This window comes from Haliotis asinina, chromosome 7, assembly GCF_037392515.1.
Source record: "Haliotis asinina isolate JCU_RB_2024 chromosome 7, JCU_Hal_asi_v2, whole genome shotgun sequence".
NCBI lineage: Eukaryota > Metazoa > Mollusca > Gastropoda > Lepetellida > Haliotidae > Haliotis > Haliotis asinina.
In genome coordinates this window covers 15683589-16217291 of record NC_090286.1, presented here as the reverse complement: position 1 = coordinate 16217291, position 533703 = coordinate 15683589, and the positions used below count along the sequence as shown (strand labels likewise).

Sequence of the window (533703 nt, the reverse complement as noted above, 5' to 3'; positions counted from 1 at the left end):
ATGATGTCCGCCATTCTAAGTAATTTAGTTAACCAATAATGAGCAATCAATCAACACAATGGTGGTTAATTCTTTTAAGGGAGGATGTTGTTTTTACACTTGCACTTTACGACAGGGTGTAGTCAGTATAGATTTGTACATCTACACACACTGCCTTTTGACAAATCCGCTGTGGAAGATAAAAGTAATTAATCAATCAGTGTGTTATCGGTTAATCCTTTGATCGATGTTTGTTTTTGTAACTCAGCTGATTAACCCTCTTACATCACTTACATGCACATATTACATAACATACAATACATTTGCCGCTACAGACCTTAATTTATAATGTTGAGTATTTACTTTAGACAGGAGAAGTGCCAAATGGGAACCTTTGATGAGTAACCAAAGTGGTGTTACTACTAATTATACCTGTTATAAAGTCATTAACTGACCATCCAGAGAATGATGACAAATAACACGTGTAGGTTTACACGATCAAACGCGAGTTACAGCAAGGAAGATGTAATCTGTGTGTCGCATGCAGCCTGAAAACACTTATGGGCTGAAACTGTTTTGAGGATACCAACGGAACTTCGTTACATAAGGAATACATACAGGCATTTGCTGTGTACTTGGGTAAATAGGTTTACACCTAGTTTGTTTTTTTTACGTAAGATAATTTTCAGATTTCTCTACCAAAGGCAAAGTCATCGTTTTTAGTTTAGGAATTCATATAAATTAACTGTGTGTTTTTATTATCATAAACAATAAACCGGGGTAGCTACCACAGCTACCAAAATTTACGTATGATATTTACTATCACAGCTGAACCAACAAAAAGACCATCAAAACTATCTAAATGTAAAGCTTTGCAATTATTCGGACTGAAACAAATGGCTTGCTACGTGCATGCTGACATCATATTTTCACATAACAGGATTAAATATCGAGGTTAAAAACACAGAAATAGGATCAAATTGGATCAGTCACTATACTATCCAAGCATCCGGAAAAAAACTACACTGCTGGGATATTTTGTTACAATCAGACAAGGAATACCATGGATATTTTTAAATAACATCATCTGATGAGCATCCGGCCTCCTCACTTTTTAGGGTGAAGAAATCCTGCTAATATGGACAGGAGCCCAGTCCTTATGTCCGTCACGGTCGAGGGAGCGGGTGCTGACCAATTTGCAACTTGGTTTCGTAATTAGACCGTTGGCGAGAAACATTATTCGCTCCGCATCAGTGCCCCTTTAAACCTAGAGCGGTTTTGGGTATTACTGAACAGCTAACACCACATCCTGTCTAATTCATACCGTGTTTTGTCCCACATATGTATAATTAATAAAACGGTGAACCTCTCAATATGCATTATATTCACGTGTGCCTAGTAAACCTGTTTCAGCCAAATGTCTGACACAAACTAATTGTCAGAACTGCTCTCTTGTCGGTTCTGCAGAACAATGAAGTCGGACTATTCCGAACAATGACGTTGGGCTTTTCTGAACAGTGACATCAGGCTATTCCGAACACTCCTCAGGCTTTTCCCAACAATGACGTTGGGCTTTTCCGAACACCCGTGTTGGCTTATTCTGGGCTATTCGTCTGGCTGACGACCTCTATGACGAGTGTTTATGCTCAACTGCGGTCATTTCATTCTTATTATATACTCTGATCGCCAGGTTTTTACTGAAAATGTATTATTTAGTCCATTCCAATATATAGCTTGAATAATGTAGAGTTTGGCCTTGAACATCAAACAGACCAACCAGTAATTGAAACGATGTTATGGGTAAAAGGTATGAAGATTTGCTTGCAATTTCAGGATGAGTTTGTTCCGAATAAGGAATAAACGTCATTATACTGTAATTTGAGAAAGAATGAAAAGAAGAACAAACAAACAAACAAACAAAAAAAACCCGACATACTGCTTATTGTGGTCTGGTCTCGCCTTAATATTCAAAGATGTCTTCACTCAATATACTGATGTAATAGGTACATGCTCTATAAAATTAAAATGTAATATTGGAATCATAACAGATGTATTACACATGTATTAGAGCATGCATGTTGTTGCTAACAAGGTCAGATACTGTAAATCATGAAATTTATGCATCACGAATTTAATGTGAGTGAGAGGGTCTAGACTAAAAATAGTAAAATGTGGCATGCTGTCATAGCACATGCAGCTGTGGGCTATAAAAACTCGGGATCCATTGAGACATCTACAGTCGTACCAGTTCAGTCAGCATACCAACATCTCCACGTCAGCACAGTAAGTATGGTTTCACTTACTTAACTCAACAAAGTGCGCGACCGCACAGAGCATTTGTAGGCCTGAGGGCATCATGCTTGCACAATGCAACCGTCGAAACGTTGGTGTTAATATTTTTTTCCATTTCAAGTTACAGACACTAAAGATTGTCCACTGCTCCCTTCTTCTTCTTCCAACATGGACCACATCATGAGGGCTGAATACATCAAATCCCCTTGGAGGTACTTTGCTCTTCTCCAGGATGAACGTTATCATGTGAAAGACGTACTCATCATCAATGAGGACCACATCTGTGTCACTTATACTGTTTGTAAGTCGGAATCCTCCAAAGAGACAGAAGTCAAAACACCCAAGGCTGTCCCTCCTAAATGGGTGGTGATACCACCACCAAAACCACCTTCCAAGACGACAACCCCTGCCACGATGACGAGGAAGACAAAGAAGGAGGTGGTGGTGGTCAGCAAGAAGAAGAAAACACCCACCAAGAAAATACTGGTTCCTCCTAAGGACACCCCTGCCACGGCTCCTCCAAAACAAAAGAAACAGAAGTTGGAGGAGGAGGAAGAAGTTCCTCTCGCAAGGGCACCTCTCTCAAGAGTACTTGTCTCAAGGGTACCCTTCCCAAAGGTACCCCTACCACGATCTTAAAGAAGATGAAGAAGGAGGAGAAGCCCCTACCACCACCACCACCAAGGCAGCAGACCAACAGAGTGTCAAGAAACAGATGACTACTGATGTCCTGTGGAACAACTATCAGCAAACTGTTGATGTTAGCCCCGACAAGTCTGAAGTCTCCTCTCCTGCTAGCCCCGACGCAACACCCCACGATGAGTTGCCTCCTGATCTTCAAGACTTGTATGATCTACTACCGATGCTGCCACCAGAGATGTCACCGAGTGTCCCCACTACTGACGCAAAGCAGACAACAACAACAGCTCCAAGGGGCACTTCCGACACGCCTGCTCATTCAGAAGAGATGATGACGACGGATCCCATGATGACATCCGTGATGGCTCAAGAGATGACTTCATCACAGATTACTTCATCAGAGATGACTGCAGACATGACTGCAGAGATGCCTCCCGAGGACTATCCAGACATTCCCATGTTTAACGATGAAAATCATTTTCATCCCGGGCAAATGGACTTTCTATGTTGTTTGACTTGTAATCCCCACGATCATTTGAACTGGTGGTGATCTCTTGTTGTTGTTATAGGTTCACAGGTTGGTGAATGGTTTGAATGTGTTGTATATCTTCAAGGTTCATCGATCCTTGAGGTCATTTCTGGGGTCACCTGCAGGGCGATAAGACGCATGTCAGGGGCACTGACAGGGACCATGTCAGGGACCATGTCAGGGACACAGTCAGGGGCCGACGACCTGGTGGATGCCATGGTCACCCCACTCACGTTACGTCATCCTTTTACCATGTTGATTGCAGGCCCTACAGGGTCGGGTAATACGTCGTTCGTCAAAACATTGATGGAACACGTGTTTCAACCAGGGATTCTCGATCTGCCCCCTCAGGGGATCGTTTGGGTGTACAGTGAATGGCAACCCATGCACGAGGATTTGGAAGTGTTGACATCGAGGTTAGGCCTTCCCCTGACCTTTGTGCAAACCATGAGCGAAGCCAACACGCAGTCACCTGCAGCAGGGTCTGGTGGGGGTGGGAGTGGGGGTGGGGGTGGGAGTGGGGGTGGGGGTGGGAGTGGGGGTGGGAGTGGGGGTGGGGGTGGTGTGGGTTTGCCTGCGCCCCAGTGGTTGATCATTGACGATTTTTCAAAAAGTCATCATCGCAACACGTCTGTGCTGTACCTGACGCAAAACCTCTTTGCCTTGACACCTCATCATCGCACCATTAGTTTAAGTGCTCATTATCTGGTGCTGTTTAAAAACCCGAGGGATGCCACTCAAATAGATCACTTGGCTCGACAAATCTTTCCAGGACAGACAGCTTTCCTTCGAGAAGCTTACGAGGCTCCTTATTCCTATCTGTTTCTGGACTTGAAACCGACCACGGCCAAAGAGCATCTTGTGCGTACCCATCTCTTTCGCAACCCCACCACCCTTTACGTTCGCAAGTGATAAATAGCGGTGACTGTCTGCTCTTACCTTCAGTGACCTGCCATGGGAGACAGACGAAAACAGGCCCACCCCGCCCCGCAAACGTGCTGTTGTTGCCACAGGCTTATTTAAACCCGCTCGTAAAACTCTCCCGACCACCTTGGGACGTGATCCCACCGGGCGGCATTGCTCGGGTGTTCAACGGTTGTACGAAAGTCTCAGGGCACCTCCTCCTCCTCCTGCTTCCTCCTCCTCCTCCAAACCCAGAGGACTTTCCTTAAAAGAGTTGTACCCCACCACTCTCACCATGGCGGCAGCAAACACGTTTGTCCCTGTCTATACGCATCGTGCTTCACCTGCCACTACCTTGTCTCCTCCTTCTTCTTTTGATGTCGCATCACCCCCTTCATTCTCGTCGTCTCCTGTCATGATTCAACCCTTTCAACCCTTGACGTCTCCGGCCATGATTCAACAACCTCGTGCTCCTAGCTCCAAACCGGCATGCAGAAGAGTCAAACCCATCCGCCTTGTGAAACGCTTGCCTTTGGCAGAGAGTGTGGCTATCAAAGGACGTCATCGACTGTTGCAATGGTTTGCCATTGCCGTGAGAAATATGCGAGCTGGCAGTGTTCCTTTCAAAAAGCAACACAAGACCTGGCTGTTGAGGCATCAAGACGCAGATTATCAATCCCCGTTTGCCTGTGGATGAACGTTACCTGATGAAACGCAGTGGCAGTGGGACGTTGGCAGGTGTGTTGACGCGTATCCTGTTGAACTGGCAGTCCTACCTCCAGGAGCAGCAATAACAACCAAAGAAGAAGAAGCGACCACACCCAGCAGCACCTCGTCGTCATTCTCACCGTCCCTGTCCTCCTGTCTCCTAAAAGAAACCTCAGGAGAGACAGTGCCGCAAGAAGAGCAAGAACAACAAGAAGAAGAAAACAGCCCCCGGGGCAGCCTTGACCCGCATGGTGTTACGAAGCCAGAAGAAGAAGAAGACAGCGGCATTACTCCCACTTCCTCCACCGACGCTACCATAAATAAATAGAGGTATCCCATCCTTATCCTCGTCAGTTCCATGGTAGCAGCAGCAGCAGCAGGAACATCATGTCTGCCCGTTTGAAACGTCACAAAGAAGCGCTCTGTCATGTGTGTAGTCCTACAGCAACACCAGCCATGCGACAGGCTATTTTGAAACATGCTCCGTCTGAACTGATTCAAGCCATTTGCGAATGTGTGGTGAATTTGTATGGAGGTAACATTCCTATGACACCACAGCAATGACATCGTTTGCAAAAGCATGGACCACTCATGCATACGTTGATGAAAAAGAAAGTGTCTGTGGCCAAGAAACGTAAACTGTTACAACAGAAAGGCAGGGGATTGGGTCTCTTGTCTGCCTTGGCATCGGTGGTGGGTCCTTTGGTGTCTGGTCTGTTGGGGCGATCATAAATACGGGGATCCTCTCGGATTGCGGTTAGTTGTCTCTGCACCATGATGAAGCATGCATGGAAGATGGTGATGGTCCCAGAAGAGGTATGGCAAAGTCTCCAAGACAAAAAACGACAACGTCATTTGCTCAAGTCCAACCTGTTGGAACAGAAACGGTTACACACGCTTCACAATATGGATACCCTCGTTCGTGATGACACGGTTCCCTTCAGGGACAGAGAACAGCAGTATAACACCTTGTTGCAACAGATGCTGGCGTTTAAAGACAAAGCAGCCGCAGCAGCAGCAGCAGCAACAGCAACAACAGCACGACGCACCAGCAACACACAACCTTTGAACGGAACCCCTGCCAACACCACCACTATGGTTTACTTACTGAGTCACACTCTGGCCTGTGTAGAGGTCGCCTAGAAGTCTTAGGTCTACAAGTCTTAAGACTAAGAGAGCTGTCTTCGACCCCCTAAGCATGGAGAGTGCGAAGCCGGTTACAGAGTCACTGACTCATGATGTTCTTTGATTTCTTCTGTTTCAGAACACTCCTCCTCCGACCTCATTCTGATTGAAGTGGTGCAAAGGATTCCTAAAACGCTACAAGGCAAGGCCAAGCAGTTGATGGCATGGATACAAACCCATCCTGACTTGGGTTGGAATGAAAACGGTCAATTCGTGGTGGAAGGGGAACCCATGCCTGGGACTCACATGGTGGATCTCATCAATGATCTGGTGCGACAACGTACCAAAGCAGATCCTCCACGGGGTTGGAATGTTCTGGCTCAGTATCTCGCTTCCAGCAACGTCCCTCATGAACTGATTGGCAACCCTCTCCGTTGGTCCTGGATGATGAAAACGAAAGGGGCCATGCAGCAGCAGCAACAGCACGCGCCTCCCACACCCGTAAAACGTCAGGCAGAAGGGACCTCCTTGTTTTTGACACTACCCCAATCCAACGTGGAATCCAGGAAGAAGAAGAAGAAGAAAGAAGCTGCAACGCCGCTCAAGGTGGAGACTCCCTCTTCCCCTCTGAAACGAGTTCGTCAATGGATTCACTTTTAATCATAAAAGAGAGCAGAGGGTGACATCAACAGCAGTGTTAACATGAGACGCCTAAAGAGAAACAACAACAACAGCAGCAGCAGCAGCAAGTCATCCTCCTCCTCCTCCTCCTCTTTGTTGCCTGCCTGGGCACGATGGCTTCACCATACCTATTACGATCCCAAACATCCGGCAGGCTATGGAGGGTGGCGTGGTTTGTGGCAAGCAGCAGTAAAACAGCAAGCAGTGGGATTCCAGAAAGAGAGGATCCAGAAGGGGAAACCCCAGAAGAGGAAACCTCAGAAGGGAAAACGACAGAAGGGGAAACCCCCACTCACGCAACATCAGGTTTGACAATGGTTGAAAACCCAGGACACATACACCTTGCACAAACCTGTTCGACGGTCCTTTTCCAGGGATCATTACCGTGTGGGTGGTGTGGACGAATTGTGGCAAGCCAATTTTTTAGCCATCTTCACACCTATCGGAAAGAGAACCAAGGTTACTGGTATCTGCTGTGTGTCATCGATGTCTTCTCCAAAATGGCTTGGGTGCAAGACCGGCACCACGTTGATCGAAGCCTTTCAACGAATCCTGAAACAAGCTGAGGGACGTGTGCCCTCCATGTTACAGACTGACAAAGGGACCGAATTTGTGAATAAACCTTTTCAGACCTTCCTCAAGAAACAGGACATCCATTTCTACACCAGCCAAAACCCTGAAACCAAAGCCTCGGTGGTGGAACGTTTTCAAAGAACGTTGAAAAACCATATGTGGTTTATTTCACCCAACATGGAACACGTCACTACCTCAAGGCTTTACCCCAGCTGATGCATGCCTACAATCATCGGTTTCATCGTACGATCGGACAACGACCCGTGGATGTGCATCCCAACAACCCTTACGACGAAATTCGGGTGTTGGATCACATGGAACAACAACGCCAGAAGCAATGGCAGAAGCAACGTCAGCAGAAGCAGAAGCACCGTCAACACCAGCGTTCTTTCTTGTTACCTGCTACCCGTGTTCGCTTGAACAAGACCAAAGGGACCTTTGACAAAGGGTATCTTCCCAACTGGACCACCAAACTGTTCACCATGGATCGCGTCGTGAAAGGACGTGTTCCTCCTGTCTACCGAGTGAAAGATGGTCACGGAGAAGTGCTCCAAGGCACCTTTTACCCCGAGGAACTACAACCCATTCAGAAAACGGATGACGTGTACAAAGTCGATCAGGTCCTGAAACGTCGACGGCGTCAAAAGAAGGAGTGAGTGAGTTAACATTTAACGTCACATCGGCAGTATCTCAGCCATATCGTGACGAGAACATTTAATTCTGAAATGAAATATATGCCTATTATAAAACCTGTCAACGAAGGACAGGAAAACAACTAGAATATCACAGAGTAGAATATAAAACTAGTTACTATACCTAAAACAATATATCTATAGAGGACAATACAAGATAAAAATGGGCTATAGATTGCTAACAACTGAAGGTAGATCACCATACTAGGGACCACGGGGACTTACAGTACCTTGGCTACCTGCATGGATCCTAGCTGGATTTACATCATCCCCTCAGGAGTCAGCAATTCGGGAAATCTAGCCATTCAGTAAAAAGACACTTATTCTACGATTAAAAACATGGAAAGTTTGAATTTACTTTGAATGTTTGTGGACTTACGTACCATCTCAGGAGGACAATAGTTTTACGGTACTTCAACCCCCTTTGAGGATACAGCCACCAACAAGCACAGTTACCAATTTAAACTTTCGATAATAAAAAATTACCTATTTACAATTCATTTAATAAATCTAATTCTTTTAAAAATCCAATAATTAAATGAGAACTGATATTAGTAAAAAGGTCCTTCATACTAATAGGTATCCCTTGTGATGGAATATTCCATGCAGTCAAGCAAGACATGCTTGACCGTGATTCTTTCATCACAAGGGATACAAAATGGAGGATCCTCACCTTTCAAAAGGTATTTATGCGTATATCTGGTGTGACTAATACGACATTGTCGCATAATGACCTCTTCAAATCTGGACTGACAGCCCAAGTATGTGTAACTAATATACGGTTTTATTTCATGTAATTTATTTATACCTATTTGGGTGTCCCACTTCTTTAGCATCAGATCACGTATATAAGTTCTAATGTTTGCTTTCTAATCTGAGTATGGAATAAAAAGTGGTGTCACAGATTTGTTGAGTGCTGCCTTGGCAGCAAGATCGGCCATTGTGTTCCCTGAAATGCCTACATGGCTGGGTAACCAACAGAAGACGATGTCGTATTGGCCAGTAGCAAGGTTATTATACAATTCAATAATCTCAATTAAAAGTGGATGTTTACATGATAAATTTTTAATCGCCTGAAGACAAGAAAGAGAGTCTGAATAGATTATATACTGGTTACGTTTAGGGTGCTTTTGAATATATTTAAGAGCTGTTAATATGGCGTTAGCCTCTGCTGGAAAAATAGAACTGTTATCTGGTAATCTAGAAGATATTGTTCTGGATTCAACAACAGTAGCACAAGCAATTGCGCCACCGTCCTTGGACCCATCTGTAAATAAGGATTTATAGTTGTTATATTTATGTTTCAATTGATTATATTCTTGTTTATACTGTAATTCATTCGTTTCTGATTTTTTAAATGTAGTTAATGTTAGGTCAACCTGTGGTCGAACCAATTGCCAAGGAGGAGAAGAAAGAAGACGGGAAGGAGCTATATATTCCAGCTCAATGCTAGAAGCAGCAAGAAATGGCTTAATTCTGAGCCCAAGAGGCGGAACAAGGGAAGACTTTTTGTTATACAAATCCTCATAGAGAGGATTAAAAACACAATTAAATGCGGGGTTAGACTCATCTGAAGCTAATTTTGTAATGTATTGTAAAAATAGTTTGATACGACGTAAGTTGAGAGAAGGCTCATCAGCTTTGACGTGTAGACTGTCGATAGGAGAGGTTCTAAAAGAACCGAGACAAAGTCTTAGGCCTTGGTGGTGAACAGGATCAAGTAGTTTTAGGTTGCTTTGACAAGCGCCACCATATACGATGGAGCCGTAATCAAGTTTAGATCGGATCAGTGATCTGTATAAGTGAAGAAGGGTAGATTCATCCCCTCCCCATTTTGAATTTGAAACAACCTTTAATAAATCGAGTGCCTTCAGGCATTTGGCTTTAAGAGATTTAATATGCGGCAAAAAGGTCAAATGTGAGTCGAAAATGAGTCCCAAGAACTTGGCCTCCTTGACGACTTTGATTGGGGTACCACTGAGAAATAGTTCTGGTTCTTTATGGGGTTTGTATTTACGACAGAAGTGTATACAATTGGTTTTTGATTTAGAAAATTTAAAACCGTTTTCAAGACACCATTTATCAATTTTGTTTAAACACAGCTGCAGTTGCCGTTCAATAGTATGCATATTTTTACCACGGCAAGAAATATTAAAATCATCCACAAATAAATATCCATCGATTAAATCGTTTAAAACTTTAGATAAACTGTTGATCTTGATGCTAAAAAGAGTGACAGACAAAATACTGCCTTGTGGAACACCCTGATCCTGATTATAATGATCAGACAGGGTAGAACCCACGCGGACTTGAAATTGCCTGTTATTTGAAAAATTAGCAATGAATTCTGGCAAACGACCTCGCAAACCGAAATTTTTTAAATCTCTCAGTATGCCATATTTCCAGGTTGTGTCATATGCCTTCTCAAGATCAAAAAAGATAGACACAGCATGTTGTTTATTAATTAGTGCGTTTTTAACAAATGATTCTAAACGCACTAAGTGATCGACAGTACTTCTGTTTTTCCGGAAACCACATTGTATATCTGTGATAAGATTATTAGTTTCCAAGTACCAAACAAGTCGATTATTTATCATGCGTTCCATGGTCTTGCAAACACAGCTAGTTAATGAAATCGGACGATAATTGGATGGATCCGTATGATCACGTCCAGGTTTAGGTATTGGTACTACTATAGCATCACGCCATGATGAAGGAAAGTTACCCGATGTCCAAATATCATCAAAAATATTGAGAAGAGTTTCTAGGCAGGATTCTGGTAAGTGCTTCAGGAGTTGATAATGTATGTTATCAGCTCCTGTAGCAGTATCATGAGCTTGATCAAGCGCAGTATGGAGTTCATGAATAGAAAAAGTTTCATTATAATCTTCCCCATTATCTGAGTTGAAATTAATAGTTTTCTTTTCTTGTTGTTTTTGAAAAAACATTTCTGAAAAACATTTAATAGCATCAGGAGCAGTAATAAAACGTTCGGGATTAAGTTTGCCAGTACAGAGAGATTCATATAGAGCCCAGTTGGCCTTTTTAAAATTCCATCGTGATGATGGAGGTACATCAGATGGGCTCACAGGTTACAGTATTGTAGGGAAATGGTCGCTCCCACACAGGTCATCGTGAACCAACCATTCAAATTCATTTAAGAGATTAGAGTCAGTAACTGATAAATCAAGAGCTGAATATGTTCCTGTGCCAGGATGTAAATATGTATGTGACCCGTCATTGTAAATACAGAGTTCATTATTTGAAAGAAAATCCTCAAGTAATTTACCTTTGGTGTTTGTAGTAGTACCACCCCAGAGTGGGTTATGGCCATTGAAATCGCCCATGATTATACAGGGCTTAGGAAGTTCATTGTAAAGAGCTTGTAGATCAGTTAACTGGACAGTGGATGAAGGTGGAATATACAATGAACAAAGCGTAAATGCAACTTGTAATGTAAGTGGCACAGCTACAGCTTGGAGATTTGTTTTAAGCGCTATTGAACTATGTATAACATTTTGCCGTACCAAGATTGATGATCCTCCACTTGCCCTATCACCTGGAGGTGAAAAATAATGGTACGCATTGAAATGACGGAGGTCAAGAGTATCAGTGTGTTTTAAATATGTTTCCTGTAGACAGATTGCTGACGGTGTAAAATCCTGGATTAAAAGCTGCAATTCATTAAAATTAGTCCTTAGTCCTCTGCAATTCCACTGAATAATATTATTCTGATAACCTATCTTTTGGGGGGATTTATTGGGGATCTACCCCGCACTTTTTTGGTGGGCGACAAGCTGTGTGCCCTAGAGCGGACGTTTTCAGACACGTCCATGTCTTCGAGTGATCCATATTTGTTGAAAATTTGGATTTTATTCTCTGAACCTTTTGGAGCTCTGCCACTTAGCTTTTTCAAAGAATCTGGCTTCTTAGTTTTTGTTTTACTGGGTTGAGACCTTGTTGATGACTGAGAAGATATGTTATGATCAGAGGATGTTGCTGATTGAATCTGAGATGTACCAGGAAGTGATTCTGCAGTTTGAGTAGATATGGCAGGTGACAAAGGTTGAAGGGAATCCGTGTTCACCCAAGTCAAGTTTGTCTGACAGTGAGTGAGTGAGTGAGTTAATATTTAACGTCACATCGGCAACATTGCAGCCATATTGTGACGTGAACATGTTACATATTGAAATGAAGAGGAGCATATAGTAAAAACCTGTCAACGAAGGACAGTAAAATGACTAGATTATCACATTGAGAATATAAAACTAGCGTCGAAATCTAAAAAATAATAGAACAATACAAAACAATTTGGACATCACAATGTAAAATTGGGCTATAGATTGCCAACAACTGAAGGTAGATCACCATACTAGGGACCATGGGGACTTACAGTACCTCAGCTTCCTGCATGGACCCTAGCTGGATTTACACCATCCCTTCAGCCATTAGCAATTTGGACAATGCTAGCCATACATTAAAATAACAAATATACTACGATTAAAAACTGTTGGTAAATTTAAATTGACAATGAAAGTATCGGGACTTACGTACCTTCTCCGGGGGACAATAATTTTACACTGCTTCAACCCCCTTTGAGGGTACAGCCACAAACAATCAAAGTTACTAACATAAACTACCAAGCATTAAAATACAACAATATACAGAACATATTAATCAAAATTCAACAAGAAAATCTATTTCTTTTAAAAAACCAATGATTAAAGGATAATTAACTGTGCTAAAAAGATCATGAAGTGTGTTCACATTGAAATATTTATCCCTTGTGATGGATAGTTCAACACAGTCAAGCAGGATATGCTTGACTGTAACTCTCTCATCACAAGGGATACAAAACGGAGGATCTTCACCTTTCAATAGGTACGCATGGGTATACCTTGTGTGGCCAATACGACATCGTCGCATGATGACCTCTTCAAATCTCGATTGACAACCCAAGTGGGTATATCCAATATACGGTTTTATGGCGTGTAATTTATTTCTTCCCACTTGGGTGTCCCACTTTTTCTGCATCAGATCACGGATGTAAGTTCTAATGCAAGCTTTGAAATCAGAGTAAGGGATAAGAAGTGGTGTAATAGATTTGTTGAGTGCTGCCTTGGCAGCAAGATCGGCCATTGTATTTCCAGAAATGCCCACGTGGCTGGGCAACCAACAAAAGACGATGTCGCATTGGCCAGTAGCAAGATCATTATACAATTCAATAATCTCAATTAAAAGTGGATGTTTACAAGACACATTTTTTATAGCCTGAAGGCAAGAAAGAGAATCAGAATAGATTACACACTGTTTATGTTTAGGATGTCGTTGAATATGCTTAAGAGCCGTTAATATCGCGTTTGCTTCTGCAGTAAAAAATAGAGCTTTTATCTGGTATTCTAGAAGATATTGTCCTGGATCCAATGACAGTGGCACAAGCCACTGTGCCACCGTCCTTGGATCCATCTGTAAATATGAATTTGTAATTGGTATATTTGTTTTTAAGTTGATAATATTCTTGTTTATATTGTAAGCCATTGGTTTCTGATTTTTTAAATGAGGTCAATGTTAGGTCGACTTGTGGTTTCACCAATTGCCATGGAGGAGAAGAAAGAAGTCTGGAAGGAGCTATATTGTCCAGCTCAATACCAGCAGCAGCAACAAATGGCTTAATTCTGAGCCCAAGAGGCGGGACAAGAGAAGACTTTCTGTTATACAAATCCTCATAAAGAGGGTTAAAGACACAGTTAAATGCAGGATTTGACTCAGTAGAACATAATTTGGTAATATATTGTAAAGAGAGCTTTATACGGCGGTGGTTAAGAGACGGTTCATCGGCCTCAACGTACAGACTGTCAACAGGAGAAGTTCGAAAAGACCCAAGACAAAGTCTTAGGCCCTGGTGGTGGACGGAATCAAGTAATTTTAGGTTGCTCTGACAGGCTCCACCATAGACGATGGAGCCATAATCAAGTTTCGATCGTACCAACGATCTATATAAGTGAAGGAGGGTAGTTTGATCCCCTCCCCATTTTGAATTAGAAACAACCTTTAATAAATCTAGTGCCTTCAGGCATTTTGCTTGTAGATATTTAATATGAGGCAAAAACGTCAAATGTGAATCGAAAATGAGACCTAAGAACTTAGCTTCCTTGACAACTTTGATGGGGGTGCCAATTAAAAACAGTTCTGGATCTTTATGGGGTTTGTATTGAAGGCAAAAGTGTATACAATTGTTTTTTGATTTAGAAAATTTAAAGCCGTTTTCAAGACACCACTTATCTATTTTCTTTAAACACATCTGCAGTTGCCGCTCAATAGTATGCATATTTTTCCCGCGACAAGAAATATTAAAATCATCCACGAAGAGTGATCCATCTATTGAATCATTTAAAACCTTGGATAAACTATTGATCTTTATACTAAACAATGTGACAGACAAAATACTACCTTGCGGGACACCCTGATCCTGACTGTAATAATCAGACAGGGTAGAGCCCACGCGGACTTGAAATTGCCTGTCATTTAAAAAGTTGGAGATAAATTGAGGCAAACGGCCTCTTAAACCAAAATCGTGTAAATCCTTGAGAATGCCATGCTTCCAAGTTGTATCGTAGGCTTTTTCGAGATCAAAGAATATCGATACTGCATGTTGTTTATTTATGAGAGCATTCTTAACAAAGGATTCTAATCGTACCAAATGATCAATGGTACTACGATGTTTCCTAAAGCCACATTGAATATCTGTGATAAGTTGATTGGTTTCAAGATACCAAGTTAATCGATTATTTACCATTCGCTCCATGGTTTTACACACACAACTCGTTAAAGAGATTGGTCTGTAATTAGATGGATCAGTAGGATCTCGGCCAGGTTTTGGAATCGGGACGACAATGGCATTACGCCAGGAAGATGGGAAATTCCCTGAAGTCCATATTGAATCAAAAATATTTAAAAGTGTTTCCAAACATGATTCCGGTAAATGTTTCAAGAGTTGATAGTGTATGTTATCGGCTCCTGCTGCTGTATCATGAGCTTGCTCAAGGGCAGTGTGGAGCTCATGTAATGAGAATAATTCATTATAGTCCTCACCATTGTCTGAGGTAAAATTTATTTTCTTCTTCTCCTGTTGTTTCAGATATTTTTGGAATTCCGGTACGTAATTAGACGAGGATGAATGTTTGGAGAGAGTGTCACCAAGCTTGTTGGCAATGTCCTGTTTATCAGTTAAGTAACTGTCACCATCCCGCAGATGATGGACAGTAGATTTGGAACCTTTGCCTTTTATTCGTTGAATCATGTTCCACACCTTTGAAATAGGTGTACGTGAATTAATGTCAGAAATATAGTTCCTCCAAGACTGACGCTTATTTAGTTTAAACGTGCGTCGAGCCTTGGCATTTACAATTTTTACTTTATCTAAATTATGAACTGTAGGATGGCGGCGAAAATATTTTTCTGCTTTCTTCCTACTCTTCCTGGCCTGTTTACAGTCATTAGTAAACCATGGTTTACGAATATGTGGAATTACAGAGGATTGGGGTATCGTTTGGTCAGCAATGGCATTGATTATATCGGAAAACAATTGTATAGGATCTTCGCTGTTCACAAATGCGTCATGTTTTAAGTTTTCAATACACATGACCTCAAATGATAACCTGTCAGCCCTGGCAAAGTTTCTTCTTGACGAAGGTGGATCATCACGAGGGTTAATTGTTTTAAGAATGGTGGGGAAGTGGTCACTCCCACAGAGGTCATCATGAACCATCCATTCAAATTCATTATATAAGTTGGAATCAGAGAATGACAGATCCAGGGAAGAATATGCTCCAGTAGCTGGATGTAAATAAGTGGCTGAATCATCGTTAAATATACACAGGTTATTATCTGAAATAAAGTCTTCAAGAATTTTACCTTTGCTATTAGTATGGACACTTCCCCATAGCGGGTTGTGTCCGTTAAGATCACCCATGATGAGACATGGCTTCGGAAGCTGATCGTACAGATTTTGAAGATCTCTTAGTTGAATATTGGAAGAGGGAGGGATATACAAGCTGCACAGTGTCAGAGCAATGTGCAGTGTCAGACGAATAGCAACAGCTTGAAGATCCGTATTTATGGTAACGGGGCTGTGAATGACACTCTGATGTACCAAAATAGAAGCACCTCAAGTAGCTTTAGTGCCAGGAGGAGAGAAGGAATGGTAATCACTAAATCGTCTTAAGGTGAAGGTATCAGTATTTTTAAGATATGTCTCTTGAAGACATAATGCTGACGGTTTAAGATCTTGAATGAGTAATTGTATTTCGTTGAAGTTACTCTTTAATCCTCTGCAATTCCATTGAATTATATCAGACAAGTGAGTCATGGTGGCTCAATTGGAGATCTCGCTCGTGAATGGGAGGAAGAGCTATTCCTCCGCTTGTCCTCTGTTTGTGAGGACAATGTGACCTCCATGTCGAGAGGTCCAAAGGGGTTCTCCAGAGGAAGCTCTGAAGGTAAAGGGACGGAAGGCGTTTCTTTTCTGTTTAATTTTTTTCCTTTCGTTTTTGATGAATTAACCGAAGCTTGCTGTTTGTTGACAGTTTTAGACTGTGTCTCAGGCTGTTTCTCAGTCTGAGAATCAGACGTAGTCTGAACGACTGGGCTAGACGGTTTCACTACTGAGACTGAAACATGAGGTTGCCCAGACTTGACCCACGTCAAATCTGTCTGACAGGCAACAGAGGACGTTGACACAGAGCGAGTGACAGCTGCAGAATAAGAGTGAGTGAGTTAATATTTAACGTCACATCGGCAATATCTCAGCCATATCGTGACGAGAACGTTAAATACTGAAATGAAATATATGGATACTATAAAAACCTGTCAACGACGGACAGTAAAACAACTAGAATATCACAACTGGGATTAAAACTAGTGTGGAATGTTAAAACTAATATCACTATTCCGACAATACAACATAAAATCAGGCTATAGATTGCCAACAACTGAAGGTAGATCACCATACCAGGGGCCATGGGGACTTACAGTACCTTTGCTGCCTGCATGGACCCTAGTTGGATTTACATCATCCCCTCAGCTGTCAGCAATTTAGTCACATCTAGCCAAAAATTAAAAATACACATATACTACGATTAAGAACAGTGGAAAGTTTAAATTTACTGTGAATGCTTTTGGACTTACGTACCCTCTCAGGAGGACAATAATTTTACCCTACCCTTACCCTTCGAGGGTACAGCCACCAACAATTCAAGTTACTAATTCAAACTTCCAGTAATTAAAATACATCTATTTACACAACATAACATTCAAAATTCAACCAAAAAATCAATCTCTTTTAAAAAACCAATAATTAAATATGAATTAACGCTAGTAAAAAGATCCTTCATTGTTTTAACTGTAAAATACTTATCCCTTGTGATGGAGAATTCAACACAGTCAAGCAGGATATGCTTGACCGTGGTTCTCTCATCACAAGGGATGCAAAACGGAGGATCCTCACCTTTCAACAGGTATGAATGGGTATATCTAGTGTGGCCAATACGACATCGTCGTAAAATAACCTCTTCAAATCTGGACTGACAACCCAAGTGGGTATAACCAATGTAAGGTTTTATCTCATGTAATTTATTTATACCCAATTGGGTGTCCCACTTCTTCTGCATCAGATCACGGATATAAGATCTAATGTTAGCTTTATAATCAGTGTATGGAATAAGAAGTGGTGTCACAGATCGGCCATTGCGTTACCAGAAATGCCCACGTGGCTGGGCAACCAACAGAAGACGATGTCGTATTGGCCAGTAGCAAGAGTATTATACAATTCAATAATTTCAATTAAAAGTGGATGTTTACAAGAATTATTTTTAATAGCCTGAAGGCAAGAAAGAGAATCGGAATAGATTATATATTGTTTACGTTTAGGGTGTCTTTGAATATATTTAAGAGCTGTTAATATGGCGTTAGCTTCTGCTGTAAAAATAGAACTATTATCGGGTAATCTAGAAGATATTGTTCTGGATCCAATGACAGTGGCACAAGCCACTGCGCCACCGTCCTTGGATCCATCTGTAAATAAGGGTTTGTAATTGCTATATTTATGTTTTAATTGATGATATTCTTGTTTATATTGTAAGTCATTAGTTTCTGATTTTTTAAATGTAGTTAATGTTAGGTCAACTTGTGGCCTAACCAATTGCCAAGGAGGAGAAGAAAGAAGACGGGAAGGTGATATACCTTCCAGCTCAATACCGGCAGAAGAAATAAATGGTTTAATTCTGTGCCCAAGAGGTGGAACAAGAGAACATTTTTTGTTATACAAATCCTCATAAAGGGGATTGAACACACAGTTAAAGGCAGGGTTAGATTCATTAGAATATAATTTAGTAATATATTGTAAAGACAGTTTTATACGACGTTGAGTAAGAGATGGTTCATCGGCCTCAACGTAGAGACCATCAATAGGTGACGTTCTGAAAGACCCAAGACAAAGTCTTAAGCCTTGATGGTGGACGGAGTCAAGAAGTTTAAGATTGCTTTTGCAGGCTCCACCATATACGATGGAGCCATAATCAAGTTTCGAACGCACGAGTGATCGATATAGATGTAAGAGGGTTGCTTGATCCCCTCCCCACTTTGAGTTGGAAACAACTTTCAACAAGTCAAGAGCCTTCAGGCATTTAGTTTTAAGGGACTTAATATGAGGCAGAAATGTTAAGTGGGACTCAAAGATTAGGCCCAAGAACTTGGCCTCTTTTACAACTTTGATGGGAGTGCCATCTAGAGATAGTTCAGGGTCTTTATGTGGCTTATATTTTCTGCAAAAATGTATACAATTAGTTTTGGATTTAGAAAATTTAAAGCCGTTTTCAAGACACCATTTATTTATTTTGTTTAAACACAACTGCAGTTGCCGTTCAATAGTATGCATGTTTTTCCCACGACAAGAAATATTGAAATAATCCACAAATAACGATCCATCTATTGAATCGTTTAAAACTTTTGATAAACTATTTATCTTTATGCTAAAAAGTGTGACAGACAGAATACTGCCTTGTGGAACACCCTGATCCTGAGTGTAATGATCAGACAGGGTAGCACCCACTCGAACTTGAAACTGTCTATCCTTTAAAAAGTTGGCTATAAATTGAGGTAAACGACCTCGCAAGCCAAAGTCATGTAAATCTCTTAAAATACCATATTTCCAGGTTGTGTCATATGCTTTTTCTAGATCAAAAAAGATAGACACAGCATGTTGTTTATTAATTAGTGCATTTTTAACAAATGATTCTAAACGCACTAAGTGATCGACAGTACTTCTGTTTTTGCGGAAACCACACTGTATATCAGTTATAAGGTTATTAGTTTCCAAGTACCAAACAAGTCGATTATTTATCAGGCGTTCCATGGTCTTGCAAACACAGCTTGTTAATGAAATCGGACGATAATTGGATGGATCGGTATGATCACGTCCAGGTTTAGGTATTGGTACTACTATGGCGTCACGCCATGAAGGAGGAAAGTTACCCGATGTCCAAGTACCATCAAAAGTATTTAGGAGAGTTTCCTGACAGGATTCTGGTAAGTGCTTCAGGAGTTGATAATGTATGTTATCAGCTCCTGTAGCAGTATCATGAGCTTGATCAAGTGCAGTATGGAGTTCATGAATAGAAAACGCTTCATTATAATCTTCCCCATTATCGGAATTGAAATTAATAGTTTTCTTTTCTTCTTGTTTTTGATATTGCTGGAATTTTGGTACATAATTTGAAGAGGAAGAATGTTTAGCAAGGGTTTCACCCAGTTTATTAGCAATATCTGATTTATCAGTAAGCAATTGATCTCCATGTTTAAGATGATGGACTGTAGATTTAGTACCTTTACCTTTAATTTTCTGGACCATGTTCCACACCTTGGACATGGGTGTCCGAGAATTTATTTTAGATACATAATGTTGCCAAGATTGGCGTTTGTTCTGTTTAAAAGTACGCCGTGCTTTAGCATTTAAAATTTTAAATTTATTTAAATTATGCACCATAGGATGGCGACGGAAATAATGTTCTGCCTTTTTCCTTGCCTTCCTAGCTTGTTTGCAGTCATCGTTGAACCATGGTTTTCGAATATGGGGAACTGCAGAGGAATTTGGTATACACTCATCAGCTATAGAGTTCAATTCATCAGAAAAGCATTTAATAGCATCAGGAACGTCAATAAAACGTTCGGGTTTAAGTTTTTCAGCACACAGTGTTTCATATAAAGCCCAGTTAGCCTTTTTAAAATTTCGTCTTGATGGTGGAGGAACATCGGATGGAGTTATAGCTTTTAATATAGTAGGAAAGTGGTCACTTCCACAGAGGTCATCGTGGACTGACCATTCGAATTCATTTAGTAGTTCTGAATTTGTCAATGACAAGTCGAGAGCAGAATAAGTCCCTGTACCAGGATGTAAATATGTGTTGGAACCATCATTATAAATACATAAATCATTGTCAGAACAAAAGTCCTCCAACAATTTCCCTTTAGTGTTTATATTTACACTACCCCAGAGTGGGTTGTGCCCATTTAAATCTCCCATTATAATACAGGGTTTTGGGAGTTGGTCATAGAGAGCTTGCAGATCAGTTTTGGCAAACGTCGAAGACGGCGAAATATAGAGCGAGCATAGTGTAAACGCTACATGTAAAGTAATTCTCACAGCAGCAGCCTGCATATTAGTATTTAGTGAAACAGGGCTTTGAATAACGTTTTGTCTGACTAGAACGGATGACCCACCAGTGGCTCTATCACCCGGAGGTGAAAAAGAATGATATGCATTAAAATGACGAAGGTCAAATGTATCTGTTTGTTTTAAATATGTCTCTTGGAGACATATGGCTGAAGGTGTGAAATCTTGGACTAATAGCTGTAATTCATGTAAATTAGTCCTCAGTCCTCTGCAGTTCCACTGTACAATATTATTAGAATAAACTATCTTTTGGGGGGATTTATTGGGGATCTACCCCGCACTCTTTTGGAGGGCGACAAGCTATGTGCCCTATAATGGACGTTTTCAGAAACGTCCATGTCTTCAAGAGACCCATATTTGTTGAACAATTGAATTCTATTTTGTGACCCTTTAGAAGCTCTGCCACTTTGTTGTTTTGAGGCATCAGACTTAGGCTTAGATTTACTTTTAACAGTTTGCTGACTGTCAGCTGTCGATTTAGACTTCGAGAGTGACTGAGATGATGATGGTTTGTGATCAGAAGACGACTTTGAGGTACTAGGAAGTGATTCCTCAGTCTGAGATGATATAGCAGGGTACAAAAGCTGTGGAGAATCGCAATTCACCCATGTCAAGGTAGTTTGGCAGCCTGTGGATGATTTTGTTCTTTTTGAGCTTGACTCAGATGATGTTTTTGCTACTGTAGCATAACTTTCTGGAAGATCAGATCTCTTTACCAGTTTTTTTGCCTCGGAAAAGGAGATATTTTGAGTAAACTTTATTCTATTTATCTCCATTTGCTCTTTCCAAATTGGACACTGTTTAGAAAATGACGAATGATCGCCTGAGCAGTTGGTGCATTTTTTATAGTCACTGTCACAATCTTCTGTTGTGTGTGTTTTCTCACCACAGTGAGCACACACAACAGACAATGTGCAAGTATTTACACCGTGTCCATATTTCTGACACTTAAAACACCTAAGCGGGTTGAGGATGTAAGTGTCAACACTGATATTACAATATCCTGCTCTTACTGATTTTGGAATACTTGGAGAAGAGAAGTGGAAGAGATATGTGTTAGTAGGTTTTGTTTCTGAGTTTATCCGAGTTGTAAATCTTTTAACAAAAGTCACCCCTTGATCTTTCATTTCTGATACGATGTCAAACTCAGTCATATCTGCAAACAATTGATCTCGGTCTCTAACAATGCCTTTGCTCGTGTTCAGAGTCTTGTGTGGAGTAACTGAAACCGGGACTCCAACAAAGAGCTCAGTTGACAACAGGTTGGTTGATTGCTGTTTCCTGCTACATTCTACAAGTAGGGAACCTGAACACAGTCGTCTGATATTTCGTACCTCACCTGCTATGCCATGTATACCTTTAGATACCGCAAATGGGTTTAATTTGAAAGGTGATTTGTCAAGAGTCTCGATCACTAGAAATCGTGGCCAGTATTCAACGGACGGAATAGACGGTCGTAGTTCATCATCATCATTGTCAAGTTGACGCTTGTTTCTTTTAATGGGGGTTGTGTAAGCCATAGTTACTTTAATATGGTTCATCATCTGAGCTCCCCACCCACCACGGAGTATCACAAGGACAATGCTAAAAACAAGTGGGCCTCCTACTTGCAGCACTAAGGATACTCAGATGATATACTCCAGCAGAAGATTTATAAATAATTGATCTACCAGATTGGCCCATGAGCCACCGCCTTCGGGCATAAGACTCTAGGCAAAATTCATATTATCATATTTCACAATCCAAAACGTTAGAGATCAAAAGTAGTGCCAAGAAAACTCGAACAATTCAAAATAATATTTGTGCAATGACACATACACAGTCCATGCACAGGGCTTGGCATGACCAGCCGATTGGTCGAACCGGGCCCATTTGACCACCCGTCTAGGCGAAGTCAGGGCCAAAGTGGTATATTGAGCAAGAGGAACACGGTTACAGGTCCCTATTGCCCTCAACCACCAGGATCCCCTCCTCCGCCGACACAGGGCCGCAACCCACGGCAAACGGGTTGGTGGACCGAATATCCCCCCGGGTCCACAACGGGGGTGTCGGCGAGCTCTTGGCGTTACCCAGCACCCACCACGAGGAGGTGGCTCGCCACTGGTGCCTGCAGAATAAGAAACATTTAACGTGCTTGAGGTGTGAGTTTGGAAAAGTTTCTTTGCTTCCAGGTAAGAAACGTTTTTTTCACATTTCAGTCTCATTATAGAATTTTCCTTCTGCCACACAGGACAGGATTTTGATGAAGCGCCATGTGGACCATGGTAGTTCGCACATTTCAACTCCTTGTCACAATCTCTGTTGTCGTGGCTCTCACTACAACGATGACATATCGCAGAACCACGACAAGAGTTTGATCCATGACCGAACTTCTGGCACTTATAGCACCGGAGTGGACTGGGGACATACACGTCCACTGCGATATTTAAGTATCCTGCTTTAATGGATTGAGGTATGGATGAGCGAGAAAATGTCAAGAGATATGTGTTAGTTTTTACAATGATGCCTTCTTTCTTGACGGTGAAACGTTTTACACCTGTCACACCTTGATCTACGAGCTCTGCTGCAATGTCCTCTTCTGACATGTCCGACAGACAACGCGACCTGTCACGGATGACACCTTGACAAGAATTCAAAGTTCTGTGTGCGGACACAGTCACCTCAATATTGGCAAATGTTTTGACAGATAACAAATTAATAGATTGCTGTCTCCGAGCACATTCAACCAGAAGTGAACCACTGCGGAGACGGGTGACATTCTTAACTTCACCACAGATCCCGGATACGGCCTTAGAAATGGCGAAAGGGTTTAATTTTATCGGGAGAAAGTCAACAGCCTCAACTACAAGGAAACGAGGCCAGGCGTCATCATTTGGAGTAATAGTTTTTGAAGATTCGTCAACTGTGTCATAACGCCTCTTCTTTTCATTTCTAGATGAACCAGATAGTTGTTGTGACATGGTGAAAAGAAAAGTATTCAGCACCCGTGCTCCCCACCCACCACGGAGTGTCTACAAGGACGATGTCCATATGCACCGGATCTCCAAGATGCTGACACCAGGGATACACGGGTGTTATACTCCAGAGAATATGACATGAATAGCTGTATTCATCTACCAATTTAATGTCAGACTGGTTCGGCCCTAGACAAGAAATCGGAGACATGCATTATTCAGAGGTCAGCATCTCCAGATTGGCCCATGAGCCACCGCCTTCTGGTGTAGGACTCGAGGCAAATTGATATATAAATACTCTGTACATTGAAAATCAGAAAGTCCAAGACCCAACAATACAATATGTGCAAATACAAAAACTACGCACAGGGCTTGGCGTGACCAGCCGATTGATAGAACCGGGCCAGTTCTACCACCCGTCTAGGTGAAGTCGGGGCCAAAGTGGTGTGTTGAGCAACAGGAACACGGTCCAACGCTCCTGTTACCCTCAACCACCAGGATCACTTCCTCCACCGACACAGGGCCGCAACCCACGGCAAACAAGTTGGTGGACCAAATATGCCTCCGGATCCACACGGAGGTGATGGCGAGCTCTTAGCATTACCCAGCACCCACCACGAGGAGGTGGCTCGCCACGGGTGCCTTTGTCTGACAGCTTGCAGATAATTTCATTATTGTGGATGCTGCTTCTGGGTTTGATCTGGCAACAGAAGCATAGCTTTCCGTTTGTACTGAGCTCTGGACCATTTTCTTTGCATCTGCAAAACTGATGTTTTGCGTAAACTTTATTCTATTAATTGCCATTTGTTGTTTCCACACAGGACATTCTTTAGAGAAAGATGGGTGATCCCCTGCGCAGTTTGTGCACTTTTCAACATGGCTGTCACAATCTTCTGTTGTGTGTGTTTTTTCACTACAATGAGCACACAAAACAGACAATGTGCACGTATTTACACCATGACCGAATTTTTGGCACTTGAAGCACCTCAGCGGATTCGGAATGTATGTTTCAACATTGAGATTACAGTACCCTGCCTTAAGTGACTTTGGAGCAGTAGGCGATGAGAAGGAGAACAGATATGTGTTGGTTTTTATGGTTGTGTTGTTTTTACGGGTGGAGAAGCGTTTGACATATAGTACACCCTAATCTCTCATCTCGGAAACGATATCTAGGTCAGACATGTCTGCCAGCAATCGATCACGATCTCGCACTATTCCCTTACTGGTGTTGAGTGTTTTGTGGTCCGTGACAGTAACCGGAGTACCAACAAAAGTGTCGATATTCAAAAGGTTTGTTGACTGTTGCTTTCTGGCACACTCAATCAACAGCGCACCAGAACGTAATCGTCGAATGTTCTTTACTGCGCCAGCAATGCCTTGGATACCTTTAGACACAGCAAACGGGTTCAGCTTCAAAGGTGTGTTATCTTTGGTCTCAATGACAAGGAAACGTGGCCAGTAATCAATTTGTTTGGACGGTCTGAGGTCGTCAACGGGATAATTTTCGAGAGGACGTTTGCTCTTCTTAGTGGGGGTTTCGTAAGCCACGGTTAGTTATGTAGATTTCATCATCTGAGCTCCCCACCCACCACGGAGTATCACAAGGACAATGCTGAAGCAAGCGGGCCTCCAGCTTGCAGCACCAAGGATACCCTGATGATATACTCCAGTAGAAGAATTATAAATAATTAGTCCACCCGATTGGCCCATGAGCCACCGCTTTCTGGGCATAAGACTCTAGGCAAAGTTCAAAACAACATAATTCAACATCAAACATGTTTTAGACATTAAAGCCAAGACCAAAAGCAATCAAAATCAATTCCAAATCATACTTGTGCAATGATAAATAAATTTATAATCTATGCACAGGGCTTGGCATGACCAGCCGATTGGTTGAACCGGGCCCATTCAACCTCCCGTCTAGGTGAAGTAAGGGTCAAAGGGGTGTGTTGAGCAAAGGGAACGCGGTCACAGGCCCCCAGTGCCCTCAACCCCCAGACTCCCGTCTTCCACCGACACAGGGCCGCAACCCACGGCAAACGGGTTGGTGGACCAAATATGCCCCCGGATCCACACGGGGGGTTGGCGAGCACTTAGCGTTACCCAGCACCCACCACAAGGAGGTGGCTCGCCACGGGTGCCACATCCTGCTTCAGCGTACCTGTGCATGATTGTTGGAAAAGCATACGATGGATGTGTACCAGGCGGATGCCAGAGGTCGTTACACCGTCACCGTGTACTACCCCAAAGAAGAACTCTGATTTGAAATTCGCGGGAAACCGCACGTCAACTTTTATGCTCTATTTAATGGATGACATAGGACGTCCGGCGCCATTCCAGAGCAGGAAGACCATCGTGACACTCAATTTCCGTCCCCACCGTCTGGGCACGTACTGACATGGTAGGACATCAGTGTATCCGACACCGGTGCAGCACCGGCTTGGGTGGTCAACAACAACAACAACAAGGACGAGGTTTAGCCGTGTACCGAGGTTGCATTCATCAACGAGGGAGAGGTCTCGGAAACATCTTGGGAATCTTGGGCCGTTCAGCCATCTCCATTCTGAAGACGGTGGGAAAATCTGCTCTCAAAAGCGGTGTGAAGATGCTGCCAGGCTTAGTGCAAGATATTCATTCTGGACGCCGTAGTGTAAGGGACAGTTTGAAACATCATGGAAAACAGGCCCTACTGACCACCTTGCAGTCACAGTCATCGCCAGCACACATTAAAGAAAACGAAATCCGGCATCTGGTCCCATAAAGAAGAAGAAGAAGAAACAACAAAAACGTTAAGCTTTGTTTTGAGTCGTCATGGAACTGTGTCATTAGACTTTGTCATTGGACTTGACATAAAAGGATCATTCCCATGGAAAAAGGATCAGTTCAACACCAGACACGAACCTGTCAAGACCTGTTGGGCAGACCTGTCAAGATGATGTGTTTTTTTTGGTGTGTTTGCTGAGTACACCTCTCACAGGGTCCACAACAGTGGCATCATGCACTGACACGGGTGAATGGTTATCTTGGTTTTCAATGGGCACTTGGCCCCGTGAGTCAGGCGACGATAATACGTATCTTTCAAGCCCGTGCCCCAATACACGCATTGAAAAGTTCTACTTTAGTCATCCGTGCCATCGTAATACATGGGCAGCCCTCCCTGGCATTTGCGACACTGGCATGACGGCAAGTGTCGCCATGATGGAAAAGTCGGTGGTGGTGGAGGGATGGGCGCTGGCGACGGTGGGGGTGGCGGTGCTGTCTCCATGGAGATAAGTTCTAGGTCCCAGTTTTCACAAAGTTCCGTCATGGTTGCAGATGACTGACTGACTGATTGACTCCTGTCCCCCTACACCTCGGTTTATATAAAGGAGACCCATGACGTCAGGGACGCGCGTCCCTACCTGTCTGAAAGCCCATCCATCCGATCGATTCGATCTCATCCCCACAGCCAAGTTTTACGTATGCCTCTATTGCGGTGGTGGTGTCCCGAAAGGAACGCAATCCCTCCACGATGACATTTGCCCCGGCAAATATGTTTTTCGAGGACTCAAACTCATCTGCCGATGCTGACTGTGAAGAATCCACACCTCACGGCCCTTTTCAGGGCCACCCACATGCTCCCTAAAGACTGCTTTCTCGATGCATCCCATCCCATCGCCGTCGTTCCACCCGCCTCTCTCCTGTCTCCTCTCCCTCCTCCCCCATCCCTCCCTCCATCAGCCCCCCGTTCTGTTCCCGTTCCGTCCCGTCCGTCTGCCGCCATCTTGACTTGAAGCCCACAAAAACCACCGTTGCTTAGCAACACCCCCGTTGCTAAGGACCACGTCACACCTCGTACACACCAACCGATGACGTCATCACAGAACAATCGAATGACGTCACACCCCGTACACACCAAGTGATGTCGTCATCCTAGAACATTCGAATGACGTCACAATGGGGTCACGTGACCGGAAGTGACGTAGAACAATCGAAAGACGCCAGGGTGACCCGGTACACTACTGAGGAACCTTGGTTATTCCTCATTAAGACAAACACTTCCCTATAACGCTTGAACGCATTGAGTTGTATTGCAGGAACAGCGTGGAAAGAAAGATGCATGTACGTCAGACACCTGTGCTTACTGCTGATGAGAGAGAGAGAAAATGAAATTTTCTCCTGAGGTAAGGTCTATATTTTTAAAAAGTCTATGATTTCTTCAGGGATAAAATGATGGAGAGGCTCAAGTATGCAGTTACTTAGTACATACAGCACACTGCCTGTGCATTTGGGGTGTCATCTCACTTTTCCTTTAGTTACCACTGTGCCCTTGTAACAGACTGGGAAAACAAACAAATAAATAATGTGACAACTTTCAGGCACATGTGACAGCTAAAAGGAAAACGATCCCCACTGCCCTACTTTGTAAATACTGGACCCGATTTCTCGAAACAAACTTAAGTCGGGGCCTGTTGCACAAAAATCTCACTTGATGTCATGCTTTCTTCACTGTTTTCAAACACTCAACACACTTTACTCATATTACTGCCATAGAAAAAGGGAAGGTTTAATAACAAGGGAAAAATTCTCTAAAATACTTTATATACTTTTGTATATTTTCCGTATTTACTTTCGATTATTTATAGACCGCCGCCATATAGCTGGAATATTGTTGAGTGCGGCGTAAAACTAAACTCACTCACTACTAGAGTGTGTTTCCTGTAATTTGTATTATTATTTATAATAGTATAATTTATAATAATATTATTATATATTAATAGTTGTCATTGGATCATAATGTTCAGATTTTTCAGTAATAGTTATTATGGGTCACATTTCGTATCACGGTAGTAGTGTTTTAGCGGCACGCCTTTAAGACAGACGATAGATAATTTAGGTTTTAATAGGTGTTCGGGCAACTAGGCATATTTACACCTTGCCCATCACAAAGGTCTGCTAATTTCCTAAACGTTTATAAAGTATTAAAACTGGCACAAGCAGTGCGGGCGATATTCCATGAACACAACTGTCCAGTCAAAGAGATATCAATATTGAGTGATGTAAGTGATTCCATCATCGCCTTACGTTGAGTGACGTACTTTTGGCAATGCAGTAAACAATGGGCCACATTATCTTGCTGATGACACACTGTACAATTTGGAGAAATATCTTTATTAATAACGTATAGATAGGCACCAAGACTACAGTGCCCAAGACAAAGTGGTTAATATCATCTCTTCTCTACGGTTGCTTCTGGATAATTTTGACTTCATTATAAAAGGCTCGATGCCATAGAGATGGCGTCCTTTTAAGGATGAGGACCATCTTTGTTGCCATTTCGCCTGAGCAGAGTACTTACCGATGGTGCCTAATTCAGTAGGAGACGGAAATATGAACTCGTCCTGTTCCAATCCATCGAAGTCTAATGCAGCTTTTGCCAATATGTCAGTTTTTTCATTTCAAAATATCCCAACATGAGCAGGTATCCATGAAAATTCAACGTCTAAAAGATCTTTATTTAAGTCATTAGAGAGATCGAGTAAAATATTGGTCAAATCTTGCCTTGCTGATGAGGACCCTGTCCGAACTGCTTTTAAAGCACTGACAGAACCACTAAAATTAACCTCTGATACAGGTCTCAAAATATTAATCCAATGCAAAACCTCAATGATGGCAGCAAGTTCAGCAGAAAATACTGACAAGTGATCAGCTAATCGAAGAGAAATCTCTCTTTGATCAGTAGCTATGAAGATACCTGCGCCAACATGACCGGACACTGGGCACTTAGATCCATCAGTGTAAATCTGCATAGCATTAGTCCATTGTAGACTTCGAATGTGTTCCTCAGTAAGAGCTTTTAAACAAGGTGCAGGCTCAGATTTAGATGCTTGTTCCAGGACATCAAGATAAACAGATGGAAGTTCAAGCAACCAAGGTGGCTCCTTAGGCAGAACACTGACATCATTTATGGCAACATCACATGTGTGATGAAAATTAGTTCTCTCACAACGCATCCCATAAGGTCCCATACCGTCTTTCCAAGGGTCGAGAAAATACTCAACACAAACTCCCAATACAGGTGACGTCGGGTGTTTCAGCCCAAAATGTATCTAACGTCTAACAGTTCACGCCAGAGATCTAAAGGCATTTCACCCGATTCAACATGTAGAGCCTCAACAGAGGTTGTTCAAACGAACAACTAAATTTTTCTCAAAACAACTGAAAACATTTATAACCTAAGACGATAAAAAATGATATAACTTGAACTCAACAAACTAAATGTGAATGACTCTTACTTTTCAAACTAAATATGAGAATTTCCTATATGCTAAATGACTTCTGCTAAACTAGTGGCCTGAACGAATATTTCAGGCTATGCAGATTTGAAATTTATCTGCTAAACTCCACAGAGTGTATGAAAAATCTAATCACCAACGGCAAAAACTAACTAACTCTGAGCCACACAAGCTAGCCCAACCAATCCCACCAACCCACGTGGTCCGCTCACCCCAGCCCAGCAAGCAACACGTGCATCATGCTTTTCTCATGATGATGTGTGTTGATGTGGTCTTTCCTGTCTATGAACACTTACAGTGATGCGTTTTCAAGTCAGTTTTGCATGTCAAGGAACAAAAAACGTAATCTTCAGAACATACCCCCTTCCATGATAGAACTGTCTATCATTTAAACAAAACAAAAACAACAACAACAATGTTTCACACAAAAAGCAGATTATTTACAGACGACTATTTACACATTTAACTATCCTAAAAAGCAAAGTCTGAGAACCTAATCCAGAGTCCATTCCAATGGACAAATCTTTGTTACAGGTCTTCTCAATCGGGATTTCCCAACTTGTAGGACCACAACTCTCACATGACCATCTTTACCAGGAAACACCTGAAGAACTTTTCCTAATGGCCATGAACCACGTGGAGTATCTGCTGAAACAACAAGGACAATATCATTCACTGCAATATCCTTGCTGGATGACACCCATTTCTTTCTGACTCCAAGAGATGGAAGCCATTCTCTCATCCACCGTTTCCAAAAATGGCGGATGAGTTCCTGAACCCGTCTCCATCTCTTCTTGGGATTGAATGACACATCATCCAGAGATGGTGCCAAAACACTGCCAACGTGTCCAATCAAGAAATGATTGGGTGTCAGAGGTATTTCATCAGCAGGGTGTGCAGACTGATAAGTGAGTGGTCTGAAATTTAAAAGAGATTCAACTCCCACAAAAGTTGTTACCAGCTCCTCATCTGTAACGTCACTCTTTGTCAAAATAGCAAACATTGCCCGTTTAGCTGATTTGATGAGTACCTCAAACACTCCTCCAAAATGGGGTGCATAAGGAGGATTAAATCTCCAAACCACTCCAGATTTTGCCAACGAAGTTTGAACTTTATCTTGACCTAGTTGACCAAGAACGTCTTTCAGTTCTTTGGATGCTGCCACAAAATTTGTGCCATTGTCTTACACCATCTCACTTGGCATACCTCGTCTGGATGCCATCCGAAAGAATGCATTTAAGAATGAATTGGTATCAAGACCATACGCCATTTCCAAGTGTACGGCACGTGTTGACATGCACGTGAACAGACAAAGATAGCGCTTTTGGCGCTTTTTCGACTGACCTTGTACTGTCAAAAATGGTCCTGCAAAATCAACAGCAGATTGATCAAAGGCCCTCAACGAATATTTTACACGGACTGCAGGTAATGGTGCCATGAATTGAGAAGATGGTTTGGTCTTGCGACGGACACAAACGACACACTCTCTCTCCCAACTTCTAATTTCCTCTCGGGCAGAAGGAATCCAGTATTTAGCAGACAGGGCTGCTAATGTACTGTCTGTACCCATGTGATGACACTTCTCATGAAACCATTTGACTAAGAGCCTTGTTACCATGTACTTTCGAGGAAGTATTACAGGACATCTGGCATCATATGGGAGGTCAGCATAAGCTAAACGTCCAGCTGATCTCATTAGCCCATCCTCATCTAAGAAAGGCTGTAGTACTGCAATTTTACTAGAGCTTGCAAGCTTGTTTCACACAAAAAGCAGATTATTTACAGACGACTATTTACACATTTAACTATCCTAAAAAGCAAAGTCTGAGAACCTAATCCAGAGTCCATTCCAATGGACAAATCTTTGTTACAGGTCTTGTCAATCGGGATTTCCCAACTTGTAGGACCACAACTCTCACATGACCATTGTAATAGTCAGGTCGGGTCGAGAGAATAATGGTACCACAGTTCCGAGATCGTAGTCATGTTAATATGTTCCTTAGCCAAGATTATTACCCGTTACACATACGTCTTGTATGTATATTGCGGTTGCAAGTTCAATTAATATATGTATATAACTTCGCAAGAACTAACAGTAATGACTAATGAGTAGTTCGAGAGATTGACTCGTATGGTCCCGCGATCGCCAGGCGATTACGTCATCAAAACATGTGTTGTTGATTCGGAGATTGTTTTAGACATTATATCTACGGAATTGCAAAGTAATATTATGAACTACTTACTTAGACGTGTTCCCGGAAGTGATACTAACTACACTATATCCGTTTAAAGTAATGTCACGTCTTGTTTGTATATTAAATCGCATTGTTCTTGCTTTAACGTTCGTCGTCTTCTACTTTGAGTGAGTGAGTGAGTTAGTATTTAACGTCACATCGGCAGTATTGCAGCCATATCGTGACGAGAACGATTAATTATAAAAATACAAATGAATTACTAGCACGGACATTGTAAAACCCTGTCAACGAAGGACAGTAAAACTGACTAGAATATCACAGAGTAGAATATAAAACTAGTCAATAGACCTAAAACAATGTATCTATAGAGGACAGTACAATATAAAAATGAGCTATAGCTTGCCAACAACTGAAGGTAGATCACCATACTAAGGACCATGGGGACTTACAGTACATTTGCTTCCTGCATGGACCCTAGCTGGATTTACATCATCCCTTCAGCTCTTAGCAATTTAAACAAATCTAGCCATAAAGTAAAAACACACTTATTCTACGATTAAAAAGCTGGAAAACTGAAATTTACGTCAAATGTTTTTGGACTTACGTACCCTCTCAGGAGGACAATTATTTTACGGTACTTCACCCCCCTTTGAGGGTACAGCCACTAGCGATTTGAGTTACTAATTTAATCTTCCAATTTTAAAATATTTATCTATTTACAGTTCGGTTAACAAATTTAAGTCCTTTAAAAATGCAATAATTAAATGAGGACTAACACTGTTAAAAAGATCCTTCATAGTTTGTGAATTAAAATACTGATCAGTGTGATGGAATACTCAACACAGTCAAGCAAGATGTGTTTGATTGTGATTCTTTCATCACAAGGGATGCAGAACGGAGGATCCTCACCTTTCAAAAGGTATTCATGTGTATATCTGGTGTGGCCAATACGTGAGTGAGTGAGTGAGTGAGTTAACATTTAACGTCACATCGGCAATATTGCAGCCATATCGTGACGAGAACATACGTGTCAAAAAGAATATATATGAATATTATGAACACCCTGTCGACGAAGGACAGTAAAACCACTAGACTATCACAGTTAGTATTAAAACTAGCGTGGAAACTTAAAAAATGATAGTATCATTATTTGGACAGTACACTATAAAAACAGACCATAGATCGCCAACAACAGAGGGTAGATCACCATACCAGGGACCATGGGGACTTACAGTACCTCTGCTACCTGCATGGTCCCTGGCTGGATTTACATCATCCCCTCAGCTGTTGGCGACTGTATGCAAGATTAGCCACAAATTCAAATGACACATATTCTACGATTAAATAAGTGGAAGATCAAATCTGACTTAAACCTCTCAGGAGGACAATAATTTTACGGTACTTCAACCCCCCTCGAGGATACAGCCACTAACAATCTTAGTTGCTGATTTAACTTCCAATCATAAAATATTAATCTATTTACAAGTCATGTAACAAGTCTAATTCTTTTAAAAACGCAATGATTAAATGAGCACTGACATTACTAAAATGATCATTCATAGTTCTTGATTTAAAATACTGATCCCTTGTGATGGAATATTCCACACAGTCAAGCAGGACATGCTTGACTGTGATTCTTTCATCACAAGGGATACAAAACAGAGGATCTTCACCTTTAAACAAATACTCATGTGTATATCGTGTGTGGCCAATACGACATCGTCGCATGATGACCTCTTCAAATCTGGACTGACAACCCAAGTGAGTGTAACCAATATAGGGTTTTATTTCATGTAGTTTGTTGATACCTACTTGAGTGTCCCACTTCTTCTGCATCAGATCACGGATGTAAGACCTAATGTTAGCTTTATAATCAGTGTAGGGAATAAGAAGTGGTGTCACAGATTGTTTGAGTGCTGCCTTAGCAGCAAGGTCAGCCAGTGTATTCCCCGAAATGCCCACGTGGCTGGGTAACCAACAAAATACGATGTCGTATTGGCCAGTAGCAAGATCATTATGCAATTCAATAATTTCTATTAAAAGTGGATGTTTGCAAGAAATATTTTTAATAGCCTGAAGGCAAGAAAGAGAGTCGGAATAGATTATATATTGTTTACGTTTAGGGTGTCTTTGAATATATTTAAGAGCCGTTAGTATGGCGTTTGCTTCAGCTGTGAAAATAGAACTGTTGTCTGGCAATCTAAAAGATATTGTTCGGGATCCAATGACAGTGGCACAAGCTACTGCGCCACCATCCTTGGACCCATCTGTAAATAAGGGTTTGTAATTGCTATATTTAGTTTTTAATTGGTTATATTCTTGTTTATACTGTAATTCATTAGTTTCTGATTTTTTAAATGAAGTTAATGTTAGGTCGACTTGAGGCCTAACCAACTGCCAGGGAGGAGAAGAAAGAAGACGAGAGGGAGCTATGTTTTTCAGCTCAATGCCGGCCGAAGAAAGAAAGGGTTTAATTCTGTGCCCTAGAGGTGGAACCAGAGAAGACTTCTTGTCATACAAATCCCCATAAAGTGGATTGAACACACAGTTATATGCAGGGTTAGATTCATTAGAGTATAATTTAGTAATGTATTGTAAGGATAATTTTATACGACGTTGTGTAAGAGATGGTTCATCAGCCTCAACGTAGAGACTGTCAATAGGTGAAGTGCTGAAGGACCCAAGACAAAGTCTTAGACCTAGGTGATGAACAGAATCTAATAGTTTCAGGTTGCTTTTGCAGGCTCCACCATATACAATGGAACCATAATCAAGTTTGGATCGCACCAATGATCTGTATAAATGAAGGAGGATAGTTTGATCCCCTCCCCACTTAGAATTGGAAACAACCTTCAGCAAATCTAGTGCCTTCAGGCATTTAACTTTAAGAGATTTAATGTGTGGTAAGAAGGTTAAATGAGAATCGAAAATTACACCCAAGAATGTATCCTCCTTTACAACTTTGATTGGAGTGCCATTTAAAGATAGTTCTGGGTCTTTATGCGGTTTATATTTTCTACAAAAGTGTATACAATTAGTTTTTGTTTGAGAAAATTTAAAGCCGTTTTCAAGGCACCATTTATTTATTTTATTTAAACACAACTGTAATTGCCGTTCAATGGTGCGCATATTTTTATGTATTATGTTCATGTATTGAAAAGGTTTCATTGTAGTCTTCCCCATTCTCTGAAGTAAAATTAATATATTGCTTTTCCTGCTGTTTTTGATGTTTTTGGAATTCAGGTACATAATTTGACGAGGAAGAATGTTTCGCCAAAGTCTCACCAAGTTTATTCGCAATATCTGATTTATTAGTCAATAACTGATTCCCATCTTTAAGATGGTGAATACTAGGTTTAGAGCCCTTACCTTTTATTTTCTGGACCATGTTCCATACCTTTGAAATTGGCGTACGTGAATTTATTTTTGAAACGTAATTTTGCCATGACTGGCGTTTATTTTGTTTAAAAGTACGCCTTGCTTTAGCATTTAAAATTTTAAATTTGTTTAAATTATGGACCATAGGATGGCGACGGAAATACTGTTCAGCTTTCTTCCGGGCCTTCCTAGCTTGTTTGCAGTCAGCAGTAAACCATGGTTTACGTATGTGTGGATTTGAAGAGGACTTCGGGATACATTCATCAGCTATTTGAAGAAGTTCTTTAGAGAAGATTTTTATTGGATCAGAAACATCAACAAAAGCATCAGGTGTTAGTTTTGCAGAGCAGCGAATTTCATACAAATGCCAGTCAGCTTTAGCAAAATTCCATCGTGATGATGGAGGGACATCAGAAGGTGTCACAGATTTTAGAATGGTAGGAAAATGATCACTTCCACAGAGGTCATCGTGGACTGACCATTCGAATTCTGTAAGCAAATTAGAATCAACTAGTGATAAGTCAAGGCACGAATACGTGCCAGTGGCAGGATGTAAATACGTGTGAGAACCATCATTAAAAATGCACAAATCATTATTCAAGGAAAACTCTTCAAGTACTTTGCCCATGGTATTTGTATCATGAGAACCCCAAATTGGGTTATGACCATTTAAATCACCCATGATAACACATGGCTTAGGGAGCTGGTCATATAGAGCCTGGAGTTCAGACTGTTGAAGTGAATAGGAGGGTGGTATATACAAAGAACAAAGAGTAAACACTATGTTTAATGTAACTCGGACTGCAACAGCTTGAAGGGGCGTAGCTAGAGGAACAGGACTGTGAATCACACCCTGTCGCACTAGTACTGACGATCCACCAGTAGCTTTAACTCCCGCGGGAGAATAGTGATGATATGAATTGTAAAGCCGTAAATCAAATTTATCTGTTGTCTTAAGGAAAGTTTCTTGTAAACAAATTACCGATGGTTTGTAATCTTGAATTAATAACTGCAGATCATTGAAATTATTCTGTCCCCTACAATTCCACTGTATAATGTGACTTGCACTCATGGTGGGTTAATGGGTGAACGAGAACGTGAAGGAAGAACATTCCTTTTGGTTTGAAACGGAGTAGTAACCTCCATTTCCAGCAGTTCAAAAGAATTTTGAACCTCTACAGGTGGTTGCGAAGAAGGTGGCGCCTCCAAGTGTTTTTTTTTCTTTCCTTGTTTGAGGAAGAACATTGTTCTCAGTGTCAGAAAGTTCTGGAGATTCTGGCTCTGTGATCTTCAATGGTGGGCTTTCGGTTTGAGAGGCCCAAGTATTTGTCATTTGACTTGATAGGATACTTTCACTTAGAGATATTTGTTTATCATGAATCCATGAAATTTCAGTCTGGCACGATGTAGTCACTGTAGTAACTTTTTTCATAGGAGCAGGAGAAGATGCTACAGCTGAAAAGGATAATGTACTTGGAACCGAAAACGGATCTGGCACCAACTTTTTGGCTTCAAAATAAGAAAGATTGTTTGTGCATTTAACTTTCATAATTTGTGACTGATAAACGAAGACGGGACAGGACCTGGACGAGGCCAAATGCTCACCATCACAGTTTGCACACTTTATTGCATTGTTGCAATCAGAATTGGCATGAGTACCACCGCAGCGAGAACATATCTGAGTGCGAGTACAAGTTCTGGCACCATGACCAAATTTTTGGCAATGGTAACACCGGAGAGGATTTGGAACATAAACATCAACTCCGATGTATCCGGCTTTTATTGATTTTGGTATAGTTGGCAGGGCAAACGTGAAAAGATAAGTATTGGTTTTTATCACAGTGTCATTTTGTTTCCTTGTAAATCGCTTAACAGCAATTACTCCTTGGTTTTTGAATTCGACCAGAAGCTCCTCCTCGCTCATGTCAGAAAGACATCGAGCACGATCTCGAATTATTCCACGGCAGGTGTTAAGTGTATTGTGTGCTGAGACAACAACCAGGACATTTACAAACTGCTTTAATCCAAGCAGATTGACAGACTGTTGTCTTCGTATACATTCCACAAGAAGTGAGCCAGAGCGGAGTCGAGTGACGTTTTTAACTTCTCCACAGGCACCTTTGATGCCCAAGGATATGGCAAACGGATTCAACTTGATCGCATTACCATCGGAAGATGAAATGACAATAAATCTCTGCCAGTAATCATTAACTTCAGGTGTAAGTTCCTCATCAGATGATACACAATCAACATGACGGCGTTTGTTCTTCGACGAACCAGAGTATTGGTTGAGAGACATGGTGAGAGAATTATATTCGGCAAACTTGCTCCCCACCCGCCATCGAGTGTCAACAAAGGACGATGTTGCAGAGGAATCCAGTCTGCGTCATCAGGGCTACAAGTCTGATATACTCCAGCAAATGTAACACGAATAGCTATATTTGTCTACCAAAGTGACTGTCCAGCTGGTTCTGCACATGACAGAAATTTGGAGACCTACAGAATTCGGAGGTTGACATCAACCAGATTGGCCCATGAGCCACCGCCTTCTGACGTAGGACTCTAGGCAAAAACTGTAGATATTTTTTACAAATGTGAAGCCCAAACACAAAGGAGTAGGATAGTGGACTCAAAACATGGTATGTCCAACACAGGGCTTGACATGACCAGCCGATTGATAGAATCGGGCCCATTCTACCACCCGTCTAGGTGAAGTCAGGGCCAAAGTGGTGTGCTGAGCAGTAGGAACACGGTTCCAAGAACCCACTGCCCTCAACCACCAGCATCCCCTCCTCCACCGACACAGGGCCGCAACCCACGGCAAACGGGTTGGTGGACCAAATATCCCCCCGGGTCCACTACGGGGGTGTCGGCGAGCTCTTGGCGTTACCCAGCACCCACCACGAGGAGGTGGCTCGCCACGGGTGCCTGTGTGGCCAATACGACATCGCCGCATGATGACCTCTTCAAATCTGGACTGACAACCCAAGTAGGTGTAACCAATATAGGGTTTTATTGCATGTAATTTATTTATGCCCACTTGGGTGTCCCACTTCTTCTGCATCAGATCACGGATGTAAGTTCTAATGCTGGCTTTATAATCAGAGTATGGAATAAGAAGTGGTGTCACAGATTTGTTGAGTGCTGCCTTGGCAGCAAGATCGGCCATTGCGTTACCGGAAATACCTACGTGGGTGGGTAACCAACAAAAGACGATGTCGTATTGGCCAGTGGCAAGATTATTATACAATTCAATAATTTCTATTAAAAGTGGATGTTTACAAGAGATATTTTTAATAGCCTGAAGGCAAGAAAGAGAGTCGGAATAGATTATATATTGTTTACGTTTAGGGTGTCTTTGAATATATTTGAGAGCTGTTAATATGGCGTTAGCTTCTGCTGTAAAAATAGAACTATTATCGGGTAATCGAGAAGATATTGTTCTGGATCCAATGACAGTGGCACAAGCAACTGCGCCACCGCCCTTGGACCCATCCGTAAATAAGGATTTGTAATTGCTATATTTATGTTTCAGTTGATTATATTCTTGTTTATACTGTAATTCATTCGTTTCTGATTTTTTAAAAGTCGTCAATGTTAGGTCAACTTGTGGCCTAACCAATTGCCAAGGAGGAGAAGAAAGAAGACGGGAAGGAGCTATGTTTTCCAGCTCAATGCTGGCAGCAGAAATAAGTGGTTGTATTCTTAAACCAAGAGGGGGAACAAGAGAAGATTTCTTTTTGTGTAAATCCTCATACAGGGGATTGAAAACACAGTTATATGCGGGGTTGGACTCATTTGAATATAGTTTTGTTACATACTGTAAAGCTAATTTTATACGTCGCTGCTCAAGAGATGGTTCGTCAGCCTCGACATACAGGCTGTCAACAGGTGAAGTTCTAAAGGAGCCAAGACAAAGTCTTAGACCTTGATGATGGACTGAATCTAATAGTTTTAAGTTGCTTATTTATTTATGCCCACTTGGACGATGAAGCCATAATCGTCACATAGACGATGGAGCCATAATCGAGTTTCGAACGCACGAGAGATCGATATAGATGGAGAAGGGTAGCTTGATCCCCTCCCCATTTTGAATTTGAAACCACTTTCAACAAGTCAAGTGCTTTCAGGCATTTAGTCTTAAGTGATTTAATATGCGGTAAAAACGTTAAGTGTGAGTCAAAAATAAGACCCAAGAACTTAGCTTCCTTCACAACTTTAATTTGTGTGCCATCTAGAGATAGTTCAGGGTCTTCATGTGGTTTATATTTATGACAAAAATGTATACAGTTAGTTTTCGATTTAGAAAATTTGAAGCCGTTTTCAAGACACCATTTATTAATTTTGTTTAAACACAACTGTAGTTGTATGCATATTTTTACCACGACAAGAAATATTAAAATCATCCACAAATAACGATCCATCGATTGAATCAGTTAAAACCTTTGAGAGACTGTTGATGTTAATACTAAAAAGTGTGACTGACAAAATACTGCCTTGTGGAACACCCTGATCCTGATTGTAATGATCAGACAGGGTAGAACCCACTCGGACTTTAAATTGTCTGTTATTTAAAAATTTGCCTATGAATTCAGGCAAACGACCTCGCAAACCGAAATCATGTAAATCTCTCAGAATACCATACTTCCAGGTTGTGTCATATGCCTTCTCAAGATCAAAAAAGATAGACACAGCATGTTGTTTATTGATTAGTGCATTTTTCACAAATGATTCTAAACGCACTAAGTGATCGACAGTACTTCTGTTTTTACGGAAACCACATTGTATATCTGTGACAAGGTTATTTGTTTCCAAGTACCAAACAAGTCGATTATTTATCATGCGTTCCATGGTCTTGCAAACACAGCTTGTTAATGAAATCGGACGATAATTAGATGGATCCGTATGATCACGTCCAGGTTTAGGTATGGGTACTACTATGGCATCACGCCATGAAGAAGGAAATTTCCCGGAAGTCCAAATATCATCAAATATTGATAACAGCGTCTCTAAACAGGATTCTGGTAAGTGCTTCAGGAGTTGATAATGTATGTTATCAGCTCCTGTAGCAGTGTCATGAGCTTGATCAAGAGCAGTATGGAGTTCATGAATAGAAAACGTTTCATTATAATCTTCCCCGTTATCAGAATTGAAATTAATAGTTTTCTTTTCTTGTTGTTTTTGATACTGCTGGAATTTAGGTAAATAATTACAGGAGGAAGAGTGTTTAGCGAGGGTTTCGCCCAGTCTATTTGCAATATCTGATTTATCCGTAAGTAACTGATCTCCATGTTTAAGATGATGGACAGTAGATTTAGTACCTTTACCTTTAATTTTTTGGACCATGTTCCATACCTTGGACATGGGTGTCCGAGAATTTATTTTAGATACATAATTTTGCCAAGATTGGCGTTTGTTCTGTTTAAACGTACGCCGCGCTTTAGCATTTAAAATTTTAAATTTATTTAAATTATGCACCATTGGATGGCGACGAAAATAATGTTCTGCTTTTTTCCTTGCCTTCCTAGCTTGTTTGCAGTCATCGTTGAACCATGGTTTTCGAATATGTGGAACTGCAGAGGACTTTGGTATACACTCATCAGCTATGGAGTTCAATTCATCAGAAAAACATTTAATAGCATCAGGAACGTCAATAAAACGTTCGGGTTTAAGTGCGGGTTCAGAACACAGTGTTTCATATAAAGCCCAGTTAGCCTTTTTAAAATTTCGTCTTGATGATGGAGGAACATCAGATGGAGTAACAGCTTTTAATATAGTAGGAAAGTGGTCACTTCCACAGAGGTCATCGTGGACTGACCATTCGAATTCATTAAGTAGTTCTGAATTTGTGAGTGACAAGTCGAGAGCAGAATAAGTCCCTGTACCAGGGTGTAAATATGTGTTGGAACCATCATTATAAATACATAAATCATTGTCAGAACAAAAGTCCTCCAACAATTTACCTTTACTGTTTGTATTTACACTACCCCAGAGTGGGTTGTGCCCATTTAAATCTCCCATTATAATACAGGGCTTCGGGAGTTGATCATATAGACCTTGAAGATCGGTTTTGGCAAACGCCTAAGACGGCGAAATATAAAGAAACGCTACATGTAAAGTAATTCTTACTGCAACAGCCTGCATATTAGTAACAAGCGAAACAGGGCTTTGAATAACATTTTGTCTGACAAGAATGGATGATCCGCCTGTGGCTCTATCACCCGGAGGTGAAAAACAATGATACGCATTAAAATGACGAAGGTCAAATATATCTGTTTGTTTTAAATATGTCTCTTGGAGACGTATCACTGAAGGTGTAAAATCTTGGACTAATAGCTGTAATTCACGTAAATTAGTCCTCAATCCTCTGCAGTTCCACTGTACAATATTATTGGAATAAACTATCTTTTGGGGGGATTTATGGGGGATCTACCCCGCACTCTTTTGGAGGGCGACAAGCTATGTGTTTTCAGAAACGTCCATGTCTTCAAGAGACCCGTATTTATTAAACAATTGAACTGTATTTTGTGACCCCTTGGGAGCTCTGCCACTTTGTTGTTTTGAAGCATCAGGCTTTGGCTTCGGTTTACTTTTCACCGTTTGTCGACTATCAGCTGTTGATTGAGACTTTGAATGTGACTGAGATGCTGATGATTTGTGATCAGAAGACGACTTTGAGGTACTAGGAAGTGATTCCTCAGTCTGTGATGATATAGCAGTGCACAAAGGCTGTGGAGAATCACAACTGACCCAAGTCAAGGTAGTTTGGCAGCCTGTGGTTGATGTTGTTTTAGAGCTAGAACCCGATGATGTTTTCGCTATTGTAGCATAACTTTCTGGAAGATCAGATCTTTTTACCAGTTTTTTGGCCTCAGAGAAAGATATATTTTGTGTAAATTTGATTTTATTTATCTCCATTTGTTCTTTCCAAATTGGACACTGTTTAGAAAATGAAGAATGGTCACCTGAGCAGTTGGTGCATTTTTTAAAGTCACTGTCACAATTTTCTGTTGTGTGTGTCTTCTCACCACAGTGAGCACACACAACAGACAATGTGCAAGTACTAACACCATGACCAAACTTCTGGCATTTAAAACACCTTAACGGATTGGGTATATAGGTGTCTACATTGATGTGACAATAGCCTGCCTTTACAGATCTGGGAGCTGTTGGAGAGGAAAATGAAAAGAGGTAGGTATTAGTCTGAATGGTCTCCTGGTTTTTACGTGTTGTAAAACGCTTAACGTACGTGACCCCTTGATCTTTCGTTTCTGAAACAATATCAAATTCAGACATGTCGGCAAATAATCCATCTCTATCCCTGATGATTCCTTTGCTTGTGTTAAGTGTCCTATGTGGAGATACTGATACTGGAATGCCGACGAATGTGGTGGTAGACATCAGGTTAGTAGTTTTGTTGTCTTCTGTTGCATTCAACGAGCAACGCACCTGAACGCAAACGTCTGATATTATTGACGTCACCAGCAATTCCTTGTATGCCTTTCTGTATCGCAAAAGGGTTCAACTTCAGTCTGCTGTTATCTTGAAGCTCAATCACGACAAAACGTGGCCAGTAATCAATGGAAGTGGACAGTCTTTGGTCGTTATCATCTGGATCATTGTCAAGTGGAGGTTTTTTCTTTGTAATTGGGATTTGATAAGCCATGGTTTTGGTTGAATAGTTCATCATCCGAGCTCCCCACCCACCACGGAGTATCACAAGGACAATGCTAAAAACAAGCGGCTCTCCGGCTTGCAGCACCAAGGATACTCGGATGATATACTCCAGCAGAAAAATTAAAAGATTAATGATTCCACCAGATTGGCCCATGAGCCACCGCCTTCTGGGATACGACTCTAGGCAATAATAAACAGTAACGTTTTCAAATTCTGTTTCGAAATTCGCCAAGGCTAGAAAATATAAACATACAATTCTCAAATTTTTGTGCAACACTACAGAGTTATAGCACAGGGCTTGGCGTGACCAGCCGATTGATAGAAACGGGCCGATTCTACCACCCGTCTAGGTGAAGTAAGGGCCAAAGTGGTGTGTTGGGCAATGGAACGCAGTTAAAAGCCCCAGTGTCCTCAACCACCAGGATCCCGTCCTCCACCGACACGGGACGCAACCCACGGCAAACGGGTTGGTGGACCAAATATCCCCCCGGGTCCACTACGGGGGTGTTGGCGAGCTCTTGGCGTTACCCAGCACCCACCACGAGGAGGTGGCTCGCCACGGGTGCCTCTTCTACTTTGTGTGTCACCGGACGTAAAATGACGTCACATTGCATACTCTCGTTCTAAAAACAGTTGGAGACATAACAGACTCAGCGTAAGTCGAAGTTTTTTTTAGCAGGGATATTATTTCGTAAAGTTTATAGTTACATAGGTATTTTTAAAGAGTCATACAGTTGAATCAAAATAACTACAGTGCTGCAATCTGGGCATTGCCTTTGCGCACCTTAGTTATCGTTGGGGGATAAAAAAATAATAGAAATTACAGAAATAATATTTTTCTCTAGAATGCAGTAACGGACATACCGTTAAACCAGAAAAACTTGAGTTCGCCTTGCAGCTGGCTATCTTTAAACTGAATTGTAATTTATGTAAAAAATAACAGAGTAAAATTTTCATTGGCTTTATTATTTGTTAGAATTTTCTTTTTATCCGTTTTTTTATAAATAATTTGAGAAACTGACAGTTGAGGTGGAGCAGAACATCCTGACAACCCCGTTGCTCCATCCCCAACCCGTTACAACCATCTTTACCAGGAAACACCTGAAGAACTTTTCCTAATGGCCATGAACCACGTGGAGTATCTGCTGAAACAACAAGGACAATATCATTCACTGCAATATCCTTGCTGGATGACACCCATTTCTTTCTGACTCCAAGAGATGGGAGCCCTTCTCTCATCCACCGTTTCCAAAAATGGCGGATGAGTTCCTGAACCCGTCTCCATCCCTTCTTGGGATTGAATGACACATCATCCAGAGATGGTGCAAAACCACCGCCAACTTGTCCAATCAAGAAATGATTGGGTGTCAGAGGTATTTCATCAGCAGGGTGTGCAGACAGATAAGTGAGTGGTCTGGAATTTAAAGTGAGTGAGTTAATATTTAACGTCACATCGGCAATATTGCAGCCATATCGTGACGAGAACGAATAATTATGATAATACAAATGAATTAATAGCACATACATTGTAAAACTATCTAGGATATCACAGAGTAGAATGTAAAACTAGTGAATAGACCTAAAACAATGTATCTCTAGAGGACAGTACAATATAAAAATGAGCTATAGGTTGCCAACAACTGAAGGTAGATCACCATCCTAAGGCCCATGGGGACTTACAGTACATTTGCTTCCTGAATGGACCTTAGTTGGATTTACATCATCCCCTCAGCTGTTAGCAATTTAGACAAATCTAGCCGTAAAGTAAAAACACACTTATTCTACGATTAAAAAGCTGGAAAACTTAACTTTACATCAAATGTTTTTGGACTTATGTACCCTCTCAGGAGGACAATAATTTTACGGTACTTCAGCCCCCTTTGAGGGTACAGCCACTAACGATTTGAGTTACTGATTTAATCTTCCAAGTTTAAAATATTTATCTATTTACAGTTCAATTAACAAATCAATTTCCTTTAAAAATGCAATAATTAAATGAGAGCTAATATTGCTAAAAAGATCCTTCATAGAGTGTGACTTAAAATACTGATCCCTTGTGATGGAATACTCAACACAGTCAAGCAGGATTCTTTCATCACAAGGGATGCAGAACGGAGGATCCTCACCTTTCAAAAGGTATTCATGAGTATATCTCGTATGGCCAATACGACATCGCCGCATAATGACCTCCTGAAAGCTGGATTGACAACCCAAGTGGGTATACCCAATATAAGGGTTTATTGCATGTAATTTATTTACACCCACTTGGGTGTCCCACCTCTTTTGCATCAGATCTCGGATATACGATCTAATTGTAGCTTTATAATCAGAGTATGGGACAAGAAGTGGAGTCACGGATTTTTTGAGTGCTGCCTTGGCAGCAAGATCGGCCATTGTGTTGCCAGAAATGCCCACATGGCTGGGTAACCAACAAAAGACGATGTCGCATTGGCCAGTAGCAAGATCATTATACAATTCAATAATTTCTATTAAAAGTGGATGTTTACATGACATGTTTTTAATTGCCTGGAGGCAAGAAAGAGAATCAGAATAGATAATATACTGTTTATGTCTGGGATGTCTTTCAATATATTTAAGAGCAGTTAATATAGCGTTTACTTCTGCTGTGAAAATAGAACTATTATCTGGTAATCTGAAAGATATTGTTCTGGATCCAATGACAGTGGCACAAGCCACTGCGCCACCATCCTTGGACCCATCTGTAAATAAAGATTTGTATGTATTATACTTACTTTTTAATTGATTATATTCTTGTTTATATTGTAATTCATTTGTTTCTGATTTTTTAAAACTTGTCAGTGTAAGGTCAACTTCGGGTCTAACTAACCGCCAAGGTGGAGACGAAAGTAGACGGGAAGGAGATATATTGGCTAGCTCAATGCCGCAAGCAGACAGAAAAGGTTTCACTCTAAGTCCCAGAGGCGGAACAAGAGAAGACTTTTTATTGTACAGATCCTCATAAAGAGGATTAAAAACACAGTTAAATGCAGGATTGGCTTCATTAGAATATAATTTTGTTATATACTGTAAGGGGAGTTTTATACGTCGTTTAGTAAGAGATGGCTCATCGGCCTCGACGTAAAGACTGTCAATAGGAGAAGTTCTAAATGACCCAAGACATAGTCTTAGACCTTGATGGTGGATAGAATCAAGTAGTTTGAGGTTGCTTTTACAGGCTCCACCATAAACGATGAACGGATGAGAGATCTGTATAAGTGGAGTAGGGTAGTTTGGTCTCCTCCCAACTTTGAATTGGAAACAACTTTTAACAGATCAAGTGCCTTCAGGCATTTAGTTTTAAGGGATTTAATGTGGGGTAGAAAAGTTAGATGTGAGTCGAAAATAAGACCCAACAACTTGGCCTCCTTTACTACTTTGATGGGGGTGCCATTTAAAAATAGTTCTGGATCTTTATGCGGTTTATACTTTCTGCAGAAATGCAAACAATTTGTTTTTGTTATAGAAAATTTAAACCCGTTTTCAAGTGACCATTTTTCAATTTTATTGAGACAAATTTGTAATTGCCTCTCTATTGTATGCATATTTCTACCTCTACAAGAAACATTAAAATCATCCACAAATAGTGATCCATCTACTGAATCACTTAAAACCTTAGAAAGACTATTGATTTTAATGCTAAATAAAGTCACAGACAAAATACTGCCTTGTGGAACATCTTGAGGAAAATAGTCTGAGAGGGTTGATCCCACACGTACTTGAAACTGTCTGTCATTTATAAAATTGGATATAAACTGAGGCAAGCGACCTCTCAACCCAAAAGAATATAAATCTTTCAAAATACCATGCTTCCAAGTAGTATCATATGCTTTTTCGAGATCAAAAAAGATTGATACTGCATATTGTTCTTTAATGAAAGAATTTTTTTACAAATGATTCCAACCGAACCAAGTGGTCAATTGGGCTTCGGTTTTTACGAAAACCACTTTGTATATCAGTAATCAGATTGTTGGTTTCCAAAAACCAAACTAAGCGATTATTTACCATTCGCTCCATGGTTTTGCAAACACAGCTAGTTAAGGAAATAGGTCGGTAATTTGATGGATCTGTATGATCCCTCCCAGGCTTTGGAATAGGAACAACTATGGCTTTTCGCCATGAAGGGGGAAAATGTTGTGTTATCCAAATATGGTCAAAAATGCCAAGTAACGTTTCGAGACATGATTCAGGCAAGTGTTTTAAGAGTTGGTAATGGATATCATCAGGTCCTGTTGCAGCATCGTGAGCCTGTGATAGCGCAGTATGAAGTTCATGTAATGAAAATACCTCATTATAATCTTCACCATTATCTGGAATTTAAAAGAGATTCAACTCCCACAAAAGTTGTTACCAGTTCCTCATCTGTAACGTCACTCTTTGTCAAAATAGCAAACATTGCCCGTTTAGCTGATTTGATGAGTGACTCAAACACTCCTCCAAAATGGGGTGCATGAAGAGGATTAAATCTCCAAACCACTCCAGATTTTGCCAACGAAGTTTGAACTCTATCTTGATCTAGTTGACCAAGAACGTCTTTCAGTTCTTTGGATGCTGCCACAAAATTTGTGCCATTGTCTTACACCATCTCACTTGGCATACCTCGTCTGGATGCCATCCGAAAGAATGCATTTAAGAATGAATTGGTATCAAGACCATACGCCATTTCCAAGTGTACGGCACGTGTTGACATGCACGTGAACAGACAAAGATAGCGCTTTTGACGCTTTTTCGACCGACCTTGTACTGTCAAAAATGGTCCTGCATAATCAACAGCAGATTGATCAAAGGCCCTCAACGAATATTTTACACGGACTGCTGGTAATGGTGCCATGGTTTGGGAAGATGGTTTGGTTTTGCGACGGACACATACGACACACTCTCTCTCCAAACTTCTAATTTCCTCTCGGGCAGAAGGAATCAAGTATTTAACAGACAGGGCTGCTAATGTGCTGTTTGCACCCATGTGATGACACTTCTCAGGAAACCATTTGATTAAGAGCCTTGTTACCATGTACTTTTGAGGAAGTATTACAGGACATCTGGCTTCATATGGGAGGTCAGCATAAGCGAAACGTCCAGCTGATCTCATTAGCCCATCCTCATCTAAGAAAGGCTGTAGTGCTGCAATTTTACTAGAGCTTGCAAGCTTCCTTTTCGATGCCAAAGCAGCATAGTCATCAGAAAAGCCTTTCCTCTGGGTATCAACAACGATATGTGTTACAACATCATCCATCTCCTCAACCTCAAGCTCACCTTTTTTCTGTAGTGAATGAGGTTTCCGGGCGTTATTGATGAACAGATAGACCCATGCCATGATTCAGCATAACTTTGACCAATCAGAAAACCGAGATGGATCTAACTTGAAATCTACAAGTTGCGTTGCATTGGCCCACAATGAGGTCTGTTTCAACTCTAACTTTGGTTTTGATAAACACACCTCAGACTGAGGTGGCCATTCATTTTCATCATGAGTTAAAAACTCAGGACCGTGTAACCAGCACTTTTCTTTCAGCATGTGTGCAGAAACTCCTCTTGTAAGCATGTCTGCAGAATTCATAACAGATGGTATGTACGGCCATTGACCTGGACATGAATGCTGTTGTATGTATCCCACACGATTCGCCACAAATGGCTTAAACACACGACTTTGGTTCCGAATCCACCATAATACATTTTGGCTGTCTGACCAAAATGCTGAGCACTGAATCGATGCACCTAAAGCATTCAGAACTGCAGTCACCAGTTTCACACCTAACACTGCTGCCATCAGCTCTAATCTTGGGATGCTCACCGATTTCAGTGGTGTAACCATGCTTTTTGATGCAACAAGAGAGACTGACTTGTCATCATTCTGGGTAGTGCTAAGGTATATGACGGCCCCATACGCTCCTTCAGAAGCATCAACAAAAACATGCAGTTTTGCATCAGAGGGCAGACTGGGAAAATTTATCAATCTCTGGAAGCGCAACAATTCCAACACTTTAAGTTCGGATAGCCATTCAAAACAACTGCTTTCAATTTCAGGACTCAACCTCTCATCCCAGGCTACTCCAGATAGCCACATGTTTTGCATGATCATCTTTCCCCTAATGGTGAAAGGCGGTAAAAACCCAAGGGGATCAAAGATCTTGGCAATCTCACTGAGAAATGTACGTTTGGTGAGTGAGTGAGTGAGTTAATAATTTACGTCACATCGGCAATATCTCAGCCATATCGTGACGAGAACAACTAATATCAAAATCAATTATATGTCTACTGTAAAACCTGTCAACGACGGGTAAAGCAACTAGAATATCACAAATGGAATTAAAACTAGCATGGAAAGTTAAAAATAACATCACCATTTGGACAATAGTCAGGCTATAGATCGCCAACTACTGAAGGTAGATCACCATACTAGGACCATGGGGACTTACAGTACCTTTGCTACCTACATGGACCCTAGTTGGATTTACACCATCCCTTCAGCCGCTGGCGAGTGTACAATATGCTAGCCACAATTAAAACAACAGGAATACTACGATTAAAAACAGTGGTAGACTTAAATTTACTATCAATGTTTTTGGACTTACGTACCCTCTCAGGAGGACAATAATTTTACAATACTTCAACCCCCTTTGAGGGTACAGCCACTAACAATTCTAGTTACGAATCCAAACTACCAATTATTAAAATACATCTTTTTACAGAAACATATTGCTCAAAATTGAGTCAAAAAATCAATTTCTTTTAAAAAACCAAGAAAAACTAACGCTGCTAAAAAGATCCTTCATTGTTTTAACTGAAAAATACATATCCCTTCTGATGGAGAATTCAACACAGTCAAGCAGAATATGCTTGACTGTAACTCTCTCATCACAAGGGATACAGAAAGGAGGATCCTCACCTTTTAACAGGTACGCATGAGTATATCTAGTGTGTCCAATACGACATCGTCTTAGAATAACCTCTTCAAATCTGGACTGACAACCCAAGCGGGTATAACCAATGTAAGGTTTTATCTCATGTAATTTATTCATACCCACTTGGGTGTCCCACTTCTTCTGCATCAGGTCACGGATATAACATCTAATGGTGGCTTTGTAATCACTGTAAGGAATAAGCAGTGGTGTCATAGATTTGCTGAGTGCTGCTTTAGCAGCAAGGTCAGCCAATGTGTTACCAGAGATCCCTACATGGCTGGGTAACCAACAGAAGACGATGTCGTATTGGCCAGTAGCAAGACCATTATACAAATCAATAATTTCTATTAAAAGTGGATGTTTACAAGAAATACTTTTAATAGCCTGAAGGCAAGAAAGAGAGTCGGAATAAATTATATATAGTTTACGTTTAGGGTGTCTCTGAATATACCTAAGAGCTGTCAATATGGCGTTAGCCTCTGCGGTAGAAATAGAACTATTATCGGGTAATCTAGAAGATATTGTTCTGGATCCAATGACAGTGGCACAAGCCACAGCGCCACCGTCCTTGGACCCATCTGTAAATAAGGATTTATAATTGCTATATTTATGTTTCAATTGATTATATTCTTGTTTATACTGTAATTCGTTGGTTTCTGATTTTTTAAATTTCGTTAATGTTAGGTCAACTTGTGGCCTAACCAATTGCGAAGGAGGAGAAGAAAGAAGATGGGAAGGAGCTATATTTTCCAGCTCAATGCTAGAGGCTGCAAGAAATGGCTTAATTCTGAGCCCAAGAGGCGGAACAAGGGAAGACTTTTTGTTATACAAATCCTCATAGAGAGGATTAAAGACACAATTAAATGCAGGATTAGACTCATTTGAAGCTAATTTTGTAATGTATTGTAAAGATAGTTTGATACGACGTAAGTTGAGAGAAGGCTCATCAGCTTCGACGTATAGACTGTCAATAGGAGAGGTTCTAAAAGAACCGAGACAAAGTCTTAGGCCTTGGTGGTGCACAGGATCAAGTAGTTTTAGGTTGCTTTGACAAGCTCCACCATATACGATGGAGCCGTAATCAAGTTTAGATCGGATCAGTGATCTATATAAGTGAAGAAGGGTAGACTGATCCCCTCCCTATTTGAATTTGAAACAACCTTTAATAAATCGAGTGCCTTCAGGCATTTGGCTTTAAGGGATTTAATATGCGGCAAAAAGGTCAACTGTGAGTCGAAAATAAGTCCCAAGAATTTAGCCTCCTTGACGACTTTGATTGGGGTACCACTGAGAAATAGTTCTGGGTCCTTATGGGGTTTGTATTTACGACAGAAGTGTATACATTTGGTTTTTGATTTAGAAAATTTGAAGCCGTTTTCAAGACACCATTTATCTATTTTGTTTAAACACAGATGCAGTTGCCGTTCAATAGTATGCATATTTTTACCACGACAAGAAATATTAAAATCATCCACAAATAAATATCCATCGATTAAATCGTTTAAAACTTTAGATAAACTGTTGATCTTGATGCTAAAAAGAGTGACAGACAAAATACTGCCTTGTGGAACACCCTGATCCTGATTGTAATGATCAGACAGGGTAGAACCCACGCGGACTTGAAATTGCCTGTTATTTAAAGATTTGCCTATGAATTCAGGCAAACGACCTCGCAAACCGAAATCATGTAAATCTCTTAAAATACCATATTTCCAGCTTGTGTCATATGCTTTCTCAAGATCAAAAAAGGTAGACACATCATGTTGTTTATTAATCAGCGCATATTTCACAAATGATTCCAAACGCACTAAGTGATCGACTGTACTTCTGTTTTTACGGAAACCACATTGTATATCTGTGATAAGGTTATTAGTTTCCAAGTACCAAACAAGTCGATTGTTTATCATGCGTTCCATGGTCTTGCAAACACAGTTAGTGAAATAGGTCGATAATTGGACGGATCCGTATGATCACGTCCAGGTTTAGGTATGGGTACTACTATGGCGTCACGCCATGAGGGAGGAAAGTTACCCGATGTCCAAATATCATCAAAAATATTTATAAGAGTTTCAAGGCAGGATTCTGGTAAATGCTTCAGGAGTTGATAATGTAGTTAGTTGCCAGGAGGTTATTTGCCTGTTGTCTCTTATTACATTCAATAAGAAGTGAGCCTGTACGCAAACTTCTAACATTTTTAACATCTCCTGCTATGCCTTGTACGCCTTTTGAAACAACAAAAGGGTTCAGCTTCAAAGGAGTCTTGTCAACAGTCTCAAGTACTATGAAACGTGGCCAATAGTCAATAGATGTGGACGGTCTTTGTTCATTAATATCAGGATCCGTATCAAGAGGACGTTTTTTCTTGGTGATAGGGGTTTCGTAAGCCATAATTAATGTTTTCAGGTTCATCATCCGAGCTCCCCACCCACCACGGAGTATCACAAGGACAATGCTAAAAACAAGTGGGTCTCCAACTTGCAGCACCAAGGATACTCGGATGATATACTCCAGCAGAAGAGTTATAAATAGCTAATCCACCAGATTGGCCCATGAGCCACCGCTTTCTGGCATAAGACCCTAGGCAAAGAGCAAAACAGCATATTGCAAATCATTGACATTTGATATGAATAAATGAACCAAGTCCAAATGTAAAACATTTCCAAATTAAATTTGTGCAGTGACATACAAGTCCATACACAGGGCTTGGCGTGACCAGCCGATTGATAGAATCGGGCCGATTCTACCACCCGTCTAGGTGAAGTAAGGGCCAAAGTGGTGTCTTGAGCAACAGGAACACGGTTCAGGCTCCTACTGCCCTCAACCACCAGACTACCGTCCTCCACCGACACGGGACGCAACCCACGGCAAACAGGTTGCCCAATTCGGTTGCTCCTTGCAACCAGCAATGGGGTGCTATGGACCCAGTTGATCCGGGCCCACACGGGGGTTTGAACGGCTCTTGGCATTACCCAGAGGAGGTGGCCGTTCACGGGTGCCTGTACGTTTGGTAATAGTGATGAAAGGTGTAGACCAAGTGCCTTAACCGAAGGGAGGTCTTGTAGACTAACATCAATCTTGGAAGATCTATCATCAGGAGGAATGATTTTCAGCAGTTCAGCAGAATTTGACAGCCATTTGCGGGCATGCATGCCCGCTGAATTCCAAACTGCCTTTAGATCGTTGTATAATTCAATGCCCTCTTGTACAGTTTGTACAGAGTCAATGGTGTCATCCATGTACGTAGATTTCAAAATGGTTTCAGAAGCTAATGGATGTTCATCAACTGAACGTCTTGCATGTTCTTGGGTGACATATTGTGCAAGAAAAGGAGAACAGTTCATATCAAATACAACCCTGTTGAACTCAAACACCTCTGGTTCTTTTCATTGATCCAACGATCGCCATAAAAACCTCAAACAACTTCGATCTTCTGGAGCAATACCAATTTGCAGGTACATCTCAGCAATATCACAGATGATCGTCACAGGGTAATTTCTGAACCGAAGTAATATATCAAAGACATCATTTTGGAGTTTGGGGCCTTGGAAGACGAGGTCGTTCAACGAGACACCACAGCTCTTAGCTGAAGAATCAAACACTATCCTAATCTTTGTTGTTTGTCGATCGTGTTTGACAACTGGGAAATGGGGTAGGTACCATGTACCAGCAATGGTTTCATCATCTGTCACCTTAGATATGTAACCTTTCTGCAAGTACTGTTGTATGACTTCATCATAACCTTTTCCAAGAGCATCATTCTTTAAGAGTTTCTTTTCTACATTTTTCAGTCTATTTAACGCCATATCACGACTTTTATCACCTTCCAAGGTATTTGGACTTCATATCTGGAATTTGTGTACGTCAGTGATTCTTATCAAATGCACACCTATCATCAGCAGACATTGGTAACACTGCTTGGGAAGGAATGTTTTCTACATCCCAAACTTTCTGCAACAGATTATCCGGGTTATCATCTGAACTGGAGTATCCTGAAATTGAGCTAGCAAAGAAAGATTGACTGCACTGGATGTCATTGCAAACACCTGACACGTTTCCCACACAAGTCCAACCCAAAGGCGTTTTTCTGGCAATTGGTTCTCCAGGAAGACCAACAATTTCATGGATAGATGAATGGAGCTCTATATAATCCATGCCAATCAGTAAATCAACTATAGGACGACGACTTACTTTTGGAAATGGCACTCCTTTTAGATGAGACCATTTGTGTCTGTATAACTGCCAATCAATGACTGACATTTTACCTGTAACCTTAGTAGTGGTCAAAGCCTCCATTGTTGTATGTACTGATCCACCAGTGCTCTCCAAACCCATTGTCACCAACTTTGTGTCAAATGTTCTGGTCATGTTGTTTAGAACATTGACAGATATCCTTTCAGACTGACCCTCTAACCCAAGTTGAAATGCAACATCTTCATCTATGTATGAGCAAGTGCTCGCATCATCAAGAAGAGCATTTACCATAATTCTACGCTCTCCATTTTTGAGTGTAACTGGAATGGTTCTAGGAGCAGAATAGAAAGATTCCATGGAGGTGGACATCGTAGTTTGTGATGTTCTATTGACTGATGTTCTATTTGGCACCTGATCTTTCAATGTTGCATCAGTTTGTGTACATGCAGTAATTGGTGATGATTTGCATTACACCCATTAATGTCACATTTACTGAACCTTTTACATGACTTACCTGGGTGGCCAAAACAAAGACATCTAAAACAGAGTCTTAACTCTTTTGCCCTTTGCCATCTCTTTTCAACTTCAAGTGATATAAATTTGCGGCATTTCGAAATACCATGTCCTAATTCATGACAGAAGGCACAGATGTACTTCCACTCTGCATGCCAAAATACATTTCAGATTTAGAGCGGCGATTAACTGAAACACCATGTTTAGCTTCAGAAGCCATTGTCAGAAATTCAGCTTCTTGCAATACCCAATCTCTCAAGCATTCTACTGATTCTTGCCGTTCATGCTCATACACCCATCTCTTGTAATGGGTAATCATACTTTCAGTCATTTTGCTTAACAACAATGCATAGAGGCAACCATCACCAAGTTCCTCAACTTCAACGCAAGTTGATAACAGCGAGATCTTTAGAATCTTTAGAATTTTCCGGTCGCAAGGGCCTAAAATTACGAATCTCCTCAAGTTTGAGAGCAATTTGCCTGCGTGTACCCCCATATTTACGCTCAAGTCGTTCGAGAGCGACGTCATGTGCAGTTGCAGAATGACCTAATTTGGCAACAAGTTGAGCAGCATAACCACCAAGATACTGCTTTAATTGCAATAATTTATATTCATTCGTAGCTGGGGCACGATCCACACATGCCATAAAGGCTGCTTTCCATCCTTCATACAATTTGACATCACCCGTGAACACTGGTATTGTGACTCTTTTCAATTGCCTCCACATGTCCTCCCCAAGATCATGTTTCATGGAAGGCAAACTACTAAAAGTAGGAGGAAGTGCAGTTACAGAGTGCACACTACACGCCTCTACCTGTTCAACTGGCTTGTCTACAATTGATACATTATGGTCTACCTTTTTTCTATGATCAACTTTTGGCTTCTCAGATTTGAACAACCTAGACAAACCAGACTTACTACTTCTTGTTGAAGTGGTATCAGAACAATTTCGAAGAAAAGAGTTGGCTTGCCGAATAACATCATCTATTTCCTCTTCAACTTCATCTAACTCATTTGACAACTTTTGAAAACTGTCATCATTATTTGAATCCTTGTAAATCTGACACGTCAGCTATAAGACCAACTACTTTGGCCTGTAAAGACGAAACCTCATCAACCGTGTCCCTAACAACCTTTTTGTTCAAAGGTTCAATCTCCAACAAACTAACTAGCTTGTTTTTAGATTTTGTCAAAGCTGATTTGGACACAGCCTTTTTCTTTTTCAAACTGACAAGTTTCTTGTTTAAATCAACCAAATCACTCTACTGTGACATGTTTCTAGCGATTGCCTATTTTGTAGAAAATATGTAATGACAAAACTGTAAACTCGAAACTAACTAAAGAATCAACCACGCTCTGCTACCAAATGTTCAAACGAACAACTAAATTTTTATCAAAACAACCCAGGATGATAACATTTATTACCTAAGACGATAAAAAATGATATAACTTGAACTCAACAAACTAAATGTGAATGACTCTTACTTTTCAAACTAAATATGAGAATTTCCTATATGCTAAATGACTTCTGCTAAACTAGTGGCCTGAACGAATATTTCAGGCTATGCAGATTTGAAATTTATCTGTTAAACTCCACAGAGTGTATGAAAAATCAAATCACCAACGGCAAAAACTAACTCTGAGCCACACAAGCTAGCCCAACCAATCCCGCAACCCACGTGGTCCACTCACCCCAGCCCAGCAAGCAACACGTGCATCATGCTTTTCTCATGATGATGTGTGTTGATGTGGTGTTTCTTGTCTATGAACACTTACAGTGTTGCGTTTTCAAGTCAATTTTGCATGTCAAGGAACAAAAAACGTAATCTTCAGAACAGAGGTACTTCTAAATGCTTCAAGACAGACTCAGAAGGCTTTTCAAGGCGTGCTTTGGAGATGCCCCTCTTTATTATCCCCCTTGTTAGGTGATTGGAGTATGATATGAACATTTCAGGTTTACAATTTTCAATCAGTAGTATGTGATTTGACCCAAAAACCCTGACCATGCACAGATCCAAGAACATTATCGGAAAAGGGTCTACAGTTATTTATTGACCTGCCTGAAAAACGTCTGGATTCATAATGTAACCCCATGCACGTGTAGGACGCTCCCACGTTGTGCACGTGCTTTCTATGCATTGCGTTTGCGTGAGGTGATAACGTGAAATGATGCTGCTTACACAAGATGAATGTCATTGTAATGTTCCTCAATGGAGTTTTTTTCTACCACACTTCAAAGTTGAGGTTCCCCTACTGTTTTGTTTAAGAGTATATTAGGCTGGTTGTTGTGGTGACAATACACATACAGAGACTTACTGGAGTTGTCCTCATTCGGCCTATCTACATCTGATTGTCAGCATCAACCTACATCCAACATCACCGTGGAACATTCAGCATAACTGTTTCTGACTCTCAAACCATGACTTTGGTGAGTTGATATTATATTTGTGACACATTACTTTTGATTTGACTCAGTTTGCATTGTACTAGAAACCTCTATTGTGAATCTTTGTATCTTGCTCTTCTGTGCTCACTACATTTTATTGAATATTTTAGTGTTTTATTTTGCTGGTTCATGGGGGATTTCATATACCTTTTATCACTGAAATTATTAACCGTAACACTATCAGCTTTGATATCAATATGTTATCTTAGTTTGCTTTTTGGGGTTTTTTTGCAACAAGCAGCACTAATAATATTCTCAGAATGTTTATCTTTACCATCATGAGCTGTACTATATCACCCATTACTGGCAAGACATACCTAGTCTGCCTGTTGTTTCTTACTCCATAAGATGTCTGTCCATAATTGGTTATTTATTTATTTATTTATTTATTTATTTATTTATTTATTTATTTATTTATTTTATTTTATTTTTTTTGTTTCTTACTGGTTCTGTGAAGTGGACTACCTTTAAAATCTCATGTGGTCTCTCATGTTGCCTGGTGCCTGGTACCGATAGAGAATTTAAAAATTAAACGAGACTTTCCAGTAAGGTGAAGTGTAACTCTCCGAGGTACCAGGAAATAAGTGAGATTACATGCCACACCCTCCTTCCCTTTTGGGTCTTACTACACATCATAAACACCTTTAAGACTGAAATCCGACGCTGCATGTGCAATTTCATTTGATCTCACTTGCTCCCTGGTACCTCGGAGAATTACACTGAAACTTCACCTTACAGGTAAGTCTCGTTTAATTAGAAAATCAAAACACTGCAAGTGCGCATGCGCGAGGTCAGTACTTGAAGACTAGAGAGACCACATGGGTGGGAAAACCAACGGGAGGGCTTGTGACCCCTCAGCAATAAGGATTGGTTGGGAGAATTAAAATCGACCTTTAACTTACAGGTAAGTCTCGTTTAATTTTCTAATTCTACCAACCAATCCCGTGCTAACCGGATCCCATGAGATAAATAAATCATGAAAAATGTTCATTTCTTTAACTTTTCCTGTGATGGTGTCCGTGGATACTCGTTGATGGGGTTTAACACAAATGATGAACAATTGTGACTCTTCACCTCTGAGAGGGTCAGTACTTGAAATGTATTCATTGAGAGCTGTGATGGGACACAAACATCATAAGCCCGTACTTTCACTGAAGCAAAAAGTTTCTAGGCGCGGAGGTTTCTGCTGAAAAACTCCTTCCATAAATCTTTTCACTAAAGGGTGATGACCCACTGTCGCCCTGGTGCTATCTATAATAGCTATATATAACCTAGACCATGCTGAAAAAAAACAACACACATCTTATATCCGCAATTTGTTCCCTGATGGAGTTACTCCAGGAATCCCACAGGAAGCTCCCGATTCCTTCAGAAAGACCTCCCCGCTCCCAGTGAGTCCAGACACCGGAAACGCTGCTAATCTCAGAACTGTCGCATCCCGCGGAAGACCCAGTCTGCTCGTTGGTCTACAGGTCTGTCAAGAAGAAGATTCATTTAACTTGTGAATCATGATTGTGTAGGCCATATTGGGGCAATTTTAATCACCCTCGCTTTATCAAACATAATTTTTTTGTAAACGCTTTGCAATCAGACAAAAGGGTGGGAAACAATAGAATGTAAATGCGTCAGTATGACATGCATCTGGATCAAATGTCCAAGAGACATATTTAGGCAACTTCTTGTTAATTCTCGAGGCAAATAAATCAATTTCTGGTTTTAGAGAACACAAGTCAAGCATTTTGTCAAAAGTTTTTTTAATCTAAGTTCCATTCCGTTCTGTCAGAGAAATTTCTCTAAGCTAGATCTGCATGGGTATTCCTCCTTCCTGGAATGTGTGTTATTGTTAAGTCAATATTGTTCTGAATGCAAACTTGCCAAATTTGTTTCGCCAAAAGGTTGCAAGTTTCAGACTTAATACCACCCATTTCCCTGACGTAAACAACAGCAGTGTTGTTGTCACACTGAACATGCACCGTTTTGTTAACTAATTTAACTTCTTGTGAAAACATTGAAGACCAAACAATATTGCCTTCATTTCTAGAACATTAATGTGAGCTTGTTTCTCAATTTCATTCAATCTACCATTTGCTTTCATTTCTTCTAGACACGCTCCCCAGCCATCCATACTAGCATCTGTTTGCATACAACAGTCAGGATTAAAGGTTTTCAATGTTTGCTCAGAGCTAGTACATGTTCTAGCCACCAAGTGATTTCAATTTTTGATTCATTATTCAAAATCATTTTTGATCCGTAGTTCCAATTGCTTAATCTTAAAGCTACAATTGTATCCTTTTCAATGGCCCTGTAATGGAGTTTTCCGAACTTTACTGCTGGTAGAGAAGCTATCAATTTACTAATAAACCAAGAAACCTTCCTAATCTTATGGCTTTTGTCTTTCAACAAGTCTTGAGCAATTCCTTGAATTTTATTTCCTTTATCGATGTCCACTGAGATGGACATCTTAACAGAATCAGATTTTTCCTTGTTGACAGTAAACCTACATCTATAAACTGATCTGCTGTTTTGACAGCGGCATTTCACACTCTGCTATAGCTCTGTCTGCAACAAGACTGTCATCTATATAGCCGAGACAATTGACTCCTTCTTTCCTGAGTGTTGCATAAACAACTTTGCATATTTTTGTAATTATTCTAGAAGCTGAGGACAAACCATTGGACAAACAAGTAAACTGATATAGCTTTCCTTTCCATCTGAATCGGAGGTATTTCCTATATTCTTGATCAACAGTAACGGCGTGTTACGCATCTTCCAAATCCACAGAACACATATAAGCCTGGTACTATCATTGAAATAACACTTCGAAGGGATTCCATCTTAAAATGGTTACACTTGATTTCCAAATTAAGATATTTTTAATTCAGTATCATTCTATATATACCATTATTCTTTTCACTCAAAAAGAAAAATCTTTGAAATATATTGATCTGGACTTTCACTTGCAGTTTCTATAAAGCCTTTGCTGTGATATGATGCATTTTTTTCTGAGAGAACGTTTTGCTCTTTCCTGGTGAATGTTATCTGATTTGGATCTTTAGCTGCATAAGGAGACTCTTTTCCCTTATATTCAAGTTTTACACCTTTAATATGATCTAAAATAACCTTGTCACTAGCGATTTCTCTCCACTTATCTACTTGTTCTGCTAGTTTACCGGCTTGCCGATGGCTTACCTCTGTTTCTGAACAATGTATGGACTCACCTACCACAGTGTCTGCCCTTTTTGCACCCTCAGGCTGCTCGGACTCGGACGCTACTTTCTGCCGCCCCTCCCCCTTTTCTTTGGGACAGTTTTGTTGTACTGAAAGTCTTCGCCTAAAAAAGGTCTGCATCTAGGCAGGCCTGAGTGTCCCAACGCATAGTTTGTATTTGGGCCTGAGTATGCATACCCTCGTCCACCACCCCGGTAATAGGGGTGATAGCGACCTCTACCACCTCGAGAAGACAATGTACGATGTCCAAGTCTGTTGGTTGAACCCAACTCTCTTAGTTGTTTAACCACATCCTCACAAGAACAACAGATGTAGGACAGCACAGGCTGCGAAAGTCTGGGCGTATTTCAGGCCTCAAGAAATCTTTCTTTTTTTTTGAAGAATGAGAGAACTATTGGTATGTCCCAGAAAATTGACAGAGTCATCCAGCTGCAGCTGTAAAGTGTCGAACAACAGTTTGGGCAAATCCGTCTTGTTTTGGAAAACAAGTTGTAGCACTTTCGAGGTTGCTATTGAAGCTTTTATAACTCCTGATTGAATCGTTTGCATCCTAGTGTCCATCGTTCTTTCTGGGCCAGACGAATTGTCCCATACAACTTTGTTCAGCTCTGGTACATTCAATACTGAGCAGTTTGAAAGTTGTTCTGTATTCCTTCATTCGTTCATACACAACTGTACCTTCAAATGACTTCTACTGAAACAATGGTGAAATTATGTTCGTCAAATTCCCATCAAGAGGGGTCCCCTTTTCTTGTACAAGTACAAGTGCTTTTTTCAGAGTAAAACAAATCCTCCTCAATCTCAACTTCGGCCGTACTGTCCCCTGAATCTATTTGTTCTTGACTAGAAGTCGAGGGTTCATCATGAGCAGACTCGTCAGGCTGAATTCCCTCTCTCTGACCGGTTCTGATAACATGGAAGTTGTCATTATGAGACTCGCAATCGTATTCATAATCCATCGGACCCATTCCTTCTATCTGCATTGTCAGCCCAAGCTGAGAGAATTTGTCGCTCATTTTATTCATACCCGAATCCATGGCCTTCACTTCCGTTAAAATATCTTTCATGCACGATGCAAGTTCGTGATGAATTACTGTCAGAAGATTTGCGGCCTTCAGAACTTTTCGTATCTTTGCTTGTCTTAGCTTTTGTTTTCTCATATGTACCTGAAGTCCTATTAACCCCTTTGCTAGATTTAGCTTTAGTTTTTTCATTTGTATCGCCCGCAGGTTATATTTGTTGGGTTTGTCTCCCGTTTTCGCATGTGGCATCGGTCAGCTCGCTGACACGAATTGAAAAACTGACAAAGTCAAAGTCACAACAGTAAGAGTAAACACCCTAAACGTGTAGCTAGCCCCTCGGGACTATTACCAACGCCAGACACTTCCAAATAATATCCGAAGTTAGGGAAAACACATACAATGTACTTTGTCTAATTTGGTCTCTTTCTGTCTCGGATTTCTCTGAATATCGGTCTGAGCACAGGCAAACTGTAGCGCAAATGTGGTTGCGCAGCGTAGAGAAAATGACCAGTCTTCATATATGCGAGCGAAGCGAGCAAAGGTTGGCAACACAAAAAGTAATTTTCATAATATGAAATAACCACCATCAAAGGTACACTCCAATATCCTCACTAGGTTGTGCTCTCCGATTTCCAACCCCATATTTAATAACTACTCACGTGAAATATGTGTTATTCAACATTTTAAGACAGACAGGATTCTGTATGGCATCTACTGTTTTGTAAGGGGCGTATGCACCAAATTGTCCTCATGGCTCGAGATACTGGGCAAAGAACACATTGACTTAACATTAGAAAATATACGAGGGTTGGCTGAAAAGTTCTCAGCCTGAGTGGTTTTTCCCACCAGGTAGAGACAGGTGTTTGCCACCAATGAGGGCAATCTTTTAGTGAATCATAGACACAAGAACTACAAACGTACTTATAGTTTTATCTCAACTACAGCTCTTTTGGTAAACCTACCTTCTGAAATCATCAGAAATGGACAAAACTGAATACAGGGCAGTCATCAAGTACTTGCAAAAGAAAGGGATGTCCCCAACACAGATACATGCTGACATGGTCTCCACTTTAGGGGATGATGCTCCTTCATTTTCCACAGTAAAGAAGTGGGCTGCAGAATTTAAGCGTGGCAGACAAAGCCTTGATGATGACCCACGCTCAGGAAGGCCTTCAACAGCAACCCACTCCAGAAAACATCACGCGAGTGCTCAATATGCTGATGGATGATCGACGATTGACCACTCGACATATTGCTAGTGTAGTGGGCATCTCTCATGAGAGGGTTGAGCATATTATCACCAACGAATTAGGAATGACTAAAGTTTCTGCAAGATGGGTGCCAAAGCTCTTGACAGCAGAACAGAAACGTGTCAGGTTCCAGACGTCCCTTGACAATTTGCGTCATTTTGAAGCAGATCCCGATGATTTTGTGGCACGATTTGTAACCATGGAGAGACCTGGATACATCACTTTCAACCAGAAACAAAACTACAGTCAAAACAGTGGAAGCATCCTGATTCACCAGCTCCGAAGAAACCCAAGTCTGTTCCTTCAGCTGGAAAGGTGATGGCATCAGTCTTTTGGGATTCCAGGGGTACTCTGCTCATTGATTATCTTGAAAAAGGTCAAACTATCAACGGCAGATACTATGCTGATCTACTGAACCAGTTGCGAGAAGCAATCAAAGCCAAACGACGAGGGATGATCGCTAAAGGTGTCCTCTTCCACCAAGACAATGCGCCTGTTCACAAATCGGTGGAGGCCATGTCAACAATCTGCGATTGTGGCTTTGAACTCATTGACCATCCTCCTTATTCACCTGATTTGGCTCCTTCTGACTTCCACCTGTTCCCCAAAATGAAAAAGGAACTCGCCGGTCGCCATTTTGCAAGTAATGATGATGTCATTTCCGCTGTGACTGATTTTTTTTAGGGTAGCTGAAGAAGATTTCTTCCTGACCAGTATTCGGGCCTTGCAGCATCGCTGGCAAAAGTGTGTGAACTTGGAAGGGGACTATGTAGAAAAATAAATTACAAACGTGGACTTTGTAACTTTTTTTCACAGTGAGGCTTAGAACTTTTCAGCCAACCCTCGTATTATTTGGTCTTAAGGGGGAAAATAACAACCTTTTAAACATTATCTGCCTATTAGTAAAGACGAATGTTAACACTATGAGCAGAAAAGAAGTTAAACCAAACTATCTCACCCGATAAAAAGTGAGATAAAAACATAGTACAAATGTAATTTTATTGCTTTTGAACACGTCGACCAAGCTAATATATATCTCTTGGAAATAAACACTTGAAAATTAGTTGCTTACACTTTGACATGTTAGGTCATTTATAAGCATAATTACTACTAAATGAAAAATGTTCATTTGCCAATGCCTTACATGTAAATAAATAATGAAATTCATATCGGATCTAATCTTCCTCCTCCACTGAATATTCTTGTGACAGTAAATCAAGATCACTATAGCCCTGGTCAGAGATGTAGGTGATTAGACACTAAACCAGAGCAGGCAGGCTGGTTCATTTGCCGATACGCCCAAGGCTATAGAGATGTTAGATTTTGTAAATGCATGTTCATTTTTTCTCCATTTGCATTCGATCCAATGAGCAAATACTGACATAGTGAACTACTGCATGGCTGGAAGTTATTGTTCATCCAAGTACAAAGGAGGACTTGAAACTGACACACATCGGTTTTCATCAAATACAGTCATCCGAGAAAAAGGATATAGTTTCTTTGCAATTAACAGACATCGTATCATTTGTACAAGTATCAACCCTGCCTGTCTGTGTGATTGCATAATGTGACAGAGACAGTACTCAGGTATATATGCCATTAATCAATGTGTTGTTTGTGGTGTATAGACTGATAGACGTTGTGTTCAAATGTGGTCAGTGATTGAAGTTGTATATTGCATATTGTCAATACAAGGGCTGGTTGAAAAGTTCTATGCCCACATAATTTCTAGACTGGTGACACCAACTAACCTTAGGAGTCTTCATCAGCATTTCCAGTTATTTTACTCAAATAAATCACCTATTTCGAATGGAACTATACATTAAAATCTGCATTTCTAATGCTACACCTTCTTGAAAACTTGGTTTGCAAACCTACCAAAAGCATGATGTAAAAAAAAATGAAAAATTGTGGAGTGTTTTTCTTTAATTACAGCACACCAAAGACACCTGTAATCAAAAGAAACATCTTTTGTTCTCCACCTTAACCACAGCAATAATCCTTGCACGCACCACCTACTGTTTTTAAGAGCAGCCTTCCTGGGAATAAACCAACTGGGCATCACGTCTCAAGCTGTGCGTACACTGTGAAGTGTACAGCCAATTAAAGAAAATTTCCCACTAGGATAATTCCCCACGTGTCATTTCCTCGCACCTCTTTTGTAACCAGATGGGCAATTCCCCATACCACTGTCAGATTGATTAACTTGAAATTCCACTGGAATACACATTCCCTTAAAACAGAGTTTCAGCTGTCTGATATTTTATAAACACATCCTCAGAATGGTGATAAGAAGGGGGTATTAAAATTAATATTGTGAGGAAAGCTTCTCCCCATAAAAATTGTTGTGGGCAAAGTTCCTGGATTCCTCCACGGTCATTTGGAATGAATTCCATTTCAGAATTTGAGATATGACAGCATAGTAACAGAATATTTACACCCTATTGTAAATCTCTTTTCATCTTGGAGAAGTTTATACAGTAATGTAACCTTTGCTGGAGGTGCTGAATGACACAACGAATCATTAATTGCTGTGAAAACTTGATCTGGCGCCCCATCTTGAAAACCACAGGAAATCATTATTCATAAAATCATTGACCTTACTGACCATCAGTCCCCTAATGCACAGATTAGTTAATCCCATCATCCCCTAACAAGTGAATACACATAATGCACAGATTAAATAATCCCATCGCATCTATATGATGGGCAAATGTCTGTTAAATTGTCCTAGTGTGGAATTGTCATGGCATCCTGAAATTTCCTACACTCACTGTGCTCACACTATGTGTGCAGCACAGCACTGCTGTTGAAACCACTTTTTAAGTGAATTGTTTGAACTTTGATTCCTTGGGATTTTGTTCATCGGATTGTTTTTTGAAAGTTGAATTTGCATTTTTGATAATTTCTTACTGTAAGTAGACACCAAAGTTGTGTTATGCGTTGAATGTAAGCTTTAAGCAATCACTCAGACTGTTGACATCTGCTGCATATGACTACAAGTGGGGTAGATTCCAACAGTGGAGAATCAGGGCCCGCTTGCACAGAGCAATCTTAGTTACAATCAATCTTAGGTCCCTACAATCAGGTTTACAATCACCATACAATTGCCCTAATCCACTTGCACAAAGACGATCTTATGACAGCATGGATTTAAGATCCCGATCTTAACTAAGATGGAACTCTTCAACGTTGGAGGTAGAAATTTCTTAAACTCGACTCCTCTCTACAGTTGTCTTCAAGTGCGCATAGCATGCAGCGCAAATAAAACGTGGAACTGGTTACTGCACGCAACTGACATTCCTTCCTTAATCGCACCTTGCAGATTTTTCATGAAAATAAAACAAAACAAAGCATAAATAAATAAATAAATAAATAAATAAATAAATAAATAAATAAATAAGATAAAAAAATTAAAATAAGCAAGAAAACCCCACATATCTTTGTAATGATAACGTGGAAGATAACATGTACGGTAACTCGTACCTCGTGGGTTATTCTGATTTTTCTACATTCTAATATTATTTATGAACTAAGAATGTCATACTGCAACCACAGAAATATCACGTTTTATGATAAAATATTGAAATACAAACAGGTACATTAACTATTTGGGTTTTGAGTTACTAACCTAGTACTCATGAAAATTAAAAGATAACATAAATTATAAACAAAATTTCCTTATGATACAACACCTAAATGTACTATGATTTGTCAATGGCTGTCAATGAATCTGAGTTTGGCATCTGGTCGCTGTTATTTGGAGTAAAATCCCAAATATATCCCACAAGTATTAGATGTTTAAAGATATGAAAGTGTGACATGACTGTGGGAGTGTTGTGGAAAATGCATGACAGGGAAATATGAAAACGTTATTATTCCGTGTGTTTTGTATGTATTGTTAAATTCTTATCTACAGTATGTTAATTGCTTTACTCTATTTTACTGATAATTATTATTTTTTTGTTAAAAAACTTTTTACGCAAATTTCACATGCCTCAGCAAGTGCATGATCGAAAAGAAATATATGTGGAGATCTGCGCTGTCACAATATGACATACGTTGTATTGGGGCATGGCAGATTTTACAGCAACGGTATAATACGCAAAGGGAGACCACTCCCATCTTGCGTAAAAACTAAAATTAGCTGCCCTTGAGTTATTGAAAAGGTCATGGCCAATGCTAATCGCATGCAGACATCTTTCGTTGCTATCCTTTCCTTGTTTATCAAAACGATATGGTGTTCACACTTTTCCAGCACTGAATCGGGTCAGAATTGTACTCTATGATATGGACTCGATAATGATGTTGTTCACTACCTCGAATATTTCAGACGTTAAATCGACGTTGCATTCTCCGTGTTGTTGAAGTGTCGAGGCGAATCATACAGTTTTATGCAATATAAAAGCAATCCCCAAACGCAAAGCTAATTATTTGCGTGAAACTGACACCAACTTGAACGCCATTTTGCTACTGACTACAATGATCTTAGCTCCTTACAATTGGTTCCGACCAATTGTAAGTTTTGATTGTAACTTACAATGATCTTAGCCTGCAATCGCTTTGTGCAAGTGGATTGCGATTGTAGCCGAAGCCTAAGATCGCGATCTTAAGGATTTACAATAATTGTAGCTCTAAGATCGTTTTGTGCAAGTGGGCCCAGGAACTGCCAATGGGCCTGTAACTATACCTATGACTGCACATTTTCCAATCCATCTTAGAAATGACTTACATCTTCTGCATGGGACTTGAAAGCTATCTCTGTTTCAGTCCACAGTAAGCAACCTTTCATGTCAAAACATTGACTAGAGAACAGTCTCGTTTCCTGTTTACTTGGTTCCGTCCTATTGCGCAACTTAGTGCGATAACCAGTCCAGAATTTTTAAACTAAGTCAGTTAACTGGGTGCATAAATATTAATCAGTATGATTTGATAAGTCTATGCACTTGAATATTGAAACACTAAGCTCTTTCTAATCATAGCAAACACGTCGTACGGCGTGCTCTGTCGTAAAGCGGGCTCTGACAAACGGAAACCTAGAAATCAGGAAATCTCAAAACGAGGCTCTGCCGCTAGAAAAGTTTGGCGGTCTCTGACGGAAGTGATATTACATCAACCTCGTTGTGCGTCACAGGACTACGGTGAATAAGCGCAAAAAATACATAACAGGTTTAACCAGTGAGCCAGATGCATTGTGACTTATTTTACGACCTCATCATACAGGGGCAGTCTGCAATTCCATAGTTATCCATAGATATGCTGTCTGAACCTCGACTTAAAGTATAGAAAGACGGTGTTGTTAACGTTTAAAATTACAATTCATTTATAAATATCATTTTCTTATGAAACAATGAACTGAAATTCAGTTTAACTAGAATTGTTTGAAGTGTCGATTTACACTTTCACACGAGAACATTCGGATCGGCTGAAAAGTAGGTCAGTGTCTGAATAGGTTAATGAGACTTATGTTTTGGTGTGCCTTACAAGCATTGTCACTGGTTTTAACAGTGCTTTTACACTATTCATTCTAACCTATGGGCAAAGCAACACTATCTCATCTTGCAGAGAAGACTGCGTTCCTCATGGCTCTGACAAGTGCCTCAAGGATACCAGTGCTACATGCATAGGATGTTAGGTGCCTCAAGGATGCCAGTGCTACATGCATAGGATGTTAGGTCAATTACATTGAAACCCCCAATAGTAGTGATCTGGATGGAGTATACCCGTACCGCCTAATTTTCAGACAAAGAAAATCTCATACTGTGTAATTAGCTCAGAGAGAGACCATCTACAGAGTGCAGTCACTGAAGCATATCGCTTCTCAGGGAGAGTCTAACTGATACGACGGGGGTGCTGGAGTAGAGGCATGTGATGATTATAACAACACTCAGTGCAGTGAGATGCTGTTATACCTTCACAGCTTAAAAGATAAATACTCGAGTAGAGAACTTCCTACCGTTATTGTTCCTATTGAGTTTTGCAATACAACATATGCTTATAGTCGAAACAGAAACAAATACACTTGAGAAGTTTAGTTTGCACTGAGACAGATATATTTCTATATATAAATAAATGGTTCCGACACACTGTCAGTCATTGCTCAAGATGGCAAACGCGGCAGTAGCTGTATCATTCCTACCTCATCAATGTGGCGACAACTTCAAGTGTAGACTTATGGAGCGTGCATCAAGCGAAACAACACCTATCCCTCAGATCTACGACGACGAGCTATCTACCCTGAGGAAGAATGCAGTACCAGACGAGCACCTCCAGTATTCCCCTACCTTCGATGTAGTGAGGTCAGTGATGTACCGCCAGCATCTGAAGAAGATCCCTGGTATTCCAAAGACAACATCTGCCATCCAGCTGCAAGACGAATGGACCCGTACAGATGCAGAGAAGCCTTTCCTGATTGTGGACCATGGAGATACAGACAAGATCCTGATCTTCGCGATGGAAGGCTCCGTGGAGGAAGATACAGCATCTTGGACTCACCACCCGGTACAAGGAAGATGCTGAATTCAGACAGCTTGCCCAGAGAGCAAAAACTCTTCCACTGACACCATTGGACCAAGTGGACAACGTCTGGCTGAACTCCATGGCTGTTGCACCCTTCGACTATATAACACCACCTCCTTCATGGACTACGTCACCACCACCTGGTTAGAAGGCTGCTGGGACAAGCTCACTTGGAATCACTTCGCCAATGACGGATACAGAACAAACAACAATCTCGAAGGCTGGCATTTCAAGTTGAACTCTCTGACATCTTGCCACCCCAACATCTTGGACTTTGTAGCCATGATCAAGCACGAGCAATCCAAGACTGAGGGTCGACTTGCACAACAACGTCATCAGCGAGAACCCAGAAGGAAGAAGTATGTGGCTGTAGACATCAAGATCCGAAGGGCGAAGGACAAGCTGATCAGTCAAGAGTTGGGTGTGATGGAATTTGTGCACAATATGGCTCACCTTCTACGTGACCTCAAGTGATCTTGTTTCTGAATGTGAACAACTCACATCTTCTTGTGTTGCTTGAAATATGGAAATGTATCTTAACTATTAAACTGTTGACAGATTATTACAGGTAATTTATTATTAAAATTGTTGATATATACTTTGATATATATAATTTGTCTTGTGTTATTTATTATTTATTTATTATTTGACATGTGATACACCCCCCTCATGTCTCAAGTTGGACTCTTCCATTCCCATACTGCCTAAAATCTGTTAATCTGTTGATCAATCAACCGTGAAAATCCCATACCAACTGATTACTTACCTGTACCTTATCTAAAAAGTTTAGACAGTATGGGAGGACACCATCTGGACAGAAATTTCACCTTGATTAGAGAACATGCTTGCACAATAAGCCTAAACATGTTGCTCTTTTGATAAGAAATACCAGGAAGGCGAGATAACAGCCATCACTGAGGCTGATTTAACAAAAAGATTGGATTTCAGATTGATTATTGTGTTCCTTGAAAACTTCATTGCTGCAAGTACCTTTAACATAATCCGAACTCCCTGTCCACCATATCATTAAGAAAGAAAGATTCTTGGGTGTTGTCACTAAAACCAAACTTGGTCTACTTGTCATTTCAGTAAACATGTAGAATGGTGAATAGTATAGTTTGGGTTACTTTTTAGGTGTCAGAGGTAGTTTTCTAGGAATTATATTGTTGATAATACTTGAAGTTATGGGTTCTTATTGGAACTTCTAATAACATAATAAACTGATGTGTCGTAGTAGTACTGTGACACTTAACCAGTTACTTACTGGTCCTTTATATATGTTGTTTCATTCAACTTCTGCACCCATTTCCAAATTTGTACATACTACACACATGTCTGCATCATATGAACTGTCTTCTGACCTGTTTGTTGTGAGATGCTTAACACGCTGACTGCCATCACCAAGAATGCCAAGAGATGTTTGTTTCTTGTGCCTATTTTGCCAACCTGAGAAACTTGTTTCAAAATACCACACAAGAGGCTACAAGATAACTCATAACGGCAAATTCAACAAGAATTTATGCTACAGAGTGTTACTCGTGAGAGGCACACACGTTCTGGAAAACTATACTTTCAATGTAATAATGATTATTTTATGTATCACATTTTGCAAATGAAGAATCAAATAAGTGGCATAGATGATAATGCCTAAAAGAAAGAAAATTCTACTTAAATACATATTATCATCTAGACTGTGACATAGTGGGGGAACAAGAGATGACTGCTGTCACACATAATCGTGTCACACAGTTTCTGTAATGGTACCAAAACTATGACTGTGAAAAAGATTTCATCAAATGTATCAGTCTGATATCTTCTTGTGGTCATGGTGAGCACACACACCTTTGAGATTACCAGTGACAACAATAGGCAGCTGGCCACAAATATGTGCAGCAAAGTCAGGCTCACCAGTGACGATGTCTGTGTGTTACTGTAATTCAGATGCAGAGGGTTAGGTACAAAAGTGCAGTAACTAGGACATCAATACTTCTGTGACAAATACAATATAACAAGCATTGTCACTAAGTTGAAATAATCCCCAGCTGCAACTTATCAATTCAAACTTAAAAAGTAATTAAATTGGATGAAGTAATTAAATTAGATGAACTCGACTAGTGAACCTCTCTCCACATCTTGCTCTGTAGTTGTTCAAGTGCACAAATATTTTCAAGACTTATTTTGACCTTGACATTAATCTCTTAGTGTATGAAATATGCAAAATTAGTAATAAAGAAATAGCTTATTGAAAAACATTCAAGCAGCGGCCTGGAGGCCCAGCTCTGATTGTTACTGTATTGGGCCAGCAGTTCCACACAAATATCTGCAGGCCCTTGTGTGTGGCCTTCAGTATACATTCAGTCTTTTTTTTTTCAAGTGGAATATTTTCCTTATTTCTTTGTGCTAAAAACAGTTTCACTTCTTGGTATTTCAGCGCTTTGCACATAGGAATGTCAAAACCAGTTCCTAACAAATAAAAACGTCTCCCTATGTCACAGACTTCACTAACTGATTTGGTAGGAACAGTGTGAAACTGTATAGACTGTAGTCTATTTTAGTTCTTATTGATTTGACCTTAACATAATGGACATTCACAGCAGACTCGGATGGTCAACTGGCAAATCAAAGTATTGCAAACACTGCATTCAAGGGTAGATTGGAAAGTCTCTAATGCAAATCTAGCAAACTGTTTTTGAGGTATCTTGCTGATAAGCTGATAACATGCAGCTTAATATGCTGAAATCTTCAGTGTGTTACCGTGACCTTGAAAATAATGTGAAGGTCACCAAAATCAACTGGGCCAAGTGGATTCCCAAGATGAAGCTTGGTGTTGAAAAAGATCTAGTGAATGGTTCTGAGATATCTCGCTGACAAGGGTAAATAAAGGTCATGGTCAAGAAATCTCACTGGGACCTGTCTTTTACTGTGATGAACCTAGGTACAAAACATGAAAAGAATCTTATCACTAGTTCTTAGATATTCCAATTCATACGAACGGACGTACCGTAGGGGATAATGAATCAAACAGTCTTTCAGTGAAATGAAGATCTTTAATTGTAAATGATGCATAAGAACTCTGGGTGAATCAAATGGGATGGATCCTCAATCCTTATGTCTCATATTTGTGCACTGAAGTTGTGTAATGGCGTAATAAATGTCTTTCCTTATACCATTCACTAATGACAGCATATGCGACATGTATTCTCAACGACAATACAAACATGAAAATGAAAATAACAAAGGTTAAGCACAATATTTGTGAGATACAAACTAGTTATAAATTAAACAAAGGCATAAATAGTAAAAGCTTCATAAACAAACTTGAAAGACATATTTTACACAGAAGCACTGTTGCTCATCACAGAAACATTGTGTCAGTCAGGAAGCCCAAGTCCAGTATGATGTGTTTAGGAAAGTTTCAGAATACAAATGCACAATTAGAATTACCGTTTTCAGAAATGTGGACACATTGTACTGTTTCCATATTAACTCCATATGTTGTCAGATGAGTAAGGACAATATTTTCTAATCTGGGGGTAATAAGTTCGAAAGTAATACAAATGGCAAAATGGTGACATCCATCCCTCAAACCTTTACTCAAAATCACCTACATTTCTTGGCACAGATGTGACAATTAATGCTAATTAAATAATGTAAACTTCATACAATGAGAAATGACAGCACTGTGTTTGAATGCTTCATGGTATCAACAGGTTTCATTGTCACTGACCATCTGCAACTACTCAACAATATATGCATTGTATAATCAAGAAAATGATTGAAATTTGTGAAACGAATGCAGTTCTTATGTTCATTTAGCAAACACATCATGACAATTTTTTGCATTCATACATGAAAAGACTAGATACAAAACAAAAACTGTACACTATCTACATATTATATTACATTTCACATGTGCACATCTGAACAATATTAGTACATACATGCTTCAGTGACAAGTTCAAAGGCAACCATGACAAACTTTTATCACAATTATATTTTATCACAATATTATTACATAGATGATGACACTTCTCAAACAGGTTTAAACAAGTTTTGTAACATAATTCTGTTGGCAAAAAAGATTCATTAATACATGTCTGAATAACATGACAATATAAATGCTGAAAATTGCTTTATCATAATGGTGTTATACTATAACATCACTGAATGTTCAGATTCTTTTCTCTGCAAAACTCTGCTTTACAATATTTACATGGTAGAATGAAATCAGGAACAATTACATGTATTGTTTGGTAAACTTACCACTGGATTATGGTAGCCTTATTCCTCTAGTTACACAGATACATACAGAAAATCAAATGAAATTTTGAACACATACCTATCCTATCCCCGAGTTATCTCCCCTAATCCTGACTTCATCATACTGTTTAAATACAACCCTTCATTATTTTTCTTTAAAAAAAACCCCAAATACATATGATCTCTTCTAAGGAGGAATTACGGCGAGGCCATTGGGTGGGAACTACATCGCATAATCCAGAGGTAAGTTTACTAACAATTACTAACAATACTTGTCACTGTTCCTAATTATAATGTAAACATTCCCTCTGGATTATGGTGGCCTGAATCCCACAGGGTCTTCTTGTTCACCAAGCAGCTTAGGGGCATTAACAGTTATGCACCTAATCGCCAGCACTAGCCTGCTCAGCCACACTGACTTCCACAGTTATTCTTGTTTGACTGCAAATACTGTCCGTTCCTATGAGATATGGCCGCCAAGCTGAAGGATTAGTTCACCTAACTTGCCCGCTGAGAGCAGTTCACTATGCCACTGACAGACATTAATTTTTATTTGTTGTAACATCGCTCCAAGTGAACTCTGTTCACTATATACATGTATATAATGTTGTAATTTGGTATAGAGCATTCACTCACCGTAGCAAAAGCACAGGCTGACTTGCATTTCATTCCAAATGGTAGAGGAGGTCAGTACTTGGTATTTAAGGGCAGCAGGATAGTCATATTGTCGACAACAGACAGATTGCTATTAACAAGTTCATCATTAGTTTCATGGATGTGGTTCATCAACAATCGAGGTCGATTCCTTCCATTTACCAAGAAGAATTATCCCATACATAACACTATAAACTTTTCACAATATACTTTCTACTTCTAGTATATTTTAAGTGTCCTTGGTAAATCCTTTTGTATATCTATAATTTGTACATCTATCATTGCATGATACTTTCCATGTTTGCCGGAATTCATTTTTCAAATTATATTTGCTTATTAGAGGTCTATGACTGAACAACACTGATCTAGGCATCACTGAGAAGATCCCAACCTTTAACAGAATCAGACCTGCACTCTACCGATCCAGAGCCAAGAACATCTCTTCCCCATCAGCGATCAGCATTTGACCTCCCAGACTCCTACACCAAGACAACATCTGGGGAGGACATCCTGCTTGCATCTGATGGCAACAACGACAAAGTCCTTATCTTCGCCATGGATGAGAACCTGCGGCTACTATCAGAAGCAGATCTGTGGTTTTGTGATGGCACATTTGACAAGTGTCCATCGATTTTTGGACAAATATATACCATTCATGCCTTTATCAAAGACGAGCCCATTAGTTTATGGACTTCTACCAAATAAGAAGCAAACAACTTATAACCGCTTCTTAGGATTGATAAGAAGAACTGAAGCCACATCAAGGACAATCAACTTAAGTCCCTGTCAGGTCTTCAGTGCAGCCCAGAATGTGTTCAACACCATATTTCATGAGACACAAATGAGGGACTGCATGTTCCGTTACACCCAAGTAGCCTGGAAGAAGGTATAGAAAGTTGGTTTGACTTGTGCTTACATGGCCCTTCCCCTGGTTCCTGTTGATGACATCACTGTCATCTGGTTCCATGTTCTGAGGATGCTCTGCCAGGTCAAGCAGTTGACAGCTTCAGCAACTAATCACATCCTACCGGGTGGAAGCAGACCATGGGAGGGCAACATGGAACCATTACAACACAGAAGGGCTACGTACGACAAACCACATTCAGGACATGCACAGAACTGTGACTAAACATCAATGGTGAACAAATATCACTGGGCACAAATTAAAGTGCACCTTTTGTTGTAAGGGATTATCTTGCACGGGTGAAATGGGACCTTAGAACAAAAGGTGCTGGGTACTTGAGAATAACCCAAGGATGGTAGCCCTTAGAAGATAATACCCCCTATACCACCAGATGATAGCTGATGACTCCACCTAATAAGATTAACTATGACTAAGTCATAGAAAAATATAAGTCCAGATATCTCCAGATTAGGACAGCAGTAGTGAGGGAATATATTCAGAGTATTGGTGAGTCTCCTAAGTTGTCTTCAGAATATAGTTGACAAACTAGATAATAAATAGTTCTAACATTAAAATCCTCATATTACTTTTAGTCTCTGACGACTAAACCGGAATAGTATATCTAACTGAATTATCCAATATTTCAAGTAATCTCCATGAATCTATGACGTCACTTTAGGTCTAATGACATCACTTCCGTTATTATGATGACGCGTCTGGTTATGACGCCACTTGTGTTCCTGACTTCACTCTCTAATTTAGTTAATTCAAATTCTAGGTCATTTCTAGGTCAGTTATGGCGTCCCTTCTGGTATCATGACTTCACTTCTGGTTTATGATGTCACTGTACTAAATACAAGTAATATATATAGTTCCTAAAAGTCACATATATTCTAGGAGGCACAAAACATAAATCATATCAAACTACTCATATCAACATTTAATTACCTTAAATCAATCTTAAGTAAGTACATGTAGTTTTGATTTTCTCACTTGATGAAAACAAACCATAATGGGTTCTCAAACTGACTTTAAGCTGTGTTGCCATGATTTAAAAAATGGCAGCACCCTGTTGCAAGGATCCTCTAGTATGAGACAAAATGCTATTTAGGTTTGCTTTCACCAAGTTACTGAATCTAAACTACTTTCTACTAGTAGTAAAATATGTATTTGCATGATGGACAATAGGATTTTGCATGGCACAGCCAATAACATAACAATTTCACTCTTGGAATATTATTGTCACTTCAACAACAACCTTGCTTCCAAGAAAGAAATCCTTATGTTACAAGTTGTGTCACCCAAAATCCTTTTGCGTGACAAATAGCTAAACCAATGTCAAGCAATAATACGATTGAATACTAAGATCGAATGCGATTGTAACTGACCAATTTAGCGAAGGAATGAAGATGTGATTGAAAAAAAATTTCACTGATTCTCTGCACACCTTGCATTTTGGACCATACAGAAAACTTATGAAGGGTTGTAGGTAACCAATACGATGATGTCAGGGTCAGGGGAGGTAACCCAGGGATAGGATAGGCATAAGACTGAATAGCTACGACTTAGTGTTTAAAATTTCATTTGATTTTCTGTATGTATCTATGAAACCACCATAATCCAGAGTAAATGTTGACATTATAATTTTTTTTATGTCATTATAAACACATATTTCAACAACTAAAAGTAATATCGCTTCACAAATACACACTACCTATGTGGGCTTGGACTAAAACATGTTATGATAATGTTTTTTTCCAAATTGGGTTATTTGTTGTGATGTATCTTGATTTCAAGAAGTTGATATTAGGCTAGGTTATTTGTTGTGATGTATCTTGATTTCAAGAAGTTGATATTAGGCCAAACATAACTTTCCAGCAATAGCCACTTTAGAATTATATGTATGTCCCAAGATATTTCACTGCTTTAGTGACTATATAGGACAAATCTTTCCACAGCAGTTGTTGGAATTCCTTATAGTGTAAATGTGTGTCCCATGAGAGTAGTACATCTACATCAGCTGTGGGTGGTGTCAATGTGTGTCTAATGAGAGTAGTACATCTACATCAGCTGTGGGTAGTGTCAATGTGTGTCTAATGAGAGTAGTACATCTACATCAGCTGTGGGTGGTGTCAATGTGTGTCTAATGAGAGTAGTACATCTACATCAGCTGTGGGTAGTGTCAATGTGTGTCTAATGAGAGTAGTACATCCACAGCAGCTGTGGGTGGTGTCAATGTGTGTCCCTTGAGAGTAGTACATCCACAGCAGCTGTGGGTAGTGTCAATGTGTGTCTAATGAGAGTAGTACATCTACATCAGCTGTGGGTAGTGTCAATGTGTGTCTAATGAGAGTAGTACATCCACAGCAACTGTGGGTGGTGTCAATGTGTGTCCCTTGAGAGTAGTACATCCACAGCAGCTGTAGGGCAGTGTACATGTTTGTCCCATGTGACTAGATTCCCCTTCTAAAAACATTCTGTAATGACATACAGAAGCTACAGAAGAAGCAAAACACAAAAAAAAACATTCTGCCAAACTAAGGACAAATTAAACTTTTGTCTTTTTCAAAGTAGTTCCACTATCAGGAAGTCAAAAGCACAATCCACTACATGCCTGGAGGAAGTAAAGTCATGTCACATATGTAGTACAACTTTAAAACTGAATGTCATGACACTGCATCTACCTAAGAATTGTCCTTGCACTTCCAGGTCAATAAATGCTACACACAAAGATGAGTACTACATTTTAATTAAATCATGTATATTCAAAGTTGGCTGAAAGTCGGTACAAAAGGAAAGTATGATATCTGACTTGAAATAATGATAATATGGACTGTTCAATGTAAAATTGTAATATTATCCAAAAGAAATATTCATCTCTTATTATATGGTTATAATTATAAAGTTTCACTATGTTTGGGAAAGCAAAGCAAACTATGACATTCAGTGTTGTAAAAGATTACCAAGGTTCAATTCAGATGAAAGTACTTAATCAGTGTTAAGAATACTAAAAGCACTGTCAGTTAACAAATCTTCAACTTAATAATTCAGATATTCAGAAAAGCTTTCTTGTATCTCTGTGGACCATGTTGTTTCTCTTTCCAAAATTCTGCAGAATTTTGTTTTTCACATACTGGCACATGCAAATCCAACTGCCTTGCTATTCATGTCCATCAGATTCCCAGACATTAATTGTATGTAGAAATGGGTTAAAGATTGAAGGGGTTTTTTTTCAATGTTGTAAGAAACATTATTAGCAACTTATCTTGAATGGTATCGCATTGATGGCTCAGTTCTTTGGGCTGTTTTAAAGGAAGAGATGAAAGTAAACAGACAGAAATGACAGGTGTCTTATCACTGACCTTGTGATGTAATATATTAATGTACACTTGCCTATTAAGCTTGCTATACAGTGCACTCTGTTCAACTCAGACTCCATCTTTCTCAGATTGCTGTATAAACTGGACTGAACTTATGGTCTGAGTCTTCAGGCATTAATATAAAAAATTTCTGTGTAACTCGGACTGTTGTCTAATTTGGACTTTTTAGTCAGTCCCAAACTGGTCCCGAATTAGGCAGAGTGCACTGTATTTAGGTATATTTCGTAAGCATACTTGATTGGCCTAGAAGCGGTCACATGACTGTTGACAGAAAAGCATACTGACTGCAACCCAGGACCAACCAAAACTGATACTGCCTTAAGTTACTATGACGTCAAGCTTAATGTCATTCCTTTGTCCTTTGCTTAATGTCATTCCTAAAAAAAATACAGATTGCAGTATTGTTGAGCAAATCAATTTTCCTAAATAATATATAGCCAATTTCCAAAAGAAATTACTTAAAAGTGATTGAAAGTGCTGAAATCACATGCTCTATAATCAACTTCCAAAATAAACCTATTGCATGTCTTAACTAGCCGATCTGTGGACTTATTTGCTGTGCTTGATTATCTTTGAATGCACAATACCATTTAGAAGGTGGTCAAATGGTAATGGGTTATACATGCATTTAGGATTTCAGTTTTCCTAGTAAGTAACAAATTCCAGGTCTGTTTGGGTTGTTATATGGTCCCATATCCTCAGGGTCTGTCCCTAATCTCCAGCAATGCCAGCGATCAAACCCACGTTAGATCACACTGTCTTTGTGTGCTGGTAATCAGATGCCTGACACTGAGAGTGTGGGTTTAAGTCCTGAATTGGACTCAATCCCCCATAGTACTAGAATCTGTATTTTACTGGGAAAGTGAAATTCCAAATATGACACGTGATATTTAGTTACTACATACACATATACTGTTTTTGCCTTTTTATATTAATCACTCTTACCTCTGACAAAAAAAAATAATATTGCATAGTTTGTGAAAATTGTTATGACCAACATCTTATTTTAGTACCATAAACCTCCTACTGCCCTCAGTCCTATTTTGCACAATATCTGTGTGTCTGGGATAAACCCTTTGAGTATACAACTGAAACAGTTTTCAATAATGTTTCTAATAAGGCATAACTTGTGGACAAGATAATCAAATAGATAAGCAAACAGAAAAGGGCCAAAATTTGACTAATAAGTCTGAGGCAGAAAAAGGAAGACGTTTTGATCATTGAAACTGCACAGCACGTCAAACACACATCCTCAATATCTCAAGAGTATATGTTCCGATACACCTCCACTATACCCTGGATGCATCTATGGCTCGGACCGATGAATTCATTACCTCACTTGGCTAGCAGCTAGCTTTTAATCCAATCAGGTGTCTCAGCTTGGAAGTTTGGCGTACCAATCACAACTCACTTTTGCTTTTTAAATTATCTAACCAATTAAACCTGGCAACACAAATGATGCAGAGGTACTCTGAAAGACGAAGAAGGAGTTCTTGTATATTTTTTAAAATGTTTCAGACCTGTCAATTTGTCTGTATGATTTCCTTAAAATCGCACCACAAACAACTATATTTTATCTATCTGCAGCTGCTATCTTTCTTGACAAGCTCGGTTGTAGCGGCAGTTTAGCCGATTGGCTACTGTGAGAATGTGGGGCCAGCAAAGGGAGGTAACAAAATTGTTGGGCTGAGTCATAGATGCATCCAGGATACAGTAGAGATTTATCAGAACGTATACCCTGGAGACATCAAGGATTGTCAAACACAGGGAACTTGTTTTAACCATATTTTTGTAGGGACAATTTGTTATTTATTATGATATGTAACACACAAATTTAGCAAGTATTTTTTGGTCCACCATTTGTGGTTAACCACTTAAAGTATTTATGTCTGTAAAGTTTCTTTAACATCTGTAAATGCACAGCTGAAACATGTTAAATATATATATTTGATCAAGGATTATTTTTGTAAATTGAACTTTCAAAGAAAACGTGAAGAAACATGCCCTGTGTAAGTATGTCTACATATATACACAGATTCCAAACTGAGGGAAAGGTCTCCAATACAACTCTGTGTTCAACTGTTCCACCTGGGTCGAATGCTGACACTTCTCCAGTTCCTCTTACACTGTCTCCCACTAATGACTGTAAAAGTCCAGGTTAGCCACAAAAGTTATGTTGAAGGTAGGCCTGCTTATCTTAGCACCGACTGGCTGGTTCAGTATTCCTACAACTACCAGTCAATCAACTTGTCTCATAGGTGGTAAGAAGAGCAGCATCTACAGGCTCCATGCAGGAAGGACAAGTAAATGACCGCATTAACCAGTCATCAATACACTCTTTGTGATATGTATGCATACATGGCAAAAATCGCAACATGTCTCCCAGTAGAAAATCTCCCATGCATATCACACATCTGCAAAAGAGGCAAAGTAAAATTAAGAATGGAAATTGCCATTAAAATATTTTCACCATACATCATATTTTCCTATGATATCCAGACCGCCACCACATATACCAAATCAAGTCAGTGTCTAATGCAAGCAAGAGACATTTAGCACTGTAATTCAAATGGATTGATGAATTTGAAAGTTAGTCAAAACAAGCATATCAGTTTATCACTGTTTACGTTGCCTACATTAAATACTGCTTACCTGTACATGAAAAATTGTTTCAGTATTACAATATCAAAATAATACTCATAGATGTTATAAAATGGTAACATGTTAAACAAGAAAATAGTTTTCTGATGGAAATTGTAATTTTGCGACAAATTCTATATTATCCAATCTCAATTCTGTATTATCCAATCTCAATTCTATATTATCCAGTCTAACAAAATGCATTTCACTATCCTTCCATCATCTTGTTATGGAAACTCTTCTAGAACAAATTTTCCAACTTCAAAATACATCTCATCCTAACACATCCGACTCCTCACCTTTGTCAACATCTTAAACAAACCGATCACCACTGAAATTCTGTGTGACGTGATCATGTAACATTCACTGTAAGCATGATGCATGAGTGACTGGATACAGGATGTGTGTGAAAACATAAAACATTACAAATGATTCAAACTTATGCAACTCTCACCATGGTTGCATAGTGTGGCCTCACTACAGAAGACCTTATTCTTTTGGAAGCTGGTTCTAAACCATGATTAAATCCAAAGATTACAATAAAGCCTAGAGAGTTGAAAATAATACCTCAAGCAAAGATCATTTGCATTACCAAGTCAGAGATATGATCTTAGGTAACTCACATATAATGCTAATTTATTGAATGACCCTGTAGCTTTGAACTAGGCAAAGCCTATTCAGTCGTGACAACCGTGAAAGAGGTGGCGAGTCCTGCCTTCCTCCTTGGCATATCTTTTCACTTTTCATCAAAGTGAGCAAGAAGAAGAAACGAATGAAAAGTTTGTTTGTTGTATTATCAATACTGGAGAATGCTGGTATCCTGATCAGTGGTGTCTACCTGCTGTCATTTGCTGTTTGCTTAACTGCTGCCCTCTGTTGGGCTAATCCACAAGACAATAAGAGCAAATAAAGAAACTTGGGTCCAGCAACAGCGGAAATCATGGCACCTTGGGTGAGAACAGCATAGATCTGATAGCTTCCCAATAGCTACCCTTCAACTTTCTTGCAGAAACAAATGTTGAATATATTCATCATTTCATAAGAAAGGACAGGTTTTGATTTGTTCAACAGTCCTCAGCCATTTATCACTGTGGAGAGTTTTAGTTTAATTGGTAAGAGGCATTTTACAAATATAGACTGCTGGATATGTGCAATACCCAAAGAAGCATGTCTCAAGACAGGAGTGACTGGTTTAAGTGTATATTTATGTTTCACTAGTCTTAGTGTAGAAGGCTTGTCTTCTGCTGTACTTGGGGGAATAGACCTGCTGGAGACTATGCATAAGACTATACAAAATACTGATCCCACATCTGTGCATCTTGTATGGGAGGATATATCCATCTGCAACAGACAGTCACAATGAGTCCAAGGTCTGGTATTCCAAGTCCAAAGACAACTTTCTGTACATGCCAGACTGTCCAGTGTTGCTTGTTACTACCTATATGGGTAGGAAGATTCTGTGTAATAAATGCTAATATCTTTTTGATATTTGCACAGTGAAGAATTTACTGATTCTCAACATAGATTGGTCGATCGAGTGTGTGTGTGAGTAAGTGTGTGTGTGTATGTCTCTCTCTCTCACTTTAATGCCATGAAGCCTGAGCCTATGAATTAAACTGATGAAACCAGAACCAGTATTTACTATTTTCCCCACAAATTCAATGATTCACCATGAATTGTAACATTTCAGGATATGTGAAAATTTGTGCAATTGTGAAAATTTTCTGCTTCAATTCATGATGCTATACATTTAAGTTACAATACAAGGTTACATGAAATTGTGGGATCTGGCTGAACTTGCATGAATACTGTAAAGAATTCACTACAATTTACAAAAATCAACTACAAATATTGCACTAGGAATCAGTCACGAATCAGTGCACCAAATGCATGTACAAATCAGGAACAAATACATAAATTCACATCTATTCTTGACAATTTGTGGGAGAAGGCTGTCACCCTTATTTGGGTGTCAGGTCTTGGATGTTCAACATAGAGCAGCTGTTATATTGGCTCTGAAGTGTCAACACCAGCTGCTGATTAAAAGAAGACTGCTTCAAAGAAGGAGGAGAAGAGCACCAATGTGGTAGTGTAGACCGTTGCTGAAACCATCCAGTTTGATGTGGCTACAGTGACAGTGGTATGATATACAGAAGTCTGTCAGGCCATCATACAGCAGGTATGAAGTCATGCCACGGCCAAGGATCCAGGAGGGACGGTCTCCAACAATGACAATTTGATAAACCAACCCAGATTTTTGCAAAGTCAAATGCTTCATCAGCATCAGTCAGGTGGCATGAGACTTCATACAATTAATCATGCAATTCTCAATAACAATCCCTTAACAATGCAGGAACTGCATGCCCAGTTTCATTATATAGATGAAGAACCCCAGGGAATTCCAAACACCTTCACCTGAAAGTGCATTTTTGGAATCTGACAATGGTCTTGATGAGTGCATATGTAAAAGTAAACATCATGAAGTCTCCAACAAATGATGGCACACCTCGTACAATGGACAACTAAGTGGAAACTAGACATATTAAAGATATGGGCATTTTTACATGGTATTACCATTAAATGAGATCAGAGAGTAGAAGCCAGATGTAACTAATTTGGAACTTAGATATGCTATCACATGCTTCATTAGCAATATGATCACACTTACAGCTTCTGTTTCGGATCCTATTTGCTAAGACCTATTGGCAGGTCTTGAAGAAATCTTCCCAAAGGCAGAGCTGCAGGACCCCTGGGCAATGTAGGGTAGTGACAGTATTCATGAAGTGAGCAAGAGAACCTTTCATGTAATATGATGATTATCTTATCAGACAAACTGATAGGGTAGATAAGTGGCAGAGATAGTGTAAACAATATGATATGATAAACATGTGCCAGCAAGGAAGAAATGGGTAAACTTTTTACACTGTTCTCTTTATCAAATTCTGGCATAGAGATAGGCACAGGTCGAAGGAACTAAAAGTTGCAAAGAAGTTCAATGACATGATCCAGAGAGAAAAAAACAATGAAGGGTATAGGGGATGTCAGGTGAATAGTTGAGAATGCAATTTCAGAGGTGCAAGACATCTTTTAAGGTAGTGACATTCACAATGGTGATGAGAGATGTATTTGGGTGAGGTATTTTATAAGATGGAATCTTTGCCCTAAAATCATTTCCACGCAAGGATTGAAGAAGAATGAAATATACAGTGTGAGATAGGGAAACAAAAAAAATTGCTGTCCATTCATCCATATCACAACAAGCAGACACATCACCACATTTGATAGAAAAGGTAACAAGTTTCGACTGTACCAAACTTGGCAATAATTGACTTCAATATGACTGTGGGAAAATCATTATAAACAGTCAAATGTAGTACTTACATTAAAGTCAATTACTATTACTTTTTGATTTTCTTTTACTGTATCTAAAGGCAACAGATGTGCTAAGGTTTCCAAAGGAATTAATGGCCAAGAAGGTTATATTTTGGACAATACATTGTCATACACATGTACTAAATAACACTGGTTCAGTGAGTATGAACAGCATTATTCAACAATGTCCAGATCATAATCTTTTTTAAAAAGAACACAGGTAAGGTGAAGGATGTGATGAATTCATGTGAGAAAATTTCCTTGTAACATCTTGTAACATAATAAATATTCACTTCATACTATTACTGTCATAAAATAATAGCATCTAAAAAAGTACTACTCAAAGCATCAACATCAACATCAAAAAGGTTTGAAGAAATAACATACTTCCTATCTTCCCCAACTTGACTACCCCACACACAGGGTATGTCTTTCAAGTGTGCCTTGTCTATTGTTTACAATCATTATTGCCAATGTATTACATCAAAATTGTATATGACATAACTGTTCTGCTGCAGAGAGATCATGGTAAAAGTATGAACATAAAATTCAACAGCGCTGTTATCAGTTTTATGTGTACTACAGATATGACAGAACTAGTAATTACAAATCCTACAAAATCATTGTGATTATAATGCATTCACTTGTATTCACTGACCATACTATTATTTTGCGTGATCACTGCGTACCAGGATTTTATGTGATGCTCAAATGTGTGTCCAGTAGGCACAAAAGTGGAGAGTGGACACAGAAAAAACATTCACAGCATCCATTGTTCAAGAGAACAATTACTGATATTATTAGAGATTATAAGTAAACGTAACTCTGGATTGTGGTTGCTAGTTACCTGTGGGTACCACAGAGACATACAGAAATGAAAGAGAATTTTTTTTTCTAATTAAACTAAGTCATAGCTATTCCTAGTGGTATGCCTATAGAGTGACATGGTTATCTCCCTTAGCTGTAACGTCACAGCATTGTTCCTGAACACCTTCATATTTTTTCAAAACTACCTCTCCTAATATGCATTGCAAGAAGGAAAGGGTGGGACCTAGATCCCATAATCCAGAGGTAAATTTACTAATAATTACTTACAATATCTGTAATTGTTCCTGGTTATGTTGTAACCATTCCTTCTGGATTGTGGTTGCCAGAGTCTCACCTAAGGATAGAGGAGTCCCAGTGAATGAGGAAGAACAGGAATACCACTATACTACTGCAATCAAGAATTCCCTTTCAGGAACTTCTTGCTCAATATTCCCACCACCATGATTCAAGTGAATGTTAACTTGTTATCAGATTACTAGGAGAGGAAGTTATAGAGAAGAAGGATTTTGTATATTTGGAGAGTCTATTATCATTCTCTGAATTAGTTCCAATAACAACATTATTCTCCGTATAAGTTTATATCACTTTATCAGTTTATATTACATCACTGACTTATGACATCACTTCCGGTTAATCAACATTCATTCCTGATCATCTATGTTCATCTATCATATCTGATCTCATGATGCAACTTCCGGATTATGACGTCATTACCATCTATGACATCACTTACGGTTATGGCGCCATGTCCCATATAAGACATCACTTCCTGAATGTTACAGTAAACTCCTTTGACTTGATGAACCTCCTCAATAAATCTAGTGATACTCTCCAAATCATTGTGACCTATGATCCCATCACCTTTTGAGGATAAACCAATATTCTGCTAAGCTGGTGTCAGTTGTTAGTTTAAGAGAAGTAACATAACCCTCACCAGTCTAAAGTCCAGTGTTGAATTTCTTGAGAATACCCTTGATGGGGTTCACTTCTGATTCTCCCTGCATTTCCCCTTTCTTTGTCCCTAAAAGAACCCCCAGACTCCCTTGAATCTATCCCCCTGATGGTATAATATCTATGAGAGTTGAGAAATTGAAATAGACATAGACATGGACAATACTTTATTACCTTAAAAGGAATTTGTTTTGTATCACAAAGCTAGAGGGAAAAAAATAATAAATGAATAAAGATGATAACAAGAAATCAACAACATTTACTACACAGGGCATCAGAGTTGGTATTCCACATTAGCCTGCTATCAATAAATGTTCCAAAGTACTTCTATTCCATTACTATCTCACTAATGAACAAAGGTGATACTTTTGGGGAGTTATTTCTGAAGTTAATACTCAGTTCTTTTTTCTTTTTCACATTTAAAAGAAAATGATTCTCTATACACGTTGATGTGAAATATTTTACATTATCTCTGTACTGTCGCTCTGATACGTAATCATACATCTGAGCAACAATGGCTGCATCATCAACAAACTCCATCCATAGAGTTTTTTATGTGAATTCATTTCCATAGTTTGCAGTTTCCTTCACATGATGTGTGCTTGCATCGTGTTAAAGGTTGAAAAGAAGTCAACGAATAGTATTCTAATGTCGGACTTGGGGGTCTCAAAATGCTCATATACGATATTGAGAAGAGAGAGTGTGGCGTCAACAACTCCATGCTTGGATCTGTATGCAAACCGTAGGGGCTCAAGCAGATGGTTTACTTCTGTCTTCAGAAACTTCAAAATAATGCACTTGAGACACTTCATAGGAATGGAGGTTAATGCAACTGGATGATAATCATTCAGTTCTTGTGGCTTGCTCTTCATTGCAATAGGTATAATCTCCGACGTTTTCAAAATACTTGGAATGGAGTGATCGTCCCCTGAATGTTGGTACAGGCATGTGAATACTGAAGCCAGCTGTAGTCTCCACTCCTTGAGCACAATACCATCCAGTTTGTCTGGTCCTGCAGCCTTTCTACGCGTGAAGCTCTGTTGGACATCACCTACAGTGATGGTTACGGAAGCATCTGAATGTTCTATGTTTTGGAAAAAGGTCTCTATCTCTTGACTGAGATCATGACAGTCAAATCGAAAATAAAATGAATTCAAATCTTAAGCAAAGATTCTATTGTCTGTTGTAACAATATCCTCACGTTGCTTTGTACTGCCAATCATTGTCTTGATCCTCTGTTGTCATGATCCCCCACCATGCTTGTTTCAGACTGCACTGCTGGAACTGGTATTCCGCCTTTCCTTTGTACTTGGCTTCACATTTACGTGTCTTCAAACTGATTTCTTTCTGTGTCAGCTTAAGATGATTAAAATCATTTTTCATGAAGGCTCCCTTTCTGTCATTTAGCAAGGATTTGAAGTCTTTAGTGACCCATGGCTTACTGTTTGGGAATATTTTGCTAGTTTTTGTAGGTATCACATTTCCACACAAAAGCTTATATAACATATGATAACATCATGCAGATTATCAGGGTTGTCATTATCTACGCTAAATACAGTCCAGTCAGGGCGTTCAAAACAGCCTCTAAGATTTTCAATACTCATTAGTCCATGATTTCACTGTTTCAACTAGAATCCTTACTGTCTTAAGTTTCTGTCTAGACGTTGGTAGGAGAAATACACTATTGTGACCTGATAATCCAATAGGGGCTTCTTGTATAATCTGTTGGTTCTCTGTATATTTCCATAGTACAAACATATTGTTCTTCCTTTCCGAATTTCACATTTGACATATTGTTCATAACTGGGTAGAACTGATTTCAAAATACATCCATTGAAATCGCCAAGCACAATTTCAGCACATCTAGGGAAATAACCTCAAGATTTTGGACATGTTCATGGATAACAGCTGCATCTTTCTTATTGTCCACACTTGGGGGGATATAAACAAGCAGAACAAATACTTGGCCAAATTCACGTGGCAAATAAACTGGTCGCAGAGACACAAAATAACAGTTCGATGTTAACTGAACACAGTTTGTCTCTAACAACAAAGTTCTTACACCACTTCTCATTAATGTACATGCATAATCCTTCTCCAGTTGTTTCCCTCCCAGTATCCTAGATACTTCTATCCAAACAGTTGGGGGAACTGAGGCCTTCAAGACGATGTCAGCCAAGTTTCCGTGAGACACAACACACAACTGTCTCAATATTCAAATAGATATTTCGTCCTGGCGTAAAGTTCATCAAATTTGTTCCTCAGTGATCGAATGTTTGAGAGGATTAAGATTGGTAGAGGCGGTCTTGATTTCCACGCTCGGACCCACGGCAGACTCCCCCTCACCTGCCTCTTTTCTTCGTGGGTTTCTTTTCTGATTTGGAACTAGAATTACATTCCGGGGATAAGCTTACAGCAGATTTCCATTCAGCTGCTGCTCCCTGCACTGCCAGCAGCACATTACGCCCATACTGGAGCCCACGACATCCATATTGGTTGGCCATTATTGAGTCCACTAACAGCCTCCAACTCAACGACACGTAACAGACTAAAATACTTAGTGTCATGTTGTTTTTCATGTGATGAATGGGCTTGGGAGTCCCTTCTAATGGGATCAGGTGGTCAAGCTAACTGACTTGATTAACCCAATATGTCATTGTCCTAATTGTGTAGATCGATGCTCATGTTATGATTACACACAATGCCATTTAGAAAGTGGTCAAATGTAACAACATACTAGTATGTCATATTGCCCTAAGTGTAATCCCAAGTATGACATATGCTACAGATGTTCATGTTGTTGATCAATGGATTGTCTGGTCCAGACTCAATTAATCACAGACCAATACCACAAGCTGAGAGAGGCATGAAACTTAACTTGCTCACTCTGTGGTTGATGCTTGACTTTTTGTGTATAGAATACAGAGCATCCAAACTGCCTATGGGTATAAACTATTGCTAGTAAAGCAGGCTTACCAATATCTGGGTTAACCGCAACTACCAGCAGTTGAAATCCTTGGAGCTGATGATAAGGCAAAGCTGTCACCAACATAAAGTCCCATCCATCCATGGCAGCCAACTCCCTTCTGCATTTTGCATAAGAGAGCTCGAGAAATCTATTTGTCTCCATATATCCGAGATCTTCTCCTTGTTACATAATTCAAAATCATGGAATGACTGCTGTATGGATGATTGTATCTCAGACCATACTAGCTCATAGATGAACATGGTTAGAGTATCAGCTTGATCTTTGAATAGATTTTGATTTAAGACTCCCATTTTTCCACCAAACTAGGAGATTTAGGCAGATTTCATACTTTTAGAGGAACCTAGGAGAGAACAATTTCCTTTTCCCAGCTTGATTGAACATACCTGTGGCAACTTTAACCTTGAAAATTCTCTTCCGCTTTGTAACACGTCTGTACGTGGAACATGCAGAAACATTATGAGGGTGTTCAAGAACAATGTTGTGACATCACAGCTAAGGGAGATAGCACTAGGAATAGCTATGACTTAGTTTATTCAGAAAAGGTTTAATCTCTTTCATTTCTGTATGTCTCTGTGGTACCCACAGGAAACTGGGAACCATAATCCTGAGGGATCATTGATGACAAGATTATATTACTTCATTGTATCCACCAATCATCTATGGCTTTGCTAAGTGTTTCGTTTCTTTGTGAGGATTTACTTGCAATCATTTTGCCCATCAGTCCATATGATGACCATTTTTTCACATAAACCTCATTTTGACTGCAAAGACCCTTAAAACTAATAATTAGGGGTACCAAGGAACCCCAAGTTTGTGATTCGAAGTAAAACCCTGTAGGACAATGTGGGGCAAACATTTGCATCATTAAAATATACCAAACTCTGCAAATTTGGAAAAATATATTTCTGTTATCCCTCTCACATAACAATTTGTCGTTCAAGTGAGGGCATTCTTTCTAACACAAGTTTATTTACTACTAAATTACTTTGTCACTGATTCATCCGTAGAAAACATTTTCATGGATCAGTAGTATCTGCAATCAAATGTTTATTATAAAGGATTTGTTCAATTTCAGAGTAAGCATTAGCTCTCACACTCAGTAAATCTTTATTCTTGCTGGATGTCTGGACTAGTACATTATAAATTACTGCAGTTGATTTGAAGAAACATAAAGTAAGTCTTTTTCTTTTTAATCTATCATTTTGACAACTAACAAACGCATGCATGGGTTTTTCACAACAGTCAAGATGAGTGACCACAATACCCATGTAGCATCGTGTGATATTCCATTGTGATACAGAAAGATGCTAGTAATTTCAAACATATATTTCATGCAACCTTATCAAATATCTGGAGATTCAGTCAGTGGAATTCACCAACCACCTGAATTGCAAAATTCGTACTTTGACAAATGAAAACAGAAATGAGATTAAGAACAGACCATGAACAAACTGAGGGTGTAGTTGAAAAGAAATGTTCAGCTAATATCAGCTTAACCAAAAAGGGTAATAAATCAAAATACACTGAGTGACAATATATATACAGTGGACTCTGTCAATACCGTCACCACTGAGGACCAAATAAAAATGCCGGTTTTGACAAAGTGCCGGTACAGGCAGTTTGCCTCATGATGCTGATGCACACTGGAAGTCGTACTGTCTTGTTAGCATTAACAACATGTTTGAATAAGGAACAAGGCAGTGTCAGAATGCAGTCATTTATGACATATTCAAATAATAACAAGGTTGATCACTGTAAAAAAGTCACTGATCTTCTAAATGTCAGACACTGTCTGTCTGCCAATTCCGTATGTTGATGCTTATGCTTTATGTGTGGGTCGAGGCATTTTATCACAATCTTCTATCAGCTGCACTTATTGTTGAAGTGTCAACTCTTATCTTGCACGTTTTGCAGGCCGAGACATTTTGGCAATACTGATTGCTGCACTACTGACATTATACGATTTTCCTTAAATACCTTCTAATTACTCAATGTATGTGACACGTACCACCAACAAGATACTGATTGACACTTCCGTTTTCTGGACAATATTGGGAAATGTCTTGTTACAGTGTTTACAGTCAAACTGCCCACTATTCATCACTCTATGTAATGTACACGTTACACTCACTAATTAACAAGACACTAATTGACACTTCCCATTTTTGAATAATCTCTGGTAGTAACAGTGAATTGTGTTGTTACATCATTCGGACTGAATTGCTTCAAAGGGTTGCGCCGGCTGTCATGTGTCAGTTTTTACGGATTTGTTTTCATAACAATTTGTTCATTGGGACTGAAAAACAATGCCGATATCTGGAGTAGACACAAGCTGATGTTTCTGTATGATAATTAAGTGCATTTCTGCCGGGACTGAAACTTTGTGCCATTGCAGATAGAATGCCGATGTTTACAGAGGCTGATATTGTTAGAGCCCACTGTAATTAGGAGTGAAGAACTCTTTTTGCCTATCTACTCTACCTAACACCTTGCTTTCCTGCTTTCCTCCTTGTCCATCCCAAATAACCATCATAACTTGACAAACATTTTCTGTAGCACTGAATTTGAAAAATTTCATCATAAATTGTTGACACTGAGTGGAAGGATGTAGACTTTTCTCCCAAGGCCTTTCATGTCTATTAGCCCATCCACTCTCTGCTGCCCTCCTTATAAGACAGCCTCCCAGCCAACAACCAAAGCATGCAGCATGCCTCACTTTCTACCCATGTGACCACCTTTGACTTATCTTTCTCGTTCTCGGAGCCACTAGGATAATCTTAGTCATGGATAATCTGCACAGCGGGGAGGTTGGGCAGGATTCCAACCCGTGAGATAGGATAAGTACACAAATATACAATTTATTCTTAAAATTCTCAAATTTTTAAACTTATCCTATATCACAGTATGCACCTATCCCATGGTTGGATGGCCTGATGCAGATGCTGTACGTCTTGACAGTGCAAACAGCAGGAACTGTCTAGACTGGTAACAATTGTTACATGTTATGACTAGCACACGTATGGTTGTGATGAGTTCTCCTGAACTCCTTGGCTTACTAAGCATGTCTCCCAAGTAATACCCTCGCCACAACACGATTTACAAGGCACCCCTGTGAATAACAGTTTTTTGACAATAATTGGTCAGCCCCTGCTTTGAGAATACCCCCACAGACCCCAGCAGTGGGTGAAACTGAAAGAGAAGCACAACTCAGAGTTTTAATGTTCAAACTGACCCTGACTCCTTTACATAAGTTAAGCTCAAGATGGCAACTTAGGAGATGTAATGCAGCAAAAAGAACTGGGTTTCAGGAGTGACACAATTCACTGATGTAATTACAGGTCGTGAAATGTGAAATATCAACCTCTACCACATCGTGAAACAAACCCATGCTCCAGATCCATCCAACCACCTGGGTGGTAGTATCTCCGTATATCAGCATAGGACTAAGTGAAGTAGTTCTAACCTGTAAGAAGAAGAAAAAAGACAGACATGAGGTCCAGACTTAGCAGCTACTGTGTGGTACCAGTCCTCATCTGTGTTGATAAACAGTGAATTGTTGATGTGCCAAAGCAGGGGTCAAAACTGGTACAGGCTTTGGACATCCATGACCTAAAGATCTCGGAATGAAAGGAGAAGATAGTCAGACTACCAAAAGCAACATTGCATGATGGCATGCAGTCAGCAGTTACTGTCCAGAGCTATAGTAGAAGCTAATGTCTGTATCTCATGCAAATCGGATGCTGTCCAATCCGGCACAGGCATAAGCCTGTAAAATGGTGGAAAGATATTTGGAGAGATAATGTGGTATGAGGCACTTCTGCCCTAAACATCAATGATGACAGGATGAAAAGATACTTGTATTAGTGGTGACATCTTCATAAGCAGCAAGAAAAAATGCACAAAACTATCAGGGCAGTTTTGGATCTTCAGTATCATTCAGTACCAAAGGATGGTGGACAACGAGGAATGGTAAACATCCTGGCAGTGCCTTTTCACAATGAAGTCCTATTGGAAACCCAGGAAAATCTGGTCAAGGTGCTTCCGCTTAAACCACATGCAATTGACATCAAGTGCATAAAGTTTAGATATAAGAGCAGCAGTAGCCAAGCTACCAGGAAGAAAGACCCTGTCTTCCAAGGGTTAGGATTTCCTGAATTCTCGAAAACGTCTTCAAACTTCTTCTACTTTCATCATACAAGGAATGGCTCCAAGTACGATGAGCTGAAGTGATAGTTATGGCTACTTGACAAGAGTAGTCGTTTTGTAATGAGTATGTATGGGGCTGACCCTCAGAATGTCACGAGAGAATAACCTGTGGAAGTTGGACAGAAGTCAACATTGGTACGAAAGAATTGTGCTTGAAACGTTCGATGATGATCAGTGGTTGAATAATTTCAGGATGAAGAAGAATACTTTTGACTTCATTTATTCCATGCTGGAAGATCGCCTTAAACTAGACCCATACCCCGTTCAAGAGCCATTGTCTACACTGAAAAAACTGCTATTGCAATATATTTGTTGGCGTCAACCTGTGAATATCAGACACTAGGAAATCTATTTGGTGTTGCAAAATCAATGGCAACACTATGTGTTCATGATGTTTGCAGTGTCCTTGTGGAAGAACTCATTGATAAAATTTGTGAAATTTCCAAAAGGTGAAGATCTGAGAGATGTTACTGAAGGATATGAAACATTATGGGGTTTCCCTAATTGTGCTGGATGCACTGACGGATGTCACATACCAGTCAAGGCTCGTGAGGTCGACTATTTGAATCACAAACGTTTTTTTTATCCATTCTGTTACAAGGTGTGTATGATTACAGATACATTTTGAGGGATATCAACATGGGCTGGCCTGGTCGTGCACACAACACACATGTTTTCATTAACTCTGAAATATTTCACAAAGGAGAGAACAACACGTTGTTTCCAAGACAACACAAGCAGATAACACTTCCTGATCGAGTTACTTCCATACCCATAGTTATTCTTGGAGATCCGTCTTATCCTCCGATTAGTCTGACACCATGGCTGCTGAAGCCATATTCCAGGGTTAATCTCACAGCAGTACAAGCAATGTTTAACTACCGCCTGAGCAGCACCAGAATGACAATCGAGAATACGTTTAGAGGATTAAAGGGGCGATGGAGGCGGATCCAGAAACGTCTTGACGTAGATCTTGAGCTTGCACCTACAGTTGTAGCTTCCTGTGTTATATTGCACAACATTTGTGAGTTGCGTCAGGATGTTTACGAAAAACGCTGGACAACTGATCGCGATGACAGACAGGAAGACGACATCGGTCATAACCATGACGGTGATGTTGTTGATGCTGTGACGAAAAATGTTGAATACACACGTGAGCAAATACATCTATCCGTTCACATGACCCAAATACACACGTGAGCATTTTTGCACATGTGTAAAAATACATTTGCATGGGGTCTGACACAGGAGTAAATTTGCACATGAGCAATTTAGCACACCTGTGCATTTGTGTTCACATGACAGCAAATTTGCACATGTATAAAAAAATACACACGTGAGCAAAACAGCGCATATGAACAAGGCATAAGTCCAAATCGTTTGCATGGAAACTCAGCAAATGATAAATGTTAACAATCTGAAAAAAGCCAAAGGCACCACTTTGGGGTCTGACTCTCATATCTGCCAAGTTAACACATCTCCAAGAAACACAGATCTCACTTTTGAGACAAAGTCCGAAATGTTTCCATGGAAACCGAGAAAATAATAAATCGCAAAAACCTGTACATAGCCAGATATATCTACCAAGTTTTGCAGAAAAATACTGAACAGTTTTTGAGTTCAGCTCTGGAAATAAAGTCCATCCAACCATTAGGCTAAGACCAAAACATTCCATGGAAAAACAAAAAAAACCAAAAATTCCCAAAATCTGTAAATAGCAAAAGGCACAACCATAGGTTCAGATTAATACATCTATCAATTTTGGCCTAAAAATATTGAACGGCTTTTGAGTTATGCTCCGGAAACAAAATTATATTACAGACGGACGGAGGAATGGACAGACAGATGAGGTGTCAACTATATTCCCCTGCATTACATGCTGGGGGATAAAAATTAAAATGTCAAAAATCTGTAAATAGCAAAAGGTACAACCGTAGGTTGAGCTTATTATCTTTGGTCTAAAAACATTGAACGGTTTCTGAGCTCTGGAAACTAAATGATTATGGACGAACGGATGAACAGACAAGGCACTGACTATAAAAAATGTCATAGGGATGCTCACTTCTTGAAGAAACATCACTGCTGGTATCATGCACATAAACTTGACCCTTGTGTCCAGAAACTTGATGATGATGTAAAAGGAAGGGTGATGAAGATGACAAACCAGGGGCCTGTTTCACAACGCTCTCATAAGATTAGATCCCGTAAGTTTCCTTGTAGCATCACTACCTCCTATACCCTAACATAGGAGGTACCAATGTTATGAGACTTTAGGTGTACAGGTGTTTTGTGAGATGGACCCCAGGCTATGATTGCACCTTGAGGCACATCATAACACTGTTACAAGAAGTCTGTAGTAACAGGATTTAGTGAAGCGTCAGAAAACATTTTTGGACAGCAATCCTGTCTGGTAGTGGTAATGTACAAATGAGTGGTTGTAGAGCTGATATCTATGCCATAGGTTAGATTCCTAAACAAAGTCATTCATCAAGGTGAAGATCAGATGGCAGATTAAATGTGGAATGCTATGAGCTCTAGTCACACAGACGTCTTGGAGGTCTGGGGTTGTCAGAACTTTAAGTGCTGGCATAATCTAGATGTGTGAACTATTGACATAGCTACTACCTCTGTTCACCTAGAAGGAAGGGGTACCAGGTGGGATGAGTCATGTGACTAAAATCTTCCAGCATCTCACATGTCGTAAGGTAATTCAGAGAACATGCACTCTGCTGTAAGGAATTCAGCGTATCACAAATGCCCTGAATATTTACATCGTGTTGAAAGCTGGCAGAGTTCAAGTAATAGCGGATGTAATTGATGGTATCTAAATGCAAGCTCACAATCCTCGATGAGCATGTAAAAGAATTATTGTAGACAGGTTCCGATCTATCAAATTGGATGAAGTAAGCAGATCATCTGGTATCTTGCTGAAGGAAACAGACCTCACAAATGTGGTCAAAACGATATCTAGCAGGTTGTTTCGGCAAGATGGTCTGAAGATTAGTAGACAGTTGATTCAAACGGTTTAGTGAACCATGTTTCCTCATTAAACAAGAAAGACATGGAGAGCCAAACTGAGTCCTGTGAATCATTATGAAATATTCAATCTGGTGAAAAGCACTTGTAGAAAGCTGATTCGTGAAATGTGGTTTCGGTGAATGTTAATTCATGGAATACTATTTCGATGAAATGCTGATTCCTGGCATGCTGTTTTTGGTGAATGCTGAATCGTTTAATGACAGACTGGAGAGATGCAACTGTTGATTTCAGTGAAACTGATAAACAACACATGAAGTGGATGATCGAGGCATCTGAGAACAGGAGACAACACTTCCAATCACCAAATGGGAAGCAGTCAGCGAACCGACCAAAGGAGTGTAACAAACATCTTGCAACATCAGCGGTGAGTTAGTGTGATTTCTTCACTGCTAGATGGACGACGAGATCTAAAACGGCATTGATAAATACAATCCTGACTGTCATAGCAGAAACCGACTGCTTCTTATCCATATTGACTGATAGCACCAGGGACACGGAAAGCATTGTCATAAGGTCTAACTGCTTGAAAGTAGCCCAGTTGGGGATGGCAGAACATTCAACAACTACCATACGGGATGTCAACGACATGCACTTTCTTCTTCTTGGGCAAGTCTGTCTTACCCATGAGGTTAACTTTATTGAATGTTTGAAGAAACAATGAGTAAAGTAAATCACGTCTACACACAGGTGTGACAAGAAGAAGAATGATGCTCTAAAGGTGTGTAGATAGTGGGGCATGTTGCATGCTTTGATTGACAGCTGTCTTATAAGGTGGTCAGCAGAGAGTGCATAGGTGAATGGACAAGACAGGCCTTGGGAGAAAAGATTACATGGTTCCATTCACTGTCTAAGCAAGAGAGAGAAGTGCATACCTTAAGACAGGATATGTTTAACAAGAGTCATCAGAATGACATATCCCTGGCAAGTTTTGCTCCAAGATATTAAGAAGTTTTAGAGTTGGGCTCATACTGAAAGCTTTTTCAGTCATGCTCCAGAAACAAAATGATTAGGGACGGACAGACGAGGCATTGACTATATCCCTTTACATGCTGGGGGGATAAAAATGATCTATTTAGCATTGATGCAGCATCAACTGAAACAACAGCGTCAACTGAAACAAACTTGCTGACACACTGATACCACGTTTTATGACATCCCCACATTATACTTACTCCTTTGCTTTCTTATTGCTTCCATCATAAATCCCAGTTGGAAGATGGTTTATTAAACCGAGCCTCTGAGCTATTTTTATTTGTTCCTCTTCTGTTAACTGATTGGCTGGACGACTTATGTTGGGTGAGGGATGATAGATTGGAACACTCTCCTGCAAGTAATAAAGGATTTGGTCCATTGTCAACAAGAGTCATTACAAGATGACATATCCCCTCCGGCCCCAACATATTTGAAAGGACAAATCATCTGAAGGTTACGTGACGTTTTTTAGACTAAGTTTGAATCATTTTTGTGGAAATCATGCAAAATAGAAATGCCATATGTCTGTAAACAGCAAAAGGTCAAGCACAAGGCATGTGTAAAATATGATTCATGTTGACAATCTATGCAATGTTTAAATATTACAGTCACGTTATAAATTCACTATCAGTATAAGCAAATCATGTCCTTTTCATAAAGTTTCATAATTAACTAACTAGGATTGTGAGAAAACAAATAAAGACATATATCTGCTTCGTTATATTTTGGTCTGTTTTCTCATATCTTTTCATAATAGTGAAGTAAAAGGAGTTTCATCTTTGTTGATCAGTCTCTACTTATACTATAAATTTGTGCATACAGGTGGCGCAGCAGAGGTCACAAACCAGTCACATGTTCAGGGATATCATCTGGGTATTCACAGGAAAAAAGACAATAACAAAAGCAACAACAATTTCATGGAAACTGCTCTGCAGCAGTGCCCATTATTATGCCATTTTTTTTAAATTCAATACTCCCAGTAATTATGCAGTTTTCACATTTCAAAACATACAAGAAATAATGCTGGGAATTGTGATTTCTATTGTCCTGTCAAAACATTTTGGATTTTATGAAGTCTATCATGAAAGGTTAGTTTAAATTATATTTTAACTTAGTTGCGCATAATAGCGGATGGTACCAAGAAACAGTGATTTTCTTGCAGAACTCAAGACTGCCAAGTATATTTGCATGCATAATATATTTAGAACTGTACTGGACTTCAAACTGAGAGTTTAAGAGCAGGATTGAACTGTCCCTCTGGCATCCAGGGGGTTAAGGTATGTGAACATTACAGATTATTTCCATATACAAGTGACATCCTCATTGTTTCAAATGATATTCTCAGTTTCAGTAAACATTGATATGTCTTGTAGTTCATTTCCATATTTAAGTAGAACTAATAACCGAACATCTGGTATTTGTTAATACTCTAAAGCTGACTACACTCGATAATAATAACCTACTTTCAACACAAAGAAGAACTTGCAATTGAATGGCAGTGACATCAGATCAGCACAAATGACAACCGATGACCTCCATTCCAGGATGTTTACAAAAAACAGCAAATAAGATAGTGAATGCAGATATAAGTGAAAATAGTTAAATGTTGCTACAACAAAGGACTATTAGAAAAACTAACCTGGTAAGGTGGTGGGGGACCAAGGCCTGGGTCAGAGCCATCTTGACTATCACTTCCTCGTAATAAAGATATGTCGTCTGTATTCGGTGACTTTAAACAGTTACCCATCCTCAACATGCATGTACCCCCAACACAGCGTATGCGAGGATGTGTGTTTGCGGGCTGTTTTGTTTTAAAACACACTTTTATCTCAGTCAGCCATGGCAAGTAATAAGTGTGACAGATCAAAACATTCGCCGTATCACACCTCAACTTCCTCTGTATGTGAGTGACGTCAAGACATATAGTCCAAACGATCAGTATTTTGTTTCTGTTCTTACACACCATCAAACACATGATGAATAATATACTTTATTAGATTAGATTGTTCATCTTTACGCTTGCGCTCATAGAGTAAGGTAAAACAGAACGGAAATTTACGTTTTGGCGTAGGAATATCTTAATAGAAACGTAAACAGAGCGTATATTCACGGTTTCGATTGATGGTTTGGCTATTCCTTAGTCTGAGAACCAACATCCTTTGAAATCTTTTACGCTATGTCATATGAAACGAGACGGGATATGGTCTGAAAGAAAGACAATGGCTATTGTAAGGGTACTTTTTTGTATAAAAAGTATCGCATTCACGTTTAATACTGTGTATCTGGAATTTTTGTTTGTGTTTATTTTGGTTGTTGTTTTCATAAGCGGGTGTGATGGAAGATGTGACACAATGATTTATTAGTTAAGTAAAACTGACACATGACAGGGTGGCCAAAGAGTCTGGCCATGCATAGGTCAGACTTGGCCAGCACGCCGGGCAATACTAAAAGTGGATTCCAGAAAATGAAAACGAAATCTGTATATTTGGGCATATAAACCCCCTGCCTTCATAAACATATAGTTGGATTGATAATGTATAGTTAACAATATTTAAAAATAATAATGATGAAAAAAAAACCCAATAACGACACATAGAGATTTCCGTAGGAAGGACATCGTCTTGTTGCTATGTGTTTCCCTTCATATGTCTATGTGAGAAGGTTAATTGCTTATGTCTCTTAGTGTGTGATGTGACATCTATGGCAGGAAGTGACAGTGTTTTTGACATTTTTGCTTACCTTAATTAATATTTTGGAGTTCCCTAATTAACTTTTGTCGTCTCATGCTGAATCAGCGCAGGATGTTTATGTTAATGGAAGGTTTTTTTTATTGTCGAGTGTCAGTGGACAATTATACTAAATGATTATGTATATAAAGAAATACTTTAAATCAGAACCTTTTGTATAGTTATAAAGTACCCATTCACACACACACACACACACACACGCACACACGCACACAAACAAACAAACGAACAGACAAACAAAATATTGTGTTTTCATTGTAATCTAAACAGTGAATAACGGCACTCAAAATTCGACATCAACGCGTATGCAGTTGCCTGTAGGAAAAATAAGTCTTTCGAAAAAAGGTCCTCGGTTAAAAAGTACCGGAAAAAACTACTCTAGTAAATGAGTGAGTGAGTGAGTTTAGTTTTACGTCGCTCTTAGCAATATTCCAGCTATATGGCGACGGTCTGTAAATAATCGAGTCTGGACCAGACAATCCAGTGATCAACAACATGAGCATCGTTCTGCGCAATTGGGAACCGATGACATGTGTCAACCAAGTCAGCTAGTCTGACCACCCGATCCCGTTAGTCGCCTCTTACGACAAGCATAGTCACCTTTTATGGCAAGCATGGGTTGCTGAAGGCCTATTCTACCCCGGGACCTTCACGGGTCACTCTAGTAAAAGTAATATTGTGATAAAAAGCTATTTATTCATCAACTTTGTGGTTAAGATTTTAGAAACACCTTGATAAATATGGGTTATTAAAACTCATGGGCAAAAGCACGTACACGCTTTTTATTTTGAATTTTTGGCAAAGTTGTTCAAGTCAGTAAAATCCTTTTAGACCGAAAGGGTTCTCCCACACACTGACTAATCATGCGCCCAAACGCAGCATGTTGGTTGTGTAGAAGTACGTGCATTTGCGAAAAATGGCAAACCGTGTCGGACATTTTTCGAAATGCTTGTCGAGAACTGGTATAACAAGAGTCATCATATGCCCCGGCCCCCACATATTTGAAAGGACAAATCATCTGAAGGTTACTTGATGATTTCTTCGACTAAGTTTAATCGTTTCCATGGAAATCGTGAAAAATATGAATGCCATATATCTGTAAACAGCAAAAGGCACCACTTCAAGATCTGCCTCATATATCTGCCAGGACCTGTTGAAAGATATCAAATGGTTTTCGAGTTGTGCCCCGGAAAGTCTGAAACGTTTCCATGAAAACCGAGAAAATAATAAATCCCCCAAACCTGTACATAGCAAAAGGCACCACTTTTGGTTCTGATTGATACATCTACCAAGTTTTGCAGAAAAACATTGCTTCGGAAATGAAGCCCATTCCTACATTTCGAGACTAAGTCCGAAACGTGTCCATGGAACCCGAGAAAAAAATAAATCACAAAAACCTGTAAATACCAAAGGCACCACTTTGGGGTCTGACACACATATCTACCAAGTTTTAGTGACAGGTATTAAGAAGTTTATGAGTACTGCTCCGGAAACGAAACACACCTCTCACTTTTAAGACTAAGTCTGAAACGTTTCCATGGAAACAGAGAAAATAATATATCACAAAACCTGTACATAGCAAAAGGCACCACTTTGGGATCTGCCACACATATCTGCCAGGTTTACTGATATATATTACAAAGTTTTTGAGCTCTGCTCCGGAAACAAAAGACACCTCTCACTTTGGAGACTATTTCCCAAACGTGTCCATGGAAACCGAGAAAATAATAAATCACAAAAACCTGCAGCTGTACATAGCAAAAGGCTCCACTTCAGGTTCTGATTGATATAGCTGTCAATGGGTGCCTGTGGTCATCGGCTTATGGTGAATTAGCTCATGCTTTTGATGAACACTACGTTGACGAAGACAAATGAACACGTTGATGAGGACGAAGGCATACTTTAGTGGTTCAAACTTCTTCAGTTGGTTTCACAAGACATGACAAACAAGTATACATGAATGAGGTGAGCAGACTTCCAGCTCAACCCCAGGGCCTTTCCTGCGAGCGGCATAATCCTGTTCGCGGTCGTCCCTACAAAGACAATCGGAATGCCGGTCTCCACACTCACATCTCACGTACAGTATAGATGTGAGCATACATATACACAGTTTTTAACAACAATAGACAGGCAAAGATTCAACAATGGACAGATAGAGAAACAATAGCACTTCCTTCTACACTTGATGTGATGACAGACACAGCCAAGGGGGATGACAAATAAAGGCCATAAATGTCATATACAGTAATTAATGGAAGTGACAAGGTAGCTAACAAAACTATGTACTCTGCGGTAGTGATAAAGATCAAGATTGTAGATTGAATAATAATAGCTAAATATCATATAGCGTGGCTACATAGTTTTTGGTCTGTAGAAAAATTTGGACATTGCTGTCCTGAAGTAGACACTATAACATAGCTACCAAGTTTTGCAGAAAAATATTGAACGGTTTTTGAGTTCTGCTCCGGAAATGAAACGCACCTCTCACCTATGAGACTATTTCCGAAATGTTTCCATGGAAACCGTGAAAATAATAAATCACAAAAACTTGTACATAGCAAAAGGCCCCACTTCAGGTTCTGATTGCTATATCTACCAGGTTTTGCAGAAAATTATTGAACGTGTTTTCAGTTTTTCTCCGGAAACTAAGTCCACCTCACCATTAGACTAACAACAAATAGAAATGCCCAAAATCTATCTGTAAGTAGCAAAAGGCACAACCATAGGTTGAGATTACTAGATCTATCAAGTTTGGTCTAAAAATATTAAACGGTTTTTGAGTTATGCTCCGGAAACAAAATGATTACGGACGGACGGACGGACGGACGAGGCGAGCGAGTGTTTTTTTTCACAGATGAAAGTCGATCCATACTCCATGATGGCCGGGTGCGAGTATACCGTCGCAGGGTAGCAAGACTAGCACCGACCTGCGTCCAAGAAGTGCTTCCTTTTGGAGGTGGTGACGTGATGGTGTGGGGTGAATTTGTGGGAATCAATATACACGATTGGTCGTAGTACGTGGAAACCTGAAGATAGAGATGACATTCTTCAACCTGTGGCAAATACCATTTCTTCGCTAGCAACAACAGGGAATACTTCTGAAGAACAACAACACCAGACCCCACACAGCGCGAATTGTCCAAAACTTCTTGAACGTCCAGAATATTGAAGTTCTACCATGGTCAGCCTGCTCACCGGCCTCAAACCCCCATAGAGCACACGAACTTGCAGATGGAATAGGATTCCGAATGACATCATTCGTCGGCTGACGACATCGATGAGACAGCGAATTTGGGCCTGCATTGCTGCTGGAGGTGGTTACACTCGTTACTAATCATGTGTATGCATGCGTGACCGGAGACTTGTAATGACTGATGCATGCCATGATTGACTCTTGTTGTATCTATGAACTGTGCTATTCCTACCTCACTGTCCATTACATGACATGATTGACTCTTGTTGTATCTGTGAAATGTGCTATTCGTATTCCTACATGACATGTGGTCTTCATCCGTGATGAGTAGACACTGCATGTTGGCTTTATTAAATGTAATATAATTTTAAAACAATGTATGGTTTTCTTTGATTTCATGGATCATTAATAAGGGTTTTTACTTTCTTTTGCTCAAGAGTTTAGATTCAATGGTCTTTTATCTTTTTAACGAGACTTATAAAACATAAAGTACTCACATCAGCTATATAAAGGGCGAATACAATGACATATCAAATATTTAGACAGGTCTTTGATCTTATAAATGACAGAAACATGAAGCACTTACATTTTGTGACTATAACAGGTTACATATTCAAATTAATCTTTGATCTTTAAAACTATGTTTTCAAAGGCATGAGCTGTAAATGTCAAATAGGACCTTTCTCCTGGAACTTTTTTCCTAGGCAAGTTTAGGACGTTTTCCAGTACTTTTTTCAGTGGACTTTTGTCCTAGGCAAGTTTAGGACGTTTTCCAGTATTGTTTTCAGTGGACTTTTTTCCCGCACACTCTTAAATGTACTTGCACACATGGAAGGCAAGATGGTATTATATCTACCTACCTATCTAGCAAACTCAGTGCCAAACAATCTTTTTCTATATATTCTCAAAAAGACACTGTATCACAAACTCTCCGGTCCGGTTTGGCCCAGGCTCGCAAAAGCAGCTTGAGCCTAGCACATATATCTAGAAATGTGTTTAAATCAATAGATTAGTGTCATAATTACCTAAATATAACTTTATAATATTATAAAATGCAACATGTAAAGAAAAGTGGTCCCTTAAAGTGAAGCCCTTTCTCTCTCTCTGTTATCAACATGGGCTTCAGTCACAACTGGGAGACTATACAGAGTTGTAGATTATCCCAGGTCAAAAGCATTAAGTCTCTGTTCGGTTCGACTGGTTTGTGTTTATATCGACAGATTATATTAGTATCATATCTAGCTAATATAATTGCCTCCGGACAGAGTCTCAAAACGTAGTACATGCAAACACGTCGCCCAAAGAGAACCCCAATATTCAGTCTGACACTGCTCGGGCTCATGAAATTAACACACCTGTTAATTACACCTCTATCCAGCTTGTTTAATAGCAATCAACTAGGTGTCCTGAATCAGTCAACAAACCCACTGATTACCTTCCATACCCGTTCAGCCTTATTGCATAGTCCACCGCTTCTTTGTAACGTTTTTCACGGATTAGTATGTTATCACTGGCAAAGTTAGAAATGCTAAGGTATAAATTTATACTTCCACTTCGTGTTGTACAAAGTATGGGATGTTCTCAGTACATTTTCCAGAGTATAAACATCAATGAATAGTAGTACCGATACAGAAGACAGACTGAAGGTATTCGTCACATTATTTACAAACATGAGTAACGTAATAAGTTTAATATAAGAAGATATATGCAAAAATAAAACATGTTACGGAATTGCCGTATGACATGGTGTGGCTATATAATTTGAACATACGAAAGTATGAAAACACACCCACAGCAATGACACTTGGCTATCCAGCTCTCAGGATCAGGAGAATTTGTCACCGTGAGAGCTTTACCACGTAAAACCTACACGCGGAGATGCCGTTTCGGGATGTTGTAAGTTGCAACTGTTTCAGATAATCCTGTTTTCCTGAACACACATACAGACAATAGATATGTTAGAGAGAGAGCAGAGATAGAAGTAAATTGTCATTAAATTCACAGTGTCTCACTTAACTTTCTCCAAACGCATTCCTACAAAACTGGCCTAGGCAGTAGCAGCTCAAAACGTTGTCAAAAACAGCAGCCTACTACGCACAAAAGCCCCAAACGGCATCTAACCTAAATAAACCTTTTTACTGAAAAGTAAGAAGCCACAAAAAGGTACTGCCCCTGTTCTAAACAATACCAGCTATACCACGTTAAAACACCCTCAAACCATTAATAAACCAAATACTAAAACTATTTACTACAGCTTCGATAAACGGTCACATACCGAAAGCCTGGAAACATTCCCTTATCATACCCATACACAAACAAGGCTAAAATGTCAACACAGCCGAATCATGCCGGACAATATCTCTAACATCTATTATATGCAAAACCATGGAGGGTGTGGTTAACAAATGCCTCAGACAATTCCTTGAAACACAAAATCAGTATAATACAACTCAATAAATGTTTCGCAAAAGCCGCTCCACCGTATATCCTCCAGCACAAATTCAAAACTAAATCAGAATGTACAGCGGTCATATTACTTCCATCTTTACCAATTATTTTCTTGTATAAATAACTTGTGAATAAATCTGTACTGGAAGTCCAAGAGTTTAATATCATAAAAATATAGCATCCCAAGGTAAAGTAATATTTGTCAAAGCTTCACGTTTTCTGTAAACTTTTGGCAATGTATCTGTGTTGATCAGTTTATCATAAAATATTCTACAACCTTTAGAGTTTGAAAGTATTATCAATGTCGCCTTCATTAATACAAAGACGGCACTTCCACTTCCACAGAGGTCATCGTGTACTGACCATTCAAATTCATTCAGTAGTTCTGAATTTGTGAGTTTATACGACGTTGAGTAAGAGATGGTTCATCGGCCTCAACGTAGAGACTATCAATAGGTGACGTTCTGAAAGACCCAAGACAAAGTCTTAAGCCTTGATGGTGGACGGAGTCAAGAAGTTTAAGATTGCTTTTGCAGGCTCCACCATATACGATGGAGCCATAATCAAGTTTCGAACGCACGAGTGATCGATATAGATGTAAGAGGGTTGCTTGATCCCCTCCCCACTTTGAGTTGGAAACAACTTTCAACAAGTCAAGAGCCTTCAGGCATTTAGTTCTAAAAGGGATTTAATATGAGGCAGAAATGTTAAGTGGGAGTCAAAGATTAGGCCCAAGAACTTGGCCTCCTTTCCAACTTTGATGGGAGTGCCATCTAGAGATAGTTCAGGGTCTTTATGTGGCTTATATTTTCTGCAAAAATGTATACAATTAGTTTTGGATTTAGAAAATTTAAAGCAGTTTTCAAGACACCATTTATTTATTTTGTTTAAACACAACTGCAGTTGCCGTTCAATAGTATGCATGTTTTCCCACGACAAGAAATATTAAAATCATCCACAAATAACGATCCATCTAATGAATCGTTTAAAACTTTTGATAAACTATTTACCTTTATGCTAAAAAGTGTGACAGACAGAATACTGCCTTGTGGAACACCCTGACCCCCCCCCCCCCCCCCAAAAGATAGTTTATTCCAATAATATTCTACAGTGGAACTGCAGAGGAGTGAGGACTAACTTACATGAATTACAGCTATTAGTCCAAGATTTTACACCTTCAGCCATATGTCATATGTCAGACATATTTAAAACAAACGGATACATTTGACCTTCGTCAATTTAATGCATATCATTGTTTTTCACCTCCGGGTGATAGGGCCACTGGCGGGTCATCCATTCTAGTCAGACAAAACGTTATTCAAAGCCCTGTTCCACTTATTACTAATATGCAGGCTGTTGCAGTGAGAATTACTTTACATGTAGCGTTTACGCTATGCTCTCTTTATATTTCGCCATCTTCGACGTTCACTAAAACTGATCTTCAAGCTCTATATGATCAGCTCCCGAAGCCCTGTATCATAATGGGAGATTTAAATGGGCACAACCCACTCTGGGGTAGTGTAACTACAAACAGTAAAGGTAAATTGTTGGAGGACTTTTGTTCTGACAATGATTTATGTATTCATAATGATGGTTCCAACACATATTTACACCCTGGTACACGGACCTATTCTGCTCTTGACTTGTCACTCACAAATTCAGAACTACTGAATGAATTTGAATGGTCAGTACACGATGACCTCTGTGGAAGTGACCATTTTCCTACTATATTAAAAGCTGTAACTCCATCCGATGTTCCTCCATCATCAAGACGAAATTTTAAAAAGGCTAACTGGGCTTTATATGAAACACTGTGTGCTGAAAAACTTAAACCTGAACGTTTTATTGACATTCCTGATGCTATTAAATGCTTTTCTGAAGAACTTAACTCCATTGCTGATGAGTGTATACCAAAGTCCTCTGTAGTTCCACGCATAAGAAAACCATGGTTCAACGATGAGTGCAAACAAGCTAGGAAGGCAAGGAAAAAAGCAGAACATTATTTCCGTCGCCATCCTATGGTGCATAATTTAAATAAATTTAAAATTTTAAATGCTAAAGCACGGCGTACTTTTAAACAGAACAAACGCCAATCTTGGCAACATTATGTATCTAAAATAAATTCTCGGACACCCATGTCCAAGGTGTGGAACATGGTCCAGAAAATTAAAGGTAAAGGTACTAAATCTACAGTCCATCATCTTAAACATGGAGATCAATTGCTTACTGATAAATCAGATATTGCTAATAAACTGGGTGAAACCCTTGCTAAACATTCTTCCTCTTCAAATTATGTACCAAAATTCCAGCAATATCAAAAACAAGAAGAAAAGAAAACTATTAATTTCAATTCCGATAATGGGGAAGATTATAATGAACGTTTTCTATTCATGAACTCCATACTGCACTTGATCAAGCTCATGATACTGCTACAGGAGCTGATAACATACATTATCAACTCCTGAAACATTTACCAGAATCCTGTCAGGAAACTCTCCTAAATATTTTTGATGGTATTTGGACATCGGGTAACTTTCCTCCTTCATGGCGTGACGCCATAGTAGTACCAATACCTAAACCTGGACGTGATCATACCGATCCATCCAATTATCGGCCGATTTCATTAACAAGCTGTGTTTGCAAGACCATGGAACGCCTGATAAATAATCGACTAGTTTGGTACTTGGAAACTAATAACCTTATAACTGATATACAATGTGGTTTCCGCAAAAACAGAAGTACTGTTGATCACTTAGTGCGTTTAGAATCATTTGTTAAAAATGCACTAATTAATAAACAACATGCTGTGTCTATCTTTTTTGATCTAGAAAAAGCATATGACACAACCTGGAAATATGGTATTTTAAGAGATTTACATGACTTTGGCTTGCGAGGTCGTTTACCTCAATTTATAGCCAACTTTTTAAATGATAGACAGTTTCAAGTTCGAGTGGGTCCTACCCTGTCTGATCATTACAGTCAGGATCAGGGTGTTCCACAAGGCAGTATTCTGTCTGTCACACTTTTTAGCATAAAGATAAATAGTTTATCAAAAGTTTTAAACGATTCATTAGATGGATCGTTATTTGTGGATGATTTTAATATTTCTTGTCGTGGGAAAACATGCATACTATTGAACGGCAACTGCAGTTGTGTTTAAACAAAATAAATAAATGGTGTCTTGAAAACTGCTTTAAATTTTCTAAATCCAAAACTAATTGTATACATTTTTGCAGAAAATATAAGCCACATAAAGACCCTGAACTATCTCTAGATGGCACTCCCATCAAAGTTGGAAAGGAGGCCAAGTTCTTGGGCCTAATCTTTGACTCCCACTTAACATTTCTGCCTCATATTAAATCCCTTTTAGAACTAAATGCCTGAAGGCTCTTGACTTGTTGAAAGTTGTTTCCAACTCAAAGTGGGGAGGGGATCAAGCAACCCTCTTACATCTATATCGATCACTCGTGCGTTCGAAACTTGATTATGGCTCCATCGTATATGGTGGAGCCTGCAAAAGCAATCTTAAACTTCTTGACTCCGTCCACCATCAAGGCTTAAGACTTTGTCTTGGGTCTTTCAGAACGTCACCTATTGATAGTCTCTACGTTGAGGCCGATGAACCATCTCCTACTCAACGTCGTATAAAACTGTCTTTACAATATATTACTAAATTATATTCTAATGAATCTAACCCTGCCTTTAACTGTGTGTTCAATCCCCTTTATGAGGATTTGTATAACAAAAAATGTTCTCTTGTTCCACCTCTTGGGCACAGAATTAAACCATTTATTTCTTCTGCCGGTATTGAGCTGGAAGGTATATCACCTTCCCGTCTTCTTTCTTCTCCTCCTTGGCAATTGGTTAGGCCACAAGTTGACCTAACATTAACTACATTTAAAAAATCAGAAACGAATGAATTACAGTATAAACAAGAATATCATCAATTAAAACATAAATATAGCAATTACAAACCCTTATTTACAGATGGATCCAAGGACGGTGGCGCTGTGGCTTGTGCCACTGTCATTGGATCCAGAACAATATCTTCTAGATTACCCGATAATAGTTCTATTTTTACAGCTGAAGCTAATGCCATATTAACAGTTCTTAAATATATTCAAAGACACCCTAAACTTAAACAATATATAATCTATTCCGATTCTCTTTCTTGCCTTCAGGCTATTAAAAATATTTCTTGTAAACATCCACTTTTAATTGAAATTATTGAATTGTATAATACTCTTGCTACTGGCCAATACGACATCGTCTTTTGTTGGTTACCCAGCCACGTGGGCATTTCTGGTAACGCAATGGCCGATCTTGCTGCCAAGGCGGCACTCAACAAATCTGTGACACCACTTCTTATTCCATACACTAATTATAAAGCTAACATTAGATCTTATATCCGTGATCTGATGCAGAAGAAGTGGGACACCCAAGTGGGTATAAATAAATTACATGAGATAAAACCTTACATTGGTTATACCCACTTGGGTTGTCAGTCCAGATTTGAAGAGGTTATTTTACGACGATGTCGTATTGGCCACACTAGATATACTCATTCATACCTATTGAAAGGTGAGGATCCTCCGTTTTGCATCCCTTGTGATGAGAGAACCACGGTCAAGCATATCCTGCTTGACTGTGTTGAATTCTCCATCATAAGGGACAAATATTTCAATGTAAAAACAATTAAGGACCTTTTTAGCACCGTAAGTTCTCATTTAATTCTTGGCTTTTTAAAAGAAATTGATTTCATCACTGAATTTTGATGATTATATTCTGTACATAGCTGCATTTTAATTCATGGTAGTTTAGATTAGTAACTAGAATTGTTTGTGGCTGTACCCACAAAGGGGGTTGAAGTACCGTAAAATTATTGTCCTCTTGAGAGGGTACGTAAGTCCCTACACATTTCCTGTACGTTTAAACTTCCAGTGTTTTTAATCGTAGCGTATGTGTATTTTTAATATTTGGCTAGATGGGACTAAATTGCTAACAGCTGAGGGGATGATGTAAATCCAACTAGGGTCCATGCAGGTAGCAAAGGTACTGTAAGTCCCCATGGCCCCTAGTATGGTGATCTACCTTCAGTTGTTGGCAATCTATAGCCGGATTTTATGTTGTATTGTCCGAATAGTGATATTAGTTTTATCTTTCCACGCTAGTTTTAATTTAAATTGTGATATCCTTTTCTTTGTTAAATGTTCTCGTTACAATATGGCTGAAATATTGCCGATGTGACGTTAAATATTAACTCACTCACTCACTAATACAAAGATCTTGATTTTCGAGTTCATGATTGCTTTTTGTAGCTTTCCAAGCAGTAGAACAATTACTCAAAACTCTATTGTAATCGAAAAATAACTTTAAAGAAGAATCTTATTGAACCAGTTGGGAACCAATGCAGCAAAAAGGAAATCATGCAATGAGTTCTGGAAGTCAATCGAGCCCTATTGTAACACTACCAGCATACAAACAAACATCACCCCAAATATCTGGTATAAGCACTGTAGTTACCTCTTCAACAGATTGCACACAGTTTGATATACATTTCGAACATTTCTTGAAATGATGTTAGTTGTGAACAATGTAGAGATTGTGACGATATCTTGGGTGACGAGATCTCAAATGATTAAATTTTGAACACAGTTAAGAAACTAAAAAATGGAAATATCCCGGGGCTGATGGTATTTCAACGGAGGACATTAAGGAAACTTGTTCTATATCGTTCCGTTACATGAAGCGAGAGATAGAGACGATCCCTATAACTAATTTATATACTGATACTGTAAACAGAAACAAACTTCTATATATACTTTTCAACAATTGCCAACATGGTAAAATTAGCACTGTTTTACGTTCAAATACAGTAAACCTGAAATATTTAACTCAAGGAATGGCGTTGTATCTCATCACCAATTCTATTTATTATGTACATGGCGGAATTAGTCAACGACATTGTAAACAGCGACTATAACTGCGCTTTTACTGATGAGACTATAAATGCGCTGTCAATTCTACTGTTTACGGATGATGTAGCTATATCTGGAGACACCGTTGTGAACCTACAGGAAAAGATTGATATCTTTGAACAATTATTGCACGAAGTGGGGATTATCAATTAATACAGGCATTATAATTTAGGGTTTTTTTGTTTTGTTTTGTTTGGGTTTTTTTGTTGTTTTTTTGTTGGTTTTTTGGTTTTTTAGGGGGGGGGGAGGGGGGTTCAAAAAAGGTGGCAGAACAGTAGATAAAGAACAGAGAAACTAGAAACCGAAAGTATATGGGAGTAACGTTATCTTGTAGAAACGTATTCACAAAAACTTGTGATGTTTTGTGTAACCAAGCAAAAAAAGTCTTATTTCCTATTAAAAAATCCATGTACACATATAAAAGAATTCCGTGCGATATATCTTTCAAAATCTTTGATTCTAAAATCCAACCTATAATATTATATGGAGCACAAATCTGGGGTACTGTTATCCGCCATGAAATGGAAAAAGTTCTCTCAAAATCTTGTAAAAACGTCGATTATCGCACACCGAACCAGGCAGTTTCAGCCGAATGTGGTAGATATCCTGTGTAAACTACATGGCACGAGTTATATCGTTCTGGCAAAGTCTGCCTTGACAACCAGACAATCGTTACTCACGTCCCTTGCATGATATGTTGAAACGTTTAGATGATAAAGGGGATGTTAACTGGGCTTCGGCTACACGAGCAATGTTTTAACATGGCTTTGCCTATATATGGATATACCGAAATGTTGGAAACTGCGAATTGTTTTTTAAACAACGTTGTAAAGACATGTACTATCAAGAATGGACACAAGGTATAGGAAATCAAAATCATTGCATATGTATTCTGCCTTCAAATCAGATATTGTTCCAGAATTGATTTTGATTGCCCTCTCTTCGCAACATATGCGCAGAGGTTTAAAATCAGATGCGGCTCCACAAGTCTGAAAATAATTTCGTATAGAAGATCTGAAGGCGATGATATTAGTGTAGCCACGTGTGATTATTGTAAAAGTATACCAGAAGAGGAGTATATTGTGTAAATGAAATGCTTTACATACATCGGAAAGAACCCACTACCTACCAAGCAGTTATATTATGAACCCAAACAAAGAAAAAATTGTTCATCTTCTAATTACTAATGCGTCTGTCACTACATAGTCATAATCACTGACCCATGGGGTCTCCAGGTTACAGTCGCCGGGTACACACCATAACTGTTTCCACAACCTTTCACAATCATCCATGGGAGGCCGTTTATCATGCTCACTATCGACACTTGTCTTAAGTAGCCTGTTATTATATTTCACATATTGAAATAGAAATGCAGCAGACAGGGTTCGGGTCATTACCACCTCAGGGCCCTCGCCCCCTCACACACAGCCCAGACAGCGAATGGGACTTCTCCCAGGAAACACTGCCTAGTCGAACCCACCAAGAACTCTCCGGAGAATATGGAGACCCCCAAACACTGCAGCTTTCTGCATTATCAAGATTGTCAGAAGGGGTGGAGAACCCGGGCGCTCTCCTGATCTGCGCCAAGAGTTCACGAGGTACCAAACCATGGGCACCGAGAACAATGGGGAGCCTGGCGACAGTGTACTTGGGATGCAAGAGAGACATGTATAGCGCAAGGTCCGCATATTTATAATTTTTTCCTGAATCTTGCCAATCACATTGCTCTCAAAAATTCAATGATGTAAATCATTTCATTGGCTTTATCAGAAAGGACAATATCAGGTTTATTGGCAGGAATTTATCTGAGGCTGTATATGGGCCTATTTCACAGAAGTTTAAAACTGCCATTTTCCATCACGCCCTGGACATGTTCAGGGTCGTAGCATGGATGGACATTGGGGTCAAAGCCACAGGAATGGCGAAGGCGGTAGCAAATGCAGCGAGCCATGCCATCATGTCTCTTCAGATATGCTGTTTGTGCCAAGGAAGGGCATCCACTGACAAGGTGTTGGACAGTCTCTGTGAATTCATTGCAAAGAGGACATTTCATATTGATATTTTCCTCAAGAATTACATTTTGGCGATTGCGAGTGGGTAGTGACTGGGCCTGAGCAGCAAAAGGGAAGCCCCAGTTTCACATTTGAGACCAGCCGACTTATCCAGGCGAAGGAGTCAGTTGGATTGCTGTTCTGTTCCGCACACGGCTAAATATATGCAAATATACACAATACAATCTGTTGTGAAGGGCCTCCACATTAATCACAATACGACCTCCAGAATTGATTGGCATATATATGTTACAGTCAATCTGTGAAATCAGTCATTTCACGTAATGCCTCAACGATTTAGGCATTTGCATAATGACTGATTGTGTCACAGCCAAACATGGCCATGTACGGGGAACGTTGAATCCCGGCATGTAGACTGGAATTCTTTTGAAACTGCACACATTTTAATCCAATGGTCCAAATGTTCGTTTTGTTATCTCCCATCCACGCAACTAACATGTCCTTTATGTCTCCATTGCCTCTTTCGACCGAGCCTTGGCTCTGTGGATGCCTTGGTTTCCCATGTACCATGACCAATTTCGCCATCCAGTAAAAGACTCGATCAAGTTCAGGCAGGGTTATTAATCTATCGAAGTTCAAAGCAATTGCAACAGGAAGATGGAAATAGAAAACTGAACAAATATCATTGAATGACACTTTCTTCGATATTAGGTAGTATTTATGTTTTGTCCTCTTTCCGGTTAGTGTCGACGCTAGTCTCAGTTCTTCCAACGTAGTAGTGTAAAGCTCTCTCGGGATTAAGACCTTTGGGTTGTTCTTGTACTTTGCGAGCAATTCGGTTTGATATCCATGTTCTTTGCTCCAGATGCTGAGCATTGGAAGTGACAGAGTTTTTATTTTATTACCCCTCTTTGAGTCCAACTGTCATTGAGTCGAACTGTCATTGAGTCGAGCTGTCATTGAGTTGAGCTCTTTGAGTCGAGCTGTCAAGGTAGTTTGCGAGAATATACGGATTGCCTGAAGCTTTAGGCAATCTGTGTAATCAGCTAACACAAAAGTCAGTCATTTTACGTAATGACTAAGTGAATTCAGTCATTTCATGAAATGCCTAAACGCATCCGGCATTGCGCGAAATGCCTAAATGGTTTAGGCATTTCGTGAAATGACTGATTTCACAGATTGACTGTAGCATATATACGACTAAGAGAGGAACGAGAGTGGTGGACTCTGTTACCAGACATGATCCTTCTGGTCAGGTAGTCAAGATTCTGGATGTCTTGTCCTGTCCAGTCAACTACTGCAAAGGAATAGGAGAGGATTGGCGCAGCAAACGTATGGGTGGATATGACTTTGTTTCTAGCATTTAGCTCTGAGCTCCAGATTTTCCCAAAGCCCAAAGTTTGTCTTGCATCTGGGTTTTCTGTAGCTTGTCTCGAACTTGCATTCCAAGATAGATGTAGGCCTGATCTTCCACAAGATGTCGAATAACTCCTCCCCCTTGTAACTTGACCGATCCATCATAAGTTACCTTGCCATGTTTCAAATGGAGAGTATTACATTTGTCGAGTCCAAATGTCATGCCAATATAATTATTAAAGGACTCGACAAGGAGAGCCTGTTCTTTCAAATTGGTATCTGCTTTGGCAAGGAGCACGTTGTCATCTATGTTGAGGAGATGACTAAGAGGTGTTCTGAGGTGTTCTGAGGTGTTCTGAGGTGTGCTGAGGAGGTCCGGGATGGTAGCCTTCCTCCCTATTGGACAGAAAACCCAACGGATTTAAAGAGAGACAAAAATGCAAAGGACTGAAGGAGTCCTCCTGAAATATTCCCCTTTCTGACTGGGTTAGATTCTGAAGTCTGCACCTGCCCTTGCGAGTACATCTCAAGTTGAATTAAAGACTTGCGTAAATCAATAGTCCCTCATGGAGGTCAGTACACTGAAGACACTTCGGAATCCACTGGTGAGGGACTTACGAGTCATATGCTTTTTTGTAGTCAATCCAGCACATCCAGAGTTTGCAGTGATATGTTTTGTCCTCTTCCAAAATAATTTTCTGGAAAAGAAGTTGATCCTCGTACCCCCAATATCCTTTCTGCACTCTGTAAATTATTTCATTAGAAGAGCAGTATGACACGAGGTTTGTCAAACACCCTGCAAGTAGTTTGTATTGTGTATTTAAATATGTCATAGGGCGGAAGTTTTGGGGCTCAGTGAAGTCCCCTTTTTTGGGAAGGAGTATTGTGCGACCTTTGCAGAAGCATGGAGGAAAAGGTTGAAAGGTGAACCAATGGTGTTTGGACACAGGGAAACAGTTTCCAATACCGGTTTCAATTGCCATCAGGTTCTGGAGCTGTTTTAGACTTGGGGTTTTTGATAACCTTCTTCAGGCAATCGGGTGACATGTAGCAGACAAACGACCTAGCTCGTTATTTTCTCATGCATTGCATTGTAATAATCACTGACCCATGGTGCCTCCAGGTTACAGTTGCTGGGAATAGACCATATCTGTTTCCAGAACCTTCCACTGTCATCCACGGGAGGTCATTTATCATGTTCACCATCACATTTTGTTTTCAGGTGCCCGTAGAAGTGTTTTTTATTTTTTCTAAAAGGTCTATTCTGCTTGATAAATTTATATCTCTTTTCCCATTTTTTTTTGCCTTCCCATCTCCATTATGTTTTTGTGTCACTACCGGAGGAAGGCTGACCAGGCTGTGAAAGTGAAAGATGTAACTCTTCTTGGCTTGTAGTAACCCAGTAACTTCCAAGCTTCAAGAGGTCAGCCCTAAATGGGTGATGTATGTTCAGCTCAGGGAATAAAATTCCCCTTTCTAGGCCCACTATGAAGATGCGTACTTGATCAGGCCATTATTATTTTAATGTTTTACAAATTAAAGCTGAAAATGCAGCAGACAGGGTTCATGTGATCCTGGCAGTCAGGTTCTTCATCACCTCATGGCCCTCGCCCCCTCTACATGCGAGCCCAGACAGCGAATGGGATTTCTCCCTGGAAACACTGCCTAGTTGAACCCACCAAGTGAGTGACTGAATTAAAATTTAACGTCACATCGGCAATATTTCAGCCATATCGTGACGGGAACGTAACATTAAAATGGAATATATAAGTATTATAAACACCTGTCGACGAAGGACAGTAAAACGACTAGAACATCATAGAAAAGAATGTAAAACTAGTAGCTATGCCTAAAACAATTTATCAATAGAGGACAATAAAATCTAAAACTGGGCTATAGATTGCTAACAACTGAAGGTAGATCACCATACTAGGGACCATGGGGACTTACAGTACCTTTGCTACCTTCATGGACCCTAGCTGGATTTACATCATCCCCTCAGCCATCAGCAATTTGGGAAATCTAGCCATACAATTAAAAAAACACACTTGTACTACGATTAAAAACCTGGAAATTTAGAATTTACTTTGAATGTTTGTGGACTTACGTACCCTCTCAGGAGGACAATAGTTTTACAGTACTTCAACCCCCTTTGAGGATACAGCCACTAACAATTCTAGTTACTAATCTAAACTACCAATTATTAAAATACATATATCTACAGAATCGCAGTGCTCAAATTTCTACCATGAAATCAATTTCCTTTAAAAAACCAATGATTAAATGAGAACTAACAGTTGTAAAAAGATCCTTGATAGTTTTGACATTGAAATACTTATCCCTTGTGATGGAGAATTCAACACAGTCAAGCAGAATATGCTTGACCGTAACTCTCTCATCACAAGGGATACAAAACGGAGGATCCTCACCTTTCAACAGATACTTATGGGTATATCTTGTATGGCCATTACGACATCGTCGCATGATTACCTCTTCAAATCTGGACTGACAACCCAAGTGGGTATAACCGATGTAGGGTTTTATTTCATGTAGTTTATTGATACCTACTTGGGTGTCCCACTTCTTCTGCATCAGATCACGGATGTAAGTTCTAATGCTCGCTTTGTAATCAGAGTATGGAATAAGAAGTGGTGTCACAGATTTGTTGAGTGCCGCCTTGGCAGCAAGATCGGCCATTGCGTTACCGGAAATACCTACGTGGGTGGGTAACCAACAAAAGACGATGTCGTATTGGCCAGTGGCAAGATTATTATACAATTCAATAATTTCAATTAAAAGTGGATGTTTACAACAGATATTTTTAATAGCCTGAAGGCAAGAAAGAGAGTCGGAATAGATTATATATTGTTTACGTTTAGGGTGTCTTTGAATATATTTAAGAGCTGTTAGTATGGCGTTAGGTTCAGCTGTAAAAATAGAACTGTTATCTGGTAATCGAGAAGATATTGTTCTGGATCCAATGACAGTGGCACAAGCCACAGCGCCACCGTCCTTGGATCCATCTGTAAATAAGGGTTTGTAATTGCTATATTTATGTTTCAGTTGATTATATTCTTGTTTATACTGTAATTCATTCGTTTCTGATTTTTTAAAAGTCGTTAATGCTAGGTCAACTTGTGGCCTAACCAACTGCCAAGGAGGAGAAGAAAGAAGACGGGAAGGAACTATATTTTCCAGCTCAATGCTGGCAGCAGAAATAAGTGGTTTCATTCTTAAACCAAGAGGCGGAATAAGAGAACACTTCTTATTGTATAAATCCTCATACAGAGGATTGAAAACACACTGTAAAACTAATTTTATGCGTCGCTGCTCAAGAGATGGTTCATCAGCCTCGACATACAGGCTGTCAACAGGTGAAGTTCTAAAGGAGCCAAGACAAAGTCTTAGACCTTGATGATGGACTGAATCTAATAGTTTTAAGTTGCTTTTGCAGGCTCCACCATAGACAATGGAGCCATAGTCACGTTTTGAACGCACGAGAGATCGATATAGATGGAGAAGGGTAGCTTGATCCCCTCCCCATTTAGAATTTGAAACCACTTTCAACAAGTCAAGTGCTTTCAGGCATTTAGTTTTAAGTGATTTAATATGTGGTAAAAACGTTAAATGTGAATCAAAGATAAGACCCAAGAACTTGGCTTCCTTCACAACTTTAATGGCCGTCCCATCTAGAGATAATTCAGGGTCTTTATGTGGTTTGTATTTTTGAAAAAATTGTATGCAGTTAGTTTTCGATTTAGAAAATTTAAAGCCGTTATCAAGACACCATTTATTAATCTTGTTTAAACACAACTGCAATTGCCGTTCAATGGTATGCATATTTTTACCACGACAAGAAATATTAAAATCATCCACAAATAACGATCCATCAATTGAATCGTTTAAAACTTTAGATAAACTGTTGATCTTGATGTTAAAAAGAGTGACAAAATACTGCCTTGTGGAACACCCTGATCCTGATTGTAATGATCAGACAGGGTAGAACCCACACGGACCTGCAATTGTCTGTTATTTAAAAACCTGGCTATAAATTCAGGCAAACGACCTCGCAAACCGAAGTCATGTAAATCTCGTAAAATGCCATATTTCCAAGTTGTGTCATATGCTTTTTCAAGATCAAAAAAGATAGACACAGCGTGTTGTTTGTTAATTAGTGCGTTTTTTACAAATGATTCCAAACGCACTAAGTGATCGACAGTACTTCTGTTTTTTTCCGGAAACCACATTGTACATCTGTGATAAGGTTATTAGTTTCCAAATACCAAACAAGTCGATTATTTATCAGGCGTTCCATGGTCTTGCAAACACAGCTTGTCAATGAAATCGGACGATAATTGGACGGATCTGTATGATCACGTCCAGGTTTAGGTATTGGTACTACTATAGCATCACGCCATGAAGAAGGAAATTTCCCGGAAGTCCAAATATCATCAAATATATACAAGAGCGTCTCTAAACAGGATTCTGGTAAGTGCTTCAGGAGTTGATAATGTATGTTATCAGCTCCTGTAGCAGTGTCGTGAGCTTGATCAAGCGCAGTATGGAGCTCATGAATAGAAAAAGTTTCATTATAATCTTCCCCATTATCAGAATTGAAATTAATACTTTTCTTTTCTTGTTGTTTTTGATATTGCTGGAATTTTGGTACGTAATTTGAAGAGGAAGAGTGTTTAGCAAGGGTTTAACCCAGTTTATTAGCAATATCTGATTTATCAGTAAGCAACTGATCTCCATGTTTCAGATGATGGACAGTAGATTTAGTACCTTTACCTTTGATTTTCTGGACCATGTTCCATACCTTGGACATGGGTGTCCGAGAATTTATTTTGGATACATAATTTTGCCAATATTGGCGTTTGTTCTGTTTAAAGGTACGCCGTGCTTTAGCATTTAAAATCTTAAATTTATTTAAATTATGCACCATAGGATGGCGACGGAAATAATGTTCTGCTTTTTTCCTTGCCTTCCTAGCTTGTTTGCACTCATCGTTGAACCATGGTTTTCTTATGCGTGGAACTACAGAGGACTTTGGCATACACTCATCAGCAATGGAGTTAAGTTCTTCAGAAAAGCATTTAATAGCATCAGGAACGTCAATAAAACGTTCAGGTTTAAGTTTTTCAGCACACAGTGTTTCATATAAAGCCCCGTTAGCCTTTTTAAAATTTCGTCTTGATGATGGAGGAACATCGGATAGAGTTACAGCTTTTAATATAGTAGGAAAATGGTCACTTCCACAGAGGTCATCGTGTACTGACCATTCAAATTCATTCAGTAGTTCTGAATTTGTGAGTGACAAGTCAAGAGCAGAATAGGTCCGTGTACCAGGGTGTAAATATGTGTTGGAACCATCATTATAAATACATAAATCATTGTCAGAACAAAAGTCCTCCAACAATTTACCTTTACTGTTTGTAGTTACACTACCCCAGAGTGGGTTGTGTCCATTTAAATCTCCCATTATAATACAGGGCTTCGGGAGCTGATCATATAGAGCTTGAAGATCAGTTTTAGTGAACGTCGAAGATGGCGAAATATAAAGAGAGCATAGCGTAAACGCTACATGTAAAGTAATTCTCACTGCAACAGCCTGCATATTAGTAATAAGTGGAACAGGGCTTTGAATAACGTTTTGTCTGACTAGAATGGATGACCCGCCAGTGGCCCTATCACCCGGAGGTGAAAAACAATGATATGCATTAAATTGACGAAGGTCAAATGTATCTGTTTGTTTTAAATATGTCTCTTGGAGACATATCGCTGAAGGTGTAAAATCTTGGACTAATAGCTGTAATTCATGTAAATTAGTCCTCAGTCCTCTGCAGTTCCACTGTAGAATATTATTGGAATAAACTATCTTTTAGGGGGATTTATTGGGGATCTACCCCGCACTCTTTTGGAGGGCGACAAGCTATGTGCCCTAGAATGGACGTTTTCAGAAACGTCCATATCTTCAAGAGACCCATATTTATTGAACAATTGTATTTTGTTCTGTGACCCTTTAGGAGCTCTGCCACTTTGTTGTTTCGAAGCATCAGGCTTAGGCTTCGGTTTACTTTTAACAGGTGGCTGACTATCAGCTGTCGATTGAGACTTTGAGTGTGACTGAGATGGTGATGATGATGATTTGTGATCGGAAGAAGACTTTGATGAAGGAGATACGGTCTTTTGTGTATTCTGAGCTGTGTCTGTCTGAGTAGACTGTTCTGAGATAGACTGTGGAAGATCAGGAGAGATAGACTGAGGAATATCTGAATTTACCCATGTCAGGTCAGTCTGACACGAACTTGACGAAGTTAGTACTGGCGTAGTTGTTCCTTTTGATAAGGTTTCAGATGTTTTTGTGACAGAGGCGTAAGTTTCAGTGTGCTCAGTAGATTGTACAATCTTTCTTGCTTCAGCAAAACTGACGTTCCTGGAAAATTTGATTTTTTTAATTTCCATTTGCCTTTTCCAAATGGGACATTCTTTCGAAAAGGATGAATGGTTTCCTGAACAGTTTGCACATTTTTTGTGAATACTGTCACAATCTTCAGCTACATGTGTATTCTCAACACAGTGAGCACATGTAACAGACAATGTGCAAGTATTAACACCATGTCCGTACTTAAAGAAGCGCAGAGGATTTGGAATATATAAGTCAACATTGAGATTGCAGTAACCTGCTTTGATTGACTTTGGAGGTGTTGGAGCTGAAAATGAAAATATATATGTGTTGGTTTGGACAGTCACATTATTTTTCCGTGTTGTGAAACGTTTGACGAAAGATACTCCTTGATCTTTCATCTCGGACATTATATCGAGCTCAATCATGTCTGCTAGAAGACGCTCACGGTCTCGAACTCTGCCTTTGCTTGTATTCAGTGTTCTGTGGGCAGAAACTAATACCGGGACTCCGACAAACATATCAGTTGATAATAGGTTGGTAGCTTGTTGTTTTCTGCTACATTCAATCACCAGTGAACCTGATCGCAAGCGTTTGATATCTTTTACCTCACCTGCAATGACAGTGATACCTTTTGAAATTGCAAAGGGATTTAATTTTAAAGGAGTCTTGTCAAGGGTCTCAATAATCCAAAAACGTGGCCAGTGATCAATTTGTATAGAGGGTCGATGTTGATCATCATTTTCCAGTTGACGTTTTGTTTTTTTGTTAGGGGTTTGGTAATCCATGATTATTGGTATATCGGTTCGTCATCCGAGCTCCCCACCCACCACGGAGTATCACAAGGACAATGCTAAAGCAAGCGGGCCTCCAGCTTACAGCACCAAGGATACTCGGATGATATACTCCAGCAGAAACATTAAAAATATTAACAGTTCCACCAGATTGGCCCATGAGCCACCGCCTTCTGGGCATAAGACTCTAGGCAAAAACATATATAAAATGATGAATTTCAAAGTTCATGTAATAAAAAATCAAGTCAAATAATATTCTATGAACAAAGGGAGCCAAGACTAAAATGCAAACAATTCCAAATCAAATTCTGTGCAATGACATAAAATCCATGTACAGGGCTTGGCATGACCAGCCGATTGGCCGAACCGGGCCCACTCAACCACCCGTCTAGGTGAAGCCAGGGCCGAAGTGGTGTGTTGAGCAATAGGAACACTGGTCCTGCTCCCATTGCCCTCAACCACCAGGATCCCCTCCTCCACCGACACAGGGCCGCAACCCACGGCAAACGGGTCGGCGGACCAAACATCCCCCCGGGTCAACCACGGGGGCGTCGGCGAGCTCCCAGCACCACCCTGCACCACCCTGCACCCACCACGAGGAGGTGGCTCCCACCAAGAACTTTCCGGAGAATATGAAGGCTCCCCAAGACTGCAGCCTTCTGCATTATCCAGATTGTCATCAGGTCTGTGCTCCTGGTGGAATGTCAAGGGATCAGGAGGTACCAAACCAAGGTCACCAAGACCAATGGGGAGTCTGATGACAGTGTACTTAGGATGCAAGCAAGACATTTCAAAGGCGAGGTCCGCATATTTATCATGCTTTTCCTGAATCTTGCCAATCACATTCAGTCAAGAAGGACAGATGTTCAATGATGTAAATAATTTAATTGGCTTTCTCAGAAGGGACAAGATAAGGGTTTTTTTTTGCAGGAATATATCTGAGGCTGTATATGGGCCTATTCCATTGAAGTTTAAAGCTGTCATTTTCCAGGATGGCCTAGACATGTCCAAGGTCATACCATGGATGGACCTCAGGGTCAAAGCCACAGGCATGGCGGATACAGTAGTGAAACTAGCGAGCCATGCCATCATCTCTTTCCAGATATGCTGTTTGTGCCAAGGAAGTTGGAAGTGACTGGTCTTGAATAACAAAAAGGAAGCCCCCAGTTTCACATTTGAGACCAGTTGCGAACGAGTCAGTTGGACTGCTGTTCTGTTTCACACACAGCATGTACACATGGTGCAATGGCTTCTCACAAAGTTTCTCCACAAAGGACCAGCTCTGAGTAGACTTGGTGAAGGACTTCACCTGGTTTATTGCCATCACTGTACCATCCAGCAGTACATCACCATTGACAAAATCAACCTCAGATTTCAGATCGTGTCCAACAACCTTGGCATGCTTAAAATAGCTGTGGAATTCATCGTGAATCTTGAAATGCATCACCAGAGATCATCTGATAAATAAATATGTGCAAAAGTACACAATAAAATCCTATCATGAACAGCCTCCACATTAATCAAATCCCGACCTTCGGAAATGATTGGCACATATAAACAATTAAGAGAGGAACGGGGGTGGTGTGCTGTACTATCAGACATGGTCCTTCTGGTCAGCCTTCTGCATTACCCAGATTGTCAGAAGGGCTATTCTCCCAGTTGAGAGCCCAGGCATTCTCCTGATCTGTGCATTGAAGCATCCATGATATTCCATAACACAAACCCTATCGATAGTTCACTGGGCACTTATAACATAAGAAAATACAAATGCACTGGAGTATAATTTTAAGCCGCATATAGCAATATATTGCAGCAGTATCCTGGCGGGTGAACACTGAAAATGGGCTTTGTACCCAAGTGGGGAATTGGACATGCTTCTTTAGAGTGAAGGACAAACATGTTTAGCCACCAGGCCACCCCACTACCCACTTAATGGAGAATGAACATTACTTATTCAGTAATAGTAGATTTTGCAAAATGACTGATCATGATGTGTTGTTTTATCATATTAATTTGTGTTGACAGAAGAGTCTGTGCAGGTTTAGGAATCATAGCTTTTTTTCATGTTTAAAAAAAACCAAACAAATCTGGACCATTTCAGCAAAGATTTATGTCATGATGAGAGACTGAGTAGGAACAACTATGCACAGGTCAACTAATGTGTGGGTGTTTTCAAAACGATGTTGAACATGGACAAACTTCATAGCAGTAAGTTTCTGATAGTTGATTTCAGTTGGATGAACAGATTACACCAGAAAAGAAGCAAACACAAGCAAACAACAAAAGAACATTTCATATTATAAACTGAGCATGCTTGATGCATATACATGTATGTTTAATATACCTAAACCCTGTGTACATACAAGGAATACCCATAACTTACTATGTCGTTGAATGCTCTAAATTCAACAATGCTGTAGATTTGATAAGTTCATATGATGACAACTGCACTGATTTAAGTATGTCTTGATTATCCTTAATGTTGAAAGAAAGGATACTGAAAGCAATCATGTGATTGTTGAAAAGATAATGATAATGGCATTGAATCAATCATCTTTAAAAAGTAAAAGCCTTAACTGTTTCGAAGATGTTCTTCTTTTCTTAACTGAACACGTTTTTAAGTTATGAATGAGAATTGTTTTCTTTATATAATATGACACTGAGCAGATCTTTTCCATTTTCTGTTGTAAATATGATGTCAAATGTAAGTGTAAGTTTGCCAACTTGACCTTAAGAAAACTGATAAGTATCACTGCAAAATAGGTAAAAAGGGATATGTTATATCATGTGTAATAGCTGTTAGTTATTACATACATGTACTTATGCTCGTTCAACCTGCATGTATGTCATGTAATTGCCACTCTTTAATTTCATGTCAAGAGTTCTAAATGCAGGATGCACATTTCAATGACTCCTCACCCATAACTTGATATAATGTTAAGCCCATCTTTCAATAAGGATGCATTGTAACAGATTTGTGCTATCGCCATTTGAAAGAAATGTGCTGTGACCTTGAGGAATATGCTTGTCACATTTCAATTTCATAATGGTTTAGGAGTTTCTCAGACCTAAGTACAATGATCACACCATACTTCAGAGCAAAGGGGCAACATAAGGTAAGAACTTTGAATTGATAACTTAAACATGTAAAGGTGCATTACATCTTTGTGCGCATTTTCATGGAAACATTTTTCCAGTATTGTTTGTCACCTGGATCAGTCAATGTTGTCCCTGGTCTTCATCTTCTCAAAAACAACCTGACCAGTTCAGTTGAAACAAGACATATTTTCTCCTTTCAGTGATGACACATGCATTCACTTGAGTGGTTCCAATACAATATATTCATATATTCATATTTGGTCATTACTTTGCTATATTGTTATATAAAAAATATTTTGTATGATCAGGATATAGGGTGTCTTGTTTGGACTTTATTTTGTGCCATCTTGTAAGTATTGACATACTATTGAACTTACATCTCAAACTGATAGTACCAAAATGTGATGGTCTTTCTGTTAATGACACTTCACCTTGTTCAAATGGTTCTGATTTAACTAGACACTGTGTGGGATTGATAATGGCTAGAAGACATTTAACAAACACTAGCTGAAATTCTATGACAGGACCATTGTGTGATAAATGTATTTCATTTGGAAATGACCAGAAAGTTTGACAATCATAATTAATCATATATAGATGTATTGCACAGTCATTTTAAATCTGTATATTTGTCTGCTAGTGCTCAATTTAGGTTACTCAGTTGAGCTTTTCTAAATTTTCAAAGTGTCTTCTTACAATAGTTACAACAATATGCACGAAAAACATAATTACACACTTTCAGAAAATTGAACAGGAGGAATATTTCCTGAAATGATGGAACATCAACATGTATTTTAGATGCCATAAATTTATGATACATGCAAAAGTGACTAAACAAGTGCTATCATGGTGGAAATACCATGAATCCTCTGGTATCACTTCTGAAGTTTCCACTTCTATAGGGTGTTTCGAAGGAGACACTGAAAGTAACTTTATTATGTATTGTTTCCATTACAGTGCTCAAAATAACTTAATTTGAAAAACACAGACACCAAAGTACATTGACTTTCAAGAATGTGTGATATCTTTTATTATTCCCTTAGAAACCCCAATCTATGTATTTTGAATTGGATTGCAAAACAGCACTATAGCTCATTTTAAAATGTCAACAAACAGAGCGACTTTAAAAAGAATGCTAACAGAATTGATATCCTGCTATTCTGAGCAGGAACAATGAACAGTTTTTCTTAATATATACTCCAAAAATGTATCAGATGTTCCAAAGTAATCATTGTTTTGGGAAGTACAAAGAGGTACTAAGTGAGGGTAATGGATGGACATGAAAAAGGACGGACTAGGTGTAACAGGACAACTTGGAGGTGTATTGGAAGGATACAAATAATGTAAAAAGTAATGAGTGCCTCAAGTGAGCTCCAAAAATTCATAAAAACAACTGTTCATAATGTGTGGCATGGTCTGAATCCATCTACAAATGACAGTTTTAGGACACACTGCATAAACGTTAGTTCATCTGACATAACCATTTACCTGTGACATAGATGTACATGTCATCTCATCATGTCTAAAACAGGAGCAGACTCTTGGCTGGTAATGTCAAGTCATTTATTCAAAGTTGTCATATGAGTTATTGTTCTGAAAGACGAAATGTGAACCAAAACAGGGTTGCCAAGCATGAAGATATCAAATTTTCTTGTCAATAACTTCAAGTCCAATGACCTAGGACCAAAAGAACATCTATTTGACAAACACCATATTTCAAGGTCTTCCAAACCAGTTTTGTGGGCATGACAATTTTGTGTCTGCAAATATTAATTGTGAAGTCACTTACTTACATCTCGATGATATCTACCAGTATGGAATATTGCAATATCCCCTTTGACCTTTCTTATATTGTACATAACACAATCTGATCACATTATATCGGAGGTGTGAAAATCAATACTAACATCCTATCTCCATGCACAGAGATGCATGTTCTAGGTATACTACTTTAGCCTGTTGGAGTGTATGGTTCCAGATCAGGCTCAAACTGCTAAGGTCAAAATGTCAGTAATATTTACAATAAAAACTAACAACAAAAACCCTACAAAAACAATAAACAAACAAACAAACAAAACACACACTAAAATACAAACAAACAAAAACAAAATACCAAGGGTCATTGGAACATAATTGACATGTTTTCAGCATGTTGGTCCAGAATTTTTAAGATGATACCTTTGTAGTAAATTAGGTACAATGAGCAAACTTGACATCGGCTAAAAAGACACAGAAAACATGTTTTGAGCTCTACTAGGTCCATTTGTATTTAGGTATAATTATGTTTTGTGCAACAATACATTGTAGTTTTTACTATTTTGAAGATTGGGACAGAGCCTGTAATCACTGATGGGAATACGTGTGACATTTCATTTATTAGTGCAGTAGTTTCACAGAAGCAGCTGTTTACAAAGCATTGTGAATGGCAAAGAGTGGACAAAGAGGCCAGCATGCAAAAATTCTTGGGACTTTGATGTTTAGACCAAATGGCACAAAAATGTGCATTCTACATAAAGAAATAAAACCTGAAATAGGATGTGTCTTTTATGTTTCAGGAAACAAAATTAGCTACTGGCAATCTCTCAGCTATACAAAAGCTTTTTCAATGCATGTACCTGATATCTGGAGCCTAGCTAAAAAAAACCCCTTAACATCCATCACATGTCTTGTTTACTAGGGATTTTATTTTCTAATGAACAGTTAAGGAGTATTTCCCAATTCCTGATTTTTTTGGATTCAGAAACATCAAACAATACTTCACATTGGTAAAGATTCAAAGAATGCTACACCCAACACATTATTGTCATAAATCCAGTAATTTGACTATCATGTTCACTATCTGCTATTGATAATCATTTGTGCAAGTAACAGTTTCTACTCATGTCAGGCGTACCTCATTCATCTGTTCACAACAGCAACATCTTACTTCGTTCCAAGTCTAATATCTTGATTCAGAATATTTTAGAAGTGTGGGAGTACACCATTACATTGTGAGTCAGAGAGTATGGCTTTATGCTGCTTTTAGCAATATTCTGGCAATACCACAGTGGGGGACATCAGAAATAGGGTTCACACATTGTACCCATCTGGGGAATCTAACGCGGGTCTTCAGCATAATGAGTGAATCCTTTAATGACTAGGCTACAGCACTTTCTGATGACACCATATGTAATCGAGGTAGTATTACTTGAATTATCAGCAAGGTATAGTTTAATAATTCTTGCAAATAACCTACAGAAATTACATTCTGCCCATAATGAACCAGTGTGACTGAGGGGTTCTTACACCTAGTGATTGATTGAGTATTGTGCTATGCTATTTGAGAGTGAACATCCTACAATCAAAAAGTCCAAAAAGTCATCTAAATATGCTGCTAAAAGAGACACTCCACATTTTAGCATCATTATATGACATACAACACTGTTTAATGTTTGAAAAATTCTTGGGCTCTTTGATGCACCGAAATGAAACTTGAAACTTGAAAATATACGTCACATCCATGTTTCTGCTACAACTCCAAGGTAATTTGAAGGATGAACTGGGACGTAACAATATGTAGGATGTCAATCAAATTTTAACAAAAAAAGACCCCCATATGTATTTCTATAAATTTCTATGGGCTGGCTTGGGACCAACTAAAAAGTCCAAATTAGACAGCAATCTGAGTTTCACAGAAATTTCCTATAAAGCAGGATTATGCCAGGCTGCAAGTTCGGTTCAGTATATACAGCAGTCTGAGTTGGACAGACTGCACTGTAGATGCCAAGTTCTATCTCTTCTAATATTTGAGTGTCTGTCATTTCATGTTCTGTTACTGTTGATCTATGATTAATGGTCTCTACATTTTTATAACAACCTTTTCTTCATCTACTACTTAAAAACCCTCCCTTAGACACCTTAATATGTATTCTCTGTCAGGATTATTTTCATCAAGCAGTAACTCCCAAGATTCAACCTTTAATACTGATCATCCCAGTGACCAAATTGGAAGCTTTACACCTGTTCAGTCTTCAATTGAAACTTGCTTCTGTTGTAATGCTTGAGCTGATTGTGTCCTTTCTGAAAACACAGTGCATGCTCCTCGACTGACCATGCTCTGTTGGTTGTTAATGGACCTCCTCATTGGTGATCCTTTTTGATGTCTGCAGAAGACTTCATAAGCTGTCTTATTCTGGCCATTTGCATACTTGGCTTGGGATGAGTTGATGCTCTTAAACATCTGGCAATGGTGATCCCCACTTGAATTCTTCCCTGGCCCGACATGCCCTGTATTCTCTATCACAAACAACACGCTTGACCACATATACTTTGTGGAATATATGCTTATGTCCTGGATACACCTTAAATTTTGAGGTGACTCTTCTGTTGAAACTTCAGCATTTCTAACCCAGTTTCTCTGTATCCCATTATTATATTTTTGTCCCAAAATCTATGCTCACCCCATCCCCGAGACCCACTTGTGAATAGCGTCTATGGATTCTATCCAAATGGAGTTTTGCTTACCTGTGCCATAGTCCAATATGGCCCCTGACCAAGTCAGGTGATTGGTTACTCTCACAGATGGGCTCCAGTTTATTCTAACTTTCCATTGAAGAAAGGGCCTGTTGTTCATTTGTTGATTTCTGCATCCAACTCCCTGCATTTCTCTTCTAATCTCAAACACTGAAGATTTTCTTCCAGTTTGTTCCATACTTCCTCCACACTGCTATTGCTGGCTACTGACCCATCCATCATTATCAAAGTCGAACTATCCCCTTCAAATTCTGCCATTTTTTCCAAGTATTCCTTCTTTCCCCTCATGCATAATTTCAGATATCTTGTTTCCTCTGGATGCCCGATTACCTCCCCTTGATGCCATTTATCTTAGAGTGATGTCATACCCTGTATGTAAAATGTTACATGCCACTGCACCCTTTAGACAAGGCAGATAATAACAGTGCAAACTGAACTTAACATTAACAGTGAAAAGGAGGAAACATAAGCAAAAGCTGAAGTACAATAGAGACATACTTTTAACTTTTAAAAACTATATATTTTAATTAAAATGAGACATAATATATTATTCTGGAAAATAATCTGTCTCTGTTACATTAACGTACCAGAAGAACTGGGGGCTCATAAATCTAGAGATCTATTATTGTGACATGCTGCCTCAAGCAATATTCCAGTTATATCACACCAGAAATAGTCTTCACACACTGTAAACATGTGGCAAATCAATATTTGGGGAAAAACAGCTAAATGAGTTTCAGAGAGACATTTTAAACCTCAGTATCATAATTACTAACATCTCCTATGGTCTCTTAGTTTTTTAAGTCCTTATTAATCACTGCAAAACATGATGTCCAGGACATGAGCTAAAGCTAAGTTCTCTTATTGAAATACATGTACTGTTATTTTGAGCCCCAAGTCCCAAATTTACAATTTCATGCATTGCACCACTCTATCTAGATTCTTCTTGACCCAAGCTGCCATGACATACTTCTGGTTCTTGTGATATCACTTTCTGATAATAGCACCTTTGACATGAATGAACATGATACCAGCAGTTCATATAACAACTGTTCTACATCTGATAGACAGTATGGTTTGAAACATGCTTTCCAAGATTCTACAGGATTTCCTGAAGTTTTCAGTGGAAAACTAGGTTAAAGCAGATATGCATTCTTTGATTCTCATGGCTCTGGTTCTAGAAGATGTACTCTAGGGACCCTGCTTTTGACTACTTTGGGTAAAGAAATGACTGACTACGGTGACCTTTATATGGTGACATGACACTCATCCTTGCTTTCTGGCTCATCATGGTGACCATAAGCTCATAGTCTTTTACGTGGATATCCAATTCTGAGGAGATGAAAATTTGCAAGTCAAATCAAAATTTGGCGGAAATGCTTCCTATTGCCCCATAAAGGCCTCTTTGCTGGGGATTTCTTCTGGGTGCATTGTAGTCTTCTATCATGTCTGCTATCTCCAGTGATATTGTTTCAAAATGTCAATGAAACATGTCTTATAATGCCTTGTGTTGTTTCTTCTTAAACTCCAGTAATTTATGGAAAAGAGGGGAGGGGTATTTGAGGCAAGATACTACTGCATGCATGACTGATTTTGATTGACTACACCAGCTGTAGATGTTAAAGAGAGTACTGTTGAAAATATCAAGATGTTTTTAGTGTAATGATAACCAAAATGCAGGATATATATCAATAATTTGGAGGTAGGGTACACATATTTGCTCAGTAATTGCACAAATAGCTTGTGCAATTTGATTCATAGGTTGTTATTTCCACTTTACCTCCCTTGAAGAAAAAAAGAATACGCAGCACAAACTAAACACAATCCAGTAACTGCCTTTACCAGACATCACATTTGATACCAATGTAACAAATATAGCTGCCATGGAAACATGTTTGCTCACTGAACAAATATCAACATGGAGAGTGTTTGCATTTCCAGGTAAGTCAAAGTCAAAACAAACCAGTCCTGTACTTTCTTTTCTTCGTGGAAAGAAGAAACAGTTTCAGTCTAAACCCTTTGGGATATAATCTAAACTCCTGCATCACTAAATGATAAATTACTCACCTAACAACAACAATTGACCTACACTGACTTCCTTTACATATAATGTCTCTGTGATGGTTAATACTAAAAGATTAAATATGTAAATTCCATCTTAACAAAAAATGAGTACAGTGTCAGTTTACATGTTTTTTCAGTTGTATTAACGGATTTAATGGTTAAATGTACTTGAAACAGCTGTAAATCTCAATTTGATGCTTTTATTTTCTAAATGTTGATCTCCTTAGTATAATCAGTTATCAGATTATCAGTAATTTTACAATGCATAATAAAAGAATTCAAAAGCATTGATAAAATGGAAAGATTAACTGAGGTTTACTGTTGTCAGCGAGGGTTAATAGTTGGGAAAAGGCCAGAGCTCTTCTAATGTAAGTACCAGTGCTAAATAATGTCATGTTTCACTATCGGTGTGCAATGCAATGTTATCTGTGTAGCAAAAACTCAATTAAAACATATTCCAAGAATGTGGTCAGTTTAAAAAATGAAGTATGCGCTGTTGCAAAGTAAATCATTACGACTACCATCGTGCAATTGCTTGCCAACAATAATGGAGTGAGTGTTGAGCTGGTTTCACCATATCCCTACATAGCATAACACCGCATTCTGATAGCTGAAGAAGGCAAGATGTGGCATGTTGAACTACTGTCATCAGTACCATAATTAAACCCAATACAAACTATAAGTTTCTTTCATAATAAACTTATGAATATGTGAAATGTATCTCTTATCCTTGTCCAAAAGGATACATCCTGAAATACGTCATCATGACAAATCAACCCTGTCTTGATTGGCAAATTCCACCAAAACTTGGAAGATGCCTTCTGTTCTTCTGACACAGTATGTTGTCACAATGTGAGTGGAGTAACTGTAACAGCATCAGAGCCATCCCAGGGAAAATAGATTAAATGAGCTCACTTTACAGAAATCCATGTAAACTTAAAGGAAAAAATCACTGAACTTCAAAAGCATTGGTACAGAAATGGTTTTATCTTTAAATCATTGAAAATGGTCATATGAACATAATATAAAAAGTCCTCCCTTCAATGTTGATGCAAAGAAACTTTTTAATTTATTTTTATTTTTTAAGAATTGATACAAAATGTATCAAACTTTCAGAAATCTATTTCTTAGGTGTAAAAAATAATAAACAATTAAAACTATTTTTGAAATTAAAGTCATGGGTTTGAACTTGAGTTTTAGATAATAAGAGAGTCATCCCCATGCTTCAGATGCAGTTTAACACCAGAGTTGTAGTGTAAAACTTAAGACAGGAAAAGAACATGGATCTAATGATTTTTTGAAGAATAGGAAGGGAAGACAGAAGAATGCTGTCCATGAATCTGCATTTCAGAGTGGTTGCATATTTAGAGCAAAGTGATGAGGAACTAGTAACAGTGAGTTCTCTTGTTGATAAAAAGAAGAATTATCTGGAAGAGGATCTGGAATCATTCACTCACATTCACATGAAATCCATTTTGGAGAAAATATTGTGATTACTGAAAGTGATGGAAAAGCTGGCATTGTAACTATAAGGGCAAACAGCTGCTACAAGGATACACAGAAGGCCAGTTCATCCAGTTTGTTGCCAATAACATCAACCTTAACATAAGGACCATAGACGGATATGGCACTTTCACAGAATGGGGATTATTGCAGCTGGTACTCCAAGATCCAAGATACGTAGACACAGCCACAGGAACCATCAAAGTACATTGTCATAGTACAACAAAACTGTCTCATCTAAAGTATGACATGCTCTCTCAGATTTAATGTGATGACAAAACATCAAGTGTAAACATACTGTGGAAGACAGCCTGGCTGCTCTGTCCACTCACACCTTCATGAGATGGAACAATGATATAAGAGAATAGTACATTTCCTGGTCCAAATTGCAGTACCTTAATTCCAATGATCGACCTCAATTATTGCTGTTTGTAAGAGACCAGACAAAGAAGTACAATGTCACTCGGTACTCACTTTCGATTAGCCACTCTGGCGGAAAGCCACAAATATCATCTCCATCAAATTCAATACAAGTTCATTTTGATATTTGCGGGTATTCTTGTTGTAATGAGCTTTCTAGGTTGCATTGGACAAATTATGTCTGACACTGGACTATGAGAGACCTTAGAGCTTGTGTACTCTGAGAATGCAGTCACCCATATGTTGACCAGGAAGCCCGTTGTCAGAGTGGTAAGAGGTCATGATTTTGAGGACATTGCTCTACAATCTTTGCAGATATCTCAAGCATTTGATGTTAAACTGTACAGGACTGATGATGAACCTGACCCAGCTGACAGTGATGACACGGAACAGGAATCATATGGCACTGGAAGTGATGAAGAGGAACCCACACAGACTGCACAAGATAAAGGAGCTGTTGATATGTGGAAACCAGAAAATGATCTCTTGTCTACTGCAGAGGTATTTGATGAGATTGAAGCTCGAAAGTTGACCTTGAAGTGGCATGCACATATCCTTTGCTGACATGGGTGACTGAGCGGTTAAATAAACACTGCAGTGCACTAAGTAAAGCGAGTACTGCAGAGCTCTGGCAAAGTACCTGGAAATGGTAGAAATCCTGAGAACATTCATTAAAGCAGAAAGAACAGGTCATTGGTTACTCCATCTGAAATACACTTCAACTTATATTTCCACAATTTGTTACTGCAGTCCATTGCCTCTACCTGAAATCAGCATGCAAAATCTGAAAGTGTCTAATTCACAGGCATATGATTTATTCATGCATGGGCACCATGTCCTGAGACAGTGATTGCTTTTGGGCAGGTCTTTCTACAGATTTCTACGGATCATTAAACAAATTCTCATGAGAAGCATGAAAGTGCCCGTTGTTTGACACAAGAACGTGGTATGTCTGAGGTTCAAAGGTTAGTTGGTCACTCTCCCACCTGTCTTGTTCAGAAATGAATGAAGCAATGCAGCAGCTAACTTGACAAACATACAATACAAGTGAACAACACAAGAAGAGCAGCAATGCAAGGCAGCACGGAGATCAGAAGGAGAAGGACACAGAGGCCATAACCGAATATCTCACTGACAGAAACCCATGTTATATGGAGGCACTGATGAGCATTTCAACTGGTATGATCTCTGTTAATAGTAATCTCTGTTAACAGGAATAAGACAAAATGTTATGAATGTCCACTTCTTTATTGTTTCTGGGCTATTCCTTGCCCCTTTGTAAGGTGGATGATGAAGGGGCATGGAATAGCTAAGAAACGCTGTGTGAACAAGAAAGAAGAAGTTGACATCCATAACATTTTGTCGTACTCCTGAATAACAACTTCTACATGTCTCTCAAAAACCCAAATTGTACAGGATTTCACATTCAAGAAGAAAGACCATAGTACTGTCATAAGTGACAACACACATAAGAAAATTGAAGGTGAACCAGCCAAATTTGAAGCTTAACTTTAGTTTAAGACACTTAAAACAGCAGCAAGAGGTTCTGTTTCAGAAAAAGATTTAAGGTCTCTGTGTATTACCCTCCTTCCCTGTTTGAGTCACCACATCTCCTCAGAGAAGGTGACAAGCCTGCCTTAGCAGATGCAACTCAAGTGAAACTCAAACCAGGTGAAACAGAACCAGGAGTTCGTGAAATGAAGTTACTGATAGATAGTGGTTGTCTCCTGCAGTGGTTACCATGGCCAAGGACTTGTACCTATGATCAACTTTGTGTCATGTATGCTGAATTTGTTTGAGGCATGGGTGGAAAAGGTATAGTTGTTTTTGATGGTAATGATAAAGCACAAAGGACAACACTCATTAAAGGCGAGTAGAGGGATATGCTGGAAATGAAGTTCAGTTTACCAAGGACATGATCCTGAGAGGAAAGAAAAATATGTTTCTAGCTAACTCCAAAAATAAACAGAAGTTCATCTACATGCTGAGTGACAAACTCAAGGAATCTGGTACTGACACAATCCATGCACTTGCTGATGCTGCAATAACAACAATAATAATAATATATTTATAAAGTGCCTAATGCTCAGTTGTGCTAATACAGTGATAAAACTGGAACATATATACATATAACCGAGAATGATTATCGACTGGTACACAGATAGAAATAGGTCAGTCTTAAGCTGTGATTTAAAGGCATCTTTAGTGGTTGTATTTCTGAGGCTTGGTGAAAGCAAATTCCAGAGTTTGGGGCTGACGAAAGAGAAGGCGCTTTTGAAAAATCCATTTAGTGATTTTGGTCAAGAGAGAGTATCTGGAGGATCTCAGCTTCCACTGAGGTGAATAAGGGGAGATAAGTTCTTTGAGATGGGATGGACATTTTTTATTGTAGAGACAGTTGTGAGTGAGGGCAAGGAGGTTGAACTTGATTCTTGCAGAGATGGGAAGTTAGTGAAGTGACTGAAGCACAGGAGAAAAATGGTCAAAGCAGGAACAATGGGACATACATCTGAGATCTGAATTCTTTGAAGTTTCTGAATTGATTTGGATGGCATGTTGGTGTACAGTGAGTTGCAATAGTCAGGTATTGAAGTTACTAGGCAGTGCATCAATGTTTTGCAGGTTTGAATGTCAAGATAGTGGCAACTTAAATACCGTTAGACATTGTTAGACAGATAACGAGAACATCATTGGTTGGAGATGATACAGACTTGCTCATTTTAGTTTGCTATTATGTTTGAGTCTTTTTCTCACCAAGGTCCAAAACTACATCAAAGAAAACATCCATATGGGGCATCCAAGAAACAAAGGAAAAAGTGGGAGAGTTTACGCAAAGGCATTCTGTTTCTGCATACAATCTTGGTAGGTGACACAATTTCAAAAGTTTTTGGCACTGAAAAAAGAGTTGCTCTGAAAATGTATGAGAAATCTGAGGATTTCAGAAATATTGCTTGAGTGTTTGAAGAAACTTTGCTCCATCTTTTCAAGGGTGCAAACAGTCACAGCCTTGACCACTTGAAGGCTGAGAAATTCACTCAAAAGGTAGCAAAGAGTATCACATTTGTGGATTCAAAGAGTCTTCCTCAACATCTGAAGCAGCAAGATATCACAGCTACAGGGTACTTTAGCAGATTCAAGAATGCAAGGAACAGAAACAGAATCTAAACTGAGTTGACTGGGGTTGAACAGCAGATGGGAAGTGTTTGAAGCTTCTTACAGTGAACAAATTACCTGCTCTGGAATCATAGTTGAAAGTTGTCAGATGTGCATGTAAGAAAGGGTGTCAAAGTTCAAGTTACAGTTGTAAAAAAGTTGCACTCATGTGTAGTGTAGCATGCAATACTTGCAGAGGGGCCAGCTGTGAAAATTCTGCAAAACCAGACATTTGTGAAGAAGAATAATGTTACTACCATTGTTGAGAAAATATACCAAGTATTCAGATGAAAGTTGTGAAAACAATATTGTGACAATAAACACGTTCACTACATAATCTGTAAATGCATGTGGCATTAAGATTAGTGAATATTTGTCAGTAAAACCTACTGAAATTGAAACAGGTTACTTCATTTTCAGTAAAAACCATAACTTTGAAGAAAGAAAAAAGTAGCTAACGTAATCTTAAAATGTTGTATGTTTTTTCTTAAAAATTAAAGTATAACGAAAAATAGTATAACGTCAATTATTGCCTTATTTACCCAAAGATATATTACTTTTTGAACCACTTTATTAGTAGAAAATTCTTTTCTCTGCAAAAATCAGTAAAAAAGTAAGTGTGTGTCTCAACTGGGTATTTAAAAAAAAAAAAAATCCCAGTAAATTAAACTTTTCAACATTTTGCCCAAAAAATCAGGTTTAGCATTGTGATTGGATGGAGGACTTTTTTTATGTAGCCTTTCACATGCTGAAAATAATTTCTGTACCAATTTTCGTGGGTATTTTCTTATTTTCACTGGACTTTGTTATCACTGGTTTGTTGAACCTAGGAAGTTAACAGATGCATACCTATTTGTGAAAATTTGTGTGATTTGTGTAAACTAAAGTACTGTGAAAAAAAAGATCCAGAGTGAACCTTTTGTTTTTTTATCCACCACTGGCAAACCACTAGAAACACATACATCAGTTGTCATCCCCCTTGTTCTCTCATAAACCACTACACAAATACATCTGTAGTCACCACCCTTGTCTGTAAACCACTTCACACATACATCTGTAGTCACCACCCTTGTCTGTAAACCACTTCACACATACATCTAGTCACCCCCCTTGTTCTCTGACCTAAACCACTTGACACATACATCTGCAGTCACCATCCTTGTTCTCTGGTAAAGTGAACAATTTTTCCAGAATGCTGAATAAAGTTTCTTGTGTGTAAAAATAAAGTAAAAAATCAGCAGGCTAATTCTGGCTGAAATCAATAGAATCATAGAATGAAACTGAAACTGTAATCGACATCATTATCTTCTTGCAACAATTGAAAATATACTAACAGACTATGCTGACAGAACTTACATTTACAGACAGGGCCACACACAGTTGTACCCCTGGAGTTACTGTAAACTTGATACAAAACATTTTCCTAATCTTACATTACATACATAAAGACCTTCAAATTCCACAGATTGTATGAAAATTTATCTGTTCTTAACATAGAGATAAATAACAAAATTTCTAATATTGAAAACAAAAAACCTTTGACTTCACTTGAGTTGGTCCTAAGAACATCACATTATCAAAGAAAACCATAACATACTGATACCATATAAACTACAATAGCTATAAGATATCTGAACGTTTGTGAAATTGAGGATGCAGACTCTCTGTGCCAAAACCAAGAAGAGTCTTTATGCAAAATATCATCATAAAATCTCACATAATATTTAAAGACAAACATTTATATATATACCTCTCATTTCAATATACAGTCATGCCCCATTTATCCAAACACTTGTGTTTTTCTTGAAATTGTATGGATAAACAAATTTCCAGTTATCTGAACCACAGACCATATGTACATGTACAAAGAAATGTAAAAAGAAACACATATAATAGGCCTCAGACATAATCTTTATTGATTGATAACACATCAACAAGCACTTGTTGCTTCATTTTCATATTTCCTGCTATGTCTAGACTTAAATCATGTGAACCAGCCACGAGAATGAGCGAAGTCTGTGATACCCATGCTAAAGTCAAAAGTACATGCTTTTGATGGGCAAATTGACGTGCCTCAAAATTAACACAGTGTCACCTTGCTAATTACAGCTAGTTAATCGTTCACTCGTCACAATGAAGACCCGGGTTCGATTCCCCACATGGGTACAATGTGTGAGGCCCATTTTCTGGTGTTCCCCGCCATGATATCACTGGAATATTGCTAAAAGCGACGTAAAACCAAACTCACTCACTCATGTTAGGGCACACAAGGCCAATAGATATATGGTGAAAACATACTGACAGGTACTCAGCCATCTAGACATTTTCATTTAGAAAGTGAGTTTTCTGGATATCTGATGTTCGAATAAATGGGCCATGTCTGTACACATATATATATATTACATGCTGGATCTTAGGTTTGCTTTATTCATTTTGCTGTTGAGAACAAATGGATAATGAAAGCAAATACATCTGCCTCACTATTATGATGTATAGATACTGTGATATCTCTTACCTTATCTTACACCTATTAAAATCAGTTATAACACGAATGACAGTAGATGTTGGGAAATATCAAGGGCACAACAAAATATATGATGATCTGTTGGGTAAGTCAAGGTCTATCTACTTCAGTCACAGATGTGGTTTTCTTTCTGCTGCTGGCTACTGAACACAATAATTCTAGTAAAAAAATCATGGCTTGCTGAAAATAACAGTCTGTGCATCCTGACGTAAACAGGAAGTTATAACCCAATGTTGCCATACAATTTTACATTCTTCAAAAGACAATATCACCTTCTTGCAGGTGTTATCTGGAGCAGGGCAACACTCATGATTTGAGCATCAACGTCTGGGACAATTACTGTATTGAGAATAGTTTGTGGCAGAGCAGTAAGGAAACAGGGAGTACAACATAGAGTACCAACATCCTGCAATATACCTAGTTTTGCTACCACATCAGAAACATGCATAGTTTTGTGTGAATGAAAAAATAATTCAACAAACACCATACAAACTGAACAAAAAGTGTTATTATGAATGTAGTTGACTACAAATCATAATTTACATTATGAAGGTCTTACCTGAGTGCTTAATCAGACAATGTACTTAAATACTTAACTGTAAAGTATAGAGTGGTGAAAAGATTAGATTTGCAATTTGAGGCCATGATTCAAATATTTTAGAAATGTGTGAGAAGTACATATATATCATCAAGCTCTTTCCATATTGTGATGTTTTTTTTCGAAGTGAAAGTGGCAGCAAAAGTAAGAAGTTTAGAAAACCAACCAGATCCTGCCTGTCAACACAATAAAGTAACAATGCATTGAATTACACACTCATACATGAACGAATTGATCAGTGATGGGTCAAACTGTCACTTAGAACAAGGCTGCCAAAGATGAATAAGTCTAAAAAAGATCAGAAAAACATAATGCTGCAGTTCCATAACCGATACACACAATCTCAACTTCATAAACTTTATTACAATGCAATAATATTACCTTTATGCATATGCTTGAATGTTTGAAAAGTATGTAAGTGTATCAATGCCAGTCTAAAATTGTTTATCATCTACTACGTACATCCATCCATGTAGATGATATTATAATCTTGCATGTCATTACTGAGACTGTGATTTTGACTTGTAAAGTTATGACCTTATTTGATATAGTATCAACAATATATTCGATTTAATTCTTTATTTTTATAAACAATCACTGTATATATATATGATTTATTGAAATTTGTAGCAGCATGTTGGTTTATTTTTATTTTCCTTTTTCTGTTTTTCACAACTTAAATAAAAAAAATTTGTTTACCAGACATACTAAAATGAAGTTTCCTTATTGATTGTACCTCAATAAAGACATTTCAAGGTTGAAAACAAAAGAAAATCAGTTATTATTGATGTCTTGAAAAATTCTGTACATAGACAGACCTGGAATTATTATTGATTACTTGAGAAAATATGGTTACCAAGTTCATAGTCTGATACTAGATGATACGGTCTCTTGAGTAGATTGCAATATGTAAATTTGAGTTATAATCTTCTGTGCAGATGAAAGCATCATCTATGAAGATGTTGAAAGGATTTTAGACTCTGGTGCAAAATATGAAACATATTTTACATATGAAATGTAAAGGAAATGGACAACATGCCATGAGCTAAGTTGCACTACAGCAGAGGAAAAAACTTGCATTACAGCAGATGTAACATATATCAAAACATTGAACCCTCATGTAACTAACTAAGTATTAGTTCATACCAGATTAACTTTGTCAGTTTCAACTTTGACCTCCTCATATTTTACAGAAAAGAAAGGTAAAATGTTTCTTAGTTCACAAAAATAATATCCATACACTGAACGAGTTGAACTTCATATATACAGCTGAAAAGAGACAGGTTATGTAAACATCAATTTTTTTTCTTAGCATGAGGGATTTTTACAAGGACTGAAAACATTATTTAACTTTTGTTACTTGCTCTATTGGATATTTCATCAGCACAATCCATTTCACAGACAGTCTCTTTAGTAAAGGTTTCGTGAAGAATAATGTGTAGGAAGACTGTTAAAAATATTTCACTTTTGTTTAAAAAGACCTTCTTATATTCTTCATTTATCTATATTTGTACTGACTGACATAAATGTTCCACAGAGTCAATACTTTTGTGTCCTTGCCTCAACAGCAAAAGGATGAGTGGAAGGACAAAAAGTAGATTTAATTGGCATGATCTGACAATAGCTTGATTGTTCTTTATCCAGTTGACCTGCAAAGATTCTTTTGAAGCTCATAAACGTGGCTTGAAGGCTGATTCACTGGCTTGTTCTTCCATCAAACATAGTCACTTTCCAGAAAACAGATGCATCTGAAATATGCATGAAAATAATGTTAGAATATGTATTAGGATTGTACAATCTGGCTATTTTGTTCAAGCAATAATTACATATATTTTTTATCACCTGTAATAACAAAACTGAAATTGAGTTATTACCCAGATAACATGTACAAGATCATCATGTAAAGAATTCACAGCAAACATTAAAAGATCTTATACAAACTGCACATTTATGTACAAATAAATGTTGGTGTAATGGACCTGATTACTCTGTTTGGAACATAAATGGCATCATTGATTTCAGAATGGATGTTAATTACAATCTTGAAGTTATCAAAGGACAAAAGTCATAGAATGGTTCTTGTTTAAAAACTAATTCTCATCACTGCATATGCAACTCCCAATTAATCAGGAATTACAGGTAATTGCCAAGTCCATTCACATCTTTCATTCATCTTTTTGCATTTTCCATTAATAGCTGATAACCACAAGAGGGGGGAATTTGACCAAACTCTTCATGGTCCATTCAAAAATATTTTACAAGTTATTAAGCTTCATTTCTTTACCACCTGAATACAAGTGTGTCTGTCATGACAATAGAAGATCTACACAGAACATAATTGTTGCCTTGATTGTAAACCTAATTGTATAAGGTATGACATTCTGAAATTACTGGCTGTACAAAATGGTTATTGTTTGTTTTTCTTCATTGTTTGTAGTCTGTTTTAGAAAGATAAGTGACACAGGATTCCTCTGATGCATTACTCCCTTGTACTTGCCCAATAAAAAAGCCTTAAATACATTTCGCTGAACAGGAAGTTCTCATGACATGACCTCCTATAGAAAATTTTGTCAGATCTTGACACTGGAGTAAAGGATTGATTTTAATGAGCACAGGGACATTTTCAATAAGCTATTTTGCCTTTCCACACAACAGTATGATATGCAGCAAAATTTCATATATTTCATGGATCACCAATAAGCACCTGAGTCACAACTGGGACCCAGAGATCTACAGGCTGAGGTTACTTGCAAGATGTGCAATCACATGGTAATTACCAATTAATCAGCTTATCTATATAATATCTTATCTATTATACTTTTATTGTGCCGTGTTAACTATTATGGAAAAAGAACCAGATATTCAAAAGATGTCTAGGTAGTTTAAGCTAACTATAGTTTTACTGAAAGCTGATTCATTTTGTACTACCATTCAGAACATGAAGTTGATGTTTGATTCAGTTTGGCATTATGTAGTCAGTGGACTATTTATGTAAACAATGATTTGTTTTCAGACATCTGTTCTTAAATTGCATCAATAATGTTTGTCTTGACTATTCATAGATGTAAATGATTTTCTACACCTTACCACACTTTCACCAAATGCTTGAAAGCTTGGTCTTCGTTCCCGCTGACTGATGAATGGTGCATCTGAGCCAAGACCAAGTGTCCCAAATATGCTGCCTCTGCTTCCACGTCTTTCCAGTTCCTACAAAGCATTACAATTTCATACAAAAAGATGCAAAAATTGGTCCTACATATGAAAATGTAATCATAAAATAATCAGTCATTGCTGAAATAAATCACAAGAATATCTTCCTACCCTTTAACTTAGGCAAATCCTAGATAAACAGGAGAAATCTATACCAACATACTACATCTGTTTGAAGAAGATACTCATCATGTGCTTTCATTTTCACATCGGTTCCACGATCAACATCCCTCAGTTAATTCATCTTGTCGTGAAACTCACATCCAAAGTATGTAAAATATGACACAAGCAGAAATATTTTCATATCTAATCTTTAACACCGCATGATTCAATGTAGATGATTTTTTTTAACATTCCCTAAGTTGTTCATGAGCAGCACACAAAAAACCTGAAATAGAGTACATAATTTATTCACTGCCTCATTTACAGTTTTTTAACACAAAGCTTTTATTGATTTCTTTTTTCTGGAAGAAAAGGAAGTTTGTCCTTTTAGACTTTACTTTCATCTACTGACCAAACAATTCACATTAACACATTCCCAGCCAATCCAATCTGTGAATTCTCAGAAGATTCCATAGAACTTGTTATTAAACATATCCATGTGAGTTGTGTCCCCAACTGATGTCATAATTGTCTAGTAAATCCTCTATCTTCCTTTGGTATGACATTCCACAGAACATCGCAAACTTTCAGCCTGCATTTGTGTGTGATTGAGTGTCATTCATTCATTAATCCAGTTTACCTGGTACCACCACATGGCACTCTGTGTTCACCAGAATCGGTGATAGCTTTAAGTCGCTTTGAGTGCACAATATGTTTCCAAGATTCCTATCCACTTTGATGTCTTTCTAGCATGTCAACCACATGCACCAACTGGAATCATGCAGCAATGCTGCCAATAAATACGTTCTATGTTCCAATCTTGGTGATATTATTCCGTTCACTGAATGCCTGTATGAAGCTGAAGACCTCTTTCTTGAATCTTGAGGTTACCCAGGTAATTAGGAGGCATCACAGGTTGTACCCACAAGTCCTTGCTAAACATCTTCAGATCTGTGACAATGACTGTAATGTTGTTGTTGGGAATGAGGAAGATCAGAGAACACAACTTGACTGGTCTGTACATTTCAGTTCCTGAATAGCTCTCTTGTCTGATGACACCTTAACTGCCTTGGAGAAACTTGGAAACAAGATCCTCAAATAAGACTTAGTCCTTGGTCAAAGTGGTCCTTTTGTCCTCTCTCGTTGACTTTATAACCTACTGATTAGATGTGATGAACCTGCAATTTTTGACGTATGCAGTCCATTGAATGACTACCCTACTGGTTCATGCCCCTTTGAACTATTCACAGGGTTTAGTCTCTAATCAATAAGACATCTCTATTCGCCTATGTCTTCAATCGTCAAAAAAAACCAAATCTGACAACTAGGGTGAAAATATGCAACCCTACACTCATAATGAAACTGCTTGACCATGGCTTTAGTGATCTTAATAAAGTGTGAGCAGTTGGCAGAAGTGCTTGAGGTAACAATGGATTATTTGACAAAATCTAGTCCTTAAATTGACATTTAAGTAACTGTGAGTTTTCTGTTGGGTTCTTCATGGTTTTAGATTGATTCAGGAAAATAGCATTAAGAGCTCCATTGGGCAATAAATTCAAGGACATAATATAATGATTGAGAATATCTTTGCAGTCTACAGTTAATAGTTAGCGGGGTGGGGATTATGTCCAATTTTGAAAACAAACAACCTGTACAATAAGTTTACAAAGTTTTAATCTGCATATAGGAGTTATCTCATTAGGATTCTAATCATTATAGGCAGGCCCTTGGAGTCTCCCTTGCAGGCATATTTCAAAGACTATACAAATTGGGAGTAATTAGTTATACAGGTACAGTACAGGTACTAAGTGGAGGGCTCCATTATATGTTTATGTTCATGAATAGTCAAACTGGAAGTCAGGCAAACTGTAGCGCAAATGTGGTTGTGCAGCGTAGAGAAAAGGACCAGTCTTCATATAAGCAAGCGCAGCAACAAAAGGTTAGCAATGCACTTCCCTTGCTTTGGTTCAAAAAGTATTTTTCATGTCAAAATATAACATCGCCACCATCAAAGGTACACACCAATATCCTCACCAGGTTGTGCTCTCCAATTTCCAACCCCATATTTAATAATTACTCGCGTGAAATATGTTTTATTCAACATTTTAAGCGCCAATCATGGTATTCAGTTCGTATTTCGCCTCCATTATATTAAGTACCCCTGCCAGCTTCTGGCTCAACGGAGTGAAGGAACAGGAATAAGCAGATATTATGAAGATATACCATATTGCCTAATTTTATCATGATTCTGTTGGATTGTATTTGTCTTAAGGGTCGTCTTTATTGTTAGATCTTTCGTGACATTTATTCTACAATAAACACACTTCTGGCATAGTGGGCGTATGAAGCATGGGAGGTAACTCTTTATGTATTCCATACGGAATAATAACTTGTTCCTTCACTGCTTTGAACCGGAAGCTGGCAGGGGTAATGGAGGTGAAGAACGGTCTGATGTACCATGAGTGGCGCTTAAAAAGTTGAATAAAACATATTTCACGTGAGTAATTATTAAATATGGCATTGGAAATCTCAGAGCACAACCTAATGAGGAAACTGGAGTGTACCTTTGATGGTGGTGAGATTTTATTTTGACATGAAAAATATTTTTTGAACCGAAGCAAGGGAAGTGCGTTGCCAACCTTTATGACCTCATATATATGAATACTGGTCATATTCTCTACGCTGCGCAACCCCACTTGTGCTACAGTTTGCCTGTAAATGGACAAATCAGAATTCAGTTACAAACCAGACTCAGTGTTTGGAGTATGAGATAAAAATAGATAATTTCTTCAGCAGAGACGGCCACAGAAGTGGTATGAGATAGTATCTGTACACTGAAAGAAGCCCTAAATGATATCACCCTAAATGATATTATGCTTGTAGTTCCATTTGCATGTTTAGTTTAGATACCAGGACCCTGATGACAAGAGGACCTTGTGCTTGAAATGGTTATTAATTGTCATGTTAATATGTCTGTAAAAGTGTTATCTGAATCTATCTGAGGAAAAAGTCACTTCAAAGTCTGTCACTTCCAAATAGTGGTTTAAATTTCACACTGGACATTGACAGCTGTATCCTCATTCACCCACATTGAAGACATGGATCTCCAGTTGTTTTTGCCTGATTGCCAGTCTGATCTACACCTTCTGATTTTGAGCTCTGAAGCTGTTATATCATGTGCTGTGTTCATTTCCACAGACCTTAAAGCAAGTATGGAATTGTTCAGTCAACACTGGCACCATCTCATAACTGCTTAGCTGTATACAGAAACAGCAAGTAAGTCATGAACAGAGGTGTGGCTTTCGTCAGATTAAACCAGTCAGTTTGTTTTACACTTTGAAGAAAACACTCCATTAACAGAAAACACTTCTGCAAATGTTCCTGATGTGCAGAGCCATTGAGGCTGTTTCATGAGTGAAGCTTTTGGCTCCCTGAAATCATTTTCAATTGGTGTCCTCAAAGGCTATCTGTCTCATCTCTAACAACTTCTACAGAATTGCTGGTAATGGAAAAGTACATGCATCACACATCTTTCAATGAGATGGCAAGAACATTGTGGATAAGGTCTTGTGAATGGACAGACTGTTGTATCTCTAAGTGAAGTAAATATTAGCTCAACATCTGTTTCAGCATATCTGCACCTTTTCACTCAGTGATGCATCCAAGCCATTATGTTTTGGTGTGAAATCTTGACATCCCTTCACAAATGTTCTTACTAGATAGTCCTCCACCATAGGAAGTTCCTGAATCTTAGTGGTTGAACTGTCCAACATGTTTCATTCCGTCCATGCAAAGGTTGCAAAGACTAAAGTTCAGTATCTGCATACTGCATCTTTAGTTGATGCCCAGTGAGTGACTGCCGACTGTTCATACCCTGATATTACCACCAGCCAAAATGACCTCCAACCAACTGTTAACTACACAGACTGTGATGGAACCACTTAACATGAGTTATCAACTTCCAAGTGTAGATGTTTGAGCATGAAATTGTTTATGAAAGCATGGTATCTGGTATCTCTGCCTTGGTTTGTGCATTGTAACCAAAGATTCCAAACAGCATGATTTGCAACTGGAAATGGCTCACTTAGAATATGAATCTGAGGAATGGCCTGTGGAGACATGCAGGTGTGCACCTTATAGGTCCTGGTGCAGAATATGTCTAATTTGAACATGAAGTCATTGAAATGGGCCACATAATATATTTCATCAATTGTTTTTTCTTGTTGAAAATGGATGGAAAGCATCACTTATCCCTTTCACTATGATGATGCTTCATTTTGGGAAACATACAGGTATTGTTTCCAAAGTGAAATGTCTCCAAAACATCCAGTAACTTCAGAACCAATCTTATCAGAGCAACTGCTATGGACAATGTCATATGAAAACGTGAAAAGAAATCAGTCCAAATCCTTTTATACTGTCAGTGTTTGCTGGTCTGAACTTCTCTCAACAATGAAAGTTGATAATCTTCGCTGACAAGTATAATGATGAACCAGTAGTGAGTGGCTATAATAGCTGTTGCAGTCCTAGTCGGTAGTGACATGGTAAAGAATAAATGACAACTTCTTGACATCTTATTTTTTAATAAAGACGTTGACATCCAGTATCTTGCCTCTAACTGTAAAACATCAGTCAAACAAATCAAGATGAAGGAGAATTGCTGTGCTGACAGCCAGGAACCATAAAGTGCAACCTGACTGCATTGCATACTTACATCTCACTGAACACCTTTGTGTAGTCACCAAATTTGTTATGGTCTGATTTCCACCTCCATGAAGAACATTGTATGTTTCTGCCCTGGATGATTTTCTTGCATCAACAAGAGAAATTTCTAGCACAATTAGGATGCAGGAACTTTAACAAGTGTGTTGACCAAAGAAGAGACTTTGCTGAAAAGTAATCAGCAACCACCTGCATCAACACAGTCCATCACTGATCACATGATTTTTTCAGTAATGTATGTACAATACGTTTGTTCCAGTAAGTCAGACAAGAATGAGTAATAAGACATGCATGTTTCCAATGAGAGTATAGGTTATCTGTGAGGTGTTACCTATCAGCTATTACAGCAGAATTGCCCATTAAGTGAAAATACATTTGATTTCATGCTTGATAAATATTTTGTGTTACCGAAACTTCCTATTTTCCTGGCAGATTTTTTCACATTTAAGTAATTACCTTGAACAGACTGAAACTGAAATGCATGCTAAACTGTAACTAAAAGATGAGAAAGACATTTAGCAGTACATATGTACTTGCATGACAAAGAATGATACTTGGATGACAAGATGGCCCAGTTGTGTTTGAAGATACCATACACAGAACACTTTAATTTGATTTATACAGACACTTATCACACAATTGTCAATGCATATCATCTAAGCATTTCGTCACATATTACTTCATTAATTGCTCTGACATATTTCAGCATGCCATCCTAATTTGTGGATTCTTTCCTGATGCTCTGATACTATTGTTTACTTACTTCCAACTTAGATCTTCTATCGAATCATGAAATGAATTTGAGCTATCTTCAGACAAGTATATTTTATGTTTTTGGTGTGAGTGTGAGGTTTGTGTACTTTTGCTTAGTTGTGTATAAACACACATGCTAGTAAATAGTAAGATCTAGGAGTATATACTATAAACAATGCACTAAATGCTATCCTAACAGATGTCTAAATAGAATTACTACTTGTTTTGAGTTCTTTGCAAGACGGTTATGTAAAAACTACAAGGTGAAGACTAAAGCTTACTTTTGTCAAAACACTGTTGCATGTGATGCCAAAAATGCCAAAAAATGAGCCTAGAACTAAGGCTATGGTATGGTATGATATGGTTTGACAGAAATGAGTGTTATGTATCAAATGAATAGTGTGTAATGATGGTTGGTTTAGACATAATTTATGAGCTCGCTGGAGATGATTGTAGCATTAGAGTAGTCTGTTCATTTTTAGATAACAATAAATATACACATCAATTTTTCTTTTGTGTAAGTAAGTTTATTTTGTTTCACCACTTAACATGTTTTTATTGAATACATGTCCTTTTAGGTGTGGATGGGAGTTTCAAGACACAAGTAAGAGATTAGTGATCCTTATCTAGTGGATTTACATCCACAAGTAAAAACAAGCAATAGTTTGTGGAAAACAAAGTGAAATGAAACCACCAATGTCATCATTAAGCATGATAACTTAAATGTTCAATTTGCCATGTGAGGAGAGTTATATGTCTCAGTTTGAGAGAATGGGAGAATATATATTGTTCCTAAAGGCAAGGAACAGTTGACATTACTGGTGGCATGAACAACGTCTGAAGACATTATGAGCAACATCATGTGCAGTTCACCTGGTCGCCATTCTTTGATATTTGAGGCAAAAGTTTCACCACCAAATAATACATTTTAGGTAGGTAGGTAGGTAGGTAGGTAGGTAGGTAGGTAGGTAGGTAGGTAGGTAGGTAGGTAGGTAGGTAGGTAGGTAGGTAGGTAGGTAGGTAGGTAGGTAGGTAGGTAGGTAGGTAGGTAGGTAGGTAGGTAGGTAGGTAGGTAGGTAGGTAGGTAGGTAGGTAGGTAGGTAGGTAGGTAGGTAGGTAGGTAGGTAGGTAGGTAGGTAGGTAGGTAGGTAGGTAGGTAGGTAGGTAGGTAGGTAGGTAGGTAGGTAGGTAGTATGCAGGCACGTACATATGTACTACACTCCACTGGTATCATCAATGTATTTTTTTAACTCTTTATCATTTACTTAGCACTACCATAAAAACCAGTTTAAAAAACAATCCTACAAAATGTTTCGTAACTGATGCATGAGGAGGCAAGTGACTATGTAGAATATTCATCTGATTCATGGAGCCCTAATTCATCGCTGACCACATGCGCTGGTCTATTATAAACAGATATCTACATGATTGTACTGAAGATGAGAACTTGGAGTCCACAAAAAGTGCAGCAGAAATATTTCATCCCTTGAAGTTTGTATCTTAACAAATATTAACATGCATATATTTATTATAAATAACACACATTAATATGCAATAAATGATTTTTGCATGCTTAGAATGTATTAAAAAGACAGACAGACAGACAGACAGACAAACGGATGGACAAAAAACAGAGGGACAGATGGACAAACAGACAGACAGACTTTTGACTTGCAAGCATGTCCAGGTGGTAGGAAATATATGATTACAAAAGATATAATTTTTGCAAAAAAAACCCCTCAAAACCCCTTAACCCCCTGGATGCCAAGTGTGTAAGAATGTAGGTTAAGATATTCAGAAGTATGCCAGAAAATATTGGACTGCTTTGGGTCTCACAAAACTTGGTTACTTTTGTAAAACCTGTACATGTAATCGGTTATCAGCAAACAGCCCCATGACCAGCAGTGGGGCCGAATTCTAAGGGTACTCTGAATTAAGGACACCAGATCCTACTACATGTACTAACATTGTCATGAAATGTAATACAAAATATGTAATTCACAAAATTACACAGTGAAACAATTTCTAGACTGCTAAAACTTCATACTGAATGTGTCAATTCAATTTCTGACACTCATTTTTTCAGAAACTCTTTGCACTCTAGCTAGTTTCTAGAAAAGGATTTCCTTTTATCATGGGCATATATAAAGTATTTTATAAGAGATCAAAATTGAAACTACCTTGTCCATGCTTGCTCAAAACATATTTTTTAGGTTGTAAATGAGTGTGCATCACGACACAAAATCTAACATATTTTAACTTGACTTGACTAATTAATAGCACTAAAAAATCTGGGAGGTATGCTCAAAATATACTGTATGTTTTGCTACTGAATGAAGGTGTATCTCTATTTAAAATATCTAACCCAAGGACAAAAGCAGAAGACACATAGTTGAGCTGCTTAAAACACACATTTTTGGGGTTGCAAACATATGAAAGTCAGTTTACTTGTATCATAGACATAGATTCTACTGTATCAACATCAGAAATTACAATCTATGTCATAAAAGTTGCCTTTCAAAGAATAAACATGTTGTATCCCCCAAATTAGATATCATTGTTCAACTCACCCATTAACAAAACCATTTGGCCCATGGGTAAGAATATTTACTCTTACTCAACTCACATTTGGGGAATCACAATATATCAAAGTGTGTTTACACATGACATTAAAGTCAACTTCTCTTAACTAAATTCAGCTAATTCGTTGTATTATGAAAATAAATATCTTGCCCATGAGCGAGAATATTTTCATTTGCTTAAAGTTAAAATACATACAGGAATGCATGTAAGTATCAGGACTAATAATCCAAGTTTTAACTTCAGTATTGATGTCTAGCTAATGGACCATCAAAATTATCTTTTTGTAGGAACTCATTTTTTGATTATCTGAAAAGATAAAACGAGATGTACAATAAGTATCACTACACTACACATCTGAAGATATTTAGTGTTATCATATTGAAGGGAGATCATCTTCTTTTTGTTTCATGATATAATGTGATTGTTTTCTATGTCCAACAATAATACAGTGGAACCCTGTTTATCTAGACATTTTGGTTTCACTTGAAAATTGTCCACATAGCGAGACATCTGGTTAACTGGATCAAACAAGCAAAACTTGAAAATTAAGTGAAAGCAAAAAAGGACAAGGTATGATAAGGGTGGTTTTTGGCCCACTAACAGAATTGGCTGAAAACATGTTATTTGTTTAGAGACAAGTTAGCTTTGCATAAAAATGCTATATTTTATATGTTCTGATGTGTAATTTTAATGCAGTGGGGGCCCAGAATGGGTTTTATCAGTTCCCATGAAAAATAACACAAAGTCTGAAATATCAGTGTGCCATAATGGCTTATTTACAACTGTCATTTTATTTACATACAAATTACCGCAGTTTTACGACAGGTAGTCATGCTGAAAAACATATCAATGTCAATCATACTGTTTTAACCGCAAGGGGCCCAATTAGGGTTGCAAAACATTGTTAATTCAATTACTTGCCAATTGTGTCCCCAAAACTCAGTCATTATTCACAGCATTCTTTGCAAATGTAATCCATGGGTTCATTGTACAACATGTAAGCATGATGACAAACATGTTGTACTAAGAATCACAGGGGCCTGATTTGGGTAAAGTTACATTTTGGGCACAGCTTCATTCCAGCTAGTAAGTGTTACAAGTCAGCATTTACAACCAGTTTTAGCAAATATACAGTTATCATCTCAATCATCATATGTTAATACAATAGCCAACCATGTTGCACTAAAATCACAGGTCTTGACCTCAAAGGGGACCATTTCAGGTGAAATTTCATTGTAAGTGCAGGTTCATATCAACACCATGCACACGTTAAAGTCAGTATTCAAAAGACTTCACAGAGTAATTATTCACTACTTATCCACTTTAAAGATAAAAAACATCCACTATTACTTTTCATTCACACAGTCATCAATCTCAGTATGTGATTCACTCTCAGGAACTGCAGTATTCAAAAGTGTATAAACCTAAAGTAGATCAAAATATCTAAAATATGAATTTAAAATATTGGGTACAAAGGCAACTAGACTGACTTGAAAAGGTGAATGGTCAGTGTGTCTCAAGAAAAGATTTACATGATGTTAATTAAAGCTTATTTCACCAGTGTTGTAACATAGATTACCAAACTTATGAAAACAAATTACAATATTTGGATTTGATGCGAAACAGTTTAATTATACATTGCAGACTTGATAAACAAACTTTGAAAAAAAGAAAGAAAAGTTACATGGATTTGAACTTGCATGTCTGATAACAAAAAATACCAACAGTCCACTGTTGCAACCATTAGGCTACATATTCCTTTGCCTCCCAGTGTGAATTTAAGCTTATATATTACACTTTACAACTATGTATGACTTGACATCTGCTTGTGTTCATCATCTGCTAGACCTTGATACAATGTTCTTATTCTAGCTAAAAAAATCCTTTTCATACAGTTAACCCCCTGGATGCCACAGGGACATATATGTCCCTCCTCTACATACCTCACTTTGAAGTTCAATAAAATTGTAAATATACCACGCATATATAGATACTTCACAGTTTTGAATTCTGCGGGAAATTCCCAGTTTCTTGATATCATCCACTATTATCTCAGACCAAGCTAAAGTGCTAAAATCGTCTTTCAAAATAGGCTTCATCGTAAATGTCGCCATTTTTCAAACTGTACAAAATCGAGATTCACAGCGTTATTTGCAGTATCTTTTGAAATGTGAAAATCGGATAATTACTGGGTGTGATGAATTTCAAAAATAGCATATTAATGATCACTGATATCAAGTTTTCATGTAACCAGGAATGATAATTCTGAAACGTCACCGATGTACCTAGAATCGGTTGGGATGTTTTCGAAAATACACTTACACGAACGCCGAAGTGCGCTTTCCGCCATATTGGATAGTGTTTACAAAATCACGATTCGAGAAGGCCGGTATTGAGACGCCTATTGCATCATGTATTCTTCATAGTTAGCTGCGACAAATGCATCATTGAATTCCCCAAGCATCTTAGAATCAAATTACAAAAGGTCTTTGTCACCAATACCAACTGTCTAGACAAAACGAAACGAAATATACTTTGTAAGAAAACGAACGCTGTGCTCGAAAGACAGCGCTTGACTGAACTGTAAACAAAGAAAAATTCCAATTTTACACTGCGTAGCATTTTCGGAAATTTTCCAACATCCAGATGTCTAATCATTGCTTACAATGGCTCAATACTTTTAGTATATTCGGGGGAAGAGTATCGTAGCAAGAAAAAGCAAACTGAAAACAGATGCAATGAAAGCATTTGGTAATTCATGAGAAACTGTAAAGCTTTTAGTGCAGCGTGACGCCATGACTGACGCAAAATCACGCAGAACGACAACGGTACTTATCTGCATTTCTGGCTTCTTCCGTCATTTACAATGTAAACGACAAAAACATATAACAATACACAGATAGTCAGAATAATTCTGATTACTTACATGTCACATTTATATACAAAAGATCCCTGAATCAAACAAAAAGTCCTCGCAAATTCCTGTGTACCCTTCTCAGCGAAGCCGCCATTTTGAAAGAAATCGGTCATCGGTAGTGATGTCACACGTCAACATTGTTGCACATATTAGGCAATTTCTTGAGGTGAAGGTCGGTTGAACAAGAGTAAACACAATGCCCATACCATTCCGATTGCATTTTCAGTATTGTGATGTATATTTTGCATATCGTTCAGATATTTTTTCACGAAACTGATTTCATTATCTACATATATCCATGTTCAACACCATATCATATGTGGATATAAGGTATGCGTTTTTATTCTTTGAAAGCTTTTGATTGTTTGAATATAATACTTACATGGGAAATTGACTCAGTAAGTGAACTATACCACATTTTAAGCCTCTACACAAGTGTTGGAAGATCACACGTACCCTTTACTGCAACATGTGCTTTAGTTCCCGTGATGTGCAATATTCAATACGTTGGGGCAAATATTGCAGTTTCATATGAACAGGTTAATAACCAGCGATTTAATTCCAACTTATAAGTAAAACGAATAATATTAATGAAAATGATTTGCACATTTTATGAAATGTAGGGGCGCACATACTACTATTTAAAGGAATTGTCTTGTTCATTGTATTGGTTTGTGTCGTTTTTATAGACAAAACAATTATGAATATTAATTGACCAGGTGCGAGTTTGTCAAAAACGTTTCATGATTCATTATCATTTTTCTCGATGATAATGTCAATTCAAATTCGATTAAAATATATCTGATGGCAGAATATCTAACTCAAACAATATTTATACGAAAATTGTTAAAACTATATAAACCAGGTCATGTCTTAATTTGGACAAACCTTACGTCCATATCCTAATACTTCTGTACTGAAAAAGCGATATCTTTGTATACTTATGATGGAATTGATTTCATAATCATGAGAAGAAAAGTCTATTTCCTAAATGAATATTCAATGAATAATCAGGTATTGTGAAATTTTAATTTATGCTAAATTGATGCTAGGCAGGTGCGCGTGTTGCTCACAATAAGATATGTAGTAGAACCGTGTAATTGTTGATATGTTCAGGACACTATTTCAGTGATAAAACCATTCATTTTATATTTTGTCTAAAAAGTGTTGAATTCTGACACAGAAGCCGAGATCTTTTACACATTGAGTGGACATTAGGTTAGATATATATACTAATCAGCAACAAGAGTTGTCTTTTTCCGACGTCACAAAATGCACGAAACATGCCGTGACGTCAACTAAAATGTCGCAGTATTTTCAGTTATTTCATTACATTTGAAATTGTGGCTGTTACTTCGTCAATAAAGATGCAAAATTAATAAAAATACATCTACACAAACAGGAGAATATGGGAATCTAAGAACTAAAATATGTATCGGATAGGGACATCCAAATCGCTATTACCTGCTTTTTGATGTAGTACACTGGCATCTTATCTTACAAATTGTGAATCTACCAAACGGTATCCTCTCACATTGGGGAACTTTGTATTGGAATAGTTTGGTTCACTGTGAACAAAACATCACGAAAATATACTGTCGGTATCCACAGCAAATTCTCTCCATGTGATCGGAGTTACATTGACCTAATGTAAACCATAGCTGAGTTATGCCCCCTTATCTTTATACGTGCATGAATACTGTGTCGACGTTTGACGCCATGGTAGAAAATCGATTTTTGACATTTATTGCAGGTCATTTTTGATTTCGTGATTATGACGTTATGCATTAGTACATATATCCATTTCATATACACTTATGTCGTTCAGATATCAAGCAGTATTTTCTTCGCTCACACTTTCCGCAAAGATGCCAAATTAAAAAAACCGTAGCAGAGTGCTTTTATTGGTGCACGATAAAAAACGGAAAAATTTACTGTTTTTCAACACACACAAAAGTTTTGGACAACTTTTAGCAGTGTCTATTTCTCAGACCCCTGAGGTAGCCGCATATATATTTATACCAACTGATGGGAAATTAAATATTCTACATTTCTGTGCAATTTTATAGCCGTACGCAGATCTAGTACCACGCGAGCGCAAATCTCGCAAAACGTTCACTTTTCAAACCTTACGAAAATGTGCGCTTGAAAAAAAACTCGGCATCCAGGGGGTTAAGTGTAGTCATTTTGGTTAAATCTAATATGTCATTGAAAACATCAAGGTACATAAGGTCTTGGAAAATCCATATGTTTATATATGGCAATCCTGTTGAATGACAGTGTTATTTTGACAGTAAAAGGGGACTCAAAGGTGTTTGATACACAGATGATAGAAAAACTATGATCAAATTCTTACATAATAACAAAGATTCTCACCTTTACAGTACTGCTTGATCATATTTTGAAAATCTTCATACATCTTCTTACTTTTCTAGCAGAGACCAACAACCCAAAACCAATGTTTACCTCTCATAAATCAGCCTTGTGAGTGCCTTATGATATTGAAAATTTTAATAAAGATGTTTGATATGTGTATTTTAGATAACAAAACCATTCAAAGTATAATGTATCATGGCACAGATGTGTAAATGTGATGGATTGTTTTTAAAGATGTTAGTTTATGTCAATGTTTATTTTTTGAGATGTTGTATGGGGCAATTTCATAAACCGAAAAAATGTACTTTTTAAAAGATTTTGATGTGAGCAAAAGCGTGACCCACCACAATTTTTTAGGTGTGCATTCTAATTTACTCTCTTCATATGTGGTGAAAAAATTGGGATGGGTCACGCTTTTGCTCACACTTTTCTACCACTCTGAAAATCAGAAAATGTAGGTTTCTAGAAGATATTGTAAAATATGTTAACTTTGAGGTCTTCAAAGAGGAAAACTAACAACACCAAAAACATAAAAATGCAATTGGAGGTAACTTCAACAATTAGTTTAGCTCCTTTTATGCTAAAATTATTGTGTTGTAAAATTTTGATAATCATGACATGTTGTGGGCCAATAATGGCCTCTATCATACCTTGTCCTTTCCATGTACGTATATCAATAAATCAACAGTCAAAAGTAATAACAGTAAATATATATCATTATTAACATATAAGTCTACCGATAATACATAGAAGGCGGAACGCAGGTTACCATTTGTCAGGTTGTCTTGGACGTAATCATGTGGTAAGTTAGATGAAAAACATAAATCGATGACAAAAAGTCACTATTTTAAATGCCCTAAAAACATATGACATCACGTTCAACTTATGCTGTCTGCAGAAAGTAAACTTCCGGAAGGGATCTCATGACTTAGATCACGTGGCACGCTATTTTTAACTTGCATCGCAACAGATTGTAGGGGTCGATGTATAAGTGTTATATACAGTACAATTACAGTGTAGGTTACCTTAATCCTACTTAATATGTGTTTTCGTTACTGATGAGATGTTCTCACACCCGCCAAATCCTAATGAACAACCAGAGTGACACACATCCCTAGTTAAATACTCTCACAAACACAAATAACATCACAAATATCTGTACACTTGGCACTCTCACTGGCTGAGCCATTTCATGAGAGGCAGGTCCTTGATCACATCCAGTCAACTAGTGGCCAACTCTGATGATTTGTCTCATAATTCTGAACACCTGAATATAAACCTAAAGTGTGCTGCTCACTATATATAAGGTCATCTCTTGTTTTCCCAACAGCATTTGAGGTTTTTGTTTTGGAGGGACAGGTTTTACTTTTCGTTAGTAAGACAACTTCCCAGGTTTTACTTTTCATGAGCAAGACCGCTTCCCAGGGTTTACTTTTCCTAACTTTATATGAACATCAACATTCAAATGATACATGAGTGTTTGAAATCAAATGAAAAATATAGTTCAATATCAAAGTCACAATACAAAGGTTCTCCGAAGCGGGATTGGAACCAACATCCTCTCATCCTTAGGCAGACGTATTACTGCACGGCCACCGAGCCGATGAAGGTGGGGGGTTAAATTATCTCCTTATAAGTTACTGTCATTAAACTGATTTTACGTGCACTTCAATTATTGTTATGTAACTTCATTAAATGATCATCTACATTGTAATTACCCATCATTGATGGTAAATGATAGAGAACACACTTCTCCGAGGTTTTGGTAGACAATGTGAAACCATCGGGGTCAGGAAATTTCTCCCCCTACAGTTTTACATTGTCTACCAAAGTCGAGGAGAAGTGTTTTCTCCTATACATTAAAAAGTTGTCTAAATCTTAACGCACGAGAGCCAAGTCACTGCTCAACACCTCAGACCCTGTGCTGACTGCCTGGCTCACTGTGGTGAGACTAATTAGGTGCTATTCACATCTGATATCCCTGGCAGGTTTTGGAGATTACAGGAAACTGTCTTGTCATTCAATCAAGTTCTGATTGTTTAATTGTTTAATTGTATTGTAAAGATATATGTTGAAAGAAAGCAGGTGTGAATACATATCATGTATGTAACATTTTACACAATTTTATTGCACTTTCTCTTGTAGACCTTTGGTGGTGTGTACATATATATTTTCTTAATATATGTATGTATTCTTTGTATGTAAGACATGAGACATACTTAAACAAATTGTCCCTCTCTTATCATTGTGTGAGGTTAAATAGCACAAAACATCTATGTCAATGGCAGTAAAGAAGAATTTACGTACAAGCTTAATAATCTTCTATGAATGAAACTTCTTCGCTGATACATTGCTAGTGGATACTGAATATCTTAAAGAAAGTACTAATACGCTAGTCTGTGACTTACATGGAACAGATTCACAGTTTGTCGCTTTGGTTCATCTAGATTTAATGCTGAAAATATACATTATCATATGAACATACATGTGTACGTTTTGTATAAAACTGTTCCTTGCACATATATAAGACAAAGGGTAATGGGATGGAGCGTCGTCAAAGTTCCCGAATTGAACGTTTTGCATCTGAGCTGTTCAATATAGTGGTTGATTTGTTATCTAACTTGTCTCACATTCCTGGGTCTTCCCATAGACACGGTTAAGGGCGAAATCAGGTTACCCCAGGACAAGATAGCACAACTGGTCCATCAACTTTCGCAGCTGGTAGATGCAACATCCAAGAAAATCACACTGCATTCGCTGCAATCAATTGTGTGCAAGCTTAACTTTTTATACAGATACAGATACAGTTGGCTTTCAGGGTTGGGGTGCATATTTCCAAGGTCACTGGGCCAATGCCAGGTGGCCTGACCTATGGATACAAGAAGGTTGGATGAAAGACATGACATTCTTAAAGCTCTTTCCTATTGTTTTGGTGTTATACATCTGGGGCAGCAGTCTGGCCAACAAAAAGGTAATCATGTTCTGTGACAACCAGGCCGTGATGAGTATTATTAACTGGCATACCGTCAAAGGGAAAGGGTGATGAAACTGCTCAGGCGAATGGTCCTAATATGCTTGCAAAACAACATACACTTCAAAGCACGGTATATTCCTGCCCAAGACAACATAATAGCAGATGCTCTTTCGAGATTTCAGTGGCCACGGTTTCGAGCAGCAGCCCCCCCGGGGCAGATCAACAGGCCTCTGGAAATCCAGTTGACATCTGGCTCATTTAACAGCAGAAGCAAACAGCCTAGTAGCAAAATCAATGGCGGTGAACACCTGGAGGACTTATGAGGCAGCTTTTCAGTCACTACGGCTATTTCGGGCTGTGTACTCACTGCCTGATATGTGGCTCGTACCTTTAGATCATATGCTACATTTTGTTGCTTATTAGTCACTATCACGAAGATCTATCAGCACAGACCATTCTTACATTTTAGCTCTATCCTCCATGCATTGGATCAGTTCTTGGCAGTGCATGAGTGGGGCGGTGGGGTAGCCTAAAGGTTAAAGCGTTCGCTCATCACGCCGAAGACCCCCACATGGGTACAATGTGTGAAGCCCATTTTCTAGTGTCCCCCGCCATGATATTGCTGGAATATTGCTAAAAAGCGGCGTAAAACTAAACTCACTCACTCACTCAGTGCATGAGTAATCATTTTCTAGTGCAAAAGGCAATTGCAGGGATGGCCGGGAGATCCAGGCAGCCAGACACACGCCAGCCAATCACACCGGATCTACTAACTCGCTTTTACGGATTTCCAAAACAGACCAATACAGCAGTGCCACACAAATTGTCATTCAGGCTCTGCCTCGGTCCATGTTATGCCCTGTCAAAGCCTTGTCGCGTTTTTTGGCAGTGCGTCTGCGTACAGACGAGTATTTCTTTATCCATGTTGATTCAGCACCTTTAACAAGACTTCAGTTTCAGGCAGTTCAATATAGTGGCTGATTTGTTTGTATGATACTATTCCTTGCACATATATAAGACAAAGGGTCATGGGATTTGGCGTCATCAAAGTACCGAATAGAACGTTTTGTATCTCAACTGTTCAATTTTGTGGCTGATTTGTTATCTATGACCAATCGTATCATGAGATACCTGTCAGAGGAAATGACAGGTGATGGGGCGTGGGCTAAATTTCTAGTCACTAACCAGCATGGATACAGATTGATTATTCGCTAGATTGCTGACCAATCGATAAGCTGGATTTCGGCTTCATCAACTCTTGCTGTCATGAAAAAGTTTGCGTATCGTGAACATACATAATCGTAAGGTTCCATGAAATGTACACACAGGACTAACAAGCGAGTTTATTTTTCCTTCAAGTATTCAAAGCGCTAGAATCCAATTATTATTACCCCGGATAACCCAATCCAACCATTGAGTAGAGACGGTATTTATTTGCATGTACATTTTGCACACACTACTAGTACAGCAAACATAATGGCTTGCACATTGTTATGACTGAATATCATAATTCAAGTACATGTATTACAGAATTCAAAAAGTGACACGATACTGATTTCTTATAATGTATACACTTGTGGTTCAATCCCCCCAAATATTTATGAAGATGGGCATGCTTATATTTATATTGAATGCAAACGAGGTTCAGAAGATTGATAATGGGCGTGACTCCGGAAAACAGGTTGTCCAATGACATAACAGCACATTAGTTTGTTTTACACTTGTCATGTGACAAAACTTTTCATTCAAATGGACATGCATTTTGCAAGAGGCTGTTATTTTGAGGTTGAAAGAGGTGTTCAAATATCCCATTACTGCTGTCTAATTTAAAGGTCACATGCAACCAAAAAATCAAACATAATTAAAACACATTTATCACTTATTCATGACATATAATATACATTGCTGCTTTTGAAAAAACAAATAAACACAATTATAAGCGTACAATCGCGATTCAAAAGTGCAATAATTTGTACTTGGGCTTACTTCCCCCGAAACGAAGCCCTCGGGAGACCGAACCCAGTCATAGCAGATGGATATGCACTCAAGTGTAACGACGGCTTCCGATTGGCTGTTTCATTTGCTGATATGCTGAGGGCTGATTGTGTGTACAGAAAGATGATCTGTTTGATGGGCATTTTAGAAGTATAGCCAGTCACAAGAAAGTAAGATTCTTTATGGATAACAACTTCTTTTTGTGTACTTGATGCGTCGTTTCAGTATGGATTCATATACTGTTGTCAAACAAAATCATATACACGAAAAGAAGTCGTTATCCATGAAGAATGTTTATACAGATGTTGGGTTTAGAAAATACATGTCTTTGAATCTGCGCTCGATCCAATAAAAAATCATGTCAGTAGAGATGGTAAACTACTGCGTGGCTGGAATCTGTCATTCGTCCAAGTACAAAGCAGGACTTGAAACTGACAAGAGTTTGCACATGTTTCCATCAGATCCAGTCATCCGAAAAAAGTGAATGTAGTTTGTTTGCAACCCACAGACATAAAAACATGTCATGTGTATCACACGTGCCTAATTACTTAATGTGGCAGACACGGGACTCGGGTGCACGAGTCCTAAATCAACTTATTTTCTTTATGTCGTATAGTGTGATAGGTGTTAAGTTCAAATTGCATGATTAAAGCTGTGTATTGCATGTTGTCTTTAGCAGACAGGCAGGCAGGCAGACATATAGGTGTGAATAAACCAGACACTGAGCTTTCTCTGAGACAGAGACTGCTTACCACAATCAACAAGTTGTTTTACGTAACGAGTAGATTATTTACTTGTTTATGTACACAACCAAGATTAGACTACTGCTCACGACCTCAGACACTGGTCATGCATACTGTTTCAAGCTCCGCGAACCTATTCACTGTGCATGCGTTATGGGCGCAGCGCATCACAGCTGTTGAAACCAGTTTTCCCCCCAGCGCTGGGGGGAATTTAGTGAAACGTTTGAACTCCGATTTCGCGGGCTTTTTTTTCATCGCGTTTTTTTCCACTTTATAGGTTGAATTGGCATTTTTTATGGTTTGTTTCAGTAAGTGCATACTGAAAGGTACCAGAATCTGCTGTGTTTTACGTTGCATGTGACCTTGAATGATTATACGCATGTGTATCAATTCCGTAACTAATATATTATCCTGTTTTTACTGAAGATGGATAAATTGAGATTTGTTCATTGATACACATGATAATTACACTGGATCAGATAATTACGGAGATCAAACACAAATGTTTCTTACACAATGCTTATGTAAACTGCACCAAAAAATCAGATTTCAAGTCAACATGAAACTTTCAACACTTTGAAGTTACCTTTGTATGGTTTATGTGTAATATATACTGAGTCAGAAAAGAAACTTCACAAATTTAAAAAAAATTTTCTCTGATGATACATCTATGTATCTGAAATGGGATACCTATCTTTCAACTCTAGAAAAACATCAGAAAAAAACCCACTTAAACCCATCCATTCGTCATGCAAATGACGCTAGTGCCAAATCAGGTTTTGCATGTACAGTCGATCATGTGATCTTCACATGAAAGTTTTCTTCATTTGCACCTGTTTGCATTGGCCTCAAGAACAGAAAAAACAACACTTTTAAACCACAGTTCTAACGGGACTTTAAATGCCACGATTGTCAAATGTGCAACGTGAACGTGCCGCTGGAATGTTGCAAGCGGGAAGATCACAAGAACAATGGGATGCAGCCGTCATACTGTGTATGACATGTGAGGTTGTCTGCAAAAAACTGATCGCCCAAGGTCGGGTCCACGTGTGACGTCACGAGCAGAAAACTGTCAAATCGTCCTACATCACCTATGTGACAGATTTCTGCTGGCTACATGAACCAGGGCTGAGAAGTTTAGAGGTCGACCCTCCTCACTGACCGTTTGAAATCGGTCGCGGGCTGCCAATCCCCATTCTCGACATCCATACTGTGACTTCACATTCTGTATACCCATGTTTTGGAACGGCGGTGTAGTCTAATGGAACTGATTGTGGCACTGTTAGTGTATTGAGTACATCACACAGATCTCAGCAATGAAATAATAACAGTTTAACCATCTTACCATCTCTTCTTCTATAGTGCTCTGAAGAAAGAATGTGAAGTTTCTTTCTTGACTCAGTATATATATATCATGAATCGATGCAAGAGTTATCATTTCATATTTGATTATGTAACATTATCAACCTTAGAAATATGAAAAATCAATAGTCACAATTGAGTTAGTTCTAAATTAGTAACTTGTTTTTTTTCAAATCTGTACGAAGATGGGTGTAATACAGTATTGCTATTTATGTCTACAATTCATTATATAAACTGTTACAATGAATGAATGAATGATTTAATTTAGAAGGTTTTGTAACCTTGTCACCATTAATTCAATCAGTATGCAAAAATAGTATTTTGTTATTCACTCCCTATGATGGGCAACAAACACTTACCTCCTGTAACAACATCTCATAATCCCCTTTCTTGCAGACATGGGTTCATTTACCTGTATAAGCCTATGACATTGCTAGCAATTGTTATCACAACATTTTAACACTTCTTCTGATTAACACAGAAGGTAACCTCTCTCGTAAGAAAAGCTTATCTTTGATCAGTACTACTAAATTGATTGAAATAATAGGCACAGTACGAAATTAAAATGTAAAATGCACACGTGAGTGTCTCACTGAATGAGAGGTGCTTTCTGCTGATGAACATGTGCAGCTCTCGCTGAATAAGAGGTGCCTTTTTTCGCCGCCCATACGCGGCTCTCCCTGTGAGAAGCTAATTAATTTGCCGCACAAACATGTCTCTCTGCCTTAATGAGTTAAAAAGAAATTTAAAAGATTTGTGGATGACACATTTAATCTTGTATTTAGCAAAATTGAAACTTTGGTTGAATTGCAAGTTTCAACATGTGTTTTCTTTTATTGAAAACGATTAATCTGGTTTTCAAGAAACACAAATGTGTTCCTGCTCTTTCCATTAGAGGCAATTTGACCTTTCAAATTAGAATCGAACTGAATCTTAATATCGGACCTGAACCTGAATGGAACAGCTGTAAACAGACAATCCAGTGAGTGACACAATGAGATACCATGAAGAATGTTATATATATATGAAGTGTGTGATATACATAACTACCAAATTAGTCATGATACCAGGTGTTTGCACAAACATGAGCCCATGCTGCCTCTCTGGTAGCACTTGTCCTAAACATTAAGCTGTGGCAAGTCAGATAAGTTGAACTTATCCCTTTTGTCATACAGCCTTGTGGAGATTTTGTTGTGACTCTAAATCTTTATGATGTGGTCTAAATATTAATCCTTTGAGTCAGTCTCACTTTTCCTGCTATGTTCAGATAAGTAAATCCAGGGGAAAGCAATACGCTATGTTTTTCTAATGAACAATATTAGATTATCGATATGCCTGAGGCTTTAGTACCCACTGGCCAACTTACCTTGTTTTCTACTATATATTCATAAGGAAACAGATCTGCAGCGAGGGAGAGGAAGCATCAAAACATGTTTGCTTTCAGTTTTTATAAAGTTTACTGAATCTTTCAATGAGTGCGTTTAGTTTTACACCACACTCAGCAATATTCCAGCAAATTGTGGCCATCTGTAAATAATCGAGTCTGGACAAGATAATCCAGTGATCAACAGCATGAGCATTGATCTACACAAATGGGAACCAATGACGTGTCAACCAAGTCAGTGAGGCTGACCAAGCAATCACATTAGTTGCCTCTTACGACAAGCATGTTCATCTTTTGTGGCCAGCATGGGTTGCTCAAGACCTATTCTATCCAGTATCTTCACAGGTAACTGAATCTTTGAAGATAGTTAAGGAGGCGTATCTTTACTCACCCCATATTTTTAGAAATGCTCCAAGATAGAGAGTTCTCCTTAAGTTTGTCATATGGGATAGTAGTGTACACACTTAAACAAATCAAATGTTTAAACAGGGCTAAACACGGTCTGATTCTGATTAAAAATTCAAGCAAATTCTTTGAGTTTTTGAGAATCAACCTTGTAATAATTCCATTTGCCTAAAATACTTTTTGTTGTTATATAGAGAAAGTTCTTGTTTTTAGTATTAAGGATTATAGTTCCCGTTTGGGACTGAGTGGTACATTAACTGGACCCAGCAATATATCGCTCTTGGTAGCACAATACTCCAAAATTTCAAGGTATTGAAATATGGATTGACTCTTCCTTCAACATTTGCTTTTTATGGACAATAATCATGTCTGGTTTGGCCTATGTTTGGTGCTATACTTGAAGTGCTGTGTGAAATTAACCTAAATGTTTATTTTGCTTCATTCTAAGTCGTTTTGGAGTAATATGCTCCACAAAGTTTCGTGTAAAAACAACAATGCATGACAGAACATGTTTTTATTGGCACCGGTGATGTGCTTCATCCGTGGTCACATTATACACAGGGTATAGGATTTATCCTTGATTTTGAAGGGGTGTAGAGGGGGGTCGCATTATACACGGGGTCGCATTATACGCGGGTATACACGGTAGTGCATTCCTGACTCTAGAGGATGCCATGGTCATGTAAAGAACTACATGTGTTATATTACTGCAGTGTACTGCACTTTCCAAGTGAGTATACTTGCAATCCAGAATAACCATTAAATTTCCCATTAGTGAAATTGATGTGCACATGTATTGTTATTTGACAGTTGTAAACTGTAGCATCAGACATGACATGTCATTGGCATAGAGTTTCCTTGTATTAAGTCTTCATTTATTGTGAAACACGTTTATGCATTGAAATGCATCATTTTTAACCAGTACAAGTCTACGTCTAACATTTTAGCTGCTAAGGAATGCCAGGAAGCAAACCCATGAACTCACAAGGCATGAGAGAGAAAATAGCTTCTTCACTTAGAGACATCTTATGAACAATCATTGTGTAGTGCAACTGGTCATTCAATGGACCACGATTCATGACTGATCCATTTCCCCATATCATTCATCTTAAGCATACTCAGCCCTCATTATGTCAGTTCTGCATGGGTGATGTGGCAATATTGGTGATTTCACCTACATTGGTCTCACTGGATATGGTAGTGCCATTGACTATATTACTTTATCCAAAAGGCTTTTGTCCTACCATATATACATGGAAACTTGTTTCAAGGACAGAATCATCACACCTGTTAATGTGTTCATTGCAGTTATGTGACTGCATGCTATCTGCAGAACTGAGAACAACCTTTGTCTATGGGACATAGACCAACTGGAAGAGTTTAGATATAAAGTAGTTCTGGGGAATGTGATTGGCATTATTTAACACTGTATTACATTATCTGATGACATGGATGACGCCTATTTTCTTGAAGCCTGGTCTGTATGAATTATTCTGCCTTGCATTGCACCCCTTGGCTCCACCAATGCAAAAAAATCTTCAATGTAGTCTTAAGTCATTTTCAAAAGGCGAGGTTCAAACCCCCTGAATCACCCCCTTGGATTCGCCTATGCATTGTACATTCGACAATCGAGGTATGCCACTTGTAAGTTTGTTAAGCAAACTTTATGTTTCTGTACTTAACAAAAGAATAACTTACTGGTGTGCCATAAATGGTACAATTGAGGAATTAAAATTGACATAATTCTACCACAGATATTTTTGTTCTTTTGTTCATCCAAAATTATCTTGGTAAGCATAAACTTGATATATACGGCTTATTCTTTGACTTGGCTGAAACCATTGACAGTGTTGAGCATGTGAAATTATAAAATAAGCATATCTCCTGAAATAGTTACACTCTTTCATACAGTGGCTAAGCTTAAGGCTAACTTGGAGTAAAGAAAGTATGAAATTAGACTTTTTGAAATATTCAGGTGTCACTTTTACTAGAAGTTTTTCTTGGTCGAGACACCATTCTAATACTTGGAAAGGAAAAAAAGGCTTTGTTTTCTAGCTCAAGACCCTAACAAATAGTCCCTATCCTACTGTATGGTGCAGTAGTTTGTATGCTGTATCAAGATGTATTGAGACTTGAAGAAATAGGAGACTGTATTGTGCATGCTAAGTTTAATATCCTTATGCCAGCCAATGATTGTATGCTAATTAACAATCTAGCAATGTATATTCACCATTCAATTTCAATGCATAGACTGACTTGAATTGGGGATTTTTTTGTTGACAAAAGCTAAAGACAGATAGGCAACCAGGTTGCATCGTTCCTGTGTTCAGATTTTAGGGTCTTCATTTCAGAGGGCACAGCAATATCAACAACTGTTGGAAAGATACCTGATGTCATGTATGGCACTAACTAAACCTCATCTCCCAAGTTGCATTCATTTCACATAAGTGCCATAAAGAAGACAAATACTACATGTATCTTGTGTGTGTGCATGTATGTGTGCGTGTGTGTATGACAGTGTGTGTGAGTGCATGTGTGTGCATGTATGAGAGTGTGCACACAAGTGAGAGCGAGGGTAATACTGCCTTTTGAAATGATAGTAGCGACAGTCCAAGTTCTTGCCTCCCATCTGCTCTCTGACTCAATGAATGTTGCGAAAACCTTCGACACATAAAGACAGACCCAAGCTGCTGCACCTTCATTGACAAACCATTGTTTATTCTACTAATTCCTTTCACTGACACGTTTTGCAGTGATTGTTTGTTTTAGAACAGCATCATTTGTTTAATCACCATGTGCAGAATGAATTGACAAGACAGGACATAATGAGAAAAGGCCATGAAAATTGGGTATATTGTCACATTGTTGCCCATGTCGGATGAGGCAATATAAGTCTCGGGTAACTTAGCATCAATAAAGAAAAAGTGAAAACTGACCTTATATGTCAGTCATCATGTTCTTTTCAAAGATAATTCCTGAATTATTGCTGCATTCAAACCTATCTATACTTTTCATACTGTCGCTGAAATGATTGTAATAATATCAGAGATATGCCTGCATTTGCATCCAAGGCCTTTATTGCTGATTTATAATTATTATCTTCCCCTGACTTTATTGATAATTGAAGAAATACCATGCAGAATGTAACAACTGGATAAAACTGTAAATATCAACTTTTGATGAGCAGTTCTTCACACATGATTTCATTTGTTTGAAACTTCTGACTGTAGTTTTAAAGTATACTTAGTGTACAATATATCTATAATCCAAACAGTTAGTCCGTTTCAGTAGAGATGCCTGTTATCACTGTTTGAAAGAAAAGATTTACACACAATATTCTATCCCTTATACAATGTCTACATCAGTCAGTGATGTCATTTATTATATACATCAATTTATTGATTCATTTCTTACAAAATTTGATACCATTTAAATCTCTTAAAATACAGAGTAAATTACAGAGGATGTGTATGATACTTAAATAGAATTAGATGACAAACATATGGGTTTTTTTGGGGTAAAATTATGTTGACAATATATTTTCTCTGACAATAGAAATTGTGTTTAAAATCTAATATTGTTAGGATGACATAAATTTGAATTTAACTCCATGCTTATTCCCTGTAGATATGTTTATGTATTTACTTCTGTATAGATATAACAGATAATACTTCTGTACTGACTGTTTATATCATTTGTGTAAGAACTTGAAAAATCAGGTTACAGCAAGGGAATACAAAAAGCTTGATCTGAAAATAAAATATGAGCTTTGTCATGAGTGTTAAAATCATCTAAATATAGTGAAGGCAAACTGCATGCAGACACTGAAAGTCAGTAATAGGTGAACTATTTGATGTTTACAACATCTAACTGTCTATTATTATATAGACTGAAAATTATAATGAGTATGAATGTACTTTTGCTTATTTGGTCTACCTTTAGAATGCAGCACTACAAACTTTAAAGACACGTCATAATACTACTTTATGTAATTGCAGGTGATTTTGTTCAAAAGCATGTTCTTGAAAAAATGCCCCATGACGCTGGCAAAGCAACAAGGTCATCAAGCTCAGCGAGTGTGTATAAGCTCCGCTCACTAGTACTGATGTTTCATCTCTACCAGCCATGGCATTACAGAAAACCAACAATGTTGTGAGTTCCCAGTAGTAGTTCCCGGTTGATGTGCAATTTTTCGCAAGCACCAGCTGTAAATATTTTTTTCTTTTTTGACTAATATGCTCATATTTCCTTGTATTAAGAGGTGCTGAGGAGTTATATTTTGTGTATTTATATATTTTGTATTTTTAAATTTAGTAAGAATGACTTACATTGGTCACATTGTGCCATGTTTTATTATTCACAGTTTTGGTCAATTAAAATTATCTAAATATATCCTATATTTTGGTTTCAAACATAACTATTTGGATCAAATGAATTATAACTGTAAACTAACATACATATATATCTTTGTCATTCAGTAATGTGCACCATTACAAAGAAATATTTATTTTTCGAAGCGGTAAGAATTCATTATACTGGATACGTCAGCCATTTTCGTGCCAGTTTGGTGGGCATATTCTATTTATTAGAATTATTCCAAGGTTTAGGTTTAGGTTTAGGTTTAGGTTTAGGTTTAGGTTTAGGTTTAGGTTTAGGTTTAGATTTGGGTTTAGGGACCTAATCTAAAATAGTAGGTAAATGCATGAGTACCAATTGTTTTCCTTTTCCTCCATTTTTAATTCTTTGTTCACAAAGAAAAACAGGAGACCAAAAACGTCAAAAGTTAAATAAACGATGAAATGGTTTAATGTCGAAATTTTGGGCTGATGGAAATCAGCCTCCAGCAACTTTCACCTCTAGATCTACATATTTTCAATGATGATTTGAAGTCTAACTCACCCTATTGCCTATGTCTCACTCAATGCGCGATCCACATTATCCTAACTGTGTTCCCTACAACACTTTTCTGTCACGAAAGCACACAATGATTTTTACACAAGCACGTCATTCATGCATGCACTGTGAAATCAACGTCTGATGCCTGACGTCAACAACCGTTTTCAGTTCGAACCATATCGGCTCTTTCAACACAACATGGTATCTTGTAGAATACGGAATAGGACAATTGTGCCGAATTGTCAGTAGATTGAAAGTATGCGGCACCAAGTCTCCCCTTAACCTTTGTAGTTGTCCGCAACCAATTCGACTCTTTCCTTTCATTTCCGTGACATCACAGGAATAACTAGCTAAATTTGCACATTGTGCAACAATGTGGACATAGCTCAGTTGGTTAGCTGTCGGGCTAACAATCCGAAGGTCACGGGTTCGCGTCCAACAGGTTCTCACAAGCTGGTTGCCTGTCTCACTGACATGTGACCTACGGCTGGGAATGTCCTCACGGGAAATTGTGCTTCTGAATTCTAAAGGTGCTCCGTTTATTTGTGTGGTGAATATGTACTTAACTAGTATAGCTTCTTCTGCATCTGAAAAAGTATTATTTTCTCCTATTTAAACTTCCAACATTCCAAAATGCCATTTTATCACACAGACACATACAGACAGACAGACAGACACACACACAGACAGAATGACACACACACACACACACAGACAGAATGACACACACACACACAGACCCCCCCACACAGAGACACGGCAGTCATTGTAGAAATCTGCAATAGATATCCACAATACAATTACTTTATGAATCATGCACCCCTACAGCTAACCCAAAAAGATAGATTTTAGCTATGTCAGTTCTATCTATTAATCACATCTGAACACTGCATTCTGATATGTGGGTGATTACTGACATCTGAGATTGTTTATTTTACTTGAACATTGTTTTTCATTTCTCTAAGTTATATTCCTGCAAAATATTTCTGTTGCAAAAAATCCCAATATATTCGGATCTATGAACTTCACACACATCATACAAAACCTTCATATTAATTGAATGCATACTGACTAATAAGCCATAATAATGAAAGAGATTAGAGTATGTATGCAATGAAAATACATCTATTTCAAGACTTTCATTACTGATTGTAAAATGTCAACAAAACAACAAAATGTATATGACCTGTTTGAAAGAAAAGCTGATTCCACAGCCTGGCCATCTGGTCATTCATTATTGCAATTAAGCAATCACAGGTATCATGGATTTATAGTGGAATCACAGAATAGATATTTCAGGACATAACACTTGACATATCATTGTTCAAGGGAAAAATATGGTGTCCATGCACCAGTGTATACATTACTGGGGAAGGTGAAGACACAACTGGTTGACTGTCTCTACATGTAATAGTATTACATACAACTTACTTCATGCACTGTCAGTTTATGTTGGACTATCCAGATCAGTGCATCTAGTGGATTAGTGAAAGGAAGATAAATTGAAAAAGATCACTCATTAGATGAATGCCTTCTTGTATAGATTCCTGGGCATCACAGGAATGCTCTCTGTACTGGTGCTAGTATCACTAAGTCACTGGACAATGTACAAACACATGGCAGATGTGTTGTCCATTACTACCTTTATGTAAATGTATTTGCATGACAGCATCTGATGACCATTGCTATCTTTATGTAAATGTATTTGCATGACAGCATCTGATGACCATTGCTAACTTCATGTAAGTGTATTTGCATGACAGCATCTGATGACCATTGCTATCTTTATGTAAATGTATTTGCATGACAGCATCTGATGACCATTGCTATCTTTATGTAAATGTATTTGCATGACAGCATCTGATGACCATTACTATCTTTTTGTAAATGTATTTGCATGACAGCATCTGATGACCATTGCTATCTTTATGTAAATGTATTTGCATAACAGCATCTGCCAGGGCAGCTGTGATGACGATTAATACCTTTTCGTAAGCGTATTTCTATGACAAGAGACAGGTTAGGTCAAATCATCAAGGTGGAAAGGTCACTTGCACATCCATTTCCAAGAATTCAGGCTATGAACTATGACGACACAATCATTATGGTGTTTTGGAATAAGTGATTATATTATCAGTTTTCTAGTTTTCATTTCTGAAGTGTTAAATGCTGTTCAGTAAACACAACAAAGATGCAAATCTATGCAATATCATAAAAGTACAATCTGCCGCTCCTTATAATGTTCTGCAACATCAAAAGGCTTGAACCATTAATGTTACTAGTTGTTTTGTGATAATGATTTCATAAAAGGGAAGTTGAAGAGAAAGTTTGGGTGTTTTTCCCACAGATGAGATACACAATATTCATATAGTCATTTTCAAACTTTACTATATTAGAAACCAGTGTAAATGTCTCCAGCCATGCTCCTAATTCTTCAAAGCCAGTCTAACACAAGATAAAACAAAACATTTATGTTTCATAGAAAAAATATCCTAACCGGTAAAAATATATTCATAATTGCATGTTTTCCATGTGCATTTCTTCGATGTGATTTTATTGTACAGCTTTAGGTTGGAGTAAAACTGATTTTTAACAGTGTGCAAAGAGTTGCCTCCCTTTGTCCAGCACATGCCTTAAAGGAGAATAGTTCATTCTTTGGTATATGGAAAATACATCCTAAAAGTTACCATATGCTATTACATTTGACAAAAAGTTTGTAAAATCACAATAAAAACATGAAAAGTACCCTCGATTTCCTGCCTTTTATGGAAACACCTGACAGTTAATGAGCAGAGGGAGGTATCATATGATATGACGCCTTCTTTGGCTGTTTTTCACAACTTGACTGTGACCATGGATTGTAAAGCAATAAAAGATGCTCTTGATATCATTTTTTCACCTGGATGTTAGACTGTACCAATTTTACATCATGCAAGAGAAACTTTGAGTGAAAATGAAAGAGAAGAATCCATTAAAACCGGGGCACCATGTGATATAATTCAATTCATTATTTGGTATTTTGGCCATGCAGGAAAACCAAGTTCCATAGATAACAGATACTATAACTATAACTATCAAATAATCCTTTTTATTGCTTCAGTTATATTGTTAATGTGCCAAATCATTTTAGGTGTTTTCAAAGTACAGATTTCTTTACATTCACTGAACTGTTGAAGCGCAAATCAAGATATTTATTATCCTTAGCTATAGAAATTTCAGATTTATTTTGCAGAGAGGGGTCCATCACTATGAAATACAACAATTTTAGTTTTCTTCATAATATAAACAAGACCACATTCATCACTATAAGATGCAAAGATATTAATTTGATTTTGTAACCCAACAACTGTGTCACAGACTAATATCTCATCAGCAGCAAAGAGCAACAGTAAAATTTCAACAATGTCAGGAAACAATTGAATGCCATGTTTGAATGAGTCTTGTATTTGTTTTAGAAAATTCATTAATAAAGAACAAGAAAAGAATCGGAATACATAGACTTAACCATTCTGTACATTTTGCAATTTACACCAAGTTTTCTAAGGCATTCAAGCAACTTTACATGATCCACAGAGTCAAACACTACCTTAAAATCAACAAATTCTATATACAGTTTATGTTTACGAAATGACAGTAGCTCTGTGATAATGGCATAAAATGTGAATACATGATCTTGAGTGGAATAATCTTTCCAAAAACCAGCCTGTGTTTCAGGGATAATATTTCTCATGTTTGACCACATAGTAAGTCTGGAATTCAGAATACCTTGTCTAAAATACAGATAATCGAAATACCTCTATAATTATCTGGATCATTTGTCTTACCACTTTTATGTATGGTTGTGATGACAGATTTAGCCCATTCAGCTGGGTACATGCCTCAGTCAAATAATTGACTGGAGCATTTCGTCAAAAACGGCAGAAAGCTACACAATGATGATTTCAGCATTTATGGTGGAACATTACCTAAACCCACTGATTTCCCTGATTTTAGATGGAGCATAGCGTTTTCAACTTCTTCCGAGGTTATGGGGCTGTTCATTAACATATCATCTGTTTCCTCCATTGAATCCTGAGTAGCCTCGTCATTTAGGGCAATCAAAAGAAGTTTTCAGCCTGAAGAGTGTTGGAACTTGAAGATGTGACTTGGCCTTCCAGCACAAAGACTTGTAATGGTTTCTTTGCTAACAATATTCACTGCGACTCATTTCTGTAACGTTGAAAAAACCTTAACGCCTTTTTGGTCTAAATGATTTACAGTTAATGTACCTTCTTGTACTTGATTTTCTCCTCATACAGCTGGCAGCATCCATAGATAGAGAAACAAATTTGTCAAGGGATGATTTGGCACTGACATCTAACTCGGCATATAGCTCATCCCCATACCTTCATGCTGGTGACTCTAAGCTAGGGTTAAAAATCTTTCAATGGTTCACACTACTTATACCAAATATTATCAACATCACTTGTATTGGAAGGGGAGTCAACAAATGAAGGTATACATATAAATAGTTCATGGGATAAATGGTCTGAATCTGATCTGTCCCCAACATTTAAAGGTCACATGCAACCAAAAAATCAAACATAATTAAAACACATTTTTCACTTATTCATGTCACATAATATACATTGCTGCTTTTAAAAAACAAATATACACAATTATAAGCATACAATAGCGATTCAAAAGTGCAATATTTTGTACTTGGGCTTACTTCCCCCGAGATGAAGCCCTCGGGAGACCGAACCCAGTCATAGCGGGTGGATATGCACTCAAGTGTAACGACGGCTTCCGATTGGCTGTTTCATTTGCTGATATGCTGAGGGTTCATTGTGTGTACAGAAAGATGTTGTGTGTACAGATCTGTTTGATGGGCATTTTAGAAGTATAGCCAGTCACAAGAAAGTAAGATTCTTTATGGATAACAACTTCTTTTTGTGTACTTGATGCGTCATTTCAATATGGATTCATATACTGTTGTCAAACAAAATCATATACACGAAAAGAAGTCGTTATCCATGAAGACTGTGTATAGAGATGTTAGGTTTTGAAAATGCATGTTCTCTGAATTTGCGCTCGATCCAATAAAAATCATGTCAGTAGAAATGGTAAACTACAGCATGGCTGGAATCTGTCATTCAAGTACAAAGCAGGACTTGAAACTGACAAGAGTTTGAACATGTTTCCGTCAGATCCAGTCATCCGAAAAAAATGAATGTAGTTTGTTTGCAACCCACAGACATAAAAAATGCCATGTGTATCACGCTTGCCTAATTACATGATGTGGCAGACATGGGACTCGGGTGCACGAGTCATAAATCAACTTATTTTCTTTATGTCGTATAGTCTGATAGGTGTTAAGTTCAAATTGCACCTTCATTAAATTGGTTAATGACTGAAGCTGTGTACTGCATGTTGTCTTTAGCAGACAGGCAGGCAGACATATAGGTGTGAATAAACCAGACACTGAGCTTTCACTGTGACAGAGACTGCTTACCACAATCAACAAGTTGTTTTACGTAACGAGTAGATTATTTAGTTGTTTGTGTACATAACCAAGATTAGACTACTGCTCACGACCTCAGACGCTGGGCATGCATACTGTTTCAAGCTCCGCGAACCTATTCACTGCGCATGCGTTATGGACGCAGCGCAGCACAGCTGTTGAAACCAGTTTTCCCCCCAGCGCTGGGGGGAATTTAGTGAAGCGTTTGAACTCCGATTTCGCGGGCTGTTTTTTCATCGCGTTTTTTTCAACTTTATAGGTTAAATTGGCATTTTTTATGATTTGTTTCGGTAAGTACATACCGAAAGGTACCAGAATCTGCAAAGTTGTGTTTTACGTTGCATGTGACCTTTAAGGTATTAACAAACTCAAATAAGTCTGATGACTTGCAAAAAAAATCATTTACGCCATTACTTCCAAAATATGTATACTTGCTTGTAAGTTCTCCTTCTAAAAGTCTGTTTAAAATAAACATAGAGAAGATTCAGAAAAGTATTTCCAAAGTTCTTTGTGATATGATCCTGGGACAGTCGATCATTTACTGGAAACTGGCTGTCACCTTCCGTGTGAGGCTCTTTACCATGACCAAATATGTCATGATACTCACAGTTAGGTTTGTTGCCATCACCTGTACTCGCATTCACATCACCACATACTACTAATATGAGCATTACCAAACTTGGGGATATGTTCCAAGAGAAAACTGTCAAGCTTGTACAAATGACATGTCAAGTCAGAATATTTGTAATATGCAGATTCTTGTGTGGGACTACAGAAACGCATCAGGTATAGGTGCTTTTTAGTAGCTGAAAACATTTTAGTGAACTTTAGACAAATCAGGTTATCAGATTGTATGTTTGAACAATGTAACCCTAAAGCACTTGTAACACATACACAAACGCCGCCAGACAGTCTGCCTAACATTGACAACTTCACTGCATTAGCATAGTATATATCACAGCCAGATAACCAGCCTTGTCCATGACAATCAGTAGCAAAAATCTCTCCTAAGCAGACAATATCAAATGTTTTCAAGTGCTTGTTAAAGATTGATCATCAAGTTTACATGGAACACCACACACATTCCACGACAAGATTGACAAAGTGTTGTCAATTTCACCGATGATTGAGTTTCCTAGTGAGGTCATTTGATAAGCCATACCTTCCTTCTTTCATCGCTGGTCGAGATTTTAGTGCTTCAGTCTTGTCGTCTGATTCTCTGAACTCACTAGCATCTGAACGTTTAAGGCCGAGACATCGAGCATGAACAATATGGCTGCGTGACCAGGTGACCATGAACATGATCATTCAGGATGGAAATAAAAGCATCTTTGCACTGGATATTTGTTTCACCAGATTCATTGGCTACGCCATAGAGTATTACATTGTCTCTTCCACTGAAAGCCTCTAGTTTATCCAGCTCATCATCGAACCTTGTCACCTGGTCGTGCACCAAATCAGTTTTATCAGTGAGCGAGTCAATATCAGCATGCACCACCTCAATATTCTGGTGCATGTTTGTCAATTTGGATTTCATTTCTGCTATTTGTGGTTCCAGGTTACCACATTTGCTATTTATGCTTCTTTACTTTATTCAGATTTCCATTAATACTCTGTTTAAGTCTTTAAACTGGGTAATTAATTCATCTATTGAAACCTTAAGTGATAAAGGCCCCGGGTTTGATTAATTTGAACACATACATGTAATTCAGTGAGTAACAACTTCAGCCAGCACTGGTCCACCACCAAGCACATACACATCACAATATCCACGTGCAGTGTGATAGTCAACGTACAGCTGGTCACACAAAACAGTTTGAAATGTTGACTCTTTTGGTAGATACACAGAAAAATCCTTTCACTGAATGTAGTTAGCTAGTCATGTTGATGCTCCGGTAATGAAGGCAAACACTAGCGCACAAATAAAGAGTCTATACTGAACATTAGAACCTCTGCCAGTGGGTGAGTAGTCACCAGACCGATCCGAGCATGGTGGATCTCAATAAATAGCATCTTTGAACAAATTGTTTAAACTCACAGTCAGTAGCTCACTGTCTGATTGCGTCTTTATTCACAGTATTTCCACATTTTTTGTGCAGATCACTCACTGCCCACCATTCACTATGACAATTTGTAAAATGTCAGTCTGGAATCACAAAATCTGACATACCTCACATTGGGTCAAACTTGCTGATAAACTTCCCTTGACCGTCTCTGTTGATACTTTCATCTGTTCTTGTCATTTGGTAAGAATCAGTTTTTTGAAACAGCATTCACTTGATACCTGTCTGTACAACATAACTGTAAGACTGTAACTACAGTCTGGCTTCAGCACAATAATAAAAGCTGAACTCTATGACTGGTCAGCCATGTCGGCCAGTGGTCAGCCAATATGTATGGATTCACTAACATCCACATTGTAAACTTCGCCCTCATTGAAAACCATTCAAAGTCCAAATTGTCATAACCTTGAATTTGTATATGTAGCCATGCAATCTGAGCAGATAATCAGAACTCATATATGCTGCATAGAAAATAGATAGGAACCAAACTGTATAATTCAATAAGGATTGAAAATGGTTTTTGACATGTGGTGCCTTTTATGAGTATGAAGTGTTAATATTTCAGTCAGTAATTAGAAGTTGACATCACAATATCAAAGAGAAGCATGATTTGTAATCTGTTGAGATGGACATTCCTGACATGGTGTGGAAGAGACAGAAAGAAACCCATTCACACCGTTAACATTAGATTAAGTGATTTCACACCACTCTCACTGTATAGTATCAGTCTGTAAATAATCACGTCTGGACCAGACAATCCAGAGATTGACAGCATGAGCATCAATCTGCACAACTGGGATACAATGACCTGATAGTTGAGTCAGAGAGCCTAACCACCTAAGCATGGGTTACTGAAGATCAATTCTAACCCGGATCTTCATGGGTGGGGATGTTTTGAAGGAAATTCATGTCAAGATGGGGTGCCAATGTAGAGACAGTAGAACTGGTATGATATGGCAATGTCTATGAGTGTAGATGATAATTCTGGCAGCAGAATTTTTTATTCTTTGTAGTTTCTGGATTGATTTAGTGGTGAGGTTGTCAAACAATGCATTACAGTAGTTGAGGTTAGAGTGAGTTTAGTTTTACACCACACTCAGCAATATTCCAGCTATATGGCGGCTGTCTGTAAATAATCAAGTCTGGACCAGACAATCCAGTGATCAACAGCATGAGCATCGATCTGTGCATTTTGGGTGAGTGAGTGAGTGAGTTAATATTTAACGTCACATCGGCAATATTTCAGCCATATCGTGACGAGAACATGTAATGGATGATATATATTTCATAAATAAACCTGTCAGCAAAGGACAGTAAAACAACTAGAATATCACAGTTACAATTTAAAACTAGTCTGGAAAGTTAAAACTAAGATCACTATTAAGACAACACAATATAAAACACGGGCTATATATCACCAACGACAGAAGGTAGATCACCATGCTAGGGACCATGGGGACTTACAGTACATTTGCTTCCTGCATGGACCCTAGTTGGATTTACATCATCCCTTCAGCCGTTAGCAATTCAGAAAATTTAGCCATAAATTAAAAGGACACGTATTCTACGATTAGAAACAGTGGAATATTTTGATGTACTTTTAATGTTTTTGGACTTACGTACCCTCTCAGGAGGACAATAATTTTACAGCCCTTTAAAACCCCTCGAGGATACAGCCACTAACACTCTAAGTTACTAATTCAAACTTCCAAGAATAAAATATTTATCTATTTACAATTCACTTAGCAAATCTAAGTCTTTTAAAAATGCAATAATTAAATGAGAGCTAACATTATTAAAAAGATCTTTCAAGGTTCGTGAGTTAAAAAGTTTATCCCTTGTGATGGAATATTCAATACAGTCAAGCAGGACATGCTTGACTGTGATTCTTTCATCACAAGGGACACAAAACGGAGGATCTTCACCTTTTAATAGATATTCGTGAGTATACCTCGTATGGCCAATGCGACATCGTCGCATAATGACCTCCTCAAATCTGGACTGACAACCCAAGTAACTATAACCGATATAAGGTTTTATTGCATGTAATTTATTTATACCTACCTGGGTATCCCACTTCTTCTGCATCAGTTCACGGATAAAAGATCTCATTGTGGCTTTATAATCTGAGTATGGAATAAGAAGTGGTGTCACAGATTTGTTGAGTGCTGCCTTGGCAGCAAGATCGGCCATCACATTCCCAGAAATGCCTACATGGCTGGGTAACCAACAGAAGACGATGTCGTATTGGCCAGTAGCAAGATTATTATACAATTCAATAATTTCAATTAAAAGTGGATGTTTACAAGAAATACTTTTAATATCCTGAAGGCAAGAAAGAGAGTCCGAATAGATTATATAGTGTTTATCTTTAGGGTGTCTTTGAAGATATTTAAGAGCCGTTAGTATGGCCTTAGCTTCAGCTGTAAAAATAGAACTGTTGGCTGGTAATCTAGAAGATATTGTTCTGGATCCAATGACAGTGGCACAAGCCACTGCACCACTGTCCTTGGACCCATCTGTAAATAAGGATTTATAATTGCTATATTTATGTTTTAATTGATTATATTCTTGTTTATACTGTAATTCATTAGTTTCTGATTTTTTAAACGAAGTTAATGTTAGGTCGACTTGTGGCCTAACTATCTGCCAAGGAGGAGAAGAAAGAAGACGGGAGGGAGCTATGTTTTCCAGCTCAATGCCGGCCGAAGAAAGAAAGGGTTTAATTCTATGTCCTAGAGGAGGGACAAGCGAAGATTTCTTGTTGTATAAATCCCCATAAAGGGGATTGAAAACACACTTATAGGCAGGATTAGATTCACTAGAGTATAACTTAGTAATGTATTGTAAAGCTAACAAGAGATGGCTCATCAGCCTCAACGTAGAGACTGTCAATAGGTGAAGTTCTAAAGGACCCAAGACAAAGTCTTAGGCCTTGGTGGTGGACAGAATCAAGAAGTTTAAGGTTGCTTTTGCAGGCTCCACCATATACGATGGAGCCATAATCAAGTTTTGAACGGACGAGTGATCAATATAGGTGTAAGAGGGTTGCTTGATCCCCTCCCTACTATGAGTTGGAAACAACTTTCAACAAGTCAAGAGCCTTCAGGCATTTAGTTTTAAGGAACTTAATATGAGGCAGAAATGTTAAATGGGAGTCAAAGATTAGGCCCAAGAACTTGGCCTCCTTTACAACTTTGATGGGAGTGCCATCTAGAGATAGTTCAGGGTCCTTATGTGGTTTATATTTTCTGCAAAAATGTATACAGTTAGTTTTGGATTTAGAAAATTTAAAGCCGTTTACAAGACACCATTTATTTATTTTGTTTAAACAAAGCTGCAGTTGCCGTTCAATAGTATGCATATTTTTCCCTCGACAAGAAATATTAAAATCATCCACAAATAACGATCCATCAACTGAATCGTTTAAAACTTTTGATAAACAATTATCTTGATGCTAAAAAGAGTGACTGACAAAATACTGCCTTGTGGAACACCCTGATCCTGATTGTAATGATTAGACAGGGTAGAACCCACACGGACCTGGAATTGTCTGTCATTTAAAAAGTTGGCAATAAATTGAGGCAAACGACCTCGCAAACCAAAGTCATGTAAATCCCTTAAAATACCATGTTTCCAGGTTGTGTCATATGCTTTTTCAAGATCAAAAAAGATAGACACAGCATGTTGTTTATTAATTAGTGAGTTTTTAACAAATGATTCCAGTCGCACTAAGTGATCGATAGTACTTCTGTTTTTACGGAAACCACACTGTATATCTGTTATAAGATTATTTGTTTCCAAGTACCAAACAAGTTGATTATTTATCATGCGTTCCATGGTCTTGCAAACACAGCTAGTTAGTGAAATAGGTCGATAATTGGACGGATCAGTGTGATCACGTCCAGGTTTAGGTATTGGTACTACTATGGCGTCACGCCATGAGGGAGGAAAGTTACCCGATGTCCAAATATCATCAAAAATATTGAGAAGAGTTTCCAGGCATGATTCCGGTAAGTGCTTCAGGAGTTGATAATGTATGTTATCAGCTCCAGTAGCAGTGTCATGAGCTTGATCAAGAGCAGTATGGAGTTCATGAATAGAAAACGTTTCATTATAATCTTCCCCATTATCGGAATTGAAATTAATAGTTTTCTTTTCTTCTTGTTTTTGATATTGCTGGAATTTTGGTACATAATTTGAAGAGGAATAGTGTTTAGCAAGGGTTTCACCTAGTTTATTAGCAATATCTGATTTATCAGTAAGCAATTGATCTCCATGTTTAAGATGATGGACAGTAGATTTAGTACATTTACCTTTGATTTTCTGGACCATGTTCCATACCTTGGACATGGGTGTCCGAGAATTTATTTTGGACACATAATTTTGCCAAGTTTGGCGTTTGTTCTGTTTAAAAGTATGCCGTGCTTTAGCATTTAAAATTTTAAATTTATTTAAATTATGTACCATAGGATGGCGACAGAAATAATGTTCTGCCTTTTTCCTTGCCTTCCTAGCTTGTTTGCACTCATCGTTGAACCATGGTTTTCTTATGTGTGGAACTACAGAGGAATTTGGTATACACTCATCAGCTATGGAATTCAGTTGATCAGAAAAAGATTTGATAGCATCAGGAACGTCAATAAAACGTTCAGGTGTAAGTTTTTCAGCACACAGTGTTTCATATAAAAGCCAGTTAGCCTTTTTAAAATTCCGTCTTGATGATGGAGGAACATCAGATGGAGTTACAGCTTTTAATATAGTAGGAAAATGGTCACTTCCACATAGGTCATCGTGGACTGACCATTCGAATTCATTTAATAGTTCGGAATTTGTCAATGACAAGTCGAGAGCAGAATAAGTCCCTGTACCAGGGTGTAAATATGTGTTGGAACCATCATTATAAATACATAAGTCATTGTCAGAACAAAAGTCCTCCAACAATTTGCCTCTAGTGTTTGTATTAACACTACCCCAGAGTGGGTTGTGCCCATTTAAATCTCCCATTATAATACAGGGCTTCGGGAGCTGATCATATAGAGCTTGAAGATCGGTTTTGGCAAAAGCCGAAGACGGTGAAATATAAAAACAGCATAGTGTAAACGCTACATGTAAAGTAATTCTCACTGCAACAGCCTGCATATTAGTATTAAGTGAAACAGGGCTTTGAATAATGTTTTGTTTGACTAGAATGGATGATCTGCCAGTGGCCTTATCACCCGGAGGTGAAAAGCAATGATATGCATGAAAATGACGAAGGTCAAATGTATCTGTTTGCTTTAAATATGTCTCTTGGAGACATAACGCTGAAGGTGTGAAATCTTGGACTAATTCATGCAAATTAGTCCTCAATCCTCTGCAGTTCCACTGTACAATATTATTGGAATAAACTATCTTTTAGGGGGATTTATTGGGGATCTACCCCGCACTCTTTTGGAGGGCGACAAGCTATGTGCCCTAGAATGGACGTTTTCAGAAACGTCCATGTCTTCAAGAGACCCATATTTATTGTACAACTGAATTTTATTTTGTGACCCTTTAAGAGCTCTGCCACTTTGTTGTTTTGAAGCATCAGGCTTAGGCTTAGGTTTGCCTTTAGCAGTTTGTTGTCTATCAGCTGTCGATTGAGACTCAGTGCGTGACTGTGAAGATAATTTATGATCAGAAGAAGACTTTGATGTTCCAGGAAGTGATTCCTCAGTCTGTGATGACATAGCTGGGTATAAAGGTTGTGGAGAGTCACAATTGACCCAAGTCAAGGTAGTTTGGCAGCTTGTAGATTTTGTTATTTTAGGGCTGCGCACAGACGATGTGTTTGCTACTGTAGCATAACTTTCTGTAAGGTCAGATCGCTTCACCAGATTCTTTGCTTCAGAAAAAGATATGTTTTGGGTAAACTTTATTCTGTTTATTGCCATTTGCTCTTTCCAGATTGGACACTGTTTCGAAGAAGAAGAATGTTCGCCTGAGCAGTTGGTGCATTTTTTAAAATCACTGTCACAATCTTCCGTTGTGTGTGTCTTCTCACCACAGTGAGCACACACAACAGACAATGTGCAGGTATTTACACCGTGTCCATATTTCTGGCATTTAAAACATCTTAGTGGGTTGGGGATGTACGTTTCAACTTGGATATTGCAGTAACCTGCCTTCACTGATTTGGGAGCATTTGGCGATGAAAAAGAAAACAGATAAGTATTCGTTTGGAATGTTTCATTGTTTTTTCGGGTTGAAAAACGCTTCACATACAGCACACCTTGATCTTTCATTTCACATGCTATATCAAGTTCGGTCATGTCAGCAAACAATCGATCCCAATCTCTGATGATACCTTTACTCGTGTTCAAGGTCTTGTGAGCAGAGACCGTGACCGGAATATCCACAAAAGATTCAATACTCATCAAGTTGGTTGCTTGTTGTTTCTTGCTGCACTCAATTAGTAAGGCACCCGAACGTAAGCGTCTTATGTTCTTAACATCTCCTGCAATACCTTGAATACCCTTTGACACTGCGAAAGGGTTCAACTTCAATGGTGTATTTTCCGGAGTCTCAATAACGAGAAAACGTGGCCAATACTCAATCGATAGAGACGGTCTATGATCAGCATCAACAGGATCAATTTCAAGTGGACGTTTAGTTTTTTTGGTTGGTATTTCATAAGCCATGATTGGTGTCATATGGTTCATCATCCGAGCTCCCCACCCACCACGGAGTATCACAAGGACAGTGCTAAAGCAAGCGGGCCTCCACCTTGCAGCACCAAGGATACCCGGTTGATATACTCCAGTAGAAGAATTATAAGAAATTAATCTACCAGACTGGCCCATGAGCCATCGCCTTCTGGCATAAGACTCTAGGCAAAGTTCATATTATCATAATTTACAATCAAACAAGTTACAAATCACCAGTATTGCCAAAGCCGAAATTTAAAACAATTCCAAATCAAATTTGTGCAATGGCAGATAGACAGTCCATGCACAGGGCTTGGCATGACCAGCCGATTGGTTGAATCGGGCCAATTCAACCACCCGTCTAGGTGAAGTAAGGGCCAAAGTGGTGTGTTGGGCAAATGGAAAGCAGTTAAAAGCCCAACTGCCCTCAACCACCAGGTTCCCGTCCTCCACCGACACGGGACGCAACCCACGGCAAACAGGTTGCCCAATTTAGTCGCCTCTTACGACAAGCAATGGGGTGCTGTGGACACATTCTGTCCCGGGTCCACACGGGAGAAGAGCACTTAGCGTTATCCAGCACCCACCACGAGGAGGTGGCTCTTTATGGGTGCCCTGTGCAGTTTGGAACCATTGACATGTGCCAACCAAGTCAGCAATTCTGAGTGACAAATCCTGTTAGCAAAGTTGCCTTTTATGGCAAGCATGGGTTGCTGAAGGACTATTCTACCCCGGACCTTCATGGGTCTCGAGTTTAGAAGTGACAAGACAGTGCATCAGAAGTTTAAAGATGTCAGCATCAAGGAAGTAGCAGACTTTGCTGATATTGTTGATGTTGTAATAACAGGCCCTACTGGTGGAGGTGATGTATGTATCCCTGGACATGTTGGAATTGAGAATGACACCAAGATTCCTGGCACTCTCTGATTGTGGGACGTCTGTGTTGCTAATATGAAGTGAAACTGATGGAGAAGCAGTCTTCAACTTAATAAGCTGATGTTTGGAGCCAATGAGTAGGGACTGTGTCTTCTCATTCAACATCCAATAGCTGGGTATCATCCATGATTGAATTTCCTGAATGCAAAGTTCATATTTGATATCTGAATCAAAGGCAATGAAGAGCTGTGTATCATCCTCATATATGTGAAAGACACAAGAAACAATTCAAGCTGCCTGCAGAACAGAACTCCTATGGTTGGTGGGTGGACCCATTCTGTGTAGACTACCACTTGCCCATTTCAAAAAGGAAAGACGATCGAGAATTCAAGCTGTTGCTTTCAAGAGTTGAAGTTCCTGTAGACACTACATAGTAAAAAAAGCTGAAAAACATATGTGCAAACATACACACAAAAACACATACATAGTTTTTTTTCTATGTAGAAGTTGTTGCATGCAAACTGTGTTGGCGTTTCTGTCTTCTCGTCAGCTCGTGTGTAGGCCGGTGTGCAGTGCTTCCAGGTTGTATGGATGATCTTCCAGGCAAACACAATGTCTAATGAAAGGTTGGTCAACTTTTGGGCCGATTCTAGCATCTGTCCCACCTTCATGATATCCAAACGGGTCTCTTCTTGTTTCTATTTCTCTGCGGAGTTCATCTCCAGCCTATATACGATGTTGACCAAAATAGTCATGGTACGTTTCACAGATAAGTCCTGATTTGCTGTGCATGAGCCTCGATCTTCCCCAGGCAGTTGTGGACCTGATACCTTTGGACCTTACCAGTGCATGCAAGGACTGATGTTGGCTTGTCCATGATTGGAATCCTACCCATCTCTTCTATGATTGCCATCAGAAAGATGTGCTTGCTAGAAAGAATAATCAATTGTACAGTAAACTGCTCTGCAAGGTCTGTCCAACTATACAGGTTACACAGATTCATCTTGTTTAGTCATAAACCCTTCCTTGGTTACATTGCGGAAGTCTTCAGGCTTTTGACACTCTATGACTGCTCTGAATATGCCAGGAACGACAGGTTAACTTCATTTCGCGTCAACCAGAGGTGGAAAACAATTGTGAAAAGTAAAGTTATTGAGCTTGAAACAAAGCTGCATGTGTACAGGATCTCAAGCGAAGTAGATCTCTCCTTGTTCCATAATCTGCACTAGTCTTTCAAACCTGCCACGCTCTGGACTTTGGGACGACAGATCCCTCTTCTACAGCATGCACTCAAAGGGGTTGTGAATATGATTGCTACACAAATTAGACCAGGTAACTGCCAGCTGTGTTCGGCAGACTATAAGTGCCTGCCTCATCATCTGTTGCATGAATGCCCTGACCAGCGTATTCGTGACAGCCGAGAGACTTTGTGGCTCTCCATCCTGGACACATTTGGGGTAGCCGTATATGTCATGCTGGACTCCATGGAACTGGACGAACAAACAAGAACCCTTCTTGGGGGGCATTTCCTCCATATTGAGGCATGGACGTTTTTCCCTCTCCAGTGGACTCACTTGCGATCAGCATCTAAACTAATTAACTCTTTCCCACTGCTTAACTTCAAATCTCCAAGCTTGGAGGAACTAAAGACACTCACTCACTATCCTACCTCTTGCACGTAAGGACGAGAAATTCAAGAGGATTCAGAGAGGATAGGATGAGATTTCCTATAGACAGTTGGTGTTTGTTGAACCCTTTTAATGGACTCCATTTTTGTTTCTGTGTGTTAGGGATCACTATTGGGGTCAGAAGAATGAGGAAGGCAAAAAGTGTTTCTCTCTATATTCAAGTTTGTACTGCACTCTTCATTCTGGGTTTTCGCTTCTTATTTTATCATTGTTTCTAGAAGTGATGCAGAACCTCCATTGTGTATATCACACTTGTGTATACCTTTTGTTACTGTCTGAGATATCCTTAGTGATCAATGGTGATGTACAAACTTGGTGTCCAAAGTAGTCCCAATGATGATAAAAAGGACTCATACTGGTTGTTGTTTTCTTGTGGGCCTTGTCTATTTCCGTGACAAATTAATACATCAAACCTATAGTTACACAACCTTTTGTCTAGGATCATGATCTTCCAAACCTGTCAGCTTTCTGCCCTGGGTAATGATTGGAGAATGCACAGTTGCAGCTTGGCACATGTGGTGTATGTCAACACTGCCTTCCATTCCATTGCAGAATGACTGATCAAGATCCAATATAATCTTGGTTTTTGTAATTACTCCAGAAGAGTGGACACACATGCTGCAAACTTCCATGAACCCAGATACTCTCTTGCTCACTCAGAGAAAGTTGAGTTGTGGCATCTGTCTAGAGTATATTTAGTTTGTCAGCACTTCCAAAACTGAGGGACTCTCAAGATCTATCAACATTTTAAACAAACTGGAGGAGACTCCATCTTGTTTCAAACAGCAACATTTACCACCATAGCAGGTTCACTCCCATAACACAGGACACCCAAAACACAGAACACAGACATGCAGAATTAAAATTCAGTCTGGGCTAGAAGTTTATGCTGATCACACCTAATTAGATAACACAAAAGCATTGTCTGAGCACAGTGCAGGCATGTTTTAGCTGACACACTTGACTCACATGTGATCATACCAAATGGAAGAAAACCTTGTTTGAGTACAATGCCCTTTCTCCAGTACCTTATATCTTCATTAAACAACTTTATAAGAGTCAAAAGATCAAAGTATGTCCAATATTTTTTTCATGGATTGGATAAAGGTCACATGCAACCAAAATATTAAAAATAGCACTTATTCATGACATATAAAAAGCCTTACTGATTATGAAAAACAAATAAACAGAATTTTAATCGTACTAAGGCAAATCAGAAGTGCAATATTTTGTACTTGGGTTTACCTCCCTTGAAACAAAGCAGCTGCGATACCGAACCCGGTCAGAGCTGGTGGGTGTGCACTCAAGTATAAGAGGCCTTTTCATTGTCCACTGGTTCATTTGCCTATTCGCTTACCCGGTTCTATGTTTATGGCATATAAGCCCAATAATTTCAAATTGGATGTGGTCAGTGCCTGAAGTTGTGCATTGCATATTGTCATCAGCAGATAGGCTGGCACTGCATATACGTTACGAGCACAGTGTAGCATAGCCGTTGAAAGTACTTTTTCACCCAGGGCTGAGGTAATCATTTGAACTCTAATTTCATGGGCTTCTTTTCATTGATTTTTTTTCAGCTTTACAGGTTGTATTGGCATTTTTGATGATTTGGTTCAGTAAGTACATACTGAAAGGTGTCAGAATCCGCAAAGTTGTGTTTTATGTTGCATGTGACCTTTAAGGATATTAGAAGAATGTTTTACTACAGAAGTGGACTCGCCAAGCACTTCTAGATGGATATCTTTTTACCAAGAACAAGGAGAAAGGAGGCAATATCTATTGGGATGCCTGAATGGATCCTGAAGTGGAAAGCACACAGTTGTCAGAAATTTCATCAAGAACACATCTTATCACAACCACCAAACCAGTGATGAGGGGTTCTAAAATTTCCAAGCACTTCGCTAAAAAGGACCAGAGAAGATAAACAAGTTTGTCAATTATAAATTCTAGTATAATGATAGAATCTTCGCTACAACACAATGACCTATTCTTTGCATTTTTACTTTTGGAAAACATTTTGACCTTGTCCTTGTAGTTTATATACTATTTCACCTCATGTGATTTATCTATAACCAATGTTTTGTCTGCTCCTTTGTCATCAGGTTTACAATGATGTTGTCAATCAACAAGAGGATGAAATGGTTCCATACCTTCCATCAACAGGAGAGTTAACATCCTTCCGTGGGCTGAAGTGGACCCTCAAGACCAGTGGACAACTACATACAGTGAAAGAAGTTTTCCTGCTGTTGGACAATGGGGATGGTAACAAACTACTGGCCTTCTGCACAGATGAAGCCCTACAGACACTTCAGTCTGCCAACAGATCTGCATGGATGGCATATTTGCATCATGGCCTCCAAAGTGGAACCAGGTGTACATCACACATACCATGAAGGAATCAACCCTGTATTCACTCCTCTATTGTCTCCTTTACAACCACCAGAGCACCACCAACTCCAAACTCTTCTCCCTGTTGATCAACGTCCAACAGACACTAAACTATTCCCTAGTCTAGTCAAATTTCTCAGAAATATGCATTTTAAGGATGCATGAGGTATTTTGAGTAAACACAAGGAAACCCCATATGTTCTTGGATAGCTTTTCATGCTGAATACGAATCTGTTGTTTGCTAAGCTCACAAATACCTAATTAGGCCACTAATTGAGGTCAAAGGTCATTGAGTTCACAATTCAATTTTTTTTAACATAGTGTTGTATTTATCATTCTCTATCCATACAATCAACTCATTTTACAATATACAAAATAATAATGTTATCCTGGGATTTCAAAATGTTAGATTTCAAGGAAGTGTTGAATTAAAAAAAGCCTATTTTCACAAATATCTACATTATGCAGCAAGTTTTAGATTTTGCATGAAGAGCTATGTTTTACAGGCATTCTTGCTCAAAATGCAAAGTAAAGCTGAACTTGTTCCTTTTGTTGACATAATCATATTCATGGCAAACTGTTCAGATCACAAAATTGCCATAATAAGTGAATAATTATTTCAAAGGTCAATGAGTGTGACAGGATGTGATAGCTAGGCATTTTACATGTATGCTACACAAAGGGTTTATACTGCTTCACATACACATAAAACTAAATTGCTTTCATTCATCCACTGGACTTGGTCAATGGTTTTAACTACACCATCATCCACATAACGGTTCACGGAATCATGGGAACAGGAGGGAACGCCATCTGATAATGTGTGAAATAGATAATATGAAATTGAACGTGAAAGTATTAAATAAGTGCATACAAGCCATTTACTGTATACCATATTCATTCTGTCTGAAGATCAACGCTATACTGAAAGTCTTTGCTATCAAATATTTGCATGTAGAAATCTTTGTGCCAGAGGATTTTCTTAGTTGATGCACTGGTTGTACCTTTTTATATTCAAACGATGCAATGTGTGTTTGTACCAGATGGGAGCCTTCAGTGGCAGTACATAGCTGATATAAGTTTGTTTCTGTTCACAAGCGAACAGGTTGTTGGTGATCTGAAGTCCATGTTTAATATTGTACTGCCTTCTTTAATTAAAATATTTTAGTTTTACGTGTTAGTTTTATATTCCTCTCTGTGATGCTCTAGTATTTTCACTGTCCATCATTGACAGGTTTTACCCTTCAAAGTGGTTTTATTTTTTATAGCATTTTTTGTCACGATATGGCTGAGATACTGCCAATGTGACGTTAACTCACTCACTCATTCACAAGCAAACTATGGAACCTGTTGCCAGCCTAAAGCGACAGAGACAAGATTTGTTACTTGAGCTGTGTGTTACATGTCAGGAAACCAGTTGGTCTAACCACACCAGGCAGAACTGAGCATCTCATCCATCAGGGAGGCCACCAAGCTCAGGAATAAACTCAGATTTTGTGCATTTCAGTCAGCTGTTGACAGGCACTCATCCCACTTTGAAGAACTGCCTAACACTTCTGGTGCATGATAAAAGGGCAGAAACTGAAAGCAAACCAGCTAAAACCATTAATCAAACCCAGTGCATGAATGAAAGCAGTTTTACTCTACATGAAGCAGCATACATGTAAAACGCCTGGTTACTGCATCCTGTCACACTCACTGACCTTTGAAGTAATTATGCATTTACTATGCAAATTTTGTGATCTTAACGGCTTGCCTTGAATATGATTATGTCAACAAAAGGAACAAATTCAGATTTGCTCAGCATTTTTCAGCAAAAATGCCTGTAAAATGTAGCTCTTCACTCAGAACCTAATAGTCACCCCATAATGGAAATATTTGCAAAAATACAAATTCTTTTGTTCAGCAGTTTCATGAAATCTAACCTTTATTTTACTTCTGCCAAGAAATTTGGAGGAAAACATAAGACCTATGTCTCTCTGGAGTTTGGGAGGACACTCCTAAGCATCTTAACGTGGACCTCAATTTTCGAAGCTGTCTTAGTGCTAATATTGTTGTAAATGCCATACATTAACATTAGTTTACGACTATCTTAGCGCTAAGAGAGCCTCAAAATCTAGGCTCTGAACGTAAACTCATCTTCTTCAGCTGTCATGGAGGTGATTAGCCTTATTTGTCTGGTATACTAGAAATTGATGTGAACTGAAGATTCAATTTATTTATTTATTTACTTACTACAACTACAGCAGAAATTGAAACATTATCAATAATGATGATAATTCTTAGAATACTTTCTCCACAGGTGTTATTTCCCCAGAGTAAGTGAGTTTAGCTTTACTCAGCACTCAGCAATATTCCAGCTATATACAAGAATCTGTAAATAATCAAGTCTGGATCAGACAATGATCAACAGCATGAGCATCAATTTATGCAACTGGGATACAATAGGGATATCTTGGGAAAAATGGGTGGGCCATTACCTGAAGCGTTAGAGGTAGTATTCTAATAATGATTATCATTGTTGTTAATGTTCCAGAATTCAGTCAAATCTGTCCTAACACTTAATTATCAAATCTCATGTAGGCACACTGCGTCAAAAGTACATCCCAAACTACAACAACAATAAATCACACAAATCTAAGTGTTTACTGATAAGACAATAGACCTGTGTTTGGTTGCTGTGACAACAGTTGAGAGAAAGTTGTATTTAATATTTTTTATTCTTACAGTTGTATTTAATATTTAATAAAACACACATATCACTATATCATCATATCACTGAAAGTCCCATCCATCCTGAGACCAAGTCATCTCCCTGACTGGATGTAACTTTGCAGTCTCAGTCTGGCATTTGAGGTATCAGACTCACTAAATGCAGAAGAAATGTTTCTAGGAACACAACGTATGACCTTCTGGCTGAAGTTTAATGACTGCACAGTAATCTGATATACTTCTGCACTTTCTTGTGTTGAAGCACAAACTTTTCCAGACCCCATATTCTCATCTCTCAGATATTGAGAGTCTTATTATCAGGCATCAAGGTTGGCATTTGGATACAGGAAATAATTTTCCTGGTACCCATGAATTCTAATATGTGGAAGGTGTAAATAAACTAGGTCCGGAGCTGTGATGATTGTGAACAGCCATAATGCAACTGATATTCCAAATATTTAACTGAAAGGGTATTTTGTTGAAAGCAAACTGTTGGTATCTCTGAGAGCCTTAATGAATCACAACATGCTGATATGTATGGCGATCATACAGTCCACTGCAGAGAGCAATTGTCTGAGGTTCTTCATGGACTCCATCTAAAACCTGATATGTCAAGTATGTATCTCTGCTTCCAAGCCATTTCTTTGTCAGCTCACTGACTTCATCAGCTTACTACCTTGCCAGTTATGTCAATTTTGTTGTTTTCTTGGTTACACTCAGTATATATGGCAACGGTTCAAGAATGTCTATCGAAATGTTACACTTACAAAATAAAAGAAGTTGTCATCCATAAAATTTGATCAGTATTGAGCAACTTCAGGTCGATAATCATCCTGGAGTTTTTACTCCAATCTCAAACTGAGTTTCACAATTTGAAACAGCTGAATTTTTTAACTTAAGTTTGTTTTGAGAATTCGGGGCCAGGAATACCAAAGAGGAAGATGTTGCATGAGGCTGAAAGGATGCAACTCAATGACATTTTCTGGTTCAAGAGCTTGTCTAGGTATGGCTGTCTTTTCCACTGACAACTTGAGTTCCTGTAGCTGACACAATGTCCTACTGTCAATTTAATCTTGGGGTATTCATCCTACTAGGCCTGGAAAACTATACCTTATCCTGTAGATACTGTCCTTTGCCATGCTGTTTAGATAGCCATGGAGCATCTGAATACAGTCAAGTCTCATTAATCTGACCTCCGTTGAATTGACCTTGTCCAACACTTTTGTTGGTAACAAATTGAATATGTAAACATAACTTAAACATAATTTAGTCTCAATTATTTAGCCTGACATCCTCCTTAATCTGACAAGTTGCTGTCCAATGCATGATGTCTGATTAACAAGACTTATGTTGTATGAAAATTCCTGCAGTTTCCATCTGAATAGTTTAAGGATCATCAGCACTAAAACTTCATTAGTCGTGGGCGGGGCTGTCAGAATCCCTGAGACAAACCAACAATTTGGTCCCTGAATAGTTTTTATAAACAGAGATCTTTCACCAGTGATTATCCATTCCTTGATGGATAAATGTCCTGTATTTTCAATGTAAATCCTTGTAAACCTTTATCAGATAAAACTTATTTGAATGGTAAATCTCTGTTATCATTCAATCATCTGGAACATCTTCCAGACCGCAAGATCTACCTGATCAAGTAAAGCTCATTTCAGATACAGGATATCAAGTGCAGAGAATCTGTTTTTTTGATTGAGGTAAAACCAAGTACAAAATATTTCACTTTTGTTTTGTGATTATACGCATATAATTTTGTCTATTTGTTTTTTTCACAATTATCATGGAATAATAATTTATACAAAAATTCACTTATTACCACTACAAGCATTATACATTAGGATTCAGATATTAAGAAAATATACATATAGCATATTAATTTCATCATGATCAGTAGTAGCTTAGAGGAAGACACCAGCTTAAAGCAAAAACTAATTTCATAGATCTGCAACTCCACAATGGTTTAAAATTACAAGTGCATTGTTTAAAGATGTTTGAACATAAATCTTAGCCTGAGATATTCAAAATGCCACGGTTAGACAAATCGTTCATTAAGACAAAAGCCGAGTCTAGACAGTTTAATGAGCTTCTTTGAAGAAAACATATCCTTAGTACAACAGTGTGAAAACATTTTTAATTAGGGTCATTAAGCCATGGCCCAGTGAAGCACATCTATTGTAATCCAAGCTATTGTAACTGACACATCAAAACAGGCTTGGATAGAACTAGCCAAAGCATACAGTAAATGTGCCAGCAGGATTAATGCCACTTAAGATAGGATTAATAGGATTAAGACCACTCCCCTCTGCCTGGTTATTCCAATAGGTCACACCTCACTCTGTATGTTCAGTATTTCATTGGCTATTATAGGGCACACCCATTTTGTATCCTTTAACGAGCCACAACCTTTTTATTTCAAGTTTAGATAAATAGTCTCCAACTGCATTTGTCGCACAGAAGGGTTTAGACTTCCAACTCAGACCAGCCCTAGCCCTCAGCCCAGAGGGTTGTACCGACTCTCTGTGGCCACCGTTGTTATTCTATTTCTTGTTAATAAAATTGTAATTAGCTTCTTGTGACTTCAGACTCTTTGCCGAGTTAATTCCCCCAAGCAGACCAGCACGCCAGTTGGATAAGGGATTTCACTGGTACGCTCATTTGGACCCGAGACCCTTATCATAATACAATCACCAATGCATTTTGTATATCATGAACAAACTATAATTGTGCTTTGATCATGTATTATTTTTGGTTTGAATGTGACCTTTAAAAATTGTTGTTGTCACCTTTATCTATTCAATATTTTTATCTATTCAAATAAATGTTTGGGACAACTAAAGTATAACAAACTTGAAAAAATCAACTTAATGCCCACAACAAAATTTGCAGGGATGAATATGATCTTTAGAATACAGTTGCAAAACCAATCTGTTAAACTTGACACACTAAGTTTTCAATTACCATATATTACTGTGTTTCGAGAAAAATACAACAGTATGTAGGAGGGTGTCAGCTTATCTATGAGATACAATTTCACAAAAACAGTTTCAGGTTGTTAGTGCCCTGTCAGGAGAATCTTACAAGTATCTTACATGTATGTATCCTTTTAATGCAATATATTCTTTCGAAATATATTGCACCAAAGAAAATACACAGTTGAGTAAATGAAATTAATAATAAGGATGTCATTATAAGGTGAAAGGTAGTTCATGTTACTCATTTCTTGCAGTTTTAAAGAGAGAATCAGAGACCACTGCAATACTCTTTAAGTAAAACTGGTTCAAGAGGGCCATTTGTAATAGGGCTTGTTATACATCTACTCTGATGACCATATTAGAAATTACATTCAGGTGTCATCATGAATTGGAACAAGAATTTGAAGTTCAAAGGTCTAATTGTTTCTGAGAAGGTAATGTTTTCGTTAGAATTTTGGAGTGCGAAGGTCAAGGTCAAATACAAATAACAGTTAAAAACAATATATACATGAAAAACAAACTCATAAAGAAATACATGCACACCAACTTTCATTTCAATTTGGATTAAAATGGAGTAATCCATTTCTGCTTTCAGTATGGCCAAAGTGCAAAAGTCAAATGAAGGCAATAGTTCAAGGTAATATCACTAAAAATGCACAATTAGCAACTTTACAATTGATATTTCCAATAATGAACAACATATTTCCTCTATTTCTTCAATTCAAGGCAATGAACATGCAGGAAAACTTGTTCCTTGCAAATCCAGAAACCATTCAGAGTGTCATGAAAGTTTTCAATTAAGGTACATTGTGTATTTTAACAAAAGATTTCTTTCATGGAGCTCAATGGCCCTTTGAGCCTGTACACATCTATACAGCATCTAGAGGGTTAAGACAATTCACTGTCCATGAATTTATTCTGTCAATGACATTATTTTATCATCATTTTTCAAACAAATTGTCAACTCTATGACATTCAATCAACAATGTCCATGCAGCATGTTCAATGTCAAACAGTAATGAGGTAGAGGAAGGGCATAATAATAGGAAAGACTTTTAGTCACCACAATAGCCAAGATGGAAGGGTGGATACAGCTTTCAATGATCGGACAATAACTTACAGGCACAACCAATGGGCCCAGACTATGTGTGCTTGGTCTGCGGGGTCTATCATACTTGTCACGATCTTCTCCAAAACAGAAAACTCCTAGACTATGAGTACTTGGTCGTCGAGGGCGCTCACCCCCTTCACCAAACATACTGATGGGTAATATACCCACACTATGAGTGCTTGGTCGACGTGGCCTCTCAGATCCACGGTAATGATATTCCCCAAATCCACTTACGGAGAATGGTCCAAGACTATGTGTGCTTGGTCTGCGAGGTCGATCAGGACTATTGTCATCTGAAGTGATACTTATTGACGGGTGCCCAGTCCCAGGAGGAACCAAACTATGCCGGCGCTGGATGTCAAGAGGCTTGTCTAAAGTGCATGAGGTCTTTTCATCCTGAAAAAAAATAATAAAATAAGAAAGGAGTTTGTATTTCATGAAAAACAGAAGTATCTCCACAATTATCTGAGTGATCCCTAAACATGCACCATGAACTATTTTTTTATTTACAATGTTATGTGACAGCTCACCATACCAACATCTACCTATATTCATCTTTAATTCATAATTTTGTCTAATGCAGTACAATTTAGTATCATCCCTCTAGCTTACAATTCATTGTGTAGATCCATTTTCATGATATCCCATCTGGTTTGAGAAAACATCTCACAAGTGCATCACAACTTTGAAACAAAGTTCCATGCATTGTACCATATAACAAAGTCCTTATCTACATTCAGATTCATAACAACCCTGATTCAGAAATTTACCACAATTGGTACCCTCAACAGGTATAGCTACACATGGGAAGAACAGAATACAGAAATACCACAGATGGTACACCTCAACAGGTATAGCTACACCTGGAAAGAACAGAACACAGAGGTACCACAGGTGGTACCCCTCAACAGGTATAACTGCACACAGAAAGAACAGAACAGAGATACCACAGATGGTACCCTTCAACAGGTATAACTGCACACAGAAAGAACAGAACAGATATACCACAGATGGTACCCCTCAACAGGTATAACTGCACACAGAAAGAACAGAACATACCACAACTTAAAGAATATCCAAACCAATATAATTCAACAGCTATGTTATTTTGCACTCTCTGATTATGATCAGTGTTTAGATATTCAGAGAATTAATTAATCTCTACTATTAGTCACAAGTGTTTAAAAACCAATCTAAATGGATACCTACCTATAAATCACTTTATATGACACTGACTAAAAGTAGGTCAAGACTGTCACTGATATAAGAATTTTAATGACATAAGCACTGCATAACAACAAAATGTCAACTGAGGAGATGGCATGCCAGGAGTCCAGATCGCAGTAGCATACAGCATGTTTGGGACATTATTGATCACAGAATATGTCAGGGAGGACATCCAGTACAAAGTTCTTATGAACTGGAACAAGCCCTCCATCAAGGATGGACTGCAATACCTATATGTCAAATTCAACATCTCATAATCAATGAGGACAGTCAGAAATGCTACTTCTGTTGGTCTGTGCATGGTTATTGAAACTTTTGTGATTTCTGAAAGACAGTATGCCAGAATATTGAAAATGGTTCTTCTTTGTTGCTGCATCTGCCCTTTGTAAATTCAGCACACCTCTGTTTGACCATATTATATGGCATATACTTCATAGTCCTGCATTCAATTTTCTCCATTTTGAGATAGCTATATATAAAGCAAATTATGGCATGTGGAATTTTTATTATTTTGCATGTCAAGCAGATGCTAAGATACTGTTATAGAAACATGTCAAATTTTGTTGAGTTTGTGCGACCCATTCAAGGTGAGGCCAGAAACATTTAGGATACCCCTCATATCTCTAAGGAACAACATTTCACATTGAACTAGGTAGGCCAAGTTATGAAGTTGGATCCTCTGGTTTGTCAGAAAGAATCAGTTAACATCTGAGACCTGCCTCACTTCAGGAGGCATTCCTTGCACAACAAACGCTGTGTAGTAGGTGAAAGAGCCATCAACATCTTTACAAGGTCAATTTCTATGAGTGAATGAGCATGAGAATGATAGACTGATGATCTTATGTCACACTGGAAGTGTTTCAGTCATACTGGGACCATAAAAGGTTAGGCTTAAGAAACACATTAATACTACATTGCCAACTGTCTACAAAGGACAGTAACATAACCAGACATATCACAGGTTTATATTTATCATTAATATATTTTCATAATAGGATATTGTGATAACAAGACAATATAGATTGTGCAATACATCACCAGCAAACCAAGTTAGACCACCATACTAGGGACCATAGGGACTTACAGTGCCTTTGCCCTCTGCATAGTATCCCTAACCAGTATGCCTATCCCATCATCCTTTTAGCTGCCTCTGACTGTTTGCAGGGTTAGCCAACAAGAACAATCAACAAATATTTTAAAATTAAAATTGTGGCCTATATAAATATACTGTAAAAGATGTGGAACTTTATTCCCTCTCGTTAGGCAATTATTTTAAGTTACCTTAACCACCCATCGGAAATATAGCCACCAACAGCCTCAGGTGGGGAGATCCTCTTCTTTCAAAATAAACACAGGTGTGTACATCTATTATGGCCAATGAATAATGTAGAATACCAAAACAAGACAGTGCTATTCATTGTGGAACACTGTGTTGAGTGTCAGTGGTATGCTGGTTACTGTATTTAAACCGGCAAATCAAAAAGTCTGGCAGTTTTTCTACTCTGCACGATCAGGCACCCATCAGACAGCTCAGATCCCTTTCCCACCCTTCCACCTGGGGACAGTCATACTAGGTATATGGCCAGGGCCAAGGGAAGGACAGTAATCCTAGTGATTTTAGGATGTTTAATCAGGATTTCACAGACTCAGCTGACAACATTCCTGAAGATAATGACAGTGTTGTGAAATTTCTTTCCTGGAATATTTCAGGCATATTCAATAAATTAAGTGAAACAGACTTTGTCAATTATATAAAATCATTTGATTTTACAGGAGTAATGATCTGAAGGGGATTTTTAAATTACTGACAAAGATGTAGATAAATTGGCACCACTTTCAACTGCGCTCTTATCATGTGGTAGTGACTTTGATACCAGAAATGGGACCAAATCTGACTTTGTTGAGCATGACATATAATCCTTCAAACAAGAATGGGAATGACCTATATTGGTAGACCTCAGATTGCATATAACATGTACTCATGAAGGAACAATGTAGATATAAGGTATACATGCAGGTAAAACCCTTTATGATCGGATATTGGTTTCAATTTGCCACCGGTCAAAGTGGAGAAAAAGAAATGAGAATGTTCTCAAATGCAAACAGGTGAACTGTCAATAGAATGTCTCTGCAATGGCAAAAAGTGCATGCATGTGCATTTCTGGAACTTGGGTTTAAGACTGACATTACAGACATTTGGTCTGCATTCCCTTTCGGTATGATGCGTCGACCTCAGTACTGAAGATTGTGGAAGAGCTATTGGGTGGCATCAAGATGGAGTTAGCTTCAGACAAATTGGAAGATGCCCGCACAGGTCCCCATCTGTAATTCATCATCTATGGGAATGACTTCTGGCAACTGGAAGAGTCCAGGATCGACCACACCCAGGTGATCCATGATCCACAAGGGCTGAATACCACTATGTCATTTTGACAGCTCTGTGTGAGAGGTGCATCATGCTCTACAGTGACATCTTCAACAGGCAACACACATGAACATCAGCACACAAATCATTCAGAACTATCTTCGTGTCACTGGTATCCATAGGGCCTGCACTGGCATCATTCTGGTCTGTACTGTTCATACTGGCATAATGTACAACAGTATAGAACCAGTACTGGACCAATGATTGCTTTCTGTCAGTGGCCCGTTACAGGCAAAATTGTATTGGGCTATGTATAGGCGGTTACTGTAAATATTGCACTCCAAAACAGTTCCATTACAGTAGAGACAATGCACTTGGGGAAGAGAGATTATCTCAGGACCAAGTTCTCTGATTAAGAGAGATGGCCAAATGGTAGAGTGCAACATTTTCCACATTTCTGAATATAAATTTACTTAATGTGGCACTAAAAAGTAATGACATTTGTTGAGAAGCACTTATAAAACCTACATTTTCAACTAAGGTTATGTGTTGAACTAAATTTTGAACAATAACATGCAACATGAATTTCATGAGACAACAGCATTTGAAACATTCAGTATGTGTCATGTTCTTAGATCATGAAACCCTGCTCACATGCCTCATTCAAGAGCACATAATCAGTAAATAGCCCAGCTTATAGCATTGTTTGATAACCATGTCATACTGGACAACTGTCAAAAGAAATTCATCCAGGACAATGAAAGAATAATGCATCATGTTTTCATCTTGTAATTAAACTCATACGGATATGAAAAGCTTGCGCTTTCTTGTTTTTGTTTTTTTTTGTTTTTTATTTGCTTTTCAGAGTTTACTTTTGGTATCAGTTCGTCTTAAATAGTAGAAACTGTATTAAACTTGACCAGGCCAATGCTGGCCAACTGTAATGTGCCAGTATGCAACCGTTATGTCTGTGTACTGGGCCATACTTCTTTGCCTGTACTGGTCCAGTGAAACTGACGGTGGGCCCCGTCGGAGTGGGATAGGCACTTAGTAGTAGCAGGGTGGTGACCGGTTTTGTTCTAAGTGAACTCATCAGACCATTCTGCATTAGCTGTGCAGCTCTTTATATACTCTGTGTGCGCATGGGTTATTGTGTGATGTCACAGTGAGCAAGTGTTCATGATTGACGTTATGACGTCAATAACCATTGTGTGTGTTTGGCAGTGGTTCAACCGCCGGCAGGGTTGTGCCGGTGCCGCTGGCAAGGCCGGCTCCAAGTTGGGTTTGGTAGCCGTTAGGTCCTTATGGCCTGTATTTTTGCCGGCGGGGTTGCTCCAGTATGGTTAGCAGAGGCTCTGGAAAGCGGGTTGGGGCTTGACTATGAGTTTATAGGCATATGTGAGTATGCTTGATGATACTAGGCACGTGTATATTGTTATAAAGACTGGCTGATATGTACATCGATAATGGATGTGTGTTGTATGAATTGTTATTATGGTATTGTAATAAAGTATTACAGTGATAAATTGTTTATTTTTTTGTGGAAAAGAAACAAGAATGGTTGCCTATTGGTTTGATAGGCTCGGAGGCCACTCCTTAAGGTATAAGGAGGTGCCAGAATCACACAAATGGAGTTAAAACTGACAGAGTTTAATCATGTATGATGGCTTATGTTTATATAAGTCAGGAGCAGTATACATACTGCGGACTAGAAATGTCTGGTCTGGGCATCGTGGACAGCTTAATATAATTGGTAATCATTGTTACCATTACCACAGTTTATTTTGCCAGCTTGTGTTGTTATGTTAGCGGCTTGGATGTAGGTTTTGGCACTTGAGGCCAGTGGTAGGTACTCCCTAGATGGGTTGTATATTGGCATCTTTCCCATGTTGGCGACTCCACAGATCCTCCTGGCACTGTGGTCAGTATATTGGCCATGGCTCTGTTATGAGATTGTCCATAATGATCTTGGGATCATCCCAGTTAGTGAAGGGTGGTATGGGTATGGGCCCGCAGTAAATGGTGTCAAATGGACCATGTTGTCAGTGATGGTCAGGTATAAAGTGGATCACATTAAATTCCGCTATGGTGGGTCCACTGCTGTAGGCAGCTGGCTGCGCAGTGGCCGGGGCCCCTTCCACTAGGGTAACTCCGCTGTTATGTTGATTGGGCATCACAGTGGTTGCGACCTTGATCTGATCCACGAAGTTCCTGGGATTCTGAGATGTGTATTTCTCGTGGTTTTGGCGAAAGTGTTTTAGCTAGTGATCTCTTCTATTGTACACTTTGCTACAAATGAGGCATTCATGTTAGCTATTTCCATGTTTGGTTTTAAGGTGCCGTGTCAGGCTGTATTTTCTGGAGAATGTTCTTTGACACAGATGACAGGTGAATGTAGACATCATGAAATTGCTTCCGACTGTTGGTGGAAACGTTAGAATTGGCGGATGACGTCATGGGGTTGCATCATAGAGGGGCCGCGTCATAATGATTGTGGGTGTCGTATGTGTCTACTAAATAGTGGCTTAGGTATCAGAGCGGATACATTGATAAATAGGACTAGGGGGATACCTAGGGGGCGAACATGTGGAGTCTAAATATCCACCTCAGCTGTGATGTAGGCGAGACGAACAACGCCTCACCTCTTGATAGAAAGTTTGCACCCAAAAGCAACTGTAACCCGCCATACAGTAATGATCACAGTCTGGAATCATTCTTCAAAGCAGTCACCAATGATTTCTTCAAACTGAAAGACACTAAATTCAAACATCATAACCTCATTTGTGATGAAATGACCGTACTCTCTGCTCTCAAAAAGAATAATGAAATTGTCATTAAAAAGGCAGATAAAGGTTCCGCTGTAGTAATCCACAACACCACGGACTACATAAATGAATCATTACGGCAACTCTCGGATGACAGATCTTATTGCAAACAAGAGGGCGACCCCACGGAAACGTTCTCTGCCCAAATCACTAGAGACATAACCAATCTCTATGACAAAGAGGAAATATCACAAAAAGTGTTCCTAGGCCTCGTACCAAATGACTGTAAAGCAGGGAGATTTTACACACTCCCTAAAATCCACAAATGCCTCACACAGGGCAAAATTCCGGGCCGCCTCATCATAAGTGGGAATAATACCCCCACTGAAAAAATCAGTAGCTTTGTGGACGAACACATAAAACAGTTTGTCCCACAATACCCCAGCTACATACAACACACTTCATACAAAGATTGCAGTCACTTCATATTCCGGCTCACCAACACATCCTCTTAGTCACACTAGACGTTACATCACTGTACACCAAAATCCCCAACCAAGAGGGACTGTTAGCCGTCGCTAAAGCAATTCACAGATATAAGCCTGACTGGCAAATCAGTGCCACTGGCATTCTGGGTCTTCTCAAATCTGTACTCCACAAAAACAACTTCATTTTCAACGGTAAACACTACCTACAGGTAGGAGGCACGGCTATGAGTACCAAATTAGCACCATCATATGCCAACATTTATGGGAGAATTAGAAACTAAACTCCTCCCACTACATGCTCACCAACCGCACATCTACACACGGTTTATTGACGATATTTTCCCCATATGGACACTAGGCCAGTCCAGCCTAGAAGCCTTCATAAAATACCTCAATGAAGCTCATCCCAATATAAAATTCACAGCTGAATTTTCAACCAACAAGGTAGCTTTTCTAGACACATGGGTAAGTCTAGACAAAGAGAACAACAAGTTATGCTTTTCTCTATATTGCAAGCCAACCGACACATACTCTTACCTGTTGTATACGTCATGTCACCCCAGACATGTCAAAACTAAGGGCCCATACAGTCAGTTCCTTAGACTTAAATGCATCTGCTCCTCTATTGAGGAGTATGAAAAACACAGTCTCAACCTCATAAACTTCTACCTCAAACGAGGATACCCCAAGAGACTGATACAACAGAACAAACATAGGGCTAACGGCAAGGACAGGAAGACCTTCCTGACAACCCCTACAATACCGTCTAAGACCAAACAAAAATCCATGGTCTTTGTTTGCGATTTCAATCCAATGAACATGGAGCTCTATGCCATTATCTGGAAGCGATGACATCTGCTATCTGGATCAGAAATATGCCAAAAAGTGTTAAACTTACCCCACATTACGGCCTACAGGAGGAATAAAACCCTGAAGGATTATCTAGTATGAGCCTCACTAGAATACCCCCAAAACATGCCACAAATCAGTGGCCAGGTAATCACATTCCTTGACGCTCCATGCAACAAACACAACTGCAAAATCTGCATCATAATCAATCATTCAGACACTTTCCACAGCAGAGTGTCTGGTGTCAAATACCGTAAACGACAGTATAGATGCACCAACAAAAATGTGGTCTATCTGCTTACCTGCAAAAGATGCAAAAACCAATATGTAGGAGAAACCAAAAGATGTTTCAAAACGAGCCTGAATGAACACTACGCTGACATCACACACAACAGAGATAAACCTGTTTCAATCCATTTCAACTCAGAAAAACATGGCAAATCAGATCTCACCTATGAGATCACTGCACAACTCAGAGACAACCCTGAGCTTGTTAGCACCACCCAAAAGAGGAGATCACTCGAACTGAGGTGGATATTTAAACTCCACATGTTCGCCCCGCAAGGTCTCAATGACAAGATAGTCGTCTAAGGTATCCCCCTAGTCCTATTTATCCTGTACTGGGTCAGTTCAACGCCAGTGTGCACAATAGTACAGGTCCAGTTCCAGAATGCCGTAAACGGGCCTAATTTTCTGACTGCTGGGACAAATGATGTTTTTTATCTTCCAAGCTATAGTCAAGAAATACTTAAGTGTCAAAGGAGGGAAATTTTACGTACTCTTGACTTTGCCAACGCATTCAACTCTTTGCAGGGGCATAAGCTGTGGAATCTTTTAACAAATCATGGTCTAATTATTTAAGTGAATATTTCATGTAGCATTTATGAGAATGTAAAGGTGTGTGTACATAACAATAATGAAAGTTCAAAAACTTTTATCAGCCAGTTAGTTATTCACCTTTTTCATAAATGAATTAGCAACTCAAAGTAATGGCAATCATTGTGTCAAGCTCCATCTGGATGTAACCCAGCTATTCTTACTGTTTGCAGATGATATTATTCTGTTTTTATCCACAAACAAAACTTGAAAAATAACAATTAACAGATATAAAACAAAAGTTCTTATATTTAAGAGGGAGGGGAGCTATCATGTAGTGAGGAGAAATGTTAGCAATTACAGTTTTTCAGAAATATCTAGGTAGGGATCTGCTATGGAAGAAATTCAGGCAGAAATCCATGCAAAACATTTCATACCAATCCCTTTTCAAAATATTTGAGGCTAAAATACTCCTAGTTTTATAATATGGTTCAGAAGTGTGGGGTTTACAAGAATTCGATGTGATAGAAAAAAATCATATATATGCCTTAAAAAGTTACAGGTGTGAAAATAAGTACACCTCTCCTGATAGTATATGGTGAGTGTGGTTGGTTTCCACTTTATCTATTATAGGATATTTATACAGTGCCCTTTCTCTGTGCAACTAGTGCTTGCTCAAGGCACTGGTATTTGTTTCCCTTGATCATTGGATGTCATTATCAACGTCACATGGTATTATCAATCTCAACTGCCTTGGGAGTATACAACTCTTGCTGCCAATCGGCACACCACGTTTATTGTGGCTTTCTCATCCTTGTGAGGTACGAAATACCCAATTCACAGCTGGGATGGACTGATACACATAGTCACTGTACTTTGTCCAAGTTTACTGCATGTTGCTGTACTTGGCATTTGCACAAGTTGGTGTTTGCACATATTCATATGGCCATCATCTCGTCATCAAGGGATTCGTGGGTTCTTTTACATGCACAGGCTTGTGTACTGACACTACACTCAAATATTCATCAAGGTCATCATATACTGGTCAAGACTATTTGCCTTCATAGGCTTCCCCAAATACCTGGTGAAAAAAGAAATGCATACCTAAAATCTGTTTTTCAAAGTAGAATGTTTTAATAAAAAATGCTTGAAATCAATATAAATGTCATTGCTAAATGTGAATACAGCCTAAACACTATTTCATGAATGCAACATTTTGGGAACCGTCGCCAAAATACAGCACCTTGATTAAAACTTGGAGAAATTGCACGTAGAAAAAGCTGTAAGCATATTGCACTTGCAAACATGGGTACTAAAGTTTCATACTGATGGGTATAAAAATGTGACAGTCCCGTTCGGAATCACTCTAAGCTGTTCTGTATTTCCAACCCTTAAGATGCCAAGACTGAATGAAGAGTGTAGAAACACAGCCATTGGACGTCTGGAAGCTGGAGAAAGTCATCAGTTGCCAGGCACTTCATGGTGAGGCATAGAGCAATCTCCTGTATGTAGCAGCGCTACAGACTCCACAACTCTACAAGAGATCGACCAAGGGTCAAAACTCCGGCACAGGACCGCTTCATCCTGGTGTTGCATCTGTGCAACCAGACAATCAGTGCAACATACACAGCCAAAAATGTTACTAGACTTCGGACAGTATCAGTGCAATTAGAAATCACCTATGACAGCATGGGATAGGACCGATGCGCTCATATACAGTACCTGTTCTGCAACATCATCATCGCCATGTGTGTTTGCGATGGTGCAAGACATTCTACCGTGAACACGAGTGCTATGGAGGAGGATCTGGTAATGAGTCGCGGAATTTCCTAGGAATGGTAGAACAGACCTGGTGCATGTACAAGGAAATTTAACCGCTGTATGCTACCGTGATTAAATCCTCCAGTGTCACCTTATTCCTGCCATTGAGGTCAGAAGAGAGATTTTCCAGCATGACAACACCAGAGCCCATACTGCACCATGGACTATCTTGCCAACAACAATGTGAATGTGCTGCCATGGCCATCCAGAGCACCAGATCTCAACCCCACTGAACATTGGTGTGATCTGCTAGACAGCCTCAACCACAGATGCTACAACAGCTGAGCAATGCATTTCAGGATGAATGGAGAAGGATTCCACAATGCCAGATTCAACACATTCAGTCCATGACCAAGCAGAGCAGAGGAGTGACAGATGCTCATGGTGGTCACACCAGGTACACAGGTCACAGACACAGATGTTCCCAAGAGCAGTAAATGATTGTATGTAGTGGAGGGAACATGTGCCATACGCTGTGTAAAATTTGGTTGTTGTACATTCTTTATTTATTGTGTAATCAGATTATATAAAACAAGGTAAACAGACATTTTGGTTATGCATTTCTTTTTTGGGACAAATATAAACTTACCTCTGGATAATGGTTGACTTAATCTGTGGTTTCCACATACACATACAGAAAATGAAATGACAAGTTTAGCACTAAGGCATAGCTATCCCTTGTGGTGTAATCCTAACGTAACCTAACCTACAGTTACCTCCTTTGACATTACATCACCCATTGTTTGTTTGAACAGCCTCACAATTTCCCCCCACAAGATATCCCTTCTTCTAGAGGAAAGGCAGGAAGGTCAGGGGCGAACATAAGTCCCATAGGCCAGAGGTGGTAGTTTAAGATATTTAGGATTGGGTTACTGTAATATGCACAGCCATAACACACACAGCAGGTTAGTGTGGTCTGCCTGGCATGTGCAGCCCATGCACTGCCTGTCTCTACCCCTATAAAAGGAGTAGCTTCATAGTATTCCTTGTCTTTAGTCCACTGGTTCACCAGAGGTGAGGACATTTATTTCAGTTGCTCGAGTCCTGGTAATCCAGACCAAGCAGATAGGCTTTTCGTTTACGTCAGGAAAGTAATATATTTCTTTTGTTTGGGCATAGGCTTTGAAATCAGAGGCATGTCTTGGTTGGATTTGCGGTTGGATTTGGGGTCAGCTTAGGTTGTTAGGTATAGGGTAGATTCTCCAAATGGTTTGTGTGATTTTGACATGACTTGCTTCACATCACCCTCACAAACATTTGTTCCTGCAGAACATCCCTTGCTGATACTCCTAAAGCATTTGATGCCCGCTTACAGAATTTATGCATGGCACAAAATGGTTTGCCCTTTTCTGCTTCAGCACAGAAAAATACACTTTAATCAACTGTTTCACACACAGCATCCAACTTCGTTTTTCATCAGGCATGTGTATCCCGTGCATGACTAGATAGTGGCTGTTCTGTTTCTGCGGTTTCAACCCGCCATAACAGATAACAACTTTCGTGGTGGAGTCTGGAAAATGTTCAAACATAAGAATGCTTTTGGGTATTAGTAAATGATAAACGTGTACCATTTATATTTATGTGGCAATTTCATTTCGCACAATGATAAAATTTGCAATTCATCAGTCTGTTTCTGACCCAAACAGACTGTAGAGACAACACTCTGAACAGATTGTGAACCCCAAGCAGCTACTGATGATACTAGAGCCCTTACTTCATGAAGAGAAAATTTCTTAGAAACTGATTCCTGATGGAACCCTTGATAAGAAAGGGCAATAATTTTCCTAAGCCATGAAGGAAAATTGTATTGGTATTCTTGGAAATTTCTGTATCAACATTGTCTTACATGTGTAATAGGCATGGTTATGATGTGCGTTACCTTCACCCAGTGGCAGCTGAGTTCAAAAATAATAATGTATTAACAAAATGTTAATCAACCTTCGTTGGACTTTGCATTGTGTATTTTTAAAAATTTGGTGTTTCAGGCTGATGCGCTCATTACTTTCAAATTCAGTGACCAGGTCGTTAACTAGGCAAGTAGGGAAAATATCAGAAAACAAGCCAACAACTGTCAATAATTTATTACAAAAAAGAATAAGTAGAAAAATACAAACAGGAACTTAACAACAAACAAATAGCACACTATTGCATTAACCGTTCAATTACAGGTCCTGTTAATTTCTATTATATAAACCACCCCTAAACCAACCCTATTCCAACACAAACATTACCCCAAAGCTATGTTGTAAATCCTGGTTCGTTTCCCAATACTACTTTCCCCCAACCCAACCCAACCTAACACTAATGAAACAAGAGTCATCAGAAGATGACATATCCCCCCGGCCCCACATATTTGAAAGGACAAATCATCTGACAGTTACTTATTGTTTTTTTAGAGTAAGTTTGAATCATTTCCATTGAAATCATGAAAAATATTAATGCCATATACCCGTAAACAGCATAAGGCACCACTTCAAGATCTGTCTCATGTATCTGCCAAGATCTGTTGAAAGATATGAAATGGTTTTCAAGTTGTGCCCCAGAAAAGAAGCCCCTCTCTCCATTTTGAGACTGAATTCATCCATGGGAACTGGGAAAAATAGAAATGCCCAAACCTTGTAAATAGCAACAAGCACCACTTTGTGGTCTGCCTCACATATCTGCCAAGTTTTGCTGAAAACTAAACTCAGCAAAAATAAAAACTTTACACTTGTTTCAAAGTCAATAATTTGAACATTTTGGAAAATGGGTTTGAAATAATGATTGTATTCAATTATCTTGTTATTAAAGATGCTATAGCATACAGATCATGTTTGTCATGGAATCGGTTCCACCGGAAATGCGACTACAATGTCCATGATCAGAAACTGTGAGTCACACCTTAATGAAATCATGTCAATATTGGGTGTGTCCTCCATGGGCATTCACAACTGTGATACAACGTCTCCTCATGGATTGGATGATGCGTCTGAACACAGCTTGGGGAATGTGCCACCATATGGCACCAAGCTCCTGCAAGTTCTATGGAGGGTTCCTTACTTGACGGAGCCATCTGCCTAACACATCCCACACATACTCTATGGGGTTGAGGCTGGCAGATCTTGAGGGCCACTCCATGATATTGATGCTAACATTCCTGAGGAAATTCATTGTTAAACTGGCTGTATGAGGTCTGGCGTTATCCTGTTGGAAAGTCAGACCTGGGCCATGAGATGCCATGAATGGCAAAAGCTCTGGAATGAGCACCTGATCCCTGTATTCTGCTGCATTAAGGTTTCCCTGGATGACAATGAGTCGGGATCGAGAATGACCATTGATAGCACCCTAAACCAAAATGCTACAACCCCCAATACCCCAAATCAGTAAAGGTTAATGTGAACCTTGATGCATCACTAAACACAACCCTATTCCAATTTGGCTGGGTCCATCTCAGGTGCAGTCGTGCCCACAGAAGACGTTGGTGTTGATGGAAACATCCCAGTGGATGTGGCAGTGACAAATCGATTATGCAAATGACGTAAGACAATCTGTCCGTCTTCTGCGTGTGACGTCACACGACAGCTGTGGTACCAATTTGATGGACATGTGTCTGGAGATTATGGATGGTATAAACTCGTGTTTTTCTGAGATGATACTCTACTCTGCTACCATAAGATCAATTGCATGTGTATCAATCAGTCATGTGACTTGAGGCACGTGGAAACATGATTTTAGCGTGCAGTGCTCTCCCCCTTGCTACGTAGTCCCGACCAGTAGAATGAATGTGTGACGTAATGCCCTTGACAATGCATTTAACCATAATCACAAGAACTTTTTCAAGAAAAGTTTTAAAACACTGTTTGAAAAATAATGAGTGTCAAGTTTTCATATTTGTTGAGTTTATAAAACAGTTTTCAAGTTGTGCTCCAGAAGGAAGCCCATCCCTCCATTTTTAGATTAAGCCCTAAACATTTCCATGTTCAAAGTTCACCTAATGATCACAGACATTGCCACCAATCATTGCCTACCCAACATATCTAGCGCCAAACACGTGACCTACCCAATGTACCTAATGTACCTAGCGCTATGATGAACACTCAACCCTGGTAACAGAGGCAAGTGAAACAATGTAGTACAAGACTAACTGATACAGTTATTCTATACATGGTATGTAATGATGAAACATACATTTATGCATCCCTATGCCCCATACTTTAATCCATCTTTTCTACACCCCTCACCCCTGAAATTAATGTTATTCTCCCCCCCAAATCACTTTATCCCCCAAATTATAAAAAAAAGAAAAAGTGGCTTCTTATTAAATCATTCAGGTTCATAACAAATATGACACAGAGAAAACAATGCGACATGGAAAATGAGTTCACGAAAGAATGCAACAAATACGAGGAGATGTATCACAGTAACAAGAAAACAGTCCAAGAGCTGGGTGGAGATGTACAGTTCATGAACTCGGGTACAACAGATCCCAGTAACATGGAGGAAAGGATCTCATCGTCTCCTTGTCTTCTACCTCTTGTTTCTGCTAGCTCTTTTTGTCATGGCGTGGATCTTAGGTGCCATTTTGCTTCATCCCTTGCCATCTGGCATTCCATGGAGAGGTGCATCATCTCTGGCTGGTGAGGTAGTACTGCATCCTGAGGATGGACATATCATCTGTTCTCCCTGGAAATGGTGGCGATGAAACCCACTGGTTGATGAGAGAGTGCATGGTGATTGGCTGCGTTTCTCATCTCAAATGTCTTTCCACATGTCCTGCAGCAGAACAGGCGAAATCAGAGTCAGTGGTCCAGGAGCTGTCCAAACTTGTTATAATGTGGGGTGTTGCAGCTCTGCAACAGGCAATACATCCCTCCACGGGGCCAGAGTGGTTGATCCGCCTCGAAAACTTCCCATATTTCTTCGGGATCAGCATGGATTTCCATGTCTCGATAACTTATGATGCAATATGTCTATATGTCTGAACGAAAAGAAACCAGCATGCGTAAGAAACAGAACTAAACTCCTGATCTGACTTCGGTGTGAACACTTATGGAGAATATCTGTCTCTTGAGGGCAAATTGTTCTCCCCAGTTCTGGTCCTGATGACAAGAGCTGGAGATTTCTCCATATCATCCTCTTTATCTGAAGTAAGTATCACCTCCTCTTGAGTTGATGTATCCATAGTGGATACCATATCAGACTGGATGTTCAATCTTTAGGTATGGAAGTGCCTTCATGAGGTTTAAGATGATCAACACGGACAGTGATCAGCTGTTTATTTTGTTGTTACTGAAATGAATATGTCCATGCTGATAGTTTTTCTATGACCATATATGGTCCATCCAAGCCCAGTCCTAGCTTCTGATTTGCTTTTGGGGGATTCCAACGCCAAACAAACGTGCCTACCTCAAAAGACCTAGCCTTCAAATTTTAATCATAATATCTCTTTTTTAGTATTAGCAGCTAGACCTATTGGCAAATCCAAAAATTCTCCGGAAAGTATCTCTAAGCCAATCTACATATTCTACTGGGCAGTCTCAGGCAACAGATAAAGGTGGATCACCAGCCATGAGATCAATCGGTACACTAACTTCCCTTCCTAACATCATTAGATTCAGGAAGCAATGTGTACTCTTATGGTGTGTAGCTCTGTATGCCATGAGTATACAGGGAAGATGATCATCTCAGTGTTCCTGATGAACATAGATAACATTTGACGAAGTGGTCGATTGAATTGTTTGACAAGACCATCTGACTGGGGACGATAAGATTGGGTACTACTTTTATCAAAGCCTAATAAATTACAGATTTCCTAGAACAGAATGGATTCAAATTCCCGTCCCTGATCAGAGTGATGTTGACTTGGGCAACCAAGCTTTATGATCAGGTACTGGGTAAGCCTCTTTCCATATTGTAAAGTAATCCCTTAATACCATTATATATTCTTTCCCAAGACAACTCCTTGGTAGTGCACCGACAATATCAAAAGCTATACACTGTACGGAGATTGAACTCAAAACTGATGCAACTGTGTTTTACCCTGACCTGGACCAGGCTTGCAGTGTTCACAGAAATCGCAAGCCTTTTAATGTCCTTAGACATACCTGGCCAGTAAAACCTAAGCTTAACAGCCTTGAGAGTTCTTTCACAACCCAAATGTCCTGCAATACGATTAGTGTGTAGATGTTGAAAAATACTTTCATGAACAAGAGCAGGAGCAACCAACTGTTCCCATGGACCAAAAATGTCTGACTCTACTTTCATGAACAAAAATACCATTCCTAATCACAAAGGAATTCCACTGCCCAACTTATAAGGCCTTAGCCTCCAAACACAAAGCCTGAACTTCTGACCTACACGGCTGGTCATGATTATTCCTAAGAAACTCAAGAATTGGTTGTATCAATGGATCAGTTTCCTGACCCTGTAGGAGCTCATCTCTAGTCCACAGTGGTACCCATTAGTTTGAAAATTATCAGAAGGATGAGAACAACGTGCCTCAACCACTGACACATCACATTTAATTTTGGTGATCCCAAATCTACTGCTGGATTTTTCCATTTTGAACTTTTGAACTTCTTCAGAGCTGCTACTAAGATGGAACTCTACGAGCTGGAAGCTTGATTGGTACAGCCTCAACTGTTTCTATTTTGTGAGTTATTACATCTGTTTGCCCTAAGAACCCATCTTTCCCCACAAAAATATCCTGAAATTCAGAAATAAGTTTCTCCATCCCTTGTTTTTGACCTAATGACAACTCATCAGGGCATTCATGAGCCATGGTTTTAAGATGTGACAGCAATTCCCGGGAATCAAAATCTCAGTAATGCTCAAGTTCAATGATCTGATCAGGTGAGCTAAGGGTGCCTACTACTGAGGAATCCTGCAATGTAACCCCTTTGTTGCTCATATTCACCACTGACACCACAACTTTGTCAGACGTAGCTTGAACTAAGCTCTTTGCAACAAATAAACCTTTTATCTGCATGGGATGAAAGAAGGCAATATGCTTCTTCAGATTGAAGTTGGTTAAACCAGTCAAAAACTGATCAATTAAATGAACCGATCGATGTGTATGGAATATCTGGATATGCCAAATGTGCCAACCTCCTTAACTGACAACCAAAATCAGTGACTAATTCATCCCTGCCTTGCTTAAGATTTCTGAATTCACTTCTGTAAGCTAAACACCTCTCTAGGATTAAACCACTGAGTTAGTACATTCTTAACAGCAGAATATCTGTTGAGTACTGAGTAATCTCTGAGCATCACTTCTGAGACACACTGTCAATTGTTGAGATTTCTCACAATCAGACCACCCATTCCAGTTAGCGACCTGTTCAAAGTATACCAAATGATCTTGCCAGTCACAAGATTTCACATCAAAACAATCAGGTTCAACTTCCCAGTGTGGAACTTGAGATGCCCCACTAGTAAGCATAGATCTTGCTGGATCGCTGTGATAAACCTCATTTCAAGCCAAACCCAAACCTTGATATGAAAGTGGTCTACAAACCCTGACTAGCTGATGGAATATTCAACATTTCCTGGCTAATGTTTCCTGCATGCCGACCTGATACATTGAACCAAACAGACCTATTATTTATCCTTCCACTATCAAATGCTGCACTATCCCCCAGCCTACCAAAATTCAACCCTTGCAATGGCAGTTGAACTGAACCAGTTGCTGTTGCACTCTGTGACTCAGGTACTCCATTCATATCTACTCCATCCATATCTACTCCAACCTCCCAGACATCACCCTCTCTATTCACTTGAACATTTGGTGTGGACGTAACAAACTGCATTGGACTTGTAGCTACTGACACAGGTGGAATAAAATGCATCTGATTCACATAATCAGTATTTCCAAGCTCCTCATTGGATGACAAACCAGCGTTGGATAGTGAAAACAGTTCAAACAGGGCCATGTTGAAAATAACCACAGCTTTTCAAATAACCCGATAAAAATAAAACTTCACTAAATCAAATAACTTACATTGTCAAGAAGTATTCCGCTAATTAAATATCCAACCGTAATTCTTTCCTTAATTTAACTGAATCCTGATCTGGGTCACGGCACCAAATCTGTAATAGGTGTGGTTTTCATGTGCGTTACCTTTGCCCAGCAACAGCTGAGTTCAACAAATAATAATGTATTAACAAAATGTTAATCAATCTTCGTTGGACTTTGCATTGTGTATTTTTAAAAATTTGGTGTTTCAGGCTGATGTGTTCATTACTTTCAAACTCAGTGACCAGGTCGTTAACAAGGCAAGTAGGGAAAATATCAAAAAACAAACAAACAACTGACAATAATTTATTACAAAACAGAATAAGTAGAAAAATACAAACAGAAACTTAACACCTAACAAATAACACACCGCATTAACCATTAAATTACAGGTCTTGTTAACTTCTACTTGACCAAACCTATTCCTACACAAACGTCACCCAAAAGCTATGTTGTAAATCCTGGTTCGTTTCCTAATACTAATACACAGTATATTGCCTAGTCTTAGATTTAATAGTCCACTCTTAAATGGAGAGTGAATGACCCTGTAACAGGATTTGTGAAGGGCAATTTTACCTGAATTTTATCAGACTTCTCAGTCTGTATTTTGCTGATTCTGAGGGGATTTCTTATACCTTTTGTCACGGCAAATTATTCACCGTAACAGCTACCAATTAATGTTGTATTAATGAAAATATGTGTTTAAGATGTAATTGAACCAGGGATAATCTACAGCATAATTTGAGTTTAGTTCCCCTGTTTCAATGCAACAAAAGATGAAACCAGTTAATAGCGACAGACAGTTTCCACAGTGATAGTGCACAACCACTGAAAAACTGTTTCCATCAAAACTAATGGTTGTCTATAAATAAGAGTATTTAATAAGAACTGCTTTGAAATCGTAGTTGTCTGGTTGAAGGAGTAAGCAGTTCACTTAGCTATTCTGGTGAGATGCTAATTAGACAAAGCTGAAAGCTGTAGCTATAGGAAAAACACAATATGTAACTAGTGAAAAACAAAGTAGTTGGTGAAGAAATAAGCTCCGATGATGAAAAAACTACGACCTCATTGTACACATTATGAAGTGGAACAGATAGCCCAGTGGATCCCCTGATGGTATACATATAGATGATGTACAGGATGGGAGATTCAAGTACCACCTACAAGAGATTGATGACAAAGAAAAAGTCTGCGGGTCCCGTCTACTTGTGTATGACTATACTCTAGACTATAGTTCTTTCTTGTGTCCTAAGAGTTGTATGGCAGAATTTCTCGTGTGGCTCGTTTGTCGTAAGAGTTATAGAATGGTTACCGAATGGTTAAACAATCTCCTCACAGAAAATATTGTCCTCCTACTGGCTGATTGTTGGACCAATATTTCTTGGGTCCATTCCTGGATTGTCGGAACCCTCTGGACCCCCTGCCTCTGCCCCTACTGGACGGGAATCCAGAACAAAACAGCCAAAAGTGAAGTGCTCAGCTTAACATCCCCAGCTGTCTCAAGGGTCAAATGTTGCAGAGGTTCCTGATGGCTGTGAATAGATGGGGAGACCGTATAGGCTAAGGAATTTCTCATATTCCTGGACTGCCTTCCTCCTTCTGAGCAAGTAGAGCCGACAGTAGTCTTTGGTTCAAATTCTGTGATGTAACCATATCCTCAGCCTGTAATGCTTGGCTACATAGACCATGGAACAAGGTTTCAAACTCCAGAGCGTTGAAAAAGTAAAAAAATCATTAACTGACTGCAGTAAGCTACTGATGGAATTCAGTTTATGTATTCTCTCAATAGTAGTCAATCTTCCCAGTCTACATAGTTGGTTGTGTGAAGCATCAGCCTGGGATTGATAAACCATATCCAAAATGAATGCGCCATGGCCATCTCTGTTGACATAAATACTAAAGTGGCCTTCTTTATACCCTCATTTTCCTGGGAGAGTGGTGGTGGTAACGTGTGCAATTCCCACCACAAACCAGTTGGTATAAGCTAAAATGTCAATATCCCTGAGATCCTTGGGGACAATAGACTGGGCTTGTATTGCCTGGATGGTAAACAAAGCCTGTTTCAGATTGACCAGGTTAACCCCTTCCCTGTCATGTAAAGCCCCTGACTTCCGCCCTTGTGGGGACAGACAGCGTACCCCCCAGTTTCAGAGTAACTGACTGTTACCCCCGGCTCTTGACATCATCAAGCAGTCACACAGACCCAAGGTCATATGCCACAATTAATATCCTCCTTGAATATTGTCCATAGAGAATTGATTTTAGTTTCATTTATTTTCTCAATAATCCTCTGATTGAAGGACAAGAATACAACCATTATCGTCAACAAATTCAAGTGGGAGGGATCCAACTTTGACTTAGATCTAGATATTGGTTTGATTCCAATCTCTGAGAGGAAGCAGGAGTACCCGGGGACTTAGATTTCTTAGAAATGCCTGTCCCAAATGAAGGAAAATGCTTACGCTTCGTAGAGAGAGATCTAACTTTGTCCATGTTTAACATTTTATCTCTGACAAATCTGAGCATAGAAGACAGCGATCTTGTAAAGTACAGGGTGTACCCAAAAAACAAGCTGAGCATAAGGAATGAGGGTCTTCGTCAGGCATGAACTTTTGACACTGAACACACTTATTCTTGGAAGGGACTGGAGCACAAAAATATGGTGGGGAAATAAGGGCGGGAAAATCTAGAAAACTAGACAAACTAAGATTTATGCAAAAACCTCCTACTAGGGTTTGATAGACTCAGTAGAGGTGTAACAAATTACACTGAGACTAAGTTTACTTGGACTAGAAAAGCTCAGTTTACCGCTACACAGCAAAGTGGCTTCCACAGCTTGTTGGAAGAGTTCATCTTTTGCTGATTCTGGAATATTTGGAAGTCCATTTAAAAGATACTCATGTTCTAACACTAGAAGACAGCCCATAATGTTTACATGTGAATAAGTGACATCTGATACAGCTTGATACACTACATCCCAGAAAGAGCTGACATTACCATTGTGCCAAGTTTGATTCCTGAGCAATTTTCAAATACTGGAGTTGTTGCCGGACATGCGCTGCAAACCAATTTATGTGTGACAGTACATCAATAGACGAACATGCCCCCTGATCAAAGTCCCTCAAAGTCCTTTGAACAACAGGAAGTTTTGGAATGGTCAAACAAGGAGTCCTGTGGTCAAGAGATGTCCAGGTCAGGAGTAAGAGATGGGAACATGCTTTCATGAATGAATGAGCCATCCTGGGTAATGACTGAACATCCTTCGACATTGTTTCATCAAAAGAATTCAAGGCCAAACGGATCACTGTGGAATCAGGGAGTGATAACGTGGGTGCCTTTTGTTGAGCCAGCAATCTGGAGGACCCCAGTTCACCCAGTAAGTACAAATCCACATTGGTACAAACTGGAGATGTAAAGACAAATAATATATATATATATATTCAGGTTCTTCATGACAGCGTATATAAAATGGTAAGAAAACACAATTATGGTACCTTTGCAATGATTTGACAATTTTAAGTTATTGTAAGTAAATAAATGCAAACTATGCAGTCCAGACTAAGTTATGTTCTGTTGTAAACATTTCACATTACTGCTATATGTCAAGTCAACTCAAAAGATATGATGGTTCTCTCTCCATCCTCATTTGTTCATTAGTTGTATCAATCTGATTGAAAATTTTCACACCCTAAGCACTTCTTCTGTGACATGACGCATGAGACTTATGCTAAACTATGTTGGATCAGGGGAAAATGACTGAGAAAATATGAAAGTCACAAAGTCAATAAACTTTCAGTCAATAACTCAAGAAAAATATAATGAATGCAAGAGCACTAACCAATTTTAGTTGTGGAAGAGCTGTAATAGATGAATAAATGCTGATAGAAGAAAGTTGAATCCAAGGGCAGTTCACAGTGTGAGTGCAGAGAAAATATGAAGGTTTATCAGAGAGCACCATGGAAAGGGCAATTCCAGGGAGGTAACCACTGAGGATTGGATCCTATTTAGATAAGGATTACTTACTTCCCATTGATATCTTATAGGACCCGTACAACATAACCAAGTAAAGAGGAAATTATTAAGACAACCCAGGGGCATATTTATGCCTATCATTGGAAACACACTGTTGTTATTTTCTATTTGTTTGGGTTTCTATCACAAAAGAAACATGATCTTTTGGCCAAGCTGTTCAAATTCAGGTCATGTTTGTACCTTAGATGTACATTACATGAACAACTTACTTGTTGTTATTCCACAGTTTGCAATATGCAATAACCTCAAATCCAGGATATATATTTCAAATTACCAGTAATAATTATGTTCTGTGATCAGGCTTTTCAAAGCATTTAATACAAATGATACTTGACCATTTGGTCCTCATGAGCTAATAAAGTCAGTTGTACAGATACATACCAAGCTCATTCCCAGTGACTGAATACTGTGGTTTCTCTTGTTACTGACACTAATGTCTCTGTTGGATGTCAGAGCCTCTGACACATTTCCAGCTGAAAAAGAAAAATAGTCAGATAAACATTTGAGTTCAAATAATTGTTACTTAATCACGACCAAGCCATTCTAAATGTCTCAAAGAAAATATTTAGTGATTTTTATGTGTTTCCCTTTACACAATCATTAGTTTTCCTTGAGTCAAATTCCCATAAAATATGCTGATAAAATCAATATATTTTTATATATCCTGTGAAAAACCTGTGATTCAGTTTCAAAATATACAATGTCAAGACTCTAGTTATTTTGAATTCAAATATCACAAATATCACAATGGTGCATGCATGCATGGGTGTTTGTATAAGTATGTTCAGCATCACTGATGTAGGGTCAACACTATGGTAACACTATTTCTTACAAGTGGGCTCCTCAAAAGTTATACAAATTTTGTTTGAAAACAGCAGAATGTTCCCCAAAATTTCATAACAGTGTGGAAAAACACATCAAGCTGTTGAAATGTCATTCTTAATTTTCTTTAACATTCAATACATTGTTACAAATGACAAATTTTTTATTCAAATTGTCAATATGGAACCACATGCCTCTTAATGTCAGTACTTTGCACATGCAAGTTGCTCTATCCATGGAAAGGGACAAAAACATGCATTGATGTTTTTTTCACTGTCATTCACTGTTCAGTCACGTTTGAAAATGCATCTTGAAAAGCGATTTGGGTTTACACTTTGTCCACCACTGTAACAGGCAGGTGCATTTGAGGCGGAGTAGACAGCATGGCCACTGGAATCAATGTAAGTGTTTTTTTGTGTTCTTCACAGATAAAAGCACAGTCATGTCCTTCCATGAATGTTGGCAGAGAATATCGTGGCAATGGAGAGAAAATCACAGATGCAATTGTGGCTGCACATTACCAATTTGGTGGGGCAGTCATCCCCAGGTTTAGACAGGTACAATTGCTGCTGGACATGGTCCACTGCACGTGGCAGACAATAATCTTAGCAGACAGCACTATAGGTAAGAAATCCAGTACAGTACCCAGTATGCATGTGTTTATGGTTGACCGTATTTACTGCAAGACAACATTAGGCCTCCTAGGACCAGTATTGTCACAGTAGTCCTTAAGTAGACGGGTGTAAGTAGACGGGTGAATGTAGACGGGTGTAAGTAGACGGGTGTAAGTAGTAGGGTGCAGAGCGGATGGAGCAGCTAGCATGCTCATCAGAGCACCAACTAAGTATGCCTGGCATGAACTCAGTTGACATGTGTCACCCCGCACCAATGGATCTCCAAGTCCAAGAACTTCACAGAGCTCTAGTTGAGGCATGGAATGCGATTGCACACGTTTTCTTTATGAACATGATCCACAGGGTGGAAGCACTGTCCACATCAAATGTGGAGTTGCCCCCAAAGCAGCTCCATTTCCTCGATGTACAGTGAAAGAAGAACATGTGACATGAAAGTAAAGGCAATTTTCCCCTCACATTTTCATTATTTTGCAAGCTGTGAAGCTTTGCCATTTGGCTGACAGGTCTAGAAATCTACAGGTCTTTCTGTATTAGCTTGACGCCCTCTACATATATTGCAATTGCTCATTAATTAAAGGCACCCTCCTGATTGTCAAAATTAGATTGCGGAAAATAATCATTTCAACACCAAATATGACATCCTCATCAGTAGATGTCCTTTTTTTGAGCTGTCAGTTCTTACATATGGTTACTTTAGATCTTCATTCACAGTGCAGGCTTTATAGCATCATTAATTATTCAGTTATCGTTGAAAAATATAACTGCACATTTTATATGGACTTGGGCACATGTAGCAAAAAGACATTCATTTCATCACAATTCATTGTGATTTTACTGTCCAGGGAGTTGACAGTTCGTAGTTTTAACCACCATGTCATCAACCGTTGTTCTGGAGGTGTTTATTGTGAAGAAGAATGTTTTGTTCTGTTTCGGAATTATATACTAATGGTAGAAAGTCAAGCAACCTGATAATTTTCAGATGCTATGGAACATGAAGCGCCATTTTCACTGCTATCGCTTTATGATGACACACATACTGGTGGATGTCTATCAGCCAATACTTCAAAGGTACTAAACATCATTACAACAGTTCAGTTTTATGCTGCACTCAGTAATATTCCAGCTATATGGTGGCGGTTTGTAAGTAATCGAGTCTGGACCAGACAATTCAGTGATCAACAGCATGAGCATCAATCTGTGCAACTGGGAATCGATGACAAGTCAGTGAGCATATCCATCTGATTCAGTAAGTATTATGCAAGCTGCAAGTACTTTTTGTGGATTTAACTGTCCATGTGCAGCATATCTGGTCTCATTTTGTTGAGTGTGTTTGTTTGTTGAGTGAAGTTTTCGTACAAATCTAACTACCTATGAAGAATTCATCATGTACATACTTGGTTGCTTAACTTTTTACCATCAGTATATATGCTTTAGTTTGACATGATTATGGTTTCAGGAGAATTTTGAAGTTTAACGAGTCGCATATATCCTTCAATACCAGTCATTTGTTGTCAAGCACACCAAAAACAGAAGAAACAAAAACTGACTGGATTCCATCCTATTGCGTAAATTAGTACAATAGAAAGTCCATATTTTTTAGACCAAAAGAGTCAACTGGATATATAAATATTAACCAGTATTATTTAATGCATCTAATCTCTTGTATATTGCAACACTATGCTCCTTATATTCAGCGTGCTCTGACAAACGGATATCAGGGAAATCTCAAAAAGAGACCCGGGCGCTACAAAAGTGTGGCAGTCTTGTTGGGCCTTGATAGTATATCAGTGACAATCTGCCTTACAAAAATACACTGAATTAGCGCAAAGAACACATGATAGGATCGGCTGTAAAGTAGGTCATTGTCTGCATTAATTCATGAGACTCATGTTTCGGTTTGACTTCTGCCACATGCATTTCTACAAGTCTTCATTGGCCTCAGACTGCATGTTAAGGGTATTAACTACCATTTCCATTGCCAAGTCAGAATATCAACAATAGTTGGATTTCGACAGTTAATGCTCTGGAATCCACGCAACTACATGAACAGTTACTCCTACGTAAACATTCAAAGCAATGGACAGTTTCAAAACAACCCCATAGAAAATGTAGTTTGATTCTTCGTCAATAAGTGAAGAATTACTGGTGCATTAAAGCCTACACTCTGAATGGAGACCTAAAATACTATAATAAGAATTGACACCTAAAAAAAGGCGCTTCTGTTGATGAGGATGTCATATTTCGTGTTGAAACCATCACATTCCGCGATCTTGTTTCGACAAAGCACAATTGCAATAAATATAAATGGTGTTAAGTTATTACAGAAGATCTGCAGATTTCTAGACCCATCAGCCAGATGGCAAAGCCTGATATACTTGCAAAATAATGAAAATATGAGGGAACACTTACCTTTACTTTCATGTCACATATTTTTCGTTCACTCTCCATTGAAGAAATGCTTTTGGGACAATTCCACATTTCATGTGGAGAGCGCCTCCCCCGCCACCAACCTGTGATACGGAGCATGTGAAGAAAGTGCATTTGTGTGTTGGATACAGTTCTTTAGGTGTAATGCTAACTTCAAGATTGTCTCCAGCAGTGTTAGTGATATCAGACTGCCTATTATGCACCACTGATAAAAGAAGGAGATATTTATACAGTAACTGAAGGTGACAGGTAACATTGTTGGTTTTTTTATGGCTTTTTTTTATGTTTTTATAGCCTGTGAGACTATAAATGGTGACAGTAATGGGTACAAATACATATATATTTGTGATGTTGGTACCCAAATATGTATTAGGCATTGATCTACATTGACATAAAAAAAGTAGCTTTGACGACTTTACTATCATTCCAGTTTACTAATTGCGTAACATGATAAACATTTAAGATCTGAGAATGAACCAATGTTCATTATGTTTTGAATACTTAAAGGTCACATGCAATGCAAAACACAACTTTGCAGATTCTAATACCTTTTGACATGGACTTACTGTAGAAATTCAACTTATAAAATTGAAAAATAATGCAATGAAAAGAAACCCTGCAAACTCAGAGTTAAAAAAATTCACTTATTTCAACCCAGCGCTTTGGCGAAATGTTGTCTCAACAGATGTCGTGCCCTGCACCCATAGCGCAAAAAGCACAGTGACTAGGTTTGTGCTGCTTGAACCAGGAAGGCTCTTGTAAAAACACAGCAAGCGATGTGTGCAAGAATTATTGTAGACAAATGCTTAGTGTCTGAATATATATCATTTTGATAGTCACAAATAAACCCATATAGATAGGAAATGAGAGAGACCAGATATTCAGAACCTGAGGAAATCTAGACTTGCTTCATTTAAGGCTATAGTATTGTGGAGAGGGCTAGGCAATAGGGAGAAAACCAGGTTCAGGGACAGACAAGGATTATCATTGTTGAAGAACAAGAGATATTTCTTGTGACTACAAGCATCTTGGGTCTGCAGTAATAAAAAGTGGTTCCATACTAGGTTGCAGATTTGCAAACCAAGTTTTCAAGAAAATACAGCATTAGAAATACTAATTTCATTGTTAAGAATTGCTCAGCTTGAAAACTGACATGTTTCAATACATGTCTATGGAAACACAGAAATAACATGTTGATTGTGATTTGCAGTTTCTGTTACAGACGAGACACAATGTCTGTCTAAATGTCACCTATGTGTCTGCTGGCTTGTCTGCTAATGACAATATGCAATACACAACTTCAATCATTGACCACATGCAATTTGAACTTAACACCTATCAAGCTATACACCATAAACAAAATACATTGATTTATGGCTCGTGTACCTGAGTTCTGTCTCCGTCACATTATGCAATTACACAGACAGGCAGGTGTGATACTTGTACACATGACATGTTATTATGTCTGTAGGTTGCAGCAAACAAACTGCATCCATTTTTCTCGGAAGACTGGATCGGATGTAAACTCAAATCCTGCTTTGTACTTGGACAAGCAACAGTTTCCAGCAATGCAGTAGTTCGCTATCTCAGTATTTGTTGATTGGATCAAACGCAAAAAAATGAGCATGTATTTACAAAACCCAACATCTCTATTATATGCACACACCTAAGGATATTGGCAAATGAACCAGACAATGAAAAGTCTTTGTTACACTTGAATGCAGAACCAACCTGGGCTCTGACTGGGTTCGGCATTCCAACTGCTTCATTTGGAGGAAAGTAAGCCCAAGTACAAAATAATGCAGTTAAATTGATTCATGATTGTATACTCATAATTTTGTTTATTTATTTTTTCACCATCAGCGATGCATATTATATGTCATGAATAAGTGATAATTGCATTTTGATTATGCTTGTTTTTGTAGTTGCATGTGACCTTGAAAGTTAATTTTGAACTATAATTTTAACTTTCCTCTCCTAACATAAAAGGTGTAAATGTTATACCACTGAACAGAATAACATAAAGAAATAGCCATCATTGACAGTAATTCTGAATATACTTGTCACGGAATAGAGACCGCAATTGCCACTAACTGACCATTGTATGACATTCCTTTTGTATCAAAGTGTATTACATCATGGTTATGTCTATGACATCACAATCAATTGTCTACTTGACATCATGGCAGTTTAAAAAACAGCTAGTTACAGTCAAGTTTTCACCAATCCCGAACAACATCTTTGTTGTGTTTTACTATTCGTCACAATACTCCCTCTATTACATAACTGGCATAAACGCTGCACTTTTGGTAGCAATCAATCAATCAATTTCAATTTGTAAGAATTCCAGTAAAAGACTGAGGAAGCATTCTTAACATTCTGACCAATGATAACTTTTGTTTCACAATTCCTTTGAATCCTATACCAAATCCATCATTGCTAGAATTGGTAAAGGAAAGATGAGATCTTCCTGTAGTACTTTTCCGGTGTAGTTGACAGCAACCCTTGTAATTCCTATGAATAGATCCATCAAACACTTGAGTAGCTTTCTTCCCTAAAACTTCTTTCTGATCAACAGGTACTTTTTGTGAAACCATTGAGCTGTATTGTCCTTTTATTGGGGAGGTCATGCCAAGTGCTGAATGAGTTGCTTTCCCTGATTAGTGTGGGAAGCATCATAGTTTGTACAGTGGCACACATGATCACATGTATTGACTTGTTCTGTTAATTTTGTTTTCAAAATTTCCCAGTTTTAATTTCCCTGATTTGATGGAGGATAGGTTAACTCTAAGTATGTCCCTTTCTCTCCTTCAGGCACCAAAAAATGTGGAAAAAGTATGTCATCATGATCCCCATGATCAAGTTTGGGAGATTTGCCATGTTCCCTCAGTTCCAGATGTGATTTGTGCTCAACTGTATAACCAGAGGCCCTTGAGTGAGTGTGAGTGAGTGAGTCTAGTTTATGCAGCACTTACCATTATTCCAGCTATAAGGGTGCAGTCTGTAAATATTTGAATTTTGACCAGGCATTTAAGTGCTCAAGAGCAGGAGCATTGGACTGAACAATTGGGAACTAATGCCATGTGTCAACCAAGCCAGCAAACCTGACCATCACATACAAGGACTGTAGAAGGTTCACTGACTGTTCACCTGGAACCATTACACCAGACATGGAGATACCTGCACAAACTGCACAAGTCTTCAGGTCAGCTCTGGGACATATCTGTTACTACCAGACACATGGACCACATGGACACCATGCAGAGGTTCGAACAGGTCCAGCCTGAGCCTGGACCTGTTGAGCACTGCAAAGGAAGGATTCATATGTTGTGGACAACAAAGATTTGCAGATATCATTTCCCTCTCTAGACAAAGGAAACTTTGGTTAGTCCATGTAAGTCCAGGTGTTTATCGACAATTGTGAGGACATTGTTCTGATGTCTGATAAAAGGAAATGTCAAAGAGGAAAAGAGAGTTTTCTCGTTGTCCTCTACAAACTTGAGGCTACTGCCAAGAAAGCCCTTTCCTCAGGGCATAACAAGACAATGTATCCCAGTTGTATAGGCTCACTGATGTTGATCATTGGCTGGCATAACAAGACAATGTATCCCAGTTGTATAGGCTCACTGATGTTGATCATTGGCTTGTCTGGTCAAGACTCGATTATTTACAGACCACCACCATATAGCTGGAACATTGCCGTGTGCAGCATTAAACAACAAACAACCGACCTACCATCATGATACTGCAAATGAAAGTCAGGAAGTCCAGGCCATTGGAAACAGGTTAAATATGTGGCATGAAAATTCATATACATTTGATTCATAAATATAGCTGGAATATTGATTACTGCAGCCTTAAACAACAAACCAGCTTTTTATGACAAAAATCTGCAATGTTTTCCTGTTTCCAAATGTTGCTGAAGGATTGCTTCAGCCAAAATTGAAGTTTCTGGTGCATTCAGATTAGGGCTGTAACTTAAGAAAGCACACAGGTGAAGTACATAGAATGGACACTTCATCTTGATAGTGATCAAATCATCCCCTTAGCAACCAGTTACCGACCTGGACCCCATCCTATGAGATGGATGTCTTGGAAGAGAGTGGTTGCCTATAGATTTCTACCAACAGTGCTTATTCTGTAAGTGTAGGACAACACACAACTCTGAGGTTATGGTTGAGAAAGTAAGACCCGAGACTGGAGGGTTGGGAGCACTATGCACCCTCGGTCTTACTTCCCTCCCATGGGTTGAGGGCTTACTTTCTCAACCATAACTGAGGAGGTGTGCTTTATTATACATTTAAACCGTCAATGATAACAGTAACTGAAGCGCTAGTAAAATCATTTTAATGAATCTAATTCCATTCCTCTCCAAGCTCATCAAACAAGCTGTTTCAGAACGTCTGTCACAGCACTTGACCTAGCATACCTTGCATGATCCACTTCAGTCAGTGTATCACCTTCAACATAGCACTGACAAAGTCGTCAATGACCTGAGATGTGCCATAGACTCAGACAATGCTGCCCTGCTTGTTCTGGATTTGAGTATGGCTTTTGACACCATCAATCACCAGAGACTGCTGCAACAACTAAAGGATTCTGGTGTCCAAGGTCCTGCACTAAATTGGTTCAGCTCCTATCTGTTTCAGAGCTCACAATGTGTGTACATTGATGGACAGTTCTCTGATTCAGCACATCTAAACTGTGGTGTCCCTCAAGGTTCAGTACTGGGTCTGGTATTATTCACTTCATACACAAAAGAATTGGGCAAAGTCATTAACCAGCAGAACTTCTGCTGATGTTTCCACCTTCTGTACACAGATGAAAAGCTGGATGAACATCAGTTAACTCAAGCTTAAAGGGGCACTGATGCGGAGCAATTTCCGTGGACTGGTGTAAACTTTTGTTATTGTTTTTTTCCCGTGAGTACCCGGATGATATCCCAGAATTCATGACTGGTTCGTGACCTCTGCTGCGCGTTCCGTAAGCGCAATTGATAGTTTAATTATAGACAGATCAACTGAGGTGAAGTCATTTGTACTTCATTACAAATGTATTATGAAAACAAATGAAACACTTTGAAGGTTAATCATCTGCCAGTGGTAGAAATGGTAAAAAACTATTAGGACGGAAAAATAACGAAGCCAATGTACGTCTCTATATTTTGTCTCATAACCCTAATTAGTTTATTGTCATATTTGTATGATTCTGAAAATTAATAAAAGAACACACGATTTGCTTATACTCATAGTAAATTTCTAACATAACAGCAACATTTATACATTGTATAGATTGCCAGTGTGGATCCTATTTCACACACATACGCGATCTAGTGTGTGTTTTCTGTTTCTGTTGAATGCTACAACAAATAAATTAAAACAAAATGCAAATAATGAATGTAAAACAGACTAATTTTATAGCAACAGTGTCAGGCTACTACCTTGTTCAGGAATGTATCCATCAATATCCACGTAAAAGAAATCGTATTCCATTCATCTGCAGCTGGTAAATAATCCTGCTCTGTGTCGCGTGTCTTACAACTGTCTAGTTTGCGAAAAAGTAACACATCGTTTCACGTCTTTCGTTGGTGAAAACTAGATAAAACTCTCATTGGTCTCCCAAGATAGCACACCTGGCAACTAATTGTATGATGTCCACTATTCTAAGTAATTTAATTGACCAATATTGAGCAATCAATCAATCAACGCAAGGGTGGTTAATTCTTTGAAGGGAGGATGTTGTTTTTGCACTCACACTTTACGACAGGGTGTAGTCATCTACACACACTGCCTTTTGACAAATCCGCTACAAGATAAAAGTAATTAATCAATCAGTGTGTTATCGGTTAATCCTTTGATCGATGTTTGTTTTTGTAACTCAGCTGATAGACCCTCTTGCATCACTTACATGCACATATTACATAACATACAATACATTTGCCATTGCAGACCTTAATTTATAATGTTGAGTATTTACTCCAGACAGGAGAAATGCCAAATGGCAACCTTTGTTGAGTAACCGAGTGGTGTTGCTACTAATTATACCTGCTATAAATTCATGAATTGACCATCCAGAGAATGATGACAAATAACACGTGTAGGTTTACACCATCAAACGCGAGTTACAGCAAGGAAGATGTAATCTCTGTGTCGCATGCAGCCTGAAAACACTTATGGGCCGAAACTGTTTTGAGGATACCGACGGAATTTCGTTACATAAGGAATACACACAGGCATTTGCTGTGTACTTGGGTAAATAAGTGAAATAAGGTGTTTTTTACGTAAGACAATTTTCAGATTTCTCTACCAAAGCCAAGGTCATCATTTTTTTGTTTACGAATTCAAATAAATCAACTGTGTGTTTTATTATCATAAATAATAAACCATTGTAGCTACCATAGCTACCAAAATTTACGTATGCTATTTGCTATCACAGCTGAACCAACACTCAAAACTACCTAAATATAAAGCTTTGCAATCTTCCGTACTGAAACAAATGGCTTGCTACGTGCCTGTAGACATCATATTTTCATGTAACATGATTAAATATCGAGATTAAAAACACAGAAATAGGATCAAATTGGATCAGTAAGTATACCATCCAAGCATCCGAAAAGAACTACACTGCTGGGATATATGGTTACGATTAGACAAGGAATACCATGGATATTTTTAAACAAATGGCATGTGATGGGCATCCGGCCTCCTGACTGTTTAAGTGAAGAAATTTTGCTAATATGGACAGGAGCCCAGTTCCTTTGTCCGTCACAGTCGAAGGAGTGGGCGCTGACCAATTTGCGGTCTGCTTTCGTAATTAGACCGTTGGCGAGAAGCATTATTCGCTCCGCATCAGTGCCCCTTTAACAATGATAAGACAGAGTGTATGCTAATAGGCCCACCTGCAAGATGTACCCAGTCAGCTCTCGCCGCAGTTCAGATTGGAAATTCAAGCACTGATGAATCTCTCATCATCCTGGTTCTCTCCCTGGTAACATCTAGGATTGATTATTGTAACAGTCTCCTTGCTGGTGCACTCAAGTCTATTACCATCAAGCTACAGTACATTCAGAATATAGCTGCTTGGATATTATCCAGCTGCAGGAAGTACTACCACGCCTTACATGACCTACACTGGCTGCCCATCTGACAGAGAATCAGCTATAAGATTTTGCGTCATGTGTATCGATGCCTGTCCATAATATCTGTGTGATTTGATCGCAGAGTACAAATCAGCACGACCACTGCGGTCAGAAGACAAGCTCCAAATTCAGCTAAAAACCTACTTATGAAAAACTGCTTTTCATAATGACTCTCTATACTTATACATGTGTGTGCTTAGAGCATGCACTGAGTATGGATTAATGTGCCATATAAATTTACTATTATTATTTTACAGATTAAGATTGAAATGCAGCAGAGAGGGATTAGGTGATCCTGGCACAGTCAGGCTGGTAAAGCTCATCATAACCTCAGGGCCCTCACTCCTTCTACACACAGCCCAGACAGCAAGTGCGACTTCTCCCAGGAAACACTGTCTAGGCGAACCCACACAGAACTTTTCGGGGAATATGAAGGCTGCCCGATGCTGCAGCCTTCTGCATTACCCATATTGTCAGAAGGACTGTGCTCCTGGTGGAGAATCCAGGCACTCTCCTGATCTGTGCCGAGAGTTCAGGAAGTACCAAACCAAGGGCACTGAGAACAATGGAGAGCCTGACGACAGTGTACTTGGGGTGCAAACGAGAAATTTCATATTTATCATGCTTTTCCTGAATCTTGCCAATCACACTGCTGTCAAAAGGGACAGCAAATTCAATGATATAAATAATTTCATTGGTTTTATCAAAAAGGACAAGATCAAGTTTGTTGGCTGGAATTCGTCTCAGGCTGTATATTGGCCTATTCCAGAGAAGCTTAAAAGCATCATTTTTAGGGATGCATTGGACATGTTCAGGGTTGTACCATGGATTGACTTCAGGGTCAGAGCCACAGGCAAGGCAGAGATGATAGTAAAAGCAGAGAGCCATGCCATCATGTCTTTTAAAATGCTGTTTGTGCCAAGGATGGGCATCCACTGACAAGGTGTTAGACAGTCTCTGTAAATTCATTGCAAAGATGACATTTCATATTGATCTTTTCTTTCAGAATCACGTTCTGGCGATTGCGGGTGGAATGTGACTGGTCTTGAGCAGCAAAAAGGAAGCCCTCAGTTTCACATTTGAGACCAGCTGACTTCACCCAGGCAAAGGAGTCGGTTGGATTGCCGTTCTGTTCCACACTCTGCATGTACACATGATGCAATGGCTTCTCAGACAGCTTCTCCACAAAGGACCAACCCTGAGCAGACTTGGTAAAGGACTTCACCTCGTTTACTCTCGTTGTTGTACCGTCCAGCAGTACATCACCATCTCAAACTTGAGATTGTGTCCAACAACCTTGGCACGCTTAAAATAGCCGTGGAATTCCTTGCTTTCATCATGAGTCTTGACATGCATCACCAGGGGATCATCTGATAAATAAATATGTGAATAAGTACATAATAAAATTCTGTCATGAAGAGATTCCACATTAATCAAACCCCAACCTCCTAAATTGATTGGCATATATAAACGATTAAGAGACGAACGAGGGTGGTGTGCTGTATTATCAGACATGATCCTTCTGGTCAGCCTTCTGCATTACCCAGATTGTCAGAAGGGCGATGCTCCCAGTTGAGAGCTCAGGCATTCTCCTGATTTGTGCATTGAAGCATTCCATGATAATCCATAACACAAACCCTATCAATAGTTCACTGGGTACTTATCATAACCTTCTGGTCAGGCAGTCAAGACTCTGGATGTCTTGTTCTGTCCAATCAACAACTCCACAGGAATAGGAGAGGACTGGCACTGCAAAAGCATTGGAAATTTTAACCTTGTTTTGAGCATTTAGCTCTGCACTCCAGATTTTCTTTAAACAAGATTTATACTCGGCCAGAGGTTTATCTTGAATTTGGGTATCCTGGAACTTGTCTCCAACTTTATTATGAGAGTGTAAATTGTATCATTAATTAAGTAATGATTATTATTGGGTAACAACATTTTGTGTTTTGAATGATAATTGTTATGGGCCTCATTCCGTATCATAAATGTTCAATACTCTTCACATTTTGGCAGCAGGCTTTAAGGAAGTGCTCTAGAATTGCCTCCCTTGACTATCTGTTTACTGCCGGGAGACTGCTACTGTTCTAGGGAATTCTACATTGATGGCAATGGTTGAATGTGCTCCAACTTTCAGGAAATATTGACTGTATATATAAAGGCTAGTTGCCATGTTGTCGACACGAAAACACCCACAGGTTCAGTGGAGTATATCAACCTGCCTCCGTCAATGCTTGACCTGCATAACCGCTGCCTGACTGCTTGCTGTGTTACATTCATTAAAACTGTTTTTCACTCTCACACCAAGACTTCATATTTGTGACCCATTACTTTAGAGTTGACTCAGTTGTATTGTACATGAAACCTCTATTGTGTACCTTTGTATCTTGCTGTTTTTTGTTTAATACAAATTATTGAAAATGTCACACTTCTCAGTGTTGTATTTTGCTGGTTCTAAGGGTATTTCTTACACCTTTTGTTACCTTTTCAACTGTAACAACTTGCATTCCAAGATAGGTGTAGGTGTGATCTTCCACAAGGTGTTCAATAACTCCTCCCCCTTGTAACTTGACCAATCCATCAGTAGATACCTTGCCATGTTTCAAATGAAGAGCATTACATTTGTTGATTCCAAATGTCATGCCAACATCATTATTAAAGGACTCGACAAGGAGAGCCTGTTCTTTCAAATTGGCATCTCCTTTTGCAAGAAGCTTGATGTCATCCATGTTGAGGAAATGAGTAAGAGGTGTTGTGGATCTGTGCCGCGGAGGCCCTGAGATGGTAGCCCTCCTCCCTACTGAGCAGAAAACTCAACAGATTTAAAGACAGACAAAGAATCAAAAAGGACAGAAGGAGTCCCCCTGAATATTTCCCTTCTGATTGGAATCGATTCTGAAGTCTGCATATGCCCTTGTGAGTACATCTCAAGGTGAGTCGACCGGCAACGCATTTAAGACTTGAGTAAATCAAGTAGTCGCTAAGGAAGGTCAATACACTGAAGAGACTTCAGAATCCATTCATGAGGGTGAGAGTCATGTGCTTTTAAGCAGTCAATCCAACACATGGAGAGGTTGCTGTGAACATTTTTGCCTATTCCAAAATCATTTTCTGTCCAAGAAGTTGATCCTTGTAACCTCAACATCCCTTTCTTGCTTCCTTCGGCTCTCTCTAAATTATGTCACATTGGAAGAGAAGTAAGATGACATGAGGTTTGTCAAACACCCTGTGAATAATTAGCATTGTGTATTCAAATATGTGATAGGGCGGAAGGTTTGATGATCAGTCAAGTCTCCTTTATGGGAAGCAGTATTGTGCGACCTTTGCAGAATCATGGTTGAACATCACCTGTGTTGACAAGAAAACTGAAACAGTGAAGTAATGGTGTTGTGACACATGTAACAGTTTCCAATACCAGTTTCGAATGCCATCAGGCCCCTGTGCTGTATTAGATTTGGACTTTTTAATAACACTTTTCAGGCAATCTGGTGAGATGTAACAGACAAACGACCTAGTTACTTTGTCATGCATAAACCACAACTGTTTCCAGAACCTTTCATTGGCTTCCACGGGAGGACGTTTATCATTAATATTTCTTCTTGTTTCAGTAAGCTTTACAAGGAACTGGTTTTCTTTGGTCTTTTGTTCTCATTATTAGATAGTTTGTTTTTAGAAACATCCAAAGTTTGAGCGGCATTACTTCATGTAATGAGTGAGTGAGTGAGTGAGTTTAGTTTTACGCAGCACTCAGCAATATTCCAGCTATATGATGGCAGTCTGTAAATAATCAAGTCTGGACCAGACAATCCAGTGATTAGCAACATGAGCACTGATCTGCGCAATTGGGAACCGATGACATGTATCAACCAACTCAGCGAGTCTGACCACCCAATCCCGTTAGTCGCCTCTTACGACAAGCATGGTCGCCTTTCATGGTAAGCAAGGGTTGCTGAAGGCCTATTCTACCCCAGGACCTTCATGGGTTTCATGTAATGAACAGTCCACAGAAAGTTTGAAAGAAATGGCTTCATTAACTCATTAAGGCTGAGAGACGCGTATGTGGGGCAAATTAATTAACTTCTCACACTGAGAGCTGCGTATTGGGGTTAATACAAAGCACCTCTTATTCAGCGAGAGCCGCATATTGGGGGTGATAAAAAGCACCTCTCATTCAGCGAGAGACTTGTATATGCGTTTTAAATTTTAAATTCATATTGTACCTATTATTTCAATCAATTTAGCAGTAATGATCAAAGATTAGTTTTTTTTCATAAGAGAAGTTATCTTCTGTGTTAATCAGAAGAACTATTAATGTGTTTTGACAACAATTGCTTGAAATGTCGGGGGCTTATACAGGCAAATTAACACGTCTGCGAGAAAGGGGATTATGAGATGTTGTTACAGGAGGTAAGTGTTTGTTACTCGTCATTGGGAGTGAATACTAAGATACTATGTTTGCACATTGATTGAATTAACGGTGACAAGGTTACAAAACCTTCTTCTAAATTAAATCATTCATTCAGTCGTTGTAATAGTTCATATAATGAATCGTAGACATAAATAGCAATACTGTATTACACCCATGTTTGTATAGATTTGAAATAAACCAAGTTACTAATTCAGACCTAACTCATTTGCAACTATTGATTTATATAGTTGACAATAGTACATAATCGAATATGAACTCTTGCATCTACTCATTATGTACATATATAGTAAACATAAACCATACAAAGGTAACTGGAGCATTTTGTTCAAGCTGTTTCATGTTGATTTGAAATGTGATTTTTTATTGCAATTTACATAAGCATTGTGTGCATTGTTTGTATTTGATCTCTGTAATTATCTTATCCAGTGTAATGATCACGTGTATCAGATCCATTGTCAATAAAAGGAGGATAATATATATGATATTGATGCTTAATTTCATTCAATCAGACATCACTAATGAGATATATGAACACCTCTTTCAACCTCAAAATAACAGACTCTTGCAGAGTGCATGTCCAGGTAAAGTTTTGTCCCATGACAAGTGTAAAACAAACTACTGCGCTGTTATGTTATTGAACAACCTGTTTTGTGGAGTCCATTGTCAATCTTCTGAACCTCAAAAACAATCATGTATGCCCATCTTCATAAATATTTGGGGAGATTCAACTGCAAGTGTATACATCACAATAAATCAGTATCATGTAACTTATTTTAATTCTATAATACATGTACTTGAATTGTGATATTTATTTGTAACAATGTGCAGATTATATTGAAATGTTCAGTAAGCCATTATGTTTGATGTACAAGTAGTGTGCGCAAAATGTATAAGCAAATAAATACTATCTCTACTCAATGGTTGGATTGGGTTACCCGGGGATTAAAATAATCGGATTGTAGCACTTTGTGCGCTTTAAAGAAAAATAAACTTGTCAAAGTGCTTGTTAGTCTTACGTGTACATTTCAGGCATCCTTACGATTATGTATGTTCACGATACACAAACTTTTTCATGACAGCTAGAGTTGATAAAACCGAAATCCAGCATATCGACTATATTGAACAGTTGAAATACAAAACGTCCTATTCGGGAACCTTGATGACGCCCATCCAATGACCCTTTGTCTTATGTATGTGCAAGGAATAGCATTATGCAATATGCATACATGTATGTTCGTGCGATAACATATATTTTCTGCGTTAAATCTAGATGAACCAACGTGACAAACTGTGAATCTGTTCCATTTAAGTCATACACTTGCTTATTAGTACTTACCTTAAAATATTCAGTATATACTAGCAACATATCAGCAAAAACGCTTCTTTCAAAGAAGATTATTAGGCATGTGTGTAAATTCAATTTTACTGCCACTGACATAGATGTTTTGAACAATTTAACCTCACACAATGATATGAGAGAGACAATTTGTTTAAGTATGTCTTACATACAAAGAATACAAACGTGTTAAGAAAATACACATGCACACGCCACCACAAGTCTACAAGAGAAAGTGTAATAAAATTACTAAAAACATTACATATATGACATGTATTCACTCCTGCTTTCTTTCAGGACTTGCTCGTATGACGAGACAGTTTCCTGTAATCTCCTAAAGCTGCCAGGATATCAGGCGTAGAGGTGTTGCTTACTAAAAGTAAAACTGGCAAATTGGTCTTACTTACAGAAAGTAAAACCTGGGAGCAAACAAAACCCCAAATGTGGTTATTCTGGGAAAAGAAGCTGTGTCTAATATATAGTGACAATCACTCTGTGGGTTTATATGTCCGAGGGAAGATAGAGAGCCATCACATGACTATGTTCCTTGTGGCACCAGCTTGGCCAACACGATAATGGTTCTACTACTGTTACATCTTCCTCAGTGACCTACACTTCTCAGACAGCTGAAATTGGACAAGTTCCATTGCAATCTACACCAGTTCTACTTACACATAAGTAACTATCCAGTGACATTTCTCATCAGCAGAATTTTCAAAACATCAAACCACGTTTCATCAACCGTTATGCAATCTCTCAGACCTTTGACATCTGCTCTCTTTGATTACAAGTGGGGTTGATTCCAGCAGTGGAAAATCAGATCAGGAACTGCAGAAAGACTTAATACTATGCCTGTGATTGTGAAAATTCTAATACATCTTAGAAACTACTTTCTTCTGTATGGAACTTTTGAAGGCTATCAATCAGCTCATGCCTCAGTCCCCACTAAGCAGGGGACACATATTTAATAAATCCAACATTACAATTTATTGTAAAAAATATAGAAGTAACATTTTCAACTGAATGTACGACATTTGGCACTTGAGTTTTACCAATACTCCTCTATGGAGCCGAAGTGTGGGGATGCAAGTATTCAGCTTCAACTGAAAAAGTTCACACAAACTACTTTAAACATCTTCTCAAAGTTGGAAAATGTGTTTCAAGCAAGGCAATTCTTGGTGACACTGGAAAACATTTGATTTTTATATCAACTCATGTAAAAGCCATCAAGCACAGGATAAACTTTCTATGCATGACAAGCGATTGCCAGGCACACCAGTGTTATTAACTACTTAAATCACTCAGTGATGTAGGAAAAAGAAACCAGGCTTCTGATATTAGAGAAACATTGTCCAAGATAGGATCTCACAGGATGTCGGAGGTGTAAATAATTTTTTATCATGTTTAAAACAGCACCTCTGAGATCATGAAATAAACAGTTTAACTTTCCTTACCCCCTACTCTTCATTCGGATATTCACTGGAAAGAAAGTCAGATATCATGAACAGTAGGAAACATCAACTAGTAAGAGTTTACTTCAAATTAAGAGCCTCATGAACAAACTTAAAGATAAACATGCTAAGAACCAATAATGCTACAACGGCGATCAACCCCATCTATGAACTTTGCAATCATAACCTTAATCCTCACTGACATATACAGTCAAACCCCGTTGTGTCGAACTCGTTGGGTCCAAGGGGAAAGTTCGACTTATCCGAGTGTTCGACACATCCGTCAGCATTGAAAAGACCAAGAACCAACACGACCACGTTGCTTAACACATCGTTATTTTGCAGTAGGATACACATACGAACAATATATCTTTGCAATAAACGTTTACGGCAGTATTGATCTTTAAATTACAACATATACAAATGTAAATCAATTCAATCACTTTATTCGTCATGGCAAATAAATATACATACAAAAAGATAAGAACAAGAATAATTTAACAAACTCACAAGCGATCCCATTTAGTTGACAGCACTAATTCATTTTCAGTCAGTATAAAAAATTGTATAGTTCATACAAACGGAATCGGAATGTACATACGTGTACATGTGGGGAATTTATCTATGACAGCCTCGTATTTTGTCTCTATTGTCTTAACAGATAATTTTCGCTTTTTAGGTGTAACATGCGATCCAGTTATCCCCCCGGACTGATCGGGTCGTTCGCTGAATTGCCCTGCCATGTTACTAACCGTACTGGTTAAAAATATTGATCCTACACCTTAAATACTAAACCAAAAACCAAACATCAATTTAGATAATCCAACTCCGTTTTCCTCACTTCTCATTTTGTATTTTCAAGGAAATCACATGACCGCTAACATAGACTGTCACATGACAACAACATGCGCCATTGTTTGTTTAGAGATATCCTGTCGGTCCGTGATCAACGTGTCACTGGTAACAACTTAATTAAGGTTAATTGTTTGAGTAAAATTCAGTTGGTAAGTGTGCTAACAATGTGTGTATAGATGCGTAGTTAAACATGTCCCTTGATTGTTGAGTCCGTTAATCGTTACTTTTGATCTTTAGGTAGCACGTTTATGAGGATGACTTCCGATTGCGCAACTGAAGTTTTCAGTTGCAACAACCAGCTTTGACAGTTCAAGACAAAAGGGTAAATTTGTACTTGTTAGAGCCTTAGGGGACCCTAAAATGAGTTCGACACAACCGGGAATTCGACACATCTAGTTCGACACATCAGGGTAAAAATAATGATAAATATAAGGAAATCGGCAGGGACCGAGATGTCAGTTCGACACATCCGAGAATTCGTCTCAACCGAGTTCGAGACAATGGGGTTCGACTGTATGTCCTTCCCCTTAAACCCTCACCTTCAACTCTATACCTTTCAAAATAGGCTTCATTGTAAATTTTTCGCCATTTTTCACACGATACAAAATCGCGGTATTTGCTGTATGTTTTGAAATGTGAAAACAGGATAAATACTGTGAGTACTGAACTTAAAAAATAGCATATCAATGAATACTGATATCAAGTTTTCATGTAGCCAGTAACAATAATTCTGAAACATTGCTGATGAACTCAGAATCGGTTGGGATGTTTTTAAAAATACATGTACACATACACAAACGCCGAAGTGTGCTTTCCGCCATAGTGGATAGTATTTACAAAATCACGTTTTGGGAAGGCCGGGTATTGAGCCATCTTTCACATCATGAATACTTCATAATCACCTGTGAAAAATGCATCAATGAATTCCCCAAACATCTCAGTTCCAATACCAGCTGTCTAGATAAAACAAGATGAAAGTTACTGGGCATGAGAATGAATGCTGTGCACTTGTTTGAAATGTAAGCAAAAAAAATTCTGCTTTTACACTGCGAAGCATTTTCGGAAATTTTCTCACATCCTGCCATCATTCCTTACAATGGCTCAATACCCTTATGATATTCAAGGGAAATTATTGTAGCAAGAAATAGCAAATTAAAAAAGACACAATGCAATGCAAACTGTCTAAGTTTCCGTGACTGATGCAAAATGACACAAAACGACAATGGTTTTTGGCTTCTTCCATCATTTACAACGTAAACAATAAAAACATAACAATACACAGATAGTCAGAATAATTCTGATTACTTAAATATCACATTTATGTACAAAAGATCCCTGAATCAAGGAGAGAGTCCTCGCAAAATCATGTGTACCCTTGTCAGCAAAGGCGCCATTTTTAAAGAAATCGGTCATCGGTAGTGATGTCCACACATCAACTTTGTTGCATTATTAGGCGGTTGGTTGAACAAGAGTAAGCAATGGGCATATCATTTGAAATGCACTTTCGGTATTGTGATGCATGTTTAGCATATTGTTCAGATATATTTTCACGAAACTAATTATAGTATCTGCATATCTATTCTTTGAAAGCTTTTCATTGTTTGAATATTATTTACATGGGAAATTGACTCAGTAAGTGTACCATATCACATTTTAAGCCTCTACACAAGTGTTATAATATCACACATAGCCATTACTGCAACTTGTGCTTAGAACAGTTAATGTGATGTACACTATTCAATACGTTGGGACCAGTATTGCAGTTTCATATGAACAGGTTAATAAACACCTTGTTTGTGTCGTTTTTTCACCAAAACAATTAAGAAAATTCATTGACCAGGTAGTTTGTCAAATATGTGTTATGATTCATTATGACTGTTTTCGATAATAAAGTCAATTCAAATTCGATTTAAACATATTTTGATGTCAGGATATCTAACTCAAACAATATTTATACGAAAATTGTTTAGAAATATATAAACGAGGTTATGTCTTAATTTGGACAAACTTTACATCCATATTCTAAGTTACATAGGTACTCTTTGTACCTTATGAAGAAAAATAATCACATTATCATAAGAAGGAAAGTTTATATCCTAAAATGTTGAATTCTGACATAGAAGCCGAGACCTTTTATGTGAGAGAGCATCACCATTTGCACTTCCTAAAAACCATAGTTATTTGGAATGTTGTTGCTCTTGAAATATGATTGGTGTTTGGCATGTAATTTGCATGTATACGATTTTCATTTTAAAACGAACTACTAGAAATAAACACTAACGAATGTGTGATGCAAGATGAGTGTAAAAATTAATGTTCTAAGTGAATTTTAAAGAATGGGACCCCATGCACGTGTATGGGGCTACTGCATTGTGCACATGCATATCACACGTTGTGTTTAGGGATGGTAATAGAGGGAAATGGTGGTGCATTCATAAGATGTCTGTAAATTAACATTTACTCTTCCTATCCAAATTGAATGTTCATTATCCCCTACTTTTGTTTAAGAGTATATGTATCAAATAGGGTCATTCAAATCGCTATTACCTGCTTTCTCATGTGGTACATTGGCATTTTTCTTACAAATTGTTAAACTACCAAAATGTATCTGCTCACATTGGGGAACTTTGTATTGGAATAGTTTGGTTCACTGTGGTCAAAACATAATGCAAATATACTGTCCATATCCACAGCAAATTCTCTACATGTGATCAGAGTTACATTGACCTAATGTAAAGGATAGCAGAGTTATGTCGCCTTTTCTTTATACCTGCATAACCGCTCTGTTGACATTTGACGTCATAGAAGAAAATACATTTTTGACTTTTATTGTGGGCCATTTTTAATGTTGAGCGTATAACCTTGTGCACTGGCACATAGATCCATTTCATATACACTTATGTTGTTCAAACATCAGGCTTTATTTTCTTAGCTCACACTTTTTCGCAAAGATGAAGAAATTAAAAAATCGTAGCAGATTGCTTTTATTGGAGCACGATAAAAAATGGAGAAATTTACAGTGAAATTACTTAAATTTAATGCAAACAAAAGTTTTGGACAACATTTAGCAGTGTTTATTTCTCAAATCCCTGAGGTAGTTGCAGTTAAATTTATATCAACAGATAGGAAATTAAATATTCTACATTTTTATGACAGTTTTATTGTCATCGCAGATCCAGGACCATACAAGCGCAATTCTCGTACAACATTCACTTTTCAAACTTTACGAAAATGTGCACCTGAAAAAATATTGGTATGCAGGGGGTTAATGAAGACGAGAGCCATGTACTTGTTTGTTTGTGACAAGTATATTCCAGCCAGAACTCTACAATCAGTCTACAGAGGCCCACCAACCATTCAGCAATGGGCAATCTTTTTGTTGCGAGAGGCAATAACTCTCTTTCCAACTTCTCACTTTCAGTCTGATTCCCAACTCAATGTGCTCTGCGACAACTCGCTACATGTAAGCTTACACATTGCCATGGTCACCTTCACTGAAAGAAACATTTATGACGAAAAGCCATTAACTGACACGTTTTGCTTTGATTTTTAGTTTAGAAAAGCATTTGTTTGTTTAATTTCCAAGTGAAGTGCAAATGGAAGGAATTACAGCAAATTTGAAGGGATTGCATCTCAAATGTAAACAATAGCAGCCCACTCGCGAAACAATTGCAGTGATATCGGCAGTTTAGCAGTAATAACATAAACACAACGGCCCTATCAGAAAATATGTCGGTAATACTTGAAACAAGTCTTCAGAGATTTCTCGGCTCAGTTCTATGATTTGTCGGTCGCATCCTGAAACTCACACATCAAAACATGGCGTCACTGGAAGGAGTACCCATCTCAGGGAGTTTTGTTTTTAGTTTCTACTGTTTTCATTTTCATAATTATCCATCTTTGACCACTCGTGTTGAATGTGTTTGCGTATGAGGTGTTGTGGGAGCTATAAATTATTTGTTTTTAGGAAAAGATCATCACTGCAAAAGAACGTCATAAGTCATGCCACCGGAGGTTGTTTACATAGCAGTCAGTTATAAATATATCAGTCACAGCTGTTCCTCACTCATCTGAATCCATATTGGTTATAAATTTTCACACTACTGTATATTTTTATGTATACTCATAAAAGTGCTATACACCTAATATCCAAGCAGTTAGTTGGTTGCATCAGAAACACTAGTCATTATAGTGTGAAATAAAATATTTACCCCTTGTAAGAAATGTTGTGAGCTACTTTATATATGTGAAGTTATTGACTCATTTCTTACAAAAGTTAAAGCTCTTAATATAATTAGTCATTTACAGAGATTTGTCTCAACAAACAGCATATAATTCCGACCCCCCAAGAGGATGTGTATGATAGAATTATATTACAAATTTGTTTCTTGTTTTGGTAACATTATATTCACAACATATTTCCTATGACAGATCGTATACTGTCTAACTTTAACTTTATATCCTTTTTTTCATTCGACGGTTTTTAAAGAAAACTTCACTTTATGTATGTTTGTTAGAAATCAACAGAGAAAATGTGTTTAAAATCAAATATATGTGTTTGATGACAAAATTCGAATTTAACCCCAGAATCATTCTATGAAGATATGCTAATGCATTTATGCATGTTTTTACAAATATTGCAAATAAACACAATGACTGATTAAAATCATGCATCTGTAATGTAATATTAAAGTACAAATGCACAGTCATACAAAAATCAAAAGGCATTACAACACTGCACAGGGCAGATATAACGTAAAGTGGGAAAAGATACTGACTTTATTATTATATTTGCGTTAGAATTTGAAAAATCAATTTATTGCGACAAAACACAAACAGCTATGTCTAATAAACGAAATATGAACTTGTTCATGACTATAATAATAATCTGATTATTGTGAAGGCAAGCTGTATGTAAACACTGCAGTAACATGTAAACCATTTGATGCTTACAACATTTAACAGTGTCATTTTATAGATTGAAATTTCTTATCAGTGGATTGAATATGTTCATGCATCAGTGTCATCATGTTTGCTCGTATTGCATAATCAAATAATGAGGCACTTCCTTTTTTCACAATTATTTAGACGGAACTTCTGGTTACAGAATGCTCCCAAGTTTCGACCTCCTTGCTATTCAAAAGTTTGTTGACCCAGTTGTTATCGAGTCTTTTGCCAAACATTTTCTGCCGTGAAATGAAACCTTCAGGTATTTGCAATACTGACATGTTTCTGTTTAATGTTGTAATGATCACACTTATAAGAATTCAGTTAATTTGCTGAAATTTGTATAAATGTAGGTGCCTTGTCAACTTTGGAGGAGTCCAAGTTGTAATGTCATTGGGTAATGTTTCATAAATATTGTCTCATGTTATTCAGAGCTGTATCCTCAAGTGCGCAAACCTACGCATATTCTCTAGTGTATATAACTATTAGGGTACTTTGTTCAGAAGTGTGGTATTATCGTGTGGATATTTTCTTGTCAGTTTATCGAAATTACCTACCACCCCTGTTAGTGATGTAGAATCGTCTTCCAAGAATTGGTGGACAAGTTTGAGTTGCCAACATGATGGCATTGACCTCAAAAGTTGTTATATCTTGTTTGAAGTCACCTTAAAGCAGATTAATTCTGTTTGTGTCCAGAGTAAAGAGTATAATATTTCAATAGTTTAAGAGTATAAATCTAGGTCATTGTGTAAAGAGTTAATATAGGGATTGTGGTAATGGCAGTGATTGATTTATATTTACGTACGCTTCAGTTAGTGTTGGAAGTTGCATTGTTGGATAATGTAACTCAAAACATCTTTATTTGTGTTTCAGAATATGCTTTGAATTTCTGTATTGCACCATCAAACAAGACAAAACAATACAGAACATATTAGAAGAATTCATGGCTCGGCTGTCTGTTCTATTCACACCAATCAGTATGAATGAGTCAAGAAAGAAACTTCACAATATGTAATTTAAAAAAATACTGAACAATTTTTTTCTGATGATACATCTGTGTATCCGAAATGGGATCCCTATCTTTTGACTCTAGAAAAACGTTAGGAAAACCCACTCAAACCCATCCATTTGTCTTGCAAATGTTAGTGCCAAATCAGGTTTTACACGTGGAGTCGATCACATGATCCTTGGATCGAAGCTTTCTTCATTCTGCATGTGTTTGCTTTGGCCTCAAGAGTTGAAAAAACACATATAAACCACAGTTTTAACAGTACTTTAAATGCCATAATTGTCAAATGTGTACCGTGAAAGTGACATTGGCATGTTGCAAGCAGAAAGATCAGTTATCAGAATCCAGGTTTACCCTCAGATTTGCAGACGGCTGGCATAGAGTCTGGAGACAATGTCGTGAATGGTATGTCCAATGTTGTGTACAGGAAGTTGACAGATTCAGGCGCCGAAGTTGCATGGTGTGAAGTACTTTCTGTGGGAACAACCATTCCTGACTTCTGGTCATCCATGGAAACCTAACAGCTGCTGCCTACCACGACCAGGTGCTCACCCCTGAACTTGTTCCTTTCATGGCGGCTCATGGCCCAGGTCTACAGTTCCAGCATGATAATGCCTGGCCGCATACTGCGATGTTGACACGAAATTTTGTTCAAAACACTGGAATCAACATCATGGACTGGCCATCGAGATCCCCTGACCTTAATCCAATAGAGCGTGTTTGGGGTGCACTTGGGAGAAGGCTTCATGGTCTTAGGAACCAACCTCAGAATTTGCAGGAACTTGGCACTGCCTAGCAAGAGCAATGGTGCAGAATCCCCAACCACGTGTTTACAAGCATCAGGCAGTCGATGAGGAGACACTCTGTTTGACAGTAGTGAATGTGTGGGGCGACCATACACAATACTGAATTGAAACATTTTGAATTTTTATTCTTGTGACTTGACATTTTGTATAGCCATGTTTTGGAATGGCAGCGTAGCCTAATGCAACTGATTGTGGCACTGTCAGTGTATCGAGTACATCACACAGATCTCAGCAATGAAATAATAACAATTTAACAATACTACCATCTCTTGTTCTTTTGTAGTGCCCTGAAGAAAGATGTGAAGTTTCTTTGTGACTAAGTAGATGTATTTTTTAGTTATGCAATAAAAAAAGAATCTGCAAAGTGCCATTGAATATGTACTTATCCTAGTAGAAGCATTACTTCTTCTGTGTCTGAAATATTCTGTTTAACACATGAATATTTTAATATTATCTTTTATTAAAAATTAAGAAAAACAAAACATTTTAATATATACCCTTAAGGATAATTAAAATGCAGTCATTGTTAAAATTTGCAATATTTTTATGCATTATTCATCCATACAGTGATTTTATATTTCATGCATATCAAACCTTTGTACAGACATAAAAAAGTAGATTTTAGTTATGCATATGTTTATCATATGTCAACCCATGTACAGAGCAACAGTAACTTGTCTTGCTTAGAAGTCTGCGTTCCTTGTGGGCCTGGCTAAAGTCTCAAAGATGCCAGTGCTACATGCATGGGATGTCAGGTCCATTACATTCCTCATGAAAACCTCCAGAGTAGCAAAAAGAGCATTACTATACCTGAAATAATGACAAAGTATCAGATGTTTGCTTTGGGAGCTTACAAATTCACCATCATGATTGAGAGGACATGCTTGAGAAACATGAAATGCCAGGAAACAACATCATGATGTCGTTAAAAATGTCATGTAAGTCAACAGGACATTTCCAATTCCAATATAGTTGACAATCTCATGGAGACAATCTTCAAATGGTAAAGAAAAGAGTCTGGAATAGCACTGTTTATTTAGCCAAAGTGGAATAATCAAAATGATAACACAATCTTGAGGTAAAGGGATAACCCAAAAGGAACAGCATTTTTCTGCTGTGAAGAGGTGACTGGGGTCCAGAAGGAAGAATTTGTTCAAGACCCTCATTTCAGTTGTTCTCATATTTCAGAGTCTGTTGAATAATCACAGTCTTAAGTTGAACTAGCCTTTCAGTACACAGTAAAGTCATCATTATTCAAGTGAACACAAGCAGGGTGGCCACCTCCTGTAGCAGGAGCGGATGGTTGCTGGTGGCAAAGCAGAGGATCTTCTCATCCTGGCTGTCATCAATGCCAAGGAAGGACTGCCTGTAAGTTGTCTCCTTGTAGCAGTCTCAAAGATCAACTTTGCTCAGTGGCAGCAACATCTTCCTCCTTTGCTTATACAGGGTGGAGCAAACAATGGAGTGAAACTTCAACATGGCTGCCTTGTCTTGGGGGCGCCTGTTCACTTCCTCACCACCTGCAGTGGAGGATGTTGGCAAGGCTCAGGGCTGCATGATCTTCTCAATGGTTATGTAAAGACTGGTTTCTGATGAACTGACCATCAGTAGTACACTTGCCAAAGCATCCCCATTGTACACACTTAAAAATATACATAAGTCAGTCACTGGTTGTTAAGTGTGTATCTATATCCTTCCTTACTATTTCCTTCTTACTATTCACTATATTGCAAACATACTTGAGTATAGATAATAAGCCATCTTGTGTGTTAATATCATTTCAGTTAATGATAATGAAACCATGAACATAGATACTGTCATGATAAATTAATTAAGTTCATTGAAGATACTTTTCACAATTGGCCTTTCCTCTTCTCAGATTTGTCTAATGACACTGTAAGGGATGGTGTACAGTGAGTGAACCAGTCTACTTATTTGCAGGTAAGTGTAACTGAGCCCTCCCAAAAGTGTTGGCACGTCCATTATGAGCACAATTGGCAAAAGTCACTGCACTCAATAGCAGACCAAAATGGCAACATTCCTTTCATCAGCTGTTTGGCTCCATGCTTGGTACTGGATGTGCAATGTCTCAATGGTGTGTTGTTCTTTCAGGAAGAAGAAACTGGAATGTACTTGGATGGGCCTTGGAAATTATCTTTCTCTTGCAGAGGACTATAGTCCTTAGTCCAAGAAGTGGTTTTTAGTCCTTGGTCTATTGCTGCCATTGTGACTCCACTGTTGCAGGTGAACTATTGGAACTAATCTGATGCAACAACACACATCCTCAAAGACAGGCCACATCTTGTTTTGGCAGGAATACCTCAAGCTCAAATTTTGCTTTGGTGAGAAGACATGTATATGGTACTACATTAAAATACTTTTATAACGAACGACGATGGACCACGGAAATTAGTTCCTTATATCCGTAGTTCGCTATACACAAAAATCCAACGAAAGAACAATAAAACACATTATTAAATATAATACATTCCTACTCAGTTTATTCATGCATTCATTCATATTACGTTCTTTTCACCTCAAAGTCAGTGATCTTACTCTGTGCACACTTGGCCAACTGCATACATCCCACAGCCTCATTCAAGTCAACAAGCGGATCGAAAGAAGACATGTCAGTTGTCACCTATGACACATGAAAGTTCTTCAAGTTTGTAGGACCATATTGGCTTCTGTGAATGAAGGTGGGGCCTGGTCTGTTTCATCACTGTTCGTGTCGTCACCATCGCATTCCGAATCAACTCGGGATATTCCGTCACACTGATTGGAAATGCCATCATCAGAGTTGAGTTCAGTAATGACAATGTCATTGTCAGCTGTGATAAAGTCACTGATTGAGTTTGCTCAATTGACTATTGACACCATTAATTAGTGTTAACTGGGACTTGTGGGGATTGGAAATCAGTTTGCTATAGCCATTAAGTATGTTATAGAGAATTCGTTATTCATGACTTTTTTATATGAAAATGAACAGAGGTTAATTCGGGACTTTTAAAACAGTTCGTTATAGCAGTCAGTTCGTTATAAAAGTACTCTACTGTAATTACATTATGGTTATGTGTAACATGTGAGCATATAACCTTCCTGAATGTTTTGGGAGTCCTTTTCTTTTGCTAATACCATGTAAGGTTATAATATCTGTACTGTACCATCTGCATAATTAGTCTCTTCTAGGTTTTATGTTAGGTGAAGTGTCTGTTCATGTGGGCAACAAAATTCCTGACAAACTGGAAAACTTCAGAGCTTATTGACACTAAGAAATATTTACTTACATGCATGTTTTCCAGAAGTTGATTTTTCATTAATCACAACTTGCAAAGTTATGCCTTCATCTCCTGATCCATCCTCCCCTTGCATTTTCAAAGAACCTCTGAAATGAAATGTGAGCAGGTGTGATAAAAGTAATTGTTGACCCAATAAATCAAATGTCTTTATACATATTTGTTTGCATGACTAACAAATCACTCTTCTCTTGGTACTACAAGCATGTTTTTGACTCATAGTATCAACATTCTACTGGGTAACTGATTTTTATCATAGTACCATGCCCCAAGGTCACTTAGAAAATTAGCTTGAGTCAAAAAGATGGTGTCTGCACAGGACATTGACCTTTGGTGAGTTACAAAAAAAGGTTGACATCCTGTCCAGATTAAAAAAGACAAACTATCCAGTGTTTTCACAAGGGATAATCCAGATTATGTGGTTGAGATCACGGGCAACAGGAAAAGGTAACATATTTCATCCATTTTATTTTGTATACAAATCATCCAACAGGAAGTAGGTGAGAAGCAGCATCAGCAAGTTCTGATGTTGATTTGACCACTCCTAAGGTGATGTCTTAGGATGTATTGGCAATGTTTCAACTTCAACAGGTCGACTTCAGTGTGAGTCTGCTCCTTAGCAAGAAATTTGATTACAGTTCTATTTGATACAATAAAACAATATGTTCATCATTGTAAAATTCACTCTCAAATGATGACCTTTTGAGTGAACTATGTGAGGAAACCATGTTCACTCTTTATGCGATGCTGATGTTATCAAAAATCTTAAAACAACACCTAAAGGATTAGCATGACTACCAACACCTTCATCAAACTTTACTGTGGGTTGACTTAATGTCCATTGCAAAATTCCGAAAGGTTAACTTCTTGTTCATAAACCAAAAGGATTTGTTAATGCTCAAATATTCTAATGTCCACAAAACGTTTACAGTCTGTGCTTTTAATACATATTAATCATGTTCCTATATTTGGGTATGCTATGTATTCATGTTATAAATGAAACAGAAACAATCTAAAATTATTTCATGTGAACATGTGTCATAACTTTGAAAGATTCACATATTTCTAATATGATGGGCCCCGTGAAGGTCCCGGGGTAGAATAGGCCTTCAGCAACCCATGCTTGCCATAAAAGGTGACTGCGCTTGTCGTAAGAGGCGACTAACGGGATCGGGTGGTCAGGCTCGCTGACTTGGTTGGCACATGTCATTGGTTCCCATTTGCGCAGATCGATGATCATGTTGCTGATCACTGGATTGTCTGGTCCAGACTTGATTATTTACAGACCGCCGCCATATAGCTGGAATATTGCAGAGTGCGGCGTAAAACTAAACTCACTCACTCACTCACTCACTCACTAATATGATGTAGATCTAGTGTGTCATATGGCCCTAGAACATTCATGCAGGCACGATAACTTTGGCAAGATGCAAGAAGGATATTGCTTCCAAGGTTCAGCTGCAGTGGGCAACCCTTCAGTAAAATTATAACATTCATCTATGAAATATGAATAGATTGTCCCTTAAAATGTCTGAAAAACACAATTATACTTCAAAGCGTTAAAAAATATCACAAAATAACTTCTTGCATAGTTGAAAATATTTTAGACTGCATTTGAAACTGAAGTCAGTCCTTAGGCCTGAAACTGACAGAAAACATCTCAGCCCACAACTTTTGTTTTCTGCAGGTCCTTAAGGCTGACAGCTTTTTTATCAACAATATCTATGAGTATTATTTCCACATTAAAATATAGGGCATACATATCCCGATAATGACCCACAACTTTTTATGGTTCTGGGTCCTATGGGGCTGCAGTTTTTCATGTAAATGAGGCGAAAGGGATATTTCAGCCTACAATCCTGTCATTGAGTCCTTGCGGATGGAATGTATGGAGCTCAAAAATCCACTTTAGTTCAAGAGATCTTCTTTTCTTCGTGGTTGTATCAGAGTCTTTGTCTTTGAGTTGGGTGATGATTTGGAACTATAAATCGTTTTTGCCATGATGTTCCAAGTTGAAATGAAGTGTGACAGGTTTGTCACACTTGTCTGTGATATCAGCGTAGTGTTCTGTTAATCGGATTCTGAAACATCTTTTAGTTTCACCTACATATTGTTTCTTCCAGCGTTTGCAAGTGAGATGGAATACTACATTGCGGGACTGGCAAATGCATCTTCGTGTTTTGAAGGCCCTATCGGTGACTGAACTGGTGAAGGTGTCACTGTTGCTTAATATTTTGCAGAATGTGCAATTCGCTTTGTCGCATAAATAGTTGACGAATTTGGCTGGCTGTCCACTAATTTGTGGTAGTTGTCATTAAGAGTCTTATTTTTACGATAAGCAGCAATATGTGGTGAGGGGAAAGTGGCTAGGCAGATGTCTGACACACTTAGTGCATGGGATTATAGTTACTAACTAGAATCATTCTATTGTGAATTTCGCGGTTTTTTTGGTGGGGGAGGATAAGAGAGATTTCCTGTCCTTTAAGTCGGACCTGGTTTTGTTTTGTTGTATATATTTCTTTGGATACCCTCGCTGTAGGTAATACTTGATGAGGTTGAGGCTGTGTTTTCCGTATGCCTCAGGAGTTGAACAGATGCATTTCAATCGTAGAAACTGACTGAAAGGACCTTTCATTTAGATATGTCTAGGGTGACAAGATGTATACAATAGGTATGAGTACGTGTCAGTGGGTTTGCAATAAAGTGTTAACACCAGTTTGTGGAGATCTATATTGTATGAGACCCAGATGTCAAGAAATGCAACTTTGTTTCTTGAGAATTGAGCCGTGAATTGTAGTGCAATGTGCACAATTGAAATACTATCCAGCTGGGCATATTGCAGCTGGATTTGCATGCGCCATAAGCTGATTGCGTACAGTTTTGACGTTTGGGCTCTGGTTTGGGCGAGCTCACTGGGGTATGTGGCGTGTATCGGTGGTGGGCTGGTCACAAATTGTGAGGGAATTACGTCTCCTTGAAGACTGATCGGCTGAGGTGTATCTTGGTTACGCGTTTCATACGAAGTGTACTCATCAGACGAAGATACTGGAGGCGCGCATGCCTTTTAATAGAGAGAATCTCGGTGATGGTGTTATCTATGACGTCACAGAGGTGTTGTCATGCCGTGACGTCATGGCAGCATAGCTTAAGCTTGTCGGTGGGGGATTCCCCGCTGGAGCCCTCACTTTGAAGTCAAATAAAATTCTCGATATATATATCACGCACACAAATATAATTCATAGTTTTGAATTCCTTGTGAAATTCCATGTTTGTTGATACCATCCACTATTATCTTAGACAAAGTGTTTAAAATAATCTCTCTAAACTGGCTTCATCGTAAATGTCACCATTTTTCACACTATACAAAATCGAGATTCACACCATTATTTGCTGTATGTTTTGAAATGAGAAAATCGGGTAAGCACTGAATGTACTGAATTTAAAAAAACAGCATATTAATGATCACTGATATCAAGTTTTCATGTAACCAGTAATGATAAATCTTAAACGTTGCTGATGAACCCAGAATCGGTTGGGATGTTTTCAAAAATACATCTACACGAATGCCGAAGTGTGCTTTCTACCAAGTTGGATAGTGTTTACAAAATCACATTTCAATAAGGCCGGTATTGAGATGCCTATAACATCACATATATTTCATAGTCGACAAATGTATCCTTGAATCCCCATACATCTTAGAATCAAATTACAAATGGTCTTTGTCACCAATACCAAATGTCTAGTTAAAACGAAACAAAAGGTACTGGGTATGAGAACAAACGTTATGCTTGAAAGACTGCACTTGTTTGAAATGTAAACAAAGATTATATTGATTTTACACTGCATAGCATTTTTGGAAATTTTCCAACATCCAGCCATGTAATCATTCCTTACATCAATACGTTTAGAATATTCAGCGGAAGAGTATCTTAGCAAAAAATAGCAAATTAAAAATAAACACAACACAATCATTTGATGATTCATAACAAACTGCCAATGTTTCCATGCAGCGTGACACCATGACTGATGCAAAATCATGCAGACAACGTTACTTATCAACATTTCTTCTGTTATTTACAACGTAAGCAATAAAAACATGTAACAATACCGAGATAGTCAGAATCATTCTGATTACTTACATCTCACATTTATGTACAAGCGATTCCTGAGTCAGGGAAGAGTCCTTGCAAAATCTTGTGTACCCTTCACAACAAAGACGCCATTTTGAAAGAAATCGGTCATCGGTAGTGATGTCACACATCAACATTGTTGCACATATTAAACAAATTCTTTGAGGTGAGGGTCGGTTGAACAAGAGTAAACACATTAACTCTATCATTGTGCAGCAATAAGTGATGTCATTTAAGACACATCAGATTTTATTGTTATCTGGTGAAGGTGTGTTAATAGTTACAAAATTATACTATACACTGCTAAACTCCAAAAATGTGTGTAAAGTTTTCATTGGTGAAGGGTTATTTGATGAACACTGTGATTGGCTGAAATTCGATTTACAAAGCTCATAGAAGGTTTTGTTGAGGGTTTGTTGGTAAAATTCTATGGTTGTGGTGCATTTACTCACTCACATGACATATCCTCTCTTGACAGCTGCCTGTAGTCAAATGTTTGTCCCCTTCAATAAGTCTAGTCCACTCTGTCCAGTCAAAGCCAGTCAGTATCCAAGCCCATCCATTGTGTTTGTACTACAGTCCAGGTGCTATCATGTGAGCTGCACTCTAATAGCCTTAGCATCAAACTTAACTTGTATCAAATTCCCTCTTTTCTTTCTTCCCTTTCTTTTAATCATTTTTTGTTTTTGAATCCAAAACTGAAAAGATCAAATTCCACTTTAACTGCATGGATGTTGATGTCTTTATATACAAGTTCAGGAACATGAAGGTAGGAGTCCGAGTCCCATATAAGTACAATAAATCTCTTCTTGTCATTTTGGAATCTGATTAAAACTTTGTACAGGGTTAAAATCCAAGTTTCCTGTCACAGCAGAGCTTCAAAGCTGCCCATCACAGAGGACTTGAAGCAGCCTTGCTGGTGATGCCCCTCTCTTGGTCAAACAGTCTGAGAGCTGATGTTTTGTGTCCACCCACTGTATTCTTTTGATTAAGCCGCTGTCCCTCATCTCTTTGATTGAACTTATCTCCATCCTTAGTCTGTTCTCTGTTGGCATGTTGGTAGACTTCAGATCGTTGTAGAGAGACTGGCAGTCAGTGATAGCCACCAGTGGAAGCACTAGTGGGGTTGTTTTTCCACTCTTTATCTCTGTGTATAGTGAGGATATGAATATACCTATATCAACACCATCTGCCATGGCTAATGTCTCTGCTGCAATGGTGCTTCGGATCACCCATCTGACCTTTTTTGAGTTCCAACAGATCGGCATCACCTCTCCTTTGAGATTGGAAATAAAAATGATGTAGGACCCTTGACTACCTCCATCTGAGAGATTGCCAAAACTTGCATCATTGTAAATTAGAAGCTGAACCTGATAGTTCTTAATATGTTAAGCTCACTTTTTCTACCTTGATTGTTTGATGACTTTGTTTATCTCCACCTGATGTTCAATTTTTGCATGCTTGTAACAGGATGACAATCTTGAAGCTTGAAATAACACATCAGGTCAACTCTGTCTAGCAATCCACAATATTTGGCCTACTTTTGATCTGTACAAGACCCTCTCCTCTTCATTCAAAATCTCTTCCTTCTTCATGGCTCTTGATTTCTCCACATCAATGAATGACAAGTATTCTGCATAGGTCTGTTGGCTGAGTCTTATTCACATACCACTTCCAATTCCCACACACTGGAAAATCTGACTCTGATGCATCTCCTAATCCATACACACATTTCTTCAGCTTCCACACCTTGTCAGATCTCAATTCTTTTGGTGGTTTAACATAGATGTCTCTGTCTATTATTTGGCCCTGCAAAAATGCTGTCTTGATGTGCATTGACCTAGGTATCCATTGATTTTCAGCCATAACTGCCAACACAACCTTCAGGGACTCACTTGAGCAGGTAGGAGAATCTCTCTCAATGTCACAAATATTGTTTTCTTCAAATCCCCTGACAAGAAGTCTGGCTTTTGGCATGATTCCATTTTTTGTTTCCTTCATAGTACAGACCCAGCGTGTTGACAGCATCTTCTGATATCCTTTTTTTCACTTCTTCATAAACATCATTATCTTTCCAGTTCTGTAACTCTGTTTCAGTCCATGAAATACCATCTGCAATGAGAACTTCATCTTGTGAACTATCATCTGTCTGTGCAGCATCTGCTGATTCTGTATGACACTCATCAGACTCCTTCAGACTCCTTTTTATTTGGCTCAGGTCAATAGATTGTCTTACACCTTGCATGTCTTCCACCTGAAGCTCTATGTTATACCAAGACTTGTTTTTTCCCGGTAGCTTTACCTGCTCTGTTTAATACTTTGGCCTTTATTATTTCACCACTATCCATATGAGATGCTTTGACCACTTTTGACCTTGATCCAATCTATCCTGTTCAAATCACAGTCTCTCACATCTGAGCCACTGTCGTCAGTGTCATCAAGGGCATATTCCTGCCAACTTGGAGTTTTTTGACTGCCTTCACTATCGTCTTTGTTTGATTCATGCAGGTCATCAGTTTCTTTCCGGTCACCTAACTTTTGTAGCCTGCATTTATGTACTCTAACCAAAGCTCCACCATGTCTAGCAAAAACCACAACCCCTTCTTGTCCGATGACAGTAGCTGGTCCTCGCCACTTTATGCTGTCAGATCTCCTGTAGTAGACTTTCTCTCCATTAACAAAAGGACCAGACTCTGGTATGATCTGTTTCCTTAAAGCTCTTCGGATTCGTTGCCTATGATTCCTGCCTCATAGCATGCAAAGTGTTGATATGTTGTCCAATAGTCTTGCTCTCAGTTGTTCCATCTAATGCAGTTAGGTCATTTGTCAAATTCGTAGGCAAGTTTGGGTTTCTGCCATAAACTAACTGCTGCACACTAAAGCCATAGACACTGGTCATTGTATTCTTGGCTGAGAGTGCCCAGCTGAGTGCTGTCTCCCAATCACAATTCTGCTCTTGACGAACTTTTTTCAACATTATCGTCAAAGTTTGATTATGTCTCTCCAAAAGTCCATTACTCCAGGGGCTGTATGCTGCTGTGGTCTTTATCTCAATGTTGAAGTTCTCACACAATCCCTCACTTCATTGCTGTTAAACTCACTACCATTCTTTTCAGTGCACCATGCACACTTATCCAGCAGGACAAAAACTTTGTTACAAACTCTCTTCATTCATTTCTTCTCATTATGGCCCCTGAGCTAAATCTGGTGAACTGGTCAATAATATGCAAATACCATACTCTGTCTTCAAGTTGATGGAGATCTACCGCAACTGTTTCATTGAAATCTGAAGCAAGAGGAAGGCCAACTGCTGGCTTAGGAGGTTGTCTGTTATACTGCTGACAAATTTCACATTCACTGCACACCTCATCTATCACACTGATAGTGTCTTTGTCAATCAAACCAGCATTCTGAAACAGTTTTCTGAGGAGTTCTTTCGATGCATGTCCAAACTGTTTGTGCAGCTTCTTTATGATAATTTTCTTCTCTTCCTTGATTGCTGTTTCTTCTATCACCAGGACTTCTTGGTCTGTATTGTGACTTTCAATACATGCTCTGTCTCCTGATATTTCCACACAGTACTGGCCACTTGAGGTCAGACTGAGAGTAACTGGTTTGTTAAACATTTCAGCTTTGTCTGTACCTAAATCCATCTTTGTCTCAGCTTTCTTCAGGGATTGCTTGCTCAACAACAATGGAATGTCAGCAATCACTACCTCTGTCTCTGTCTTACACTCTGTTTCACCAATTGTTGCAGGAATTAAAGCTGTCATGGATGATGTCACTTTGAATCCATCTCCAAATCGGAATGCTGTTTCACTCTCTTTAGTAACCACTTCAGATTTTCTCTTCTGGCTTAAATTTCCTATGAAATTGTCAAACCACTGTCGACCGCATACTGTTCTTGTACAGGCCGTATCTAGAACTGCACATCCAAAGGCTTTCATCATAAGGATTTGATTTTCTATCTTTTCTTCTTTGGTGAACAAGGTAAGATTGCACGTTTCTTACCTGATGTCTTCTGTCAGTTTGATCTTCTCTCCATCTATGTGTGGACAGTCCTTTACCCAGTGGAAAGCTGACTGCAAATCACACACTTTGTTCTGCGACCAAGTCTGTCTAATGGGTTAGTTCCTTTCTGGTTACTACCCTTTGAACATGTTCTATTTTCAGTGGAGTATCTATAGCTAACTTTGCTTCTTGGATAATTGTGAGTCGTGTATGCTGTTTCTTGTTTGATATCCATAGAATTTTCAGAATTAATACGAGTTGTGATGCTTTCACCGAATATTCTTTTTAGTGCTGCTTTTACTGTCTGATATTTTTTGTCACAAGCAGCTGTTAGAACCAACTGCCTTTCTCTAACTGAAAGATTTGCAAAATCCAGAAGTTTGGAAGCAAGAATGGAGTCAGGAAATTCCAACTGGTATTTCTTCTCTCAATTCAAAATGGGTGTATGTAAAATAGGCCAAGTCTATCTTGTCCTGTTGGTACAAAGAGTCAAGTGCTTTTAGTAAGGTTTTCAGTCCTCCTTTTTCGTTTAAATCCTTAGCCTTAGCTTAACCAAACATTCAGCTCATTTTTCCAAACTTCATAAACACTGTCTTCTTTCAGTGTTGGTGGTGTTTTAAAATTCACAGCCAATTTCCTCTGTCTCTGATTGGGTACAAATTCTTTTAGGCATATCAAATATCTTGAGTGTCCAAGCACATAGCACTTAGCATCCAGCCTTGTACAGGATAGCACAGCACAGCACAGCACAGCACAGCGGTAGCATTACTTGCCAAAGGTTAGTTTTAATTAACATTTTATGTTAGACATTATTATTGATACTATGCTTACATAGAATTCAAGAAACACTACAAATAATTAGCAAATTATTTTCACCATAACATGTAACTGAAGTGTATGCCCTTGTGCAGACCTTTGCAATGGTGTGACATTGTAAGTTGTTCACTGGTCGCGAGGGGGCCATGGGCTCATATACCCTTGAGGTGTGTTTATATATGGGAACATAAACAAACCTCGAGGGTACATGAGCCTATGGTCCCAAAGGACCAGTGAACAACGTATTTATCTTACCGAACACCTGAATTTTAATTTAGAACTTTTTGAAGCACTTCTGTTCACACAAGCTAAACAGATATAGAGTTATCTCCCTTCCATCGATTTTCAATCACAAAACATCCGTAATTTCTGTGCTTGATGTGGGATTCAATGTTATTCGAAACAAAGAAGTACTACCATGAAGCACCAGAAGAGTTTAGAATTCCCAGCGGTGTACACTGAAAATAATATATCGCCTGTAAGCAGGGTACATTGAAAGTAATAGAATAGCGCTTAGCCAATCAGAAGGCGACATTCATGTGTGAGGTAAGATAATGGCATATGTTGTTTGCAGGTGCCAAACAGGGTAGATATTGAAAACTCACATTCATTTTATATTGTCTCATTGGGACTAATATTGCAGTTTCATATGAACAGATTAATAAACAGCAATTTAATTCAACCTTACAAGTAAAACTGATAATATTGATAAAAATAATTTATACATTTCATGAAATGTATAGGCACACATATTTAAGGGAATTGTCTTGTTCATTTAATTTGTTTGCCTTGTTTTTATAGACAAAGAAGTTATGAAAATTGATTGACCAGGTGCGAGTTTGTCAAAAACGTTTTATGATTCATTATCACTGTTTTCGATAATAAAGTCAATTCAAATTCGATTAAAACATATTTTGATGGCAGGATATTTAACTCAAACAATATTTATACGAAAATTGTAAAAATATGTAAACCAAGTCATGTCTTAATTTGGACAAACCTGGTCCATATTCTAGCAGTTCCATAATTGAAAAGCAATCTCTTTGTACCGTTCATTGCAAACTTATGAAGAGAAATAATTACATAATCATAAGAAGAAAAGTTTATATCTTAAATGATTATTTAATGAATATTCAGGTGTTGTGAAACATTAGTTTTCATTTTATGATAAATGTGTAGCTCACAATAAGATATGTCGTAAAACCATCTAATTGTTGATATATTGAGGACACTATTTCAATGGTAAAATCATTAATTTTATGTTTTGTCTAAAGAGTGTTGAAATGACAGAGAAGTCGAAACCTTTTACACAGTCAATGGAAGTAAGGTGAGATATATACTAATCAGCAAGCCAGTGTCGTCTTTTTCCAACGTCACAAAATGTGCAAAACATGTCATGACATCAGTTAAAATGCTGTATTATTTTCGGTAATTTCAAAACGTTTGAAGATATGGTTATTTCCTCATTAAAAATGTTGCAAAATTAGTCAAAACACATCTGCTGAAACAGAAGAACATGAGCATCGAAGACGTATTGTGTCGGATTGGGCCATCTAAACCGCTATTACCTGCTTTCTCATGTAGTGCATTGGCATCTTTTCTTATAAGTTGTTAAACTACCAAAAGGTATCCTCTAACATTGAAGAACTTTGTCTGGAATAGTTTGGTACTCTGTGATCAAAACATAACGATAAATACCCTCTCCGTATCCACAGCAAATTCTCTTCATGTAACATGAGTTAGATTGACTTAATGTAAAGCATAGCGGAGTTATGTCCCCTTATCTTTATACGCGCATGACATCACTGCTCACATATGAAGTCATAGAAGAAAAAACATTTTTTGTGAGCCATTTTTGCTGTTGAACGTATAACGTTATGATTAGCACCCAAATCCATTTTATACACACTTCGACCCCAACCTCTCTCCATCCTGAAAATCACAGGATATTTCACAGGATATAGAAAAAAGGCACTGAAATTATACAAGATGAAGCTGTACGGCTCTGTTGATCTACATTTTGATGACTTGTGAAGATGCAGGTTAGAATTGACCATCAGTAACCAATGCTTGTCATAAGAGTTGACTTATGGGATCAGGTGGTCAAGCTCACTGGCCTGGTTGACACATTAGTTCCCAACTGTGTAGATCGATGCTCATGCAGATGACCACTGGATTGCCTGGCCCAGAGTATTGTCACAGACCACTGCCATGTAGCGGGAATATTAATGAGTTCTGCATAAAACTAAACTCAATAACTACATTTTCATGATGATATTTCAATGTACATAACAACGAATGGTATGGATTTACAAATTATTTATTACTCTCTTCAAAAAAAGAAACAAAAAACCCAAATATCAATGAAAATTTGGTGTTATTCAAGGACGTGTAGATCAGCAGAAAACAAAGATACATGAATGAAATTTTGTGGAGTAATGCATTGCTATCTTGACTGTATTTCATGAGAATAATAGTCATCAGCCATTACTGCTGTCCACCAGGTGGTGTTGAATTCAGTACCTCGTATGACCACTTCCAGCTGCTACCACTGCCTGACACATCCTAGGTACAGATCGAATCAGTCGGAATTTTTGTTATGGAATCTTTCTCCATTCCTCCTACAGCAAGTGGAACAACTGTAGTAGATTCTGTGGTGGATTATGACATTGACGTACCCGTCTATCAATCTGATCCCAAAGGTGTTCGATTGGGTTTAGATATGGGGATCTGACGGGCCAGGAGAGGTTATTGATGTTGTTATTGGCCAGGGCCCACTTGCACAAAACATTCTTACAGCTACAATTATTGGAAATCCTCAAGATTGCAATCTTAAGTTTCAGCTAAAATCGCTATCCACTTGCACAAAGCGATTGTAGGCTAAGATCATTGTAAGTTACAATCAAAACTTAAAATTGGACGGAACCAATTGTAAGGAGCTAAGATCATTGTAGTCAGTAGCAAAATGGCATTCAAGTTGGTGTCTGTTTCATGCAAATAATTAGCTTTACGTTAGGGGATCGCTTTTCTATTGCATAAAACTGTATGATTCGCCTTGACAATTCAACAACACAGAGAATGCAACATCGATTTAATGTCAGAAATATTGTTATTTGCAGTAGTGAACAAAATCATTATCAAGTCGATATCGTGAAGTATGATTCTCACTCGATTCAGTGTTGGAAAAAGTATGAACACCATACCTTTTTCATAAACAAGGAAAGGATAGTAACAAAAGTGGCCATGACCTTTTCAGTAACACAAGGGCAGCTAATCTTAGTTTTTATGCAAGATGGGAGTGGTTTCCCTTTGCATATTATGCCGTTGCCATAAAATCTGCCATGCCCAAATACAATGTATGTTATGTTGTAACATCACAGATCTCCACATATATTTGTTTCTGGTCAATGATTTTGTCTAAGTTTATCATTAAAATAATCTACAGTTGGATAATGTACCAAATTATGTTTCTTTCTATTTATATATTCTAAACTTAAATGTGACAAGAGACAAGAGCTTTAATCTATGCATTTTAAATAGAATACACATATTCTTCAAACAGGAAAAATACACTTGCTGAGGTATGTGAAATTTGCGTAAAAATATTTTTTCGCAAAAAGAAAAATAATTTCAACAAAATAGTCTCAAGTAATTAACACACTATGGATAAGTATTTAACAACACATACAACACACATGGAACAATATCGTTTACATATTTCCCTGTCATGCATTTTCCACAACACTCCCACAGTCATGTCACCCTTTCATATCTTTACAGATCTAATGCTTGTGGGATATATTTGGGATTTTACACTGACTAGATGCCAAACTGTTTCATTGACAGCCATTGACAAATCATGGTACATTTAGGTGTTATATCATAAGGAAATTTTATTCATATGTTATCTTTTAATTTTCATGATTAATAGGTCAATAATTCAAGACCCAAATCTGTTCATGTATGTTTGTATTTCAATATTTTCATAAAACATGATATTTCTGTGGTTGCAGTATCACATTCTTAGTTTATAAATCAAATTAGAATGTAGAAAAATTAGAGAATAATCCACGAGGTACAAGCGACTATACATGCTACCTTCCACGTTATCTTTTCCTTCTTCCACATTATCATTTCATTCTTCCACGTTATCATTTCCTGCCGTTGACGGTCAACAAGGTGAAGGACGTGCAGACGGAGAATCTGATCAATGTATCGATTGGCCGTCAGATTGCCTTGGACAAGCTTAAGTTCCCATCTGCGGTGTATGAGAATATCCCCCACACCATAACACTCCCTTCACTGAATCTGTCCACCCATCTGATGCAGTTAGGAGCCAAACATCATCTGTAGACATGGTCTCTAACATCACATCACCTGAGGAGATAACAGGATTCATCGCTAAGCCATATGTGTCTCCAGTTTGCCAGGTTCCATGGCAGCACTGTGTTACACCATCTCACTCATCGACGTCAATGTAGTCATGTCAACGAAGGGGCAACTATTGGATGTTTGGCATGTATTCCTCCGTCTCGGAGGTGGTTCCCGATTGTCTGATCGGACACTCTCTGGGTTCCAAACTGTTCTTGTGCTGTGTCCTGCGTGGTATGATGGTGGTCACATTGGTGGGTTACCCGGACGTACCGATCTTGGGCAGGTGTGGTGACTCTAGGTCTTCCTAATCTTGGACAGTCATTTGTTGAATTTGTTTGATGAAATCAATCCCACAATCGAGTTATTGTGCTGGGATGAACATTGAAGATCCTTGCCATCTCACTCTTTGATTTGCCAGGCTGCAATCGTCCAATCGTCTGATTTTGATCAGCAGCGTTGAGAAGTCCCATTTTCATGTACAGTACTTGCAAAGATCATGGATGAAATTGTGAGATTCATTTGGGTCTTTCATAGTCACATGCTGTACTCATACTTTGCACACGAGAAACAATCAATGTGCCTGATATTCGTGCTGCATTACATCCACTCACATTATGACAATCCTCATTGATAAAATCATTTTTGGTTGTGTTGGTCAAGTCAAGCATGACCTTCTAAAAGAAGCTTGGTGACGCAAGTTTGTACTGATCACTCATTTGAGTTCCCAGTAAGCTTTTATGTTAAAAAGCGCATTGTTGTCAATAAATCTTAGCTTACGTTTGAAAAATAACAAAAAACCTTACACTTTAATGTTCGCATGACATTGTGCACCTGGATTCCTATGCCGTCCTCTCGCTAACACTGACAGTCGGTCGAGAAACTGTCTTTGGTATCTTCGCAAGCCTATGGATTTCTATCTTCGCTTCATAATCAACTCCATCTATCATAACCAACCACAAATTTTCTGGGATCAAAGGAATGACAGTACCGTAAGCATGGCTATCAATCCAGATATGATCACCGACCCTTGACACCATCTTTGTTTACACTGTGAAAGTAGTCCCTAAAATTTGCAGATGACCTGTCTAATTTGCATTGGTGTCCATATATGACCCCAATGGATATCGAAAATATCCGTTGACTTTATCCTGCTGAGAACACTATCCATTGTATGATAAATTGGTATGTACAGTAAGTAGGATACCTATCAAACATGTACAGTATTTGGGACACCCATGAAAGTATATACTGTAATTGGGACACCAATCAAAACATGTACAGTAATTGAGATACCCATCAAACACTTACAGTAATTGGGACACCCATCAAAACATGTACAGTAATTGGGACATACATCAAACATGTACAGTATTTGGGACACACATCAAATATGTACAGTATTTGGGACACCCATCAAAGTAGGTACTGTAATTGGGACACACACTAAAACATGTACAGTATTTGGGATACCCATCAAAGCATCTACTGTAATTGGGACACACATCAAACATGTACAGTAATTGGGACACCCATTAAACATGTACAGTATTTGGGACACATCTCAAACATGTACAGTAATTGGGACCCCCATCAAACATGTACAGTATTTGGGACCCCCATCATCTATGTACAGTATTTAGGACACCCATCAAAGTATTTACTGTAACTGGGACACCCATCAAAACTTGTACAGTAAGTGGGACACCCATCAAACATACAGTATTTGGGACACACCTCAAACATGTACAGTATTTGGCACACCCATCAAAACATGTACAGTAATTGGGACATCCATCAAGCATGCACAGTATTTGGGACCCCCATCATCCATGTACAGTATTTGAGACAACCATCAGAGTATTTACTCTAACAGGGACACCCATCAAAACTTGTACAGTAAGTGGGACACCCATCAAAGAGGTACTGTATTTGGGACACCCATCAAACACGTACAGTCATTGGGACACCCATCAAACATGTACAGTCACTGGGACACACCTAAAAAATGCACAGTAATTGGGACACCCATCAAACATGTACAGTCATTGGGACACATCTCAAACATACAGTATTTGGGACACACCTCAAAGCATGTACAGTAATTGGGACACCCATCATCCATGCACAGTATTTGGGACACCCATCAAAGTATTTACTGTAACTGGGACACCCATCAAAACTTGTACAGTATTTGGGACACCCATCAAACATGTACAGTATTTGGGACCCCCATCAAACATGTACAGTATTTGGGACACCCATTAAAGTATCTACTGTAATTGGCTCACCCATCAAAACTTGTACAGTAATTTGGACGCCCATCAAACATGTACAGTATTTGAGACCCCCATCAAACATGTAAAGTAATTGGGACACCCATCAAAACATGTACAGTATTTGGGACACCCATCAAAGTATCTACTGTAATCGGGACACCTATAAAAACATGTACAGTAAGTGGGACACCCATCAAACATGTACAGTATTTAGGACACCCATCAAACATGTACAGTCATTGGGACAGCCATCAAACATATAAAGTAATTGGGACACGGATCAAACATGTACGGTAATTGGGATACCCATCAAACATGTACAGTAACTGGGACACACCTCAAACATGTAGAGTAATTGGGACACACCCTTAACATGTACAGTAATTGGGACACCCATCAAAGCTTGTACAGTAATCAGGACACCCATCAAAGCATTTATAGGAATTGGGACACACATCAAATCATGTACAGCAATTGGGACAATCAACTAGACCACTAAGCATTTGGCGGGAAAACACCCCGTCCTGTGCTACTGGGTAACTGAGTAACATGCACAATGAAACTGTAAATACATACCATACATTGTTATGTTACCTTCCAACTTCTCTAAGCCCATCAAGCATCCGATATGTCAATTTCTTTTTCATTACAAAGGCCAGTATGTCTTTCCAATAGAAAAAAACCCAGGATTTATCTTTATAAGCTTTTCCTGTGCTTTTTACTGGTTCACAATGTTATGCTCTTATAGTGTACAGTACACAACAGTGTGTACTTCAAAGAACCCATGTTCTATGTCATATGACCAGATGGTGGCCATATGAATACGTGCAAACACCTAGCTGCAGATACAGTAACATGCAGTAAATGTGGACAGAGGACTGTGACTATGTGTCCCAGTCCATCCAGCTGTTAATGGGTACCTTGTAAGGAAGAGAAAGCTGCAATAACTTGGTGTGCTTATTGGCAGCAAGAGTTGTATGCTAGGAGTTGAGATTAATAATACAATGTGTTATTGAGATTGTTTAATACAATGTGTTATTGAGATTGACAGCCAATGAATGAGGGGAAAAAAATACCAGCACCTTTAAGCTGTACTGGTTGTGTGGATATGTGCTATATAAATATTCTATAATATAATAAGAGCTCACATTTCATTATGTTGAATCCTAGACTTGTACCAGTTTTAGACAGTGACTACATCAGTGATCATGGCACAGATAAGCAGGAACATAAGACAAGCCTCGAATATTTTATACAGCTTGCCTTACCTATGACTTCTCTAACACTGTGGAAGAATTTGTCATCTCATGGTACTGACAGAAGGATGAACAAAGTACCTTGCCAAAAGCAGGTATAGTAATGACTGAAAGTAATGATTGAAAGCACTGACATTTAAGTGAATAATTTACAAACAGGTAGGAACAATACTGAACATGATGATTTTTTTACTCAAGATTTCCAGTGGTTAAAAGTGCATACCAGCAGCACTTACCTTATTGGTACAGTGAGAGTAACCGTTTCCATTTTCATCTTATTTCTCCTCTGACGATCAATCTGTTCAAGCATCTCACGAAGAACCTCCATAAGATCACTGAACTGAAACATGGCAGAGATATGCATAACTCTTCTTACCTTTTCTCAATAAACCTTATCTATGTACATATATCTCTGCATATATAACTTTACTTACATAGTTCTTATATATATGCTGTCTTCTTCATACATCTCTACATACGGATAACTATACTTTCATATGATACTACTTGGAAGCAGTGCATTTTAAAGCATTTACAAGATTTTGCTTTGAGAGGTTGGTTGCCTCTTTTTGACAATTTTGAACAGAGAGGCAATTCAAGTCAAGCGGGTGAACCCTGACAGATCATTAAAGTCAGGGGGGGTGAACCCTGACAGATCATTACAGTGAGGGGCGTCAACCCTGACAGATCATTACAGTGAGGGGGGTGAACCCTGACAGATCATTGCAGTCATTGGGGGTGAACCCTGACAGATCATTACAGATAATTTCAGTCAGGGGGGTGAACCCTGACAGATCATTACAGTCAGGGGCGTCAACCCTGACAGATCATTACAGTCAGGGGGTGAACCCTGACAGATCATTACAGTCCGAATCATGCTGTTCCACAAAGAAATCTTTTGTCTATCATATTATGTAGTATTAAAATAAATTGTCTTAACTGATTCAGTAGATGGATCACTTTTTGTGGGTGACTTTAATGTTTCTTAATGTAAAAATATGCATACAATAGAGGGACAGCTAAGTTTTCTGAATCCATGTCTAACTGTACACATTTCTACCATAAATTTACTCTGCTTTTTGACCCAGAACTAATGGCACCCCAAGTTGTAAGTAGGCCAAGATTTGCTTGTCTCTCATTTGACCTTTTGACCTTTGCTAAATATCTACAAAATATATGCCTGAGGGCACTTGACTTGTTGAAAGTCATTTGTAATTCACAGTAGTGAGGGACCAAACTGATTATTGCTCCATCATAAACGGTGGAGGCTATAACAGCACCCTTAAACTATTAGATATTGTCCACCACTAAGGTCTAAGGCTTTGTCTTGGATCCTACACGGCTTCTCCTTTTGACAGTGTCTACACTGAGGCCCATGAGCTATCTCTTACACAATGCCACATAAATCTCTCTCTAAGTATGGCACTATATTCTGCAGTATTGTTCTGAAAGTTCTTGTGTGAATATATCTAATCAACTAAACGTGATAACACTTATTGTCTGTAAGGAACTAAACGTGATAACAATTATTTCTAATGAGCAACTGAAGAATTAAATATGATAACACCTATGCGTAAAAAGGAATGTGTGAAGTACGGATTAAATGTTCAAACTTTTTGTTGATGAATTTCTAGGAATTTAACTAAATTTGCTAACTCCTAATATCTAAATGCTAACTCTGCTAATGTTCAAAACCCGACTAATACCACACTAATATAACCTCGAAATATGTAACTTCTAACTTTCTTTCCTATGAAAACCCAACTAAAATTTAAATGTAACCGAACTCAAATCGTCTGTAATCTGCAATGTTGAAAAACCAACTAAAAATGTTTAACATTGAATCTGGGATCCTGTACAGTTCACTCGCACGTAAATCTTGTGCAGTCTGTGTCTATGGTATGAGCGAACTGAATGTGTTCCTACGAATGTTTGTTTATTCCATAAACATTAAATGAACCAAATGCGTTTTTCTGAACACTCCCAAACAAGTATCCTCTCTAAGCATCCACAGCTTATAACAACAATATTTCAGGTTGCCTGCACACACTTTGCCATACCAATTAGCTCTGTCTGTAATTGTTTACACCATTTATCTATAAAGAATACAAACACTCATTTAGTAATATATGAGTAACAGAACTACATGTTTATATGAAGCGCCTGTACTATGACATCCCAGATTTCACAAGCATGTATGAGAGTCAAAACCCTACGTAATTTCCTGTCAGAGTAGTTTTGATACCAAATCCTTTGCCATATTTGTTCCCTGTTAGGGTATTTAGGGCATTAAAAGAAAGTTCGGCCAAAGTTCAAAAACTATTTAATCACACCTAAACAGGACACTAATGTACAAGAAAAACAATCAGGTGATCAGGATTACTATCTTTCAATTCAGTGCACTTTCTGGGCTATCCTATTATCAGAGAAAACTTTTTATTGTATAGGTCATCACACAAGGGATTAAAGATACAGTTATATGCAGAGTTGGAATCATCAGAATAGGTGTCTTTAATCCCCTCTATGATGACCTGTACAACAAGAAGGTTTCTATGTTTCCACCTTTACGAAAACAACCAAACCCTTCCTTTCTTGCTGCTGGCAACAACAAGCTACAACACTCCTGCCAGTGTTCTTCTCCTCCTTGACTGTTAGTGAGGCCACGAGCTGACCAGAATAATGTGTTTTCGATTATCAAATAAAAGCTCTACTTTCACAATGAAGGAGACACACATTAGCTCTTGAACATATAAATAAACAACCAGTATATAAACACTACATTATATTTTCACACTCCTTCTCGTGCCTTCAGGCTATTAAATTCTCTCATGGGAATATCCACTTTTCATTGAAATAATTCAACTGTATAATGATCCTGACAAATCTGTGACACTAATTCTTATTCCATACTTTGATTACAAATCTGTGATTAGATCTTACATCAAAGAGTTAATGAGAAAGAAGTTTCCCTTTAAATAGGGATCAATATATTACATCAAATTAAACAAACTATCAGTTATACCTACTTGGGTTGTCATTCCAAGTTTGATGAGGTCATTATGCAATGATGTTATTACAGGTACAGCAATTATACACATGAATGCCAATTTTTGCATGCCTTGTGATGAAAAAAAAAAAAAAAAGTCATGTTTTACTTGACTGTATTGATTTTTTCATCACAAGGGATAAGTATTTCAGTGTAAAAACAGCAAAGGATCTTTTTAGTAATGTGAATTGTTGCTTACTTACTGACTTTAAAAAAAAAAAATAGAATTATTAGGGCTCCTTGCCACAAGGCAGGAGACCTATTGTAATCAATCAGATTATTATTATTTCTTGAACAGATGCACAATCAAAATGTCTACTGGAATCACTAAATTCACTTTTTGGTCACTATTTTGGACTGAATATTTTGGTGCTGTTTCTCAACAAATCCTGACAACTGTTCCCCCAAAATTTGCTTCACTGAAACTACAAAAGCTACGGCTTTCAAACTTTGCATACATAGTGTCTATGTACCTCCCTATGCAGAGACATTGTCAAATGTGACTATGTGCAGATTGTGGCTGCCATATTCGATACTACTTCTGGGCAAAAACTTTCAACAAAAACACATTCTTCTTTTGCAGATCCAATGCTTGAAACATTTGTTCTGAACTTGCCTGTGGGTGGTGAACAATATGTGTCCTTGGTAAAGCCATATGATGCAGCAGTCATATTGGATTGGAGATGATAAAAGGAACTTTGCAGTTTTTGTGGGGTTGGCACTTTTAGCACTCCATAATCTGTATCAGCACCAGAACTTTGCAATTTTGCAGATATAGCGTATTTACCTCTAATATGTAAATCTTGAGTTATGTTGCAACATAATAATAAATCACGGATATCTACAGTCAAATTTGCACAGGCACGTGCAGTTCATCAACAGTACTTGGCCAAAGAATATTTGAGCCTACCCCTTTCACTTCTGTTTTTTAAAAACTGAATACTTTGCAAATTATTTACTTTGCATTGTGTGATAATCTCATTGTTTCAGGTAATGCAATCACTCGTGTATGGTTTGCCCAGCAAATCGTATGTCAATTTCACATTTGCAACTTGAACACCTGACTGTTCTACCAGCATGTAGCCCCCCTTTTAAAAAAATTGCAACAAGTGACAACAACATGATCATCGTTTGTTAACTCATTAAGGCAAATTAATGAGCTTCTCACAGCCAAAGATGCATATGGGCGGGAATAAAAAGCACCTCTTATTCAGTGAGAGCCGCACGTGTGCGTTTTACATTTTAAATTTGTACTGTACCTACTATTTCAATCAATTTCGTCGTATTGATCAAAGATTAGTTTTTTTTCATAAGAGAAGTTATCTTCTGTGTTAATCAGAAGAAGTATTAAAGTGTTTTCATAACAACTGCTGGCAATGTCAAAGGCTTACACAGGTAAATGAACACATGTCTGCGAGAAAGGGGATTATGAGATGTTGTTACTGGAGGTAAGTGTTTGTTACTCATCACTGGGAGTGAATACTGAAATACTATTTTTGCACATTGATTGAATTAATGGTGACAAGGTTACAAAACCTTCTTCGAAATTAAATCATTCATTCATTTGTTGTAATAGTTTCTATAATGAATCGTAGGCATAAATAGCAATACTATATTACACCCATGTTCGTATAGATTTGAAATAAACCAAGTTATTTAGACTGAACTCAATTGCAACTATTGATTTTTCATAACTCTAAAGTTGATAATAATACATAATTGAATATGAAGTGATAACTCTTGTATCAACTCATAATATATATTACACATAAACCATATAGTGTTCCCCCTAGGTACATTTAGGAGGGCGCAGCGCCCTGCCCTTTGATTTTTGCGCCCTGCCCTTTTTATTTTGTGCCCTGTCCTTTTTGCCTCAATCGCAGTCGTTTGCTACACCGAGTGTGTATTTTCCCGATTTTACCAAGGGCGGAGTTCTCTCCCTTTCTTGAGGAGTCACGATATTGTTTTTATAATGATTAAGAAATTGGCATATAAACCATGGCAAAGTCAAAGGAGTTTAATTTGCCTAGCAAGGAAAGAATCAAGAGGAAAAGAGAAGAAGCGGTGAAGGCTGAAGCAAGGAAGTGTCGCCGACTGTTTGATTTCTTCGCTCCGAACCGGTATGTGCTTCTAAGTTCATAATTTTTGGGCTGTTGATTGCCGATTCTTTTACACATGCCATTCATATAATACCCTTATTTGCTACAGACAATGATCTGTGGATTACATGGAATGTATTTTTGTGCGTTTGGGGACAGATATTCATACGACTGTGCCGTTTAGGTGAAAATCTGTAACTCAAAAATGTCTGCCATTTTGAACCCATCGGCAATTTGAAACTGAAGTTGTTTTACTTCGTTGTTTGTCCTGGTAAATGAAATAGTTGAAACAGCTTACACACTGTTAAAACAGTTCTTTTAGTTTTGTGTTTAGTGGTGATTTCATTAACAAGTATGTCTTGAAGGAATAAAACTTTTTCGATTTCAAACAATGGGAAGCCATACGCCATGTTGAAGCAAACAGAACATACAGTAGATACTTATGTCCAGGCGAATGTTTGTGGGATATTTTAGTAAAAAGATATCAAATTTTACTATCTTAAAATATTTTTAACTATTTTTCAGGCCGGAATTAGACGAGTCAGAGGTAGTTTCCTATGACAACTCAAGGACACAGGAGTCAGAGGCAGTTATTCAAACAAAGAAGAAAGATGGTGGTCAAAAAACTGCATTTGACACAAACTGGCAGCAAAACCGTCCCTGGCTGAGGTACTCAGAAGATGACGAAATGAAGGGAAAGATGTTTTGTTCATTATGCTCCAAGTGGAATACCAACGGCAGAAATGGATCTCAGGTTTGGACAGAGGTTGGATGCGAGACTGTCCGACTTGATAAGGCTTCCCTCCATGAGAATTCTCAAATGCATCAAGATGCTGTCCTTATGGAAAAGGATGACAAAGTGTCCATTGAAAACATTTTCTCAAGATACACAGAAAAGGAAACTGCCGCACTGGAAGATGCACAGAAAGTACTGTTTTTCCTTAGTAAGCATAACCTGCCACACACAACTTTATATCGCCCTCTTATTGACTTGTGCATAGAACTTGGTGCTTCAAACTTGGCAATGCTGAATCGCGGCAAAAATGCATCACACACTGGATACAGTACAGTACAGGAGTTCATAGAATGCCAAGCTGAAGTTGTCGAAGAAACAGTTATTGGGAAGATAAAGGATAGCAGTTCATTTGGATTAATGTTGGATGAGTACACTGATATCTCAACCAGAAGTTGAAATTAAAAGACAATTCGACTTCATACACATTTTGTTATTTTTTCCAACATGCCCTTTTCTGTTATGAAGTGCCCTTTTCCATGAATTTACCTTGCCCTTTCTGAACCCTAGGGGGAACACTACAGATCCATCATCAATAAAAACTGGATAATATATCAGTTACGGAATTGATACACATGCATATAATCATTCAGAAAACAGTAATGAGAAATTTGAACACCTCTTTCAACCTCGAAATAACAGCCTCTGGCAGAATGGATGTCCAGTCGAATGGAAAGTTTTGTCCAGTGACAAGTGTAAAACAAACTAATGCGCTACTATATCATTGGACAACGCGTCACGCCCATTATCAATCTTCTGAACCTCGTTTGCATTCAATATAAATGTAGGCATGCCCATCTTCATAAATATTTGGGGGGATTGAACCTTAAGTGTATACATTATAAGAAATCAGTATCGCGTCTTTTTTTAATTCTGTAATACATGTACTTGAATTAGGATATTCATTCGTAACAATGTGCAGATTATATTTAAATGTTCACCAAGCCATTATGTTTGCTGTACTAGTAGTGTGTGCAAAGTGTGCATGCAAATAAATACTGTCTCTACTCAATGGTTGGATTGGGTTATCCGGGGTAATAATAATTGGATTCTAGCACTTTGAACACTTGAAGGAAAAATAAACTCGCTTGTTAGTCCTGTGTGTACATTTCATGCAACCTTACGATTATGTATGTTCACGATACAGAAACTTTTTCATGACAGCTAGAGTTGATAAAGCCGAAATCCAGCTTATCGACTGGTCAATAACCTAGCGAATAATCAATCTGTATTCATGCTGGCTAGTGACTAAACGTGCTCTTCAGAAATTTAGCCCATGCCCCATCACCTGTCATTTCCTCTGTGACAGGTATCTCATGATACGATTGGTCATAGATAACAAATCAGCCACTATATTGAACAGTTGAAATACAAAACATTCTATTCGGGAACTTTGATGACGCCAATCCCATGACCCTTTGAATTATATATGTGCAAGGAATAGTATCATACAATAAGTATACGTGTATGTTTGTGTGATAACACATATTTTCTGCATTAAATCTAGATGAACCAAAGTGACAAACTGTGCATCTGCTCCATGTAAGTCACAGACTTTCCTTAAAATATTCAATATACACTATCAATGTATCAGCAAAGAAGCTTCTTTCATTGAAGATTATTAAGCATGTGCGTAAATACTTCTTTGCTGCCACTGATATAGATGTTTTGTACAATTTAACCTCACACAATGATATGAGAGGGACAATTTGTTTAAGTATATGTCTCATGTCTTACATACAATGAATTCATACATATGTTAAAATATGTATGTACATGCCACCAAAGGTCTAAAAGAGAAAGTGCAATAAAATTGCGTAAAATGTTGCATATGTGATATGTATTCACACCTGCTTTCTTTCAACATATATCTTTACAACACAATTAAACCATCAGGACTTGCCCGTATGACAAGACAGTTTCCTGTAATGTCCGAAACCTGCCAGGGATATCAGGCATGAATAGCCCTAATTAGTCTCGCCACAGTGAGCCAGGCAATCACCAAGGGGTTCCAGGTGTTGACCAGTGAAGTGGCTCTCGGGCTTATAGAGTTAAACAATTTTTTATTCAGGTGTTCAGAATTATGAGACAAATCATCACAGTTGGCCAAAAGTTGACCAACATATTCCCTTCATGACAGTTGGTCCCGAATCCTTTCCCCACACTGTGTGACACTCTTTTGAATCAGGAAAAGTTTGATAGCATGATGACGTTGGTCGAAGTTAGACTTCTATGCATCTTTCAGCGCTCTCTCTTGATTGAACACAAGAAGGGTCTGGAAAATTAGGAATAAGTGATCTAGGATCTACTGGCACTGTTGTTCTCAGGCATCATCCCATCAGAAACTCTGCAGGACTATACACATGTTGCAAAAGGTGTTGTACAGTATGAGAGTAAGGCAAGATATGGGTCATCAGACTTCATCAACAGAGATTTCACGGACTGAACTGTCCTCTCAGTTTCTCCATTGCCTTGAGGAAACAGTGAGCTACTAGTGACATGAGTTAACCCATAGTCTTACACAAAGTCTGCAAATAGTGAAGAAGCAAACTGTGGACCATTGTTAGATACCGCCGACTTAAAGATACCATGTCTCACAAACATCAAGCTCAAGTGATTTCTCACTGTCAGATTTGAAGTTAAAGCCAGCAAAGCTATTTCCACATATTGTGAATAATAGTCAATAACTATGAGGTAGTTCTTGTTTTTTAGCACGAATAGGTTCATACCGGCTTTTTGCAGCTGCTCAGGCGTGAAAGAAATCAACAATGGTTCTGAATGGTTAAGTCTTTCCATGATACATTTACCACAGTTATGCACAAGCTCTCCCAACTACTTTAAAAGGCCTGGCCACCAGAGAGACTGTTCGCAGCATTTCACAACTTTCTGATGTCCTGTGTGTAATTTGTACAACATCTGAAAGTGCATGAACATAGGAATCACAAGCCTACATCCTCTCAGCAAGAGCCCTATAGCAAAGGTGAGATCATCTGACGGCACAGTATGTCTAGCTCCTTTGAATCCAGCAACACAATCAAAGGCTTATGATCTGTTTCAACACTGAACTTGAGTCCAAGCAAGTAGGTTGAGAATCTCTCACAAGCCCACATGATTGCCAGGGTCTTCTTTGCAACTTGAACATATCTCTGTTCTGTTTTGATGAGAGAATGAGAAGCATGTGCGACTGGTCTCCAACTGTCACCATAATGCTGCATCAAAACTGTTTCAAGTCCATAGGGATCCCAGCATTTAGCAGTATCTACTTCTCAAACCCCTGAGGTAGTAGCACTTATATTTAGACCAATGGATAGGAAATTTAATATTATACATTTCTTTTAATTTTATTGCCGCATGCAGATCCAGGACCACTTGAGTGCAATTCTCGCACAATGTTCACTTTTCAAAGGTTAGGAAAACATGCACCTGAAAAAAAAACTTAGCATCCTGGGTGTTAAAAGCAAGGAGCCCTTATCGTTGCTTGCAACTGTTTTGAAAAAAAAAGAAAGATTTATATGGAAATTATCACTGTTGGTTTAAAAACTGGTTGATTAAATGTAGTAACTGAGATTGTGAGATTGTTAGTGGCTGAATCTTCAAAGGTAGTTATATAGTACAATAAAATCATTATCCCCCTGAGAGAATAAGGAAGTCCCAAAGCATTCAAAGTAAATTTAATCTAATCACTTTTTTAATCATAGAAGATGTGTCCTGAAGGGAGAGTGTAAATTTAGTCAGGGTCCATGCAGGTAGCTAAGGTACTGTAAGTCCCCATGGTCCCTGGTGATCTATCTTCAGCTGTTGGCAATCTATAGCCTGTTTTTATACTGTCTTCTATAGTTATAGATTTTCATAGATTAAATCTACCTTCTACCTTCTAGATATTTTAGCATGCTTTGTTAATAGGTTTGATAATTTGACTTTATTTATTATGAATCTATAGCTTTTTGCTTTCACGATATTACGTAAACACTGCTGGTGTGACTTAAAATCTAAACTCACTTACACACGTACCATCGTATTCAAACATTTGTACACAAGTATAACTCCACTTACATGTCTCTACATAAGAACGTCTCTACTTGTATAGCTCTAAATATGAACACCTCTACTTGCATAGGGTTGTCTCCTATTCTCGCAGTAAACACATTTTGTGCTGAGATCGCCGATGCATGATACTTAGTGGTTATTTACATCACTGACTAGGAAGTGGCCCAAGCTTGTGAATTATCACAATTTTGCAATGTAATGAATATTCGTGAGTTTTAACCAACTTAAAAAAAATCGTAACTTCCCCTCTCCTTTCCAACAGGATTCCTCTTCCTTACACTTCATAACATTACTTCCTTTTTTATGCCGCAAGAATCGGAGACGCATCGATAAGTCAGCGGCAAATGACCATGTTTTTCATCAAGCTCAAGAGCAATAATACACCTGATGGATCAAGCAGTTGATAGATGCAGATGTTACAGGGGGAATCTCTTCATTTAAAAACAACAAGCATACATACGAAAAGAACTGTTTGTATTATTTGTTATAGATAGATATCCGTAACTATCGCAAGAAAAGGAAACGCCAATATATATCTCTAGATATGAACATCTCTACTTGTATAGCTCTACATAAGTACATCTCTGCTTACACATCTCCAGATCCGTGAAGGTCCCAGCGTAGACTAGGCCTTCAGCATCCCATCCTTGCCATAAAAGGCAACTATGCTTGTCGTAAGAGGCAACAAACAGGATCGGGGTCGCTGACTTGGTTGACACGTCATCGGTTCCCAATTGCGCAGATCGATGCTCATGTTGTTGATCACTGAATTGTCTGGTCCAGACTCGATTATTTACCGACTGCTGCCATGTAGCGTGAATATTGCTGAGTGTGGCATAAAACTAAACTCACTCACTCACATATCTCCATGTAAGTACATCTCTGCTTACAAAACTCCACATAGGTACATCTCTGCTTACACATCTCTACATATGTACATCTCTACTTACATATCTCCACATAAGTACATTTCTGCTTACATATTTCTACACATGTACATCTCTACTCACATATTTCGACATAACTTATGATCATGTGAACATTTTAAAATACCACCAGAATAATACACACAGTTTGGAAATTGGTTCTTGAAGCAAAGGTTCCATTCTGAGCACACAATACTGCAAATGACCTGTCAACATGAACACAGGATAACTCTGTTATTACTCTGTTATGTGCTATTACAAATGTGTTAACCTTGACTTATCTTTGTAATGTAAGATTTATTCAGAATTGTTTGGCCATCAAAGAAGATTCAAGATGCCTATTAGGTTGTGATGATTCTTGACATGACAAGACTACTGCAGGTGATGCTGGCCACAATGAGTTTGTTAATAGGTTCCCTATATGAGATTTGAATGAACATTATTTAGTCTCATCTGTGGTTTAATGGCAGTAGCACAGGATTCAGTGAACAATGACGATGCACACTGAACAGTGTCAAACAATCCTATAAATGAGAAACCTTTCCAGCTTCATACAATATCAAATAAGCATTGTCACTAAGGTGACATAATCTCCCGTTGTAAATTATCAAATTAAACTTAACAAGTAATGAAAACGAAGGTAGTAGTTTTAGATGAAGTTAAATGCGCCTTCCCAAGAGAGGCTTGGTGATGAATAATAAAATCCAGTGACCAGGTCTTGAGACATTGCTGAAATCATCAAAGTGTCTCTGTGACCTTGAACATTAAATGAAGGTCACCAAAGTCTACTGGGCCCTTCACCTGCCCTAGATAAGTGAGTGAGTGAGTTTAGTCTTACGCTGCACTCAGCAATATTCCAGCTATATGGTGGCTGTCTGTAAATAATTGAGTCTGGACAATACAATCCAGTGATCAACAGCATCAGCATCAATCTGCACAATTGGGAACTGATGAAATGTGCCAACTAAGTCAGCGAGCCTGATCATCCGATCTCGTTAGTTCCCTCTTACAACAAACATAGTCGCCTTTTATGGCAAGCACGGGTTGCTGAAGGCCCCCTTCCCTAGATGAAGCTTGATGTCAAATGTGAAGAAAATCCAGAGAACCATTCTTGAGGCATCGTGCTGTCAAGCTTAACATGCAGTTAAACATGCTGAAATCATCAAAGTGTTTCTGTGACCTTGAACATTAAGTGAAGGTCACCAAAACTGATTGGGCCCTGCACCTTTCTGAGATGAAGTTTGATGTTGAATGTAAAGAAAATCCAGAGAACGGTTCTTGAGATATCTCGCTGACATGCTTAAAATACAGCTTAACATGCTGAAATCTTCAAAGTGTCACCATGACCTTGAAAACTGAGTGAAGTTCACAGAAATCGACTTGGCCCTGCACTTCCCTAGAATATGCTTGGTGTTGAATAAGAAGAAAATTCTGGGAATGGTTCTTGAGATATCTTGCTGACAAGGGCAAAAGGTTCAAATCCTTTTGTTTCCATGAAATGAAGGTAAAGGTCACCAAACCTGACTGAGACCTGTCTTTTACTATGATGAACCTAGGTACCAAATATGAAAAGAATATTGTGAATGGTTCTTAAGATGTTGCAATAATCAAAAGCTTTCAAAGAATAAAAACACATACACTATATACATATATGACATGATGTTGAACATGGATATATGTAGATACTGACATCAGTTTCATGAAAAATTATCCGAATGATAGGCAAAATCTACATCACAATACTGACAGTGCAATCCATATGATCATTGTGTTTACTCTTGTTCAACCGACCTTCATCTCAAAGAAATTGCCTAAGATATGGAACAATGTTGATGTGTGACATCACTACCGATGACCAATTTCTTTCAAAATGGCGGCTTCGCTGACATGGGTACACAGGATTTGTGAGGAATCTTTCCTTTATTAGGGGATTTTTTATACATAAATGTGAGATGTAAGTAATCAGAATTATTCTGACTATATGTGTATTGATGCATGTTTTTATCGTTTACAATGTACATGACAGAAGAAGACAAAAATTCCATTGTCTCGTTGTTCTGGGAGATTTTGCGTCAGTCATGGAGTCACGCTGCACGAGAAGTTTGACAGTTTTTTACAATTTATCATATTGCATTTCTATTTCATGCTACAGTACTCTTAGCTCGAATATTACAAGCGTATTGAGCTATTGTAAGCAATGACTACACAGCTGGATGGTGGAAAATTTCTGAAAATGTTACACAGTGTAAAATTGGTATTTTTCTTTATCTACATCTGGAACAAGTGTAATGGGAGTTTTAACTCTTTAGTAGAAAGTATTCTTAATGGGACAGGGATAGGCTTTGTTATAACCAATATATTAGGTTTAGTGGGCTGGTCCATTTAAATCTTGAGGGGTGAGGATCAATCAGGCATGCCTCTGATACAATGTCAAGTAATGGGATGGACTGGTGCATGGGCTTCTCATGGGCAGAGGGATCAGTCCACTGAACTTTTGTAGGCATTTATTGGGCAATTTTCTAAGCATGGTTTTATTGGGTAAGATTGGGTAAAACTAAAGGTAAGGGATATAAAAGGGCATAATATTTTTTTCTCTGCCCTCTGGGGTCTGACAGCCAAAGGTGAGGGATTCACTTGTTTGTCTGGACTCAGAAAGCAGAGTTTTTGGTTTCTTTTAGTTCAGTAGTTTAGTTTTAGGAAGAACTAAAGTTTGTTTAAGTTTTTGTTTTCTTTTTGGGGTATTGAGTTAGGATAAATATAAGGGGCAGTAGGTTAGGACTTTCCAATAGGGTTTAGATATTTATTTATTTTTTTATTAAGATCTTTGAAGGAAATATTGATTTTATTTTTGGAGCTGGAAATAAACTTATTTTGTTTACCAAATCTTGTGTTTGGTGTCATTGTGGATTGGAACCCCTGAATCCTGCAGACCTGAGGACCCAAAACAGGATAGTCCTGTTACACAAGCAAAGTCTTTCGAGCACAGTTTTCATGTTCATACCCAGTACCTTTCATTTCATTTTATCTAGACAGTAGGTATTGGTGACAAAGACCATTTCTAATTTGATTCTAAGATGTGTGGCGAATTCAATGATGCATTTGTCACAGCTGAATATGAAATATATGTGATGTAATAGGCGTCTCAGTAACGTGATTTTGAAAACACTATCCAATATGGCGAAAAGCTTCTTAGGCGTTCATGTAAGTGTATTTTCAAAAACATCCCAAACGATTCTGGATCCATCGGCGACTTTTCAGAATTATCATTACTGGTAGCATGCAAACCTGATATCAGTGCTCATTAATACGCTCTTTTTGAAATTCAACACACACAGTATTTATCCTGTTTTCACATTTCTACACATACAGCAAATAATGCTCGGAATCGCGATTTTGTATAGTGTGAAATATGGCAACATTTACGATGAAGCCTATTTTGAAAGGAAATTTTAAGCACTTTAGCTTCGTCTGAGATAATAGTGGATGGTACCAAGGAACAGGGAATTTTCTGCAGAATTCAAAACTTTGACAGCATATACATGTGCATGGTATATTTAGAATTTTATGGGACTTCAAAGTGAGGAGTGAAGAGGAAGGACAAATATGTCCCTGTGGTATCCAGGGGCTTAACGGATTGATGGCATGCATAGCTGCTGAAAGGCATGGCTCCTGTCGAGTAAACCGGCGGTCCATTAACGGCGGATAACGATGGAACTGGAGTCTGTTGCCAGGGCAAATGACAGACAGAAGAACTACCGCGCTGAGACAGAAGAGATGGAGGATGTGAGGAGTTTGATGCCCTCTCAAAGGCAGACCACTGAAAGTGTGGGGGAGCGGGGTGGGGGATCAAGCTAAAGAACCTCTTCATGCCCAGAAAGGAGGGCAAGTCAACTGAGACCTGGCAATCAATCCTTTTGGTCAAGATTACTTGACAACTGAGCATCCTGAGATGTGATAACCTGAATTGAATCCCATTGAATAAAGATGATGATTTCATCAGTTGTTGAATATTTCATCTTTGGAAGAGTCACTGTTTTTTTGCGAACTCCAGATAATAAATGAGTACGTTCCAAAGCAGTAAGGCTGCCCAAAATAGAAACCTGCTTTTGCATAATATTGGCAACTGCTTGATATATCACATCCAAATAAGAGTGTGCCTCGGAGGCAGACATAGCCACCATAGTGACTTCCGTAATACCCACATAACCATTAAACACAGATGAACAGGCTGCATTGTCAAGATCCCTGATTTCCTGTTGAGACACAGAGACCTTCTGGGACATGGTACGGAGGGCTTAGGTACATGCTGTGGAGGTAACGAACCCGAAGATCAAAGTTTAGGTGGAAGCTCTGTCTCCACTGTGGCCAAAGAGGATGCACTGTACAAAGGAACAAAATCAGAGGCAGATAGGTCAGTGGAGGGAACGGTTAAAATTCCCTCATGCACAGTTAATTTGGTGTCCGTGAGAGGATGCACACATCCTGGAGATCTGGCTCCAAGAAATCTGGAAAGATCGGGATGATACGTGGATTCTCTACATCAATACGAGCAGCTGGTTGGTCCGTGGGCTGGAAATCCATGACTGAGCAATCCCATGTGTCCCTAGGATATTGGGCTTGCAGAATGGGAAGGTCTGAAGCCATGGTACCATCCCCCGATGCCAGCAGAAACTGGTCCAACAGACCTCGAAACTTTGGTCTTGTCTGGGACGGCTGGATGTATTGTCAGTTCTGTCTGTATTTACCCCATGGACTCCCGACAGTACATCAGACGGAGTAGCCATGGCCATAGGGCGATTGCCATGGGTAGGCATGGGCTACTTCCTTAGATGGATTGAAGGTGAAGCTGAAAGAGAACTTAATTTCCTTTAACCACAACGTTGTTCCAAATCCTTTAAGGCACAACTGAATGAGGAACTTAAATCCGCCTTGAGGGAGGTAAGCATGCTTGATAAAGTTGAAAAATCAATTCTCTGTAACGATGACATACTCAAGTTTAGGCTTTTTGACAGGCTCAGATGATGTGGACAGTTTACATTTTTTAAGACTTTAATTCGAGCAATCATTCATAGTGTTCCAATCTAACTCTGACAGTTTTTGGCACAATAAGCAGTGAGATGTAAGGGAACAGAAAGGATCCAGGGAACAAGAAATTCACAAAGAGAAAGGCTCCTTCTCTGATTGAAGTTTTTGACAACCCACAAACTTATATAATGGAAGTTAAGGGGAATACTGCTAAGTCACAATATTACAACTGCATATAAGATTCCAACAAAAAGCTAATAATGGTGACTGTAAGCTATAATGTGAGTGGTATTGATCTCGCATTCCATGGAGGCAAGCAGAAAACACTTAGTTACAAAAACCAAAAAGACAGTCAAACAACACGTGTGCTCACCGTGGTTACACAGGAAAATAAGAAGTTACTTCCGTGGGGAATTCTGGGTAGAGAAGATCAAGGGAGATATCTGGGCACTTCTGGATCATTTACAGGTAAACAACTTCCAATCATTTTTCTTTTAACCTTAAGCATAGTCTGTAATACACCACCAGGTGAAAAGAAAATGGCTAACAGTGTGAGAGGATGAAATATTTGTATATATTCAGTGTCTTTATTCCTTAGTTTTAACTGAAACAAATATTCTGTTTAGAGTATTTCAAACATTATGTACTTCATCCTTCAGTTTCCTTACCCCCTCTCAGCTTACAATCACCTAGAGCACTGCCACACAATAGCCAGCCCAAGTGTGCCAGTTACCCTATTTAAAGTTCTGAGTTTGTTATCAGTTGAGATTGAACATTTCTACTGTCCACTTGTCACAAGGCACATTCAGTCTTGCACATTTAGACATTTGCATTGAACTTCTTAGGTTCATTTCTTAAGGTGATTGTTTTTCAATACTTTTTGTAGTTTGTATATATTCACGTGATGTGCACAGTTTGTCTTTATGTTTTGATAATTTGGCTGCTTTGTCAGATTGTAAATATTGGGTAGTTTGTGAAAACTAGTCGTATTGCAGAATGCATTTTAAATTAAATTATTTACAAATGGTAAATAATTCAGCAAGCTAAAAATCAATGTCAAACTTAATCTTTATGTAATATACAGCTGTTGTATGCATGTATAATATGTAAATGTGTGAATGTATAAATGTGTGAATGTACAAATGTGTGAATGTATAAATGTGTGCATGTATAAATGTGTGAATGTATACTCATGGAAAAATTTAAGGGAATGCATGAAATAGCTGTGACTTTTAATCTTTGAATCAGTAAGAGAAAAGTTCATACAGATGAAAAGGCTTATGTCAAGTGATGAAAATCAATATGAGGTGTGTCCCCCATGTCTCTGGAGAACTGCTTGGCATAGTCGTGGCATGCTGCGAATCAGTGTACAGATGGTACCAATCAGAATTCTATGCCATTCTTCCTGGAGAGTTCATCCAAATTGTTGGGTTGAACAGGTCTGTCCCAAACATTGCGGCCAAGAACATCCCAAAGATGTTCGATGGGGTTAAAGGTCAGGACTTTTAGCCGGCCAGACACCTGTAGCCCTCAGTCTGTCCTGACAAACATGTGTGATGTGAGGGCAGGCATTGTCATGCTGGAGCTCGAACATTCGACCTGCTGTATGTGCAAAGAGGATCACAATAGGGTTCAAGATCTCGTCATGATATCATACACCTGTTATCCTGCCATCAACACGCAGAAGATCTGTTTTGTGGTTAAGGGTAAACCCGCCCCACACCGTAACAGAGCCCCCTCCATAACGATCATGCTGTTTGATGGTGCAGGCACTGTGACGTTCCCCAACACGTCTCCAAACTCGAATTCAACCGTCATTATGGTCTAGTGTGTACCTGCTCTCATCACTAAACATGGTGTTTCTCCATTGACGTATGGTTCTTCCTCCATGGTTCCGTGCCCACTGCAGTCTCAAGCCCTTGTATTGCTCAGTCATGTTGATTCCAACCAATGGACGGTGGCTTTTTAGACCAGCTGATTTAAGATGATTACACACTGTACGTGAACAAATTCTGACGTTTGTTCTTCGCCTGAATTCCGTATTGATTTTGGAGAAGGATTTGAACCTGTCTCGCAGGGCAATAAGGCATAGGATCCGGTCATCCCGTGGGGTGGTTTTCCTTTTCGGTCCCCGACCGCGCCTCATTTTGACGTCACCAGTCACTCAATAGCGATTCCAAAGTCTGGATATCAGACTTGTGAAATGTTGCAACCCGTCGTAATGAGCTTCCACCATTAACCATGCCAATTGCCTCCCATTTCTCTGCCAAAGTTAAGTACTGTCTCGCCATGTTAACAATGTTTTTAACCGTTGTGTTTGACAGTGCACATACATGTAACGTGTAAATCTAAGTGCATGTAACTTCAGGAGCATGTAGTGCACATGCATGGAAAGCATTATGGTGAGTTTGAGTAAACTGCTCTTCACAAAAATGATAATACACACCGCTGAAGTTAGTGAACAGAAATTTTGAATTGCCCTAAGACACACGCATTCCCTTAAATTTTTCCATGAGTATATAAATGTATAAATGTGTGAATGTATAAATGTGTGAATGTATAAATGTGTGAGTGTATAAATGTGTGAATGTACAAATGTGGGAATGTATAAATGTGTGAATGTACAAATGTGGGAATGTGTTATATGTAAATGTATGAACATGTAATGTGTAACTGTATGAATGTATATTGTGAATGAGTGCATAATGTGTGGGTGTAAGAATGAAGCAGGGTTTTACCATTAAATATATTTTATGACAATACCTGAATGTATTTGTTTGTATTGTTGTATTGCCTCCAGCTCAGAGGATACAACCTTACTCGGGACTGATAAAACCCCGTATTTCCCTCGACACGATGTGATAACTTATATTGTTCAAAACCTGAGCAACTTTGACCACAGAGGAAAACACATAAATCTACTGAAAATGTGTAATAACGAGAGAGGTATTTCAATATGTGTCGTCTACAGCATAGCAACACCTAGCAAAGCATTCCACAATTCAGCATTTAGTATAACAGGTTCGCTGACTATCATCACAAACTGTTTGACATGGGATTTTACTGACAAGAAATTCAAATCAAATCTGGTAAAAAGCATTGCCCTCTATTTATCTGTTTGTGTGTTTACTTGATTCATTATTTTACCATAAAGCTAAAATGAATAGGAATTGTTTGTTGAATAACGCGTGAGCACAAGCTGGTCATCCAGCTAACAATGGGCACAGGTCATGATGACTTTAGAGATTCTTTTACATATATTTCCTTCGACCTTCTGTGGATAGTTTATCATGAACAATCAAGTATATTGTCTGTAATTATTAGTAAACTTACCTCTGGGTTGTGATAGCCTTTTCTTCCGTCACTTGGTGATGTGTTACAGACTCCCCTAGATAAAGAAAAATAATAACAATGGGAAGTAATCCTTACCTGGGGAACACCTGGTCCCGCATGATTACCTCCCTTGATAGATCTTCTGACAATGAATAACAACACGTGTCATATTTTCCGATGAGTGTCGAACCTGTGAACGTACAGTGGGGAAGTAACGAAAGGATTTCCTAAGCACATGTACCGTGTACCACCCAGAGGTAACTTCACTTACAAGTACAGACAATATACTTGATTTTACATAATTATAGGAGTAAACATTCCCTCTGGGTTGTTATAGCCAGAATCTCACAAACAGACGGAAGTGGATGTTCATAGCCAGCATCACCCACAAGGAATATTTAAACCCTTAAAAGTTAATACTCAATAAAGCATATTGTCTGTGATAAGGAATATGATAATTTACCAATTATGATGCTTAAATCTTCCATTTCATATAGATAGTCTATATTGAATTCTAAGGTACATATTCCCATCAACAATAAGACTTAGAGGTGAGATTAACTAAAACCAGGGAATGATGAAGGCAGCTAGGTTTCAGTTTAATAAAATAATGTGTAGGAATTCTGTACTTCTGTATTCTGTCACAGGTGATTTCTGATGATTTTATATCAGTTATGTGATGTCACATCCAGTTAATCTGACTTCAGTTCAGATGGTTACTTCAGAATGCTATGACATCACTTCCAGTTATTGTTACATCTTTTTCAGTTGTTATGACGGTATTTCTGATTCCTGTGACATCACGTCTGGATGTGGATATGGTGGATAATGTGGATAAAATTAACTCAAAGTCCTATTCCGTCCTAGAGAAAGAAAACCTTCCAAATCTCAGGCAATGTCTCAGAGATGTTTTGATACAGGTATTTCATGATTTCCACTGGCAAGCAGCGACAACATTTTCGAAAATGGAAACTAAAGTCCACACAGGTAGAGATGACGCTAAAGCCTGTATCTCATGAGGAAACAAAAGCGGACAGAGTCCTGATTAGTCAAGCCAATAACCTATTCTTGGATAACTTTGTAGTAATGTGTTGTTTACAAGGAATAAACAAACGACACCCATGACGGAGGGAGCTTGTACAATCCATGTATGAATGCAGAGTCCAGATAGGACACAAGAAACGAGACTTATCCTTACAAGACGACAATGGTAAAGCCGCAATGTTGTAAACCCTGGCCCCTAAAAGGACCATGCATTGTAGATTGATTCTCAGCAAAACAAAGTCCAGAAGTGTACACTGACTGATCCAACACTGTGTTAGACGTAGATGAAAGCCCGCCCAGCACATAAAATCATGTAAGGAAGTTGAAGATCCTGCTAGAGACATCCAAGTCCTGAGCGAGGCGGAATATTTGATCCCTGATCAACAACCAATGATCCTGATCCGTAAAGTTATGGCAAGTCATGGCGTCCAGATGAACAAGAAATCCTAGATGTGTGATTACATGGAAAACAAAGTGGGTAAGGAGTATCAGTATGTTTGTACAAATGTTCTGGTTCAGAAAATCGTCCAAATACCCATGGATAGCAACGTGAAGAAGATGAAGAAAATTTAAAACAGGATTCACGACCAGGGAGCCGAAAGGCAAAACGTGAAGCTGGAATCAATGTCCGTTAACTGCAAACTGAAGATACTTCTGTGATTGAGGATGGATAGGCACATGGAGGCATGCATCTTTCAAATCCAGACTGGTGAACTTTGTGTTTGGAGGAATCAATTTGTGCACATTCCATAGTGATCCCATAGTGAACTTGGGAGGTCAACGTAAAAACTGTCTGTTCAATATTTTCGGGTTTATGACCATCCTTTGTGAATGACGGAAAGAATCCATGGGTCGTCTGTTACTTGCGTCCATCATTTGAGATAGTAATAAGATAGGCAGTTGCATACCAGTGATGGCCGAATCGTCTGCTGAAACTCCTAAATCAAGTTCACATCCATGGACGTTTCCAAGTCAACAGGACCTGAGTGCTGAATGTCGTGAGTGAATGAGTCAGTGTTTATGAGGCAACAAGCTGGAGGCTCGAAAACCCCAGGATGATCTGATCCTAGCAGGAGAAAGACCACGCTCAGACACCCTGGAGGTGTCCAACTGACCAGGACTGGTATTCATAGACCAGGACTTATCACTTGATGCTCAAATCAGCTATCTCTCAAGAATCTGCTTCTTCCACCTTAAAGCTATTAGTAACATCCTTCAGAATTTAACAACAGATGTAGCTCATACTCTCGTTAGGTCTCTTGTTCTATCTAGACTGGACTACTCAAACAGCATTCTATTTGGACTCAGCTCTGCACACTTGACTAAACTCCAGAAGATCCAAAATGTAGCAGCCAGAATCATATCCCTTACGTCTAAAAGATCTCACATAACTCCTGTTCTAAAGTCTCTACACTGGTTGCGCATCCAAGTCAGAATAGAATTCAAGACCCTGTCCATCGTGTTTCAATGTCTACATGACCTAGCGCCTCAGTACCTCTCTGAACTCATCTCTGTGTACACACCACCACGACAGTTGCGGTCACACCAGCGGTTCCTCCTAAGAACACCCTCTGTACATCTCAAGAACTATGGTCGCAGAGCATTCAGCTTCGCAGCTCCTTCACTTTGGAATAGTCTTCCCATAGCCATCAAAACAGCAACCTCCTTTCACGCCTTCAAATCCCTATTGAAGACCCATCTTTTCATGAAATATTATGAATAACAGCTACCAGCTTCTGCAGTTTAGTCTCGAGCTTAAACACTGGGCGCCGTGAGCATACACTAGTGTGTGGACACGGCGCCATACAAATGGACATTATTATTATTATCATTATTAACTGAGAAACAGCTCTGTCAAATGGCATCATTACATTTCCAACTGAAAAGTGTCAAAGCCTCCAAAAGGTTGTTGAAATAACTCGTCCTCAGCTGAGTCAGGGATATTCTTCAGACCATATAACATGAAGGCACGCTGTAAAGCCATCAAATGTCCTATAATGTTAACTTGCGTGCAGTTGACGTCCACTATTGCTTGCTATATGATGTCCAAGAATGAATGGGCCAAGGCTGCCTCCAGTGCAGTCATAGCAACCATAGTGCCAGAATAATCCTCGAGAAGTTGGTGTACGCCCAACGCAAACCACTCGATATAGGATAAGACATAAATGGAAATATGTGCACAATCTCTTTTAACTCCTTCTGTGGAACTGGGATCTTGAAGGTAGAAAATCGGAAAGCCCTAGGATCCAAGGATAAAAATTCTTTATCCAAATCCAGGAGAGTTTACGGAAACATGGGACCATGGATAGCATGGGATTATCGGATATGAGATTTAGGCAGGGAGTCCGAGAAGCGCTTTGTTACAAGTGGAAACGGCAGACAGCACAAATGCAGAATGCAGCATTATGAGTTTTGGAATTTTCTGAATGGGTAACAATTCTATGGGCACAGACTCGGGTGGAGGCTGGATCATACATGATTTCACTTCATGGAGTAACGCTATCTTTTCCGAAAATACCCAACCCGGAGAAAAGTCCAGTGCTTGAGTATCCATACAGGGCACTGTAAGTATGCCCTCATGCATAGAGATCTGGGCATCCATTAGTGTATACACGCCGTGGGAATCCGAGTCCATGCCATGTGAATAAATAGGTATAATCAGAGGATTATCCACATCAATGTGCTCTACCACTGGAGGCAGAGACCAATCTTCAGTATCCGGCTGTCTGGGGGTAACAGATAGATTGCCATAATGGTAGTACCTGGCACTGACCCAACAGATGCAGACAACGGAGCCTTGTCTGGGACGGTGGAGAGAACAGTAACCCTGGAACCACCAATCTCTAATCAGCTTGATAGATATTAGCTATGGAAGTCTCGGAGATATCCCAATGTCTATCGGCTATTAACACCTCCTGGGAAGCCATAGATTGCAGTTCAATTTTCACTGGGTTCATAGACCATTTTAATTCTTTGATCTTTGAAAGACTTCTGTGTTCAAGATCTTTTAATGCTAAGTTAAAAGATGCATTAAGGTCGTCGTTAAATGTTGCCAGTATGGCTGTTATAAAGTTCATATCCAGGTTGGGAAGGGTTGAATTTCGTTCAGGAGTAGACATCTTACTAGACTTAGCCTTTTTAGGTGCTGTTGAAGAAGAAGAAGATGTCCTGTTTATGGCGCAAATTCTAGCCTCATTCATTACTTTCCAATCATTTTTTGCAAGAAATCTTGACAAAGCAAACAATGAGTAGCTAAAATACAAAGAGGGTCCATAGTACATGTTAAGCACAAAGAATGAAAATCCCTGTCCAATTGAAACTGTTGACCACTGCCACATTTCTTCTGAGACATGCTTACCAAAATTGGCGAAAAAAAAAAATCTAACAATTTCAGCAATGAAATGTACAGTCCAATAAAGTTCAATAATCACAAAATATGAATACTAGAGCAGAACGCGACAGTATGAACCTATGTATGCTTGAGGAAAGTTGAAGTAGAACACAAGTAGAAGTATTCAAGGAAGTCGTGAAAACACATCCTCACACGATGAGTTCAGAGGTAAATATGACACATGTTGTTACTCAGTCAAAAGATTTATCAAGGGAGGTAATCATGCGGGACCAGATGTTTTCCAGGTAATGATTAGTTTCCCTTGTTATTAATTTTTCTTTTTTTTATCTAATTCAGTCTGTAACACATCACAAAGTGATGGGGAAAAGGCAACCCACAACCCAGAGGGAATATTTATGCCTAAAATTTCTGGCATCATCCTCTACCACGGATATCTTAAAATACAAGATAACTTGTGCAGTATTTAAATGGAAACTGTCTGTTCAAAACTGGTCCATTGACAGAATCTATTTTGTGTGTAGGACTGCAAATCACATTTAGCAATATTCCCACTACAACAAGGAGCAAGGTGAGTGAGCTTAGTTTTATGCCACACTCAGCCATGTTCCAGCTATGTGGTTTCGGTTTGTAAATAATCGAGTCTGGACCAGACAATCCAGTGATCAACAGCATGAACATCGATCTGCGCAACTGGGAACCGATGACATGTGTCAACCAAGTCAGCAAGCCTGACCATCCGATCATGTTAGTTGCCTGTTACAACAAGCATAGTCGCCTTTTATGGCAAGCATGGGTTGCTGAAGGCCTGTTCTACCCCGGGACCTTCACGGGTCTGGAGCTAGGTCATTAGCATGAACAGTACATGATCTAGTCAGCATGTAATATCATTCTGCCAATATGGGTCTTAACCTTGCCAAACTTTTAACACTTTCTGAGATATGCATCAAGATAGAGCTTCCATGAGACATCTCAATGACATGGGAAGAAATATATGAACACAGGTCCTACCTGCTCCATGCACAGTCCGGGATTGACAGTGTGTGGTATCAAAGAAGGCATCACTTTAGTTGCTATTAGGTTGTGTGTGAGTCCAAATTTCTTATCACTGAGCATGTGTTTGTAAATCCCTGGAACAAAACAAAAATAGAATATATATTGCCTTTTCCTATTACTGATGTTACGAAGCAGAATATTAATTCTGGAGAAAAGCATCATTGCTCACCATGTACTTTTCAATCAATATGGTGTGAAATTTCATGTGAAAGGAAATACATTGAATATCATCGCTCTTTATGATCTTTTTGACCAAACTAGCATGATTTTGTTACTTCATTAATACAAACATTTCAAAATTTTCAACTGCTGATATTGAAGTTTGTTCAAAATATTACATTTTCTGCTTGAAACAGCATTCATTATGATGGACCTGTTGTTGCTAATGGAAATTCAAAGGACAATGGATTCCCTCCATATATTCCTAAAGGGTGGTAAAGGTGCAAAGCTTATGACCTTCATCACAACCTGCCTACAGCTTTTCTGGGCATCACCACAGTGGATACTGACATCCTATAATGATGCTTTAATGTATTTTCTTCACTTTCCAGATGATGTCAGAGTTCATTCCACAAAGTCTAAAAGATCCTGCAATGGATTTTTCAAGTAATAGGCTAGATTGTTTAATGTGATGTAAATTCCAAACAGCCAGATCAAACATCAGTTATCATTGGTAACATCAGCAACAACCCAGGGTAGTAATACTGACTGAATATGAAACAGAAATGATTACATTCATCCCTGGAACAGTGCAGTGCATCAACTGACCTGCCAGGTGCTCAGCATTACATGGACAGTGCCTCCACTGTTTTGATGCTTCTGATGCTAAGCCCTGAGCTTGATCACATCTCCTTGCCTTATTTCATGAAAGACATTGTTTTCTTAACATGGATAAGTCAACATGTCGCTTCAATTACAGCACATGGAATATGAATACACAACCATAAACAAGTCTTCTTGTCACATATGTTTCTCTCAATGTGTAAACTGAATGAACAATGTAAAGCCCCTGTCACACTTTTGCGTATATGAAGTGCTTATGTGTGATGCACACCTAGCATATATATAATGAGTTCAGCACATCCACATATGAGGTTTGTATGATGTGTGTAACACTATTTTTCTTGCTGCAGATAGATGTCTATGCAGTGGGCATGCTGTGCGTATTTTGGATGTACCCAAATCCTGCCGACCACATACCCGACTTCCGACAAAGCATTCCTGACTTATGAAAAAGGGTGGTTGTTTCTCGCTGTTTTCGTCACCTGTGCAGATTCCATAAAGTGAACATAAACCTTGTGTGATCATGGGCCACCCAAGCCATGATATTTACTCTAAATGCGAGTGTACCTTGAATGTTCAGTAAGTACTTTATCTGTACGCAACCTCAGCGTTGTCACAAGTTACAAATAAGTACAATGCACTGCCCAATCGCAGGACAAATGGTACTGATTCATGCAATATGTTAACATTTGCTAGCACTTAATTCGCTAGCACTTAAATGATTGAGATGCACATGAGGTGCATATCGTGTCTATAGCTGTGTATGAAAGACATGTCAGTGCGTAGCTCATAAGAAATAATGATGTGCAGAAGTATGAGAGGGCCCTAAGATGTGACAATGTAACAGATATACTTCTGTCCTAGGCGAGTGGTTGGCTTCAAATGACAAAGACATATTTATATTGTAATCTATGCTTTGATAAATACTAGCTTCAAGTTGGCAATAATAGTTTGTAACTCATCTGTAACTTTGTCTTTAATAACAATGACAACAGTGATGAATTGTTGGCTTAACTGGGTAGAGTTTTATTTCAGTTCTTGTTTTTTTGTGAAATGAATCAGACATGAAAGGAAGGTGACAAGATACAACCACGTATCGTTCACATGCATCATTTGGAACCACACAGCATCTGCTTTCTGTCTTTTGAAGGAATGATGCCAAGTTTAGATTGGGTGGTGGGGTTTGTAAACTGTTTCTTTCATGTCTTCATGTCATGCTTTTGGTGTTGTCCTTCCCTCTATCAATTCTTAAATTTATATTCAAAGGACCATTTTTCATATTACTGACCATTTGGTGGATATATCTTAGTGACATCAAAAGATTTCACTATTACTCAATTCTTCCTATATAAGGCTTATTGATCACCTCTCAAACAATATCTTGACAGCAACTTTCATACTTCACCTCACCTCATCAATATTACACTGTCTTTGACAGAATTACCAAGGATTAGGCTCTCCCAGGTGTCATAGATGCTATGATTTGGACAGTTGGAAATATGTACTATAATAATTAAGCAACAGCTATGAATGATTAGTTGCTATCATAGAAAGATTTTTCCTGATGTACTTTGCTCACACCAAATTTACTCACCATCAGTTGCTGTCACACAATCTGGTATTACCATTATCCTCCCAAAACTCAAGTCATAAGTTAACATACCTACTATTGTCATGACAACTTCAGCATCTTGACATGAAACATCAGCGAGGAAAGGCAAAATTTCATCTAGGATGAGCATTTTATCCAGACTGTCCAACATGTGGTCAATACACGTTAGTGCATTTATTCTGAGCTGTAAAAGGAAAGGTTAGTGTCTGTAACCAATGTGTTAGAGCATACATACAGCATCAATCATGGAACCAGAAAGGAAAGAAGCTGTGCTATATGTTCTATTTCATGAGAGATGACAGCATCATCTTACTATAATATTCTTCAAACTTCAAAACACAGTGTTACCATAAGAAATATCAGTTTTCCCAAAGGAAATTTCAGAGATATGTCTTAAACCTGTTCCGTGTGCATGACTTTGTCAAAGAGAAACTTACTATCTCTAGTAACTACACAAACTTGCAGTTTTATAAACGAGCTTCATTCTTCACAAACACCAAACAGTGAAATTCATCATCAACATGCCATACTCAATTCTGAAACCCATTGCAGTCCGACAAATACTTGTAAAATATTTCAATACTTTGCTCACAGGAACAAATGGGTATCATGTAAGGTGCAGCAGCAGCACGTCCTGTCATTCAAAATATTTCATATTTAACTTTTTTAGATTTTTTTTGTATTCCAGGTATATTTTATTTGATAAACCCATAATTTTCAGAGCCATCAGGTATAACTCAATAACCCATATAACTATCATTGTATCAATTCCAAATATTACAAAGAAGTAGAACACATACACAGACACCCTTTCCTGACTAAATATGTATCAAGTTGTCCGTAAATGTTGAAAATGTCCTTAAAAACACCCAAACGAATGGAGTATTTAATTTCTTAGAACAAAAACGACAGGTTTCAGTGGAGGGGTTGTTGTCGTGTTGGGTACTCAGAAAACATACCCCATCTGACTTGTATATGGTGGTGAAGGAGGTGATATAGAGTGTATCAAATTGTCAAACTGTCTGTTTAAAAGTCTATAAAACTGGCAACGCATGCAGATAATGAGCATACAAGCTGGGACACAACTCAAATGATTTTCAGTCAGGTAAGCTGAGTAATTTGTTTAAACATTTCTTTTAACATTTGTTCATATGTTTGTGGTACATGTGAAACTATATCTCTGGAAATGGTATCCTTACTCCTGAGAATAAAGGCAATGATTAAACATGATAAAGTCTCTGATAAATAAACGTTAGACTCCCCATATATATATAAAGGGAGCACTTCAATAACAGTTGTCTAGCAGTTCTTTCCACACTTAAGGTGTGAAGGTTTGAATATATGCTCATTGCCAAAAGAAATGCAAATATCATAAAATGATGACATTGACAGTGATTGAAAACATGGCTTTCTTTCTACTACCTTTACTTTCACAAAAGACAAAAAACATTTGATAGAAATCACTTTGTATTCTCCACATAACATGAAAATCCAAAATATCAATATGGAAACCAAATGACTTTAGGTATTGTCATTTATAGGTGTATAGGTATAGGGAGCGTCCAGTGACAGCTGAATTACTGTTTTAACTGAGAGGGGAAGATGACAAAAAAACTGCTCTGGATTTTGTGTTGTGTAATGTTGTTTGATTGTATACTTTTTGTTGTGCGTCCCCATCATATGTAATTCAGTTTCCAGTTCTTTTATTGGACTAAAAACATATGGAAAACAACACCAAAATCTTGACAGAAGAAGAGTTTATTGAAACAAAAGAAAAACGTATCAAAATATCATTCGTACTCAGACACACCTACCCTAATTTATCAACTTCTGTGTTCATCCTCCCAACCAAACCCCTTATAATTCCTAATCCTAATCTATACCTTTTTAATCCCTAACTCCTATCCTATTTAATCCTACACTAATGGTCCCCCTTCCCAACCTAACAAGAAGATGCTGCAAATATTCCACAAACAACTCTCTACAAATGATCTTAACCAAGAAAAAGAGGAAGTCTTGAGCACAAGACCTCTCGACCAACCCTAGAATGGTATTTGTTCAGATGACCGTAACAAGATAACTGACGCTGAAAGTCAGGTCACTTATATAGTCGTGTGGGAAATCGACCTCTGACCCTGAAACATCATGAAATGCACGTGCCGTTGGACCAGCCAAGGCAGTCGGCAAGTCACGTGTCACATATCTGACCACCAATATGGCCACACAAGCCCTTGTCGCGTGGTACATGTCAGACACTCCACAATTCCAAACAGCTCAGCCGCAAGAGGCCCCACACATAAGTGAAACAATGGATACAAGACTATCAGGTACAGACAAATCTATTACATTACTTTCCCGCGCTATTATCCCCAAACTACTCTGCTGTTAACTGTTACATTATACATGCCCTGTCACATAGGGAAACAAATGTCAACGTCAACAGGTGTGACCTCCTTTCGCATAAGCAAAAGCTGCACATCTCTTCTACATGCCGTTGAAGAGACACCGAAAGAACCTCATGGGAATGTTGTTCTTCTTATCAACTACACTACATTGCTGTTGCTCGCATGTACAACTGATAAGGAAGGGAATTTTATGCAAGCCAACTTCTTCATTATGAGAAACACAAAAATGAAACATACTTTATGGACAACTTCTTGCGTATTACATAAAGCTAACAGAGTTGAAAACAGTGTTAAAATCTATATTGAACAGCAAAAGATATGCAAGTCTGGATTTTGTCAAGTTTTTAAACAGAAGACAACTGAAATTGTACCTGATTGTTTATTCAATAGAAAATACTGTCAATTTAACAGCTGAAAATTGATGTCGACATTTAACTGCAATCAGTTCAAACTAATCATTGACTGTGAATTGGAGGCGCTCCTGAACTCGAAATGTGACAGTCTCTTTAGTATGGTCTCATTGAGCTTGCATACAGGTAGTGCAACATCACATCATCGACTTCATGAGGGTCTGAAAAAGTGCTTGAGGCAATTGGTTCTACTCAACCACCAATCTCTGTTCCAATGTGAAAGTGTGCGTGGTTGTTTACCTGCAGCAATCTTATGTTTAATTTTGTCCCAGAATGTTCAATGAGAGCCATATCCGGGAAAGAGACGGCCATGGAAGAATGATAATGCTGTTCTGAGCCATATAATCCATCAACACCCTTGCTGTGTGAGGGTTGTTAACGCCATTAGCATTGTTGACGTGTCAAAATTGGTCCCAGATATGGCCACCAACAGTGGATTCCAGCAGCCTGAAGATGACACCTAATCCTATCACTGGATGCTGCTCCCTCCCAACCCTAAGGGTTGCTATTACTGCATGAGTTTGGTTCCTTAGATGGTAACCTAGATGAACTGTTCTTGCACAGTTGTCACTCATGGTCGTCCAGTACCTGGACTTGCAGCAACAATGTCAGTTTGCTGATGACGTTGAGTAAGTCCAATTATCTAGCTACAATTGTGGCAGAGCTACCTCTGTGTTAGTTTCCAATGGCCATTTCCCTCTGCTTAGTGTTTAGTCTCAGCATCATCTGTGTGGCATGCACACATCCTGACATCAATACTAAACTGTTTTTAGACACAAGCCTTTATAAAGGATACCTCAAAGTGAAATGCATGCTTTCCATCCATAACCATTGACACACATGCTAAATTGTTTTGCTGCACTGTTGGTATGTTTGTGCTAATGTTTTGTATGGACATCAAAATGCATGACATCATCTCATCTGGGAACATTATATCACTTTGCCATGAACGTTCAATAAACATATCGCTTACATCTATGAGACATTATTTTTTCGAAACTTGTGTTTCTTTTGCTGTTCAGTATACATCGAAATGTCGCTCTATGCAATAAACCAGAAGTTGTCATATGAAGTTATATGTTTCAACAACTCAACAACTTCAACAATGCAGATCAAATAATGAATAAGAATATACTCTGAAACAAGTATATGATTACAGGCAGGATCAACCAGTCTGGTGAAGGAGTAAGAATATACTCTGAATCAAGTATATGAATTCAGGCAGGATCAACCAGTCTGGTGAAGGAGTAAGAATATACTCTCCAACAAGCATATGATTACAGGCAGGATCAACCAGTCTGGTGAAGGAGTAAGAATATACTCTGAATCAAGTATCTGAATACAGGCAGGATCTACCTGTCAGGTGAAGGAGTAAGAATATACTCTGAAACAAGTACAGTCGAAACCCGTTTACATGGACCCCACATATCCAGAAACCCCGCCTTCCGGACGATTTTTATATACTACCGACAGAAAATAAGGGAACCAAGAAATTGAATGTAGATGACTTTGACTGTGACAGGGTCCGTTATCATGGCATATCTCCCAAATGCAACATCCAATGACAATGGAATTTCGCATAATGCATGCCCAGCACGTGCTACACATGCATACAGAACTTAACTCCTGTAAATGTACTTAAGAAGTCGTAATCACTAATGCAATAGAGATTGACACTTACTGACAGAAATGCCTCCGAGGCAGTATCTCGGTGAAGCAACAAAATGGAGAATTGTGGGGATGATAGAAGGGGGGACATCATTATGTGAAGTTGCCCAGCAGATGGGTAAATCAAAAAGTGTAATTTCATGCCTGTGGGATAAGTACCATCAAACGGGTGGGGTTGCAATGAGACCTGGGCGTGGTAGACCAAAATCAACGACACCACGACAGGATCGTCTCATTACGTTAATTGCTCTATGCGATAGGTTTAAATCGGCCCCTGCCATCAATAGAGAATTCCACACACTCATTGGAAGACGCATTTCAACCTCAACCGTTAAAAACCGACTCTATCAAGCTCGTCTGAAAGCAAGACGGCCTTTTAAGGGTGACACCCTTTCAGCTCACCATAAGCGCCAAAGATTAGCATGGGCTAGGCAGCATCAGGGACGGGCTATGGGCCACTGGCGTTACACCATGTTCTCTGATGAGTCAAGGTTTTGCCTACGATTCACAGATGGCAGAAAACGTTGTTGGCGTCAGAGCGGGGAGCGATATGCCAGAGCAGCAATTCTTGACCATGATCGATATGGAGGTGGTACTGTCATGGTGTGGGGTGGGATTACACATGACAGACATCAGATTTGGTCATCATTAACGGAGCCATGACTGGTCAGCAATACGTTGACCAAATATTGCGTCCTGTTGTGGCTCCATTGGCTAGAGTTATTGGCTGAAATTTTGTATTCCAAGATGATAATGCCAGACCACATCGGGCCCGAATTGTCTCTGCTTATCTCTGACAAGAAGGTATCCAGACATTGGAATGGCCCTCTAAGTCCCCAGACATGTCCCCAATTGAACATCTCTGAGACGTTCTTGGTCGAAGGGTGTACGCCAGGGACCCAGGACCCGCCAACCTGGCCCAGCTTTGTGCAGCTCTCCAAGAGGAATGGCAGGCAATACCACGGGCAACCATCCGGAAAGTGATTAACAGCATGCCATCAAGGTGCCGTGAATGTGTTGCCCAACATGGTGGACATACCAGATATTGAACTTGACTCATACAATTGATTTAGTGGATATTTAAAGCAGTTTCAAATTTGCTATTATTTCATTAGTTCCCTTATTTCTTGTCGGTAGTATAGGAAATGAAGCTTACGTCCATTAATTGTACTTGCTCAACTGGACCCCACACTTCTGGACCCGGATGGCGAATTTCCCATGAATTTCCCTATAAAAATGATCCAGTTATGTGGACGGAGAGATCTGTGCAATGTGCATGTGTATGTGTCATGTCAATACCATTTACTACACGACTATGTGATTTCATTCTTAATCTATCAGAAGACATTTGGTGTGAATTGATTAATGAGCCATCAAAACACTAGTGACGTGTGTCACTCTACTAGCTCATTAGGATATGGCGCGTGTAAGAACATCTCATCAGTAACAAAAACGCATGTTTAGTAGGATCAAGGAATACTACACTGCAGTTGTACTGTATATAACACTCATAAATCGACCCCTGCTATCTGTCGCGATGCAAGCTAAAATTAGCCTCCACATGATCAAGTCATGTGATCCTGCCCAGAAGTTTACTTCCTGCAGACAGCATAAGTCTGACACGATGTCATATGTTTTTAGGGCATTTAAAGTTAAAAAAAAAAATGCAAATGGCAAAATAGAAACTTCTTGTCACTGATTTACTTTTTCATCTAACTTACCATCTGAAACTCCACACGCTACATGATTACGTCTGAGACAAACTGACAATAGGTAACCTGTGTTCTACCTTCCATGTATTATCGATACACTTATATGTTATGATGATTCACTGTTATTACTATTGATTGTTGATTTATTGATATAAGTACATGAAAATCTTTTGCTTTCATGTAATTTTCACATTTTGCTTGTTTCATCCAGTTAACCGGATGTCTCGCTATCCGAACAATTTTCAAGCGAAACCAAAACGTCCAGATAAATAGGGTTCGACTGTATATGATTACAGGCAGGATCAGGCAGTTTGGTGAAGGAGTAAGAATATACTCTGAAACAAGTATATGAATAGTGGCAGTCAAGTAGAAAAGACTAAAAGCATTGTTTGATGAATATAATTATAAATGCTGACCTTATTCCTACAATGACAATAATCCGGGCTTTTGATGTAACAGTAGTGCCCATCCTTTGCTATGGGTATGAAATCTAGGGACGTGAATTACGGGAAATTATTGAAAAAAATCATTTGAAGTTTCTGAAACTCATCTGTAAATCTGAAAGCATCTACTCCAGCTTGCATGGTTTACAGAGAAATAGGAAGGTAGCCTCTAAAAATTAAGATTGTTAAGCAATTGATTAAATATTGGCACACCCTTGATGTACCTAAAATATCAAACTTTAAATTATCTCACACTTTATACAACTTTGTTACACTACAAAAACAGCACTATGACTATCAAGATAAACGGTTAAATTTTATCAAATGTATCTTTAATCATTTAGGTCTTGGTAAGATTTCCAGAAATCCAGAATGTGCTAACACAGACCAATTTACTTGGATAACCAATAAAAGACCAATTTACTCTGAGCTGGTGGCCTTTGATGATTAAAACACGCACGCCTTTTATCATAGGACTACAAAAGACTTTATAACATTTAAACGTATTCTTCCAACAAATGTTTATATCCCATTTTCTGAAATTTAGTACAACTAACTATCTTCTACCCATTGATAAGAGCATAACCAGCTCGAGAAAATAGAAACATGTAAGTTATGAGACTCCCACACAATAGCTGATTAACTTCATTATTTACTAAGACATAGTTACTTCAATGATATTAGACTAAAGTATATTTCTTTGCAATATCATAAATGGAAAAATCTGGTTACCTTCAATCAACTAAGGTGTACAAAGAAAACAGCAGAATTGAAACCGCTACCAATGTCCATGTTATAATATATTATGATACTTGAAATGCTAACTGCGTCCTTCCTTGCCACTGCCTATGTAACCCAATGCTTTTGTACAGTTGTATCACCAGTAGATGGTTGAAGGAGGATGAAGAAGTGAAAACAATTGACGCCAATGTATGTTAATTTGAAGGTTTATGTTTTCAATACTGAACTAGATGTCTTATCTGTATGCCTGAAAAAAGAACAATGTATCACTGTTTTTCACATCACTCAATGACATCATATTAAACCAGACAAATGAAATATCTTGTAGGTATAATGGTAGGTAGCACACCTTGACAGCATTTGAATGCTCTGTTATATAGATGATTATATTGGACAATACCTTTACATTCGTCGATCTGTAGAAGAGTGACTTTGCACGTGGTAAAACCATCTTCTTGATGATACTGTCATCCAAATATTCCTTAATACCATTTATAGCAGCAACAGCAGCTTCCTGTTACACAGCATAAGATTGAAAACATTATAGCCATGATGTGTCTGCGTGTGTGCATGCATGCGTAAGCCAGCAATAATATGCTGTTCATAGATATAGATTAGTAAATACAAGTAGCAAACATTTACAGTACTAATTAGCAATTGAGCTACTAGGTTCTGTGGGTCACTTAAATGTATCTAGGATAGTAACGGAGACAGGTTACAGAAGGGTAAGGAGGAAATATCTACACAATACACATTCTTGCAGGATGTTACACTCACTCAGTGAGTTACTACTCCACTATGAGTTACTTGGAAGGGTTTTCATCCCATAAGTTAGACATCCCATGTGTCAGACATGCCAGTTATCAGTCACATCAATCAGGTGTGACTGTGATTACAACCTAGTCTTACCCATGGACGGGTTGTTTTCTATTTGCCTATATTTCTATTCGACTACATTCTTAAAGGGGCACTGATGAGGAATGTTTCTCGCCAACAGTCTAATTACGTAACCAAGATGCAAACTGGTCAGCACCCGTTCCCTCAACTGTGACGGACAAATGGACTGGGCTCCTGTCCACATTAGCAGAATTTCTTCACCCTAAAAAGTGAGGAGGCCGGATGCCCATCACATGCCGTTGTTTAAAAATATCCATGGTATTCCTTATGTGATTGTAACAAAATATCCCAGCAGTGTAGTTTTTTCTGATGCCTGGATGGTATAGTGACTGATCCAATTTGATTCTATTACTGTGTTTTGTACCTAGATATTTAATCATGTCATGTGAAAATATGATGTCTACATACATGTTTGTTTCATATAAGTCCGGCAGATTGCAACAGCTTTATGTTTAGATAGTTTTGAGGGTTGGCCCAGCTGTCATAACAAACATCATACGTAAATTTTGGTAGCTACGACCCTGGTTTATTATCTATGATAATAAAAACACACACAGCTGATTTATCTGAATTTGTAAACTAATAACAATGACTTTGCCATTGGTAGGGAAATCTGAAAAAAAATGATTATACCCATTTACCCAAGTACACAGCAAATACCAGTGTGCATTTCAGTAAATACCCATGTGCATTTCAGCAAATACCCGTGTGCATTTCTTATGTAACAACGAAGTTCCGTTTGTATCCTCAAAACAGTTTCAGCCCTAAAGTGTTTTCAGGTTGCATGCGACACAGAGATTACATCTTCCTTGCTGTAACTTGCGTTTGATGGTATAAACCTACACATGTTATTTGTCATCATTCACTTGATGGTCAGTTAATGAATTTATAACAGGTATAATTAGTGGTAACACCACTAAAATTACTCGACATAGGTTCCCATTTGGCATTTCTTCTGTCTGGAGTAAATACTCAACATTATACATTACGGTCTGTAGTGGCAAATGTATTGCATGTTATGTAATATGTGAATATAAGTGATGCAAGAGGGTTTATCAGCTGAGTTACAAAAACAAACATCAATCAAAGGATTAACCGGTAACACACTGATTAATTGCTTTTATCTTCTACAACGGATTTGTCAAAAGGCAGTGTGTGTAGATGTACTAATCTATACTGACTTAGTAACATCCTGTCGTAAAGTACGAATGTAAAAACAACATCCTCCCTTCAAAGAATTAACCACCACTGCGTTGACTGATTGCTCATTATTGGTTAACTGAATTACTTAGAATGGCGGACATCAAACAGTTAGTTGCCAGGTGTGCTATCTTGGGTGACTAATGAGAGGTTTATCAGGTTTTCACCAATATGAAAGACGTGAAACAATGTGTTACTTTTTCGCAAATTAGACTGTTGTAAGAGACACGACACAGAGCAGGATTATTTACCAGCTGCAGATGAATGGAATACTATTTCTTTTACGTGGATATTGATGGATACATGGTTGAACAAGGTAGTAGCCTAACATTGTTGCTATAAAATTAGTCTCTTTTACATTCATTATTTGCATTTTGTTTTAATATTCAGCAGAAAACACAAACTAGATCGCATATGTGTGTGAAATAGGATCCACACTGGCAGTATATACAATGTTTAAATGTTACAGTCATGTTAGAAATTTACCATAAGCATAAGCAGACCATGTGTTCTTTTATTAATTTTCAAAATCATACAAATATGACAACAAACTAATTAGGGTTGTGAGACACAAATATAGAGATGTACATTGGCTTCGTTATTTTTCCGTCCTAATAGTTTTTATACCATTTCTACCACTGGCAGATGACTACCCTTCAAAGTGTTTAATTTGTGTTCATAATACATTTGTAATGAAGTAAAAATGTCTTCACCTTAGTTGATCTGTCTATAATTAAACTCTCAATTGTGCATACGGGCTGTGCAGCAGAGGTCACGAACCAGTCATGAATTCTGGGATATCATCCGGGTACTCACGGGAGAAAAACAATAACAAAAGCTTAAACCAGTCCACGGAAATTGCTCCGCATCAGTGCCCCTTTAAGCCTTACTGTTCAGTTCAGCTCAACGTGATGAAGGGGCTAAGATAAGCCCTGAAACATCATGAAAATAAACTCAAGAAGTTGCTATCCATAAAATTTGTCCTGTATTTATCAACAAGTGTTGATATAATTTATATCAGAAGACACGAGGTTGAGATTCTATTTATCATCCAAAATCACTCTTCATTAGTTTTCAAAAAGGAGATAAACATCATGTTTTGGCCAATTTCCAGGTGTTATTGAGAAATTCATATACTCAATATGACAGTGACAGAGATACAAGAGCGCCGCTCGTCTTTTGATGTTGTGTGTTACTGTGCAGTCCTGACAACTACACGCAGAAGGTATTCAATCTCTTGATTATATTCACAACTCTTCCAACCAATTGTCCCTCAATTTTAAACTTTTATGGGCGATACCATATTTGTTTACACTCACTAGACGCATTTGTTTACTTATTTTTATAGATTGTTTTATTTTCGTTTTTATTAAAGAGACGAGTTATTATAGAACTGAAAATAATGCTAGTAGTAATGCTTGTATCACTATGCACCAGTTTAAAATCAAATTTAGCGTTATTACCATTTTGCTACATATCTGATTTTCCTGCACAGTATGTTTATCTCCTAATTATTTCACTGTAAAATTGGTTGATCTCATACAGATCTGATATATCCATTAACACACATGGAAATGAGATAGGATAATCTTACAAGTGGTGTAATGGAATCAACTTGTTTTAATATGCAAAGCAAACAAAGGAAATGAGAACTGAATTTGGGGAAAAACATGCGTATGAGATTTAATAGTTTTGCTAACCCAAACACGAACCCTGACCCTGACTCTGACCACATTAAGATGATTTGTACTACTAAGCAGTGTTGCTGAAACTAACAGGTAATTTTGAATGATAGCTGTGGCCCAATAAACACTCAAAAAGGCAACCTTACCAAAATTCACAAAATACAGCCTTACATGATGATAGCATAGTGTATTGGGTTTTGGTAATGTGAAGACACATGTCTTCATTTGACATTAAAAGTCTTAATTTCTTTATATCAGGTAAAAGTGAGAAATTAGTATTTGTAAAACAAAACAAATATTCAAGGAGGCGCTGAGAGTAATCTCTTACTACTCTGAATAAACTGTCTATTATTAAGCTTGTTTGAAGTTAGTGTTGTCATCCCTGATAAAGGGGACAATAAACATTATCATACTGTTACAATGAGGGAGAGTAAGGCCTGGATTCAGTCTAATGAAAATGATTTCTAAAGTAAGCTGACACTTACCTGAGCCTGCAAGGATGTTGAATCCAAGGTATTGAAAACCATAGGAAGGACCTCTGTTCTGATTTCATCCAAAGGCGTCTTTGCAAGTATTATATCCAGTTTGTTCAAAATATACACTGTTGCCTACATTAAAACAAAACATTTTAAGTTTAATGAACATCTATAGAATTACAATCTAGAAATATGAATATTACAACACCTATTCATGTATAAATGTGCATTGACTGATAATTTAACATTTAATCTTGTCCTGGGTCATCAGCATCGTGCCAAAACTCCATGGTATCTGTTGCCCTGTTTTACTAAAAACTGAATATTAGCTATCATTCTTTAATAATTCTTGGGATATTACTTGTATTACATTTTGCCATAAATGTTGTATTCAGACTTGCCTTCACAACATATCTAAAGAGAGCTGTCAGGTACACACAACTAGCTGTTGCCACTGTAGAATCATAATGATGATATCAGGATGCAATTTCTGACACTTCTGGTTCAGAGAGCCCACTCTCACCTATCATCCCAACAAGATTACACTGATAAGGATATTTCCTGAAATTTCACATGATGCAGTGTTATAAGTGGGAGGTATGCACTTACCAGAACAGGCTTAGTTGAGCTGAGAATGGACCTGAACTGAGGTAGGATGATGTCCATATAATCATCTCTAGGGGCAAAATCTATCATAGTGAGCAGGGCAGGTAAGGCATACACAATGTTCTCAGAGGTCTTGCAATCAGCACAAAGAACAGGGAAGACATTCTTATACAAAAGTTTCTGCAACAAAGAACAAGGTAAACATGTTTCACATAATGCTGATGACACTAAAAGCTTCACAACAGCAATGGAAAAAAGTAGTCACTATCATATAAAGTTGTGATACAGGTGATGCAGTGGTGGTACGAGGTAGTCAGCACATTGTGTTGATACAGGTGATGCAGTGGTGGTACGAGGTAGTCACCACATTGTGTTGATACAGGTGATGCAGTGGTGGTATGAGGTAGTCAGCACATTGTGTTGATACAGGTGAGGTAGTGATGGTACAAGGAAGTCACCACATTGTGTTGATTGAGGCAGTGGTGGTACAAGGTAGTCACCACATTGTGTTGATTGAGGCAGTGGTGGTACAAGGAAGTCACCACATTGTGTTGATATAGGTGAGGCAGTGGTGGTACAAGGTAGTCACCACATTGTGTTGATTGAGGCAGTGGTGGTACAAGGAAATCACCACATTGTGTTGATATAGGCGAGGCAGTGATCGTACAAGGAAGTCACCACATTGTGTTGATACAGGCGAGGCAGTGATGGTACGAGGTAGTCACCACATTGTGTTGATACAGGTGAGGAGGTGGTGGTACAAGGAAGTCACCACATTGTGTTGATACAGGTGAGGCAGTGATGGTACAAGGAAGTCACCACATTGTGTTGATACAGATGAGGCAGTGGTGGTACAAGGAAATCACTACAGGAGTGAAAACAGGGGGATGTTGTTCCAGAAGAAGGCCAAACTGACTGGCTCTTGTCCTGCCAGAGCTGTCAACCCATTTCATCAAAGACATATGCTATGAGGTAAAAAGTCTACTGGTCATGGCAGTAAATCAAAGCAATGATTTCAAGAGATCTGTTACAACACATGTAAGCTGTGGGTGGACATCATCCCTCTGGAATGAACCAGCATCTGAACAAGTGGTGGAACATGACCACTGAAATGAGCGATGATGAATTGTGATACTACCAACATACCATTACATTTCCCTCCCCATACTGAAGATACTGAGCTAAACAAGCATCTATGAAACATTTTCCAAGATGCCTACAGATCCTTGCTCATCCATCAGATCTTTCAAGTTAAAACCTTGACATGTCTGAAATGGTAAACGATCAGGTGTTGTATTCCCCTAAGAGGTTACATATTGTTCAGCCATTAAAGATTTCAACACGGTAAATATCTAGGCTGTCAGTGTGGCAGTTTGTTGTCAGTTGCTTGGATGCACCAACCAAATATTGTTGCCCTGCCCTGCAGTAGATATCTCCAAAGATATCATACTGTGTTTTGATGGATTTCATAATGTCTGGCAATATAACTTTGAACCATTTCTTTTGCAAATCACATACATTGCAGAGATTTTACTTTTCAGCAAGTTTGGTACTGTTTACAGTGTCAGTAAATACGAGTGTGATGTCATATTGTGTGTGCATGTCTTGCTTTCAACAAACACTCCAACATCCAGCTTGAATGCTGTGCATCAACAAAGTCATGGAGATGTCTTCATGTATGTGTAGTTAAAAGTATATTATCTAATATAAGAAATATATCTTTATCTGACTTCACAGAAAACATCAGTAATTTTTCCATGAGCATAGTAGTCATCTTATTTTTTCATTTACTGTCAGGAAGGTTTGGGTGAGAGTATCCAGTAATCCTTTTAATCATCATATATTTCAAAACGATAAACTTTAACCCTCTGGACGCCACAGGGACATATATATCCTTCCTCTTTAACCCTCAGTTTGAAGTCCAATAAAATATATATCATGCACACAAATATAATTTACAGTTTTGAGTTCTTTGTGAAATTCTCTGTTTCACTTTTATATCAGACAAAGTCAAAGTGCTTAAAATAACCTCTCAAATCTATGCATCTGTATACCGATGCGTGTGACATCGGTGCAGGTGCTTATGTGGAAGGAGACTTTGCTTATTGGAACTGGTGCCTGGATGTGCCTAAAGTGGTTGATGAACACATAAATGTGAAAGAACTCGTGGTGTTGGTACTAGCACTAGAACGATGGCGGCTCCTATTTCAGAACAGACAATGTTACATGCATGACTGCTGTGGATAATGGTACTGTCCGCAGCCAAGCCGCCATGAAATATGTTAGAGACCTGTTTTGGATAAGAGCACTGAATAACATTGAGTTGGTGGCAGTGCACTTAGAAGGGGATTTTAATGTGGTTGCTGACACAGTATCCAGATTGGAGGAACCTGGACGTTTGTCCTTACTGTATAATTTGTTGCCACATTTATCTGTCACGCCACATGTCATTTGCCTTTATCACTTGCAGATGGGGCTACACATGTTCTATAAAGTACCTTGCGAAGCACTGTACTTAGACTCAAATCTAAGGCTTTGGCAGAATCAACACAGAGAACGTACAGTTGCCAGCTAAGATCTTACTTAAATTTCTGTAAAAAAATAGATGTTCCTCCATTGCCCACCTCCACAGAGACTATTGCTCTTTATATGGCATACCTCGTTGATGTGAAGGGCTTTACCAGCTACAAATCGGTTCGAGGATATCTGGTACCTATTTCTAATCTGCAGAAGGAAAATGGATTTGATGATGTGATAAGTGATAACTGGCATCTTTCATGTGTATTGCATGGAGTGAAGCGTGAACTTGGAGATGCGGAAGACCCCGTCGTCCCCATGTCTCCTCACCTGTTGTTAACGCTGAGGTCTAGATTAGATATGTCAAACACATGTTAGTGTTTGGGCTGCTTGCCTTACTGCCTTTTATGGTGTGGTGAGGCCAGGTAATTTTTTGTCTGAAAAGCTGTTTAATCCACATAAAGATCTGGGTCTCTCCAATCTCTCTGTTTGCGAAGGAGGTTACTCCCTGAAACTGAAAGTGAAGTTTAGGGAATGGCAGTTGTATGCTCTGCTGCCTAGAGTTGAAGGTGAAGCACTCTGCCCTGCAGCAGCTCTGGATAACCAACTCCAGAGTGAGAGAAGATATCATCCAGAGCAGACGCTCTTCTGTACAGAGGCAGGGACAGTCTTGACTAAGACTGTTTTCATTTCAACTATTCGTCAGCGGATCAGAATGTACTCATCTCGGGTCACTCCTTCAGGTGTAGGGGTGCCACGTGGGCTTTTGAATCTGGAGTACTGGGTGAAATTGTTCAGGTCCTGGGCTTATGGAAAAGTGACACTTATTTGCGATACCTGGACATATCACCTAGAACAAAGATGAGAGCCTTGACACAGTTTGTTCAATCGTTGTCAGAGTTTTCAGGTTAGTTTAGAATGGTTAATTTTCCTCACGATCACCTTACTCCTCTCTCTGGGATTGGGAGTGTTTTAGTTAGTGTTAACTAAGCAATCAAGGTGTTCTAAAGCCATGTATGAGGCTATTTGTTCTACATTCAATATTTGTCATATTATGTGGCATTGTAAACACTGCAATATGGCGCAGTAAATTTTGCCAACTCTCCTTTGTATTATTTCCTTTATTGCAGACATGTTATCCCAACCAATATGTATTTAACGTTTAAAATAGGAATTCAACAGGTTAAATTCAATTTTAATTAGTGGTAGGAATATTGTATTTCTCATGGTGAGCGGCGCTGCTTCCCCTTTCATTACGTCACAAAAACTGGTAGGCATGGTGGCATGGCGTGCACGGCAAAATTTAACCACTCCCTCCACCCATCGGTATTACTGGCATGGCAACATTGGTTATTTTCTGCTTCGCATACAAGTTAGCACCTGCTCCTTCCAATAATAGTTGCATTCTTTGTATATTATTGTCTCATGTCTGCAGGATTCAAGGGGAGTGTTTTAGTTAGTGTTAATTAAGCAATCACGGCGTTGTAAAGCCATGCATGAGGCTATTTGTTCTACATTCAATATTTGTCATATTATAAGGCATTGTAACGTTGCAATATGGTGCAGTAAATTTTGCCAACTCTCCTTAGTATTATTTCCTTTATTGCAGAAGTGTTATCCCAACCAATATGTATTTAACGTTTAAATTTGAAATAAAATCAGTATTTGTCTACGTGAAAAGATATGTTCTGCTAATAATCGACGATTGCTTTCTTCATGTTTAACCTAGCAGCTTGAAACTCTCTACATATCACCATCAGAACCTGTGCAACATTTGTGAAATGTTAATATTTAAACAATATTGATTGTGTTTCACAAATAGCGACTAGATCTTAGATTCGCCACCAAAACATGCATGTGATCACTGCAAATGCAGGCAGACAGTCACCCCATCACTGCACCTCCGCAGACCAGTGGTTCCAGGGGGTGACCTGTTGCAATTCCATTAGAATCTTTGACTAGCAGTGATAATGACACTTGATATTTTGAGACGGCCCGTGCCTTGCACTGCCCATGTGTCACACAAACACTGTCACTATACAGTGGGTCACAGTATAGTTAGTTTCTTAGAAGTGTCTCTACCATGGATTTTTTTCTTATATTTTACAAGTATCATTATGACTAGGGAATGGTACATCATGACTACTCATATGCCACATTAGGTCAAGGTGGTATGAATGATTGTCCATGAGTTTTGAATCTCAAAAATCAACCATAATGAAAAAAACTGCCAAATAGCATATTCCAAGCATTTCTGGTATTCTGGTTAAAGCTGCTGCTGGTGGTACACTGACTCCAAATCAAACAAGTGCCTGTGTTATCCCCATAACAGCAAATTCCATCTTACTGTTTCTTGGGATGCCATGCAGGCAGATGATAGCCATTTAAATGTCAGACATGTTTGACAACTAAAGATTTCAGTTCATAGGACATTCAACACACATTAAATATAACTTCTTGGCAAATGTCTTGGCACTGTTTGTCATTTATGTGTAATGGTAGGTACTTAAAGACATGGAAACAGAAACATACATATGAACAGGTTTGTACAGAAACGAATTTTTGAGTACAGTGCACTCTGTCCAACTCTGACTGTCTTTCTCGGATTGCTGCAAAAACCATACTGAACTAGAAGCCAGTCCAAATTAGACAGAGTGCACCAAATCTTACAGTCTTACCCTAGGTATGTTTGGGATCACTTGAGATAAATTTGCATAGGCTTCAGCTTTGTCAGCTAAGTCCTTTCTGTCATATGTATCAAGGTGTTGGAGACTTGCCACAACAGGATCCTGGAAATACCGAAGCTGAGGAGAAAAAAACAGAATAATCATTAGTAACTTCAGTATCAGGAGTTGTCAGTTTTAGTCAGTCTTTGGAAAACTCTTAAGCCCTAGCATCCATAAAATTAGTTATGGATAAGAATAACCAGCACCTGTTGACATCAGATTGCTTTACCTGTGCTTAGTGATGTCTTCATATTTCTTACTGAACCCATTTTACATGGCATACTAGCATAAATTAAAAAGCTTGTGGACTTGTGTGAATATTGCAGCATGTAATGTAAGCAGTGAACAATATCATCTCTAAGAACAAAACACATAAGTTCCCAAATTTGTTTCTGTTTTTTCGAAAGCTAGAAATTTGACAGGATCATTTGATATAATTGACCAAGTCATAGCTTTTTTTTTCTGTGACAATGAGTGGACAGTTATGTCCAAGTACTATGAGGTCAAACCATCATGTCCCTAATGCATGTCCTGTGTGATACTGTGTTTAAGTGGTGCACAGTGGTGTAGTGGTTAGCATTCTGTCCTCTGACACTACAGGCCTGGCTTCGAATCCTGGTGCAGACATCAAAAACATTTGTGACCTTAGTCTCATACCGGTTTGTGTCCCTGGCCGAGGCACTTCATCCACAATCAGCTGTTTAGAATGTGAGAAGCAGACCTATATGATCATGCTCTGTCCAAAGCAGCAGTTTTGAAAGTACAATTACTTCATGATAACAATGCCAGAGAGCAGCATTACAGCATCGCATTGGATTCTAGGTGCAAAAATTAGCTATATTATTGTGCTCTACAGATTAAGATAAAAATACAGCAGGGAGGGTTCTGGTGATCCTGTCAGACTGGTAAGGCTCATCATCAGCACTTGCCTCCTGTATATACAGCCCAGACAGTGAATGGAATTTCTCCCAGGAAACACTGCCTAGTCAAACCCACCAAGAACTTTCCAGTGAATATGTAGACTCCCCAACACTGCAGCTTTCTGCGTTACTAACAGTGTCAAAAGGGCTGTGCTTCTGGTGGAGAACCCCAGTACTCTCCTGGTCTGTGCCAAGAGATCAGGAGGTATCAAACCAAGGCTACCAAGAACCTGACAACAGTGTATATGGGATGCAAGCCAGACATTTCAAAGGCATGCTTCTACTGAATCTTGCCAATCATGCTGCTGTCAACAGGGACAGAAAATTCAATAACATAAATTAACTCATTTACTTTATCAAAAATGACAAGATCAGGTTTGGTGGCTGGAATTCTCAGGCTGTATATGGGCCAATTCCATAGCAGTTTAATAGCATCATTTTCCATGACACCTTGTGCATGTTCAGGGTCATACCATGATACCTCAGATTCAAACCCACAGGCATCACCAGAGGATCATCTGATAAATAAATACCGGGTAATATTGTTCACTGTTGGAAAAAATGTCCATTGCAAAATGTTCTGAGCTTTGCTCAAGCTGATTCCTTACCTTTAGCATGCTTACTAAACCAGTCATACATGCTTGCCTGTTTCAGAAGTTACTAACTGATGAATAGAAATATGTAGTGAATGATTTATTGTAAATTTGCACTGTTCTAATGCTCAGCTCTATAGGAGTCTTATTTCATGGTGGGATCTCATTTTCTGCAAGCCAACACAAATGATCAAGATTCATTTAATTGCAAAATCTGGATAACTGGATACTTTGTTTGATCTCACGTCATAGTTTAACATTATTGCATGGTGTGCAAGTCCTGATCCAAATCCTAATTGTTACCAGGATCAGTTGTTGGTTTATTACTAATTGGCAATGTCACTGTAATTTTATCTAATATACTTGGGAAATGGTTGTTCACTGGCATCATATATCCAAACCTCATCAATGTAATACCCAGTAATTGGAAACAGCCAACTATGGGAGGTAATGCACCAGAGTATAACACCATTACACCAGAATAACATGGAGTGCATTGCAAACATTTTGAGCTGTTAAGTGCTGTGTAGCTTTCTGCTAAGTAACACTTTGCTGTCTGCAGATCTCAGCAACAGGAGTCTGTAGGATGCTTTGCATTGCTGAGAGCGAATGGAATGGGCATTGATTTGTCATTACTTGCCTTGCAAGAGCTAGCAAGTTGCCACGGCTTAGAGATTCCAGATTTGAGGTATTAGTACCAGTCACCCAGTCCTAGTAACACACATTATTGGCATCCCTACTAAAGTGGGGTATGAAATACAGGAACACGGTTCTTCGGTCTGTCCATCTCTTTGTACATCCAACTATGTGCTCCTCAATGGGGACACATTTTTTCAAAAACTACTAAATTCGAGAGATGAATTTTACTCTGATGTCATAGTTCATCATCTCAAAGCAGTACCAATGCACGCTACAATAATAGAGCACAAGCTTTCTGATCCTATTTATGTTACAAGTTTTTTTATGCTGACATAAAGCAAGCCTTTAACTTGTCTCTTCTTAAGAGTTTATACTTATCTTTTCTTACAGAAATTTTGCTTGTTAATGTAGACTATGTGACCTAAGGAAGGGAGTGAGTGAGTTTAGTTTTACGCTGCATTCAGCAATATTCCAGCTATATGGTGGTAGTGTGTAAATAATTGAACCTCGACCAGACAATCCAATGATCAACAGCATGACCATCAATCTGCACAAATGGGAACTGACGACATTTGTCAACCAAGTCAGAGAGCCTGACCATACAATCCTGTTAGTCACCTTTTATAACAAGCACAGTAACCTTTTGTGGCAATTATGGGTTGCTGAAGACCTATTCTACCCCTGATCTTCACAGGTCCCTGAGGAAGGAAATGGAGATAACAATGTTTTGGGTTTATCTTACATGAGGATACTTGGTTCTGAGTGTTTAAGCAGGCCTTTTACCCCATGCTGCTGGGAAAATGAGATCAAAACACAACACTAATAACTGACAGTCTTTTAATACTGGTTGAAAAGAAATTACCTACAGAAAATATCATAACATGGAAACATTTATAGTAAAACTTCAAAGAGACAAAATGTTTGTCACTAAAGTCCATATGATCATGTTATTGACAAAATCAGTAAGCACCATTCTAAATGCCTACAGTCGTTGGCATGCTCCATCACATAACATATCCTTGAACTTTCTTTGGATTTTTAGTGTTTTATGTCAGTTCTGAACACACCAAATGAAAAATATGTATCCTTCCAGAGCATGAAATTTACAGCATAAAGGCTGCAGTGTCTCCCAGGGCTTCCAACCCCAAGAGTGAAAAAGATTGGAATGCAGGGGTCCAAAGGTTGAAAGCACTGACTGGGCCCAGGGTGGAACCTGGTAAGGGGTGATACTCAAAATTTGTTGTGAGGTTGGTAGGTTTTGTTGTGATAGCATGACATGAGTAATAAAAGAATGAGTCTCAAGCCAAACGCATGATAGTTGCCAGTGATTCATCGCAGATGTCAACACTCCTCGTACCATCAGCTAACGGAAGAAAGAAAGAAAACATCATATTAACAGATGGATATTATCATGATGATGAATTAACAAAGGTAAAAGATAAAAATAATTCATGTATCAATATCTATCATCAGTCAGAGACACGGAGTCCTGTATTGCAGTGACAGAGCGGGTGTCCTTGCAAACTACACAATTATTAGAACATTACATCTGGTTTTCAATATAAGAAATACAGGAATCCTGTTAACAAATTCATGTAATGTAACTCACCCTCATTTGATCTCATTGTCCTGTTCTTCACTGCATTCCTTGTCAGAAAAGAGTGGCCACACCGTGTGCAAACATCTATTTCATTTCATTCACCACTTCCATGTTCCAAGATAGAATGATCAGCAGTCACAATACTCAAATAGATTTAATGTCCAAATTACACAAGAGATCTCCTGGCAGCGTAAGGACCATAAATTATTCAATGCAATATTCTTGTAGTGAAGAAGAGTATTTGATATCCATAAATATTTTTATTTGCATTGCTAAGTGATGATCAAAGAATCACCCTCCAATCTCCAATTTCACACAGAGATAATTCCACATAAATCAATGGTTTATCTGCTATTTGCATGTTCCTGTGTTAGCAGAAAAAGCTTTTTTTTTCACTTCCACCATCAGGACCCTCTTATGTGTTTTTGAGAAGGGTTGAGAGTCTTGACTGCAGTGATCCACATATCACACTGAACAAAGGTTGTCATTGTTTTCTGAATTTTATCAGCCCATCACAATTTACAGAAAAAGAATCAGAGCTTGATTTTGAGCCTTTGAACCAGGAAATTTTCTTACTGACAGTTGTTTCATCATTTTGAAACTCCTGTCAGATTACCACACAAGATAAGATGATCATTTGCGGATGATATTTGAAGGAGAATACTGTCATAGCGTCATGCTTGGCTTGAGCTTCGGAAAGTCTATTTGCTATGGCAGCTTGATCAGCTGATAAATTATCACCCGCTTTACGATGTTCAACAGTAGATTTTGACCTCTTGACTTTTTTTTAACCATGTGCCATTCCCTTGGCTTTACTTTGGAAACTGATACCATGGACATGAAATCAGAATTAGCATGTTACATCTATGCAGTATTTTCAGTAGTTCCATGCTTTTTCTAACAATTATTTTACAATTTCCTCTGTTGCCCCTGGGCCACAATCCATGACAATTAGTTGCACAACATAAGCGGTTCCATTGCTGAAAAGTTGTTACAAAAGAACATGTTCCCACAGTAAAGCAGGTAACAACAGTAGTTAATCAGAAGCAAGTCAATTAGTAACCAGAGTAGGTAGCAGTACCATGCCAACATCCTGATGGTAAACTAATAAAACTAAGGGAGATTCAATGTAAGGTCAAACTGTGACTCATAACGTAGTCAGACACTGGGGTTCTGGACCGGGTGCCCTTAATGGCTTATTCTGGCTTAATTTGGGTGCCATCACCCGACGTGAGATGAATTTAAGCATGATTCCTGCCAGTCCGGACACCCTGGCAACTATTTCCATCCCCAGGATGATGGGGGACAGCCACGATGGTGGACAACAAGCCAACGTCTGTCAAACCTAGTCCCATGTGGGTGGCCATGAGGGTGGTGTCAACCCTGTCAGTCACATTTGTTGCCCTATGGTACTTCTTGTGTAATACCAGCCGCAGGTCCCATTCTTGTTCCAGTTGGCATTTAATGTGGCTTATCTGACGCAAACAAAATCCGTCCATGGTTTCAAGTGTTTGAGCCAAGTTGTCCATGACCAGCTATATACAGTTTATGAAAAATATAATATTTAATTGGTCTGTTGTCAAGGGTTGATGAATGTACTTTAAACAAATATAAATTTAAATAAATGAATGTAGTTGAGTAAAATGAGAGGATCTAGGAAAACCATGAACCCCTGGAGGCTTGAGGTGGGGTCTCTTCCTGACTGCATATAAATAGGACAATGTTTATAATGATGACAATCATGCCAGCATATTTTTAACCTATTTAGAATCGGTACCTCTTTTGAATAATAACCTTGTATCACCTTGATCCACATCTCTGGGATTTCATACTATTTTTTTAATCCTATCAGTTTATATTCAGGGTCCAGATGGGTGATTGTGACATCTCTGAAACTCTTGAAAGCGTTGTCATTCTACTGTATGTAAATTGAGCACATGTGATTTTGATATTTTCAGGGCCAAAGGATGTGTATAATATTTTGGGTGGGCAATGCCTCCCCAGCCAAGAAAGACTTTGATATAAAGCATGGAATTGTTTGGCATCCCTTGTATGAAATCGAATGTTTATTTGAATTCAAGCACCAACTGGAAACTAGTACTTTGATTATCCAGTCAACCTGCAAATGATCTGCTTTATTTGGGATGAGGCTCATGAGCACACTCCTTTCTTGCATGGGGACGCATGTCGCGATGAGAATCCCCTTAGTGAGGACTTTTGTGAAATAATGATCCTTAAAGTCCAGAAACATGTACGGAGAAACGAGGGTGATATCGAGTATCAATTTGGGGTCAGATCAGTGTCCATTGGTTATCATCGGAGAGGATGAACAACATGTTTTTAGAGACCTCTGGTCTGGACATCGTCTAAATTGCCTAGAATGCCAGGACCATCACCCATTTGCTGTTGTTGTTGTGGACAACATTGTACTGCTGGTTTTTCAAGAGACCTCCGTTCTCGACCTTGTCTAAATCTCCTAGGTTACCACCCCCACCACCGCGGAATGCGGCTCACCTGTAAGTATTGTTTCTTAATTCTAACACGTATACCTTGCCCTCGATGCTGGGCTTGTTGAATCTGTGTGTGTCCCTGAGGCCAGAGATTGCATTTTCTCAACCACGAGGTCATTCCAGCATTCTTGTGATGAGACGGGCAGCTTTATTTTGAATTTTCTGAAGACGTTGTAGTTGCTTTTCTGAAAGGCCAAAGAGTAAACTGTTACAATGGTCTAAAAGAGAAAGAATGAGAGTTCGAACAAGCGTGGCAGTAGCTTCCATGGTTAGAATGTTTCGCAGAGATCCAATATTTGTGAGATGGAAATGGCAGGATTTGCAGAGATGGCTGACATGCTGTTCCATACTCAAACTTGAGTCCAGATGGACGCCAAGATTTTTCACTGAGGGAGAGAAACATATTGATGAATGTCCAATGGAGATTTCTGATATGTTACATTTTGCAAGTCGTTTACGTGGAGCAATGACCATGGCCTCTGTTTTGATATCATTTAGTACCAGCTTGTTTGAAAACATCCAAGACTTAACATTTGTGAGGCAGGATTCCATGTTCTGTTTTGCTTTTTGCTGATTGTCAGAGAGTGGTTTAAAACTGTCAATTGTACCGGGAAATGAGTTGACCAAGTGGTTTGGTGTACATTGTGTACAATATGGGACCCAAAACAGAACCTTGAGGTACTCCATATTTCAGCACATCACTGTCAGAGAGGGTTTTGTTGATCTGTACAGACTGTGTTCGGTCTGTGAGATATGACTGGAACCAGTCCAGGACTGTGTTGTTCAAGCCATATTCGAGTCGGAGACGTGAGCAGAGGGTTGCATGGTCGATGGTGTCAAACGCAGCGGAAAGATCCAAAAGAACAAGGAGTGCAATGTCACCGTCATCTACAGACATCCTGATCTTGTCCAGAACAGTGTTTAGTGCTGTTTCTGTGCTATGTGCACTCCTGTAGGCAGATTGATATTTGTCGATAAGATCATGGTTTTGTAAGTGTTCCAGCAGTTGGTTCTTGACCACTTTCTCCAAGATTTTTGAGAGGAAGGACAGATTTGAGACTGGTCTGTAATTGCTGAGAACATTTGGATCAAGTGATGGTTTCTTGACTAATGGTTTGATGACAGCTTCTTTGAAGCACAGTGGTACAGTTCCTGAGGATAGGCTGAGATTTATAATTTTAGTGATGATTGGGAGGGTAGTATCGAGAACTTTCAACAAGAATTTTGTCGACACAGGATCCACCTCACAAGATGTTGGTTTTGAGGAGACGATAATTTTCCTAATGTCCGTTTCAGACATTACCACGAAGGACATGGACTGTCGCCCCTGGAATGCTGTAAATGACACATCATCACAGGCATCTCTAAACTTATGGCGAAGTTTTGCAATCTTATTAGTGAAATAGCTATTAAAATCATTTGCACGAGTGACATCATCTCCTTGGGGTAACATCACATCTGTTGACTTTCCAAGCAACTTGTTTAGGGTGCTAAACATCTGTTTAGGATTTGCAGAATTTTTCATGATTACACCATTAAAGAAATCTGATCTTGCTTTTCTGATGCTTTTGTTGGCTTCATTTCGAGCAGTGTTGTACATCTGTCGGTCAATTTCAAGCTGTGATTTTCTCCATCGACGTTCGGCTGCTCGCCTCCGTCTCTTAGCTGCAAGCACAGTGGTACTGTACCAGGGAGATGCATCTTGATGTCGAACTTGTTTCAACTGAACTGGTGCATATTTGTTTCAGAAAGTACAGTGTTGAAATTTTTGTCAATTCATCCACATCTTCTGTGGGGCTTGTGTACATGGCAGACTCGAGCATATCAGAGTTGAAATCTGAGATATCAATACTTTTTATATTCCTGACGTAAACCATTTTCTTTTCAATCAAAATTCAGATTGAAGGTCAACATGTAATGATCCGACATTTGATTGTCCTCAACTTGCAGCTTGTGAATGAGGTCATGGTTGTTGGCAAGAACCCAATCAAGGATATTGCCTCGTTGATGTGTAGGTTCAGTTACATGCTGTTTGAGATCATGAGTCTCTAGTATTTTTAATATCTGTGTGAACCCCGAGTCATCATATGAGTTGAAGTGAACATTGAAATCTCCAAGAATTATGCACAACCTCTGCTTGAAATGCAATAGATCGCACAAGGATGAAAATTCAATTGAGAATGCAGATTTAGAGAGCTTATTAGTTTTTGAAGGTGGTGGTCTGTAAATGCAAACCACTTTCAAAGTCATTTTACCACAAGTGATTACACTTGTCATAGATTCAAAAGTGGAGAATTCATCAGTAAATTTTGAAAATGAAAGAATCAGTTCTTTTTTGTAGATACATGCAAGGCCACCACCTTTCCTGTTGAGTCTAGGTTTGTTGTGCAGTCAGTTGTATCCAGTTGTATCCAGTCGGTGTCATTTCTGTACACTTGGACTCGTCCCCTTTCGCCGATAGCCAAGTTTCAGTTAGAAAAACTATGTCTATGTCATTTTCAAGAATATAATCACATATCTCAACAGTCTTATTTTTGGATGATTGGGCATTCCAGACACACAATTTAAGGTAATCAGTTTTAAATTCAGGTGAAATGTAGATCAGATTTTCAGTGTTGCAACCAGTTTTATTATTTTCAGATGAGGTGTTTCCAAATACTCCATTCACCACCTTGATTGGTCTTTGTTTTCTGCATCCACCACACTTACCTCTTCTGATTGGTTTTGTGTTGCTTATCCCATGTTTTCTGATGTTATGAAACACTTGTGGATCAATCAAATTGTCTTTAGCTTGAGACTTGTAATTGCTGATGAGCTGATCTCTGCTGTAAGACAGTGGGCTTGTGACCATTGTCAGCCTGTGCTGAGACCAGCTTGCCTCGCTGATTGGAGAACAATAGAATGTCACTGACTTGGTTTTCACAACTATGCAAAAACCAAGTAAAAATGCAGAAAAAGTCAACATTTTCCAAATTGTAAATCTTTAGAAGTACATGGCTCCAAGCAACATGCATCTGAGGATTCATAAAGTGGTGGGCTACAACAATGAAATCTTCATCACGACGGTTCAACCCTTAGATAAACGTGAGTCACATTACACCACAATGCATACTGGGGAAAAGGGTATAGTAGAACCACCCTCATCCCAAAAGCCCAGCATTCGACCACCACCCCTATATCATCATGCACAGTGGTTGAAAATCATGAGCATATCGAGGAAGGAGGCATCAAGGTCAAGGCATCATTTGGTTAAAAATTCTTAATGTCAACATACAGCAGACTGGCTGCACCAACAGCGACCACCCACAGGTTTTGACCTGTGGTGTTGGTGTGGGTGTCGTACCTCCACCACCGCAGCCCGTCAGCACTAAAACTAGGGTTGGTATGATAAATCCCAAAGCTCTCAGAACAATGGCAATGGTAGTGCTGTGTTCTCAGAAGAACATTTATATCCTGTCAGCCAGCATGATGTCCTCGTTTAGAACTCAGTCACATCCAAGGATGGCTCTAGCCACACCCACCTTGGGTTTACAAGGTGATGGGACCAAAGTTAAGCCTAAATAAGCCCTTAAGGACACCTGGTCCAGAAACCCCTGTCTGACTATTCCCAATTTAAGCAACATAAAAAGACTGGAGCTGAATTTTGCAAAAATGGGTTTGCAGAATCATACTATCTGTACAACTTTGGGGAATGCTGAGTAGCCTGGGCAACAGTCAGCAGCCAGGTGACTCTAACCAGCTTTCTGTTCCTGTTACTGTCTGTCAGTACCAGCTGTCAGCTATAATAATGAATCTGTGATTCGAACATTTAATCAGTGGATCTTCATTTTCTCTGAGGCTGAATGACTGTACTTGTACATAAATAAACAGCTCATATATACTCACTGTAGAAAAAACATGTGCTGTAGGCCTGTATCTTACATCCCTGTTTATCATCTTCTCCACTGGATCAACAAGTTGAAGTGGCATTTTATGAGCAATTATTCCAAATAAATCATGCATCTGTAAAAAAAAAAAACATGCAATATAATTACCAAGGCAAACAATACTATCACTTAAGTAAGGATAAGATATAATATAAGTTGATCACTGGTCATGAAGCACTTCTGTTGAATGCGAGGTGAATTGTCATTTTGTAGATGACACAATGTAAACAGATTTAGAGTTATCTCCCTTCCATCGATTTTCAATCGCAAAACATTGGTAATTTCCGTGTTTCATGCGTGATTCACAATGGTATTCGAGGCAACGAAGTACTACCATGAAGCACCAGTAGAGTTTGGAATTCCCAGCGGTGTACACTGAAAATAATGCATCGCCTGTATGCGGGGTACATTGAAAATAATAGAATAGCGCTTAGCCAAACAGAAAGCGATATTCATGTGTGAGGTAAGATATGGTTGAATAACTTCATGAAAAATTGGAGCAACACTTCAGTTAGGTTCTAATGTTATATAGCATGTGAAATACAGAGTTTAATATGTGGCAGGTATGACATCATGTAAGATTCGGTTTATTTGAAGTTGTCATTGTCTATAGATTTAACTCAAGTAGTATCCTTCTTAAGTGTTAGTTTATGGTTGTTTTTAGATCTTGCGTACTCCACTGCATGTATAAGGGGTGTCAAGAGATTGTGCCATCGTTTGTGTTGTGCCCTTTGACTTCTTTCACCCTTGTGTCGATTGGTTCTATTGTATCACCTAGTCACGTGTTCCTCATGTTACATTGTCAAAACACAAAGTACTACTTATATGTCTGCCATTACACTTCACTTCAATTCGACCATATCACAGAGCAACAAACAACTAACATCTCAGATCTAAGGTAGGAACAATGTTTTAAGTAATGTATATATGTGTTGCACTAAATAATAATGTTATTAATGTCAGTTATATGTTCTTGATAATAATGAAATAAGTTGCAGTACCTTGGTGCAATTGCAAATATTATGCACAGGCATTTCTTGTAAGTAGATTACAGTGCAGTATTATTCATAGATACGGCTAATGCTTATAGGTATGTTGGAATGTATATTTGTAGATTGGTTCATACAGCACTGAATCACCAACTTATCACTTCTATTTGTAATAAAGACGTTTTTGTACTCCACTCTACATGCCTTTTCAAAGAAGATAATATCAATGCCCAAAGCAAAGAATTCAAACCATACTGAATTCAGAAACATCACATTTTTAACAGTACATTTTGTTTCAGTTCAAACTTATGTCCAGCAGTCATGTTTTTGGTAGTGGCAAATGCTTATGGAAAAGTTAGATTTATTTTCTACACCCATCATCCCATCTTGTAGAACCAAAGGTTTGGCTGTTACAGGTCCACTGAGAGTATATGTTCTCTAAAACCTGATATTGTTGATCTCAAGTGGCCTGTACTGTTATTTGAAGAGGCCATGGTTTGCTATAAACTGCCAACTGACAAAGGAGTACAGCTGAACAGAAAAGTTCTATTTCAGCACCCTTAATAGCAATGTTTCTATACCAGCTAGTATCCAGATTTTGGATGACATTAAGACTGTACCCTGGTCATGCAAGTACATCAACCAATGGGCCTACATTTGTGAGTTTTGTCTAAATTTAATCATTTGAATGCAAGTTAAATCTTTACATAGCCACTGCTGGATTTTGGAGATGACACATAAGACAAACAGATAAAGGGTTATCTCCCTTCCATCGAACTGCATTCGCAAAACTTTGGAAATTTCCATGCATAAAGCATGATTCAATGTTATTTGAGATAAAGAAGTACTACCATGTAGTACTGAATGAGTTGCCATTGGCAGTGGGATACATTGAAATGTATGCCGCTTGTAAGCTGGGTACTCTGAAAATAATAAAAGAGCGCTCACCCAATCAGAAAACGACATTTACATGTGAGGTAAGATAATATCCTTCGGAAAAGTATCTATATGTACTAACCAGCAATCACACCCACTAAAAGATCAAGAACTTACTAGATAATGCAAGATATTTCCAATGAAAAGATGTTTATACATACAATGAATTGCGAAAATTAGTCATCATAAGCAGAATGTATTTTCAAGGCCTCAGCTGTGAGGCAGTAGTACCTCAGAACCTGATGGAAGGGAGATAACCCAATCTCATTCCACTTCAATTACACAATGCTTTCAAAAGTAATCAAATGTAACAAATGTTATATTTGAGAATACATTTTCTTTGGACTGGACTCAACGCAACAAAATCACTAGAATCTGTACTTTACCAAGAAAGTATAACCCAAAATATCACAAATGTTATTCATTACACATTGTTCATCATTGTTTGATGATCTGTCACTTTTTATGAGAAATAATTTCTATTCTAACATGAAATCTATATTTTGAAATCTTGTGTAATATTTATTATGTATTCTGTACCACTCTGAACAAACAAATATTGTATACTCTTTTTATCCTTGGCCAACTGCCCTTAATAATGAATTTTGAATTGAATTGGATTGAATTTAAACTACTAGAAGCCATTCAAGAAGCTCTGACTGGCCATAAACACAGCTCAGACATGTCCACTGCCTACAACCATCAGTCTCACCATCTCATCACCAAGCAGTCTTAATCCTGTAAATCTCCTGGGAAACGACTGTATATATATACAGTCGGACCCCATTTACTCGGACCCCACATATCCGGAAACCCCGCCTTCTGGACGATTTTTATGTGAAATGAAACTTACGCTCATTAATTGTACTCGGTTAACTGGACCCTGCGCTTCCGGACCCAGACGGCGAATTTTCAAACCATTCCCATAGATTTCCATTGAAATATGATCCAGTTATCCGGACAGAGAGATGTGTGCAACGTGCATGTGTATGTGTCACGTCAATATCGCTTACTGCACGACTATGTGATTTCATTCTTAATCTATCGGAAGGCATTTGGTGTGAATTGATTAATTAGCCATCAAAACACTACTGACGCGTGTCACTCATTAAGATTTGGCGCATGTGAGAACATCTCATCAGTAACGAAAACACATGTTTAGGATTGAGGTAAGGGGGATTAAGGTAAACTACACTGTAATTGTACTGTATATAACACTTATAAATCAACCCCTGCTATCTGTCGCGATGCAAACTAAAAATAGCCTCCCACATGTTGACGACATATGTTTTAGGGTATTTGAAATTAAAAAAAAAAATATGCATTTGGCAAAATAGAAACTTTTTGTCATCGATTTACATTTTCATCTAACTTACTATCTGAAGCTCCACATGCTACATGATTACGTACGAGACAACCTGACGAATGGTAACCTGCGTTCCGCCTTGCATGTATTACTATACACTTATATGTGATGATGATTTACTGTTATTACTATTGACTGTTGATTTATAGATATACGTACGTGAATTTTTTTTTACTTTCACCTAATTTTCACGTTTTGCTTGCTTGATCCAGTTAACCAGACGTCTTGCTATCCGGATGATTTTCGAGTGAAACAAAAACGTCCGGATAAACGGGGTTCGACTGTATATAAAGGCTGTTTGCTGTGTTGAGGGCAAAACACACTCATTCATATTTACTGGAGTTACATAATCTGCATACATCAGTGCCTTATCTACATCATCTGCTGTGAGACCGATCGCTGTGTTTACATTCTGCATAGATGATCTTCTCTCGCACTAAGACTTTGGTGAGTTTGTTATATTGTATTTTGTGACCCATGACTTAGATTTTGTCTCTCTTGAATTGTACCTGAATTCAGTATTGTGAAATTGACTTGTGACTTTGTATACCTTGCTCTCGTTGCATAATTATACATAATTTGAACGTTTATTACTTGTCTTTGTTCTGTTTTGCTGGTCCACAACGGATTTCTTAAATTGCTGTCACGGTAAATTTTTAACCGTAACACTGTCTTTCATATCACTGGCTTCTCTCATTAATAAATACCTCCATAGTTCAATCTGCTCGTGCAACAATTGCATTTTTGTGTAATCGTTCTCCAACTCTGTATATCAACCTAATCAATTGTGTAAACCTCAATCAGTTTACTGTTCAAATTTCACTGTGCATGTATAACGTTGCCTGCGTAATGTACATCATTTGCTTGAAGACGGTGTTAGTAGCTACACTAAAACATTGGTCATATTAATAAATAATGAAGTTGTGCATCCACAGAACTCTCCTCATTGTTCAAAAGAAATATGCAACTTCTATATGCCACATAAAGAAGGTACAATATTGTTATCTGTGTCAGTTTCACTTGGTTAAGAATAGAGAATATCTTTGAAGGCAAACTACAGAGATTCATGTATTTGTCAATTTCTCAAATTGTTCATCACTTTAATGAATTTGTGGTGCAAAAAACTGATTCATTTAAATCTCAATGAAAATGAGAATAATATTGAAATATTGGGACCTTAATATTTGTAACCACTGCCAATTCAAGCAATATCTCCATGTCAGGCTAGCAAGAGTTGCTTTGGTAGCAGGAAGGTTGTGAAATTGCAAAAACATATTCATGCTGTGAAATCAACAATAGTATCATTTCCAAAATATACCAACAAAATAACTTTGCATAACATAAAATGGAATAAAATAGAGAAGTATTTTGAAAGTTATAAAAATAACCCTAAATAAACATGCAGCAAAGCACTTTGTATGAAATTTGGTGTCACATATCACATTTGCCCCATGCAGTTTATGCACAATGAACTTACTTTGCATGTTTTTTGACACCTGAACTTCACACACCTGATATTGAAATTTGAAGAATGGTTCATTAATAGCCTCACATTATTTAAACATAAACTGCGCTAAAAATCAATGTCCCTATGTCGTGGGTATGCTGGAGACTGAAATGGCCCAAAATGAAGAGGACAGACATCTGAGTGACCACTGAAACATTTGCCTCAGAACAGCTGTCCATGAGTGGCATCGCATCAGCCTGACCCATCTCTGGAATCTGTTCCAGCCTGCCAGTTTCAATGCTCGTACCATTCCTGACTTATGTGCAATCAGTTCCAAGACTGTGCGGAACTGACTGAGGGAGCATAATATCCATCCCTGAAGGCCTGCAATAGGTCCAATTTTACTTTAACATCACCAACTGGCATGTCTTGCCTAGTGCAGTGCCTATGGTATGAGGAAACATCATATCTCATATAGTCATATGGCAATCTGACAGGTCTCTAATACAGGGATTACAGCCGTTCACTCAAGGACAGGGACATAACTTTGTGCTTCAGCGAAAAAATGTTCATCCACATGCCACTCATGTTGACATGAGACATCAGAGCATTCTAATACTACCCTGGCCAGCTGTTTCATGTGTCCTCAACTGAGCTCACTTGGGATGAAATGGAGCGATGTTTACATCAGAATCCACCATTGACATCAGATGAATCAGGACAAGCATTGGTTCAGACATGGAACAGCATTCTCCAAGTTTTCTTCAATTACTAAGTGTCGCCGATGTCAAGCCTGCATCAATGCCAGTGGTGGACACACGATAATGAATTTATTAAAGGACTTTTGACATCATATCTCTTCAAGGGCCTGTCACGATACCTTATGTCAAATCATACAGACTATTATATTATTTGTCAACAGTTAAACGGTGATTAAGGAACACCACAAATGATGTAAATCATCAGATAAACACTGTTTATCAACCAAGTGAAAATATCCACATCAGGCACAGCAGATAAGGTTAACCCATAACACTGCTCCTTTATGTGCTAATTCATGTGAAAGCACTTGGACCCTTAAAAACATTACCAATCCCATTGGGCTGGCAAAAGGGAAATGTTGTTGAGACAGTTGGTTTGGAGATACGTTTTGGGTGAGGAGAGAGTCATAGGATCGGAAACATTGCTGGGGCACATACATAGGAGTTGTTTGAGATAATCAGGATTGTTGTAAAATACATCTACTTGAATTTGACTTCTGCTTCAAAGCTGACTTACCTATATTCTTGTTTCACTTATATGATTTACTCCAATGAGATCAACAAGACATCTGCCAAGTTCTATTTCATAAACTGAAATCACATACAAGATTTCTGCTGTCAACATATTGTCATATATGATAGATCATATACATCATATGTATTCGCTTATTTAGTCAGCAGAAATTCCCAGGATAAATATGTAATACTCTACTCATGGCTAAATTAAAAATGTTTGGATGACATTCAGTTCCAGTATAATGTTTTGCCTCATGACTGTCAGCATGGTCAGTGAAACTATGATAGGCGATGACTGGTTGATAGACTCACACCCCTGCCTGAATGTAAAGCCTTAGAATAAGCAATTGGCCCCTCTCAAGTTTATGATTGAATAACAAATAATAAACTGTATGTTTAGTTCATTATTTCATTATGAATTCATTATTTCCATGAATTGTGACTATCGATCATACATGATAAAGTCATGTGATGAAATTGGTTTGGGTGGTATCCTGATGGATGTGCAAGCATCAATCAAACTCAGGCTGCCTGTGTTCCTTGTTGGAGAGTAATCTCCGGGGCACTACATTTCATACGGGAGTGCTGAAAGTATCACCACTAAACATAAACTTTAGGAAGATCCCACTTTGTAACACATTCTCCAGCTGGAAAACTATCATGAATCTGATAAAATCTGTGTTGTCACAAACTCATCACTCAAGACTCATGTTTACACAATAGTTGTTCCTTTTTCTGCAGGAATTCTGCAAATGAATGTGTAGGCAGCCAGGTGCAACCTATGGTGAGAGCATCCATCAGTAGCAAACTTGACATTGTAGAGGATGAGTGAAATGATGAACTGTGATTCCACTCTCTTGTTTGAGGTACTACATAGCATTGAGCTACCAATAACTGCTGAACTTGTAATCCACATGAACCATGGGCAGGTTTCATCATTTGTCTTCAACAAACTTGGCGTGTTTACAAAGTGACCAGCAAATGCTTTGACATGACTTCATATGATTACATGATCTGTGGTAATGGAATGTATCTAAAATCCACTAAAGACACAGCAGTTTGTTGCCTGAAACAATATGGGGTAGATTTTTACTACACATAATGTAACTGAATTATCATTCTCAGTTTGTAATAAGAGGAATAAGAGGAAACGTTTCTTTCCATTTACAGTCAACTACATCTAGCATTTGATAATCAAAAGTCAAAGTCTTTGTCACTGTCAGCTATCAGTAATCAGTTTTGCCTAGTTTTTGCACTACATTACTGGAGACCAATAACTGTGGAGGAAGGAGTAAATACTCCTTAAGCAAAAAGAGATAGTATTATTGGAATTGATAACAATGATAACTATTCTAGATAATTTCTATAATTACAAAGAATCTATTACATCACTGCCAGGATGTGCAAGAGAGACTGGCCAGTTCTCGTATCTTGCATTGTGTTGGTACCCATTAAATTCAGTGCTCTTTAACTGGTGTTTCAATCACTCTTCTGGCCTTCTTGAGAATTGACAACAACATTCCATCGTCTGTACACTGAGTGTATGAGACAGTTGTTGATGGCCATAGGAACTTGTGCCCAGGCTCGGTGATACACCTGAGGGAGTTCAGCTGCACTTGTAAGCCTTGGTCGCAAATCATTGAGCCTCCTCTGAATCTCGTCCCACAAGTGTTCTATCGGGTTTAAGTCTAGACTGAGGGCAGTCCACTGAAAAGTTTTTTTGACAGAGAAAGGTTCTAATTGCTCTAGCAATATGGGCATGTACATTGTCCTGCTGGAAGAAGTGGTTTCAATGACAACCAAAATGTGGCAAGATGAAGGCACTTGATCAATGTAGCAAGTAGATATTACACCATTTCCTCTATCAGAACCAATATTCTGGAACATCATAGAGCCTAGGCTCAACATTGTCACATGTGGTCTTCCACTGTGAGGGCAGTCAGCTGTGATTCTAGTGGTTTGGTGCTGCAAGTGGTACACATTAATAGAAAAATTATTTGCAACATGTCTTGCAGTCGGGTCAGCATTAAATTGTTGTCCTAAAGCTGGGTTCCTATGTTCCCTTGATAATCGTTCGTGGCATATTGCTGCTGTCGAATAGTGAATGATTTGGCGCATGTTCAGTGGCTCTGCTTATACTAATGACACGAAGTAATGCACGGGCATTGTCATTTTCATGCAATATTACCTTAGTAACTGTGTTTTGACAACATGTAATTTGCATTGTTACAAGAGTGTGTTTTCTGTAATTTGTATTGTTATTATTTAAGTGTTCGTTATTACTGGGTCACATTGTTTAGAGTTTTGAGTGATAGCTGTTATGGGTCACATTTCATAGTATTTTAGCTGCACACCTTTAAGGTAGCACTTTAGAACTGCCTCCCTTTGGTATGTTTTGACTGTTGGTAAACACAAGGCCAATCGTGAAGGTTCCATACTTTGCTGGAACGCTCAAGAATCAGTGACTGTGTATATAAAGGCTGGTTGTTGTGTTGACGGGACACACACATGGATTTACACTCAGAGTAACACAGGAGTTGTATCATGATTTGGCCTATTCACATCTGTCTATCTCTTCACCAACGTTGACCTACATTCAAGAAAGCTCGCTATGAAAGATTTAGTAGAACTGTTTCAATGAAAACCAAGACACTGGTGAGTTGATATTATATTTGTGATCCATTACTTTAGGTTTGACTCAGTTGCACTGTACTAGAAACTTTCATTGTAAATTGTTGTATCTTGCTTGTGTCTGCTCAATACATAATATTGAATATTTTAGACTTGGCTGTGTTGTATTTTGCTGTTTCTGAGGGGACTTTTGTCATAGCAAATTTTTAACGGCAACAATATCGAATAGAGAATCTGAAACCAAATTTTCTTGAAATTTTTCTAGAACTAGGTCTAGCTAACATGTAGAAAGTGACAAAAATAATTCAAATTAAAATGAAACATATCTGGCAAAATGTTTGGTAGGGTGATGTTTCTTTTGTGGGTCAGTATAATAATACCATGAAAACATAAATAATTATCAATCATACCTGATCAAGCTGTCTCACATACTGGCTTGGTGTGTGGTCTGCTCCAATAAGTGAATTCCCATCACTGTAAACAGCACAGATAACCATTCCCAAAGAAAACATATCACTGAGATAATTACATGTCTTGTCAAGCTGTATCTCTGGAGCAACATAATTTAGATCTGGCTGTGCCATCTTTGGTATTTTAACAGTCCACGGCTGACATGGAAATGAATCCTGAAAAGAGAAGCAAAATACACAAAATAACAACAAAATTATGGGAAACCTATAAAGTGTGTTACGTGCATGCATTTCAACATAGTCTGACAGATGGGAACACCAGACTCAATACATTTCTACATAGTGTGACAGATGGGAACACCAGACTTAATACATTCTTACATGGAGTGACAGATGGGAACTCCAGACTCAATACATTTCTGCATGGTGTGACAGATGGGAACACCAGACTTAATACATTCCCATGTGGAGTGACAGATGGGGAAACCAGACTCAATACATTTCTGCATGGAGTGACAGATGGGAACTCCAGGCTCAATACATTCTTACATGGAGTGACAGATAGGGACACCAGACTCAATACATTTCTGCATGGTGTGACAGATAGGGACACCAGACTCAATACATTTCTGCATGGTGTGACAGATAGGGACACCAGACTCAATACATTTCTACATGGAGTGACAGATGGGAACTCCAGGCTCAATACATTCTTACATGGAGTGACAGATAGGGACACCAGACTCAATACATTTCTGCATGGTGTGACAGATAGGGACACCAGACTCAATACATTTCTGCATGGTGTGACAGATAGGGACACCAGACTCAATACATTTCTGCATGGTGTGACAGATAGGGACACCAGACTCAATACATTTCTGCATGGTGTGACAGATAGGGACACCAGACTCAATACATTTCTGCATGGTGTGACAGATAGGGACTTAATGAAGTGGAATAACCTCATATTTTGGATTACTACATCATCATACACATGTTCTGATTTTCATCCTAGCTATAATTTTTTGTCTCATATATCCGGATGGTTGAGCACCTGTATGTTTACACACGCGATTACCGAGGGCCTTTGAAGCGTGAGAAGATTAACTACCTCTGAGTAGCAAGGTGATACTCAGTTAATTTTGAGGCTTGTCAATTTGTGGGACAGCCTGGACAGATGTGAGCGAAAAGACAATTGCTAACTGCTTTCGTCATGTGGATATTATCCAATCAACTGAGGACTCACAAGAAGACATGGGCTTGTCGGAACTTAGTGATGTACTAAGATCCTGTGCACAAGTTGCAACTGTGACTGTTACTGCCGATGTTCTTGTGAATGTCGACAGTGACGAACTGACCGGCGAAAGTCCTCTCGCTTTTCTATACAGCCAGTGCAAAAGGTTATGATTGATTTCTTCAAATGAGCATATAACTGCATGAACAGGTATGAGACATTGTATGCACTGATATTTGTTTATGTGTAATCAATAAAGACAATGTCTGATGCCTACTATGTTCGTTTCTTTGTATGTTTCTTTGCACATATGGCCTGTGATTCAGATATCCAAAAATTCGCTTATCCGGACATTTTCAATAAAAACACAAGTGTTCAGATAAACGGGGCACGACTCTATCACTTATTTTGCATGCATGAGATAACAGAACTAACAACAGTTTTGTAATCTGAATATGGAATGAGAAGTGGTGTAACATATTTGTTGACTGCTGCTTTAGTAGTATCAAGGAAGAAGATGCGGTTACCTAGCATAGTGAGGTGTAGTGGGATATCTCAGTGGTTAAAGCATTCACTTGTTATGCCAAAGACCAAGGTTTGATTAACCACAATCTGAAAAGGCTGTTTATGGTGCCTCTACAGTGATATTGCTTGAATAGTGCTAAAAGCAGCATAAATCTAAATTCATCCACTCTCATCAAGTTAGTGATTACAGTTTATCCAAGTGGAGGTATTATGACAGAGTTGTACCTAAGCATCCTTGCAAAGAAGCTTCCTCTAGAAACAACATGGCCATGAGATCGTTTGACTCATTTGATTGGATCACCATACAAATATTATCTGAACCCAGTTGATCTTTTGGGGTGAAACATCACTAAAAACAGCCATGAAAAATTTTCATGTTAAAAAGAATTGTTGGTGACAAAAATGTGGGGGGTTAAAACTTCATCAGTTACCTTGTTTAGCATTTAGTACTGTGACAGGCTGGGACATAACACATTACTTCATCACTCACCTTGTTTAGCTTCAAGTAATGTGACAAGATGGGACATGAGAATCTTTTGACACTAATCAGAATCTACTCTTAAACTCATGCTCATCTGGTCTGTTCATAAAGAGTCACGTAGCAGAATGATGGTGTTGCAAACTCTCGTCACAAAGCAGTAGATCTGAACAATATCAGCTGTGTTTTCCTCTTTGTGGACTCCTAAGTGTGATTTGTGGAACTAACCTCCCTTTTCAGAAGTGCTGGAAGCCTAATAATGTTTCCTAGAGGTACCTTAAAGAATGAATAAACTCATATATTTTGTACTCTTTTAACCATTACATGTGAAAGACATGTGGTTGTTCTTAAGTGGAACACCAAACTCATTCTTAAAAGACTTGTGGTTAATTACTACCGAGTGATTAAATGTTACCAGAAAGCTGTCTGCTTCACTCTCGCCTGCTAACAAAACCACAGATAGGTTACGTAACTCTGTTGCCAGAGCCCTGCAGCGATGTTATGTGAGGAATGATTTTCAGTTACTTGTATAGAAAATGTGTAGGAAGCTCGTCATCAAAAAAGACATGCCGAAATGTTGTGTTGCCATCAATTGCTTCTAGGGGTTGGGTCATTGTGTCATCATGCACATATTTCCACCAGACCCCGCAGTTCATGCTAATTGGGTTCTTTGTGAGTGCAAAGCGAGCATTGTGGAAGCCTATGGTATATACTAAATTGAATAGTTCGCACCCTACCAAGCTTCTAAAATAGACAGTGCTATTGAGATTTATTTTCATCGGGGTATAAACTTCCTACTATTTGTAGTAAATCATTGCTGACCAAAAGGATTTTGCATGAACATAAAGATTTCTTCCTCGGAAGCGAAGTTGTGGTCTAAGTGACAATAATATTGTAAGTAATATGACATTGACCTCCACCTTGCTTCCAAGAGTGAAATTGTTGACTTATAAGCAATGTCCTGCAAAATCCTATTCTCTATCAATCATAATACATATTCTACTACCAGTAGAAAGTAGTTTTCATTTTGTAACTCGGTGAAAACCAACTTAAACAGCATTTATCCTCAGACAGGGTGCTGCCATTTAGGCAATTCTTGAAGTCATGGGCTAACTTTAGAGTCTGTTAGGATTAATGAGATTATGGTTTGTTTTCATCAAGTTAGAAAATCCAAACAGCTTTCTACTAGTAGTTAAATACATCTTTGAATCATGGCCAAAAGGATTTTGCATGACACATCTTGTAACATAATGACTTCTTCCACGGAAGCAAGGTAGGGGTCGAAGTGACAATAGGTGATAAATTTCTTGCTACTATTCACTTGGTTTATAAACATCCACTAGCCAGTCTGCAGATACTAGTCAATGTACATCTTTATATTTGGTCTTATAAACCTAATTACTTTACCAAATGTATAACAGGAATGTAATATCTGGACATTTTATGGTTTGCCAATATGAATCATAATTCGCACACACATCCTTGTGTATTGTCAGTATCATTAAACTTAACAACGAAAACAATGATTCTGTTGAATGCTCTGATGAATTAAGCAAACCCAAATGCAAATATTAAAATTAAAACAAATCACAGTTATAGGAGCAATGTCATTAACACAGTGTAATATACGAAAAAGTGATCTATCATTTCAGGTATTTCACACTGGTGTATAATCTCATTGGTCACCACTCCTGGCAACTAACTGTATACTATTTAACAGAAAATATGAGACACTTCACAGTGCTGTCTATTTTTTATTTTATATTAAAATTTCATGAAATTTGTCACAGATGTGTCTGTTGCCTTGTCCTTAAAGGAAATATATCTTAGTAGTCGGTCGGTCCTCCGTTTCTCTGTATGCACTGCAGAATCCGGCGCGGCATGGAATCTATTAAATTGTCTAGGTAAGTTTGGGGTAGGTCCATCCATGTCTGGTCAATAACATGACGCCACTCGCGGATGCTTTTGGGTTCCAACCTCTCAACTTTGTCCTTTATGATCTGCCACACATTTTCTATTGGATTTAAATTTGGTGACGCAGCGGGAAAATTTAATAAGGTCACGTGATTGGCTTCCAGCCAGGTCAAGGTTTGAATTGATTTGTAGATTGTTGCATTGTCTTGTTGAAGTTGGAATGAGATTCCACTTTGACCTATGTGGGAATCTAGTACGCCTTGCTGTAAAATATCGCAGTATTAGAGAATCAAAACTGCCCTCCATCTTCAGCAGAGGCGTCACACCGAGTTTACCGATGCCACCCCATCCCATGACACTTGGAGAAAACGTATCATTTTCAAGAACTTTCCTCCGTTAGACCACCTCTTCCTCGTTATTCTGTAAAACTGAAATTAACTCTCGTCTGTGAAAATCACCTTGGAAAAATCCTGGCACCCATACTTTCTACACCATTCAAGTCGTTTAGCCTTATGGTCATCTGTCATCAAGAGGAATTTTTTCGGTACCTGTTTTGCATATCCAGAGTGTTTTAATGAGTGTATGAATTGTCCATTCTGCTACGTCTGGGCCACCTTGACTTGATGCTTTGACCAGTTCGGATGCAGTACAACGAGGCACACGACCCTCCTCCTGTCATTAGGCCCCAGGCTCGAGCGATGTCCCGATCCTGGCCTACGTCAACTCCTGCTTCAGTTCTTTTCAAAATTCTGTAAACTGATACCCTACTATGGCCTGACAACTTCACAAGTTACTTAACTGATCGCACGCCGGATGGATTCATACAATGCCTGAAGTCTACTTCTTTGAATCCTATTTACCATTTCGTCCATTCTGTCGTCTGCAAGGTCAACAAGGTCACATGACCAAGCCAAAAGTACATGTAAGGGAGATAAGCGCTTGACAACATGGGAAGACAACTCCAATAGCCTATATTAGTGTTCAGCGATCTATTCACGCATATTATCAATTTTCATATATGTCACGTGTCTCATTTTTTCTGCTTGATGCTATATAATGTGCATCATTCTTTAAAAAAGTAATTTAGTTAGCCAATAATGAGCAATCAATCAATTTATTGGTGGTTAATCCTTTGATTTTGTTTTGTTTACACACACACACAAACACAACAGAGTGTATTCAGTATAGATTAGTAATTAGTAAATAATTATGCATATGTAAACACTACTTTTAGACAAATCTGCATAAAAATAAAAATAACTAGGATTGCCTCAAGGGCAATACTTTAGGTCTTCAGACTTCCTCCATACACCTTCCGAGGCTATCTTCACTTGAACAGTTTCTTTGGACGCCAGCTGGACTGTCCATTGCAGTAATTTTTACATTCATTTGGCAATGAGCCACCACTTTTGACACAAACACAAAATTCACTACCTGCAGGAAAATATGCTGGAAGGGACAATCAAATATACAGACCACTCAAAAGATTAGATCCTGACATTTCCAGAATGCTAAATATTTGGACTGTAGACCTAAGAACAACGGAGTAACGGCCTGTTAAAGAATCGACTGTTTCCTTGGCCATTAGAAAAGCAGAAGTGGGTACTAATACTAGATTTTCCAAATTGCACAGGTTGATGCTCATTGACAGACTGCAGCCCTATAGTTGGAATATTGATGAGTTCGGCGTAAAATAATATACAAACTTATAGGTTTTCAATTGCGCAGGTCGATGCTCATGCTGTTGATCACTGGATTGTCTGGTCCAGACTCGATCAATGACAGACTGTAGCCATATACCTCGAATACTGTTAAGTGCGGTGTAAAACAATATGCAAACTAATAGGTTCCCAATTGCGCATGTCGATGCTCATGCTGTTGATCATTGGATTGTCTGGCCCAGACTCGATCAATGACAGCCCACAGCCATATAGGTGGAATAATACTGAGTGCGGCGTAAAACAATATACAAACTCATAGGTTCCAAATTGTGCAGATCGATGCTCATGCTGTTGATCACTGGATTGTTTGGTCCATACTCGATCAATGACAGACCGCAGCCATATAGTTGAAATACTGATGAGTGCGGCGTAAAACAATATGCAAACTAATAGGTTCCAAATTGTGCAGATTGATGCTCGTGCTGTTGATCACTGGATTGTTTGGTCCATACTCGATCAATGACAGACCGCAGCCATATAGTTGAAATACTGATGAGTGCGGCATAAAACAATATGCAAACTAATAGGTTCCAAATTGTGCAGATTGATGCTCGTGCTGTTGATCACTGGATTGTCTGGCCCAGACTCGATCAATGACAGACCGCAGCCATGTAGTTGGAATACTGCTGAGTGCAGCGTAAAACAATATACAAACTACTGGAAAGATTAGAGCCTGGCATTTCCACAACACCAACACAGCTGAGTGCGGCGTAAAACAATATACAAACTAATAGGTTCCAAACTGTGCATGTAGATGCTCATGCTGTTGATCGCTGGATTGTCTGGTCCAGATTCGACCATTTAGAGACCACAGCCATATAGTTGGAATACTACTGAGTGCTAAGGAGAACAGAGTTACGGCCTGTTAAAGAATCGACTGTTTCCCTGACTATTAGAACCCCGGGAAGTGGTCAGTGTTGCTAGATTTTACGAAAGCTTCCTTCACTTATCTGTGAAAAATGCCAAAATCCGAAGCACACACCCCCCTCTAAGTCTTTCTGGCGTAATTGTGGCATAACTATTGACTTTTACATGACCATAATGTGAAGCAAAAATGTTCTCCAGTTAATCAGCTATTGTTTGATAGCTTCATACATCAAATTCATAATGTTTTCGCAGAGTTGTGACATGTTTAAAAACCTTACAAACTGTGTTTTTACAAAATTGACCAACTTTCGAGGGCGATAACTTGGAAACTATTCAAGATATCAATATGTCTTTAATACATATAAGTAGCACGGGGTGTGGGCTTTCGATCGACATATCAAACACTAGGCTACTATTCACCGTTCAGGAGGAGGCAACCTTGAAACACAGGCACGGTCAAAACTTTCGAAAATGTCCAAAATCGCAAACTTTGTCTTTCCGTCGTTATTGTGACGTAACTATTGATTTTTACATAACCATAATGAGAAGCAAAAATGTTCCCCATTCAATTCTGTATGGTTTGGTGCTATGTACGAAGACATATCACGATTATCCGCAGAATTTTGAAAGTTTTATGAACCTTATGAAAACGTGTCTTGAAAATTTTGGCCAACTTTCAAGGGCGATAACTCCAAAACTTTTCAAGATATCACAATGCCTTGAACAAATTAAGCTTTCCAGGGTATGGGCTTTCTAACGGTGTATCGAACTCGGTTGTGCTATATGTCGTTCTGGAGAAGAAGATTTTTAAAGACAGGCACTGTCAAAAAGCGAAAATCGACGAAAATTTCAGTTTTTCCAAAATAGCCGATAAACTATCATGACGGCCAAATTCCGCTATGTGTTGAATCGCTGGAGATTGGTGTTGTCTACATTGTGTGAAAATTTGGTTAATTTATCTCTAATAGTTTTCGAGTTATTCGGGGTGGAAGAAAATCACATTTTGGGTTATCTGCCCATACCGGAAGTCAGAACTCGGGATTTTTTGTTCATTGTATACCTTTCAGCATACAGGCTATCATCCCTGAAAGTTTCATCGAAATCGACCCAGTGGTTAGGTCAGGAGAGCTGGTACAAAATTCGTACAAATAAAAAGAATAATAACTAGGATTGCCTCAAGGGCAATACTGACGGTCTTCAGACTTCCTCCATACACCCACCGTGGCTATCTTCACTTGAACAGTTTCTTTGGATGCCAGCTGGACTGTCTATTGCAGTGTCTGTTACATTAATTTGGCACAAAGTCAATAATTGTGACACGAAGACAAACTTCAGAAACTGCAGAAAAAAAAAGAAACTGGATGGCAAAGTCAAATATACAAACTACTGCAACGATGACAACCTGACATTACCCAAACACTAACTGTTTTGTTTGTAGGTCATAGGTTCCAAATTGCGCAGGTCGATGCTCATGCTGTTGACCACTGCATTGCCTGGTCCAGCCTCGATCAATGACACTGCAGCCATATACTTGGAATACTGCTAAATGCAAATAAAACAATATACAAACTAATAGGTTCCAAATTCCGCATGTCGATGCTCATGCTGTTGACCACTGGATTCTCTGGTCCAGACTCGATCAATGACACTGCAGCCATACACTTGAAATACTGCTAAATGCGGTGTAAAACAATATACAAACTAATAGGTTCCCAATTGTGCAGATCGATGCTCATGCTGTTGACCACTGGATTCTCTGGTCCAGACTCGATCAATGACAGACCCCAGCCATACACTTGGAATACTGCTAAATGCGGCATAAAACAACATACAAACTAATAGGTCTCCAATTGCGCAGGTCGATGCTCATGCTGTTGATCTCTGGATTGTCTGGTCCAGACTCGATCAATGACAGACCCCAGCCATACACTTGGATTACTGCTAAGTGCGGCGTAAAACAATATACAAACTAATAGGTTTCCAATTGCGCACTTCGATGCTCATGCTGTTGATCACTGGATTGTCTGGTCCAGACTCGATCAATGACAGACCCCAGCCATACACTTGGATTACTGCTAAGTGCGGCATAAAACAATATACAAAGTAATAGGTTCCCAATTGCGCAGATCAATGCTCATACTGTTGATCACTGGATTGTCTTGTCCACACTCGATTATTGACAGACCTCAGCTATATAGTTGGAATACTGCTGAGTGTGGCGTAAAACAATATGCAAAGTAATAGGTTCCAAACTGTGCATGTTGATGCTCATGCTGTTGATCACTGGATTGTCTGGTCCAGACTCGATCAATGACAGACCCCAGCCATACACTTGGATTACTGCTAAGTGCGGCGTAAAACAATATACAAAGTAATAGGTTCCCAATTGCGCAGATCAATGCTCATACTGTTGATCACTGGATTGTCTTGTCCACACTCGATTATTGACAGACCTCAGCTATATAGTTGGAATACTGCTGAGTGTGGCGTAAAACAATATGCAAAGTAATAGGTTCCAAACTGTGCATGTCGATGCTCATGCTGTTGATCACTGGATTGTCTGGTCCAGACTCGATCAATGACAGACCCCAGCCATACACTTGGATTACTGCTAAGTGCGGCATAAAACAATATACAAAGTAATAGGTTCCCAATTGCGCAGATCAATGCTCATACTGTTGATCACTGGATTGTCTTGTCCACACTCGATTATTGACAGACCTCAGCTATATAGTTGGAATACTGCTGAGTGTGGCGTAAAACAATATGCAAAGTAATAGGTTCCAAACTGTGCATGTTGATGCTCATGCTGTTGATCACTGGATTGTCTGGTCCAGACTCGATCAATGACAGACCCCAGCCATACACTTGGATTACTGCTAAGTGCGGCGTAAAACAATATACAAAGTAATAGGTTCCCAATTGCGCAGATCAATGCTCATACTGTTGATCACTGGTTTGTCTTGTCCACACTCGATTATTGACAGACCTCAGCTATATAGTTGGAATACTGCTGAGTGTGGCGTAAAACAATATGCAAAGTAATAGGTTCCAAACTGTGCATGTCGATGCTCATGCTGTTGATCACTGGATTGTCTGGTCCAGATTCGATCATTAAGAGACCACAGCCATATACTTGGAATACTACTGAGTGCGGCGTAAAATTCAACTCACTCACTGTAACAGAATCGACTATTTCCTTAACCCTCATGTATTTCTGGTCCAGATTCGCTGTTATGCCAGTGTAACGCAGGAATACGGCTGAATGCGGCGTAAAGCAATATGCAAACTACTGGAAAGATTAGAACCTGACATTTCCATACCACTAATACTGCTGAGTACGGTGTAAAGCAATATACAAAGTGATAGGTTCCACATTGCGCAGATCGATGCTCATGCTGTTGATCACTAGCTGGAATAATGCTGAGTGCGGTGTAAAACTCAACTCACTGACTTGTACACGATCGACTATTTCCATAACGTACCTGTGTTTCTATGACCATTCACTGTTAGCCTAGTGTAATGCAGTTGAAGGGAAACTCGATTTTGAATTTGAGTGTGCCATAGCGGCGTTAAAAATAGATTTCTGCCTGCCACAGCGGGACTGGAACATTTTGTTCAAACTTGAGTTGATTTAGGCTGAAAAAGTGCAAATTTTCTTTCCGGCTTAATTGTGACGTAAGTATTGATTTTTACATAACCATAATGTGAAGCAAAGATGTTCCCCATTCAAGTAGCTACAGTTTGGTACCATCAACGATGAAATCCAGTGTGTTTTCGCAGAGTTATGACATTTTAATGAACCCTGCCAAAAGGCGTCTTTGAAAATTTGACCAACTTTGAAGGGCGATAACTCCGGAACTATTTAAGATATCACGATGCCTTGAACAAATTAAGCTTTCCAGGGTATGGGCTTTCTAGTGGTGTAACAAACATGATTGTGCCATATGCCGTTCTGGAGAAGAAGATTTTCAAAGACAGGCACTGTCAAAACGCGAAAATCGGCGAAAATTTCAGTTTTTTCAAAATAGCGCAAAATTTCACCTGCCGGCTAACATTTTTTACATGTTGAGTCGCTGGGGGATTTGGTTGGCTACACTGTGTGAAAATTTCGTCCATTTATCTCTCATAGTTTCCGAGATATTCAGGGTGAAAGATTTTCACATTTTGGGTTGTCTGCCCTTACCGGAAGTCGGAAGCCGGGATTTTTTTTCCATTGTATACCTTTCAGCATATAGGCTATCATCCCTGAAAGTTTCATCAAAATCGGCCCAGTGGTTAGGTCAGGAGAGCGGGCACAAAATTCGTACAAATAATAATAATAATAATATTCGGGCAAAAACAGTATGTCTTCCAGACTTTCAGTCTGAAGACCTAACTAGGATTGCCTCAAGGGCAATACTGACGGTCTTCAGACTTCCTCCATACACCCTCCGAGGCTATCTTCACTTGAACAGTTTCTTTGGACGCCAGCTTGACTGTCCATTGCAGTAATTTTTACATTCATTTGGCACTGAGTCAGCACTGCTGACACAAACACAAAATTCACAAACAGCAGAAAGTATGCTGAAAGGGACAATCAAATATACAGACCACTGAAAATATTAGATCCTGACATTTCCAGAATGCTAAATATTTGAACTGTAGACCTAACGACAACGGAGTTACGGCCTGTTAAAGAATCGACTGTTTCCTTGGCCATTAGAAAAGCAGAAGTGGGTGCTAATTCTAGATTTTCCAAATTGAGCAGGTTCATGCTCATGCTGTTGATCAGTGGATTGTCTTGTCTAGACTCGAGCATTTACCTGCTAACCCAGTGTAAAGCAGGTATGGCCAGTCATAGGTTCCAGATTGGACAGATTGATGCTCATGCTGTTGATCACTGGACTGCCGGGTCCAGGCTCGATCGTTTACAGATGGAAGCCATATAGTTGGAACACTGATGAGTGCGGCGTAAAAAATATACAAACTAATAGGTGTCAAATTTCGCAGATTGATGCTCATACTGTTGATTACTGGATTGTCTTGTCCAGACTCGATCAATGACAGACCGCAGCCATATACTTGGAATACTGCTGAGTGCGGCGTAAAACAATATACAAACTAATAGGCTCCAAATTGCGCATGTCGATGCTCATGCTGTTGATCACTCAACTGCAGCGTAAAACTGCACTCACTCACTGTAACAGATTCGACTATTTCCTTAACCCTCATGTATTTCTGTGAACATTCACTGCTAAGCCAGTGTAACGCAGGAATACTGCTCAATACGGCGTAAAACAATATACAAACTACTGGAAAGATTAGATCCTGACATTTCCAAAATGCTAAATATTTGGACTGTAGTCCTAAGGACAACAGAGTTACGGCCTGTTAAAGAATCGACTGTTTCCTTGACTCTTAGAAACCCGGGAAGTGGTCAGTGTTGCTAGATTTTACGAAGCTTCCTTCACTTATCTGTGAAAAATGCCAAAATCCGAAGCACACACCCCCTCTAAGTCTTTGTGGCGTAATTGTGGCCTAACTATTGACTTTTACATGACCATAATGTGAAGCAAAAATGTTCTCCAGTTAATCATCTACCGTTTGATACTTTCAAACATCAAAGTCATTATGTTTTCGCAGAGTTGTGACATGTTTAAAAACCTTAAAAACTGCGTTTTTACAAAATTGACCAACTTTCGAGGGCGATAACTCCGAAACTATTCAAGATATCAATATGTCTTTAATGAATATAAGTAGCCCGGGGTGTGGGCTTTCAATCGACATATCAACCACTAGGGTACTGTTCACCGTTCAGGAGCAGGCAACCTTGAAACACAGGCACGGTCAAAACTTGCGAAAATGTGCAAAATTGCAAACGTTGTCTTTCGGTCGTTATTGTGACGTAACTATTGATTTTTACATAACCATAATGTGAAGCAAAAATGTTCCCCATCCAATTCTGTATGGTTTGGTGCTATGTACGATGACATATCACAATTTTCCGCAGACTTTTGATAGTTTTATGAACCCTATGAAAACGTGTCTTGAACATTTTAGCCATCTTTCAGGGACGATAACTCCATAACTTTTCGAGATATCACAATGCCTTGAACAAATTAAGCTTTCCAGGGTATGGGCTTTCTAACGATGTATCGAACTGGTTTGTGCTATATGCCGTTCTGGAGAAGAAGATTTTTAAAGACAGGCACTGTCAAAAAGCCAACATCGACGAAAATTTCAGTTTTTTCAAAATAGCCGAAAATCTGTCATGACGGCCAACTTCCACTATGCGTTGAATCGCTGGAGATTGATGTTGTCTACATTGTGTGAAAATTTGGTTAATTTATCTCTAATAGTTTTCGAGTTATTCGGGGTGGAAGAAAATGACATTTTGGGTTATCTGCCCTTACCGGAAGTCGCAAGTCGGGATTTTCTGTTCATTGTATACCTTTCAGCATATAGGCTATCATCCCTGAAAGTTTGATGGAAATCAGAGGCAACAGCCATGTAGGTTGAATACTACTGAGTGCGGCGTAAAATTCAACTCACTCACTGCAACAGAATACTGATGAGTGCGGCGTAAAACAATATACAAACTAATAGGTTCCAATCTGTGCATGTCGATGCTCATGCTGTTGATCACTGGATTGTCTGGTCCAGATTCGATCAATTAGAGACAACAGTCATGTAGGTTGAATACTACTGAGTGCAGCGTAAAATTCAACTCACTCACTGTAACAGAATCGACTATTTCCTTAACCCTCATGTGTTTCTGTGAACATTCACTTCTATGCCAATGTAACGCAGGAATATGGAATTCTGCTGAGTGCAGCGTAAAACAATATACAAACTACTGGAAAGATTAGAGCCTGACATTTCCACAACACCAACACAGCTGAGTGCGGCGTAAAACAATATACAAACTAATAGGTTCCAAACTGTGCATGTCGATGCTCATGCTGTTGATCACTGGATTGCTTGGTCCAGATTCGATCAATCAGAGACAACAGCCATGTAGGTGCAATACTACTGAGTGCGGCGTAAAATTCAACTCACTGTAACAGAATGCTGATGAGTACGGCGTAAAACAATATACAAACTAATAGGTTCCAAACTGTGCATGTCAATGCTCATGCTGTTGATCACTGGATGATTTGGTCCAGATTCGATCAATTAGAGACAACAGCCATGTAGGTTGAATACTACTGTGTGCAGCGTAAAATTCAACTCACTCACTGTAACAGAATCGACTATTTCCTTAACCCGCATGTATTTCTGTGAACGTTCACGGCTATGCCAATGTAACGCAGGAATACGGCTGAATGCGGCGTAAAGCAATATACAAACTACTGGAAAGTTTTCAACCTGACATTTCCATACCACTAATACTGCTGACTGCGGCGTAAAGCAATATTCAAACTAATAGGTTCCAAAGTGCGCAGATCGATGCTCATGCTGTTGATCACTAGCTGGAATAATGCTGAGTGCGGCGTAAAACTCAACTCACTGACTTTAACACAATCGACTATTTCCTTAACGCTCCTGTATTTCTTTGACCATTCATTGTTAGCCCAGTGTAATGCAGTTGAAGGGAAACTCGAGTTCTAATTTGACTGTGCTATAGCGGCGTTAAAAATAGATTTCTGCCTGCCACAGCGGGACGCGAGCATTTTGTTCAAACTTGAGTTGATTTTGGCTGGAAATGGGCAATTTTTCTTTCCGGCGTAATTGTGACGTAAGTATTGATTTTTACATAACCATAATGTGAAGCAAAGATGTTCCCCATTCAAGTAGCTACAGTTTGGTACCATCAACGATGAAATCCGGTGTGTTTTCGCAGAGTTATGACATTTTAATGAACCCTGCCAAAAGGCGTCTTTGAAAATTTGACCAACTTTGAAGGGCGATAACTCCGGAACTATTTAAGATATCACGATGCCTTGAACAAATTAAGCTTTCCAGGGTATGGGCTTTCTAATGGTGTAACAAACATGATTGTGCCATATGCCGTTCTGGAGAAGAAGATTTTCAAAGACAGGCACTGTCAAAACGCGAAAATCGGCGAAAATTTCAGTTTTTTCAAAATAGCGCAAAATTTCACCTGCCGGCTAACATTTTTTACATGTTGAATCGCTGGGGGATTTGGTTGGCTACACTGTGTGAAAATTTCGTCCATTTATCTCTCATAGTTTCCGAGATATTCAGGGTGAAAGATTTTCACATTTTGGGTTGTCTGCCCTTACCGGAAGTCGGAAGCCGGGATTTTTTTTCCATTGTATACCTTTCAGCATATAGGCTATCATCCCTGAAAGTTTCATCAAAATCGGCCCAGTGGTTAGGTCAGGAGAGCAGGCACAAAATTCGTACAAATAATAATAATAACTAGGATTGCCTCAAGGGCAATACTGACGGTCTTCAGACTTCCTCCATACACCCACCGTGGCTATCTTCACTTGAACAGTTTCTTTGGATGCCAGCTGGACCGTCTATTGCAGTGTTTTTTACATTAATTTGGCACAAAGTCAACAATGTTGACACGAACACAAACTTCACAAACTGCAGAAAAAAAGAAACTGGATGGCAAAGTCAAATATACAAACTACTGGAAAGATGACAACCTGACATTACCCACACAATAACTGTTTTGTTTGTAGGTCATAGGTTCCAAATTGCCAAGTATACTGCTAAGTGCGACGTAAAACAATATACAAACTAATAGGTTCCAAATTGCGCAGGTCAATGCTCATGCTGTTGACCACTGGATTCTCTGGTCCAAACTCGATCAATGACACTGCAGCCATATACTTGGAATACTGCTAAGTGTGGCGTAAAACAATATACAAACTAATAGATTCCCAATTGCGCAGGTCGATGCTCATGCTGTTGACCACTGGATTGTCTGGTCCAGACTCGATCAATGACAGACCGCAGCCATATACTTGGAATACTGCTGAGTGCGGCGTAAAACAATATACAAACTAATAGGTTCCAAATTGCGCATGTCGATGCTCATGCTGTTGATCACTGAACTGCAGCGTAAAACTGCACTCACTCACTGTAACAGATTCGACTATTTCCTTAACCCTCATGTATTTCTGTGAACATTCACTGCTAAGCCAGTGTAACGCAGGAATACTGCTCAATACGGCGTAAAACAATATACAAACTACTGGAAAGATTAGATCCTGACATTTCCAAAATGCTAAATATTTGGACTGTAGTCCTAAGGACAACAGAGTTACGGCCTGTTAAAGAATTGACTGTTTCCTTGACTCTTAGAAACCCGGGAAGTGGTCAGTGTTGCTAGATTTTACGAAGCTTCCTTCACTTATCTGTGAAAAATGCCAAAATCCGAAGCACACACCCCCTCTAAGTCTTTGTGGCGTAATTGTGGCCTAACTATTGACTTTTACATGACCATAATGTGAAGCAAAAATGTTCTCCAGTTAATCATCTACCGTTTGATATTTTCAAACATCAAAGTCATTATGTTTTCGCAGAGTTGTGACATGTTTAAAAACCTTAAAAACTGCGTTTTTACAAAATTGACCAACTTTCGAGGGCGATAACTCCGAAACTATTCAAGATATCAATATGTCTTTAATGAATATAAGTAGCCCGGGGTGTGGGCTTTCAATCGACATATCAACCACTAGGGTACTGTTCACCGTTCAGGAGCAGGCAACCTTGAAACACAGGCACGGTCAAAACTTGCGAAAATGTGCAAAATTGCAAACGTTGTCTTTCGGTCGTTATTGTGACGTAACTATTGATTTTTACATAACCATAATGTGAAGCAAAAATGTTCCCCATCCAATTCTGTATGGTTTGGTGCTATGTACGATGACATATCACAATTTTCCGCAGACTTTTGATAGTTTTATGAACCCTATGAAAACGTGTCTTGAACATTTTAGCCATCTTTCAGGGACGATAACTCCATAACTTTTCAAGATATCACAATGCCTTGAACAAATTAAGCTTTCCAGGGTATGGGCTTTCTAACGATGTATCGAACTGGTTTGTGCTATATGCCGTTCTGGAGAAGAAGATTTTTAAAGACAGGCACTGTCAAAAAGCCAACATCGACGAAAATTTCAGTTTTTTCAAAGTAGCCGAAAATCTGTCATCACGGCCAACTTCCGCTATGCGTTGAATCGCTGGAGATTGATGTTGTCTACATTGTGTGAAAATTTGGTTAATTTATCTCTAATAGTTTTCGAGTTATTCGGGGTGGAAGAAAATGACATTTTGGGTTATCTGCCCTTACCGGAAGTCGCAAGTCGGGATTTTCTGTTCATTGTATACCTTTCAGCATATAGGCTATCATCCCTGAAAGTTTGATGGAAATCAGAGGCAACAGCCATGTAGGTTGAATACTACTGAGTGCGGCGTAAAATTCAACTCACTCACTGCAACAGAATACTGATGAGTGCGGCGTAAAACAATATACAAACTAATAGGTTCCAATCTGTGCATGTCGATGCTCATGCTGTTGATCACTGGATTGTCTGGTCCAGATTCGATCAATTAGAGACAACAGTCATGTAGGTTGAATACTACTGAGTGCAGCGTAAAATTCAACTCACTCACTGTAACAGAATCGACTATTTCCTTAACCCTCATGTGTTTCTGTGAACATTCACTTCTATGCCAATGTAACGCAGGAATACAGCTGAATGCGGCGTAAAGCAATATACAAACTACTGGAAAGTTTAGAACCTAACATTTCCATACCACTAATACTGCTGACTGCGGCGTAAAGCAATATTCAAACTAATAGGTTCCAAATTGCGCAGATCGATGCTCATGCTGTTGATCACTAGCTGGAATAATGCTGAGTGCGGCATAAAACTCAACTCACTGACTTTAACACAATCGACTATTTCCTTAACGCTCCTGTATTACTGTGACCACTCATTGTTAGCCCAGTGTAATGCAGTTGAAGGGAAACTCGAATTTGAATTTGAGTGTGCCATAGCGGCGTTAAAAATAGATTTCTGCCTGCCACAGCGGGACTGGAACATTTTGTTCAAACTTGAGTTGATTTAGGCTGAAAAAGTGCAAATTTTCTTTCCGGCTTAATTGTGACGTAAGTGTTGATTTTTACATAACCATAATGTGAAGCAAAGATGTTCCCCATTCAATTAACTACAGTTTGGTACCATAAACGATGAAATCCAGTGTGTTTTCGCAGAGTTATGACATCTTAATGAACCCTACCAAAATGCGTCTTTGAAAATTTGACCAACTTTCAAGGGCGATAACTCCGAAACTATTTGAGATATCAAGATGCCTTGAACAAATTAAGCTTTCCAGGGTATGGGCTTTCTAATGGTGTAACAAACATGATTGTGCCATATGCCGTTCTGGAGAAGAAGATTTTCAAAGACAGGCACTGTCAAAACGCGAAAATCGGCGAAAATTTCAGTTTTTTCAAAATAGCGCAAAATTTCACCTGCCGGCTAACATTTTTTACATGTTGAATCGCTGGGGGATTTGGTTGGCTACACTGTGTGAAAATTTCGTCCATTTATCTCTCATAGTTTCCGAGATATTCAGGGTGAAAGATTTTCACATTTTGGGTTGTCTGCCCTTACCGGAAGTCGGAAGCCGGGATTTCTTTTCCATTGTATACCTTTCAGCATATAGGCTATCATCCCTGAAAGTTTCATCAAAATCGGCCCAGTGGTTAGGTCAGGAGAGCGGGCACAAAATTCGTACAAATAATAATAATAATAATATTCGGGCAAAAACAGTATGTCTTCCAGACTTTCAGTCTGAAGACCTAATAACTAGGATTGCCTCAAGGGCAATACTGACGGTCTTCAGACCTCCTCCATACACCCTCCGAGGCTATCTTCACTTGAACAGTTTCTTTGGATGCCAGCTTGACTTTCCATTGCAGTAATTTTTACATTCATTTGGCACTGAGTCAGCACTGCTGACACAAACACAAAATTCACAAACAGCAGAAAGTATGCTGAAAGGGACAATCAAATATACAGACCACTGAAAATATTAGATCCTGACATTTCCAGAATGCTAAATATTTGAACTGTAGACCTAACGACAACGGAGTTACGGCCTGTTAAACAATCGACTGTTTCCTTGTCTATTAGAAAAGCAGAAGTGGGTGCTAATTCTAGATTTTCCAAATTGAGCAGGTTCATGCTCATGCTGTTGATCAGTGGATTGTCTTGTCTAGACTCGAGCATTTACCTGCTAACCCAGTGTAAAGCAGGTATGGCCAGTCATAGGTTCCAGATTGGGCAGATTGATGCTCATGCTGTTGATCACTGGACTGCCGGGTCCAGGCTCGATCGTTTACAGATGAAAGCCATATAGTTGGAACACTGATGAGTGCGGCGTAAAAAATATACAAACTAATAGGTGTCACATTTCGCAGATCGATGCTCATGCTGTTGATCACCGGATTGTCTTGTCAAGACTGGACCATTTACAGACCACAGACATATACTTGGAATACTGCTGAGTGCAGCGTAAAACAATATACAAACTAATAGGTTCCAAATTGCGCATGTCGATGCTCATGCTGTTGATCACTGAACTGCAGCGTAAAACTGCACTCACTCACTGTAACAGATTCGACTATTTCCTTAACCCTCATGTATTTCTGTGAACATTCACTGCTAAGCCAGTGTAACGCAGGAATACTGCTCAATACGGCGTAAAACAATATACAAACTACTGGAAAGATTAGATCCTGACATTTCCAAAATGCTAAATATTTGGACTGTAGTCCTAAGGACAACAGAGTTACGGCCTGTTAAAGAATCGACTGTTTCCTTGACTCTTAGAAACCCGGGAAGTGGTCAGTGTTGCTAGATTTTACGAAGCTTCCTTCACTTATCTGTGAAAAATGCCAAAATCCGAAGCACACACCCCCTCTAAGTCTTTGTGGCGTAATTGTGGCCTAACTATTGACTTTTACATGACCATAATGTGAAGCAAAAATGTTCTCCAGTTAATCATCTACCGTTTGATATTTTCAAACATCAAAGTCATTATGTTTTCGCAGAGTTGTGACATGTTTAAAAACCTTAAAAACTGCGTTTTTACAAAATTGACCAACTTTCGAGGGCGATAACTCCGAAACTATTCAAGATTTCAATATGTCTTTAATGAATATAAGTAGCCCGGGGTGTGGGCTTTCAATCGACATATCAACCACTAGGGTACTGTTCACCGTTCAGGAGCAGGCAACCTTGAAACACAGGCACGGTCAAAACTTGCGAAAATGTGCAAAATTGCAAACTTTGTCTTTCGGTCGTTATTGTGACGTAACTATTGATTTTTACATAACCATAATGTGAAGCAAAAATGTTCCCCATCCAATTCTGTATGGTTTGGTGCTATGTACGATGACATATCACAATTTTCCGCAGACTTTTGATAGTTTTATGAACCCTATGAAAACGTGTCTTGAACATTTTAGCCATCTTTCAGGGACGATAACTCCATAACTTTTCAAGATATCACAATGCCTTGAACAAATTAAGCTTTCCAGGGTATGGGCTTTCTAACGATGTATCGAACTGGTTTGTGCTATATGCCGTTCTGGAGAAGAAGATTTTTAAAGACAGGCACTGTCAAAAAGCCAACATCGACGAAAATTTCAGTTTTTTCAAAATAGCCGAAAATCTGTCATGACGGCCAACTTCCGCTATGCGTTGAATCGCTGGAGATTGATGTTGTCTACATTGTGTGAAAATTTGGTTAATTTATCTCTAATAGTTTTCGAGTTATTCGGGGTGGAAGAAAATGACATTTTGGGTTATCTGCCCTTACCGGAAGTCGCAAGTCGGGATTTTCTGTTCATTGTATACCTTTCAGCATATAGGCTATCATCCCTGAAAGTTTGATGGAAATCAGAGGCAACAGCCATGTAGGTTGAATACTACTGAGTGCGGCGTAAAATTCAACTCACTCACTGCAACAGAATGCTGATGAGTGCGGCGTAAAACAATATACAAACTAATAGGTTCCAATCTGTGCATGTCGATGCTCATGCTGTTGATCACTGGATTGTCTGGTCCAGATTCGATCAATTAGAGACAACAGTCATGTAGGTTGAATACTACTGAGTGCGGCGTAAAATTCAACTCACTCACTGTAACAGAATCGACTATTTCCTTAACCCTCATGTGTTTCTGTGAACATTCACTTCTATGCCAATGTAATGCAGGAATACAGCTGAATGCGGCGTAAAGCAATATACAACCTACTGGAAAGTTTAGAACCTAACATTTCCATACCACTAATACTGCTGACTGCGGCGTAAAGCAATATTCAAACTAATAGGTTCCAAATTGCGCAGATCGATGCTCATGCTGTTGATCACTAGCTGGAATAATGCTGAGTGCGGCGTAAAACTCAACTCACTGACTTTAACACAATCGACTATTTCCTTAACGCTCCTGTATTACTGTGACCATTCATTGTTAGCCCAGTGTAATGCAGTTGAAGGGAAACTCGATTTTGAATTTGAGTGTGCCATAGCGGCGTTAAAAATAGATTTCTGCCTGCCACAGCGGGACGGGAACATTTTGTTCAAACTTGAGTTGATTTAGGCTGAAAAAGTGCAAATTTTCTTTCCGTTGTAATTGTGACGTAAGTATTGATTTTTACATAACCATAATGTGAAGCAAAGATGTTCCCCATTCAATCAACTACAGTTTGGTATCATAAACGAAGAAATCCGGTGTGTTTTCGCAGAGTTATGACATCTTAATGAACCCTACCAAAATGCGTCTTTGAAAAATTGACCAACTTTGAAGGGCGATAACTCCGAAACTATTTGAGATATCAAGATGCCTTGAACAAATTAAGCTTTCCAGGGTATGGGCTTTCTAATGGTGTAACAAACATGATTGTGCCATATGCCGTTCTGGAGAAGAAGATTTTCAAAGATAGGCACTGTAAAAACGCTAAAATCGGCAAAAATTTCAGTTTTTTCAAAATAGTGCTAATTTTCTTCTGCTGCAAATCTTCTTTTACATGTTGAGTCGATGGGGAATTCAGTTGTCTACATTGTGTGTAATTTTGGTTAATTTATCTCTAATAGTTTTGGAGATATTCAGGGTGAAAGATTTTCACATTTTGGGTTGTCTGCCCTTACCGGAAGTCGGAAGTCAGGATTTTTTTTTCATTGTATACCTTTCAGCATATAGGCTATCATCCCTGAAAGTTTCATTGAAATTCATCCAGCGGTTAGGTCAGGAGAGCTGGCACAAAATTCGTACAAATAATAATAATAATTCGGATAATAACAGTATGTCTTCCGACTTTCAGTCTGAAGACCTAACTAGGATTGCCTCAAGGGCAATACTGACGGTCTTCAGACTTCCTCCATGCACCTTCCGAGGCTATCTTCACTTGAACAGTTTCCTTGGACGCCAGCTTGACTGTCCATTGCAGTAATTTTTACATTCATTTGGCACTGAGTCAGCACTGCTGACACAAACACAAAATTCACAAACAGCAGAAAGTATGCTGAAAGGGACAATCAAATATACAGACCACTGAAAATATTAGATCCTGACATTTCCAGAATGCTAAATATTTGAACTGTAGACCTAACGACAACGGAGTTACGGCCTGTTAAAGAATCGACTGTTTCCTTGGCCATTAGAAAAGCAGAAGTGGGTGCTAATTCTAGATTTTCCAAATTGAGCAGGTTCATGCTCATGCTGTTGATCAGTGGATTGTCTTGTCTAGACTCGAGCATTTACCTGCTAACCCAGTGTAAAGCAGGTATGGCCAGTCATAGGTTCCAGATTGGACAGATTGATGCTCATGCTGTTGATCACTGGACTGCCGGGTCCAGGCTCGATCGTTTACAGATGGAAGCCATATAGTTGGAACACTGATGAGTGCGGCGTAAAAAATATACAAACTAATAGGTGTCAAATTTCGCAGATCGATGCTCATACTGTTGATTACTGGATTGTCTTGTCCAGACTCGATCAATGACAGACCGCAGCCATATACTTGGAATACTGCTGAGTGCGGCGTAAAACAATATACAAACTAATAGGCTCCAAATTGCGCATGTCGATGCTCATGCTGTTGATCACTGAACTGCAGCGTAAAACTGCACTCACTCACTGTAACAGATTCGACTATTTCCTTAACCCTCATGTATTTCTGTGAACATTCACTGCTAAGCCAGTGTAACGCAGGAATACTGCTCAATACGGCGTAAAACAATATACAAACTACTGGAAAGATTAGATCCTGACATTTCCAAAATGCTAAATATTTGGACTGTAGTCCTAAGGACAACAGAGTTACGGCCTGTTAAAGAATCGACTGTTTCCTTGACTCTTAGAAACCCGGGAAGTGGTCAGTGTTGCTAGATTTTACGAAGCTTCCTTCACTTATCTGTGAAAAATGCCAAAATCCGAAGCACACACCCCCTCTAAGTCTTTGTGGCGTAATTGTGGCCTAACTATTGACTTTTACATGACCATAATGTGAAGCAAAAATGTTCTCCAGTTAATCATCTACCGTTTGATATTTTCAAACATCAAAGTCATTATGTTTTCGCAGAGTTGTGACATGTTTAAAAACCTTAAAAACTGCGTTTTTACAAAATTGACCAACTTTCGAGGGCGATAACTCCGAAACTATTCAAGATATCAATATGTCTTTAATGAATATAAGTAGCCCGGGGTGTGGGCTTTCAATCGACATATCAACCACTAGGGTACTGTTCACCGTTCAGGAGCAAGCAACCTTGAAACACAGGCACGGTCAAAACTTGCGAAAATGTGCAAAATTGCAAACTTTGTCTTTCGGTCGTTATTGTGACGTAACTATTGATTTTTACATAACCATAATGTGAAGCAAAAATGTTCCCCATCCAATTCTGTATGGTTTGGTGCTATGTACGATGACATATCACAATTTTCCGCAGACTTTTGATAGTTTTATGAACCCTATGAAAACGTGTCTTGAACATTTTAGCCATCTTTCAGGGACGATAACTCCATAACTTTTCAAGATATCACAATGCCTTGAACAAATTAAGCTTTCCAGGGTATGGGCTTTCTAACGATGTATCGAACTGGTTTGCGCTATATGCCGTTCTGGAGAAGAAGATTTTTAAAGACAGGCACTGTCAAAAAGCCAACATCGACGAAAATTTCAGTTTTTTCAAAATAGCCGAAAATCTGTCATGACGGCCAACTTCCGCTATGCGTTGAATCGCTGGAGATTGATGTTGTCTACATTGTGTGAAAATTTGGTTAATTTATCTCTAATAGTTTTCGAGTTATTCGGGGTGGAAGAAAATGACATTTTGGGTTATCTGCCCTTACCGGAAGTCGCAAGTCGGGATTTTCTGTTCATTGTATACCTTTCAGCATATAGGCTATCATCCCTGAAAGTTTGATGGAAATCAGAGGCAACAGCCATGTAGGTTGAATACTACTGAGTGCGGCGTAAAATTCAACTCACTCACTGCAACAGAATGCTGATGAGTGCGGCGTAAAACAATATACAAACTAATAGGTGCCAAACTGTGCATGTCGATGCTCATGCTGTTGATCACTGGATTGTTTGGTCCAGATTCGATCAATCAGAGACAACAGCCATGTATGTGCAATATTACTGAGTGCGGCGTAAAATTCAACTCACTGTAACAGAATGCTGATGAGTACGGCGTAAAACAATATACAAACTAATAGGTTCCAAACTGTGCATGTCAATGCTCATGCTGTTGATCACTGGATGGTTTGGTCCAGATTCGATGAATTAGAGACAACAGCCATGTAGGTTGAAATCTACTGAGTGCTGCGTAAAATTCAACTCACTCACTGTAACAGAATCGACTATTTCCTTAACCCTCATGTATTTCTGTGAACGTTCACTTCTATGCCAATGTAACGGAGGAATATAGCTGAATGCGGCGTAAAGCAATATACAAACTACTGGAAAGTTTAGAACCTGACATTTCAATACCACTAATACTGCTGACTGCGGCGTAAAGCAATATTCAAACTAATAGGTTCCAAAGTGCGCAGATCGATGCTCATGCTGTTGATCACTAGCTGGAATAATGCTGAGTGCGGCGTAAAACTCAACTCACTGACTTTAACACAATCGACCATTTCCTTAACGCTCCTGTATTTCTTTGACCATTCACTGTTAGCCCAGTGTAATGCAGTTGAAGGGAAACTCGAGTTCTAATTTGACTGTGCTATAGCGGCGTTAAAAATAGATTTCTGCCTGCCACAGCGGGACGCGAGCATTTTGTTCAAACTTGAGTTGATTTTGGCTGGAAATGGGCAATTTTTCTTTCCGGCGTAATTGTGACGTAAGTATTGATTTTTACATAACCATAATGTGAAGCAAAGATGTTCCCCATTCAATGAGCTACAGTTTGGTATCATAAACGATGAGATCCAGTGTGTTTTCGCAGAGTTATGACATCTTAATGAACCCTACCAAAATGCGTCTTTGAAAATTTGACCAACTTTGAAGGGCGATAACTCCGAAACTATTTGAGATATCAAGATGCCTTGAACAAATTAAGCTTTCCAGGGTATGGGCTTTCTAATGGTGTAACAAACATGATCGTGCCATATGCCGTTCTGGAGAAGAAGATTTTCAAAGACAGGCACTGTCAAAACGCGAAAATCGGCGAAAATTTCAGTTTTTTCAAAATAGCACAAATTTTCTTCTGCTGCAAATCTTTTTTTACATGTTAAGTCTATGGGGAATTCACTTGTCTACATTGTGTGTAATTTTGGTTAATTTATCTCTAATAGTTTTGGAGATATTAAGGGTGAAAGATTTTCACATTTTGGGTTGTCCGCCCTTACCGGAAGTCGGAAGTCGGGATTTTTTTTCCATTGTATACCTTTCAGCATATAGGCTATCATCCCTGAAAGTTTCATTGAAATTCATCCAGCGGTTAGGTCAGGAGAGCTGGCACAAAATTCGTACAAATAATAATAATAATTCGGATAATAACAGTATGTCTTCCGACTTTCAGTCTGAAGACCTAATAATAATATTCGGGCAAAAACAGTATGTCTTCCAGACTTTCAGTCTGAAGACCTAATAATAAGAATCGGATAATAACAATAGGTCTTCCAGACTTTCAGTCTGAAGACCTAATTAATCAATCAGTGTGTTATTTGTTAATCTTTTGATCGATCTAGACACAAGAAACGTCAAATAGGGACTTTTGTCGGGCAATCTAAGTGGTGTTACCACTAATTATGCCTGTTATAAATTCATTAACTGACCATCAAGCGAATGAAGACAAATAACATGTAGGTTCATACCACCTAACATGGGTTACAACAAGGGAGTATTAATTGATGTATTGCATGTGAAAACTTATGGGCTGACACTTGTTTTGCAGATATGAACAGAATTTTTTTGCTGCATAAGAAATACATACAATACATGTATAAGCATTTGCCGTGTGCTAGAACTCTATGAACCTATTTTCCTAAGTAAATTTTCATATTCTTCTTGCAGTGGTTATTTGGTTTATGGTTTGAAAAAAATCAAAAGTCAACTTTTATTATCATGTGTAGTAGAGGTCACATTTTTACATGACATGATTAAATATTGAGGTAAAAAAAAAAACACAGAAAAGGGATCAGTTTGGATCCTAGCAGGCACTAGGAAACCTGAAAAAGCCCACAGTGTATGCTTTGATACTTTATTACAATCACACAAGAACCACCAGATATATTTTCAAATAAATGCATCTGACCTTCTTAGTGTGGCACTGCTTAGGTTGAAGAAATTAACCATAATCATGGTGACCAAGGTTGATCATTGTTTTCACTATAACTAGCATCTGGGTAAAAAAATATGACCTAGTGACAAAGTGCTTTTGACAGAATCGTCTATGAAAACAAGTTCCACCTCATAGACTAAGCAAAACAGGAGACATAACTAAATGATAGTAGATTGTGAGAACATATAGAGAGAATTGTGCACTGTTGTCAAAAAGGTCAGTTTAAGGTAATTAAAGATCGAAATGAGTAAATAAATGACAGGGTTTAATTTATGATGAAGCAAATGAGTGACTTATGTATTTGCACCCCTTAGTGTATATGGGATCCTAAAGCAAGATATTCTGGGATTGCCAAATCCCACATGATACATGATGGCACAGATTCAATATAAGTATGAAGACAACCATAAACAACAGAGTTGAAACGTTAACTGTTGAGACACCACTTTGAACTCGTATTTGCTAATGACATGAAATAATCTGGTGAATGATAATTAAGGATCCAGATCAATCCAAGAAAACCTCACCTCATGTCAATGTGACATCATTAAATCCTTTTTCTTAGAGAAGCGTTGTTTATACACTAAGCACATAAAGAAACTGTGCATACAAAAATTTAAAATCTAAATTTATCAAACCTATTTAGACACATAAGGATTTAAACTCAGAGATTAGTGACATGTATCCAACATGCCATATTCCGTGACATCAGTGGTTTCGTCCTTGATACGTGCAATACGTTGTTACCCGTGCATTCCAGGAAAGAGAAACAGAGCAAATGAATGACACATAATACTGTCACTTTGGAAAGCTCAACCCCTGCCCTTGCCATCGTTCAAAAATTTAAACGGCTATTGAAATGCATAGCATGCCAAGGCTAATGTCTGCAAAATGTCATGAGGCCATTGGGATGGTCCACCGAAAGACCATTTCTGCACTGCTGAGACACTATTAGAACACAAATGATGTCAATGATCGGTCACATGGACGTCCACAATGGACGTCCACATGTAACAACGCCAAGACAGGACAGATGAATAAGGGTGACCCATCTTTGCCACAGGTTTCAGACTGCAGTGATGACTGCCCGCTGCTCGGATCATCCTTGGACTTTGCCATCCATATTTACCCCAACAAAGTTCGTCAATGTTTACGTCATCACGGGATAAGACCATAAAATCCCACCATAAGACCTATCCAGACACAAGCTCGCCGAATGTGGTGCCGAAATCATGTCCGTAGACCCTTGTTTTGGTTGAGAAATGTTGTTTTTACAGACGAGTCCAGGTTTAACATTTCACATATGACCCCTCCATTAAAGTTTATATGTACCTTTGACATTGTTATCATACCTATCAAGTGGGATTATATTTTGACAATGCACTGGTCTCAGAAAAGAGAAAGCTGGTAAGTAAAGGATTGTTTCAAACATGATTTCTATACTCTAATATAAGTTATGCCCCAGCAGGTCTAGATATTTCAGTGATGCAAGATTAGCATTCAAGTGCTCAGTTATCTTAGCCTGGAAGGAAGACTGGGAAGGGAAGACTGGATGTTGAATTTCCTGTTCTGGAAGATGTGGTATGTTTACCAGGGTAAAAATATCTAACACTACCTTATCTGAAGACACACCCATTAGGTTGAACACAGAGGGTCCTGTATTATCTATGTCCTCTACAAAATGGTCTGCATAGTGTTCCATACAATTTGTGGCTCTTTCTCCATGTGCTAAAGCTGAGTGTCAATCCATGGGGCTCTTGCCTTTTTCGTTATCCAAGGGTAAATCTTCTTGTGAGCCTATACAGTCTTCTGCAGCTTGTGTGGTCTGTGTGGTCCATATTTCTCATGAGCGGTCCTGTCTGCGCTTTCATTGTTATCCCTCTGATTACTACAATGACTGGTAGCTGTCCATGTCAGTATGTGAAGTGTCAGTCTTTGTTAAATGCTGCAAGCCCCAGAAACTGATAAACTCATGGTAGCTGATGGTGTCCTACATGACTTTTAGAATTTGTCCAAGTCTGACTTATTGTGAGATAACACTAAGATCTGATCCAAAAGCCCCTTCGTAAGGTGTAAAGAATGCTCGAGCACAATCTCTTTTGTTGTGCATCTCGTGACTGGTGCTATGTGTGGAGAAAGCTCATGTAGCCCCAAATTACAGTAAAGTTCACTTATAACGTACACGCTTACAACAAATTGTCGGTTACAACAAACAAATTCAGATGTCCCGACTGCTTTCCTATATTTTGTTATGAATTAACTACCGTATACACCAAACACTGATAGTACGAATTATTTGTTACAACAAACAAATTGACAGGCCCCTGTGTTATTTCACGCGTTGACTGATGTCTTTACAACGAACAGCTGATCCGAATTCACTTGCGTGTCATCTCACATGTCACCAAGTAGCTTGTGAAAACAAACAGGCTTCCTCACATGGAATCAAGAGGATAATAAAATAGACTTACCTGTGAACTTTTATCATTTATTTAATCTTGTCAATCTTGTTAACATTGTCAAGGCACAAATAGCAATCTGGGAAGTCATTCTTTCAAGTCAGCATGGAAGGCTTGTTACAGAAACGTAAAGATCTAGACGATTCTTAGTAATACTACAGATCTGCCAACTATCAAGTAACTATACAATACAAAGAAACATGAATTTAAATAGAAAATAGCTCAAATCATCATCTAAGGAATGCAAACAAGTCCTCTCAAAGCATACTAACAGAAAACAACTGCCTCCATGAAACCAGTGTAACATTACTTGTTTAAAGGCTAAAACAGCTGTTTCTCCTTGACCTTTCGTCACTGAGATGGTCACAATGTTTATGACAGGACCTGACCTAGTCCTTTAACCAGGCTCCCTGTGCCAGAGTCTACAATGCACCACAGCTGCTGTGACTGGTGGTCACGTTTCATAACGCTTTGTTAACTGAATTATAATGTCACCCATCTATGTCACTATATGTCACATTACCAGGTATAGCTACAGGCAAATAGACAAATGTTATGTGCAATCATATAGCATATGTGGGACTACACAGGTAAAGTACAGATTCTAGTATTTTATGTGAGTTGAGTCCCATCTTGGATTCTAACAGACACTAAGAAAATAAAGTACCTAATGGCCTGCAGACAAAGTCAGTGATCTGATCAAGTCAGCGACCATGGCTTCCACAACTGGTAGTCTAGATCATGTTCATGTGTACCCATCTGACAAGTGAATGGTGGCAATGGCTGAAGCGATCAGTACACATTGACTTGTTACATCTAGGATCATATTTTCTTAGTAAACTACAGATATTGATTGTCAACAATAAAGCATTTCCACTACTATACAAAACCCAGATACTTTCTTCTGTTCTTGATTTTTTTTTCTATTCTGTTTGTAATTGTATACCTACCTTATTCTCTTTATTTTCTTCAAGAAATCCCATTCCACCAAGTCTCCAACAACCACGTCTCGTCACCAGTATGGATTGAGGGCATATATTACGATGCAGTTTGTGTTCGGTGTAGTGTAAAAAGGACAAGGCCTCTGTAATCTGCACAGAATAGAAAAGTGAACTAATTTTCATGTCCACAAAAAATATATTCATCACAACGTTTCATTCATATGATTCATAATCATTGTGTTGATAAGGATATTGGCCTATACTAGTTTATAGGAATGGACACTTTCCCCATCTGTTCAAAAAGATATTCAAAAGAAGGACATTGATTGCAAGATTAGACAAATCAGGATTTGTCTGAGGCAATGTTACAGTTAACCTGTCGAGGAATATAAACATATTGCACAACTCAATCAAAGAACATGCAAGAGAGTGCTCCTCAAGAAAGATGTCTGTGAAACCCTTACCATCATTTTTTTGTACATGAATTCCTGCTACCCTTCATCTCTGGCTTTAAGATTCACAAGGCTTTCAATCACAAACATACAGTGGGCAATTTCCAAGCAGCACTCAAACAGAAGAGATTCTGGGTCCATGGAACTAACAATAGGTGCTGCACCTGATGTTTGTAAGAATCATCTGTATATGCCTGAATGCAAGGAGTTGTTGTACTGTTTTCAGTAAGAAGTCACAACATGTCGCATATGTGGTTGTCACAAATTATATATTAAGTTGCATCTCGCATCCTGTGTGGGTAATAAGACACAAATAGTGAGTGTGTTAAGTGCCAAGGCTAACTACACATTAACAAAGTACTCCTGGAACAAATCTGGCTGCAAAGTTTGAATTGAGAACATAACATATAATCCTGAAAACAGCTATCTTCACACACAGCAAATTTCATAAACTTTTAAATACTATTGATATTAAATGCTTTTCAAATCCTATTCTACATTGTTTTCCACTACTGTCACACTGCTGCAAATACTATTTGTATCATTATCATTCTGAAGATCACTGAAGGTTGGTCAATATGTAACTTACATAATTCATATGAAACTCTTGTCCTGTTTAAAACTTGACTGAAAGAAAGAGCCACCAAATTCCTGACTGAGCTCACTACAAATATATTTAGCTACCAGTATTTGAAAGATTGCATTTTCTTTGAGAGTGTTAAAGTGCATCTCCTACCTGCATCAAGCCATACTTTATTTCTGCCTCAATGAAGTCATGATCCTGTAATGAAAGAGAACCATTATAAAGCATCATGTCTGAAATGAGTCCATTTGTGCCTTCATCCATCCATGATGCTGATGCTGTGGCCTCACAACAGCGACAGAGCTGTAGGATAGTACTGGGGAACTAAATATTGGTCTTTATAAACATTCACCATATACACCTTCACTAAATGCCCAAATTCTGCATTCAAACATATATACTTCTGATTAAAGTTTCATGTGGGGAAGAAGTTGCCTAGCTAAGCCAGAATCTCACCCATTTGATATAATAGCATGGGCGGTTAAGAAGTGGCTAAGATAAGCCAGAATCTCACCCTTTATATGAGAACAAGGGTGGGGAAGAAGTGGCCTAACTAGGTGAGAATCTCCCCCTTTTCATAGAAAACAAAATATCCTAGTTTTAACAGGGGGAGCTTTGGCCAAGGAAGGAAAAGCCCCGCCAAAACTTTTCCTACAGTAAGAAAAACTTCCCAGAGGAAAGTTTGGCCTTGACCTGATTCTCTCCAGGGAAAGTTCAGACCGAGTAAGAAATGGCCTGCTACACTGAACATAGACTGTACTTCTTTCACAGCAACAGTAACAAATTCCTTATTGAAGTAACTATTGTAACAATAGTTGCAGATGTTATGGTTAAGAATTTGCCATGACAAACGATGTGAGAAACCTCGTTTGAAGCAGCAAAACAGAACAAAGACAAGTCTAAAAACATTCAAATATTATTACTATGCAACGAGAGCAAGGTATACAAAGTCATGAGTCAATTTCATAATACTGGTTTCAAATACAATACAAGAGAGACAAAATCTAAGTCATGGGTCATAATATAATATAGCAAACTCATCAAAGTCTTAGTGCGCAAGAGAAACAGTCATGTAGAATGTAAACACAGCGAGCAGTCTGACAGCAGCTAATGTTGATTCAGGCGTTGATGGATTTGTTGGTGATGATAAATATACTCCAGAATGTGTCCGTCGCAACAAGGCAACCAGCCTTTTCACATATCTTCAGTCATTTCCAGAAAGCTTGGGCACATACGACCATCGCAAACACCACAGAAATCTCTAGCAGCCTATCTCAAGCTAGAGCAATTTACACGCTGGGGTAAATTGAAAGGCCAGCCCATTTGTTCCATTGATTAAAAGTCATTTCTACCTTTTGCATGGAGAATTTGTCGCATACTTCCTAGATTACAGGACCTCTTAATGTGATCATGATTGATGAGATTTGTATGCATTTGCAAATGGAACCTCAGGATGATTCAGGGAACACAACAAAGAGATTTTGACCCTACAATTTGTTATCAATACCACAAACAGGTTAATGAAGGAACTTTTCGACTCACCTTGATCTTGTTTAACACAACATATGAAAAATTAAGTAACACTCTGACGGCGGCTACAGTTCAGGAAAGGCCAGAAGCAGATAAACAGACTGATACGCGCTCAATATCACATGAGGTGGCTCCAACAATCCAGATTAGGGAGTCTCACATATGCTAGGCACATCAAGAAACTGTGCATACAAAAATGTAAAATCTAAATTTAGCAACTTTGTGTAGCCACATAAGGACTTAAAGTCAGAGATTAGTGACATGTATCCAACATGCACGTGCCACATTCCATGACATCAGTGGTTTTGTCCTTGATACGTGCAATACGTTGTTACCCGTGCATTCCAGGAAAGAGAAACACAGCATATGAATGCTACACAATACTGCCACTTTAGAAAGCTCAACCCCTGCCCTTGCCATCGTTCGAAAAATTAAGCGGCTGTTGAAATGCATAGCATGCCAAGGCTAACGACTGCAAAACGTCATGAGGCCATCAGGATGGTCAGTGGGGGAATGTCTCAATGACAAGTGACTGCACATTTCCACTGCCACCGGAACACCATTTCTGCACTGGTGAGACACTATCAGAACACAAATGATGTCATCGATCGGCCACATTCTGGATGTCCATATGTATCAATGCCAAGACAGGACAGATGGATAAGGGTGATCTATCTTTGCCACAGGTTTCAGACAGCAGTAATTACTGCCCGCACCATCCTGGGACTTTGCTGTATTAACTCCAAAACAGTCCGACAGCGTTTACGTCATCACAGATCATGATGTCCCACCATATGACATATCCTTACACAATGTCATTGACAAGCTCGCCGAATGTGGTGTTGAAATCATGTCCGCAGACCCTTGTTTTGGTTGAGAGACGTTGTTTTTACAGATGAGTCCAGGTTTAAGATTTCCCATAATGATGGACGTCAATGCGTGGGAGAAGGCTATGCACAGGCTTGTGTCTTGGAGAGGAATCACTTTGGTGGTGGTGGTTTTGTGATGATCTGGGGTGGAATAACAGCACACCAAAGAACGCCTTTGGTGATTGTTCAGGGCAACGTAACTGGTGTGGGCTACAGAGATCAGATTCTTTGACCTGTGGCAATTCCTTTTCTGCAATGTCATGTTGTTTTAGTGTTACATTAATCAAAAGATAACATGTATATGTAAACTACGTACACACTAGCATGCTTGTATCAACGAGAAACTGCCTGAATGCTCGTATAATTCATGGGCAAAAGAAAGTGAACACTTTTTATTTTGAACTTTTGGCAAAGTTGTTTAAGTTAGTAAAGTCCTTTTAGGCCGAAACGGTTCAGCCACACATGCACCTTAACACAGAATGTTGGCTGTGTAGAAGCACAGGATTTTGCAAAAAATGTCAAAACGTGCATCACAGAGATTTTTGCAATATGCTTGTAGAGAACGGGTAAAAAAACAGCAGCGAATTAGTGGTCATACATCTCAGCTGACAAAAAACCTCAGCACAAGAGTGAGAGAGGGGTATAGGTATACACAGATTGGCATTAACAACAGCCATATTGCAAAGGCCACGATCAGTCAGACCATGTGTGACAACCCCACATAAAGACCGCCATTTGCATAGACCTCATCTGCGCAACCGGGTCATCACGGCAACAGATACAGAGGCAGTGGCACTAGGACATGTCATTAGTTGACATACCATGCTATGAAGTTTACATGCAGCAGGTATCTGAGCTTGATGTGCTCTGCATGGAATGGTATTGACCCAGGAACATTGTTTACGTAGGTTAAAGTCTACTCTGCTGGCTAATATGAAATTGGCAGCGAGTGATTTTTACAGACTAAAGTTGATTCACCATGTTCCATAATGATGGACGAGTGTGAGTATACCGTTGCAAGGGAGAAAGCCTAGTGCCGAACTGCATGCAAGATGTGCATCCTTTTTCGAGGAGGTGGTGTGATGGTGTAGGAAGGAATTTGTGGGAATTAACGTGCACATTTGGTCATAACACATGGAAACTTGAATGCTGAGAGATACAGAGATGACATTCTTCAACCCGTGGCAATACCATTTCTTTGCCAGCAACAACAGAGAATACTTCTGCAGCATGCCAACTCCACGCCCCTACAAAAAGCGCTGCCATATAGCTGGAATATTGCTGAGTGTGGCGTAAAACCAAACTCACTCACTCACTCATCAAAATGGAGTCTACATCTTGGCCCATCTGTCAGGAACACATGATCGGTTTGAAAATTCCTTTTCCATCTCACATCACTATCATTAGATCGGCTGTCTTTATCATAAACAGATTTCATCTCCTCTTGATTCAGTTGGGCAGTGCAAGCCTTGAATTGCAAAAACTTGACAACACTACATGACTCAATTTTCGTATCTAGGATCATCTACGAGAAGATTGAATAACATGAAGTAAGTAGTTTCTGGTCCATTAAGTAGATAAGGATCACTGATGTTACCTTATAATTTTCAACATAATTTCTCAATAAATCCATGGTCATAATTAATTTTTTTTATATCCCTTTATATGAATGACCAGAGACTTGACTGTTGTTGTATTTGTGAACTGTGCTATTCCTACCCCTCTGTCCATTACATGACATGTGTGACTCTTGTTGTATCTGTGAACTGTGCTATTCCTACCCCTCTGTCCACTACATGAGACATGCTCTTCAATTGTGATGGGTTTCCCATAAACACTGTTGGTGCATTGTCCCAAATGATGGCTTCATTAAATGTACTATAACTTAAAAACATTGTTTGTTTTGCTTTGATTTTATCAATCATTAATAAGGGTGTTCCTTTCTTTTGTTCACTAGTTTAGTTTGATGTACCTCAGAAATGTTGATACTGGAAATAGAATGGTACTCTAGATTTCTGTCATTAGGTACTTCAAAACCCACAAAGGCAAAGTGGAAAGAGTGTTTTGAAAAGGTTACAAACTCCTGCTCCAGAAAGGAGTACTACCAACAATTTTAGACAAAGTCAAATTTGTCACCATGGAAACTGAAAATATGAAATTTCAACTCACGTTTTCACAGGAAACAGAAGAATGCAGTATTTACAGTAAGCTAAAGTATAAATTCTACTTTGCAAAACTTAAACATCATACAATATAAGTTATCACATCGCGTCGAGGGAAGTAAGGGGTAAGGTTGTAAGGCTCGGGGAGTACAACCTGAGGGACTGATAAAACCTTGTATTTCCCTAGACACAAAGTGATAATGCATCTATCTAGCTGAATGTTTTCACGAAACAAAACAACACGCATCGAATTGACTTGTGTTTTTATATGTGAGATGCCACTGTTTGACGACAATGCATTGCACGTTACTAAAGGCTTGTCGATGCACGCTTTTCTCACTTCGCAGCGTCACCAAGGCATAGCGGGGTGATATGACTTTCGTAACGGGATTACACAACTTTTATACTCCCGCTCACGGATCGTGATGGATGTACATGTTATTTTATCAGAATTACATGGACCAATCAAAACTCGACATTCTTACATCAGGCTAGATAATATGCTGTAAAGGTCTTTTTCTGAAACCATTTCTGAAACTGAAAAGTTTACGGATGTAAACTTCTGTCATATCAAGAGCACAAGGACCTATTTTGGATCCCACTCCTTTTTTTAAAATTTGATTTTACTTTTTTTTCAAATTGTGTTCTTATTTTATTAAATTTGGAGGTAATTTAAACATGTATTTTGTGATTCCATTTATTTCAGTGTTATAAGTTTTAACTTTAATAATTCTCCCTCTTAATTTGGCCTGTTCTTGATGAGGTACAGGTTACCTCTGCGAAAGCATAAAATAATTAATCACAAACATGAATAGGCAAAATGTATAATTTTAATTGGGGAATGTTTAATGACATTTAAATTAGGTCTGGATATCAGATTCTGAACAGGCTTAGATAAATTTCTAACTGCATGCACTTTGAGCATGTGAGCACTTTGATGCTGTTTCTTCCTCTTTCTTTCTTCCTTTAAATGTGTGGGTATCCCCCAGTATATCAATCTAAAACATTGACTTCAGCGAAATAGTTTAATGTGTATCTTCTATTATGCCGTTGGTTTTCGTAATAAATGCCTGTTGGGCTTGTTGTTTCCCTTGTTTCGTATTTTTTTTTTCATCCTCCCTTACAGAAGATGTTTTATGAACTTTTGATCAAATCTCTTCTTTTATTTTGTAGTATTTTTCTAGTTTACCTAGGATCGAATGAAACTCCTCTTCTGAGATTTTGTTATCACTGAGTGGGGTGGAAACATGATCTTCTATCGTGTTTAACTTTGATTCAGCAAGAATTCTAATTTCATTGTGTGTCTTTGCTTTACGATTCAATTTGTGGGAAACAAATTTAAACAGCGACCCACTGTTCCTGTCACTATAGCTGCTAATTCAAGTCCTAACACCACCGGTGCGGCTATGACTGTTGTCAACGACCAAAATCCTACTGCTCCTAATCCTATGCTAGTTAGGGTGGTATCAGCACCATCTATATAGTTTAAAGCTCTATTGTATTTTGTATGTAGTGATGCATGGATATCACATTCTTGTTCTAGCTGATGTTTTATTTCCCATATCTGTTCCAGTCAAAATCCGTCTACACTTCCCTTTATATTTCCTTCTTCATCTATGGCTGGATACAGCCCCATTCTATTTGTCTATAATAAAGTTTATAAATTATTTTTTAATTATCTGTCATTTAATTTTTGATTGATATATTTTAAGCCTATAAGGTTTACATTATCGTACAGGTAAATGGGTGAGATATTAATAGATGTGTTTTCAGTTACAATATGAACCCCATCGAGGCTTATTGATGGCTTATAGCCTTGTCTTATTATGATTTGACAATGTTTATTCTCATGTCTTTTAAACCACATTATACTAAGAGCATCTAAAAGTATTCTTGGCTCAGAAATCCCGGCGAGATATACGTCTATAATTAGTGTTGTGTGTGGTTTCATATTATATGAATCCGTAAAAAAATCACATTGGTAATTATAAATACTGTGACTGACTAAACTGGCATTCAAGTTGACTGGCACTAGCATGTTGCCAGTGTGACCCTGTATTTGTAACACTTGTAAAGAATTATCTTTTAAGGGATTAAAGGACGTGAGATGGATGCCGTTGTTAGTAATTTTGGAAACAAAATCATTTGGGTTAAAAATGATGTAAGGGTTGGTTCGTGTTATTTTAATTAACCATTCAAGTTCTATAAAATCTGCTAGTGGCATTCATTTGTATACGTTATCTTTAAAGTATAAGTGGTTCGCAGTGCCTTCCTCACCAGGTAAATTGAATCGTTTTGTGTCTTCTAGATCACTGAGTGTTACATTGGCGTGATGGCTTACCATTGTTTATGAAACTGTTAGAAAATAGTTTCCAAATGTTTTTCTGATAATGTCTCAGGCGTGAACTTCAAACCAATAAAATTTATAAGCTCGGATAGAAAAATCTTGGTTAGAGTTACAGTGTCTTCCACTACCACTGTGACATCTTCCAGACTGGTGTGTGAATCACCTCCCACCCGCACGTAAATTGAGCAAACGCGGCCCTGGTGTTTTTTAACCCACCGGAGTTTGATTTCTTTCAAGATCTCAATATCACTCTGCGATGGTTCACCAAGGTAAACCTGAATGACCACCGTGGAATTCTCCGAGAGGCTTTCCAGGATGGCGACCACACCGTTGAATTCAGTAACAAACTGCAATACCGTGGCCTCTACGGGTTTACACGACAGCATGTGAGCTGCTCTACTCGAGACTGGCGTGATGGTTACACTACGTCTTTGTGATGGGACGTAAGCCACGAGCAGGATTCCGTTGTTTACGACTTTGTTTAGGTAGTGGTTATTATTTTCTATGATAACGTATGGCGAAATTAGTGTTACGTTGAGAAGCCAGTTGATTTGAGATGGTAACATCATCCACCTGTTGTCGTCAGTATTAGAAAGTACGGTTTGTTTTGATCAATGTTTGTTGTTCTCTAAAAGTCTTCTAAATCAAGCAATTTACCACCGAACGATGGGTATATTCTCCATTCATCCGCGTCATTACGAACTATATCGTATTGTGTGTTGCTGACATGTCTTGGTGTATCTAGGTTAAAAGTATTATCAGATCCAATGACAACGGGAACTTCAACGTGTCTGTAAATGTTGTTTATAAGCTTAAAAGCCTATTTTTTACCATCTATTCCTGTGTCATCAAACCCTCTAGTATCACCTGGCCCTTGATTACTAGCTATTATTGTATATGCAGTGTTATGCTTAGGTATCCTATATCTATAGTATTATTTTCTGTATCTAAAATTGATATTTTTAATTTAGAAATATTACCATTTTTCAACTTTTTATACTGGCGTGATGAAAATGACTCTGTGCTACCCTCAATTTTTTTTTGTTTTAACCGGGACAGCCCCCAACAACATGGAAAGACATTCATTTTGTACATTATCCATTGTGCTAAGCTGTTTGAGATGAACGCACAGCTCGCGGTATGGAACTAGATCTGGTACTTTCGAACCAGTGCCGCTCTGACAAGGGATTGTTTCACTTGATGGCAGCCCCCGCATCTTTGCCAACGGTTGACTGAGTATCAGTTTGATGTCACTGTCAAGGGAGTTGTTATAATCCAATATTCCGTTTGAGAAAATTATTTTAATTTCAAAATTTAATTTCTTGAAAGCTTCATCATTGAGAGAACGCTGTAGTAACCATCGGTTATTTTGAATGGAACATCATTCATGAAGAACTTACAATTAGTATTTTTTTTGCTAATGTTTGTCCATCTTGGGTAGTAGGTGATATCGCATGGTGCTATTTTGAGTTGACCAGATGTGTTATCAATCGCAGGTATTAGTTGAACGGTCTCACAGTTCGTTATATCCGGAAGCATAATGTACATATTATAATATAAATTATATATAATAATAATATGTATAAACCCAAAGTACATTACCCAAAAACGACAACATAAATGCCCTCGACTTCACACACATGAAAATCTTGGTTGATGCGGATGGTTCGTACTTGAAAACCCACTTTATAGATGAGTTTGAAAAGTATAAGCTATTGGTCACGGATGTGAAATCTGTCCACACGTGGTTCAATATCCTGATGCAGTTTGGGCAGAACCAACTCAATTTTCGCTATATGTTGCGCTACAACTGGGTGCGGCCTGACATTGTCAGACACTAGGCGTGATGAACTGAGCAAATCAGTTTTCACATTTCACATATACTACCAGATCAGGTGTATCCTCAAAGAGATCAGCACCCCGCTTCCACAGGATAAGGCGTGGACTGTAACTAACAACCCATATGATAGAAGTGCTTACGAAAGGATTTGTAAAGAATTCGGCATTGACCTGAAGACAGATTGGCGTTTGCCCGGTCCAAATCACGGTTTGGGTATTCCATACGATGGTGTGAGATCCGTGAAAGAGGTTAGTGATGATTTACTGAAACAAGATTTACTTCAGCAGGATTTTGTTCTGTCGAGTAATGAATGGAGAGATGATCGTGCAAATTTTAAAGGCGGTGTTGCTTTCACCATCCAAGAAGTGGAGCAACCCCCCGGCTCGGAAGATGATTGAAAAAAATTTATGCTAGATACATTGAAAGGATTCACTCACGCTGGTATTATCCGTTTAAACGATTCGATTAGAACATACATGTGGGCTATTCTCGGTGCAACTACATCTTTGGTGTGGGATTGTACGTGACCGACATGTGGCTGAGAATGAATAAAATAACGGGCTACAACAATGAAATAATCATCGCCATGGCCGATCAAAAATTGGGTGTTAACGAGGATGTCAACGTCTCCCACGAACCACCATCCACTGGGGGATCCCCCACTGGTGAAACACGTATAGTGGCATCACCACCAAAGCCAATGGTTAAACCAGGGTGTGTGGGCCCCACAGTATCCCCCACCAAGCAGGCGTCCAATCAACAGCATATCGATCGTAAAACAGCGTTGGTTGTTGGAGGAGTCGCAGTCGGCTTGTGTCTCATTTGGTTCAAAATTCCCTAGCCGCAACGTACCCCAGCCCAGCCACAGCGACAATGAATGCCCACAGATTTTGGCCAAGCAATGTGACAGTTTTACCTAGCGTACTGAGCAGCCATGATACAATACGTCCTAAGATACCAGGCAGGGCTTCTGTGGTCTTACCTGTGAATTTAGCCAGAGCCTCTCCGAGCGATTTCAGATGTTTTTTATCCAGTCTCTGATGTCGTCACCACCACTTGGAGGTGTAGGGGAACCTCCCACGGAACCTCCCGTCAGCGATATGACCAGAGTCGATATGATGAAGCCCAATGCTGTCAGAACGCTGGCAATGGTGATGCCCTGCTCTCGGAACAATATTCGGATCCTGTCAGCCAACATGGTTTCATTCAGTATTCTATCGATTGTTTCCCAAATGCGACTAATCTGAAATCGAAGCTGTTCACGATTCCAGGAAGCGGATTCCAACTGCATGTGTCTCTTGTCTTCTAAATTGCATAGTCGTTCCATGATACAATGCTTAATATCATCGTCTTCTGTTTCACTGAGTTTGTTTTTTTTCACTAGCAATGTGCTCGTCAAGTTCGTTCAGTTTCCAGATGAGTTCTCCGCGTACGTGTTTCAAAGTTTTATCTAGACAGTACAGTTCTCTCATTGGTAATTTAAACCCTGGCAATGGTTTGTCCCAGTACATGCAGTTTTTCGATGCTGTCCGACGCTTCTGTAGCACGCTGTGTAATGTTGTCACTAGTGGGGGTGTGGGATATCCCCACTCTACTCAGTTCGGATCTGGTAGCTTGCAGATCTTTAACGACCTCTGGGGCCATTTTAGGTTTTGCACCACCACAGAGTTGACAAGGCAAGTGTTTTTTTAGTTCTTCTGTTAATGATGTCAACCTCCGGGTTATCCTAAAAGGGGCACTGATGCGGTTTCTCACCAACGATCTAATTACGAAACCAAGCATCAAATTGGTCAGCACCCGCTCTCTCGACCATGACGGACAAAGGGACTGGGCTCCTGTCCACATTAGCAGAATTTCTTCACCCTAAAAAGTCAGGAAGCCTGATGCCCATCACAATGCCGTTATTCAAAAATAGCCATAGTATTCCTTATCTGATTGTAACAAATTAGCCCAGCAGTGTATTTTTTTTCTGATGCCTTGATGGTATAGTGACTGGTCCTATTTTTGTGTTTTTTACCTCAATATTTAATCATGTCATGTGAAAATATGATGTCTACATACACGTAGCAAGCCATTTGTTTCATATAAGTCAGAGAGATTGCAAAGATTTATATTTAGATAGTTTTGAGGGTTGGCCCAGCTGTCATAGCAAATATCATACATGAAAAACCTGGCTTATTATCTTTGTGGCTATGATAATAAAACAACTAATAACAACTACTTTGCCATCGGTAGAAAAATCTGAAAATTTTCATACATAAAAAAACCCTGATTATACCCATTTACTCAAGTATACAGCAAATACCTATGTGCATTTCTTATGTAACAACGAAGTTCCGTTGGTATCCTCAAAACAGTTTTGGCACAAAAGTGTTTTCAGAGATTACATCTTCCTTACTGTCACTGTAAGTATAAGCAGACTGTGTGGGATTTTTTTTATTAAATTTCAAAATGCATACAAATGTGACAAGGAACTAATCGGGTTTATAAGACAAAATATAAAGACCTACACTGACTTCATTATTTTTGAGTCCTAACGGTTTTTTAATATCACTGACAGATGAGTAAACTTTAGGGTGTTCAATTTGTTTTCATAATAACGAAGTAAAATGATTTCATCTTTGTTGATCAGTCTACACATAAACTACCAATTGCGAATATGGGAGGCGCAGCAGAGATCACTAACCAGTCACGAATTCTGGGATATCATCCGGGTACTCACGGGAGAAAAACAATAACAACAGAAACCACCACTCCACGGAAATTGCTCCGTATCAGTGTCCCTTTAAGACGTAGAATGCCCTTATCATCTATGGTAAACTTCGAATAGTCTCAACCCTAAGGCTCGACATAGTTTTTATCACTTTTTAATTCATCGTAATAATCGTTGTTGTTTTCAAAAGTTGGTTGCTCAATAATGCACAAGTAAACGAAGTATCTTCATCGTAATCAACATCAGGAAGAGCAATAGCTTCAAAATCATCCATCGTCTATAATTTTGAAATTATATTATATTAAATATTAACATATAATATGTCATACGGTAGAAAACTAAATCCTTTTCAAAGATTAAGAGAACCGGCGTCAAAGCCGTGCACCGGTCAGTTACTATTATGAGCAACCCCACCAAGATAGACCAGAACCAAGTACTGTTGGTTAGATTCCTAAACTTGGGTGAGAACAACGTCATAGTGCCAGGGAGAGCACGACTGGCGTTAAACATCACGTTGACTTCGGACAACAATAAACGGGAGCTTGTGAATAATGTGGGTTGTGATATAGTCAAGAAGACCACCATAAAAATTAGAGGCAATGAGGTGCTTAGCATAGACGACAGCAATGTATATTACTGTTACACAGATCTATGGAAAAGCGAGGGAGAACGCGACAACAGCGCATAAAAGGGAATCGGCGGCAGAAAATCGAATAGGTTACGTATCGGGTACACCTTCACACCAGAAGAGACAGCCAAACTATCGAATGGTGAAAACGATAATGCGTATGGGAATAGGTTTTGTATCCAACTAGACTTTGAGTTGCTAACTGGGCACAGGCACCAAGCCACATTGGTTGAAAGGCTGGAATACGAACTCATCTTTAATGATTACAGCTAAGTCGTTCATATGCTCGTGATGAGGGTAGTTACGAGATTGACAACATATTGTTGGAGTTCGACATGGTGACTAGTCCAGATCTTGCCAGGCAGATTCGAAATCAGTACTGGATCTATACTCCGTGAATATCAGTGATTACTTAATAACAAAGTATGCGTTATAGTTGGATATGAGATCGACAGATGATAACACTCTACACAGTAGTGGACGTCGCATCGACAACTGAAGCGAGGGTATAACCATTCAAATAACGAAGAAGGCTCAAACATCTGGTAAATTAAAATTATATTTATATGTAATTATGGACACGCAACTTACTATAGACAATGTGAGATTCATGCAAGCCATCTATTGACCTGCGGTCAGCCGCAAAAAAAGAGACATCCTCTCCTATTTAGTGTTTTCAGGCCGACATGCAAGTCACAGCATCTAGGCGCTGCCACAAAAATTCAACTCGGTGTTAAAAGGTTTGAGGGAGCAGACGTGATGGGTGGCATTATTTCACTGCAAGGAGAGGGATTCGTTCGAGGAGTGTTTAAGAGAGAACCAGATGAGTAAACCAGAACAGGAACGAGTGAAGAAACAGCTCACTGAAACTAAGCATGCCAAGGTCGTGTTGAAAACTGACCATCCAGTGGATTACCAAGTAACAGTTTAGTAATTTTTAGTAATTTTTAGTAATGACAGTTTTTGAAGTTCTAGTCATGTGTAACCTACCCTTTATCTCTCTGTGTTTAGTGTGTGTTGGATATTATTTTTTAAAAATAAAAACTAGATTACTATATTACAAAATGGAGTGCGATGAATTACTGACTGGAACAGATGTTAGTTACAGAGGAACAAAAGGACAACAAGCAGCGAGACAGACTGATAACACTAGTTGTGGGTGGTAAGGCAAAACGATATCTAGGCAAAAACATAACTGCTGATAAAATTCAGAGAAATGTCAGATGAGGAAGTAAATAAATTATACGCCAGGTATGAGACACAACTCGGGGCTGAGATGACAAAATTCATTGTCTCTGTTTGTGGGAGGACTTAGAGAAGGACCCGTTTATCGATAACGCCTTGAGCTATATCATTTGGGCTTTGTATCATAAATATGGTATGTATCTAGCCCCGATGATGGCAGCAATCATCACGGCAAAGCAATGTAAATTTACTAAAACAAATAATAATTATACTGCTTTTATTATCGTCTCCACCATGCCTGTTCCTTTGACCCCGAGGTCCATCCATGGTACGACCCTGAACATGTCCAGGGTGTCCTGGAAAATGATGCTTTCAAAATTCTCTGGAATAGGCCAATATACAGCAAGAGACGAATTCCAGCCAACAAACCCGATCTTGTCCTTTTTGATAAAACCAATGAAATTATTTATATCATTGAATTTTCTGTCCCTTTTGACAGCAATGTGATTGGCAAGATTCAGGAAAAGCATGATAAATATGCGGACCTCGCCTTTGAAATGTCTCGCTTGCATCCCAAGTACACTGTCGTCAGGCTCCCCATTGTTTTCGATGCCCTTGGTTTGGTACCATCTGATCTCTTGGCGCAGATCAGGAGAGTGTCTGGGTTCTCCACCAGCAGCACAGCCCATCTGACAATCTGGGTAATGCAGAAGGCTGCAGTGTTGGGGAGCCTCCATATTCTCCGGAAAGTTCTGGGTGGGTTCGACTATGTAGTGTTTCCTGGGAGATGTCCCATTCGCTGTCTGGGCTGCGTGTAGAGGTGGCGAGGGCCCTGAGCTGATGAGCTTTACCAGCCTGACTGCTGCATTTTAATCTTAATCTGTAAAACATAATAATATTATAAAAGATGGATGCTGCCCAAGAAGAGATAACCAAGGAGGAAACACCGGAACCGAGTCCTGCGGACAGCACACAAAACCCACCAGTGACGTATGTCACCAAGACGAAGAACCCAAAAAGAGTTGAAGCTCGTAGAAAAAATGCCTTAGCCGGGCACAAAAAAAATAATTACATGTGGGGGTACCAAACGTGGGTGACATTAGGTGGTGTTTTCGCCACTGCTGCTGTTTCATTATTTATGTTATTTAAACCAAACTGAGGAATACCCCCACACGACAACCACCACCCCCAACACAGGAGATTGACCCTCATATTATTTTATAATTAAAATTATATTTCCATTAATATATATTATGTCTGAGGGAAAATCATTTGTAAATGATGCATAGGTTACGCTTCGTTGACTAAAATGATTATAAAACAACTAACTATAAAACTCGACTGCGACATGCAAGATGCTTACTATTAACATTGGTATGGCGATGGCCACCAAGGATGTTCTGGTAAAACAAGGTATTATACCTGAAAATATTTTAAAGTAATGTATATAATATGGCCATGATAGCAATGATGGCTAGTGGGGTTCTTGTGAATGCCCTAGCATTTTCCGGGAGTAATTTTCTTTTTTTTCAATTAAGAGAGTCAAACGCGGCTGAGGTAGAAGCAGAACAAAAACGACACAATATAGCTGTAGAAATACTATAGGCCGCACAGGATGAATACACTATGAGATGAATAAAGAGACTAGATTTTATCAATGATCAACTCCAACGCAAAAGTCATTCCATTAGAACTTTCAAGGACATCGACGAACTTATGAAAGAATACTACGTGTTAACGGGTAAACAACTAGAACCATTAGGCAATGTGCCAACGATGTCTCAGTATTACACTCCTTCAGAGGGTCAGAAAGATCGTGAGTTGGTCTTCGTGGCACTTGGTTTATTGTGTTAATTGTTAAACAATTAGACTAATTACACAAATTATTATGCCAAAAAATGATAACAACATCGTATATTTGTCAATGGGTACTGATGGGGAAAACTGAAATTTGTTGTAAAAAAAGCCGTGTTGAGGGTTATTGTTGTTTTCACCGTAAAGGTTATACAAACTATACGTGCTCAGTGTGTCGTATAGGTCATTACCGATCATGTAAAGCCCATGGCGTGGATAAAACACGATTTCAACTTATTTACAAGAAAAAAAAAGAATACATCCGCGAAGTTAAACATTTGTTAAAGATCAAGGTATGACTTGTAATTCTTCACGTATGAACCCTCTATGCGACCCATTTTCCAAGAAATACAGGTTACGTTCCCCGTCTTTGATATCCACTCTATCGATATTGTACATTTTCACAGACCAGATAGGATCTGTTGCATGTTTACGTGTCTCCCTCATATTCACCTGGTTGATATAAACATCTAACAATCGTGCAATCTGGAATTTTTTTTCTCTTTTACGACGGGGTGCCTCTGATATAACAGATTTCATACAGAATGACTTGTCTCTTATCGAGTAGTCTCATTACTTCGTGGTTCATATACTTAACCATCCAAGGAAACTGTACTACCCATTCGGTGTTTCTGTGTGGGGGCCCTAATTCTAAATCGCGTGAATATTGGTGTGCAAACAAATGTTCGGCTTAGGAGTGATTGAATCTCTTGACTATAGCTTGACTTCGATGTTCTCTGGCCGTGCCACGCCTTATGTTGGTATTGTGTTTGGCTAGCAGTTGTGACACAGCCCCCATGAATTCCCAGCCTGGATCGACTTGCAGCTCAGTGGGCCACGTCAGCAGACTGCGTTTGTGTATGCATTCAAATCCGTGGACTACTTAAGTCGCATCCTTCGCGGTCAAGCGTTCGGCTTCCCTATAATGGCTGGCTACATATACGACTGTCAGGTCTCATCGAATCGTGTGGAAGAAACAACAGGTCGGCCTGATGAACTTGATAAGGTATATGAATACCAAATTTTCTCCTGGGTTTATATTTGCCATATAGCTTGTTTTTGTAAACAGTCTTTGGCTTTTTCTTCTGAAACATGTGCGGCTTTAGCTAATTTTGTAATAGGGTCTACCCCTTTCCAATATCCCTGCGGGCTGTAGTAAATTTTCTCCATCATGTACATGTAATTTAAATATTTTTATGGCCATAAGTGTAGGTATTGGCACCATCCGAAGCTATCCATCGTTTTGTATCCATCGGTGATAGAGACGTCTTATTTAAAGTCAACCCATATATCTTATGCCCGTCACTATGAAGTGTGTTCATCTGGTGTTTGAACGCTTTCTTCTTGAATAGGGCCTGTTTAAAGAGGGTATGCTTGATATGTCGGTTCACCATGTTCTTTTTCACACCTTAGCCTTTCTTCTCTTCTTAGATCTCAATCCAACGTATTCGGTGATTGGTATGCCCGCACATTCATCCTACATCTTCATCTCACTGAATCACCGTTGAGAGGTTTACTGCAGATGTGACAATGCATGCTTTTGTTGTGGGTTTCCCGATCCGCTGGGTCATACGCATTGGTAGTTTGTTGTTTAATTTTTCCTTGATCGCCTCTTCATTTTGTAAACACTTCAGAAATGTTTCAGCCGCGCCTGGCCCTCTATAAATGGCCCTCCTAATACAATAAAGGACTCATCCTGTGCACTATTACTTTTATACCTTCGTGCCCAAATACATTTATGGCAAAATCTGGATTCTGTTTTTCTATTTTTGTGCACTGAGAGATACGGGTGGGTTCATCTATATCTTCCCAATTTACCCTATCATCTTCCAGATAACTGGAAAGTCTGTCAGAATGTTTTTCAGCAGGAAACTTAGCAGATCTTATCGTTGTCCTCATACAATCATCACCTTGATTTTTAACATGAACCATAGCATGTTTGTTCTTAAAATACTCAGGCAGGGGTAAGTACATTCCACCTCTCAAAGGTTTATAGTTTGTTATATCCAGGTAGACCATGTTAACCTTATCAACCACCCAACCAGACCCTATATTAGTGTAACGTTCTAGTGTTTCTCTCATTGTTTCGAACAATCTGTCAATAGAAGAGCTGAAAGTATCTGGTTGCATTGTAACTGTTTACCTCTGAAGTAAACATTAGAGTATTCAGTTACTCCACCCGCCTGTTGTTTCTCTAGTGCCATCTTTAACGTTAGTTGAAATTTAATACCTCTTAAATCTTTAAGTTCTTCCTTCACTTTATGAAATACCAATCGTTTTATATCTGCACGTTCTATATTTCTTTGAACTTTCATCTTCCAACCTCTCAAATATTTTCCTATAGCACGCTCAGTAGGCGTGAATTGTACTTCTATAGGTTTTTGTTCCTTTAGTAATTCAATGAGCCTAGACTTCCTCATACTGGAATACCCTCGCATTCCACATTCACAAGCTTGATTTATTAGCTCTTTCACAGTATGTGTTTTTTGATACTTTAAACCTAATAAATCTAGTAACTCATGTTTCCTCATACGAGAATAACCTCGCACTCCACGTTCACAAGCTTGCTTTTTCAACTCATGCACTGTAATCATGTTACAGTGTTCATACTATATGTGAAACAATAGTCTAAACAGGGCACATCAAGGAAGTAATATGCATTGTGTCTCAAAGTACATCGAGGAAGCAACATGCATTGTTTACCTACGTTGTCATAGAGCTATCACGTGATCATAATGTTAACAACAGGATAGACCCGTTAAACCGAGATTATTGCTCTCAGTCCTGAGTACCTCAATTAGTTAAGGTGCGGGATTATCGTGTACAGTTGTGCAGCTGTGCATTGTGAGTTTGTACCCCTCCAGTGCCTCAGTTGACTTCCTTGCATAGTATCAAGGCAAGGTATCACGATCATATCAGTTGGGTCTCTGAAAAGGGCCTTTCTGAGCGGGGCACTCTCACGGTGAGAGAAGGCACCCACGCAGTTCTCCTTGGGAGACATGCGCAACAAAATCTTTCTAACTCTCCCTTGGAGGACTGTGGCTACAAACAGACGCTTTCACTCCTTTTTTTAATTTTTCTGTGGGGGTTCCCCCCCAACACACACCCTCTTTATAGAGACTGAAACACATAGTGGGGAAACCCCCACACCCCTGTTTTTAGAGATTGAAACACATAGAGCAGTATAGGGAATGGTGAGTTTTGGACCACCCCACATATAAGCCATCAAAGTTAAAAAGGATTTTTTAGACCCCCAAAGTCACCTTATGTGAACAAAGTCACCTTATGTAAAAGCAGACGGAAAGTGCCTGTTTTTCGTAGTTTGTGAAAAAGGGGGACTAGATTCCCTTTATAGGCGATTATATGGCTTATATGGGTGTGATCCAAAACCACCATTCCCTGATGGAAGTAGCCTTGTCCATGCATGGTAACAAAATTAATAGTTCTGGTACAATACTTACAAAGACTGACACTTTCAAATACTGTAGTGGTACTAATTATTTTCAACAATACTTCAACATTTATTGCCATCACCTCATTGAAAATGTGTGGACTGTTTGATCAACCATTACACAGCAAACCATGGATGACAAACTAAACTAAATATGCTATCACTTTGGTCTTGTGTCAAAGATATTTGGGACACATATTTCACTCACCTTTAGCTCTTGAGATACAGGTGCTGTGATTCGTTCATAGTTTCCGAGAACATTTGCTAAACTTCCTATGACTGGTTCTGTTGCAAATGCCAAACTGTCACTGAAATAAATAATACCTGTCCTCCTCATCACTGTAATAGGTGTAGCTAGAGGAAATGCTTAAATGCATGACCAAGTGATATGTCCTACCACAATGCTACTATAATGGCAAAATGTTAAAAGTGATGAAAATCTGTTATATGTGTGCAAGAGACAGGGATCTTTTATTGTTTCTCATTATGAGGAAATGTAAAACTATGACATGCTGGTTTACTGACAAGGTAAAAACATCTATAAATCTTTCTTATTTGAAGTGCTGAATTGTTCAAATACACTATAATCAAAACAGTATTCGTCATATATCTATGTGCTTAAAACAAACAGCACCCCCCCACACCACCACCTTTTGGGTCCCTTAAAGGACAAGGAGTCATATTCATGTTTACTTTGACATTTTGTATTGCATATCAAGTACAACTTACATCAGTAGAACAGATAAAACATTTAATTGGAATGAAATTTAAATGCTCAAAGAACTTTGACATATTTTACTGCTGAGATATGGTGCAGGTAGCATATGTTTAACATTTAGAAAGTTAGCATATGCTAACTCTTCTTGAGACACTTCTGTCAGCCTGTGCCTAACCTCAGGTGTTTTGTCAAATGGAAAATGTGCACCCAAAGTTTTTTAACATGCCAGTTCTGGTTCTTCAAATGATTGTCAAGGCAAACCTCCTAGCAAAAACACATGTAACATACCAGACCAAACCAAGATATAAAAGACAAAAATTCATAGCAAAAGAATAAACAGAGACTGATGAACTGTTAAATGTGAAAAAAGTACAGAGTATCACAAAATAAGGAAATGCACTTACTGGCACTCCTCAACTCCATGCATTACTGACAGTATGTTGGGATGGCGGACATTTTCCAGTTGATTAACTTCTTTCCGCAGAATTTCAGACACTGTCTCACGCCGCCGAGGTTTGTGAAGTTTGTCTGCAATCTTTTTCTCAAAAAGAAAGACAGATGCTTCCTTAATAAAACAAAAGAAAAAGACATTATTAAAACCAGTTGGAAACAAAATTGATGTGACAACATAAGCTACTGTATTATGTTCTTGTTGTGGCAGACTCTATTGTGACATTAGTAGTGCAGCTAGAAAACAGATGAAACCACACTTTTCCTGAATCATTCCATTTAGACTTTACCAACAGCTGACCTGATCAATATCTATTTCTATTCTTCCCATGCTGTCTGATCCAGCACAACAGAGTTCAGTATAGCAAGTTAGTGACATCACATACTGTATAGTGACATCACTTCGGAAGCTAAACTTGGAAAGTGTAATCCCAAATACAAGTTAAGTCACAAAACTGTCTGGCTCTAATGGTTGGTGTGAAAAGGTCACACTCAGTCATAAAAGCACCATTATGATTATCCTGTATAATCACCTAATTCCAGGTAGCATCAACAACACAACAAACTGGCCATACAAACAACAAACCAAGGGAAACCTTATTGACAGGGAGGAATCTTCACTTGATAGGATAAGCTTATGGACACTTTCCAAATTTGTCTGTGAGTATAAACATGTTTTTAAAATGTTGTATATAATATGTTTGTAAGCAAATGGATGTATGTAATATTTTCTTAACGCAACTCTCTCAGATATTTATGGATACATTCCTCAGTCAAGATAAGTTTTTTCAAAGTCACAGAGAGGTGTATGTTCCTGTGGTTTCATTTCAAAACCACATATGAGTAGGCTGAAACATTTAGGTTTAAGACCTGGAAGCAAAGACATGGAAGACATCACTGGTGACTATGGTTAAACACAATATAAATATGAAAAATAACATAAATTAGATAGAAAAACACTACCCTATTGGTGATTATGATATGTCCACTTCTCTTTCGCTCTCACACACACACACACACACACACACACACACACACACACACACACACACACACACACACACACACACACACACACACACACACACACAGAGAGAAATTCATCTGATCGTTGCATTAAATTTTCACAAAGTTACATATATGGGTGTTTTTAACCAAACAACCACAAAACTGGAATAAACTTTGCTATCACGCATTTATGTATGTGGGCATATGAAGGGACACAATGCACATTTCCTTGTGCATTATAATGGCTCTTAATGACACTTAACAACAATAAAAATATGTGTCATTTTGAATGATACTATTAAAAGTCAAACCATTTATATTTTGCATATTGTCAGCAATAATGTGCTTGATCACCTGTATTGGTTATACAGGAATACATTCTTCAAAGCAAGCTATTGACAAGTTGACAGTCACAGCTGATTGAGAGAGGCAGAAGACTGGTGGTCATGACATAACATGGATGATTTGCCATAGGGCAAACAAGCTCACACATGATGATGATTTGCACTATCAACTTGAAAGGTGTAGTTTTGCCCCAGCCTCTGCACGTGGCATCACAAGTGGTACAATGATGTTTCCCTTATAGTACTGACCCATGCCTATGCCATTCACAATATGGAGTGCACTTCTGACAGTCACTCAAATACCATCTGTCAGATGACATACAGTGAGCTTTGTGGCTTGTGAATGCTGTGCACCACATCTGAGCATACACCATTGTGGCATGTGCTCCTACACCAGTTATCTTGATGACAGCACAGCTACTTCTGTATCTTGACAAAAAGTGTTTAATTAAATGAGCATTGATCCAGAGTGATTAATGTTCCTTGCCAACAGTTTGCAAGCTGGTCACAACCTGCTCCCTCAACTGTGACGGCCACATGAACTGGGTTACTGTCCTCTTTGGCAGAGTTTCTTCAACCTAAACAGGGGGACATTTGGAAGGGTGGACGACCATCAGATGCTGTTATTTGAAAATATCCCCAGTAGTTCTTGTCCCTAAACCCTTTGAAGTGATAATCACATGGTGTACAGTTTTTCTGCTGATTACATGAATTATATGCTTATGAATAGTGTGGGGGAAAGCTGCAGACCAAGTTTCATGTGTTAATGGATTAGTTACTGCATCTCAAAATGTGCACACAAGAAATACAGGACACTTCAAAATGGAAAGAAATGTGTTATAGGTAAGCAGTTAGACATGGCAGAAAATACTGGTGGTGTTCCATGCCTGTTATCGTACAGTCATTTTTGGATAAAATTGCAAAAGTGAATCATAAAATTTTGGAAAAGATATTTTTTGGCCAGGTGCATATCTTTTATGTCTTTTTCAGTATAAAATAATAACAGGACTTAGAATTGTGCTTTGATACCAAAACATTCCAAGTCAGTAAGACATGCAAGCATGCCATATTACACAAAACACCTCAAATGAATTTGAAACCTAATAACTAATGTTTTAAAAAACCCTGTGGTTTCATAGGATGTAGTTACAGGGTATGTTATTGTGATATAAGTCATTAAGGACAGACACAAAAGTACAAACACTACTAAACATTTCAGAAGACTTCATTTCAAATTTAATTTTATTTCTATTATATTAGTGTATATGTTCATACATGTCTAAAATCAAAACCATACTGGATAAAAGTAAAAAAACATACCATCATACAACACTGCACCTCTATTACTAATTTAGACAGTAAACCATCCCCATAACTTCAATCATTAAAGGGGCACTGATGCAGAGCGAATAATGTTTCTCATCAACGGTCTAATTATGAAACCAAGCCGCAAATTGGTCAGCACCCGCTCCCTCAATCGTGACGGAGAAAGGGACTGGGCTCCTGTCCACAGCAGAATTTCTTCACCCTAAAAAGTGAGGAGGCCGGATGCCCATCACAGTGCCGTTATTTAAAAATTTCATGGTATTCCTTATCTGATTGTAACAAAATATCCAAGCAGTATAGGTGGTTTTTTTCTGATGCCTGGATGGTATAGTGACTGATCCAATTTGATCCTATTTCTGTGTTTTTACCTTGATACTTAATAATGTCATGTGAAAATATGATGTCTACATACACGTTGCAAGCCATTTGTTTCATATAACTCCGAAAGATTGCAAAACTTTATATATTTATATAGTTTTGAGGGTTGGCTCAGCTGTCGTAGCAAACATCATACATAAATTTTGGTAGCAACAACCCTGGTTTATTATCTAGGATAGTAAAAACAACTGATTATACCCATTTCCCCAAGTACACAGCAAATACCTATGTGCATTTCTTATGTAACAACAAAGTTCAGTTGGTATCCTCAAAACAGTTTCGGGCACATAGGTGTTTTTAGGCTGCATGCGACACAAAGATTACATCTTCATTGCTGTAACTCATGTTTGATGGTGTAAACCTACACATGTTATTTGTCACGTGTCACTGACGTGATGGTCAGCTAATGAATTTATAATGGATATATATAGTGGTAACACCACTAAAATTACTCGACATAGGTTCCCATTTGGCATTTCTCCTGTCTGGAGTAAATACTCAACATTATAAAGTAAGGTCTGTAGTGGCAAATGTATTGTATGTTATGTGATATGTGCATGTAAGTGATGCAAGAGGGTTTATCAGCTGAGTTGCAAAAATAAACATTGATCAACAGATTAACTGATAACGCACTGATTGATTAATTACTTCCACAGCTGATTTGTCAAAAAGGCAGTGTTTATGAGTGTAGATTTACGTAATCTATACTGAATACACCCTGTCATAAAGTACGAGTGTAAAAACAACATCCTTCCTACAAAGAATTAAACGCCACTGCCTTGATTGATTGATTGTTGCTCCTTATTGGCTAACTAATGGTGGATATCATACAGTTAGTTGCCAGGTGTGCTGTCCTTGGTGACCAGTAATATAATGTATACACCAGTGTGAAAAATTCTCAAACGATGTGTCACTTTTTCGCATATTAGACTGTTGAAAATCACGAGACATAGAGCAGGATTATTTAGCAGCTGCAGGTGAATGGAATATCGTTCTTTTATGTGGATATTGATGGATACATTCCTGAACAAGGTAATAGTTTGACATTGTTGCTATAACTTTCGTCTGTCCTAAATTTAATATTTGCATTTTGTTTTAATTTTTATTTCTTGTAGCGTTCAACAGAATCTGTATTACAGAAAACATACACTAGGTTGCGTGTGTGTGAAATATGATTCATGTTGACAATCCATACAATGCTTAGATATTAAAATCATGTTAGAAATTCACTGTAAGTATAAGTAGACCGTGTGGGTTTTTTTTGTTAACTTTCAAAATGCATACAAATCTGACAAGGAACTAATAAGGTTTATAAAGACATTATTTTTCAATCCTAACGTTTCTTTTATACCACTGGCAGATGAGAAAACTTCGAGGTTTTTCATTTGTTTTTATAATAACGAAGTAAAATGATTTCATATTTGTTGATCAGTCTACACATAAACTATCAATTGCGCATATGGGTTTCACAGAGATCACGAACCAGTCACGAATTCTGGGATATCATCCAGGTACTCACTGCAGAAAAACATTAACAATCGAAACCACCAGTCCACGGAAATTCACCTGCATCAGTGCCCCTTTAAATAGAGTGGTCAGACATCACCAGTCATGCTAACTAAATACAAGCTCACTGAAGCCATTCACATCAAAGGCCAAAAGCCCAACATCAACTGTGACCAAGGATACATCATTTCACCCGCTTATGATGCACTCCAAAGGAAGCCCAATCTATTGTATAAATATTTCCTTTACTTCAACTGCTCCTGTATTTGTACATCTCTGGCTTCCACACCCTAACACACTCACTGGATTCATCAGCTTACATCTCTGGCTTCCACACCCTAACACACTCACTGGATTCATCAGCTTACATCTCTGGCTTCCACACCCTAACACACTCACTGGATTCATCAGCTTACATCTCTGGCTTCCACACCCTAACGTACTCACTGGATTCATCAGCTTACATCTCTGGCTTCCACACCCTAACGTACTCACTGGATTCATCAGCTTACATCTCTGGCTTCCACACCCTAACGTACTCACTGGATTCATCAGCTTACATCTCTGGCTTCCACACCCTAACGTACTCACTGGATTCATCAGCTTACTGCTTAGCCTATTATGTCAAATATGCTGCTTTTTTTGTCAACTATGTTGTGTTTTCCTCAAATTCATGCTTCACTTTTATAATCTGTTCGCTGTGAAAATGTACCAATCATCACACACCGCACATCATTCGTTTCACTGCTTGAACTACTGCAGTTGCAATATAATTAGTGCCATTGCACAATTTTTAATATCAGTTTTGATATTGAGTCTTAAAAATATAATCATAGGTACACTTCAATCAAGAAATATCTGACTAATTTGACCCCATAAATACTTAAACACCACAATCAACAGATACATGTTTGTATTATTTTGCCTCACCCCTCATCAATCCAACTAATTTTGTCCAAATATTATGCAACTAGAGAAAGAGTATTAATCTAACCCTGTTGCAATATACAAAGTCTTAAACTTCTTGACAATATAAAATAACATAACCCATTACATATGTCATTCACAAATTGACAATGACACTACAAACACTCCATACTGAAACAGTAAAATAGTAACCATATGTATAGTTGTGCCAATCTCTGCAAAAAACTAAGGTAATGTTCACTTATCAAACTGGGCATGTGTACATGACAAATATATTTAATGTCCTTTCATGAAATAAAGCTTTTATTTGAAAGGTAATTTTCTTTCTTCTCTGAAATATCTACATATTTAGATAATACAGTCTGTAGTAATTGTTTAACAACTGTAACTAGACCGAAAATATATCTCTTGAATAATATTGCTGTTGTAAGATGTGACTAAATCAATCTCATGTGCAAACTTGGTGATTGGATGTCACTGTATGCAAGGTTTGTGGATTGAAACTCATGCCATTCACTTCAATATATGTTCTTCATCCATTTGTGGTGGTAATGGGAATGAAAAAAAGCACCCAATGTTTTAAAGTACACTATTCTCAGTGTGATAAAGAACCAGCTTTTTACTATTTATTATCAGTTAAAGGTACATCAATATCTTATAGATCTACATTAAGTAAGAGTAAAGTATAATCAAATTGTATGATTTCAGTTTCAAATTAATATAGATTCTAAAAAATAGTTTTTGCAAAACTTCACATCTTTAATTATGGAAATTAATGGGAGTAAATTAAGAGTTTATTTCACATACTGCATAAAGTTAACTTTTGCGCATGGACAACTTCAGAATGTTGTTTCTGTAAGTAATCCCTGCATAAATTGTGGCGATTCCCTTCAACACTAGCATGGAATATGTTGATTATTTTCAGACATTGTTACATATTTCTAATAAAACTTTCTGCAATAACTCAAAATTATTCATTGATATTTAATGATAATTGATCTTTATGATCTTTATTGATCTATGTTGATAGCTGGCCATATGAAATAGTGTTGTAAACACCCCAAAATTTCAGCAGGACTACTGGTCTGGAAAGTTGCCAGTCCTGAATTATCTGGGTTAAGAAAAAACAATAAGAAGGTAAATATGAAGAGGGAAACTGAATAATGTTTTTAATTCTGTTTCAATCAAGTTTTTAGTCATTATTCTCAAAGCCTGATTCGTCGAAGACCATCGGGCGTGCAACATCTTATTATATCTGAACGTCCGATCGCAAATCAAACCGTCCCGGCCGGTCCGGCAGGCAGACCTGAGTTTGCAACACCGCCAAACAGTAATGCTTTAGGCAACTAAGAATACACTTGTCCTGTTTATTGTTTATTTTCAACAACTAAACTATGGCTTTTAAAACTATACTGACAACTGACACTTGAACTGACGATATTACCAAATTTATGGCTGTGTGCTGTAAATTATTATTTTCAATTTCTTAGACAAAACGTCATTCTTAATTTATTTTATCTATCTAAGTATCTTACAACAGATCATCACCCCATGAGAAATTGCATGAACCATACAACAGACAGTTACGTCACCGACTGGGAGTTTTTGACTGGTTGACATTACCTCTCTCAAACTCATCGCTGATGTGTTTTTTCCCTCTGCTGCAGTTGACGAGGTCGTATCAACAAACATGTCATCTTCCAACTCATGGGAGATAACTCTATCGAAGGCTGAATGTCAATGAGAAGTGGAAGCGTTTTCTCTGGCATGTACATATGATCTCTCTCATCATTATCAGTGGTTTGTGACCATGTGAAGAACAGTCACAACTTTTTTAAAAATAATTAATGATTAATAAAGTTCTGAGATCACGGTATATAAATATAACATGTCACATAGCATAGACAGAAACGGATGTCTCCAAAACTAGACAGTATTATAGTTAGTGCAGTGTATATGCAATACTTGATGCCATATTGCTTCTTCCATACAGTGTCCAGACTATGCTCAGGATCCCTATTGTGGATTGTCAGTCGGTTATTTGATGTGTTTTGGACATCCTCCCGTGTAGACAGTTCATGATTTAATCAAGTTGTTGTGATGCAGAATGTATAACGTAAGAGAGGTGTTTTAGTGATATTGCCAATCATTATCAAACACAGAAAATGTATAAAACTGGCAGATTCGGTTGCATCTTTTAATGTCAAGTTTTAATGGGCAATGAGTGGTTTAAAGTTCTACATTTAGACTACTTTTAGTTACCCAGAGTCTAAGTAATAAGGAAATTGTAAACAAATGAGGTTCTAAAAGAGCGAATATATTGTAACAACCTTTCGACGAGTCAACTACAGAGTGCCACCATAACTGCATATACTGATCACTGAGAATGAATTGACATTAATTTCAAGCCAGTCAGTGCTAGGCACAGATTGGTTTAGAGAAATGTGTGTTCCCAAGCTTTCAGTTGAGACATCAGGTTTCGATGGACACCAAAGAGTCTGGTCATTACAATCTTCAGCATACACACGCCGCAGCATGACATACACGCAGGTTAGCCTGAAATTAGCTTGTTTTCCACAACATGAGACTAGAGAAGAATTAACAATTCTTCAATATTAACATGAGGTGTGTGAACGTCTAGTGTCCAATAGCATGCAAAAAGGGAGTATGTTCACTGCGCACATGCTGCATGTGCCCCGAACGACACCGACATCGAATTTGGAAAGTGCTTTGGTTCATGTTAATTTAGGGTTATTTTTATAACTTTTCAAGGACCTTTTACCGGTATTTGTGCAGTTTTGTGTTTTACTTGGTTACGTTTTTTTGTCAATAGTAGTAGTCCATTTATCCAGCGCATTACTCCATGCAACAATGCATGCTCGACGCGCCCGACCAGTCTGATTATTATTACCACGATTTAACCCAAGCAGCCTGTTAGGCCCTAGAAGGTTACTGGTTACATGACGTATTCCATCGGGTACCCATTTTCCGCTGAACAGAGGCAATTTTGAACAAACCCACTTGCCTATGGTGAAACCACATGTTAGGTGTTTCGTTGTGGGGCAGGACTGAAGTCCCTAGAAACTCTCAGTAGTCGACTGCCAAACACAGTCACCCATACAAGGACTGTCAGAGCTCGATTGTGATCTGAGCTTTGTACACAGGACCACCCGCCACCATATATTTTCAACGTGGCCAAACTTCCTCTTTGTTTTGACACAGGGTTAATTTGATCTTCTAATACGAGGTATGAGGCCGAAAATAACCTTTCCTTCCTTGGTTTGAGATGTGACTATGACAAGGTTGATACCAGTACAGTCCTCGCTGGTGTTACTTCACTGTGCTGGCGCGACTATGCTTGTCTTAAGAGGCGACTAACGGGATCGGGTGGTCAGGCTCACTGACTTGGTTTACACGTCATTGGTTCCCAGTTGTGCAGATTGATGCTCATCTTGTTGGTCACTGGATTGTCTTGTCCAGACTCGATTATATAGAGACTGCCGCCATATGGCTGGAATATTGCTGAGAGTGGCGTAAAACTAAACTCACTCACTCACTGTGCTGGCCATACATCATATTCATTGTTTTATCTCGCAATGCTAAACGCCAGTTAGGGAAGCAACAAGTATATGTTATCATTTCTTTTGGGTTGAACTAACAATGATCAAAGTATTAACAACATTTGGTAGTGGTGGTGGAAAGGTTTGAAGCATAATACCTCATCAATATAGGCTGTTTGTGAAAAACAGAAGGTTGAAGTTTTGTCTGTGACTGAATGTGGTGGACCTAACTAATGTTTACTAATCATTCAGCAAAATCAGCTGGGGCTGCTTCTAAAAACTGTCAAAGATCATAGGGGACGATAACCCCAGGTGTTTTCTTTCTGGAAGCATGACGAAATCTCTGTCAAGACCAAACTGTTCTTGAGAAAATCCCAACTCCCAATTGACATGTTCACTGTATTACTAACACAGTGACAGTTGCTGAGCCATTGATCAACCATAATTATATAGTTTTTATCAATATGTTCCTCAGCGATGACACCTTTAGGTCTTCAATAACATGGATGATTTTCCATCAGACGTGTTCAAATGATTCTATTTCTATTTGTAACTTAGATTCTGGAATTTTAACAAGCAATCTCATATTGGATGTATCTGTTTCATCTTCTAATGTTCACTATAAACTTACCTTCTTATCTTCTAATCTGACAGCATCAAATATTTTCCACACCATCTCAGGGCCAGCAGAACCAGTTTGACGACCCAGATCAAAATGTTTTGTGATAGGATTGGTATTATCCGCCAATATTGAATGCTTGATGAGTGATAGTACATCCATGGTATAGTTCACATTACAGTGTCCTCTCCCACAGTCAACTTGATCACCCTTTTTACAGTTCTTCCTGTTATTTTCCAGCATGGATAATGAACAGACAGTTTTCAGTATTAACTATATATGCTTCATTTTCATATTATCCAAAGGTATGCTGATAATCAGTCTTGACAAAGTCTAGCGACAATGTTTTTCCTGTGCCTACATTTCGACATTGAAAACAAATGTTGTTGAGCCTTCATGACATCCAGTCTTGTTTGAGCCTTTTATAAAAAGATCCATAAAGTATACAAATATGAATCAGCACATTATCTTTACAATTAAATCATCAGGAAATATGGACAATGTAGGCATTATGAAATATGATGTGTTTCAAAGAGTGAATTTAAGAAAAAGCTTGTGTAAAACATATACAACACTGGACACTTGTATATTGGTATACAAAATATAGCTATGGGGATGCGAGATATAACAACAAAAAATATATCCAAATATACGGTTCAGAATATCTATACCCATGTGTGTAAACACTGAGTAACATAATATGCAAAAATGTGTCTAAGATCACTATTGCTTACAAGAGGCAAATATGCCATTGCAATATGGACATGTTTAAACAGACGTCTAAAATGTTAAAAAGTGTGATGTTGACTGACAAATATCAACAATAAAGTTCTGACTGTTTTCACTTGTCCCACAAATCTGTGGACAGTCATACATTTATAGTGTGGAAGAAGAGAAGTGGACACAATAGGATCAAGTTAAAACACCTCACAAAGCCTTCAAGTTTCCATGGTGAAACTGCCGGTAGCCTCCAGCAAATCTAGTCATTAATTGGAGACGATGTGATCCATCAACTGCTTGGTATAGCCTTATTTCATTCTTCCTGTCTTGGCTGCCACAGAAAAGGTTTCTTGGAAGTGTTACTATTTTGGGAACATACTGTAGCACCTCACACAAATGCAGCCAGAAGTCTTGGAATTGGTGTTTATTCATCAATATGGTTTGATTTATTTAGCCGCAGATTCCAAATGCAAGCTTGCCATTGCTATCTGAAAAGAGAACATATTTGAATTTACCGTGAACATAAAATATTTTCAACAGAAATTTATGTATTCATTACACTGGTTAATCACAACTTGAACTAATTCCATCCGCAGATGGAGTTAAGTGTCCTCAAATATACAAATGTATCTAGATCTATATCAAAGAATGATAATATTCATTCTACAAAGAAAACATAAAACAGGAAATCCCTGAAGGTGTCAATATATACATTCTTAATCCTTCATCTGGTCAGTAAGAATATACTCTGAAACGTTGTATCCAACAAAACTGTTGAACCAAGGCAATCAAGGGATCAGTAAACCAGGAATTGCGGGGTCATTTGTTTGCTGTTGACCCAGTGTAGGTAATCTGCTTCTCAAACTCGTTTGGTTTCTGTATACTTTTTTCAAATGCAAGTGATGCAAACATCAATTCTCTGAGGCCTTTATTGTGGAGACAAAACACACACACAACGCCAAGGCATAATTGGTCTATTTTTCCTGAAGACTTGAATGTCAAACAAACAGATTTTCCTAAAAGCCCAATTACTTGAGAGAGAGAGAGAGAGAGGGGGGGGGGGGGGGGGAGGGAGGATATATATATATATATATATATATATATATATATATATATATATATATATATATATATATATATATATATATATATATATATATATATATATATATATATATAAAATACTATGAATGACCTGGACGAAAATCATGACAGTTTTTGAGACTTTAACCATACTCCATACACTTAGTATTGCAAACGATGCAACCTCGGTAGGACTTGTCCATTTACACACACTATGACGAAACAGGGTTTTGGAGTAACGTACTGAGCCACTCTACGCACATTCCATAGTTCATTAGATTTCGTAGAAGCTTTCTTTTCATTCCTTTGCGGCAAGAGCTGTAATGTAGAAAGGGCTATTCATGTTTCAAATCCCATGGGAATTCTCAGGTAGACATCGTTACCAGGAGAATAAGACTCTTTGTCGACTAGAAGGATGAGGTCGCATGTCATCGTGACCAGATGTTGTGTATGTCAGGAACAAGATTTCCTGCTCCAAGCCCGCGAATGTACAGTCTGATACTGCTGGACTGTTGCTCCCTGTGGTTTCTAACAACACTCTCTCACATACTCACACCTCTCTTTAGTACAATGAAGCGAATAGATCTAACGATATATTCATTCCATTCCGTAAACATCCAAGAAATGACTGATATTCTTAATAAAATCCATTAATAATTATTTTACTCATGGATATTACTCATAGTATTAGCATGTCAGTGTTAACCGAGACACCGCAGTGACATTACATACTTTAATAATAAAATGCAGAACTATCAAGTTTTGTCACAAATCTTTCTTGTTTATCGCCCTGTGGAGCTCAAGAGGCCCGTAAAAAGTCGGCAAATGTTCCAAATGAGACAAACCATTACAAAATCCCTTGTGTATCTCTGTGCACCATTAGCTTGGCACAATGAAAATTTGCAATCTTTGTACACTGTAAGTAAGCTTCACTGTTAAAATAATACAACTCTAAACATCAGATGCTGTCAAAAGCATATCATTTCCTTTTCTGTGTACACACTGAAATGAACTAATAGATTACTGACTTTAAACGAGTACTCATCCACACATCAGGATATCTTGATAAAGTGAATTGGTATTCACACAAAGCCCTTCCGTGCACATCCTAAGGCTGTCTGTATGAAACCAGTCCATCTCAACATATCAGTATGCTGTCACTGAGAATAGAATCCTTCTAAAACTGTATGCTGCTGCCACAACGAAACGAATCCTTCTCCATATATCATCAGGTTGTCAAGCTGTGATTCTTCCGCAGACGATAAACAAAAAATCATATCTGAGCAGTAAGTAAATGATTCTTCTTCATACGCAAGGACTGTGGCGGTGAAGATTCTTTCCTATAAACCAAGTCCAAGATAGCGATGAGGACTTATCAATGTTCGCCAAGGCTGAGATTGGGGATATACCAGTGCTGTGGTGGCGATGCGGTCTACCTAGACTCAAAGGTTGTTACGGTGAAGAGGATTGTTCCTTATACCAGTGCTGTGGTGGCGATGCGGTCTACCTAGACTCAAAGGTTGTTACGGTGAAGAGGATTGTTCCTTATACCAAGGCTGTGGTGGGGATAAGTATTCATCTCGATACACCAAGGCTGTGACGGTGAGGCTGAGTCTTCCATTTTCACAAGGATGGGGATTTGTAATGATGATTTGTTCAATTTACCCCAAGGCTGTGACAGTGAATCGGATTCCTCCTTGCCTTACCAAGGCTCTGGTGGTGATGCCGCTTCATTCCTACACACAGGCTCTCCTTTAGAATAGGATTCTCAAAACCAAGACTCTGACGGCATTGATGATTCTTCTCCAAACGATAAACAAAGAGTTGCGTCTGTGCACCAAAGGGGTGACAAGGAGTCGACTCTATACACCAATACTGTGGCATTGGGGGGGGGATTTATCTCTATAAACGAGTAGTGAGACAGTGGTGAGGATCCTACCCCGTACAAAAAGGCTAAGACAGCGATGAGGATCCTACCCTGTAAACAAAGGCTAAGACAGTGGTGAGGATCCTAGCCTGTACATCAAGGCTAAGACAGTGGTGAGGACCCTACCACGTACATTAAGGATGAAACAGTGATGAGGATCTTACTAATTCTAAGGCAGAGACAGTTATGAGGATCCCACCAGGTACACCATTGCTAAGACAGTGATGAGGATACTACCCTGTATACCAAGGCGGAGACAGTGATGAGGATCCTACCACGTACATCAAGGTGGGACAGGGATGAGGAATCTTTTATGTACACCCAGTTTGTCCGAGAGAGGATTCTGTCCAAGCAAGGTTGTGAAAGGTGATGAGCATCCTTCTTTACACAATCAGCAATGATTCTCCTATATACCCCAAGCCTGTGATGATGAAGAGGATTCTTCCCTGTAATCCAAGGCTGTGGTGTGGATGTTTATTCTTTCCAATACTCCCATGATGCAATGTAAATAAGGATTCTTCCCTATTCACCACGACTGAGATGGTGACGTTGGTTCTTCTCTGTGCATCAACAAGGCTCTGATGGTGATGATGATTCTTCCCTATATACCACCAAGGCTCAGATGGTGATGATGATTCTTCCCTATTCACCACCAAAGCTTTGATGGTGATGAAGAATCCTCCAAATACACCACCCAAGGCTCTCATGGTGGTGCTGATTCTTCCCCATACACCACCAAGACTCTGATAGTGATGATGCTTGTTTCCTATTCACCACCAAGACTCTGATAGTGATGATGCTTGTTTCCTATTCACCACCAATTCTCTGATGGTGATGATGATTCTTCCCCATACACCACCAAGGTTCTGATGGTGATGATGATTCTTCCCTATACACCACCAAGGCTCTGATGGTGATGATGATTCTTCCCTATACACCACCAAGGCTCTGATGGTGATGTTGAGTCATCCGCACACATCACCAAGACTCTGATCGTGATGATGCTTGTTTCCTATACACCACCAAGGCTCTGATAGTGATGATGCTTGTTTCCTATTCACCACCAATTCTCTGATGGTGATGATGATTCTTCCCCATACACCACCAAGGTTCTGATGGTGATGATGATTCTTCCCTATACACCACCAAAGATCTGATGGTGATGATGATTCTTCCCTATACACCACCAAGGCTCTGATGGTGATGTTGAGTCATCCGCACACACCACCAAGACTCTGATCGTGATGATGCTTGTTTCCTATACACCACCAAGACTCTGATAGTGATGATGCTTGTTTCCTATTCACCACCAATTCTCTGATGGTGATAATGATTCTTCCCCATACACCACCAAGGTTCTGATGGTGATGATGATTCTTCCCCATACACCACCAAGGTTCTGATGGTGATGATGATTCTTCCCTATACACCACCAAGGCTCTGATGGTGATGATGATTCTTCCCTATACACCACCATGGCTCTGATGGTGATGTTGAGTCATCCGTATACATCACCAAGACTCTAATGGTGATGTTGATTGTTTATGCACCACCAAGGCTCTGATGCTGAGGGTGATACTTCCCCATTCACCACCAAGGCTCTAATGGTTCATTCTTCCCTATACACCACCAAGGCTCTAATGGTTCATTCTTCCCTATACACCACCAAGGCTCTAATGGTTGATTCTTCTCCATACATCAGAATGAGAACAATAATATAGTTGATGTCGGGACAGATGTGTTCCAAGTATCTACAAGACTGCTTCATTTGAGGGCTGTGTAATTCTGATTAATTCTCACATATGAGAAGCACAATAATAACACTTGTCACTCTGGAAATACATTTTGGGACCAAGTGACCCGTGTTTCCTCGATGTTTATCTCAATCTTCTTTACTAAACAGAGACTTACAGCAAACGGAAAGATCGGTGATGTGCCTCGTATAGTCTTTATATCGTCTCCGAGTGGCAATCGAGAATTACCTTCAGTGCTGACGTTAGTGACAGTGTGCATCTGACAACTTGTCTGTCAATGTGGCAACCATTAGAGCATCTCCTAATATATGCCTATTCATTTCTAATATTTAATATGTCTGATAATATGTATAAACCTTTTATTAAAAAAACGAAATATCACCATTATCACCACGATAAAACGAAATGCGATGCGTTTGAAAACAGTTTAAAACCGTGTATTGACTGGTAACTTATTTCTGAAGAAAGTGACTGTTCGCTTTCACCTCGATTTGGTAAATGGGTCAGTTATTCCTCAGGACGTTGGAAGTGCGGGTCACAATCAAATTGCACTCTGTTAGCCGAGAATAGCGATCGCAAATTTCCGATAGTCATAACGACTGCTTCTGGATTTGATGTACCGCTCGCTTTCTCATTTAATGTACACGGACTTTGTCCTAAATGTAAACGTCAAATGTTAAGTGACAGACAGATATTTTCTTATTCATACCATTTCCTCACTGTATTCTGACAATCATTTGAATTTTCATTTCCATCAATCTTGTTGTGACAGCCATTTTGAAACAGAACAGGATAATGACATTTTATGCTGTCATTGTTGGAAAATACTTGTTAAGTTTTATCTGTCAATGTTACATCCATGCAGTGGATGTAACAAAAATACTTGATGATATTGAACGCTGGTATGCTGTACCAAAAAGAAATTCTTTTTGACAGGGTATCGTAATGTCAAGAGTTTCCATCAAACAGAATGAATCTGTTTTATTTAATTTTGTTACTGCCCTCACTACCCATGAATCTAGCCCGTCAAAAAGTGACACAATGTGAACCTATGCTTAGTCACACCAAATACGCGCGTTCACTTTTCTGCGACGGGAGACACAGTGGTAGCAGATTTACGTCTGGTGTCGCATACGTTGTATTGATCGGACACTATTTTACAATTTATACCAACACGTTGGAAGCACTACCAGTCCAAGAAGACGTAAACATAGGATATTCACGGCCCAATCACACACTGAAAATACAAATACAGTAAACTGTAGGTTAATGTTGACATGGCCCACCTACCTTGTAGAGACAGAAAACAGAAACAGTGGTTGATAGGCCGATATCAGACTTGCAGCATCTCCAGTAGCATTCCCATCTGTTCAAGGAAATGCTCCACACAACGAGGAATGCACTGGACACTGTTCCTGTAGCTAGTCCCTAATGCTTGTAGTTCTATCAGATACTTCATCGATTACAGCACTTTCTTCACGATTTTCGTCAAAACAGCCGGGAGAATTGTCAGCAATCGGTGATAGATCAATCGGTTAATCAATGCCTTCACGTGACCAAGTTGCAGGACAGCCTGGAGGATATAGTTAGAACAGCTTGGTGTGAGCAAGTCCTCACGTGGGACTGTAATTGAAATCTGCAGCGCACAGATTTCAACAACATCAACGCAGCTCCTGTGGTTCCGATTTGATTTTCTCAACTATTATAGATGTGAAATGGAATTACTAGAATGCATAAACCTAAAGGCAGATCGTACTCCACACATCGACCGACCGACCGACAGTGTCCGTGTAGCTATCTAGGCTGTCGAATGAAACGGATTAGGCTGTAGTTGTGTACAGTTGACAGTTCACAAGATAACTCATGTCTTACCGCTATGGGTCGCACCAACTGACAAAGACGTTTCTGTGATGTGAACCGCTGCTCGCCCAAATAACAATATGATATACGCTATCGTGCTTGCATGTGAACAGGATATTTTAATTGAAGTGATAGCATACATAAAATAACAGGGTGAGTAAGTCAATGAAGCAGTGTACAGCGCCATTATGATATATAACGTCTGTGCAGACCAGCAAACGATGCTGCTGTCTTCGAGACTACTACTTTGTCCTGACTTTGGCCCCTATGGGAGTTAAAATTGTCTGTCTGTGAAGACTTTAAACAATTTCCATTTCGTATAGAATAGTGAACACTTCGTGTGACTACTAATGGCCATATCGTGTTTACTTGTACTAAGCTTTTAAGTTGTATAATAAGAAATTAGACTCCGACCCCTTGGCTCTGTAGTGTCTGTAATTACAAACTGACCTAGCTGTCATCGCACCTTATCGGTTCGTAAATAATTCACTTGTGCTTTTGGATTGAACTCATCTATTTACCTGTCGTTGTGAAACAGCTGAAATATACCGTACTCTGTAGTAACTGTCAAATATATTAATATTATTATTTCCTACAACCGGTTTAATGGACAACGCACTTATAGTTGTTCGATGACGAAAACGAAGTTGCATCTATGAAGAATGTATTTTCTCTTTCGTAATATCGAAATAAGTCCCTCTGAAAGCAACTATGCACAAAACCATTACTTGCTGTAGTGAAATATATTCGATAAGTGAACACAGTTTGGATCTATCCGGACCTGTGTGTAAAAGGTCTCAGTGTTTGGAAAAGTAATTCTATAAAGTTTATTTCCTGTTACTGTCGTAAGGTTTCTCGTTATTGTGTCTCATGACGCTCTAATGACAATTGTCAAGTTCACTGTCCAGGTCAAAACAAGACCATTACAGTTGTAATGTTGTACAGGTCTATAAAATTACGTGTTCTTGTGATATTGTCAGTTCTCTGGCTTGAAAGTAAAGGGGGACATAGAGTGATGTTCTGAGCAGTTTGCTTACGGGTGTTTTTGAACTATTTAGTGGAAGATATTCAAAGAAGAATTGCAGTTGTAATTGAGATCTCCACCAGAAAATAACATACTATGCCTAGATAACTACAAAACCATCTTGATGGTGTCACAACCCTTTGTCACTGCCATCAGTCATGTCCGTTTGTATCATTCCGCTCAGCCAGCAACCTCATAATGGAATTATTAACTCACTTGTTCACATGTAAATACAAATCAACGGAGAATCATCATCATCATATTCATCATCATATTCATCATCATAGCGTTGATTCACCTTAGGAGTATAATACTCCGGCATGTAGTGTTCCTCTATAAAAGAAGTTGATGCCCATATATTTCTCTTTGTGATGTGTATCACTTTCAAATGCCATTCAAAGACATATTATACTTTGAATTTTTTCTTCTTCCAGGAAGGGGTACTTAGTCGAGTCCACCAAACATTTTGCAGAAAGTTTCAGATGGGCTTTGCTCCCGCTGGACATCCCGGACACACTCCTCATGTATCTCTAAGGCAAGGTCCGCATATTTATCATTAGTTTCCCCGAGTCTTGACAATCGCATTCTCTCAAAGCAACAGAAGATTCAATTACATAAAGATGTATTCATTGTCTTAATCGAAAAGGACAGGGTCGAGTTTGCGAGTCAAGTTCCTTAGGCTGCATTTGGGCATATTCTAAAGATGTTGAAAAGCTTGATTTTCCCTTAAGCCCTGGACATGTTCAGGGTGATACCATATGTGGACCTCGCCGTCAAAGTCAAAGGGCAGCGAAGAATACCATCATACCACCTTGACGGACACCGCACGATGTTCCTTTTTATATGTGTTCATATTAATACAACTCTACTCTACAGTTATGCAAAATTGCCATTCTCTCCTTTGCACTTAAGATACGCTTCAAAATGCATTCTTAGCACTCAAAATGTCTGTCCACATGTTACTTCAACTAATGAAGGCACCTGAAAGTATTCAAGAGGTTCCAATTCGATTTTCCACATGGGTGCCATGGTAGTCATATTAATGATCCTATTAACCCCCTGGATGCCGAGTTTTTTTTTCAGGCGCACATTTTCATAAAGTTTGAAAAGTGAACGTTGTGCGAGATTTGCGATCGCGTGGCCCAGGTTCTGCGTACGGCTATGAAATTGCACAGACATGTAGAATATTTGATTTCCTATCCATTGGTATAAATATAATTGCGGCTACCTCAGGGGTTTGAGAAATAGACACTGCTAAAAGTTGTTCAAAACTTTTGTGTGTGTTCAAAAACAGTAAATTTCTCAGTTTTTTATCGTGCACCAATAAAAGCACTCTGCTAAGATTTTTTTAATTTGGCATCTTTACGGAAAGTGTGAGCGAAGAAAATACAGCTTGATATCTGAACGACATGAGTGTATATGAAATGGATGTATGTGCTAATGCATAACGTCATACTCACAAAATCAAAAATGACCCGCAATAAATGTCAAAAATCGATTTTCTACTATGACGTCAAACGTCGACAGAGAGGTCATGCACGTATAAAGATAAGGGGGCATAACTCAGCTATGGTTTACATTAGGTCAATGTAACTCCGATCACATGGAGAGAATTTGCTGTGGATATGGACAGTATATTTTCGTGATGTTTTGTTCACAGTGAACCAAACTATTCCAATACAAATTTCCCCAATGTGAGAGGATACCTTTTGGTAATTTCACAATTTGTAAGAAAAGATGCAAGTGTACTACATCAAAAATAAGGCAATAGCGATTTGGATGTCCCTATCCGATACATATTTTAGTTCTTAGATTCCCATATTCTCCTGTTTGTGTATATGTATTTTTATTAATTTTCCATCATTATTAACGGAGTAACAGCCACATTTTCAAACGTAATGAAATAACTGAAAATAATGCGACATTATAGTTGACGTCACAGCATGTTTTGTGCATTTTGTGACGTCGGAAAAAGACTACTCTGGTTGCTGATTAGTATATATCTAACCTAATTTCCATTCAATGTGTAAAAGATATCGGCTTCTGTGTCAGAATTCAACACTTTTTAGCCAAAATATAAAATGAATGGTTTTATCACTGAAATAGTGTCCTGAATATATCAACAATTACACGGTTTTACTACATATCTTATTGTGAGCAACACGCGCACCTGCCTAGCATCAATTTAGCTTAAATGAAAATTTCACAACACCTGAATATTCATTGAGTATTCATTTAGGAAAAAGACTTTTCTTCTCATGATTATGAAATCAATTCCCTTCATAAGTATGCAATGAAAGGTACAAAGAGATCGCTTTTTCAGTAAAGAAGTATTAGAAAATGGACGTAATGCTTGTCGAAATTAAGACTTGACCTGATGTATATATTTTTAACAATTTCCGTATAAATATTGTTTGAGTTAGACATTCTGCCATCAGATATATTTTAATCGCATTTGAATTGACTTTATTATCGAAAAACAATGATAATGATTCATGAAACGTTTTGACAAAGTCGCACCTGGTCAATTAATATTCATAATAGTTTTGTCTATAAAAACGACACAAACCAATACAATGAACAAGACAATTCCTTTAAACAGTAGTATGTGTGCCCCTACATTTGATAAAATGTACAAATAATTTTCATTAATATTATCCGTTTTACTTCTAAGTTGGAATTTAATCGCTGTTTATTAACCTGTTCATATGTAACTGCAATATTTGTCCCAACGTATTGAATATTGCACATCACGTGAACTAAAGCACATGTTGCAGTAATGGCTACGTGTGATCTTCCAACACTTGTGTAGAGGCTTAAAATGTGGTATAATACACTTACTGAGTCAATTTCCCATGTAGATATTATTCAAACAATCAAAAGCTTTCAAAGAATAAAAACGGATACCTTATATCCACACATGATATGGTGTTGAACATGGATATATGTAGATACTGAAATCAGTTTCATGAAAAAATATCTGAACGATGCGCAAAATATACATCACAATACTATAAGTGCAATCGGAATGGTATGGGCATTGTGTTTACTCTTGTTCAACCGACCTTCACCTCAAAGAAATTGCCTAATATGTGCAACAATGTTGACGTATGACATCACTACCAATGACCGATTTCTTTCAAAATGGCGGCTTCGCTGAGAAGGGTACACGGGATTTTGCGACGACTTTTTGCTTGATTCAGGGATCTTTTGTATATAAATGTGAGATGTAAGTAATCAGAATTATTCTGACTATTTGTGTATTGTGATATGTTCTTATCGTTTACATTGTAAATGACGGAACAAGCCAGAAATGCCGATAAGTACCGTTGTCGTTCTGCGTGATTTTGCGTCAGTCATGGCGTCACGCTGCACTGAAAGTTTGACAGTTTCTTATGAATTACCAAATTATTTCATTGTATCTATTTTCAATTTGCTATTTTTTGCCACGATACTCTTCCCCTGAATATACTAAGCGTATTGAGCCATTGTAAGCAATGATTAGAGGGCTGGATGTTGGGAAATTTTCGAAAATGCTACGCAGTGTAAACTTGGAATTTTTCTTTGTTTACATTTCAGTCAAGCGCTGTCTTTCGAGCACAGCGTTCGTTTTCATACTAAATATATTTCGTTTCGTTTTGTCTAGACAGTTGGTATTGGTGACAAAGACCATTTGTAATTTGATTCTAAGATATATGGGGAATTCAATGATGCATTTGTCGCAGCTAACTATGAAGTATACATGATGTAATGGGCTTCTCAATACCGGCCTTCTCGAAACGTGATTTTGTAAACACTATTCTATATGGCGGAAAGCGCACTTCGGCGTTCGTGTAAGTGTATTTTCGAAAACATCCCAACCGATTCTGGGTACATCGGTGACGTTTCAGAATTATCATTCCTGGTTACATGAAAACTTGATATCAGTGATCATTAATATGTTATTTTTGAAATTCATTACTCCCAGTAATTATCCGATTTTCACATTTCAAAACATACTGCAAATAACGCTGTTAATCTCGATTTTGTACAGTTTGAAAAATGGCGACATTTACGATGAAGCCTATTTTGAAAGGCGATTTTCAGCACTTTAGCTTGGTCTGAGATGATAGTGGATGGTATCAATAAACTGGGAATTTTCCGCAGAATGCAAAACTGTGTAGTATTTATATATGCGTGGTATATTTAGAATTTTATTGGACTTCCAAGTGAGGTATGTAGAGGAAGGACATATATGTCCCTGTGGCATCCAGGGGGTTAATGGTCAATCTTTACTGGCGATAAGAAATCTCTGAAAGTTTTGAAACTGGTCGACTAACTTCAGCAACAGTGTTTTTGTGTTTTCCTAATTCGAACAAAATGCTCAGCTATTGTGTTATCGTAAGTACTTTACTTATTTTTGTGAGTGTGTAGGTTAGAACTGGATTCTTTTTCAAAACGTGTATTCAAAGAATCGTGATGATGTTAGTGTCGCTTGATTCGGTGGATAGGAGGGTTCCACCTGAAGATGGATTATAATTACAAGGAGTGAACGATATCTGTATACATGTACATCGTCAAAACATTGGAACCGGATACAAACAACAATAAAATGCCCGAAATACGTTTGATGTGCCTGTCATTTCCTGTTTTGTTGGAGTAGTTGATTGGAACAAACAGGACAGCCAGAGTTTAGACCGCCTAACCAGAAGGATCATGTCTGTTAACAGAGCCCACCGCCCTTGTTCTTCTCCTGTCGGGGTTGGATTAATATGGAGGCTCTTCGTGATAGAATTTTAGAGTTTACTTTTGCACAAAGCTATTTATCGGATGATCCTCTGGTGATGCATGTCAAGACTCAGCGTGATAAGTGCAAAAGCAAGTGAAGTCCTTCACCAAACTTGCCCGGAGTCGGTCATTTGTGGAGAACCAGGGCCATCGCGTAAATGCGATTCTTAAATAATATATCAATATAAAATGCCGACTATGTAAGGAATTTCCAAAAACTGTACAACACCTTGTCAGTGGATGCCCTTCCTTGGTACAAACATAAAATCTAAGAAGACATGATGGCATGACTCGCTGCTTATTCTATTGTCTTCGCCATGCTCGTGTCTTTGACTCCGACGTCCATCCATGTTCTGTCACCTGAACATGTCCAAAGCGTCATGGAAAAGGATACTTTTAATGTTCTTTCAAAATGGCCCTAGAATGGCCTCAGAAGAATTCCAGCGAACAAACCTGATCGTGCTCTTTTGATAAAGCTAATGTGTGAGTGAGTCACATCAGCAATATTTCAGTCATATCGTAAGTAGAACAAATTTTACATACACCATAAATACATGTAAATTATAAAACCTGTCAACGAAGGACAGTATAACCAACTAGAATATCACAGTATTTTAGAAGTAAAACTGGCATCTTTTTTTAAAATTGGATTTCAAATTCGAACGAGACAAGAACGCAATCAAGGTAGATCACCATAAGAGAGACCGATAAAACTAATGAAAATGTTGATATCTTTGAATTCCTTCTCACTTTTGAGAGGCCTGTTGAATATGCGGACCTCGCCTTTGAAATGTCTCCTTTGAATCCGAAATACACTGTCGTCAGACTCCTCTTTGTTCGCGGTCCCTTTGGTATGGTACCTCCTGATCTCTTGGCGCAGACCAGGAGAGCGTACGTGTTTTGCACCGGGAGCACAGCCCTTCTGACAATCTGGGTAATGCAGACTCCTGTGTTGATGAGTTCACGTATTCTCTGGAAAGTTCTTGGTGGGTTCGACTTGGCAGCGCTCCTTGGAAGAATTCCCTTTCGCTATCTTGGCTGCGTGCAGAGGGGGAAAGGCCCTAAGCAGATGATGAGCCTTACCAGCCTTACTGTTAGAGGATTACCCGAACCCTCTCTGCTGCATATTTAATCTTAATCTGTAAAACCTAATAATATAGTTTTGAAAATATTATTGAAATTATTGCATTATAAAACCTGTAATAGACAGATTAGGTCGCAGTGAAGTCACTGGTTTTAACAGAGGTATTAATGTAAAACTCAGATTGTGAAAGTATTCAGTTTACACATATACAGTATATTTTATCTAATGAATAATGTGCAGGACCCAGAAATCTCGAGGTTGTCAAAGTGTCTATTAAAGTCCCCATTAATTCCGACATCGGGTACTACGTTTTACTTGCTGGTGTATTCATGCGCGACATTCAGCATCCCAATTCATGAACATGTCTTTAGAAAATATTACACCCTATCGTATCCTGCCATGATAAAGTGTGTCTACAGCATGAATGTTTAACAGGTACATAATGAATAAAAATGCCACGAAATTACCTCCTGATGTGGTTCTTCTTCCGCATGATTTCAAATCTCTCACGAGCGTATGCACATAACAGGAAGTACTGTCATATAATGTGAACGGTATGAAACAGACATGTGATCCTCTGTACAGATAATGAAACCATATATAGGCATATGGAAATATACTATGGTTATATGGACCGCAATATTGCCTTGGCAGGTATCTGTGCATTAAACATCTTAAACCTCAGGGAAGTTTCGAATAGATTTTCATGAGTGAGGTTTTGAGATCCACACTGTCAAAATTCATGAAAATCTGGCTTTCACCCGATACCTGGTTAACATACCCTCTGTTGACAAGACAACAATTTGTAACTGTGACTGCTTGGCTTCTTACACCAGTGAAACCCCGTTAGATACTCGCATTATGAAGCATAAACATCTAACTGCCAATGTCAGTATATCACCTCTCCCTGACCACAAGCAAAGGTTTCTCAGCCATGAAATTCAGTCTGACAAAGTATAAATCCTCTCCACAAAACACAAGGACATCACAAAAACAGAAAACTCTTGGAAGCCTCGGAATTCCACAGTCAAGAACCTTTGATGAACAGAGATCAATGACATTACATGTCGTGTGCCAGTAGAAGGTTAATCAAGCGATAGACTATCTAATCAGATTGTTGGACTATTGTAATTAGTAACCGATGAACTTGTTTAACATATATGTGGCCTCATTACCTGTGCACGACTTGTTGGTCTTACTCTGCATCTCTTAATGCATTATTAGCTACTGTCATCTATTACCAGTTCTTGTTAATGTTAATCTGCTGCTTGTCACAACAAAGCATGGACCTCTCATCACTTGAATAGCGGAGCACCAATCTTGATAGAAATGCCTCTAAATGCAATGAACAAGAGGTTTTGTGTTTACTCACGATCCATTAGAGAATGACAAACAATACGTTGCTGTGTGACTGACCTTCAACTACAGGAGGAACTATTTCTACAACCAGGGGGTCATTCAAATTAAATAACCTAACATCGATGTAGGTCACATTGATCTACCACCTATGTTATAACACAATCATCACTAGTCAGACATAAATATTCAAACTATACAACTGCTACGTCTAAAAGACTCTAGAAATGGTTGAAGCAAAGGGCATTTTATCCTCGCACATAAAACATTCCATTGGACTATTTCCATTCTGGAATAAAAGTTTTGTGTTTCGATACCATGGACTCTTAATAGAGAAATGTGTTAGACGGTGGTATTTACAACCACCGTGTCTAGTACTGTGCATTACGTGGGAGGAATTAGTACGTGAGTATGGCGTCCATGCAATAATGCGGTGAGATATCTCAGTGCGCAAGCCATAAATCGGTGTGTCGTCACTGCCCGAAACCTAACTAAACAGTGGATATCGGATGTGTAACTTTCAGTATTAAGTGTTTCCTGTCACAGGTATCATGCAGCGTGAAGTGTTTCCTGTCACAGGTATCATGCAGCATGAAGTGCTTCCTGTCACAGGTATCACGCAGCGTGAAGTGTTTCCTGTCACAGGTATCATGCAGCGTGAAGTGCTTCCTGTCACAGGTATCATGCAGCGTGAAGTGCTTCCTGTCACAGGTATCATGCAGCATGAAGTGCTTCCTGTCACAGGTATCATGCAGCATTAAGTGTTTCCTGTCACAGATTTGATGCAGCATGAAGTGCTTCTTGTCACAGATATCATGCAGCATGAAGTGCTTCCTGTCTCAGGTATCATTCAGCGTGAAGTGCTTCCTGTCACAGGTATCACGCAGCGTGAAGTGTTTCCTGTCACAGGTATCATGCAGCATGAAGTGCTTCCTGTCACAGGTATCATGCAGCGTGAAGTGCTTCCTGTCACAGGTATCACGCAGCGTGAAGTGTTTCCTGTCACAGGTATCATGCAGCGTGAAGTGCTTCCTGTCACAGGTATCATGCAGCGTGAAGTGCTTCCTGTCATGTGTAGAAACCACTTTTCGTGGAACATGGAGAAAGAGTAATAGAGAAAAAGCAGTCACACCCGCCTTGGATTTGAGCTGTATATAACTAAATGCCGTCTGTGTAGTAGAAACAGAAGTATTATCATGTTATTTAATGAAAAGTATTCATTTACCTGGCCTGAGGCAAACAATTGATGAGGCAATAACGCAAACATCAAACAACTTTGTCATGTCTGGGGACGGTGACGGATGGTCACTGTTGTGTTCGTTTGGCTGGGGTTAGCATGCTGCTTTGGTGTCATTTGTGAACAGTTTACCGTCGAGTTACTATTACTGACAGCTTACTTACTGGTATCTTCCCAATACAACCCTTGAACACAGTCTAACATATCAATACATATGTGCATACCGAAATAAATATACAATACACATAATTAGTTTGTTCCGCCATAACCGTCACACAAGAAAGTACATGTACCAAACACTGGACAGTCAATGAAATGTATTTTAATGTCAACTGTTTGACAATTGGAGAACACAAACACAAGTATTAATCAAGCTGGTAGTGACAGCTTTCTTGAAAACATAAAACAGAACCTTGAAAACTTCAACCTGACCACGGAAATCTGAAAATAGAATTTATTGATGCTTTCAAGTACGCACATTTCCACCTTTATTAGAAGTGTTGGCATAAATCAATGTTGGGTTCAGATAATGGGCCTCCATTGCATCTGCGTAAGCTACGTGTACACAGGCGAAAATTCGGCAAGGACGCTCGCTTACGTCATGTTAGCCCATCAGAATAAACGTGAAGTCGATCTATGTCCAGGGCTGTTTGTCCGTCGTTCGTAGCGCACATCTCAAGACACAACTAGACCAAAGAAGCTGATACTTCACACACTTGTTCCAGTTAGTGATGATCCCTCACAATTTTCATAAGGTTTTAACCCTATTTTCAATGTGACCACCACGACAGTCTTTGGTGCTATCTCCGAATCTGGAATGACTCCATAATTTGTGTAAATTATATAGGAGTGGTAATTTTAAGCCCTCAATATTTATGCAGAACTTAACTGAATATTAAGAGAACACCTTTTGTAAGGGTGAGTATATTTTGGCATTCTCTATGGTGCCATGGCACTATGTGTATAACCCAGTACTGATACTCCTGGGACCTGTGAAGATCGGGTTACAACTGGTGTTCAGTAAACTATGCTTCTCAAACAGAGGCGACTAACGGGATCGTCAGGGCAGGCACGCTGACTTGGTTCACACATGAGATCGATACTCATGATGTCAGTTGCTGGATGCTGGATAGTTTGGTCAAGACACTATTATGTTCCTGAGTATGGCGTTAAACAACAATTAACCATCGCATGTGTTTGTCTGATGCTCCCAAACTGACGCGTAACGTCTGTCACTGATTGTCTGAGGCGTGGTTCGTGGAAAACACATACTGTAAGATCTGACAAGTAAATAGAAAACTATATGAGTCTAAACATATCTACCGTAACCCCCAACTGCAGCTTAGCCTCTGTAGATAATGCTGCAGATTTTCCAACTATATCACAGAGATACCCGTGTTGTAACATCCGTGTGAGTGAGTGTAAATTCTACATATACATGAATGTTTAACTTGAACTAGTGCATTTGTGAACATTAGTATTGTTAAAGTGTGTGACAAGGACAGAACCTTAACGACTTCCATTAATCATATATTGATACCTGGACAATACCCAATTCATAAATGCCTTTTGTTGTCTCTACCTTTCTAGCCATCTGTAGGTTTGCACAACGCATTAACACATCATAATATCTTACCACAACACTCTCGTGTATTCAAAGCATAGAAGACACAAAGGAGTTTAAACAAGATCCATCAGAAGATGACAAATCCCCCGGTCCCCTCAAAATTGAAGGAACAAATCATCTAAAAGTTACTTGAAATCCAATAAGATGACATAGGTTTTTTTTATTTAATCTGCCCGTTCGTATACAAGAATAGTTATTGATTATCATAACGGTAACATGGAATGGTGTCGATTACTTATCTACACCAAAGTCAAAGGAAAATATACACATTAAAAAAATCCCTTACAGCAAATGGCAGCAGTTGACAACCTGGTCTTTCTGAGGGCGCAGTTTCATGATCGAATACCAATTAGCCTTCGAGATGGTCCAGACAAACAGGCTACAATGAACAGGATCACACTTGTTGCCATGGAAAAGAGGAGACAAATTCAAGTTGTTAAAATTCCTAAAAAGGTAGAGGGCGCCACGTCAGCTCTTGATGAATACATGAGCCCAGTTTCGATGAAAAATGTCTCATGGGTTTGTGCACTGTTCCGGAAACGAAAATAATCCCCTCCCTTTTGAGGGGTCTAAATCGTTCACATGGAAATCGTGAAATATAAAAATGCCAAAATTCCGGAAATAGCAAAAGACCAATGTTTGGATCGGTTTGATATATCTGCCAGGTTTTGTTGAAAGACAACGGTGTTCTCCTTATCAATTCAGCATAACTTTTTCCATGCAAACAGGTACAAATCAAATTTTGAAAAAAATGCGAAAGGCATTACTTCAGTCCATTTACCATGTTTGGATGAAAAATCTGCCGTAGTTTTCGTGTTGTGCTCAGACAACGAAATCCACCCCTCCTTTTGCAACTAAGTCCAAATGGTTTCAGTGGAAATTGAAAATACACTACAATGCCACAGAAGCTTTGAAAAGCAAAAGGTACCACAATATGTTCTGTTGTCATGTATCTACCACTTTTTGTTGAAACATATTGGACGGTTTTTGAGTTATGCTCCGGAAACCAAAACGAGTAGGGACAGACGGACAAACAGACACGGCGTTGACTATATTCTCCCACATTAAATTCTGGTGGATAAAATATACTCCTCACAAACGATTAAGCAACAGGTATTTTAAGTGTAAAATAGTTATCAATCTTGATAGCGATTTTTGCCGGCATGTTAATGAAAGGTAAATATTGATTGATCTGATAACATTGATAACAGCACCCGAACACAACCATCCTCAGAAACAAACATGCAAAATGCATGGCAATGGCAGGAATGTGCTCCACATTTCACACATGCAGTCTGATCGGTTACAAACCATGCTTGTAATCATTCTTTTGTCATAACAAGTGGGTACGGCTCCTAACTTCTTTTTTATGGATGATAATGTCCTTCCATGGATGACAACACCCGAGAAAGAGTTGTTAATGACGTTGTTTAGATCAACAACATCACACATATGGACTGGCCTGCAAGGTCACTTCATGTTAATCCCAGTGAACATGTTTGGGACATTACTGGAAGTCACGTTTACGGTCTCCATGTTCACCCCCAGACTCTGGATGAACGTTATCAGCTGCAGGCGTTAGAAAGGCAGCTTGCATTCGTGATCATGGTGGTCATATGCGTTACTGAAAACTCTTCACTGTCCAAAACTGCCTTGAACCTTAATGTTAACATTTGGCTCCATCAATGCAGCACATTTTGCACAACTGTTTCACATGTGCTCATAATTTGTAAGTTTGTTATTGCTGAATGCCATTTCATTTCATTTCGTTAATCGTGCATATGTGTACATATGTTTCCATTGCATCACTCCATGATTTGCAATTTCAATAAATGAAAATACATGCACTAAACATTTGCGTGTGTGTGTTTTTTTGTGAGAAGATACCAATGATTATTCAGTCAATTAGGCACTTTACCTTACAGCAGTACGTAGGTGATCAGTGACATACTGGCCAATAGTTATAATGTTAACGTTCACAAGGCAGCATCAGATCTTTGTGGATCAATACGAGATGTAACACTGACGCCCCCAATGATGGGTTCATACATAGCAACGCTGGAATAAAAGAACAGGCAAGAGTCATCTGGACAAGAGACGGCAGATTTCACCTTTTCAGATCAGAATAATGAGCCTGTGTCCACTGTGAACGGTAAAAAGGAACGGAGCATGTTTCAGCAAAATAACACAAAGTCCCATTCAGCGTCTTCCATCGGCCAGCCCTATCACCAGAGTAATCACCAGGAGAACACTTATGAGATCACCTTCACCGTTAAACTAGAGCACCACCAGATCGCCCCCATAACAAGGATCAGTTAGCGCAGGCCCTCTGAGAAGAATGGACTAGAATTCCATTTCTTGTGATCTGAGCTTTCACATCTTCTGCCCATCATCGAGTTGGTGCTTGCATTGAAGCCCATGGAGGATATACACGATACCGTGCAGTGTGACTGCAAGAAAGTTGTCATGTAGTTTTCATGCGCCGAATTCTTTGACTCTAGATCGAACACTTCACTAATGTCCTCATTTCATGCGCTTAATTCTTTATAATTGACGCTGGGTCGATCACTGAACAAATGTCGTCATCCTGTAAACAGTCGACCTTGTTTATTCAGGTCCTTGGCACTGGTCCCCTTCTGTGCCTGTATTCTAGTAAATTATGCTAAATAACTGTCAGTCAATAACTGTTTCCGTCATACCACAGCAAAATAAGGAGAGTCAGTAACCTTGTCCAAAGAATACTCAACACTAACCTGCATGAAATGGGGAAAATAATTATCAATAAGTAAGGCAAAGTGTGATCAATGCTGATATGTCATGATATAAGTAGTGTGTATTGATGTGGAGCGATGAATTATGGTCCATATGGTTTACTGAGACCACACAGATTTTGTCGAGTGGATGGAAGCTTTGTTTATCATTGAATACAACATGAACATTGGTTTTAGATGACTATTATTACAGGGTGCTTTTTAACACTATTGCCCATTGGTCTCATTTTTAGAATTGATAGAACCAATACAAAAATGTTTTTGGCCAAGTAAGTTTTTTTACATACATTTTTAAAACTTTTTGCAGACTAATTACGAAATCCTCAAAACACAGATTCGTAAAACAGATTATCTTTATTGCCAATCGTTTAAATATCTTATTTTCTAGTTGGTCCAAATGTATTTGTGTATCATCGTTATTTCAACTTTACTCAAAAACTCTATTTCTCGTTGCATCAAATATTTTCGGTAAGTCAGAACTTTCGTATTTATTTAACAAACTTCGTAATTGTTTGGGCGTTACTTCATCATTTATGTCTTCTTATATCTCGAAATGTGGAATATTTCCACTATGCTTCGACCATTATAGTTGATACGTTTTTCTTTGCTCTGATTAAAAAAAATCACAACTTGTGTTAAAGGAAATAATTATGCTTTCAAAGGTTGACCATTTCCTTGCGTAATTTAACATCATTGTGAAACAAAATGGCCTTCATTCTCCTTTCTTGGTGATTTAAGATTTAGGTCACCTTGAATATACCCTGTTCCCTTTTCTTGTTGATGCTTGCGAGTTACTGTAGCAAATAGTTGATGGCAACATGAATTTGTCTTGAGATGACTGACAATTCAAGTGGGTTGATTCTGCTGTTGCTTACGATTCCTGTCAAGTAGACAGATGTGATAGAATTTCCACTCTCTCGCTCTATAAAGATCCTCAAGACTGAAGGTGAGATGAAGACTCGGTGAGAAAGTGTCAGTGTACAGTTTTCACAGATGAAAACGTTGACAAAGAACATATGTTTGGTTTCAGCGGTCATTACATTTGCATATTAAATACATTTCCAAAAAGGAATCAAAGGTGAAAGTAATACTCTGATTTGATGTATCAGAACCTTGGAAATGTTATATCACTAAACCCTGCACAAGAAAAAAAATCATGTGAAAGTAAATATCATTTTAGGAATATTCAATCTTTTCAAGAGAATCTCAAATGTTAATCAACTACTAAACATAATCATTCATACAGCATATCATACAACGACTGGAAGGAGTAGATACAGTCGGTTGTTGCCGTGAAGCCATCATTATATTCTGATTAGTTTGATATTGTGTATATACTTTACATGTTGTGTAGTTATATGTTTGTATTGGCTCTTCGAATGCAAGACAAGTTTCCCTTACGAGACAATACAGTTTATCTTATCTTATCTTGTCATATCTCTGGGTACTGTACCGGTACCAAAAGATATTTCCGTCACATGACCATCCAAGTCTGTGCGAAACGGTGTTACGACGCACGTCTCACGTGTACAACCACAACCCTGGCCCTTCAACGGCAGCCATTCTAGGTTTGAGAAGTAGATGTGACAGTCCAGTAAGGTAGGAGGCGACCTGGTGCTGGTTTCAAGTAACAACGTCATCAACTTCAATGTCACTGCGGAACTGCCGAGTATGGCCTTCCAGTGGTGGGAGAACTGTATAGTTGAGAGATTAGTCTATTTTTAGTCCTCGTGAGGCTAATGAGAGCGCCACTACGTCACCATGAATGTTAGGATGTTGACTGACGGGACAAACAAAATGAACAAACTGGTTCAAAAGGGCTGGCAAGGCAGCTTAACGACCCACTGTTATTTTGATGAATTCCTATTGCTGCATCGTTGTCATCCATGCTAGCACCACCATTCAGGAGAATCACTACACGCATGGCCCCCATGTTAGAACCTATTGGTTAGTTGGAGCACGGGATGGAGGAATCTGTATCACTTAGTTTGTCAGGTAGTTCTTGAGACGAACAGTTTTCATGACATTTATTATGGTACATTTGGTAAACGACCCTTAACGTATCCTGAGGTTTGCAGTCTCCACATGTGTAAGTGTATTTATCAATAATCTAGTAATTTTAAAGACTGAAGCATATACGACTTTGATCATCAGTCACATACCTTTATCTTTGCATAGATCCTGAACATGAAGCTATATGAATTTTGTTTTGTGCATTTCTGCTCATGACGGTACAGTTAGCATAAAACAAAACTAACGTTCGCCATTGTGGTTGTCATAATCTGTTGAAAATCATCTATCATTTGGTATGCTTTACGTAACCAATTGTAAAAAGTTTAATTTTAAATTTCAGCTATGGGAGAGCTGTATGATAAATTAGATGCCTATTTTGACCCTTCAGAAAGTGGGACAAGCCTGGGTTGCCATACAGGTAACTGAAAAGATAATATCACATACTCTTCACGAAATATAAGGAACATGAAATAATAATGGTAATACCAAATACTTAGATAAGTGTTGATGCAAGAGCGTCTTTGTATATTGTATTAAAACACATTTGATAGTGTACACATGCTGCAGGCAGTAGCGTCCCACACTCACGTATGGTGTATGTTCTCACGAAAGCTGCCATTCACAACTTGTTTTGATACTTTCAAGGAAGGCAGTCTAAGTAAACTTAGTCTCAGTGTATTTCGTTACATTCCACCACTGTCTAACAAAACCTAGTAGAAGGTCGCGTCGGGTAACCTTTGAGCGACCAATGATCGTCCAGTCAAACGCGAGACGGTTAAATAGATTTAACCAATCAGACAACGGCTACTATTTACTATTTTAGGGACTTTCAAAATATTCAGGTCACTCCACAAACAAAAGTCCGCATATTACACAGTTATTTGACCTGCAGAATATACGCTTTGGGGTTTCTTTTGACACGGTTACCATTAGCTAATATTTCCGCAAGACACTATCCTTGTATATTGCCCAAAACACTATTTTCAGCGACTGTTTACTCACCGTTGTCATGGTTTTTGCGTACACCGTGTGCATCACCCGGGAGCGAGCGTACGCTAAATAGCATTCGGAATCGTTCGGGTACGAACCTTTTCGGGATAAAAAGTTCAAAAGGTATGTGCGAATGTGCACTTTCGCGATTTGGTAAGTTGTGTTCTGACTGGTCAATCTGAAAGGTTACCTGACGCGACCTGCCATAAGGTTTTGTTAGACTCAGTTGTGGGTGTAACGAAAAGTACTGAAGATAAGTTTACTTAGACTGTCAATGAAGGTGGAATAGAGGTCAGTTGACCATTATTAATGTCACGGTCACTGATTTTGTTGTTTATACATTCAGCAATGCTGGACATTACTGGCATACTAGAGAGTCAGCGTGTGGCTTTCCATGTTTCACAGACTTAGGGACAAGTACAAACATTCGGACTGTTGACGACCGATTTCTAGTGTCAACGACAAGAATATCGATTGATCCAGGTTCTACGAACAAGATCTCAAACGGGGAATCAAATTAGCGCAAGCTTTCATGAGGCTATTGGACTGAGAGTTACAGGTCAGACGATTACATTTATAACACATAGCCATACCCGGTGGCCACCCGGTGTACAGTCCCTTACAAGTAGCCACATTAAGAGCAGACGTCAATGTTCTACACCACGTCGATACAGAGTATAAACCTTTAGTGAGTATCTGAAACCATAGATGAGCTGAAACATCATGTTGTAAGAGTAAATGACGAACAACATGTTCTCTGGTTCGGAGAACGCTTTGGACGAACATCTGCAGGATCGGCACCGTATTTATTGGTCAGTAGTTGAAGAGCTTGACAAACGAGTAGAAAGACTGGAGATTTGCGGAGGGCAGAGATGATATTATTCTTTTTGGGAATTCCAGAGGATGGACAATGGGAATCATCTGGCGAGGGTAAATCAAAGGTAGTTCAGTTGTTCAACAGTGTGTGAGATACCCTATACAAGGAGATGACATAAATACATCTCACAGGTTAGGTGGTAACAGCTCTATGTGTGGCGATAGAGACACCCTATACAAGGAGATGACATAAATGCATCTCACAGGTTAGGTGGTGACAGCTCTATGTGTGGCGATAGAGATACCCTATACAAGGAGATGACATAAATGCATCTCACAGGTTAGGTGGTACCAGCTCTATGTGTGGCGATAGAGATACCCTATACAAGGAGATGACATAAATGCATCTCACAGGTTAGGTGGTAACAGCTCTATGTGTGGCGATAGAGACACCCTATACAAGGAGATGACATAAATACATCTCACAGGTTAGGTGGTGACAACAGTTCCATTCCCAGGCCTATTGTTGTTTCATCTTGGGCAAGGAGACAAGGATATGGGCACTGAATTAAAAGGAAGACTAAAGATCAAATAACACTTGTATTTCGAACGATCTCACTCCAAACCATAGAGAAACTTAATATTGACCTATAAGCGAATGGTATCAAAAATGGAAAACCCGTAATGTAATGGTCAACGAACATTACACTCCAACAACAGGACAGCTTGGAGAAAATGATAACAGTAGACGAACCCTCGTTCCTTTTAACGGGAAGGTTCCACACCTAAGATGTTATGTGGACGCGGACGTCATATCATATCTTCTTCATATCCTATATATCAGTTTATTTCTTTAATAGGCCAACGGCGAACGTGAAAAATACATTGTACAATCATATTTCCGAAAGCGCATTGCCAACATTTTGCGTCTGCCCACCCGTCAACCCTACCCACTAACAACAGATAGCACTAAAGAGACATCAAACATTCCTGGATGATTCAAGTTATAGTTTTGTTTTGTCAGATATTAATGATAAACAAATTTAGCTGAGTTAAAGGTTAATATTTTAACTTTGGTTTGCAAAAGATTTAGAAAAGATTTGTATCCATATCTGATGTTGAAGGGGGGCTCCGGATGTTTACTGACGTACTACTGAGGTCACGTGATTTTACAAGGCCGGTTGTTACATCATGGCAGCAAGGCACATAATCAGTTTAACAATACGTGTCAATTTTCACAACAGTTTTCGCAAACGCAATGATGAGGCCTCTCTAGCCGCTTATGTAATAAGTAGCAATACCTATAGGTCGGCATGTAAAACGTTCAAGCACAGCCAGTATGATAAGCAAATAGTTGAACTGAATGATGCCTAACCGGTGGTGTTTCGTCATTGTGTAGTATGTATATGTCCAAAGACGTAGTTTAGCTATTTTAGGAACCTGTTTGATGAAAGTGAATGATCCCATCAACGATCCATTGTTCGATAATGACATGACGTTTAATCACTGAGACTGTTATAGAATATCCCCGCGGGTTTAATATGATTTGATGATATATGTTTGACGCACCAATAAGTATCGGCGAAATACACGCCAGAATTAAAAAATAAGTAATGTAGTTAGAAGGACGCAAGATGATGTGAGGGGTGAAGCTGATTTCAAGAGTATCATATGACTATACCGCCGTCTCTTGGGAGTTGTTTTTATTGGAGATGGGAACTTGTATCTCAAATACGGTACTCTCATCTCCAGTACATGACATTTCATATTAAAGGGTCTTGTCTTGTCTAATCATGTCTTGAAATGAAGTACTAGCGACGGACAGAGGAAACATGGTCTTATATAGTCGGGCCACAGTGATTACTGGGTTTGCACAGTGATTACTAACACGGTATAATCTGTGCGCTCTGCACTCAGTACTCGCGGTATAGTTACTGAACACGTCTTTTGCAGTTCGAAATTATATGGTGAACATGGTTACGTGCATCGTAATTTGCTACAGCTATGTTCATTGGACAGTGGGAACTGCCTAAATACAAAGAGACAAAGCATCATTGGCAGAAAGTTAATTTTGAACATTCACAGTTTTAGTGAAAATACTAACATGAAGCATTCGGTTATTCAATATATTGTGTATCCTCTGCGCCCTGCCGCCTGAGGAGTTTCGGGACAAACCTGAACCTGGCGTTGCCGTCTTGCACTAATGAGGTTCATCAAAAAGCCATGCATAGCTTGCAGGAATGGTACTGCTATAGGAACCAAACAAAATCTCGTCCTGATAACGGTGTCCGGCAAGACTACCGTCGACCACGTGCATCGATGTTCGTCCAGTACAGAGTTATACCTGCCCAAGCCATGACCGACCCCCTGCCAAATCGGCTATCCCTGGCCATAGCTGCATGTGTGATTTGCCCTCCATTTCGACCTAAATCCTATGCCGACCACGACGGAAGGACAAAATGAATCTGATTTCATCTGAGAAGAGCACACGAGGCCGTTGACGTTGATTCCAGCGGCCACGATGTCTACTCCATCTAAAACGTGCCTGAATGTGACGTGGTGTTAGTGGTGGACGAACTGCTGGCCGCCCACAATGGAGTCCGGTTGCCCTTAAAGATCACATATACTCCAGGGGGTGAAAATGCATGAATCACTTATTGACATCGTTATAAATGAAACCCCTTCATTAAAACTGCTCAATTCGATCTTTAATTACCTTAAATGGACATTCTGGACAAAAGTGCACAATTCTCAGCCGCAAACGAAATTTCAACCAATCAGAGCGACTCGTCTCCGTGACGCAATAGTAGGTATAGATATGAGGGTCTATGCAGAGTTCATCTACATTTCAGGGGGTAAACTATTTCGTTTACAGGTTTGTACAAACCTGAAATCGCGACTGCTGTTGTGAAAGCTGAAAGCTCTATGTTCTCACAATCTACTATCATTTAGTTTTATCTCCTGCTTTGCCTAGTTTCCGAGTTACAAACCTTGTTTTCATAGACGATTTTGTCAAAATCACTTGGTGTCGCTAGACTGTAATCCGCGTTAGGTGGTATAAACCTACACGTTATTTGTCATCATTCACTAGATGCTCACTTAATGAATTTATAACAGGTATAATTAGTGGTAACGCCACTTAGATTAACTGACAAAGCTCCCCATTTGGCATTTCTTGTGTCTGGATCGATCAAAGGATTAACCGATAAAACGCTGATTGATTAATTACTTTTATACGGATTTCAATGGGGATTTGTCAAAAGGTAGTGTTCATGTATGTACATTGATTTTACAAATCTGTACTGAATACACTCTGTCGTGTATGTGTCTATGTAAAAAGAACACTCTTCTTTCAAAGGAATATCCGCCAATACATTGATTGATTGTTCATAATTGGCTAACTAAATTATTTTTTTTAAAAGAATGACGCACATTATACAATTAGTTGCCAGGTGTGCTATCATGGGTGACCAATGAGACTATACAACAATGTGAAAAACCTGAAACGATACATTTCGTATTTTAGATTGTTGAAAGACACGTCACTTGGGAAATCTGCAGATGAATTATATATCACTCGTTTTTGTGGATATTGATGGAGACATTCCTCGAACAAGGTAAGAGCCTGACATTGCTCCTATAACTTTAATTTGTTTTACTTTTAATTTTAATATTTGCATTTTGTTGTTATTAAGTTGTCGTAGCTTTCAACAGAATCATTGTTTTTTCGTCGTGAAGTTGTAATGACAGACGACATACACTAGGGCGTGCGTGCGAATTATGATTCATACAGGAAAACTATAAAATGTCTACATATGACATTCCTGTTATACATTCGCAGATCGCTTCTTTTTATTAAGTTTCAAAATACATACAAGTATGATTAAAAGTAATTAGGATTATTAGACCAAATATAAAGACGTATATTGACAAGTGTCTACATACTGGTGAGTGAACGTTTACAAACCAAGTAAAGTTAGCAAGTGTAGAAATTTATCGCGCAGTATTTTTATTACTGGTAGTGAAATATGTGTTTTATTGATGGACAATAGGATTTTGCATGACATTGCTTATAACATAACAATTTCACTCTTGGAAGCGAGGTGGAGGGTAATATAACATTGCTTGCAATATAAATGTCACTTCGACCCCAACCTTGCTTCCGTGTGAGAAATCGTTATGTTACAAGCTGTGTCATGCTAAATCCTTTTGGCCATGATTCAAATACACATTTGCCTACTAAAGCATCAATGCATGTGTATTGCATCCATTTTCTATGAATATAGCGACTAACACATGCAATTCACTGACATTAAGTGGCAGGTAGATTTCCATACTGACAATTTGGACTTAAAATGTGCCATCTGAAACTGAAGGTACCCGACTTTAATGAACGTAATAATGACATATCAACGTCTTGATATGTTTTCCACATTGTCAAGAAATAGTGTTACCAATAGCTTGACCCTTCTTTAAAGACGCCGAGTGTACTTACAATAATTATGTAATGCTATTGAGAACCAATCCTACAATATCTATGACAGTAATAACATAATGAATTTCACGTTCTTTTCATCTTCTGTCCACAGAATGAAGATTTAAGGGGCCACTATATGCCATATACGTATACAGTACTATACACTCTGTCCCATATTTAACAAAATCTGTCTACTATTGTGAATAGGAATGTCTGAATATTGCTACGTTTATAAACCATGCACTATCAAAACGGAAACACGCTCGTGCCACTCGCTCATTGTAACTGTTTGTACATGTACTTGCTCACTCCGTTATAACGGAAGCTGGCAGGGGTACAGGTGCCGAACAACGATTTGATGTGCCACTCGTTCATTTTAACCGTTTGTACTTGTACTTAGTCACTCCGTTATAACGGAGCTGGCAGGGGTACAGGTGCCGAACAACGATTTGATGTGCCACTCGCTCATTTTAACCATTTGTACATGTACTTGATCACTCCGTTATAACGGAAGCTGGCAGGGGTACAGGTGCCGAACAACGATTTGATGTGCCACTCGCTCATTTTAACCATTTGTACATGTACTTGATCACTCCGTTATAACGGAAGCTGGCAGGGGTACAGGTGCCGAACAACGATTTGATGTGCCACTCGCTCATTTTAACCATTTGTACATGTACTTGGTCACTCCGTTGAAACCGAACTGGCAGGGGTACAGGTGCCGAACAACGATTTGATGTGCCACTCGCTCATTTTAACCGTTTGTACATGTACTTGGTCACTCCGTTATAACGGAAGCTGGCAGGGGTACAGGTGCCGAACAACGATTTGATGTGCCACTCGCTCATTTTAACCGTTTGTACATGTACTTGCTCACTCCGTTATAACGGAAGCTGGCAGGGGTACAGGTGCCGAACAACGATTTGATGTGCCACTCGCTCATTGTAACCGTTTGTACATGTACTTAGTCACTCCGTTATAACGGAAGCTGGCAGGGGTACAGGTGCCGAACAACGATTTGATGTGCCACTCGCTCATTTTAACCGTTTGTACATGTACTTGCTCACTCCGTTGAAACGGAGCTGGCAGGGGTACAGGTGCCGAACAACGTTTGATGTGCCACTTGCTCATTTTAACCGTTTGTACATGTACTTGCTCACTCCGTTATAACGGAAGCTGGCAGGGGTACAGGTGCCGAACAACGATTTGATGTGCCACTCGCTCATTGTAACCGTTTGTACTTATACTTGGTGCCATGAGTGATGCGTAAGCTCTTGAATTAAATATGTTTTATGTGAGTAATATCTTTAACATGAGGATGGATATCTGTGAGCACAATTATGTAAGGAAATGGGTGGCTAGCTATGATGGTGGCGATATTATCTTTTGATATTTAAATTCGAGTATGTTGCCAACCTTTGCTCGGTTTGCTCGCATATAGAAAGACTTGGAGTTTTCTCTTTGCTGCGCAACCTTACTTTCGCTACAATGTGCCTGTGTCTAGGAGCAATCGTAGGTTGTCACGTCGCCTGTTTTCAGAGGGGTCGCGATTAATTATGGACTTCATATTTTGAAAGAAGGAAAGTATCACTGGTCAGTACAATGAGGACAACATACTTTGTTGATAAGTATTTGCGAGTGCTCGTTTGCAGGTCGAGCTCACTGCGCATGAATCGTCAATGCTCAGTCAAGGAAACACTAACAGAAAATTTAATATTTGACAAATCGTGGCCGTGTTACAATTACTAATTTCGCTCATGATACAACTATTACTAGAAACTAGCCTCTAGTATAATTTTGAAGAAGGATAGGTGGTTAACATTTGGTAGATCAATCAGCAGAGTCAACGGATAAAACTGGACGGATTAAAGCTTAACACGTTTGCAGCTGTTTGCCGCCAGAAGTGTCCGTAAACTTCCTGTCTGGTGATAAACATTGTTGAATTTTCACCTTCAGTGGTAAGCAGTTCATTGATCAAATTATAAGACTTATGTTTAATAATCTAAAGATTTTGTCTTGCAAATAGCAATTCTATACAATTCAGATAAACTATGAACATTTTTTAAAAGTGTTGTGTGACGTTTTTTAAGTCACCACATTTTATCGAAACGAGCATAATAATTTTCTACACTACTGCAGGGGATGCAATGAGATGTTTGAACACATATATGTATCATACACATGTCCTAGAGCATCATTGTAACAGCAACTTCGTCATGTCATTATACGCCATCGACTGCGACATCCAAATTGTTACAAATGCTCATTCCAGCAACAAAAAGAACCTCATATAGTTTCATGATGTAATGCCATTGTGGTCACCTTAAACTTAGGCAGGGTTCACTGGCATCTACACATTGTCAGCGAGTGACGTCTTCAAAGCTACAATAAACGATAATAAGTGTATTGACTTCAGCAAAAACTCAAGATGAGTGAAAGCGTCTCTCTGTCTCCTTCTCACGTAGCATTTGATAACACGTTCATATTATCAAACGCTTTCAAACATCGACGCTGGCGTCGTCTTTGGCTTGCTTGGGAAATGTGATAATTCTGCGGAGACTACGTGTGCGGACGTGTGAGTGATTCCGATGTTTGTAGGATCACTCTTGAAATGGTAGAATGGCTCAGACTATAGTCACCGCCACCACACAGTTGAACTTTTCAGTTGCAAGATGTCTCAAAATACCGAGCACCTTGGTAACGTAGGCCACTCCACTACTCCGCGGTGTTCGGGGACTTAGCTGTGTACGAGAAAATCATAGATATAAACAATACTGTCAAATCTCTACCTTTGTAGCAGTTCATTATTATCCAATGTATGTAGAATCTTTCATTAGATATTCTTGGCAGTTCCGGACCCTACGACAGCACCACACGAACCTATGCGTTTCGTTCTTTTAAAGAATTTACTTTAGAACTAGTACACAGGTAACAACTATCTGACGTTCATCAAGGTGAATTAAAACGGCAAGACAGAACGGTTATATTGGAAATACCTGACTAGTACTGAGTACTTGAGTACTGTGTGGTTTAGACTAATATGTAGATAATGAACTGACACATCGAGCTGCAAAACAGGAAAGAGATTTATGATTTCTGATATCGAAAGTGGCGCCATAATCAGGTTACGTCCGTCATGTTATATCGATATCACAACATACAAATGTTACATTTTTGTAGTAATTAAATGATTAAAGTATTGCTTGGTAACATATATTTCGTATACATACTCCGCGTTGCTATGTAAACTTACAGGTAAGCGGTAGCGTGATAAGACACCGATTATACTAACTGTCCATATGAGGGTAATACAGTACTCAGATGCATATTTACGATTAGTTAAAGTTGCTGACACATTTCATCATGCACTTACTCTATTTCCCCGACAGGCCGATGTATAGAATACAGTAATGTGGATAGGTGTGTTTCGGTTAGGTAGGAATGGGGACGGCACCCCAACAGTTTGTCACTGGGCATCAGTGCTACATTCTGGCACGTAACTGATACACGCCGACGTTCTGCTGTTATCATCCTTCTACGTCTGCATATGCGCAAAGAATGCGCATACACTGACCACGCTTAAAGCTCTGGCATATGGAGGGAAATAGGGAGATGATAAACAGGATTTAATAATTAAAACACTCCACGATTTACACTCGTGGACTAGGAATAGTGAATCTGTTTCTAAACCTGCTTACAATCATATAAATGCGTCAGCTTTAAACAGTGGGGCATATAGTTAAATCAATAAATATATCTGGCAAATATTGGCTGTAGACAACATCCAGGTGAACCGAAACTCCGGACACCAGCACGTCAAGTGGACATGAGGCAACCATTAGATAAGTTCTACTTTTCGGTCCAGTTGAAAATCCAAATCTCTTGCCAAAATCGCTTAGATAAGAGGATGTTTAGGAATCTTTTGAGATGATTAATGGTGGATGGTTTTGTTTGCGAAGGATTGTGTTTTAAGAGTTTTTAACGGCTGCTAATGCAAAGAGGTGGCCTAGCTTTTATCTCCCGTTAACTCGGTTGCCCTTCCTAAGCTGCTCATTAAATCAATTTCGCCCATAGTGCATTAAGGGTTGTGCCTAGCAGGCATTTCAACTATTAAGAGACATCGGTCGATGAGTTCTGAAACAGCAGGATTTGACATTATAGGTGCAGTCACGTTTCTGCTTCCAAAGTTGTGGGAAATGCATTTCTGATAATCAGAATGTTTGGAATAGTTTAAATAGATAGACACTGCACCTTGGTATTATGTGAGTGCTTAGATGCCGTGCTTTACCTCTTGGGTTTGGGGGAAAACGGCTCCAAGCATCCCAGTGTGTGGTTCGTAATCGCCCCTTGCGATAAGCCTGGGTTTGTGGAGATGAGTTTTTCCCAGAATGCCTACTTTAGTGAGATCATCAGATTTATGGTCAAAATTCAATAAACCCATATAAGCAAAATGGTGATAGATTATGAAAAGACGATTACCAACCGATGGCCATTATGAGACTTACAGTTTTGGTGCCGTGGCGGATAGAAACTGGGACTCGAAAATTCCACCTAGCAAGAATTTTGGCAAGACTTCATATTGGGTGATGTTGACCTTCGATCTCTGGCGATCACATTTCTTTGGGGAGGTTATTGTCTCTTTGTTAATGTAACGATACCCTGCAGCCAGGTAATTTCTAATCTTAACAATGTAAGTTACTCTTCACTAAGACATACACTAATTTATGTGAGGTTACCTTCTTTGTCTTGTACCTTTACTATATCCCCATCCAGTCCAGATAAGCAACGCTGTCATCATGTGTTTAGAAATGTTGGTGCAAATCATTGTTTCCAAGTGGCATCACATGAGCTTAATGATTCACAGTGAGACATTGAGCAGGTAGGGTACCCTCGATGTTACATAACTGTGTTCTTTAGACTTTCTTACAATAGTTGCTTTTAGTGTAATGAACCATGCAACATATGATATAACCACATTAATTATCATACGCATATGTACTACTTGATATATTTATTATCACGTTTATTATCATGTTGCCCATGTCAGTACTAATCGCGTACTAGTGTTGCTCCTTGTAGTATTGTATGTCAGTCATGTTCTGGGGAAATGTATGCACGTGCATCCATTCTGGGGTCATCATGTTGTGTTACTTGTTTGTGATGATTCTGTGTGTAGTGCATGCGTTGATGATTCCAACATTATTGACTGGTACCAAACTAAAGGTTTTTCTTCTAAGATGAGTGATAATGTCTTTCCAAAATGTATAATATTATTAGTCCTGCCAATGAGTTTCTCTTTAACTACATTCATAACATGGTCTACAAAAGAATAAAATTGTTTCGTTTTGCTTTTTTCAGATTAAGAAAAGCTATTTGGATAAAAATCGGAGGGGTGAAACAAGAGCATTCTGGAAACACATTTGTTAAAGCAGTATCACCATTTTACAAAAAGCAGACCATATTTGCTTCGTCTCCCTCTAACTGCAGAAATATACACGTTCGTGGCACTTTGAGAACATGTGCACGTGGTAAGTCTGTAAAAGCAACTATCAATATGCACTGGTTTAGAGGTTTCTGGAAGGCGGTTTACAGGTATTCGTCACTGGTCCAAATTCGTTTTACACAACCTACAAGATCAAAATATTATGTATATATATTTGAAAAACTGTTCAAGGCGTCTCACACACTCACTCCATCAGTTCATTCTAAGCTCATTCCAGTCCCACTATTGCCGATGACAGCCTATGTATTGCATTCCGGTCCCAAATGAGAGCTCTTTGCAGAGTCCCGAGATCACGTGACACAGAATGGCGTCTTTCAACATTGCGCTAAAACTCATCACAGGAATATTCAGTAGGGCTAATGTAAGGAGTGGAAGCAGGTCAATCCATTGTTCGTATGTCTTTGTTACCGTTTAAAGGCATTGATCACATTTCCGCGATGTGGACGAACGTCATTTCCTTGGAAGTATGGGACATCTCCATTAGCGGCGCATTGTCAACATGAATGATACCAAAACCGGGCACAATATCCTACTTCTGCAAACGATGTGTGTTGAGATTCCAGGTAACAGCTTGTTACTGTGTGGTCGGAAATCGACACGCATCAAATTTCATAACGCAGCTTTCAATAAACACTGAATTTGAAGACCAGATAAGGACAATGTAGTATTTACAGATGAACTAGATAGCTCCAATGGTGGTGTGTATGCTACAGGTTTTGAAGGTTATGCGTGCTTGTTTTACTCAAGATCCGTTTTAAGGCAAAGCCACAGAGTCGCGTGAAAACAGATTAAATGCATGATGCTGGAGGGGCGACTTCCCTCAGTACATAACACCACGTTGTTGCAGATGTCATCCACATCATGCGTCTGCTGGACTGCACTTTTGACGCAGCATAATATACTAGTAGCTGTATTGCCATGGTCGCCTCTCAGCTGTGTCTGGGATGAGTTTTAACGATGATAACGATAGGAATAGAATCAGGCAAAAAAGTTGGCTCAGACTGGCCAATCTTTAGTTGACATTTCAATAATCTGATGTCTTCAGTTACATGTCTTCAGTGACATTGTTTTTTCTTGAACCACCCTTCTTTAAGGACATGTCGCTCTGTCTCCTCCCAACAGGTACGGGTCTTATTGTGATAAAATATTAATCACACTCATGGCTAAATATCATATGGTTATATCATTTGAAAGAACACGAGGTCACCTATGTTAAATGAAACACTGTTACTTGTCTCTGTTAGTGTATAATCATCAACCATCAGTTTGCATTTCTCAAGTACAATGTTGAAACAATGAGCAGGGTCAAATTCGTGATGTGGTGGGATGGACTAAAACGTGGCATTAACATGGTAGCATGCTTACAGCTGTATGGTTTCTGTAGCGTCATTTTGATATAACAACAGTGAGGATGTCAACACCATAGTATGAATCGATGATTATTAATCAAGTACAAGGGCTACTTTCGAGTGGTTACCTGTCATCTTGATGTAACAGAGACCATGTTTTTGGAATGTGAAACAAGATTCAGTTGTGTGAAGGTAAGTAAGTGATGCAGTTTGCAACACATGTATAGCAGAGATATGTTGCATTAAAAATTTGGCTTCTGTTATAAGACATTAATAACATCCTTACTTAAAATTACTGTTGCCAGTATTTAATGGTGTCATGAATATAAAAACAGTCTAAAATAGAACTATTCTTCAATATTTAAAAGTTACACCAGTTGTGTATCATTTACAATGAAGGCTGAAAGAGGATGAAACTCGTCCTGGTTAAAGGAAAAAATCTGATTTGGCTCAAACTAGAACACATATTTACCTTATTTACCATATAACTAATAGGTTCTGCAGTTTCAGCTTTTGAATCTAGCATATGCAAATGCAAGTAGACTTGTAAATTGTTGCTATCAATAACGAGTGATCAAACCCCGAGTATACTTAAACTTGCATAACTGCTGGGATAAACGTTTTACGCCCTCACGACTGACATCGTCACACGCACGATGTTTTTGTGACGTTACAAATGTACACATGTGTATCACTGTTGATATGTAGATCTAACTATTGCTGATGCTTAGCCTTTCAGGTTTGCATGGTATGAAACTCACAAACATTTCAGACAGATCAGAGGGCAGGTTACATGTGAAAAGTGTCAGCCCTTGCAAATATCTACCTGCCCACAAATAATTTGTTCAGAGGACCGCCTGTAAACGCCGCTTGAAATGTACATGCATTCTATTTGTTATGATTATTTCTCGTGGGTAGTGATCAGGTTTAGGGTTTAGTTTTAACATTACGTCATGTTCAGGTTTAGGATTGGGGATAGGGTAGAGTTTCTATTTAAAAAAAACCTTCTATTATTAGACATAGAATGGTTTCAAAAAAACCCGATAGGTTTGACAATATGATAAATATCTTCATATACAGGTCTAAATTGTAACCCGTTCGTCGTTCAGGTGAATTTGATAATCTTGCAGTCCATGTTGAAAAACACCCGTCGAGCAGGCTGATGTTCCGAACGCCAATGTTTGTCTCCCAACTGTAGATGTTCATGTGTGAAATGTTGGAACGTCAACGCCGACAACTAATGATAAGTTGACATATACTGCTTCTGATGAGTTTACATTTGTGTTGACAGGCTCTTCACTCCTAATCTAGGCCAAATGTAGATATGAGGATGACGCAGTTTGTACAGGGTTCTTGTTCAGAGTCGCTATACATACCAGGTCAAACTTGATTGCTTCACTGTCAATCACTGTCCTCGTATCGATCTACGATCAATCAGTCATGTCCTGGCGACGGCGGAAGTGAATATGTTTTTTTTCTGAGAACGGTTCAGTCACCAAGGTGTGGTTATTAGTTTGTATCTGAGGTCTACAGGTACTTAATCATAGCAATAAATATGGAGAAAAACGACATGTAAAACAACTTGAATACGTTACACTGACAGGCGCGAAGCAAGCAAGCGTGTGTGTATATATACTAATGGTAGTTGCACCCCTGAATCGACATGGCTGCTATGCGAACACCGCCCATTTTGGATTTGCAATAATATACATTTCAATTTGTTTACTTTCATTTTTGTGGCTCCAAAACGTTCGTTGGTAATAAGGAACTTGAATGTTTACGTTCAACCAGTCTGTCGTGCCCTGTATGGGAATTCAATTAAGGGCATGTGACCTTATTGACACAAGTGAACTCATTTATAGATGATATGGACAGGCATGAATCATAAAATAGTTCTACTTTCTTACCACAAGAATACATGTACAATATAAGCTAGTCCAAATTAATGGCCGTCATCTTCCGTGAACTTCTGCCCCGTTTAATGGGTATTAAGAATCGCTGTTAAAACGTGCCACCGGTCATCTTCTCTTGTTCTAAGTTGATTTCATATAGCGTCGGATATGAAGCTTGCATTGACATCACCACCGAGTGGATTCGGGCCGGACAACTGATCTAATTCACAGCCGCTCCGCGAGTTTATCTCTTGTGCTTTATGACCGTGTTTAAGGCTTTGGCACACTGTCAGCTTAATTGGGCCGCATGCGCAGCGAGTGTAACGTATATAGGAAAATGGGCATGATTTAACATTATTATAAACAAATTTACATGCATATATTTCAGGAAAATTGTGACAGTCCTCCCAAAACAGATCAAGTTTTCCGCTGAAGACTATTCTGTCATACATGGAATATTGTTATGATGCAGCTGCTCTATGTACTAGTTCACACCAGTATCACACTGCACTGATCCATTTATCAACAAACGAAAGAAAATACATGATATATAGGTTGCAACAACGGTCAGCAATACAAATCTGTTTGATCAAGAGACCTTTATCGGTTCTGAAGAGGGAGTTTCGGATTGTGGTCTGAATGTCAATGTCGACGATCTCTTCAAAGAAATTCTGGAATGGTCGGTTTCATTTGTCGCCCATGTGTGGGAAAATATCTTGGTTGACGTTCGATTAGATTTCCTTCCAAGGTTGTTGACTCTTGTCTAGTTTCACAGTATAAACCTCTTTAACACAGTGTCTACCTTGATGGTATGTACGTTAACATATGTTATTGTAATCAGGAAAAGGTATCATGTGGTATCGATTTAAGAACTTTGTAACTATATTTTCTTGACAATAGTTTCCGGTCTGTTTTATTTGACCTTATTTAATTACATTATTTAACCTTATTAGAATAACATGTTTGACGTTCGGCTTTCATATTTCTTTGGCGTACTATAATAAACAACACCTTGTTAATATGAGTCGTAGTTTAATTTATTTGTAGAAGATTCCTTTTAAACAATGTTTGAATGTTGCCTCGGACAATGGCAGTGTGAAATACTTATATTTATTGTATGGTAGGAGCACAGCTGTGCGGAGTCAAACAAACATTATTTTCATGTTTAGGTACATGGGTGGCGGGAAACTAACAGCTAGTGTTTGGAATGAATATAAGTTGCAGAAATAAATCTTCATAATAAATAATCATTAAATATAATGAAAAGAGAGCAGAGGTTTTCTTCATTTTCAGAACGTGGTGTTCTAGACTTGCCACATATTCAAGACTTGCGTGGGCTTATATTTGTATCAGGGTCTGTATCTGTAAGGCGAGTGCTACTCTTAGGCCAAGACATGTTTAGTATTCCCTTTGGCCAAACAGGTAGTGTGATAATTTCTCAAAGATCCATTCATAATTTTATCACAGCATTATTTCCGTTCCACTAGTTAAATTGTCTATGAGGATAGTCAAGACTGGCGTTTTATATTTGATGTAGGATGTTGTAAAATTATTGTCCTTCGGAGAGGGAAGCCATGTCAATCAAATGACTTTGATATCTATTACTTTTCCAATTTTCTCTTAGCATGGTCTGTTTTTTGAGCAAACTCTCTGATGATCGTCTGACAACTTGGATTGTTGATTCGGAACCTCGTTCGCGGCGGTTATATTTTGAGACTGCATCACTTAGATTTCCCACCTAGATTGAAAAATGAGGCGGTGATGTATACCCGATTACCGTTCCAACCTTACATCCGACTGTCTCACTCTGAGGTTAATATACTACTAATATAGCAATGAGTTTTACGTCTCTCAGTGAGAGACTTTAAGGTTTACGTCGCACTCAGCAATATTCCAGTTATATGGCGACAGCCTGTAAAGAATCAAGTCTAGACCAGACATTCCAGTGATCAACAACATGAGCACTGATCTGCGCAATTGGGAACCGATGACATGTGTCAACCAAGTCAGCGACCCTGACCACCCCATCCCGTTAGTCGCCGCATAATCGCCTTTTATGGCAAGCATGGGTTGCTGATTGCTTGTTCTACCCCGACCCTTCACGGGTCACAAAAGCGTTCAGCGTGACAAAAATCATAATGCTGGGCGACTGATGTAAGGGACATAACTCTAATGCGTTACATTTCATGAAGTGACCAGCCAAGATGGCGTTTGTATGTAATCGATTTGGTACTTTTCCAGAATGGTATTGTAACGCCAAACAGGGGAAGGCATACTATACACCTGGAAATTAATCAAGCAACACCCCAATTTTTTCTATTGGAGCAACTTTGAAGTGTTCTGACAATCAAAATATGCCGGGTTGATATAGTTTGACACTTTTTTATTCAACAGACGATCTCTGACAAACAACTTAAAGGGAAAAAGTATCAAGACTTTGCTTTATTGCAACGAAATCCAAATTCTTAAAACTGTCTTAAATTCATGAAAAAATGGACACAATTTACTATTCATCCACAGACGTTGTTGTCAGGTGTATTAACACAAATGTCACATGGAAAGAAAGAACAGTCATCTGAGAGTCTGCACACCGACTTTCATCAATATCTAGTGTGTCCTCCCTGCGCACGCACCACCGATTCCAGACGCCTCCTCATTCCTTGGATGAGTCTCCGGATCTGATTCTGGGGGATCCTGTTCCACTCCTCATGCAGGGCAGCCGTCAATTCGTTGAGATTATGGACTGGTGGGTCTCTCTGCCTCACACGACGGCCAATAAAGTCCCACAAATGTTCAATGGGGTTGAGGTCAGGGCTCATGGCAGGCCATGGAATTCTGCCAATTGCATTTTGCCGCAAAAAATCATTTACAGCATGCGCCCTGTGAGGTCTAGCATTGTCGTCCATAAATATGGGTCTCGTTGCCAGAGGATGGTTCTCAAAATGAGGTACCACAGCCCTGTCAAGAACCTCCTGTTGGTAACGAACACCGTTAAGGTTGCCACGGATGGTAATGATATCCAACTTGCAGTTCATGGAAATGCACCCCCATACCATAACGGAACCTCCCCCAAAGGCCACAGTCTCCTGGATGTTCCGTGGAGCCATTGCTGTGTTCCTCTGCCTCCAGACCCGAGTACGACCGTCCACCATGTGCAGCAAGAACCGGCTCTCATCTGAGAAATGGACCTTCCTCCAAGAGGCAATGTTCCAGTGCAAACGGTCATTACACCAGGCCAGTCGGGCTGCCTTATGGGCTGGAGACAGTCTGGGTCGCTTGATTGGCCTCCTTGCCCGGTATCCTGCAGCTTTCAGACGATTCCGAACAGTCCTGTTCGAGATGGGTCTCCCTGGAAGCCACTCCTGTCTCAACCGAGAGCTCGAGTCGAAGGACCTGCGCCGTACAAGTCTCAGTAAAGCTCTGTCCTCCCGGACTGTGGTCTTCCTGGGTCTTCCTGGTCTAGGCAGGTCTTTAACTTCATTAGTGGCCCGGTATTTTTTCAAAAGTTTTGAAATTATGGAATGATGTCGTCCGATTTGAGTCCCGATTTGTCTTAGAGACATACCAGCATTCCTCATGCCGATTATTTGCCAACGAGTGGCCTCTGATAATTTCCTACGTGCCATGACATTGAAATGAATGAAAAACCGAATGCAATCGACAACCTGCGCTTGTAAACACCCCAGGGAAAAAGTGCATTTTTCGAAAGTTGAGGTTAAAGCAATGCACGTGCGCTGTGCAAGCTTCACGCGCGTCATATCAACCCATGAAAAGCTCATGCTGTATGTCAATACATCAAAATTGAATAATCAATCATCAAAATTACTTCGTTAAACTTTGTTAAGTTTTTATGTGTCTTTGAATTTGGTGTTGCTTAATTAATTTCCATATGTATATTTGATGATTAGTGTCACTAAGTATGTGCCGTAGTGCATGCGACCATACGAGCGTAGAATTCAATAGTCTGATTGATAACCTGGTAGCTCGAGTATATTTGCAAACATGTCTTCAGTTCCGACCCCTACACTGCATTACATTACCAAGTACGCATGTTACTCCAAGAAAAATATATTGCGAAAAGTGAAAATGTAGGGAATATTCGTCCATAGAATTAAACTTATGGTGTGTGAACTAATGTGGTCAGTTTAATTTGCTTGTATCAGGCTTCTGTGCTTTGCACCTAACTCATAGAAAACGTCAGCCATATCGACGATAAAATGTAATGGTCCCTGATTGGTCAGTTCCTGGGAAGACCGCCCTTTAACCTCTGGGCATGTATAATTACCAAGCTGACGTGTGCTTGTGGCTAGACTTGGCATTGGTATCTGAACTAGTGAAACTTAAACTTTCCACAAATATCTACAAATATACACTTAAAAAGACACTTAGAAAAAAATACTCTACATCGGTACATGCTCATCGTGACGTCATACTGCACAGCACCATCTGACTATTAATCCCAATTAGAAATAAAAAAAAATCAATATTGATAATTCTTGTAGGTCTTAGTTACATGTACAAATTACACTTTACTTATATAAATATATCTTATAGTCCTAGTGAATGTTCTGCCATTCTCGCCTCTTAGCTTTACTCTGATCCTGGACGAAAGTAATATTTAGCTGCTTAAAGCGTGGTACCTGCTGCAGTGACCATGTGACCAGAGAGATTCGTAAACAAACATGGCGGCGCCCACGAAACAACCTGTCATCCCTACGCTGTTTGACAATTCTAACAACTATAGGGCTTACGCACATATTTTATTCTGTACACATCTTAGAGCTAGTCCTACGAGAACGACTCAGCCAACTTGAACAGCCACTTGACACAAGCCTCTCAACAGACACTATCATAGATCTCGTATCAACTCAACATACTTCACATGGGGAGACGATATATATGAACAGATACATGGACTGCCCATGGGTTCCCCACTGTCACCTATCCTTGCGGAGATATACATGTCAGACCTTGAAGAGAAAGCCCTCCTCACATCATCTTTCTAACCTATGTGCTGGTATGGAAGGTGGATGACACTTTTGTCGTCCTGAAACCTGACAACGACCCCCTAGAGCTGCTTAACCACCTCAACAAGCAACATCCCAGAGTCAAATTCACCATGGAGGCAGAAACCAACAACCAGATCCCATTCCTAGACATCCTTGTATCCCGCAACCATTCAGACAACAGTATACCGGAAACCAACCCACGCCAACCAGTGTGTCCACTGTCAGTCCAACCACTCTCCACGAGTGAAGTCAGGTATTATCTCCACACTTACAAGAAGAGCTAAGAACGTATGTTCTATAAAACTGCATGAGGAGATCAACCACCTGAGAGATGTTTTTATCAACCTTAATGATTACCCACCCCAGCTAGTGAACAGGAAAATTGCAGCAACTTTATCACCACCTACTACCAAACCCTCTCGACCTGAATCGGCTCCAAAAAAGATTTCCATCCCATACATCGGCAAGCCCTCCCACCAGATCAGCAGACTTCTTAAGCAACAAGCAGGAATAGACACCACCTTCACCACCTCTGTCACCATCAACACCCTCCTACAGGCCAATGAAAGAAAACACCCACAAGCCATAAAACCCAACCCCAAGGATGTAATCTACAAAATTGACAGCAGTGGTGGGCACTCATACATAGGAGAAACATCCAGGCCTGTCGACAGCAGAATCAAGGAGCATCAGAAATCTACCATCAAATCAGACCAGAAATCAGCAGTGTCAGATCACATAGCGGCCCATCCCGATCACCAAATCAACTGGACTGACTACACCATCCTCTCAAAGAACCAATCAGACTTTACCAAAAGGAAAATAGCTGAAGCAATCAACATCAAAAGATACCGACCCCTGATTAACAGAGACCAAGGTTACCCCATCCCGACAGCTTACGATGAGCTCATCAAACCACTCTAGCCTACTGTACAAACAACCCACTCTGTGTACCTCACTGGCTTCCTTAGTTATCATCACTTTGTTCACTTGTATTCATACTAGGCTCTGTGCACTACTGGCTTCCATGTTATCCTTTTACCCGTTGTCTTTATCATCACTTGTTAATTAGTTTATGTATATATATCGTCTGTTCTCTCCCTGTATCATTTACACTTTGAAAACGATACAATAACCTGTATCGAAACGTCGTGTTCCAGTATTAAAGAAGTTGTCATCCATATACAGTTATCCTACATCTTAGAGCTAGTTAAATGATGTACAATCGCTTCCTAATGTGATAATCTAATCTAGTATTCTACCGGAAGTATGGTGGACATTCAATTTGACAGTTATGTGCAGAATGACGCAATGACGTTTTTGGAATAAGCTAATGATACCCTATTGCAGACAGACAGGTTTTACTCAATAGTAAAGGCCCAGTGGCCCAGAGGACTGAAGTTGCTCTAATACAGCACACTCAAACTGTAGCGCAAATGGGGTTGCGCAACATAGAAAATATAACAAGTCTTCTTATATGCGAGCGAAGCGAGTGGCATTAACGATCTCCGGTAAATGATATTGATGTTCATTTGCTCTTTATATAACTGAACTCCCTGATTTCAATTGTCAATAAAACGTCCTACGACAGGGCATCCGCCCTATAGATGAAACGCTAGCAATGCAGTCGTCGAAATCGCCAGAACATCGAATTCAGCTCGCTTTGGGATTTATATATTGTTACATCCCTCGGGTTCAGTGATATCAGATGATTTTCTGAAAAACATACCACGTAAAGTCTTGTTCAGTCCCGTATTCTGACAACATGGCGAGGCTCCTGAAGTGGCATGTTAGGTATCTAACAGAAACTTTGCCGTCAGAGTTATCACCCCTTGGAGTGATTTTATTGCCAGTCCCCTTACCCCCTAAACAAACAATCAAACTTCAGTGTCATTTGTCATATGTTACAATATATTCGTTGTTTAAATGATGTAAAACATTTTTATACCAAACATGAGAAAACCCACTTGACAATAAGGTATTTCTCATATCTGAAGCTTACGAGACCTTACACTTATCTATCAATAACAATAATTGATAGCTTTGATGGGGATAGCGATAATCAGGCATTCTTATAAGTTTAATCCAGTATCTAATGATCTCTCATTTGACACTTATATACATGTTATAGTGACCTGTTTCGCCAGATACGGCTCTATTAGAAGCGAATTTACCCACCGTAAGGAATCTTTTAAAATAGGATCTTTGGACATTTTCAGTTGCTTCGAAATAAGTTGCTCCCCATATTTCTGCTCCATATAACAGAAATTGTGCTATTTTGGTGTCAAAAAGTAAACTAGCAGAATCAAATGAAATACACGTTTCAGCCTCAAACGGTTGAAAATGGGAAACATGCCTTCGTAGCATTACGTGCCATGGACTAAAATTGGCAAAAATTGATTAGATGAGTCACAACCTGACAAATGACCCCAATTTGCATATATGGGAACGCCCTCCAGAACATTCCATTTGAAACAAGAGGGAAACAGGTTGTCTAAATATTGAAAAGTCCAATTTCCTCCTGCGAATCGTATCGTGGTGGTGTTTTGCTGAACTGAATCGGTCTGCGAGACACGTACTAGCGGTATTGATTTCACGCCACGGCCAGTATGTATTGCACGTGCTTAATCACCAATCTACCTGTAGCAACCAAATGTATTCGTCCAGATTACTTGCCCCGCCTGCTTGTCACAAAAGCGTTCACTGCATCACTCATCTAACACTTGTCAAGCAGTAGATACTTCCATATTCAACTCTAATCCCCAAGTGTAACAAAATGTTTGAAGAATATTCAGCTATATATTTATGACATATGCACTCACTTTAACTTCCTGTTTATGCAGTAAAAGACTTACGACTTGCATAAATCGATAATTGAAACTTCCAGGCGAACAGCTTCCATTCAGAGAACACTTGCCATATGTGGATTGGAAGCAATTGCTCCGTTCATCGAAAACTGTGGCACGTGCGGTGTTGTTGGTGTTTGCCGAAATGGTTTCAATCGCACGTTGCGCGTATGTATTTTGTCTAGGACTGATTTTGACTAGAAAGGAGTTATAGGATTTTCGTAAAGAGCACTCCAAGGGACATAACTCTGTCTGGTTCGCTTGAAATAATGTTCGGCCAGTAGAGGGCGCGAGAGTCGACTTAATGCAGTGTTCAATGAATTCATTTGAACTTATAATTTTATATTGTAATTTTAATACGTAATTGTTTTTGGAATTAATTACATGGTTGCGCCACAGAGGGCTGACGGTTAGTGTTATTGAAAGAAATGCATTAATTATTTTTAGAGAGGCGTGGAGAAAATTCCTTGAACGTTCCACATCCTAGTCAGTCAGGAGTAGTTACACATGGTGGCTCGCTTCGCAACTAGTTCATTCATAATTTGCAATTTTATGGCATGCTTGTGAATAGATATGTGTAACATGTTTTTTTTCTGTTGAAAGTATCAACACAAAAACGCTCAAAATTCAGAAATAGTAACTTGGCTGAAATTGCCCCGGGTTTTATTACATGCATGGTGGCGATAATGGATCAATTTGACTTTTTCATCATTGATTTACTTTGCGTTGCGTTGCGTTGCGTTGCGATGCGTTGCGTTGCGTTGCGTTGCGTTGCGTTGCGTTGCGTTGTAGAGTGAGTGAGAATACATTTACGCCGCTTTTAGTAATATTTACGCAATATTACGGCGGTAGACACCAGAAACGGGCTTCACACATTATGCCCATGTGGGGAATCGATAACGGGTCTTTGGTATGACGGGCGAACGCTACAACCACAAGACTAAGCCACCGCCCCGTTACTTTAAAGTGAGATGTGCACTTAAGAATGCTAACGATATTACAGACGCCCTTTGCAATTGATCAATTAATATTTGTAATATCCACCCCTGGAATCCTGTACTGCAAGCCTCCAGTAGTGATTGTGTACAGCGAGCGCATCAGTGATAGTGATCCCGTTTTCGAGAATAATTTCGGCAAGTGCATAATAAGTGGTGTTCTGAAGTAACATATGGGCGGTACAGAGTTATTTAAAGGGGCACTGATGCGGAGCGAACGGTCGAATTACGAAACCAAAACGCAAATTGGTCAGCGCCCGCTCCTTCGACCGTGACAGACAAAGGAACTGGGCTCCTGTCCATATTAGCAGAATTTCTTCACCTAAACAGTCAGGAGGCCGGATGTCCATCATATGCCATTTGTTTAAAAATATCCATGGTATCCCTTGTCTGATCGTAACCAAATATCCCAGCAGTGTAATTCTTTTCGGATGCTTGGATGGTATAGTTACTGATCCAATTTGATCCTATTTCTGTGTTTTTAACCTCGATATTTAATCATGTTACATGAAAATATGATGTCTACAGGCACGTAGCAAGCCATTTGTTTCAGTACGGAAGATTGCAAAGCATTATATATATATATATATAGGTAGTTTTGAGTGTTGGTTCAGCTGTGATGGCAAATATCATACGTAAATTTTGGTAGCTACCCTGGTTTATTATTTATGATAATAAAAACACACAGTTGATTTATTTGAATTCGTAAACAAACAACGATGACTTTGCCTTTGGTAGAGAAACTGGAAAATTTTCTTACGTAAAAAACCTTATTTCACCTATTTACCCAAGTACACAGCAAATGCCTGTGTGTATTCCTTATGTAACGAAATTCCGTTGGTATCCTCAAAACAGTTTCGGTCCATAGGTGTTTTCAGGCTGCATGCGACACAGAGATTACTCGCATTTGATGGTGTAAACCCACACGTGTTATTTGTCATAATTCTCTGGATTGTCAATTAATGAATTTATAACAGGTATAATTAGTAGTAACACCACTTCGGTTACTCAACAAAGGTTCCCATTTAGCATTTCTCCTGTCGGGAGTAAATACTCAACATTATACATTAAGGTCTGTAGTGGCAAATGTATTGTATGTTATGTAATATGTGCATGTAAGTGATGTAAGAGGGTTTATCAGCTGAGTTACAAAAACAAACATCGATCAAAGGATTAACCGATAACACACTGATTGATTAATTACTTTTATCTTCTAGCGGATTTGTCAAAAGGCAGTGTGTGTAGATGACGACACCCTGTCGTAAAGAGTGAGTGCAAAAACAACATCCTCCCTTCAAAGAATTAACCACCCTTGCCTTGATTGATTGATTGCTCATTATTGGTTATCTAAATTACTTAGAATAGTGGACATCATACAATTAGTTTGCCAGGTGTGCTACCTTGGGTGACCAATGAGAGGTTTATCTGGTTTTCACCAACGAAAGACGTGAAACGATGTGTTACTTTTTCGCAAACTAGACAGTTGTAAGACACGCGACACAGAGCAGGATTATTATTTACCAGCTGCAGATGAATGGAATACGATTTCTTTTATGTATGTGGATATTGATGGATACATTCCTGAACAAGGTAGTAGCCTGACATTGTTGCTATAAAATTAGTCTGTTTTACATTCATTATTTGCATTTTGTTTTAATTTATTTGTTGTAGCATTCAGCAGAATCTGTATGACAGAAAACACACACTAGATCGCGTATGTGTGTGAAATAGGATCCACATTGGCAATCTATACAATGTATAAATGTTGCTGTTATGTTAGAAATTTACTATGAGTATAAGCAGATCGTGTGTTCTTTTATTAATTTTCAGAATCATACAAATATGACAATAAACTAATTAGGGTTATGAGACAAAATATAGAGACGTACATTGGCTTCGTTATTTTTCCGTCCTAATAGTTTTTTACCATTTCTACCACTGGCAGATGATTAACCTTCAAAGTGTTTCATTCGTTTTCATAATACATTTGTTATGAAGTAAAAATGACTTCACCTAAGTTGATCTGTCTACAATTAAACTATCAATTGCGCTTACGGAACGCGCAGCAGAGGTCACGGACCAGTCACGAATTCTGGGATATCATCCGGGTGCTCACGGGAGAAAAACAATAACAAAAGTTTACACCAGTCCACGGAAATTGCTCCGCATCAGTGCCCCTTTAAGCTATTTTTACTGAACTGAAACCAGGATTTGGTTCCATCTTACCTTCTTTTGCTGAACTGTTACAATGCAAACCTATCTATGCTCTGCACGCAGATCAGTCCCTTTCTCGTAGGTACGGTGGGGTAGCCGAATGGTTAAAGGTCACATGCAACCAAAAAATCAAACGTAATTAAAACACAATTATCACTAATTCATGACATATAATATACATTGCTGCTTGTAAAAAAACCCAAATAAACAAAATTATAAGCGTGCAATCGCGATTCAAAAGTGCAATATTTGTACTTGGGCTTACTTCCCTCGAAACGAAGCCCTCGGGAGACCGAACCCAGCCACTGCGGGTGGGTGTGCACTCAAGTGTAACGACGGCTTCCGACTGGCTGGGTCATTTACTGATACGCTGAGGGCTCATTGGCAAAGCTATATGTCTCAACATACTGATGTTTTCTGTGTTCGAGGTATCGTGCAGTCCAAGTTTTTATCGTGCAGTCCAAGTAAACTTAGTCTCAGTACTATTTGTTACACTCCTCTGCTGAGTCTAACAAACCGTAGTAGGAGGTCGCATCACTGAAAAGTGTGAACTTCATACAACGGCACATTAACACGTATCCAGACCTGAGTATCATTCTCCCTACATATTTTAAGATAACACAATAAATAAGAACTGCCTAATTAAAGTCATTTCTAGTGAACTTGTACATATATTTTGAATAAGCCGTTGACTAGTTTCTACAAACTTGTCTGGTTTTACGCATTTAGGTTCTATGCATGGTTTACAGTATATGCAGCTTTAGACGACAGCTTCTAGCATCAAATACTTGACGAGCAGCGTCAGTAGGCTATGCTGTCTCGTACTGGTATCCATGTGACACAATTGTGTCCCGTTTCTCTCAGCCTAATGTGCCTGGCTTTCACAAACTCGTGTATGAAATAGTTGGCAAACCATATCAGAAAATAGCAGTCAGACCTTTGAGAACCATTGAATCTTTTGAGGAGCATTTCAACAATCGTTGATTGTGTTGGCCTTTTTCCAAAAATCACTACATGCTTACTATTTACTATATGTAGCTAGTTACTATATGTAGCTAGTTCCACATCAACAAGAATTTTTGGTGGGTGGGAGGTGTCATACTAATTACTGAATAACACGTTTACTGCTGCTAAGAGATCCTAAAAGATAGGGACTTTTCTAGCATTTGGCCTAGGACTAAGTGGTGGCTTGTGGTATTATGCATAGAGCTCAGGTCACAACTCCAGTTGAAGTTAAGAAAGTTAAGCTTGACTCCTGAGGGTATCATGACTTCGGTCCTACCCCACAGCAAAGCACGTGTGACACATATGCTCTCACCTCAGGTAAGTGAGTTTGTTCAAAATTAACTCTGTTCACTGATCAGAAAATGGGTACGGGGTGAAATAGGTCGTGAGACTAATAGCCTTCTAGCAACTAATAACACTTCAGCGTGTTCAGACAGATCACCTCAAACCTATAGACCTGATACAACAATACCGGGAGTGTTGATGGCAGACCTAGGTCAGGTCGATCTCGAGTTACTACCTTCGCCCAGGATCGCTACATCCGATTGAGACATCTCCATTCAAACACTACGGCTGCATCATCCACAACAATCCAAACCCATGGATTTTGCCGAAACTCCAACCAGACAGTGCTCAAATGGCTATGGGAAGGCAGAAGACCAATTACCCATCACGCCATCCCCTTCTGGAGCATGACAATGCTCGACCTCATGCTGCACATGTTTGACAGGACTTGCTGGTGTTACCTTGGCCTTCCAGATCACCCGATTTGTCCCCCATTGAACATCTGAATTATAAACGTGATTCACGCTTGTGCCAACGTAATCTGCCACCTCAGACACATGAACTGCACACAGCACTTCAGCAAGAATCAAAACATTCCTCACGGCAGCATTCAGCATTTCCTATTTTATGAGTCACCGCTGCCAAGCTGTTATCGATGCTCATGGTGTTCACACCAAATACTTACATATTACTCTGACTCTGGCTTTGATAGCCCTTATGGGTTTTCCAAACACTTTCTGGATAATCATGTTTTATGATGATTTTACTGTTTCTGAGCAATAATGTCATGTTTGAATAAGTTATACGCTCTCAGAAAGTAAAGACTAAAACAGCATGTCAAGTTTCTTTTTTTAAGAGTATATTTCCAAGGAAAGAGTTATAAGACTACACTTTCAATGTCCACATCTTCTTTGAATCCTGTGATATGAATGTGCAACACTTCAGAGAAATATATAGCCTGCTTGTAACATTTCCTGGTTCTTAACCTTTTCTAAGATGTATATATGATAACTGTGTCTGCTGTTCAGAGTGAAGTGAGTGCTTTTCACATCTTGATTTTCAAAGAATTGTAATTCTGAATTTCTAAATGCAAAGCTGCCATTTGATACGTAATCAATACAAAACGACAACAGTCGTAACTTCCTTTGGCATATTTTTAAACTTATCGTATCACGATTTGCACTTCTCTCTCTTGCTTCGACGCTGAGTGGAACGAATTAGAACTTTCCTGTAGACATCTCTTGTCCATATGCCCGACTTCCCCAGGCTGCTGTCCTTACAGGACGAGTCCCTTAGCCCATGCAGAGCATGCAGCATGCTCCCCTATCTACCCACGTGACTACCTCAGAGAGATCATTCTTCTTCTTGTCGCACGACAGAGTGGACGCATCATAGTTCTTGTATAGAGTTTGAGTTGTTTTGTATTATGAGGAAAACAGATCCTCCAAACAAGAAGCGTAAATTTTGCGCTCAGTTTAAAACTATTTTTTCAACTTTGGACCCACACATATTGTGTGTTGATTGTGTGGGTCAATGTTCTTGGGAGAAACGTGTGCAGGTTTATCAACTGAAGATTTCAAGGCTTATAAGCGGGTTTGTGCTCGTAGGGTTGCAGATAGAGCTAGGAATGCATCTGATGAGCAAGGCCCCACTCCTACCAAGAAACCACGCCTGGATCGTCCTACCCTCACCCCTCGTCGTTTGAAATCCCCGCTCTCTGAGGCCGCTTTTGGATGCTTCTTCAGATTCTTATCTTTCGGAAGATGTTCGGAAGATTTTCAGGGACGCATTCTTCACCTGGCTCAACGTCTCAGGCCGGCTCTAGGGTAGTTGTTATGGATAAACCTTTAGTGTCTACTGTCTCCCCTGATCTGCGGTCTACTCTCTTGGTTTCTAGGGCCCCTGGTTCGTCTCAACACGTGACAACAGTCGCTTCGGTTCACCGATCTGCATCACCTGCATTACCAAATAATTCCGTTTCTCCAAGTCATTCAGGGCGATCACGTTCGATTCATCGATCTGTTTCATCGGAACGTTCAAGTTCTAGTCGATCTTGATCGCCTGACAGGTTTGTCTCGAATCCATCTCGTAGATCGACTGAGCGGTCATCGTGTTCACCCCAGCAGAGTGGCGTTGGTCGTCAGTATGTTTCTATTGATCGTACCAAAACACGTATTGATTCAAATGGTGGTATCAGCACTTCCTCCCGTTTGGATTCACGTCGCGGAACTGATTCACCAGGCCGAATCAGTTCACCAGGCCGAATCAATTCACCAGATCGAATCAGTTCACATGGTCGAATCAATTCACCAGATATAATCAATTCACATGGCCGTTTCAATTCACCATGTACAGGTTTGCGTGAATGGGTTGGTTCATCTTTCCGTGATGTTTCATATCGCCGAACCAGTTCAGTACACCTTTCGGCTTCACTTAATCATACTGAGGCAGTTTCTGGAAATACGGCTTCTAGACAAAGTGAGTCATTAGATCGAATTGATTCACGTACACGAATTGGTTTGCCTCATCAATTTGATTCGTCGGCTCATCCCGATTCACGCCACTTATGTGATTCGCATCAGTGTTCTGGGGTTGTTTCCCGGACTGGATCACTTCAGCGTTCAGGTTCACCTGCTCCGTCAAGATCATCCCATCGGGATGGTAGGTCAGGCTCTACTAATCGATCCAGATCGCCAGATCGAGTTAGGTCATCCCATCCTTCTGTCTCCCCGATTAGTCAACATGCTACGGTTCGTTTGATTTCACCAGTTCGCTCCCCATAGTTCCCCACAGTTTGCTCGCCGGTATAGTTCCAGGGACCGTCGCTCTCCTTCACGTCAAACTGATTCGGATCATATTACGGGGGCGACATTTCTACCTGAATCATGGAACCCTAATCAGGATTCCTCTCAAGGGCCAGATTTAAATACCATGCTTCGGGATATTACAGTAGCTTGGAATCAATGTCAAACTTCGACTACATCAAGTTCAGTTCCAGTTGCATCAACTGGTAACCCGTCTTCCACTGGTGTATCCCATCAACACTCATCCCGCTCTCCAAATAATTCGGATATTTCTACCCCAGAGGATAGTTTTGATTTAGCAGAATCTTCACATGTACTTGCCTGGATTGTTGAAAAGCTTGTCGGTGAGCAGATCTCCGGATGACTTTAATGTTTCTTATGCTCTGAAGAATAGAGACCTATCGACCATTACCTTGCCACCACGACCGTGCATTCTGCAAATGAAAAGTTCATTAGATGATGCGTTTAAGAAATTGAAACGCGGGAAGGATGGTTTGTTTTCACCCAAGTTTATGCCATCCATTCTCATGGCCATGGGTTTTCTGTGGGCTTCGTCTCCATCAGTTGACGAGGATATTTCTACCCAATGTGGCAAACGCGCTGCTTCGGGTACGTACTTGCATCATTTCATCTTGGGATGAACGCTTCAAAGCTGGATTGTTTACACAGCTTTTTTCCTCAGATATGCTTTTTGGTGGTAGCATTGGAGAAGTTTCAAACAAGGTGCATCAGGACAGGCATTTTCAGGTCTCTGTTGAATTACTGAAAATGCAGAAATCTCATTGAAACAACGCAGAACGCCTCGTTTCTCTCCAACCAACCCAGATTTGAAAGACTGCTTTCGTGACAGACTCTTTACCGAAACACTGAACAGGAGTAGAAAACCTTCCCGGGGTGGCGCCTCTCGTGGTCCCACCAAGAAAGGTCCCGACACTGGAAGTGGCACCTCTAAACAGTGATTCACAGAGATTGCTGCCCGACTTGGTCCTACCGTCCCCAATCGTCCCGATCTTCAACGCACCGGTGGGCGGAAGATTAGGAAAGTTTGCACCCAACTGGGAGATTCTCAGAGATCCATATGTTTCAGCTATTCTCACTCACGGATATCAGATGCCGCTTGTCGCGAATCCCCCTCTCACAGTCACTCCTCTTCAACACACTTATCCTCCAGATCAAAATTTGCTTCTTCATGCCACCATAGAGACAAGCATTCTGTAGAACAGCTCGACCCAGTCATTGTTACTCCAGGGTTCTACTCCCCAATATTTCTGGTGCCAAAAACGAATTCAAACAAACCTCGTTTGATATTCAACATGAAACAGTTCAATGCCCGGTTTCTGTCACCACCACCCCACTTTCGGATGGTGTCAGTCAACCTGCTACGCACCAGTTTGAAGAAAGGGGACTATCTGACCTGCAAGATGCCTATTTTCACATACCAATACATTCAGATCTTCCAATATACCAATACATCGAAGTATCTTCGGTTCACGTTCCAAGGACGTCATTACCAGTGGATGGTACTACCATTTGGAATATCTACGGCCCCATGGCTTTTTACTCGGGTAACCAAACCGACAACAAGCTACCTGCATTGTCGGGGAATCACTTTCGAGAGCTACATCGACGACTGTGTTCAAGCTCAGCAGGATCCAGTTAGTCCTTCATCTCCACAGGCAGTTCACCATCAAGTTGCTAACGCAATTAGGGTGGCTCCTGAATTACGAGAAGTCGGAATTAATACCAATTCGGAGATTACAATTCATAGGGGCGATATTCGACACGCATCAGGGCATGTTATTTGTACCTCAGGACAGATGGGACAAGATTCGGCGCATTCTACCCCTAGCATTGAATTCACCCAGAACCCTCCGCCAATGGCAAGAGTTACTAGGGTTGTTAACGTCGGCACAAGCACTGACTTACAGGGGCAAACTACAACTTCGCCCTCTCCAAATATTTTTTGTGCCCATACATCCGGAACGACAACCCCAGGGAGATGATTCGTCTCCCAGAGCAGCTCCGGCCAGTTCGTCGTTGGTGGTTCAACGAACAGAATGTTTGCGCCGGAGTCTCTATGGCACCATTCACACCGACTCTTCACCTGTTCGTCGACGCATCCCTCGAGGGTTGGGGTGCTCACTTTCTCCAGTGGCCGGGCAGTGGTCATCCGCAGAAGAGACCCTTCACATCAACGAGTTGGAATTCAGTGCGGTCATTCTAGCCATTCAACGTTGGGCAGCAGAACTCCAGTCGTCTCATCTATTGATTCAATCGGACAATTCAACAGTGGTATGGTACATCAACCATCAAGGCTCGACAGGGTCAGCAGCTCTGCTTCGGTGGACGTTTTGGTTTTACCACCTAATCGATTCTCTTCACATTGTGACAAGAGCCTGACACATTCCTGGAGTGAGGAATGTCATAGCCGACGCCTTGTCTCGTCACCAACAGAGTGGATGTTATTGCCTCTGATATTTCAGTCAATGATCTACCCAATATCTCAACCAGAATTAGATCTATTCGTCACTCGGTACAACCATCAGCTTCCAAGGTTCGTATCACCTATTCCGGATCCTCAGGCGTGGGACCACGATGCGACAGCAATATCTTGGGAGGGACTGAACGCCTACGCGTTTCCTCCCCCGGCTCTACTTCCCAAAGTTGTTCAGAATCCAGTATCACTACCCGCCCGCAACGACTTACTTCGTCATCCTCATTCAGACGTGTACCACGGGTCACCACAGACCCTGGATCTGCACGTATGACGCATTTACAGAAATCTCTGAGAGCCAAGGGTTACTCTCACCGAGTAGCTGCAGCTATATCTCCTGCACACAGGTCTTCAACTCGATCATTGTATGACAATAAATGGAAGAAATTTGAACATTATTGTGGTATTGGGGGAATTATTTCTCCCACCGCTGCATCAGCTCAAGTCGTTGCAGAATTTCTACAGCATTTACGAACTACGAAGAAGCTTAAAGGTACTACATTGTCAACCTATTTGGCTGCCGTTAGTTCGGTTCTTGCTACAACTACTGGAACAAAGGTGTCTACTACTCCCGAGCTCCAGTCTCTGCTTCGCTCGTTCAGGCTTGCTAACCAGTCCAGGAAATTCAGACCTCCTGCATTTGTCAGTTGTCCTCCGTCATTTAGTGTCCACTGACTATGAACCACTACATGATAAGGAGTTTGAACAGATAACGTTCAAAACTTTCTTTTTAGTAGCATTGGCTACTGCGGCTCGTATTTCAGAGTTGCATGCACTTGATGTGAATCGTGTGCAATTTGAACGAAAACGGCATGGCAGAGTATTTCTGGGATTGCGTTGGGACTTTGTCACAAAAAAACAGTTACCAGGACAACCAGATAGACGTTTTACTATCCCTCCTTTGTCAACGATTCTTGGGCCTGATGATGTGGAAGATTCATCTCTCTGCCCTGTCAGAGGTCTACGGATCTTCCTAGCTGCCTCCAAAGATCGCCGTCGTCTTCGTAAGAGGCTATTTATCCCGCTGTCATCTACATCCAAGGCTGAGGTCTCACGGACAACCTTATCTTTTTGAATGCGTGGTACTATTCTGAGGGCGTATGCTTTTGCTGGACTGCCACCCCCAGCAGCATCCAATCCTCATGAGACCCGTGCGATAGCGTCTACGATGGCTCTACACAGCAACTGTTCCTTGACGTCCATCATGGATGGTTGCCTTTGGCGCTATGATACAGTGTTTTCTTCGCATTATCTGAGGGGTTTGTCGGTCACTGATGTCCAAGGTCTTCACCAGTTTGGACCCCTTGTCTTGGCCCAGCAGCTGTCATTGGCCCATCAACGCGGATGAGGAAGAATGCGTTTATGCTTTCTTTCTCGTGTTCATACTGAATAAAATTTTGAACTTTGTTTCTTCTGGGAATTGAACTCTTTACTCAATTTATTGGGTGATTGCTATTAGTGTCTATACGGATCTACAGTAGCTAGACCCTGTTTTTGCGATGTAGAAGAATTCAACAATCACGCTTGCTGACCTCTACTCCTCGGAGCAATCACGTCAGTGTAGTGAGGCCTTCCCGATTTCCTTTACGGATTTCGTAGCGTTCATAGCTCCTAAGTTCCTTTGCACACCTTTGTGGTCTTACTGTGGTAAGTAGCGGAAGCCATGTGGTGTTGTTTTGGTACTGAACGTTAAACTTGTGAGCTTTCTGAGTCAGTTTCCTTTTCCCCTCTTTGTGATGGGGTCTGGAGGCTGCATCGAAGCAGGTACGGGCCCGATTACTAGTCATAAGACTTTAATTACGGGGGTACTCTGATAAATCGCAACGAAGTGACATGAGTCGCCTAGTTGCGTCTCCTTGCATATGCGAGGGTTGCGGCCGAACACCACATTGCTCAGGAGTACCCACTCCTTGGGAGCGATGGCGTCTTGTAAGCCAAGGGGTTCAGGAGAACCCACCACTAGTATAGGTTGTATGCTAGTTGGATGCGACCTCTCTTGTTCCTTGCTAAATACGGTTGTCATTAGTCTATACAGTAATACTGTCAGTGCTTTGAGACATAGGGTAATCTGCTACCCGCCGTCCATCCGTGGGATAAGTGCAAATCGTGAGATAGGATAACTTTAAAAATTTGGAAATTTTAACTATAAATTGTATATCTATATACTTATCCTATCTCACGCGATGTATGCCCACCCAGCCACCCCACTACACAGATTTAGACGTGGGCTCCAAGAAAGAATGATGAGAGAGAAGTGCAAATCGTGAGATAGGATAAGTATATAAATATACAATTTATAGTTAAAATTTCCAAATTTTCTGACCAATATTCATTCATCATATTCAAATTGCAATTTGTCACTTACCCAAAATGCATTGTGCCATTTATCCCTCAGACGTCAACAAGGGATGGGGAACAACGCGAGATGATACCACAAGGGTTGAACTATCAGTCTTACATTATACTTCATTGAAATGACTTCAAATTCAGGTTTTCTCCGGCAAGGCAGGTTGCTGCAATATCAATGTCTACATGCCTAATCCTCTGAGATATTTCAATGATCAAAGCATAAACCATTATATAAATACTTACACAAAGTCAGTTATGTTGGGATTTACATATTTGTATTTACAAGAAACTTTGTTTTGCTGTGCAAACAAATGAAGCTTTCATCAAATGAACATCTTCTCAAACCATCACAAAATAAAACATTTGACCAGTCACTATGCCATCAATAGACAAGACAAATGTTTATTTGTTTAAAGACTCGGACTAACGTTAACCGTCCCTTGTAACCGTCTGCTTGTACCAGACAGTGGAGGCTGGATTTATTGTTTACTCTCTACAATGTCTATTTAGGTACAATAGCATTCTACCAGTTTCAGCTGATGCTGATGCCTCAGGATGGACATGTAGTTTTTCACAAAATCTAAGATGAATTTTCTCTATTTCCGATGCACCATATAAGTCCCATATCTCACAACCATAACCAGGAGTAGAGTTGACAACATGTTTGGGGTGTAAAGACTCCACGCCTTAAGTGAGAAGACAAAACAGTCATATCCTCGGAATATATAGATTTAATATTCAAGCACATTTTAGCTTTCACGCGTTCTTTAAATAGCTTACACAACATTCCATTTCTATATACACTATCAGATGCCTTCGAAAGGTCAACAAAAGAACATGAGGTTTTTTAACTTCTGAGATAAACTTTCTGATGAGTGTACTAAGCAAAAAAATTGCATCAACTTTAACACCAAACTGGACATCCGATATAATTTATAACCCAAACATTTAAACGATCTGTCAACACTGTCGTGAAGAACTTCCAAAATCAAGTATTTCATGTAACACCTGTGTAGTTTCCAACGTCATTTGCATTATCTTTCTTGTGAAAAGGAATGGTTACACCTCTAGTCTAAGATACAAGGTACAGACCTGCAGTAAATATCGTATTGAAGAGAATTGTGAGATCATCGAAGAGCAAGTCACAAGAACATTTGAACATTTCATTTACAGGGACATTGAGACTTGCCGACTTCTTCGTTTTTAAACCATCTACAGCCTTTCGCACTTCCTCCTCTGATAATGGACTGTCAAGCTCCTCGCAGTCGTCGGAGTTCTAACGACAATAAACAGACAGATTAGATTCAGCATTTGGATTAGCGAAATGTTCAATGTCCCTGAATGCACTGTCAAAGAAATCATTAAAGTCTTGGGGGCTAGGCATATTTTCATAATTTATCCTTTGCAGCCTAAAATATTTCTAGAACTGCTTTGGATGATTATATCTATTAGAGGTCACATGCAACGTAAAACACAACTGATCCTGATACCTTTCGGTCTGCACTTACCGAAACAAATCATCGAAAATGCCAATTCAGCCTATAAAGGTGAAAAAAAGACGCGATGAAAAAAAGCCCGTGAAATCGGAGTTCAAACGATTCACTAATTTCTCCCAGCACTGGGGTAAATAATCTACTCGTTTCATAATAAAATATGTTGATTGTGGTAAGCAGCCTCTGTCACAGAGGAAGCTCAATGTCTGGTTTATTAACATATGTCTGCCTGCCTGTCTGCTAAAGACAATATGCAATAAATAGCTTCAATCATTGACCACATGCAATTTGAACTAACACCTATCAGACTATACACCATTAACAAAATAAATTGATTTATCACTTGTGCACCCGAGTCCTGTCTCTGCCACATTATGTAATTAGGCAGGTGTCATACTTGTACACATGACATGTTTTTGTTTGAGGGTTGCAAACAAACTACATCCATTTTTCTCGGATGACTGGATCTCACGAAAACTGGCGCAAACTCTTGTCAGTTTCAAGTCCTGCTTAGTACTTGGACGAATGACAGTTTCAAGCCACGCAGTAGTTCACCATCTCTACTGAGATGATTTTTGAATGGATTGAACGCAGATTCAAAGAACATGTACTTACAAAACCCCACATCTCTATATACATTCTTTATGGATAACAACTTCTTCTAGTGTATATGATTTTGTTTGACAAAGGTATATGAATCCACACTGACACGACGCATCAAGAAAATAAAAGAAGTTGTTATCCATAGAGAATCTTACTTTCTTGTGACTCGCCATACTTCAAAAATGCCCTTCAAACAGGTCATCTTTCTGTAAACACAATGAGCTCTCAGCCTATCAGCAAATGACCCAGCCAGTCGGAAGTCGTCTTTACACTTGAGTGCACACCCACCCGCTATGTCTGGGTTCGGTCTCCCGAGGGCTTAGTTTCGAGGGAAGTAAGCCCAAGTACAAAATATTGCACGTTTGAATCGCGATTGTACACTTATAATTTTGTTTATTTGGGTTTTTTTACAAGCAGCAATGCATATTATATGTCATGAATTAATGATAATTGTGTGTTAATTATGTTTGATTTTTTGGTTGCATGTGACCTTTAAGGTCTTCAATCTAATTACACCTACTATTATTTGAACTATACAACTTCCTTTTCTGATCAAGCGTTTCTATATTAGTTTGTTCCTGTTGAAAATCGTCCTGTTTCTGTCGTTCATATTCCTGTTGAACACACCCTGAGATACAATATCATGCTCCTGGCTAACCTCACTTTCTGTATCGAGACAAGGAGACGCACCATCAGCCGTAGCAGAAAAACAAACAAACTAGAACCACCTTTAACTATAGCGAACGTCATCTCGGTATAGAGCCTCGATACATACAAAGCAATGTCGTGCGGACTGTCTTCAATATTGCTGACGTTTTTGCTGTTACACAATTTATCACTCTACTGGTAGGACATTTGTTATTAAGTCCTCTCTAAATCTCTCGCAAGATGTTCATTCCATCGATGTGTCACATGTTCAGTCCTCTCGCACTTTACATCAGTTTTTCTCTTGGTGGTTTTGCAGCGTATGCACATTGATATGCCAGTCTAAGGTTACACAACACCAAATGTTTTCCCATAGACTTCTATAGTAACCTTATATTTTTTTTAAAAATATCCAGGCTATCAACAGCCATTCCATGTACACATGGGCACAGTCTGGCCTCTAAGCTACAATAAAACACAAGTTGTGGCCAACTTGTCCGGCACATTTGCCAAGCACAGGAAGCGGAACACATCAACCCCCAGCTCCGCACCGAATGTCACCTACTTCCAAATATATGTACACACATAGGCATAACCCATGGTGATAAAAATGACAGCACTAAATACTTAAAATTGTGGTCAATTTTAATAACAGGGTGGATGTGCTTTTAAAACACATACACATCTTACACTATTTCATCCAATCACAGCTGTCACAGGCCTCTGTCCGTTTGAGTTGTTTCCATACGGTCCTCGCTCGGGCAGCATGTGATACTGATATAGTGTAGTGGAACCCTAAGTGAACATCGTCTCAGTATAGCACTCCTCTACTGAGTCTAACAAACCTTAGTAGGACGTCGCCTCAGGTAACCTTCGAGTGACCCATGACCGCCCAATCAAACGCGAGACGGCCGAACGGATTTGACCAATCAGACAACGGCTTCTGTTTAGGGCTTGGCGGGGCTAACAAAATTCTCCAGTCACTGACACTGATCCCTCAACAAAAGAAAGCTAGCGTAAAACAAAGACATTTGACCTGCAGTATATACACTTAGGCCTTTTCTGCTGGCAAGGTTACCATCAGCTAGTGTATCATCGATTTCCTTCGGTATTGAGAAAGGCGCTATTTTCTGCGAGAGATTTCTCTCTGCTGACAGTGTTGTAGCATGCTCCATGTGCATCACCCGGAAATTATCGTACGGAAAGTAGCATTCGGAATCGCTTGGGCACAAACCTTTCAGAGGCAAAGGTTCAAAAGGTATGTGCGAATCTCCACTTTGACCAATCAGAACACAGCTCACCACATCGCCAATCTCAAACGCTACGTGGCGCAACCTCCTACTAGTACTAGGGTTTGTTACATCCTACCTAGGAGTGTAACGGATAAATTTATTAGACTGATTGATGTGGGTGCATGGTTGTCAAAGATGTTAAAATTCATAACTTCAAACACAGAAATTAGTGTTCCCGAATCAGCTTGCTCGGACTACAAATAGTCAATAACAGACACTCCATTACAGTTTTGTGAACCTTTCGCTATTGTGAGAGCAATAGCTCGACATACAGCACCCAAACTAGAGCCAAAGTTATTAGTTGACACATCCAGCATATGTCTGGGCATTACTTTATGACCTGCCATATACTAGTACATAATATGGGTGACACTACTTATATTTATTCACCGAACAGGATCACTTCAGCTTGTAGACATCAATCTTAATTATAAAAGCAAATCAACACCTGGATCAGAGCCAAAGTGACAGAGCTAACACAAAAGTCAATGATGCAGCTAAGGCGACACTTGACAAACCATTGTCACCACTGCCAGTTATCAAATACAACTGGGCACCCAGGTAGAGAAAAATACCTCTTAAATTGAAAGCATCAATTTGTTATACGTACTTGGGTTGTTATCCAACACACGATGGGTCAGTTTGCCATAGTGTCCTATTGGCCACAGTAGGTTAACCCATGTATATTTACATAAAACAAACATGTGTGTATCGCTTGTGACGAAAGTTTCAATGTCAAGCATATGTTCCTTTAACTGTACATGTGAGAACTTTGCAGTTGCGAAAGATTCACATTACCAATCAGTAGATATGACAGGTCTGCTCATCTATGTGACGTGTTATCATGTAATTAATTATGTTTAAGACCATTTGTCCGCACCGTAAACTATAGATATGCATGTGCATTAACAGTTTGCTTGTTTATAAAAAATTGGCGTTCGGACCGCGTACTGAATTATGAATAGTAATTTTGTGGCCCATTCAAAATCGGCAGATTGTCAGTAGTCATCACCTACAAGATCGTTCCGCTAGGGTTACGGAAACTGCACGGACAACCATTGGCAATCACCGAGACAAGTCAGCGCCGACACAGTGCGGAGGTGTTTGAGGCAGAGAAACATCAGTTATCGCAGGCTTTACCGGGGTCCGATCCTCAGTGTTCGACATCGTCGTGCTCGTCTCCAGTGGGCCACACATCATCGGAAGTGGCGTCATCGGAAGTGGCGAACTGTAATCTTCTCCGACGAAAGTCGGTATTGCGTCTTGACGGCTGATGGCACAGAGTGAGGGTGTTGCAACGACGCGGGAAGCGTGTTGCAGATGATTATGTCATGGAGAGAGACTCATGGGGAGGTCCGAGCATAATGGTGTGGGGTACTAGTGCTCTCAATCACAAACTAGGCACTGTGATGTGCCAGAATATTTCTCCTGGGGTAGAAAATGGTGTAACATCTGCCCGCTACACTGAACAAGCACTGAGACACTTCGTCGTGCCACATTTTGGTCGTCATGGAAACCACGTCTTCCAACAGGACAACGCACGTGCCGATACAACTAGAGACGTTCTCCGTCAACAGGGCATACAAACTCAGTGACCTGCCCTGAGAGTCCAGACGTAAACGCGATAGAACAGTTGTGGGACGAGATTCAGAGAAGGCTAAATGATGTGCGACCAAGGCCGACAACTGCAGCTGAACTCCCACAGGCGTCTCACTGAGTCTGGGCGCAAGATCCTATGACATTCATGAACCGTCTCATCCACTCCATGTACAGACAATGCAACACTGTTGTCAACGGTCAAAGAGGCCATACATGGTATTGACTTTCTGACCGCACTGTCGCACCACGTGTTGTCATTTTGACTTGTAATTGACTGAAATTCGTTTTTAAGTATTGATGATCAAACATGTCAATTTTGAAATCTTTCCAAACATTATTCTGTCAATTACATGTGTTTGAATTAAACTGATTACCAACTTCAAAAAGGGAGTGATGCATTTTGTGGTTCAGTGTAGTATTTTTGGAAACTTGCCTATGAGAGTACCACTTGCTTTATAACTGTACTATCACTCAGAAATCTGATGGTGAACCACAATACATTCAAATTCTTGAGCCTTGTGTAATTAGGAAGCTTTAAGGGGCTCCAACCCACTTCGACGTGGTACAAACACTTATACGTGTAGTTACAGTACGATACTGCAAGATTTCATGTCCAATAACGACCAGAACATATTTGATGATGATTGTATTCCGCAACGGGCAGCTAAAGTCTGACCTGCTCAATGAATTCGAAAGGTCATTGAAAAATGTTCTTTGACGAAATGGCCGTTTCCCTGTCACCCTTTCAACAGTAAATCCATCCTTCGGCAAGAGGTGAAATTACAGACCCTGCTGTCTAGTTGAATAAAATGCGTTGAATGAGATTAAAACGGAGGCTTATTGTTAACATAGCCTCCGCGTTGTAATGCAAGGCAATTACTATCGGATTTGACAGAGGCTGCCAGCCCAATATGTAGACAGCCGCCATAGAAACTCGGTCACATGTGGCGGAAAAACGTTGGCTATATCTATCAAATGCCGACTGCCGTCGACTGATAACACTACGTCCAGAAAGACAGTGTGGTAGAAATGTTCGCGTAAAACCGATATGTGGTGAGCCTATTGTTTCTTATGCTTGTCATATGCAAAGTCTTGACTATATTCCACTAGCATTGATGAAGCAATATTCATATACACATCTGAATTGGTAATGGGATGCAAATGAGCGGTCAAGTTTCCGAACACACTGAAGATGATGGTGTTTCTGGAATCAAGGGATGTTAAATAGTTATCAGACATCTCGAACATCCAGCCAGCAGATACCAGGAAACCTGGCTCTAAGGTGCTAACAAAGACCAATGCAAAGATGATTTGGTTAATGAAATATGTGTAAAGGAAAATCCTAATGTTGTATAGTTTGCGTCACAGTCAGCCACAGGCAGACTGACTACTGCTAACACTACTGCTGACACTACTGCTGACACTACTGCTGACACTACTGCTGACACTGCTGCTGGCACTGCTGCTGACACTACTGCTGACACTACTGCTGACACTACTGCTGACACTGCTGCTGGCACTGCTGCTGACACTACTACTGACACTACTACTGACACTACTGCTGACACTACTGCTGACACTACTGCTGACACTACTACTGACACTACTACTGACACTGCTGCTGACACTACTTCTGACACTACTACTGACACTACTGCTGACACTACTGCTGACACTACTACTGACACTACTGCTGACACTACTGCTGACACTGCTGCTGACACTACTACTGACACTACTACTGACACTGCTGCTGACACTACTGCTGACACTACTACTGACACTACTACTGACACTACTACTGACACTGCTGCTGACACTGCTGCTGACACTACTGCTGACACTGAGTCACAGAAATAGTTATCATCAATGTTTACAGGCAGTGAATGAACGTATGAGTAAAGTCAGTTATCTGTGTCTTTGAGTGAGAAGATTCCACTCCGCCCTAATGGAAATGGATAATCCATACAAAGAGCATTTTTGTCAAAGAATAAAAATCTTTCAGATGGAGAATTATATTTGTTTTCGTTCCGTGCCCATTACCTTCTAAACGAGAATTATATTCTGGAGACATTGATCAGAAACATTTACCGATTTGAGGACATGCGGCACTAATAGAGATGATCGAATGTATTCCGCTGCTGATGCTTTCAGTTTAGTGTTTGCGTGACATTGCCAGTGCAAACAGCTGTTGTGGCGACAGTGCATTCTTTTCATACCTATATACACACACGTAGTTTCCTTGGTGGCTACACACAACTTACATAAATTATGACAAGTAATTCGATTGCATTTCATGTCAGGTAAAAGCAAATATGAAGGGAGATAACTCTACAACGACTGGATAAGTCGGGATGTATAGGTACCAGTCCAGGGCAATATAAACGCAGTAAATAAAGTATTTGCAATAATTTTGTTTTGGCTCGTCACTGAACAATAATATCATTATTTTGTTCTTGCAAAACTAATTACAAGATGCTTATGGTGTCACAAACAGTGAACAATTCTTGATGTCTTCTTATCTACAAGTGTTTTTAACTTATACATCCAATATTAAAAATCTATGAATAATACTGCAATCTTTGTAATAGGCATCGCAACATTTGCCGGCTACAAAATCTTCTTAGACAAAATATGGATATGCCAGCTGAAACTAATTCCTTCGACCGTCCGACAACACAGCCATTCAAGACAACAAAGGATCAACTATTCTGTTCAACAACAAGCATGTGACTAATTCTTCATTCCCTTCCTCAACAGACATGAGATTACGATTACACACGGTAATGTTTAGCGCCAAAATCGCGGCTAAAATACGGGACGGTATCAGCAATAAGTTACTGGAATTAATGTCAACAGAATCAGACATGTTCACAATATTGTCACAAGTGAATGTCATGAATGCATTCTGCATGAAATTGGGTGTTGTTTTCCAAACAAATACCCTATGGCAAGACAGTTACAAGCAAGCCAGAGCTAAAAAAGAACGTGAAACCCTCAGGGACTTAAATTTTAACGCTAACACTGCCATCAAGATATGTACTGTCACTAACGGGGTGTTAGCGCTACATACGCACCTCGTGAAAAGAATCGCACCGTACTTTTCAAAGTCAAATTAGAAAATATAATGTTCGTTTTTAACTACAAGTACATATTAAATATACTACACCATCTGTGAACAAAATAGCACAAACATACCCTGTTCCGAGCTACACGTGCATGCTTGCGTTGAACATTCTTGTTCCGGGAGTAGATTTGCTAAAAAATGCAATATGTACACAATCAGCCTCAAATTCGGTCTTGTGTTGCCAGATATCTGATTATAAATCTGATTATGGTCAGATATCTCACCACATAAACAGTTTAATGCCCTTATGTAAGTACCATTTTCATGAGGTGAAGGTCCAATTTTACTTTGCGAAAAAAAGTAGGTGGTGCGATATTTATGACGAGGTGCACATTTTCCATAGTGCTAACACTCCGTTCGCACTGGTGTGACGATTCATCGATGTGTTACATTGTCGTGTATCACGAAACTTCAAACGGGCTACGGTACATCGACGTTTAACTTTGGATATTGCCAAATCGCGATATCTGTCAAGATAAATGACTTGCTTTTGTCTGAAGATTACGATAGTCTAAATGCTTAGTTACTTTCCCTTCACAAGCAAACGTCTTCTCGGAAATTCATGCGTCAAGAACTGTGTCAGACACAGCGCTCACATGTTGTTACCATTTTCAGAGACTGTATAAACTTGGTTAAGTGGTTTCCGCATGAACGTTGGCGGAATTCGACAGCATACATTAAAATGGTTTTGTTTTGATTTTAAAGTGGTTTATTGTTAGTGTTAGAATTGAATATTTACTATCGTCATAAGTATCGTATCGCAACCCTTGTGCCGGGATCATATCGCAACTGCAGTGCACAATACTTTGGCAATGTATCCTCATGACTACCATTTTAGTACCGTGATGTATCGTATGGCAGGTTATATGCCAATACCAGCAATACCCGTTCATGATAGTAAATATTTTGATAGCAGTTTTTAGCGTTATAAGACCTTGTGATCTGACAAAAGTAGCGACAATGTTTCGCTGTAATGCAGAAACGTTTCCTCAGCTACAGTTAAGTGACATATTCTGATGTATTGTGTGGAATGGGCTTGCCCAACCTTTTAAGCATCAATCATGTGTAAGCCTGGGTATTTCTTTACAATGGTAGATACGTCCCTGCCCGTATTCATAATATTCAAAGTGGACTACCACGGACAACTTTGAATGGTTACCAAGTCACGTAAGTCACTGCAAGTCGATGCCCAGGGTTGCCTGTCTTGAGTCCGACACAAACGCATGTTGCAGGGTTTGATTCCTGGTCTGAGTAGTTGAGACGCCACCATGTACCTACAATAATTTTCAAAACGCTACCTAGTAAATCCACTCTTCCCAGTCACTCGATATTACCAACTTTCATAGTAAAAACATCCGCCAGGGAGAAGTCTGCCTACATGAAGGTGATGGCTGGACACACGGTTGCCTTATGTACATTCAGCTACTACTCACAGTACATATGAGCATGACGTTTCTTTTGATGTATAAATATCATTCAACAAATAATGAATTATAAATTTTCCGGTACACAAGGATTGGGTAATCCCTATATATCTTAACTTGATTTCATGACAGAGACATGCAGTGATGGGTGCGGTGTGCTTGGAAACATGCGTTTGCGTGAAAGATCCCTCAGTTTATCTTACCTTTGCTTTATTGTGTTACATACTGTTATTGTAATCGTACTTCCGTTAAATGTTGTACCTTCACCTGGATGAAGTCGGCTGGTCTCAAATGTGAAACTGAGGGCTTCCTTTTTGCTGCTCAGGACCAGTCACTTCCCACTCGCAATAGTCAAAATGTGATTCTTAAACAAAATGTGAACATGAAATGTCGACTGTGCAATGAATTCACATAGACTGTCCAACACCTTGTCAGTGGATGCCCTTCCTTGGCACAAACAGCATATCTTAAAAGACATGATGGCATGGCTCGCTGCTTTTATTATCGTCTCCACCATGCCTGTTCCTTTGACCTCGAGGTCCATCCATGGTATGACCCTGACCATGTCCAAGGTGTCCTGGAAGATGATGCTTTTAAGCTTCTCTGGAATAGGCCAATATACAGCCTGAGACAAATTCCAGCCAACAAACCTGATCTTGTCCTTTTTGATAAAGCCAATGAAATTATTTATATCATTGAATTTTCTATCCCTTTTGACAGCAATGTGATTGGCAAGATTCAGGAAAAGCATGATAAATATGCGGACCTTGCCTTTGAAATGTCTCGCTTGCATCCCAAGTACACAGTCGTTAGGCTCCCCATTGTTCTCGGTGTCCTTGATTTGGTACCTCCTGATCTCTTGGCGCAGATGAGGAGAGTGCCCGGGTTCTCCACTGGGAGCACAGCCCTTCTGACAATCTGGGTAATGCAGAAGGCTGCAGTGTTGGGGAGCCTCCATATTCTCCGAAAAGTTCCTGTTGGGTTCGACTAGGCAGTGTTTCCTGGGAGAAGTCCCATTCGCTGTCTGGGCTGCGTGTAGAGGGGGCGAGGGCCCTGAGCTGATGATGAGCTTGACCAGCCTGACTGTGCCAGGATCACCCAAACCCTCTCTGCTGCATTTTCATTTCTAATCTGTAAAACATAATAATAATAATAATAAGGGCCTGATGATGTACGCCTCTTCGTGGTGGGCCTAGATAGGGGAATTTTATTCCCTGAACTGAACGTACATCACCCAGTTAGGGCTGACCCCCCGAAGCTGGTATTTTACTGGGTTACAGACAGCCAAGGAAAACTCCATCTTTCATTTCCGCAGCCCAGTTAGCCTTCCTCCGGTAGTAACACAAACCATACTGGAGATGGGACTTGCCCCAAGGGAAGGCACAGAACCCGACCAAGAATATCTTGGTCAAACCATCTAAAATCCACACTACTAGAGTGTGTGAAAGCGACAGGATGGCCTGATAATCCACGCATCAATGGCAAGTCACTTAAGCTGCATTGGGACAATGCCATGCCCATGTATGCTTACCTGACGGAGCAAAATCTCCGAGATCAACTCCGGCGGCTAAAACATCTCATGCCCCGTGAGCCAGTTCAACCCACAACTGGTGCCCGTCAGGAACCTTTGCAAGAGCAAAATGCTCAAGTGGCAGCTGACCCCAAACTTCTTATGGACGTCCGCGTCAACCTCTTTCCTCTTCCTGGTGGAAACTCTTCCAAGAAAGAGCCAATTGGCCCCGAAATTTTGGACCCTCACTCTTCCTCTTCTTCAGTTGCAGACCTTACCGAAAATCCTGTGTACATTTTGTTTACTTCTATTTATGAGGAAATTTGTGATTTACCTTTAGAGAAACGGAGGCCAATTAAACAACTAAACGTGTCTTTTCTCAAAAATGAAATTGATTTACTAAATGAAATTATCTCTCTAAAACTTTCTGCGGACTGCTCATTACATGAAATAAATTCCTGCGTCTATGCTGCCGCGCGAACTTTGGAGGAACTTCACACAGTTTCCAAAGAAAAATCTTCTACTACTAAGAACAACAAACCCAGGAAAAACCGGTTTCAAGTGAAATTAACAGAAACTAGAAAATATATTTCCTGGATAGAGCTGTGCCTGAAATTACGATCACCAGGGAATCCCATGTCTAAACGACAAAAGGCAATTTGGAGAAAATTAAAATTACAGTACAAGACAACAAAAGAAAAGGTACTTCTCCAAATTGTCGATTCCCTTAAGACAAAAATAAAAGTTTGGACTGAAAGAAAGAAAAAATGGGAAAAGAGAAACAAATTTATCAAGCAAAATAAAATGTTTAAGAATAATGAAAAACAATTCTATAGGCAACTTAAAACAGGTGGTGATGGTGGGCATGATAAACGGCCTCCCATGGATGCCAATGAAAGGTTCTGGAAACAGTTGTGGTCTGTACCCGGCAACTGTAACCTGGAGGCACCATGGGTAAGTGATTATGACCATGCAATGCATGAGAAAGTAACTAGGTCGTTTGTCTGTTACATCTCACCAGATTGCCTGAAAAGTGTCATTAAAAAGTCCAAATCTAATACAGCTCCAGGGCCTGATGGCATTCGAAACCGGTACTGGAAACTGTTCCCTTGTGTCCAAACACCATTACATCACTGTTTCAATTCTCTTGTGGACACAGGTGATGTTCCACCATGGTTCTGCAAAGGTCGCACAATACTCCTTCCCAAAAAAGGGAGACTTGACTGATCCCAAAAACTTCCGCCCTATCACATGTCTAAATACTCAATACAAACTATTCACAGGGTGTTTGACAAACCTCGTGTCATCTTACTGCTCGTCCAATGAGATAATTTACAGAGAGCAGAAGGGGGCGAGGAAGGGATGTTGGGGGTGCAAGGATCAACTTCTTGTACAGAAAATGATTTTGGAAGAGGCTAAGACATACCACCGCAACCTCTCCATGTGCTGGATAGACTACAAAAAGGCATATGACTCTGTCCCTCACGAATGGATTCTGAAGTCTCTTCAGTGTATTGACCTCCCTGAGCGACTACTTGATTTACTCAAGTCTTTAATGAGTTGCTGGTCGACTCAACTTGAGATGTACTCGCAAGGAGAGGTGCAGACTTCGGAATCTATTCCAATCAGAAGGGGAATTTTCCAGGGGGACTCCTTCAGTCCTTTGCCTTTTTGTCTGTCTCTAAATCCTTTGAGTTTTCTGCTCAACAGCTTGACCAGCCTGACTGTGCCAGGATCACCCAAACCCTCTCTGCTGCATTTTCATTTCTAATCTGTAAAACATAATAATAATAATAATAAGGGCCTGATGATGTACGCCTCTTCGTGGTGGGCCTAGATAGGGGAATTTTATTCCCTGAACTGAACGTACATCACCCAGTTAGGGCTGACCCCCCGAAGCTGGTATTTTACTGGGTTACAGACAGCCAAGGAAAACTCCATCTTTCATTTCCGCAGCCCAGTTAGCCTTCCTCCGGTAGTAACACAAACCATACTGGAGATGGGACTTGCCCCAAGGGAAGGCACAGAACCCGACCAAGAATATCTTGGTCAAACCATCTAAAATCCACACTACTAGAGTGTGTGAAAGCGACAGGATGGCCTGATAATCCACGCATCAATGGCAAGTCACTTAAGCTGCATTGGGACAATGCCATGCCCATGTATGCTTACCTGACGGAGCAAAATCTCCGAGATCAACTCCGGCGGCTAAAACATCTCATGCCCCGTGAGCCAGTTCAACCCACAACTGGTGCCCGTCAGGAACCTTTGCAAGAGCAAAATGCTCAAGTGGCAGCTGACCCCAAACTTCTTATGGACGTCCGCGTCAACCTCTTTCCTCTTCCTGGTGGAAACTCTTCCAAGAAAGAGCCAATTGGCCCCGAAATTTTGGACCCTCACTCTTCCTCTTCTTCAGTTGCAGACCTTACCGAAAATCCTGTGTACATTTTGTTTACTTCTATTTATGAGGAAATTTGTGATTTACCTTTAGAGAAACGGAGGCCAATTAAACAACTAAACGTGTCTTTTCTCAAAAATGAAATTGATTTACTAAATGAAATTATCTCTCTAAAATTTTCTGCGGACTGCTCATTACATGAAATAAATTCCTGCGTCTATGCTGCCGCGCGAACTTTGGAGGAACTTCACACAGTTTCCAAAGAAAAATCTTCTACTACTAAGAACAACAAACCCAGGAAAAACCGGTTTCAAGTGAAATTAACAGAAACTAGAAAATATATTTCCTGGATAGAGCTGTGCCTGAAATTACGATCACCAGGGAATCCCATGTCTAAACGACAAAAGGCAATTTGGAGAAAATTAAAATTACAGTACAAGACAACAAAAGAAAAGGTACTTCTCCAAATTGTCGATTCCCTTAAGACAAAAATAAAAGTTTGGACTGAAAGAAAGAAAAAATGGGAAAAGAGAAACAAATTTATCAAGCAAAATAAAATGTTTAAGAATAATGAAAAACAATTCTATAGGCAACTTAAAACAGGTGGTGATGGTGGGCATGATAAACGGCCTCCCATGGATGCCAATGAAAGGTTCTGGAAACAGTTGTGGTCTGTACCCGGCAACTGTAACCTGGAGGCACCATGGGTAAGTGATTATGACCATGCAATGCATGAGAAAGTAACTAGGTCGTTTGTCTGTTACATCTCACCAGATTGCCTGAAAAGTGTCATTAAAAAGTCCAAATCTAATACAGCTCCAGGGCCTGATGGCATTCGAAACCGGTACTGGAAACTGTTCCCTTGTGTCCAAACACCATTACATCACTGTTTCAATTCTCTTGTGGACACAGGTGATGTTCCACCATGGTTCTGCAAAGGTCGCACAATACTCCTTCCCAAAAAAGGGAGACTTGACTGATCCCAAAAACTTCCGCCCTATCACATGTCTAAATACTCAATACAAACTATTCACAGGGTGTTTGACAAACCTCGTGTCATCTTACTGCTCGTCCAATGAGATAATTTACAGAGAGCAGAAGGGGGCGAGGAAGGGATGTTGGGGGTGCAAGGATCAACTTCTTGTACAGAAAATGATTTTGGAAGAGGCTAAGACATACCACCGCAACCTCTCCATGTGCTGGATAGACTACAAAAAGGCATATGACTCTGTCCCTCACGAATGGATTCTGAAGTCTCTTCAGTGTATTGACCTCCCTGAGCGACTACTTGATTTACTCAAGTCTTTAATGAGTTGCTGGTCGACTCAACTTGAGATGTACTCGCAAGGAGAGGTGCAGACTTCGGAATCTATTCCAATCAGAAGGGGAATTTTCCAGGGGGACTCCTTCAGTCCTTTGCCTTTTTGTCTGTCTCTAAATCCTTTGAGTTTTCTGCTCAACAGGGAGGAAGGGTACCATCCCGGACCTAATCAGCACAGATCCCCAACACCTCTTACTCATCTCCTCTATATAGATGACATCGAGCTCCTTGCCAAAGGAGATACCAATTTGAAAGAACAGGTTCTCCTTGTCGAGTCCTTCTCTAATGATATTGGCATGACATTTGGACTCGACAATTGTAATACTCTTCATCTGAAACATGGCAAGGTAACTAATGATGGATCGGTCAAGTTACAAGGGGGAGGAGTTATTGAGCATCTTGTGGAAGATCAGGCCTACACCTATCTTGGAATGCAAGTTCGAGACAAGCTCCAGAATGCCCAGATTCAAGATAAACTTTGGGCTGAGTATAAATCTCGTTTAAAGAAAATCTGGAGTTCAGAGCTAAATGCTCGAAACAAAGTCAAAGCCACCAATACTTTTGCTGTGCCAGTCCTCTACTATTCCTTTGGAGTAGTTGATTGGACAAAACAAGACATCCAGGGTCTTGACCGCCTGACCAGAAGGATCATGTCTGATAACAGAGCACACCACCCTCGTTCCTCTCTTAATCGTTTATATATGCCAATCAATTCAGGAGGTCGGGGTTTGATTAATGTGGAAGCTCTTCATGATAGAATTCTATTGTGCACTTTTGCACATATTTATTTATCAGATGATCCTCTGGTGAAGCACGTCAAGACTCATGATGAAAGCAAGGAATTCCACAGCTACTTTAAGCGTGCCAAGGTTGTTGGACACAATCTGAAATTTGAAGTTGATTTTGTTGATGGTGATGTACTGCTGGACGGTACAGTGATGGGAGTAAACCAGGTGAAGTCCTTCACCAAGTCTGCCCAGAGTCGGTCCTTTGTGGAGAAGCTGTCTGAGAAGCCATTGCATCGTGTGTATATGCAGTGTGTGGAACAGAACAGCAATCCAGCTGACGCCTTCGCCTGGATGAAGTCGGCTGGTCTCAAATGTGAAACTGAGGGCTTCCTTTTTGCTGCTCAGGACCAGTCACTTCCCACTCGCAATCGCCAGAATGTTATTCTTAAAGAAAATATCAAAATGAAATGTCGTCTTTGCAATCAATTTACAGAGACTGTCCAACACCTTGTGAGTGGATGCCCTTCCTTGGCACAAACAGCATATCTTAAAAGACATGATGGCATGGCTCGCTGCTTTTATTATCGTCTCCACCATGCCTGTTCCTTTGACTCCGAGGTCCATCCATGGTACGACCCTGAGCATGTCCAGGGCGTCCTGGAAAATGACAGCTACAAACTTCTCTGAAATAGGCCAATATACAGCCTGAGACGAATTGCAGCCAACAAACCTGATCTTGTCCTTTTTGATAAAACCAATGAAATTATTTATATCATTGAATTTTCTGTATCTTTTGACAGCAATGTGATTGGCAAGATTCAGGAAAAGCATGATAAATATGCGGACCTCGCCTTTGAAATGTCTCGCTTACATCCCAAGTACACTGTCGTCAGGCTCCCGATTGTTCTCGGTGCCCTTGGTTTGGTACCTCCTGATCTCTTGGCGCAGATGAGGAGAGTGCCCGGGTTCTCCACTGGGAGCACAGCCCTTCTGACAATCTGGGTAATGCAGAAAGCTGCAGTGTTGGGGAGCCTCCATATTCTCCGGAAAGTTCTTGGTGGGTTCGACTAGGCAGTGTTTCCTGGGAGAAGTCCCATTCGCTGTCTGGGCTGCGTGTAGAGGGGGCGAGGGCCCTGAGCTGATGATGAGCTTGACCAGCCTGACTGTGCCAGGATCACCCAAACCCTCTCTGCTGCATTTCTACCTCAATCTGTAAAACATAGTAATAAGGATCACCCGAACCCATTTTCTGCTGGTTGTACAGAGGCAATTTTGAACGAACTCACTTGCCTAAGGTGAGACCACATGAATCACATGAATCATGCTGTGGGGCAGGACTGAAGTCCTAGAAACGCTCAGTAGTGAAACTGCCAAACACGGTCATCCATCCAAGGTGTAAATCCTATGACGTAATTTGTATTTCAACATAGTCAGATTAATAATACGAAAATATAACGTGTGGTGTTGGCTGGTTTGACAGCGAGTGTCTGTGTGGGAACAATATTCATACATTGGGACAGACACATTCACCATAAGTTGATACAATAAACTACACGGCAATTTTTATTCGAGAACTGGCTTAGTATATTTTCATAAACAAAATTATTTGTAAGTGCCTTAGGCTCATCAGGTTAAAAAATTATAAAAGGGGCGTAACTGTGGAGGATCCTCGTAGATCGTCACACTGACTCCAACGTCAGATATCTAGATCTTTACTGATGAACCTCTCTCTCTCTCTCTCTCTAGTCTCCCTGCTTAATGTAAGGATTAATTCCATCGTCAATGAAATAATGTCAAATAATAATGAACACATTCATTAAACATACTTGTCATTTCTTTGTACATATACCTAATATTTGCAGTAATGGATGTTGGATGACTCTACTGATGACGACACAACGTATAACCAGGTGCAAGGAAGTGAGAATGACGCTTGTGAACGGTAACACTTGTGTGTTAGGCGTATCACGAAGTCCCAGTCGTCATTCATAAACAAGGCAATAAGGTCGGCAAACCCAATCAGTGCCTCCTGCTGCTAGAGACTGTATGACATTCTTGTGCGCGCAGGGATAATCAGCATGGCATAAACAGTCCATTCACCACGACCTGCCATCATCATTCCTACTTCATTGATCGCTCTCTAGTGTTATTTGTCTACTGTCATGGAGCACCTTATTCGTGGTTGATTGTGTTGACAACTCCATGATGTCTGCCATCATATGGTCTTGAACAGCGCGTAGGTGGAAGGCAGTATGCATGCTCAGAAAGGACAAGGGACTGACGCTAGGCGAACGTCCGTGACAGTACACTACAGTCACAGCAGATATCATTCATAACTGTAAGAGGAACGTCGACTAAGAGAAGGAGGGAATATGTGTTATGCACGTCCATTACAGAAGATATCTGAGGGATCGGTACATTTGTTTTTACAATAACCTATAGAATGATGTACTTGTTAACATGAATGTGTGTGCAACATCTTGTGAAAAATGTTATGGGGCATTTCATCGAATACATGCCCGAAAATGAAGATGCATTGATTGATACAAGCTGATGTTTAGTTCCTGCCTCAGGTAAGGTCACCATGGCCAGCACCACATTAAATTTAGGACAAATTCTGTTCTCATCTTCAACAGAGGAATCATCTATTTTTGTATCTGCCTATACTCAACGAAACGAAGCGATGGGAGCAGCGATTGTCACAACCACTAGGCAGTCGGTACGTATCACTGTTTAACATGTCATCTCATCTCAATGCATGCATACCATCCGTTTTCTTTGTGAGAAGTATCATATGTCCTTAGAGTCCCAATGTTTTTCGATCCATAACGGATCAAAATGGATCCATCCTCAGTTTAAAAAAGTGAAAGATGAATGATAGTCCAATTTAGAGATAATCAATGACCAGCTTCTAGCAGCATCATACATGGGAACCACTAACCATCAGAAAGCAGCAGTGTGGCATCCAGGGAGTTTGTGTTGGCCTGATATTGATTTTTGGCTGAAACAGAACGGCCAAGTACAAAATGACTGAAACATTTATAGTGGTGAATCTGCTTTAGTTTTAAACCAATGAAGTCAGTCATTTCACACGAACTTACACACCCATAAATTGGAAGTAATTCTCTTCATGTATTCAAGTAACATTAAACTTGCTTTTGATCAGAATAGTCTACAATTAACACATATTGTGGACACTTAAAGCCTTCTTTTTCTCCAGAAAACAAGCAGAAAAGAGAGCACAATAATAGGAAACATGTTAGTGCTATAATGTAAACTAATTGTCAGACCCTGAGGATCACTGACCAGAGATACTTCTAGTGCATGTCGCTTGAGCCAAACAGTGCTAGGCAATGTAGGTCAACTAAAGGTCAGATCAAAGCTAAAATATACTGACTTAACAATATCCATTTTTGGCAAAACAATCAATAAAGTCTGACACTTTTCATTTGAATCAATATTTCATGGCCTATTTTTCAAAGCAATGAGTGAGTGAGTTAATATCTAAAGTCATATTGGCAATATTTCAGCCACATCATGACTACAAAAGATAAGTTAATAAGATAGATAAATTTTATTGTCCCGCAAGGGAAATTTGTCTTGCATTCAGTGAGCCAGTACAAAGCAAATAACAGCAAATAATTTAAAATACATGTACATGTAAGCAGATATCTATTAACGAGGCCAGATTTAGATAAAACAAAGGTCTGTCACTAGATACCACCGAGTTTCTATTTAAAACTTGTACTAAACCATAAATATATAGTATTCTAAACAATTAGGATGAAATGGTATACAGTGGCATTAGCAGAACTGTGGTATGTATTTTGCCTTTGGTTTGGTAAACTGTACATGTAATGCATTCCTAAATTTTGTAAATTTTTTTTTCTTCTATCTAGTTATAAAATCACAGTTTTCTTCAATAAAAAAAATGAAGATTTTGGTTATTTTTTTTCATGTTATTAAACAATGTAAGATTTGGCTTTTGTCAATGTTCTGCATTATGATAATATATCATATACCAAACGGAAAAAGACTGAACCGAAGGTCTTGTATTACAACATGGTACTGTGGTAAGAGCATGCAATTTTTCACCCATAGCAAAAATACAATATAAAATGAACTGAAGGCAGATCACTACTAATGACCATGGGAACTTACAGTGCTTTTGCTAAATGAATGGTGGTTTTAAACCAGCACTTCAACTGTTAGTGGCTGTAGAGTGAATGAGTGTTTTTAGTTGTATGCCACACTCAGCTGTATGCTGAGGGTCTGTAAATAATCGAGTCGGGACAAGACCATCGAGTGATCAACATCATGAGCATCAATCTGTGCAATTGAGAACAGATGACGTGTCAGCCAAGTCGGTGAGTCTGACCATCTGGTCCCGTTAGTCGCCTTTTACGACAAGCATCATCGCCTTTTATGGCAAGCATGGGTAGCTGAAGGCCTATTCCACCCTGGACTTCAGGGGTCATTAGCAGCTGTATGCAGTATTAGCCATTGATCTGAAATCTACATATATTCTTCGGTTAATAAACAGTGGTACTTAGAACTATGATTTGAATTATGTGGACTTACACAACATTTCAGTCGGAATAATATATTACAGTACCTCTACCCCCATCAAGGGCATGGCGACTGACAATATCAGTAAATAATTATACACTATCATTTTATGAAATATTAAATTATGTCTGTGGATGAAAGAAACAAAAATTCTTCACTCGCGCCAAAAGCTTATTCTGTTCAATGGTTCAGGACTTCTGTCTTTGGCTTAGTGAGGTTCAGAAAACTACAAAGCAGAAATAAAAACTTGCTAAGTAAATTCTTCTTAATAGCAAAACATGAAGATTTCTAAGAATTCTTTCAAAATTAACAATTACATTGTATATGAATAAAATATACAGTTCATGAAACCTTCAAGTACTATTACCTTATTATGCATGGAAATACATTATAATTACAAACAATGCTACTCACGTGTGTGTTCATCTCAACTACAACACCTGATGTCTCCAAGATGGAGGCAGTGACCAGCCATGTGCTGTGATGAGGAGCAACACTAACAATAAGGGGAAGTAATTTGTCATGACAATCTTGGTAATACTTTTTGGAAAACTAATAGCAATTATAGCCAAGCTGAACTTCATATGAAGTAAATTTTACAATGAAAAATTACCACACTATTTAATACTTTGTACTTTGCGACATAAAATTATAACCTTTTGTCAACAATATCTTTAATGCCTGAAATTATAAACTAATTGAAGTAAGCATTGTTTTCAGCATAAACAATATGCATAAAAATTTAGGATTAATTTTATATTTTTTTTAAAGCAACAGTATTAAATGAGAATTGACATTTTTGAAAAGGTCCTTCACTTTTTTGACATTGAACTATCTATTCCTTGTGATGGACAAGTCATTACAGACAAGCATGACATGCTTGATTATGACTTTTTCATCACAAGGGAAACAAAACAAAGGATCCTCACCTTTTAATGAACAGCATATTGGTGTAATCTTTTTATGACAATATGTGACAGCGAATAATTTATTCCAGTGATCACATCACCTTTTTGGAAACAACAGCATACATGACAAATAATATTTTTTAAGGCCGTTTGTGTCCATTATTTTGCCTTTAATATTTTAATCCTAATAATAATTTTGCCACCCAGGATTGAGAACTGAATACATATATATGAGCATTGAGCTGAACTGAATCTAAGGTTATTATTAGAATTTGGTTCAAACAGGAGATCATGCCATAGCATACTGGAATGCACATAAAAGCATGTGTTTCACACAATGTCTTAAAAGCTATGGGTCACATGTTATGTGAAGGCACCAAACATAGTGGGGTATAAACATTATATTTGCTGTGTATGACTCTCCACCAGTACCATCAGTACCAGACCTCTTCGAGCTGCTCATCTAAGGGTATACATCCCTTCCTGAAACATAAGCACAACCTGGTGCATGCTCAGACAAAACTGCACTGGTCTTATGACTAGTTACTGATCTTCTACCCCTTACTGACAGTTGATGTGGAGTATGGAAATGATGACTGCACCTGAACATGTTGATGATCCCTCAGTGATGTATGTGGTAGTGTTTTATGTATCACTGTATCACTCAATACAGTAGTACCTGTGACTTTCAAGGATCAATGTTATAAGAAGTAATGGATACTGCCATCATGCCTCATTTTTATAACCATCCCTTTGCTAGTTGCCTGATATGCAACAGATCACAACTCTAGAGCTCACTGTACACCCCCTTGCACCCACCATCACACACGTGCAGAACATCGCCATCAATATGAGCCCCATCAAACATGTTTGGCACTAAACAAATTGACAAGTTAAGCGAGAGGTCATTGATCCTGTTGGAAATCTGCTGGAATTGACATAGGCACTCTATGAGAAATTGCAGTGCATTGTGAAGCTGAAAGTTTGAAGCTTGATTGTCAGTGTAAGTTGGTTACTGGCATGTATTATGTATGAACACATGTCAGCTAGATTGTCAGTATAAGTAGGATACTGGCATGTGTTATCTATGAATGACTAGAGCTAGATTGTCAGTGTAAGTTGGATACTGTCATGTGTTATCTATGAATGACCACAACTAGATTGCCAGTGTAAGTAGGATACTGGCATGTGTTATCTACGGATGACTACAGCTAGATTGTCAGTGTAAGTAGGATACTGGCATGTGTTATCTACGAATGACTACAGCTAGATTGTCAGTGTAAGTAGGATACTGGCATGTGTTATCTGTGAATGACTACAGCTAGATTGTCAGTGTAAATAGGATACTGGCATGTGTTATCTGTGAATGACCACAGCTAGATTGTCAGTGTAACTAGGATATTGGCATGCGTTATCTATGAATGACCACAGCTTGATTGTCAGTGTAACTAGGATACTGGCATGTGTTATCTATGAATGACTAGAGCTAGATTGTCAGTGTAAGTTGGATACTGTCATGTGTTATCTGTGAATGACCACAACTAGATTGCCAGTGTAAGTAGGATACTGGCATGTGTTATCTACGAATGACTACAGCTAGATTGTCAGTGTAAGTAGGATACTGGCATGTGTTATCTACGAATGACTACAGCTAGATTGTCAGTGTAAGTAGGATACTGGCATGTGTTATCTGTGAATGACTACAGCTAGATTGTCAGTGTAAATAGGATACTGGCATGTGTTATCTGTGAATGACCACAGCTAGATTGTCAGTGTAACTAGGATATTGGCATGCGTTATCTATGAATGACCACAGCTAGATTGTCAGTGTAACTAGGATACTGGCATGTGTTATCTGTGAATGACCACAGCTAGATTGTCAGTGTAAGTAGGATACTGGCATGTGTTATCTATGAATGACCACAGCTTGATTGCCAGTGTAAGTAGGATACTGGCATGTGTTATCTACGAATGACTACAGCTAGATTGTCAGTGTAAGTAGGATACTGTCATGTGTTATCTGTGAATGACTACAGCTAGATTGTCATTGTAAATAGGATACTGGCATGTGTTATCTGTGAATGACTACAGCTAGATTGTCAGTGTAACTAGGATACTGGCATGTGTTATCTGTGAATGACCACAGCTAGATTGTCAGTGTAAGTAGGATACTGGCATGTGTTATCTATGAATGACCACAGCTTGATTGCCAGTGTAAGTAGGATACTGGCATGTGTTATCTACGAATGACTACAGCTAGATTGTCAGTGTAAGTAGGATACTGGCATGAGTTATCTGTGAATGACTACAGCTAGATTGTCAGTGTAAGTAGGATACTGGCATGTGTTATCTGTGAATGACTACAGCTAGATTGTCAGTGTAACTAGGATACTGGCATGTGTTATCTATGAATGACTACAGCTTGATTGTCAGTGTAAGTAGGATACTGGCATGTGTTATCTATGAATGACTGCAGCTAGATTGTCAGTGTAAGTAGGATACTGGCATGTGTTATCTATGAATGACTACAGCTAGATTGTCAGTGTAAGTAGGATACTGGCATGTGTTATCTGTGAATGACCACAGCTAGATTGTCAGTGTAAGTAGGATACTGGCATGTGTTATCTATGAATGACCACACCTTGATTGCCAGTGTAAGTAGGATACTGGCATGTGTTATCTACGAATGACTACAGCTAGATTGTCAGTGTAAGTAGGATACTGGCATGTGTTATCTATGAATGACTACAGCTTGATTGTCAGTGTAAGTAGGATACTGGCATGAGTTATCTGTGAATGACTACAGCTAGATTGTCAGTGTAAGTAGGATACTGGCATGTGTTATCTGTGAATGGCTACAGCAGATAATGGTTTGGTTGCCGCCACTATGTTACAACAGTTATTTGACAATGGTGTGACAACAGGTTGGTGACAGTCGAGGGCACTATATTTGACGGCATTGTTGATGTTCAGGTTGGTGTATTTGCCATTGAGTTTGCAAACTGTAAATGTACCAAGTTTATGAATTTCAGTTTTGTGTTTGCTTTTATCTGGCTACAATATGTTATATTAACCATTAATTTATGTGGAATTTGGTTTTCAAAACCTATACAATATGTGGTGTAAGAAGAAATAGAGAGTACTAACATGTGAGTACTCTGTTGGCGTGACATAACTCAGTTGTTGTTTTTACACGTCCTCTGTGCATTGAGAACAACAAGAATGGTAACATGTCTACTGTCACACAAATTAAGTTTCAGCTTCAGAATCTTCAAGAGTTTCACACTGGTTCATGGCATGAATCTATGAGGTATTGTTGTAAGATAGGTGAATACGTTTAAGTTGCAAGCTTCTTGGCTAATATGTTGTGATCCATCCTGATTGAGGATCCAGGTTTGGGAAGTTGGTGGACTGGGCTTCAGCACATGACATTGGGAGGAAGAATAAAGGTGACTGAAAGCATGGTGTGTCCTTTGCTGCTGCAGCAATGGGTCAGTTTAAGCAAGTTATGTAGGGAAGACACCCATCACAATTTTGTATGTAAAATTTACATGTTGCATTGTATTAAAAATCTTTTGTCAAATATTGGTTTTTTTTGTGAAGCATATGTCACATTCTGAAAAGTTGTCTAAATCTTGACAGTTATATCTATTTTGTTTTGATAATTCAATATTGTTGGGCTACATTTTTGGTATTTCAGTGTAATATTTTACAGTTATTGTATGTTTTTGTGGGTCTTTTTGCAGGCAGTGTGAATATTTTAGATTCAGCCATACCATTATGAATATTAGATATTAAAATTATAATGCAGCATATGTGATTCTCTTTTTTTGTACTGATGCAAACTGTAACATTTCACCTTTTTTTACATATAGCTGAGTGAAATATTATGAAAGTTTGTGCATGCTTGTCAACTGTTAAAAACATGGTTCGATTTAATGACATGAAACCTACTTGCCTCCTGTAAAACCTTGGGAGAAACCTTGGGTAAAACCTTGTTGAATCTGTGGTCAGTTATCTTTTCTCTAGTAAAATTTTACTACAAATTTCTTGTTACTACATATTTGTCAACCACTGATCTGTTATATCATCTTGCCATCTAGGTAATGGGTGAAAATATCAATATGTTGGAATGCAGAATGGCAGTTTGTATCATGAGTCACCTGTATTGTACCATGTCTGGTAAATACACAATTTTGTAACTCTCCAAAAGTAATGAAACAAATTAAGATATACCATGCAGTTATGCTAATGACTCATTGACCTCAAGAAGCAGCTGACAGATGGGATTTGTAAGCTCTTAGATTTGGTAATGTGGCAACAAATACATGAGGACCTTCATCCACACAGGCATGCGAAGGACCACTGTTTTGGAATCTAGTTGATAATTCTAACATTTCTTTACAGCATTCTCAATATTTAGGAAAATATGATTAAAGAGCACAATGTTAGAGTAAATATTTGTCCAACTCATAGTGTGATCTTGAAGGTACAGTAATCTCTGCCTTTTACCTGATTGCCTTGTACACCACCTTGTTGGATACATTAGCTGCTGTGAGTCAGTCTGCATGGTGGGCAAGCTGGCTAAGGTGCCAGGCTAGTCATCCAGTGATCTTGAGGTGTGGGATTCAAGCCCACCTTTGACCAGGTGTAAAAATCTTGGAGTCAACACTGTCAGTGTTGTAAAAACCCCTAGTTTACAGTACACACCACTGTATGCTTTGGAGAATCCATAAATCTATTGGTACATGACCAGATGGTGGCCAGATGAATATGTGCAAACACCTTGTTACGGGTACAGCAACGTGCAGTATTACACAGTATTCTATGAAATAAACTCTCCACACTGTGACTAATCTAATTTCACTTTTAATTCTATTTGCATAAATGCATACAGGTGGTACATTTTTCACATCAATCTAGTCCTTTTGTGACTACAGTGAAAAAGTCATACTGGCAAGTCATAATCAAATATAACAATAAGCCATCAACTATACAACCGCTCGCCAGTCTAACACTATATTTTAGCAGGGGTTGTCGAAAACACAACTGCTGAAGTCCAAAGTTCTAATAATACTGTTCAAAACTGCTATTGGGGGAACCTTGTGCAAGCTCAACTCCACGTGTTTGCGCTAATGTTCATATTTCAGAAACAGAAACTCATGCTAATATATTCTATGTTTACAAACGTTAAACGCAGGTCTGTCTTCTGAACATGCAGTATACTTCAAAGTACTGTGACAGTGTGCCTTAGTCCACCCAGCTGTAAATGGAGCCTTGTAAGGATGAGAAAGCTGCAATAACTCGGTGCACCTTGTTGTTGGAAGAATTGAATGCTCCGCAGGGAGTTGAGATTGATAATATGATGTACTGTTATATTGACATCCAATGATCGAGTGGAAAATAGCAGAAAAAAATTTTGAGAGACAATGTCCATATGCATTTCCTACTAGTTGTTGATACATCTAAGGGCAGGTGTCTTAACACCTGATACAAATAAATGAGAAACATTTCAAAAGTTATGCTCTGGAAAATATCTTTGCTCTGGTATGAAGTCCAGTTTGTTACAATGGAAATGCATAAGACAAAACAATTCCTGAATAGAACAAGTCACAAGTCACGCATGAAGAACTATCAAATGTGTTTTGAGTAATGCTCCAGAAACAAAACATGAAAAACATTCTCCATTTCAACATCCACAGCAGAACTTTAGTTTTGAGGCAGGGCACAATGAAAGTAAATCATTGAAGCAAATATGTATATGCGCTTGTTTTCCTTAGTACTGCAAATATGTGTAAGTTGTGGTTTTGCAACAATAAAACTCGGTTCATTTGGCTCAACAGTTTGCCTACTGAATTGCATGCAACAATCTCTTTGAATATCTGTCAATAAAAGAACATGACATTGAGGTTATTATGATAATATGAGAATGAAAGGATACAAAAATGTAAACTGATTTTTTTCATTTAAATTTCACCATTTTCAGTAAAAGAGAATATGCAGGTGACTATCAAACCTTCACGATCACTGATCTGGCACCCACAGATGACAACATTTCCTTATAAAATCCAAGATGAAACTGTATTTCTCTCTTCATCAATGTGAAGACACACACTTACACCCTCATGTGATGGAACAGAGGTTGCTAACTAGTCAATATGCACCAAAATTTCAGTGGTTATGCAGAGACTTATCACTCTCAATCTCATCACTGAACTCTGATAATGTTAAAGCACTCAAACACAAGTTAAATCATACTTTAATTGTGATATATTCAGGGCCAAACTGTACTTTATTGCACTATACACTGGGGTTGAGTGACTATTTCTTTTCTAAGATAACATAAGGTAACAGATTTTAATCCTTACTTATGATTAACCTGATGTAGAAAACAAGCCGTGAAGGACCTAAAGTAGCAATCCTCATTAAGGGCTAACTGATACTGATATGACTGTCTTCCTATGTTAAGACATGTTTCCAAGAAAGGAGATGATAAACATCTGGGTTGAATATCTTCTCTGTATTATTATGTGATTTTTGTTATGCCATATATGGACTGATATGTGAACAAGGGTCAAGTTATTAAACATTGCTGTGTGAAATTGTGAATAAAAAGAATTAAATGTAATTGTCCACCAGTGATGTTAGACGCCAACTGAAGCAGCTGTAAACCAAGATATGGGATGCTGCAGTTACATGTAATGTGGGAGATTGTACTAGGCAATTGCAACTCACATACATTGTGGTGAGGGTCAGCAAAAATACATTTCGTTATAAGTGGGTAGAATAGAGTGGCATGGCAAAGCAAAGTCAATCCAGAGTGATCTATGGCAAGAAGTGTACTTTATCGCCTGATAAAATAATGTCAGTGGCAAATCACTTCCTGAGAATGGTATTATCTTATAGACATCCTCTCATCTTAGAACAGTATGGGCTTATAGTGGTGCTCACGTCCTCCGACAGTATCACCTTTTTGAGATCCTCATGCTTTCCAGCAGTAACATCTTGTCCAGGTCCTCACACCTTCCAACAGTATCACCTTGTTGAGGTCCACACACCTTCAAACAGTATCACCTTGTCAAGATCGTCACGCTTTCCAGCAGTTACATCTTGATGAGGTCCTCACACCTTCCACCAGTATCGCCTTGTCGAGGTCCTCACACCTTCTGACAGTATCACCTTGTTGGAGTGCTCACTTCTTCCAACAGTAACATCTTGTTGAGGTCCTCCCACCTTCCACCAGTATCGCCTTGTCGAGGTCCTCACACCTTCTGACAGTATCACCTTGTTGGAGTGCTCACTTCTTCCAACAGTATCACCTTGTTGAGGTCCTCCCACCTTCCAACAGTATCACCTTGTTGAGGTCCACACACTTTCAAACAGTATCACCTTGTCAAGATCGTCACGCTTTCCAGCAGTTACATCTTGATGAGGTCCTCACACCTTCCACCAGTATCACCTTGTCGAGGTCCACACACCTTCTGACAGTATCACCTTGTTGGAGTGCTCACTTCCTCCAACAGTAACATCTTGTTGAGGTCCTCCCGCCTTCAAACAGTATCACCTTGTTGAGGTCCTCACACCTTCTGACAGTATCACCTTGTTGAGGTGCTCCCTTCCTTCAGCAGTATCACCTTGTTGGAGTGCTTACTTCCTCCAACAGTAACATCTTGTTGAGGTCCTCCCACCTTCAAACAGTATCACCTTGTTGAGGTCCACACACCTTCTGACAGTATCACCTTGTTGGAGTGCTCACTTCCTCCAACAGTAACATCTTGTCGAGGTCCTCACACCTTCCGACAGTATCACCTTGTTGAGGTCCACACACCTTCTGACAGTATCACCTTGTTGGAGTGCTCACTTCCTCCAACAGTAACATCTTGTCGAGGTCCTCACACCTTCCGACAGTATCACCTTGTTGAGGTCCTCACACCTTCCGACAGTATCACCTTGTTGAGGTGCTCCCTTCCTTCAGCAGTATCACTTTGTTGAGGTGCTCCCTTCCTTCAGCAGTATCACCTTGTTGAGGTGCTCCCTTCCTTCAGCAGTATCACTTGTTGAGGTGCTCCCTTCCTTCTGCAGTATCACCTTGTTGAGGTGCTCCCTTCCTTCAGCAGTATCACTTGTTGAGGTGCTCCCTTCCTTCTGCAGTATCACCTTGTTGAGGTGCTCCCTTCCTTCAGCAGTATCACATGTTGAGGTGCTCCCTTCCTTCAGCAGTATCACTATGTTGAGGTGCTCCCTTCCTTCAGCAGTTGTTGAGGTGCTCCCTTCCTTCAGCAGTATCACTTGTTGAGGTGCTCCCTTCCTTCAGCAGTATCACATGTTGAGGTGCTCCCTTCCTTCAGCAGTTGTTGAGGTGCTCCCCTCCTTCAGCAGTATCATGCTTTCCAACAGTAACATCTTGTAGACGGTTTCACGCCTTCAGTCAGACACACCTTGTTGAGATGCTCATTTCTTCAATCAGGATTACTTTATTGAGGTGATCACTTCATCCAGATGAGATAAAACCATTTGTGCATCCCCATATAGCCACTTTATACACATGTTGCTCTGAGATATCAAAATGGGCACATGCTCAAAACTTGTTCTAGGTTTTCTCAATTTCTTAACAGCTTTGTTCATCTCCATGCTCTAAGCCCATTGCTCCACTTGTCAAGCTCCCAACTTCTTACACGACCTCACACCAAAACAACCAAGGGATCAAGAGCATTCTCTGCTGCAACCTCCTATCTTTGAAACATTCCCCCCTATCGCCCAAAAAGGAATAGAATCTGCTGACGCTTTCAAAATTGCCCTCAAAACTCATCTTTTCAAGCTTTCTTTGCTGTAGAATTTGTCAACAATCTTTTCTCTTTATAGTGCCTTTCAGAAAAATCTTTTGGAAATAGGTGCTCTATAAATTAATTATTATTGTTGTATGCACATGCTCAACTTTACTGTTTTCAGGTAGCTACAGTATGCCCATACTGTAGTGATCCATCATTGGTAGTGTACCATTGTAGTGTACTATCATTGGTAACTACACTATACACATGCTCTACATCGTTAGTAACTGTACTGTAGACACACGCTTTACATCATTGGTAACTACTGTATGCATATGCTCTACATCATTGTAATGAGGTATTTACTACTGTGTACACATGCTCTACATCATTGTTATGATATAACTACTGTATACACATGCTCTACATTATTGTTATGATATAACTACTGTATACACATGCTTTACATTATTGGTAACTACTGTATGCATATGCTCTACATCATTGTAGTGAGGTATTTACTACTGTGTACACATGCTCTACATCATTGTTATGATATAACTACTGTATACACATGCTCTACATCATTGTTATGATATAACTACTGTATACACATGCTCTACATTATTGTTATGATATAACTACTGTATACACATGCTTTACATTATTGGTAACTACTGTACGCATGTGCTCTATATCATTGTTATGAGGTTACTACGGTATGCACATGCTCTACATCATTGTTATGAGGTTACTATGGTATGCACATGCTCTACATCATTGTTATGAGGTTACTACGGTATGCACATGCTCTACATCATTGTTATGAGGTTACTACGGTATGCACATGCTCTACATCATTGTTATGAGGTTACTACGGTATGCACATGCTCTACATCATTGTTATGAGGTTACTACGGTATGCACATGCTCTACATCATTGTTATGAGGTTACTACGGTATGCACATGCTCTATATCATTGTTATGAGGTTACTACGGTATGCACATGCTCTACATCATTGTTATGAGGTTACTACGGTATGCACATGCTCTACATCATTGTTATGAGGTTACTATGGTATGCACATGCTCTACATCATTGTTAAGAGGTTACTATGGTATGCACATGCTCTACATCATTGTTATGAGGTTACTATGGTATGCACATGCTCTACATCATTGTTATGAGGTTACTACGGTATACACATGCTCTACATCATTGTTATGAGGTTACTACGGTATACACATGCTCTACATCATTGTTAAGTAACTACTGCATGCACATCTTCAACATCATTTTTATAAGCTAACTGCAGTATGCACATGCTTTGCATCATAATGTTTTGACACACCTACAGTATGCTCATGGTCTGCATCATTGGTTTGTGGTAACTACAGTATGCTCATGCTCTGCATCATTGGTTTGTGGTAACTACAGTATGCTCATGGTCTGCATCATTGGTTTGTGGTAACTACAGTATGCTCATGGTCTGCATCATTGGTTTGTGGTAACTACAGTATGCTCATGGTCTGCATCATTGGTTTGTGGTAACTACAGTATGCTCATGGTCTGCATCATTGGTTTGTGGTAACTACAGTATGCTCATGGTCTGCATCATTGGTTTGTGGTAACTACAGTATGCTCATGGTCTGCATCATTGGTTTGTGGTAACTACAGTATGCTCATGGTCTGCATCATTGTTTTGTGGTAACTACAGTATGCTCATGGTGTGCATCATTGTTTTGTGGTAACTACAGTATGCTCATGGTCTGCATCATTGGTTTGTGGTAAGTACAGTATGCTCATGGTCTGCATCATTGGTTTGTGGTAACTACAGTATGCTCATGGTCTGCATCATTGGTTTGTGGTAACTACAGTATGCTCATGGTCTGCATCATTGGTTTGTGGTAACTACAGTATGCTCATGGTCTGCATCATTGGTTTGTGGTAAGTACAGTATGCTCATGGTCTGCATCATTGGTTTGTGGTAACTACAGTATGCTCATGGTCTGCATCATTGGTTTGTGGTAACTACAGTATGCACATGCTTTTTTGCATCATAATGTTTTGACACACCTACAGTATGCTCATGGTCTGCATCATTGGTTTGTGGTAACTACAGTATGCTCATGGTCTGCATCATTGGTTTGTGGTAACTACAGTATGCTCATGGTCTGCATCATTGGTTTGTGGTAACTACGGTATGCTCATGGTCTACATCATTGGTTTGTGGTAACTACAGTATGCTCATGGTCTGCATCATTGGTTTGTGGTAACTACAGTATGCTCATGGTCTACATCATTGGTTTGTGGTAACTACAGTATGCTCATGGTCTACATCATTGTTTTGTGGTAACTACAGTATGCTCATGGTCTGCATCATTGGTTTGTGGTAAGTACAGTATGCTCATGGTCTGCATCATTGGTTTGTGGTAACTACAGTATGCTCATGGTCTGCATCATTGGTTTGTGGTAACTACAGTATGCTCATGGTCTGCATCATTGGTTTGTGGTAAGTACAGTATGCTCATGGTCTGCATCATTGGTTTGTGGTAACTATAGTATGCTCATGGTCTGCATCATTGGTTTGTGGTAAGTACAGTATGCTCATGGTCTGCATCATTGGTTTGTGGTAACTACAGTATGCACATGCTTTGCATCATAATGTTTTGACACACCTACAGTATGCTCATGGTGTGCATCATTGGTTTGTGGTAAGTACAGTATGCTCATGGTCTGCATCATTGGTTTGTGGTAACTACAGTATGCTCATGGTCTGCATCATTGGTTTGTGGTAACTACAGTATGCTCATGGTCTGCATCATTGGTTTGTGGTAAGTACAGTATGCTCATGGTCTGCATCATTGGTTTGTGGTAAGTACAGTATGCTCATGGTCTGCATCATTGGTTTGTGGTAACTACAGTATGCACATGCTCTGCATCATTGGTTTGTGGTAACTACAGTATGCACATGCTCTGCATCATTGGTTTGTGGTAACTACAGTATGCACATGCTCTGCATCATTGGTTTGTGGTAACTACAGTATGCTCATGCTCTGCATCATTGGTTTGTGGTAAGTACAGTGTGCTCATGGTCTGCATCATTGGTTTGTGGTAACTACAGTATGCTCATGGTCTGCATCATTGGTTTGTGGTAACTACAGTATGCACATGCTTTGCATCATAATGTTTTGACACACCTACAGTATGCTCATGGTCTGCATCATTGGTTTGTGGTAACTACAGTATGCTCATGGTCTGCATCATTGGTTTGTGGTAACTACAGTATGCTCATGGTCTGCATCATTGGTTTGTGGTAACTACAGTATGCTCATGGTCTGCATCATTGGTTTGTGGTAACTACAGTATGCTCATGGTCTGCATCATTGGTTTGTGGTAAGTACAGTATGCTCATGGTCTGCATCATTGGTTTGTGGTAACTACAGTATGCTCATGGTCTGCATCATTGGTTTGTGGTAACTACAGTATGCTCATGGTCTGCATCATTGTTTTGTGGTAACTACAGTATGCTCATGGTCTACATCATTGTTTTGTGGTAACTACAGTATGCTCATGGTGTGCATCATTGGTTTGTGGTAACTACAGTATGCTCATGGTCTGCATCATTGGTTTGTGGTAACTACAGTATGCACATGCTTTGCATCATAATGTTTTGACACACCTACAGTATGCTCATGGTCTGCATCATTGGTTTGTGGTAACTACAGTATGCTCATGGTCTGCATCATTGGTTTGTGGTAACTACAGTATGCTCATGGTCTGCATCATTGGTTTGTGGTAACTACAGTATGCTCATGGTCTGCATCATTGGTTTGTGGTAACTACAGTATGCTCATGGTCTGCATCATTGGTTTGTGGTAACTACAGTATGCTCATGGTCTACATCATTGTTTTGTGGTAACTACAGTATGCTCATGGTGTGCATCATTGGTTTGTGGTAAGTACAGTATGCTCATGGTCTGCATCATTGGTTTGTGGTAACTACAGTATGCTCATGGTCTGCATCACTGGTTTGTGGTAACTACAGTATGCTCATGGTCTGCATCACTGGTTTGTGGTAAGTACAGTATGCTCATGGTCTGCATCATTGGTTTGTGGTAACTACAGTATGCTCATGGTCTGCATCATTGGTTTGTGGTAACTACAGTATGCTCATGGTCTACATCATTGTTTTGTGGTAACTACAGTATGCTCATGGTCTACATCATTGTTTTGTGGTAACTACAGTATGCTCATGGTCTGCATCATTGTTTTGACATAACTACTGTATGCACATGCTCTACATCATTGTTTTGACGTAACTACTGTATGCACATGCTCTATAATGTTGTGTGGTAACTGCAGCATGCACATGATCTGCATCATCGTTATAAGGTAACTACTGTATGTGTATTGCGTACATTACTGTCTTCAGGTAGATACAGTATGCACTGCCTCTCGATTACTAGTACAAGATAACAACAGTTTGTATACACTCTGCATCACTGTCATGTGGAATACAGCAGTGCCAAGGTTACATCCAGCTGTTATAAACAGACACAAGTGACCATTACTGCCTAAATTGACAGATAGCACCACAAATCTTCCTGGGTAAGATGCATTAAATGTGGAAGCAGAGACTGTTTGACTGCACATAGACAGATGTGAAAACATGTGTAGGATGTTGTTGTAGTGATTTAAGCAAACAAATTAGATTGTTAGATCAATAATCTGCCAGCAAGTGACAGGCGACACGCACCATATCGATTTGAGGTTGTGCAGTGACGTCATCTAAATGCCCTGGGGACTAGACACTATGGAGAGGGAGATGTGACATTTACCGTAAGGACCATCAGGTTGCAGGATATAACCCAAATATCAACATGGCTGTAACACAATGTACCTAATTGCGTTTAGTTACTTGGTAACTGTCTAGCTGGACACATGGCATCAAGACACTTTTAATAAAGTGGAATCCCACAAATATTGGAGTTCATCCTTACTAAATGTGAAAAATGTGTGTGTGCTGCAGAAGACTGTATGAGATAAAGCCATCTCTTTCAGTTGGTCCAATCCTCAAACAAAGGCTAAGATAACTGCCAGCACTGTATACATATTACTGCCCCACAGATGCTTGCAACAATTAACACTAGTGTGTGGACACCTTATTTTTCCATTACTACATTGTGAAGAATAAGTCTTGAGAAAAGTCATGCATAAAGGATGAAAATACCTGCTCAAACACCCTTATTTTATACCAAAGTGAGGTGATCAGCTTTAGTAAATCTAATGCCATCCTTGTTGAGCAACTCTCATATTCTGAAACAATGAAATAAATTTCATCATAAATGTATCTCATCACAAGCATGTCTCAATATCCTTTAAAGGTCACATGCAACGTAAAACACAACTTTGCAGATTCTGTATGCACTTAACGAAACAAATCATAAAAAATGCCAATTCAACCTATAACGTTGAAAAAAAACGCGATGAAAAGCCCGCGAAATCGGAGTTCAAACATTTCACTAAATTCCCCCCATCGCTGGGGGGAAAACTGGTTTCAACAGCTGTGCTGCGCTGCGTCTATAACGCATGCGCAGTGAATAGGTTCACGGAGCTTGAAACAGTATGCATGCCCAGCGTCTGAGGTCATGGGCAGTAGTTTAATCTTGGTTGTGTACGCAAACAAGTAAATAATCTACTCGTTACATAAAAAAACTTGTTGATTGTGGTAAGCAGTCACTGTCACAGAGAAAGCTCAGTGTCTGGTTTATTCACACCTATATGTCTGCCTGTCTGCTAAAGACAACATGCAATACACAGCTTCAATCACTGACCACGTGCAATTTGAACTTAACACCTATCAGACTATACGACATAAAGAGTCCCGTGTCTGCCACATTATGTAATTAGGCACGTGTGATACACATGACATGTTTTTATGTCTGTGGGTTGCAAACAAACTACATTCATTTTTTTCGGATGACTTGATCTGACGGAAACTGGTGTGAACTCTTGTCAGTTTCAAGTCCTGCTCTGTACTTGGATGAATGACAGATTCCAGCCACGCAGTAGTTCACCATCTCTACTGACATGATTTTTTATTGGATCGAACGCAAACTCAGAGAACATGTATTTTCCAAACCCAACATCTCTATATACATTCTTCATGGATAACGACTTCTTTTAGTATATATGATTTTGTTTGACGACAGTATATGAATCCATACTGAAACGACGCATCAAGTACACAAAAAGAAGTTGTTATCGATAAAGAATCTTACTTTCTTGTGACTGGCTATACTTCTAAAATGCCCATCAAACAGGTCATCTTTCTGTACACACAATGAACCCTCAACATATCAGCAAATGAAACCACCATTCGGAAGCCGTCGTTACACTTGAGTGCATATCCACCCGCTATGACTGGGTTCAGACTGTTTTTCTAACCAGTGTTTTCTCTTGTATTAGAATTCACATTAGTTTCATTTCTCTGACTTCCATCACTGCCCTGAATACATCTAGCTTTGACATGATCATATTTTTTTCTTATTCTCATTCTGAATGTGGCCAGAATTTCCCAAGTGGCTGCACAACAAGCAGATACCACCCCATTCTTGCCTGGAAAGTGAAAACTACAATGACCTATGTGTATGGTCACACTTCGCATCACTAAAGACACAGTTTTCTCAGTGTTTTTATCAAGAATGAAAGAGTGACTCAATGGAGAAGGTTGAAAATAAAACAACAAGTACAGGTTGAAATATATATGTGATATATGGGTCCAAAATTGGTAAACAGAGATGAGGATGAGCTACCTTAAAGGCACCAGGCTAGTGATCCAGTCCACCTGTGACCGGGTGTAAAACCTTGGAGTCAACTCTGTGTGCAGACTCTATCTGTGTTGTCACAATCCCTAGTACACAACCCTGTGCACTTAAAAGAACCCACATATCCATTGATATATGGCCAGATAGTGACCACATGAATACATGAATGTGGTCTGTACCCAATTACTGTAACCTGGAGGCAACATGGGTTAGTGACTGGGTGTGGTTGTTTGTTTGTTATGTGTAACTAGATTGACTATAAAGAGTTTTCATTCCTAATGACATTGGCATGGCTTTTGGACTTGGTGAATGTAAGACTGTTTATTTGGAATGTGGCAAGGTAGTTATGGTCGATGGGTAAAGTTACAAGGAGGAGGAGGAGTTATTGAGCATCTTGTGGAACACCAGGCCTACACCTTTCTTGGAATGCAAGTTTGAGACAAGCTCCAGAATGTCCAGATTCAAGACAAACTTCAGGCAGAGTGTAAATCTTGCATGAAGAAAATGTGGTATTCAGAGCTGAATGCTTGAAAGAAGATCAGTGCCACCAATACTTTGCTCTGCTAGTCCTTTCCTATTTCTTTGGAGTAGTTTTTTGGACCAAACAGGACATGGAGAGTCTTGACTGCCTGACCAGAAGGCGCATGTCTGATAACAGAGCCCACCACCCTTGGTCAATTATATATATATATATCGCAACCAATTTGGGAGGTCAGGGGATGATTAATGTTGAGGCTCTTTAGGATAGTACTTTTGCACATATTTATTTATCAGATGATCTTCTGGTGATGCATGTCAAGACTCATGATGAAAGCAAGGAATTCCACAGCTATTTAAAGTGTGTCAAGATTGTTGGTGAGAATCTGGAATTTGGAAAGAGGTTGATTTTGTTGATGGTGATGTTAGGAGTGGGTACTGTAGGGAATTTACATGTTGGGATATATTGTGATGCAGAAGCATGTATTGTGATATGTATTGCAATATATTACAAGAAGGTTTTTATAACAAAAAAATACTCATAATCAGGATAATTCCTGATAGTAAAGCAAAAACACAACAAATTCACATTGCTTGACTAAGCTTTAATAAAACCTTTTAATCATAGCAAAATAAAAAACATTACTTTTCTCAACCCAAAATGCTGTCATGCCGAGTCCTTTGCCCTTGTATTCACAGGCACCCCAGAATGAATTGTTCTTTGTTGAGGTTGTCATTTTACAACAAATGCATGAAAACAGAAATGTCTGAACATATTTTAGTGTTAGAGTTTTTCTAATGAATGTCAAAATACCAGTTTTTGATCAGCATATCAAAATACATATTGTTTTCATGTCTGAACCAGTAAATGCCAGTAATTCTACACAACCCAAGGCAATGTATTGCTGTCTCATTAGTATCCCATGTACATTGTCGTCAGACTTCCCATTGTTTTTTGTGCCGTCGGTTTGGTACCTCTTGATCTCTTGCCACAGATTAAGAGAGTGCCCGGGTTCTCTACTGGGAGCACAACCCTTCTGACTATCTGGATAATGCAAAAAGTTTGCAGTGTTGGGGAGTCATATTTTCCAGAAAGTTCTTGGTGGATTTGGCTAGGCCATGTTTCCTGGGAGAAGTTCCATTCACTCTCTGTGCTGCGTGTAGAGGGGCCAAGGGCACAGAGCTGATGATGACCCTTATCAGACTGACTGTGCCAGGATCTCCTGAACCTCTGCTGCATACTATCTTTAATCTGTAAAGCACAACAGTAGACATTAACATGTAGAGCATGTAATGACAAAAATATCATTTTCACATAGTAACATAGTAAATCCTGTTATTGATACTTGCATTTGTAGTCTGTTTATATAAAAGACTGCATTCAGTATTGTTTGCACTCTTCCTGCAGTATTGACATGGCAGGAATGCTGGAACCACATCCAGCTTCCACACAAAACATGTCCTGTAACATGCTGTATGATAGGAATTTATTTCAGTTTGTTGAAATCTTATATACATGGTATAGATTGAAAGCATGTGTTTTGTATAATAGCTTGAATAATTTACCAACTGCAATCAGTTCATGTTTCTTATAAACTTTAGGTCTATTAATGGATTTTAACCTCTGATGAAAAATTATAGTTTTGTATAACCAGGGATAATCTACAACAGGGATAGGTCACTCCCTTGCCATCTTTACCATTTGTACTAACTAGCGTGTTCCTCGTCATGCTCCAACACACACAGTAACTTGGTTCCTTTCCAGCGCAACTTTGGCTGCATTTAACTGTACTTCAACCAGTTATTCTATCATTTGGAATTTTACCAAGAATGAATGAATTATAGTAGGAATTAAGAGAAGTATGAGTGAATACCTCTGAGCTTACACCATAGCTAGAACCAGAGGGAAGGAAGTATCAGATATAGAGCGCCCTCCACATAACTGTCAGCTTTCATTATGGACATAAAAAAAGAGTGCCTCAAGTAGTGCACAATACCTGCTATTTTACATAGAAAAACGCTGTTGTATTTATTGATGCCATTTCCAAGCGATATGATGTCACTTTAAGTAGAGATGTCATCTCAGGTACTGATATCACTTACCAGAGTGAATTTTTCCTTTCCGTGTTGATTACCTCAGGTTCTGATGACATCACTTCATTCTTTGACATCACTTTCAGTTCTCTAGTGTCATCTTCAGCTTTACAGACACTTCAGTTTTCATCAATCCTGCCAAACTGTTGATCAAGCTAGAAGTTACATGTCCAGCTGTTAACCAGTGACCTGAATAGTATGAACATTCGGTATTCTGAGCCCAGTGACAAGGCTGGAAAAGTGTATCTTTTGTAAGCAACTCATAGACTTGTTCTATAAGGGCAACAATACAATAGAGAGTTTGAAGGGCATGTGGTACCTTATTATCCTAAGAATGGAAACATTTCATCAGCTCATCAATTACTGGGTGAGTACCTATGGATGGACCATCATGCTAAAAAGCATTGTGCCCAAGGGCGAACGTTATCTTTTGACAATACCATGAGAGACCTGCATTTCTTGTCTGAAATGGAGCAAGAAATCTGGAACACTGCCCCTAGTTCTCTCTCTCCGTACCACTGACAGAACTTGTTGGGTTTTGAATTGTATATAGCTGACGAGGGAGGTTTATAAGTGCATGTCACTGCAGCAGATTTGGAGAAATCTCATTCTTGCATCTGGTTCAATATTGGGTTATAGGCCTGTAGGTGGAGACTGCTGTAAGAGTTGTCTATTCTTGGCTGGTCCTGCAGATTCTGATGCTCTCTTAGCTTGAAAGGTGTGTTTACATCAATGAATACCATGGTCTGTTCAGCCAAACAGGAGCTGGAAGGATGATGTCCCCTGTCTTTTTCAATACTTGGTCCAAGTCTGGGGGGATGTTTACATGAACATCAACTCATTGCTTAGTGGGTCTGGTACTTGACTGATGTAAAATGACAGGTTGTTGTTTAGACAAAAAGTGTCAAATAGGTCAAGATTAGGAGCGTCCCTGGTTGATTTTGAATTTTCCTGGTATGTTACAGGCTTTCCAATCTGCAGCTGATCAAGTCTGCCAATCCTAACAAAAGTCTGGTCTCCTTCTGTAAATTCTTCAGCCTTCCATCCCCTTGCATCTGTATGTATGCTACAACTGAGGTGCTGTCCATCGCCACCTGCACTGATGAGAGGTATAAAAGATGACTCCATGCCTTGATCGCAAGGTAAATAGCTCTCATTTCCAGACGGTTAATGTGGAAGTTTTGATCAGGTTGTCTCTGTTATGCTTGGGTGTCCCAGCCCAAGTCATTGTTTCTTGTAAAGCAGATATTATATCTTCAAGGACATTCGGTGTTTTCTTCCACACATCGGGAAAGCAGATGTTAGTAGCAACAGTGGAACCCAAAGAATGACAGAGCACAAACACTTTTCCCTATTTCCCTCCAGAAACAGACAAGCAGATTCTGTGCACATGGTGCTCAAACTATCAGAGATTGAGAGATTTTCTACATGAGTGGGTATTGACTTGAGGTTGTTCCACATCCCTGTTTACTTCTGAAACTTTTCTTCTTTTATGTTTACTCTTGTTACACGTGTGATACTTGGGACTACATGTTCTCAATAAAGTACAGATCCTAGTAGCTTTGTTGGGTTGAGTCACTTTCAGGATTTGAACCCACACTTGCAGAGTTAGGCACCTAATCACAGCACAAAAAGTCAGCTATGTAGGTCACTCAGCCACCATGGCTGCCATGAAAATGGAATTCGGACAGCTGGTTGTCTAGATTATGGACTTTGACAAGTGTAAATAGGCATGACTCCCACAGCCGAAAGCTATGAATAAACAAATTGCCATCTTTAGAATGGTATGTAATGTAACATGTTATATTTGTGATAACAGTGTAGGTATAAAGTCTACTCTTCTATGAAAAGAGTTTAGATCATGTTTTTCATGATGAATTCCATCCATCCAAGAAGTGAAGCAAACAGTCATCTGAATGTGAATCCCAATGTCTGTATCCCAAATATGTGAACACCCATAGCTCCTTCAGCAGTGTCATAAATAGAGAGGATTATGTACGAGGTGGAGTAAATCGAAACATGATTTCTTCCTCAAACCACATACAGCAGTGTTGGGTATCACTGAACAAGCGGCTATTACTGAACAAAATTCCATTTCCATATTGTTTTCTCAAGCTGCCAATTGCTACAACAATTTTTATGCGCATGCCATGAAAGGGAAACTCCTATACCAGAAAACCAATTGTCCGCTCCTTAAATATATTTCAAAAGATGCAGAGAAGAAAAATGGCAAAAAGACAAGCAACTAGCATTACATCCTTAAACGCTGTGCATATATCGTCGATGAAAGGCTAAGCTGACAATTCTTGGTCAAAACTAGGATACCCCATTCTAAATATAGCACTATCTTGGTATATTGCGCAGTTCTGAGCCATAATGTAAAGCTTTGTTAGCCATATATGGTCAGTACCATCAGATCAACACTAACCCTTCATTGTGCAGCCCTAGCCTGTTGTCCTTTACCGAACACGCGTCATTGGCCTCAGCAATGTTTGCTTCTCTACTGTACTGCTACTTTGATGTACTGTAAGCCCTTGGCTGTTTGTGTCACTTATTTGTTGATACTAAAACAAAGGGTATTAATTCATCATCTGGTTTTTAAACTGCCAAGACAAACCACAAAACACAATATGTGTATCCATTCTCTAGTCATGGCTGTTAGAATTTAACTTGTCCTGTGTATGTAATTATTATAAACAATTGTTCACTTAGGAAACATGCCCAACTGAAACACAGAATGATTGCTTCATAAAGCATTGGGTTTCATTGTCCAAGCTATCGCGTTATCTCAAGTCAGATATTAATAAATTAGTTAATAACTTCAAACATTACTCCAGGGAACATTTACTTACTTTTACATCAGAAACATTTGAAATTTTCAACTGTGACCTTATACGAATATCAACGGCAGTTAATTTCACGACTTTGTTGAGTTTGGTTTCCCTTAGACTGTATTCCATTGTGGACTGACGGGCACCTTGCACATGATTTAATTATTTTCACCCTTGTCCCTGTTGATATATGTATTTCTGTTATATTCCATGACAAGTTAATTTTGTCTTCCATTAAACACATCCACATATGATAAATTCAAATCCATTAATCATGTATTTGAAATTAATGCTTCCAGTAGATAATTGTTTGTGCAGTCTCGTCTTACATATACCACGTTTTTTGTATTCAGACGAGATATGATAGAAACTGGCCCTGTGTGAATTAATGCTCTTATGTACACATTTGTACAGAGACATTGTTCAGGAATACTTGTTTGATTCCAGGAAGTTATATGTTTTGCAAGTGAATATATGAACTGTATAATCAACAAAATTTCACTCATGCTCATGCATAAATGGCGTAAAACATACCAGCATAAATTATTTCATATGATGGCAGTATCTGAATGGTACATATGTGACTTGCTTTACCTGCATGGCTATGGGAGAATAATATCATCATTAACTGGATGTTGAGATAACACATCAAACAACAACATATCTGACCTTGTCGGCAACAACATGTAGGCTCTAATGCATGTATAATATATGAGTTATGATTACACTATTACACTATACTGTTATAGAGCGTGTACCTGGTATTATCAGCATGTTTATTCAAGATACTTTTGAATATTATGGTAAGACCACACGACTATAAACAATTCCTGGAATTGCCAGCAAATCTACATGAATTCATTTTACCCATAATGTTGAGTGGAAAAAAACTGCGCAGGACCTAGCTGCACATTTCAATTATTGGTTGGTTGATTTGATGTTCATCGCCGCACTGAACATTATTCAAGCTATATATTGGAACAGATTAAATTATACAAAATTCAGTAAAAACCTGGAGATCAGCCTATATGTATAATATGAATGAGTGAGTGAGTTTAGGTTTACGCCGCACTCAGCAATATTCCAGCTATATGGCGGCGGTTTGTAAATAATCGAGTCTGGACCAGACAATCCAGTGATCAACAACATGAGCATAGATCTGCGCAATAGGGAACCGATGACATGTGTCAACCAAGTCAGCAAGCCTGACCACCCGATCCTGTTAGTCGCCTCTTACAACAAGCATAGTCACCTTTTATGACAAGCATGGGTTGCTGAAGGCCTATTCTACCCAGGGACCTTTACGGGTCATAATATGAATTAAATGACCACACTTGAGGATAAACACTAATCACAGAGGTTGTCAGCCTGACGAATAGCCTGGAATAGCCCTACACAAGTGGTCGAAGTAGTCAGAAGTCATTGTTCGGAATAGGCCGACATCATTGTTGGGCATGTACTCATCTTCACCTGTGAATATGATGCATATTGAGAGGTTTGTTGTGTGTATTAATTATTGTCTTGTGTGATGAAACACGGTAGGAATTAGGCTGGATGTGGCATTAGCTGTTCGGTAATACCTGACACCACTCTATACTCAACAAAATTAGAAATATAACTGGTAGTAATTAGGAGAGGGGGAGGGAGGGGTGGTAATAATTTTTAGTTTCTGTTTGTGTGTTGTGTCTTATACGCAGCAATGATGATTGAACATGGTCTTGTCAACAACAAAAAATTGAAAAATCACAACAATCACCTTAATAGTCACGCATACATACACCAAATGCATCAACTCACAAATCAGCAACACAAATTTGCCTAGGGTATGTTCAGTGCTGGAGAATACTGTGCAGCACTTGCATGAGCCCATGTGCAACAGACAGGCCCCATGATGACACACCAAGATGACATGCATCTCGGGTTACATCATCTTCAGGTCATGTTTGGTAATGCAACCTCCACAAGCAGACAGGTGATCAGGGGCAAAAATGTCAGCACAGACCATTCTGAATTAGTTGCAGGTATCTGAACTAGACAGCCAAACATTAGACCTCTCTCATGAGATAATATTTCATCATACTCAAGATTTATGATGGATCTGCAGACATGTCAGATTCAACAAAGCTGGCAGATTAAACTAAGAGGGAAGTCTCAAGTGGCACAGGGAGTTACAACTCCTGTGTCACGTTGTGCCTTGTTCGCAGTGTATGGGTATGCCACAGGAGGGGGGACATCATGCACATTGCTGTGTTCTTGTTTGGAGGTGTAACGGTTTTGTGGAGCATTTTGTGTTAACAGTCAGTGACACTGTATGTTCATCCAGTGTCTTGTTACTACCATACCACCTACTTATTACTGTACTGGGATGAAGTTTTGGACCCATTCCTTCTGCCAGTCATATAGGTATATGTTCCTGGTCTTCCAATTCAACATTAAAACATTATGACCAAAATGCAGGTGACATATAATTTCCATACGGCAGTTGTGCCATGCAACTTCTTACATAACACTGGTGTCCAAGTCATGTTCCATAGACTTGAAGTAGATTGTACACATTTGGATGAACTGGGAAGATTAGTTGATGAGTAGATGAATCAGTCCCTGACCTTGCAAGAACTTGCGCAAGCTTTCAGAGACCAGCGATCCAAACAAAAATTCTTTGTGTATCTTTGAACATTGAGGAAAGAAGTGATTTGTCTTTTCCATGTTGTGAATGTACAGTTGAATGTTTGAGTTGTTCACCGTGAAGAAGAGCATTCATTGGAATCCTAAACATTTTTGAGTATGTTGACTGCCAAACTATGGTATTTATTGCTACAACATATTTGATGTAAGGTTTGATAATAAGAGACAATCCCATCTATTCTTGCCTCTGGCCTTCTACTGTCAAGTATTGATTTTTTCACTGTGTCAACTGGCTTGGGGTCTATGATCAAGGTGAGGCTCAAGTAGAAAGCATGAATAAGGGAATGATATACATTGGTCTGTTTGCAAAAATCATTTCAGGAACAGTTGCATATTATGAAATGCAACAAGTATGAAATGCAGCCATGTCAAATGACATCAAATCTGGGACAACTTTCAAATGCACGTTGACAACACACATTGCACCTGAAACTTTGAATACAACTCATGAGACAACCAACAACTTTGTACCTTGGTATTTCTGGATATGAAAAATATTTCTCATAGACTGAAAAGTACAGATAAATATCAAACTTCTTTAGTATGTGTATTGTTTTACCAAATAAAAAAGTGATAAGGCAATACTGTGCATGCTTGTCACAACACCAGCAGTTGTTCTTACATAGAAACAACACCTAAGACATGCAGACCTGTTTCCAACAGCAGTTGTTCCTGCATAGAAAAAACACCTGCACCCTAATTAAACCTGCTTCAAACAGCAGTTGTTCCTGCATAGAAACAACACCTAACACCTGCACCTTAAACCTGCTTCAAACAGCAGTTGTTCCTGCATAGAGAAAAACACCTGCACCTTAGACCTGCTTCAAACAGCAGTTGTTCCTGCATATAACAGCAGTTGTTCCTGCATAGAAACAACACCTGCACCTTAGACCTGCTTCAAACAGCAGTTGTTCCTGCATAGAAATAACACCTGCACCTTAGACCTGCATCTAACAGCAGTTTTTCCTGCATAGAAACAACACCTGCACCTTAGACCTTCTTCAAACAGCAGTTGTTCCTGCATAGAAACAACACCTGCACCTTAGACCTGCTTCAAACAGCAGTTTTTCCTGCATAGAAATAACACCTGCACCTTAGACCTGCATCTAACAGCAGTTTTTCCTGCATAGAAACAACACCTGCACCTTAGACCTTCTTCAAACAGCAGTTTTTCCTGCATAGAAACAACACCTAACACCTGCACCTTAGACCTGCATCTAACAGCAGTTTTTCCTGCACAGAAACAACACCTGCACCTTAGACAACACATTGTCATTGTCAAAAGGTTTTAATCTTCAGAATGTTTTGATCTTCATTGTATAGATTGTTTTGTTCACCTCTCTGTGTTTTGTAGATCAATCCAAGATGTTTCACATTTGGTGTTACCTATTGTTTGTTTTAGTATTGTTTCATGTGGATGATTTCTAAAAAAGGCATTATTAATTTAATATCTGATAACCTTTATGCTTCAAATATAATTTGTGATTGACATTGTTGTGTATGAAAAGTATTTTCCAAGGTTTCCTTGCAAGTTTACCACCACTGACACACTGTCATATACATGTTGGTCTAAAAGGGTAACACACCATCAGTAAAGGTGGTAATCAGTTCTCATCGCGATTACAAGCAGATTCAATTTATTCTTCCTCCATGACCGTAGGCGTGTTTACAGACGGTGCCATGAACATTTTGCAGGATGCTGCTCTTGTGGTGTATAATCAATATGGTGCTGGTTCAGTAATGACCTGGGAAGGCATTGCAGCTGTTGCAAGGACACAGTTCCACATTGTTGTCTGGAATCTCAGTATTGGACCCAATAATGGTGTTATTCATTAGAACTGTGTGTCACTACAAAGGTGCACTCAGATTGTCCACACGAGAAAATGTGGTCAGTGCCAGTATTACATAACCAGACCTAAATAGAGTGAAGTATGTAAAGCTGACCATTGATCCCTGAGCATGGGGAGGTCATGGTGCATTGATGGGATTAGGGATGCTTACATATTGACTCTCCATCATGACCTAGTGTAAAGTTTGTGCTGCTAAATAGCCTTTGTACAACTTCAGTAGCCTGACGAATATATGTGTTCTGAAATATACTTATCAGTTTATCATCATGTAATCAGAACTTCCTTCACCCCAAATCCTGGACTGACATTGTTATCCTCCACAATACGTTTTGCAGGGGGTAATAAAGTGTCCATGCATCCATCTGTCTGTGCATCCGTGCACATTTGTCTTTTCCAGAGCAGAACTTTAAAACCATTTAATGTTTCTTCACCAAACTTGGCAAATAGAGAGGTCTGACTTTTTAACTAACTTTTCAGAGACAGACATCTTATGAACGCACCTCCATTTTTCTTTATCATTACCACTAAACACAACACATTGGATACATGTGCATGACACAGTAGCCTCGTTCATGCATGGAGTGTTATTCTTGCTTTTCACGGTTTCCAAGAAGATCGATTATTTATAATATCTGTGGAAGTTTTATATGACATGAGTTTTCAGGCATATATTGCCATGTCAGTCCTGTATCTGTGGAAGATTTATATTTATACACATTGTATATGGTGCCATTGCCATGTCAGTCCTATATAAAAGTAAGCAAGGTCAAGATAATCAGCCTCCATATACAATTTGCCATTTGAAAGCTTTTCCACAGAATATGTATTACAGATTCCACTCATATTATTAGTATATGTTGTTTCAGGATGTACATATACAAATAATCCAGCTGATTCAGGTTAGGTAGAACAACTAAAATGTATGCTGTTCAGTTAGGGCAGAACTGTATTGTTTCATGATCCCTCACTGCAATATTTGTATTTCAACAATACTTGTAATTGATTATTTACAATTCAGAACGTGGTGGTATTGTAAACCTTGGTTTTATGTGAAGTCCCCATTTCCAGACATTGGTCCAAGGTGCACTGATTCACAAAGGTCACATTGAATTCATTTTTTCATGTGTTTTCTGCAGTTATCAAACATGTCAGCCTCTCTGTAATTGTACAACAGGAGACGATGTGTTTGATACACATGATAATGCTGGAGCTGCAGGGTGTCTATCATTCCCTTCCCACAGTGGTTGCTTGTCATATCTTCCTCTATGGGAACAGAATGGGTATCTATAAATTATCCTTGGTAATCTGAATGACTGTTTCAAAATGTGAAGTGAGTGGATTCTGAAATTAAGGTTTTATTGTTTGCATTGTTGCTAATTTTTGCACAATGTTCCTGCCAGACAAGAGTAATCTGTGAATAATAAGGAGAGTCTTCCAGACAATCCAAGCATCTCATGCAAGCACCTGCAAACACACACAAACACACACTGAAATTCAGAACCTGAGGAAATCTAGACTTGCTTCATTTAAGGCTTTAGCATTGCAGAGGGGGCTTGGCAGGAGGGAAAATAATGTGGGTCATCGACTCTGAGACAGACTAAGGCTTGTATAGTACATTTGGTCCTATTAAAGCCATTACCTTATTTAACATTTCCATCCTGACACATTGTAATAGTGAGGTTACACCTTGTTCTAGATCGAGATCTGTATTTTGATTTTGATATTTACATATTTAGACATATTTGATAATATTAAGAATTGGTTGTATTTACATACACTGCGATATGGAGTACTCCCAACAGAATATACAAGAACAAGAAATAATGGAAGCCTAGTGAATTGTTCATAAATGATTTATTTATATTTCCAAAAACATGTAACACATGTAGGATTTAAGTCAGTATTAAGTGTGACAGCTGTATGCAGCAACTCATTCACACACCTGGTGGACATGGTGGACATTATACAGGGTATCGGTCAGTGCACTAGGAATCTTCAGTCACTCATTATGAAGCACAACTTAAAGTTCATAGGGATCCTCAGGTCCTCAGTGCTTTGCAGGAACTCACCTACCAAAGATGTGTTCAGTGAGCAACAGGTCTGGAGATCTGACAGGCCAAGTTCGTGCCACAATGCCTTGACAAAGTAAACCACTACACAAGCCCTATAGGACCTTGACTTATCATCTTGAAAGATGAAGTTGCATCTTTCCCTGCAGAGCAGTGCAAGATTTTGTAGACATTATGCTGTCCTGTCAGGTTACCAGGAACAAGAACAAGATCATTCCTCGTACTGTAAGAACACCTCTCATAACTGTCCCTTCACTGAAGGCATCATGCTCCCTGATAGTATTACCACTGTATCTCTCCCCATGTCGCAACAGACATTTGTGGTCATCAGTGAATCGGAAACAGAACCTGACCTCATCAGAGAACATGACATGACGCCATTCTGGTACAGGTCAGCCATGACATTGTTAACACCACTGTGACATTATAACACCACGATTAGGATACCTTGCTTACAGTCGAGCCTCATTGAGTCTGTGACATACTACATTGAAGGAAACAGGCAGCACAGAACTCTTGCTCCACTTATTGCACAGTAATGAACCGGTTACTTAGTGCAGTAATGTGTAAGTCGGTCATGTCTGACTGTACTCTACTGATGGCGTCCACGATGTATCCTCATTTTGATGTTTTCAAAGTGATGGAGTACAGCAGCAGGCCAGGAGATGTGCTCTTCAATTTCAAATGAAACTGGATACTTGATTCAAAGTTTCTCCAGACTGCAACATTCTATGCATTACCAACATACTGTTGTGGTGCCATTTTGTGTGTTGTTGACACTCACCAACATATCATGCCTTAAGCAGCCTTCCATGCATGCAGTGCTCATGAACTCATGGTTTGAAAGCATTTAGGGAGACAGTAGTCAGTGTGTTTATTTTTTGTGGCTTGGAGTTCAGGTTTTAGAAGAGTTGAGACAATCCCACACTGTCATTTCAAGTCAGAAAACCCCACACTCTCATATCAAGTCAGAAAATATCAGTCTTGTGGTTACCTTATGTTTTTTGGCAATATATGCCTGGAACAAACTTTAGGAGTATACGAGTGTTGGCTGAAAAGTTCTCAGCCTGAGTGGTTTTTCCCCACCAGATAGAGACAGGTGTTAGCCACCAATGAGGACAATCGTTTAGTGAATCATAGACACAAGAACTACAAACGTACTAATAGTTTTATCTCAACTACAGCTCTTTTGGTAAACCTACCCTCTGAAATCATCAGAAATGGACAAAACTGAATACAGGGCAGTCATCAAGTACTTGCAAAAGAAAGGGATGTCCCCAACACAGATACATGCTGACATGGTCTCCACTCTAGGGGATGATGCTCCCTCATTTTCCACAGTAAAGAAGTGGGCTGCAGAATTTAAGCGTGGCAGACAAAGCCTTGATGATGACCCACGCTCAGGAAGGCCTTCAACAGCAACCACTCCAGAAAACATCACGCGAGTGCTTGATATGTTAATGATGGATGATCGACGATTGACTACTCGACATATTGTTAGTGTAGTGGGCATCTCTCATCAGAGGGTTGAGCATATTATCACCAACGAATTAGGAATGACTAAAGTTTCTGCAAGATGGGTGCCAAAGCTCTTGACAGCAGAACAGAAACGTGTCAGGTTCCAGACGTCCCTTGACAATTTGCGTCGTTTTGAAGCAGATCCCGATGATTTTGTGGCACGATTTGTAACCATGGATGAGACTTGGATACATCACTTTCAACCAGAAACAAAACTACAGTCAAAACAGTGGAAGCATCCTGATTCACCAGCTCCGAAGAAAGCCAAGTCTGTTCCTTCAGCTGGAAAGGTGATGGCATCAGTCTTTTGGGATTCCAGGGGTATTCTGCTCATTGATTATCTTGAAAAAGATCAAACTATCAACGACAGATACTATGCTGATCTACTGAACCAGTTGTGAGAAGCTATCAAAGCCAAACGACGAGGGATGATCACTAAAGGTGTCCTCTTCCACCAAGACAATGCGCCTGTTCACAAATCGGTGGTGGCCATGTCATCAATCCGTGATTGTGGCTTTGAACTCATTGACCATCCTCCTTATTCACCTGATTTGGCTCCTTCTGACTTCCACCTGTTCCCCAAAATGAAAAAGGAACTCGCCGGTCGCCATTTTGCAAGTAATGATGACGTCATTTCCGCTGTGACTGATTTTTTTAGGGTAGCTGAAGAAGATTTCTTCCTGACCGGGATTCGGGCCTTGCAGCATTGCTGGCAAAAGTGTGTGAACTTGGAAGGGGACTATGTAGAAAAATAAATTACAAACGTGGACTTTGTAACTTTTTTTCACAGTGGGGTTTAGAACTTTTCAGCCAACCCTCGTATGATCAGGAGCCTGTTAGGTGTCAACCTGTTACCACAGTGTTTCCTTGACCTTATGTACATCAGGCAATTGTTCAGTAGTAAAATCTATGTTATTTTGATAGTGAAAGAGGTGAGAGTGACTTCCCTTCAGTTGGTTATACCACTGTCAGCCTACATAAACAGTATTACAAAGAGTCATTGATGCTGTAGTCAGAGTCACAGTTTTGTAAGGTCATTTTCATATTCTGTGAGACAAATGGTTTTTACAAAATGTTAATAATATTGGTATTTTTCCCATCTGAAAGCATCTTTTTTCTTGTTTTAAAATGTTTGTTTTGCTTTGTTTGTGAAGGCAAAACTTTTCTTAATCTATATTAAAATATTTTTGCATTCTAACAGACGTATGTGGGACGTGGTGAGTCGATGGTCTCTCCAGTCATCACACTCATTATCCTGGTTGCTGGTGTTGTTGGAGGGCTGTTTATCGTCGTATGTGTTATCCTGTTCTGCAAGTACTGTGTGAAGACAAAGAAAACATTTAGAAGGTGAGAATACAATCAGTGTGCCATTTATAATGGACGCCTCATCTGTCTGTCTGTCCGTCCGTAATCATTTTGTTTCCAGAGCATAACTCAAAAATAAACTGAACCTAAGGTCGTACCATTTTCAATTTACAGATTTTGGGCTGTTTTATTTTTCTTGGTTTCCATGGAAACATTTTGGCCTTAGCCTAATGGGAGGGGTAGGCTTCGATTCCGGAGCAGAACTCGAAAACCATATTTTTCACCAAATAGGTAAATATATCAATCAGAACCTAAGTGGTGCCTTTTGCTATTTACAGATTTTTCAGTTTCCATGGAAATGGTTCTGACTTAGTCTCAAAAGTCAGAGGTGTGTTTATTTCTCAAGAACACTTTGGCAGACCCCAAAGTGGTGCCTTTTGCTATATACAGGTTTTTGTGATTTATTGTTTTCTCGGTTTCCATGGAAACGTTTCGGACATAGTCTCAAACTGGGAGGGATGGGCTTCGTTTCCGGAGTGAGGCAGTCCTTAAAGTGGTGCCTTTTGCTATTTGCAGATTTTTGTGATTTATCATTTTCCCAGTTTAGATGGAAGCGATTCCGACCTAGTCTCAATAGGGAGGGATGGGCTTCGTTTCCGGAGCACAGCTCGAAAACTTCTTAATATCGTTCAGCAAAACTTGCTAGATATGTGAGGCAGACCTTAAAAGCAGTGCCTTTTGCTATTTACAGATTTTTGTGATTTATCATTTTCCCAATTTCCATGGAAATGATTCTGACCTAGTCTCAATAGGGAGAGATGGGCTTTGTTTCTGGAGCACAACTCGAAAATTTCTTAATATCATTCAGCAAAACTTGGTCGATATGTGAGGCAGACCACAAAGTAGTGTCCTTTGCAGTTTACAGGTATATGGCATTTATATTTTTCATGATTTACATGTAAACGATTCCAACTTCGCCGGGGTGAGGTGGGCAAGCTGTCTTATGTGCCAGGCTACTAATCCAGGAGGTGCCGGGATCAAGCCCACCTGTGACCTGGTGTAAAAAACTTTGAAGTCAAATTTGTGTGCAGACTCTTTCAGTGTTGTCACAACCCCTAGTGCGCAGTACACAACCCTGTGCACTTAAAAGAACCCACCAATCCATCGGTAGACGACAAGATCACACGAATACATGCAAACATCTAGTTACGGGTACAGCAATGTGCAGTAAACATGGACAGAGTAGTATGACTACCTGCCCCAGTCCACCCAGCTGTGTATGGGTACCTCATAAGGATGGGAAAGCCACATTAACTCGGTGCACCTGGTAGGCTGCAAGAGTGAATGATCCCCAGGTAGTTGAGATTGAAAATACTATATGCCGTTGTGATGGACATCCAAAGATCGAGGGAAAAACAAACAATAGTTTCTAGTAGTTTAGTATAGTATAAACTTAGTCTTAGTCTGAAAAAACATCAAGGAACTGTCAGATGATTTGTCCTTTCAAATATGTGGAGGCTGATGGGATATGTCATCTTCTGATGACTCGTGTTGTCATTGTCATTTTCTCAGTTTCCATGAAAACTGTTCTGACTTGATTGATGGGCATGGTTTCCGGAGCACAACTTGAAAAGAAAATATCTTTCAGCAAAACTTGGCAGATATGTGAGCTAGACCCCCAAGTGGTCCCTATTGCTATTTACAAATTTTTGTCATTTCTATTTTTCTCGGTTTCCATGAAAACAATTCAGACTTAGTCTCAAAAGGGTGGGATGGCCTTGGTTTCTGCAGCAGAACTCGAAAACCATTTCATATATTTCATCAAATCTTGGCAGATATATGAGACAGATCTTAAAGTGGTGACTTTTGCTGTTTGCAGATATATGGCATTTATATTTTTCATGATTTCCACGGAAACAATTCAAACTTAGTTTAAAAAAAAAAAAATCAAGTAGCTGTCAGATGATTTGTCCTTTCAAATATGTGGGGGCCAGGGGGCTGACTCTTTTTCATGTTGCTAAATTGGTTGATAATGCATCTAGTAACATCTAGTATATTTACAACTAAAGATTTCCCGTGACAAAAGGTATAAGAAATCCCCTCAGAACCAGCAAAATATAACACTGACTTGTCTAAAATATTCAATTATGTTTTGTTGAGCAAACAAAAGCAAGATACAAAGATTCACAATAGCGGTTTCATGTCCAATGCCAAAACTAAAGTGATGGGTCACAAATATAATATCACCAAAGTCTTGGTTTGAGAGCAAGAAACTGTTATACTGAATGAAACACTGCAAGCAGTCAGGCAGTGGTAATGTAGGTTGAGAGTTGACAGAGGCAGGCAGTCTGATGTACTCCAGTATCTGTGTGTGTCCGTGTCCCTCTGTGTGTGAACACAACCAGCCTTTATCAATCAAAACACATACTCAAAGGCAGGTAACTCTAAAGCGCCATGAGGGGATGTCAATAAGTTTTGAGCCTTGCATAGAAAAACACAAAATATTGGTATGAACCACATTTATTCTTCAACATAGTCCCCTTGTGAGTCAAGACACTTGTTCCATCTTTTATGCCAGGCGACGATTCCATCTCTGTAGAAGGCGTCATTTTGGTCCTCAAACCAAGCCTCAGTAGCAGCAATGAGCTCATTATCATCCTGAAATCTACGACCATGCAAGTTTTTCTTGAGATTTGGGAACAGATGGTAATCACTTGGTGCCAGGTCTGGAGAGTAAGGGGGGTGCGGCAAGATTTCGTACCCGCATTCCTGGACAGCAGCGGCTGCAACGCGAGAGGTGTACTGGAGCATTGTCTTGATGTAGAAGAATACCACATCTGATCTTGCCCCGGCGCTTCTCCTTGACTGACTGTCGCACTTGTCTCAACAAGTTAGCGTAATATTCCCCATTCATTGTTCTTCCTTTTGGTAAGTAATCTATGTGGATGACGCCTTTGCTATCCCAGAAGACTGTCGCCATTACCTTCTGCACTGATCTGGAGGCTTTGAACTTTTTGGTCCTGGGAGAAGTGACATGTTTCCATTCCATGGATTCTTGTTTTGCTCTCAGGATCATAGTGGTGGATCCAGGTTTCATCACAGGTTACTAGCCTAAAGTGAAAATCTTCTGGATTCTTGTTGTATCTGGTTAGCATGGAGTTGCTTATGGTGACCCTTGTTTGCTTCATTTCATCTGTAAGCATTCTTGGCACAAATCTTGCGCATACCTTAGTCATGACGACATGTTCATGAAGAATTGTCTTGATGGATCCGTGTGAAATGCCTGTGGTCTCCTCTAACTCATGGAGTGAGATTCGATGATTTTCCAGCACAAGTCTATGCACTGTGTCAATGTTTACCTGACTAGTGGTTGTTGTTGGGTGACCTGGACGGGGGTCATCTTCAAGACTTTCTCTACCATGCTTAAATTCATTGACCCATCATTTGATGGTAGCAGATGAAGGGGATGACTTCCCATAAACTGCTGAAAGCCTTTCTTCAATGTTCTTTGCCAAGTTTCCTTCAAGAACAAAAAACTTAATTACTGCTCTATACTCAATTTTATTCATTTTCACTGCCGTGAGGGGGGTCTCTTTCTGTCAATGTGAGCTGTTCAATAACTTCTGAGAGTAGGATACCAAAACTTATGTATCACATCAGCTACAGCCCAAGGTTCAATGTCGTACCATAGGCTGTGACACCTGGGAATGAAAAATGCTCAAGGCTCAAAACTTACTGACATCCCCTCGTACCTTAAAGCATGACCCATAATCACAATCACTCAAAACTCTGAACACTGTGACCCAATAATAATTATCACTTAACCAATAATACAATTTACAGAAAATACACTCTCGTAACAACATTTTTCTAGTGATTCGCCCTGCTGACCAAGGGGGCAGAGCCATGTCACAACGTAGGTGTGAACCAAGTCAAACAAGAAGTCATCATCAGATTTGGGATCTTCACAAGCTAAGAAGCTGAAGTCATCTGCATCGTCCAGGACGAAGTCTTTAGCCTCTGTATCTTACTTGAAGGCATGGTCCAGCTACATTGAGGTCCTTAAATGAGGAGATTGTCCTCTCAGAGATCGTCAACTCAGAGAGTGCACTCATGCACGTTCAGCAGGAAAGATTCACTGCATACTTGCAGGGACACTCTGTAATGAGGAAAGTGGCATGTGCAAACACTTTTGGAATCTGCGACCATCAATGCAGCAAGTGCATTCTGTGAAGGATCATTCACACTCTTACATCACTTCAGCAGGACGGGTCTCACCGCACACTACGGATCACTAAGGACACTACGGATCAAAATACAAGTCATTATTGCCATTGGATCATGGATCTACATCCTTGTCAGGAGCATTCGCGGAAGGCAAATTGTTCCACTAGAGATCCATGCATGCAGTAGGAGCACATAGATGTTCGCAAGGGACGACACTTAGAGACGCTTGCCCGGAGGATTCATGGAATCTCCACCAATGGCCTTTAATAAAGCAGCCATTTCATGCCAGAAGATTCACTCTTCACTATATGACTCAGTTATAAGCTGGAGGAACCCACTTTTGAAAAGGATAAGATGATCCTATCTGCTCCAGAAACAGCAGTTCATCTCTGAGCATCTGGCGCCTACATAAGCCAAACTTACTTCTTTACTTCTGAGCAAGAAATTCAGTCATTCCAGACAACCAGTACATAAAATAACAAATAATAATTTGTCCTATTTACCATATCAAAATTCTTACAAAAATCTATAAAAACAACATATACCTTACCACCTTTACGAAATATATATTCCTCAACAATAGCCTGTAGAACAAAAATACTGTTTTCACAAGACACCAAAACCAGAATTTGCTGTATCTTTTAAAGCTTCAGTTATTGAATGTTTATAGCATTCTTAGTTGGTTCTACAGGTAGATTTTAAGCTATTTCTGCTGCATTTATAGCAGTTATAATTCTCTGTAGTGGACTGTATTTTTCTCGAGAGTATGACATTGTTCATCAAACCAATCAGGCTGTTGTTTAACAGGGATACATTTCTATTGTATACATTTCATTTCACTAATGCAAGTTTGAGATATGCACTGAAGAATTTCCAATGCTTTCTCTATATCAACAAGTAACAGCTGAACTTTGACTTTTCATGTTTCCACAATAATGTTTTGACTTATCATGGCTCCATTTGAACGTACATCGATCACTGTTATTAACATTATCCTCCGGGACTGGCACATCCATGCTAAACAACGGCGAAAGTAATACTGTGAGGGGAAGAGGATCTGAATCTGTATGAGAGACAACTTTAAAGCCCTCCACACAGTGGTACAAAGATGAAGATTCTAAAACATAATGTGTACCCATTAGGCCTATGTAGGTAAAGTTGCCTTCATCAGAAAACCTGCAAAATTGTAAAAGTTCTCTTCCATAACTAGTCACAACTTGGTCTTTGTTTCTACGGTTAGGAAAGAATGGTGGAGCATGAAACTATTTACAATCATGTAGCAGTGGGAAATCAATGATGTCAAAACATTTAGTCCAACTCTGCACCAGTACAGCTGTTGAAATCGCCACAGATGATAAGGTCACAGTCGGGAAGTTCTTCTTTAGTAGAACGATATAATTTTCGACAAGTTCCTTGTTATCTTTACATGAGGATGTTTCATGTCTAATGTAAACACATCCTTTGAAAAGATTTTTATTTGAGTTTATAGTATTTTTCGTAAGAAGGAAAACAGAGTTTTTCCACTCATCATGAATTCAGGTGAAGAGAAATGATACAATATTATTTTCATATATGACAACACCATCACTATGTCGTCCTAGAGCTTTGCATTTTCATTAGCAGTACTAAGGTCAAGACCGCATTGCTACAACACACTATCACTCTGGTCGCCATTCCCTGTCATTGGCATAACAGAGGAAAGGAAAAGAGTTCCAACACTATCCACAGGAAATTTTATATCATCAATAAAGAGAAAGTGACCTTTAATAAATGTGGACTTCCCCTCTTCGAGTAGGGACTCATGTGTTGACTTGTCTACATCCTTGTGGCATTCTAAAACATCCAATTCTACTACGTCAAATGTTCAAATCGACTCGCATGTTTCTCTTGAGACCATGGTTCTGAAATTGGTGTATTACTGGGCATTAGATAGGGAAGATTACAATTTCTTTTCCCATGATGATGCACTCCTGACTACCCCAATCAAGGGTGGGTAACTCTCCTTTTTTCTATTTCATTTGTTATTATGATAATGAATGTGGGTAAAAGACTACATTTTCCAATTAATCCAGAGACAAAACAGCAATTAATCTTTGTTGATCAATGAAAGGATATGCCCTTATTCTAACGATTTTGTTTGTGGGTGGTGTAGATTGCCACTCATTCAAGAATCCTGGGATATCATAGGGGTAGTCACTGGGCAAATGCAATAACAAAAGCATCAACAATCCTGGGGATTGGCTTAAGATCAGCATCCCTTTAATTTAGGTTTTGATGTGTGCAGGACATGTTTAAAATCTTGTACATGTGGCAAGTCATCTGGTCATGTTACTGAAGCAGCATGTTTTGTTTATTAAGCAAATTTTGATAACTAATTTTCGTTAGATTGAATCAATATTTCCTTGATTAATGTCTCAATTGAATTTGATCTAATATGTAAACAATATGTTTACTCTTGGTCGCAGAAGCAGGTTTTGGCGAGGAATTCAAAGTTCTAAGGTATTCTTGCTGTGTGTGGCCTTGCATTATCATGCTGAAAAGTGATTCCACGAGGCTGTTTCTGAAGAATTGGCACCACAACTGGCTGTAAAATGTCATCATGATAACGTTGTGCATTCAAGTTTCCTCGAATTACAGCATGCCTCGTTTTGACGTCTCCACATATCCCACCCCAAACTATTAGCCCTCTGCCTACAAACAGATGGACTTGGAGGGCACAACTGGAAGCCAAACATTCACCAACTCTTCGACACACAAGCGCCGACTGTCATTCCTGAAGATGCAGAATCCGCTCTCGTCAGAGAAAAGAATGTGTGCCCAGTCCTGCTGTTGCCAACATTGAACTTGCCTGGCCCATATCAATCTGTTGGTTCTGTATCAAAGTGTCAGGAGTGGTCTGCGGTAGGGATGACGTGGCTGGATACCATGTTGTCGGGGTCTTCTGTACACGTTCTGTTGACTAATCATGTGACCCAGTGCTGTAGCTGCAATGGACGTCGCTAAGATGGAGGTGTAATAAGTGGATGTAACAATCTTCATGGGGCGTGGTCACTTACAGTCTTCCACTTCTGGACCTGTCTGAAGTCTGACCTATCTGACGTAACCACTGCATTAACCTGGTGACAGTGATGCGCACACAACCCAACCCTCTGGTGACTTCAGCGTGTGAGACTCCTTGTTGCACCATTCCAAAGGTCTTCTCTCTCAATGACTGTCAAATGTGGCATTCCTTTGTGTTCGTTTTGTTGCTGTGTTCTCAATGTGTATGCTCAGCCGTTTTATCCAGTTCATAGGCACGTGCTAGAGAAAGTGACTTCACTTTCACAAAATTTGCAGGTTTTTTTCGGATGAGAGGAAGTGTTCCCGGCATTCCCGATGGAATATGTTGTATTTGGGATGATAAAAAAATATTTTGAAAAATGGTTGGTATCGTTTCTTTTGGACACTACTTTACTTCATACTGCACACCATTGAGAGCAACATACAAATGAGTTCATGACATTTTCAACTGATTGCAACAGGATTTTCGAGACCTTTGTTAGATGATGAAAGTTGCCAACAAAGATCATGAACACAGAACTTTGTCTGAGGCTGTTTACGTGAGTGAGGCTGAGCATAGTTGATCAGTGTCTTAAGCCTGACGATCTATGATGTGATGGCCATTCTTCTACCTGACACAATGTTGATATAGGTAGCCTGTTATTACATGCATCTGAACAGACTGAGAGGAGGTTTGTCAGTCATGGCCTCTTCTTGGTGTGGGGCATCAGTCTGGAACACTGGATGTCAGTGAAGATATGGCTGTTGATATATTGCAGAAGAACAGGTCAATGTTACTTTGATGCTTGCCAAAGTTGACCATACTCACACATAAAACTTTCAGTTAGATCACTCAGCTCAAGGATCTCCACATACTGAAGAAGTACATGGAGTACCCCTACATAACACTTATTTAGATGTTCAGGGTAAGTTTTCTGAAATACAACAGTGAAGCAATATCAGAACAATGAATTGGTGATATCTGTGCCAAATTCAAGACACATGTCAAAATGGATCATGCTTATAGGTGAATTCACCACAATAAAGATGTTCACATCCATAAAATCCTTGCCTTTTTTGTGTATCACTTCTAAATGGCATTCAAAGACTCCACAAGTATCTGATATAGTAAATTAAGACATCTTTGATCATCACTCTCTATTACTTTGTTTCAGCTCTTTGTTTTCATTGCTATATGTAACAATATACTGGTAATACCATGCAGTCTAATCCGAGCACTAAAACGTCCAGTCAAGTAACTGATTAACCACAGCCTTATGAATTTGGAGCACTGGTGACACAGTTCACTGTTATGACATGCCACACTCAGACAACCAAGGGTTTGCCTTTATTACAATAAGCTTCATGGTTTGTCATGTTGGTATCTTGTTCCACACACATCAAGCTGATGGCACTAATGTAATTAATACACAGTGAAGCTTTAATGCCATCTCAGTCTCTGATGCTGAATTCATGACCACAGTATTTCTAGTTGGCAGTTTGTTTCATTTTTTCAAGAACATAAGTGATTGTCTTTAATGTTTTCTACATTTATGGTGTATTAAAGGACAACACCAGGGTTTGGCTCAGTAAGGTTGCACTGACAATTCAGCAAAGGTCAACCTCCACCAACTACATGGTCATCCAGTCACAAACTGTCAACTGACTTGCAGAAATATTACTTCATGTTTTTCCTGTCACAGCATCTGATTCAAGACAGCCATTGTCCATATATGACCTCACTGCAATTATTTGTGTGACATTTACCTTAATTCTTCATTATTCTCATTACCACTACTTTGTACATTGCCACTTTGTAACATTTATTAATTAAGATATATGACTTTGATAATCTTACCTGGCCATGTTTGACTCTGGCCATTGTTGTCACTTTACTTTGCCATTGATGTTTTTAACTGGATTTAGGTGATGCTAATACCACCTGTAATACCATAAATGTGTTAATGATTTTTCTTTTATTGGTAGGTAGGTAGGTAGGTAGGCAGGTAGGTAGGTAGGTAGGTAGGTAGGTAGGTAGGTAGGTAGGTAGGTAGGTAGGTAGGTAGGTAGGTAGGTAGGTAGGTAGGTAGGTAGGTAGGTAGGTAGGTAGGTAGGTTTACTTGGAAAATCCATTCATTGCTGTCTTTTAGTATCTGTTTTTGATGCTTTTGTATAATGAACTAAAGACTCTTTGTTTCCCCATCTTAATTCTGAACTATTTCTGTTGTCAGTACACACATCTACATGTTGACAAACCAGTCAAATTCTGTGTCAGTTTGCCCTCCGTATTCATTTCATGATTTCTTTTATTTTAATGAAGTAATGCATCATTGGACCACTCTGAAAACAACCCATTGTTGGATGTGCTACAATAACATGGATTCTGAATGAATTTTGTAGCTTGTTAATTGATGTTTATGGTGTTTTTATATGTGAGACAATGAACAGCTGATTCTATTGCATTACTGAATGATTTATGGAATGTGTAAATTGCAGACATCCTGGCTATGGAAGGGATAGAGTTATGGTGGAACGGCGCTTTCATCTCCTACAGAGATACGAGACAATTAACTCCGACCTTTTCTCAGAGCCAAGCAGTGTATCAGTGGACGGAATTCCTCTCAGCCCAAGAAGACCATTTGATTGCAGGTACGTTGACAAATGTGTATGTGATGATGTGTGTGGATCAACACTATCCATATACAAAGAGAGATCATACAATAACTTACTAAATGTTTCATTCTGGCATAATAAATATATTTACAAACGGTACGGTGAGAAAAAGCAGGCATCAGTGAAATGGTTAAAAAGACTCACTTCTTGTTAAAATGATCTTCCTTGTCCCAACAAGATCAACTAAATATTAAACAAATAAATCCAACCAATCACATGAAATGTAAAGCACAAAGCGTTTTGTTCACAGAATGCTGTTATAGCATATTCAACACACTTGAGATCTGGGAACTGAACACCTTGTGTTTTCTTTCTTTCTTCCTTTCTCTTAAAAAGAGACAAAAAGTTGTGTCTATGTTAATCATTCACAGTCTCAATACATGTAACTTTATGTATGTTCTTAACAGTGTTCCCAAGTGACCAAAGAAGGGTTTGACCTAATGGCAAAAAAATGAATATTTGACAGTCAAAAGTGGAAAATATTGGCACTTCAGAACTTATCTCTCTCTCTCTCTCTTTCTCTCTCTCTCTCTCTCTCTCTCTCTCTATGAATACAAATCTCAGCTTTAATATGATTGGCTGAACTTTAAGTTGTTTTTGAAGCATACAATCTCAAATCTTTACTTTTATATGTGTGGTGTATTGCTTATGCTGTCATGGAGGGTCTAGGGGAGGTAACTCTGGTTAGATTCCTTTGCCTCGCTTGCAAAGAACTCCATGTGCTTGGTGGCAGTCAGTTTTCTTGTAGCCTTTTCTGACTGAATACATTACAATGCAATATCTCTTTGGATGAACTTCTGAGAGACAAACCATTTGGTTTTAAAGGGGCACTGATGTGGAGCAATTTCCTTGGACTGATGGTTTCTTTTGTTATTGTTTTTCTCCCGTGAGTACCCGGATGATATCCCAGAAATCGTGACTGGTTCATGATATCTGTTGCGTCTCCCATATGTGCAATTGATAGTTTATGTGTAGACTGATCAACAAAGATGAAGTCATTATACTTTGTTATTATGAAAACAAATCAAACACCTTGATGTTTACTCATCTGCCAGGCAACAAAGTCAGTGTACGTCTTTATATTTAGTTCCTTGTCACATTTGTGTGCATTTTGAAAGTTAACAAAAAAACCCACACGGTATGCTTATACTTACAGTGAATTTCTAACATGATTTTATCATCTAACCATTGTATAGATTGCCAACATGAATCATATTTCACACACACCCTATTCGCGACCTAGTAATACAGATTCTGCTGAATGCTACAAGAAATAAATTAAAACAAAATGCCAATTTAAGACAGATGAAAGCAACAATGTCAGGCTATTACCTCGTGCATGAATGTATCCATCAATATCCACGTAAAAGAACGATATTCTATTCATCTGCAGCTGGTAAATAATCCTGCTCTATGTCTTGTGACTTTCTACAGTCTAATATGCGAAAAAGTGACACATCGTTTGTGAAATTTTCACACTGGTGTATACAAATCTCACTGGTCACCCAGGACAGCACACCTGCCAACTAACTGTATGATGTCTGCTATTAGTTAGCCAATAATGAGCAACAATCAATCAATCAAGGCAGTGGCGGTTAATTCTGTGTAGGAAGGATGTTGTTTTTATACTTGTACTTTACGACAGGATGTATTCAGTATAGATTACGTAAATCTACACTTATAAACACTGCCCTTTTGTCAAATCCACTTTGGAAGTAATCAATGTATTATCGGTTAATCCTTTGATCGATGTTTGTTTTTGCAACTCAGCTGATAAACCCTCTTGCATCACTTACATGCACATATTACATAACATGCAATACATTTGCAACTACAGACACTACACACTACAGTTGAGCATTTACTTCAGACGTAAGATGGAGATGTAGGCAGTTCTGAAAATGCCTTGATAGCAATTCTAACAGTAACATTCCAAGAAAAAAACCTTCACAACCAGCTGTTTACACAGTGGAAGTTTTCACAGAATGAAGGGAGGGTAAATAGACGATATCTCCTTATGTCTGCATTTTGGTGATGTGAAAGTGAGGTTAAGGTTAATTCATGTTACAGTGGAAGCCTCTGGCATCACTCCAATCCTGCATGGATCAATATCGACACGAGAGTTTAGTCCCAGCAGAAGCTAGTTAATTTATGATCATTTATATACTCTCTTATTTGATGTCAGTCTATTCTGTATTGTAACATGAAACCAGGGAAGGTATGCTATTTCATGATATATGTCACTAAGTATGGCCTACAGCACGTGATCTCATGCGTGTAATATGTAATAGTCTAAAAGATAACTTGGTAGCATGAGTTTGTTTACAATTGTATCTAAATTCTGCCCCTAATTTGCATTACTACCAAGTTCGCTTGTTAAACCAAGAAATAAATATACATTACTAAGAAGGGATAGATGTAGGGAATGCTTGTCAAGGTAATTAATTAATTAAAGCATTGTAAACTAATGTATTACTTTAAATTCTAATTCTCTATTCTAAAATTGCCTCCGCGCCTAAGTCGTAGGAAATGTCAGCCAAGGTTACTAAAAATATACACGTTTCTGATAGGTCAGTTTTTGAGAAGACCTCCCTTTAACTTCTGCTTCTGCATTTCTTGCATTTATAACAAGTTAGCTGATGTTTCCTAACCCAAGACTTGGCAACTCATAAAAAATCTTACATCTTATTACCTTTATGACAACAATATCAAACTACATATATATAAAATGTACCAGATAAAATTTAACAACAATAACAATTTATTAAAGCAGTAACATGTTTACACTTATATATTTACAATTTTATCAGTACTTAATAAATTATCCAATCTCTGCTAGTGCATCTCATTAATTGAATGAATATCTATAAGCTACCCTATATCTGCCAGCGCATCTAGATCTCACTAATTTACGGAATTACCATCGCCAAAATTACTTTTAAAAGATCCCTAGAAGTCCAAGCTTCGTTTACATGTTACTGATATATAGAAAAATAACTAAACCCTGGTGAATGTTCCGCCATCCTCACCTTAAATATCCCTTACTGCTTATTAGGCTTTTACCGAAAAAGTGCAGGAAGATGCACTGCAGCGTCTCCCTTTTATCCTTAGTTACAATGAAGTTACAATCGAGATGCACCCGCTGCAGTGACCATGTGACTATGCTACAGATTCGTAAATAAAGATGGCGGCGCCCAAAAAACAACTTGTCATCCCTATGATGTTTGGCTTTTCTAACAAGTATAGGGTATTTTAATATAGGTATTTCATTTTGATGGTAAGGTAATAAACATAATCTCTGTATATCTGGAAACTAGTTGAAAGATGTATAAACACTTCCTATCATCCTGACATAACTGACTACTCTACCGGAAATATGATGGACATTCGATTCAGTAGTTATGTGCAAAATGACATAATGACTAGCACGTTTTAGAATAAGTAAACGATACCCTATTGTGCTTCAGTATTTTGGAACAACAAATTTGACTGTTTGTACAGTAATTAACACTATCTAAACTGTTATTTTGACTCCCCTGTTGACTGGCTGATAAATTGAACGTGTATTAACAACACAGTTGATTATCAGTAGTTAGCTCCACATGAGTCACACGTGTCATTGGCATTATGATTTTTTGTCACAATTTCTCAGCAGCTCACTGTGTTTGGCAACACACAGATGATCATTCTCATGTTGAAAAGGGAAAAGTTCTGTATACCCGAATTTTTCACTGGTCCCAATGAATGCTGGTTTAGAGGGCTTACTCTGTAAATTCAGTGTTGTATTATTTATGATTGAGGCAAGTTTCTGATGTGTATGCTCATATCTATAGCTTCAGAAATGTTAATTAAAATAAATGAATAAACAATGAAGGAACACATATTACTCAAGCAGCCTCAAAGTCCTCGTCTGTCACCAAGGAACATACACTACTCCAGCAGCCAGGAAGTCCTCATCTGTCAGCAAGAACCACACATGAATCCAGCAGCCATGATGTCCTCGTCTGTCACCAAGGAACATACACTACTCCAGCAGCCAGGAAGTACTTGTCTATCACCAAGAACCGTACACTACTCTAGCAGCCACGAAGTCCTCATCTGTCACCAAGAACCACACACTACTCTAGCAGCCATAAAGTCCTCTCTATCACCAAGAACCACACACTACTCTAGCAGCCATGAAGTCCTCTTCTGTCACCAAGAACCACACATGACTTCAGCAGCCACGAAGTCCTCGTCTGTCACCAAAAACCACACATGACTCTAGCAGCCATGAAGTCTTCGTCTGTCACCAAGGAACATACTTTACTCCAGCAGCCTCGAAGTCCTCATCTGTCACCATGGAACATACACTGCTCCAGCAGCCACAAAGTCTTCGTCTGTCACCAAGAACCACACACTACTCCAACAGCCACAAAGTCTTCGTCTGTCACCAAGAACCACACACTACTCCAACAGCCACAAAGTCTTCGTCTGTCACCAAGAACCACACACTACTCCAACAGCCACAAAGTCCTCATCTATCACCAAGAACCATACACTACTCTAGCAGCCACGAAGTCCTCATCTGTCACCAAGAACCACACACTACTCTAGCAGCCACGAAGTCTTCATCTGTCACCAAGGAACAAACACTTGTCCAGCAGCCATGAAGTCCTCATCTATCACCATGGAACATACACTGCTCCAGCAGCCACGAAGTCTTCGTCTGTCACCAAGAACCACACACTACTCCAGCAGCCACAATGTCCTCATCTGTCACCAACAACCACACATGACTCCATCAGCCATGAAGTCCTCATCTGTCACCAAGGTGCATACACTACTCCAGCGACCAGGAAGTACTCATCTATCACCAAGAACCACACACTACTCTAGCAGCCACGAAGTCCTCATCTGCCACCGAGAACCACACATGACTCCAGCAGCCATGAAGCCTTCATCTGTCACCAAGGAACATACACTTCTCCAGCAGCCACAAAGTCCTCATCTGTCACCAAGAACCACACATTACTCCATCAGCCACCAAGTCCTCATCTGTTACCAAGAACCACACATGATTTCAGCAGCCATGAAGTCCTCATCTGTCACCAAGGAACATACACTTGTCCAGCAGCCATGAAGTCTTCGTCTGTCACCAAGGAATGTACACTACCACAACAGCCATAAAGTCATTTATGCCAAGGTTTGTACACTGCTGCAGCAGCCACTTAGAGGCCTAGAGGAATTAGTTAGGGAGTTTGGTTTAGTGATGAATCAAGGTTTCTTCTCCAATACTATTATGGAAGAATATAAAAATGAATGTTTTGCACTGAACTGCATTTTGAAAAATGACAGTTTCAGTGGCAAAAATGTGATGGTGTGCAGAGCCATATCGTACTGTACTTATAAAACTGACTCAGTTGATGGTTGAAGGGAATCTGACAGTAAGTTTCTTCCTTAGGTTAGTCAAGTTAAATATTCTGTTATTGTAAGTGGATGTGATGTTACAAGATCCGGAGATGACATCATAATCATAAAACAGGAAGTGACTTCACGAAGATGCAAAACTTCATGATATTTATTGTTACTACACACTAGGTCTAACCAGTCTGGTTACCAACTGTTACAGGTAATGTATTCAGAGGAGCTATGGAACATGGTGGTATCATGGTGTATAACTCTAAGAATGATACTTCTTTTACTTCAATAATTAGTCCTTACCGCCTCTTCAAACTATCTTCAAACTATCTACATGTACTTGGTTTTAGTGATGGAAAGAAGTGACAATTCCCACCATGTGCAAAGACTTGTGTACCACCATGGTTTGCCACACCTCACTTACCTGAAGCAGGAGCAGGAGTGACAACCCATAACAGGTGAACAAACAGGAAGTGACATATATGAGTGACAAAATAACATGAGGTAGTTGCCAAGCAGTAAATAGCCAGTTTTGGTCATACCAGTATCAAAGCCAAATAAAATACCTGACTCATGAAGCTCCTACCCATTTCCTCACCTCTGATCTGTAGAGGACATGGTAAATAAATGGCTGTAACTCTACCCGGATAAAAATATCTCAATAACCCAAAAATAGAGGATCTGCCCTCCAGGTTCCTTAGTCTTAGAAAACCTTGCCTGTCTTCAACAGGATATTAAACTGGGTCATCTTGACCACAAATATTCAGTAGGCGTATTCATTGACTTTTCAGAAGCTTTTGATCTGGTGTTGTATAACAGGGTAATTAAAGAAAAAACAAAGAGCTACTCACTTATCAGCCATAGTAAGCTTAATGAATACTCCTGGACTCATGTGTGTTAGACAAAATGACATTGGAGATGGTTACAGATATCAAACAGTGAATATGGTTTAATCTTCCTGAGAACTTTGACTTCAGGAAGCCAAACGAGTGGTCTGGGATTGTGGAATCTGATCTTGTCCAGCTGAATCCCCTGATTTATATCATGGGTAAAGAGACAGTGCATGTCTTCAGTTCTTTTGTGTTTGCAGATGACGATGAAAGCATGCATGTCATGCCAAAGCAAAAATAATTCATGGGCTATTTCCAACTTGGGAAAATTGAGGACAGTGATTTTGATGTGTTAAAAGAAGAGGCAGTTAGGGACAGAATTGTAATTGGAATATCAGACAATAACGTTTCACAGAAGATGCAGCTTCGATCACAGCTCACATAGGATGAGGCAGTACAAATGGCTAGAGAAAAGAACTGATTAAATCACAAGTTCAAATCAAGACTTCAAGGATGTTGAGGAAGTTAGATACACATAAAGGCACTCAAGACCCTCAAAGGGAAAAAGACTTAAAATCACAGTGGTTACCACAGAAACCAATGAAGGATCAGTGTAGTCAAGTTACTAGATGTCAGTTCAAACACAGAAGAGCCAACACATTTCCAGGTGTTCATGCTGTGCTCAGACACAGACATTCAGGTGCCCACTTTGCAACAAAGGGCCAAACTAATCATTATGGTACTAGACAGAATGAGGTTCATGGTGATGGCTCCTCTGAGAATGAACCACCAAAAGTTTGTATTGGACTGTGACCTGTGATCATGATAGTCAAGCTGGGATGATAACCTAGTGTCTAGAGGTACCCCACTTGCAGTGAAGCTTTCATCACTAAAAATTACAGAGGGTGGCGAATGTGTTGGCGACACCACAACAGTCGAGCAGCATGGTGAGAGAGAATTGGTCGGATCGCTGGACGTCGTGTGCGTGTCCCATGTTCTCGAAGATGGTTTCTTATGGTCTGGTCACTGATGCGACGGTGGTTAAACAATGTCTGTGCAGTTTCTGTTGCTGTTTGATGTCTGTTCTGGAGATGAAGAAGGCGGATATGTCGGTCGTCAGCAGGCATCGTAACATGTGGATGTCCAGATTGAGGGCGGTCTCTGACGTCGTTATGCTGTCTTTGATGTTGGACTAATGCAACGATGGTGTTCCTATGGCATTGAAAACGTCTGGCTACTTCGTGCTGACTTCAGCCGGCAGCAAGCATCCCTAACGCCTGGTGTCTCTGGTTTAATGTCAATCGCGGCATATCCGTATGAGGTTTTTCCGCAGTTTAAAGTGTTTTTCCGGATGTCCCAGAGTTGGGCAGCAACTTCATAACATCACCTTACATGTAACATTGGTGTGTGATTCATGAGACACACAATGTGCTTAAATACTGACGACCACCATGCTCTGCACGTGTGTTGCATGGTAAACTTGGGTTGATGTCAATTTGTTGGCTGACTCTGAACTTCTTTCAGGTTCTAATCCAAAAAAGTACCCAGCTTTTAATTTTTTTGATATTCAAATTTTCATGCGCACAGGAACTTTGTTTGGCCAGTATAGATTAAGGTTAGTGTGACCAATGGCCACAACAACCTGATAAGTACAGATGTGTTGATGGAGCACCACAAAGAAGAAGTCATGTCTAAGGTGTTTGGATCAGTAGGTATGCTCAAGACTGAACCAGTAACAATCAAGGTGAAAGAGATTGCCTGTTCATGTAGTATATAAACAACACACAGGCTACACTTTCCACTGGTGGAGAATGTTAAATGTTAACTGATTCACATGCTAGATGCAGGGATTTTTCAAGAGGAAGCAGAGCCATCTGAATGGTGCACTCCCATGGTGTCAGTACTGAAGAAGTCTGGCAAGTTTCAAGCAGAGCCATCTGAATGGTGCACTCCCATGGTGTCAGTACTGAAGAAGTCTGGCAAGTTTCAAGCAGAGCCATCTGAATGGTGCACTCCCATGGTGTCAGTACTGAAGAAGTCTGGCAAGTTTCAGGCAGAGCCATCTGAATGGTGCACTCCCATGGTGTCAGTACTGAAGAAGTCTGGCAAGTTTCAGGCAGAGCCATCTGAATGGTGCACTCCCATGGTGTCAGTACTGAAGAAGTCTGGCAAGTTTCAGGCAGAGCCATCTTAATGGTGCACTCCCATGGTGTCAGTACTGAAGAAGTCTGGCAAGTTTCAAGCAGAGCCATCTGAATGGTGCACTCCCATGGTGTCAGTACTGAAGAAGTCTGGCAAGTTTCAAATCTGTGTGCACAGATTGGCTCCTCAATGAGGTGGAGTGTGAGAGCTTTTTTAGGTAATCTGTAAGATGACATATTTAAGATTTTTAACCAATATTTTACTACTCTGATGCATTTAATGGATTTTACCAGCTGCCTCTGAATGAGGACAGTCAGATACTGACAGCATACATAACACCCTATGGACGTTACTGCTTAGGAGAGTTCCTAAATAACTTCAGCTCCAGAAATCATGAAAATGTGTAAGCTATTGTCAGGCGAGTTTGGTTCAGAAGTTATGGATGAGCAAGATGATAGACTAGACAGTGGTTTGAAGCTCAACAAAGACAAATTCAAATTCCACCTATCAGAGACTTTTACTAAAAATCAGCAAAGATGAGATAAGTGCCAGCCCAAACAACGTGAAGGCTAGCATTAACTTCCCAGCTCCTATGAATATGACTGATATGAGACACATCATAGGTCTAATCATTTCCCTTGGTAAATCCTTAACAGATTCATCAACAGTAATAAAGCCCATGACAGATATTTTCAAGAATTATTTAATGTGGTTTGGTGTCAACACAAGATACTGCATTTACTGCAGTCAAGCACATTTTAACAAGTACTCAAGTGCTTGTGGTCAGTGCTGATACCAGTATAATTATACTAAGTAGGATTACCTGGCCTCCTGGGCAATACTGACTTCCCCCCTACACTCTCTGTGGCTACTTGTACAGTTTCTTTGGACACCAGCTGGTGCATCCATTACAGCATTTTTGAGAATTATTTGACATTGATTCAATGCTGCCACAAACAGAAAATTCAGCATTTGTTGTGGTTATAAAGTCAAGAATGATCTGGTCACAGTCAGGCTGGTAAACAAAGAGAGAGATTATATCATGTCATTTCAAGAACATTACTTATTTTGACTGTAGACCTGTGAACAGCAGAGGTATGGCCTGTTAGAGAAGGGACTATTTCCTTGGACATTGAAAAACCAGGAAGTGAGGATTGTTGCTAGATTTTACTAGCGCTTCTTCAGCTATCGACCAAATGTGAAATTCCTATTGACCCTCCCTGTTTGTGTCATAATTGTGGCATAATTATTGACCACACTGTGAAGCAATAATGTTTTCCTTTTAATTATCTTCAGTTTGATACCTTGAAAAATGAAATCCATTGTAATTTTGCAGAGCTATGACATTTGTAAAACCCCTATGAAAATGCATCTGAGAAAAACTGACCAAATTTCAAGGGTGATAAATCCAAAAGTATTCAAAATTTCCAACATGCCTTGTGGGCTTTGAGTCCAGAGTGTGGGCTTTGAAACGACATCAAACATGATTTTACTACTGTAAACTGTCTTATTTCCATGCCTTTAAATTTTCGCGAGTGACGGTCACTAAACCTTTTTGCGCCTACTTATTTTCGCAAGGTGATCTTGTAACAGGGGCGTCTCTGAATGTTTTTACACGACACAGCGGTGCGTGACCATTGAGTTGTTATGAAATAAACAGATTTGCGAAGTGATCTAACAACAAATTCCCGTAAATGATTTCTGAATTAATCCTTTTTAATTGGGTGTTAGAGCAATGAAAATTGTTTTTGTGTTGTTGACTTACCTGAATAGAGTATATGATATATCTAAATTATCGCACGGTTTAATTCTCATGTCATGAAGTCTGAAGCGAAGTTCAGGAAAATGAAACGGTTGTGAAAATTTGCTGTTTACTGTATTTGCAGTTCTGGAGAAGAAGATTTTTAAACACAGACACCATCAAAACATGAAAATCAGCAAAAAATTCATTTTTTTTTAATTGGTACCTCCTGATCTCTTGGTGCAGATCAGGAGAGTGGCCGGGTTGTTCACCAGGAGCACAACCCTTCTGACACACTTGGTAATGCAGAATGCTGCAGTGTTGTGTGGCCTTCATATCATCCGAAGAGAGAGCGACTAGGCAGCGCTTCCTGGGGGAATTTCCATTCTCCGTCTGGGCAGTGTGTAGAGGGGAAAAGGGCCCTGAGCTGATGATGAACCTTGCCAGTCTGACTGCAAGGATCACCTGTACCCTCTCTGCTGCTTTTCTCTTAATCTGTAATAATAATAATAATAAGAAGAAGAAGAATACAGCTCCAGGGCCTGATGGAATTCGAAACCGGTATTGGAAACTGTTTCCCTGTGTCCAAACACCATTACTTCACTGTTTTAATTCTCTTATGGACGCAGGTGATGTTCCTCCATGGTTCTGCAAAGGTCGCACAATACTCCTTCCCAAAAAAGGAGACTTGACTGATCCCCAAAACAATATATAGCATAGTGAGAATCTGGAAAGGTGTAAGGTCGACATAGTGAGAAGACCCCACTTGAACTTTTTATGACTTTCAAAACATTGTCGACGGACACATGACAGAAACCATGGAGCAGTTCAGGGTTAAAATAAGAAAAAGGAATGATTAAATTATTTGAAATAAGGATAAGGGCACACAACATAAATAAGACACATGGCACTTTTTGCACCCAACAAGATCTTAAATTTGACATCCATCAGGGAAAAAGTTGTTTAAGAAACCATCTTGTCATTTTGTGCTATTTTCACGATTCACAACAGGGGTGACAGACAGCTGGTGGAACACTATCACAACTCTTCCACAACAGACATTCAGGAGAAATAGACAGACGACACCTACTGGTGGATGGATCTACCTGCTACTGTCAGCACATGTGACAATTTCAAATATTTGCAGGTCCTTGTGGCCTTCAGTGAATTATCTGTGAATATTTTTTTATTGAACAGGAATCTATCGCATAAGTGTTTTCTTTATTAATGTTCAAGAATCATCCATGATCCATCATGATAAGATAACACCAGTCTTTAACAAATGAAACCTTCTCGATGCACCATAAGCTTTGCTAACTGATTTCTACAAACTGTTTGAAAGTGTGTATTTTGTTATCCCTTGCAACATAGAGCAGAAGACATGGTATTAAGCTCAATCCGTCCATCATATGTACGTCCATCCATATGTCCATTCGTACATACAAATTGGAGTGTCTTAAGAACCGTTGACTAGATTCTACGCTCAACACAGTATATGGAAGTTCCCAGTCAGGTTTGGTGACCTTCACTTAATTTTCAAGATCAGGGTGACACTTTGAAGATTTCAGCATAAGAACTATTCGCTAGATTCAACACCACCCTTTATCTAGGGAAGGTGGAGGGCCCAGTCAATTTTGGTGACCTTCACATAAGTTTTAAGGGCATAGCAACACTTTGAAGATTTCAGCATGGTCATCTACATGTTTAGCTTGTCCGTGAGATACCTCGAGAACCATTCATTGGACTTCTTCATATTTGACACCAAGCTTCACCTAGGAAAGATGCAGGGCCCTTTCAGTTCAGACCTTTCTTCAAGGTCACTGTGACACTTTGAAAATTTCAGCATGTTCACCTGCTTGTTAAGATTGTCAGTGAGATACCTCAAGAACCGTTCACTTGACTTTCTTCATAGACTTTCAAGACTTCCCTTGAATGTTTTTCAATAAGCCATATTTCTTTGTTACTATTTTTACGTATTTCATCCACCATGAGATTCATGTTAAGGCCAGGCAGAGGAAGATATCAAGAGAGGTTGACTGGTTATGTTTTTGTTGACATTTAACTTCATCATAAACTTTCATTATGTTTTGAAGTTTGATTTGATAATTTGAGGTAGGTGACAGTGCTTTTTTGTAAAGGTTTGAGTTTAACAAAATGGGAATGCAGGTTTCTGTAGATTTTAAAACCTGCACATGGCAAGTTGAAGTGTTGCAAACACTGTCCATGACTGTCCAGCAGTGTGCATTGAAGATATTACACAAATTCAAGGCACTAGTCCTAAGAGTGAAAACAGTGTTGTTGACTCTTCAACCATCAGATCAGAAGGTATGGTGACTGATCTAAGTGGATTTGCCTTGAATCTTCAAACTTTCCAGGGTAATAGGTGTGGTTCTCAGTAAGCTAGAACTACAGCTACGTTAAGCTGAGTAGTATGTAGGAACATGATGTAGAATCAACCTTTCTTGGACTTTGCGTTATGTATTTTTCATAGGTGTACATTTGGGTTGACTCTACTCAGAACTCAGTGACCAGTTTGTGACAGAGTAAAAGAGACAAGATAAACAATGCTAATGACTTATTACAAAATAAATAGGTAGGAAAATACAAGCAAAAACTTAACAGCTTAGAAACAACACATCTCTCTCACTCATATAGTTGAATTTAGAAGTCAGCTACTGTAAACTTCTTCAGAAAACCACCCAAGCACCACCCTGTTTAACTGAACATTATCCAAAGTCTATCACCTGATTCCTACTGGTACTTTTCCCCCACCCCTACCTAACACTAGTAGAAGGAATCTAACATCCCCCTACATCAGACTGAAATTTCCACTCTGTAAACAAGGAGGGAATGATCCTGAAACAGGACCTTGGGACAGAGAAATCTGATGTAGCTAGACACTGAATCTAGAGTGCAGGTCACTTATATAGTGCTCTAGAATGACATGGGTCAAAGTTCATCTGCTGACGGATGTCTCCACTAATAACATATTTAGCACCAACCATGTGGCCTACCCATTGTATCTAGCGCTACAACGAATGGCAAGCCCGGTCCAAAAACTGACCTTTAATAAAGCAAGTGAAACAATGTGCTTCATGACAATCTGAAACCCAGTTATTCTACTTGTGGTACGGATTGTTTGAATGTCCCCTTATGAAGCAGCATCCCCAGCTACACTACAATTTAACCCAGTTTTCCTACCCCAGTAATACCAGCAGTTAATCTATGGTAGATTAGTTAGATTGTGCCGAGAGTTATAAACCAACATGGTCATGCAACAGACTTTGAAGTAGAGTTGAACGTGAGAGTAACCAGTTGTTCTATCAGTTAAACATCTGTGGTCACTGCTTTAAGTTTTCTGCAACAAACTGCTTTTTACTTGGAGTTATGTATGATTGTATGCTGTACAGAGTAGGTAATCCATGACATCAAGTTATTCTGGGTATATTCTTTCTTAAAGATGGGAGATGTCAGTGTGTACAATCGTAAATAATGAGACACTCCTTTGTCAGCAAGGATATGCTTAAGTGTGCTCCCCGATCACATGCATTACACAAGATGACATTTGTGGTTGGCACTGCACATTACACCAGCTGTATCATGTACAACAAGTTGTGCGTACCGAATCCCTTTTACATTATCACAAATAATTAATCATATTGTTCCAAGACCTTTGTTCATTGCATGATATATTTCTTGAGAATACTGTTGATACTTTAAGCAACTCCTTCAATAAGATTATTTCCAAAATACAGCTTGCCACCTCTTGAAAGAGAGGATTAAAAGCAACAACTGTATTTATATTTGCACTTAACTTGTAGGGTTTGTAATATCTAAGACGATTAGTCGCCTTTGCAAAACTAGAATTGTATTAGAGATAAGAATTACATCACAAGCTAAAATAGCAAAAATCATCTCCTGTAAATCTTGCAATTAATGGTACAGTGAATAAATGTCAGTTGACTTTTCTCGTCTGAATTTAACTTTCAACAATGACTGCTAACATGTCTTTGGATAGTGGCAATACCTAATTACATATACAATTCTAGATCTCTATTCCAAATTTATTGAGCAGCAGTTTTAATAAGCATCTACATGGAGCATTATCCTACCTCATATAAGTATTTTTGCATACAGTGAAAAACAATCATTTATTGAATTACTGAAACCTTCCCAATCAGTTTACCCAATCTAAGCCTTGTAGACTTACAAACAATCTACTCATGTTTACCCTTCCTTCTACTCCGCAAATAACCAATAACAAACAGTATGATAAACATGTTATTGCCTGTAGGAATGGTAAATATGGAAGGCAAACTATGCATGAATTCTGTAATACAATCAACGTGGCTCACCTGTGGGCTGACACAAATTACAAGGGAAACAAGATCAATGTGAGCACTCTTTAATTTGGGCACATCTGAAATATGAATAAGTCATTGACGCATTTACAGGTCTATTCTTCATATGCTTTTTCTTGAATTCCATTAAATAACAGATTATTGTCAGTGTACTTCAGGTTTACAAATGTTTCATCTCTGTAGGCATGATATGTGTATGCGATGTCCCTGGCAATGTTGGTTTTTTTTATTTATGTTTGTTATTTCCTGTCACATGTTTATATGGACATGGATCTACACTGGGCATCATTAATAAAGGGTTAAATTATATACAGCACGTCGAAAGAAAAGTTCCTGAGAAATATTAGATCAAAGAGTGTCATAATGTTTCATGTGTTGAGAGACACATAGTGACTTACAGACAAAACGTTCAAACAGCACTAGCAAACATCAGTTGTATAGACCAACCCCCATAAATGAAAATGACAATCATGAAACACTCGGTCATTCAATATCTTGTGTACCCACAAGGCACATCCAAGACATATGTGCACCTTCTCCTCTTGCTCCTTAACAAATTAGCAAAGAAAGCCTCTTGTTGTGAGAGCTTTGTGGAGATCCACTGGTGCTGAAAAACGTGTACACACACCGATGGAGTTCATCCCAGGCATGCTCAATTAGTATTAGGTCAGGCAAGAATGCTGTCCACTCCATCTGCTGGACGCCCTGCTGACTAGGAAAAAAAGATCTGGCTGCTTCAAGAAAATAATAAAAGTTGTTTTGATTCAGCCATGAGATCTTAAAGTAACTATTCATCTGTTTTGTAGAAGAAATAGAATCTTTGGCACTACATTCTGGCACTTTGATATGTTTCAGCAAGAGCCATGACAGAGTGTCTGAAACTGAGGATGCAGAACAAACCGCCAAGCTGAATACTGACTTTGATAAAGGTGAGCACAAGGAGGGTATTCAGTTTATGTGTGATGAATATCAACAGGCCCAAATAGAATGTGTAAAACGATAAGTCTTTATGTCTTGAATTACTGACTCCCATTTAGCTCTCCTAACTTAAAAACAAGTGAGCTAATGTTATAGCACGTTGTATGTCACTTCCATTTGTATCTTCAACATCTCCTGAAACCACATAACTGTTGGCACTGACACTGTGCATGAATTATTCCAGCTATGGTTCTCTTGAATAACCTATAGAATTCTGATATGCATTTAAAGGTCACATGCAAAGTAAAACATAACTTTGCAGATTCTGATACCTTTCGGTATGCACTTAGCAAAACAAATCATCAAAAATACCAATTCAACCTATAAAGTTGAAAAAAACATGATGAAAAAAAAGCCCGCGAAATCGGAGTTCAAATGATTCACTAAATTTCCCCCATCGCTGGGAGAAAATGCGGTTTCAACAGCTGTGCTGCTCTGCGCTATAATGCATGCGCAATGAATAGGTTCACGGAGCTTGAAACAGTATGCATGCCCGGAGTGTGAGGTCATATAGTCTAAACTTGGTTGTGTACATGTTTCTATGGAAATGTTTCGGACTTATTCTCAAAATGGAGGGATGGGCTTCGTTTCCGGAGCTGAACCCAAAAACCGTTCAATATTTTTCTGCAAAACTTGGTAGATATATCAATCGGAACATAAAGTGGTGCCTTTTGCTACTTACAGGTTTTTGTGATTTATTATTTTCTCAGTTTCCATGGAAACGTTTCGGACAGGTGTGTTCTGTTTCCAGAGCAGAACTCAAAAACTTTTTAATATCTGTCAGTGTTACTTGGTAGATATGTGTGGCAGACCTCAAAGTGGTGCCTTTTGCTATTTACTGGTTTTTATGATGTATTATTTTCTTGGTTCCATGAACACGTTGCTGACTTCGTTTCCGGAGCACAACTCGAAAACAATTTCATATCTTTGGAAAGATCTTGGCAGATATATGAGACAGATATATGGCATTTATATTTTTCATGAATTCCATGGAAACAATTCTGACTTGGTCTAAAAACAAAATAAGTAACTGTCAGATGATTTGTCCTTTCAAATATGTGGAGGCCGGGGGGATATGTCATCTTCTGATGACTCTTGTTGTGATTTATTATTTTCTTGGTTTCCATGGAAGCGTTTCATACTTAGTCTCAAAAGTGAGAGGTGTGTTTTGTTTCCGGAGCAGAACTCAAAAACTTCTTAATATCTGTCAGTGTCACTTGGTAGATATGTGTGGCAGACCCCAAAGTGGTGCCTTTTGCTATTTACAGGTTTTTATGATATATTATTTTCTTGGTTCCATGAACACGTTGCTGACTTCATTTCCGGAGTACAGCTCGAAAACCATTTCATATCTTTGAAAAGATCTTGGCAGATATACGAGACAGATCTTGAAATGGTGACTTTTTCTGATTACAGATATATGGCATTTATATTTTTCATGAATTCCATGGAAACAATTCTGACTTGGTCTAAAAACAAAATAAGTAACTGTCAGATGATTTGTCCTTTCAAATATGTGGAGGCCGGGGGGATATGTCATCTTCTGATGACTCTTGTCCATAGTTGACACTGTTTACTCTCATATCATTTTGTACTTACATAATGCAGAGATCTTTTATGTATATGCCAATTATGTGGGTTCCATACTTTGGCTGTTGTAGATGGGGCATCGGCCTGAGTATGGGGTAGTATATGTGAACAATAGATGAAATCTTGTGGGAGCTCTTATCATTGTGTTGGTTTGGTCATTTGAAGAAATGCCACAGCCTGACATATCACCATGCAGCATAGTTTACTTTCCTTTGGTATATCCTTGACTCCATTTATCATCCTTTCATTCTGAAATACATCTAGAAATTCTGTCATTAAGGAGTCACTACTTGTATTGTCATCTATCACAACACCAGTTAAAGCAAGTACTCTTCAGAATCAATGCACAACATATGTAGGTGTGAAATACAAACTGGCTGTTATCATAAAGGATAATCAAGACATGTATATGTATGAGGAAACATGTATATGTAATTGTCTAGAACACTGTGATGTACAACTGCAAAATACCACAATGATGTAGCAAGGTTGTCCAGCAGTGCACAGACATGGTTCCCACAAGACAGATGGACTGACAAATATGAAACAGCCAAGCACCGTGTGCGTGCATGCGTGCGTGCGTGCGTGCGTGCGTGCGTGCGTGCGTGCGTGCGTGCGTGCGTGCGTGCGTGCGTGCGTGCGTGCGTGCGTGCGTGCGTGCGTGCGTGCGTGCGTGGGTGTGTGTACAAATTTAAATTACTCTTTACTGGTGAAAAGGTATCTGTTTTGAAAAACCTCAGTAAATTCTGTAAGTATATCATGCAAATTGTAGTATCTTATTTATTGTCCTTCGAAAATCATCTCTGATATCAACATCAGAGTGATAAAATTCTGTTATTTGTTTTATGGACCATTCCTATTTCATTAACAGGTAACAGGCAGGGGATTGATTAGCTGTGCACTCAACCAGATCATTTGCTGTTTTAGCCCGTCTGACTATTTGGATGTTTGACAAATGGGAGGATATTGAGGATATCTCATTAACCACATTACCCACATTACCCACATATATGAAAGTTGGATATGCTAATGATTCCTCCAAAATATAATAGAAGTTTTTCAGACATTGGACGTTGAGAATAGAGATGAGCTGATGACTTTTTGAAAGACCCTTTTGTGCACAAAACATTAAGCTCACATTCTTACATTGACTAGTGCCCATTGTTTTGATTTCAATTTCAAGTTGTGCCATCCTGCAGGATAACGGCCTCACCTGATGGGGTCATGAGGTCCATATACATGTATCATTACTCCCTCTACCCCTCCTCCACATGGGTACTTGTGTGAAGCCCATTTCTAGTGTCCCCTGTCGAGATATTGCTCGAATATTGCTAAAAGTGGCATACAGCCTCCCGTTCTGCTTCAACTCACTCACTCATTTAGTCACTCACTCACTCACTCACTCCTACATTACATACACATGCAGTTACCGCCAAATATTTATTTCTGTGGCCCTTGAAGAAAATATTGTGAAAGAATCTACTGATGTACATAGCACATCTTTTGCAGTGTGTAAATGCTGACTAATGTAGAGTTTTATTTACAGCCCAACAACAATCACAGGACCTTGAGACAGAGTTGTTCAAAAGTCTGAGTGAAGAAAATGACGATCAGGTTCAAAATGGTGGAAGGCGAGTTTCTTTTCAACTGGACAATCTACCAACTTCTTCTACCAACAAACTGAGGCGGTTTAGAAGGTTTGCATTTAATATGTGGAGGAGTCACTTTTAAACAATGCATTTGTGAGGCAAGATTTTGCTTCTACACAAAAACAACAATATGCAGCGGTAGCAACCAAATGGTTTGTCTGAAACAAATCAGAATTGATAATAACAGAACAAAGGTTATTCCCTTCCTGGTTTAAAAGAGATAATTACGAATTCGACTCTCTCTTCTTATAGATAATAAGACAAGTGAATATGTCATGAGTGACTCTGCTCTGAAGCACAGCCTTAAAAGGTGAACAGTAAACAGTAAAAGATACTGATACTGGTTACTTGATTTTCGTTATGAGGACTTTCCATCCCCGCGGGGTTAATCATTTTCTTTCTTTTGTAAGATCCAAGTCAAATTTTGCACATTTTTGAGAAATCATCTTACCTTCAATCACATAATTTCTTTTTAATTTTTGTAGCTCATCTATTGAATATTTTTTGTGGCACATTTCTTGAATGGCAACAATTTAATCAACATACATACAGTACTGTGAACTCATTTATCATGGCAGCCATGGGATGCTGCATTGTGGAACCATATAAAAGCTGATAAATGTGATGTCATTAGTGAAATAGTGGTCCGAGAATTGAAAGTGAGTGTGCTGTTATCATACGGGTCTTGGTCCAAGTGAGGGTACCAGTGACATCCCTTATCTAACTGGCATGCCAGTCTGCTTGGGGGAATTAACTCAGCAAAGAGTCCAAAGTCACAGGAAGCTAGTCACATTTTTATTTTCAAGAGATAGAATAACAAGGGTGGCCACAGAGAGTCGGTACAACGCCCTGGGCTGAGGGCTAGAGCTGACCTGTGTTGGGAGTCTAGGCCCTACTGATGGACAAATGGAGGTGGAGACTATTTAACTACAACTGAAACAATACAAAGATTATGATTTGCTGACTGATACAAAAATGGGTGTAACCTACAATAGCCAATGAAATGCAGGATAAACAAAATGGGGTGTCTCCTTCAAGAAGAATTTCAATGACCAGACAGGGTGTGTACTTAATCTTTTAGTCGTATTCTAAGTGGCATAAATCTTGTTAGCACATTTACTGGATGCTTGATTGCTTACTCTGGGCTGGATCTTTAACGACCCTTAACTGGTGTTTGCATAATGTTATTTTACCGTAGGTGATGCCATGTTTACCTCATCAAAGCAGTTTAGTAACCTGTCTAGACATAACCCTTGTCTTAGTGAATGGTTTGTCTTACTGTAGAGTTCTGATTACCTCAGGCTAGGATTTTAACTCTGTGAAATTGTGTGGTCATAACTTATACCTTTTTCAACAGAATATCTGTGGGATAAGTTTTCCTACTACTAGGAGTCTTTGTCTAAGCTATTACTGATACATGATGAAACTAAGATTCTATATTTATATTTTCCTAATATTTGAATGCTAATGTACTGCTTGCACTTGTTACAATTAATAATGAATTTTGGAATGATTTATCATTTCATGATAGTGCACAGCAGGGATGATTTGGGTCTGTACATAGCTACATAAATTGTACCATATATATCCCTCCTCCTACACTTTCATGGTGAAACCATATCCAGAAACATCCCGAAGATACAATTCATCCATTGCAGGGCAAATATAGTGAAAATTATGAGGCACTAAATCACCATTCATTAATTTATGGTATGTCTTAATCTGAATGTGGAATCACTGAAACATTGTCTATAAACCAAGAATTGCTGGGAATGTTAAAGAAATTACACAAACGTCAAAGTGCACTTTCAGCCAGTGTGGTTGCAAAATCACGTCACACATGTCTGTTATGTTTTGCCATTACATCACAACTATAATTCAAAACCATCTTCGGGCAGTGGGGTAGCCTAGTGGTTAAAGCTTTCACTCGTCACGCCGAAGACCCGGGTTCGATTCCCCACATGGGTACAATGTGTGAGGCCCATTTTCTGGTGTCCCCTGCCATGATATTGCTGTAATATTGCTAAAAGCGGTGTGAAACCAAACTCACTCACTCAAAACCATCTTCCTTACTTGAAACCTTGAATTCCTCATACAGTTCAAAATAAAGTGACAAGTGACCTTTGTCACCAAAACCAAGTGTCTCAGTGAAATCTAGCAAAATATATGTTTGCGAAAGGACCACTCGTTTGATATGTAAATAAGGGCCATCTCACTGTATATCGTTTTTGCATACCATGAGTGCTCCGTTCACCAACTGGTTGCATACACTAGCTCCTACATTTTAGAACATGCATCTGAAGAGCATCATAGCAAGCGATAGTTAAAATAGGTGCAGTCCAATTATGTCCATGATTAATACAACGTGTCATAATTTCATAAGTGTAACGCCATGACTGACGCAAACTCATTCACAGCAATGATGGCACTTCACTATTGCATTTAATCACAATGTAAACAAGACGAAAATAACACCAGATTAGTGTATTTTTATAATTAATACCGTCATGCAATAAAGACACTGAAATGTAATTAGGGACCTTTCATATACACCTGAAGTGTGCTTCTCAATATAAATCAGGTCATCTCTTGTTTTCCAGAATAACCGCATTTGAGGTTTTTGTTTTGTGGAAATGTTTTCCCAAGTAATATTGGAACTGCAGTCGCGGTACCACAAGGCCACCAGGCCAACAGAAGAAGTGTGATTGAATTATGTATTTATAGTTACTGTCAGTAAATTGATTTTACTTGTGCTTCAGTTATTGTTATGTAGCTTCATTAAATGATCATCTACATTGTAATTATCCATCATTGATGGTATATATGTTAGAGAAAACACTTCTCCGAGGTTTTGGTAGTCAGTGTAAAACCATTGGGGTTGGAAATCCCCCTCTGGTCTTACATTGTCAAGCAAAATTGAGGCGAAGTGTTTTCTAATATACATAATTTGTGGCTGGGGGATGATGATTTTTATGGAGTTACATGTACAATGTGAACAAATCTTGTGTCTTGGTTATTTTTACTAAGTTTTCATTTCTGATTATTGTTTTAAGGTACACCGAGGGAGATTTCCATCACCTAAAACGTTCAAAGATTGACAAGTCAGTGCCACGTCAGTATTCCCTTGGTGCTAGGAGCTGGGTTGATGAAGCAGCACTTCGGGCTAGTATAGAAGAACAGTTGCGGGAGGTTGAGGAAAAGACACGCAGAGAGTCCCTGCCAATACTTGACTTGAACAGCTCAGTATCACCAACACTTAAACCTGTAAGAACGCAGGTAGCTGTAGAAATTCATCATCAACAAAGTATGAACAAGTTAGATGAAAGAAAAGGCAGTCAAGAGGCAGGTGAATTTAGAAAAGATTTAAGACCACACCCACCTCAGAGTCTTCGAACAAGTCCTGCCCAAAAGTACTCACATAGTTTGGAAACAGTAAGCCCGACTACACAGAAAATGTACAGAGAAACAAGAAAAGTTAAAAGTTACGAGGACTTTGCTGATTATGATGTACTTAAGATAACAGAATTTTCTAAGGGACCATTTTATAATACAGACTATGATGTGATATCAGAGTTAGGTTCTCCAATGTCATCGAAAGTACGATACAATGACACAGGAAGTCTAGAACAATTGAATGAAGAACAAGTGGTGTATTTAAATGACCTTGACCTTGAAGGAATAATGCCAGAAGAGAGTGATGACACAGAGACCCTTAATGGAACCCAGAAGTATCGGGAACTTTGGAACCTGCGAGCTACATTGGAGGATGAAGATGAGTGCAGTGACACAATAAGAATGGAGGACATGACATCACCTGAAGAATCACCTGAGCGTGAGCAAATTACACCATATACTACTTCATTTGAGTCTAACACAGAGGCACCCAGTGATGCTGGGGTAAGTGATCAGAGAGATAACAGTATTCAGTGGGAAGGAGCTGCACGAACTTCCTCAAAGAATCTTCTTCATCCAAACTATGAAAACAGACGTCAGAACTACAGGAACATTTTAACCAAGAGATTACAGAAAGCTGGCCCCAATACGAGCACTGAAAATAGTTTTGATAGTGTGGAAACTGACGGAGATGTATCTGACACCAGTCGCTATGAAGTCACAACGACATCTTTTGAGTCAACTACAGACAACACCGACAGTACAACAGAGAGCCAACAGAGCAAGTTAAGACAAATGAAGGCAGATAGCGGGTACAAGTCATTAGAAACACAGTGTTCTAGTAAAGAAACAGCAGATGTGGAGAAGGAAACATCCCCAGGAGCTATCTGTCTTGAAAACTCACCACCAAAATCTCCCCACAGATCTCCCCATAAGACTCAACAAAAATCAACTCAAAATTCATCAGCACCAGATCTGAAATCTGAAAGCTTGGGTAGTCCAAAACATGCCCCAAAACGATCTGGGCATGCATCCCATTTTGATCGCCGAAATGGCAAAACGGCATCCAAAAAAAGACGTGCTTACAGTCGTGAGAGGCAGATGGTTCGTGTTTATGAAAGTATCAATGAACCAGAAACAGATTCCAAGTCAGAACTGGCATCAGGAGACAGTTTTGAAGATAATACAATTCCAAGTAAAATTTCTGTTTTCAAGAGATTTTTTAAGTCCCACTCTCTTGAAACTCGTGAAAAATATTTAGCCAGAGATTATAGCATTGATGAAACTACAAACAAAATTTTTAATGACTTTATTCGACAGGAGCCACACGACACTAGACTTGGTGCACGCCGTTCCCCACGCTTGCACTATCGGCAGAGGCTGCATCGTAAACATACTGAACCTATCATAGGGGATGAAAGGAGGCGTGACAGACTTGCACCAGACATGCGCAGTACCAGCCTTGGCAGTGATAGTAGTGCTAGTTCGGTACGACGACTCTCACCCCAAGATAGTATTGAAGAGGAGGATTTTGAAGAGGGACAGTCTGTATCCTGGTCTTGTAGAGAAAGGCAGTTCAGCCCTGATGATTCTAATCAACAAAAAGCCATTCATGGAATACCTATCATTAGACTTCCTGAAGAGGAACCAGAGGATTCCTAGCCAACATACTGATTACATCATGGACAGATTTGAGGGATTATTAATTATGTGTTTTGTTTTTCTCTTCAGTTTGATATTTACCAATCAATAAAGACAAGCAGTCTGGACACTTTGGACAACGTATAATGCATGCAGCATGGAGAGTAAAAATATACATTACATTAAGTTCTCATACACCTGTAAGAAGACATTCATACCATGCACATGTACAGGTACACACACTTAAGTTGTAACTGGGAGGCTTGGGAACATAAGCAAACCTCGAGGGTACATGAACCCATGGCCCCCTCGTGACCAGTGAACAATGT

The 533703-nt window shown here is 39.1% G+C and overlaps 5 protein-coding genes across 7 annotated transcripts; 2 read left to right on the top strand and 3 right to left on the bottom strand.

Moving 5' to 3' along the window:
* Positions 1-56842: 56842 nt before the first annotated feature.
* LOC137291844 (RING finger protein 11-like) lies at positions 56843-99509 on the bottom strand. Of its 2 annotated transcripts, none has more exons than XM_067823391.1 (3): positions 99252-99509; positions 97813-97964; positions 56843-58872 (listed from the first exon to the last, which is right to left on the bottom strand). In XM_067823391.1, the coding sequence occupies exons 1-3, from the start codon at positions 99366-99368 to the stop codon at positions 58821-58823; spliced, it is 321 nt and encodes a 106-aa protein (XP_067679492.1). In that variant the 5' UTR covers positions 99369-99509; the 3' UTR covers positions 56843-58820. The 2 variants fall into 2 exon arrangements, with proteins under 2 accessions (XP_067679492.1, XP_067679491.1); XM_067823390.1 differs by lacking the exon at positions 56843-58872 and adding an exon at positions 73301-81029.
* Positions 99510-141060: 41551 nt separating this feature from the next.
* Positions 141061-379854, bottom strand: LOC137291840 (SCY1-like protein 2). Its single transcript, XM_067823384.1, has 18 exons — positions 379700-379854; positions 378786-378885; positions 360152-360196; positions 358973-359113; positions 329051-329266; positions 319954-320070; positions 309759-309884; positions 304567-304743; positions 303967-304089; positions 300100-300213; positions 292372-292504; positions 289881-289999; positions 265444-265547; positions 248336-248433; positions 219575-219666; positions 197072-197233; positions 143507-143626; positions 141061-142167 (listed from the first exon to the last, which is right to left on the bottom strand). Exons 1-18 carry the CDS (start codon positions 379720-379722, stop codon positions 142144-142146), a joined length of 2034 nt encoding a protein of 677 aa, XP_067679485.1. The 5' UTR covers positions 379723-379854; the 3' UTR covers positions 141061-142143.
* A 52928-nt stretch (positions 379855-432782) lies between these two features.
* On the top strand, positions 432783-433596 carry LOC137291336 (uncharacterized). The gene is made up of 2 exons (XM_067822640.1): positions 432783-432881; positions 433039-433596. The coding sequence occupies exons 1-2, from the start codon at positions 432783-432785 to the stop codon at positions 433594-433596; spliced, it is 657 nt and encodes a 218-aa protein (XP_067678741.1).
* Positions 433597-454664: 21068 nt separating this feature from the next.
* LOC137291333 (streptococcal hemagglutinin-like) lies at positions 454665-455401 on the bottom strand. Its single transcript, XM_067822637.1, has 2 exons — positions 455388-455401; positions 454665-455139 (listed from the first exon to the last, which is right to left on the bottom strand). The coding sequence occupies exons 1-2, from the start codon at positions 455399-455401 to the stop codon at positions 454665-454667; spliced, it is 489 nt and encodes a 162-aa protein (XP_067678738.1).
* Positions 455402-465788: 10387 nt separating this feature from the next.
* LOC137291070 (uncharacterized) lies at positions 465789-533485 on the top strand. Of its 2 annotated transcripts, XM_067822348.1 has the most exons (7): positions 465828-466523; positions 488418-488594; positions 499607-499752; positions 509473-509625; positions 524979-525052; positions 528238-528388; positions 531394-533485. In XM_067822348.1, exons 2-7 carry the CDS (start codon positions 488571-488573, stop codon positions 533393-533395), a joined length of 2550 nt encoding a protein of 849 aa, XP_067678449.1. In that variant the 5' UTR covers positions 465828-466523; positions 488418-488570; the 3' UTR covers positions 533396-533485. The 2 variants fall into 2 exon arrangements, with proteins under 2 accessions (XP_067678447.1, XP_067678449.1); XM_067822346.1 differs by lacking the exon at positions 488418-488594 and having other exon boundaries at positions 465789-466523.
* The last annotated feature ends 218 nt before the right edge of the window (positions 533486-533703 follow it).

Bases quoted from the DNA above. Each gene is read 5' to 3' on its own strand.
- LOC137291844 (XM_067823390.1), bottom strand. From the start codon at position 99,368: ATGTTGAGGATGGGTAACTGTTTAAAGTCACCGAATACAGACGACATA. The intron at 97,965-99,251 runs GTTAGTTTTTCT...TATTACTTGCAG, and splicing joins GTCCCCCACCACCTTACCAG to GAGAGTGTTCCAATCTATCA. The intron at 81,030-97,812 runs GTAAGTATAATG...CCTCTTTTGCAG, and splicing joins AGCAATAAGAAAGCAAAGGA to ATGTGTGATATGCATGGGAG.
- LOC137291840 (XM_067823384.1), bottom strand. From the start codon at position 379,722: ATGCATGGAGTTGAGGAGTGCCA. The intron at 265,548-289,880 runs GTAGGACCTGTG...GCCATGTTTCAG, and splicing joins CCGGACTGTGCATGGAGCAG to TTCAGTGATCTTATGGAGGT. The intron at 143,627-197,071 runs GTAAGTGGATTT...AATGCTTTGTAG, and splicing joins ATAGTCTTGGACCATTCTCC to GAACTGGAAAGACGTGGAAG.
- LOC137291336 (XM_067822640.1), top strand. From the start codon at position 432,783: ATGGAGGCAGAAACCAACAACCAGATCCCATTCCTAGACATCCTTGTA. The intron at 432,882-433,038 runs GTGTGTCCACTG...TACCCACCCCAG, and splicing joins AAACCAACCCACGCCAACCA to CTAGTGAACAGGAAAATTGC.
- LOC137291070 (XM_067822346.1), top strand. From the start codon at position 466,389: ATGGCCAGCACCACATTAAATTTAGGACAAATTCTGTTCTCATCTTCA. The intron at 466,524-499,606 runs GTACGTATCACT...GCATTCTAACAG, and splicing joins TCACAACCACTAGGCAGTCG to ACGTATGTGGGACGTGGTGA. The intron at 528,389-531,393 runs GTTTGCATTTAA...TATTGTTTTAAG, and splicing joins AAACTGAGGCGGTTTAGAAG to GTACACCGAGGGAGATTTCC.